The sequence below is a fragment of the Dermacentor andersoni genome, chromosome 4 (genome assembly GCF_023375885.2).
Source record: "Dermacentor andersoni chromosome 4, qqDerAnde1_hic_scaffold, whole genome shotgun sequence".
NCBI lineage: Eukaryota > Metazoa > Arthropoda > Arachnida > Ixodida > Ixodidae > Dermacentor > Dermacentor andersoni.
This window is the reverse complement of record NC_092817.1, coordinates 8,712,830-9,242,026: the sequence shown is the minus strand read 5'-3', so window position 1 is coordinate 9,242,026 and position 529,197 is coordinate 8,712,830. Positions and strand designations below refer to the sequence as shown.

Below are 529,197 nucleotides of genomic sequence, written 5' to 3'. Positions count from 1 at the left end.
TCGATATAAGCAAAATAGTAAACAACACATACACGCACCGCGACTGATAATGCGCGTACACCGCGGCTGATTATGCGCGTCACATTTTTGCGCCCTCAAGACACATTTCTGCCTACAGTAGTTACCGATGCACCGAAAGGCTTCCCTGACGACCTTATATGAACGGACATTGCGTAAATTTCACAAAGTAAGATCTAAAACATCTCGAAATCGTTCCGCAGCATGCGACAGCTATACTTTCAAGCAGCGCCGCGCCGGATCGCCCAAGCCAGAGAGGAGGAAAGGCTCTCCGTGCGCCCTATCCTCCTTGCCCGATGAAACGGTCTATAGCCAGACTCGATACTGTGTCGTGACGTCACGACACAGTATATGTGGGAGCACGGAGGAAGGAAACTCAGGAGAGGCCCCGACGTCACTCTTTGTGAAGCGAAAGTGAAGACGGAAGTTGGCGTTGCTCATGGCGTTGCTCCGCCTATCGGGCCAGCTCTCCTCTCTTGTTTACATTTCTCGCGAAACCACGCCGCCACGGAGGAAGGAAACTAAGGAGAGGCCCTACCCCCTCCGCGCGCTAGGAGAAAAGTGTGGCGGAAATGACGTAGTAGGTTCTCATTTTTTTGCTGCTTTTTTATTTTTTTGTTGTATAGCCACGCCTTTTGGGCCACAATGGCGGCGTTGTTATGGTTTTGAGCGCTCACACGCGTTGCTCTGGTAGGTTTCGGGCCGTGGCAAAGGCGCTGAATGGGCGGGTTTGCGTTAGTCACCGTGTCTTGTTGCGCTGTGTTACCTGCACCGTGCTCTGCCAGATGTTGCGCGAGCGCGCGCGCTCCGCGCGCGACACCACGCGCAGCGCGGCGTGGTTTCGCGAAAGATGTAAACAAGAGAGGAGGGTGGCCCAAAAGGCGGAGCATCGCCATGAGCAACGCCAAATTCCGGCTTCACTTTTGCGTCACAAAGAGTGACGTCAGGGCCTCTCCTTAGTTTCCTTCCTCCGTGCACGCTGCGCTGCGCGCAACCGTCCTGCTCGGACCCGCGCGCTCCGCAGCAATACTAAACAATCGTTAGCACGTTAGCATGATTCCGCCAAAGAGGGCAAAATTTCCCGCGGATATTCTTTCGTCCGTCGCCATTGCCGTGGCGCGGTACATTGCGTACAGCGTTGCATGCGCGTTCATTTCACGAACTTTAGTTCCTCCTGTCCCACCTGGCCACAGCAACATCCGGTAGAGCACGGTCCAGATAACGCAGCGCAACAAAACACGGAGACCAACGCAAACCTGCCCGCACGGCGCCTTTGCCACGGTACGAAACCTACGGAGCAACACGTGTGAGAGCACAGAACAATAACAAAGCCGCCATTGTGGCCCGAAAGGCGGGGTGGGCGGGGCCACTACAGCAAAGAAATAAAAAAAACAGCAAAACAAAGGAGAACCTACGACGTCATTTCCTCCACACTTTTCTCCTAGCGCGCGGGGGGGGGGGGGGTAGGGCCTTCCTCAGTTTCCTTCCTCCATGTGTGGGAGCAAGACAATGCCACGTTTTCACACTCGCTCCGGGTCGCTCGGTCGTCCGCTGCTACATCAGCCCTCACAGCGAGTAGCAGCCTACGGTTCAACCACACAAGCCAGAGCGAGCATGAAAACGTCGCCATGTCGCAATGTCCTATTGGCGTCGAGGAGTTACGGAGTCGCCATCTATCGGAAGTGCCTCGCTGGCGTAGTATGAGGGATCACGTGGCACGCTCCTCATAGGTTTTGCTGTCAGCGCTCACTGAAAACACCACGCGCGAGCTCTCCCGGATATTTCTGTAAGTACTTTTGAAACGAGAGAAGTTTTTTACTGTCTAAATAATAATCTTGGGCAAACTGAAAGCACAGAATCGTTTACAGACGCTATGTCTCTTTACCGAATACGTACAGTGAACGCCACTGCGCGCGGTCGCCACGATGGAGTCTCCCGAACCGGCTTCTTGCGTGAAAGGTAGGCAAACGCTGAGAGTAGAGTATGAGAAATATGTCCTTATAGTGTTTGTATAAATAAATGGAGCCTAATAGAATGAAGCCTCAATGCAGCGATCGCACAGATTCGCAGCGACCGACTGCGCGTCTGCATGCTTGTCCGCGCACTGTTTCGCTTTCACCGCGTGCGCGTTTTCGCACCGTGCCATGCGCTTTAGGCCGCAGAATATGAGCATTTGACAGTATACAAGCAACCATTGTTGCGTGGGCGCTATCAGAGCTATTCAAAAATACTTTCATTGTAGAGGCTTCGACGCCTACGGGGACTGTGATGTGCCGTCGCGACGATTCAATATTTTTTTTTCTAAATTCTTGGACGTTTCAATATTACTTCTCGAGTTGCGCCGCAATGTATGTTTATCGGCGTTCTCAGCGTGCGATTTCCCGCTGCTTCTTTTTTGGTAATCCAGTGCATTAATCCATAACCCAAACATGACCATATGCCATGCTTGTTTTTATGTGCTTCTTACCACTCCCTTTCCACTCCAGTGAACTTGCCAGTATCTATAGCATCGACAAGTTCATAGACCAAACCGTAATGACATTAGTCGGGCAGCGGACTCGGGCGAGCGTCTCAGTGCGCATTTTCCGAACATCGCATACAAGGCGGCGTCGCAGAAATCTTTCTCGCGTCTGTGCTTGCTGCATAACCCAGTTGTAGCCGATGACCGTTTGCCAGTTTTATGTTTCGCGAGCCAAGCTTCACGCAGCGTCTTGTCCTGCGGCTACTGACACCGGGCTCCATTGCGTATGTCCGGCACTGCGGCACCGAGCAGAAGCCTACCATGTTGCGCGTCTTCAAAGGCAGCCACTACCTATTGTAGTGCTTTCAAGCGTTGTAAAGGAGACACTCGAAGCGGGAAAATCTCGCCACTAAATGAGGACCGCAGCGTACGAGGGAATTTAAACTCTCGTTTTCAGGTCGCTTCGGCGCTCCCGAAGCAGCCGACATGGTCGCTATGTCCACGTGATCCCTCCTAGCACGTCATGCCGACGGTGGCGCCAGCTTTTCCAGTGGTGGAGCTCGAGGCCAATTCCAACGTGACCATATACTGTGTCCTGACGTCACGACACAGTATACACTCCTGAGAAACGAAACAGAAACTAGCTGTAGAAAAGCTATTATGTTAAATTATTTACGGAGCTTTGGGGCTCGTCGCTATTTTTCCTCTGTTTTAAAGATGTAGGCCTTCATTTAATGCAATAATAGTAATAATAATAATTAGTCGAAAATATAATGTCAGTACCCCTTTAAAATGCGACCCGATATAGTTGTGTAATAATAGCGAAGAAGTAAGACTGGTACATCTCATGTGGCTCCACTACTGTCTTTCGGAGCGTCTGTGCTTGGGCACTCACACAGGAATGTATGCTTCGCCTTAGAAAAATTTATTATTGAATCAAACCGATTTCATTGATGACCGCATTATTCTTTTCATTCCTCCTCTATTCCCTCATTTATATATTATAGATAATTATTCTTTTTCCTCTTCATAGCATGACATTCTACTGAACTCTTTCAATTTTTGCTCGCCTATATTCATGCAACAAAATTATAGATTTTTACCTCCATTTTCTGAACACATAAGCAAAGTCTGCCCGACTCTTGGCCAATCCCTGCGAGTGGGTAAGCGCCAAACTCATCAAGGACATCATCATCATCATCATCAAAAGGAGTGGGTGTTCACACAACGAGCAAGGAAAAGAAGAAAGAGAAAGGCATGAATCGGCGTTCTGGTACAACGGCCTTGGCAGAAGATTCGGAAACCATGTCCGAGCCGGTAAATATTTCTTTCTCTGCCTACTCACGGCGCAACCTCAAGAACGTACATTTATGGTCGTGTACCCATCAAATACGGCAGCTACATCGGCGTGTTCTTAATTCAGGTCCTGCATGCAGGGCGTTGAACCGAAGAGTTTTCGGGGTTCGGATCGGACTCATGTTCCGTCTTCTGCAAGTTCCTGTTCGGTTCAGGTTCAGCTCCGGAGCAAAAATATGACAGTTCGAACCGGTTCGTAACGGTTCAGAATTAGAACGAATATTTTTAGAAAACGTTTTTCGGGGCCTCACCCTCGAATTTATGAGAGCGATAGCTTGCCCTCACGTGACGCGGACCGATGTATCACTGATCTCTTTAATATTACTCAATACGTTCAATGCACTGGCGACCCGAAGCGCGCGCACCCGTATACTGTGATTGGTTTTTGAAAACCCACAGGCCCAATGCGTTCAAAACACATTTAATTGCATTTAGTTGCGACGGCTTTACCCCTACGTCCGCCACGTGCGTTGAACAGCTTGAAGGACCACATGGGAACTATGGCAACGACACAGGCCTTTGGGACAGATGTTACTATTGACGTAGCAAGGAGGAGGGGGTGTGTGTGTTCGAACCCCCTCCCCGAAATTTTCTGAGAGCCCCCCCTCCCTTCCCCACGGAACAGAAAGTTTCAGGAGGTGGACTCCGAAAGAGCCACATAGATGAAAGGAAAAGTTTGAATGCTAAAGCAAAGCGAGGGCTAGTGGCGGTCCGAAAGTGGGGTGGGGGGGGGATCCCCTCTCCCATGCACAGAACATTGCGGTCCGACTCATGGCGCGCCTCTACCTCATTCTGGATCGCGTTAACCATAACTGTTGAGGGGGCACCAGCGCTAAAAGTTCCACACTCAGATAAAGATAGGACTAGTGCGTGCATAAAACTTGGAGGCATTGTTGCTCCCCACCAAGCCTTCGTGTCGTCCAAGAGCTTCTCATTTCTATTACTCGACCAAATCGTCGACCACGCTGCGTGGAAGAAAAGCATTCCGAAAATATTGCGATTTGCTTCTATAGGAAAAAACGACACACCCCCCTTTCTTTTTCTTCTTTTTCCTTCCCTTGTCTCTGACTTTCATTATGTTAATAAACTTGAGAACAGCTTGCTGTTACGCTAGTTTGTACACGCTGTGAAGATTACAGCGTGTACAAACTAGGCAAAAAAACGGGACAAGAAAGAAAGACCTACATAACGCTGATTTGCGCATAGCAAAGTATATCAAGAACGGGTTGCAGGGCCAGGGAAGCTGAGAGACCGCCGCAACAAACAGGCGGGAGGGCAGGTGGGTGAACATATCCCAGAAGACCACGCAGAAAGAGAAATACAGGAAGGTTAGGGGCCGCTGCAATACGATAGCGCATGAGCGCAGTCACGTGGCTTTATTTCATATTTCGCGGGCTCTCTTTAAACACCGAAAAAAATTTCCACGCAGCATGCACGTTGCCACAATAATTGGATCAGTCGTTTCCGAACCCGATCTACGACGCAACGAAGCGCACTTGGCCCTAAAGCGAATGTTGAAAATTTGCATAACTCATGTTGGTTAATTAGATATATTTAGCGGAATATAAAGAAAGATACTCTCCACGTGACGACAAACCATATGCCGTTGGTTTCATTCAGCTGCGGCAAACCACTTCTTTTAAATATTTGGCACAGAAAGAGGTGAAGAAATTCAAAAACGTTGGGAGGAGTGGTAGCTGTCGGCGGAGAACCGAAATATATTTCTCGCTACGCCACTGGGTCTTACCCATTCCAACCTGGTTCTGTTCTGTACAGCCTACAACCGAGCTCTAACGATATGCACCCATGAAGGTTTCGTTATTTCAGTGGCATGAAACTTCTACGCCGTCACGTTTTTGCAGCGAAGCTGTTATCTCGACGATATTACGAAAAAGCTAATTTAAGTTATATATGCCTGTTCTCACAATTTTCTGAAAAACAAAAAAGATCATTCACAACGTTTATATTTTGAGAAAATGTGGGCAATGTTCGGCGTGACATGAAAATGGAATTTGGAGCCTCTAGCTTATTTAGGTTCCCGTTTTCATGGGAGTCAATAAAGGGCAGCAGTTTCATATACTTATAGAAAATAAGGGTCATGCTGGCTGAGTGTGTCCTTTGCGTAGAATAATTATGTGCTGTGAAAATAATTACTCAACACTCTCTTTCTCAGAGTTTTCACGGTTATATGAGGCGTGTATATAGGGTGTCCCAGCTAACGCGTTAGCGAAGCTGTTCAACGAGAAAAAAATAATTAAGAAGCATGTCCTAATATACCATTTTTAAAGTGTTCGATCGTTAGACTTCTGACGACTGAACAATATAGGTCGTGTAATTGTATCCGTGTTTTCTTAATCTTTACTTTTGTTCGTTGAGCGGCTTGGCTATTGCGTTAGCTGCAGGACACATGGTATCATATAATTCGTTTTTCGGCATTCTCGCTGGACTATGCCAGGCAAGCTGTTTACGTTTCGTTGAAGCAGGAACCATGTTGTGCGTTATGTACAATATGTGTTTAATCTGCGTACTTTAATTACGGTCTTTGTAGAAGATAACTTGTTGAAGCGTTTCAGAAAGTACTTATCCACAATGTGTATCCCAATGTCCTAAGAGAACTACATATAATTCCGAGTTAGAATTCGGTGTTCATGGAGGAAGGGGGTTCAGTGTACGGCAGAGCTTTAACGTTACCGGCTTAAGTAGCGCCGCAAGCTCACCTTTTGTTTTACTGACGTTCTCTTGCGTTAATTGTACGAGTTTCGTAACAACGTAACTACACAACTTTGGTATAAACGAGCCATCTGTTCTTATTTTGTGAAAATAAGGCGAACATTGTGGGTGATGTACAGGCAGTGTGTCTGGGTTTATTGTGGCCTTTGAATAATGTATTCAAGTGCTGTGGAGCGTATAAAGGGCACAATATTTAGCCCGCTGCCGGCAAATCAAACCTAGCAAAAAATGGGGCGACCGCTATGGCAAAGCAGTACGGGAAGTAAAATGTGCGTGCATCAGATAGAGCCTTTGCAAAATATTCTTAAGCTAGTATTTGGAGATGTCATATACGACCGTTATCAGCACTGTTTCTCAACAAAGTCTACACCAAGTATATATTTCGTGGCCATGGAAAGCACAGTGAGTGCAGTATGTAGCGAGATCTTAACGTTTCTGGCTGGTTTTGGAGCGTTGAAAGTAACTGCTTCACCCTCGCTTTTTTCGGCATCGTACTGTACGTCACGCCAAACTTACCTGGCTAACAAATTAAGCACTTTCGCAGAAGTGACACAAGCAAACTATGGTTGTTCATGTTGACGTAGTCACCATGTTATTTTAATTATTATTTTTACCACATTGTACAGTATGCAAATAGTTTTCTTCGTCCTATCTTGTCCTCCTTTCACATACTCTGGCCCTGTCTGTTCTCCCCTCCCTCCCTCTCCCCAACTTACATAGCTAACCACCGTTCATATGTCAAAAGATGTAGACAGTGATAGCGCGGTAAGCAGTAATTTTAATTACTTTCTTTTTCTTAATTTCTTTTACTTAAAATGAACAATCAATTACTATTACGTACACAAGGCTTACATTCGGTAGAAAAAGGGGGTAGATCGTGTATGATGCGTAGGCAAAGTCAGAAGTGTGTTGGTTAATTGCGGCTTTTCCAATAAATTATGTATTCAAGCGCTCCGGACAGTTTGTTGTAGATGTGTTTTACGAATAGCGCAATTTTTACATAGCTGCCTTGGGAGAAGACTAAATGTCCCTAAAACCAAATTTCTCGGAAATGGAGTTCGCCTCTGTGATAAATTTGTATGCGAAGTTGAATGTGTGTGTATCCGAAATCGAATGTGTGAGAAAGAGCCAGTAAATGCGTCTGTCAGTTAACTTTACAATTGCCAGCCATACACGTTATTATCAATCACACATGGTGAAGCAAGAATTATCTGAATATAAATTCCCTGAAAATATATACATCTCTAGATAATGCAGTGACAAAAAATTGGAGGACGCTTAAGTTTCGCCTTCAAGAGTGGAACGCGATAACATTCAAAGACCCCCGACTGCTTTTCATGTGTTTACCGGGAAACGCTGGCGGCTAACGCTATGCACGACGGCCAGCTTTCTAGTAGAAATGCGGCCTCTTGCGTGGGTCGACCTCCTGTTATTGTTTCGCACGTTTAATATTTCAGTCTGAGCAGGGCTAACATAAGAGATACGCGCTGTCGGTGTTTTCTTTTTTTTTCATGACATTTGTTTGTGGGCTGCCTTTCTCGAAAATTTCCAGGAATAACTTTGTAAAGAATGTAAGACAAGGTGTGAGCAACTTTGGTGATAGAAGATCTTTAGTGGCGGATAGAATATTTACGGCAATTTTCGCTCACGGGACGCCAACGCCGGCTGCGACGCCGACACCGGATTTTCTGGGACACGAGGCCCTGAACGCTGTCGCGTTGAAAGGCAATCAGTGCCTGAAATAAGTCCCTGTACAGTAGCAGTAGTACCGCGATTATAGACGCTTGCTACAACTTCAATAATTAAACAATTAATACTATTGGTGTATGTCTACAGTAAAGTTTATCGCCAGCTAAGGCAATAGGTAATAGTGTTCTCGAGATTATACACATCAAAGTGCAGTCAATATAGAAGACTAGCAATATTGCTAGTCTGTTAAATAAAACAAAAAGAAAACGTCAGCAGATGTTTTCGACCTTGCAAAATTGCAATTTCCAGCGAAGCTGTCTTTTTCGAGCTGTTGAAATAAGAGTTTTAGTTTCCTGTAATTATACAACCTAAAAGATTGGTCGGTTCCATTTGAAAACTTGCCCGCATGTAACGCTTTCGAGCACTCATTTTTAGGAATGCTTGAAAGTCATCAACACACATTTTACTCCACCAGAAGATTAACCATAGCTAATGGCATAGCATCCTTCTCCGCCCCCCCCCCCCCCCCACTTTTCTTGCTAGAGTTGTTCTCGGTTTCGTTCCCAGATCTCCTAGAGCAGCAGCGATATAAATTCTACTTTGTTCGTAAAACACATTGATAAAGCTCTGGGTCACTTGCATGCGTAATTTACTGCAAATGTCGTACTTTGTCCCTTTAACTTGGCCTACACATTACCCACAACATGCCCCTTACTTTCGCCAAATATAAGCAAGATGCCTTGATTAGTTCAACGAGGACCTCACAGAAACGAACTTCAAACGCCTTATGACGCATGAAAATAGGAAAGGAAAAGCGAGAGTTCAGCAATTATTTTCGAGGCTTCTAAGTGGACCAGTAACATCAAAATTTTGGCAGACATGGCACTCACCCTGACAAAGCCTCCCATTTCCACGAAATATAAGCATGTTCGACCTTGCAGACAGCTATGTCAGCTATGTAATCAGCTAGACAGCTATGTAATCGACAGCTATGTCGGTACAATGGGAGGTATAGCTGATAGCGGCCATGTCACACATTCTAAAACTTGATTAAGACATTCATGACAACGGGGACATAATAAAATAAAGTTTGTACGCTTTAGTCTGTGCAATGTACGAATGTATAAACGAAAATGTGCAAGGCGAAATTTACAGTCAGTGATACAAAGCAGTGTGTTTAGTCAGTACAAATGACATATATGAATATACAGTATATAACAGATATACATAGTTATTTTCCATTGCTGAAAAATTTATCATATGACATTCTGTTAACATACGAAAACATAGCAAATAAAGGTGTGTATAAATGCCTTGCTGTACAGTGGGGGGCAAGTGCCTCCCTCACCTACCCCCCCCCTTTTTTTTTCGGCAAGTGCGCCAATGAGTTCGTCCGTTGGTGGGTGAGCGCGGCGTGCCCATTGCTGCGGAACATCCGGGGCACCATGCACCACATATCATGTCAGTGGCATTTGTATAAGAAAACAGTTTCTTGAAGCTACGAAGGAAGAAGGGCAGACGAAGAACGCTTTTAAAGCAAATCTTTCTTTAACTTGCAACACTTCATGCTGTAAACAGAAATTATTCTGCGGCTGGTCCTTCCTTCTAGGCGACGCTGGTTCGCGGAAAGGCTCCTTTCTAGAGTCGCACAGCTTGCGGAAAGGGTTTTCATGCACACACGCAAAGGGGCCTGTGAACACTGCAGGGCACTTGCCAGACCGGTCATCCACTCGATACAACCGTGGCAAATTAGGCATCCATCCTTCGTTCCGGTTGAGCAGGGTCCTTCGAGCGTCCTTTACACCCGGGGTGTTACATGTCAACCCTAACAGGGGACAACCTCGCTCTCGGCGACATCAACAAGCCCCGTCCTATGCCACGGCGGCAACACTGATGCAGAGACATGAAGCGACACCGAGTGTGTTAACATTTAGGACAGCTGTTGTGAAAATGAAGAGCAGCTGGTGATTTCGGCAAGTTTAATATGACCCGAATGTCATGCATGGACAAGAACAAGTTTAGCTTCATTGGCATATTATTTGTACGTTTGCCGTATGTATTTTGGTTTCATATTATAAATGCGTGTTGTTTGTTCTCCTCTATGTTCATGTCGTTGTCTCATGCGCCGACAATCGTGCTCGGTGTGGCATGCACAAGGCTGCTCGGCGGCAACGTTAGTGCGTGTGCGCGCACAACGCTTCGTGTGTAGCTTGTTCTCCCCTATGTTTATGTTGTCCCATGCGCCGAGAACCGTGCTCGGTGTGGCATGCACAATGCTGCTCAGCGTGAACGCTCTGTGTGTTGTTTGTTCTCCTCTATGTTCATGTCGTTGTCTCATGCGCCGACAATCGTGCTCGGTGTGGCATGCACAAGGCTGCTCGGCGGTAACGTTAGTGCGTGTGCGCGCACAACGCTCCGTGTGTAGCTTGTTCTCCCCTATGTTTATGTTGTCCCATGCGCCGAGAACCGTGCTCGGTGTGGCATGCGCAATGCTGCTCAGCGTGAACGCTCTGTGTGTTGTTTGTTCTCCTCTATGTTCATGTCGTTGTCTCATGCGCCGACAGTCGTGCTCGGTGTGGCATGCACAAGGCTGCTCGGCGGTAACGTTAGTGCGTGTGCGCGCTAAACGCTTCGTGTGTGGCTTGTTCTCCCCTATGTTTATGTTGTCCCATGCGCCGAGAACCGTGCTCGGTGTGGCATGCGCAATGCTGCTCAGCGTGAACGTTCTGTGTGTTGTTTGTTCTCCTCTATGTTCATGTCGTTGTCTCATGCGCCGACAATCGTGCTCGGTGTGGCATGCACAAGGCTGCTCGGCGGTAACGTTAGTGCGTGTGCGCGCACAACGCTCCGTGTGTAGCTTGTTCTCCCCTATGTTTATGTTGTCCCTTGCGCCGAGAACCGTGCTCGGTGTGGCATGCGCAATGCTGCTCAGCGTGAACGCTCTGTGTGTTGTTTGTTCTCCTCTATGTTCATGTCGTTGTCTCATGCGCCGACAGTCGTGCTCGGTGTGGCATGCACAAGGCTGCTCGGCGGCAACGTTAGTGCGTGTGCGCGCACAACGCTTCGTGTGTAGCTTGTTCTCCCCTATGTTTATGTTGTCCCATGCGCCGAGAACCGTGCTCGGTGTGGCATGCGCAATGCTGCTCAGCGTGAACGCTCTGTGTGTTGTTTGTCCTCCTCTATGTTCATGTCGTTGTCTCATGCGCCGACAATCGTGCTCGGTGTGGCATGCACAAGGCTGCTCGGCGGTAACGTTAGTGCGTGTGCGCGCACAACGCTCCGTGTGTAGCTTGTTCTCCCCTATGTTTATGTTGTCCCATGCGCCGAGAACCGTGCTCGGTGTGGCATGCGCAATGCTGCTCAGCGTGAACGCTCTGTGTGTTGTTTGTTCTCCTCTATGTTCATGTCGTTGTCTCATGCGCCGACAGTCGTGCTCGGTGTGGCATGCACAAGGCTGCTCGGCGGTAACGTTAGTGCGTGTGCGCGCTAAACGCTTCGTGTGTGGCTTGTTCTCCCCTATGTTTATGTTGTCCCATGCGCCGAGAACCGTGCTCGGTGTGGCATGCGCAATGCTGCTCAGCGTGAACGCTCTGTGTGTTGTTTGTACTTCTCTATGTTCATGTCGTTGTCTCATGCGCCGACAATCGTGCTCGGTGTGGCATGCACAAGGCTGCTCGGCGGTAACGTTAGTGCGTGTGCGCGCACAACGCTCCGTGTGTAGCTTGTTCTCCCCTATGTTTATGTTGTCCCATGCGCCGAGAACCGTGCTCGGTGTGGCATGCGCAATGCTGCTCAGCGTGAACGCTCTGTGTGTTGTTTGTTCTCCTCTATGTTCATGTCGTTGTCTCATGCGCCGACAGTCGTGCTCGGTGTGGCATGCACAAGGCTGCTCGGCGGTAACGTTAGTGCGTGTGCGCGCTAAACGCTTCGTGTGTGGCTTGTTCTCCCCTATGTTTATGTTGTCCCATGCGCCGAGAACCGTGCTCGGTGTGGCATGCGCAATGCTGCTCAGCGTGAACGCTCTGTGTGTTGTTTGTTCTCCTCTATGTTCATGTCGTTGTCTCATGCGCCGACAGTCGTGCTCGGTGTGGCATGCACAAGGCTGCTCGGCGGTAACGTTAGTGCGTGTGCGCGCTAAACGCTTCGTGTGTGGCTTGTTCTCCCCTATGTTTATGTTGTCCCATGCGCCGAGAACCGTGCTCGGTGTGGCATGCGCAATGCTGCTCAGCGTGAACGCTCTGTGTGTTGTTTGTTCTCCTCTATGTTCATGTCGTTGTCTCATGCGCCGACAGTCGTGCTCGGTGTGGCATGCACAAGGCTGCTCGGCGGTAACGTTAGTGCGTGTGCGCGCTAAACGCTTCGTGTGTGGCTTGTTCTCCCCTATGTTTATGTTGTCCCATGCGCCGAGAACCGTGCTCGGTGTGGCATGCGCAATGCTGCTCAGCGTGAACGCTCTGTGTGTTGTTTGTACTTCTCTATGTTCATGTCGTTGTCTCATGCGCCGACAATCGTGCTCGGTGTGGCATGCACAAGGCTGCTCGGCGGTAACGTTAGTGCGTGTGCGCGCACAACGCTCCGTGTGTAGCTTGTTCTCCCCTATGTTCGTGTTGTCCCATGCGCCGAGAACCATGCTCGGTGTGGCATGCGCAATGCTGCTCAGTGGGAACGCTCTGTGTGTTGTTTGTTCTCCTCTATGTTCATGTCGTTCTCATGCGCCGACAATCGTACTTGGTGTGGCATGCGCAAGGCTGCTCAGCGGGAACGCTACTATGTGTGCGCACAGCGCTCCGTGTGTAGCTTGTTCTTCCCTATGTTCATGTTGTCCCATGCGCCGAGAACCATGCTCGGTGTGGCATGCGCAATGCTGCTCAGCGGGAACACTCTGTGTGTTGTTTGTTCTCCTCTATGTTCATGTCGTTCTCATGCGCCGACAATCGTACTTGGTGTGGCATGCGCAAGGCTGCTCAGCGGGAACGCTACTATGTGTGCGCACAGCGCTCCGTGTGTAGCTTGTTCTTCCCTATGTTCATGTTGTCCCATGCGCCGAGAACCATGCTCGGTGTGGCATGCGCAATGCTGCTCAGTGGGAACGCTCTGTATGTTGTTCGTTCTCCTCCATGTTCATGTCGTTCTCATGCGCCGACAATCGTACTTGGTGTGGCATGCGCAAGGCTGCTCAGCGGGAACGCTACTATGTGTGCGCACAGCGCTCCGTGTGTAGCTTGTTCTTCCCTATGTTCATGTTGTCCCATGCGCCGAGAACCATGCTCGGTGTGGCATGCGCAATGCTGCTCAGTGGGAACGCTCTGTGTGTTGTTTGTTCTCCTCTATGTTCATGTCGTTCTCATGCGCCGACAATCGTACTTGGTGTGGCATGCGCAAGGCTGCTCAGCGGGAACGCTACTATGTGTGCGCACAGCGCTCCGTGTGTAGCTTGTTCTCCCCTATGTTCATGTTGTCCCATGCGCCGAGAACCATGCTCGGTGTGGCATGCGCAATGCTGCTCAGCGGGAACGCTCTGTGTGTTGTTTGTTCTCCTCTATGTTCATGTCGTTCTCATGCGCCGACAATCGTACTTGGTGTGGCATGCGCAAGGCTGCTCAGCGGGAACGCTACTATGTGTGCGCACAGCGCTCCGTGTGTAGCTTGTTCTTCCCTATGTTCATGTTGTCCCATGCGCCGAGAACCATGCTCGGTGTGGCATGCGCAATGCTGCTCAGCGGGAACACTCTGTGTGTTGTTTGTTCTCCTCTATGTTCATGTCGTTCTCATGCGCCGACAATCGTACTTGGTGTGGCATGCGCAAGGCTGCTCAGCGGGAACGCTACTATGTGTGCGCACAGCGCTCCGTGTGTAGCTTGTTCTTCCCTATGTTCATGTTGTCCCATGCGCCGAGAACCATGCTCGGTGTGGCATGCGCAATGCTGCTCAGCGGGAACACTCTGTGTGTTGTTTGTTCTCCTCTATGTTCATGTCGTTCTCATGCGCCGACAATCGTACTTGGTGTGGCATGCGCAAGGCTGCTCAGCGGGAACGCTACTATGTGTGCGCACAGCGCTCCGTGTGTAGCTTGTTCTTCCCTATGTTCATGTTGTCCCATGCGCCGAGAACCGTGCTCGGTGTGGCATGCGCAATGCTGCTCAGCGTGAACGCTCTGTGTGTTGTTTGTTCTCCTCTATGTTCATGTCGTTGTCTCATGCGCCGACAATCGTGCTCGGTGTGGCATGCACAAGGCTGCTCGGCGGTAACGTTAGTGCGTGTGCGCGCACAACGCTCCGTGTGTAGCTTGTTCTCCCCTATGTTTATGTTGTCCCATGCGCCGAGAACCGTGCTCGGTGTGGCATGCGCAATGCTGCTCAGCGTGAACGCTCTGTGTGTTGTTTGTTCTCCTCTATGTTCATGTCGTTGTCTCATGAGCCGACAGTCGTGCTCGGTGTGGCATGCGCAATGCTGCTCAGCGTGAACGCTCTGTGTGTTGTTTGTTCTCCTCTATGTTCATGTCGTTGTCTCATGCGCCGACAATCGTGCTCGGTGTGGCATGCACAAGGCTGCTCGGCGGTAACGTTAGTGCGTGTGCGCGCACAACGCTCCGTGTGTAGCTTGTTCTCCCCTATGTTTATGTTGTCCCATGCGCCGAGAACCGTGCTCGGTGTGGCATGCGCAATGCTGCTCAGCGTGAACGCTCTGTGTGTTGTTTGTTCTCCTCTATGTTCATGTCGTTGTCTCATGAGCCGACAGTCGTGCTCGGTGTGGCATGCACAAGGCTGCTCGGCGGTAACGTTAGTGCGTGTGCGCGCTAAACGCTTCGTGTGTGGCTTGTTCTCCCCTATGTTTATGTTGTCCCATGCGCCGAGAACCGTGCTCGGTGTGGCATGCGCAATGCTGCTCAGCGTGAACGCTCTGTGTGTTGTTTGTACTTCTCTATGTTCATGTCGTTGTCTCATGCGCCGACAATCGTGCTCGGTGTGGCATGCACAAAGCTGCTCGGCGGTAACGTTAGTGCGTGTGCGCGCCAAACGCTCCGTGTGTAGCTTGTTCTCCCCTATGTTCGTGTTGTCCCATGCGCCGAGAACCATGCTCGGTGTGGCATGCGCAATGCTGCTCAGTGGGAACGCTCTGTGTGTTGTTTGTTCTCCTCTATGTTCATGTCGTTCTCATGCGCCGACAATCGTACTTGGTGTGGCATGCGCAAGGCTGCTCAGCGGGAACGCTACTATGTGTGCGCACAGCGCTCCGTGTGTAGCTTGTTCTTCCCTATGTTCATGTTGTCCCATGCGCCGAGAACCATGCTCGGTGTGGCATGCGCAATGCTGCTCAGCGGGAACACTCTGTGTGTTGTTTGTTCTCCTCTATGTTCATGTCCTTCTCATGCGCCGACAATCGTACTTGGTGTGGCATGCGCAAGGCTGCTCAGCGGGAACGCTACTATGTGTGCGCACAGCGCTCCGTGTGTAGCTTGTTCTCCCCTATGTTCATGTTGTCCCATGCGCCGAGAACCATGCTCGGTGTGGCATGCGCAATGCTGCTCAGCGGGAATGCTCTGTGTGTTGTTTGTTCTCCTCTATGTTCATGTTGTTCTCATGCGCCGACAATCGTACTTGGTGTGGCATGCGCAAGGCTGCTCAGCGGGAACGCTACTATGTGTGCGCACAGCGCTCCGTGTGTAGCTTGTTCTTCCCTATGTTCATGTTGTCCCATGCGCCGAGAACCGTGCTCGGTGTGGCATGCGCAAGGCTGCTCAGTGGGAACGCTCTGTATGTTGTTCGTTCTCCTCCATGTTCATGTCGTTGTCTCATGCGCCGACAAGCGTGCTCAGTGTGGCATGCGAAAGGCTGCTCAGCGGAAACGCTAGTGTGTGTGCGCACAGCGCTCTGTGTGTTGTTTGTTCTCCTCTATGTTCATGTCGTTGTCTATGCACGGTGTCACGCGTACACAGGTAAACATGAATAGATCTCGCTCGATGAGCACGTAAACTCGCTGTGAAAATTGTGGAGTTAGGAATCGCGGCAGCAACCGCGAGCCAATTGACCTCCGTGCATCTGTCGCTTCAACGCGAACGAAACGCCGAAAGCACAGCGCATACGATGCTACCGGCACTACGCGCAGTCTGCAAACATCCCAGATCGCTCTGAAGATGAGGCTCGCGGGGGCGCTCCCGTTGGCCACGTCGCAGACCGGTTTCAAAACACACGAGCGCCGGAAACGCGTCCTTAAGGCGTTCGCCAAAGGCGTCTGCTACGGCGTCTGCGATTCGCGTGGCCAATGCCGCAGTAGACGCGGTGGTTGTCTCCACCATTTCTTTCTCTATGTCTCCACTCTGTACGGAGCTGCGGGCGAGGTGGACGTCGATGCACCCTAGCCACAGAGAAGCCGCCAGAGAAGAACGCCCCTCCTCCCTCTCCTGACCTCCCTGCCTCGCGCGCCACAGGAGAGGGCACGCATCCGGGCCGCGTTCCTCGCTCGCGCACGCGAGATTGAACCGCGTTCGCCTGCTCACCGGCTCACATGCTTTCACTCATACGGAACCTGAGGGCGACGGTGACGGCGACGGCAGAAATGCGCTTGGAGTGTCCATATAGTTGCTGTCGCAATAACATACAAATGTGTGTGTGTGTGTGTGCTGTTAGATACGGGGCCGTTTCCTGAGCCTACTTCGAGTTCACCAGACCACATCGAATCGCACCACAGCTAATTGAGGAGCGAAGAAACACGGATGCCACATTCCTGAGGCACGACACGTGCAAACAAGTTGGCAGACCCCACTTCGTGTGCAGCCGGTGGAGCTATTCACTGCTTGGCTCTTCCCGAAAGTAAAGCGAGAGCCTGGCACTGTGGCGGGTAAAGTGGGTCACGAAGCAAGACGGCTGTAATGCGCCGTGACAACCTGTCGGCGTCGCCCCCTACCCTCTATGGTGACGGCGCACTGCAAGTCAGCAAGGCAAGACCGCAGGGGGACCAAGGAGCGACTCTCTTCGCCGGGTGTGACTCCATCGCACGGGCGCCTACCATTGGCCGAAAATGACGACACCCGAGCGGGCTCGCCGATTGGCCGAAAATGGCGTCACCTGAGCGGGCTCTCCCATTGGCCGAACGTTACGTGTCTTATCGACACCGAAGGGCTTAAAAGACGCAGACCGGGAGCAGCAGAGGAGCATTCCTAGAGCATTCCCTTGATTCATCTCTCTCGAACTTCTTGCGACGGGCCGCAGCGTCCGAGTTGCTGCCGGCCCGTAATGACTCTAAGACTGTTAATTGACTCTCTCTGTAAATAATGTAAATAAACCTCCCAAGTTTTTCATCCCGACGTCCTCCTCAACTCCTACAACTGGTGGCAGCGGTGGGATCGCCCCCAATGCAACAGCTGGTGGCAGCGCTACGGATCAACCTTCGTCGAGAGAAATCCAGAGGAACCCCGGAACAGCGAAAAAGAGCCTTCGTCCAAAGGAGTCGCGAGGAACCGGGAAGAGCGAAGCAGAGAGAGCCTTCGTCGAAAGAGGTCCTAAGAAACTGGGAGTAGCGAAGAAGACCAATGAACCAGATGGCAGGGTGCTGCAACCGTAAGTGAGTGCGTGGTTTTTTTCCTTTTGATTCGCCAGACTCAAATGTTGTGTGTTCATTTTGATAGTTCTGGGAATCGGGAATTTGTTGCATTGTGTGTTTGCACAAATTAATTAAGGAAAACAGTTCTAACCACCAGTCGGGGCAGCTGCCATGGATCTTAGAAGGTTGACGAGCTTAGACTTGTTGGTTAAAGCCGCTGCATCCACGCGCCACCGCCGCTTTCTTGGTCGGCGGAAACGTGTATGGAGGGGCTTTATATTGGTGTGCGACGATTTGGGAGTTGAGGCGGACGAACAGATGAAAACGCCAGCTATCATAAAGGCGATTCAAGATAGTGGCAACGATGATAAAAGCATTGAGCTTGCTTGGGAGCTAATACAAGAACCACGGGAGCGTGAGCGTCGGGAACGTGAGCGGGAGCGTCGTGAACGTAAGAGTGAGTGTAAGCGTCAAGAACGCGAGAATGAACGTGAACGTGATTATCACGAACGTAAGCAAAAGGACGAGAAAGAGATAGCAGGATTGGAAAAACAGATACAATATTTTCAGCAGTTAAAGGCACAGAGACAACGGCTGTCTGAAAATTCTGTAGGTAGTGCAAAGCAAAAGAATGAGGAAGTATCTAGCGCATTTTCGCCAAAAGCCGACGAGTAGTGCCTGTGAGATTGGCTGCACATTCATAGGTGAAGGGAAAAGGCTAGCTGCTAACGATGCCTTAGTGGCAACAGAGGCCGTTAAAGGCCGTAGTGAAAGCGACGAGATGCTGTGCCAACAGAGGACTGTAGAGACAGCTAGGCCAGCTGCGAACAAATTGGCACAGTTACCGCGCGTGTGCGTCGCTTGTAATGTTAGCGAAGTACAGAGTACTGCTGACCCGACAGACGCGAGCACCCATGTCAGGTCAGATCTGCGTGCCGAAGTGAAGCGCCAGCTGGACGATGCAGTTGAGGGTAGTTCTCAGGATTGCGAGCTACGTAGCTCAAGAGAAGACAACTGCATTGTTCAGGGATCGGTGCAGCTCTCCGACAATCTAGATAGCCTAGAGAAGGATGATTCAGTTATTAATCATTCGGACTGTGCGCGTGAGACAGCGATCGGTACCGACGGGCTGTGTGCCGATGCACAGCGTGAGCTGGGCAATGCAGTAGAGGGCAGTTCGCAAGAGTGCGAGTTGCATAACTCGAGTAAAGCCTGCTGCATTGTTCAAGAGTCGGTTGAGCTGTCCGCCAGTCGAGGCAGAGAGAGTGTTGATTTAAATGTAAATCAATCAGACTGTGCGGGTAAGAGACCGATCCGGGCCGACGAAATGTGTAACGACCAGCACGAGGCGCGAGAGAGCGACGTGAAAGAGAATTCACAGAAAAAGCGCCGCAGAAAGAAGCGCGCTAAAGATCGGAATGCGGTGACTAATGTAGCGCCGCCAAAGACGGCGACAGGCGCGAAAAGGCAGGGCGCGGAGAAAAGAAAGGTGCGGTCGTAACTAACGATGTTGACGCATCCTAAACGTTCGAGCCACAGGTCAAAAAGAGACCGCGAAGCATGTTCTGCACGGACGCGGACAAAGGGCACGGGGCAGTTAAATTCCTCGTTGTTCCGTCGTTCTTTTCAAAACTCAGCGTGTAGTAAGAAGAAGCGCAAGGTGGCAAGACGAGACCAGGTGGGGAGTAGCGACGCGGTCAATCGAGTTCGTGTTGAAAGCGGGGCGCCAGGACGCAAATTGGCACGGGACTGTAACGTCTTGGGGGAGCTGATGGTGAGTCAGCCCTTTTGATGTTCCTCGGTATCCAGGGTAGCTTTCGGACCGCGACCACCTCGAGTACGGTTCACAAGTGAGTCAGTCGAAAACGTTTGGAACGGGAGGCAAACAGAGCTTCCGTAGAAGTAAAACATTCTGTTTTGTTTTATTTTTTGAGCATCGGATAATTTTCGCGATTTAAGTTTCTTTCAATATGTAAGGTATGAGCTTTGTTTGTGTTTTGTTCGAGAAGCTCGAGATTTGAAAGACGCGTTTTTTAGTAAACATGTAGTATCGCGAGGTGTTCATTAATAAGTAGATAGAATTTCTTTTTTTGTGTGTGAGTAACCTGAGGGTCAAGGTTATCGGCGAGAGGCCTATCGTAACGCGCGTGTGTTTTAGTTAACCTTCTTTTTCTTTATAAGCGTTTTTTTATTTTCTAAGGTTAACCGCGTAGTTTTCAGTGAGTGCATGATGTGCACTGAGAAGCGTTCTTAGTTCCATTGGCGCGTGTCCTGTGTGGACGGACGGAAGCATATTTTTGACTCGGTTGCTCGTGTGTGTTGAGGGCAGCCGTATTCTGACTTGTTTAGTGAGCGTGCGTGGAACGAGTTATTGGCGGACGCATATTTTTTTTAAGGGTTTTGCGGAGTGCGTAAGTTACGCAAATTAAGTTGCTCGTTTAAGGTACGTGTCCTGTATGGACTAGAGAAACACACGTGAGTAGGCGTAATGAAAAGTTTGCCTACGACGCAAGTACGCGTTCTGAATAGTGACCACAAAGCTAGAGCGCTTGTGATTACGTACTTGTGAAGTTGACCAGACTGTTCAGTGGCACCAATACGTGCGATAAGTACGCCACTGCGATAGGTTGGAAACATGCTGTTCGTGTAGTTAGGCCACTTAAGTTATGTTCGGCTGTTTTCATTGTTTGTTTGCAACGGCAACGACCCATTGTTTTGCTACAACAATGACACTCTGGTCTTGTCGGCATTCGGGGAGATATGGATAGCGGTTTGGAAGGGTAGTTGGAACTGCTTTGTCAAAATTGGGGAAATAAAAGATCAGGGTTCATTTTGACTCAGTAATAGCCTGGCGAGTCAGGGGTGAAGAGCCTGTGCTTACACGTGGTGCAGCGCTGTGTTGTTTTGTTTGTTTGACGTATGTTCTCCAGGGCCCAGGATCCCGAAGTTCGTCAAACGAGGCTCGACACCAGTACCCTGCAGTTCTTTTAGCGTTCCTCATGGCCAGCGAATTGAGTTCACCGGCCATTCCGAACTTCCGGGGCGAGGACGAGCTGTTAGATACGGGGCCGTTTCCTGAGCCTACTTCGAGTTCACCAGACCACATTGAATCGCACCACAGCTAATTGAGGAGCGAAGAAACACGGATGCCACATTCCTGAGGCACGACACGTGCAAACAAGTTGGCAGACCCCACTTCGTGTGCAGCCGGTGGAGCTATCCACTGCTTGGCTCTTCCCGAAAGTAAAGCGAGAGCCTGGCACTGTGGCGGGTAAAGTGGGTCCCGAAGCAAGACGGCTGTAATGCGCCGTGACAACCTGTCGGCGTCGCCCCCTACCCTCTATGGTGACGGCGCACTGCAAGTCAGCAAGGCAAGACCGCAGGGGAACCAAGGAACGACTCTCTTCGCCGGGTGTGACTCCATCGCACGGGCGCCTACCATTGGCCGAAAATGACGACACCCGAGCGGGCTCGCCGATTGGCCGAAAATGGCGTCACGTGAGCGGGCTCTCCTATTGGCCGAACGTTACGTGTCTTATCGACACCGAAGGGCTTAAAAGACGCAGACCGGGAGCAGCAGAGGAGCATTCCTAGAGCATTCCCTTGATTCATCTCTCTCGAACTTCTTGCGACGGGCCGCAGCGTCCGAGTTGCTGCCAGCCCGTAATGACTCTAAGACTGTTAATTGACTCTCACTGTAAATAATGTAAATAAACCTTCCAAGTTTTTCATCCCGACGTCCTTCTAAAATCCTACAGTGCGTGTGTGCGTGCGTGTGTGTGTGTCTGTGTGTGTGTGCGTGCGTGTGTGTGTGTGTGTGTGTGTGTGTGTGTGTGTGTGTGTGTGTGTGTGTGTGTGTGTGTGTGTGTGTGTGTGTGTGTGTGTGTGTGTGTGTGTGTGTGTGTGTGTGTGTGTGTGTGTGTGTGTGTGTGTGTGTGTGTGTGTGTGTGTGTGTGTGTGTGTGTGTGTGTGTGTAACCAGAGGCAGCGGTAGTGGAACCCGTAACCTCCTGTAACCGTGGCGGACCCTCAACACGTCTAATAAGTTGCTGTGTCGAATTTCTGGCGACTGTTTACAGGAGCACTGCTCGAGACGTAATGAAGAATTAAAAAAAACAAGCAGTTTCGGACGTTGTGCCATGTTTGTGTAAATCGGAAAACTCTATCGTAAATGCGGTTCTTGTTTAAACGGAGGCTGTCGATATTCTTAACTTTCTTGTATTACTGAAGATATGCATGGTTTCACCTGTCCTCTGACGCCCTCTTGCTTTCCCTCTTGGCCACCCACATTCGTGGTGTCATTTAATTGTGCAGGTGCTACGCAACAACGAGTTCAGTGGCATCAACAACCAGCAAGTCGTCCTCGCCAACAATGCGGCCAAGTAAGCAACGCGTCCTTCTGCGTGAATTAAGTGCTTGTAGCTCAGTTCAAGAGCGGGCTTATTCAGCGTTCGCTAGTGACACTCGTGGCCGCTCCCTCGGGGCAGCTTGGCGCGCATCCAGACAAGGAACGACACAGGCGAAGGCACGAAAACGCACCGTACCTTCCTTGTCTGTTACCTACAGGATGTGTCGGCTGGACGCGCGCCAAGCTGCACCAAGGGAAGGGCGCACTCTGTGAGTCGTTTTGAACGCTCTCTCTAGTCCAGCCAACACTTATAGCAAATGACAAATGGCACTAGTCGGTGCACATTCACAGTCTTCTTGCACTGCATGTTACACGGGAAAACATTTGCAAGAAACGACACAAACGAAGGTACGAATAAGGCGCGCTGTACCATCGTGTTATTCTTTCATATCGTCTAATCAGTGTTTAAAATAATTAAGGGGTGTGCCTGTGGGAGGCCTGGTCCCTCCTCTATATTTTAAGAAGGGGCTCCCCTTCCATAGGCAGGTGAACTGTAGCACTGCGGCACCCATTCGACAAGCGCTGGAGGTGATTTTATTACCAGTAGGGCCTTGTGCGGGGCAATTCTTACTCTCAAATTTTTCGATTAATCAAACGCGATTAATCGGTCGATGTGGCATGAGTAAAAACATTAAAGCAGATATTGTATAGCCGCATGCATTTTCCCGAATCACTGCATGTGACAGTCACCACCCTTGTTCAACTAAGATTCTTGGCTCAGCATACTGTTTCACGAGACACTTGAGCGTGAAGCTACGCGCTCGTGAATTAGTGAAAGTTCATCTTTTTTTCTTTAGGTTACCGGTTAAGTTTCATTCGTTTTCTTTTGTATTATGAGTGCTGTGTTATACCAAAGACGCGTGCATATTGTGTACATTTATAGGTAAGTAAGTGTGAAACCATAAAATATATTATTTTAGTGCCTGAGGTTGCCAATGAAGCAAGGCAACTATGTGTTGTGTTGCAGCTAGACTAATTTGCTTCACATATTGTTACGTGTAGCTGGAGCCCAATACTATATACAATTTATTTACAGGGAAGGGAAGCTAACGGAAGGCCAAAATGGCGACGCTATATCAAGCAGGCCCACATCGTCTTCTTCCTCCTCAGTGCAGCCTCACTGTGGCGGCTGTTCCGTAGCATCACCCCCGGCGGTAGAAGCACCGTCCCGGTGCTTAATCTACACATCCGCGGTGAAAGGTGTCTGGTATCGCTTCAGTCTCGCCACGTGAACGATGTCACTTGCAGCCGATGATGACGCTGACAGGTCGGCGGGGATGACTTCATACGTGACACCGGTCACTTGTCGCACCACACGGTATGGGCCAGTGTAGCGCGACAGCAGCTTTTCTGAAAGGCCCACACGTCGAATGGGTGACCAGAGAAGCACCAGAGAACCCGGAGTAAAGTGCACGTCGCGATGGTGGCAAACATAGAGGCGTCTCTGATGCTCCTGCGAGGCCTCGAGACGGGTGCGGGCGAGCTGGCGCGCGTGGTCGGCGTGTGCGATCGCGTCGCGGGCGTATTCAGTGGTTGAACATGTGGCCGAGGGCAACAAAGTGTCCAAGGGCAACGCGGGTTCTCGGCCATAGAGGAGCTAGAATGGTGAATAGCCGGTGGTGTCGTGACGCGATGAATTATACGCGAACGTCACATATGGTAAGTGAAGATCCCAGTCGTGGTGGTCGGTCGCAACGTACTTTGAAAGCATGACGGTGATGGTCCGGTTGAGGCGCTCCGTGAGGCCGTTGGTCTGTGGGTGGTAGGACGTGCTGAACTTGTGCTTTGTCGAGCAGGAGCGGAGGATGTCCTCGACGACTGCCGACAGAAAGATGCTGCCACGGTCAGTGAGTAATTGGCGTGGAGCACCACGCACTAAAATGATGTCATAGAGCAGAAAGTCAGCAACGTCAGTAGCACAACTTGTCGGAAGGGCTCTGGTGATTGCGTACCGCGTCGCACAATCAGTAGCGACGGCGACCCATTTATTTCTGGAGCCCGAGAGAGGAAACGGTCCAAGCAGGTCTAGACCAACACGGAAAAAGGGTTCCGGTGGGATGTCGATCGGCTGGAGACATCCAGCTGGAGGTGTGGAGGGCTTCTTCCGGCGTTGACAGGGCTCACAAGCGGCAACGTAGCGCCGCGCGGAGCGGGTGAGACCCGGCCAAAAGAATCGACGGCGCACACGGTCGTATGTGCGGGAGACGCCCAGGTGTCCAGCCAAGGGAGCGTCGTGAAGTTGTTGGAGGACAGTCGAACGCAGGTGTGATGGAATTACGAGCAGAAGGTCAAGGCCGTGTGGATCGAGATTGCGGCGGTATAATGTCCCCTCCTTAAGGAGAAACATCCGGGGAGAGGCGTGGCCAGGCGTTGACTCCAGATGGTCGATGAGGGCTTGTAATGAAGGATCGCGGCGTTGCTCGTTGCCTATTTCAAGCAACTGGGAGACAGAGAAAACGCAGGCGATGGCGTCCGCATCAGCCGGTTCGTCGACGGGGTAGCGGGACAAACAATCGGCATCCTGGTGCAAGCGTCCCGTCTTATATACCACGGAGAAGGTATATTCTTGCAGGCGTAATGCCCAGCGAGCGAGTCGTCCCGTGGGGTCCTTGAGTGAGGATAGCCAGCAAAGCGCGTGGTGATCAGTGATGAAACAGAAGGGGCGTCCGTACAAGTATGGACTAAACTTCGCAACAGCCCACACAAGAGCGAGGCACTCGCGCTCTGTGATTGAATAATTGCGCTCAGCGGGTGATAGAAGTCGGCTGGCATAGGCTATAACGCGGTCATGTCCACGCTGGCGTTGTGCTAACACTGCTCCTATGCCGTGACCACTGGCATCAGTTCGAACTTCCGTTGAGGCAGACGGGTCAAAGTGGGCCAGAATTGAAGCGTGGTAAGGAGAGTAGTGAGCTGCGAAAAAGATGCGGCATGGTCAGGTCCCCAAAAGAATGGGGCGTCTTTCTTCAAGAGGTCGGTAAGGGGACGTGCTATAGTCGCAAAGTTCTTCACAAAGCGTCGGAAATATGAGCACAGCCCTACGAAACTACGAACGTCTTTGGTAGACTTCGGAGCAGGAAAGTTCGTAACGGCGCGAATTTTGTCCGGATCAGGTCGCACGCCTCTGGCGTCCACGAGGTGTCCAAGGACGGTGATTTGGCGGCGAGCGAAGTGACATTTTGACGAGTTCAACTGGAGACCGTCGCGGCGAAACACGTCAAGAATCGCTGAAAGACGGTCTAGATGCGTGTCAAATGTGGGCGAATAAACGATGACGTCGTCCAGATAGCACAAACAGGTGGACCATTTGAACCCCTGAAGCAAAGAGTCCGTCATTCGTTCGAAGGTGGCGGGCGCGTTACAGAGACCGAAAGGCATCACCTTGAATTGATAAAGGCCGTCAGGGGTAATAAATGCAGTATTCTCTCGGTCCATGTCGTCGACGGATATCTGCCAGTAGCCGCACCGTAAGTCGATAGAAGAAAAATAGGTGGCACCGTACAAGCAGTCTAGAGCGTCATCAATACGTGGCAAAGGGTATACGTCCTTTTTTGTGATTTGTTCAGGTGGCGATAATCTACACAAGAACGCCACGTTCCATCCTTCTTTTTGACATGTACGACGGGAGAAGCCCAGGGACTACAGGAAGGCTCGATAATGTCCTTTGCAAGCATCTTTTTGACTTCCTGTTGGATAACAGCTCGTTCGGACACAGAAACACGATATGGACGTCGGTGAATAGGGTTCGCATCGCCAGTATTTATGCGATGGGTCACGACGGACGTTTGACCTAAGGGTCGATTGTCAAAGTCAAAAATGTCGCGATAGCCGTCAAGAACGCGGCAAAGGGCTTCAGCTTGAACAGGTGTAAGGTCAGAGGAAACCATCTTCTCAATGTCGACGTCAGTACCGTGCGATGACGTCACGGTATGGGCTGAGCTGTGACGATCTTCCACTGTGAATGGCTCGATCTCATCATCCTGCAAAGCGCTAATTATAGCCAATGAAATCCCCTGAGGCAGAATTTGCGCGGTTAGCGCGAAATTGACAAGGGGAAGGCAGGTGCGGTTGCCAGTAATTGTCAGCACAGTGTGCGGCACGGTAACACCATGTGGAAGTATAACTGCCGGAATTGGTGTGACCACGTAATTACCGTCAGGTACAGCTGGTAAGGACAAGTCGACGTGTGTCACAGAGTGAGGCGGTAGGCGAATAAAATCCATGCAGGTCAGATGGCTTGGAAGCGGCTCCACAGGGTCGGCAAGAAGAGGCAAGTCAAGGCGAAGTGAGCCGTCCGAACATTCAATGAGGGCAGAATAATTGGCAAGAAAATCCAGACCGAGAATGAGTTCGTGAGGGCAATGCTCGATGACGGTGAAGAGAACGACGGTGTGTCTCTCAGCAATGGTGAGTCGGGCAGAACACATGCCAACAATAGCGACAGTCCCTCCGTCGGCGACTTGTACAACTCGGTTCGGGGCAGGCGTCAGAACTTTCTTGAGCCGACGGCGAAGAGCAGCACTCATAATGGACACGTGCGCCCCGGTGTCAATCAACGCGCACACAGGAACATTGTCGACGAGAACGTCCAAAAGATTCGTGTTCGTGGGTAAGGTGAAGCGAGGATTTCGTGCCAATGTCGTCTTTGCAGCTCCACCTCCAGAAGCTGCACTGTCTAGTTTTCCGGTCGGGGGTGCGGCGAGTAGGTCGGAGAAGGAGCACGGCGTGACGGGGGCGAACGAGATTGACGACGGGAGGAGAAGGCGAGCGGGAGTAGCGGGGTCGTGTCAGAGGTGTCGCAGGGTCAGATGATGGAACGGGCATAGAAGGGGCGAAGGAAAAGGACGCGCTAGAGGGGCGAGGGTGGTAATCAGGAGAATAGCGCATCGGAGAAGTCCAGCGGCTGCGGCAGTGGCGAGCGACATGTCCAATGCGTCGGCAATTAAAACAGATCGGCCTGTCGTCCACTGTTCGCCATTCGGAGGGGTTGCGCTGTCCGTAAGAGGAGTAAGAAGGGGACGTGCGGTGGGGACGTGCGAGGAGAAAGAGCTTCCGAGCGTATGGAACGAATGGATTGCAGGCCGACGTTGGACACTTCTTGACGGACGACGGCCTGGATCAAGGAGATTGTCACCGGAGAATGATCAGGTGACGGGAATGAAGGGGCCGCCGGTTGTGCCGCTTCGACCTCACGACGAATGATGCGGGTCAAGTTGTCACATTGCGACGGCTGGTGGAAGAGGTCGTCACAGGATGACGTAGCAGCTGTGTTGGGAAGTCTCGTGATGTGCTGGGATACCCGGCGGCTTTTAGCATGCTCAATACGGCGGCACTACTTGAGGATCGCATCGATGCTGGTGACGTTCGTAAACACCAGTAAATTGAAGGCGTCGTCAGCAATGCCTTTGAGGACTTGATTAACCTTATCGTCCTCAGACATGGTCGGGTCAGCCTTGGCACAAAGGGCCAAGACGTCGAGAATGTACGACACGTAGGACTCGGTCGACGTCTATACACGTGTGGCAAGGCTTTCATGGCATTGACTTGGCGACCAAACGGATTGCCAAAAAAATGGCTGTGGCTTAGCTAAGGTTAAGCCCAGGATGCGAAGCATACTAGCCTTTATTTTAGTTGTTGAACCACTGTTTAGCCTGGTGAACTGCTGTTGCTTGGCTATATTTGGTTCGGCTAGACGAAGAAACAACTCATGCGTTACTCCGCTTCGCCTTCAAGAGTGGAACGCGACAGCGTTCCCGTAGACCCGCCAAGGGAGACAATGGGCTACGGCGCAGCGACTACGCGCCCCGCATTGGACGCGGTGAGCGTCGAGCAACGCAGCGTTCGGCGCGGCAACGAAATGTGTGCCTGAGCAAGCGACGCACGCCTGAGCCTTAGAAACAGCTCGTTTCTAAGGCAACACTGCATTCACTAGAGGCGCTTTTGTACCGCTTTGAAGCATCGTACTCGTGGCTCAGTGGTAGCGTCTCCGTCTCACACTCCCGAGACCCTGGTTCGATTCCCACCTAGCCCATCTTGCAAGAGTTGAGCCCGGCTTGCAGCTGTTGTGACGTCAGTGCCCTAGCGGGAGGAGTTAGGCCGCAGTAGCATCTGTGCGACCGCAGGCGAGCGCACGAGCTGAGACCCGGCTATGTAGCTACGCGGCCGCAAGCGAGCGCACAAGTTGAGCCTCCGCTTTTGCAGCTGTTATGACGTCATATGGTAGCTACGCGGCCGCGCGCGGCGCAGCAAGGAAGAGCGTGGTTGTGCGGCTAGTATGCTTCGCATAAAAGGTCGCAGAGCTTCTCTTTGAAGAGATCCCAGCTCGAGATCTCCTCCTCGTGAGTCTGGGACCATGCAAGTGGAGCTCCGTCGAGTTTGAAAAGAGAACGTTCGCAAGCGTAATAGTCGGATCCCACCTGTGACTGGTGCTGACACGTTCGTATAAGCGGAGCCAGTCGTCAACATCAGGACTGCCGACTCCGTTGAAAACACCAGGATCTCGAGGGGGGAAACGGCGACGTAGGTCGGGGCTGCAGGTGGAGACTGTTGCGTAGATGAAGTGCCGCCAGCAGGAGCCGAAGTTGCACTGTCGCCGTTGCGACCGCTGCGAAGCTCCATGACGGGTACGGGGAACGTCCACCTCCACCAAATTAATGTTACGTGTAGCTGGAGCCCAATACTATATACAATTTATTTACAGGGAAGGGAAGCTAACGGAATGCCAAAAAGGCGACGGTATGTCAAGCGGGCCCACGTCGTCTTCTTCCTCCTCAGTGCAGCCTCACTGTGGCGGCTGTTCCTAGCAATATCTTTAACTTTCACATAGTTCACATATCTTTAACCCTTTACATTCCGAGTTATTTAAAAAAAATTTTCCAAAATGCCACTTTCTTGTAAGTGCTTTATTGAATCGGCACTGTAAATAAGTGTTCGAAATATTCTCAGAATGATATACTTGTTTGCAACACCAATAAAAATTTGTTTATTTATACAGAAAGTTGGCTTCACAACATTGCTTCAAGATGGGTTAATTTTTTTCAGGGCCAATAAAGTAAACAAAAAGTGAACATCCAAACACAACTTCTATGACCTGTGAGAGTTGTGACGAAACTGACTGTCAGGTCACTGTCACTGAAACCGACTGTCAGTAGGGCACACATCAAACTCAATATCAAAAGGAGTGTCATTTTACAGTCTTCACAGCGCTTATGCGTTTCCTTCTTTTTATACTTTTCTGTGTCCGTAATATCACTGTCACTTTCGACACCAAGTTTATTTATTTATTTATTTATTTATTTAAAAGTACCTTACATGCCCCAAGGGGAGCATTCAGTAAAGGGGGCGTCGGTGAACAATGACAACAGAAAACGTCTTCAGAGTGCATGCAGATATATATATATATATATATATATATATATATATATATATATGTGTGTGTGTGTGTGTGTGTGTGTGTGTGTGTGTGTGTGTGTGTGTGTGTGTGTGTGTGTGTGTGTGTACGCGCATGTGTCTGTGTGCAAGAAAGAGACGATTAACTTGTTGGAAGCAAGACGTGTTTACTTAACGTTGCCAGAGTAGAGAGTACTCTGGCAGCACCCTGCGAGGATTCCACCCCCCCCCCCCTCCCCTTTAAGGGCTTCAAGCCCTGATCTTTCCACGGAGTGTAATACAAATATACAAAACAATCCCCATTTTCTTTTTTCTACTCGTTCGTAGCATAGCGAGGGTCTCGACTCGGGCAGGTTTGATGCCTTCAGGCATCAAACCTGCCAGCATACGAGCGTTTAAATTGGTCAGCCGTCTGCTCCTAAAGCTCACGCAGCGTGTGACGCCATCAGTCAAAAGGATGTTTCACATCCACCGCCATAGCCACGAGTGCCGCTGGCTAACACTCGCAAGGTTCACGCTCTACGTTCGCGTGTTATGTCTTTGTTCACACTTTGTGCTTTAGGCATAGAAAGACCACTGGAAAACTGTGAATTAGGATTTGATTTATGCTACATGCTTAATGGGAAACAGGTGCAAGAGAATGCAACAGAAGATTCCTGGGCTGATGTATACGGACGATCTAGTGTTGCTAGAGAAAATGCAGGAGATTTACAGAGATTTGCGGCTATATGTGGCAACGCGGCGACAAATCTATCTTTTAAGTCAGCACAGAGAAATCGGGAATTATGATCTTTAATGAAGGCTAGGTGAATTCATGTCACCGTCCCGTTTCAAAGGGGACATGCCAATAAAATCATCATCATCAAGGTAAAATCTTGTAAGCGTACATAAAAAAAAAATATCCAATGTGGACGTGGAAGTAGCCGCCGCCGTATACCTCACTCGGAGGGTGCCAGATCGGCTCCCACCAGCGGCAAGTTGTTTTTTCGTCCACTTTCATTTCCCTGATCATTTCTACACTTGAATTAAAACGACCAATCATTACATTACGCTTTCCTTGGCTTCATTATCTTTTCGCTTCATGTGACTGATCTCTGCATCCAAAGTGGATGGGCGGCTGCGAACCTAGCGTCACGACTGCTATGCCGCAGTTGGCCGTTGCGCTGACAGAGCACAACGTGTAGAGTTTATACAGCAACAACAGGAAATCCTCCTCGCCACCTGCCCTATCCGTGCAACATCGCGCGGCCATAGCCGCATTGGAGCACATGGCACCAGATGTCGCCATCATTGCGTGTGGTGGAGGCCAATCGCAATATCGACCTAGACGTGCATTAAGAAAATATAGTCATCCCGCTGGCAAACACAACGACAGCTACAGTTCGCAATCCTTCGGAGGTGCGCAGCGGGATTTTGCACCGGCTTACCCACGCGATAACACCACGCCCCCACGCGAGACTAATGTCGGCCGCGAGGTAATGAAGTAATGGACATAAATGTTGCTCCCACTTCAACTTCATTATAGCGAGGTGTTAGTGTACGCAGGAGCTGTACTGTTCATGCCTTCAATGAAACACTCGGTATAACGCCCGTGACTGAATGCATATTGTACTGTCTCTTTTGTGCTTTCGAGAATATGATTGAGCTGAACGGAAAAAGAGTCCAACGAATCGACATTCCACCGCAGCCACGAGTCCCCATGGAAGACGTTCCTGTGTACAACCAGCGCCTTCGTGGCCTTCACCATCGCCACAGCCGTCATACTGTTCTACTTCAGGAGGTCGCCAGGCACGTGCACGCCGAGGGCCTCTCGCGTCGCTTTTGTCCCCATCTGGTAGCACGCCACGCTTGGCAATCACTTTAAAGGCAGCAGAGCAAAATATAACCGAGGTGAACTGTATGTATGCATCAACAAATAGGCCTGTGTGAGCGACACCTTTTCCGAATAAATATCTCCACAAAGTACTAACCACTCAGAGAAGCACTTGATAACGAAGTACAAACTACACGAAAATCGTATTTCGTTACTTGCAAGATACTTGAAGATAACTGTTGTGTTCACCCGCCGTGGTCGCTCAGTGGCTACGGTGTTAGGCTGCTGAGCACGAGGTCGCGCGATCGAATCCCGGCTACGGCGGCCGCATTTTGATGGGGGCGAAATGCGAAAACACCCGTGTACTTGGATTTAGGTGCACGTTAAAGGAACCCCAGGTGGTCGAAATTTCCGGAGTACTCCACTACGGCGTGCCTCATAATCAGAAAGTGCTTTTGGCACATAAAACCCCATGATTTTTTTTAACTGTTGTTCTCAAGTTAAAAATAAATGCTTAACCATGCACTCCCGATCTCGGAGGCCATGGTTTAACGTAAAGAAAGAGAAAGAAAGAAAGAAAGAAGACGGCAGTCTACAGCGATGGCAAGATTGCGTTAGAACTATACTCCGTTTCATGCATAGCTTGCAACTATACGAAGGCTAGAAAAGCTCCTCTTGCTGCTCGTACCTGCGACCAAAAACATTGTGTCCTACATGAAGCCGCATGCAAGCTCCCTAGTGCGTCCCATGTGAAGAGAGCTATAGGTACGCATCATGTTATTTGTTGCAAAATTAAATCTAATTCTTTTAAGATCACAACACCCGACATATTTATTACATGAAAGTCGTACGAAGATCTGAACCTATTTACAAAAAACGAGCGGTGTGACATGTTTCTGCGACTAGCGGCCACAGCGCATCAGCTGCTCCCGCTACCAAAACATAGCATGCCACAGACTATGAGCACAGACAAACGATATGTCATTTGACGCAAGTTCGCGCCCACAATTTATAACATATGAAGTAGTTATTCTGTAAAAATCGTCCCAGATTAAAAAAAAAAAAGTCAACCAAGTGTCTACACTAAATAAGACGAAGTCAACGTCCATGGTGATTTAAATGATTCACTGATTAAGCACAAACACCATGTGAGCGATTTTGTGCGCGACAGTGACGAGCGACGAGACGGGTCGTCACGCGAACAGAGCTCTTGTCGCTCGATCGCTCGGTTTTGCAAATCTATAATTCCTCACTCGCCGTCCGGAAGTCATGAGCGACTAGCGAATCGCGCCAAGCTGGAAAACGATGAACATCAGTCGAGTACTACAGGTTGTCGCACGGAACGAGCAATGGACAAATTTTGATACGTGAAAAAGTAAAGAACCTGCTACAAGACCTGAAGAAATATCTTATGCTGCGCTGTACAGCAAAATATCTTAAATTATTATATCATGCGTCACCCTAGTTTCGGTATTTCCTCACATCATACCGGCAACACGGAGAAGACGACGCTCAAAGTCGTCACTCGCGTGAAGTTCGACTTGTGGGCGACGAGTGGACGCGATATCCCGTCGCCTGTAGCGCTATTCTCTCTCTCCCTCTCTCTCTATCTCACGTTCATTATTCACTCATTTCGTGTCTTATTGGTACTGTATTCCACGCGCAATCCCATAGACCTTGTCTTATTTAGCATCGGCACTTGGTTGACGGCTTCTATTCTTGACCAAAATATCTCGGATACAGCGCAGGCGTTGCAGTAAGTTTTGGACAAAAATTACACCCGTTAATTTACTTACCTTTACCTTTACCTAATTTACTTACATAAATTAACGTTAATTGTATAATTGGTAATTGCACTGTGCGACAAATTCTCGCTTCATGCGAGCACCGCCGAAGCACTTTTGATATCCCATCGCCGCGCGAGAGCCCTGCTTAGTACAAGCGAATTCCCTCCATTTCCCAAAAGTGTGCCGTACGGCGGCTTTGCCTCAGCATGCTTATATCAACGGCGGTGCATCCTTTACAGAAGCGTGGTGTCGTGTGGTTAATTTTCGACTACATGGGTACTAATTACGCCCGTCAATCCACTTCGTTTTGTCTTTACCTAACTTACTTACATAAATAACGTTAATTGTATAATTGGTAATTGCACTGTGCGACAAATTCTCGCTTCATGCGAGGACCGCCGCAGCACTTTTGATATACCATCGCCGTGCGAGAGCCGGTTAACCTCCCTACCTCCATTCATTTATCATATTCTCGCTCTCTCTGCTTAGTACAAGCGAACTCCCTCCATTTCCCAAAAGTGTGCCGTACTGCGGCTTTGCCTCAGCATGCTTATATCAACGGCGGTGCATCCTTTACAGAAGCGTGGTGTCGTGTGGTTAATTTTCGACTACATGGGTACTAATTACGCCCGTCAATCCACTTCGTTTTGTCTTTACCTAACTTACTTACATAAATAACGTTAATTGTATAATTGGTAATTGCACTGTGCGACAAATTCTCGCTTCATGCGAGGACCGCCGCAGCACTTTTGATATACCATCGCCGTGCGAGAGCCGGTTAACCTCCCTACCTCCATTCATTTATCATATTCTCGCTCTCTCTGCTCAGTACAAGCGAACTCCCTCCATTTCCCCAAAGTGTGCCGTACTGCGGCTTTGCCCCAGCATGCTTATATCAACGGCGGTGCATCCTTTACAGAAGCGTGGTGTCGTGTGGTTAATTTTCGACTACATGGGTACTAATTACGCCCGTCAATCCACTTCGTTTTGTCTTTACCTAACTTACTTACATAAATAACGTTAATTGTATAATTGGTAATTGCACTGTGCGACAAATTCTCGCTTCATGCGAGGACCGCCGCAGCACTTTTGATATACCATCGCCGTGCGAGAGCCGGTTAACCTCCCTACCTCCATTCATTTATCATATTCTCGCTCTCTCTGCTCAGTACAAGCGAACTCCCTCCATTTCCCCAAAGTGTGCCGTACTGCGGCTTTGCCCCAGCATGCTTATATCAACGGCGGTGCATCCTTTACAGAAGCGTGGTGTCGTGTGGTTAATTTTCGACTACATGGGTACTAATTACGCCCGTCAATCCACTTTGTTTTGTCTTTACCTAACTTACATAAATAACGTTAATTGTATAATTGGTAATTGCACTGTGCGACAAATTCTCGCTTCATGCGAGCACCACCGAAGCACTTTTGATATCCCATCGCCGCGCGAGAGCCGGTTAACCTGCCTACCCCCATTCATTTATCATATTCTCGCTCTCTCTGCTTAGTACAAGCGAACTCCCTCCATTTCCCAAAAGTGTGCCGTACTGCGGCTTTGCCTCAGCATGCTTATATCAACGGCGGTGCATCCTTCACAGAAGCGTGGTGTCGTGTGGTTAATTTTCGACTACATGGGTACTAATTACGACCGTTAATTCACTTCGATTTGTCTTTACCAAATTTACTTACATAAGTTGACGTTATTTGTATAATTGTTAGTTGCACTGTGCGACAAATTCTCGCTTCATGCGAGCACCACCGAAGCACTTTTGATATCCCATCTCCGCACGAGAGCCCTGCTTAGGACAATCGAACTCCCTCCATTTCCCAAAAGTGTGCCGTACGGCGGCTTTGCCTCAGCATGCTTATATCAACGGCGGTGCATCCTTCACAGAAGCGTGGTGTCGTGTGGTTAATTTTCGACTACATGGGTACTAATTACGACCGTTAATTCACTTTGATTTGTCTTTACCAAATTTACTTTCAGGGCTTTCTTTCTTTATTTGTTTCCATTGCTAAAATACAATGACGGGGGCTAAGATAAAAGCTGCAATGAGGCAGCTTGAGGTGCCCTTAGCCCCCGTGTTACATGGTGGCAGTGAGTAGCGCAATCAACCGTACGCAAAGAACATTACATATCATCGATCAATTCAAGAGAATTTCCTATAACGGAACAAACAAAAAAGGAACAAAGAAATGAGATAAGGGCAAATAAAAGCAATGCAGATAGTACGAACCACCACATTACATACACTTGGCAATACGTGAATAAAAGTGAAAATCGCGTACACTTGACGATGCATAATTAAAGGTGAAGAGATACGATGGTCGATTAATATTGGAATAATTAAGAGAAAGAAAAGGACAAGCAAAAATTATGTCATTACACACATTTAACAAGACACACATGTGAATACAAGTGAAAAAGAAATTACGCTTGATTCATTATTTAGGAGAAGGTTCTGATAAGTAACGACAGTTCTGAACGTGTTATGTTAATGATGTCAATGCCAGCGTCATGTAATGAATTAAGCAGTCTGGGTAATTTATTTTTCGTCATTTAGAAACCATAGTTGGTTCTTGAGGGGGGTATAGACCAATATTCTCCGTGACGGGTGATATAGGTAGCTGTATTTCTTTGCAGACAAGCAATTTCATTAAATACGCTGTTTTCAGAGTTTAAGTTTGAGTGCCATATACGAAGGAGAGAGCGGTTGTATAGAGAGTAGATTGTAGGTATGTTGTATTGTTTAAAGAGGTGCTCACTGTGACTGTGATATGGCACGTTTGCAATGATACGTACGATCTTTTTCTGTAGTAAGTGTATTTTCCTGAGGTTAGTTTAAGTAGTTGTGCCCCACACAAGGTGTGTATAATTAATGTGTGATGCAAATAGTGAGTGATAAATTAATATTTTTACGGATGTTGGTAGACGATATCTATTCTTATTTAGCATTCCTGTGATACGGCTAAGCTTTTGTACTACACAGTCTAATTGTCGATCCCAGTTTAGCGTACTAGAGAAGTATGTACCTAACACTTTAATTTCATTTACTATTTCTATGCTCCCATTGTTCATCTCTAAAGTGTGGCTTTGTGGAATCTTTGTGCCTTTCGCATAAAAGATTACGGCTTTGGTCTTATTTGAATTTAATTTTAGATAATTTTCTATAGACCATGAGGATATGTTCTGGAGAAACTCGTTTGCGCTGTTTATCAAACTAGTATAGGATGCCGATGAAATAAACACACTAGTATCGTCTGCATATATGATAAATTTTGCCTTGGGATAGATCAGAACAATATCGTTTATATATAAGTTAAAAAGCAGCGGTCCAAGAATGCTTCCTTGTGGGACTCCTGTTTTTATTTCTCCAGAAAACGATTTAAAGTTATTTATGTGCACATATTGCCGTCTTTTTTCTAAATATGACTTAATTAACTGCAGTGGGAGGCCCCTGATACCGTACGTATCAAGCTTTGTTAATAATAGGTTACGGTTAATATGATCGAAGGCCTGAGTAAAGTCTATAAATATGCCTATTGTCAGTTGCTTCCTTTCAAAATTTTGCAGTATATGGTCTTTCTGGTGTAGTAGTGCTAACTGTGTTGACTTGTTTTTTTGAAAGCCATACTGAGCCCTCGTTACAACGCGATATTTTTCACAGAAGGATGTTAACTGGATCAATATTATTTTTTCAAGTCCCTTAGAAAAGTGCGGTAAAATTGATATGGGGCGATAGTTTTGGATATTGAGCCTGTCTGCCTTCTTATATATTGGAATGACTTTAGCAACCTTCATTTTTGACGGAAAGATGCCTTCGGCAATAGAGGTATTATAGATATGAACTAGAATAGGGGCTATATCGTGTATGACATATTTTATGGGTTTTATCTGCAGGCCGTCTGAATCACAACTTTTAGAGTTTTTCATTGCCATAAATACAGAGCAGACCTCGCCAACATTAGTTGGATGGAAAAAGATTGTGTTTGAGTTTCCGGGTAGGGAGAGAGTGGTTTTCGGGCGTGTATGCGCTTGTGTTTCTCTGTTCAGGAAGTATTCGTTAAAGGCATTCGCCATGTCTGTTTCGGACAGTAAACGACCTTCTAGGCTAATTTTTTCGATAGGTTCTGCGCGTTGTTTCCGCTCTAATATATTATCAAGGTTCCTCCACAGTTTTTCTGAGTTTCCATCACACAATAAAAAAGATTGTAGATAATAGTTATCTCTGGTTTTCCTTATTTCCTTGTTTAGACTGTTCCTGTAAGTTTTAAATTCTTTAAGATCAGCAGCAATTTCACGAGTTTTAATGAATCTGGCGTACAACTTTTGGCGTTTTCTTATTTTCTTTAATATCTCTCTTGTTATCCATGGTTTTCTGCACGACTTGGGTTTATATTGTTTGACGGTGAAGTGTTTCTTATACACAACTAAGAATTTTTCAATGAAGATATTGTAGGCTCTTTCTGCATTATATTCCTCAAGTACGTCCTCCCAACTTACTCGTTGTAATTCTCTTTGAAACGCTGCCATTGTACGCTCATTGATGTTCTGAAATATCCTAGTTATATTTTTGTTAACCTTTTTTAATTGGCGCTCGATAAAAATGCATATTGGATTATGATCACCAATTGGGCTGCTTAAAACAGCGCTTTTCACATATGAAGGCTCATAATTTGTAATAAATAGATCTAACGTACTCTCCGAGGACATTGTGATTCTAGTACTCGATTCTATAACATTTATACAACCGTTCGACAAGATTATATTTAATAAGTCATGCTGTCTAGCACTACATGCACTCATGTCAATGTTATAATCGCCGCCAAGGATCACTTTTTGCTTGTTTTCGCATGCATACGCCAACAGATGATCTACAAAAGTGAGGAACTCCTGCACGATACCGTCTGGTGGACGATAGCACACACTAAATATAACACCATCAGCTTGAATGCACAATGACTCGACATTGTTCGTTATTGTTGTAAAGTCTTCCAGTATGTCAAAAGGTACGGAATTTTTCACCAGCAGAGAGACACCACTGCCGCGTCGAGTTGTTCTGTTCAAGCAAAGTGTTTGCTTTTGCGGTAGTCGAAGAATATTAACATCATTTGAGTACCAGGTTTCACATAACATAATGACATCACACAGGTCATTTATGTCATCGAAAAAGGTTTCTAGTTCACCAAGTTTGTTACAAGCAGATTGTACATTCATATGTAGACAGCTCACGCCTTTAACTGCAGCAAATGAAGAAAACCATTTTTGTTTATCGATAAGACCGAGCTGCTCCATTGGAATTAGATCAGTAACACCAAAAACGAAGACTCAGGTGCTGATGGCCCGGAGTTCATTCCCGTCTTTCACTAACGTCGCTGGTTCACCACTCGATTTGCGCATCAGCACCTTGTCATTTGAATGCCAAACAAACTGATAGTCCGCATTCTTCGCCCATTCTTTAGCCGCAGCAAGAAGCTTTCTGGTTCGTGAGGTTAGGTTTTCATTAATAAAAACGCTGTTTCTCTTTTCTCGCAAAAGCTTTCGCTTGGCAATCCAAGCGTCTCTAGTCTTCTGGCGCACGAAGCGCAAGATGATCCCACGCGCTTTCCCTGTCTTGGCCGGCAATCTGTGAACAGCGACTATATCTTGGGCTGTGATGGGTTGCATTTCCAGTTGTGCACATAGGTTATTGACCTTCTCAAGTAGATTCTCCCCCTCGGTTTCCGCAACCCCATGTATTTCAATGTTTAGTCTTCTACTGTGCCACTCAAGTGCTTCAAGGTCAGACTCAAGTCGACAGAGTTGTTCTGAAGCGCCACTACGCTCAAACTTTTCTACCTTACGTTTCACTTCATGGATTTCCTTCTCTTGGATATCTTGTCGATTTTGAATTTTGTCAAATTGATCAGATAGCATTAGCATCGACTACTCGATTTCTGTCATTTTGTTTGGAATCACGAGGAGTGAACTGAGCTTACGGTCCATTTCTGCGAGTTTTGTAAGAATGTCCGAGTATGTCCTTGGCGCCGGCGTGCTGGTGCCACTTTTGCCTCCGCCAGCCCTGCATGCCTCACATTTCCAACTCTTCCTGTACTGCTCACGTTTACCCTTCAGCGTCTTTTCGCTTACTCCTGAGCATTCACCGCAATGAAAAGAAAACTCGCATTGACCACAAGTTAGAACAGAGTCAATATCGTGCAGTACCTTGCGGCAAGAATAACAACGAGACATCGCCGGACACTTCGGGATACACGGACACTTCGCGACAAACACTGTTCAACCGTAGCACAATGATATACCCGTTGATGGCAGCGGCAGAACGCGGAAAGAAACGGCAGATAGGTAGTCACCAACCTGAGAAAACAGAAGAGCAAGGTAAGACCGTTGCGTCCAGCGCGTTCCGCCCCTGCCACCGAATGTAGGGACACACCCCCGCCGAACGATATGCCGCGGCTTTTCCCCGTTGTGGCAGCACACTCGTTCACAGATAACCGGTGGCGCGCGATTCAAAGACTCCGGTCTGCGGTGAATTGGTCGATTCCGGTCTGAGAAAACAGAAGAGCAAGGTAAGACCGTTGCGTCCAGCGCGTTCCGCCGCTGCCACCGAATGTACATAAGTTGACGTTATTTGTATAATTGTTAGTTGCACTGTGCAACAAATTCTCGCCTCATGCGAGCACCACCGAAGCACTTTTGATATCCCATCGCCGCACGAGAGCCCTGCTTAGTACAATCGAACTCCCTCCATTTCCCAAAAGTGTGCCGTACGGCGGCTTTGCCTCAGCATGCTTATATCAACGGCGGTGCATCCTTTACAGAAGCGTGGTGTCGTGTGGTTAATTTTCGACTACATGGGTACTAAATACGCCCGTCAATCCACTTCGTTTTGTCTTTACCTAACTTATTTACATAATTAACGTTAATTGTATAATTGGTAATTGCACTGTGCGACAATTTCTTGCTTCATGCGAGGACCGCCGCAGAACTTTTGATATACCATCGCCGTGCGAGAGCCGGTTAACCTCCCTACCCCCATTCATTTATCATATTCTCGCTCTCTCTGCTTAGTACAAGCGAACTCCCTCCATTTCCCCAAAGTGTGCCGTACTGCGGCTTTGCCCCAGCATGCTTATATCAACGGCGGTGCATCCTTTACAGAAGCGTGGTGTCGTGTGGTTAATTTTCGACTACATGAGCACTAATTACGCCCGTCAATCCACTTCGTTTTGTCTTTACCTAACTTACTTACATAATTAAGGTTAATTGTATAGTTGGTAATTGCACTGTGCGACAATTTCTCGCTTCATGCGAGGACCGCCGCAGCACTTTTGATATACCATCGCCGTGCGAGAGCCGGTTAACCTCCCTACCCCCATTCATTTATCATATTCTCGCTCTCTCTGCTTAGTACAAGCGAACTCCCTCCATTTCCCCAAAGTGTGCCGTACTGCGGCTTTGCCTCAGCATGCTTATATCAACGGCGGTGCATCCTTTACAGAAGCGTGGTGTCGTGTGGTTAATTTTCGACTACATGGGTACTAATTACGCCCGTCAATCCACTTTGTTTTGTCTTTACCTAACTTACTTACATAAATAACGTTAATTGTATAATTGGTAATTGCACTGTGCGACAAATTCTCGCTTCATGCGAGGACCGCCGCAGCACTTCTGATATACCATCGCCGTGCGAGAGCCGGTTAACCTCCCTACCCCCATTCATTTATCATATTCTCGCTCTCTCTGCTTAGTACAAGCCAACTCCTTCCATTTCCCCAAAGTGTGCCGTACTGCGGCTTTGCCTCAGCATGCTTATATCAACGGCGGTGCATCCTTTACAGAAGCGTGGTGTCGTGTGGTTAATTTTCGACTACATGGGTGCTAATTACGCCCGTCAATCCACTTCGTTTTGTCTTTACCTAGCTTACTTACATAAATAACGTTAATTGTATAATTGGTAATTGCACTGTGCGACAAATTCTCGCTTCATGCGAGGACCGCCGCAGCACTTTTGATATACCATCGCCGTGCGAGAGCCGGTTAACCTCCCTACCCCCATTCATTTATCATATTCTCGCTCTCTCTGCTTAGTACAAGCGAACTCCCTCCATTTCCCCAAAGTGTGCCGTACTGCGGCTTTGCCCCAGCATGCTTATATCAACGGCGGTGCATCCTTTACAGAAGCGTGGTGTCGTGTGGTTAATTTTCGACTACATGGGTACTAATTACGCCCGTCAATCCACTTCGTTTTCTCTTTACCTAACTTACTTACATAATTAAGGTTAATTGTATAATTGGTAATTGCAATGTGCGACAATTTCTCGCTTCATGCGAGGACCGCCGCAGCACTTTTGATATACCATCGCCGTGCCAGAGCCGGTTAACCTCCCTACCCCCATTCATTTATATTCTCGCTCTCTCTGCTTAGTACAAGCGAACTCCCTCCATTTCCCCAAAGTGTGCCGTACTGCGGCTTTGCCCCAGCATGCTTATATCAACGGCGGTGCATCCTTTACAGAAGCGTGGTGTCGTGTGGTTAATTTTCGACTACATGGGTACTAATTACGCCCGTCAATCCACTTCGTTTTGTCTTTACCTAACTTACTTACATAATTAAGGTTAATTGTATAATTGGTAATAGCAATGTGCGACAATTTCTCGCTTCATGCGAGGACCGCCGCAGCACTTTTGATATGCCATCGCCGTGCGAGAGCCGGTTAACCTCCCTACCTCCATTCATTTATATTCTCACTCTCTCTGCTTAGTACAAGCCAACTCCCTCCATTTCCCCAAAGTGTGCCGTACTGCGGCTTTGCCTCAGCATGCTTATATCAACGGCGGTGCATCCTTTACAGAAGCGTGGTGTCGTGTGGTTAATTTTCGACTACATGGGTACTAATTACGCCCGTCAATCCACTTCGTTTTGTCTTTACCTAACTTACTTACATAATTAAGGTTAATTGTATAATTGGTAATAGCAATGTGCGACAATTTCTCGCTTCATGCGAGGACCGCCGCAGCACTTTTGATATACCATCGCCGTGCGAGAGCCGGTTAACCTCCCTACCCCCATTCATTTATATTCTCGCTCTCTCTGCTTAGTACAAGCCAACTCCCTCCATTTCCCCAAAGTGTGCCGTACTGCGGCTTTGCCTCAGCATGCTTATATCAACGGCGGTGCATCCTTTACAGAAGCGTGGTGTCGTGTGGTTAATTTTCGACTACATGGGTACTAATTACGCCCGTCAATCCACTTTGTTTTGTCTTTACCTAACTTACTTACATAAATAACGTTAATTGTATAATTGGTAATTGCACTGTGCGACAAATTCTCGATTCATGCGAGGACCGCCGCAGCACTTTTGATATACCATCGCCGTGCGAGAGCTGGTTAACCTCCCTACCTCCATTCAATTATCATATTCTCGCTCTCTCTGCTTAGTACAAGCGAACTCCCTCCATTTCCCCAAAGTATGCCGTACTGCGGCTTTGCCTCAGCATGCTTATATCAACGGCGGTGCATCCTTCACAGAAGCGTGGTGTCGTGTGGTTAATTCTCGACTACATGGGTACTAATTACGACCGTTAATTCACTTCGATTTGTCTTTACCAAATTTACTTACATAAGCTGACGTTATTTGTATAATTGTTAGTTGCACTGTGCGACAAATTCTCGCTTCATGCGAGCACTACCGAAGCACTTTTGATATCCCATCGCCGCACGAGAGCCCTGCTTAGTACAATCGAACTCGCTCCATTTCCCAAAAGTGTGCCGTACGGCGGCTTTGCCTCAGCATGCTTATATCAACGGCGGTGCATCCTTCACAGAAGCGTGGTGTCGTGTGGTTAATTTTCGACTACATGGGTACTAATTACGACCGTTAATTCACTTCGATTTGTCTTTAACAAATTTACTTACATAAGTTGACGTTATTTGTATAATTGTTAGTTGCACTGTGCGACAAATTCTCGCCTCATGCGAGCACCACCGAAGCACTTTTGATATCCCATCGCCGCACGAGAGCCCTGCTTAGTACAATCGAACTCGCTCCATTTCCCAAAAGTGTGCCGTACGGCGGCTTTGCCTCAGCATGCTTATATCAACGGCGGTGCATCCTTTACAGAAGCGTGGTGTCGTGTGGTTAATTTTCGACTACATGGGTACTAATTACGCCCGTCAATCCACTTCGTTTTGTCTTTACCTAACTTACTTACATAATTAACGTTAATTGTATAATTGGTAATTGCACCGTGGGACAAATTCTCGCTTCATGCGAGGACCGCCGCAGCACTTTTGATATACCATCGCCGTGCGAGAGCCGGTTAACCTCCCTACCCCCATTCATTTATCATATTCTCGCTCTCTCTGCTTAGTACAAGCGAACTCCCTCCATTTCCCAAAAGTGTGCCGTACTGCGGCTTTGCCTCAGCATGCTTATATCAACGGCGGTGCATCCTTTACAGAAGCGTGGTGTCGTGTGGTTAATTTTCGCCTACATGGGTACTAATAACGCCCGTCAATCCACTTCGTTTTTTCTTTACCTAACTTACTTACATAAATAACGTTAATTGTATAATTGGTAATTGCACTGCGCGACTAATTCTCGCTTCATGTGAGGACCGCCGCAGCACTTCTGATATACCATCGCCGTGCGAGAGCCGGTTAACCTCCCTACCCCCATTCATTTATCATATTCTCGCTCTCTCTGCTTAGTACAAGCGAACTCCCTCCATTTCCCAAAAGTGTGCCGTACTGCGGCTTTGCCTCAGCATGCTTATATCAACGGCGGTGCATCCTTTACAGAAGCGTGGTGTCGTGTGGTTAATTTTCGACTACATGGGTACTAATTACGCCCGTCAATCCACTTCGTTTTGTCTTTACCTAACTTACTTACATAAAAAAAAATTATGGGGTTTTACGTGCCAAAACCACTTTCTGATTATGAGGCACGCCGAAGTGGGGGACTCCGGAAATTTTGACCACCTGGGGTTCTTTAACGTGCACCTAAATCTAAGCACACGGGTGTTTTCGCATTTCGCCCCCATCGAAATGCGGCCGCCATTGCCGGGATTCGATCCCGCGACCTTGTGCTCAGCAGCCCAACACCATAGCCACTGAGCAACCACGGCGGGTCTTACTTACAGTTTCAGTTTCAGTTTTATTCGTCATTCCAAAAACAATAAGTAAACAACAAATAGTATGCAGACGAGGGTCCCAAAGTCAATGACTGCAACGGGACCCTCGGTTCTAAAAAGAAAAAAAGAAAGATGTATACAAAACGTAGGTTAAAGCAGCAAATATAAAAGAGTACAAGAAAAACAAATGAATGTGCGTAATGCAATACATTAGTAAGAGACAAAAAACGAAAAAGTACATATATCAAGAAGCATAATTATACAGAGAACATATTATAGGACATGAAACTATTTACAATAAGAAATAAAGCATCTTAACTCATGTTTGAATATATTCAAAGATGACGTTAGTTTAAGTGAATGGGGTAGGTCATTCCATATTTTTAAAGCTGAAAACGAGGATGCCATTTTCCCATAGTTAGTGTTACATTTAGGTAATAAGAAGTTGTAATTATGCGCAAACCTAGTGTGGTTGGTATTAGTGAGTAATTTGTAGGCCACAAATTCGTAAGGAAGCTGTTTGTTAAGTAACTTAAAAAAGAAAACGCTTAGATGATACTTAAACAAGCCAGATACAGGTAGTATAAAGTTTGCCTGGAGTAGTGGGAGAGCAGTTGAGTTAAAGGAACTGTTGGTGATAATGCGAATAGCCTGGTTCTGTATGTGTTGAATGGACGAGAGGTGGCAGTTATACGTATTTCCCCAGGAAGCAATACCATAGGTGATATGACTGTGAATGAACGCAAAGTATAAAGATAATAATGCGTGTTCTGAAAAGAATGCACGTGATTTTATGAGAGCTCTTATGCCGAAAGCTGTTTTCTGTTTAATAAACGCAATATGATTAGTAAATTTCAAGTGAGGATCTAATTTTATGCCAAGGAACAAAACACAGTCCGCTGCAGAAATAAGGTGACTGTCGAGAGTTACTCGGGGGAAAAACGACACGATCTTCTGCTCTGTTTTAAATAACATGAACTGAGTTTTGAGAGGGTTTAAAATTAAATGATTTAAACGACACCATTCAACAACTTTTGCTAGTTCATTGTTCAGCTTAAGGAGTAAGGTTGCTAATGAGTTATCAGACATGGAAATAGTGGTATCATCAGCATATAAAATGGCATTAGAAAGGTCAAGAACATCGGGTAAGTCGTTAATATAAATGCAAAATAACAAGGGTCCCAGTATTGAGCCCTGTGGTACCCCTTGATTAACAACTTTCGACTCGGAATAAGCGCCCCTTACACAGACTGTTCGCTCACGGTCATGTAAGTAATCTTTAAGAAAAGTTAAAGCTGGACCTGTTATACCTAAAGATTCTAGTTTGGCAAATAAAATGGTATGATTCACAGTGTCAAAAGCTTTAGTAAAATCTAAAAATACTGAGCCAACAAATTTACCACTGTCAATAGAACACCTTATGTAATCGGTTAAGGCAATAAGAGCTAAGCTCGTCGAACTGCCAGGACGGAAACCGAATTGACAAGATTTCAACAACTTAAACTTTGTTAGGTAACTGTTTACACGTTTCAGAAATAATTTCTCGATAAGCTTACTAATGGAGGACAAAATGGAGATTGGGCGATAATTAGACACAAGAGATTTATCACCTTTTTTAAAGACAGGAATTACTTTTGCCTTCTTAAGCGAACTTGGAAAGGTACCGCATTTGAAAATTAGATTAATTATGCTGCTTAGTGTTTCCGCAATGCAAGGGGCAACAAGTTTTAATTGATAGGCAGAGACATTATCTAGACCTGGGCAAGTGTTTTTTAGATTTAATATAGCAGAACAGACCTCATCGGCTGTGACGGGAAAAAGAAAGAATGTGTGATTGCAACGGTTACATGGATAGGAAGAGGCTATCGGGCAATTACTGTACACTTCATGGAAGTAATCACTGAACGAGTTAGCTATGCAAGACGATGCAGTGCAAGTGTCATGTTTATAAGTTATTTTATCAATGGTTCTACTAGCCTGGGGAACATTCAAAAAGTCGTTGAAAAGTTGCCATTGTTTCTTAGGATTATTTTTAGCTTTGCAGAATTCTTTCTCGTAATAAAGCCGTTTTGATTTTTTGAGTAGGTTGTTCAACATGGTATTGTATTTTTTATAGCGATGCGCTAGATTCACATTGAACGGCTGTTTTTTAGTCTTCCTGTAAAGATTATCTTTTTTACGCATGCTCGTTAACAAACCTTTAGTTATCCAGGGATTACGTGGGAATTTAAACTTTTTTTTGCATTTGACAGTTGTAGTGCTAGCGCGCGCAGCCTTCAAAAATAATGAGCAGAATTTTTCGAGTGCCTCTTCAGGATCACATTGGTTACCAAATGATGACCAGTTGGTACTATTTATTGTATTAACAAAGTTATCCCGGTCGAACCTGGATGTAAAGTAATTAGTGTCATAATAAGGTTTTTCTGTAGCAAAGGTAACGAAAATGGGAAGATGATCTGTGATAGACATCTCAATGACACCCGCACTTGGAGATGGTGTGACATTGCTTAAAGCGTGATCAATAAGTGTATTAGTTCCAGAAGCGGAAAACCTAGTAGGAGAAGTAATTAAAGTCTCAAGCCCGAATCCAACAAAACAATCGCTATATGATATTACTAAACTATTATCAGTATCCAGTAAGTTGATGTTAATGTCACCAACTATTAAAATCTGTTTATTTTCAGCTGAAACTTTATGAAGAATTGTGGAAAGGTTGTGTAAGAAATCAGGAATAGATGAAGATGGGGAGCGATAAATGCAACCAATGATTAGACCATTGCGATTACTAGTAGACGATAGGTTAGTTTCGATCCACACTGATTCACATTTAGATACGTTTAAACATAGGTCAAGCCTACGTTCGTACTTGATTTTCGATGATATGAAGATAGCCGAACCACCATGCCGATCCGAACTGCGGTGACAGTATTCGGAATGGAACGACCGAAAACCATATAAATTACCATCAGAAGAGTCAAGACAAGTTTCCGATATGCACAAAAATGAAAAGGAATGTCCAAGCGAATCAATAAAGGCAGTAATGCTATCTTGGTTTTTGCATAAACTTCGCGCATTGAAGGGTAGTAATGAGTAGTTAGAACCAGCGAGCAACGATTTTGATTCCGTTGTTGAGAACAATGCCATTGAGTAAATGTTGTTAAGAACAGATTATGAAAATGACAAATGTTGCGAATTGATATCTATGTGAAGATGCGCAGATCTGACTCGGCACTTATTCTGAAGACCCTGCTGTCATCAGTCTTGCGCGCCTTGATATGGCAATTCTCAGTCCAAAGGTAACGCCATTTCATTTCTTTTTTGAGGGCCAGCGCTTTGCTGAATAGTCGTTTGTTGTCAATGGTCAGATGTTCGTTGACGTAAATAGCGCTATCCTTGCTACCTGTCAGACCTATCAGAGACGTATGCAAACGTGCTTTTCGAGCTTTCCGAAGGAACTCGTTTTTCTTGTCACGCGAACAAAAACGGGCGATAATGCTTTTTTCTGGTGTCTTGCTGGCGACACGGTGAACTACGTCTATGTCTGTCGATGCAATGGGGCATTCAACAACTTCTGCAATTGTGTTCAAAATGACAGCGCAGTCTTCCCCCTGTGTACAGGCGATGCCTTTGATTTCAATGTTATTTAGCCGGCTCTATTGTTCCATTGCTGCAATCCTCCTGGCGAGCGCTTCGTTTTCAGCCCTCAAATCTTTGTTTGAATTTAGCAATTCACTGACAGTAGTCTGCACTTTGTCATACTGGTCACTCATGTGACGCACACTCTCAGCCAGAGATGTAAGGTTAGCAAGACCCTGGTCATCAAGCTGTTTTGTAATTTTAGAAGCAAGTTCATCAACAAGGTTGTCAAGTTTGTTATTAAGGAGTGATTCAAGTTGCTCAATTTTTTTAGCCAGTTCAGCATATGAAGGCATGTTATATAGCACAGGCAATAACCAAAGAAACACTAGTGAGCAGCAGCCGCAGGCAGAAGCACAAAATGGGAAGAAATATCGTAAAAAGAAAAAACCAACCTGCAGTGGAAAGGCAGAAAGATTTTCAAAGGATGTCCTAATTCCAGCGACTGCTGCTCACAAGTGGACCGAGTGCCTCAGTGGTTCCTTTTATACCCCCTTCAAGCCAGGCAGCGCAGGCGCCGTGGTGCTCAGGGGGAGGCGCAATAAGGCCGCACGTGCCGGCAGTAGAGCCACAGTCGTGAGTCCCGTAGATCCTTTTTTGACACCGTGAGGCCAGGCAACGCAGGCGCAGTGGCTCCTAGGGGGAAGCGCAGTTAGGCAGCACGTGCAAACAGGAGTGCAGCTGCACGCGGAAGAAGGCTGCGCAAGACGGTGACAGCAGGAACCACGTAGTCGTCAGCACTGCAGTGGAAAGGCAGAAAGATTTTCAAAGGATGTCCTAATTCCAGCGACTGCTGCTCACAAGTGGACCGAGTGCCTCAGTGGTTCCTTTTATACCCCCTTCAAGCCAGGCAGCGCAGGCGCCGTGGTGCTCAGGGGGAGGCGCAATAAGGCCGCACGTGCCGGCAGTAGAGCCACAGTCGTGAGTCCCGTAGATCCTTTTTTGACACCGTGAGGCCAGGCAACGCAGGCGCAGTGGCTCCTAGGGGGAAGCGCAGTTAGGCAGCACGTGCAAACAGGAGTGCAGCTGCACGCGGAAGAAGGCTGCGCAAGACGGTGACAGCAGGAACCACGTAGTCGTCAGCACTGCAGTGGAAAGGCAGAAAGATTTTCAAAGGATGTCCTAATTCCAGCGACTGCTGCTCACAAGTGGACCGAGTGCCTCAGTGGTTCCTTTTATACCCCCTTCAAGCCAGGCAGCGCAGGCGCCGTGGTGCTCAGGGGGAGGCGCAATAAGGCCGCACGTGCCGGCAGTAGAGCCACAGTCGTGAGTCCCGTAGATCCTTTTTTGACACCGTGAGGCCAGGCAACGCAGGCGCAGTGGCTCCTAGGGGGAAGCGCAGTTAGGCAGCACGTGCAAACAGGAGTGCAGCTGCACGCGGAAGAAGGCTGCGCAAGACGGTGACAGCAGGAACCACGTAGTCGTCAGCACTGCAGTGGAAAGGCAGAAAGATTTTCAAAGGATGTCCTAATTCCAGCGACTGCTGCTCACAAGTGGACCGAGTGCCTCAGTGGTTCCTTTTATACCCCCTTCAAGCCAGGCAGCGCAGGCGCCGTGGTGCTCAGGGGGAGGCGCAATAAGGCCGCACGTGCCGGCAGTAGAGCCACAGTCGTGAGTCCCGTAGATCCTTTTTTGACACCGTGAGGCCAGGCAACGCAGGCGCAGTGGCTCCTAGGGGGAAGCGCAGTTAGGCAGCACGTGCAAACAGGAGTGCAGCTGCACGCGGAAGAAGGCTGCGCAAGACGGTGACAGCAGGAACCACGTAGTCGTCAGCACTGCAGTGGAAAGGCAGAAAGATTTTCAAAGGATGTCCTAATTCCAGCGACTGCTGCTCACAAGTGGACCGAGTGCCTCAGTGGTTCCTTTTATACCCCCTTCAAGCCAGGCAGCGCAGGCGCCGTGGTGCTCAGGGGGAGGCGCAATAAGGCCGCACGTGCCGGCAGTAGAGCCACAGTCGTGAGTCCCGTAGATCCTTTTTTGACACCGTGAGGCCAGGCAACGCAGGCGCAGTGGCTCCTAGGGGGAAGCGCAGTTAGGCAGCACGTGCAAACAGGAGTGCAGCTGCACGCGGAAGAAGGCTGCGCAAGACGGTGACAGCAGGAACCACGTAGTCGTCAGCACTGCAGTGGAAAGGCAGAAAGATTTTCAAAGGATGTCCTAATTCCAGCGACTGCTGCTCACAAGTGGACCGAGTGCCTCAGTGGTTCCTTTTATACCCCCTTCAAGCCAGGCAGCGCAGGCGCCGTGGTGCTCAGGGGGAGGCGCAATAAGGCCGCACGTGCCGGCAGTAGAGCCACAGTCGTGAGTCCCGTAGATCCTTTTTTGACACCGTGAGGCCAGGCAACGCAGGCGCAGTGGCTCCTAGGGGGAAGCGCAGTTAGGCAGCACGTGCAAACAGGAGTGCAGCTGCACGCGGAAGAAGGCTGCGCAAGACGGTGACAGCAGGAACCACGTAGTCGTCAGCACTGCAGTGGAAAGGCAGAAAGATTTTCAAAGGATGTCCTAATTCCAGCGACTGCTGCTCACAAGTGGACCGAGTGCCTCAGTGGTTCCTTTTATACCCCCTTCAAGCCAGGCAGCGCAGGCGCCGTGGTGCTCAGGGGGAGGCGCAATAAGGCCGCACGTGCCGGCAGTAGAGCCACAGTCGTGAGTCCCGTAGATCCTTTTTTGACACCGTGAGGCCAGGCAACGCAGGCGCAATGGCTCCTAGGGGGAAGCGCAGTTAGGCAGCACGTGCAAACAGGATTAATTATTAATTAATAATTAAGGTTAATTGTATAATTGGTAATTGCACTGTGCGACACTTTCTCGCTTCATGCGAGGACCGCCGCAGCACTTTTGATATACCATCGCCGTGCGAGAGCCGGTTAACCTGCCTACCCCCATTCATTTATCATATTCTCGCTCTCTCTGCTTAGTACAAGCGAACTCCCTCCATTTCCCAAAAGTGTGCCGTACTGCGGCTTTGCCTCAGCATGCTTATATCAACGGCGGTGCATCCTTTACAGAAGCGTGGTGTCCTGTGGTTAATTTTCGACTACATGGGTACTAATTACGCCCGTCAATCCACTTCGTTTTGTCTTTACCTAATTTACTTACATAAATTGACGTTATTTGTATAATTGTTAGTTGCAATGTGCGACAAATTCTCGCTTCATGCGAGCACCACCGAAGCATTTTGATATCCCATCGCCGCGCGAGAGCCGGTTAACCTCCCTACCCCCATTCATTTATCATATTCTCGCTCTCTCTGCTTAGTACAAGCGAACTCCCTCCATTTCCCCAAAGTGTGCCGTACTGCGGCTTTGCCCCAGCATGCTTATATCAACGGCGGTGCATCCTTTACAGAAGCGTGGTGTCGTGTGGTTAATTTTCGACTACATGGGTACTAATTACGCCCGTCAATCCACTTCGTTTTGTCTTTACCTAACTTACTTACATAATTAAGGTTAATTGTATAGTTGGTAATTGCACTGTGCGACAATTTCTCGCTTCATGTGAGGACCGCCGCAGAACTTTTGATATACCATCGCCGTGCGAGAGCCGGTTAACCACCCTACCCCCATTCATTTATATTCTCGCTCTCTCTGCTTAGTGCAAGCGAACTCCCTCCATTTCCCCAAAGTGTGCCGTACTGCGGCTTTGCCTCAGCATGCTTATATCAACGGCGGTGCATCCTTTACAGAAGCGTGGTGTCGTGTGGTTAATTTTCGACTACATGGGTACTAATTACGCCCGTCAATCCACTTTGTTTTGTCTTTACCTAACTTACTTACATAAATAACGTTAATTGTATAATTGGTAATTGCACTGTGCGACAAATTCTCGCTTCATGCGAGGACCGCCGCAGCACTTCTGATATACCATCGCCGTGCGAGAGCCGGTTAACCTCCCTACCCCCATTCATTTATCATATTCTCGCTCTCTCTGCTTAGTACAAGCGAACTCCCTCCATTTCCCAAAAGTGTGCCGTACTGCGGCTTTGCCTCAGCATGCTTATATCAACGGCGGTGCATCCTTTACAGAAGCGTGGTGTCGTGTGGTTAATTTTCGACTACATGGGTACTAATTACGCCCGTCAATCCTCTTCGTTTTGTCTTTACCTAACTTACTTACATAAATAACGTTAATTGTATAATTGGTAATTGCACTGTGCGACAATTATCGCTGCATGCAAGCGCCGCCGAAGCACTTTTGATATAACATCGCCGCTCGAGAGCCGGTTAACCTGCCTACCCCCATTCATTTATCATATTCTCGCTCTCTCTGCTTAGTACAAGCGAACTCCCTCCATTTTCCCAAAGTGTGCCGTACTGCGGCTTTGCCTCAGCATGCTTATATCAACGGCGGTGCATCCTTTACAGAAGCGTGGTGTCGTGTGGTTAATTTTCGACTACATGGGTACTAATTACGCCCGTCAATCCTCTTCGTTTTGTCTTTACCTAACTTACTTACATAAATAACGTTAATTGTATAATTGGTAATTGCACTGTGCGACACTTCTCGCTGCATGCGAGCACCGCCGAAGCACTTTTGATATACCATCGCCGTGCGAGAGCCGGTTAACCTCCCTACCCCTATTCATTTATCATATTCTCGCTCTCTCTGCTTAGTACAAGTGAACTCCCTCCCTTTCCCAAAGTGTGCCGTACTGCGGCTTTGCCTCAGCATGCTTATACCAACGGCGGTGCTTCCTTCACAGAAGCGTGGTGCCATGTGGTTAATTTCCGACTACATGGGTGCTATTTGCGCCCGTTAATTCACTTCGTTTTGTCTTTACCTAACTTACTTACATAAATAACGTTAATTGTGTAATTGGTAATTGCACTGTGCGACAATTCTCGCTGCATGCGAGCACCGCCGAAGCACTTTTGATATAGCATCGCCGCTCGAGAGCCGGTTAACCTCCCTACCCCCATTCATTTATCATATTCTCGCTCTCTCTGCTTAGTACAAGCGAACTCCCTCCATTTCCCAACAGTGTGCCGTACTGCGGCTTTGCCTCAGCATGTTTATATCTACGGCGGTGCTTCCTTCACAGAAGCGTGGTGGGATGTGGTTAATTTCCGACTACATGGGTGCTATTTGCGCCCGTTAATTCACTTCGTTTTGTCTTTACCTAACTTACTTACATAAATAACGTTAATTGTGTAATTCGTAATTGCACTGTGCGACAATTCTCGCTGCATGCGAGCACCGCCGAAGCACTTTTGATATAGCATCGCCGCTCGAGAGCCGGTTAACCTCCCTACCCCCATTCATTTATCATATTCTCGCTCTCTCTGCTTAGTACAAGCGAACTCCCTCCATTTCCCAAAAGTGTGCCGTACTGCGGCTTTGCCTCAGCATGCTTATATCAACGGCGGTGCATCCTTTACAGAAGCGTGGTGTCGTGTGGTTAATTCTCGACTACATGGGTACTAATTACGCCCGTCAATCCACTTCGATTTGTCTTTACCAAATTTACTTACATAAGTTGACGTTATTTGTATAATTGTTAGTTGCACTGTGCGACAAATTCTCGCCTCATGCGAGCACCACCGAAGCACTTTTGATATCCCATCGCCGCAAGAGAGCCCTGCTCAGTACAATCGAACTCCCTCCATTTCCCAAAAGTGTGCCGTACGGCGGCTTTGCCTCAGCATGCTTATATCAACGGCGGTGCATCCTTTACAGAAGCGTGGTGTCGTGTGGTTAATTTTCGACTACATGGGTACTAATTACGCCCGTCAATCCACTTCGTTTTGTCTTTACCTAACTTACTTACATAATTAACGTTAATTGTATAATTGGTAATTGCACTGTGCGACAAATTCTTGCTTCATGCGAGGACCGCCGCAGCACTTTTGATATACCATCGCCGTGCGAGAGCCGGTTAACCTCCCTACCCCCATTCATTTATCATATTCTCGCTCTCTCTGCTTAGTACAAGCGAACTCCCTCCATTTCCCCAAAGTGTGCCGTACTGCGGCTTTGCCTCAGCATGCTTATATCAACGGCGGTGCATCCTTTACAGAAGCGTGGTGTCGTGTGGTTAATTTTCGACTACATGGGTACTAATTACGCCCGTCAATCCACTTCGTTTTGTCTTTACCTAACTTACTTAAATAAAAAAAATTATGGGGTTTCACGTGCCAAAACCACTTTCTGATTATGAGGCACGCCGTAGTGGGGGACTCCGGAAATTTTGACCACCTGGGGTTCTTTAACGTGCACCTAAATCTAAGCACACGGGTGTTTTCGCATTTCGCCCCCATCGAAATGCGGCCGCCATGGCCGGGATTCGATCCCGCGACCTTGTGCTCAGCAGCCCAACACCATAGCCACTGAGCAACCACGGCGGGTCTTACTTACATAATTAAGGTTAATTGTATAATTGGTAATTGCACTGTGCGACACTTTCACGCTGCATGCGAGCACCGCCGAAGCACTTTTGATATAGCATCGCCGCTCGAGAGCCGGTTAACCTCCCTACCCCCATTCATTTATCATATTCTCGCTCTCTCTGCTTAGTACAAGCCAACTCCCTCCATTTCCCAAAAGTGTGCCGTACTGCGGCTTTGCCTCAGCATGTTTATGTCTACGGCGCTGCATCCTTTACAGAAGCGTGGTGTCGTGTGGTTAATTCTCGACTACATGGGTACTAATTACGCCCGTCAATCCACTTCGATTTGTCTTTACCAAATTTACTTACATAAGTTGACGTTATTTGTATAATTGTTAGTTGCACTGTGCGACAAATTCTCGCCTCATGCGAGCACCACCGAAGCACTTTTGATATCCCATCGCCGCAAGAGAGCCCTGCTCAGTACAATCGAACTCCCTCCATTTCCCAAAAGTGTGCCGTACGGCGGCTTTGCCTCAGCATGCTTATATCAACGGCGGTGCATCCTTTACAGAAGCGTGGTGTCGTGTGGTTAATTTTCGACTACATGGGTACTAATTACGCCCGTCAATCCACTTCGTTTTGTCTTTACCTAACTTACTTACATAATTAACGTTAATTGTATAATTGGTAATTGCACTGTGCGACAAATTCTTGCTTCATGCGAGGACCGCCGCAGCACTTTTGATATACCATCGCCGTGCGAGAGCCGGTTAACCTCCCTACCCCCATTCATTTATCATATTCTCGCTCTCTCTGCTTAGTACAAGCGAACTCCCTCCATTTCCCCAAAGTGTGCCGTACTGCGGCTTTGCCTCAGCATGCTTATATCAACGGCGGTGCATCCTTTACAGAAGCGTGGTGTCGTGTGGTTAATTTTCGACTACATGGGTACTAATTACGCCCGTCAATCCACTTCGTTTTGTCTTTACCTAACTTACTTAAATAAAAAAAATTATGGGGTTTCACGTGCCAAAACCACTTTCTGATTATGAGGCACGCCGTAGTGGGGGACTCCGGAAATTTTGACCACCTGGGGTTCTTTAACGTGCACCTAAATCTAAGCACACGGGTGTTTTCGCATTTCGCCCCCATCGAAATGCGGCCGCCATGGCCGGGATTCGATCCCGCGACCTTGTGCTCAGCAGCCCAACACCATAGCCACTGAGCAACCACGGCGGGTCTTACTTACATAATTAAGGTTAATTGTATAATTGGTAATTGCACTGTGCGACACTTTCACGCTTCATGCGAGGACCGCCGCAGCACTTTTGATATACCATCGCCGTGCGAGAGCCGGTTAACCTCCCTACCCCCATTCATTTATCATATTCTCGCTCTCTCTGCTTAGTACAAGCCAACTGCCTCCATTTCCCCAAAGTGTGCCGTACTGCGGCTTTGCCTCAGCATGCTTATACCAACGGCGGTGCATCCTTTACAGAAGCGTGGTGTCGTGTGGTTAATTTTCGACTACATGGGTACTAATTACGCCCGTCAATCCACTTCGTTTTGTCTTTACCTAACTTACTTACATAAATAACGTTAATTGTATAATTGGTAATTGCACTGTGCGACAATTCTCGCTGCATGCGAGCACCGCCGAAGCACTTTTGATATACCATCGCCGCTCGAGAACCGGTTAACCTCCCTACGCCCATTCATTTATCATATTCTCGCTCTCTCTGCTTAGTACAAGCGAACTCCCTCCATTTCCGCAAAGTGTACCGTACTGCGGCTTTGCCCCAGCATGCTTATATCAACGGCGGTGCATCCTTTACAGAAGCGTGGTGTCGTGTGGTTAATTTTCGACTACATGGGTACTAATAACGCCCGTCAATCCACTTTGTTTTGTCTTTACCTAACTTACTTACATAAATAACGTTAATTGTATAATTGGTAAATGCACTGTGCGACAAATTCTCGCTTCATGCAAGCACCACCGAAGCACTTTTGATATCCCATCGCCGCACGAGAGCCCTGCTTAGTACAATCGAACTCCCTCCATTTCCCAAAAGTATGCCGTACGGCGGCTTTGCCTCAGCATGCTTATATCAACGGCGGTGCATCCTTCATAGAAGCGTGGTGTCGTGTGGTTAATTTTCGACTACATGGGTACTAATTACGACCGTTAATTCACTTCGATTTGTCTTTACCAAATTTACTTACATAAGTTGACGTTATTTGTATAATTGTTAGTTGCACTGTGCGACAAATTCTCGCCTCATGCGAGCACCACCGAAGCACTTTTGATATCCCATTGCCGCAAGAGAGCCCTGCTCAGTACAATCGAACTCCCTCCATTTCCCAAAAGTGTGCCGTACGGCGGCTTTGCCTCAGCATGCTTATATCAACGGCGGTGCATCCTTTACAGAAGCGTGGTGTCGTGTGGTTAATTTTCGACTACATGGGTACTAATTACGCCCGTCAATCCACTTCGTTTTGTCTTTACCTAACTTACTTACATAATTAACGTTAATTGTATAATTGGTAATTGCACTGTGCGACACTTTCACGCTTCATGCGAGGACCGCCGCAGCACTTTTGATATACCATCGCCGTGCGAGAGCCGGTTAACCTCCCTACCCCCATTCATTTATCATATTCTCGCTCTCTCTGCTTAGTACAAGCGAACTCCCTCCATTTCCGCAAAGTGTGCCGTACTGCGGCTTTGCCCCAGCATGCTTATATCAACGGCGGTGCATCCTTTACAGAAGCGTGGTGTCGTGTGGTTAATTTTCGACTACATGGGTACTAATAACGCCCGTCAATCCACTTTGTTTTGTCTTTACCTAACTTACTTACATAAATAACGTTAATTGTATAATTGGTAAATGCACTGTGCGACAAATTCTCGCTTCATGCAAGCACCACCGAAGCACTTTTGATATCCCATCGCCGCACGAGAGCCCTGCTTAGTACAATCGAACTCCCTCCATTTCCCAAAAGTATGCCGTACGGCGGCTTTGCCTCAGCATGCTTATATCAACGGCGGTGCATCCTTCATAGAAGCGTGGTGTCGTGTGGTTAATTTTCGACTACATGGGTACTAATTACGACCGTTAATTCACTTCGATTTGTCTTTACCAAATTTACTTACATAAGTTGACGTTATTTGTATAATTGTTAGTTGCACTGTGCGACAAATTCTCGCCTCATGCGAGCACCACCGAAGCACTTTTGATATCCCATTGCCGCAAGAGAGCCCTGCTCAGTACAATCGAACTCCCTCCATTTCCCAAAAGTGTGCCGTACGGCGGCTTTGCCTCAGCATGCTTATATCAACGGCGGTGCATCCTTTACAGAAGCGTGGTGTCGTGTGGTTAATTTTCGACTACATGGGTACTAATTACGCCCGTCAATCCACTTCGTTTTGTCTTTACCTAACTTACTTACATAATTAACGTTAATTGTATAATTGGTAATTGCACTGTGCGACACTTTCACGCTTCATGCGAGGACCGCCGCAGCACTTTTGATATACCATCGCCGTGCGAGAGCCGGTTAACCTCCCTACCCCCATTCATTTATCATATTCTCGCTCTCTCTGCTTAGTACAAGCGAACTCCCTCCATTTCCCAAAAGTGTGCCGTACTGCGGCTTTGCCTCAGCATGTTTATGTCTACGGCGGTGCATCCTTTACAGAAGCGTGGTGTCGTGTGGTTAATTTTCGACTACATGGGTACTAATTACGACCGTTAATTCACTTCGATTTGTCTTTACCAAATTTACTTACATAAGTTGACGTTATTTGTATAATTGTTAGTTGCACTGTGCGACAAATTCTCGCCTCATGCGAGCACCACCGAAGCACTTTTGATATCCCATTGCCGCAAGAGAGCCCTGCTCAGTACAATCGAACTCCCTCCATTTCCCAAAAGTGTGCCGTACGGCGGCTTTGCCTCAGCATGCTTATATCAACGGCGGTGCATCCTTTACAGAAGCGTGGTGTCGTGTGGTTAATTTTCGACTACATGGGTACTAATTACGCCCGTCAATCCACTTTGTTTTGTCTTTACCTAACTTACTTACATAAATAACGTTAATTGTATAATTGGTAATTGCACCGTGCGACAAATTCTCGCTTCATGCGAGGACCGCCGCAGCACTTCTGATATACCATCGCCGTGCGAGAGCCGGTTAACCTCCCTACCCCCATTCATTTATCATATTCTCGCTCTCTCTGCTTAGTACAAGCGAACTCCCTCCATTTCCCAAAAGTGTGCCGTACTGCGGCTTTGCCTCAGCATGTTTATGTCTACGGCGGTGCATCCTTTACAGAAGCGTGGTGTCGTGTGGTTAATTTTCGACTACATGGGTACTAATTACGCCCGTCAATCCACTTTGTTTTGTCTTTACCTAACTTACTCACATAAATACAGTTAATTGTATAATTGGTAATTGCACCGTGCGACAAATTCTCGCTTCATGCGAGGACCGCCGCAGCACTTCTGATATACCATCGCCGTGCGAGAGCCGGTTAACCTCCCTACCCCCATTCATTTATCATATTCTCGCTCTCTCTGCTTAGTACAAGCGAACTCCCTCCATTTCCCAAAAGTGTGCCGTACTGCGGCTTTGCCTCAGCATGTTTATGTCTACGGCGGTGCATCCTTTACAGAAGCGTGGTGTCGTGTGGTTAATTTTCGACTACATGGGTACTAATTACGCCCGTCAATCCACTTTGTTTTGTCTTTACCTAACTTACTTACATAAATAACGTTAATTGTATAATTGGTAATTGCACCGTGCGACAAATTCTCGCTTCATGCGAGGACCGCCGCAGCACTTCTGATATACCATCGCCGTGCGAGAGCCGGTTAACCTCCCTACCCCCATTCATTTATCATATTCTCGCTCTCTCTGCTTAGTACAAGCGAACTCCCTCCATTTCCCAAAAGTGTGCCGTACTGCGGCTTTGCGTCAGCATGTTTATGTCTACGGCGGTGCTTCCTTCACAGAAGCGTGGTGCCATGTGGTTAATTTCCGACTACATGGGTGCTATTTGCGCCCGTTAATTCACTTCGTTTTGTCTTTACCTAACTTACTTACATAAGTAACGTTAATTGTATAATTGGTAATTGCACTGTGCGACAATTCTCGCTGTATGCGAGCACCGCCGAAGCACTTCTGATATACCATCGCCGCTCGAGAGCCGGTTAACCTCCCTACCCCCATTCATTTATCATATTCTCGCTCTCTCTGCTTAGTACAAGCGAACTCCCTCCATTTCCCAAAAGTGTGCCGTACTGCGGCTTTGCGTCAGCATGTTTATGTCTACGGCGGTGCTTCCTTCACAGAAGCGTGGTGCCATGTGGTTAATTTCCGTCTACATGGGTGCTATTCTTCCCGTTAATTCACTTCGTTTTGTCTTTACCTAACTTACTTACATAAATAACGTTAATTGTATAATTGGTAATTGCACTGTGTGACAATTCTCGCTGTATGCGAGCACCGCCGAAGCACTTCTGATATACCATCGCCGCTCGAGAGCAGGTTAGCCTCCCTACCCCCATTCATTTATCTTATTCTCGCTCTCTCTGCTTAGTACAAGCGAACTCCCTCCATTTCCCAAAAGTGTGCCGTACTGCGGCTTTGCGTCAGCATGTTTATGTCTACGGCGGTGCTTCCTTCACAGAAGCGTGGTGCCATGTGGTTAATTTCCGTCTACATGGGTGCTATTCTTCCCGTTAATTCACTTCGTTTTGTCTTTACCTAACTTACTTACATAAATAACGTTAATTGTATAATTGGTAATTGCACTGTGTGACAATTCTCGCTGTATGCGAGCACCGCCGAAGCACTTCTGATATACCATCGCCGCTCGAGAGCCGGTTAGCCTCTCTACCCCCATTCATTTATCATATTCTCGCTCTCTCTGCGTAGTACAAGCGAACTCCCTCCATTTGCCAAAAGTGTGCCGTACTGCGGCTTTGCCTCAGCATGCTTATACCAACGGCGGTGCATCCTTTACAGAAGCGTGGTGCCATGTGGTTAATTTCCGACTACATGGGTGCTATTTGCGCCCGTTAATTCACTTCGTTTTGTCTTTACCTAACTTATTTACATAAATAACGTTAATTGTATAATTGGTAATTGCACTGTGCGACAATTCTCGCTGCATGCGAGCACCGCCGAAGCACTTTTGATATTCCATCGCCGCTCGAGAGCCGGTTAACCTCCCTACCCCCATTCATTTATCATATTCTCGCTCTCTCTGCGTAGTACAAGCGAACTCCCTCCATTTCCCAAAAGTGTGCCGTACTGCGGCTTTGCTTCAACATGTTTATGTCTACGGCGGTGCATCCTTTACAGAAGCGTGGTGTCGTGTGGTTAATTTTCGACTACATGGGTACTAATTACGCCCGTCAATCCACTTTGTTTTGTCTTTACCTAACTTACTTACATAAATAACGTTAATTGTATAATTGGTAATTGCACCGTGCGACAAATTCTCGCTTCATGCGAGGACCGCCGCAGCACTTCTGATATACCATCGCCGTGCGAGAGCCGGTTAACCTCCCTACCCCCATTCATTTATCATATTCTCGCTCTCTCTGCTTAGTACAAGCGAACTCCCTCCATTTCCCAAAAGTGTGCCGTACTGCGGGTTTGCCTCAGCATGCTTATACCAACGGCGGTGCTTCCTTCACAGAAGCGTGGTGCCATGTGGTTAATTTCCGACTACATGGGTGCTATTTGCGCCCGTTAATTCACTGAGCCATATCCCACCTTTATATGTATATATATATATATATATATATATATATATATATATATATATATATATATATATATATATATATATATATATTTGCTGGGGAACGATTCCAAGTTCACATTACGCGTGCGATGCTCTAAGCAAGACTAATGCGAAGACGTGGGATCGTTTCTCCCCTGCGCCAAGTTGTTTTTTCATCCACTTTCATTGCCATTCGTTTATCATTTCTTTAATTCAATTTTTAAGTACAAGTAATTTTCCCTATATTGTCCTTTGTGTCTTTGTTGGCTTCTCATCATATGATTAATAAAAATTGGGCCCCTTGGTTAACCCCGTATATTTATTTATTTATTTATTTATTTATTTATTTATTTATTATTTATTTATTTATTTTTAATACTCCCTGTCTCTTTCGGAGACCATAGCAGGTGGGAGTGCAGATTGCACATGCAGGTATAGTATGCGAGCGTTACTGCATTAACAGATATTTGGTATTTTCTATTTGTGAGGAAAAGTCCGATAATGAATTCGCATTAGTAACCAAGGGATATAAACAATTCCATTCCCTGGCAGCAAGTGAACAAACAGAGTGCTTGAAAGTGTCATTGTGGTAAGAGTACCCTTTCAGTGTGTGTGAATGTTTCTGCCGGGTTGCGCGGGATTTTGATAGACGTACAAATGATGTGTCAATTTTATAATAATTGTGAGGTGGCTTAAAAAGAAATTTCAGGCGCGCTTGTTTTGCTCTGTTCACCATTGTTTGTAGGCGTGAGCTGGCTAACATATTTGTGGGAGAATTGATGCGCTTATATTTGCTGCAGATGAATTCTGCAGCCTTCCTCTGTACATTTTATAGTTTTGTAATGTTAGTGATTGTATAAGGAAACCATACTCTGTTAGCGTATTCTGATACCGGCCTAACATAGGTAGTATAGGCTAAAAGCTTGGTAGATTGAGGGGCCAGCCTCAGGCATCTGCGAAGTTAAAACAGCTTCCGCAGAGCAACTGTAGTAATATTAGAAATGTGTGCACCCCATCTGAGGTTTGAAGCAATTGTGACTCCTAAATGTTTTTGTTCATTCACTTTTTGAAGCCTAGTGCCTTTAATGCTGTAGTCACATTTGATAGCTGGTTTCTTTCGCGTTATCTTCATGCATACTGTTTTTTGGGGGTTAATCGACATTTGCCACGCGTCGAACCCGTTCGAGAGATGGTTTAAGGAATCATCAATTAGTGCAAGGTGATCTGAATGACTGGTAATTTTTTTGTAAATAATGCAGTCGTTGGCGAAGAGCCTAATGTTGCAAGAGATATTGTTTGTGATATCATTAATAAAATAAGAAATAACAAAAACCCCAGAACAGAGCCTTGTAGTACTCCGGACGTGACAGGCAGGGTTTCCCACTGTACTTGCTCAAACAAGACATTGTGGAAACGGTCGGTTAAAAAGTCTTCAATTCAACTTGTTAATACGCCATCTCCAATAATATTTCGGAGCTTTGTAATTAATTTGTTGTGACACACAGAATCAAAGACATCAACCATTCAGCATCTCCAGAATCAAGCAATAAGAATAATAACCTTCAGCAGCTACATGTCCAATGCATCCTCCTTACTCCACTCGCATGGAATTTTATCGGTTCAAAAACTAAACAGATACTTTCTCGCCATTCTTATATATAAATATGTGAATGTAATGCTCCCAATTTTTTTACTACACACTAATCAGTTTCCTCATGTATCACAAACTCGCTTTGCAAAATTAAATAACTTTCTCTTACCTAAACCCAGGCCTAACTATGGCAAGTCTACAGCTAACTTCTCATCAGTATCATCTTGAAATTCTTTGCCTGTAGGTATAAGGAAGAAATCCTTTGAAAAGTCTAAAAAGACTTTGCACTCACACTTGTTAAACTCATAGACACTTCTTAAAGTTCATAATAAGTGTTTTACATTCATGTATATATGTTTTATTTTTTTGCTTAACTGAACATTTTTATAGCTAAATTTTCTGCGTTTACCACTGTTTACTGAACTGTTGTTGTCCGATGCATCGTTTTATAGGAGGTCTCACTCTCAGTCTTGCGACTTTGAGACCTCCTCCTGTATTTATATGTCATATGCAATATGTTACATGCACTTCAATAATAAAATCTTGAAATTTTGAAATCTTAGAAAAGTGTAGTAGTATACATTTTTGCACGCAGTTAATAATAGACAGTGCTAAATCATGAACAACCTCTGTTAGTTGCGTTATAGTCGATAATCTGCCACGGAACCCATGCTGGCTAGATGACAAAATGCCGTTCGTCTCCAAGAAAACGATTAAGTGTTTTAAGGTTATATGTTCTAAAATATTGCCTGACGTGCTGGTTAACGTTATTGGTCTGAAGTTTGAAGGGTCATCGCTATTTCCTGCTTTGGGGATCGGTGTTATTTTAGCCTTTTTTACAATCGTCTGGAAGTTTTGATACGGCGAGAGATTTGCGGAAAACGAAACCAGGGTTTTATGCTGCACCATTCTGCATATCGACTAAGACAAGAATTGAGGACGTCGTCTGGCCACGAATATTTTTTTGAGTCTAGTTCGAGCAAAAGAGTAAATATTCCTTCTTTACTTACATCTATTGGGTTGATTCCCGTAATATCGGGGGGTATAAGCTGCGGGATTTTCCCGTTATCTTTTGTGAAGACAAAATGGAAAAAGTTGTATATATTAGAATTTGCCCTTTTCTGTTCTAATGTTAGTTCAAGTCTGCCTGTTTTCCTCGGACGGAAATGCTCCCAGAACCTCTGGGGGCTACCAGTAATGAATGACGGTAGCGTTACCTTGAAATAATGCTCTTTGGCTTGCTTTGTTTTAGCCTTGAAGTTTGATATGGCTGTATTTAGTTCCGATAAACTCGCACTGCTGCACTTCTTCTTTATCGCTTTCCGTAATCGTTTCTTTTTTTCGCTTTGCGTGTAGAATTTCTCTTGTTGTGCAGGGATTATTTCTTTGGGGCCGTGTAAGCCGTAGTAGAATAAACTTATTCATGCAGTAATAAAGGTGCTTCATTAGCAGCCAGAGGTCATTTACAGTTGTGGCAGGATCACAGTTCAATTCCAGGAACTCGTCAAATTCATGAGCTAAATAAGTACGCTGGGGTCACCTACTTTACTGAAGTTCGGAACATAGGTTACTATTGATTGAAAGTGTAGGCTGTGATCAAGTGCAAACCGGCAGATGGGCACCTTGTGGTCCAAAATAACAAGAACATCAACTTGAGCGTTCTTAAGGCTAAGGTGACTACTAATCAGTATTAGGTCTAATATACTTGTGGCTGTTCCTTGAACACGCGTTCAGCATGAAACAACTTGATGGAGGTTGAAATGTAACATTATATCGAATAAAGCCTCTGAACCTTGCGAGGTGGGTGGGGGGAGGACATGCTACTCCAATTTATATCAGCGAGGTTAAAATCACCCATTAGTATGACTGCAGGGCTACGGACACGTTGCTGAAGAAAATTGTGGGTGGAAACTGCATTCGGGACGAGAGGATGGGCTACGATAAAAGCAGTGGGCCACTATGCTTGTACCATTGCACGTTATTTTGCAGAAAACCGCCTCTGCGTCTGGGACATGAGGCAGCAGTATATAAGAAACAGAGCGTCGAATTAACAATGCTACGCCTCCGCCACGAGACGGTCTGTCTTTTCGGATGAAAGCGTAGTTAGGGAGGGCGAATGCCTGGTCGAGTACAGCTGGTGAGGGCAAGGTTTCCGTGATTGCCACAATGTCTGCTTCGTAGAGTAAGTCTTCGAGGGGCTTCGCGTTATTCACGACACTGCTGGCGTTCACGTTTAGTAATGTTATTTTTTGTTCTGTGTGGTGCTTCCAAGTACGACTTGGTATTCCGCAGTTTTTTGGTTTGTTCCCTTCCTTCTTTCTCGTCATCCCAAACAAACGAGCAGTCATTTACGAACAGCTTATCTAAAGCCAGCGCTACTTTTTCTTTTTATCTCGGTTTGGTTTCGCCCTGTCCCAAAGCTTCTTCCTGATTTCGCGAGTTTTGCGACAAAGATCTTCACGGATAGCGTAATTGGTGCCCTTAAGATATTTGCTACTCTTAATATTGCTTCCTCCTGTCGCAAATCTACAAGATTGAAGATAACTGGTCTGGTTTTATTGGGAGAGCGTCTACCTAGCCGGTGAATGCGTTCAATCGCAATCGGTTGTAGTTCATCTAGTATGACGTCCTTGTTTACTGCTTGTTCGAGGGTGTATGAGTGTATGTGTGTGCATGTGTGTGCGGGCGTGTGTGCGTGTGTGCATGTGTGTGCGGGATTTTTGTTGCCATTGATCGACGGTTGTAAAGGAACGGACGAGCTGACGGCATTCCTTGGCGCGGCGGGCGGCATCAGAGATAGGCGTACATTCGGATGAGTAGGGTCTGCACGGAAGAATGATGTCGAGTGTAGTCGAAGGTTCGTGGCCATACAAGAAGAGGAAGAACGGCGAAAAGTCTGTGGTCGCCACACACACACACACACACACACACACACACACACACACACACACACACACACACACTCACACACACACTCACACTCACACACACTCACACTCACACTCACACACACACACACACACACACGCACACACACGCACTGCTACGCTCGTGGTTTTCGAGTGCCGTTAAGCGGAGCGTGCGGAAGGGGTGCTGGTGTGTGTGTGTGTGTGCCGTCTGCTCAGCACCCCTTCCGCACGCTCCGCTTAACGGCACTCGAAAACCACGAGCGTAGCAGAAATTTGCTCATCTTCCGGGTGCTAAGTTAAATCACAGAGGACGCACAAGAATCCCAGGAAAGTCATCGTTCTATGTGCAGCGGGCTGAAGTCGAGAGCTGGTAGTGCGAGAATAAATTATTAGAGTTGACCACCTTGACCGCGCGAAACCGAGGAGAAGGGGGGCAGCACCCCCAAAAGGGGGGCGGCGGCCCTCTCGGACCCGCGGAAGTAGCGAGGGACCAAGACCTCGAGGAGCACAACGCACGAGACTGACGTAGTGGCCGCGTCGCGGTAAAAGCTTGTCCTCCCTGCGTGGAGGGAGCCTAACCGATTCTGCAGGCATTTTCAATTAGGTTGTTCTCTCTCTCTTTCTTGACCACCTTGAATATCTGCATCGCGCTCGAGGCACATTCAAGCTGCCGTTATCACGCTGCCCCGCTAACGGCGCATGCGTGGCTCACGGAGAGAGGGTCTGATTGGCTGCAAAAATAAATAAATAAATAAATAAATAAATAAATAAATAAATATAAAAAATAAAAAAGGAGAGAGAGAGAAGAAAGAGAGAGAAAATATATTTACCTCGAATTGCCGATGGCCTTCCTAGGAAAATCCCTCCGCACTGAGCGCCTCTGCCACCTTGTGGTATCCCGGCGTCGTGCAAGGCCAGGAAGCCACTGACAGCGGCTGAACAAAACCCGAGCCAAGTGGATGCTTCTCTCAATCACCTCGGCGTTCTGCCTTCCGCTACTGGCATTTGGGCACGCACACCATAAGTACTTCACGAAAAAAAATTAAATTATGGGGTTTTACGTGCCGAAACCACGACGTGATTATGAGGCACGCCGTAGTGGGAACTCCGGAATAATTTGGAGCACCCGGGGTTCTTTACCATGCGTCTAAATCTAAGCATGCGGGTGTTCGCGCCCTCATCTAAGTGAGGCCGCCGTGGCCGGGGGATTTGATCTCGCGACCTCGTGCTCAGCAGCTCAACACCACAGCCACTAAGTAGCCTCGGCGGGTGAGTACTTTGCTGGCGTTCCTGCTGAGCGCATACGCTCTGCTATACGAGCAGTATAAACGCCATGCTGACGTCGCCTAATATTTCCCCGCCGGTCTCGTGTGCCATCAAGATGCAACGCCACCGGCTGTGGTCATCTCGCCAGCGAGACGCGTGGTTCCTTCTGCTCAGCCTTGCGTGTTGCCAACATGTCGCGCAATTTATATAGTTGGAACACCATCCGAGAAGTTGAAGCGCAACGCTATATATGGGATATTGGCAATTTTTTTATGGCGATAGCGGACACCCCAAGCGATAATTTGTCGTCGGCGTCGCCACGAGGTTTCATATATATTTAGGTATATGTATGCTATATGCCACGCTATATGACATGCGATATATATACGGGTTATATCGCCACACCATTCCATCACTCAAGTTGTTCACAACAGATCTTACATTCTTTACAAAATTATTCCTCAAAATTTTGAGAATGGCAGTCCACAAACAAATTCATGGCACAATACACCGACAGCATACGCCTTTATTCTTCAATGTTATCAGAGTTAAATATTAAAACTTGAAAACAATAATAGAGCGCAAACCTGAAAATGATGTAATTTTATTGGCGCAGCTGTGCACTACCTCGGGGACCGGCCCAGGAAAGAGATTTGAAATATACCCGATACGGAAAAGTGGTGGTAACGTTTCTAATGAAGATGATGGCTTTAATTAATAAACATAAATAAAATTGTCCGATAGCAGGATTCAAAAAGGACCTGTAGCACAAGAGCTCGTTTTTACTTAGCTTACTTCAATTCATACTGCTGCTGCAACCACGAGTCTTACACTTGGCGTAATATTCCGATGCGCTGCTATCGCATTCATTGCTTCGCCCTTGAAGCGAAAGTGATATGTTTTTCTACCAACTGTTCAACAATTCACCGCAGTATTTTACCGGTAAGCTGATTTTTTCTGGGCGTATCATGTCACATGTTTAACAGCAAGTTTCAAACATCCATGCATTATTTGCTTATTTTCCTTTGCCTACGCGATCATTGGTGACATGTACGGACAGTAGTTATGCCGTATTATGGCCTAAGATAGCATTTCTAAAATGATGCATTGGCATTATTACCTATACGGATGTCATCAGTTAGCAGTAAAAAAAAACTCTGACCTTATATTATCAGTAATTGTAGAGATCTCGAGAGCCCGTCGAATTTATCTGCATCTACGAGAAGGTGGCTGAAGCGTGACGCCGTCACGAAGCTTTGCTTATGCAGCGGCTAAAGCACGTCGTTGACGAACGCCCTGATGTTTGTTCTACTGACACATGATGAATACGTTGTTCGTAACACGGCGTTTTCTAACACGATTATTGTAGAATCGACCCAATGCTTAAGAATGCACGTAAATTGTCCTGTCCTCTTTTTGTCGTTGTATCTTCTTTGCGCTCTTGACATTAATTAAGTACGTAAGTTGAGTTTCGCCCAAAAGCGAGAGTTGGGACTCTATTCGCATCCCATAACGTAGAGCGGACAAGTTCATCTACGTTGCCTCCGTTTAAATGCTCTCAAACGCTGGAACATATAAAAAAGTTTCTTTTCTTTTTTGTGACTCCCTGATCTGACGTCAAGCGACGCCTCATACGTAAGAGAACATTCAAATGATCGAGACAGCCATGGCGAGTGATTTCAACCCTTTTGTCTTGTTCATTACAGCTGTGCGATCCCTCGTGAAATTTGGTACTTCCGCACCAGGTAAGAATTAAAGCACGCTATACATACTTCGGCTCGCGGATTTTGCCAGCCTGCGGCACATTTCTACAATTCGATTGCCGCCGAGCAGTGAGCGGTGACGCGTATTGCAATTGAGATTTCGTCACTGCGAAGCATGACGATATAAAAATTATTCCACTAACCCTCGGCACGACTGCCATGCTTCAAGGTATATTGCTGTCCAGTTAACACAGGTGTCAGCTGCACGTGTTCGATATCTCACAGTACGATGGTCATCTGGCATAAGCTTGCAGACTTGTCATGTTTGTGTTGTCCGTAACTGTGACTTGTAGTCTGTTGAGTGCCCCCTCGGAGCATTAGGCCGAAAATTTCATAACGAGCTAAGAATGAATCAGCGATACTCCGTCTTACTTATTTTTATTTGTTTATTACCTCAAATGTCCTGACGCGGGCCATTACATGAGGCTTGATGGTCTATATGTGATAATGATTGTGTATCATCAAGAAGGAATTTGAAGGAATCTAAGTCGGCCGTAGTGGCGATGAGACCGACGTTGTTAAACAGCTCGAAACCGGACCAATGAGGCAAACAGACAAAATGGACATGAAAACGTTCGCTGACGGCGAACTTAAATCCGAAAGCCAGGGGTTTTTTCCCCACGTGGTGCGGTATAGGGAGGCACTGCCGTCGGTGCCGACAGGTAACTCCGGTGTTGTCCTTCCTTGTTGCGGGCATATCGCGGCGGAGCTAAAGCAATGTCTGCATCCACAAATGAATTCCGCCATGTTGACGCTACCTTTTAAAGCGAAAGCTTTACTGGCCGCGAACTTGCGATTTCGCCGTGGCGGTGCTCCAAGGAGGCACATGACGTCATAAGGCGTGCCCTCGCCGCGGATATTTCTCTCTCGCTCCCTAATCACTACTGCGCATGCGCCACTAGTAGAACCGAGTCACAGGTGTTCCGCCGTTGCGCAGCGCCGCGCCTATCCGTCCCCGCCGTTTGGTATGACGTCACACCGCGTTCGTCGTCGTTACGCTCGCCTCCGCTCGTTTCGCCAGCTGCGACGCATGCCTGATAACATGTCGGAGGATTGAAAAGGAGAGATCTTGTGCGCCGCAACCACAGCTGAGGCGGCAGTATGGACGGCGACAGTTCTGATAAGCAGGAGGAGGCCTGGAATCGACATCGGAACGAGAAGAAGAAGAAACGAATAGCCCAGAAAACAGACGAACAGCGCACCGAACGACTGGCTAAACGCCGCAACATAGCTAGACAACCAGACTAACCTGGACTTGCAATCAAGATTAACCAAGGCTAACCATTAAAAAAAAATTATGGGGTTTTACGTGCCAAAACCACTTTCTGATTATGAGGCACGCCGTAGTGGAGGACTCCGGAAATTTCGACCACCTGGGGTTCTTTAACGTAGTACACGGGTGTTTTCGCATTTCGCCCCCATCGAAATGCGGCCGCCGTGGCCGGGATTCGATCCCGCGACCTCGTGCTCAGCAGCCTAACACCATAGCCACTGAGCAACCACGGCGGGTAGGCTAACCATGCTATGCCTTAGCTTTCGCTACGTATACCCTGGCATGACCGAGCTAAGCCACTGCCAATTTTTTCTACTTGGCACTGAAGCTTGTTGGTTCTCGCTGTACCTGTAGGAACTTGCGGCACAGACGTCCTCGTCTCAGTCACTCGGAACTCAAGATTTTGCAGACCCTGTTTCATGCAGCCTCATTTATTGGATGGGCTGAAGCCACCGAACATGACTACGACTCCCGGAGGCAGTTGCTTGGCCCCTTTTTTTATCCTTTATCGTAAACCTCGTACTGCGTACGCGTGCCTTCATACTGCATTCGTGCTAAGCAACTGCCTCTGGAAGTACAGGTCATGTCCGGTGGATGTCATGTGCGGTGAACACACTGCACCCATCGACCACATGTCGGAACATTTGTGGATGCAGGTCTTGCTTCAGCTCCGCCGTATTACGCCTATAACAAAGAAGGGAAAAACCGGAGCTTTTTTTCATGGGCGCCGCCATATTGCGTAGGCTGTGACGCCATCTATTGGCCGCCTACATGCTGGCTTGGGCGAGCGCTCCGTGCTGTTTGCCAGATATACGCCCGGCGGCAGTTTCTTGTGGTTGTTTCGCGCTCGCGCTGTCTATTTACTATGACGTGGCGTCTTCTACATGGTAAACCGTTCTGTGAGACTCACTCAAGCGATTTAAGTCGGCATGAAGGGGGTTCTGAAGTCACCCCCTTAAATTATGTGAAAGGACTCTACTTTTGTTAAGTACCACCAAACGTCTTAAAACGGCGACAAACCTCACGTGTGCAAGTTACTGCGTGGCATCCAATATTTGCCACTTAGTCTCAGAGGCCATGTGCGTCGAACGCAAGGAGCCGGGAGCACGCCATAAATGTCGGTACTAAATGTAAAATAATGTTCAAAAACGTTAAAAAGTTGAATGATTTAAACCAACTTTACCTGGCCTTATTGTCCAGTTATCGATTACTCTCACTGGCTATACCATATACCTATACCTATACCATATACCACCATAAGCGCAGCCATTGCAATGGCGCAGCAAGCAAGCGTATGGGGGCATGTGCTTGGCATGTGCGAGCTTGTGTTCCGGTGCTGGCGCTGCTCCACTATGCTGCGCTCCCTCAACAACGGCTGCAGAAGACAGCAAGATATGGCTCCAACTTTACCTTTCTCACAACTAATCACTTCAATGTTGCGGTGCTGATGCTGTGACGCTCCATTTATTATTCTCACCATGCCTGCAGTGGTGTCCGGTCGTCAGCAGGCACATGCTTTTCAAGGTAGGTCGGCAGTTAGTTTTTGTACTTTCTTCTCTGGTATGCCGGTAATGAGAGCTTAGCCTGGGCGCGAAGATTTAGTGCACAACGCAAATGCACAACGGTTTCGACACCGCCTTCAAACATGTCGGCGGTGTTTTTTGTCAGTATAATACTAAACTGAGCCAATTGGTGCATGGCTAGGACGAGCTTGAACAGCTGAACTGCAGCCCGAATCAAATGGTAATGGACAAGCGACGTTTTTGTCTGTCTCCCTTTGTCCCGTGTTTCAGTTCAGCTTGTCATACTCGTCTTGGTCTTTCTTGTACTGTGCTTCTCGCGCTCCGCAAGTTTTGTGCACAACGTCACAATGGTTTCAGTGGTTCTGGCACACGTTTTTGATAGTGGTGCTTGAAGATGTGAGGTGCATTGCTTTTGTTCTGTCTGCCGGTGGCAGTCTCTTGCAATAAGGGCTGTCTGTAGAGCTAAGTGATCTTTTGCGCGCTTTGTTGCTCCTCTGCACATTTACACAGTTCCTGCGTATAGCGTGCAGTATTACTTGCTTGTATCATTTGTAGGCACAAGCCATGTATTTTCACGTGTTCTTGAACAGTCAATCCTTTTGAACATAATATAAAGATTCGCTGTGCTCTACTACTTGCAAGGACAAATTTCATTGTCAGTGCTACTATTTAACCAGATGTCTTAGACCTGCTTCCATGATAAAGGTGTTGCTATAGCTGTGGATTTTTACTCCGGAATTTTAGCCTAGTCACTGAATTTAGAGAAGCTGAAAACCAGCTACTTTAGTAGCCTTAAGTTACTTTGTATGTCTTACCCCCGCATTCAGAAATGTGCCTTAAGTTGAAGTCCATGCTTGATTTGGTTAAGATAAAGCCAGACGCATACGCGCGCAAGGAAAGACAATAAGTGTCTTGTGCATGTTCACGCCTGTCGTTATAGTGACAAAGTCAAGCATGGGCTTCAAGTAAGGGCTCATTTCTGAATGCGGAGCAAGTAATACGCAATGTGTTTGCGTAATTGTAAAGATCTTGTCCTCTTTTTCATGCTTAGGATGCTCAAGCCAGCCAGCAAGAGAGTGATCTCCCAAGTACGATTCACCCTCCATCCCCACATAGCATCGTCCCATCTGCCAGTGCTGACAAGCTTTCTTCCTCTTTTGAAACAGGTAGCAGTTTACCATGTAATCACAGTAATGACGACAAGGCAAAACCTCACTGTCTTCAGCACACACAACAAAAATTTCCCTTTGAAGTGGCAACTTTAAGATGAGCCCTCACTGCAACATGTTTCCTTGGTAGTACTGCTACGGGTGCCACTGCAATTAACCACTGCTGCTATGTGCTATGTGCTGAGTGTATGAACACCAGCCAGATAACGCTACGGAGATGTAGCTGCGCATAGCCAGCATTACTTGAATCAACGCTTTGGCCTTTCGTGGTGCCTGATTGCATTATAAGGAGTGCTGTGTGTTTTCAAAAATGTGACAAATGTAGAATCCCGTTATCTGATGTCAGGCTGAGTGTATGGAAAACATTGAGCCGGTTTAAAAGGAAAGGGCTGATTTCATACTGCTAGGAGTGGCTCGACACTCTCAGCAGCATGGTGTGGCCTAGTGCAACTGCACATAATTGACTAATACATACCAAGTGTGCTGTGGTAACAGGTAACCAGTAACTACAATTACATTGACATTCCTTATGATCCATGAATCTGGGCACGAATTGGCTGTAGTCTCACTCGCATGGAAATATGGTATAGTTATTCCAGCCGAATAATTTATACAGCATACCATTGTTGTACTTGCACTGCATGCCTACTTATTCAAGGAAAATGAGGCAAAAATTATTATACTTCCTAATTATAACAGCTTTGTGCCATTTGCAAGAGTTTTCGTTTCTAAGAGTTAGAACAATATGTTAAAACTATTTTTTTTATGCAGCAGCTCTGTTCCGAATTTTTCTCCTTTATGGAGAAGCTAATTTGGCACCCTTCTGCTGCAGGGGGGTTGCCTGCTTCTCTTACACAATTTATCATAGTACTAACTTATTGGTGGTTTTCAGACTGTTTTTCCTATGAGATATTGCTGTTTTGGCCCTTCAGCTGTTGCTCTCCTTTATGTTTCACTACGTTATTTCTATTCTTTCTTTCTTCTTTTTTTGGTGAATACAAGGCTAGTCAAATAGTGCCTTGTCCATATGTGAATTCTGCTTTTGTTTTTGTTCATGATAATTAAGTCTCATAATCTGCCCTTTGTGTTTTATTTTACTGGAGAGAGTGCAGCTAACAGTGCACCGTTGCTCACCTAAAACGAACGTGTCTCGTGTTTTTTTTTTTTTTTTTTTTTTTTTTTTTACGCGAGAATTGTTCCTTTCCAAGCGTTGCTTTTACAGTCTCATTCTAGTTATCCCTTACGGAAAACACGGGGAAGGCAGGAGATAGAAATTCAATACGATGAGCAACACGAGAACAACGTAAAAGCGGGTGCCAACGTTTCGACGAGTGGACTTGTCGTAAAGATTAAGTTTTAAAGAACCTTTAAGAGGAAGCTTTAGCTCGGGCCCAACTCCGACGCGGCCTATTCAAACACATGTAAAAACGCAAAAACGTTTTTCTGAGATAACCCCTGGACCGATTTTAATGAAATTTGTTGCATTTGAGAGAGAAAGTTAAATTCTAGTGACTGTTTGAAGCGGAATTTTGATTTAGGGCTTGAATTTTGTTAAAAGGATTTTCAAAAATTCAGACGTTTGAAAAAAATAGAAGCACGAAGTTTACAAGCTAATAGCTCTGCATCAAGAACAGATATCGCGATTCTGTAAACGGCATCCATTAGACCATTCAAAGCGGACAAATTTGATATGTCAGTTTACATCTTACATGAATTTGTTACGTTGTTTACGAAGGTTCTGCAAAAGTTGTCATTACACATTACTCCATTTTTTGAGGTTCATGTGTAACATATCAATTTTGTCCGCTTTAGATGTGCTATCAGGTACAATTCACAGAATTGCGATATAATTTTTTCTTGCAGTGTTACGGAGTTGTAAACTTGATAGTTTCGTTTTCTGAAAATTTGCGATTTTTCCAAAATTTTTATGAAATGTTGACGACTTAAATCGAAAATTCGAAACCAACAGTCACTAGATTTTAAGCTTTTCTTTTAAATGCAGCAAACCCCGTCAAATTTAGTGCAGTGGTTGCCGAGAAAAACGAATTCTCCTTTTACATGTATTTAGATAGGAGCACCCGAGCTGAAGCTTCCTCTTAAGACTCAATCTTTACGACAAGTCCGCTTGTCGAAACGTTGGCTCCCGCTTTTACCTTGTTCTCGTTTTGCTCATCTTATTTATCCTTTAGTATGTTTATGCTTAGCTGTTATGCGTATGCGATATTTTTGTATTGGTTTGTGCTTTAAGTGCTCATTGTGCCTTTCAGAAACCAAGAGATGGCATTATGTTGTATTTTTAGTGTCCACTTTATTTTCATGAGACAGAGGTACCGTATTTTCGCGATTCTAAGCACCCCCCTTCTATTTTCGCGAGAAAGGTAGGAAAAAAGTTTGCATGCGAATCTAAGCACCCCGCTATTTGTTAGGAAGAGCGCGTAGCCAAGGCCGCCAAACGCGCTTGCTCACTCTGGGGGGCCAAGTGGACGTCGCGGTCAAATAATTTAAGTGCTCGATCACAAACAACTTCGACGGAATGGAAGACGACCTGCTGTGGGATACCGAGAGCAGCGGTTAAAACGGTGCGACGAACTCGAGTGGCAGTGATTGTGACTGAGCACCCTACACAAGCGGTGGGTTCACTGTCTGCACCGATTTTTCTTTCGAATGTTTGCAAAATAAAATGCTATTTCTCGCACCCATCTCGTCGTGATGTCGCAGCGAAAGGAGGTAGGGGGGAGTGTCATTCTAGATTTTTCGAATCTAAGCACCCTCCCTCACTTTGGGCATCGCGATGGTGAAAAAAAGGGGGTGCTTAGAATCGAGTAAATACGGTAATTTTTCATGAAATGCAGCAATGTTTTTGCCTGTAATGTCTGCAGTTTGTCATTGTATTTCACTGCACATATTATGTACATCATTACGTACTTGTCAAACGGTGGATACCAATAAGTGGTTTCACAATAAAGATGCTGGTGGTGACAACTTGAGTTTTTCTTGGCTCAGTAATAGTGGTAATTCTTTGATCCCAAACAATCCAGGACTGTCCGAGAAGCTGCGTACGCAAATGCTCACTGGCTGTAATAGCGTCTCAAGCAGTCTGGGACAACAAATTGAAGAGGCCCAGTGCATACATGCATGACGAATATAAGAAACAGCCAAAAGTAGTACAAAGCACATCCAGTGGATGTCAATGTGGATATCTATTAGATGTTGCGGATATCTATTAGATGTAATAAATATCTATTAGATGTTGTGGGTATCTATTAGGTGTAATATAAATATATCTACAGGATATTGTGGACGTCAATTAGATATTACATATATATCCAGCCCTGACATCCCCACAACATTCCACTAACATGTTCTGGATGCATTTGCGATGATCAATAGTACATAAATACGTTTTCTGGATAAATTTGGATATCTAATCGATGTACTGAATGTCGAAGCTGTACCATGTCATGCACATCTAATGGATGTATCTGGCTATCTGGGTAACGGTCCTTCCGGTCGAGTTATTTTGCAGTACTTTGTAAAGCTTGATGCCCGGGTGCCAGGTAAACAATGCTTAGAAAATCGTACCACGAAACTGTGAGGAGCACGAAAGCTAGCAAAACGTGTTTCCTCGGAATACCTCGGAGCTTTGCAGTTACCTGGACGGGGATGTAGGCTGGTGAGGCACACCGGATAGCACACGGAGACACCTCTGATTGTTGTCACCTGAGTGGTGCCTTAATTATAGTTCAGGGCTAGATACAATAATAACATGCTGAACGTGTGTTAGCATCGACAATGTTCAGACTTGACTCGCCTCCTATATCGATCCCGGGCCGAGTTGCGGCACCCGTTCGATGTTGCGGCTATATCGAAGCCTAGTAACGACGGGCTAAGAAGTTTCCCAATCCCGAAAGTTTGCATGTCGACACCTCTCAGGAAAACGCGAAAACTTGTCACTCGTCGTCAACAGCACGTTCACCGTGCGCCCTCCAGCGCGATCCCACATACCATCACGGCTCAGACGATAGACGGCGTTCTGATTGCAAAATGGCGGCGCCCTCAATAAAACGTGGCGCGTTTACACGACTGTGACACTAGCGTGTCGCATTTCTTAAAGCATCCCGCTAATGCTACAGCGTTTACCTGCGAGGCATTCCCCTTCGTCCGAAACCAGCCGGAACCTCTTTCCGGCACGAAACCGGCGATCTGCGTTCCGCCGGCAACCGGAGGAGAGTTCATGGCGGCAGCCGTCTCACTTTTCGTCTCTCTCCCTCATTACGATACGGCGGTGGTTTAACATACACCGCGCGAGGCGATGCGATTCGCCTTACTTGCGCATTATCGCCGTTTTCATATAGATCCGATGTGCTAGAAATGCGATACAAATGCGCCACTCACACTGGCGGAACCGGATGGAGTTGCCTTGACCACCACCTATAGAGGCTACCCTATAGGTCCCTGGCCACTTGTCGCATTCGCGTAAACGCCCTCTATATACACCGACGTCTGTGTCTCCCTCTACCGGACTACGTGGAAAAAACCCTCACTCTCGGATATAAGTTCGCGGTCAGCGCTTGTTTGAGTCTCGCATTTCCTCTTTTTGTCTCGTTTTTCATTTTCATTTCATTTTATTACCTTAAAGACCCCTTGATAGGGGTATTAGATAAGGGGTCTGGTTTCGCACTTTTTAGCGAGATGGAACACCAATTATAATCCGGTCTCATACCTCATCGCGAAGAGTAGCAGTGCCCGTTATCGAGCGGACGTATGCGGCAATACAATCCTAGACGCTTGATATTGGCATTTCGTGTTACTAAACGGCGGCTAGATTCTTGTTCTTTTGTCTGATTTAGCCGCGCTCTCTGCCCGATATCAGAGCCGATAGTTTTGCATAAATACACAACACGGTAACATGTCATATGCAGGAACCAACAGCGAGACGACCACAGAACCAAAGAGCTCTTGTGCGTCGCGCTGTTTTCCGAGGGCGTGATGAAAACTGAACCATCATTCTGTGCGTAAAACGTCAAGCACCGAAAATTAAGTTCATCGCAAAACGACTAGACATCCCCGGACGTCTCCGGAAGTCCACGTTCTAACAGCATAAGAAAAACACTTGATGTACAGGCCAAATATGTACGGTTGGCAACTCTGATAAGCATGTTCAATGGCATGGAGGGTATCTGAATGGCACGTAGTGACAGAGACCTGCGCTAGTTGGAATTTTGACATTTTGTGCCTTTCCAGTGTTTAAGGGAAAGACAATAGGACAGCGGACTCCCTGTCCTCTTTTCCGTGTTGCCTGCGTCCTCCCTGTTCTGTTTTACTTTGTTGCGGTGTGGTGACCATTTCACCGCCTTTTCACTGTTAAAGGGGATTCTTATTGTACCACTTCTTATTGAAGTGCAGGCATTTGAAAGTAAAATAGGCTATTTCAGAAATGCTTCGCCGCGAAAAGTACTTAAATGCGTTCAGCAGAAATGGAGTTATTGGCAATCAAACACGTCCTTCGCTGTGCTTCCGCTCCTTCTTCAATACCTTGCGCTGCGAAGGCCACGGCGGAGCGGGGCGTGCCCACATCGCTCCCGGCTACTGAAAGTCACCGTGGCGCGCAGTCCAAATTTGATTTTGACTGTTACCGTAGACGCCAGTGCTTCCGATTTTGGTGCCTACGACGCGCCAAACGCGGTGGTCCTCAGCGAGCCGCAGTGCGCTTAGCCAGTATTTAAGCCAGTCGACTCGTCGCGACACCCCGCGGCGGCCGCGGTATCTACGCTACGCAGCAGACCGCAGCTACATGCAACTGTAGTGCGCATGCGCAGCGTTTGCTTTGTGCACGACAGGGCTTGAGTGCGTGCTCGCGCTGATATGCTCATCTGACCGTGTTACGCGGTGCGGATTGACTTGGTCCTTCACCAGTTTGACCAACGGATAGCAGCCCCATCCAAGCTTGCGCACCTTTGAAGCGCTATCAATTAGTGTACCAAGCCGTCTAACCAGGAGCGGCCAGGAGTGCGAGCGCGCGCTAGTAAGCGTGCATTCAGTTTGCCCTTAAGTTTCGTGGGGTTCCAGGCTAGTTGAGCGTGTCATTAGTGTAAACAGTGCAAAAAAATATTTTTTTCCCTCCCGCAGAGTACACAGAGGAAAGCTCCGTGGGTAAGTGGCTGCCTCAAATTTTGGACGTGTTTACGGAGGTCACGGTGTACTGAGAAGTTGTTACTTTTTCTGCTGCCAATTCTTGCAGTAAGCCCCATAACGGTGCCCTACGAGAAGCAGCGTAAGTACTGGTTTGTACTTAGTACGATCATGACGAATTCGCGGTGTTCAACAATTAATGCCTCAGTGTATACACGTGCACTTTGACTCTAGGAGGCGAATGTAGAAAGAGTTCATCAGGCACAAGGACATAATACATGCAACTTAATAAGCTCGCCGGAATCCAGAAATAGAGAAGAAAGCACAGTCGCATGTTAAGAGTGCAGACATATATATTGACGTCGTTTGGCGGCGATTTCGACTGTATACGACAGTGATGATGTGGTGTGAACTGTTACCTTGCATGCAACAACTGCGTTTATCTAAGTAGTACACAGCGAGACGTCTTTACTCGAGGCGTTGTGGTGCGCCTTTGTTCGTAGCCTGCGAAAACGATAGCACTGTCATTCGCTCACACGGCTCATCGCATGGTGGGTGAGATCGATGAAACCTTTTATGCCTTAGGAGAAAGAGCTGTCCCGTGCGCGACGGGCCAGTCCCCGCTGGACACCCGCGGGCTTCCGTCACGCATCGCCCCCCCCCCCCCCCCCCCCCCGTGCTGCAGGGACGTCGCGACTGAAGGGTTGATTACGCTGGGGCACCACTTCCGTATTGTCGTTTTAACGTGGCGGTGCTTTAATGCGGCTTTGCGTCGGTCTGCACGCGCTGCGTCAGCTGTCGGCATGAACAAACCTGCACGGTGTTTTTCAGAAATAGCACACACGTTCCGTACCATACCTTGAATTAGAGGGCGAATCGAAATGTCTTCGTCTCCCTTTTTTTTTTTCTTAGCCAAATTACGGCTGTAAATGGGAAGTCAACATATCCATTGCCAGCGGTGAACGTTCGCGGTGTACGAGCAACGAAGTGTGATTCGTTTTCTATGGAGCAAGGGACGAACGCCCGTCAAAATCCACAGTGTTAGGTACGGGACCTTTTCCTGAGCCTCCTTCGAGTTCACCAGATCACATCGAATCGCGCCACAGCTAATTAAGGAGCGCAGAAGCACATCTACCCCGTTCCCGAGGCGCGGCACGTGCAAACAAGTTGGCGTCCCCCACCTCGTGCGCCGCAGGTGGAGCTATTCACTGCTTGACTGTTCCCGAAAGTGTAGCGGGAGCCTGGCACGGTTCCAGGTAACGCAGGTCCCGAGCAAAGCTGCTTTGCAGCACTGAAACGTCGCCCCTTTCCGCCTATTTTGACGGCGCTTGCAAGCCAGCAAGGCAATACCACAGAGAGAAGTAAGCCCTCGGACAATTGGAGCCCAAGGAGCGACCCTCTGCGCCGGGTGCGACACAATCGCACGGGCGCCTACCATTGGCCGAAAATGACGACACCTAAGCGGACTCGCCGATTGGCCGAAAATGGCGTCACCTGAGCGGGCTCGCCGATTGGCCGAACGTGACGTGACTTCAAGACACCGGAGGGCTTAAAAGCCAGAGACCGGGAGCAGCAAGAGAGCATTCCTTCATTCATCTCTTTCGAGCTTCTTGCCACGGGCCGCAGCGTCCGAGTTGCTGCCGGCCCGTAATGACTTTATGACTGTTAATTTCTTTGTACTCTCACTGTAAATAATGTAAATAAACCTCCAATTTTCATCTCAAAGTCCTCTTCAACTTCGGCCAACTCCCGCACTCAACGGCAAGGTCCAAAATCTGGGGAACAGCAATTGGGATTGTCCTCCAGATCCAACAAGAGGAATGCCGCCCATGTATGGGGAAAGGTGCCTCGCTTCGAGAAGCGTGAGGTAGTGGTGGTGCGAGTTCGCAAAAGGCCGTGAAAACTTGATGACACTGACCGCTCGGGGAGGCCACGCGCGTCGCTGACTGACGACAACTTGGCACAGAGGCACCTCTAATTTAGTTTCATACGATGATTACATTCTATGAAACTCTACGCATGAACCTATGCTCTGTTCCATACATAGCAGTCAACGCTGTGGAGGCTTGAGAGACTTCTTGCAGTGGCTTCGCTCGCACTTGGTTATAGTTCGATGTTTTTTCACCGCAATTGTGCGCAACTGTTCTTCATGTAGGCTCAGTATTGAATGAAACTAGTTTTAATCCTTAGAAACAAACACACTGTTGTATACGGCTCTAATGCCTTGTTATATATCATTTTTATTTTTGTTGTTCTTTCCGGTTTTTTTTATTTGCGGCCCGTCGCGAGGAGTCTCACGTGCATACTCACTCGCGCGAGCGAACGCTGTTGGCGCGCAGCGAAAAATGAACGGAATGCCCAGCGAAGCGTAGACGATACGCGCGCAGTGATAACTTTTCTTGACCGAACTTCTTGAGTAGCTTCCACAGCGTTGACTGCCAGGTATGGAAATGGGTATAGGCTCATGCAAAACCCCTTGATAATTTGGAAATAGCGACAATCTCCTCGCGCGCCGGCTGCTCACGGCACGCTCTTTCGTCTTTGCTCCCGCGGACGGGCCGTAGCATTCGATGGAGGCACATGGTTTTGGGTCGGTTGCGTGACCTAGTGGTGTGGAATATTGAGAAATTGTGACGACGGCATCGAGAACGCTGAAGGTAACGTTTATGAGGAGGTCGGTCTCTCCTTAAAGCCGTATGAATGGGGCATACTGATATAAAAGGAGCTTTGGGGCGATTTCTAAACGCCGGACATATTTTTCTGCCACATATGATAAGATGCTTTACTTTGTGCATTTGATCTAGCATTGCTTGTGGCACATCGCTCTGTGTGTGACTCAATACGCGCGTCTCAACAGCGTAACGACGTCGCACCACGCAATCTTACAAAATAGTGCACGTAAATCTCAAGGAAAGGCGACGACTTCGGCGTTTAGAGTGCAGGCTAATGCTATTTATTTCTTTCACAACAAAAGACGCACAGAAGAAACTTTTCCTAAGAAAACACGCGACAAATAACTATACCGCGATACATCTCGTCCCATCCTATATAGGTGCAAGACAGCAAAACAAAAATTAGCAAGGAAATACGCACCGGAGTTTAAGGTACACAACAGCTGATTTGACGGAACTATATACACTACGCTCGGGCATACTCTGGACGGCCTTCGAGGTGAGAGCGCTGACTAACCTCGGTGGTAAGCGCAAGTGATGCTTTGAAAATTATGTTGTCATGGGTCTGGCTCCCCAGTCTTTCTCCACGTTTCAAGGCAACGCATTTGAAGCGAAGAACGACACCCGCGGTAGCAGAAACTCACGTGTTATATTTCCTATGTGCCTCCATGCCTTTGACGGCAGGTGCCATTAATCGCTACCACGTGCCAAACAATCACAAACGGTCCGGCAACAATATGGGCGTACTCCTACCCAAAAGGCTTCGCGCACAAGGGCCCGCACGCAGTTTTACAATTGCTAGTAGGTACAGCGGCGCGTGGCGCTTTTGACGGTCCTCGACGTTTCTGCGCAGGCGCGAGTAACAGCGGGTACGAGAGAGAAAATCTGGGAGTTTTTGCTCCTTGAATATGTGAGTCTGCCTAGGACAACGTAGGTTTCTTGACGCGTGTTGTATGCGTTTGTCCCCTAGGTATGCCGGCATTGCTGAGTGCGGTCCAGTTTGTTTACGCTCTACCGCTGGCTGCCTGCGCGGTGAGGCGGTGGGCACGGACGCATCGTTCGGTGATCGCTCTGTCTGAAGGTGCGAGGTTCTGACTGGTGTTGTATAAGTCCCGGGTCGCTTCTTTAGTCGCGACGATAGATTGCATTTTTTTACAAGCACTGCTCCAGCAGGGCAGATGTAACCGCCAAACGGAGGCCTCAAGAGAGCACCTGAGGTTATATTAAAGCAGGCGGCGCAGGATCTCCGGGGCACCCAAGCGCTAGCGGGGGGATCCAAGCTTGGAGCAGGGCGGTACGTGGGTTGGGGCCGCGGAGGCCGAAGCGTGCCAGGGTGTGTTACCATAAAAAATTGGCTGTCCGCGATAGCGGACAGCCGATCTTATACTCTCCTAGCACGCGCAGTCCCCTGCGAGCCCCAACCCACGGACCAGTCCGGTTTCTAGCTTTGATGTCCCCGTTGCCGCTTTGGTGTCCTGGAGGCGCCGCCAATAATGCGAAATAATGTCACGTTGTTGTAATTAGTAAAAACATGATTGAATAAATATAATTGCGTCGAGCCGCCAACTTGCGATGCTAAGTTCAGCACTACCGCGCCCCGCAACTTCTGCCGGCACACCTAGGGACAAGCGCATACAACGCGCGCCAAGAAACTCCTCCGTAGTGCCTAGGCAGAGTCGTATATTCAAGGAGCGAAATTCCCCACATTTCCACGAGACGTTCATTTGTGTGATCGCCAACCGTTTGTGCGCAGGCACGAGTAAGAGCGGGCGCGAGAGAGGAAATCTGGGGGCTTTTGCTTCTTTGACTCTACCTAGACACTACGGGGGAGGTTTATTAGCGCATGTTGTAGGCGTTTACCTCTAGGCGTGCCGGCATTGCGGAGTGGGGTCGCGTTTGTTTACGCTCGGACGCTGGCTGCCGGCATAGTAAAATAGGTGAAGCAGCGGGCATGACGCCCGATTTGTCGGACGGACTGTCTCGCACATGCGGCGATTGTGTCAAGGGCGGATCATATCTGTCCCGCACCTTACGGCGATGTACCTTGTAAGTAACATCACATATGTTTCTGTGGGAGCAGTAGCGACCGTAGTAGAGCCCGGGCCGCATATATTGAAAATCTAGAAGGCAGAGCGCCGTAGCAACCGCGGTTGAACGCAAGTGGCTGAAAAATCGCCGGTGACGATGACTGACTCAGCATCAGCGCCGCAGGCGCGAGAAAGTCTGTCCGACGTACCTTCAGAGGCAAAGTTCTGAGTGGCATTGCAGAAGTCGCGGGCGCGGTAGTGCTGAACTTAGCGTCACAAGTTGGACGTAATTATATTTATTCAATCGTGTTTGTTACTAATTGTAACAATGTGTCATTATTTCGCATTATTGGCGGCGCCTCCAGGACACCAAAGCGGCAACAGGGACACAAAAGCTAGAACCCGGACTTCGTCCGTGGGTTGGGGCTCGCCGAGGCCTGCGCGTGCCAGAGGTGTATAGGATCGGCTGTCCGCGTAGCGGACAGCCAATTCTTTATGCGAACACCCCTTGGCACGCTTCGGCCTCCGCGGCTCCAACCCACGGGCCACCCTGCTTCCAGCTTTGATCCCCCCGCTACCCCTTGGGTGCGGAGATCCTGCGCCGCCTGCTTTATTATAACCTCAGGTTCTCTCCAGCGGCCTCCGTTTGCCGGTTACATGTGCCCTCCTGGAGCAGTGCTTGTAAAAAATCCAATCTATCGCCGCGACGAACAAAGTGACTCGCCACTTATACAACACCAGTCAGAACCTTGCCCCTTCAGACACAGCGATCACAGGCAGTAGGCGCTGCCCGCGCCTACTGCCTCACCGCGCGGGCAGCCAGCGGCCGAGCCTAACAAACTCGACCGCACTCCTCAATGCCGGCATGTCTAGGGGACAAACGCATAGAACACGGGCCTCCTTAAGAAACCTCCTCTGTAGTGCCTAGGCAGAGTTATGTATTCAATGAGCAAAAGCCCCCAGATTTTCTCTCTCACGTCCGCTCTTACTCGCGCCTGCTCACACACGGCTGGCGATCCCTCAAATGAACGTCTCGTGCTTCAGAGGAGGATGGCTTGACGAGGCTAGCGGGATCACGTGACGTTCCCTCCTTGTTGTTTTTTTTCCTTCCTCCATGAGCCGAACCACCGCCTTCTCTATTTTTTTCCAAAAAATGTAGGAGGCGATGGCCTAATAAACGGAGGAAAGAAATAAAATAGGAGAGGCCCTGACGTCGCATTTTTGAAGCCGGAAGTGTAGCCATATTGGTGCGCCATCTCCCTTTCCGATTAGGGGACCTGCGATCGTACTGGCACCGCCATTAAACAGGTTGTCATCGCCGTGCCTGCGCTAGGGTGGCTAGAGTGGCTAGGTAGGGTCTAGCCACCCTACCTGCGCTGTGCTTGAGTTGACCCGATTCGCATGACTCGTTGTTGGTCGAAATTGTCATTTGAAGCCTTCTTAGAAAATACCCGCGGAACCACACTCACCCAGACAAACAAGAGATACTGCGGCAACAAGCGCTACTACTTATTGCAGCTTTATTCTGCACAGAAAAATAATTTTTCACGGGAACCGGGGCGCATGCGCTTCTTGCAAACGACAAGTACAGATGACGAGTGTGTCTCCTCTTGCGCCTCCACTCAGCTCGCCGGAGCAGATAGGCGCGAGCTTTGAATTTGCAATCGCTATACGAGCCGCCGGCGCGCGTGTGCCGCCGACGCGCGTCAGAACAAACTTTACCAAACGTATGTAACAGTTTTAGTGAAGCAGACGCGCTCCTGTGCTTTTCCGTGGCACGTTGAAGAAGACGAATACTCGCGCCGTGATTACTTGAGTGCTCCTGTTACTCACACTCATCTTCAAACACAACTTTCAAGCAAGCTTACACACCACACTCAAAGTTAGCTTGTCTCGCCAACAGAATGTGCTGCGATAAAGACGCGGGCCGTGAAACTTAGCTCACTCTTCAGAAGCCTAGAGCAGCAGCGAGAGCCTCAGGAGCGCGGTTGCTACGGTAACGTAGACGCTTGGGGTACTAATCCCAGCGATCATTTGCGAAAAACAGCACGTGACTTGCGCCACACTTTCTCCAACACGTCCGTGGTGACCTCTCCTACGCTTTCATCCCTCCATGGCTTAACATTAGCGACGCGCTCGCGTGTTCCCTCTAACAGAGGACCAACTTGTGCGTTACACACGTTAATAATAGCGTTATATTGCCCGATCAAGCACTGGAGTGGACGCTTATTGACGAGAAACAACTAAACAGTCAGTAGAAATTGTATACAGCCTAAATTAAAGTTCACAGCCAAGATGTTATTGTAGTTGAATCGAATTACGAAATTAGCTTTATTAAAAATTCGCCGTTGTGTTTTCCGACAGCATTACACCAATGTGCGGTCGCTAGTTTTGCTGGCCTGCAACCTGTGTCAGCGAAATAAAGTCGAGTGTGCTGCCTTGAAGATTTTAGTGCATGTGCGTTAACAAGACTTGCTGTTGCCAGAGCAAAATGTGTGAAATTTATAAGTGACGTGTAATGCAGACGAGGATGAGGGTCATAGTGAACTACTTTCGTTTTAATAAAACAATATTTACAGTTCGAACGCTTGATGAACGCATGAGCCCGCCAAGTTGTGGTTATATTTGAGAACAATCCACATACATACCGAACATATAAGTGGATATGTGCGGTTGCTTGGGCTATAAGTTGCTTGGAGTGACATTTGCCCTCGTCCTTTCAGTGGACCCCGAGTGCAGTATTCTGGCAGCTGACATCTACGTAAAGCGAAGCATTCTTGATGTGATTGGCTCGTGAATCATGTGTGTGCATATAGTTGTTACGACTGACATTTAGCATTGTTTACCTTCCCTTCTCAACGATTAATGCTTCACCGGCAAGCCTGCAGCTGTGCAAGGCCGTTCATGCTGCATCGTCCCCGGGTAAGCAAAGCTGGCGGGCGCGACGAGCGCCCGCCTGGAGTAGACGGGACGCGACATGACACGCGAAGGCGCTCGCGTCGAGGCGCCCACAGCCGCTGTACCTTGATGGAAGCAGCAGCTGACTGCCACGAATGGCCCACTAATTCATCAAAGGGGTCAGCGTCGAGGACTTCCGTGGGAGCGTCTTGCAATAACGTGCAACATTGGAGACGGAATGCGGCGGGACGATGCGACGTCATAGGCGGGATTTTGCGATCGGTTGTGGTTATACGAGAAGATGCACAGTGAATTTCCCCGACGAGAGAAAGGGGAACAAGAAGTGCATAAAAAGTGGATCTGGAGAGCTGTGGGAATGTGCTCCGACTCCTACTAGTATCGTACGGGTGCTCCAATTCGTACGTGTGCTCCTACTCATGCTCGTACTAGTACTCGAACTCGTGCTAGTGCATGTAAGCTCTCATCATGCAAATGTGTAAAAACCCTTTTTCTCATCTCTCGGACGTTGCCCTGGACCTCTAGATCACCCGGCAGCTGACACATCACCAGCCACGGAGCCGTAATGACCGTTCCGACGCAGAGTCGCAATAACTGTATGACAGCGGTGGGATACGCTGGGTCCCAATAATATGAAGTATGGTTTTAAAGGTATAACTGTATAACTATTAGTATTGAAGAGCAGCATGTTATACGAAGAAATGATTTTATTTGAAGTTAATTAAAGGCAGGCTGGAGGCTACAGGTATATACACACATATACACATATTTACGCGTAGTACATCACACATATATTATTTGCTAAAATTTCCAGTGGTTATCCATAGTGTCGTGTTACACTCGTGGTGTTTCTTATCCGTCGGATTCTTCAAGTGCAACTGCGGATCAAAACGCGCCAAGCGTCTAAGTGCGCTGGCTTGCTCGCGAGAGTGTTCTATGCCGCTTGTCCACGCCTGCGTCCACCGCGTTCGGCGTTAAAGGTCAGACACGTACAAAAAAGTGCCCGGAGCTCGGCGCTTCGCGTTAGGAAAGCTCAGCGACGCGGGTTCTTTTTTCCCACCGACGGCGGCAGGCATGGGCCTGCGGATGGCGTGCGTCGAGGACGGCGACTGCCAGGACGAGGCGAACCTGGTGTGCGGCTCGGACGGCTTCGACCGCGTCTGCCTCTGCGACAGCGGCTACGTGGAGGAAGGCAGCGACTGCTCCGAGAGCCCCGCCCAGCCCGGGGAGCCGTGCGACGGCCGCATGCGCTGCGCCAAGCGCACCAACATGGTGTGCGACCAGTTGCTCAAGCCCCCGCGCTGCGACTGCATGGCCGGCACGCTCTGGCAGGAGGACAAGTGCGTCGCGCTGTTCGGTACGAAACCCGCTGCGCTGGCATCATCTGGCTCGCTCCAAAACACGCCCTGAACGCCGCCGCGCATGCTTATTGATGGGCTCTGGTGGATAGTGCACGCCTCTTACACCGTGCTCGGAGCCCAGAAACCGAAATCGCTAGGTATAATAATGCTGTTATTAAATTATTTATCCGGTGTATATGAATCCCACGGTGTGTATCGTGCTTCCTGAAGTAGTACGCAACGCTTCAATTGAAGAACGCATGAACGAGAATTTTCACGTCTCCACGCCTTTAAACATTCGCATTACACGTCCGTAACCACCGCCCTGCCTTTCTCTCTCTCCGACGTTCTAGGGCTCGCCCGCTTTCTAAGCATGCAATGGCGCAGCCGAAGTCGCTATGTAATCAGCACAAACAATAAATGGGTGTTTGTTCTTTATAAGCCTGCCCCAATGTCTTCAACGACAAGGACATTAGGTTTGTTGTGCGAAACAAGCATTAATTGCTGCATCATATGATAAAGCATGCAGTTATGAGTTGTTCTGTAGAGTAGAGCACATATTTGTTTCACCGCAAGAACAAATTTGGCGGCAAATTATGCTTTTATAGGTTTAGCTGTTTCTTGTCAGCATTATTGTGATGACTTATATGTAAGGAAATGAAAATGCTAGCAGTGCTTGCGATAAACATAGCACTGGGCCTGTCCTGCTCCAAGAGCTATTGGCAACAGAGCAACAAAAAGTACGCGGAAGAAAATGAAGAAGGCATATTTTTTGGCTTGCGTCAGTCACCGAAAAAAAAAATTGTCGTAAGAGAAATTGCTCTAAAGGTTCCCGCCTAGATATTTAGGCTTCCAATGGGCCAATAAAGAATGACGTTATCAAATCTTACAGGAACGTGCACTTAATTTAATTGCGAGGAATACGTGGCTCCATTTTTTTGCAACAGAGTTTCAAGGTATTTCAGGTACTTTTTGCAGGTCTTCTGCAAATATAATCGTAACTGCATGGTTAATTTGTCTCATTAGAAACTTGTTTCTATTAGGTGATATCTAACGTTGTTGATTTTTATGGGGCTATAAAAGGAAGTCGTCGAAGTGTAATACGGCCGGTGCGACCTCAGAAGCCACGGCATGCGTATCGTAAATAAATAAAACAATCGGACACGACGTACATCGGCATTGCGAAAATCTACGATCGCCACTGTCCCAAACAATAAGAGATATATCTGCCGCTGGACGCCGAAGTATGTAAACCGAGGCATATGCGCTTCGTTCTTCGGTTGAGCGCGCGCTGCCGTCCAAGACGCGCAGTTATGTCTGCAATTTTTCTTTCTTTCGTACTTCGTTGGCTTTCTTTTTTTTTTTCAGTGCCCGAAAGTAAGAACTATGTAAACGATAACGTCAGACCACGTTTTTCAAATAACTACGACATACGCCCTAAAACGGATAGTTAAGATAACCTCGACTAATGGCCTATATAATCGCACTGCAATATATTCTGAGCAACTCAAGACGACCACGGACGATATACCGTTGGTCTCATTCGTGGAAGGTGTACCGCTCTGTGTTTAAAGTTTGCTTCTCTAGTTACGTGAAATACGCGGTATGGTACGCGACAACTTATGCTTATAAAATCGCCACTATGTATTTCTTTAGAAAAAATTGAGATTTACTTGGGCATATCCGGCCTACACAAAGACCTGCCTATTTTTTTTTTTCACAGGAAGATAAAAAATTCGTGTCGTATAAGGGGGTTAATCCTCTCAAGCGCGTGCGCAATCCCCAAAAAAGCACGCAAGGCTGGCTTCTCCGCAATACGACGCTTTGATGGGAGAAGCTTGTTTCTGCAGGCGTTTTGGGGTCACGGGATTTGAGATAATTCTCGTAATGAATAACCTTAAATTCAAAGTTTCAGTGCGTAGTAGCCTTTGCCACCGAGGCAGTGATGAATTAACTTAAAAGAGTGATGACTTCGCAGAGCAGAAATTCAGATTTGTAGCGGAGCCCGTGTCTCATAAACTTTTGCCGCCGACTCTACGTACTTTGTGTGTCTGCAATACCTATGAGTCAGTTTAACTGGAAACACGCACTTTTTTTAAAAATACTTTTCCTGTTGCAATAAAGCATCCGCTCGTGCAGTGGATGTTTTTCTCTTAGCGCGATGGTGATTGTCGAATAGATGTTCCTATTAAAAAAAAAAAGCTTAGCATATCTTTGCAGCTTTCAGTGATTTACAGCGATAAGTCGCCATCACTCGCTCCACTTCACTAACTGCTTGTGCGCTGTGTCGTTCGCGTCGCATGAGCTTTGGCTTCAGCCAACCTCCAATTTTTCCGTCTCTGGCACTCCGCCATTTAGGATTGCCTCCTGTTGAAAATTTTCGCATGTTTAGATTGATTGACTCCTTTCTATTCAAATATTATCTCCTATCTTTTAGACCATACAACCATTCGAGTAGACGAGATGATGGTGATATTAAGTCCCGTGCATCATATACAGCCAAACCCAGATTCTTAGGACTTGTACGCTTGTTGAAGTAAAAGCTCGAGTGCAGCCTCAGCCACAGTTATAGAAGAAAGCCGGTGAGAGCTTGAAAATGTTCCGTCAATAACTACAACGCACCCGTGCAATGCCGTAGGGCACGTGTACACATCGAGCCTCACACGCGCGCACGTTCCGTCGCTTTTTACACCGACAGCTGTCGTAGATTTTTTGTTTTTTTCGGCTAGTGGAAGCTGCAAACCCACTCCGGTTGTATACCATAAGCTGCGAGGTGGGGACGGGTACACATGGACGAAGCTTCAAATATGCATGGACACTGTGGCAGGCTGGTGTATGGTCAGTCTCGTGCTCCTCTTGTGACGTGCATCTTTTGCTCCGCAGAATTGACTGGCAATCAAGAGGAAGAGCGACCGCAAAACACGACAGGTAAGCTGACGCCGACAAGCATAGCGCGGTAATGATGTGCAGACACACGGCACCGCGCCTCTCCTGTACACACTTTCGTCCTCTCTGAGGCAGTAATTAGAGCGATACACTGCAGCAAACAAGAATAAAATGTTTGACTGCGATAGCAATTACATGGACACTCCAAGCGCGTTTGCCGTCGCCGTTACGTTCCGTATAAAGTACAAATGCGATAACACCGTCGCCGCGCGTCGTACGCTGTATGTGCAAGTGAAAGCACGCGAGGGAAGCCGACGATGGCGGCTCAATCTGGCGCGCGCGAAGGAAGCGAAGAGCAAACGCGCCGTGTCGCGCGAACGACTGTGGGGGTATGGGGGGGGGGGGGGGGGGGCGACGATGAGCTGCGCATTTCGCGACCGGGCGCGAGAGGAACTGATGATCGCGGCTCAATCTCGCGCGCCATGTATGCAGGAAAGCGGGTAGGCCGCACAGGAGGGGGGGGGGGGGGGCGGCTTTGACTCCGCCAAGTGCGCATACTTCGGACGGCCGCTCCGTATATTGAATCTGCAGGCGCATCATACCTTTGTCCGCGCCGCTCTTGCGTCGAAGCGATAGACCGCACGAAGGTCACTTCGCTCGCTGCTGCTGCCGCGCTTGCTCACACGAGCGTTTTGACAGCGAGTATCCGCGCTCATCGAGTGCGACGAGTACGTGTTTGCTTGTGCGCGCTGACACCATGCTTGTTAATTCAGCTATCAAGCGAATGTTTCCAAGTTTATACGGCCGATAAAACTATACCCTTACTTCGTATAGCTGTCTACAAACTTGCTATCGCAATCGATGCTTCGGCTATTGGGCGAAACTGCGTATTTTTTAAAGGGAGCTCTCGAATATATTCTTCATACTATAATGGAACAATGTAAACAGCTGCCCTTAAAAGGGCCCCTCACCAGGCCCCAGAGCAAATTTTGGTTATACGCTGTAAGTTGTTACGTGTCCTCTAGGGAGCGTTCTGCCGCAAACATTTTTCAAATCGGCTCATTAACAGCCGAGATAGAAATATTTCAGTGACGCGAACCCATGATTTCAGCAGGAGGGCTCCACTGCCAAGCAAGACACTCTCTCTACTCGCCCCGTCTAGCCTTCGCAAGCGAAATTCCTTCCCTGCGTTCTCCCATACCAGACCTCGAGGATCGCGTAACGCACACGTTACAGGCCCCGCCTTCACTTTTTTTTCTCCTCGCTGTTTATTTTTTTCCTGCGCTACGCATTTCCGCTGACGGCGTCGCGCGCGCGCGAGCTGTTGTCTCGTTCGCGCAGCGCACGATTTTGCGCGCTGTGCACAAGGGAATATGACCAGCGGTATAATTCAGTGCTACACGAATACTGAGGCAGAACAAGCGGATCGCAGAGCATGATCACGCGCCGGAACACGGTAGAAAATGGCATAGTTTCGGTACCTGCGCACGTGACCGCACGACCGTGGGAACAAGCAGACGAAGCGGAAGTATATATCTCTCTTGCTTCGGTGCGAAGTAAAACAAAAAAATATGCAGACATTCCGTTTGTGTGTTTTATTATTTCTCTAAACTTCAGTTCAATTCAAGCAACACGTCACACAAATAACAGATGGTGCCTTGAATAATTCTCGAAGTCGCGTGTCACCACGAGCGACGTCACTGCGGACGACTACGTAGGCGCAAGGGCACGACTACGTCACCGTCCGGCTTGGAGCGCGACGACCGCGAGAAGGAAAAAGCTGCGTTCGGTTTGAAATTTCAGACCTTTCTGCGGCGCGTAGCGTTGTAATACTTTGCAGACACGATCATTATCGGTCAACGTATGCTCCGCGCTTGTCAGCTCAAAATGGCCAGACCTGGTGATGGGCCCTTAACTCCTGCGGTATCACCTCTAGTCAGAACGTATCTTATCACATTTTTCTGCCTCAATTTCCTCTCATGAGCTCTTTATTACATTCTTTTATTTCAGTATTTTAAAATTACAATCTTTACTCGAATTGAATCATTCGCTTAATCATGCGAATACCTTTCTAGAAGTGCTCCACTATTTGCTAGCATTGACAATCAAGGTCGATGATTTATGCTCAATTTTTTTTACACCTAACCGGAGATTATTTGACGTAAATCGGGTTCTTTTCACATTATTTCTTATAGTTTGTTTTTCCACACTACAAAGCCCATCTCTTGCTCCCGTTTTCTGAGAAAAGCCTGCCGGATTGACTACATGCATGCTTACAGACTGCAGTTTTATCCAATCCGTCACTATGTTGTGTACGTAGTGCCTAGTTAGTAGATCTATGAGCAGGCTGATTTTGCGGCCATGATGGCTCGTGCAAATGCTGCAAATACGCTCGGCTATAGTTCCCGGTGGTTAATTGCTTCAGGCTGGCACAGTCTATATACTTAAATAATTATTAGGACGTGATCGAAGTTTTCTACGTTGGAAATCATTCTCTGATGACTTGACATAACCGGAGGCAAACGGAGCGCCCAGTACGACACGTGCACGCATGCTGTGCCTAGCCTTTAAGCCGAAGCACACGCCGGCTCACAACAGGGCCCTTCTTTTTTTTAACCTACACTTAGTGCAGGCTCCTGCAGACGAGTGTAGTGCACTGCACTTGGCTAAGTGGGCTGTAGCCAATCAGAGCAGACTGCACGTCTTCTGCATAAGAGGTGAAAAACGAATGACTTCGCACTTGCTGGCTATGCATATGCCCTTGCCTGAAATTAAAGAAACAATGCACGAGTTTTCAACAAATCTAGAGAAACTGCAGCTAAATACATCGCGATTGCGCAGCGCACAATGCAACTTCTCTCTGCATATAATGCCACACAGCGCCTGAAACAGCCTGCACCATCCACGAGTAAGATAATTTTGCCTTCTTTGAGGATTAGCTCACCTTCCTCTGTGACCATCTGGGACACACGGTTATGCCAGCACTTCGCTTTTCCGTCCCTGCAGCGAACTTTCACTATCGTCTCCATATAAAGTCGCACAAAATGGCACCTCATGTTAGCAACGGCTGCTGTTTGTTGTCTGCTACCTACACTCATTGAAATTGCAGTGTAGAAAGTGTAGTTTGCATGTTTCACTATTGCTATAAAAAATGTCTTCGTGTATATAGGTGAATATAGCTGTATATAGCTGTATATAGGTGAAAAAAAAAAGGCAACTTTCTACACTACCTACACGTCTAGCCAGCGTAGGAAAAAGAAGAAAAGGGCTCCAATCCACACTGTGAAGGTGGTCGGCCAGCAAAGCTGTGGTATCACCCGATTCGATAAACCAATGTGACGTAGCCTTGAACTGGGTCCTGCCGAGCCCGAGCACAACGCCGTTGTGCATATTGACATTGCTGTTCCTTTCATCGCTCATCGTATTAGCGCTGCTCTTCAGGCGTCCCAACTGCATGTGGCTTGCTTTGGGCAAGAACGGCTGCGTGCTCCCTAGCCAGAGCACGACAACGTTATGTATACAACATCGACATTACTGCTCCCGTCGCCGCTTATCATGTTCACGCTGCTCTTCGAGAGTCCTATGTGTCACCTTTCTATAGCACTATCGCAACACAAATGAAATAAGTTCTAGGTGGGTCCTTTTTTACATATGAAAGTGTAGTGACGTCACTCTCTGCTTCGTATACTAGTTGCCGCTTACCAGAAACTGCAGCTTATGCAACCGTAATCTTCACCGGGAAACGCTTGCGCTGAACGCTATATGCAAAGGTGAGCTTTCTTGTTCCCTTTTCTGTCCCCCGCACGGCCGACACTACCATCAGGTGGTGCTGCAAGGAACCCAGCAACGCAGGCCTTCTGCTGCGATTGGTTGAGTTTTTGGCTACGGAGACAAAGAAATCCCGGGATTTTAGTTATAGCCTTGCTCTAAAAAATTGCCCTGATAACACTCGAAGGAGCATTATGGCGATGCCCGCGGGGAGCTTTCTTTGGAGAGGCTTACCGGATACAGTTGGCGATTTCCCTACTACAAAAGTTACCAGCACATTTGGCCTCTACAGTGGAGAATCTGTTTAACCAAGGTCTCTAATTCAGACCTTTTACTATTTCCAGCCGAAGACAGCGAAGAGCCGTTTACAGTTGTGCGCAATGAATCGACGCCGCAGCCATAGAGGACGCGCTAGGTTCGGCAGCAAAGACCCTCACGACGCCGTGGACGACACTGATTTTGGTTGATTTTTGACAATTACAGTTCTACCATTCGGGTTTACAGTGCCTGTACGTTCCTGTGTTAAATAAATGCTGACTGACATATCATTTCCGGCTTCATTTTCTTCCTTTGAATAAAGGTTCTGGACCTTGAAACCTTAAAAAAAGAACTTCCTGGCTTTTCTTAGTGCACCCTAGCTTTTATACGGGCAAGTTTTGCTTTTGTTTCCCAGGATGTGTATGTCTTGTGGTAGAGATGCAGAAGGTGATCACACAAGAGCAGAACATGGGGACAATGTGGGCTGAACAGCAGCGAGAAACATTGGGTTACGCAGTAAGTAGCAGCATACCAAGCCACCGCTACAAAGCGAAAGCGGCTATGGGAAGAGGCCTCTACTGCAGGAGATACAACTTTTGTCGAGTCTTACGTCATTCTGGATTTTATTAGAGCATACCACATGAAAAACAGGGAACCAAATCAAGAAGCGCAGCATGCTGCAATACCTTGTCTACTCGTGTAGCAATACCGCATGATAATCTACATGGATGAAGTGGCATCGCACACGCCACCTCAGCAGTGTATTTGGCCAAATCTTTGGGTCAGCTTGTAGCAGCCAGTGTTGCCCGGCATATCATCCATGGCTCAAGAAAAGTGACTGCTGTCACCTCCAAGGTGTAAGGGAAATGACAGCTCCTTACCATGGTGCCCTGTAGCTTATCAGTGTGAAAAACACTGTACACATTCGTTTATATGTAGCGTGTGACTAGTGAATCAAAGATGCTAGCACTTAACTGTTACGGTTAACAAACAAATAGTTCGCACGGCCACACATCTGCCGAACTCACCGGTGAAATCAGCGTATTGTATGTCATACTGAATTATGCACAGTTATACCTTACGGCAGGAACTGTACACGTAGACCAAGTGCTAGCATAGGTCTCTAAGCACTTAGTTTGCAAGCACTGCCACAATAGTGCAGCAGAGGAAGGAAGGGTAATTAAAGGGCAGAGGAAAGGATATGAAATAGCCCTTTGTTCCTGACCTTTTACTTTCCTGCAAACAGGAAAGTGAGAATGTTGAATAAACAAACAAACAAAGCAAAATATAAAGACACAGATTGTGCTGTCAAAGGGGCACTAAATAGAAAGGCAATATCAATTAAAACTGACAGTGTCCTTTTAAAACTTCATAATAATTAGCTTCACAGTAATAGGTTAATTTTTAGAAGATAAAATGAAGATGAAAGCTTCATTTTTGAATTTCAGACGAAAGCCCCGGTGCCAGTATGTCAGTGTATGTCACAAAATACAAAGCATTTTCTTGTAATATCCGACTTGGTGAAAGTTCTTGAAACTTCCCAAGTCCAGTCTTTGGCACTTTTAGAACACAATGTAGTCCATTTTCTTCTATAAACGTTTACCCGACATGCGCAGACGGTGTCAAAATTCGCGACATCACAGTTAGCTGGTGCAGGAACTTCCAAGGCGGCGGCACCTGTCTTTTGTATTTGCATGTTTTCTGGCTCAACAGGTCTCATTACATGCTAAGAGTGCCCTTTTGGTATTATAGAAGTTCAATTTTGCCAATGCAGCTCAAATAATTTTGCTCGTTAGTGTACCTTTAAGCACTTATGCATAAAACATGCTTTCATTCCTGTTGATATTTCAATTAGGTAGATTGCACATAGTAGTGAACTTCTAAACAAACCTAGCGGTCATTCCGAACACTAAGGTGCAAGATTGATGTGGGGCTAAGACTTTCACTTTATTCTCCCGTAAGATTCACAGGACAAAATGGATACTCTTGTTTTATGCACAGATGTAGCCAAATTCTAGAATTTTGGTCTTTTGTATTCTGGTGTGGCACTGTAAAAAAAGAAAACAGCAGTTATAACGAGCAGTGGGAACAATCATGAGAACAAATTAATGACCAAATGGGCCGGCAACAGAATTTTCATCTAATACAAAAAGATGCAGGATGTATGCTTCGTCATTTTACAATCAAGAAACCAGCACTACTCACTTTTATTTAAAAAATTCGATCTGTCTACACCTTACCAGGTTACAAGAAATGTGTGTTCTACGACATAGTAGCAACCCACAGTCCTGTGGCAACTGCAGTCGGTGCCCTGTTCCAGAGAGTACCACAATTGGGCATACAGGAACTGATAAGGAAGAGTGCATAATGAGCTATAGTACATCAAATATGAGACTGTTGTTTGATATCGCCATGCTCACACAATAATTTTGTCAATTTGGAGCTTCAGGCACATGATTATTGAAGTGTACCTTGAGGGGACGCTCGACTTGCATGCGCCCCCAGATATTGTTTTCCCCACGTGGCTTGCATCTCCTGTAAACTGGCTTCACCACGTGACTTTGTGCTGCTGGCGTCAGTGTGATTGCAGACTAGCACGAGAGATGACGCACATGTTGCACTGCTAATGCCACCTAACGGCAAGGTTACTCGGGTAGCCTGTTCCTTTTTGCTGTGTCGGCTAGCTGCGCGGACTTGTTGCACGCTCGCCAGCCATTCGCGGGACCGTCCTGCGAAAGGCTTAGGACCAGGACACCGGAATGGATAAACACAATCATTTGAACACGCCACCGTTTGCGTGACCGTACACATGAACGATTAAGCATTGGTGTCCAGCATGGGGGCCAACATATTCGCTTGCTATCCCGTCGCGGTGAGTTGGAATTCATCGATTTGTCGGGCACCCATCGGCATGTTCGATTGGCAGTAATTTGGCTGACTAGATTGGTCTATAAAAGGAACATTAAATGCCCTTGTGATTGTCTGCACTACCGTGTTGTCGTTCCTCTGTCCCGAGAGCACATTTGAGACTTTACAACCTATGTACACCTGGCATAACCTCTCGGGCATGCCTACTTAAAGCAAGTAGACGAAAGATATTATTTATAATACATAAAATCTATGTGAAGATACCTAGGGCATTGTTGCACAACAAAAACCGCTGGCCAACACTGTCAAGTCACATCCACATGGATTGTGAGGAAACATATCCAGAAATCCCAAGTGACATGCATTGATGGCAAGGGCACTGGCAGCCTTACTGCTGCAAATTGTTTTATCACTGCTAGTGGCACTTTTATGTGGCCTAAACTCACCCTTACATTTCTACTAACAAGAGGCCACAAAACTGCGCCTAACGACATCTAGTGGCTTAAGTTACATAGTGGGTAAAATACTACCTTAACAAATCGTACACTAAGAAAAAATTCTGCAAGTTTACTTTCCCTTGAAATTCCCAATCTTTCACATAGCTCAAAACAAGATTTAAGAGGCTGGCTACACCACAGCCACATAACTGAACTTGAGTGAAAAGCATTGAGTCAAGCTAATGCAATAGATGAAGTGCCTCCATACTGTTAAAGAATAAGGCAGGATGAGAACATAAAACCAGCCCCCAATGATGCCTACCTTATTTACACTTGAAAAATGACAGTCGACCACTGTGAATAGAAAGCTAATTGCACTGCATGTGGATGTGAGACAAGATGCAGACTGGAGAACTTTATTCAATCTTCTTACAGATGCCATCTCCTAGTACGGCCCATGTGACCCTACCCTGGACAAGGGCACATGGCTGAGCAGAACTGCCAAGCCAGAGCAATGCATGCACTGCACAAAAGATCCATCAATTTATCTCAGCTATCTCGATCAGATTTTTCATGTCCTGTGTTATCTACAAGAAGTGTGCCTTCTTTAATAGCAATTTTCTCGGCAATCAGAATGCATCTTGGTGCAGAACAAATGCTCGAAGATTTTGATAAGTACACGCTATCACTATAGCTAGACTCAATGCTTTTAAACACAGTGTAACAGCAACAGATGCAATCGGATTGCATTTTTAACTTACTTGGTACATAATTAGGAACACAGACAAAAAGTACTTTGCGTCATTCATGACAACTATAAACGATAAATAGCTCATTTCATTTTGTATAACTTTTCCTCAAACCATGGGTCAGTTTATGTACAATATCCAGAGATGATGATGATGTACAGAGTTTTGTCGTGCAAGGGCTAATGATGACCAAAGAGCACCAAGAAATTGTGTGATGTAGTCAATCATGCAATCAATCATAAACAGTATTTGTGACATGGGTGTATAGTGGCCTAAAATTTTCACTGTAAATAGGGTAAAATATGCTATATCTGTAAAAATACGACGACATATGAAGTGCAGCTATGAAAGGTGATAACAGTAGAGTGTTCTGTTTTGTTGTACATGCCTCTAAAATTTGATGGTCATTCCATCAAATTTTTCTGCTTATGAGTGGTCAAAAAGTGCAAACATGCACTTCATATGGAATTTAACTGTGCATTCTTCTTTCAGTAATGCCTAAGGGCGAAGAACAGGCGCCTTTAGCACCTCAACCTCGGCTTGACTTAAGCCTTGCACAAACAACAAAATCCAGTAGAAAAGCGAGGTACATACAGGCCCACAAAGGTGTCTCCTTCAGCCTTTCGACGAGCAATAATCTGCAAAAAAAAAAAAAAAAAGCCATTTATTATACCAAGTAATTAAGAGCACCACCTGCGGTATGAAGCAAGGGCAGTGCTAGAAATTTCTGATGGAGGAGAGGGAGGCACCCCTCCTTAGATCTCCAATCCGGGTATGAAGAATACAACCAACTAAATTATAGGTTTTAATGTACTGAAGTTGCACAGTCAGCTATGAGGGATCCCTTAGTGGAAGTCTTCAACCAACTGGGGTTCTTTAACTTGTACCAGAAGCACAACACACAAGTTTTTTGTATCCTACACCCATTAAACTGTGGCTGCTGCGGCCGAGAATTAAACCTGCAATGTTGTGCTGTTATGTATTTGGCAGCAGAACAATTGCCGGCTGTTGAGAAACGGATGACCAGCACTGAGGCTTGGAAGACAAATCCTACTTTATTCTTGCGGACCATGGTTATTGTGCAGTTTTTGACAAGCCACAGATGGCAAAAATTTTTGAAGAGAGGCAAGTCCTGGCGAGCGTGGCAACCTTGTCTTAAGGAACCATAAACAGAAAGCAAGTACCGCAGATGGATACGCGCACAGCAACAGAATGCCACAGCCACCGAGATGAACAACATGAACACACCTGATTAATCTTCTGCAGCTCTCGGTCGAGCTTGGCCTTGTCATCCTTTTTACCAGCAGCACGACGTGTCTTACGGCCATCTGCCATCTTGACACCATACTGAAAGGCCGCCCTAAAGAAGAAAACCGCAGTGCCAGCATGTATGATGCAAGAGTAAACAGTATGATGGTGTGCCCCGCATCAGCAGCTTCACTGGGCCATTACATAAAATTTGGTTGTCATGTTCACCAATTTATTTAGTCACAGTGTCCGCTGGTGGAGCACACAGTTGAGAGCAGGCAAAAAATCAATGTTAGGCTGTATTATGAGCAATGCTGCCATGTGGAGGAGCCTAATTCAGTGCGCTGGTATCATTCTTTAATGTGAAAATGGACGTCTTTGCAGCACAGAAATGATTGAAGTATTCAGATTGTTCTGTTATACATGAATTGGTTCAGTCCTTATACATTGGTGCAAGTGTCCTCCACATACTGGATGGTAGGTCTAAACAAACATGTCCATTCAAGTTCTGTTCACAGGTGGTGTTTAAGAGATCCACCATTCAGTGGATGTTTAGACCACCACCTGTTTCAACCTCTGCTGAATGCATTCTGTGGCAGAGCCTTCACCAATAATCAGGAGCTCTGGAACTGCTTTGTTGTCTTTTTTCGAACAAATACAGCAAATATTTCTTTCAGGCGCAGTATCAAATACCTTGCCAGATTTTAAGAGCACACTCTGAAGAATTTGGCAGGATACACAGGTCAACGTATTCATGGGTATTTCTCATGGAATAAATATTTCTGCCACAAGAAAGAAAACAGCATGTACTTATGCACCAACTCAATACATTGCAGAGAGCACGTCAGTTTCAGTCTACAGGCAGCGCGCTACTGTACTGATTATGCTGAGCCATTCTTATGGCACCAGCCAGCTGGTCATTTCAGAGCCCTCCAGTGTGTAACATAGACACTAAGCTGTACTGTAAATGTACTTCAAAAGTGAAAGTGAAGGCACAACATCACTATGGACTACAGTTATTTCACAAAATAAAGCTTGAGTTCTGTGTTACGCTATTACTGCAGTGTTCCAAGAGCCCTGAAACAACCCGCTGAAGATGTTATTAAAAGAACTATCTTGCTTTCTTTTTTATGCACTAGTGCCACATACCACACAGGGTTCGATGATGAATTAATCTACCTACCTACATGTTTTTCCACAGTACATTTACCGCTTCTTGAAAAGCAAGCACATTTTACAGCCCTGACGCTTCTGTAGCAGTACGAGGCAGTGCTTACTTGGGCAAGGCCTCCTTATGGCTCATGTACTCGCTGTACTCCTCCTGTGTGTCGAAATCCCATCGCCCAATGGGACCCTTCTTGTTACCCTGCACAATGTACACACCCACATGGTCAGTGGCCAGTTGCTCAACTTATGCCCATCTCGCCAATAAAGCATGCCAAGAGCAAAAGTGAACACCCGAATGTCAAAGCTATTTATTGGTATTGTCACGCTGTAGTGAAGATGAAGAAAACAGTAATAAAACTGTGAATGACGAAACTAACTTTCTATTGGACGAACCTGTGCCCACAAAGGCAAGTTACACTCAAAGCACAAGAATAATGGAGAACACAGTTGGCGATCGTCGAAATCTGATCTGCGAGTCAAGGGCGTCGGCTTTTATACATGAGTCATCGAAGGTTCCAGAATAATCACTGGTGCCAGCGTGTCATCCAGAAAGTACTACACAATTTGCGTCGCGCATACAACCAGATTATATGAGGTTCGATAACAATAGACAATGGATCAATAACATTCGAGAAACTTCCGATACATGAAGGTGCATCCTGTGCTGAGCAATAATGTTTAAATTTTGTTAGCCGGTGATAAAGCGGTCACCCGAGAAAGATAAACAACTACACGTATCAGTATGAACAATTGCTCACACCTTGGCGACCACTTGTCTGACTGCTGCGCTCATTTTATTTGATGCTTCGGGGACAAATTATGCATGAATTACACAGGGTGTTGCCACTATTTTAGAACTTTAGCCACTCTTCTTTCCAAAGTTCAGCAGTTACAAGGCGCTAAATACAAGAACGCACGTGCTTCAGAGGAGTATGTCCGTTTGTTCTGCCTACATAAAGCAGCGCTCTACACTCTGCGACATATGCATTCACCGCAGCATGCGGAACCTTTACTGATTCTTGCAATAAGTGTTTTACCAAGCACGACTACTACTGGTATTTAGAAGTTTTGCCTCTGCTTATCATTTCTTTTCCCCATTCATGTCCCATGCCCGTTCGCCACTACTTTTAATTACAGACAAAAATGAGGTATCTATACTTGATAGTGCAATTAGCTGGCGTGCAATTCCAAATAAATATTCTCCTGAATTCTGTAGCACAAACGTTGATACCATCTAGTCCTTGTAAGCTCTTCTAGACCACAGCCTCTTTAAACTAGAGCAAGCACATACGAAGAACACGCAATCAATCAACCAACTCACAAGGTCCATTTTTGTGTAGTCCACTTCATCATCACTGTCTGCGACAGCATCTTCATTTTCAGGGGCACTGTGCAGGGAAAAAGGATGCACAAGTTATACAGAGCAAGGTGGAGGGGGTGACAGGCCGCACAACCTTCGAGAAAACATCATCATAAGCCTGCAAAGTAAACGAGTGGATGTTTGCTATTATGCGTAAGGGCAACATTCCAAATACTAAAAAAAAAGTTGATGTTTGCATTTTACGCTACAGGCAAATAATCTACAAGTGGCTGCATGCCTCTGAGAGTAAAATAACGACGTGAAACTTGAGTGTAGAAACTAGGAAGCAGCATAAAAAGTAGAAGACAATGGGTACCCCCCCGGAAGCACAGAGCATCCAAAGAATCTCCGCTAGAGAGCAAGCTCAAGCTTAAAAAAAAAAAAAAAAATTCACCAGCGATTACAATACCCCTAATGCGAAATCTGAGGGCAGCACTATACATTTTTCATTTAGTGATATATTGGCTGGCACAGACGATCTGTCTCGTGCGGCACGTTGCAAACGGAGTGAAGTGTGGCGCAACTGTCCACTTGTTGGGAGACCGTGATGGGCAGCGCGTGGTTAACGCATGAGTGCGATTCACAGCAGCCGCCACGGACAGACCTCCGCTCATGCAGCACTTTGTTTCCATATATGGTATCGGTAGATGAGCTCGCCGCGTGCCTTATCAATGGCATCATCGGTGAACAGACGAAATGTGCTACTCGGGCGCCATCTCGTAGCGTTGATTGCTGCAGAACACATATTGTGCGGCACTACACTTTTCTTCTCATGCTTTTGCCGTACTCTCCTCCTCCGCTTTCCTCCTCACATCCTCTTCGCTATCGTCTTTCATCCCCCGCTGCACTACACATTTCCTGTTTCATCCTTCGCTGTGCTTGTTCACTCAGTTATGCTGAAGGACACCAAGGTACTCCAATGCTCAATGCAGGAACAGATGCCCCAGAGCTGCACTCTAAAGATATTGCCCAAGTCACAGAACTAATGCTCCCTTCAGCCCTGTAGCGGTGGTGCAGTTAATGTGCTACCGACACAAAGAACAAAGAAACAGTTTGCACTTTTATATAAGTGCACGAACAATGAAGGCAATATGTATCAAGAAGAAAAATACAGTAAAAAATCATGACTCTCCCCTTCACAGAAAGAAAGAATGGTGGAGAGGTAGGACAAAGACTAAGGTAAGACAATAACTAGAACATAACATTCAATTGCGCATGAAATACATTAAAGGGCCTCTCACCAAGTCTGGACATTTTGAGCTGACAAGCACAGTGCATACAATCCTGACTAATGATCGTGTCTGCTAAGTAATACATTGCTTTGTGCCGCAGAAAGAGCTGAAATTTCAAACCACATGCCGTTTGCCCTTCTCCTTGCGGGCACCTTGCTCCCAGCTGAATAGGTGACGTATATGCACAAGTTCGCCTACAAACATGTACAGGCGCCGACAAAAGTGGTATACTCCACGCAGTCCACGCAGCGGGAGCCGAACCAGCGGCACACTGCATCGCGACGCCATCTACAGGCGGCATCTGGGATCGAGACAGCCAATGGGCACCCTTTATTATCGGCAGACATGATCCCAGATGCTGCCTGTAGATGGCATTGCGATGCAGCTTGCCATTGCTCAGGCTCCCGCTGCGTGGAGTATACCACTTTTGTCGGCGCCTGTACAAATATGCTGTGATGTTGCTCATAGTGGCGTATGACTTCGAGAATTATTCAAGGCAGCATCTGTTACCTGTGTAATCTGTTGCTTCAATAGATGAATTAAAGCTAAAGGAAGGTGGCAGTCCAGGGTTCGAGTCCCGGACCAGGACAAATTTTTCTTCAACTGCAAGGCTTTTCTTTTGAGAAACCCGTATGGGTTTCCTTCGTAGCAATTGATATGATTGGGAGGATGTCTCATTTGCTCTTAATTAATTACTTCTCTCCACCTTGCGGGCTTCCGCAGAACTATTACATATGACAAGAGTGTACAACGAACATAAATGATAGGTCACGTTATCAATGTCAATCAACGAAAAGGGTTCTACTTAAATTGAGGACGCAATGAGCTATGGAAAGAAAAATGATAGGTGTAACGTTAAGGGATAAGAAAAGAGCAGATTGGGTGAGGGAACAAACGCGAGTTAATGATATCTTAGTTGAAATCAAGAAAAAGAAATGGGTATGGGCAGGACACGTAATGAGAAGGGAAGATAACCGATGGTCATTAAGAGTTACGGAATGGATTCCAAGGGAAGGAAAGCGTAGCAGAGGACGGCAGAAAGTTAGCTGGGCGGATGAGATTAAGAAGTTTGCAGGGACAACATGGCCACAATTAGTACATGAACGGGGTAGTTGGAGAAGTATGGGAGAGGCCTTTGCCCTGCAGTGGGCATAACCAGGCTGATGATGATGATGATGATGATCAATGTCATGACATACGTGTCATGTAGGTCATGAAACAGCTACCTACATCTTGATGCTCTCATGGTTATTTCGTTAATTTAGTATCTACCAAAATTTGCATAGTATGACAACAGTATGACGAACATAACTGACAGGTGGTGACATTAATGTCATGATATCTGTATCACGTAGGTCATGAAACAGCCACCGAAGTCTTGGTGCTCTCATGACCGTTTCGTTAATTTGTTAGGCTCCCCGTATACTGCTTCGCATAACATTCATTACGATTTCCACAGGGCACGGGATCTGCTGGCTTTCTTATTTGTTGGTTCCTTCACACATTACAGTGGATTATGAGATGGGAAAACATTCACCGCAATGCATTAAGATTCATTTTCAGCTAGTCATCACGATTCACCCACAGAACTCATGAACAGTGGTATATCAACTGTCAATACAAGATCAAAGTTGCTACAGGAGTCTTAAGTTTATATTTCTTATAATCAATAATTATTTACTTATTGACTCATTAATGTGTCTCACACTTTCGAGATTTAGAAACACAAGAACCAAACACAACAAGCACCTTACAGAACATGGACATCATAGTACACAATCTTTCCAATCTTAATTTTTTCCTAAGAGTCTAGGGAGCGGAATTTACCCACAATTGTCCTTGTTGATACTAGTGCCTTTTTAAATTGTTTCTTTTGGGTCTTGAGAATTCCATTTCTACTAATCACGACATTGCTTCGCCATGTAGTGTTGTTTTTTTTATTTGTATGGCGATTTACTATTGTAAGTGGCTGAGAATATTCGCAACGCAATTTCAACATATGAAATCCCTGTAATATCTATATATGTCTCACGTTATTCCTTGTAATATGCTCAAGCCATATTTCTTTCATTCTATTCTTTCCAATTTATTATCAAACCTCTACACTACTTTGTCACTACGTATTATGTGCATCTCATTTTTGTTTCTTTCATGTAATAGTAACCTGAATTTTAAGTGTTGTTGAACCCTGCGAACAGAAATTATGCTTGTGACCTCATACAATGTCTCTATTCCTGCCACAGCGACCCCTGGCAGCCTAGCCCCAGGCACCAACAGCAATACCTGTTGGACAAATAAAGTTTATTCCTATCCTATCCTACATAAAGGCTAGAGCAGTATGTTTAAATAATAATAATAATAATAATAATAATAATAATGTGTGTGTAGGGGTCCTCACAGTTAAACACTAATTTTAATAAAAATATGATGCTAGCTACACAATATCAGCTTGAACAGGTGGTTTATGCACATTGGCAGACAATGTTGTGAATAATTTCGACCATAGCATAATTAACAAAAACTTCAAAAAAAAATTTTCCGTAACACAATTATGATTGACAATTTTATTTATAGACAACCTCACTTTGTTTGATTCTCTTGGAGTGCTTCTGTTCCGAGATATTGATAATCAAATTTGACGCTCACTCAGCTAATTTTTCATTCAGGAGCATGGATCTCGACACATTGTCAAGCAGTGAGGAAATGTTGACATTACGAAAAAGGGAGAAAGTCACTGCTTGTTTTTGCCAGCCAAAAGTATGAGCACAGTTGCTATCAGCTTCACCTAGCTTGCAAACAACGTGGCACACATAGTAAGCTATGTCACAATAGGGGCTTGACATGGACATAACAGACAGCCATTCTGAATACACTTCATTTGTTCCAAGGTACTACAGCAAGCAGCACAAAATGTGTTTTTCTTCAGGTTGCAAATGTGGCCAGCTCACCACCCCTGTTTGCCCTGTGAGCCACTTATGCCTGCTGAAGTGTTTCAAGCACTTACAGCTAGGACACAATGCACGTGCACTCCAGTTATTCAAAAAGTGAATGAACAGCTCACAGATGTCCATTTCAACATGTTACTACCTTAAGGAAAGCACTTTGAGATTACACACGCAAAATCAGTTTTATACCAACTGCTACCTCTGGGTGAAATTTGTGGGCTTGTTAGAAGTAAGCGAAACAATGTTTCTACCAAATGCTAACCACACTCAGCATTTGGTGAGCAGCTCCTGCAATCGGAGCTGCCAACTGTTCTCCTTTCGTTTTTCCATTTCCCTCCTTCCATACTGCCCACTGGCGATGGCGGTGTGTTAGACAGCAACAGTGCAGTCAGCAAGCTGTTTACTTTCTTCTCAACGACTTTCTCCAGAATTGTTCCCTTCAGTGAGAAGCAATGTGTTTATTGCATCTTTCCTCGCTGTATCTCTTCTGAAGTAAAGTCTTGCAATGGGAAACACGTAAAACAGTTACTATTGCAGAGAGGATGACTTCAATTTAGGCATCTGAATGGATGCAGGCACATGAGTTTTTTGTAGTGTTCAGCATCACTGGAAACTCTACGTGCAGAGTGCTGTTTCCAAGTCAGAGATGGAGACATGCTGACATGTTCTAGTAGGACTATGGATGCTACCGGGAGCCAGCTTTCTTAAGCATACTGCTTCGATTTAGCAACGGAATGTTCCGAAATCGATAGTCTCTAATTTCGATTCTTAATTTTATATTTTTAACAATTATGACTAGTGCAAAATATGGTCAACACTCACCCAGGGTAGCACTCTGCATAGCTCTCAGGCAAATCTCGTTCCAGCTTGCTGGTCAACTTGGCCTTGAGGCGGCCACTGTCCTCGCGCTGCTGAGCTACTGCAGCTGCATCAGAAGCACTGGACCAACGTGTGTCGTGACTGCGATGTCCGCTGCCGCTACCTCCACTGCTGCGTGTCGCAGCTCGCTCATCCTCCAAGCTGGGCTTCTCAAAGTAGGATGACCGCTTGCGGTCTCGGTCACGCTCACCCTCCCGTCTGCTGGCATGCTTGCCCTCTGTGCTGGCCTCAGGGACATAATCGCCTGCATCCTCAAAGATGCTGCAGTACAAAGACAGTGCAGTCATCTATACAAGAGATCCCTCAACAGAAGAGACTTTTTCATCACGCCGAAGTAGTGGTGGTTTTAGTTTTAAGGCTCCCTGAAACAGTTTTTGTCGTATACCTAGACAGAGAGAGTCATTCTCAAGTAATGCTTTCTCACACGAATTTCGTGTCGGCACACGGTAATAACACATATAACTGTAACTATAGTAACACAGGTACGAGTGGTTAAACATTAACTTCCCCTCAAGCCCCGGCATTCCCCTCAACTTCTATGCCGTGCGGCCATCGCTATGTCCGGCCTCCTTCAAGTGGTGACGCAAGTGTTGTCTACTTCCGGCTGATGTCAACCGAGCGGGTGCCCACGTCCCTTCCCTAAGCAGTTTATATCGTTAGGCATGGGCTACATGGAGCAAAATTTAAAAACAAAGTGCGCACAGTAGATGCTGCTGACGCAGCGGCACTACAAACAATGCTCAGTGGCTTTCTTTATTTTTTATTCCTACATGAAGCGAAAAGAGACGAATGCCGCCGCGGGCATTCGCCACATTGCTATGAACGTATATGCAATGTACAAATTACAAAGTAGCTAATAATCACCTGATAACATGAAAATATCTAATCCATACATTTACGGCTGTTTCTATATTACACTCATAAGATTTCTTTGTAGTTGTGAGCAGAAAAGAAAGTGCTGCCGCTCACTTGTGAATGTGGTGAAATGGGCTATTTATAACATCTTCGCCACTCTATAATCTAAAAAAAGAATTACACAGAAAAATAATGTGCATCCATTGGAAATCGAACCCATCCTTTCCGAGTGGGAGGTGGAGACGGTACTACTACACCGCAGTCCAACTCAAGATTGCAGCTTTCTGACAGACGTCATGACACGTTATGAAGCACATCCATTTTCCTTCGAAGTGCTTTTTTTGCCAGATCTTGGCTTGTTAGGATATTTCTCTGCTACCATTCTGGGCAAATGTACAAAACTTGGCTCTCTGATAAACACGGAACCTGCAGTTACCACTGAAAGCACCGTTCCTTTCAAAACTGCAGGTGACCGCTGTGTTAACCAAGGAAGCTGGTGCTGACACTGACGTACAGCACTCGCATCTTCTACAGTGCGTAGTCACTGCAATTTACTCCCTGCCCAGACATTCAGTGCAAGACGAGTTTAATACAGCACTGGTACTATTTATGTTCCTGCCACCAAAGAAGACGTCGATGTTCCTATTTTCGTGTGAGAACCTCTCTGGCTCCGATTGCCTGCCCCACTGCCAGAGCTGTAGCAGATAATCTGCATTCTTCCTTTCTGTTGTGCCATCCCGTTGCGCTATATTTCAAGATGGTTCTTATTTCTAAGGGTACACAAATTACTATGCATGCACATGCTATTAAAAATAGGATTAATGCAGCGGCATGCTTCCAGCATTCCCGATGACACAATGTGGGTAGCCAATCGGATAGCTCGCCTGACTGATGTCACATGTGCCTGCTGTATACTAGCAGGGAACAAGGGTGGGGGGCTGAAAACCCAGGGGAGCAGCACCGCTGCAATCAGTAGCAATGTACATTTTTAAAACCTTATAATAAATTACACACTCTATGCAGAACACTTTAATGTACCACTTAATGATCAGAAAGACCTACCCTAATGACTCAGTATGTTTGTACAAGATCATCAATATAGTTTCAGGATTCCTTCAAGATAACTTCAATTCACATAAAGAATGCTAAAATGGTTTTAAATGCGCAAAAAGCATCACATCACCACGGAAACTGGACCAGTCAGCTCCTTGTAACGGCAGTGATCATGTTAGCAGGCATGTGCTGGAATGCAGGCCCTAGCAGAGATATCTCTGGACATCGCATTGAACAACAACATATCCTGAACATCCCTGCGCCACACAGCTCATCTTGGAGAAAAAACTTCACTGCTTTATGAAGGTTATGTCGCTGCTTAAGTTAGTCGAACGTAAGCTGAACACAGTCGCTCATGGCAATAAAAGTACTACATATGTTTGAAGACAGCTATGCAAGATGTCAGCAAATGTGCTGCTAGCAGCTCCTGTGTTGGCATCAAGCACAGGGTGAACAGTAGAAATAATCTCTTTGAGGGCACAAACAACAATGAGTGTGACCCTGATGTGTGGAAAAACTGTACAACTCTCCCTTCTGCCATTTGGCACACATGACCAAAGTGCCCAGGAGAGCGTACAATACAAATTTTGTTGAGCTCCATAAACCTATAATGATTAATGGAGTTGCCTTTTAACCCTTTCAGTGTCACTGACGCACCGATACATTTTCCTGTTTCTGCCCTGTCATGTCACTGACGTACCTGTACGTTGTGATGCACGCCACAACACAAAGTTGGCAAGCTTTGAGGCGGCTCTGCTATCTACTGCTCCGTAATGCAAGGCTACCACTCTTACATGTTTCTTCCATCTGTCATACGTTTGTAGAAGGCTATTTTTGACATTGACAAGGCGGCTCTATCGCAGAAGCGTGCGCACCAAAACAAAACTAGGCAATAGATACAAAACGAACAGAGGAATGTGGGGATCTTGTTAAAAGTGCCATTTGCCATTATCCATGTCATTTTTCCCCTTCTGAATAACCGAAATAAACCATTGTGTTCATTTTATAATATAATAAAAGCAAGGAACTCATGCTGGAGGTGCATCACGTCTCAAACAACCTGACACTGAAAGGGTTAAGCGGAGTGATTGCATTCCCTTTATAGAACTGTTTTAACAGCCAAGATTTGTCGCTGCATGCATGACGCATCCTCAGGTTTCCCAAAAAAAAGGCAGTTATCAAAAGTCATTGGTATGTAGCCAGCATAGAACCAGTACTATTACATATGCTGAAATACAAACAAGTATAAAAATAAATTGAGCTGTGCCTTTGTATTCACACGCAACCAGTGCATGAGATACTGTCATTATTCAGCCTCACATACTGAATTTGCTTAGTACTGCCAGCTACAAACCAATGCTACACCCGGCTAATTCCGTAATTGGGGACACTGATGGCATTTAATGTCCCAAAGCTACATAAGAGCTGCGAGTTGAGTGCGTAATGGAGGGCTCTTGATTAGTTTTAAAAGCGAGGGTTTTCTTTACCAAAAGCATTCTCGCATTCCACCCCGACTGGGAACAAGACCCATGACCTGTCCTAGCCACTGTGACAGGCGGTTCCAAAGCAAGCCTTGACACCTACTCTCTGTCCTTAGTCAAAGGCACACCACCGACTGTGCTGCAATGCAGGCCCTTACGCATCGTCCGGTGCCACCTTGCTGGGACCTGTTGGCTTGTCAGTCACCTTGCCCTTCTTTTTGCCTTTGCGATTGTGCATTCCTTGGCGGAGGTATGACAGGATCTGAGTAAGCTTGTTGATCACAATGTCATTGGTCGTAAGGGTGGTGTGGCTCTGCAGGGTACAAAGGCACAAGCACCAACTTCAGACCATGTTCAATGCACTCAGTTGAACAAACTCAAGGAGGTAAAAATAATCCTTAGAGTGCCGATTTCCTTAAATTAAAGAAAGAACCTTGCAAAGAAGACCAAGAGCTGAGTTGCAATGACCTAAACAGCACTGATTTCATGCCTGTTACAGTGTCATACAATGCCACAAGAGGTGGAGATGACACTATGCACTATTACTCTGAATGTGATGGGTTTGCATGCAGAGTTGCCAACTTTTACAATTTTATCATAATGCCCAATACGTAGAGTTTGTTTACGATTGCCATATAGACACCAATGATATTACTATATTTAATTTGCATCAAGTTTATGGCAGAACCTAATAGTATTTCAAAAATTTTAACAAAAATAGCCAGATATATTGGACGCCCTCGATTATTTGCATGCACGCCCACAGCACCGCGCCCACTCCACTGAACCAGTGTATGAGGGATACCAAATTTTTAGCCACTGTTATAAGAAGTTTTCACAAATAAATTTCACAAATATTTCTAATTGTGATACAGATTGTTCTAACTGTGACTATAGGGAACAGTGCCTGTTCATGGGATCTCTTCTGTACAAAATCTCTTAATTATTTTAATAACTAATTATTTTAATAACTAGTTATCTTGAGTAATAAAACAAATTTTAGTATATCCAACAAAAATTGTGTATTTTGGAGCTTCGAATGAAGCATTTTTCGAACACTAAAGTTGGCAGGTATGTGCACGCATTCCTGGGCAAGAATTTGTGCACACACATACATGCCTTAAGTGCCAGAAAGGCTGTAAGTAATGTAAACAGAGAACAATGACATTCTTTCTTGCACTCTAGTTACAATCAATTGAATCCTCAACACATTTCAAGTAAAGTCACATTTTAGGATTTTCCCGCCCAGTGCTTGACCACAGCTTTGGATAAATGAAGCCGTTTCTTTTTTTCTACTCAAGTTATATGCACAGTCTGCTGCAACCACAAGAAAATCATGGTTTTCCACTCCTTCAGACAATTATGGACTGCCATTTCTTCAGACAAGTAGCCAAACATAAATGACAGTGTGGGAAGTTGCTGGGCCAAAAAATTTAATTCAACATGACTGCTACCTTTCCATTCATTAAATTAGCCTAATTGGCTATCCATCTAATTACAATAATGTGCAATAACTTTTCCGTTCCCCTGCTATCTGGCTGACATTACTGACATGCCGTGATGTCCTTGTACAACTTTGATTTAAGTAGCAACTACACGACTTTATTCCCAAGAACAAGCACAGTCTGCAATGTCGCAAATGCTTGAATAACTAGAACAGATCACCTTTTAGAGCAGCAGGTACTGCAGAGCAACTCAACTGAAAATAGATTTAAATTACTGTGTTTAATGTAGCAAAACCGCGCAGCGGGTTATGAGGGACTTTACAGTGATGAGCTTCGGGCTAATCTTGACCACCTGTTGTTCTTTTAATTTGCCCCCGTTGAAACCACAGCTGGGAGTCTAACCTGTGACCTTGCGTGCTCAGCAGCGGAGAAGCATAGTGATTGCGGCACTGTCGCAGCAGAGTAGCATGCATTCGAACGTCGAGAGATATGCACAGTGAGGGGGGCAACATGTGGCAAAAATAGGGGACCGAGACGTGGTCTGGGGTGAACAGCTGAAATGGGACATGGAGCAATTTTGGGAGCCGGAAAATCTAAATTGGGAGCAGGTTATGGGGAAAAAAAAGCTCCATCTTGTAGCATCAAATCCCAGATATGGAGCAATTTAACAGAGAAGAAAGCTTACTTTTGGAACAGAAAACAAGAAAGATGTGAACTTTTGCAGCAACTACACTTATATTAACCCCCGCAATGTGACAGAGCTACAGTCCATTCAACTTCAGCACAATCGTGCTTTAGCTTCAGTGGACAAGGACCTGCAAAAGTGACCAACGAATTCTATGGAAACATGCAAGGTATGTTGAATTCGAGGTGATCCAAATGCTTAGAATATTTATAGGACCAAGCATGAAAACATGCAAGGTATGTTGAATTCGAGGTGATCCAAATGCTTAGAATATTTATAGGACCAAGCAAAGAAACATAAAATTTAGAAGAAGAAAGTTGGTATAAAAACCGTAAATTTTGTTTTAATTTGTACTCAAAAGTGCTCTTAGACATGAGTAGCATCTGTGTAGTCTGGAACATGACTAGCCCAAACTTATATACCAAGCAGCTCTTGTACCTGAGCAGCATATGACTACACTAGATACTTAAGGAAACCTTGGCAATTCAGAAAATCAGATAATTCGGACTCCTCCTCCGATTCTGGCATGCGTTAGCATTAGTTAGTGGCATCAAACTCCCATTTATTCGGATGTATTTTGACAAACGGAGTACGCCGAGCGTTGAGCACTGCAAATGTGCGCCACACAGGAGCAAAAGCGGCGGAGTCGACCTTGCCATAATCATCAGCGAGAACCATGTGGGCATGCATGCATAGCCACAATCAATGATCGCACGGTTTCGTCCGAAGCGGCTGCAGCAAACAATAGTCTTGTTTGGACTCGGTGCACATTAGAATTGCACAGCTGACATACATGGTCGCGTCAATAGTGGCCACGGTTTCATCCAAAGTGGCTGCAGTGAAGAGTAGTTTCATTCAGACTAACTGAAATGTGCGTGCGATGTAGCTGAGATGGTGGATGCTGTTGTCTACCGATTCTACCGCAGCCCGCAGGCTTGCATCCAACCCACTGGCTACATTGCGATAGACGGATGATCTGTTGCCGACAAGCTCACTAGCAAAAAAGTAATTCGGGTGTGCACACAGTAATGAAAATCACGTTTCAGATGAACGTGCAGGTCCTGCGCTGCGGCCACATTAGGGACGAAGTTGCAAGGTCTTGGCCACTGCGAGTGCTAATCAGTCATGACATGACAAGAATTGTTGCTTCCGCAATGCTTTCGTGCATAATAGAAACAAGATTTGCTGATTCATTCCGTAAATAAGAGTGTGTTGATGTAGTAAACATTTCTTTATCATTTGGACATTTTTTTTTATCCTGGGAAATCCAAATTAACAAGGTTTTGCAGACAAGACCAAACTGCTCTTGCATATGATTACAGTAAAATATTGTTACCATAACCGCACACATCCAACTTGGCAGCTCAAAATTTGAAAAAAAAGAAAACTCAGTGCCCTTTCACTCTGTGAAGGATGACCAGCGAAGCTGTGTATATGGGCCTCTTAATAGCGAACTGCACCTTCGCCGCGTGTCGGCCCGGCATTGCACTATCTTCAGTATCGGCCCACGTATGGAGAGTGTTAACTCTTGCTTCACCTCCAACGTGGGTCAGCTCGTTATTGCACTATCTTCAGGATTTTAGGCTGTTGGCCAAAATATACTAAAACCACTACAACAAGTGATCAAGCTCATCTGGGTGCCTGCCCACATGGGGAATCCGGGAAACGAAAAGCGGCGAACCTTGCTGCTAAAGCAACAACCAACAGGGTGGTGGGCCAGCTTCATATACCGGACTCCCAAAAGGCAGCTCTAAGCTACGGTGATCAGCTGAACATCTACAGAGAGGAATGTCGACTCTATCTGCCACCCTACGATGCTCTCACACGTGTGCAGGCCACAACTCTCAGGCAGGGGCAAACCCATAGCATTTATAGCCCCAGGTGCCTAGCTACCATCATCAAAAATGATAATGTATCAAAATGCACACATTGTGGCCTGGAAGAGGCGAGCCAGGACCACATTTTATGGGAATGCCCCAGCAATCAGCCCCCTAGAGAGCTCACGAAGCAAGCTCCCTCACCGGAGGTGTAGGAATTGACACTGCGATCGACAGACCTGGTCATTAAAACCAGGCTGGCAGAGTGGTCGGCTAGTGTTGCGACTCCCTGGGCCCCGACCTAGTCCCCCTGTCTAATCTGGGCTCCATTCTCCCCTCCCCTGTATATATAATAAAGTAATAAAGTATATAATAATAAATTATTGCATTGGTAGCCACCACGATTTTGCCCGCAGCGGTTGCAGCAAACAGTAGTTTCGTTTTAACTCTGTACACGCATCAGCCGCTTGACTTCATAACTGCATAGCTGCCATTCATGATCATGCTGGTAATGACTGCGGTTTCGTCCGCAGCAGTTGCAGCAAACAGCAGTTTCGTTTTGACTCGATCCAAAGCTGTTGAGCATGAAGAGCACTCATTACATCGTGATGAATGGACGATCTGTTGGCGACTGGCTTACTGGTGAAAAAATAACTGGGATGTATGCGTTTCAGTGAAAAACGTATCTCAGATGAAGGCATGCACCACGGCTGCGCTGCGAAGGAAGTCCTAGGCCTTCGCCACTGCGAGAGCCAATCAATCTTGAGATGACTAGAATACCAGCTTCTGCACTACTTTTGTACAAAATAAAAAGAGAATTTGCTTAGTCATTCCCTAAATAAAAGCGTTTTGACGTAGTAATCATTTGTTTATTGTTTTCTTGATACCCTGGTCAATTCGACATTGGGTTAATTCAGACATTTCTTTCTGTCCTATCAAATCCAAATTAGCTAGGTTTTAGTGTATGACCTAAGTGGAAGCTTATACGTGGCTAGTGCAGACGTCATTGACATGACATCAATGGCGATTTCAACATTTTCTATTTTCTTTTTGAGTTCCCCCAAGTTTTTTAAGTGTCTTCTCAAGGCTTTGATTCCATTTTGTTGAAAGCCCATTGCCGCTTTCTACCTTGTTTATGTCTTTTGCTTCACACCTCAGTTGATAATTTTCTCATCACTAGTAACCAATGCCTTACAGCCCGCCACTTGGTCCTGTAAAGCTCTCTTTTCTGTTTCAAGAATGAGCTGCTCGGTGGCAGCCTGCGCCTTTTCGTTGCTTTTTGTTACTAAGCATGGCCGCGACTTTCCATGGCTGCGTCTCCGCGACTGGATTGGATTGTCAGTATCTAACACACACATGAGGATGATGGCAAACTGCAGGGTGCCAACACGGCTTTTATTTTCTGCTAAAATAAGCGTGACTGAGAACTTTTGCAGTTAGTCGGGGCAGTGTGGCGCAGTGGGTGCAGTGGGCGCTATTTCAACAAATTTCGCACTTTCGGCGCAGAAATACGCAACTGTGATATGGCGCAATTAGCACAGCTGTTGCACCCCTGCATGGTAGAAGCTTGCATCATTTACCATGCGTACGCACTTTGAGCAGACCAATGGCAACTGGAAAGCTTGGGCAATAATATGACAAGCAAATATGTTTGGTAGCTTCGGGTATCGTTACTCAATTCAACAGGCAGAGGCTGCATTCCATACCACAAGCTGACAATGAAAGTTAGTACTGTAGTGGGCGTTTGTTCCAGTTCCAGCAAGGGCACTATCTCCATATACTGAAGTAGCATGTCTAGCTGAGGACATTCACAGAATAGCACGAAATTTGGTAACTATGCTGCCTTTGGCTTTGGATTACTACCGTATTTACTTGCATAATGATCGCATTTTTTGTCAAAAAAATTGACGCAAATTCAGGGGCGCAATCATTACGCGAGTTAAATTTTCCGCGAAAAAAAAAAATTTCATCCTGCATATGCTGCGGGATGACAACAGGTCAACAAACAGGTGGCTGCCACTGTAACAGCGCGGGACACCAAAACAAAAATGGCAGCTGGCGGGGCAAGCTGAACGCGCCAAACAAAACTTTTTTTATTCTCGTGAGAACATTATGTGCATTGAAACAGTTTCTTCCGTATCAGTAATGAATAACATTGTTAATATCGGCAAGTTTGTGGCAATAACGTCGCCATGTCCACTATGATGGGACAGAAATGGAGATGGGCGCGCTTAGCTGCCAGTGACATAGAAACACATGGCGGGCGTGCTGCAGAAACTGCTCCATTTGTCTTCACTACTACCATAATACGGCATGTTTCCGCTAAGGGTGGGCGAATATGTTAGCTGTGTTACAAATGGCAGCGTATGAATAAGGTACACGTCTAACCTATCAGTGTAAACATGACTACTATCATTGCCGCTCACAATTTGATGCATGCCCACGAGTGCAGACGAGAAGAATCGAAAGGCACCTTTTTTGTTGTTGTTGACCACAACCATTATAAAGCCTACAAATATTAAAGCCAAGGCAAGTTTGGTTGTAGGTTTTTTTTTTTTTTTTTTTCGTGGAAGTGCAGAAAGTGATGAAAGCAATGAAATGGCGCATCTGTTAAGAGTGTTGGTGCGTGCAGACCACTTGGTATGTCTTGAAGAGTCGTTCACGTAGCATTCGACAGATGGTAAGCGCGATCATCATTAGCTAGACTTGGCCCACGACATATCGTTGTGGCAAGTTCAGGGTGCGATCATTACACGAGTGCGATCATTATGCAGGTAAATACGGTAATCTGTACACAGGGTGCCCCAACTTGTTTAGGAAACAAACCAAAACCAACACTGTGGACAACTAACAAAGCAGCACTTGCCTCCAGGTTTGGGCAGTCCTTCTTGCTGCGTATGAGTGTTGTGGGAATGTCACTGTCAGCATACTCATCATCCAATTCAATGACATATGCCATCCGGTTGGGCAAGAACAAGTCGTTGCGTTCCACTGCTCGTGGTCGGAAAATCTGTCGATAGATGTTGCGTCCTGGACACAAAACAAAGGCCCTCTTTATGAAAAAATCTCTTAGAACAGTGGTATTCTGCTGATGACTTCTGCCAGCTGATCAACTCCCGAAAGCCTTCGCCACCTTTAGACAAGCAGCAACACTAGTCTTTGTAGCAGGAATACATGCCTCCAAGCATTTTCAATTAAATTATATAAGGCTTTGATTTCTCCTGTGTGTAATTAAATGAAAGACAGAAATTTTGCTCAGCACAGTCTTCATTTATTGTTGAAGTGACTTGAATAAAGGCATAACAAAGGAGAAAACAATGGAAGATGATGATATGTGGGGTTTTATGGCGCAAGGGCCACTCATGGCCAAAGAGCGCCAAGCAATGTTTTTATGGAGTCAGTGATGCAAATAATGATCAATGGCGTCGTGGTTGGCTATAACAATGGAACCTGGATGTATAGCGGCCTAAAAACAATAAATATATATATATATATATATATATTAAAATTGTCACAATGACTTTTCAGATGTACTATGAATTTAAAAGATATGTTCTGATGGAAGGAGGGAATAAAATATGTAAATGCCAATAGCACTATTGCCTCAAGAGGCCCTTAAATGCAAGGGCCTGTAGGCACGTGCTCTACAAAATGCGACTATCGCAGCAGCAGCGTCTAGTAAGATGCTGTGCTACGAATCTCTTCGGCCTATAACTTGCAATGAATTAACATCTTGCAGAAAGTTAAAAACTGACTTTCTGTGAAAAAATGGCTCAGCACCAAGCAACATTACAGGATGAAAAGGAATGTTCTGTCGGTAGGCTAGAGGGAAGTGTTTTTTCCTTTCAGTTTCCATTTCTCTACACTCCAGCAAGACATGGAGGACGGTTAGTATCTGGCCACATCTACAGCATATGGGAGGTTCGCTACCGGTCAAGAGATAAGAGTACGTGCCATACGTATGACCTATCCTGAGGCGGCAGAAAATGACATCGATTCGCCTTATTTTCGTTATCGGTGGCCAATTTCCTGATTGTGGCTCGATCAAATGGAGTTTATTCGAGGATTCGGTGTCCCACTTGTGTTGCCAATGCCTGCGAAGTTTTTTGCGCAAAAAAGGCTTTAAGTCTGAGGCAGGGACACCTACGGGACAGTTGCCAGCTTTCGTTGCAATGGATGTGGCAATTTCATCTGCAAGCATGTTGCCCTTAATGCCTCTGTGCCCAGGTACCCAACACATTATGACGTGCTCATTAGATGTATATGCTGTGCACAGGAGCGAATATAGCTCATTGAGTACAGGATTGTTGCGTTTCTGGAGTGACATCAGAGATTTTACGACACTAAGGGAGTCTGTGAATATAATGGCCTTTTGCAATTTCATTTTCTTGATATGTTTAACAGCTGTCAGTACAGCATATGCCTCAGCAGTAAATATGCTTGTTTCCGGGTGCAGGACGTCAGATTCTGAAAATGATGGGCCGACAGCTGCATATGAAACGCCGGCATGCGACTTTGAGGCATCTGTGTAAAATTCTTGGCCAGAGTACTTCAACTGAAGTTCAAGAAAGTGCATTTCAATGTGTACCTGGGGAGCGTTCTTTGTATTTCAACGAACGAAGTATCACCCTCAATGAGCTGCCATTGCCACAGCGGACATAGCATAACAGGAGCCATAAGGGGATTTTGAAAAATTGGAACATCCATTTTTTGACTGAGTTCCCGTACACGCAGTGAGAAGGGTTCTCTAACTGCCGGTCGATTATTAAATAAAGTTGCAGATGTCATGTTGTTTACACTTGGGTATGAGGGATGTTCACGGTTTGTATTTACCTTCAGAAAATACATAAAACTTGAGTACGACCTCTGAAGATGAAGCGACCACTCATTAGCTTCAACGTAAAGACTCTCCACAGGACTTGTCCTGAAGGCACCGGTCGCCAGGCGGATACCTTGGTGATGGACAGGATCCAGCATCTTCAATGCACTAGTGCTAGCCGAATGATAAACTATTGCCCCATAATCTAAGCGTGTTCGAATGAGGCTCTTGTAAAGGTTCATGATGCATTTCTTATCACTATCCCACGTTGTGTGTGACAAAATTTTTAGAATGTTCATGGTTTTTAGGCATTTGTTTCTGAGGTACTTCAGGTGTGAAATAATGGTTAATTTCGTGTCTAAAATAACGCCTAAAAATTTGTGTTCTGTGCTCACAGGTATGTGCTGTCCCTGAAGTTCAACTTCAGGATTTGCTATGAGACCTCTTTTTTGAGTGAAAAGAAGACAGGTACTCTCGCCGACATTGAGCGTAAAGCCATTTTCATCAGCCCACTTAGACACCTTGTTTAAACAAAGCTGTACTTGTCGCTCGCAGATAGCGAGATTACATGACTTAAATCCAATTTGAACATCATCAACATATACTGAATAAAATATACTACGCGGTATTGATGAGCGCAAGGAATTCATTTTTATGATAAAAAGTGTGCAGCTAAGCACGCCACCCTACGGTACCCCAGTTTCCTGTAGAAATGGTCTCGAGAGAACATTACCAATTCTGACACGGAATGTGCGATTTGATAAATAGTTTTCGATTACATTAAGCATTTTTCCGCGGATGCCCAATTCTGATAAGTCACGTAGAATTCCATACCGCCACGTAGTGTCGTAAGCCTTTTCCATGTCTAAGAATACTGAAAGAAATAACTGTCTGTGTATGAAAGCATCGCAAATATATGCTTCGATGCGAACGAGGTGGTCTGTAGTCCATCGGCCTTCTCTAAAACCACACTGATATGGGTCAAGGAGCTTGTTTGATTCAAGGAAGTGTAAGAGCCTGCCATTAATCATTCTTTCAAAGACAACTTGTGAGTGCTATGGGCTGGTAGCTTGCCACAGAGGACGGATCTTTACCTTGTTTCAAGACAGGGACTACAATCGCCTCTTTCCATGCCAATGGAATGCCTCCTCTGTTTCCCAGATAGTGTTGAAAATAGACAATAGAGCCATCTGCACGTCAGGGTGAAGATGTTTTATCATTATGTACATGACTCTGTCGGCTCCTGGTGCCGATTTCGTGCAGCCGTTCAAGGAAGATCTGAACTCAGCAATGCTAAAAGGATGATTGTATGGTTCACTTCCGCTAGCCTTACAGTTCAGTGCCTTACTTTCAGCTATCTGTTTATGTTGCTGGAATGACTGCGAGTAGTTCTCAGAGCTAGAAACTCGCTCGAAGTGCTCTCCCAGAGTGTTTGCCTGATCTTGAAGGCTGTGGCCTTCATCATCAACCAAAGGCATGTGTAGGTTTGTCGAGTAATTAATTTTCTTAGCCTGTTCCACACTTTTGCTTCTTGTGTATAGGAATTTATGCCTGCGACGTATTTTTCCCAACTTTCTCTTTTAGCGATACGACGTGTTCGTCTGCCTTTGGATTTCACGTGCTTAAAGTTGATGAGGTTTTCTGCCGTTGGAGATTGACGTAGTAAACGCCAGTCTTCGTTTTGCTCCTTACGCGCATGCTTGCATTGCTCATTCCACCAAGGCACGCGCCTCTTTTTTGTAGTCCCCTTCGTTTGTGGAATGCACTCTATTGCAGCGTCAATTATAAAAGCGGTAAAATAAGCAATAGCATTGTTCACACTAAAATCTTTAAAAGCATTTCGCTGCATCTGGGTGATTTCGTCAAATTTTTTCCAATCTGCGAATGCAACTTTCCATTGAGGGAGGTGTGGTAGGAATTCATTTTGTTCAAAAGTTTTGAGGCAGATGGGAAAATGATCACTCCCATATGGGTTTTTGACTACCTCCCATTCTAGGCATGGTACAAGTGTAGCCGAGCAGATAGCTAAATCTATCGCAGAGTAAGTGCCATGTGCTGTGCTATAGAATGTCGGCTCCTTTTTATTTAATATGCATGCACCTGAAGAAACAAGAAAATTTTCTATTAAGCGGCCTTTGACATCGCATCGGGAGTCTCCCCAGAGAGTATGGTGCGCGTTGAAATCCCCAACGAGTACGTAGGGCTCAGGCAGCTCATCGATTAGACTAAGAAATTCTGTTCTTTGGAGTCTATAGTGGGGTGGTATGTACACAGAAGAGACTGTAATGAGTTTACCTAACAGTAAGGCTCGAACCGCAACTGCCTCAAGAGGCGTTCGGAGTTCCAAGGCCTGACATGCTACACGCTTATCAACTATAATCCATCACCACCGGATGAAGCGAAAGCATCGTCACGGTCTTTGCGAAAAATGTTAAATTGTGGTAGAAAGCCTGTCTGTGTAAGCTTTAAATGGGTCTCTTGTACACACAGCACCTTTGGATTATATTTACGCAAGAGTTCCTTGACATCATCGAGGTTATGTAGGAGACCCCTGACGTTCCATTGTAATATTCGTGTCTCCATAGTTAATAGTGTGTGTGTGTGTGCTGTGTGTTTAAAGGAAAATTGATTTAGATTACAGGGCCTTCCTAGGCCCCATAATGCGGAGTTTGTCTTTCTTGCCGCAGTCCTGAGACTGGCGGCGGTCCTTGGGCGCTTGCTGCGCCGTCTGGCTTGAAGTAGTGTCCATTGCCTCTTGAGAGGCACTGGACGTCCGCTCTTGTGAGCGGCGCGTTTGTCGTGAAGGCTTCACCTGAGCAGATGAGACCTTCGTGCCTACCAACCCTGAGGTCGATGGGCCCTCTTTCTGTGACGGCGAGGCAGCGCTGGCTGCTATCGCCGAGGGGGCTGGTGGCACAACCTCGGCCACACTCTTTGTGGGCCGGGCAGATGCCGGAGTCTGCTGCGGCGTTGCCCCCTTACGCGCCGCACCAACATAGCCTGCGGTATGAATGAATGAAACACGTTGCCGCGCTTCTTGAAACGATATATTCTCTTTAACTTTCAGTGTAATAATATCCTTTTCTTTTTTCCACGTCGGACATGATCGGGAATATGTGGCATGATCACCGTCGCAGTTCCCACAGTGGAGTGTGCCAGTGCAGTTGTCGGAAGCGTGTTCTTGACCACATTTTGCGCAAGTGAGATGGCCTCGGCAGCTTTGTGAGCCATGGCCAAATCTTTGACATTTGAAACATCTACGTGGATTTGGAATGTATGGTCTTACTCGTGTCTTTGTGTATGCTGTATCGAGAGATTCTGGCAGAACACTTGTAGCAAACGTGAGAACGAGATGTTTTGTAGGAATTTCTTTGTTGTCGCGCTTGATCGTTATTCTTTGTACTTTGACAACTTCTTGTTCCTTCCATCCTTCGAGTAGTTCTTCTTCACTCAGGTTCAAAAGATCGGCGTCTGATACCACACCTCTGGATGTGTTCATAGAGCGATGTGGTGTCACTGTGACTTCGACATCACCAAAACCATAATATTTGAAATCTTTTCATGTTGGAGCTGGTCACGTACTTCAAGCAGTAGGTCGCCGCTAGCCATTTTAGTGATTTTGTATCCAGGATCTAGAACGTCGGTGAGAGCTTTCGCAACGGTGAATGGTGAAAGGGTTCTTACTGTCTTATCGGCGCACTGACTATGTATGACGTGGTAGCGCGGGAAGGATTCCTTGCGTTGGGCAAAAAATTGAAAAGTTTCTTCGGTGCACCCTCTTTTCGCAAGAGGGCGATCAGGAAGTTGGGGAAAGGTGCTTAAAGCCATCAATAACTTATAACCTTTCGGCAGCTATGCCAGCCACCCACCACCGAGCCCAACAAGGGGACGCTGCGAGACCCGAAGGAAACGCAGACGCCAGCTGTACATAGCTACTATAACCCAATATAATAGATCCAAGGTTGGATGAACTACACCAGGTTAACCCTTGCTGCCTGGAGAATTGGAAGTAAACGAAGTGAGAAGAAGACAGGACAGGTGGAAAGTGAGAGAGAAAGACGAAGGTTTAAGAGAGAGAGAGACAGGAAAAGGCAACTACCGATCTCCCCCGGGTGGGTCTGTCCGGAGGTGCCGTCTACGTGAAGCCGAGGCCAAAGAGGTGTGTTGCCTCCGCCGAGGGGCCGTAAAGGTCCAAACGCCCAGCATCAGCTCAACCCCCAGGATTCCCTTTTCCCCGGATACGGCTAAACTGTGCACGGTTAGACGTGGGAGGGGCCAACCCTCGTGTGCTCGGGTACGTGGTGTCGCAACACACCAAACGCCTGCTGACGCAGACGCCCCTGCGGGGGTATAATGGAAGAGATAATAAACAGTTGGTGTAACAGTTCTGCCTTACTGATAAATATAAGATTAAATGAAAAAAAAGAAGCTATTTAAACAATGTCTACAAACACAGACACAAAAATATGTTCTATTGTAGTTATTATATTTCCCTGCTACAGCGCCATGACCTTGTCAGGGTAAGTGGGACTGATATATCCCACTTTCAACCAAGGGGTACATACTAGATGTATCAAGCGAAATGGAATGGATAAGAATGAATGTAGACAGGAAGGTATCAGGCAAGGATGAGTGCCGACCTCAACCGAGTCATTTTTGCATTTAATGGAGGAAGGGTGCTTGACTACCAAACTTGCAAACGTCACCCTTTGTCCACAACATGGGCTAATGTGGACATGAGAACAAACACCTCCAGAGGCCTCATTCTATAAATGTAGACTGTTGAAGGTGCCACTGACTGATATTACAGATATTAGTATCATCGTTACCCACATTAGGAAGAAGCATGAGAGCAATGCAAGGGCTCTCATTTGGCATTCTCACCCATCACAGTCTTGAACTCCATTTCCTCCTCCTGCGGTTCATCCTTGCTGCAATGTAAGTGCATAGCTCATGGACCAGTCTCTATCGCTAGTGTCTAGAATAGTTAAACTGAATGTCTTACCTGTGTCGTGTTAGGGTCTGCTCCAATTCCTCATCCTCTTTTTCCTTGTTGGAGATTTCACTGCGCACCTGGAGGTTGTCATTGTGAGTGTCACTTCAAGAGCACAGATAACTAGAAATGCTCATTAATTCATGCATGCTTTTACACGGATGCTCAGAGCATAAGGCACTGAGTGTCCCTACGAGTTCTTGCCTTTTGCAGAAGAGCATAGTCGAGACCTTTCACCAAGTGAGTATGCTCCATGTCACCACCCAAGAACTTGGATTCCTGAATCATCTGACGACGACGCTCAGCAGCATCCAAGCCCCTGTTGACAAGAACAAGCCATCTGCCCTCAGGATGACCCTGCAATGCTTCAACAATTCTTTCCTGGACAGCAGCATGTGTTGCGGTGCAATGAACATTATATAAATAATATGCTGACTTTAATAAGGTCCATTAACTTCTAGTTCGAGAGAAGAAAAAGAACACTGGTCCATTACAGATAATAAGCAAGGCGTCAATGAAATGGGCTCTTTATTCCGACATTGCACAGTCACTGTTAACACTACAAGAGAGGATAAAGCAGAAAATACACAGTTTATGCTGCCTCTATTTTGTAGCAACTCCCATAATTGTAATTTTAATCATATTAAATTCTGGGGTTTTAAGTGCCAAAACCAGGTTATGATTATGGGGCACACTGTAGTGGGGAACTTCAGATTAATTTTGACCCATGGGGTTATTTAATGTGTATCCAATGCAGTGTATATGGGCGCTTTTACATTTCGCCCCCATCAAAATGCAGCCACCATGGCCAGGATTTGATCCAGTGCCCTTGGGCTTATCAGCGTAATGCCAAAGTCACTATGCATCCATGGTGGGTAATTCTTATTTCAGTGGCTCTGTAAGCATGAGCAACCAACAAATGCAATGTAGAACATACGATTTTGCATCAGGGGCAACAGCTCTGTAGCCTGCAGTCGATGAAATGGGATCCTCATTTTGGTAGTCTGGGTTGACACCTTCTCTTCTCTCCCGAGCCTGAATATTTCAACACAAATACACACACACCTTCATTAGCATTCGTATCATTATCATCATCATCAGCCTATTTTATGTCCACTGCAGGACGAAGGCCTCTCCCTGTCATCTCCAATTACCCCTGTCCTGCGCTAACCGATTCAAGCTAGCACACGCAAATTTCCCAATTTCATCGCATCACCTAGTCTTCTACATTCCTTTACTGCACTTCCGTTCTCTTGGTACCAATTCTGTAACCCTAATGGTCCAACGGTTATCTAACCTGCGCATTACATGACCTGCCCAGCGGCATTTTTTTTTCTCTTAATGTCAATTAGAATATCTGCTATACCCATTTGCTCCCTGATCCAAACCGCTCTCTTTCTGTCTCTCAAGGTTATGCCTAGCCTTCTTCGTTCCATTATATTACATAACAGTTTCAAAAGTTATTAATTTTCTTGAAGACTAATGAAGCTTTTATTCATAGTCCTCAAATATTTTTGACAATACGTAACATAAAAATTGTGCAGATCCCACGCACTGTGGGAATCTAGGTCATGTGAAGCACTGTGAAGGCCCCTGCCTATCCAGTATTGCTTTGGGATCTGCAAAGTGATGCTTGGTGGACCAACGTGTTCCTGGAAATCGAGAAGTGTGTATGGGTCGTGAGCGTATATGTGTGTGACGACAGCAACACGACCACAACCACGTCCTAGACGATTGTATGACGACAATGGCATGATTTCTACGCTGCCCATTCGACGCGAGCCTACAACGTGATGATTGTTGGGTTCTACGTATGTAGTCAACAAGCGTAAGGAAGAGAAATACGGATCGTTATTCATCAGTGACTACATTTTATACAAACATATGTACAGATGACTATTTCATGCGGTGCATGTTAAAATGACAATGGCATTTGTACTTCGGCAAAGAAATGTTAGAACTTGATTAACTTGAGCAATCGTGAAGTCTATACAACATGGTACAGTTTCTACATAGCATCAGCTTTATGAGAAAAGTACTGGGCAAGGTCCCGGAGATAGCGCAGTCTAACACGGCGCGTCAAAGCATGAGCTGCCACAAGAAGATGACCAAATGGCACAGGGTGCACGTGCCGAGTGTTTCAAGTGAGCTAGCTGGCTTTGGAAATGAGAGGCACGCAATCGTGGCCCAATTGTTAGAGCACCCAGCTGCTGTGCTCAACGGCAGAGGTTCAATTCCCACATTGGTCACACATTTTATTTTTTCTTAAATCTAGGCAAAACAGGAACCTACCCACCTACCACAAAATGCCAAGAATGAGGCAAAGACTGCTTCACATTTAAAGCTTTATCATGCAAAGCAGAGAATAATTCTAATTCAGCTGTTTCACAAGGTTCCTGCGTATAATGGACAAAGAGGTTTGGCAAGATGTCCACATTTCCCCTTTTATGAATTTCTTAAGCAGGCAACTTTATTAAGCATACTATTCGTAAAAGGCCAACAGATGTATATTTGCACCTGTAGAGCTTATGACCACTGTTATTGCTTTCAATTTTTTTTTTTTGACAAACTGCTCTGTTTGCTATCTTGACACCTTCCATTACATCCCATTAACAACAAGGTGCCACACTTACTCTGTCTCTGTATTTTTCTGCGAGCTCAGCCAACTTGTCCTCTTCCTGTTTCTTGAGCGATGCATAAAACCTAGAAGATAAGGAAACTCAGGCAGCGCCCAAACATTGACATAAAGCATGCAAGTCAAACAGTGAGTGCTTCTCACATCTTCTTCTTGCGCCTTTGGTCACCTTTGTCGTCATCTTCAGCTGTGGGTTTTCTGGAAAAGAAGGACGAGTGCCCCAATATTCAACACTGTTCAGTGCAGTAAACATGTGACAGCTCATAAAACAAAATAAAGAATGGCCACACCAACACACTAGTGCGTGGCAATAGGAGGCATGTTAAGAAGCTGTGTAAGCAGGCTCTCCTATGCATCTAGGCTGTCTTAATTAAGATCGCTGACCACTTGTCTGCAACACTGCCAAAGCTTGGATTGGAGCAAGGTACGCAGATTGGCAGGGACGGTGGTGCAGGTCGATCCACTGACACATTATTTCCAATTCCAGTCTGAAGCCTGTAATGTTTGTTAGGCTAATGAGATGCATGAAAAAGAAATCTTGCAGAATTTCACTGAAGCAAGATCCCTGAGAAAGTCCATTTCTTCTCACATCAACTTCCTCTCCCGATACCTGAAACTGAGGGACAAGCTCAGTAACACTGTAAAAGAATGCTAGCTTTGGCCAGCTGGTACATGTTGAAGTTAAATCAAGTAATAGCACATGAGATATAGGACAGACAGAAGGAAACAGACGAAGTGCTTCGTTTGTTTCCTTCTGTCTATCTTGTCTCTTGGACTGTTACTGGGAGCTGTGCTCAACTATCAAGGCAACCTTCCTGTCCTTGACAATGACTATTAATTTTATGTGTTGAATCTTTCTTCATAATGTCTGCCTTGGCACACAAATGTAATCTGAAATCCCTATACGCTAGTGGCATCAATAATACAGGCAGCTGCTGATACCTTATCAGTGAGAACTTGGAAGAATTAAAACTGAAAAAAGAAAATCTTATTATACACAACTTACTACAATGTTTCAGTTAGGAATAATTGATTATATCATTAATTGAAGGAAAATCTTGAGACAACTGACATGATGCTTTTTGCCACACTTATTTCAAATATAACATTAAGAAAAAGTTATGCACAATTAATTACCATGCACTAGGTTGCACGTAATTTTAGGAAGTTTTATTTCTCAAATCTCGCTGAAAGTGAAACTTTCTGAAGCATCCTGACATTGTCTATGTCAACAAAACACCCAAACATTATTGCTGCATCTGGCCAGGGCATTCCTAATGAAAGAAGTTAACTGTTTATGTAATGTGCGGTGCAAATGTGGTGCTACTAATGCGGCATCAGCAGTGCAATGTTATCTCCTCTGTCATCTTGCATGCGACATTTGCACTACACATAACATAATTTAACAACAAATAGCCCATCAGTCTGTCCTGGTTAAGCAGAGGCTACTGGCAACAAAATAAAAGGTTTTTTTATTTTAGATATGTTTTATCTACAGGATCGTGATATCATAAAAGCACTTGTCAGCAATTAATTTTTTTCCTAGGCTCTTTTTATGTCTTGAAAGTATTAGGAAGGTTTGGTTTAATAATAACCAAGTCCTTCATCCCCTGAAATTCAGCTTACCGTATACACACATCCCATTATCCCTTGCCTCTGTCATGTTTTTAATACACTCGCTGGCCAAGCTGATGCTTTATAGATGTCCAGGTGATTTTGGAAAAGGCTCCCTACATTTGGATAGAACTTTCCAGACCAGTTACTAGTTACGCACCAGGAGGAGGCTAAAGCTGATGACGTGCGAACACTTACAGTGATGCACTATCTAATGAAATCCATTAAATGCTGTAGGAGCCGTCCTAGCTAAATTCAAGCTTGGTAAAACATAGTTCAGCGAAGATGAATTGACACCACAGAACAAGGACAAACTGCGCTCAAACAAACTTCACCATACTATCCCGGTGAACATTTCAACGGAATATCGATACTTGGAAAAGTGTGCCTAACGTCTTACCTATATGTTTCTTCTTTCGCAGGAGTCGGTGTCGCCTGAGGCGCGGCTCGAGGTGTCATAATAAGTTTCCGGAAGTCATCGTTCGTCATCGGATGATGGCTAGAGCAAGAAACCGAAGCGTAAATTTGTATTTGCCTCCTGCTGAGTTGATCCAACATATCATTCGGTCTAACGCAATATCATCTATTTACCTTTCATTTGAGGGCACGTTTAAGCCCGGTGGGGCTATCGGGTTCGAGTACGACTCGCCACCTGCAAAAGCAAACAACTGTACAATCACGTCCCAAACGGTACATTCCTCAAATAATATGACGGCAGTTCACACTGTGGATACATAGAATGGAACATGGTCTACGTAGGAACGTGGAATTGCAGTACGCAAAGTAGAAGTACATGATTTAGCTTAAGCGAACACTTATATAGTCATGCCCCAAACGGTACTCAGATTTAACAGTACAATCCTTTAAAGTTCCCTGAAGTAATATGACTGCAGTCCACATTGCAAAGACATGAACACGGTCTACAGTACCAATGTGGAATTGCAGCACAGAAAGTGAAAGTGTTTTTCAGGCTGTATGTGGAGATCATCGTCTAGGACGATATAAGTAACGAAAACCACAAGAAATAGTAAGGCGCATACCTTCCCCTCGTTCAGGCATTATGTCCCTCCAGCAGTTAGTCCAACGTACAAAGACACAAACTCCGCTGCTATAAACACGGCACGCACGCTGGTAACGCTGTCACACAGCAAACGCAAAACACAGCCTGCTACAACACAAGCAACAATCCAGCTATGCCTGTGACTGCCAACGAGGCTTCGGCTATTATAACCTACAACAGCCTGACAACAGTGAGCTATATGCTCGGTTTCAGTTCCGTAATCCGTAGAGCTTCCCGTTAGAGCCCGTGTTCTAGCACACACTACTTCCCCGTACGCGTATGGAGGAAGGAAAAAAAAAAAAACTTTTTTTTCCTTCCTCCATGGTCCCGTACACCGTGTTCCCGTATGTCCGTTTTCCAAAATTTGCAGAACATATTGGGGGCAAGCTCCACCACTAGAAAAGCTGGCGTCTCCGTCGGCATGACGTGTTATGAGGGATCATGTGGACACAGCGGCCGTGTCGGCTGCTTCGGAAGCGCCGAAGCGAGCTGAAAACGAAAATTAAAATTATAAGTCCCACCTGCACTGCGGTTCTGTAAGCGAGGAGGTTTTCCCGAGAACATTCTAACTCTCGCTTTTCTTATGTCATAACACCATTGTCCCTCCGACATCGTCCTATAGATACCTTGGCGTCGAACTTACATATCTTTCCTGGAGTCCACACGTGCACATAACAGCTACATGTGCGAAAACATATAAAACCCTGTGTTATCTCTGACGGAACTCGCATAAATCCCGTGCTACAGTTCGTAAATTGGCATATCAAACTTCTGTTCGCCCACAATCAAAATTATTTAGTTTGAATGCTAAAATTAATACAAAATAGCACAGCGCGCTTCATCACAACTACGACAGAACTTGCAGCATAACGCAGATTAAAGCAGATATTTCCCTCCAGCCACTTGAAATTCATCGCACAATAGGTATTCCTTGCCTTTTTCATATACGTTCATGGCAATTAATTTCATGTGTTCTCTCGTGAGGCACCAGCGCGCATGTCACGTCGCCTTAACAAATAATAGTCATTTTTTTCATATACGTTCATGGCAATTACTTTCATGTGTTGTCTCGTGAGGCACCAGCGCACATGTCACGTCGCCTTAACAAATAATAGTCATAGTTTCATGCGCGCCTTTGGCAATACACTGTCATTTAAAGCATCAGCACTGCCATGTGTGATAACAGTATGGAATGGTCTTCCTGATAACATGGCGTGCTTATAACAAATCGTGATGCCTTTCATGAAAAATTGCAAAGCTGCATGTAGTAACATTGTATAAGCATGTTTTTTTTTTACTTGCTTTCCTTCCCTGTTATTTGTACTTCTGTTATTTTAATTTTATTGTGTATGAATATATTATTGTGATTACGCTGTCTAAAGCTTACCCTGGACAAACATAATTGAACATTGTTTTTCGTATCCTGTGACTGCCTACATGTATTCATATTTATATTGATAATTACTCCTCCAGAAACACTTACCTTGTATTCCCCCTTACTCAATGTCCTTAAATGGGCCTGCAAGGTATCTTAAATAAATAAATAAGTAAATAAATACATAAACTTGAGAAGAGTTTGCTGTTAGGCTATAGTTTGTACATGCTGTTAAGAGTGAAAACGGCAAGAACGGCACAAGAAAGAAAGACCTACAGAGTGCTGGGCCAGGGAAACTAAGAAACCGCCACAGCAAACAGATGGAAGAGCAGGTAGGTGAATGGCCTCGAAGTCCATGGAGAAACAGAAATATAGGAATGTTAGAAGCCGCCATGCCGTTCAACAACATGGTGAATGTTGAGTGCAACAGTAACTAATGGAAAAGAATTTTAAGGATGGAAGTAGGGGCGATTGACATAAGGAGGTGCGGGGCGGGTGGGGGATGTGCATAAAAGGCATCAAGAACGAAGTTGACAGATAAGTATGGACACAGGAAGAGCGTCTCGTCGCTGCCCGATTGCTCAACTCCAAACGGCCGTGGCCAGCTGCTTAGCTGAGGCTCATCTACCCCATCGTAACACGTGCTGCTTGCTACGGAGAGTCCATCCTAATGGAATGTCTTGGTAATTTTCAGAACAGACTGGTGTCAGGAGACACGACACTATCAAATCTCTCGGAGCTACTGGCCTTGATCCTACTGTGAACTACGGATGCCGTAATTTTCACAAAGGCTTCTAAACAGGAAGCAGCCCTGCTTCAGACTGTCTGCCTCATATCAGTTCCCGAGTCATGATGAAATAACAATAGGCATAGTGTGATGACTACAATGCCATGATCGCAAGTTACTTCCAAACAACTCTTCAAATAAGTCGGACAGCAGGTTACCGAAAGTGAGTGAAACTGGCATCATGTGGTACTATCGAACTTCTAGCGGAAAGCTTCATTCCTGCATTTTTAAATCTAGAATAATATAGCATGCCCACAACGCAGAAAGTGCACTTGAGTGATAGGCGACTTGCAAAATAGTGCCCGCCCTCTTCCATACGTAGCCATGGCCGTACCACTCACTGGAAGATCTGGCTGAAAAGCAATGGTTATCTCCACTGTTACCTGGGCTGCAACAAGTCTGGCCTGCAAACAAGAAGACACACGATATAGTGCACTGTCTTGTTCTTCCAAGTCATCTACCAGCTAGGTCACTGACATATATCATATAAATGGATCAATTCATAAAAGATTTTTTTTTTAATAGCATCATTTTTAAATATAACATAAGGATGACAGCATAATTTGATGCCAAGTGGCTGCGCGCCTTAGCAATGAAAATCTTTTGTCAGAAGTTAAGCAAACTTTTGTTCCGGCAACACATAAACATGCATCCTCAGTGTTAAAAAGCATTCTTGTCCGGGGAATGCTAGGAGTTTGTCTTTGTGTGGTGTACAACCTCCATATATATATATATATATATATATATATATATATATATATATATATATATATATATATATATATATATATATATATATATAGTTGTCCTTAGTGAGATTGAAAACACTGGTGAGGCTTATACATTGCTGAGTAATTGACATGTCCTCTGCTATAGAGGTCTCCTAGATAAGAAGCAATACGCAGTAGGATTCCTAATTCATAAGGACATCGCGGGCAACACTGACGAATTCTACAGCATTAATGAGAGGGTAGCTGTAGTCGTAATCAAACTTAATAAGAGGTTATAGATTAAAGGTAGTACAAGCTTACGCTCCAACATCCAGTCACGATGATGAAGAAGTAGATCAGTTTTATGAAGATGTTGAATTAGCGATGAGAAAAGTGCAAACTCGGTACACTGTAGTAATGGGTGACTTCAATGCAAAATGGGGAAAAAGTAGGCTGGTGAACAAGCAATTGACAACTATGGCATCGATTCTACGAATGCTAGAGGAGAGATGCTGGTAGAATTCGCAGAAAGGAATAAGTTTCGAATAATGAACACCTTTTCAGGAAGCGTAGCAACATAAAGTGGACCTGGAATAGCCATAATGGTGAAACAAGAAATGAAATCGATGTCATACTTTCTGCTGATCTCAGCATAGTGCAGAATGTAGAACTGATAGGTAGGGTAAAGTACAGTGGCCATAGGTTACTGAGGGGTAGGATTCACCTCAATTTGAAGACAGAAAGAGTAAAATTGGTCAAGAAGAAACAGGTCAACCTAGAGGCAGTAAGGGTAAAAACAGACAAATTCAGGCTAGTACTTTCCAATAAATATGCAGCCTTAGAACAGACATATGATGATGACATAGAGCTAATGAACGAAACCGTAACTAGGCTGGCTTCAGAGGCAGCAATTGAAGTGGGAGGCAAGGTACCAAGGCAACCAGTAGGCAAGCTCTCCCAAGTAACAAAGGACCTAATAAAGAAACAATAAAGAATGAAAGTGTCCAACTCAAGAGATAAGATAGAATTCGTGGAACTGTCAAAACTGATCGACAAGGCAAAAATAAGTGATATTCAAAACTATAAGGTGAGAACGACTGAAGAAGCCGTAAAAAATGGATGCAGCCTGAAATCAGTGAGAAAGAAACTTGGTATAGGACAAACCAAGATGTATGCACTGAAAGATAAGCAGGGTAATATCATCAGCAATCTCGCAGATATAGTAAAGGAAGCGGAAGAATTCTATACTGACCTGTACAATACCCAGAGGAGTCAGGATACCTCCATTAGAAACAGTAATGAACAGGATACAGAAACTCCTCCTATAACTAGCGATGAAGTCAGAAGGGCCTTGCAAGATATGAAACGAGGAAGTGCCAGGAGAAGATGGAATAACAGTCAATTTAATTAAAGATGGAGGAGACATAATGCTTGTAAAACTGGCGGCTCTTTGTACGAAGTGTCTATTGACTGCAAGGGCCCCAGAAAACTGGAAGAATGCAAACATTATACTAATCCACAAAAAGGGAGATGTTAAAGAATTGAAAAATTATAGGCCCATTAGCTTACTCCCAGTATTATATAAAATATTTACCAAAACAATCTCCAATAGAATAAGGGCAACACTGGAGTTTACTCAACCAAGGGAACAGGCTGGCTTCAGGAAGGGATACTCTACAATGGATCACATCCATGTCAATAATCAGGTTATCAAGAAATCCGCAGAGTACAATAAGCCTCTTTATATGGCTTTCATAGATCACAAAAAGGCATTTGATTCAGTAGAGATACCAGCAGTCACAGCGGCCTTACGCAATCAAGGGGTACAGAATGCTTACGTAAATACCTTGGAAAATATCTACGGAGGTTCTACAGCTACGTTAATTGTACACAAGAAAAGCAGGAAGATACCTATAAAGAAAGGGGTCAGACAGGGAGACACAATCTATCCAATGCTATTCACTGCATGTTTGGAAGAAGTATTCAAGCTATTAAACTGGGAAGGCTTAGGAGTAGGGATCGACGGCGAACAAATCTCAGCAACCTTTGGTTTGCCGATGACATTGTTCTTTTCGACAACAATGCAGACGAATTACAACAAATGATTGAGGACCTTAACAGAGAGAGTGTAAGAGTGGGGATGAAGATTAATATGCACAAGGCAAAGGTAATGATGAATAGCCGGGCAAAGGAACAAGAGTTCATGATCGCCAGTCAGCCTTTAGAGTCTGTGAAGGAGTACATTTACCTAGGTCAATTAATCACAGGGAACCCTGATCATGAGAAGAAAATTCACAGAATAAAAATGGGTTGGATCGCATACGGCAGACATTGCCAACTCCTGACTGGAAGCTTACCATTATCATTGAAAAGGAAGGTGTACAATCAGTGCATTTTACCAGTGTTGACATATGGGGCAGAGACTTGGAGACTGACAAAGAAGCTTGAGAACAAGTTAAAGACCGCGCAAAGAGCGATGGGACGAAGATTGCTAGGCATAACGTTAAGAGACAGAAAGAGAACGGTTTGGATCAGAGAGAAAACGGGTATAGACAATATTCTAATTGACATTAAGAGAAAAAAATGGAACTGGGCAGGTCATTTAATGTGCCGGTTATATAACTGTTGGACCATTAGGATTACGGAATGGGTACCAAGAGAAGGGAAACACAGTCGAGGACGGCAGAAGACTAGGTGGAGCGATGAAATGAGGAAAGTCGCGAGCGCTAGTTGGAATCGGTTGGGGCAGGACAGGGGTAATTGAAGATCGCAGGAAGAGGCTTTCGTCCTGCAGTGGACATAAAATAGGCTGATGATACATATATATATATGTGTGTGTGTGTGTGTGTGTGTGTGTGTGTGTGTGTGTGTGAAAGAGAGAGAGGAGAGAGTGAGAGTCTATTTCGCCCGCCCCCCCTCCTCCCCCGAAATAGATTTCTGGCCACACCACTGGTAATAGTAGCCATGTTTTGAACATTACCGAGAGGCGAAGGCTTTTTGGCATTAAGGACCAAAGAAAGGGATATATGCGCAGGCAGTTCTGCATTACTTATTAAGCATGAGCTGCCAATCACTATTCCGCTTCAGTCGCAGTAATGACACGTTCCATGCCTCACGCGAATGCGTGTGCCAGCTGTGCCATGCTGTTAGGCTCAATACTCAACACTTAACTATGGTAACCTAGTTTTCACAGAAAGTGCACACTGCACATCCCATCAGCACCTAATATAAGCACCTCTTCAAATTTATACTTTGGAGAATGCTGGAGCTGTCTGACTAGTTTATTGGCCCGGCAGCGCTCCACCCCATGGGTGCTCTGCCGCAATAAACAGAGCAAGAATCCAGTAAGTCCACCTATCCAGATCTGCTGCAACGGTTGGTATGAGTGGCTTTAGTAATCCCATGCTGGCCTTGTTGGTTATGTCTCGTGTCGCTGACAGTAAAGTGTGTTTATGGTTCAACAGGAAGCATATATATATATTATTTCTATAGTTGTGGAAGGTATTTTTTGTTCAGTCCTATATATGGTTATCACTCGTGTTGTTTCAGCGGGCTCGATTTTATATGTTAGAATTCACCTATGCACATTGTCTCAGTGTGGCTTGAGCACCCAAAATGGCAGTAGTGCTTAAGCAAGGCTCCGCTCTTACGTCTCATTGATGTTTTGACAAATCATTGCATACCAAGTAGCACACCACTGAGCGTTGTCCATTGAAGAAACAGGAACGCTCTTATGGGTTGCTTCAAAAGCACCGTCTCGAACCTTCACACCAGCCTGGAGCTCTCTTGGTATACATGTAGCTGGGTGCAAGTTCTTGTGGAAGCACTTCTGAAGTAGTCCTAAAGGTACTCGATCATATACTCCTCATGGAAGAACCATAAGGTTCCTCCATACTTCCAAGTGTTGGTACTGCATCTTCTTCAGGTCAATTAACAGAATACAGTAGACTTCCGTTCGTTTGATTCCGGTTAATTCTATTAATATGATCCCGAACAAAGGTCCTGGCCGGCGCCCATGCATGAATTTCTATGGGCACAAACTATCATTATTTCGATCCTAAAATTGGCCTTCGCTGGATAATTCGAACTTGAGCAGTCAGCATGCACACGCCTTACCTCTGTCCCCAACAGCGAAAAAATTCAGCCGAAGATTGTTTGCGCGATGCAGTCGGACACAAAACCAAAACCTGCTCTGCGGCATTCATAAGCTTCCCGCAACATTGATGCATTACGGCAAAGCTGACTTTAAGAACCGAGCAGCAAACCTGACAGAAATCGGCCAAGATTGTGCAACACATATTAGACCCTTACCCATTTTTCTTGCTAAAAAATTGGGTGAGTGTTTGATTTCTACTTTATTTAGGAGCAATGTTGTCACTTCTATGTTGGTTTTTACCTTGGACACATGGAAGGTGGGGGCGCGTTTGATTCGGGGGCGTATTGAAATAGGGAATATACTGCCAAATGAATAAGACATGTGTTTTGGCATTATTTCTGCACTTTAGTTTGACCCGCCGGATAATTAGATCAAGATTTTCGGTCCGGGTCGAGTTAACGGAAGTCGACTGCACACACAGCTGCCACATGTTAGTTTATTTCATGGAGTTCTCTAAAGTTCAAAAAAATATATGAGCCCACAGACTAGGTACGAGCACAAACTCCAAGTTCTGCTTCACTGAGTATTAGGACTTGCACACTGCAGTAGAATTTTGTTAATTTGATTTTTCGGTTAATTTAACCCTGGCCGGTGCCATGCATTCCTATATGGGACCAAATTTTTGCTATTTTGATCCTAAAATTAACCTTGACAAAATAATTAGAACTTGACCTGTCATCACGAATGTGCCTCACCCCCATGGTGACGGTAACAGCGACCCCTTTACTGGCAGCGTCTGTCTCGGCGGAGCTTAGGAGCATGAATGCCACTGCCGAGTCCCATTGTCAACTGCGTTGAACACATGTAATCTCTCACCGAAAACGCCCATTTTCAGTACTGCCCCAACAAGATTCTTAAGTAATTAACCACCATTCACAATTATCTGATTACGGTATTTACCCGATTCTAACATGTCTTTTCTTAAAATTGGGCCAACAATTGCCTGCTCGGTGTTGACGGATACAAATCTAAAACCGCCTTTGCAACATTTGTATGTTTTATCGCATAACACGGGTGCATTGCGACAAAGCTGACAAAAAAAAATAAAAAGGAGTGCCGATGCTGACTTTAGGTAACCAGCCGCCATTAAGCAACAATGTTTTTTTTGTTAAGAAATCTGCTGCGCGTTTGATTTCTACTTCGTTTAGGAGCTTTAATGTCATTTCTACGTTAGGCACATAGAAAGTGGGCATGCATTTGATTTGGAGGAGTGCTGGAATCGGGCAACTACTGCCAAATGAATCGGCAGTGTTTTGCAGTTCCTTTCTGCATATTGTTTAATTCGACCCACTGGATAATCCGATAAATTTTTTCAGTTCCATCAGAGTTAAATGAACGCAAGTTGACTGTACTATCAGCTTTTTCTAGCATATGGATGAATACACCAACATCCAGAGGTTACACAGTGCAGCAACATTTTATTACAGCCTCAGATAGTGCGTTTGCATGCCACAAAAGGATTTTAACTGAGATGATGATGAAACAACGATGAGATCTGGTGAACATCAGAACCGCCTTCGTTTTGTGATGTCTGGTTTCCAGTTGATCGGGTGGGTCTCCTCAGTCTGCAATGTAAAACACAAACACTTTAATGACATCATACAGAAACACGCACAAAAAATAAGTTTATCTACATGTGCAAAACGCATCGAGAATAAGCAGAATCAAAGAAAAGCAAGGATATTTTGCAAGAACGTTTTCAGCTATCGGGGAAGAACCCCAGGCAGAAAACTAAGTGAGCTTCACCCCAAGCCACCCAAGGCATTGTTTGCAATTTGCACCGACAGCTCTCATCGCATACGAAACACAGGTGTAGTACATTTCATTGGCGTTACATCCAACGTGTGACACCCCTGCAGCTGGATATTGTGCATTCGTCTGTCTCTTCTGACTGTGCTTTCAAAGGAAAGCGAATCACCTGCCAAACTTCTTCCTTGTCCTATTATTCTTATTCTAGACCAACAAATGATGCTTGCTGGCTGTCATTCAGTGTTGGCCAAAGACATATGCCCAGAAACTTCGTACTCAATACCGAAAGTTAGCAAGAATAAAAAAATGCTCTAAATTTAGAATTAAATTATGGGGTTTTACGCCCCAAAACTATGATATGTTTTGAGGCATGCCATAGTGCGGGACTCCAGAAAAATTTTGACCATCTGGGGTTCTTTAGTGCGCACTTATATCTAAGTACACAGGTGTTCTTGCATTTTGCCCCTATCAAAAAGTGGCTACCGTGCCAGGGATTTGATGCCGCGATCTCACACTTAGCAGTTCAACACCACAGCCACTAAGCACCCACGGTGGGCAAAAAATGCTTTTCTGGTACGTTGCCTATAGGCAAAACTTGTCAATAAAGGGTTAATGTATAATGACAAATGTTTGTTCAATATTGTAGTAAATGTGCGCATGCAATGCTGATGCAAGAACTCATGTAGAGAAAAAGCAGTCTTCAGTTGTGCCACTTGAACATCACCACACCAAAAAACATAAAAACACAACTGTTGCAGTCCTTCATCCTGCAGTCGCAAGAAACCGCGATACCCAGCTACATTTCTCAAATCTGCTTTAGCAGCTGACTTAATTAATCCGACTCTTGCTTGTACAGCACGTACCATCATGCACACAAATTTAAGGGGGGAATTAGGACATCTGGAAATCCCCCCCCCCCCCTTAGATCCACGCATGCACATGATGTATAGTGCATGAACACAGTGTGCAGCTACGCATCTTATGGAAGGACATGCAACTCCAAAGTTCACTGTCACAGTGCTAATGGCATTTTTTCTCCTGTGGCATTTTTACAATGATTTAAAGATGGTATTCTGGTGAACCAAAGCTGGCACTGCTCCCTTTTGGCACACGTTTGGATCAATAGTCGAAAATATGCAGCCCACAGCAGGACTTGCCTGATGACACAGAGTGGCTTCCACTACAGTTAATAAACTACGACAATATGTACTGTTCAGTGAAATAAAAGAAAAGGCAAGCAAGAAGCAACACGTACAGCAGTATCATCTTCACGGAATATTTTCACAGTTTTGTCAGCCTCAGCGGTGATGAGGCGGCTGCCACTCTGGTCAAATCCACAGGCGAATATCCCTGCCTCGCTGTCGATGGAGCCAGGCTGAACTGGTGCTTGGAGTCGCTGGAAGTTGTAGCCAGTGCGCCAATCCCAGAAGAACAGTGTTCCATTATCCCCTGGATATCAAGACATCATCCGCTCTATTGGGCAGGGCAGCTATGGCCGAAAAGATTTAACAACTAGGAGTCGGCAAATATTCAAATTCAAACCAAACAGTTGCTCGATAGTGACCTGCATTTTTGTTCGTACAACATAAAAGAAATATCTTCGACCTTTTGGTGTCTTGCTTTCACCCAAAATTTCCTAACATTGCAGAGTATTGTTTGTGTAAAACACTCGGAATTGCTGTTTACCTGGTGTTTAACTGGTGGTGTTTTTCACCTTTTTCAGAAAAGCAAGCCAAGCAAATATGCCAACAATGTATTACCAAATGATATGGTCAAAAATATAGGCCTGCTTCTAAGAGGAGACATAACATCAAAGAAAATAAAGACATCGCAGTCGTCAATCTGGATGTTTTAATGATCTTGTCAGTGTTCTGGATGTTGGCAACTCTAAGCTTCTGCACAAACATCAACAGCTATGCACCAACTAGGCCAGCATCATACTTTCCCGTTAATATGTTTGCACTTGAAAACCCTATTAGTGATAGAGTGTGAGCAGATGGCCATAGGAGCAAAGTACCAATCCACAGGGGGTTTTCTCTGTATCTGCGAAGTCTGTTGGCGATGATGGCTTGGCTTGGTCAGACTGCAGCAGGCAAACCAATGTGTTCATTCTGTGTGTATGTAATTTACTGTTACCCTGCCTTGTATCAGCATGGCAAGGTGCTGACAGGTCATCAAAATACGCAGGAGATCCTTTGCTGGCTCGTAGGAGACACCCTACCTCTGTTTCTTTTCGTAGACCTAATCGTGATTTTTCTTTCCACAGATGGCCAGGTATATGCTTATAATGATCTTTATAAATATAATGAAGGTATTTTTGAGCCCGATGCAACTTCGTTATAATAAGGTTTGACTGCATGTATCACTTCAGCCGAACAGAATTCCTTTATATCTTAGATGTCATGGTGCACATTTGATGAAATGCCTAATGAATAGAACAGTTCTGTGTGTTTAAGTGTGTCTGTCAGTGACTCTAGAGAGGAAAGTCAGGACCACAATTTAGAATTTCCATTGCAGTTAGCGCAAGTTTACTGTCGGACTGTGTCCCCTACTTACCACCAGACACAAGGACGCCATCGTCATTCATGCCAAGACAGTTGACAATCGCATTGTGGCCCGAGAGATTCTGGATGAATTTCCCATCGGGGCACTTCCACTGTTTGATGTTGTCAGGACCACCAGATGCAAAGGTGTACCTGCACACAGAGACAACAAAACTGCTGTGATGACATACTCATTACTTAACACTTTACTGTCTGCTCCTATGCCCATACATAGCCCACTATCAATGGTTTCAACTTCAAATTTTGCCACGCTCGGAGTGCTTTTGGACAGCTTGCCCTATCTAGCACATAAAAGAGGAACCACTTTTCTAGTTTCACTTTCATGTTCCTTTTTTTCCCCCATGGGTGGATTTTTAAAGCCGCCTTTAACTGGACGTGACAAGCAGTTGGCGTTGACGTCGCGCACAGTTGCCCTTCGGCAATGGCAAATTTTGACAGATTCTGACGACTCTGCGTCAGAATTTTTTGATGGTGGTAGCAGCACAGATTTGGAAGATGACTGATTCATCGGACTTTAGCATGAACAGTGAAGGTGCATCAAATAGCCCTGGAACATCAACAGGTGTCTGTTGGTACGTTTTATTGTCCACTCTCAACCGGTTCGACACTGCTATGCTTAAACCTAAAGATATCCAGTGTGTCCCAAAGGTCACAGTTCTTATCTGCAGGGTGTCAACGTCATTTGGCCAGGACCACTTGCCAGTGGCAGTGCAAAGAGTGGATTTTGGCATTGCGCTATTATTGGGCTCTGCAGTGCCACGCAGCGGCTCGAGCACGATGGCCACCAGGGCTAACATTTTCCTTTTATGTAAAGAATTTCTACCGATAGAAAGCTTATATTTGCAGGAACCTTGTATATGGACTTTTTATTGTGATAGCAATTATATAGACACGCCAGGCGCATTTCTGCCATCGCCGTTGTCGTGAAGTTCCGTATAAAGTCCAAGGGCGATAAAATCTTCACCGCGCGCCATATGCTGTGTGTGCGAGTGAAAGCGTGCGAGGGTGTGCCGACGATTGTGGCTCAATCTAGTGCATTCGAAGGAAGAAAGCGAACTGCAAACCCGCCGTATTCCGTTGTGCAAATTGTGCAAAAGGCCATGGGGGGATGGGAGGGAACGGGGCAGCGTTGTGCTCCGGCAGCAATTGCGCATTTTGCGACCGGGCACAAGGAAAATTGACGATTGCGGCTTGATCTCACATGCCATATACGGACGAAAGCAGGAAGGCAGCGCGGGACGGAGGAGGGGGGCGGCTTCGACACCTCCAACAAATGCATAGTTTGCATGGCTACGCACGATTTTGCGTGCCGCATCTTGAAAGGGATTTGCAGATGGCTCATACCTTTGTGTGCCATGTGGTCTCGCCACTCTTGTGTTGAAGCGATAGACCACATGAAGGTCACTTGGCTTGTTGCTGCTGCCGTGCTGTTGTTGCTGCTGTGCTTGCTCACGCCAGCATTTTGACAGCAAGTGTCTGTGCTCATTAAGTGTGATGTGTTCATGTGTGCTTGTGCGCGCTGACACCGTGCTTGTTAATTCAGTTAGTAAGTGAATGTTTCCAAGTTTACACGGCCGACAAAACTATTATCCTCACTTCGTATAGCTGTCTACTAATTTGCTATCACAACCGATACTTCGCCTTTCGGGTAAAACTGGGGCTTCTTGTTCAAAATTTATATTATGAAATTTTTTATGTTGTCTTGGTGCAAAGCAGCATCAATGTTATTACGGAGATTTCTCGTTCTCGTTACAAATTTTCTCATTAAATATTTTTTTAAAAAATTTTTAATAAATGTCTGTTTGAATATAATACAGTAAAACCTCATTAATCTGACCCTCATTAAATTGGAAGATCCCAGGCAGGCGTATGCATTGTTTAATGCAATGAAACTCGTTAATTCGGACAAATTTGGCCGCACATCGGTTAATTCGGACAACTCGTGGAGCTCGGCAAGTGTGGAGCGGCGCAAATGTGCGACGCAAAAGAACAGGAACGGCGTTAGCGTTTACCAAAACGAAGCAGCGGAGTTCGCATCGCAATAGTCATCAGTGGAAATCGTATGTGAATGACATCGACGCCAGAATGCGTCATGCCTATTTGTCCCTTTAAAGCCTTTCTTCTTGCATTTGCCGCCGCGCTTAGCACCGCATTGGCCGCTTGCCTTCACAACTGCATAGTTGCCATACATGATCGTGTTGATAGCAACCGCAGTTTTATCCACAGTGGTTGCGGCAAACAGTGGTTTCATCTTTACTCAGTGCGAAGCTGTTGAGGATGAAGAGCACCATCTACATCGCGATGGAGGGCACGTGGCGACACTGGCGAAAAAATAATTGGGATGTGCGCGCGGTAGTGAAAAGTGTCTCAGATGAAGACGCGTGCCGCGGCCACGCTGTGAAGGAAGTCGCGAGACCTTCACTGCTGTGAGCGCTAATCCGTCACGAGATGAGGATTGTAGCTCCTGCACAGCTTTGTGCAAAATAGAAACAGGATTTGCTGATTAATTCAGTAAATGAAAGCACGGCAGTTGTCGCTATGTTGCAAGTCCCAGCATGCTGCCACTGGGAGTTTTCAGTGCACTGTGGGTGCTGCATTGTTTCTGAGGTTATACCAAGGGGCTGCGCCATACATTTTACGTGATGCAGCACTTCCAATGAGCGGTAATCACGGCAATTTCTTTCAATTTCGGTATCAAAAATGGCTATTCTTGCAACCTTCTCGGGATGGTTCCACTTCCATTTCAAACATCAAATTTTACACGGAAGCACCTCTCTACCCAAACTATCTTAAACTGGGCTATTTACATGATCCAAATTTTGTTTCAGTTGGCCTTCAACTTAACAGAAAGAGAAAAGCACGCACAGCCTGGGGTGAACAACGAGTGCCCGCACACTCTTCTTGTGGTGAGTGAGAGTGACCCGCGAGCGGCCAGCCACCAGGTCCCAGAGGCGGATGGTGCAGTCATGGCTGCCCGTCAGCACCTGCGGCTCGGATGACTGTGTCTGCACACTGGCCACTGTGTTGGTGTGGCCCACCAGCGAGTGGATGTTCGCCTTGGTCCGCATGTCCCACACCTGCAAGCAGTCCCGGGCACATTCAAGAGATGCGCACATTCTATAACTAACAAACATTAACCATAAACCATAACCCTAACCAGACACATGATAGCCTCATGTGGAATGAATGAAACCATGTTTATTCCACATTAGAATGCACCGAGGGTACTCCGGTGGAAAGGGAGGGGGTATTTGTTACATAGTTAAGACACACATGGCGTGTCTTACTGTATAGGACAGCACGCAGTTCGAAGGTTGGAACATGAATGTTTATTGCTTACGTCTCGGAGCGTATATATATACGAAACAGAGAGGGGGAAGGGGAAAGAGAGAACAAGGGAAAGATGTCAAACGATAAACGCATCTGCCGTCAGCGCTTGCAAGGCAGTCTGATTGTGGCTGACGTCACTTTACAAAAGTATTATTGCAAAAGGGGAAGGGTGTGAACAAACTATAGAAATACAATGTACGTGCTCAAGCTGGTGGAAAGCAAATGAGCCTGGAGTGGCAGTGTACCTAACCTTCTCAACTATCTCAAGTGCTGACAATGACCATGCCTCCCTTGATGCGCTGGGAAAAAGATATTTTTCTGCAATTGCAGAGTATAGTGCTGCAATGAATCCACGTGACATCATCTGCCATTATCACTCCAAAGTGCCACATCTAGGGAAAAAAAATACATTTGCTGTGGTGAAACAGCTGAAGTGGCACACAGGGCACACATTTTATGAGCAGTATTGTTGTACTGCACCGTTACTGAGTGAATTGACAGGATCGGCAGAAAGAAGTGCCACACCAACAAATTCTTATCACAGCAGAGATGCGTCACATGGGATATCATGTTGTACAAAAGTGATGTAGGAAAATGTAGAGATAATGTCATAAGCTCAGCCTATGAATCTCACTACATTTCTTGCATTGACATTTTCACACTATGGAAACCTTCCTGCTTTCAAGGAAACTACAATGACAACCAAAAGAAGACATGCACAAATCTTTTTATCATATGGCAACAATAGATGAATATGAAAATTTCATAAATGTACAAAGTTTTGTTAATTTTATGATAATTCATTACACAATGAAGGCTTACAATTATTCAACAGAGCATGTGGGAATGTTTTGGAAAGAAAATTCCTCTATTTGGTCCTCTATTTGGAAAGAAAATAAGAAACCTAATTCTTTGGCAAGGTCTGAGCAGCAATATCAAGAAAATACAGTAAAAGCTCGTTCATTCAAAATTTTGGATAATTCGAAGTAGCTGCCGCAGTCCTTGCAACAAGGTATTGAAAGCAATAAATAATGCATCTGGCTAATTCACTTCGAAATTAGATGTGTGTCCTGTGTCGGTTTTGACCGGCAACAGCACGGTGGTCGTTTCCAGTCGGCGGCGGTGGCACCATCGGTGTGGTGCCGGTTTATTAATCGGCGGCAGCGCGTGGCCACCTTACATTGGCGGCGGCGGCGGCGTGGAAACTGAAAGCACAATTTTAACTCTATGAGGGTCAATGACGTAAATACTATACGGCGCCGCGAACGAAGTCCGAAATGATCGATGCCATATATTTGCGGCACTGTCTGTATGTTTAAAAAGCGCAACTTCACGACTCCGCCCTATGAGCGTGGTGTGCGACGAGGTTACGTCGCTCGGTGCTCTTGCAGGTGGTTGCTAGGCAATGTGAGGCGGCGCACAGCTGGGCTGAGTTTTCTGGTAACGCTACATGGCTGAACAAAGGCTTAAACAGCTCCGCTGTTCAAAATGAGAAATTCTAGCCGCCGAACGATGGCCCTGACAGCCGCCGCGCACTCATTTTCCAGCCTTCTCAGCGCGCCTCTCTCCCATTGCCCTTCCACCCCTCCAAACAGGAATGGGCTGTGCCCACAGCTCTATGCTGCGTAACCCTATGAAACCCGAACAGACCGCACCAAGTGCACTACTCGCAGATTGCTTGCTGGCTTCTCATTCAGCGCAGTTCTGTAAACAGCTTAATTGCTTGTGTTTATTTTTATTGGTTGCGTTGAAATTGTTCCTGGCCACGTGGTTTCCCAGCCTCGTTTTGACATGAGACTCGTTTGACTCGCCGCTGAAACAGAAGATGGCTGATCCGCCCACTGTTCATTGGCAATGCACAATGTTGCCGGTGAAGAGAAAGCACACGAATATAGATTTGGAAACTAGCGCTTCTAACCTAGTCCTTCTAACCAGCGAGGTGATCATTGCGAACATGCTTGCATCGGATAGCAACGGTGACGACGGCAGCGATGATGCGGTATGACAGGCTGCCTTAACGTTGTCCTCACAGGAGGCCCAGCAGATGAGTTAGTCACTTTGGTGCTTCGTTTTCACAAGGAAGCCTCTGCTCACTCCATGAAGCACGGAGGCTCACTACGTGAAGCACCTGGATGCCTTGGAGAAGGATGTCAGCAAGCTTCGCATAAAGCATGCAAGGCTGACAGACATAGGGTTTCTCGTGCAAGCCAGTGAGAAGCACATTGCGAGATGCTTGTGGCGCCTCAGCGTTTTTTCTGGATTTCTCAAGCTGACAGGCTGCTGTGGCTACCTTCTCACACTTTTTAAAAGTCCCCTTTTGGGGCCACCAATGCGATGCCTCAGCGGAGCTCGTATATCGCTTGCCACTTGAGACCCCTTTCTGCAGTTGTTAGATCAGTGCCCTTTGTTCCTTAACGCTGACAGCCGCGGCTTGTTACATGCGATCGGAGTACCCAGGAAACAGCTAAACGAGTAAACACAATCAGCAGTCGGATAGAGGAATGTGGCGGGGAGGTGCACTGGCCTTTCTGCCATTATAGTTTCCTAACAGCTCTGCCATCCCCCTATTTAGATTTTTTCATGCAAGCCGGTTATAACAATGGAATTTTTGTGGATCTTGAATATTGTTATAGGTGGGTTCCGCTGTATTATGTTTCACACCATATTGATTCACTAGAGCAGTAGAACCTAGTTGATACAATCCCCGCTTTGTATGATTTCCCAGCACCAACATCGATTGAGAACACAATGAAATGAACCAATACAGTTACACCTTTTTTTCTTTCTTTTCCCCAGTTAACCCTTTGAGGGTCAATGACGTAAATATATGGCGCCGTCTGTACGTTTAAAAAGCGCGCCAATTTCCTAACTTTTTCTTTTCTGTCATGTGCTGCCACTATGTGGGAATACAGGGAATTTTTTTCGTGTGCCTCCCTCTCTCGGTTTTCGTTGCATGGTTTGTTTTAGCGCTAGTTCGTGCCCGCGCACCTATATAATACCGCCCGCGCATTGGCGCGCGCGCGGGCGGGTGGTGGCTCTGGTTTTGATTTCGCGTGCGGTTTCAGCTTCTTGTGCTTGTGAAACTGATGGCTATGTCGTTACTAATTGCTCAAAGGGCGACCACCTCTTTCTCGCTCGTTCAGTGCTCACAGGGGTGCACATAGGAAGGATGCCGCTGTGCATGCGTTTCCGTTGCCTTTTTTTTTTTTTTTTTTTGACACTCGCGAAAGCTAATTGCCTCTGGTTGGCGATAAGATGAAGATTAGTGGAAGTTTGTTACATGTGCTTTTTTGACGGGCACACAACCACACAGTTTTCTTGAGTGTGTGCACCTACGCAGTTCGATTACGCTATGGCGGTACATATTATAGATATTAGTGTAAGTACAGGAACATTTGAGTCTTGCGAAATATTTTCATGTGCGCATATTCAAGGCCTTGAACTATGTGTATAAGAATGCATCAAATTTTTAATTCTTGTAAGTTCTATTTCTTTTTTATTGTTGTTATTCATGAATGAAGAGTACATATATACCAATGCAAAATATTTTTTTCACACTTTACGGTCACCCAACAAAAATTGCGGTAAATTTTTTTCGAAATAAGTTCCTAAGAAGAATTGAAATCTGCAATAAAAAAATTGACCCTGGGCGGTCGCATATGGCGAAAAAAATCGACCCTCAAAGGGTTAAAACATTCTTTCTTTCTGCGCCAATGTTTAGTACATTGCCAAATTGCCTGTGATTGCAAGAAACATTTTTCTGGCCACGAGATGCCCAGTAAAGAAGAAAAGGCATGAGCATTACCATAATAGAAGTTCACATAACTATAGCACAATCAACTGCCTGAATTCAAATGACGCCAACGTCTGGTGCTGTCTTTCTGAGCAGACTTCCACTTGTGTAAAATACTGAAGGATGAAAAAGACATGAGAATGCTTACCCTTGTTGTTGCATCCCGACCGCCAGTGACCAGGATGTCAATGGTAGGATGCAGAGAGAGAGCATAGACACCACTCAAGTGGCCGTGGTAGTGTCGTATAACCTGCGAATAAGGTCAGCATAGAAGCAGTTACAGTGCTGCTTCTATATTGCAAACACTACGATTCCCTGTGCACCAAAAATTAGCCTGTTAAAGAGACCTTTCAATTACTACGATTTTTTTATTTGGGGAGCGGGCATTGTGTGGTGCTTGCGATTCATCTGGCCATTAGACCACCTCTACCATTAAACCCAACAGAGTTGCTTGAATACTGTAATACAGGCACGTCTTGCAAAGCCTGTACAGTAAAGCCTTGTCAATTTTGCAGGGCCAGAATAAATTCACAAGCTACTGGCATGTCAAATTATAAGTATGCCAGGAAACAGATCAATAGATCAAGATGTCATTATTTAGCGAAAAAAATCTGTTACCCTTGTTTGCACTTTACATGAAATCTGTGCAATTTTTGTAGTCTCATGCAAATGATAAATGCTCACAGCCTTTCGGGAGACCCCGTACAAAATTTCTACAGCATTTGTGATATTCAGATCTTTATGCTAAAGGACGCTCTTTTTCCTTATCATGCATGCCTCTCAACTGTTACATCACCAGTGAGCCAGGTGGCAACGATTGGCAACAAGGTGGCAATGTAGCCTCTGAAGGCAGCATGTGGAAACAGCCATTCTATTGGCCAATAACTTCCACCATGCTTTTCACATCGCAAGCCTACATATGAAACAACTGCTTGCTGCAACCTCTCTCTCTACCAAAGGAGAGGAAGCATTCTCATGCGTTACTTTAAGCGTGATGTTGATGCACACTAAGCTATTAGAGTTTGGACGAATGTTAGCAACACTTTTGCATTGCACATTCACAGTGCATGACCAAATACTTCCCAAACAAAATGGCAAGAGTGAATTAAGGTAGAGTTTCACTAATTTGACTGTTACATCACCAGTGAGCTTTCATCGCTAACTAAGGTACTGGCCAGCCCTCATAAATTTTTTATGAGCCAGGATTGTTCGAGTTTTTTGGCGCTGTTTTAAATATGAATGATCTGTACCAACTAGCTCGCACCCAAACCCTTCTGAGAAATTTATTCGTTAGGTCGGGAACTTTGCAAAATCTGGTTTCGTAAAATTGAGTTTTAACTGTATTTATTTTTGCTTTATTGTTCAGCAGTATCTCCGGTTAGGACAGGATGGAGTAAGTATTAATGCCATGGCTTTGCTGTTTGTGATTTTATGGTATCTGTTTGCAATGTGCCTCACTTAGCTTTTCTAGCTTTCATAATTTTGAGTTTTTGGAGAGCTTTCTAAGTATGAATGGTTGGCTTTCTTCCACAAGTTTGCAAGTACCACCCGTATGCGTTAATTTTTCTGTCCACTTTGCATAACTTAATGCACAAACATTTCTCGGGAGCACCTGCCTTGTTGTACTCAAGGTCCCAGCACTTGACCTGCTTGTCCTCACCGCAGGAGAAGAGGTACGGCTGGCGTGGGCTGACCGCTAGGCCTCGTACGCCACTGATGTGTCCAGTCAGGGACAGCTTCAGCCTCCCTGTAGCCAGGTCCCAAATCTGCACACACAACAAGGATGGGTCCTCATGAGGAACACCAAACAATGGGCTGAGCACTATTGGGGGAAGCTTTAGTTCAGGCACAACTTCAATTTCCTTATGCAAATACAGGTAAAATGCAGAAGTGTCCTCATCAGACAACCTCCCTTTGAGGTGTGTTTGCCGCTGCATACTTAAACCTGTCTGCACTTGGTGCAATTTGGAGCAATTTAAGCCAACTGGTTTTCAGAGTGCCACACCACCACTAAAATTGCAGATGGCAATGTCCACAGTGTAGTGTACATGCAATTTGTGTGGGGAAAAAAAGAAGGAAACCTGAAGCAAACTATGCAGGTGTCCAAATTTCCCATAACCATTTTAAAACGGCTCTGTGGGTCTCATGGCAGTGCCCTAAAGGATTCCAAATACAATCATGTCCAAGAACAGAGTCAACGATTGTACATAGTGAGAAGCAATGCAACAGCCTGACCATTCCTTCTTATATAGAGCTCCAATTTTCCCAAATTCTAGTATTAGTACTATGCTTGAGTCATCATCTGTGCTCTCACCTTAATAATCCTGTCATTTGATCCTGTGCAGAACCACTGGTTTCCAGGCTCCACTGCAAGGCAACGAACCCAGCCGGTGTGCCCACTGATCACCTGCAAGAAGTCATGCAGGACAACAGAAGACATGAACGCTTAGGTCAAGACTGTGTATCTTGCCCCGATTACAACTGGCAGCCTACTTGAGCCAAGCAGTGGGAAAAAAACTAAGTCGACAGAACGACAATAGACACAGCACCATGTCCTCTTCTCTGTTCTTTCTGTCGTGTTATATTTCTCGCGCTGCCTGCCTCAAGAATGGAATACCAACCTGCCCAGCAAACCATCCTTTTAGCGTCCCAAAACCACACAGTGGGCTATAAAAGACACAGTAGTGGGGTGCTCTTGACCACTTGTACTTTCTTAACGGGCACTAAAAGCATGTTACAAGAGCGTTTTTGCATTTCGCCACCATCATCACTTGGCTGCCACGACCAGGATCAAACCCACAATCCTGTGATCAGCAGTAGAATGCCATAGCCAATGTGCTACCGATCATATTCACTAAAAGTTTGATAGTGCAAGGAGCCAACTACAAGAAACAATAGCATCATGCGTACGACTAGGGACCAAAAAGAAACTAAAGAAAACAATGAAAAAGGTAATGCACATCACTACGGCAGATACTAACACCTAAGGCAAGAGGCATTGCATAAAGACAAATAGTGGCTCAACATTAACACAAAGCATGACATGACATAAAGTAAACAAATTACAACAGCATTGCACCCATGACTTTGAACTAGCTAATTTATATGAATTTACAAAAGATAAAGATACAGGTACAGACTAAACTTTATCCAAGGCATAGGGATAAAATCAAATACAACTTCTGCACGGTACGTGTAGCTTTGTACTGTTCATAACAGACATCATAACGTCCACTTCGGACTTTCCTTTGGTGAAAGAAGGTCAGAAGGGTGAAAAGTACAACCATAAAATGCATAGCTATTTGAGAGTTGCTATAATAATATCAGAAAAGCCCTTCGACAGTGCAGGAGTGCTGGAAAAGGTGAGACAGACACACTCATTATTGAGAACATGAAATCTTTATTGTTCACAGCTTCAATAAACATGCAGGTTTCTACCGAAATCTGCATGGAAGTTTGCGAGAGGGTTCCTCATGTAAAAGCTGAGCTACTGCAGCCTTGGTGCCTTGGCTAGCACCGTAAAAAAGTAGGGGTATGAAAATACTCGAGTACAACCGATTCTAATTGAATAGGGAATGTTCGGATAATTCGATTCGCGAATCTAATACCTACTATTCGATTTTTCGATATGGCGATTGTCGCGCAGTGCCACATGTCGCGTGCGGTGCGGAGCCCCTCGTGCTCGATGCTGCGCTCATGCTGGACTGTTTCTGAGAGCTCTCTCCAACATCGGCCCAATGCACGATCGCACACACCACACCCAAACGCCACAATTCGCACAAGGGCACCCCGTCTGCCAGGTCCGCCTCGGTCGGCACAAGGCTCGTCTGGGTGGACAGGACTGACCGAAATGATAATGCGACTCGGACAGAGGGAACGGCAGTAAAGCAGCGCGTATACCGTTAAGTATGAAGGCAGGCGCAAAAATGGGCCGATTAGGCATGCGGATCGTGTTGAACACACGCTGACAAACTTCACACCGCCGCTTCAAGAGCCGTCAATCTAACCCGCATGAACATTTTAGAGGCAGTCCTTCTGCGACGGCTTGCGGCCCGTTACTACATCGGCCAGAGGCGAACAGTGCCTAGGTCATTAGGCCTAATCGGCATTGCTTCGTCGAGCGTCCGCGACTAAAGTTACGGTTTGATGCCGAATCGACGCAGTTGCATTCGCAGTAGCCGCGCAACACTCAGAAAGCCGACAAAACGCCTAGCAAACGAAAGCAAGTGTACGCAAGTTGTTCACGGGCGCCATATTCGTGAAACACCGTACGGCAGCGTCCTCTCGTTCCCGACGCTGTTCGCAGACGGACATCGGTGTCTTGTTTTGGTTTCGAGCAACCCATCACAAGTATATCTTTGGATTTACACGGTGGGCGCGAAAGTGTCACGACCCGGTTGCATGCGGTTAACGAGGGGAGGGAGGGTTGTGGCACCCACTTGCCCCGACCCTTTATATTTCAGAATCATTAATAAGTGGCAAATCACGTGCCGAACCTAACAATGAAACTGTGTGTATGGCGCCTGCTCTTTAGAATCAGCGCTCGTTACATGTAGAAAGGTGATCGAGTCACGTGATGTGTGGTCACTTCGTCTGTCGCGCAGATCGGCCTTACGATAACCCTACCTGCCGTAAAGTTGGGCCAGCCTTTCTGTATATTTAAGGGATACAAAGCAAAATGGTTTATGCTATTAAACAAGGCCACAAAACAGGTCCACTATTAAACTGAGAACCTCACTGGTACTCAATACAACAGAACGTCACTAATTCATTAGTTTCAGAGGAAAAAAGGCACATTATAGTGTTCAACAAAAATTCTATTGATTAAAAAAATATCTTCCTGGCTTTTATACACTAGAACTGAGCTGTAAACAATGCTGGCATACTAATTTGGTGTTCCCTTTAATAAGAGTAGCTTGTGCTGTATTTCTTGGTTTCTATGTACCTATGTTACTGATAGCTTGCTAGATTCTTGTTATGCAATGCTAAGAGACTCCTGAGCACGTGCAGCACTGTGTTTTCTTGCCCAAAATTTGTAAGCATTACATTTTGAGAAAAATTTTGTGATATTAAATTCAATATTTGGCTTTTTTTTTCTTGATTAGAAATCTATTTGGTATTTGCACACCCACAGTACAAAGAGCTTTGTTGACAGCCACGACTCACCTTAAACAAGCGTTTTTATTGGCTCAACCACATTCTGAGAACCAAGAAATTTCTGCTGGTGTGTCAATTACAGTTCCGGCTGAAGCTGCTTACTTGCCGAAGCATAAAAAAAAAAAAGAGAAATAGCTGCATGCAAGCACACACTGCACATCTTTCCTACAAGTGTGTTGTAACTTCAAAGCAAGGTTCTGTTAAATTATTAGGTGCTCTCATTATGAATTGTCTAAAACGAGTAAACTCCACATGGAACCACAAAAACTGCAACTAGCAGAGTCAATAATGGAAACGAACTAAATGTTTTACCATTGCTTGGGTCTGCTTTCCTCCACGGGTACATAGTGTTATTATAAGTAACAATTTATCTAATGAACACACATTTTTACAATGGCTGCATACAGGGTCCATTATGAAAGCAATGCGCATTTTCTGGGGAAAATAGCTTTGCTGATTGGACCTGTACAAATGGTTAAAATTCTTCAAAATACTCTCCCCCTGCATCCCTGCACTTGCGGAGACGTGTCTACCACGCCTGAAAGTCCTCAATGGGAATGTCTCGCTGGAATGCTGTAACATGCTTTTAGATGTTTTCCACGGTCTCCCAATGCTTTCCTTTCAGCACTCTTTTCAGTCGGCGAAACAAAAAAAAAAGTCGCATGGAATTAGTCATCCCCGTCCCCCTTACAGTCAGGACTGTAAGGGGGATGAGGGACCACCGGGGTGTTGCTCCGGACCAGGAAGTTGGTAACAATGAAGGACGTGAGGCTGGAGGCATTGTCATGGTAGAGGTTGACCGTGTCTTTGACGTCAGCCCTCAAGCGCACGACCCAGCATTTCAATCTTTTGAGCACCTCCAGGTAAAAGGCTGAGTTGACTGCTGCTCCCTGCAGTACAACCTCAAAATGGACGATCCCTCGGGCATCAAAAACAATGAGCATTGCTTTGATGTGAGACTTGCTCATTGGCGCTTTCTTGGGGCGGGCGGATGATTTTGTGCACCACTCGCTGCTCTGCCTTTTCGATTCTGGGTTGTACTCTAACATCAAGGATTCGTCTCCGGTTACGACAGAGTTCAGAAAGTCCGGCTCATTTTGAATCAAATCAAACAATTTTCGACAGCGCAAAACTCGAAGTTCTTTCTGATCTTCTATCAACACTTTTGGCACAAGCTTCGTGCAGACCTTGCGCATTTGCAGATCCTCGGTCACTATCCCATGTACCACAAATGTGGACATGTGTAGGGCGTCAGCAATTTGCTGGATGCTCAATTGACGATCGGAATGCAAAACTTCGCACACACGATCCACGTTTTCGTCGGTTCTGGTAGTCGTTGGGCGTCCAAAACTGCGTTCGTCGGCAACTTCCACCTGGCCCCCCTTGAATGCCTTGTGCCACCTCCCGGACTGTGACCTTGAAATGCAGTTGTCCTTGAAGGCCTCTTGAAGCATCTGGAATGTTTTGGTTGCTTTCTTTCCAAGCTTCACACAAAAATTGAAAGCGTATCACTGTTCAAGTGAACGCTCCATCGCGCCATGTTACCTGCTCACACTGCTCGCAGTAAACTGGCGACCGACTGCGTTGGCCGGGCAGAACCCTTGCCACATTTCCCCATTGCATTTATCACGCTGCCATGAATAGTCGCATCACCAAATCAGGCGTATTAATTTCACAATGGACTCTGTATAATAGATCATGTGTGTAGTGTACTGAAAGCACTGGGCAGTGGGCATGGTGCTGGCGAAAAAGAAGACGACGAGAAGTGCTTTCTTGCCCGTCTCGCTATAGCACCGGCTTGTTTCGGCCTACTGCTGCAAACCTAGAACTAGTGCTGCTAGGTGAACACTCCCATTGTAATTGTTGGAGGCACTGGGTTTCTCTTCGACATCCTGGAACTCCGCAGTCGGATGCTACCACAAGCTACTGAAATGGATGATCCGGGACCGCCCCAGGCTGCTACTCCTGTGCCCCCCCCTGATTGAGTCTGTATCCTGTTAACTGTATTTCGAGGGTCAAGATACAATTACCAAGACATGCGCTCAATTGAAACAAAGGAACCCTCCCCTCCGTCTTACACGCGGTGCTTGCACCACATGCTAAAACCTATTTAAATAGGCATGTCAACCTCTTTTGCCCCATTGTGAATAAGGCTTCCGTATGGAAGCTAAAACATCTTGTTTAAGAAGTAACTTGGTCGGTGTACGTCTTTCTTTGCTATGTTTCATCCCCACCAGACAGGCTTCTGTTGAACTCTCCATTACACTATCATGGTGCTCAAGTTTTACTTGACTACTATATATTTTCACTGCAAGCACCAGTGTTTTTTTTTTTAGGCTACTGAACTTGTTACTAGGCATAGAATGACGTCCTCACAACTCCTCTCAACTGCTGGTCGTACCTGAATAAAATGCACACGCTTTCATGTTTCCACCCTTGCCCTCATGCCTCTTCTTGGAGTGCTCGGCAGTAGGCCAACCAAAAAGAACTGCTTCACAAACTCCAGTACTAAAACACAGGGTGCATTTGCAGTGCACTCTTCTCACCGAAATTTGGCTACAGTGCTCAAACAAGGGATCGTGAACAGTAACACAATATGCCTATTTTTGAGACTTTCACAAAAATGAAAAGCATGTACGCTACCCTGTATAGCTTCCATGGTGGATGCCACTGAGGCTTTGGCACAGTCACTGGTTTTCGTTGAACTTGTGATAATTGTTGTTGTCCTGCGAGCACAAGAGCCTAAAAGGATGAGGGAGAAGCATAAATAAAAAGACTAGGAAATCACACTAGCAATTGTCAACAAATCACATTAAAGCAAAATGACGACATTCTTCACTACGGGGCAACCCATCCTCGTCATATATTTCCAAATTAACAGAAGTCCATCAACATAACTACTTATAGCAAAGCTGCCAGCCACCAAAGTTTATATATACTTATAAGCGACACTTCCTTTAAAAATTTTTGCTACTTTAACAGAGCACAATACCAAATTATTATGCATTAAAGTTAGCTCAGCACTATGGCTATCTATGCAAGTGTTGGTGAAACCAAGCAACTGAAAGAAACTGTAATACAAAACCAAATCGTGAAATCTGCTACTTAAGCTTGTAACTTGTGCACAATGAATCAGACTGCACTGGATGCAAATTAAAAGCTGTCATACAGCCTACAGAATGAACGCAGCGCTGCCAGTTATCATGAGCAGTGTTAATTTTTTAACGTATTGAAACTCTACATTGCTAATTTTCTTCGGTGACTACTTTTCACAAGCCTAACCACTGTTATGTTATCACTTGGCACAAAATGTGTCTTCATGTATCAAAACTTTCTTGAATGCTGTCGTTGATGCTAGAATAAAAGAACCTTGTCTTATCTAATTGCATGCACAAAGTAAATAGTGGTTTACATTCTAGAATGTGTGGGAGCACCAGTGATCATGCTGGAATGTACAATGAGTCATGTATAAATAGCCAACACTTTTGCTGTAGACTATATTTTGATGACTGCCAACTGTGCTTGCTGCTATCATTGTGTTTTGAGTGTTACTTGTTTTTTGGGCACAAATTCTCCCAAAAAAGAGCTAGATTTGCAACTCACAGTTAGGCACTGTGATTTTTCACCTACAACATGACAATATAATTTATTCCATGCCATGAATGAAGCTCACAACTGCCTCAGACCCCAAGTGAAGATATCAGAAGCGTACCTGTGATGTTGGTGGTGGTGCAGCTTTCATCACTGCATAGTCATCAACACCTGGCGGTGGGGCATCATCATCGTACACAGGCAATGGCATTATGTCCATGCCCGAATACGTCAACTCTTGCAGCTTCATTTCTTTACCTAAAAGACAGAAACATGACATTTTCATTGCAGACATTTAATCAGCAAGTGCTGCTACTAGTGGACTGTGGCAGCATCACAAATTAGTAGAAGAATGTCTATACCATTGGTGCCAGAGCTTATGGGACCCAGGATGAGTAAATAAGCTGAAATTTCCATGACAGCCACACATACCACATAGAATAGGGGGTATATAAAATCCTTTGAACAGGCTTTGTCCCACATTTCAGTTACATGGATCAAGATGGCTGGCCCCACTGCAGAAGCGAAGAAACACATTCTAAAAACTGGGATAAAGCACGGAATGCAGCGTGCCAGCTATGTGCATTCGTACTTTCAATTAAGTCCACGGTCCAATATCTCTGTTAGGTCATATGAGAGCTGTGGTGAAGTGCACTTGCTGAATTTGGCATATCCATTATTCAGAGCTGCAGTCTGCACTAGTGCATGCTGACGAGAGAGAATTCACCCATGACGTGGCCAGGTTGCAGAGACATCAAATGTTCTCATTAAATAGAGGGCCCACAAGTTAAATATATATATATAATGCTGAGCTTCTGCAAGGTATCTGCAGAAAGCAAGTATGTCAACCAACAGGATGCATAATACTAAAAATGATGAGGCAGAAAGATCACTGACAAGGAAATAAACATAAATATGCTGTTTTACAATTCCTGGCAATCCCTTATCAGTGTTACACATATCTTCCAAGATGAAACAAAATGTACGCAAATTTATTTAATTTTACGATACCACATGACACTGCTGCAGTAAACTTTCTCTCGTATTTCAGAACTACGTGGCACGACCATTCAGTAGCGCACACTAATGCAGCACTGACATCAAATTTCGAAACACCTGTGTCATTCAGACCATATGTACGACGTGGGTATTGTCAACCAAACACCAAACATTAGCGTTAAAAAAAAAAAAAAAAAGAAGACAGAAGGCTAGCACATATTTCAATTGGATTCTAACCGGTGTTGACGTGTTTGACTTAGACTGCAGCTCCTTTTGAAACAGACACCAAAGTGACGTGAAGGCATCCCGCGGTGTAGGCAATGCCTACAGGAGAATGACAGACTGAAGAAATCAGGCCAGCTGCCGCCATTATCCCTCATTCAATCTGTTAGACAGATCCGCACTGCTGTTTAAAAAGGGTAAAAGAAACGTAGCGCATAACGTGAAATGCGCACCAGTACGTAAATTGAACAGAAGCCTTTGGCTTCAAATCATGCACAACGTTTTATGTAGCGAAAATTGAAGAACTCACTTTTTGACACTTCGTCATGGTAAGATGCTCCTGTGCGGTGCCCTTCTGCGTTATGTCTGTACGTTTGTGGGTTTGACTTTACAAGGTGCATCACAAGGCCATATTCGTCTTTCGTCTTGACAGTCATTTTGAGTTTCTCACTGAAATAAATAGGGCAAAATTAAGTTGCGCCAACTTCTTGTTGGCCGATATGAGGTACGTGCGCAATTTCACAAATACTACGTCACAACATAAGACCAGACAGAGCCTTGCGTGAGTGTTTCAGTATGACCACTCGCCATGTATCATCTTGCGGTGGAGGGTTCGCTTGGTCAGACAGGAACATGTCATGCGTGCGTTTCAGAGACCGGAACACGAGAGTGTGGACAGAGTGCTTTTGAACGTCCTGCAAGAGCAAAGGAAACATACATGCACAGCAGAGAGCGCCTACAAACAACTGTGCACACTTCATGGAAAAGCCATGCGAAAACAGTCTCGAACATTGTGAACTAAAAGGACGCAAGATAAGCCGCAATACGAGGACATTGCCCGTGCGCTTCTTACCTCCATGCTTAAGAAGAATTATCGCAACGATATGCGTTCACCGCTGACGTTTGTGTATTAAACCATTCAAATGGTTTAATACACCTACGATCCTGCTACGATCCTGCGCTCTTTTTCATAAAATGTTATTGCATTGTGGCTATGTCATAGGATTGCACTGGATTAAGTTGCAGCATAGTTGCCAGATGCCATTATTTTGGCTCACCGTTCATTGACAATACGTGGTGTCCAACATATAGTTTCATTGCAGTGAAGTAAAATATATTCCAGTTCACTATAGTTTCATACATTGTTTCATACGATGCTTACTAGAGGGGACTCTGGCGCTGCGATCGTTAGAAGAATGTGAAGACATCTGCCCAATGGTCGATCTGGAGTTTCCCATAGAATTTCCTAGGAAACTCTATTGTGTTTCCCACTATTGGCGGCGAGGAGTTACGGAGTCGCCATCTATCGGAAGCGCCTCGCTGGCGTAGTATGAGGGATCACGTGGCGCGCTCCTCATAGGTTTTGCTGTCAGCGCTCACTGAAAACACCACGCGCGAGCTCTCGCGGACATTTCTGTAAGTACTTTCGAAACGACAGACGTTTTTTACTGTCTAAATAATAATCTTGGGCAAACTGAAAGCACACAATCGTTTACAGACGCTATCGCTTTACCGAATACGTACAGTGAACGCCACTGCGCGCGGTCGCCGCGATGAAGTCTCGCGAACCGGCTTCTTGCGTGAAAGGTAGGTAAACGCTGAGTGCAAACTATGTGAAATATATTTTTATAGCGTTTGTATAACTAAATGGAATGTAATAGAATTAAGCCTCAATGCAGGGATCGCGCAGATTCGCATCGACCGACTGCGCGTCTGCATGCTTGTCCGCGCACTGTTTCGCTTTCTCCGCACGCGCGTTTTCGCACCGTGCCATGAGCTTTAGGCCGCAGAATATAAGCATTTGACAGTATACAAGCAACCATTGTTGCGTGGGCGCTATCAGAGCTGTTCAAAAATAATTTCATTGCAGAGACTTCGACGCCTACAAGGACTGTGATGTGCCGTCGCGACGATTCGATCTTTTTTTCTTCTAAATTCTTCGACCTTTCAATATTGTTTCTCGAGTTGCGTCGCACTGTATGTTTATCGGTGTTCTCAGCGTGCAATTTCCCGCTGCTCCTGTTTTGTAATCCAGTGCATTAATTCATAACACAAACATGACCATATGCCATGCTTCTTTTAAATGTGCTTCATACCGCTGCCTTTCCACTCCACTGAACTTGCCAGTATCTATAGCATCGACAAATTCATAGACCAAACCATCATGACATTAGTCGGGCAGCGGACTCTGACGAGCGTCTCAGTGCGCGTTTTCAGAACATCGCAGACCGGGCGCCGCAGCAGAAATCTTCCTCGCGTCTGTGCTTGCTGCATACCCGAGTTGTAGCCGATGACTGTTTGCCGGTTTTATGTTTCGCGAGCCAAGCTTCACGCAGCTTCTTGTCCTGCGGCTACGTGTGAATAAGGCTGACACCGGCCTCCGTTACGTGCGTCCCGCCCTGCGGCACCGAGCAGTAGCCTACCATGATGCGCGCCTTCAAAGGCAGCCACTACCTATTGTAGTGCTTTCAAGCGTTGTAAAGGAGACACTCGAAGCGGGAAAATTTCGCCACTAAATGAGGACCGAAGCGTACGAGGGAATTTAAACTTGTTTTCAGCTCGCTTCGGCGCTCTCGAAGCAGCCGACGCGGCCGCTATGTCCACGTGATCCCTCCTAGCACGTCACGACGACGGTGGCGCCAGCTTTTCCAGTGGTGGAGCTCGAGGCCAATATGGTCTATAGTAACGTTTCCCCAGGACGCATAGAGTTTTTCACTACATTACATGTTATAGAGAGAAACTCTATGCCTGGACGTGTCTCTGGATGGAGTGTACTACTATATATACTAGACAATGGTCGAGTGAATCCTTCCTCCATGGTCGAGTGGGATCATGGAGGAGTGGGTCCAACGTTTTTAGATCTTCTAATAACGTTGAGTGGGACGAACGGCGCTGCGTGCGAAAAAATTTTGCTAGGGCGCTGCGAGCGAACTGGATTTTAAAGTCCCTTTTGATAATAGAAAGTAGCGATACTCTCCTCCACTCTCGCGCTTTCCTCCTCGATATCCTCTCCCGGCCGGCTGCGCGCTCTGCGAACGGTACACTGAGAAGGCCACCGTGCCACCCATCGTTGGCTGGCGCCTGCGAGGGCGCCTAACTTTTGTTTTTTACGTGCTACTATAAAATAAAAAAGCGGAAAAGTGGTGGGACATGCTTGACCCTCCCATGAGCCCCTTTAATCATCTTCTCGTTTGCGCAATGAAAGCGTCAAGTGTGAATGCTTGCGGCATGAACAATAGAGAGTTTTAGAATAGGAGCCGGTTAGGGTTGGCATCTGGCACCACGTGCAGAAAGATAGATAGATAGAATAAACTTTAATGTCCAACGGATTAGGTGATCTACCCACCCCCCGACACGCAGGGCAGGGGGCGAGTGCCGCCGCCTCAGATGCAGGCTGGGAGGTCTTGGGTCCCAGCAGCCTCTTCAGCCAGTTGGACGAGCCGGAGCTGGAGCTCAGAGTCCGAGCTGCGCAGCAGGGTCTCCCAGGCGTCTCTACTATCTATTTTGTGTATTCCCCCGGGAGAGTACGGACATTCCCATATTATGTGGTCGAGGGTCCCTCTCGCCCCACAAAGATTACATTTATCACTCCTGGCCTCGGGGAACATGTGGTTCGCCATAACCGGGTGCGGATATGTATAAGTTTGTAGTCGTCTCCACGCGACTGCTTGTGTGTTGTTTAATTTTGGGTCTGGCGGGGATACCAGTCTACGAGCCAATCTATAATGCTGCGTGATCTCCCCATATTTTAGCATGCGCTCTCCGCTCCCTCGGTCATCGAGGGGCCCCGTAGCGGCTCGGCGGTAGAGATCTCGAGCCAGCTCGTGGGCCGCCTCGTTGCCGGGGACGGCTTCGTGCGCCGGAGTCCAAATTATTTGAATTTTTCTATCTAGCTTTCTCTGGCCTAGGATTCTGGCCGCTAAGGGCGAGATCCTTCCCTTGCTAAAATTTTGTATGGCAGTTTTGCTGTCACTGATCACAAATTTCGCGTCCGTTCCAGCGCAAGCTAATGCGATCGCAATTTCCTCGGCAACTTCTATGTTGCGCCCGCGCAGAGTGACAGCGGTCACGGGAGTACCCCGGCCGCTGACGGCCGTTGCCACCGTAAAACTGCTGCTACCTCCCGCCGCGTCTACATAGGCCACCTCATGTTCCGAGATATTACCGAATCTAATTCGTCGAAATGAGGCGTGACTTCGCCTGCTATTGTTGGCATGCGCACCTCGTGCACAAATAACTTTTTCTCACCCGTCCTTCTTCCACCAGGCCTCGTCGAAATGAAGCGTGACTTCCTAATTCGCCGTGACCATTTCGAGTGTCTGCCGGAAGGCCCGCAGTGTACAGGCCTCTTTTGTGTGTGTATGTGTGTGTGGGTGTGCGAGTTTAGAGAGACCCTTTCCTCGAATTGGACTTAGAGTAAAACTTCCACGAATCCGCAACGCGCAGAGGAGGCGGACAGGCGTCTACAATTCCAGGAGGCGGGACGACCTCTTCCTTGCAGCAGGCACGGTATAACCAGAGGAGGAGGGCCCCTCTTTCTGTGCCGGTCCCGTGACGTCGACGGAAGCAAGATCCCGCCCACGATTGTAGAGAGCCTATTCAAGGGGCTCCGAAATGTACTTTTGATCACTTCATGCTCTTCTCATTTTCTTTCATCTACCTTTGAATAAACCGTGCAAGTTTCGCACTAGAAATCGTCTCGCCCTTGCTTGGTCGCCATGGTCTACCGGATGCCTGCAGCCCGCCGACAACGCCACGCTATACCCAATAGGTAACGTCGGTCGAGCTTCGATAGGCAGACGTCGCTACTTCTCGGCAGCAATACGATACGCTACTCTGGAGTACGCAACATGCCCCAAAGAGCTTTGCGGGTGTTAGCGTTGGGGCAAGCAGGAGGAGGAGGAGGAATAAACTTTATTTGTGCACAGCAGATTTGAGACCTAGGCCTCTACCTAAATGACGGCCTCGAGCCCTTGGGCCCTGGCGGCATCTTCGGCCTGCTGGATTGCCTTGAGTGGGTCTTCCGGTGCACAGCTGAGCAACGTGGTCTCCCACTGCTCTCTGGTCTTAATTATTTTATTCTGTATGGGTGTACGAGGACAAGCCCAAACCATATGTTGTAGGTCCGCCCTTTCTTCAAAGAATCTACATCTATCCGTGTAAAGGTCCGGGTAGTAGCGGTGGTAGGCCACCGGGTTCGGATATGTATCTGTTTGTAAGAGGCGCCATGCCGTCGCTTGCCGTCTATTTAACGAGAAGTGTGCAGGGGGGGAATTGGCCCTTCCCAATTTATAGTGTTTGGTGATCTCGTTAAAGCTGGTCATCCGGTCTCTCTCCGTTCCCAGTATTTGTTGCGTGTCACCTGCTCGGCGTGTCAGTTCTCGAGCCAGGTTGTGTGCTATTTCGTTCCCGGGAAGGGAGGAGTGTGCGGGTGCCCATATAATGTGAATGTCGCGATCTTCACGAAAGTTGTTTAAAATTCTCAGTGCTTCCGGCGAGATTCTTCCTTTTGCATAGTTCTTGACGGCTGTCTTGCAGTCGCTTACTACGATGTTAGCTTCCGTGGAGGCTATTGCCAGTGCTAAGGCAGCTTCCTCCGCCACCTCTGCCTTCCATGTTTTTACCGTCCCACTAACTCTGCAGTCATCCTCTAGACTCGTAGCAACTATCGACATACTCTGTCCATTTGCGTACTCCGCCGCGTCCACATAGACCGCGTCCCTGGCACTACGGAATCTTTTGTGGAGAGCTCTCGCTCGTGCGTTTCTTCGATCTTGGTTAAACTCCGGGTGCATGTTTCTGGGGATTGGGGGTATTGATAGATGTTCCCTTATTTTCCTTGGGATGTCTCTCCGCACTCCGTGCTGTGCTGTGCTGTGCTGTGCTGTGGGGCAAGCAGGAGTGAAAAGATTTAGAATAGGGCTTTGCGTTTGCGGATGGATGGATGGATGAATGTGGCTCAACACTTTGAATCGGGCGGCGGCGGAGGCGCGCGGCGCCTAGCCTTGAATGGTACTATGTGCATGCATACCTATGTATTTACTCATTTACTTTTGCGTTGATATTATCCACCAATCAGATAGCTTCCGTTTAGCTATTTCTACCTGTTCAGAGTCTATTTTACTTTCACTGTCTTTAAAACCCAAAGCTTTGAATAGTTCCCCGTTACATTCAACTGCAGGGGGAAGTTGTTTGCAAGCAAGTATCAGGTGTTCAGCCATTTCCTCCTCCTCTCCACGCGCCCCGCACAACAAGTGTATCTCCTGGTATCTGGCTCGGTACGTTTTAGTCCGCAGTACACATGTCCTGGCCTCAGACAACAATGAGCTTCCCTTAGACTTATCGTAAATATTTTCTTTGGTTATTTCTTGCTTAAACGTCCTGTATGTCTCTAATGCTGATTTCGTTTGCATCTCTGTTTTCCACATACCCCTCTCTGTCTCCTTAACATTTTTCTTGACGGATGATTCCTTACCTGTCCCCCCACTGCTGCCCAAGTATTTGCTTGACCATTTGCTAGTTCGCTTCCTCCAAATTGTGTCAACATGTCAGCGTCTTGCGCTGACAGTGCCACTACGGTGTCAAAGAAAAGCTATTAGTAATAATTAAATAAAGTATACCATTTTATGATAGGAATAGGTGCAGCGGTGGCGTAGAGGTAGAACATCCGCCTCGCGTGCAAGAGATCCGTGTTTTGAATCCCGGTGCCGCGCAATTTTCCACCGGATTAAAAAAAATGCATAAAATTGCACAAACAGGCCTGGAGTGCGGCCTGATCCCGGTGACCAGAACCGGTAACAAACTCCCTCACCAGAGCAGGATTGGCCATTCTGGTGCAGTACTTGGCCACAACCTCCTATATGAATACAACAATCAAACCCTGGCCCTCAGTCCCCAGCAGCCGCGAAGCAACTGACCACGGCGGCGGTCAGATCTGTAACGCAGCAGAGAGTGCTAAGAATACCTGGCTCCGGACAGGCCGCCATTGGAATCTGAACCTCGCAACGTTTAACACTAGAACGTTATCTAGTGAGGCGAGTCTAGCAGTGCTATTGGAGGAATTAGAGGGCTGTAAATGGGATATAATAGGGCTCAGTGAAGTTAGGAGGACGAAAGAAGCATATACAGTGCTAAAAAGCGGGCACGTCCTGTGCTACCGGGGCTTAGCGGAGAGACGAAAACTGGGAGTCGGATTCCTGATTAATAAGGATATAGCTGGTAACATACAGGAATTGTATAGCATTAACGAGAGGGTGGCAGGTCTTGTGAAACTTAATAAGAGGTACAAATTGAAGGTCGTACAGGTCTACGCCCCTAGATCCAGTCACGATGACCAGGAAGTCGAAAGCTTCTATGAAGACGTGGAATCGGCGATGGGTAAAGTCAAAACAAAATACACTATACTGGTGGGCGACTTCAATGCCAGGGTAGACAAGAAGCAGGCTGGAGACAAGTCCGTGGGGGAATATGGCATAGGCTCTAGGAATAGCAGGGTAGCGTTATTAGTAGAGCTTGCAGAACAGAATAATATGCGCATAATGAATACCTTCTTCCGCAAGCGGGATAGACGAAAGTGGACGTGGAGGAGCCCGAATGGCGAGACTAGAAATGAAATAGACTTTATACTCTGCGCTAACCCTGGCATCATACAAGATGTGGACGTGCTCGGCAAGGTGCGCTGCAGTGACCATAGGATGGTAAGAGCTCGAATTAGCCTAGACTTGAGGAGGGAACGGAAGAAACTGGTACATAAGAAGCCGATCAATGAGTTAGCGGTAAGGGGGAAAATAGAGGAATTCCGGATCAAGCTACAGAACAGGTATTCGGCCTTAACTCAGGAAGAGGACCTTAGTGTTGAAGATATGAAGGACAATCTTATGGGCATCATTAAGGAATGTGCAATAAAATTCGGTGATAACTCCGTTAGACAGGACGCCAGTAAGCTATCGCAGGAGACGAAAGATCTGATCAAGAAACGCCAATGTATGAAAGCCTCTAACCCTTCAGCTAGCATAGAACTGGCAGAACTTTCCAAGTTAATCAACAAGCATAAGACAGCTGACATAAGGAAGTATAAGATGGATAGAATTGAACATGCTCTCAGGAACGGAGGAAGCCTAAAACCAGTGAAGAAGAAACTAGGAATAGGCAAGAATCAGATGTATGCGTTAAGAGACAAAGCCGGCAATATCATTACTAATATGGATGAGATCGTTCAAGTGGCTGAGGAGTTCTATAGAGATTTATACAGCATCAGTGGCACCCACGACGATAATGGAAGATAGAATAGTCTAGAGGAATTTGAAATCCCACAAGTAACGCCGAAAGAAGTAAAAAAGAGCCTTGGGAGCTATGCAAAGGGGGAAGGCAGCTGGGGAGGACCAGGTAACAGCAGATTTGTTGAAGGATGGTGGGCAGATTGTTCTAGAAAAACTGGCCATCCTGTACACGCAATGCCTCACGAATTCGAGCGTACCAGAATCTTGGAAGAACGCTAACATAATTCTAATTCCTAAGAAAGGGGACGCCAACGAGTTGAAAAATTATAGACCGATCAGCTTACTGTCCGTTGCCTACAAAGTATTTAGTAAGGTAATTGCAAATAGAATCAGGAACACCTTAGACTTCCGTCAACCAAACGACCAGGCAGGATTCCGTAAAGGCTACCCAACAACAGACCATATTCACACTATCAATCAGGTGATAGAGAAATGTGCGGCATATAACCAACCCTTATATATAGCTTTCATTGATTACGAGAAAGCGTTTGATTCAGTCGAAACCTCAGCAGTCATGGAGGCATTACCGAATCAGGGTGTAGACGAGCCGTATGTAAAAATACTGAAAGGTGTCTATAGCGGCTCCACAGCCACCGTAGTTCTCCATAAAGAAAGCAATAAAATCACAATAAAGAAAGGCGTCAGGTAGGGAGATACGATCTCTCCAATGCTATTCATAGCGTGTTTACAGGAGGCATTCAGAGACCTGGATTAGGAAGAATTGGGGATAAGAGTTAATGGAGTATACTTTAGTAACTTGAGATTCGCTGATGATATTGCCTTGCTTAGTAACTTAGAGGACCAATTGCAAGGTATGCTCACTGACCTAGAGAGGCAAAGCAGAAGGGTGGGTCTAAAAATCAATCTGCAGAAAACTAAAGTAATGCTTAACAGTCTCGGAAGAGAACAGCAGTTTACGATAGGTATCGAGGCACTGGAAGTGGTAAAGGAATACATCTACTTAGGGCAGGTAGTGACCGCGGATCCGGATCATGAGACTGAAATAATCAGAAGGATACGAATGGGCTGGGGTGCGTTTGGCGTTTTGGCAGGCATTCTCACATCATGAACAGCAGGTTGCCATTATCCCTCAAGAGAAAAGTGTATAACAGCTGTGTCTTACCAGTACCCACGTATGGGGCAGAAACCTGTAGGCTTACGAAAAGGGTTCTACTTATATTGAGGACGACGCAACGAGCTATGGAAAGAAGAATGATGGGTGTAACGTTAAGGGATAAGAAAAGAGCAGATTGGGTGAGGAAACGAACGCGAGTTAATGACATCTTAGTTGAAATCAAGAAAAATAAATAGGCATGGGCAGGACATGTAATGAGGAGGGAAGGTAACCGATGGTTTACGGACTGGATTCCAAGGGAAGTGAAGCGTAGCAGGGGGCGGCAGAAAGTTAGGTGGGCGGATGAGATTAAGAAGTTTGCAGGGACGACATGGCCACAATTTGTACATGACCGGGGTAGTTGGAGAAGTATGGGAGAGGCTTTTGCCCTGCAGTGGGCTTAACTAGGCTGATTATGATGATGATGATGAAACAGACGGAGTACTATGAATATTTCTGTTTGTCGCAGTGACCGCTGTTTTACATTCCTCTTCGTGATTGGGCTATAGAAAAAAAAATGTTGCACACGATATTCAAAATTTACTGCGTTTTTGGGCACATGATGTCAGATTGCATCACGACCGCCTGAATGTCACCTCCATGATACTGTGTTTCGTATGTTATCGAATGAACATTCCTGTGCAAAATACTGGTGAAAGCGTCGAACTTGCGACGAGAAGCAGTAGTAACAAATGGTCAATCCGACGTATTCACGTAGTCCTTTATGCACCCTTTCTTTATGAACGTATCGCAAACAGATCGCAGTGCAAACAATATGCTCAATCTACTCGGAGATGCTTTGCAGCCTTTTCAATACGAGCACTGCAAGAAAGGGAACCATCAAAATTTAAGCCTATAAGTACTTCACATTATGTAAGGTTGCACTAGAATCCAAGAAAAAGTTGAGCAACTCGTGTCATGCAGGAATACTGTTTGGTGTGCAGGGATTTTTTTTTTAATGGGCAATGAAAGTACAGCGCGTTAGTTTTTTATTTGTTTACATAGCTGTAGTTATCCTTAAGAATGTTGAACTTCTGGAGCATACTTATATGGGTACCTTCATCATATGTTGCACAAGGTAGAACAAGGGCTGCATAGTATATACATTTGAACGAAGAGGGAGTAGATAAAGGCTGTTGATGTAAATATTGAATAGCAGCGTGCCCTGTACTGACCCTTGCGGCACACAAGAATGTATATTGAGTACCTTGTTGAAAGAGTTTGGTTTCGACCGGAGAAATAATTTAGTAAAAAAGTTGTGAATGGACCCCTAAAACCAGAATTTGTTATCTTTTCAATGAACAACTGATGGTCGGTCTTGTCGAACGCTTTCCGAAAATCTAAAAAGACCCCAATCTCAATTATATTTGTGTCAGTTTAAGTGCAAATGCGGTCGTTGAAATCTTCCAGAAACCTTATCGTACTGAATCTGCTACGAAAACCCTACTGTTATTGATTCAGGAGGTTATGCGTATTGCAGAATGTAATAATGGGCTTTTGTAAGATTTTCTCCATGATGCAGGCTATGCAGGAGAGCTATGCAGGAGGCCTGTAGTTATTGTAGTCTTTTTTCGATCCTTATTTATATAGTCGCCTGACAACACTAACCTTCAAGTCAGGTATTATTCCACTGCTCTGTGTTTCACTTACAATGTGATGTAACAATTAAGCTTTGAAGACTATTGAAATGATAATGCCACCATGTAGTTGGAATAGCAAGTATTATCTGCCATAATTCGTTTTCCGTTATACATTGCATGGATGCAGAACACACGAACGAAGAAGCATTGGGCGACAAGTTCGGTAGTACTTCGTTTCAAAGTTCACGGAATGACTCCACAAAACATTAATTAAAATGGTTACCTGGACCCGCAGTAGTTTCAGATGGAAAGGACTCGTTAAATAGTTTATCTACTTTCCATTTCGATGGTCTACCAGATATACTGCTTACTAGTTTCCATGTTTTTCCTGTGTTATCTCCGACAAGCAGAAAACTGGATAATTTGACAACGCTTTCTTGCGAGCATTATTTCAGCTGATATTTTATTACGTGACTGACAAAATTCCTCTCTTAGTAGCGAATCCCTCCCATTATCGCGGCATTTTTTAGAAGTTTATTTCCCTTAGAGAAAGGTTCTATAACTTCTCTACGGTCTTTGATATTAAGCCAATATCGAAAGCCATGGTTTTGAGTACTGCAATCTCCAGAAACGAGTCATTTGGGCAAAAACATTTCAATATTTTACAGCAGAGTCGATGAGACTCTCGCATAGGCTCTTTTGTAAAGTATTCGAATGTCCTGGGTTACATTGCATGCTTTATCCCATGAAACACAAGAAACACAAAATTCCTATAGACCTTCTTGAAATGACTTGAAAGCCCCTAGGCACCTTCATGTATTAGGAAACGTTGAATAAACACTTGTGCTTAGAAGCCTTTTAAAACATTTTGAAAACACCCTCCTCAAACAGTACATTAAGACGATGTTTTTGACCGTGAAATGCTTCCTTGTACATTGCATTTTTAAGTTTCTAAAATTTGTGAATAAGGTTTAGGAAATTTAATTTTCTTTTTAAATGGTTAATTGTATTGGGAATGAGCTCCATTATCCACACAGAGTGAAGCCCATGCATTTAATCGTGCTTAGCGAAGTAGAATGAATTGCATGAATATGGCTACCTCGCTGATTAGTGGAACCTAAGAGGTGACAAAAAAAAATGACATACACACATGCACAAAAAAAAGAACATTAACAGCTTGTAGTTACGGCAAGCAAAGAAAAATCTAAATTTCCTATGATAGGTGTGTCTTACACATAGCAGAGCTCTTATGCTATTCTCTATCTAGGTATCCGTAGATACTCATCTGTTGACAGTCCTTGCACATATAAAATGTTCTTTTTTAGACCATACAGCGTATTTACAGAGCCTCTGTGACACATAACATAATTCTAGTCATTGAGCTGGATTACTCAAAGACGCGAACATTACTCACACGACAAATCGAAATGCATAATTGACTAATTAACAAAAATAACGAATAACCTTCATAATTACAAAATCATTCGCGATTCAACGGTAAATGCGAGAGAAATGCGTTAGCATTCGATTATTTAAACCGCATTCATCCCATTGCAAAGTTGTCCACACACACACACACACACAGCAGCGCAGTTGCGATGGTGGCATCCAACCACTTCGTGTTCGTCGCGCAGGTGAGACGACACGTCTCACCTGCTATTGGCTATTGTGGGTTGTATATCGGACCCCACGGACTCGTTTTTCCGTTGATTTTATTGGTCGTCTATCGATTTGCATCCATGTCACATTGTATTTGAGAGAACTGCTATTGTTGTGCGGTGATGTAGAATCTAACCCGGGACGTGACATAAACCAGGTCGCCAAGCAACTTAAGGATATAGCCGCTGATATTAAATATATTAAAGAGAAACGCCTCGCTCAGATAATCAAAACTTTGACGTGTTAACACCAATCGAGGCAAAGGTGTCATTCTTTGAAACTGAGATAATAGCCGTGAAAGCGCCATTGCAAAGGCTAGAAGAGAGAGCTGAAGAACTAGAAAATCGCAGCATACGAGCCAACCTACTAGCTTATGGTGTGCCGGAAACAGAGGGAGAAAGCAGCGAAAGCTTAGAAGCGGCTGTCAATGACAACATAATTAAGAACATTCTTGGTCTGGAACCCGTTGGTATTGAGCGGATCCATCGTTTAGGTAGACATTCACGGAATGGAACCAGACCAGTCATATTCAGTCTTCTCGACACTACACAAACGACCCAGATATTACGAAAAGGCTACAAGCTTAAAGGCTCTAACTTGTCTATTGGAGAGGACTAGAGCCGCAAAACGCGGTGAGACTAAAAAGGAACTCTGGGATAGGGCAAAACAAAATTGGGAATAACACGAAAGGTCTCGTTATCATATGATAAGCTCTATATTAATGATCGCGTGTTTGTTTGGGATCAGGAAAAAGATAACAGGGTGTCACTACAAAAAAAAAAAAAGAAACAAAGAAAGAAATCGCCCATCTACCGCAAGTGAAACAAACTTGAGACATTCACATTGCTTAATATAATTGCGAGAAGCATAGTGAACAAACTGGAACTCCTGCAGGGAAGCAATATCCCGACATAGTGGCCATCACTGAAACCAAGCTCTCCCCAGATATCTTCAGCCATGAAATATCTTCACTCTCTTATTCGTAAAGATAGGCTGCCTCGTGGTGGCGCTGTGACCCTGCTTCTTAAGAATGGAATGTTCCCCTCCCTGAAGTCTCCAATGCGGAGGTTGTAAAACGACACTGGCATATTTGCGTTTATCGAAGCCCTATTGTGGAGTGGATCCGAAGGCGTACTCGCCTTGCAGGAGCTTATGCAGCGCCACGTTCGTACCAACAAAGTGATCCTCGATCATGGGGGACTTCATGCTACCAGACCTGAATTCGATTACCATGCACCACAGTTCAGCCACAACTGATGCACTTACGCATCTAATGCTAAATCTTAGCCTTCACCAGGTAGTCGGCCAGCCAACGCATTCACAGGGCTCTACCAATAGCATACGTGATCTCCTAAGTGACCACGCATTTGAGATGGCTATTGTGGGTTGTATATCGGACCCCGAAATACCCAAATGTAAGCTCTCTCGAGAAGGCAACATAACGAAACTAAACCTGGAGAGTGATGTCCTTGATTTTGGCAAAGCAGATCATGACAGCATTCTTACTTACCTAGCGCACGAGTTTTATGTTTTTCTCCAAGCAGCTTCGGAAACGTGTTGTGACGTCAACACTCAATGGCTATCAACTTAAGTCAATCTCTACTACACTGCACAACAAAGTTTATCCCAATGAAACGTTGCAAATCATAAAAGAAAAACCCATGTATATCGCACGAGGTCCTTCAAGCAAAGCGTAAAGTAAAAAGACAAAAGAAGGCTCGAATCTATCGCTAAAACATGAACTGACCTCCGCTCTCACTCACTTCAGAGCAAAGTTAAAGCATCCAAAGCATCACTACTTCAGCCCAACATTCCCGGACTTTATTACCAACAATTCACACAGGTTTTGAGAATACATTCGCCCGTATTCAGATGTGTCACCTCAACGGTCTCTAGAAGAAAAAAACGACTCGAGCGAACGCATCAAATTTTTTTTTTTAGTTTTCACTATAGATAATGGCCTTCTTCCCACCCTATCTTGTCCTACTAGATTCATCGATTCATTAAACATAACTTATGCCGGCGTTCTTAATCTATTGCTTAATCTCGACATCAACATAGCTAATGGACCAAATAATGTCCCGCGCCAATTTTTAAAAGCGTATGCAGAATGGTGTACCCAATACCTTACTATTACATACCGCAAATTACTCACGTCCGCAGAACTACCCCATGAATGAAAAAAAAACGAAGGTGATTCCTATACATAAATCTGGTGGCATCAAGGAACTTTCTAATTATAGGCCAATCTCACTTAGACTGTGGGGTCTTCTCCCGTGCTCTTCGGACAAAGGAACGACAACACAGTAGTGCAAACAATCACAAGGGCATTTATTGCACCTTTCATAGATCAATGCCTGCTAGCCGAGTTGCGATCCACAAAACATGCCGATGGGCGCGCGACAAATCTAGAAGTCCGACTCACCGCGACCGGATAGCGAGCGAATATGTTCGCCCCATGCTGGATCCCAACGCCTGGTCGTTCGCGCGTACGGTCACGCGAACGGTGGCGCGTTCGAAGGCGGCCACGCGAGACGGTCTCGCAGAAGCATGGATCGGCGCATGCGCGGGACGTCCGCCGCGCTCGCTGGCCCGCAGCTCAAGAGGAAGCGCCTTCTCTTTCGGCGCCCAAGTAATCCCGCCTGTTGGCGGCGTTAGCAGCGCAACACTCGCGCCATCTCTCGTACTGCGCCTCAACCACTCCGACCGCCGCGGGCGCCAGGCCACGCGAGCCGTGCGGGAAAACAACATATCAGGGGATGCGTGAGGGTCGCGCATCCCCACAAGACATATTATCTTACAACACATCACCATATTTCTCGAGCATGAACATATCTTAATACCTCAACAACACGGCTTTACAAGTGGGCTCTCAACAGCCACACAACTAAGCGAAGTGGTGCATGACCTTAGGCTGAACCTAAACAATCGAAGCCAGACAGAAATGATCCTACTCGACTCAAGTAAAGCATTTGATTGTGTAAGCCATGTTAAATTAGTTGCAAAACTAGAGGCTACGACCGGGTATGGTCAGGTAACTGCATGGGTCAGAAACTTTTTATCGCATCGAACACAGTATATTATAGTTGACAGCACTCCTGCCAGGTCTGTAGCCGTCATCTCCGGAGTTCCTCAAGGGTCCATTGTTGGGCCCATTACTACCTTTAATCTTTATTAACGGCATTACTGCTAACATTGAATGTGACTTTAAGTTCTTCGCGGATTAATGTGTTACTTATAAATGAATTGTGAGTTATGCAGACCACGTATTATTAACCATAACCCACGACTTGGTGTCCAATTGGTGCAAAGAATGGCAAATGTCAATTAACACTGCTAAATAGGTATGCATGTCCTTTAGAACAAAACATAAGCGCTCGGTATATTGCCCTCGGTGGAACTTGCCTGAATAAAGGAAATCACCACAAATACCTAGGTCTGATATTCACTTCTAACCTTTCATGGAACTTACACATTGATTATATTACCTCAGGCGCATTACGCAATTTTTTTTTCCTGGACGATGTTTACGCCTTGCACCGAAGCACACCAGACTACTAGCCTATACAACTTTTGATCGCTCCGTCTTAGAATACGCTAACCTCATCTGGTTTCCACACACATCAACTGAAATATCGCAACTAGAAAATGTGCAAAGGAAAGCTGTGCGGTTCATCCTTAATACGTACAGGCCCAATGACTCCCCTACAAACCTCTTAGCTGATGCAGGCCTTAAAAGATTCTCTGTTAGAGCCGGACAAGCCCGATTAAAATTCATCTACCAACTAATGTAAGAGGGCGTTAAGACTGACCGAGCTAAGTACGTCACTTTTTCTAAATCTCGTCTATCGCGAAAAGAACACCCATTTATACTAAACCAGTCAGTGTTCACATTGACACGTTCAAGTTATCACTTTTCTCACGTGCGGTCAAAGAATGAAATCTTCTCAACTCAGAGATATTTCATCGTTCATCAACCTATCAGAGGCACCAAACACACAAGACGCCACTTAACAGACCCGCATATCTTCACTGTAATACTTGTGTTTCCTCCGCACAAAATTTCCGCAATACAAGCCCCAAACTGTGGTCACTTCTGCGCTGTTATCGGTATAACTTCTATAATTTTACATGGGTCATTTATTCGCTATCTTGATATAAATTTTAGTAATACTATATTTGTTGTTGACTAGTGTTATACCAACCAAAAGTACTGTATTTCACATGGTCATTGGTGATTTTCTCATTATTTAAAGTAGCTTTTCTTTCTTTTTGGTTTTGACTGAACCATATAGCACGAGCTGTTTGTTTCCTCTATAAAACTACAAAAAAGAATTATGCGGTTTTACGTGCCAAAACTACGATCTGATTATTAGGCACGCCGTAGCGAGAGATTCCGGAAATTTGGACCATCTGGGGTTCTTCAAAGTAGACATAAATCTAAGTACACAAGTGTTTTCACATTTCGCCCCCATCGAGATGCGGCCGCCGTGGCCGCACTGAGACTGGCAGCATGGCAAATAAATTATATAGTTTAGTTATATATAGTTATACAGTTATAAAAAAAATATAGAGGGTTCTTGAAAGAAAGCTGCGTCTTTCTTTCAGCTTTCTTTCAAGAACCCTCTATTATTCTTTTTTTCGCTGTTGCCTCAATTCTGTGTCACATAATGTCCATAGTCTGCATGCGACACCACCGTACGCGTGCCAATAAAAGCCCTGATCATTCATCCTGCTCGCTATGACGACGACTGAGCAGTGCGATTGACCTGCACCCTGAATGTAGTATCTCGCGGTGCCTTATTATCTCCATGTTTCTTTTTATTGTATTATCTTTTTATTTTTTTGTTGATTTCAAGTGGTTTACATTGTAATATTGAGTAAACGAACGATTCAATTCTGCACTGTGCGACACGTGTGTGGTATCGCTATCGCCAGTGGTATCGCTATATTTAATTATGTTGTTTTTCTTGTTGTTATTATCGCGCACAATTTTATCTGATGTATCGCGAGTTTATAAGGAAGACCAAAGGCATGGACATGTTACTTTGACAAAGACTGGTCCACCAGCTGGAACGTCAGTGCAATATACTGTGCTTATTCAACGTATGTCGTACTCTTTTTTCTTCATTATATATATATATATATATATATAGGCAAGAGATGGCACGGAGGCACGAGATGATAATTATCGCTGTCAGCAGTTCAATTAACTAAATTGAATAATTAACTTTTTGTTCACTGCAGTAAGTGGTTATGTTTGTATAGAAAAGTTAGAGGCAGTCGTGTTTCTACACAGTATCAGCTGGAAGAATTCTTCTAGCGTGTCTGTGCTCCGAGATGTCAGAGTCCAATTTTTTAATTGTCGTTCGCATGATTACGCATTCAAGAGGGTGACGGTCGGCGCCAAGCTAATGTGACGCGACTGTTGCGCGTGGCGTTTAGTCTGACAGCAGAGTGGAGGCACAGGCAAAGAGGATAACTGTTCTCAGTGGTCACTATTACTTGTCACTATCTTTTTAGGTTTTGCTGTGAACCTCCTTTAAAAAGGCCTTGAAGATGGGCTTTGTGCTGCTGATTTCATTTGTTTTTTTTTTTGCCAGTGAAAGATAGCGTGCACACTCCGTCTTAGTGGTGGCAATTTGTCTACGTCTTGCGCATCCAGGTGGCGCATGCGATTAGGTTGCCTATGTAAAGGCTTTCTATCATTTCATGAAATAAATTTGGTAGCCTGCGCTCTGCACTGTCATCTCGTTTCTTTTCTTTTTCTGCATCTTGCGCAGCACGTTTACAATACAGAAAGTTTGTTTACGGGCTTTTGCTCGCTGCTGTGCTTCACTCCATTTAAAATTTCGTGATGGTTTATGCCGCGTAAGCGTTCCGCGTTCCGCCGTCGTGCGTCGTCGCGATCACGTGAACTGCCCAACGATGGCAGTTAATGCGGTGCTGGGCGAATTCCGCTCGATGCCTTCCGTCAACGCACGAGCCCTGCCGCTGTGTAAGCGCACAGACAAATGTGGCGCGCTTTTTCGCCCCTCAGTTCAGCCGCCTCGCTCGATCTCGGCTCCGATCACCGATTAACTTCCAGCGAAGGTTTCAGCACCGCGCCGACCTTGGCTGTGGGGCCGGCCTAACCTGCGCCAAATTTCACCTTGAGGTTCACGGCAGCGAGCACTTCGCTTCAGCGTGTGGTTTCACGGCAGCGCTGGCCGCGCTTTTGTGGAATGAGTCGGTGTTATTGGAGGTCCGGTTTGTGCGCGTAAGGCGGGTTGTACGCGAAGAAATGCGCATATTCGATGGTCTCGAACGCTTCGGAAACTTCCAGTACTGAAATTCGAGCCGAAGCGAATATAGAATAGCTATATGTTCGATCGAATATTCGTAAATGCAGTCGAACCTCGACATAACGAAGTTATACTTGCAGCGAAAAACTTGTTTAAATCGCGAATTTCGTTAATTCGAGGTTTTAAAGTTTCAGCACTATAAACAACTTGACACATCTTCAGAGCATTCCGGGTGGATGATATATTGTTAGCAAGCACATGTAAAGAAATCGCTAGAAGGTCGGGCCATAATAGCGCGGTTATGAGCGCGCGCGGCGCAGATCGCGCAGAGAGCAACGCATTCACGTGGCCCACGGCGTCCGAGATTTGCGTGTGTGCGCGGCGCCGCAAATATTGGACGCCATAGCTGGTCGCGCTTAGTGCCCGCAGCCGGCGCCCACATGTTAAAAACAAAAGCGTGAAAAAATGTGGATATCAGTCCTGAGCAAAGAAAGTCAGTTTCGCCAGAAAGTTAAGGGACTACACGAAGTAAGGTTCGTAGTATTATCGGTGTCACGTGCACTCAAGCAAACGTTACCAAATCTCACTCGCAGTCGCAACGCGAGCGAGCGCTTACTACCCCGTCTCGGAAACTTGAGACTACGCGACCGCCAACACTAGACGCGCGGGACCGACAAAGTGCGCCTGAAGGCACCACCCGTTTCGGCTTGTCACGGAGAAATTACTTCCACGATCGATACGGCGCATGGCCTGCGCACGGACGCGCGCGACGAAGGCAGACAGGCACGTGTTCCTGGCCCCCCTCGCCCCCAGCACGTGCTTGATCCCGTTACCGCGCGTTCAATCTCTCCCCGTCCTTCTTGCGCAAAAGGAACAGTCAGCTCTCGTTTCTCCGAGTTGTTTACCAACGCGACAAATGTCGCAGCCTGCCTACCACGTCCCGGCGTGCGCGCGCTGTGACAGCGGTTTTGCCGCTCAACATTATCGTGCAGAAGGACGCGCGAAATAACTTTGGCGCCGGCCGACATAGTTTTTTGCTAGGTTTACTAGCCATACAGGCTCCAAGGATGGATAGATGATTGGATAAACGTTTATTGAACTCAAGAAATATCATGAGGGGAAAATGTCGAGGGTGGTTTCTCCCTTCCAGGACTCAAAGTACATGATGGAAATGGCTGAAAACTTCGTTAAATCGAAACTGTGTCCCGAAGTTACTTCGTTAAATCGCGAAAGATAAATACACGGTTTTCAATGCAACCAAGATCGAGAAATGAAAATACTTCGTTACATCGCGAAATTTGTTAAACATAGTTTCGTTATATCGAGGTTTGATTTATCAGTTATTCCCTCAAGCCTATACTATACAGATATAAGCGGGCTATGACATGCATGTCCGGAAACTAGTGAGACTTATTTTCTTCGGCTAAGCATAGGGTTGGAGGGCAAAGTCTGCAGGCTTGTGGAATGCGTAAGGCTAATTACGGACTAAGAAGCTGAGTTTTCTCTGAGCCACTAGCGAAGAGGTCTGTGTGTCGCTTAACCAGTCGAAAACGCTGTTCGGTCGAAATGCAGCACTTCAGCTCTGCACTCTCTGACGACACAAAGGGCCTCAACTTCGCCGCAGCATGCGCACTTACCCTGATCGACAGGGAACCACTATAGGGGACGACGCCTGCCTGGCGTGTACCAAATGCTCTGAAAACCATGGAGCCCCCAGGCTACAACTACAACGACCGACAGAATCATTGGAAACGTATGCACGAGGATGTCTTCGTATAGAGAATATTTCGTGCATGCAATTACATTAAATTAACTTTCTAGAATCAGCCTCGTTACTTTCCCGATATATCCTGCGAATTCCTGAACAAGGTGAAAACTGAGAGACATAGACGTCTAGACGTACACAGTACGAGGCTCTGTGTACAGGAGACACCAGTCGCATGGGAAAATCAGTTTTATTTTCGGTCAACGTGAATAACAAAACAGCGAGGAAAAACAACCTTATCGGACAGATTTGCGTGTAATATCGTCGTAGGTAATAAAGTGAAGAAACGACAACAAAATATTTTAGACTAGATTTAATGACCTGCTGCATGTACACACGTTAATGCTACGAAATTCAATTTTCACTAGCTTTATAAACTGTGAACTGAATTTCGTCGAGTGTGCTGATTTTTTTTGTCCTAACATGATTAAATGCGCTTGCAAATATTCATCGTGATTGAATAAAAGCAGGTTGAAAATGAACGCCGCCAGTTTTTTATAGTTGGTACTCTTCCACAGACGTCTGCTGCTATACGGTTATACGGGGTGACCATTTTTAAGTTTTCCGGAATTTTTAAATACCGCCTGTTGCAGATAACTTATTTCTTGTCCTTTATCTGGGTTATTCAGCAAGGCGAACAATACTGGAACGAGAAATCAGAACACGTTTCACTAATTAAAAAATCACTATATAACTTCTTAATTGATTACGTTACAACACATATTGACAATATTGACGAATTGTAGCCGGTGGGCTTGCAAGGCGTATCCACTTGGAATTAATTTCCAGAACGACATCAGTTCAGAAACATGCGCCATCAAACTCACTGTAAAAATGCACTGTTGTTCCACTTACTTTTTAACAAAACGCTCTTTTATGCATTGAAGCACAGAAATAATTGGAACGCCCAAGTGTTTCGTCCCACACCTTGGGAAATTATATCACGAAACTGGTGTCAACCTAGTGGTTAATTTCAAGTGGATACGTCTTGCAAACTCATCAGTTACAATCCGTAAATTGTAAGATGTGCTGCAAAGTAAACTAAGAAGGTAATCTGTGAATGTTTTGTTAATTAGTTGAACATGTGCTTCGATTTCTCGTGCTAGTAATGTCCTTCTGTTTGAATAATCCAGCTCAAGAATCATGCTATCTGCCACAGGCGTGTTTTTTTTAAATTCCGGGAAAGTTAAACGTGATCAGCTGGCCGCACTCGCGCGCACCCCGTGCAGCTCCGCGCCTTTAGTGCTGACCCGTCGGTGCACGGCGTCCCTAGAGCGAAGCACGCGGCCTCGGAAGTGATGACACGACAATGGCACACTGAGCCTCAGGCTTGATGCCCCCCCCACTAACTGACTGGGGTCACATCCGTCACAAGGAAACAGACTCACTCTCTAGTTTTTGCACGAGCCCAAACGTGTTTTGTATTTGTTCTAAAGGTAAAAGCCGGCACGAATGGCATGATACTGCATGCATTGAGCTATTTTTGCTTGCGATACATTCGTTTTAATTTTTCTTCCACTATTATATTAGATATATACGCGTGAAGGAGTTTATTACGATGGGTGTATTCTTAGCACACATATACCTTGTGTCCAAGCTCACGTCAGCCTAAGCGGTTGAACAAAAAAAAATATTTAAAGAACACGCGCCAAGATAAAATTATACGACCCACAGTGTTCAAAGGTCTGACAACAGAACGCTGTGGGTCTTGAAATGGTGTCTTGCACAATGCTTTTTCAATCTTTTATTTCCTTAAACAACTTGGCTAACGTTAGCTGTGACACACTATACAGAATACATGCAGCATATTATCGAGTGTCCGTGATGACGCCCTGTATATAGGGGCAGATTGTTATCGACTGTCGCGGGTTCGCCGCCATCGCGGAGTCACAAACGGCCACACCGAATCAAGACTTGCCTTCGAGGCTCGTCCATCTATCGACGCACGTAACAATGTATTTGCTTTGAATCTCGTTCGGCGTATAAGCTGTCCGTAGCCTGGACGGCATGTGCTTCGTGGTCGCTACGAAGTACTGTTAACTAAAGGTCACTAAATTGAATGTGTATATAAGCACTGATTCCTATTAAATGGCTGAAATTCTTGTTAATGCTGCGCTCTGTCACATACACGCAGTTTTAATCTACTGAGACGCTACATGTATTTTAGATATCCCATGTGTCAAAATATATAAGTTTATGCAGCTCCGGGTGTTGCAGCACAGTTGCTATGATGAGGAAGCCTACACACAGGACATGCGTGAGGACACTGTGTAGTGCACAATGTGTGCGAAACGCACGGGGAATGGCTGAGTATCAACAGTTCTCTGCGTCGCGTTAAGTTCAGTTAAGTTGAGTTAAGTGCAGTTGCTGTCCCGCCCACTGCATCTATGGCAAAAACAAGTTTAGCCACCCAAGAGCATTCGATGCCATAAAGAAATACTACTGTATTAGTTATTTACACAGTGTGCAGTAACTATACGGACGCTACCCCAAGCTCCGCCAATAATTGAGATTTCCGGGTACAATGAAGTCCCTAAGCTCAACGCTCAATGCCTTTCTAAACAAAGCTCACCTTTACGTTACTTCATTATCCAGACGTCACAACAGCGAAGAGCGATGTTTGGAGTATACACCATGCTGCGCCTTAAGCGCGCAATAAACAGTGGCATCAATTTAGGACCTGTCCTGGCAAATCCACAAACGAGTGACCATAATCTACGCTGCACGCCGCGCGCTCTGTCAGCAGCAGTGACGCCGTTCTCAGTTGAGCGAAGTCAGCTGATCGGTAGAGAAGACGCAGCTGAAGGAGCTGGCATGCGCGGGAAGGGCGGCTGGGGGAGAGGAGGGCACCGTCTTGTACTGGAGTCAGGTGAACAACGCCTGCTGCGCCGCTCCTCGAAGACGTTTCGCAGCGGCTTCGCTGTGGCGCACAAAATCTGCGGCAACACAAGACTGCGAAAGATACACAAGGAGGAGCGAAAGGAGTCGTGCGGCACAGGCGCGGGCGAAAGCACGCGCGTCTCCAAAGACGGATCTCTACAGGTCCTGTATCCTCAAGAAATGCAGCGACAACTCTAAAAAATATCGATCTCAGACACCAACGTTGCCTGCTGCTTAAGTTTTACTTCCTTGCGTACACCACGGAAGGCCATATCACGGTCTGGAAGCAGTGCTGCCTTCTCGAGACCGGAGTATTCTGATTCAGCATGATATCTGCATGGAGCGCCACACACTATAGTTCTACAAATAGCTGTGGGAAGCATGAACGGCCAACAGTTCGTATGCATAAGCAATCTTGTCTCGACGGTAGGTGCAGCGAAAGGAAGACGAGACAGACAAGAGTATAGACACATACAGCGCTGTGTTCGTTGTTCGTGCCCCTTACGCTGTAGCCGCAGTCGTGAACCATCGACAAGCTCGTTTCCACCCCATTGGAATGTAATCTCAAACACTAAATTTAGCAACGTACTTCGTATGAGGTTTCGCGTGGATAAAAAATCTCCTTTCATTTATGCACCAATACAGTAATGCAGTGTCACGTTTAAAGGTACGGATAGCCGGCCATCATACTTAAGAGGTTGTTGAGGCTTTAGGCAAGCGAGTGGACGTTGCCAGAGGTCAGCAGCTGTGATCACTACCTTCTTTATGTTTTCAGTGGCGTCGCGTTTCTTCCTGACCAACGTACGCAAGCAAGTAAAAAAAAAATTATCACACATCACGTACTGTACGCAAAGCCGCGGTTCATAAAAGGTTGTTGACGGTGCTATAATATAGGGGTCCGCGGACAATCGAGTGCTGGCACGAACTGCCAAGCTTGCGGTGTGTGGCCCGCTATGTGTTTCGACCCCGGCGTCGACTGAAGACAGTTGCTCGGCGAGTCCCGGAAGCGCTCGGAAGACTTTCTGAAGTCGGGACGTCGCAAGGTGGCTTCCCATGCAGTAGAATAAAGCCAGCGACGTCGCAGGCCCATATACAAGCGTAGGGCGTTGCTGTTGAAACGAATTTCGGTCGTGGTTCCAGAGAGCGGCGCTGTACGGGCCTCATAACTGCGTGAACAGGTGAGTCTGGTAGAGGTCGGGTGGCAACGAGGGCGCCCTGGCCGGGAATGCTGGCACGGCCCGGTGGCAGTGCTGCACGTGCAGCTCTCGTGCCAGGCGTCCAAGCTCCTCTCGCACGCCCGCGATAACCTGCACGAGATGATGGTACCGCGCTATTCACGTCGTCAACACCTGCTGGTGCTGCACGAGCTACAGCCGCGGGTGTCCTGGACTGAGGACCCATCCGCAGGAGCTCTGCGGAACCCTACCTCTGGAACAAATAAAGTTTATGCTCTTTCTCTCTCTAACGCAACTGTCGTTGCTGTGGCGTGACGCTGCCTCAACAACTCCTTTGCTCACAATGTTTGACAGCCATTCGCTCGTCTTTCCTTTTCGCAAATCCAAAACCACATACCTTTTCATCTTATTTACGTCCCTTCGTTTTTTTATTCTGTTACGTTACTACACTAAAGAACGATTACGGTATAAACTCGTGTAAGGGCCGCACCCCCAACTTGGCAGCCCGAAGTTTGGAAAAAAAAAATTACCGACGATTACGTTACTTCCTAATGCGAAATTTGAGCGCAGCAAATAAGCTGTTTCACCTTTTCGATAGATTGAGGCAAAGAAATCGAGCAACACATGTATGCGCTATCACAGAATTTTTTTTTTATTTTTCACACGTATTCCTTTAACAAAGACTCCACTAACAGTTCTTGACAGTCATGAAGGAAGCTTTGTGGTCGGAGAAATAGACTGATATATGTTCGACTTGGTACACCAATGCTTGATTCTCAAAGACGAGATCTATACAAGTGCCTCGCGAGGTTGTCACAGCCGTGGGACGCGTTACGAGCGAGAGGAACGGGATGTTCTCCCGCATAAGTGTTAGGAAATTGCTGTTTGTCTTTATGTCAACATTAAAGTCCCCCACTACTAACATCGGTGTGGATCGATGGACGGTTAATGCGAGTTGCAGGAAGTTGCGGCGCTTAGCCTCTGCTTCGGCGACGCGTACTCCTGGATCATCTCGACGGCGGCGACGGTAAGCTTCTGCTTCGGCGGCACGCACCTCTGGATTCTGACGGCGACGGCGCTGGGCCTCTGCTCTGGCAGCTCGTTTAGCAGCAGCAGCAGCAGCAGCAGACGGAGGACTTCCATCGGTCGTCTCGCTCATGGCTCAGAAAGAACTGGCAGATAATTTCGCAGTGGCGAACGGCAGCGGCAATTTCGGCTCGGGCGGTGCACATATACAGATCCGCCGCCACCGATCTGGCTCTCTGATTGCCACCGCACAGGGCGAACGGCAGCGGCAATTTCGGCTCGGGCGGTGCACATATACAGATCCGCCGCCACCGATCTGGCTCTCTGATTGCCACCGCACAGGGGTTGCATTGGAGGAGGAGCGAAGAAAGGAATTAAGTTCGAGCCGGCGCTTTGACAACCGGAGACTCGCAGGAAGAGGGGGGAGGGGGGCGGCGTGTACACCCAGCGGCAAACGATGGGGGCAGAAGCGCGCGCAGCAAGCGGACAACACGATAAAGGGAGGAGGGAAGAGATAGCAGCGACTGACTGATGCCGCTGACGCCGATAGTGAGTCAACCCCAGCTGCGGAGTTGGTTTCAGGGACAACGCCGCCGATGCCGACACAAACAATATGATACCCTCGCTTCCGCAGCGCTAAGAACCAGGTCTAGCCGTGGGAAGGTGGTCACTTATTCGTCGACGTGCCGGGGCCTACGTGAAATAACCGGCGCGTCGGCAACTGAAGAGCACCCTATCCGCCACACAAGAACAGGGGGGGGGGACCCTTTCCTCCTCTTTCTGCATGGCGGCGACGGTGTTCTATGCAGTCACGTTATCTTGACTCTCTAGCGGCGTCAGCGGCATGCAGCGGTATCAGTCGGTCGCTGCTAGCGCTGGGGGGATGAAAGGGGGGCGGAGCTGGTTACGAGGCCGACGACAACGCCGACGACGACGCGAAACCCAGGAACGGACGCCAAAGAGCTGCGCTCTAAAAGAAAAAAACGTTTCCAACGGAGAAGCAATCGCGTTCGGTGCCCCGATGCCGCGCGCGCATGGGCGAATTTTCACTCGCTGCGTACTTCCGCGTGCCGCAACTAGATGGCGTTAGCAGTGGCATATAGTATATAGCAAGAGCTTGGTGGCGCAACCCACCGCCCCGTTCCAAAGGGGACGCTCATAACATACATACATACATACATACATACATACATACATCCATCCATCCATCCATCCATCCATCCATCCATCCATCCATCCATCCATCCATCCATCCATCCATCCATCCATCCATCAATCAATCAATCAATCAATCAATCAATCAATCAATCAATCAATCAATCAATCAATCAATCAATCAATCAATCAATCAATCAATCAATCAATCAATCAACCCATCCAGTAGGTGTAGCCATCTAGCAGCGGCCCTTGTTTGGATCGGTCTCGTGTAAGGGCCGCACCGTGTTAAAATAGTGAAATAGTGCGGCCCTTACACAAGTCTACAGGGTAACATAAGCTGCAATACTTCAGTGACATAGGAAACAATGTATGCTATATACACGACCTCAAGCCAGAAAAAAATAGAAAGGAAACAAGTTTACTCGGCAGCTGCTCCTTCTAAACCTAGAGCATGAAGCAACGCACCAAGAGAAGATGCACTGAAGTCAGCTCAACCGACATAATTGCACAAAGGTGGAGGATGTGTGGAGAATATTAATTTCTGTATGGTCAACGTTACATTTCGGTGCTAACGAGCACTAAATCGTCTGACCGTCACTATAGCCGCCGACACGGTAATTTCGTGATTATGACGTTCTGCTGCTCAGCACGAAGTTGCAAGCTTTAGCCCTGGCGGTGGGCGCTGCATCCAAACAGCAGTGGCACTTAAAAGGGACCATGTAATTAGATTTCGGTGCCCGCAAAAAAAAAGAAAGAGGTAATCAAATAAATCCGCGCTCCCCCTCCCCCCCCCAGAGTATTAGCCCCATGAGGGGCTCAGGCGTCGCTACGAGACAGTACAATCAATCAATCAATCAATCAATCAATCAATCAATCAATCAATCAATCAATCAATCAATACGGACATACTTGAGCACTAGGCAAGGGTATGAAACGCGAACAGCAGCTCGGGAGCTTTCCCTCGCGCATGCGCGATGCCCAGGCGTGCCGCGATGCGTGCCCACCTGCACGCGAAGCTGCTCCACCTCTTCGGGCGACAGCAGCCCGTAGTAGGGCGAAGGCGCTGCCGGCTGCTGGAGCGAGCCGTGCGCCGGTGGCTGCGCGGCGCCCACCTCGGGCCGGGCAGGGCCTGGCGGCACGCCCTTGAAGATGTCGCGCCGGAGCGTGTCCAGCTGCCGCACGTTGTGCGCAGCCTCGCGCTTGCGGTCTTCGCGGAGTTCGAACCTGCGCGCACGAAAGGAGCCGCATCCGAAATCGAGCAAGCCGAGGCGACACGCGTCACAGCCACGTAATTAAGACTCCGAGCAAAAAGTTCTGTCCAATATATTCTCTAGAAGGACAATTTGGGTGTGCTCCGCATCTGTACGCCGGGGCCCGAGTGCAGCTTGCGGTGCTCTTTCAAAGAACCTCTGAGCGCGTCTTACAGCAGGGGTGTGCGGAGCGCCGCTTCAGCGGGTCGTCGTCGGCGTTGCTCCAATCTCTGCCGTGAGAACCCGCGTGCACGCCCCGTGGCAGTGGCCCAGTTTGGTGCTGCGCCTCGCGGATACCAAACCTCCTGCATTCCGAAGGTTATATACCACAGCACATTCACTTCTTGGTTGCATTGTGCTGCCAATTTCTGGGACAAGTGGGCCGCTGCAGTGTCCGATCTTGGTGGCTTGAGAACTGCTTTAGTACAAGGACAGTGTGCCTGCATAATGTAGAGTGATCTCGCCGGCGCTGTTTAATCTCGTTAAGTCTACGCTGATCCGAAGACGGCGGCGTGGGAGCGACTGCACATGGATGCTACTGCGCTGAGGACATAGCCTATACTGACTACTATGCTGGATGTTCAACTGCATAACTTTGCAAACAGAAATTGTGCTAGTCCAGTTTCGAAAAACGTGAATGCACTACTCTTCTAGCCCACGCGGAGAAAGGTTTACACGCCAGTAACACTAGAATTTGGGATGGCTGACGATTTTTATTAGAAAGCGTTGTGTAAAACTATAGGCAAAAGTTTCCGTTCTTCTGGTTTCCAAAAAGATACTGAGCAAAACAGACGAAGATGACGGGGAGTCTGTTCTGCGCAGTATCCTTTCTTAAGCAGCATGAATCAACTAGCCCAGCAGCAAGTTTTATTTAGCTGTATATCCTTCTGTTTACGCGTGTTACTTGTAGCGCTAACTGCGTGCCATTTTTCGAGTCATATCGGGTGAGCTCAAAGTCTTACTGGTGGCAGCAGCATACCACGGAAGTATACTTCGATAGGCGTTTTCGACTTGCTCCTAGTTTCAAAGGTTGTTTCGGGCACTTTCCATTCTCTTCCAGGAGGGTTGATAAGTAAAGTTCTGGCTGCTTTGCTTTTGACGCCCTACCTGAGACTGGAGATATCCTGCTTGATCTCGAGCAAGTCGTCTTCGTTGACGCCATCTTGGCGAAGCTGCTTCTTGGCTCGATGAATGTAACGATTCACCAGGCGTTTCATCACCTCCTGGATGACAAAAAGAAGAGAGAGCACAGCGCGAGCAACGTGATCCTCCTGTAAGCTAGTACTGCACCTTCAGCTCCTAGGAAAAGAAAATATGTTTACGGGTCTATGCGCCTGTAGAAAGATACGCCTATAATAAATTACACAACGCTTATTGTAAACTTCACTGAGGGAAAAGAGAAAAGCGGGCTTCGTATCGTCTTCTCCCACTTGTCGGAGGTAGAGTCGGGCGGAGCGTTTCTGCACTCCCAGAGCACGTGTGCGAGTGTCGCCGTGACCACGCACGAGGGGCACGCATCGTCTGGGTATCCTTCTATATCTTTGTTTAAGCTGTATTTTATATAAGGAGTCCCGTGGTATTACGCAGCCCTCTTTTAACGCAAAAAAATATGAAGAAATAAACAGCTCAAGTGGGCGGGATGCGGCATGTCTCATCGCGCAAGAGCGGCAATGCATTAAAACAAACAAAATAATGAAATTACAACAATGCCAAGTCGCAGTCAGCTCGCCGTTGCCCTTTTTATTTCTGTGGATAATGCACACGTGCACGTCCTCCGATCCCCCCACGGTTGCCACATTTGAATGACGGACACTTCCAGCAAAGGAGCGTGGACTGTGCAAATGTTGAACCGAGCATGCGTGTGAATCGTGCACTCGACCGGCAAGAAGGGACGGACCCTCGAAGTGCAGAAGAGCAGATGTGACCGCTGAAGAGTCCAGGTGGTTTGGGGTTGTGTGTGTGTGGGGGGGGGGGGGAGGGGGGCGACGTGCCTTGCGGCGCCTAACACCCCGGCTCACGCACGGTAACAACAATATGCCAAAAACCAGCGTTTCCTGTGCTTGGCGGTGGCCGCCATGTTTCTCTAATTACGATGCCGATAGTGCGAGCGCTGTCTGCGGGAACAGCTCGGGCGACAACAGGCCACAGCGCGTTCGCGGTTGTCACGTGTCCTACGATGGTGAGTTATGAAAGCACTGCAGTTGTCTCGTCGTCATTGGAGGCCGGTAAACGTGTCTTCTTTAACGCGATCACGTTTTTAAGGCGGACGCTTTATATGCCTCATGAGGCGGAAAATCCGGAGAACGTCCGGCGTTAGAGGACAACTCCGGCGATTTCTCCAAGTCCACGAGAGTCATTAATATGCAAGAAATTTCCTTCTTGTTCATCACGATGTCTTGCAAGAACCAAATAAGTATGACGCTCGACCTTGGCAGTGCTGGATTTATATCGCCTAAAGATAAAATGTGCAAAAGGTGTCTTTAAAATACATGCAAATTCTTACCTGATTGTGCATCGATCACCTCATCCGTTGGACAATAAAGTTTATTCTATCTATCTACCTGATTGTGCATGCGTGTGTGCGTGCGGTGCGAACACGTTTTTGTTTCTGTGGCGCATGTGCATTTTTAGCACTTCGGGATAGATCACAGTCCTTTGTTTCTAGCACTGTACTAAATGAAGGCTTTCCTCGTAAACAAAAAGTTTCCCAGCTGGAATTGTGCACAAAGAGGCTTAACTATCCGCATTGCCACTTCTCCCGATTTGCTATAAAAACCGCAAGAGGTCAGCTCGCTGTCATGCTTTTTTAGGTATCGGAGGTAACGCTAGGCGCTGAGAACTTCTAAAGTCCTGTTTGGTCCACGAAATCAACCGTAGTTTCCTCTATGACACTATACACGTACCATAAGTTCAAGTGCGCAATTCCAGCAGTGACACCGCTGACAACCATATTTGCTGTCAATTACGCTGAACGCGAGCATCGAACACGGAGGATGGAAAATGTCTAAGAGGCAGAGTCACGTGATCATCTTGAAGCATAGACATACAAATATTTAACAATAGCTCATGGGAAATAGGCCCTTCCCACGTGATCCGAAAGCAATTCTTTTTTTACCGTCTGAGCGCGCGTAATGGAAAGCGCGCGAAGAGAGCGCCACTAAATCCTACCCTGTACCGTACAGAGTTTGAAGAAGCTCAGTAATTACAGCGCAGGGCCTCATTGGCATTGCACAGATATTGGCTCTAGAGAGAATATTGTGGGGCTGCATCACAGGAGGCTAGCATCCCGAGGCTCGGCGTCATGCTGCCTGCTACTGTTTGCATTTACCGTCCGTCAAGGAACCCATAGTGCGCGCGAGAGCTACATTGGCGACGCTCGATCGAGCTACGAAGAGCAATGACGCAAGTCTGCCACAGCTCGTTCTTCTCGAAGGCTGCTCTGGAACTGAGTATTTGGAATGACCGGTCGCTCCACAGACGCCATAGTAACACCGCTCACCATAGGCAATGCCACAAGCGTAGTCTATAGCAGCACGACCAGCTAATGAGCTAAATCTCTTAAGCTGAATGTTTACTGTAAATAAGGTCGCTCGATTGTCATTGCCATGCGCGAGCTTAAGGATGAAACAAACAAGTTTAGGTTGCACTGTAGACGAGCTCTCACTATATTTCGACATGTTTTTATTGCGATAGCAATTATGTAGGCACTCCAGGCGCATTGACGCCGTCGTCGTCGTCATCGGCGTGATGTTCCGCACATAGTCGAAGTGCGATTACACCGTGGCTGCGCGCTGTATGACGTAGATGCGAGTGAAAGAGTGCGAGCCGAGTATGGCGGCTTCATATCGCGCGCGCAAAGGAGGAAGGCAGGGAGGAAGCACGCCGATTTTCCACCGCGCGCAAGACAAGGGAAGGGGAGGCGCCTCCGGCGGCGGCTGCGTATGGCGTAGCCGAGCGTGGCCGCGCGGGCCCCATCTTGAAAGAAGCGGTCTGCGATGGGGACAGAGCACACCGAGCGCCGATTCTCGCTGCTTGGTTCGCATTGAAGCGATAGACAGCACGAAGGTCACTTCGCTCACTGCTGCTGCCCCGCTTCCTCTCGCCAGCGTTCTTGATTGCGAGTTTCCGTGGTCATCGGGTGAGATGCGTTCGTGTTTGCTTGTGCGCGCTTGATACTATGCTTGTTAATTTAGTAAGCGAATGTTTACAAGTTTATGCGGCTGATAAAACTTCTATCCTTACTTCGTATAGCTGGGCCCTATAACATAAGACTGTTCCACTCTCCTGAGGCCAAATCTACGTAACCGAGGCAAGCACCCGGCGGTGACCCACAGCATTGTCTGAATAGCCCAATCAAACGCTCTCCTCGTTTGTAGGATGTCCCTTTGTTCGCTTCAAAAACGAACAACATTGTCTACATTGAGCGGTTTTTCTTATCTAATTGGCGGACAAGAGGGGAGAAGCCCACTCAAGTAGAGAGGATTTCGCTGGGACCGAGCCAGCGCAGTGAAAATAGATAACCGGATGAGGCGGGTGGTGCCGGCGTCTGTCATTGGTCCGCCATACCTTACTTGCAGTGGCTGGTCGGAAATCGCGGCGGCGTGCAACCAGAAGGGTAAATACGCCGCTAAAACGGATCCTCGGCAAAGAACAGTTGGCGGAGTGATGTCGTATGCGTGCTGAAAGGGCTTGATAACATTATAATGCGATACAAAAAGTTTCATTATACGCAAATACGTGCTTTCCGGCAGGTGCAAGTAGCTGAGCGATCGGCGGACAGCCATTCCCTGTTCCTTTCGGAACGGGGAAGTCTCTGACTATTCAGAAAAATATTCATTTTTGTGCGGCATATTAATGCGTCTTTAACGCGTACACACCATTTTGACGCGGCGAGTTCTCGCGGTTTTGTGACGTCGCGTGACAGGCGAAGTGGGCGCAGCCCCAAAATTTTGAACGATAACAGATGGCCAATGGCAAAAAAGCGTCGAGTCAGCAAAAATAATTTTGCTTTGGTTCGTCGTAACCATGCATAATCCCTGTGCGCATATAATATCTGATAGGGCGTTTTCGCTGTTTTCTCGACGTCGCATGACAGACAGGTGAAGTGGGGGTGGCCCGAAAAGTTTTTGACCAATCGTGAAGAGTTGGTTGCAGAATTGTAACAGAAGAGTTTGGAATAGCGTTCCGTTATAGCGCCGCTGTCTAATAATTTGCTATCGCAATCGGTGCTTCGCCTTTGGGGTGAAACCGCAATTTTTTCTCTTCTAATGACTCTATCAGTGGCCGCCTACGGGCGCCCTCTCTCCCGTGCCCTGTAGCGCTGAGCTGAGCGCGCGGCCGATGCTCACAACAGGTCGGTTCCTCTGCTCTCGTGACTTTCCGTGCTCGCGCTTGGAGGACTGATTATCCTAGCGCAGCGGGGGCACGTGCTCAATTGGTCTTGCGCCTTTGGCTACAAGCCGCCGCCACCTCACGACATGGTTAATTTAACCCGTGTCTCCGGAGCATTCTTCGCGATGTGCCAGAGAGCCCTCTGTGCGCCGGACAATGCCTTTTGCCGACTGTCGCTCGTAGGGTGAGCCTCGTCCACAGGGTCTACGGACAAGCACAATCACTTCCGCGAGGACACAATGCGAATCGCCATGGGCGAGCCGACGGAGGCGTCGGACTGCACCAGCCGCGAAACTGCCGGCAAGGATGCGCAGAGCATCGACACTGGCACCGGAAGGATTGGCACGACTTCGCCCTACTGCGCTGGACACACTGCGATCAAGACCCTCCTTCGGCTGTGCTCCGAAGGCCGCATCGAAAGCATTTCAAAGACAAATTGACGACATGCAAGCAGCATACGGGTTTTCTTACGTTTCCTTAAGTTTTACCCTGTGGGCTTTTTAAGCAATTGAGCCCTAACTCTGTTCTCGCATTCCAAGTGTGCTTTGTTTGTACGCTAGAGTAATGTGAACCCTGACATCCTCAAGTTGAGTTGAGTTGAGTGGTTGTAGGCTACTGGTGGGATTAGCCTTGCAGTTGCTGCCGGCAATTGCTCCACCGTAGCGACACTTAAAATACATAAATCACATAAATCAGACACAGACCTCACAACTACAAATAGTCACTATGTGGAAGCCAAATAGTCACTATGTGGTCACCATGTGGAAGCCAAATCCGTGTCCTGCAGGTAATTTGAAAGAAGTCACTGAGCATGTGCTGGTGGGCTAGTTGGTTAAGCATGATTACAAAGACGGTGCCGAATAAAACAACACACGAAGAAGGGAGACACGAGACAAGCACGTAGGCGCAAAGAAGGCGAGATACCTCCTTCCTGCACAACTGGCTCCCGCGCGGGAACCACAATGTCCTTAAAACAATTATTAGAAGGGTCTCTTAAGAGAGTGAGCCATGCTGGCTTGATTCACTGTGTGGACGTAAGGTGACATATATACAGGGTGTTTCACGTAACTTGAGCCAAATATTAACATTATGCAAATGTCACATAGCTGGACAGAATCAAGGTAATGTTGTTTGCCGTAGCTTGGATATACTCAGATAATTTTATGCATTCCGTCTAATTTTATGATTAGCCTTACATAATTAATCAACTCCTCAATTATTATAATTAGACGAAAAGTGTCAGTGAGAAAATTGTATAGAGCAGCAGGAGAAACTCCCGATAGAGGTTTCTGTTGCTGAATACGTTGTTGCTCAAAATATTGCCTCGCAATCCCCCTTTTTCATAGCGCGGCGGCGCATGCACTCTGTCCTAGCGGATTAGTCGCGAAACGTTTTGGAAGGGTCGCGCGCGTGGCCGCGCACCGTCAAGACCCCGAAAAAAAAAAAAGCGTTCGGACGCGCGCTGCTGCAAACACTCGTGCCGTGTACAGTGTTGCAACTCTACTGGTAGCTCGACGTCGGTGCGATGCCGAAAACATGCGTAGCGTAAGACTGCAACTCCACTTCAATATAGGAAGCGGCCAGGGCTTCGTTCGAGTCGTCCGGACTGCCCCGTGAGCTAGGTAGTTGCCGCCTTTCATTGATGGATAACAAATTTAACGAAGAAACCGTGCGTTACACTTGGACGGTACTTAAATGCATCACGTTGCTGACGAAGTCTTCGTGCAACGTCGGGGTGGTGGCAGCGCGTACCTGACTTCACGTGCTCGTAAGGCGCGGTAACACTGGGTCGATACGAGACCGACAAGACGCTCACGCCAACGATTGACCGACTATTGTGCGTCACCGAAACCATTTTATCATACCAGGTCGACAACGACGCAACGACGAGCGCTAGTTGTACTGCGACGCGTGCTTTCTTGTCGACGGCACCGGCCAAATCAGCGTGCCGACCATCGTTCGAACGAACCCCGCGCGATCGGCTGTCAAACCGAGAACATGATAGAGACAGCGTCTTCGCTTGTATATATAATTAATCGTGCTCAAAATGAGCCAAACACGCCTACCAAGTTGAAATGTACAAGCTTCAACCATCTCAAGCTGTGCCCATGAAGTTTGAGCCAAAAGCATCCAAGCCCAAGACCTCAAGATATGCCTTGGTCTACCGCGGTGTGTGTCAACGACTGAAGTTATTGAAGTCAGTCAGTATTCCACTCTTCGAACACACATTACCATTGAAACAATCCATGTGCACATGAGACACTTAGCCCGAACCCCTGCTCACCACCTCGCAAGCCTCCCAGTAGATAGGCCCCACACGACATTCAGTGCGACTGTCTTCGCGCACCATGCCTCTCTCAGGTCAGGTTACGCACCTGCAGCAAGACCTTCCATTCCTCCATGGTGTGTGCGCCGTACTTAGTAAACCTTACAATCCGAGGACTTCAGAAAAAGTCGGACTTGCCGTCATCAGCACTCAAGAAACTAACTTTACTTCTCTTGTACGAGAAATACAGCGGCTGCACACACGTCTACACTGATGGCTCAAATACATCAACCAGTTCCGGTGGCGCTGTAATACCAAAAATTGGTGTAACCCAGCGGTTCAAGAGTTCCCATATCCCTACGTCTACAGCTGCAGAGCTCGAGGCTATCCGCGATGCGCATCATGTGATAAATGCTGAAAGTCCTAGAAAATGGGGAGTCTTCTGCGATTCAAGGTCAGCCTTGCAATGTGTGCAGTCGTTTCTCCGACATGGAACTCACGATCAGCTCATGTGCGAAATCGTGGAACTTGTCCATCACTTAAGAGAAAAAGGCCATGATCTCTTTTCAATGGATACCAGGTCATTGCGGTATCATAGGAAATGATGACGCAGATAATACAGCTTGGACGTTAAACCAAGAAGACCGCTGCGTCCCCATTCCTCTCTCAAGCACCGACGCCGCGAGACAACCTCGCAGTCTAGCTCGCACGATATTCTTAGCAGAGTGGAATACCGCACATACAAAGCACACAAGACTGCACAGACTAAACCCGTCACTGCAACTCAGACCTCCGCCCGGTCTGCACCGACGCGAAGCGTCTCTTCTGTGTCGGTTGTGGCTTGGAGTTACCTTCACAAATGCCTACTCAGCAATAATTGGAATGGATGATGGTCCTACATGTGATGTTTGCGGATGCGAGGAGAACATTGACCCCTTACTGTGCCATTGTCTTCAATTTCAAGCACAAAGACAATATTTGTCCAACACATTGAGGAAACTAGATGATCGTCCTCTGAGTGAACAGACAATATTAGAGCACCGACCCGACCGATCATCGGCTCAGAAGGCAGTGAAGGCACTTTATGAAAATCGGTGGGCTTGCAAATGAAGCCATCAGAACTTTATGGAACACACCAAGCTTGAAGCACACACGTCTACACCGACTGGACCCATCCCTTCGACCCCCATCTGGACTCTCTCGACTCGAGACAGCAGCACTTTGCGGACTTGGTGTCGCCTACACAAGATCTTTCGCCTTCCGAGTCGGTATGGATGACAGCGCGGCTTGCAGTCACTGCGGCGGCGAGGAGACGATCGCACACGTGCCTTGCCACTGTCCTCGATACAGTGCGCACAGGCTGTCACTAGCGGCCGCGTTGGCACGTCTTGACGACAGGCCACTTTCAGAACAGTCAGTTTTGGAATGCCGACATGAACTGTCGTCGCAGCGAAAGTCGGTCACGGCTTTGTTGACATTTTTACGTGACAGTGGCCTATTAGAAAGACTATAATGATCCCATTCCGTCCCTTTTCATATTTTTTGTCACGCCTTTATTATTTTCACGCTCTTCTTTCCTTCTTTACTTCCCCTTTCCCTTCCCCTAGTGCAGGGTAGCAAACCGGAGGTTTTAGCTCTGGTTAACCTCCCTGCTTTTCTCTCATTTGCATCTATCTCTTTGTGCTTTCTCAGAACGTCTGGTTTGCGCGAGCGGCTTTAACTCAAGTACTGTCCGTACACGTCTCTACACCTTCTCTCTCTTCCCCTTATCCCTTCCCCCAGCGTAGGGTAGCCAACCAGACCCTTGACTGGTTAACATCCCTGCCTTCCTATATTCCCCTCTCTCTCTCTTTCTCTCGATCCTGTTCAGCGAAGGCTAAGCCTGGCGGCGTCGAGTTCGTGCACCCAATACCGGCGGACCTGAACTGAAATTTAAGCAGTTAGGTCGAACGAAACTGCTTTTATAGTTAAGTTCTGGCCTTAGCGATTTCAAATCAACTACACTTCTCTTCGCACAGCGCGTATACAATAAGAGGCAAGCAGCGACACAGCGCTGTGCCAACATCTCTATGTCGCAGTACCTGCAGGCTGTCGGTCCCATTCACTATGCGTATATGGGTGGGCCTGTACGTGTTCCTTTGCTGATACAGTTCATAATTTCAGAGATGCACTGTTTGCTTCTGCGTCAAACGGCAAGCAAGAGACGGTGCATTCAGTATACAGCAGCATAAACAACCGCCTCGCTCAGTTATACCAACGCCATGTGAACGATGGCAATAACAGGGCCTAGAAATGAGCACTTATGCGAGCACAGTTTTTTTTAATAATGCTCTATGGTACGCGCAAATTGTAGCTATGATGGAGTTAAAGAAAAGTGACAATCAGTAATACATTAACAGCCCATAATACTATATGTATCTGGATCACAGCTGCCGTTGTTTAAGGGGTTCGACCGCTCATATTAACTCATCTCAGGGTGTAACAACACGGCACATATGCACATATATGTATGTTTTGCTACGTTTCGACATTATTTCATATCTGCGATGCACCTTTTTCACAATATTTGACGATAACAACGATCTGCGACTGTAGATGTCGATGCAAACAAGTGCACCGCTTTGATAAATGCGACGCAGAAGGCTACGCTCGAAGACTTCTTGAATAAACGAAATGCCTAAATAATGCGTAAAAAGAACACAAAAAGCGATGTCCCTGTGCAGAATTTAGCGACAAATTCCAAGGCAGCCGCATCGCCCAACGGAAGTCAGCGTGCCTTTATCGGCCGCACTGTTTGCAGAACAGCGCACTCAGGCCTGCTCACCCAGCAGTCGTTGAGTGCTACATGGCTTCCAGGAACGACATGCGGTCCCGAAGAAGCCATTAATAATGACTTCTAGAAGAGTTGACTGTTGGGTTAGTTGGTCGTCTATCTACTACTATCTACTACTTCAAATACATTAATAGTCATTCGCGATCCACGAAACGCCCAACCGACGCGCACTCAACGTGGGCGCAGGTACACGAATCAACCGGCGAAAGCCCCAGGACCCTTCCGAAACGTTTTCAGCGGCGTACGGCAGGGGGCAGCACAGGAGGCGGATCGGCTGCTCGAGGTATACTGTGCGTGTATTCGCGGACTTCGCTCTCGGAAAAACACTTTTACGTAGCACGTACTGGGCAACAGAAAGCTGCATCGGGAGTTTCTCATGTTGCTCTGCAATTTTCTCATTCACACGTTTCATCTAATTACAATGACTGACAAGTTAATTAATTAATTAATACTAATTATCAAATTAGGCGAAATACAAGAAATAATGTGAGTATCTCCAAGCGACGGCAAACAACATTACCTTGGTTCTGTCCAGCTACGTAGCATTTGCTTATTCTTTAAGTTTGGCTGAAGTTACGTGAAGCACCCTGTATAAGCGAACAAGGTGTTACGGTTCACTGTGTGCGGCGATGAATGGAACGGATGCCAAGCGCCTGAGTGTGACACGACGTGCCTAATGGTCACGCTCGTCAACATGAAAAGGCTTGCCCGTGGGGTGAGTGCGACAGGATTATATACCAGTGCAAATCCTAGTCTCCTTTGTCCTCCGTTCACGCCCTCTACGCAAGGGAGTGGTTTCTCTGCGAATTCCTCTGTGTGAGTTGACCAGTGTGTTGATACGACGTGACCTACGTTCGACCCCTCTACGCCAGGTAGTGGTTTTTCTCCGTATTCCTCTGTGTGGCTTGCCAGGGAGTGGTTTTTGTGCGCATTTCTCTGTGTGAGCTGACCAGTGTGCTCACAAGGCCCTCTATCAGGCAGCAAGAGAGGATGAGGTTGTACGGATGGTTATAAGAAGGCCAGAGAGAGGCCGCGTGGAGACTTCGTCTCTGCCTTCGCGTGCGGGAGCATGCACGCCGAACGTTTCTGTATTTTTTGTCTTGGAGTGCACTGACCACCCGTAATAATGTTATAAACTTCTGTTATTGTTTTTACATCACCTCGTCTTCCCTGCCCGACACTCTCCGGTGGTCAATCTGGTGCGAGCTCCAAGCAGACGCTGTTGAAGGTCGCCGAAACCCTGTCCCCGTACCAACTGGTGGCAGCCTTAACAAAGGGTACCCGCACACCACCAGCCCCTGACTACAGCAAAACGACATCTTCTCGGACCTCTACTCACATAACCGCTCTAAGTGATGACTCTTGCGCCTCTCCCGAAAAGCCAAGAGCTTGAGTCGTGGAATTGCTAGTTCTCTCTCGTGCCCCGTTCTAGATCTGCTGCACCCCGTTTGGATCAAGGACATGCCTAGTCGCCATGGATGGCCAAGCAGTTCTATTTTCTGTGCAGGGAAGCAGGCTCCAAAGCCTTGCACAGGTTCTGTGGCACCAGCAAGGGCAGGGAGTACGGGCCCTCCTACTCTTTTCTAGCGGCCCTCGTCTGGCATTCTAATTGACTTGCTTTCACAAGACCAAACATTTTATCCAGCTATGAAGACGGCAGCATCATTTTGCACATCCGCAACTTCGCAAGGACGACGAACCTTAACCAAATTCCCGTAATTTGTATCTTTGTCTATGATCTCACTGTCCACAGCGAACCGTGACAGATTTGCTGAATAATAGATCCATTTTATTTACTGTGTTTATTGCATTGTGAGTACATTTTTTGTCTCGATGTTACGTATGTCTTGTTACGTATAATTCCCTAAAAGGACCTTAAGGGTAAGCCAATAAAAACATATCCAGCTAGTTAGTGGTGGCTCCACCGCAGAGCTTGATCGTCAGGGTAAAAGTGAACCAAACCAAGCCGCTGGTGCTCTTCGCTCGTCTGCCGCACACGAACTAGCTCCGAAAACAAACTGCAGAGCTGAGAAGGTAAACGGAGGCGTTCGAGGACCACATGGAGTGCGAGAGAAGGCGAACGGTTACGCCCCCGGATCAGACATTTCCTTCGTGAGAGAACAAAAACCAGCAGACTAGAAATTCTTTTGGTACTGAATTCATTCACAGCCGCAGGCTCACATAGACAGTCTTTTGAAGAAAAACTTGTTTTTTCAAATGCACGCGACGTCGTCAGCAGTAGTTCGCCTGTTATGACCTCTGAAATAGGCGTGTAGAAGCCACCACTGTGAGACAATACGTGTAGATAGCAAATTAGCTAGCAAAACATCGCAAATTAGTAAGCGCAAATGCTGCATTATACAACGCAGCATGTCCGGCTGCACATATAACACATTGCTGCAAGGACATGAATGCGAATCCCTGTGGCGGCGGTACAGGCAAAGTTTGTTTGAAGTGCAGTTATCCTCCATCCCGCGTGTTTTGCCGACGTTAGCATGTAACAATCTAGGATTTACAGGTCGATAACGAAAGCGTTGAATATCACGCGCCTTTCTAGCTGTTAGCGTGTCTACGAGCCGGTTATAATACATATAGGTGTTATTAGATAAATTATAGTTTATGCACAACAGAAATGTGCTCGCGGCAGGCTCTACTTTAAGGGTTAAAATGCCGTGTCCTGAAAATCGGTATAATGGGTTGCCTGCAGCCCGAGCAACAGGGGCGGCTCTACGGGGAGGGCAGGGGGGGAGGGGGGGGGGGGTTAGGCAGCTGACTCCCCAATATTACTTTTTGAGTTATTCCCAATCGCCATTTCCTTGCACCATGGAGCGTCAAGTAATACAGTGCCTTGCTCCACACTCCACGAAAATGTTCTGCCCCACTAGCGGAGACATCTAGGCGCCGCTCCTGGCGAATAATGCAGCGGTGGCCTTCGCCCTATACGGCGAGGGTATACGGAACGCAGCAAACCCGACCTCTGTCGCGGTAAAGGACTTCCGACGAAGCGGCGGGGTTTGCTCACCTGGTATTGAACCGTGCTCGATTGGCCGTTGAATTGAAGGATCACCGTGTTTCGCCTGGCACCTGGCTTCTGCCGGAAACCAAAAATGAGCATAAGGTGAGACCACCGCTGGCTGTGACGCTTTGGTCTTCACAGCGTGCAAGACTCGGATATTGAGTGTTTTCAAGGCCACGTACGCGATAGAAGGTTCAGAAATTCTCTTTTCCTACGCTCCCTCATTATAGGTCAAAAAAGGATTGCGTTACGCAAAGTACTTAATCTCAGCGCGTTTATCTGATCGATGCAAGATTAAGGAGTAAAATATACATCATGATAGGAAACGACGAAATCGTAATAAGCTCAAAAGAGCTATAACGTGTACTTCAACTTAGCGGACAAAGGTAGGCAACATGGCGGATTATACAAAATGACAGATTAGGCAAATATCTACGCATAGAAAAAATTATCTGCGAGGTTCCATGTCATATTCCTGCTGCGGTCAAATGCAGATTACTAATCACATGTTCCCTTTACGAGTGTACCCTACTGTTCGTTACCACACTTACTAAACGGCGTGCAGGGTGTAATTGCGAATGAAGCAGACCATGTGATTACCTCAAAACAACAGCAATAAAGAAAGGAAACAAATAAAATAAACGCATGCATTTGGTGAAGGCATGCTGCAGGCGATCTACACAGCGTCGACTTTGGCGGAATGAGAACACGCGCACCGTCGACCCTGCCATCATTCGAAGTGCGTTGCAACAATGACGATCAGGCTTACGTACCCGGTCGCTTTTGTCGACACTGCTTCCGATGTAAACAGGATCGTGCGTCTCGGGCTGGAAGGAGAAATGCCAAGACGTTCAAGCGAGCACTTTGCGCTTTATTCTGCAGGCAGTGCCACGAGGCGTAAGGACAAAGAACAGCACAGCGCCTGTCCTCCTTGCATTTGTTTACGACCTCGCTGCGCGGCAAGCAAAGTGAATGTCAACCGACTCGCCCGAATGTACGCTTTGCTGCACTCAACAGCCACCATTGCAAAAAATAAATAAATAAATAAAAATAAACGAGAGACACACATAATGGGTTCACGAAATGCACGGTACGCACACGTCTGCTCATCAGATTCGCTACAACAGTTGTGTGTGTGTGTTTTTTTTTTCATTAACTTCATAGCTCCGCGTTTACTATAGGGTGAGACGCGGAGCGCAAAGCGAACTGCGCCGCGACAAAACAACGGCAGCGCGCCGCCAGGTGCGGGTTACCTTGACGGCCGAGTGCCTCGCGGCGAAGGCGCTCTTGCAGAGGAAGCGGCCGAGCCTGAGCAAGCCGCGCAGGAAGTACCACACGGACTTCGGGCTGATGATGAGGTTGAAGGGAGGGGGCAGCGTCGAGCCTTCGTCGAAGTAGCCCATCCACAGCTTGGAGCGGGCGAACTTCCACTCGCGGTCCTTGTGGTCCTGCAGTGCACGCAAACGAGAGGGCGGCTCCGGCGACGCGGACCGACGGCGCACATGCTGTGGCCGCTCGTCGGGCGACTCTTGCTCGTCATTCGTCGCGTCCAACAATGTCGGCCGACGAGTTCGTTCGTTTGTATTAAACACAACTTTTACCGAACGTGTTACTGAAAGTGCTTATATTCCGTGGGAAAAGACGAATACCAGAAAATGACTCGCTAACCGCCTGACAAGGAGCGCTAAAAAGTTGAGAAGGATATAAATTTGTTTACGCCAATTAATTAGTATTAGTAAGGCCAAGGTAAAAGGAAGCGGTAGAGAAAAGTGAGGGAAGTGTATAGAAAACTCCTGCAAAATAGAATGAATGCCACTAAATGATTATGATACAGAGGAAGAGAGAATATGAAAGAAGAACGCGCTTGAATTATTTCCCATACAAAAAAATGGGAAAGGAATATTTTGTCGCCGAAAGGCACTGCCATGCACGATCCGTCCCTGTAGTTGAGTCATCAAACCAAACAAAATGTTGCCGAATCCCTAAAAGTGTACGGGCAACGCGTCTGCACGGTGTGCCACAGAGCGAACGTACTCTTAACAAAGAGGTCGTTGTAATTATTACTTAGTTTTCACATTATTTCCTACCTTGGTATAACTCCAGTTGGTAACGGTAGAGTTAGTAACATTACTGGCTAAACAATGTAGTCAGTGTTACTAATGGGTCTCAGTTACTGATTCGAAACGCAGTTATGGCATCATAGAATACCAAGTAGCTAACCTAGAAAGCACATATTGAATCAGCCTTGGCATGCTCCAGAGAATGTGTTTCCAGAATATATTCCAGGACATATGTTCTGGACATCGACAACTAGAGCAGCAAGCAGCCGTCAGCCGCAAACGGGACGTCGACTGCGACGGCCACGTGAGGGATACATTGGGCGAGTAAGGTGTTCTCGTGGCCAGATTTTAGGTCTAAACATTTTTAACAATGGGATCTTGAGGATATCTTCACATTATGCACAGACAATTTGCAAAAGGAGGTTCAGGGCCGATGTATATTGGTCGTAAAAGTTGGAACGAAGCAGTCCAAAACCCACCTTCCAGAGACCTCATAAAGTTCTCGAATGGTTTCATGTATATGGTTCCTGCATACAAACGCAAAAACAAACCTATCTGAAAAGTAAAATCTAAATCTTTATTCAGAAGATTTTCAGATAACCTAACAATCCAATTTAACGTAATTTTGGCGTCCTGAAACACACTGATGTAAGTTGTTTTTTTCTTTACAATGTCTCGATATGTTGTGACGGGCTCCGACAGAGCCAGCGCTTAATCTGCAACTCCACACGACGGACCCCGTTTGCGGAATGCAGTCACTCCCTTGAGCGCAGCAGTTTCGTATAGCTTCGTTATTTGTCTGCGTGTTCGGCTCGAATTTCGCCCGAGCACAGCGCCTTTTCAGACGAAGGCGCGACTGCAGACTGCCCGCTATCGTGCACCCGACGGTGCGACATCCAACGTCGCGCCGCATCGCCGGGCGAAGAAACGCTGCGCGGTGTCTGTTCGTGCTCTCAAACTCATGTTCCGAGCTCACTAGAGGTAGCAAAACTAGTAACTTGAACTATTTATTAAATACTAATACTCTGAAAATACTCTGAAAAGTGTTGACGCGACTACGGGCGTTTTACAGAGTTTCGAGCGCTTCAAGATTCTGTAAAGAGGTTTCCAATAGATTGTAGTCATGTGGTTGTGTGTTGGCTTTATGCTAGTTTTAATCCAACGCAACATAAATATTTGGTTCCGCATGCCTAATTTGGCGTATAATTCTAGGCGAATAAAAGTGAACTGACTTTGTAAACCACTTCCGCACTGTCATTCCTCCCAGTCACATTCCCTCCATTTTTTGGAAAGCGGGTCTAACGACGTGCCAGCAGCTAAGCAGGGTGGCGCTACAAGTTTAGAGAAGAAAAAAAGATTAATTCATGCAGCGGCCAAAATTCCGCATCTCAAGGAAATCTAAAGATGCGCGCCAAGGAGCATAAAGTCACACCGTCGTTTCCACTTCCAGGAGGGAGGTCACATTTTAGAGTGAAGCTTTTTTTTTTTTTGCCTACTCTCCCGGGTTAGGGATGGCTCTCTGGCTGCGGGTTACCTGATGCCGTCGGTCGGTCACCACCTCGGCGGATATATTCGTGAATATTTATACAAAAGGTTATGTGAAGGTGCCTACGAAGTGGCTTGTATAATCCTCGTATCCTGACCAAGTGTGCCCAGTTCTGTTATGCGTAACAAAAAACAATAATTCACTGCATAAAACCTAAACAAATAACGTCGGCTCATCATCATCATCATCAGCCTGGTTACGCCCACTGCAGGGCAAAGGCCTCTCCCATACTTCTCCAACTACCCCGGTCACGTACTAATTGTGGCCATGTTGTCCCTGCAAACTTCTTAATCTCATCCGCCCACCTAACTTTCTGCCGCCCCCTGCTACGTTTCTCTTCCCTTGGAATCCAGTCCGTAACCCTTAATGAACATCGGTTATCTTCCTTCCTCATTACATGTCCGGCCCATGCCCATTTCTTTTTCTTGATTTCAGCTAAGATGTCATTTACCCGCGTTTGTTCCCTCACCCAATCTGCTCTTTTCTTATCCCTTAAAGTTACACCCATCATTCTTCTTTCCATAGCTCGTTGCGTCGTCCTCAATTTCAGCAGAACCCTTTTCGTAAGCCTCTAGCTTTCTGCCCCATACGTGAGTACTGGTAAGACACAGCTGTTATACACTCTTCTCTTGAGGGATAGTGGCAACCTGCTGTTCATGATTTGAGAATGCCTGCCAAACGACCTCCAGCCCATTCTTATTCTTCTGGTTATTTCAGTCTCATGATCCGGATCCGTGGTCACTACCTGCCCTAAGTAGATGTATTCCCTTACCACTTCCAGTGCCTTACTACCTATCGTAAACTGCTGTTCTCTTCCGAGACTGTTAAACATTACTTTAGTTTTCTGCAGATTTTTAGACCCACCCTTCTGCTTTGCCTCTCCAGGTCAGTGAGCATGCATTGCAATTGGTCTCCTGAGTTACTCAGCAAGGCAATATCATCAGCGAATCTCAAGTTGCTAAGGTATTCTCCATCGACTTTTATCCCTAATGCTTCCCACTCCAGGTCTCTGAATACCTCCTGTAAACATGCTGTGAATAGCAATGGAGAGATCGTATCTCCCTGTCTGACGCCTTTCTTTATTGGGATTTTGTTACTTTCTTTATGGAGGACTACAGTGGCTGTGTATCCGCTATAAATATCTTTCAGTATTTTTACATATGGCTCGTCTACGCCCTGATTCCGTAATGCCTCCATCACTGCTGAAGTTTCGACTGAATAAAACGCTTTTTCGTAATCAATGAAGGCTATATATAAGGGTTGGTTATATTCTGCACATTTCTCTATCACCTGATTGATAGTGTGAATATGGTCTATTGTTGAGTAGCCTTTACGGAATCCTGCCTGGTCCTTTGGTTGACAGAAGTCTAAGGTGTTCCTGATTCTATTTGCGATTACCTCAGTAAATACTTTGTAGGCAACGGACAGTAAGCTGATCGGTCTATAATTTTTCAAGTCTTTGGCATCCCCTTTCTTATGGATTAGGATTATGTTAGCGTTCTTCCAAGATTCCGGTACGCTCGAGGTCATGAGGCATTGCGTATACAGGGTGGTCAGCTTGTCTAGAACAATCTGCCCACCATCCTTCAACAAATATGTTGTTACCTGATCCTCCCCAGCTGATTTACCCATCTGCATAGCTCCCAAGGCTTTCTTTACTTCTTCCGGCGTTACTTATGGGATTTCAAGTTTCTCTAGACTATTCTCTCTCACATTATCGTCGTGGGTGTTACTGGTACTGTATAAATCTCTATAGAACTCCTCAGCCACTTGAACTATCTCATCCATATTAGTAACGATATTGCCGGCTTTGTCTCTTAACGCATACATCTGATTCTTGCCTATTCCTAGTTTCTTCTTCACTACTTTTAGGCTTCCTCCATTTCTGAGGGCCTGTTCAATTCTATGCATATTATAGTTCCTTATGTCAGCTGTCTTACGCTTGTTGATTAACTTCGAAAGTTCTGCCAGTTCTATTCTAGCTGTAGGGTTAGAGGCTTTCATACATTGGCGTTTCTTGATCAGATCTTTCGTCTCCTGCGATAGCTTACTGGTCTTCTGTCTAACGGAGTTACCACCGAATTCTATTGCGCACTCCTTAATTATGCCCATAAGATTGTCGTTCATTGCTTCAACACTGAGGTCCTCCTTCTGAGTTAAAGCCGAATACCTGTTCTGTAACTTGATCCGGAATTCCTCTAGTTTCCCTCTTACCGCTAACTCATTTATTGGCTTCTTGTGTACCAGTTTCTTCCGTTCCCTCCTCAAGTCTAGGCTAATTCGAATTCTTACCATCCTATGGTCACTGCAGCGCACCTTGCCGAGCACGTCTACATCTTGTATGATGCCAGGGTTCGCGCAGAGTATGAAGTCGATTTCATTTCTAGTCTCACCATTCGGGCTCCTCCACGTCCACTTTCGGCTAACCCGCTTGCGGAAAAAGGTATTCATTATCTGCATGTAATTTTGTTCTGCAAACTCTACTAATAACTCTCCCCTGCTATTCCTAGAGCCTATGCCATATTCCCCCACTGACTTGTCTCTAGCCTGCTTCTTGCCTACCCTGGCATTGAAGTCGCCCATCAGTATAGTGTATTTTGTTTTGACTTTACCCATCGCCGGTTCCACGTCTTCATAAAAGCTTTCGACTTCTTGGTCATCATGACTGGATGTAGGGGCGTAGACGTGTACTACCTTCAATTTGTACCTCTTATTAAGTTTCACAACAAGACCTGCCACCCTCTCGTTAATGCTATAGAATTCCTGTATGTTACCAGCTATATCCTTATTAATCAGGAATCCGACTCCTAGATCTCGTCTCTCCGCTAAGCCCGGTAGCACAGTACGTGCCCGCTTTTTAGCACTGTATATGCTTGTTTTGTCCTCCTAACCTCACTGAGCCGTATTATATCCCATTTAGTACCCTCTAATTCCTCCAATAACACTGCTAGACTCGCCTCACTAGATAACGTTCTAACGTTAAACGTTGCCAGGTTCAGATTCCAATGGCGGCCTGTCCGGAGCCAGGTATTCTTAGCACTCTCTGCTGCGTTACAGATCTGACCGCCGCCATGGTCAGTTGCTTCGCGGCTGCTGGGGACTGAGGGCCGGGGTTTGATTGTTGTATTCATATAGGAGGTTGTGGCCAAATACTGCACCAGGGTAGCCAATCCTGCTCTGGTGAGAGAGTGCGTTACCGGTTTTAGTCACGGGCATCAGGCCGCACTCCAGGCCTGTTTGTGCAATTTTTTCAACACACGTTTTTTTTTTCCGGTGGAGAATTGCGCGGCACCGGGGTTCGAACCACGGTCCTCTTGCACGCGAGGCGGATACTCTACCGCCCGCGCAGGAGTTGTACGCCTCATTTAACCTACAGTGGGGCCTTATTTGATCAGTCAACGTGGACCAATCTGGGCTCGGTTATACCGCACGGATGGCACTCAACTAGAGAACCTGGTATTTATGACCTGCACATGTGTGGCCATACATAATAGAGAATATTTTTTATCCTTTTCTGGGGGGAGGGTCCCTGTACAGTGATAAACTAAAAGAAAAGACATATTAAAAAGGTGGGAAAAAAGAACGAAAACAAAAAAAAAAAGGAAGAGAACAAGCGATTTGAACTCTTGACCCTTGGATGTTGCCCGGAAAGATAGCTCAATCGGTTCGTCCGTCAGGCTCCAGGTTACTTCGAAGCGCCATAGCTCCTGTCCAGAGCCTCATACGTGGAAAGGGAGTGATGTTGTCCGCGATCGTTGGAAGGCACACTTTCTTGGAAAAATGGCCGCCCGTGGATAAGAGTGACCTCGAGCGGCTTTAGAGACTAGGAAAAGCTTGATCACGTGCTAGCCGAGCGCGGCACTCTTAGCGTGGGAAGCTGGCCCGAGTAACCATCTCAAGGACTGCTGCTCACGAGGGCGAAATACCTTCGTGTAATTATAATAACACTAATAAGACTACTTTCGAAAAAGAGAACGTCCCAGAAGGCTGTGCTGCGAGTGCTATGGCTGATAATTTTATTTATATATATATATATATATATATATTCATCTCATCTATGGGATCGAATGCGAGCGCTGTTGCTTTGTCTCTGCGTGTAGTAGTTAAGAGAGCCAGTTTAAGGGAGGAGAAGAAGAAAGGAAAGGAACGTTTCTGAAGCAAAATTGCAGCGCCGTGGTTTTAAAGCGCACCCGCGGTAGAGAAACGGGAGGCGATATAAGCGTGCGTGGCCATGATACGCGCACGACAAACTGCCTTAAAATATTTAGACTTGAGGGAAAGCTTCTTAACAAACGATAACACGGCAATCAGCACTCGAATACGACGAGAAAAATTATTGAGACGCGGAAATTTCCCTTGAAATAAGTATGGTTTGCGAGACAAATGCTTGTAAGTATTGAGCTTTTTAAAAGATGAGGGGAATATGCGCTCACCGAGAGGACAGCGTCCGCACGAGACCACCACCAGGCACCTTACTGAGACATGGAGGGCTTTGTGGCCGGAACAAAGCCCCCGTCTCTGCCGGCCAAGCGCAGAAAACGTGCGTTCCGATCGCTCAAGGCTTCGCGGACATAGTATAGTTCTAGAGTCTAGGAAAAGCCTAAACAGGTGCGAGCGCGGCACTCCTATATAGCGTGGGAAGCTGGCGCGAGTAACTATCTCAAGGACTGCTGCTCACAAGGGCGAAATACCTTCGTGTAACGTCGGCTCACAGGCATCTCTAAAGCACACCGATCTGCTCGCGGAATGGTGAATTATACTTACTGGAAACTTCTGTTTACTTTACTTTCATGGACTTAGGCACTCAGAAGGTGTAAATTGGTGTGTGTGCCCGCTACTGATCAATCCTGCACGAAGGTCACGTCCCACTATGACGCAATCGGTACAGAATCCCTAAATCTCGCTCGATGCGTGTCGCATACTTTTCGGTGGACACACTCCTCACCACCAGTTCTTCCCTCGACAAGCATGTTCGTCCATGTGACATTGCCGCGAGTACGTCTCGCCGCAATGTCACAATGTCACAGCAATGTCATGCGCATTCTACCCGATTTGGATTTTACATTTCGGCACAGCTTGCGAACGATGCAGTGCGTAAACATAAAAATTGCATGACAATACAGTTGTGCCCTGTTTGGTGGCTAAACATAAACGTTTCTTAAAATCACACGTTGCATTACGGGATGAAAGTAAACAACGTTGTACGCATCGCGGTTAGTTGTTAAGTATTGAAATAACCACTTCACTAAAGCTTCGTTTCAGAAGGATTCTAACATATGCGTTGAATCTGCATATATTTATTTCTTTAGCGGTTGCTTGACTTTATTTTTCGCTTTTCACCGCCGCGGTGGTGTAGCGGTTATGGCGTTGCGCTGTTAAGCCCGAGGGCGCAGGATCGAATCCCAGCCACCGCGGCCGTCGCATCGGGATGGACGCCCACGCGCCGTGCACTGGGTGTAGGTTAAAGAACCACAGGTGGCCGAAATTAATCTGTAGTAACCCCCCTATGGCGTGCCTCATAATCATATCGTGGGTTTGGCAAATAAAACACCAGAATTGAATTCTTTCTGCTTTTTTTTTTTATTTCATGCCCGCTTTTCCGCTGCACAGAAACTTCAGTGCATATTTGTTCGCACAAATTTGCTAGGCGTTGGTTGCGTACGGGTAGAACGTCATTCACACTCGGCAGGCGTGCGTCCGCGTGAATCAGGCAGGCTAGCGTAGAGGATGAACCGAAAGTCCACCGAAGGGGGTAGACGTTTCTGCTTCGGCACGGAACTCTTGTCCACGAAGATTAGGCATGTGGAAGCCAACATGTCCAGCCAGTTTACCGCCCCACAAGTTTGGCCAGCGTTCTGTTTATCCTTTTTAATATAAACATGCTTCTCAACTAGACCAGATGTCATCCAATCGTTGATTTCGAAACAAGCAGGATCATGATAGCGCGGAAACGTTGCCACATCTCAACCACAAAGCACCACAGATCAGAAAATACACAAGGCACGCACAATACACATTTGCCATAGATTATATACGATAAACGATGTCTCAATTGCGGCACGCATATATTTACGTAAAGACCGCGTTATTAGCATACCGCGCACCCACAAACATTCACGATTGGAATACCACGCCTTGGTTTTTAACCAAGCGTGTTCGTCTTCTGCCTTTTAATTATTCATCCAATGTAACGCAGGCTGATGCAACGCATTGTAATCCGCGGTCGCTTGAATCACGTGGGTCTTGTAGTGGAAGTTTCCGCGTCTTACCGATTTGTCGAGCAGACACGAAATCGTTATTCTGCAAAACTCGTTGCCCAATATGACCAATTTAATAGCATTTCATTAAACGTTTCACTAAATCTTCGCTTTCCATAGCCTCCAAGGTGTGCATTGGATCTGCGTAATTTTTCTTTTGTAATTTGCTTAAATATATGTCGCTCCAGTTGTAGCCATCGCTTACCGCGTGCCTCCTGTATGGGTCTTCATTAAGGCGCTGCTTGGCGCTCCCACGCGCGGTTTCGGGGCACGTAATTCTCCGCCAGACACGTTCCGTCAGAGCGACAACGAGCCGCGGGGATTGCTCGCGTCCGGCGCTTGCCAAACAAGGCGCGCGATCGGATGCGCGTCAGCCGCGATCCTCGTCAGCCAGCCGCTATGCACGTCAGCGGCTGCGTCCGCCGGAACGCGTTCGGTGCTTCCAGCACAAAGCGCCGAAGCAGATAGCGCGCCTGTCCGCACAGCATGTCGCAACATATATGACACCAACAGGGAGGGAGCTAGGCAGCGAGGCCTCGTGTTGGTGGGGTCCTCGCAGCTGGAGCAGATGGCGCCGAGGGGAAAGGAGGAAGGCGGCGCGCGTGCGTGCGTGCGCGCGCGTGGTGCACCAAGGAGCACCAAGTCCTTCTTGGCTAGCTATCCCTGCTTGTCCGTATCGGGTGTGTTTCCAGCCTCTTTCGTGGGCCGATCCCGGAGATGGTGCACTTGAAAAAATGTGGGCCGATATGTAGAGTCACTGGTCGCTGTGATGTTCCGTGTACTTGACCTCCTCAGGCCAGAAGCCCGCTCAGGGGCATGAGAACTTTAGAAACCCGTTCGTATTACCGATTGGTATATTATGAACGCGAATCATCATGAAAGAAGGCGTGCAGGACACAAGAGACGCGAACCACACAACACAAGCACGGTTTGTGTTGTCTCGTTCTCCTCTCTCGTGTCCGTGTCTACATGCCTTACCTTCTGTCACGATGGATCCCTACCAACTAGCTCAACTTTCTCTAGTTCTATGAACGTGCAAGCGCGATTTTCTTTTTCGAATACCCCGATTAAATGCTGCAGGCACCATCTCCATGTAAATTGAGAAAGTGGCCGACTCCTTAGAAATCTTGTCATAAAAACCCTTTTTGTTGGACAAAAGACCAAAAGACATCGATGAAGATTTGACATCGCGTGGTACTTTGGCTTGTTGATGTTTGTTCTTGATTCTTCTTGATGTTTGTTCGATCTTTGTTTCAAATCACAGTAATCGAGAGGTACTTGCTGTTTGCCTTTTGTCGTCTGTGACGACACAAGGGCCTATATCGAACTGGTGGGAATTTTCACAAACGCTTACAGCTGTTGTGCATCTAAATCGCTTCCACGCAGCTTTCCATGCATAAAAATTTAAATCGATTTCGCACGTAGCCGGACAGAACCAAGTTGATGTTGTTTGCCGTCGTTACTAGGCGGGACTAGGCGCGAGCGATTGCACCTCTTGGGAGTCCGTGTGCTAGGGACGGTGGGGATGTTCCCCAAGCTTTGCAAAGTGAGAGCGCCCTGACTCAGCCACGGCTGTCCCGTCACAGGAAAGAGGACCTGAAGGCAATTTGCGGTTAGTCGCTGGTTGCTTCCATACTTTCTGTTGATGCTGTTCATTCATATGCGAACACACGCTCAAGCCGTTCGCAAGTCAGGCATTGAAAATTTATTGTGGAGATAGGCCGCAGCTTTGCGAGTATCCCATAGTGTGTGACCCTGAAATGATGTAGATCGGCACTTGCGTAATAAAGCGTGCTGTAGCAGTTTTATGTGCAACTACAGGCCTGTCAATCAGCTCCAGCGACAGCATAAGAGTCACTACCGATCGTCTGTAGAGTTGGCAACGTTTAATTTTCTGACCGGTTGCATTACACCAGTCGTGCTTGGGAAACGCCTCGCACCGCTGTGACGACGAAGCTGTAAGCCTCGGGTTTCGGTGTACTTTCAACATGGTCCACCTTTGCCACGTGCATTCTGATTTAACCCACGTGTGAAAAAAGACCAGTAAATGAAATATACACGTTGCGTAAGCTAATGTGCCGTCGAATCCCATGCGTACACTACGTAATGAATGCCAAGACTGAGATTACTTTTGAAGCTGCAGGAACTAGTCCTGCATACGGCTGACTGCACCTGGGGTCGGTGAGTGGGGCCGGCCACCGCGGCTGCCCGTTATACTCGAGCCCATCCTCGCAGAGAGGAGCACATCCGAACACACTCGTACGCGGACGCCAGAAGTCAAAACGTGCGCGTCGGGTAAAAAGTAAGAAACAAGCAGTGGCAAAGTACCAAAGCCACGTGGCGCCCTCTAATTAAACATGGAGCACCGGAGGCTCGGTGATCGAATATCCGCTGGAAAAACCCCACGGGACGCCAGAAGGTACCTCGCCGGACAGGAATAGAGTTCTCGCCCCGGATCTCGCCTTTCACCTCGACACCCGATCGGCCCCAGAAGTGTGCGATGCGGCCGCACGGCGAGGCCCACGCGCTTTTGCTTCGCGCGCGAGCGTCGTTCTTTTTTTCCCTGTCGCGTTTGTTTTCATTTCTTGTGTCCTTTTTTTTTTTTTTTCGTACCTCACATGGCGCTTTCCCACTACGAGAGATCGGTCAAGAAGTCGGCGGTTAAAGCGAGGAAAGGATAAAAAAAATGTCGAAGAGAAAGTCAGGCAGGGTGAGGTAGCAATATTGCAAATAGTCTGGCAATAAATTTATTTCAGAGAGACTGATTTTTCTTAAAGAAAAAGTAGATTGACGCATTGACAGCAAATTCGGTGGCATTAAAATAATTTCGAATACGATCGGCAATTTTTCGAAGGATCCAATTATTGATTCAGAAAAATTAACCCGATATTCTCCTTGTGTCACAGAGGTGCTTGCAGATGGCCATGGACACGTTCCTGTGGCTACAGGCCACAGGAACGTGTGGCCTATATATATATATTTACACACACACCTTGCCGCAGGTGTGTAGCCTGAACTGAGAGAGGCACGGTGCGCGCAGACAGTTGCACTGAATGTCGTGTGGGGCCTTTCACATGCAGGACCATCAGTCATTCTAAATAGTGATGAATAAAGCACTTTCGTGAAGGCAATCCCAGCCACAACCGACACATACAGACGCTTTGCGTCGGTGCAGACCGGCCGGAGGTCTGAGTTCCAATGAAGGGTTTAGTCTGTGAAGTCTCGTGCGCCTTGTATGTGCGGTATTCGACTCTGCTAAGGAAAGCGTGCGTGCTAGAATGCGAAGTTGTCTCGCACCATAGGTCCTTGAGTGAGGAATGGGGACGCAGCGGTCTTCTTTGTTTGACGTCCGAGCTGTCTTATCCGCGTCATCATTTCCTATGATACCGCAATGGCCTGGTATTCATTGAAAATATATATAATGGCCTTTTTCTCTCAAGTGATGAACAAGTTCCAAAATGTCGCACGTGAGCTGCTCGTGAGTTCCATGTCGGAGAAACGACTGAACACATTGCAAGGCTGACATTGAATCGCAGAAGACTCCCCATTTTCTAGGACTTTCAGCATTTATCACATGATGCGCATCGCGGATAGCCTCGAGCTCTGCAGCTGTAGACGTAGGGATATGGGAACTCTTCAACCGCTGGGTTACACCAATTTTTGGTATTACAGCGCCACCGGAACTGGTTGATGTATTTGAGCCATCAGTGTAGACGTGTGTGCAGCCGCTGTATTTCTCGTACAAGAGAAGTAAAGTTAGTTTCTTGAGTGCTGATGACGGCAAGTCCGACTTTTTCTGAAGTCCTCGGATTGTAAGGTTTACTAAGTACGGCGCACACACCATGGAGGAATGGAAGGTCTTGCCGCAGGTGTGTAGCCTGACCTGAGAGAGGCACGGTGCGCGCAGACAGTTGCACTGAATGTCGTGTGGGGCCTTTCACTGGGAGACTTGCGAGGTAGTGGGTAGGGGTCCGGGCTAAGTGTCTCATGTGCACATGGATTGTTTCAATGGTAATGTGTGTTCTAAGAGTGGAATCCTGACTGACTTCAATAACTTCAGTCGTTGACACACACCGCGGTAGACCAAGGCATATCTTGAGGGCTTGGGCTTGGATGCCTTGGAGTGTATTCAGATTAGTTCTGCAGGTGTTGGAGATTACCGGTAGGCTGTAACGCAGGAATTCAGTAAAGAGAATCTTGTACAGTTTCAGCATAGATTGTATTGACACTCCCCACGTTTTTTTCTGCTAGGAACTTAAACATTCACAGGAAAGCCAAGGTGCCGGAATGAAAGCTATAGGAATACTTTTTTCTATGGTTTGCAAGTCGACGGCAAGTTAAGAAGAAATGGTCGATGCTTTCAGGTTGCTGACAGATATGGCATAGAGGAGACGGCGCCAGACCATACCTGTATAGAAAAAAAATTAATGGTAGGATACGACAGCGCAATTTCGTGAGTAAGATTTTGAACTTACGCGTGGGAAGCGATTAATTTTCTCGTGGGAAAAGCAAATGATTAAGCTATGGTGTACGACTTTTCAGTTTATAGAATCTTGGAAAAGGGAAAATTTCCTAAACCTTGCTGCTATGACATGAACCGACGTCGCCAGAACTGACATAACTGATTCGTCAAGGTATAACCGCGCGAGTGTGACAGCCATATTGTTTAAAAATAAATCCCTATGACCTGGTACCCATAGAAATCGTACCAGTCGTATACGTATGGAAGGATTAATGATTCCAATGTATTCAATACAATAGCGTCTCAAAGTGATGTTAGTGATGTGCACACTGACAGAGAATGACGGGAGTGTTGTGCACACAGACGGTAACTTTAACAGCTGTCGAAGAGTTCAATGCAAGTTTTCGTAGAGCTAAAATAATCGCTGATGGCTTAACCAGCAATTTGGGTGTAACATCTGGAGTGTGTATAATCTATACACGACCAGGATACTGAACTCAGAGCCCACACTCGATTTCTCTTTGGTGCAACGGTGGCGATCACATGATCGATTTTTAATTGCGGTAAATTTCTTGTTACAGTTCGCTTAAATATCTGGTGGGCTGGAGCTTATGATTGGAGAAAAACATACAAAAAAAGCTCTATCCTTTCACTAGATAAGGGTTTTTCTGGAGTAATATCTCATGTACGTTAACTTTAGCTGAGTTTGCACGACAGAATGTGAGATTTACACAAGCGGGACCAAAACTCATAAAGACTTTTCTCGTTTCACTAGTAACTATAATCTGTGATCGTCTCAATGTAGATTCCAAAATCTTTAAATATATTTTTACTGCGTGGATGCCGAATCCGCAGGCAAGAACTGGCAATCGTACTATAAACATTATTACAATACAACATTATTTGCAACAAATTTTGGCAAACGAAGACAAGTACGAAGAGCCTCCCGCTTAAGCAAAATTGGGAGGTTACTTTTGTACGCCGGCCCACCAAAGAATATCACGCATCAAAATTCCAGTACATGTCGAGTGTACATGCGATATATCATATGATGAGTGTGTCAATGCTTAGCCCAGAGCAGTGGTAGCCGAGTTTGCGTATCGTGCCAACAGCACGCGCTGTCTTAGACGTAACATGATAAATGTGATTCCGCCAGCTCAGTTTTGCAGCATATATTGTACTTAGATGTTTGATCGAGTCAACTTGAGGTATTATTTCTTGATGGCATAGAAGGAAGTTATTAACCGGTACACTCAAAGAAAAAACAATCCAGAAACTGTTGGTAACATTTGGTGACATTTGAATATGCGCAAACCACTCTTCAAATGTTCCTAACGGCGAAATTCGACTATTCATTTGAGAGCGCTTTCAAAGCGTTCTGATAGTCGCATAAAAATTATGAAGCTGTATTACGGACACAAATGTCTTTATTTGGATTATTCCAGATTTCTTTCCGCTGTAAACGACCTATACACGACTTCTGAAGCTTAGCAGGAGTGCTCGGAAACGACAAGTTGAATGCGCCTTAAGTATAATTGTAGCGTTCCTTGCACTTAGTGAATGCCACTCGAAGACAGTGCCGCCTGTTAGACATATACTTGTACGCTATCCCACAATGAAATTGAACTTATTAAAACGTTAAATAAGATAGGAGAAAGGACGGAACCGTCGGAGACTTCTGCCCACTGATTGTATATATTGCCGCGTTGGGAGCAATATAATTTTCCGTCTCCTTAAAATCCATCTTTCCAACTTGCAATATCATGATTTACCAAAAGCGCGGTGCACCACAGCCGCGTATACTGCTGCCTGTGTCGAGCAAGCTTAATGCGTCCCTCAATATCGACGCACGCACAACATATCGAGCATCCGGGTCTAAACCCGACCTCACATTTGAGCAATGCATTAAAAGTTTAAAAGGATGCAGCCTACCCAAGGTGCCCTGCTGTGAATCTACGTGCTGCGAAGCTTACGAGACAGTGTTCACGCGCGCCTTCTCAACTCGCTCGAGTATGCCCGAAGCGAGGAGCTCTGCAATGCACCAACTGAATGTAACCAGCGTTATAGGGGTTGAGAGAGGCAAGCTGGCTTTCTGCGTCATTTGTTTGAGGTAGCCTATCTATCCCCGCAGATGCGACCGTCCACGCGGTTGCCAGTTGTCGGAGCGCATGCGCAACATGAGGCCATCTCCTCCGTGCCCTCTCTTCAGTCTTATCGGGACTCTCTGCGCCGCGGCCCCCTCACCATCTCCACCAGCTGCCGATGACTCGCATGCGCAGGCTGGCTTCCCCCTATTGGGGGCGAGCTATATATATTGGGGGCGAGCTATACGGGGATCGATACCCCGCACCTCCACCAGATATGTTACGTAAGAAGACGCAGATGAAAGGCTATATACAAGTATATTTACAACGTAATACGCCGCACTTGGCCAAGAGGCAACAGCCCGCGCTAGCCTCCAATCGTCGTCGTCGTCTTCTTACTGCTCGCCTCTTCGTCATCGGTAATACTATTTCGTAGCACTATATATATATATATATATATATATATTCAATTTAATATATATTTCAATTTTCCTAACATTATGTGGTCAAATTCGTACTCATATTCATCGCCTAATTCAGCTGAAGCAGACCATTTCCTTCACATCTGCTCTGATTTCGGTTTGACACAGCTGGTTCAATTTCCTACACGCGTTACAAATAATACATCTTAAATTCTTTACCTTGTTTTGACATCAACGCCGGAAATTGTATCTTGTGTGTCTAACACGCCTGGTATCAGCGATCATGTAATCATACAGGCAAAGATTTCACTGCCTATCTCACGCGCGCGAAAGCATCTCAAAACAATACGCGACTACAAAAAAGCGGATTTCGATGCAATTAACAATGAATTGTGCTCCTTTTTAGATGAGTTTTTGTCCGATTACCTTGAACGATCTGTGCAAAGCAACTGGGACTTAGTTAAAACGAAAATTTCAGAACTAACCTTTAAATACCTTCCTATCAAGAAAGTTTTTTTCGAATACGAGAGCCCCGTGGTACAACAGATACATAAACCGTCTTTCTAACCGTAAGAAAAGGCTCTATCGCGCTGCTATCAAATCTCGGTCGGATAAACGTTGGTCAGCCTATAAATCTGCCACCAAAACTTACTTATCTGAAATGAAACGATCTAAATTTTTGTTTTTTAATCGCACCCTTCCAGAGATGCTAAAAAATAACTCTAGACAATTTTGGAGTGTCATACGGGGCAATGAGCGCAGTGCAATAGCTTTGCTAACAACGGAAGGACATCCAGAGCCTGACGTAGAATGTGCGTCCGTATTAAATGATACATTTGTAAAGGCTTTTTATCGCCCAGTAGTTACCAATGCACAACATACCTTGCCATTACGTCATTACTTGCCCATGGACGCCATCTTTATTACTTCTGAGGGTATTCGTACAGTCATTAAGAAACTGAAAAACTCATCATCATGTGGCGTCGACAGCATCAGTACAAAATTCTTAAAAAATACTATTGAATACTCCTCTATCATATTGGCATGCATTTTTTCACAGTCCCTGCAGCTATCTAGCGTTCTGGAAGACTGGCTGATAGGTAAGGTTGTGCCAGTTCACAAGTCTGGGGTAATACACAATCCATCAAATATCCGTCCAATTTCACTCACATCTGTTCCATGTAAAGTTTTTGAACACATTATCTTCACTCACCTTGTCAATTTTCTTGAGTCATACCAGTTTTTTACACCCTCACAACATGGCGTCCGCAAAATTTTTTCTTGCGAAACACAGCTTCTAGTCTTTACTAACGACCTGCATCATTTACTTGATTCTGGATTCACAATAGACTGTAGTTTTTTAGATTACTCTAAAGCATTTGACAAGGTTAGTCATCATTTACTACTTTTTAAGCTCGGCCAGTTAAATCTTGATACCATTGTTCTAAACTGGATTCGAGCTTTCCTTTTAACCGTACTCAGTTTGTTTCCGCAAATAATGTTGATTCCCCAGTCCAGCCAGCGCTATCGAGAGTTCGCCAGGGGTCTGTATTGGGACCCTTACTTTTTTAAATTTTCGTGAATGACTTACCCGATAACATTTCATCAAAGATTTGCCTATTTGCGGATGACTGTGTAATTTATCAGAAAATAACTAACCAAGACGATGTTGCCTTACTTCAGACCAACTTAAATACTATACATTCCTGGTGTCAAACGTGGAACATGGAATTGAACATTTCGAAATGCAAATCAATGCGCGTATCCCGCACCTTATTAGCACCACCACACTATCATCCTGATAATACGCCTCTTGAGTCTGTTTCATCTTACAAATATCTCGGTGTTAACATTTGTAGTAACCTATCATGGAACCATCATGTGAGGCACGTCGTCACCAAAGCTAACCGATCACTTGGGTACTTTCGAAGAAACTTCTATATGGCACCCACATCACTTAAAAAGCTTCTCGTGATATCCGTCGACAGTCACATGATCTCGTACAGCGCGAGTCACAGATTTTTGGGGGTGGTCCTAGACGAAAATCTCTCCTGGACCCCTCATGTGAATTATGTGAAAAAACGCCTGACAGGAATTTGCCACATGTTTAAGTTCCTTGCATGAAAGACCTGGGGAGTGCCAATACACTCTATGCTGCAACTGTACAGGGTCCTCTTTATTGGATTCCTGCGGTACAGCCTCCCGGTCATGTCCAACACCTGCAGAACTAACCTGAACATAATCCAAAGCATCCAAGCCCAAGCACTCAAGATATGTCTCGGTCTACCGTGGAGTGCGTCAACGACTGAAGTTATTGCAGTCGCTCAAGATTTCACTATTAGAACGCACATTAGCATTGAAGCAATGCGTGTGCACATAAGACACTTCGCCCGGACCCCTACCCACCACCTAGCAAGTCTCCCAGTAGATAGGCCCCAAACGACATTCAGTGCGACTGTCTTCGCGCACCGTGCCTCTATCAGGTCAGGTTACGCACCTGCGGCAAGGCCTTCTATTCCTCCATGGTGTATGCGCCGTACTCAAGTGAACCTTACAATCCCAGGACTTCAGAAAAAGTCGGACTTGCCATCATCAGCGCTCAAGCAACTAACTTTACTTCTCTTGTACGAGAAATATAGCGACTGCACACACGTCTACACTGATGGATCAACTACATCAACCAGTTCCGGCGGCGCTGTAGTTATACCAGCCATGAGAATAACCAAGCGGTTCAAGACTTCCCATGTCACTGCGTCTACAGCTGCAGAGCTCGCGGCTCTCCGCGACGCGCTTCAAGTGATAAATACTGAAAGTCCTAGAAAATGGGCAGTCTTCTGCGATTCAAGGCCGGCCTTGCAATGTGTGCAGTCATTTCTCCGACATGGAACTCACGATCAGCTCACGTGCGAAATCGCGGAACTTGTCCATCACTTAAGAGAAAAAGGCCATGATATCTCTTTTCAGTGGATACTAGGTCATTGCGGTATCATTGGAAATGATGACGTCGATAAGGCAGCTCGGATGTCAAACCAAGAAGACCGCTGCGTTCCCATTCCGCTCTCAAGGACCGACGCCGCGAGACAACTTGGCATTCTGGCACGCACGATCTCCTTAGCAGAGTGGAATACCGTACACACAAGGCGCACAAGACTGCACAGACTAAACCCGTCACTTCAACTCAGTCCTCCAGCCGGTGTGCACCGGCGTGAAGCGTCTCTTCTGTGTTGGTTATGGCTTGGAGTGGCCTTCACGAATGCCTACTCAGCACTAATTGGAATGGCTGATAGTCCTGCATGTGATGTTTGCGGACGCGAGGAGAACATTGACCACTTATTGTGCCATTGTCCTCAATTTCAAGCACAAAGACAGTATTTGTCCGACACATTGAGGAAACTAGATGATCGTCCTCTGAGTGAACAGACAATATTAGAGCACCGACCCGACCGATCATCGGCTCAGAAGGCAGTGAAGGCATTTTTGTGTTTTCTCAGAACTTCTGGTTTGCTCGAGCGACTTTAACTGAAGTGCTGTCCGTACACGTACCTACACCTTCTCTCTCCCTTCTTTCTCTTCCCCTTCTCCCATCCCACAGTGTAGGGTAGCCAACCAGGCTATTGACTGGTTAACATCCCTGCCTTCCTGTATTCTTCTCTCTCTCTACACAACTTACATTCGTCTGTCACTTGAATACGCATCATCTATCTATCTGGGATCCCGGTGGTACTACACTGATAAGAGAACTTGAAAGAGTGCAGAATCGTTCCGTTCGCTTCATATTATCCAATTATGACCGCACAGCCAGTGTTACCATGATGAAGTCACTACTTAACCTTCCAGAACTTACAATTCGGCGTAAAATAGCCCGGCTCGCTCTTTTTCATAAAATTTACTATCACAACAATCATCTCCGCAATCAGTTCATTAAAACCCCTCCTTTCATTTCACCCAGAATTGACCACCTCCAAAAAGTTGATATTCCTCGTTGTAGAACTGTAACCTATTCACATGCATTTTTACCTAGAACCACCTCCGAATGGAATCAGCTGCTACGAGCAGCTACAGCTATCACGGATACAACGCTCTTTAAGGATTTCTTGAATAACATGCTTAATATTGCTTAATTATTTGTATTGAATTTGTCCTTCTGTTTTTTGCTTATTGTTGTTTTAGTTTTAGATGTTCAAATTACTCTGCTTTATCTTGGATGCGACTGTTTCAGTTCATTTTTGTATTAAGCTGGTGATTGTTCATGCTTCTTATTGTGATTGTATCAACTGTTTTTCCAATTTTCGTCTGTAATATGCCCCTCCCCTCTATAATGTGCAAACCCTGAGAGTAAAATAAATAAATAAATAAATAAATAAATAAATAAATAAATAAATAAATATTATGCAATGCATTTTGCACATAGAGTTTCTCTCTACATTACCTAGAGGGAAATCTGGCGCTGCTGCGCTGTGGTATGCATGGGAATGCCGGTATATTGCGACTTCGGATTGGCATCGTTCTCGGAGAGACAGGACACCTTGAAGAAGCGCTTGGCAAGCACCGTTCCGTCTGTCACAATGATTCATTTTCTACTAAAACAGCACGTGAAAAGCTGTTTTGGCTTTATTATTACGCAAAAACATGTTTTGTTTAACTATGAGTACTTGTTATTGCATGTACGAATACATGTTACGTAAAAAGTATCAGTTTGGAGGACAGACGACAAGGTTCGCGCTCGCTTTGAAACAGTTTGTCGTCGGTTCTTGCTTTTCTTCGCTTGGTCATGCATTATAGCTGAGTAAAGATGTAATATACGTGAATGGAAACATTTTATTAAGATTTTACTTTGAGAACGCATTATTTGTGTAGCCATATCTACATTTTAGACGAAGCCTGTTACAACACCAGCCAACACGAGCATCGCAGACACATATACCGTCATTCCCATGACGGCACGGTGCCCCCTTAAGAAACTCCCATAGACGGTGGCGCCGGATTTCCCTCTAGGTGTTATAGTGAGTAACTCTATGCTTTTGCAGGCATGTGGGTATGTTGCATTTTTTGGGGTTCAGCAAAGCGATACCAGGGAGGAGACCAAGGTGTTCGTGTAAATTGAGTAGTTGGGAGTGTGGGACGTGAGTGTGAGCGGCGCGCGCGCGCGCGCGCGCGCCGCACACACACACACAAAGTGTGTGTGTGTGACGACATCGACAGGACGACAACCACGTGCGGTGCGTGCGTGCGTGCGTGCGTGTGCGTGCGTGCGTGTGTGTGTGTGTGTGTGTGCGTGTGCGTGTGCGTGTGTGTGTGTGTGTGTGTGTGTGTGTGTTTGTGTGTGTGTGTGTGTGTGTGTGACGACATCGACAGGACGACAACCACGTCCTAGACGATCTTATTGTGGCAATGGCATAATTCCTACGCCGCCCGTTCGGCGCAAGCCTACGATATGGTGATTGTTGGGTTCTATATACGTAGTCGACAAGCGTAACGAAGAAAAATAAGGATTGTGATGTCATCAGCGACTATAACATGTACAGTCGTACGTACTACATATGGCTATTTCATGCGGTGTGTATTAACATGACAATGGCATTTGTACTTTGGCAGATAAGTATTAAAACTTTATTAACTTGGGCTATCATGAAGCCTGTACAACGTCGCAGTTTCTACATAGTGTAACGAGGAAAGTACTGGCCAAGGCGGGCCGGAAGTGCAGTCTAACACGGCGCCAGGCGAGCATCGAGCAGCGTGCAAGTGGCACGGGGTGCGCGATCCGAGTGTTCCAAAAGAGCTGGCTGGCTTTGCAAACGAGAGAAGCGCGCGCGCGATTGTGGCCTAATAAACACAGGCCTTCAGTGTGAATTGCAAACGAATCGCCGGGCACCGTTGGCGCACACAACGCTTCGCGTCAACGGAGGTCCCCAATGACTTTGGATTTATCAATAATCGAAAATGATGGCTTCCGTGGGTTCAGGCTAATGCGATCTGAAGTGAAACTGTTAGCTTACTCTGATGATGTAGCTATCTGTTGCGCGGAAAAAAGAAAGTCGCATGCTTCCGTTTCCCCCTACCCCGCCCCCCCCAACCCCCCTTTTTTTTTTCGCAGTGTTTGTGATTGAGCGTCAGTCATTAGATGCACTTTTGTTGTGGCACTTTCTTTTGTATCTCGCGCCGACTCTTGCACAGCCCTCTAGGGCTGCAGTTCGTACAAAACGATAAGTAAATACATTAAAAAAATAAGTAACTAAACAATTTAATAAATATAACCACCCCTAGTTTACAATGCGCGGCTTATATTTTATCGACTTGTTTGCATCTTCTTGCTGTTCTCACCCCTTGTTTCTTTAATGTCTGCATATGACCACCCTTTAAGTAAACAATACTGAAATCAAACGGTTATGCACACGTGTCCGTTCCATAACTAACATCTCCACAATCCAACATTTCCCGCCGAACAGCGACATGTTTAGTCTTTAAAATTTGTTCACGGCATTACTAGCTAATTCGTCCTGTCGCCTCTCCAGTAACGAATATATCACCCTTGCTAAATTCCCTACTAGTAGGAGACATCATGCGCTTAACATTACAGCTTTTTATGCACGCATTAATACTTTCAAATATAGCTTTTTCCCTCAAACAATTGTAACTTGGAATTCACTACCAGTTACGAACCGTTCTCTCCCATTAAACGAATTCTTGTCTGTGCTTCCTCAAAATTGCGCTTAACTCATTGCTAAATTTCTTTGTTGCTTGTTACTATCTTCTCGCATGCGTAATGCGAAGACATGAGATCGTTCCCCACCTGTGGCAAATTGTTTTTTCAACCCCTTTCATTGCCATTAATTTATCATCTCTTTAATTCAATAATTAAGTACAAGTAATTTCCACCATGCTTTCCTTGGTGTCCTTGTTTATTCGCTTCTCATGATAGGATTAATAAATATCGGGCCCCTCGCTTAACCCCTTCCTTCTCGTTTGTTGGTTGTTGTATTCCTTTTTTTATATTGTATAGTATTATACACTCCTGCTATAGCCCCACCGGGGGCTGCAGTATGTGAAAATAAATAAATTAAATAAATTATGTAACTGCCATATACGACGGAACAGATAGCTATGACCTAAGCATCAAAAGTGATTGCAAAAAGTGGGCAGAATTTCAGGCTATCGCCAGTAACCCTTCCATTTGCGTGAATGGCCTTGTTTCTATTTTCTCAACAACCGCATCCTTTATGGCGGTCTTTTCTGACTACTGGAATCATATCCATGACGTCGCAGAAAATCCGCAGAGTGAACAGCTTTCCATTTGATGGTGAATTGTCGTCATTCTACGACAACGTCCATCTGGCTTTTGCTCAACAATTCTGCCAATGCTCTCAACTGCCGCATGGTAGGCTCTGTATCGCCGTCTTGCCACCATTATGGCGAGCTCATTCTGGGAACTGGAATGAACGTTCGGACAGACGACGACTCGTTTGGGCTGTCTGCCAAGGACCGCGTAGAAGCTTGGAGGGCACCGGGCACAAGAGAACTACGAAGGTGGCCCCAATGCATCAAAACATGCGAGCTGTAATAACGGAGTCGATTTGCCTAGGCGGAAGCTGGGGCGCAATATAAATGAAAAAAGGCGACCGTATCACAGAAGCGCGACTTCGGCGCAGCTTCTTGCTGCAGTGCGCAGCACTCTTTCACCGGAACGGTTCGCTTTGCAATGCAAACCAAGTGTCTGTCGCGAGCTATCTTTGCGACGCACAATATGGGACACGGCAAAAAAGAAGGAACGAGCGCGGATAAGCGAGAGATAGAGGCAGCCTTAGCCGAAAGCAAGGACACTATAGCATCCGAAGACTGTGGTTGGCTCGCAAGATGATCTTCTGGCAGTCGTTAATGACAGACGAGAACTTGTGCTGGGAGAGGCACTGCGAGCGCGCGCAGGAGAGAGAGAGAGGTGGCATGGAAGATGACGAGCGAAATGAGCGTCAATGAACGGCGCTGCTGATGGTCTATTCCGCGAGTCTCGTCATGGATCACTTCCTTCTCCCTATGCGGAACGTGATTAACGCCTCGGGAGGCTCTCATAAATATTCACCGCCTCCAGGCAAAGATGGCTCCAAGAAGCCGCAGTGCCGTATGCGATCCCTGCTACCATTAATCAGCGAAGGTCGTTTCGCAGCACGCCGTTTTTGTTCGCTGCTGTCTGGTGCCCCAAGGAAGAGCGCGATAAGAACTGGTATTGTCCCCGGTAGCCTTCGCCTACTGCGTGCTCGGTTGCTCACGAACACACATACCGTGCGTGCAGCAGGCCGAAAACCGAGAGCAATCGAAACAAGATGGCGACAAGCGGGCAACGGAGAGCGACCATGCTCGCGCTCTGTACTTATGTTAAATTTCACTCGCGCGTCAGGCATCATAACGGCAATGAGTTTTTTTCTCGCATCCACCTTCCTTTTTATATTGTGGCATTATAGTGTAATTGCAGTGTTAAAGAATTCCAAAGTCTCGTGTAGCTTATGGCATGCCTATGTAAGTTCTAGCCTTCATGTAATTCGAGTCCGAAATCCGGGTGGCACAATCAATGCTTCGCTGTCAGAAAAGACGTGTGAACACCAGCGGGAAACGCCACCGTTTCTGCGTTCTTACGAAAGTAATAAAACTAAGCCAGAAGTTTGACGTGAGTTCGAGCCTGTATAGAGACAAATAAACATAATCAAAAACAACACGCAATTTAACCAAGCTTGCCACAAGGAGGCGGTGCACTGTTGTTATACAGGGTGTTTCAGCGAACACGTTCAAATTTTTTTAAAGGTTGACTGTGGCAGATAGCTCAATTCTAGTTTATGAGCCGTTCTACTACTGAGCCGGTCTAAAAATGACCTACGTAACTTTAGGTCAATCTCAGTACTACCAGTACCATCGAAACACTCGGAAAATATTATGCACGTGCGACTGTACGACTTGTTAAATAAACATTCTCTAATTTCAAACTGCCAGTACGGTTTTTTGAAAGGCAGATCTGCAGAACAAGCCCTTCTCGCTCAAACTTATACTTTCGAAGATAAAATCCTCACATTAGGTATATACACTGATTTTTCAAAAGCTTTTGAATGCGTGCGTCACAAACACTTATCATATAACGTTAGAACAGTATGGCGCGCGTGAGAAGACGTGTGAGCTTCTGCGGTCTTATCTTCAGTGCCGAAGTCAGTTTGTCACCTATTGTACTAATAAATCAAAGACTAAGAACATTACCACTGGAGCACAACAAGGTAGCATACTCGGGCCGCTTTTATTCGTTGTGCATGAAAATGACATTTTTATCCCACAGTTACCGATGCTAAATGGGTTGGTTATGCTGATAACGCAACACTTTCTTTTTCAGCGACGTAAAGCCAAACAAGTTCGTGTCCATGGCAAATTATGCCTTTGTGCGGGTATTGACCTCACCAAGAAATTGACTCGCCATCCCGGCTCTGAGAAAGTGGGCATCCAGCGAAAGCTGTTGAAAAACCACCACTACAACTGCTGTGGGGGGTATGCAATGCTTTGCTGCTTTACAATAATGGTAGCAATGATAATTTTTACAGCACGCTGCCGACCATAGCGGTGCTGCAACACTGAAATCGGTGTCTAAGCTGGTTCTTTCATATACGAAAGGCTAGGGACGTCACTCCCCAAGTTGCAGGTAATCGCAACAGTAATCTGCGCAACAGTAATATTTACTGGGAAACGTATATGAGGAGCGCTACGTGCTTCGCATTGTACGTAGGCGCAGGAGCTCCTTATCAATTACGTGGTTCGGATGCTTGTTCTGAGCTTGTTCTTTATTGAAACGTACGCTGTTCTGCATGTTGTATGCGTGATTCCAAAGAATGTATCCACTGTTAGCTTCACTTTGCTGACTGCTTGAAACCTCTGCCTTACGGGGATACGAGCCATTACATTCGGTGTTGTGAGCCATGGATGATGGTAGTTTTCTGTCGACGCTACGCCACGAAGAAATCGCGGGATCCTAACCATGGACAGCTTCACTGTAAAAATAGTTACTGAAATATGAACAGGGCAAGAAAAGAAAACAAACAGGCTGTAATCTATCGCACAAAGCACATTTTTTTTGAAATGACAGAAACATAATGTTTTCAAAATGATTAAATTCAAATTGTTAAAGAGGTTATGGCATTGGGAGTTACGTTCTCAGAGACAGAAACTTGAAACAAGCAAGTAGAAAATCTTTGTGACTAACTAAATCGCGTCACTGCACTGGTAAACATCGTCACACATTAGCAATCAAAGCTAAACCTCGGATATAGAATGCCTTATTTTTACCTACACTAAATTATTGCCACCTTGTACGGGGCACTACGTCACTACAAAGTTTGGCAGGTGTTAGTCTTGTAGCCCAAGAAGGCGAAAACCTGCTCAACATGTGGTAATACATGAAGTTCTACAATGGGGCCTAGACTTCTTGCAAGACATAACGAGCCACAGTGGGAAGCGCACGTGTCGCACCGAGGCGACCTCCGCAGCTTGCCGTCCTCGCGAGGGCGCGCACGCTTCTCGATCGTCCGCCGACGACAACCGCCGCCGCTCCGACTGTGACGTCAATGCGGAAAGCGCGCGCGCTTTTCTGCGCAACACCTGGCGTGACAGCAGTTACTAAACTTAAAATTCGGCAGACACTTAATACTGCTTACGTGTGGCAGTGCGAAAACAATATACCGTCTGTAGACCTCGGAGCTTCATCAACGCGCTCATTTTATACACTCATGACATGGCACCACCTACTCTGCACCGTCACGTGCGCCGCCCAGTGACGCAAGCACTAGTCAGCGAGACGGCTGTGATGTGACGTGTGCAGTCGGGCGTGCTCGAGGCACACTTTTGGCAGCTTCGGGGAAGCGGGCCCCGGAGGCCCGAGCTCGATTCTCCCCAAGACCGACATGCACCAGATTTTCTTTTCAAAGCATTTACTTTGTTTACAGCAACCTCTCCGAAAAATGTGACGTCAACCTGCGCATATCTTGACGTGTTTTTACTATGTGCGGCGACGGCCATTTTCCGACACGGCGCAGTTTCGCCAAGGCAACCGCCAACACAGACACCTAAGGCTTTCGCCTTAATAACATGCAGAAAACCTTAATATATGTCAAAAGCGCGCAGTTCGTGCTATTGCGAATGTTTAATATGCTACACACACATCACCTTATTTGAATACATTTATTATACTAAACGCTGAATCTATATACGCGTTCCGCCGGTGCTGTGCTTCCCGTTTGGCCATAATATCCAATAATAAAGACTGCACCAGCTAGTTTCATTTGATAAAGTGACACTACTCATACAACACAAGAAATCAATACCCTTGGCTCCTGCGCATGTGCCACACAGCTTTTGGAAATCAGTCCTTATCATATCAGCTAGCTGCAATCTTAAACAGATATGCCAAACTTGGCATAAGCGCTGATATTGCATCCACGCGTATGTTTCATAGGTTTTTCTAGCCGGTCATGAAGCGGCTCAGCACTGTTACGTCTCAAAACGGCAACGGGCATTCCTTAGGTGCTTCCCTGAAGACGACCCCTTCATCAGCACCCGCCCAGACGGCGACGGGGCACGGCAGACGGTGGCACGTAAACAAGGGAGACGAGTCTTGTGCTGGGCCTGCTGGTACGTAGCTTGAGCAACGACGAAACCCAGCCTCCGAAGACGCGTACACAAGACGAGAGAAAAGCACAACTCCACACGCTGGGACTAGCAACAGAGCTTAATGAAACACTTGGGGCGAAAAGAAAAGAAAAACCAACGCGCGCGTGCGCCAAAACCATGCACTCAGAAAAAACATGGGTGAATGACACATTCTAAAGACGGCATTAAAAAAAAGCGCTTCTTTGCATGATTCTAACCGTGTTTTGGGATTTCGTAAGGTTCAATGACTTCTCTCTGGCATATCGTGGCTTCCCTACCAATAATTGGGTATCGCCATAAACAGGATGGCAAGGGCAACTTCGGCCGTGAGCAGGCAAGTTTGCCCCTCCACCTGACGTCGCAGACGTTTCATGTTCTTTTAAGCGAACATTGACACGGCGCCCCGTCTGTATGATGTTCGCTCTACCGCACGACAACAATATGCGGTAAACAACATGTAGTCTGTGAATTTTGAAACATGGCGAATATTGCAGAAGCTCTTAGGCTTCCGATGTTCAATCCTGGCACAAAGTCTTGAAAGCCTACATGGCGCTGAGAACAGAACTCGTACGCCGTGCCTAGTGGCAATTTTTTTCACGTGTGAAAGTTTGTGGATATTAGGAACAACTTCCACTCGCTTACGATCCTCATTTCCACGTTCCTGTACCCTACCATCTGTTTCTTTTTTCAACCTCTTCAATTCAGTTTCGGCCACCACCTTTAAGATGTTATCAGGGAAGCCAGCCGCATTTAGACGCTGGATCTGCTCACCAAAACTTTGCTGCATTTAATAGTGGAAGCTTTTCTTGCGGGAATTATTAAAACACAGTGCTGCTATGTCTCGCTTCTCTAATTTTGAACGTGATGACTCAAATGGTAGAAGACGCTTCTTAGTGCGGGAGGCGTACAGCCAGCAAACGTGTCCGGTGTTGGAAAAGGTCAAGTCTAAAAACCTTATTGCATTCTCTGACGCCAGTTACTTGGGGAAATTTACAGTTTTGCTGCATGCTTTGAATGAGTTAAAATGACACATATACCATATCTATGTCCGTGGGGTTCTTCGGGTTTAACAAAATCTAAAAATCATCAACATACCTGAAGACCTTTGCCACCCTATCGTGAACCAACGAGCAACTCAAAGCACTGTCAAATTAGAAGGAAAAAATTTGCACAATGCGGGTGCCACGTTGAACACTATACAAATTCCGTTCTTTTGCACAAACAAAGTGTCCTCAAATTCAATGAACAGAAAAATGTCGCCTTTAGAATGTGTCATTCACCGATGTTTTCTTTATGACTGCCTGGTTTTGTATGGTGCATGCGCGCGTTGGTTTTTCCTTTTTTTTTTCGACCGAAGTGTTTCATTAAACCCTGTAGCTAGTCTCAGCTTGTGTGGTTGTCTTTTCTCTCCTCCTGTGCACGCGTCTTCGAAGGCCGGATTTCATTGTTTGTCAAACAAAGGAGTGCACTTGGAGGCGACAACAACCACCGCCCTCCGCGGAAGCGGTAACGAAGGGCAGTCTCCTGACCCTGACAAGCTGACTGTCACGGAGAACCCCCTAATTGATGCAAGGAGCCAACGTCGAAGACTTCAATGGGAACTGCGGTGGCTTGAGGTTCCCAAATTACTACGTGGTTGCTTCGTACGCGCGGGCGATAGCGCAACATTGGAGGCGGAGTCCGGTGGAACGGTGCGACCTCATGCGCGGGATTTTGCGAACGGTTCGAGGATTGCGATTGGCCGAGCCACAGTCACCAGATCCCTTAGTCTAGTCGCCTAGGGAAAGGAACTGCTTTGAAAGCGGACTTCTTTGACGCAGATATGTGTCCTGACGTGTGCTGACGTGTGTGTGCTCAGACATTTAGTGAGCTCAGACATTTCAAGTTCTACATGGAGTGGGCTCCCACATCTGGAGCCATCGTAGGTATGTAAAATAAACCCTTTTCTTTCGCTCCTACTCCCGGACATACTAATCCCTGTGCCTGGAGAATTCATGGCCTAAACGCTACCTGGAGCAGCAACAGTATTGATACTCAGTAAATATTTTATGCTTGCTACTGGCACAATTCAGTTGCATCGCGGTTTGTTTGTTGCAGTCACAAAACGCCGATTCTTGTGAGCACATAATATTTTTCAATAACTGCTTGTCTTGAATGCTGTCTATTTTTGAGTGTTTCACTTTCTTGCAGCATGTGCTCTAGAGTTCGTTTTCATTCTTTCCTTTTCTTTATTCTACTCGTTGCGAATATGAGGCTACTAACACTCGAAATTAATTACATATTTTTTTTTTATTCAATTCATTTAGCGAATGTGATTGCAGTCCTCGATATATGCAATGAAAGGTGATCTTTATGCGTTCTTGTTGATTGTTAGTCTCGCGGGGGTATCTTATCTCTTACGATATTGTTTTCGTTTTCTCTGTGTTTTCATTACTGCGCGTGTTATTTATTTCTTTGCAGCATGTTCTTGGTTTTGAGTGCTGTGCACACTTTCGTGGTGATGTATCTGAATTGATAACCCTTTTTCTGTTTATTAGGTGCGTGCGGAATTTACACTGTACGTTTTCGTCATTTCCTCCACTTGTATGTTTTAAACGTGTACCACGACTCACTTGCTGTCGAACTCTAAGGGGGCCGGAGACTCGACAAGTGGCCATTTGTAGTTTGTAGCGAGCTCGAGCTCGCGGGTTCGATCCCGGCCGCGGCAGCTGCACTCCTTCCTTTCGCTTCGCCCAGATTTTAACATGTCTGTGACATGCGCGCAATTTTTGTTAATTCTACGCATGCACAATAAGACTGAAAGTGAAGAAGAAGCTGTATGCAATAAGACTGAAAGTGAAGAAGAAGCTGACATACCTAGCTGCAGTGAACCCGCAGTGTGCTCCTTACAAAGAATACCCTTCACCAGTTTTTTTTTTCACTGCGAGGACATGTTAGCAAAATAGAATATGAGCCAAAATATAAGAGCGCATCCCAAACAGGCGGGCTTCATTTCGTATACAGCGGGAAGATGTCTGCGTGCAGCAAGGTCCTCGCGAACCTATCGTGAGCAATCCGTGCGAAGGAAACCGGAGAGCAATCAGCACCCGACAGAGGAGACAGCTTTGTTCGACTTCTCTAAAGGAGGCCTAGAGGCGATATTGCCGCTCCGCGCGGTGAACAAAGGACGGCGTCAGTTATTCGCAGCCAGAGACGGGAGCAGAGCGAGGCGTCGTTCCCGGCTCACAAGTGGTGGCGGCAGACACGCGGAACGGCCACAGCGTAACAGAAAAGCTACCGAAACGAGGCATGTGTGGCGGGAGACGCTTAATTATTTTGCTGTTGCTCGTTTCATCCCGAAAATTTTGGACTGGCTCATTTATGCGTCGGGCGCAGAAAAATCGGGGTGGCGTTTTGAAGCCGCCAGAGAAAAGCGAGGAGTGCTGCGAAATTTCCACAACGTGATATGTTCTGGAGTCAAGGGTCGGTTCTTTGTGTTTTACGCCGCCTTCGAGAAGTGCTTACGAAATAAAGAGAGCAACGGGGAAAGTACGGGGCGGGCACATTTTTCGCGGCAATCAAAGCCAGCGACGCGGCGCCACTGACTGATCTCACCCTTGTCGCACTGCGTTTTTGTCCGGCAATTTATGCGAGTAGCTTCGTTGCTTCCCGCCCGTCTTCTACACTGTAAAATAATTTACACCCTTAAAAGTGAAAAATGGTGTAAATGTGTCTATAACTCCCACCATTAGGGTGTCCGTTACATAAATAACACCCTAAGGGTGTGAGTTGTAGACACATTTAGACCCATTTTCACTTTTAAGGGTGTAAATTATTTTACAGTGTGAGCGTCTCTCCAGCACCGGATGAAGAGTCTGGCAGTTCAACCTCGCGTCAGAAATGAAAAAGAAATATTCGCGCTCTATTTCTCCCCGCTTACCAGGTCACGCGCGCCATGTCTTCCGACGCCGAAAATGAACTAAAATATATTTCTCACTTTTGGCTTCACCGCAGCCGTTGTTACCTTCACTTTTCACGCTGTTACGTTTCGCCTACAACGCGCGGTAATGCCGGCGCGGATGCAACGGACGCCGGGGCTTTGTTCAAAGCGGCGGACATTTTGGCCCGTTCGACGCCGCCGCAACGCCTACCCGCCAAGCGTGTCCAGGCGTGTTTCAGTGCCACGTGTCTTCGTGTGTGCGTGTGTGTGTGTGTGCCCACGCTTGTCAAAGCGCGGCAGCCGGGGAGCGGAGCTCCTCAAGTGAGGGTTGGCGATGCGTCACTACACTCGGTTCAGCAGGTCTCTCGGCTCGACCGTGCGCGCCGTCGTGGGCTCATGCTCCGCCGTCCCGTGACCTTCATCCCGTGACCTTCATCCCGTGACCTTCCCTTTTGGACCGCGACGCCGAGAGTATAAGAGCAGCTGCCCCCGGACGCCAGGAGAGAGGCTCCGATTTGTACTGTTGAGTTACGTGCTCTCCCGTCTCTCCACTTCGGTCGACCTGACCGGCCGCTCTTTTGCTATGTTAGAATAAACAAGTTGTTCTGTTACCAGTCTTCTCTTGCTTTGCCGGGACCTTCGGATGCTTCCAGTGCCCCAGGCCGCCAGGCCAACGCTACCCTTGGGGCTTGCGACCCATTGGCAATAACGGGCGTCAGCACCGAGACCCCAACAACTCGTGCCAGCGGTGCGATTACAACATCTGGTTGCCAGCGGTGGGATCGCGACAACGGAGGCCAGCAGCGAAGAGATGCGGTTGACTGTATGCTGAGCAACACAACGACCATCCGGGAGCAGTGCAACGAGCCCTGTGTGATGACTGGTTGCCTGCAGCGGAACGACTGCGCGGAATTCTTGGCTGCAAGGTTTGGTGAGTACGGGACTTTCTTCTTCTGAGTTTTGCCAGGCTTTTGTTAGTGTCAGAAACAGAGCTGGTAATTGTGGTTGTCGTTGCTGCCGGGTTAGTTTGCGGCAAGACAATAGTAGGCAGTAGAGAAAGCAGCATTCAGAGCAGCCATGGATTTGAAGTCGTTGCGCAAACCGAAATTGCTGGAGCTTGCGAGAGAGTTGGGTCTGGATGTCTCAGACAAACTCAGAAAACCAGAACTGCTAAGGGCTATTCTTGAGTTAGAAGCTGAGGATGACGAGCTGTCGGAATGCCTTGAGACCATTGAGGAGAGGGAGACGGCAAAAAGACAGGAGCGCGAACTTAAAGAACAAAAAGAGAAACATGAGCGCGAACTTAAAGAACAAAAAGAGAAAGAAAAAGAAGAGCGTGACCGTCAACACGCTTTGGAAATGAAGCGTCTCGAGTTAGAGATGGAACGCGCTCGTAATGGAAGTCAGGCACACGGTGCAGGAGAACGAGTATTGTTCAAAATGACTGACCTGATGCGGCCGTTTAAGCTTGAAGAGGACATTGGTTTGTTCCTGGTTAACTTTGAGCGAACGTGCGAGAAGCAGGGGTTCTCTCGGGAAACGTGGCCACAGCGCTTGCTCACTTTGCTACCCGGCGAGGCGGCCGACGTAGTCGCTCGCTTGGAGAGAGAGGAGGCAGAGGATTTCGACAAAGTGAAATCGAGTCTGCTAAAAAAGTACCGGCTGTCAGCGGAGGCGTTCCGTCGGAAGTTTCGGGAAAATGAGAAGGGCAGAAGTGAGTCATATACAGAGTTTGCGTACAGGCTTATGTCAAACATGCAGGAGTGGCTCAAAGAAGAGAAAGCGTTTGGTGACCACGAGAAAGTTCTGCAGTGTTTCGGGCTAGAACAGTTTTATAGTCGGTTACCTGAGAACGTGCGGTACTGGGTCTTGGATAGGCCAGACGTTAGTACGGTGGCTAGAGCCGCTGAGTTAGCCGAGGAGTTTGTGACGCGTCGGGCTCGCGGAGCTAAGGACGGTCAAAAGGGTGAATTTGGCTCCAAGTTTGAGAGGCCGAAGTTCACGCCCATGAGAAAGCGGTTCGAGACGAGGCAAGCGCGCGTGTGTTATACGTGCCAGAAGCCGGGTCACTTTTCGGCGCAGTGTCCGACCGAACGTGAGGAGACGGCGGCAGCCGAAGCCGAACGCAGAAAGCGGTTCGAGATGAGGCAAGTGCGCGTGTGTTATACGTGCCAGAAGCCGGGACACTTTTCGGCGCAGTGCCCAGAAACAAAACCAAAAGTCGTGTTTTTTTCATTAGGCAGCACTGACGAGAACATGAAGCTTCTCGAGCCTTACATGCGAGACCTCCTCGTGAACGGGAAAGAGTGCCGAGTGCTTCGCGATACCGCAGCTACAATGGATGTAGTTCACCCCTCTTACGTAGAACCCGATATGTTCACGGGCGAGTGCGCATGGATCAAGCAAGCAGTGGAAGCTCATAGCGTGTGTCTGCCGGTAGCAAAAGTGCTTATTGAAGGACCTTTCGGAGCACTTGAGACGGAGGCCGCAGTGTCATCTATGCTGCCCCCCCAGTACCCGTACCTATTTTCGAACAGGTCCGATCACCTCCTGCGCGAGAAGGGGCTTTTGTTTGGTGAGGCTAGCGTTCAGGCCTTAACCAGATCGAAGGTTCGGGAGCTCGCTGCAAAGGCGGTAGTTGCGGGGCCGACGTTGTTGAACGATGAAAAAGGGTCAGAGGCGCAGCAAGCTGGTATTCAGAGCACGCCCGAACTGAATAAAATTGAGCCTGTAGCGTTAAAGGCGGCAGATACTGGAGAGGAAATTCCCGACACGGGAAAGTTAGAAGAGCTGTCTCCAGATTTGCTCATCGCGCCTACGTCAGACGGACTTAACAGGTTGCTAAAAGTCAGCCGGTCGGCTTTGATAGCCGAGCAAAAGAAGGATGGCAGCCTAGAAAACATACGCTGCATTATCAAGGAAGGTATCGCCAAAAAAAATGCTCGCTTTGTGGAAAGAGGTGGGGTCCTGTACCGGAAGTATCTAGACCGCAGGGGAGTGGAGTTCGATCAGCTGATCGTGCCTCAATGCTATCGTCAGGATCTGTTGCGCTTGTCGCATGGGGGTTCGTGGTCCGGACACCTAGGAGTTAAGAAAACTAAGGACCGTCTCTTGCAAGAGTACTATTGGCCAGGGTGTTTTCGGGACGCAGACCACTTTGTGAAGACATGCGACACCTGTCAGCGGGTGGGCAAGCCAGGGGACAAATCGAGGGCGCCGTTGAAGTTGGTACCTATCATTACGGAGCCTTTTAGACGGCTCGTTATTGATACAGTGGGACCTCTGCCGGTAACAGCCACGGGGTACCGACACATTTTGACTGTGATCTGCCCAGCGACAAAGTTCCCTGAAGCAGTGCCGCTTAAAGAACTCAGCTCAGTTGAGATAGTCAATGCACTACTGTCCATATTTGCGCGAGTTGGTTTTCCGGCAGAAATCCAGTCAGATCAGGGTACAGTGTTTACTAGCGCTTTGACGACAGCCTTTCTCGAAAGGTGCGGGGTAAGGCTGTTACACAGCTCAGTGCACCACCCCCAGTCGAATTCCGTTGAGAAGCTCCACTCCGTCATGAAGCGCGTGTTGAGAGCATTGTGTTTTGAACATCAAACTGACTGGGAGCTGTGTCTGCCTGGAGTGATGTTTGCTTTAAGAACCGCGCCGCATGCGGCTACGGGGTTCTCGCCAGCTGAGCTGGTGTACGGTCGCTCGCTGCGATCTCCGCTTCGCATGCTTCGAGAATCATGGGAAGGCAGGGGCGACGACCCAGTCGTGGTAGAGTACGTGCTTAAGCTCCTCGAACGCTTAAGAAGGGCACAGGAGTTGTCAGGTGAAGCAATGGCAGAGGCCCAGCAGAGGGCCAAGGTTTATTATGATCGGACAGCCAGGGCCCGTCGTTTTGAGGTGGGCGATGAGGTCATGATATTGCGCACATCGCTAAAGAACAAACTCGACGTGCAGTGGGAGGGCCCAGCACGGATTGTTCAAAAACTGTCGGACGTTAACTACGTGGTGAGTCTGCCAGGAAAGCGGAAAGCACAGCAAGTTTACCACTGTAATCTGCTCAAACCCTATAAGCAACGGGAAGCAGTGGTGTGCATGATGGTAAACGTGCCCGAAGAGCTTCCGGTCGAGCTTCCGGGACTAGGCTCAGTGACGAACAGGAAAGACACCGATCAAGTCATTAGTGACTTAATAAGTAAAGCCTCGCTGTCGCCTGAGCAGAAAACCGAACTACACCAGCTCTTACAAGAGTTTCAAGGTCTGTTCTCTGAGAGGCCTGGTAGGACTTCTGTCCTTGCTCATGACATAGAACTTACCTCCCCAGAGCCAGTACGATCCAAGGCGTACCGGGTGTCACCCCGCCAGAGCGATATTATGGAGGCTGAGGTAAAGAAAATGCTACAGCTCGGTGTTATTGAAGCGGGTGAGAGTGATTATACCTCCCCTTTGATTTTAGTTGAGGTACCGGGCAAGGAACCTCGTCCTTGCGTCGACTACCGCAGGCTTAATTCCATCACTAAGGATCAAATTTATCCGATCCCTAACATCGAGGAGCGCCTTGAGAGAGTGAGTAGCGCTCAGTTTATTTCCACCCTAGATCTTGTCAGGGGTTATTGGCAGGTTCCACTTACAGAAGAGGCTAGTAGGTATGCGGCGTTCATTTCACCAATGGGGACATTCCGTCCTAAAGTTTTGAGTTTTGGTTTGAAGAACGCGCCATACTGCTTTTCAAGCCTCATGGATAAAGTGTTGCGGGGACAGCAAGAATTCGCTTTACCGTATCTAGACGACGTAGCGATATTCTCCGCATCCTGGCCTGAGCATATGGCGCACTTGCGGGCAGTGCTAACCCGCCTGCGCGATGCGGGCTTGACGGTCAAGGCTCCCAAGTGCCAGTTAGCACAGGCCGAGGTTGTCTACCTCGGACACGTGATTGGTCGGGGTCGTCGCCGCCCCTCTGAAATAAAGGTGGCCGCTGTGCGAGACTTCCCGCAACCGCGCACGAAGACCGATATTCGGTCGTTCTTAGGTGTCGCCGGCTACTATCAGAGGTACATCCCCAGGTACTCTGATATCGCGGCTCCCTTGACGGATGCTCTAAGAAAGACAGAGCCGCAAACAGTCGTCTGGGACGAGGCAAAGGAAAGAGCTTTTAGCGCCCTAAAGAGCGCCCTAACAAGCCAGCCTGTGCTACGATCGCCCGACTACACAAAAGGGTTCGTTGTTCAGTGTGATGCTAGTGAGCGAGGCATGGGCGTTGTACTGTGCCAACGGGAAAATGGAGAAGTAGAACACCCCGTCCTGTATGCTAGTCGTAAGCTGACCAGTCGTGAGCAGGCGTATAGCGCCACCGAGAAAGAGTGTGCGTGTATCGTGTGGGCCGTTCAGAAATTGTCATGTTACCTAGCCGGCTCGAGGTTTATCATTGAAACGGATCACTGCCCTCTCCAATGGCTGCAGACCATCTCTCCCAAAAATGGCCGCCTCCTGCGCTGGAGCCTCGCTTTGCAACAATATTCCTTTGAGGTACGTTACAAAAAGGGGAGTCTCAACGGTAACGCCGATGGCTTAAGTCGAAGCCCCTAACGTGGGAATCAGCCTCAAAATTGCTTGTTACTGATGTTTTTCTTCCTGAGGCAGGATTTTTAACCTATTGCTTTCGTGTAGTGTTTCAAAGTGATGATGTGCTTTCTAGTGAAATTTTCCGATTTGTGGACGCGTTCTGAGTGCTGCTAAACTACTGTAAGGAACTAGGCAGCAGTATAAAAGGGGAAAGAGCCTGGCAGGGCTTAGTGAGGGTTGTGCCGTGCTTGCTGACTGAGCGGTTGACTTTCGGCGTAGTTCTAACGCTTGCCGGAAACGAGAACAAAAATGTCAACTCTCCCGAAGTCACTTTGCAGTGTCCTGTGTGCACCTGAACGTGAGAACGAGGCCTTCTCTGTGCGCTGCGCTCAAGAAACGCCAAAGGACGCCCGACTTCGGTTATGAGCATCATCGAGCGACATCCCTCCGGACAGCGGATGCAGTCCCCTGACCATCGGGATCTCCTTCCCCCGGCGGGGCGGTCTGTTACGTTTCGCCTACAACGCGCGGTAATGCCGGCGCGGATGCAACGGACGCCGGGGCTTTGTTCAAAGCGGCGGACATTTTGGCCCGTTCGACGCCGCCGCAACGCCTACCCGCCAAGCGTGTCCAGGCGTGTTTCAGTGCCACGTGTCTTCGTGTGTGCGTGTGTGTGTGTGTGCCCACGCTTGTCAAAGCGCGGCAGCCGGGGAGCGGAGCTCCTCAAGTGAGGGTTGGCGATGCGTCACTACACTCGGTTCAGCAGGTCTCTCGGCTCGACCGTGCGCGCCGTCGTGGGCTCATGCTCCGCCGTCCCGTGACCTTCATCCCGTGACCTTCATCCCGTGACCTTCCCTTTTGGACCGCGACGCCGAGAGTATAAGAGCAGCTGCCCCCGGACGCCAGGAGAGAGGCTCCGATTTGTACTGTTGAGTTACGTGCTCTCCCGTCTCTCCACTTCGGTCGACCTGACCGGCCGCTCTTTTGCTATGTTAGAATAAACAAGTTGTTCTGTTACCAGTCTTCTCTTGCTTTGCCGGGACCTTCGGATGCTTCCAGTGCCCCAGGCCGCCAGGCCAACGCTACCCTTGGGGCTTGCGACCCATTGGCAATAACGGGCGTCAGCACCGAGACCCCAACAACTCGTGCCAGCGGTGCGATTACAACAACGCCAACAAAATCATGCGTCCGCAGTGCAATGATACAAGCATTTGTTCAAGAGAAGGCAAGGACTTTCGTGGAGGAAAGGAAGTGCACAGGAACGGAAATTGAGCGGCGAATTGCGCTGCCTCAGTTTCCTGCTGGCTGCTCAAACTACATTCTTCAGTTTGTAACGAAGTGGAATCGAAAAAGGCCTCACTCAAGCTTCGACCGGTGAATGAATGCGCCACGACATCATACGTGAAATGTTGTTGCCCTGCTGAGCTATATGCATGATTTTTTTTTATGACATACCACAGGAAGAAGTACACACATTACAAAGGCCAATGGCAAGTCTCGCTTTTTTGTTCTGATGTAGCGGTGTGCTCGCCAGCAAAGTGCGGCCTAACTGTGTAAGCGAAAGAAAGCATTCGTTCTCAAGTGGTTATTGCTCACCCTAGAAAAACTCTTGCAGTTTCGTTTCCTGTAGTTTAGTTTACGTTACGTGCACTACGTCGTGGTATATTTTCATTACGGAGAATTTGTGAATGCGTGCGTTTATTTGTTTCAGCGTGAAAGAGTGGTAGCTTTAGATCGAAGATATCGCCTGACACCCGCCACCGTTAGGCTCAGTTGAACACGAGGTCGCGGGTTTGACTTCCGACCGTGGCATGGCTTTTAGACGGGGGAGGAATTGAATAAAAAGAAAAAAAGCGCTCGCGTAGCCATGCACGCGCTTTAAATAACGAAGCGGCCTCACTTCTAACCCTACAACGACGGCCACACTAGCTCCACTCGGGGCTCCACGATATAACATTTCCACCCGGACAGGCCTTCAGCTTGCGACACTTGAGCGTCGCAGTTGTTTAGGCTGCGCAGCGTGGAATGTTTGCCGACCACTCGCCCAGCTGCTCACTTAGAGATCGAACTGCAGGCGGCAGCACCGTCGCCGCGTTAGCGTGGACGGGCGTTCGAGGGCGCGCATTGAAATACACTACACGACGGCGTTCCGCTGTGAACGATTTCGCCCAATTTTCTGGAAACGAAACGTGCTGGCCGTAGTGAAATGACATTGTATTGCCCCTCGATGCCACATTTTCTTGCACAAAATGCGCAGTACGTTTCTATTTACTTGAAAGGAGCGCAAAGTGCCCTTCAACGGGTGATTGGCACTCAGCCAGACAGCCTCTGTTTCGGCACATTCTCGGAGCTTTTTGTGAAAGTTTCACTTGTGTTCCGCCTGCTCTGTTAATATAGTTGCACAAGTGAATAATTACCGCAGTCTCTGTGAATCTTGCGCTGGTTTAAAAAAGTCACTATTTCTGCGAACAAAGCTAAATTAGGAAATTAATGCGCACTACATCACCAACTGTGCACATACATTTCAGCTTTTCTATTCGCTGTAAAATCCAAACAGTTAATGAGTTCAATTAAGAAAGCTAGGCCACTGTAAGTGACAGTACCATAATAGGAGCACCAGGTTGCTTCAGACGAGAACATTCTTATTGCCATTGCACGGTTACGCGCACGATAGCGTTGTGACAAAGTTGTAATTGTTTGAAGAGCTAGAATCACTAGATTGTTTAATTTCAGCTAACAATGGACACTGTCTTGCGTCAACCTAACAACGCCACAATGAAGAGCGAAAGTCAATTATAATAGCCCCCTCTCAACTAAGTGTTATGACGTTTTAGGTCTAGAGAATGCCGTGTCACACATCATGATTTTCACATAATGTAGGAGTACAGACTTCTGGGCTAGTTGGTTCGATGCAGTTGTTGGGGCCAAGAACGACAAGGACGTCCTGGCCGTTCCTCCTTTGGCCGGAGGGTACCAATGACTCGTATTATACCCTATTTTAGTTTTCAGTTTGTAGCAGCGAATCAAAGTACAGAAGCCAACGATTTAATTGAAAGGCAAAATGAATTCACCGTGGCTACATCAGAACCACATATTAAAAATAAAAAAACGCCTCTGATTGAGTACTCACTAAACGAGCGTCATGCGATTATCATAATGCAGTTATCGTAATATGAAGTGTATGACGTGTTATGATATGAGTGCATGCTTACGATTCTTCTTTCTTTCCACTGCTGAGTGATGGTCACGCCACCCCGTTTGTACTTCGTGGTCTCAAAGAGATCAGCACATCGTGAGAAGTCGACAAACCACGGCATTCACGCCTCGCTGCTACCGCTCCACGTGTTTGAAACGAGGTAACCTGCTTTTTTTGCAATGTGCTCGAAGCACGAACCGATAATAGGATTGATATGATCATGGCGAACGGAGGGTGCGACGATCACACACCACGCGCTCGACACGGGCAGTCACTGGTCTCGTGCCACGTACAGCGAAGAGACGGCAGCGCAAGGCTTTTAAATTATGGGGTTTCACGTACCGAAACCGCGATCTGATTGTGACGCACGCAGTAGTGGGGGACTCCGGATTAATTTTGACCACCTGGTGTTCGTTGACGTGCACCTAAATCTAAGTACGCGGGTGTTTTTGCATTTCGCCCCATCGAAATGCGGCCGCCGGGATCTGATGGCGCGACCTCGCGCTTAGCAGCCCAGCACCGCCACTGAGCAACCACGGCAGGTAGACACACGCCGTACAAGCACACGTAAACACGTAGCGCCTAGCAGAAGATGCGCTGCGCAATCCACATTGTTGGTAGTTCAGGCAGTGCCCACCAGGCGGGGACTACTGCTGAGGCAGGGAGCCTTAAGTGGAGCCTATGCAGTAACTCTAATCTCATACCCTTTCACGTCACCGAGGTACGGGATATCATCGCCAACACTCGGGCGGCCAATTTTTACCTCAAGATCAAACTGTCCCGTCGTCTGTCACATTAGGAAAGATCCCTCGCAGCCGTAGAGTTACGTAACTCTACGGGAGACGCGGAAAAGGCTGTGAAGAAGCCGTGTCTATGCCTCGGCTACGCGGCTCCTTCTCAGCCTTCTCTCTCTCTCTTTATATACATATATATATATATATATATATATATGAACGAAAAGAAAGGAAACCGAGGGATCCGATTTTTATTGGTCATATCAAAAAGCCAACAAGAACACCAAGGATAACATAGGGAAAATTACTTGTACTTACTAATTGAATTAAAGAAATGATACATTCATTAAAATGAATGTGGATGAAAAAAAAAAGGAATACTGCTCCCAGGTAGGTTACCAACCCCCGTATGCGCATTACGCGTGTGATGCTGTTACCAATTGAGCAACCGCGACACCGCTTTGGCATCCAATTTCTGGATTATTTATGTTTATCTACTAGCACTAATCCTGGGAGTGTTAGCCAGCGCCACCACTCACAAGCTTTGGCGGCGGATGTGGAACATCCTTTCTGCATGAACTTTTCGGGTGGAGACCATTCGTCAATAAACCCACACACGCAATCTGAAGGCATCAATGCTGCCGGATTCGAGACCCTCGCTATGTAATGAACGAGAAGAACTCTCCTTCAGAACACTCCCAGGGCTAGTTCCAGTACATAAACATAAATACGCCAGGAAGTGGATGGGAAGACGGCGCCGCGGTAGCGCAATTGGTAAGAGTATCGCACACGTAATGTGAAGACGTGGGTTCTATCCTGCGGCCAGTTGTTTTTTCATCCGCTTTAATATCCATTAATTTACCTGTATTTCAATTCAATTGATAAGTACAAGTAATTTTCCCTTAGCTGTCCTTGCTTGTTGGCTTCTTTGATACGAGTGTGTGTGTGTGTGTGCGTGTGTGCGTGTGTATATATAAATATATATATACACACACACCCGCCGGGGTTGCTGAGTGGCTGTGGTGTTGGGCTGCTGAGCACGAGGTCGCGGGATCGAATCCCGGTCACGGCGGTCGCATTTCGATGGGGGCGAAATGCGAAAACACCCGTGTACCTAGATTTAAAAAATAAATATGGGGTATTACGTGGCAAAACCACTTTCTGATTATGAGGCACGCCGTAGTGGAGGAATCCGGAAATTTCGACCACCGGGGGTTCTTTAACGTGCACCTAAATCTTAAGTACACGGGTGTTTTCGCATTTCGCCCCCATCGAAATGCGGCCGCCGTGGCCGGGATTCGATCCCGCGACCTCGTGCTCAGCAGCCTAACACCATAGCCACTCAGCAACCACGGCGGGTGTACTTAGATTTAGGTGCACGTTAAAGAACCCCAGGTGGTCGAAATTTCCGGAGTCCTCCACTACGACGTGCCTCATAATCAGAAAGTGGTTTTGGCACGTAAAACCCCATATATATATATATATATATATATATATATATATATATATATATATATATATATATATATATATATATATATATTCTTTGGAATACTCTCTGAGGCAATAAACAGCAGATATCTATTTTTTTCAAAAGTATGAAAAGCTTCTCGGTGATACTGTGCTACGTTATTCCGCTATTGAACTCGCCACCTCTGCAAATACACTCGAAGGTTTCTTTAATGCGAAGCATTCTTCTACAACTGCAGTCACTTTTGTTGCAGGTGGGCGGGGCATCCCGATATTTTTGGTGGGCCGATACCGGTGATAGTGAAGTCTCAAATTATGCGCCACAGGGGGCACTGGGCATGTGCCCACTGGGCTTAGCTTGCTTTTATTCTTTGCCATTAGAAACATTCTGTCTTGCAGATTACAAACATAAACAAAGTGTAAATATAATCACGCGCTACACAACTGTTACATTATTCAGACAATGAGCAAAACGAGAACAAGGTAAAAGCGGAAGCCAACGTTTCGACAACTGGACTTGTCTTTTTCAAGTCGACATATGCCTTCCTCGGCACAGTATGTATAGGTAGTAAAAATAGCGATGGTGGTCGAGTTGGTTTAGGTCCATGGCGTAATATTACTGCAGCGCGAAGCACTGAAGTGTGGAAAGAAAGGTCGAACAAGGGCGAAGGAAGAAGGATCGCAAGCGTTTGTCCTCTTGCAATCCTCCGTCCTTTTTGGTCTTTCCGCACTGCAGTGCTTAGCGCTGCAGAAGTTTTACGCCATATATAGGGAAGTTTCTTCTAAACGGGAGAGGGGGGTAAGGCGGGTGGACGAGGCAGCGACGGAGGCTGTGTTAGCGACAGTGCGTAGAAATGAAAAGAAAGATGTGCTATTTAGCCGTGTGTGCGTTCTTTTATATTTTTTTTTTTTTTTGAGGAAGGTGCCCGGACGACGAAGTGCGGGGGGGGGGGGGGGGGGTATATATCTGCTCCGTTGGAAGTCAGTGAGCTATTGTCTGTCTAAAATAGGGAATAAAAGGAGCGGCAGAAAACGGTGCTCGTGGAAAAAAAGCACAAATACATAAACGAAAGAACGAAAGGAATGACTTAAAGAAAGGGGAGGTTGGAATATGATTGAGAACCTAACTAACAAAAAAAGGAAAAGCTACGCAACTCGATGAAAAAATAATTAAGTGCTGTTGCCTATAGTTGGAAGTTTAGCATAGCGAAAAGATTCTAAAGCTCTCTTTGAAACGTTGATGCCTATTGGTTGCAATGTCTTGAACTTATGGATGAGGTATGGTTACCTGTATTTTCTTTCTCACGCAGAACGGAAATTTGACTGTAGGTAGTAGAGTTTAAGTTCATCGAAGTTATAACCTGGTTTGTTGAAATGCTCGGCGACGGCTTTGGTAAGCTTTTTAGCTGTGTCTGCGCGATGTCCGTTTTACCTGACGTTCATTGATTGTCCAGTTTCACCGATATAATTGTTTATTACAGAAGTAACATTCAGGCATATAAATCGTGTCGGAACTAGCGCAAGGAAAGCTCCTTTTCACTTCGTGTGTATAACTATTTGCGGTGTTTTTAATTTTAATGTCACTTTGAAGGTGCCTGCACGTTTTGCACCTGGGGCAACAACATGCTTTTGTTATGGGAGGGATGATGTCAGCTGACTTTTGCGTGCCCTAACTTGTGTCATTGGTCATTTAGGTGGTGGACATAATCGCTGCAGATTCTTCTTATTCGTTTCACTTGTCCGACAAAAAATTCCTTGCTTGCAGTGTCGCGGGGTGATGACCGTTGTAGTCTAAATATTGCTGGCTTCCCTTAGGCTTCCGGCTGAGTGTCGTTCTTAGTTTTCCATTTTCTATGGAGACCGTCGTGTCGAGGAAGTTGATTTGACTAGGAGAGTGGTGAGCAGTAAATTTAATACTCGCGTGAACGCGGTTGACATGGCTAATTAGGTTGGTTAACGCGCTTGTGCAGTGTTCCCATATATTAACTATGTCATCGATGTAACGTAGGTAGGTGTTGGGTTTTAAGGTGTATGACTTTATTATGTTTGCTTCAAGCTGTCCCATGAAAATGTTGGCATACGTGGAAGCGAATGGTGTTCTCATGTTAGTGCCGGAAGTTTTCAGGTAGTGAATAAAATCGAATTTCAAACTGTTGAGCGTGATATCTAAAGAGTTAAAGGTAAACTTCAGGAGCGTGCTTCGGGGTTGACTGCGAGGGATTACGACACGGCTTCAATTCCTTCATTAATGGATATGTTAGTGTCAACGTTTCAAAGTGAGCTATAGAATCTATTCGCTATGCTAAATTTCAAGCTATAGGCAACAGCACTTACTTATCTTTCATTGGGTTGCTTAGTGTTTGTTTTTCTGCTTTTCTTTCCTCCCTTCCTTTTCTTCTTTTGTTTATATATTCATTCCACTTTCATAATATATCTGTTTTCCACGAGCACCATTTTCTGCTGCTCCTTTTACTGTCTCTTTCAGAGCGACAATAGCTGACTGACCTTCAGCGGAGCAGACAATCACCCCCGTCGTCGTCCAGGCCCCTCCCATAATAATAATAATAAAAAAAACCACGGTCGGCTGACGGCTGACACACGGCTAATTAGCACACCTTTCTTTTCAATTCTACACCCTCATCGCTAACACACCCTCAGTCGTTGCCTGGCCCAGCCGCCTTCTCCCTCTCCCCTTTAGAAGAACCCTACCTATACATACTGTGCCGAGGAAAGCACGATATCTCGCCTTGAAAAAGACAAGTCCATTTGCGGAAAATTTGGCTCTCGCTGTTACCTTGCTCTCGTTTTGCTCATCGCCTTCAGTTCCCATCTCCCGCCGTCCCCGTGTTTTCCCATCATTGAGACATGCATTCTCTAGTAAACATGAATGCTCCGCATTAAATGGACATCATCTGCAGTTGAGTAAGCCAACCTTTTCTTTTCTTTACGGTCATGATAAGGCATAGAAAACGCGTATCGATTTTATTGATCGTTCACCTAATAGCTAGGTCGCGTTTACTCTGCGAATGAACATTTGCTGAATATTAAGATGTATGGCGTTTCATTGTCACCTACCTTAATTATGGTATTGTCTTTTTGTGTGGAGTGTACATCCACCAGAAAAATACGCTCGCTGAGATATAAAAGTGAATAAGTGGCATTCTCTGCGCTCTAGAAAACGAATCGCTCGCTCATTAGACGGGACAAAGGACAGAGTCAACGATAACGCGATTCGGCCCCACTGTGCATTCAAACCCCACAAAAAAAAAAAAAAAAAAATGACGCGCTTCAAGACTGGCGCAGCAATAATTTATCACGAGTATATTTAATGCGTCTCTGTCCTAATTATCACGAATCGATAGAACCATTTTACAGCTGTTTTATTTGTGGTAGACAACGCAGCGGGCTATGAAGATCGATGAACCTTCATTAGCGCATTCAGCTCACCCTCGAGGTCGAAAGCGCTGACCAGTGACGTCGGCCCCATAAATCAGCAATGTAACTGCCCGTGACGAACGCTTTCTGATTTTCTGGTCGGGTGCAGTTAGACGGCTCTCAGCTTTATTATGCGATTGTTTCGGTTCTCGTAGGCGATGTCAATGATATTTACATTATGCGCAAAAAAGTAATGCAAAAATAAAAGAAAGAAAGAAAACAAGTCAAAAAGGTGTGTTCAAGCCGTGCTGAGTTGCCGAACACGTGCTGAGAATGTGGTTCCGTGTACACATCCCGAAAGATTTCAATTAAATCTAAAGTGACTCAGGTGGACGGTGGCGCTTTTATTGCGATAGCAATTATGTGGGCACTCCAGGCGCATTTCTGCCGTCGCCGTGAGGCTCCGTACAAAGTCCAAGGGCGATCAGACCGTCGCCGCGTGCTGTGCGTGCGAGTGAACGCGTGCGAGGGTGAGCCGGCGAACGCGGCTCAGCCTCGCGTGCGAGGGAGGCGGGCCGGAAGCGCGCCGCCTCCTGTCGCGCGCGAGGCGTGGGCACGGGGATGGGGGCGTTCTTCCCCGGCGGCTGACGGCGCGGGCCTCGTCTTCGCAGCGATCCGCGATGATCGCAGAGTGCGCGCAGAGCCGGTAGCTTCGTATGCGCTGCGTTTTCGACGTTTCGTTTTCGTTGAAGCGAGAGATGCACGAAGTTCAATTCGATCGCTGCTTCTGCCGCGATTCCTCGCTCCAGCATTTTGACAGCGAGTTTCCGCGCTCATCGAGCGAGATGCGTTCATGTTTACCTGTGCGCGCATGACACCGTGCTTATTAATTTAGTTAAAACACATTGGCGGGCTAGTTAGCTTGAATCCATGATAGAATGTGTAAGCGCGACTGAACGAGGACGTAGAAAAAAGAATAGACACGCTGTCTCTGTGTCTGTTTCTTTCTACATCCTCGTTCAGTCGCGCTTACGCATTACGTTAATTTAGTAAGCGAACGCTTACAAGTTTATACCGACGATAAAACTACTATCCTCACTTCGTATAGCTATCTACTAATTTGCTATTGCAATCGGTGCTCCGCCTTTCGGGCGAAACTGCAACTTTTTCGCTAAAAGCTATTCGCTTACTGTACATTCCTTTCCCCTGATACGCGCGCCTTTTATGAGCCCAACAGTGGGAATAAATAACGCTGGCGTTTGATAAAGAGGACAGCGCCGAATCAATTTGCATCTGCTAGCGTAGCTCACTTGGTAGGTCGAAAAGGGGCCGGGTTCGATACCACAACCAGGGCGAATCTTTTTTCGACTGCAAAGCTTTAAGGTTCCCGTATGGGCTTTCTTCGCAGCTTCGTGCTACCTATATAAGTCGATGACGACTTTGCCCTTAACATTATTCTTGCAGATTTCATCAATAACGAATTTTGTAAACCTATCAAACACGCTTCTTTCACGATCCGTAACATTGTCCTGTTCATGTGGATGCTTCATGCGATTGGCTACAGCAATGATCAGAGCTTCGATGTTTCTTTATTACTACTAGTCTACTAGTTCAATCAAGATCCTTACCCCTTTCTTGCATCTCATTCACATTAATGTAAAATTCCATCGTGTTATCTGTTTAGTGCTTAGAGTTTTACTCACATATGGCAACTTATGCAGCAATTCCCCCCTATCTTGCGTTGCTTTCTTTATACTTCTACAGATAACACGTCTTCTTCTGTTAATCGTGCTGGTGCAATATTAGGTATTAGAGCGGTATGCTGGATATATATATAAAGTCAGATATGTCCTCGGATCGAATGAATTCAGGTGCTTGAATGCTGTTTTTAATTCTTGCCTTTGTACTTTTCACAAACTCTTCTAACTTGCTTTGTTGTAGTCTTTTAGACATATTTTCATGATACTACCAAATTGCTGTTTTTACTTTTTTCGTTATTACTTTGTTGTTGTTTAAGGTGCATGCAAGTGATCCGCAGCACTTATCATTGTTATTGACTTGCGGCCAGATTGACGGTGATATGCCAGATGATACTGGTACAGCACGTGCTCGAGAGCCCCATATACCTTGTGTGCATTTAAGAAACGCGCATTTCTGTTGCGAGCGATGCAGCACAACTCAATGAAGCCTTGGAATAGGGGCCCACCCTTGCTGAAGAGGAGTCTCAAGTCGCCAGCGCCAAGAAGATGAAGACGACGGAGACCTCGTAACCGCGAAACTCTTGAAAGACTCAAATGTTTTCACTCACTCACTCACTACCTGCATTCCCTGGTGAAGGCAGGAACCCGGCTGAAACGTCGGAAAAATGAAATGTTTTCGTTTCGTGCGTCCCGGCATCCAAGCACCTATATGTGTATATACATGAACGAGAAGAAGGGAAACCGAGGGGCCCGATTTTTATTATTCATACCGTCAGAAGCCCCAACAAACAAAGACACCAAGGACAGCACAGACGAAGTTACTTGTACTCATTAATTCAATTAAATAATAATAAATTAATCGAAATGAAAGTAGATGAATAAACTGGCCGCAGGTGGGATGCGAACTCAGGTCTTAACATTACGCGAGCGATGTTCTCACCAATAAATAAACAAACAAACAAAAGGCCGCCATTGCACCCAAAGACGTACAGCGTCAGACAAGCACCCCACGCCACGCACGTCCCGCCATCACGCACGTTGGCGCCCCAAGCGCAGCGTGCAGCCTCATTCTTCTAGGCGCTCCGCCTTGATGAACTAAATTAATGCTTAAGAGGAAGCTTTAGCTCGGGTGCTCCTATCTAAATACATGTAAACGGAGAATTCGTTTTTCTCGGCAACCATTGCACCAAGTTTGACGGGGTTTGCTGCATTTAAAAGAAAAGTTTAAAATCTAGTGACTGTTGGTTTCGAATTTTCGATTTAGGTTGTCAAATTTTTATAAAAATTCGGCGAAAATCGCAAATTTTCAGAAAACGAAACTATGAAGTTTACAACTCCGTAACTCAGCAAGAAAAAATGATATCGCAATTCTGTGAATTGTAGCTGATAGCACATCTAAAGCGGACAAAACTTATATGTTACACATGAACCTCAAAAAATGGAGTAATGTGTAATTACAACTTTTGCAGAACCTTCGTAAACAACGTAACAAATTCACGTAAGATGTAAACTGACATATCAAATTTGTCCGCTTTGAATGGTCTAATGGATGCCGTTTACAAAATCGCGATATCTGTTCTTGATGCAGAGCTATTAGCTTGTAAACTTCGTGCTTCTATTTTTTTCAAACGTCTCTATTTTTGAAGATCCTTTTAACAATATTCACGCCCTAAATCAAAATTCCGCTTCCAACAGTCACTAGAATTTAACTTTCTCTCTCAAGTGCAACAAATTTCATTAAAATCGGTCCAGGGGTTATCTCAGAAAAACGTTTTTGCGTTTTTACATGTATTTGAATAGGCCGCGTCGGAGTTGGGCCCGAGCTAAAGCTTCCTCTTAACAGTAAACTGCGCCAGACAATTCGTAAGATACAACTTACACACAAGCTGCAGGCATGATAGTTTCGGATTGTAATTCGAATATACGAGAAAACATAATTCTGCTACGCAAAAACTCAAAGGCAAAGCCCTTCTCCAGCTGCCGTTTGAGGTCTGTCTAAGTTGCCGCGGCCGCTAGGGGGCGGTACTGTTCTTGAGTGGGCATAAAACGGGCCCACGAAAAATTCCGACAAAGTAGAGGCTAACGGCTTCGCTGTAAAAAAGTCAACAGATCTTGAGGGCTACATTCTCGGTGTCTAAGATTGATGCATGGGTAGGTATGTGCTGAGCCCATTGTACCTGCTTTCAGGTCGCTGTAGCTGCTCATTGTACCTGGTTTCAAGCAGTCTGCACCGAGTGCAGGGAGGGCCTCAGCACACGCCTCTTCAGGGATACATACACAATTTATTATCGGTGATTTACTTTTACACGTAGCACAGAAGCGGTAACAAACTTGGCACAACAAATATGGAAGAGCGACGCACTGCGTTATATCAGACTGATTTTCTTCAACAACATCGCCGTTACAGATTTCTCCTACTTTGGGAACTTGTTTGTATAAACTTGTTGGAAGCAATGCGTACCCCTCTTGCGTCTTTTCACCATCATCACCATCATCACCATCCCCATACTCACCATGATACCTATTCGAATGAAAAGTTCGGAGACAGACAATCGAAGCCTTTTCACAGTGCTGTTATGGGCGCGTTCCCACAGCCGTTTCGGGTAGCGATAGTGTCCGCCGCCGCCGCTGCCCGTAGCAGCTGTCGTCGAGAGTGGGAAAAAAGAAAGAGACCCGGTTGCCGTCGGGGATCGAAGCCGGGCCTGCTGGGTGGAAGTCAGCTGCTCTACCAGTGAGTGACGCCAGCGCGTGCTAGCTTGCAGCGAACGGGAAAATTCGGTATAAATGCGTCCTAGTGCGCGAGAAGACACGACGATGAACATGTTTATTTAATGGCATCCCCTTTGAAACAAGGTGGTGAAAAATAGTCACCTAGGCTTGCTTGATTTAATCAGGTATGCTATACATGTTTCTTATCGAGCATTTTTGTATAAATCTCCTTAATCTTCTTTCTTTCCTTCAGAATCTACCTTGAACCGCTTGCCATGACTGTAAGAGATCCGGTCGTATCAATCTCTTCTCACCAATACTCTAAACGTCTCTTTCTCATCTGTATTGCTGACCGGTTGACGCTTTCGTTCACTTTAAAGCCAAGCGCTTCCAGAAGGTGTCTACGGTTCTTACTGGATGACTCTCTTCGCATCCATTAAGATGTGCTGAGTGGTCTCCGGATTTTTGCTGCAGCATAGACATGCATCATCTTGTAGAAAATATTAGCTCCGATATGTTTTTGTCCTCAGGATACCGGCTCGAGCTTCAAATAGCAAGGCACTGCCCTTTGTGTTATCGTACAAGTTTTCCCTTCTAATTTCTTCGAATTGTTGTAAATCTCCATGGTCCTTTTTGTTTGCATTCTTTGCATCCAGGTAACTGTCTCTGTTCTTCTCACTTTCTTTCTGATCGCTCTTGGTTGTTTATTTACACTTTAAATTACCGTGTACTTGGTTGTCAACTTTCTTGAGATCTTCCTCCATTCTCTGCGCTGTGCGCACCGGGTAGCGTCGATACGTGCATATTTTGCATTGCACTTGCATATTGTTACAGGAGGTAGAACGCCATGTAGCAGATACACATGTAGCGGTGCAAGGCAGTTAAAGAAGGTTTGAGGAGATGTATACAAGAATGCTAGAAAAAGTATACACTGCATACCCGATTAAATCATGCTGGCTAGGCGACTATGTCACCGCCGCGTTTCAAAGGGGATGCCATTAATTCGTCATCGTGAATCATCAGTACCATCGTAATGGTCCATTTGACATGCGCGCCGCGCAGCGTCGATACATACAAACTTTGCATTGCAGTTCCGTTATATTCCACAAGGTGTCCCGACACGGAGCAGTTGCACATAGCAGTTGCGTGCTGCATGCAGCTGATCCTGGATGTAGCAGAATATTTGTCACCATGCCGTTTCGAAGGGGATGTCATCGTTATAACCACCATGATCAACAGCAATGTACCGTGCCACGGGCCAAAGGATGTGACATGTGCGCCACGTAGTCTGGATACCCGTATTTACTCTCCGGTGCACATTATGGCGCCTCCTCGCAAGGTACGAACCTAAGGAGGCGATTCGTAGAGCTACGCGCGCGGCTGCAACCAGGAGACATCAGACTCAGCAGGCCGCTGTGCAGAGAGCGGGACAAGCCGCAGCTCGCCGTTGACACCGGGCCGACAGTTCAGATCGTTCTCGTGAAAACGACGCAAGGACCCTCTAGTGCGTAGTGCCGCAAATGGATGTAGCCGCTCGCCCAGCTTACGCTGTGACTGTGCTGCGTGTGCCACGCAGGCCTGTGACTTCTTTCGAACAGAATTCGTAAAATCTGACATACCATTTTAAAATCGTAAAAGGCCACGGCGGCCGCATTTCGATGGGGGCGAAATGCGGGAACACCCGCGGCACTTAGATTTAGGTGCGCGTTAAAGAACCCCAGGTGGTAAAAATTTCCGGAGTCCTCCACTACGGCGTGCCTCATAATCAGAAAGTGGTTTTGGCACGTAAAACCCCATAATTTTTTTTAATCGTAAAACGAGCCCAATTTAATAAACACTACGAAACGTTCGGAGAGCTTGCAGGTATGTAATAAGTACTTTATGATTACAGCTACATTTTGTGCGCGATAGACCAACGTTTACTGTTAGAGTATTTATTTGTATTTATTATGTTGTCTACAAAGTTGAACGCCGCTTTTACGAAGTCCACGGGGAATGGTCAAACTTTCAAACTGAAAGTCCGCACTGAAGAGGCTGACACGTGATTTGTCAGCAGAGCGACGCCGAATCCCAGGAAAATTTCAATCATGACCGCGCGCGATGAATGAACGACGGCGGCCAAAGGCAACTTTTATCTGTAGTAAACGTAGCGTGATACAAAAATCTATGCTCGGAAAGGGTCTTTTCTTACTGGACGGGGAGGATCAGAAGGGAAAGATGACGAGTTCAACCAGATGCTGTTTGCTACCCTACGAAAGGGGAAGGGAAGCGACGGCAGGCAGGGAAGCCCGGACGACGGTCCTTGAACAGGCGGCGGTGCTGCACCATGCCCGTGTAAACACGATCGTACATATCAGAGGTGGCATCGTGGCATTTACAGAAACGACGACATGAAATGAAATCCTGGTGCGCTATTTCTTTTTCTCGCGCCGGCAGTTGTAAACATGCTGTTGTGTCACAAATCCAGAACGATATAGCCCACTAACGCTAAGTTAAGCATCTCACGATTTTAACTCGCCCAAATCCTTTATGTTTAGACAGTCGTATTCCAGAAAAAGAGGGTTATTGAATGCCAAACGTGTTATATGTCACCTTTATTTAACCTGAGTCCCCCCTAACAAAGAGAGAGAGAGAGAGAGAGAGAGACGCCTTAGTTTACTGCACCGTCAACTTTCAGTTGGAGAAGCCCTGTTTAGCGCATTCATAGGAGTTCTGAGTAATAAGAATGTAATTACGTTAAAGGCGGAATACCGCCGGTATGAACAAGAAGCCATGCACGAAATGTATGGCGTGCCGAATCGCAATGTATGACGACATTGGCTGCTGCGTTGGGCACCGATCGCCAGAGGGGGCCGCCCACGTACCTCGATGTCCTGGAATGATCGGCTCATCATGGCGATGAGCATGTTGATCATGACGGTCATGGCCATGATCATGTAGGCGCCCAGCAGGGCATGGCCCACCCACTTGGTGAAGGGCTGGTCCTTGCGCGCGCTGATGTCCTTGATGGGAATCACGCCGAACAGTGACCACAGCAGCGACGTGTAGCTGGCGTCGATCCTGAAAGCACGAGAAGAAAAATAAGAAAAGAAGGATCATCTTTGCTGCGATTTTACCGGCATACTTTTGTTACTGTATGTAGCGTGCCTTAATTATATACGCGTAAAAATTGCCTTCGACCCTGCCTGCTGCCTGAGCATTGCTCACGAGAAGCTGATAAGTCACCGTCTAGCGTGATCGCACTTGTAACCGTACGGATGTAAGTCTCTATAATCATTCTAGAAATTGCGACGGCTTCACGTTGTGGTGGTGGTCTTCGAATTACAAAGCCAGCAAAAGTTTTTGGTTGCGGAAAAAGAGAAAGAGAGACAGGAAAGAAGAAAGGAACATTCCTTGAATTCCGGCCTCTTGTCCGGGAGGATTGGATGCTGAGACACTGGCGAGATTACAGAGTTACATTTTGCCGCGGCAATGGATCACTAGATGAATACACGTCACATCTGGCGGCATAGAGGTACAAGGCGACATCCATGGCACCCCCGATCGACACCCTCGGAGGGATGACCTATGTAGCTTGCATAATGTGGAAGAATACCAAAGTTGCTGCTGCTTTCGAGGCAAAGGTGGGCGAAAGCCTGTATGCAAGGTCACTGAGTAGATGTCGGTAAATTTTGTGACTAGTGATTTAACCAAACAGCTGAACAAGCAACGTGCTGAAGAAGAGCGGCATCAATCACGACTTCACAGAACAGTGAACTAGAGTCCAGTCCACTGTGTCCGCAGTGTGAAGAGTTTGTGCACCGAAACAAACGAGAAACGTAACACACTGAGGTTATCGTAAGAATATAATGCACAGATATGTTCCTGTGTATCACAAGTGCTGTGCAGAAAGAATGTAGTGAACTTTACAACCATTAGAATGAGAAAATATATAACATGACACATATACTTTTATTATTGCATTACCATGAGCGCTGACGTCTCTTTCTAGAGAATGACCAAGTTCTAGGTTTTTAACTCCACTGCAACAAAATCAAGCTTCATGGTCTTTAACAAAACCACTTATCAACCGTTCAGAGTATGGGGAGGCTGAACATCTACAGTAGACGATTAAGGGTGCCTGGGCGAGTATGTATTAAAGATGTAAATAATTACGATAAATGAATTAAGAGGCAATCAAATGCAAACCAATGAAACAAGAATAATGAAACACAGACCGCAGTGGTGGATCGGCAAGTACGATGAAACACGCCGCGTGGAAAGTTACATAGTGAGTATCGCGTTTGTGTGTCGTGTTTAACATCACAGGTGTATTAGGGACCAGAGGTTAATCAAAAGGTCGTTAAGACAAACAAGGGAGCAGCAGCGTCTATATGGATGCAAAGGCTGGACGTCTTCCGACATGCGGGAGTCTCGGCGCAAAATTTCCTTCAAAAACCAAAGAAACGTAATAGATGGACGGCTAGGATACTTAAGTACCTGTATAAAAAGAATGTTGCCTCCCATTGAAGAAAACAAAGGAACAACAAAAGGACCAACACACAGGAAACTGACCAGTATTTCGTTAACGTCGTGTACAGCGGCCGACAAAAGGGCTTTAAACTAGGGGTGGGCGAATATACGAAGTTGCGAATATGAACTGAATATTTCACACTAACTATTCGTAATTGAAGAGGAACTATTCGCTATCTTAGAATAATAATGAAATACGAAATTTCTCGCCACAACCGACTGTTAAAGTATGGGTGCTGTTCTCTGTCTGCTAAGCAAAGTATCGGAAGTTAACAGAAGTGAAACAACGAGAAAAGCTTTCGAAGGAATGAAGAAACAAAATGGGTAATGCAAGCCTTCTTTAAATTTAGCATGGCGACCTGTGATTATTGCTTGTATTCTGTCATTTAGTATATTTGGCATTTAGTCATATAGCAGATTTATTTTTCATGCAACAACCACTGATCTTTCTTTTACAACGGGCCATTTTACATGTAGCCACGGCATACAAGTGCTTCAACAACGTTCTTTTCTTTTTCTACTTCTTCTGATTTTTTTTTTTTTTGCAGCAAGCATTTGTCTTTTGTTTTTGGAACGCTAGTCACACAGAAGCCATTCATTCCTGGCGCGCTTGTTTTCAAACGGGCTGAAAAAGTGGTTGAGCGGATATTCGTGCACTTCCTTAATTACAAATTATTGATTTGATTTTTAAAATCGATGTTTTTTACCTCATATAGTCAGCTGACTTTTTTTTTTTGCGCTATTCAGTGCAGGCGTGCTACCTAACTGTATCGGAATAGTCCAGTTTTAAATACGTGTCTTTGTGTGACTATTCGATATTCGATGCTTACTAGTCGTATTCGATTCTTATTCGAAAATTTTATATTCGCCCACCTCTGTTCTAAACATAATATCCGGTATGCAGAAGTAGTATACTGAATATGCGCGACGGAAAGGAAGCCAACTATGGACAATAAACCTTATCGAATAGCGATGGTTGACAGCTGAAGGGAAAGGTTCTTAAGCAATTCGAAGGGCAGTGCTTGAAGCTAGACCAAGATGTTAAAATAAATAAATAAATAAATAAATAAATAAATAAATAAATAAATAAATAAATAAATCATGGGGTTTCACGAGCCAAAACCACGATCTCATTACGAGGCACGCCGCAGTGGGGGACTCCGGAATAATTTCGACCACCTGGGGTTCTTTTAGGTGCACCTAAACTTAAGTGCACGGGTGTTTCCACATTTCGCCCTCATCTAAACGCGGCCACCGTGGTCGGGATTCAATACCGCGAGCTCGCGCTTAGCCGCCCAGCAACATAGCCACTGAGCAACCACGGCGGGTCCAGACCAAGATGCCTGGGAGAGCAGAGTGAGTGGAGAAGACTCCGTGGTCGGAAACGGGGACCGATGAAGATGAAGCAGTACACCAAGGCTCCCGAGGAAGAAAGATGAGAGGGACCGAATATGGCGACAGGTGGTTACAGTAAATGCCCGAAGGTTCTCGGCCCCCTTTCAGAGACTTCTACAAATTGCGCCAGCAAAAACTAATGTTCATTTTTTTTTGCGATTACCTTTTTGGCAGGCACGCATGCGCATGCACCACGCCACGTGAACGCGCTTACAACGTTTTGCACCAATCGCTTACAACACGATCTAGTGAACTTAAAAGTTTAGAGCCACGACGACAAAGGGTGCTCACGTGAGGAAAGCGTCCGGGTTGTGGTGACAGTTGAATGTAATGTTCACGCCGCCGACTTCCTTGGTCTCGCAGAAGCCCATGGTGGGATCGTAGTACCAGTACAGCTGGTTGAGTCCACACACGAAAGAAGTGAGGACCAGGAAGAATATGAAGAGGAACTTGGCGATGTCGACGATCATGCAGCCGAGCGAGATCTGTAGCGGACCCAGGTGCGGGTTGGTCTGGAACAGGTAGATGATGCGCGCGAAGCTGAACACGTTGGCCATGGCGAACACTCCTTCCGAGATGAGCGTCGGGTCGTTAGCCGGCCACTGGACCCTGTCCAGAACGCGAGCGCCGTACTGCCCGCTCTGTACCTGGGCAACGAGGGAGGTGCCGCACAGTCCGGGTGAAGCGAAATTCGTGGGGGACGTCGCTTCGGTGAAGCTTGAAAACACAGCAGATGGTCGAACGTTACAGAACGATGTGAATGCGCGCCTTTCACTAGCTATAATGCTTTCTCTGGTTTTTAAAGGAAAGTGATAATTCTGAAGTAAATAACGTTCACTTTATCCCTTTCTTATGTCATACATGGAACACAAAAGCGCTTATATGTGGATATTTTTTGTTGAATACAAAGCCTAATTTTTCACACCCCTACGTCTGCCAATAACGGAGTATGATCACAAATAGTGGTTTTTGTGCCATGTATTCCTCTAAGCAGCTGGCCGGAAACGATGCAATGACGGAGCGTGCCTACAAAGATGTAAGCACGGGAAAGCAGCGCGCGCGCACACGCGCACACACACACACACACACACACACACACACACACACACACACACACACACACACACACACACACACACACGCACACACACACACGCACACGCACACACAAAGAACTCAAGAATGTTCACAATATATTAGAAATCTGTGAGAGGACACACTGTGCATCGCTATACAGGTACATGAGTCAAGACACAGAGACAGCGCTGTCTCGGTGTGTCTGTTTCTTTCTATATATACGTCCTCGTACAGTCGCGCTTACACATTCTATCATGGATTCAAACCACCAACGTGTTTTAACTATATTAACAAGCACGGTGTCACGCGCGCACAGGTACACATGAACACATCTCGCTAGATGAGCTCGGAAACTCTATGTGAAAATGCTGGAGTGAGCAATCGCGGCAGCAGCAGCGATCGAATTTACGTTCATGCATCTCTCGCTACAACACAAACGAAACGTCGAAAGCGCAGCGCATACGAAGCTACCGGCTCTGCGCGCACTCGCGAACATTTCAGATCGCTCTGAAGATGACGCCCTCGCGGGCGCGCACTTTGGCCGCGTCGCAGATCGCTTTCAAGGTACGGCGCCCGCGAGGCCGCACCGTTAGGAGCAGCCGGAAAAGAACCCCGCCTCCCTCCCTCGCCTCACCCCCGTGCCTCGCGGGCGTAAGGAGAGGACGCGCATCCGGCCCGCCTTCCTCGCTCGCACACGCGAGATTGAGCAGCGTTCGCCGGCTTACCCTCGCATGCTTTCACTCGCCCATACAGCACACGGCGCGCTGTATCATCGTCCTTAAGGCGACGGCAGAAACGCGCCTGCTGGAGTGTCCATATGATTGCTCTCGCAACAATAAATACGTTTATGAAAGGGGGCGAGTGGTCACAATAAAGGTCAGAGGGGGAAGGGCTACCGCCCATGCAGCATCAAATCCTACGTGGGAGACTCGACGCGGGGCGCTATAACGTAAAACTATTCCAAACATTTCCATTCCAATTCTGCAATCAGCCCACCGCGATTGGTCAAAAACTTTTTTGGACCACCCTCACTTCCCCTGTCTGTCACGCAACGTCACGAAAACCGTGATACCTCCCCATCTGATATCACGTGTACACACTGATTATGCATAATTTGACCGATCAAAAGTTTTCGGGCTGCACCCACTTCACGTGCCTCTCACGCGACGTCACAAAACCGCAAAAACTTACCGCGTCAAAGTGACGCGTAGGCGTTAAAGATGCATTAATATGCCGAACAAAGCTGAATTTTCTTCTGAATAGCCGCAGGCTGCCCGTTCCGAAAGGAATAAAATACGGCTGCCGCCGATCGCTCCGGCACTGGCTACTAGCCCCAGCCGGAGAGCATGGGGCTAGTAGCCAGTGCTGGAGTGTCCATATGATTGCTCTCGCGTGTAATAAAACATTCTGTGTGGCCGTGTAACGTTTTCGAGAACTTCCGACACGTTTACGACCTCGTTCTGCCAACTCTTCTTTGCTGAGGATCCGTTTTAGCGTCGTTCTTAACCTTCCGTTGCATGCCGCCGCGATTGTCGACGAGCCATTGCAAGCTAAGTAAGTGAAAGCGAACCAATCGCAGACGCCGGCACCAACCCTCTTCATCCGGTTATCGATATTCAGTGCAGTGGCTCGGCCCCATCGAATCCCTCTGCACTTGAGCATGCTCCTCACCTCTTGTGAGCCAATTAGGTAAGACAAGCCGCTCAGAGCAGGCATTGTTATTCGTTTTTCAAGCAAACAAAAGTGACCTCCTATGAACGAGGGGAGCATTTGATTAGTTTCTTCAAACAACCCTGCGGGTGACCGCCCCATGCTTGCGTCGGCGGTTACGCAAATTTGACGTCAGGAGATTGGAATAAAAACATATTGGAATAGTTTTACGTTATACCGCCCGGGGTCTCGCTGAATGAAACTTAGTTCGAAAAGTGGCCCTCGTCCGTGTCATTGTTTCCTTCTTCCTCTCGCACTTCAACCCTGCTCGTCAGCACATCAACTCCGATGTCCATTAAGTTGCGCAGCGCTGAGCGAGCGCCCACCAGGAGGCGGCGCTCGCACACTTCTGAGGCCACGCATCAGGTAGGTGCTATTCCATCTCATGAATCAAGTACCCGACAAATGTGGAAGCTTGGGCGAGTTTCTAACTTGCAGCAAAGCAAAGTTTTGACAGAAAAGAAGCCAACGTCAGACCGGATAGATGACAAAAATAATCCCTAAGACAAGAACACGCAGAGAACGTGCGCTGTGTCTGCGTTCTTGCCTTCTGCGCTTGTTTTGTCATCTATACTGTGTGACGTTGGTCCTTTTCAGTCAGAGCCCAGCCGTTGCTCCGTATATATACTATGCTTTGAGTGGATCCTTGTAGGTCTCCGAACTCTGCCACAGTTTGAAGGTGTGCCGGTCGACGCCATAGCCTGTAGAAAATGAAACGGAGTTGGCATGGCCGGTCACCGTACAACACATGACGAAATGAGAGGCGGCAGCAGATACATTACAGAAGCGCTAAAAACCAGCACAGAATGATCCGCACTAGTTTTAAACCACCTGTAGCATGACGGGCCGAATTCACAAAGCTTTGCGTTCGCAAGTGCCATTGGCCGACCGCCGGGAACTGTATCCGCTGACAAACCTGCGCCGTGTGGCCCGTTGTCGTCGCAGTATATTATTGAAAAGAACATTTTCTAACAGAAATGCTTAATTAAGCAAACTTTACTTTTAGTTGTGATATTTTATGTCTCATTATTGCTCCTGCTCGAGAACCGCGCTGAGCTCCTGAATCGCTACTCTGGCCGCCATCGTCCCGCGCCGCCACAGAGTAAGCACACTGACTGTTCATAGCACGGGACACTCCTGTTGTGCCTGCAAATGCTCCGCCTTCTGTGAGTGCTCATGTCTCGCACAGCAGCCATCGCGGCGGCTGTGCAGGGTAACGGCTGGCATCATGAAAAACGGCGATTCAGGCTAATGCGCGCATTTAAAGAATCGACATGAGTCATGTTCGGCGAAAACTTTGCTTCCTGCTTTAAGGGGCGCCAACATTGCTCCAAGAGAGCTGCCGCAAAGAGACGCACCTGGAAGTAGGCGACAGCGCGCAGCGAGCCGGTGGTCAAGTAGAGCGAGAGCATGATGAAGTCGAGCCAGTTCCACCACTGACAGACGTACGCCTTGAGGCCTTCCTCCCAGAGCTGCTTGCACTCGGCCCACACCATGCCGGTGACCCAGAAGAGGATGAGCCACTCGACGGGCGAAGGCGCGGGGCCCCGGATGTTCTGGCGGGCGCGGTCGGTGCCCGTCGAGGCGAGGATGAGCAGCAGCAGGAAGCAGCCGAAGGAGGCGCTGTGGTAGATGAACTTCATGAAGGGCGAGCGCACCACGCGGCTGAAGCGGGACCGCGGGAACGCCAGGTAGTAGCACGCGATGAGCGGCAGCAGCATGATGAGCCCCGCGCACAGGCACGTCTTGCTCAGGGCGTTGCGGCGCCGCCACACGGGCAGCCCCTGGTACCAGATGGAGGTGAGCAGCTGCTGGCAGTTCGGGTGCGCCACGAACTGCTTCTGGTCGTACTTGAGCGCCATCTTGAGACGCGACAGCGTAAGGCCCCGAGGCGCCATCTGGTAGGGGCCGCCAGATGTGCAGTACTCCTCGGGGGCGACCTCCACCTCCTCTTCGTCGTCCGAGTCGTCGAGCAGCTCCGGGCTGGTGCGCTTGTTGAGCACGGCGATCACTTCCTCGCTGCTGCGACACAGGTCGAGCAGCTCGCACGAGTACTTCTTGCACTGGTTGCTCAGCTCCAGGTAGATCTCCTTGAACTCGTTCTCGCGCTGGGCCAGCCTGCCCAGCTCCCACGAAAGCTGCGCGACAGAGGAGCATGGGTCGTCAAGCGGCGCCCGGCCCTGCTGCGGCACAATACGGCTAGTTCACATTGGGGATTTCGCGAGTGCACGGTCACGCACAAGGAATACTGCGGCAAATGGCGCTGCAAGTAAGTGAACACGGCCAGCGGGTCACCGAGACTGATTATCCCTTTCCTTCGTTCTTGCTAAGGGGCCCTCCTTCGCTTTGCTCAGATGCTGTCGAGCGATGAACTTGTCATCCGTTGACGAGAGCGGCACTCCGCTTTACATAATTAATATAAGAGTGAAGATGCAGCGCAAAGCCAGGCTGCAGATTTTAAATGTAGCGCAGGGGTAAATCAACGCTTCTCCGCAGAACATCCTACAATCTCTCAAAAGAGGACGCCACAATCATATAAAAGCACAAACGAACATATTACTGACACCATACTATGCCCACTTAGTGGCTATGACGTTCTGCTGCTGAGCTAGAGGTCACAGTTACGATCCCGGACGAGGCGGTCGCATTTCTATTGGGGAAAATGGAAAAACACCCGTGTACTTAATTTAGGTGCACTTTAAAGAACCCCAGATGGTCAAAATTGATCCGGAGTCCCCCACTACCACGTGTATCGTGATCAAATCGGGGTTTTGACGCATCAAACTCAAGAATTTACTTGGAATTTAACACTATAGAAGTTATACTAACAGTGAGCCAGGATCCCCATCTGTAAACCTTACGGAGCCTATCCCTCCGAGAAGCACACTGTGTGAGTTCCCTGCGACCTCTGCTTTCAAATGATGATGCTTTCGTGTATGATGTATGTATGATGTAGGATGTATGCATGTACTATTTGTAACGCCGCTTCTCTTTTTTGTACCAGCTCTCGGCTGTACTGCTGTAGACTGCTCTTTTTGTTACGGGGGCAGGACCTCGTCAGGCAACCATGCCTATAGTCTCTGCCAACCGCAGGATGATGTGATTTTCCTGCAAATAAAAACTGACTGACTGACTGACTGACTGAAAAACGAAATTCGTTCAAAGCTATCACCAAACAGGCCTCGCAGCAGCTGGGAGGAGTGGACCACTTCCCCTCAGAGAGAGAGAGAGAGAGAGTTTAACGATAAAGGTGGAGATGTCGGCCGGAGAAGCTTGTTTCTAGCCTGCTACTCTACAGCAGCGGTAAATGGTTAGGGACAGATCAGGAGCGAAAGAGGGAAACATGAGGTGACGATGCAATACTACAGTGCATGCTAGTAGAGAGAGAGAGAGAGAGAGAGAGAGAGAGATGGGGTGAGAAAGCCGGGGAGGTTAACCGGAGGAGCTTCTGGTTTGCTACTCTGCACTGGCCGAAGGATAAGGGGAAAATAAAGACGGGAAGAACAGCGGAAAGATAAAGCAAAGGAATCAGTGTAATTTACGGCACCCACACGGTTCACAGTTCTTGCAGACGCCCTAAACATACTGTCTTCAGCTTATTGCAGACAAATACCAAGTTATATGGCGTCCATATGTCCATACGTGTATCCTACACGTAAACACAATATACAAATATACCCGGAACCACGAAGAGTTGCACGAGTTCTTTACACGGTTATAGAAAAGACCGCGTGCGGCGCTTTTATATGAAAGCAAGCACTGGTTCGAGGATTTAAAAATTTTAACCGATGTCTGAACTACAGGTGCTTGACGCCGGCGAGCAGGATTCGCGAGGTGCTAATCAACTGTCTGAACATAACCTTGACTTGTTACAAATTATGGCGTTTTACGTGCCAAAACCACTTTCTGATTATGAGGCACGCCGTAGTGGAGGACTCCGGAAATTTCGACCACCTGGAGTTTTTTAACGTGCACCTAAATCTAAGTACACGGGTGTTTTCGCATTTCGCCCCCATCGAAATGCGGCCACCGTGGCCAGAATTCGATCCCGCGACCTTGTGCTCAGCAGCCCAATACCATAGCCACTGAGCAACTACGGGGGGTCCTTGACTTGTTGATCCGAAGACGAAGATTCAGGTCGGTTGTAAAGGGCCTGCGCTTCTTTACTAATATTTTGTGACGGCAGCTAAAGCCACACAATACAATCTTTGTCCACCAGTCTTGAATTAACTTGTCATGGCTTCAGTGACGGCAAAGAAGACCACACAGTGGAGAGGGAGACAATAAACATGTTTTTCCATAAATGAAGCTTTGGAGAGGCATCCTCATTCTAGAATACCTTGAGCTCGGGCGGCGTCCTGGGCCCTCGCAATCAGCCGTTGCATCCTCGAGGTCGAAGATGGCCAAGGCACTCTCCCAAAGCTCGTTGGTTTGATAAAGGTTCGGATGATGTAATGCCGCCTGTCTGCAACCCCCTACTATGTACCTGAGGAGCCTGGATCTGCGCAGAAGCGGCATTGCGGTGAGAATTGTGTAGGGGCTATGAGGTGATTTCTGGTTGGATCGGGGAATGTCTTGTAGAGCTCGGAGGAATCGCTCCTGCTCTCTAGGTAGTGACTTGCGTGAGGGTGCGTGTGTTCTGCATGTTAGCTTGTAATGTGTGGTGTCTTGGTACGACACTACAGGGTCCACGCGCTCGGGTTCGAATTTGTCGACATCGGCTCGGTGGGTCAAACCTCGAGCCACGCGGTTGGCAACCTTGTTGCCAGGAATGCCGTGATGAACTGGCGCCTCGATGATCACGACTAATGTTGTTGGCGGCTTTTTATTGATGATTTTGAACGTATTGGCACGAATTTAGCCGCCAATGAAGCTGCAACACACCTGTTGAGAGTCGGTACCTGTAACTTCAGTCTCTATTTAGAAGAGCGCGAGGGCTATGGCCACTTCCTCGGATTAGAGGGAATTGTTTCGGGGGAGTGAAATGCTGCCCTGATGTTCTTTGTTGACGATTACGGTGACTGTTGTGGCTGCACGTCTGGGGTAAGACCCCGCGTCCGTGTAGGCTGTAGAGGATTGACTCCCTTATTGCTTGTGTATGGCCCGGGCCCGGGCCTCTCTTCGCTGGGCGTGGTGCACTAGGTACATGTTGCGAGGTAGGGGATGTACGGTGATCTTGCTCCAGATGACATGGGCTAAGTTCATAGTCTGACGCGGCGGTTGGCTGAGCGGGGCAGAGAGCTCCAGACGTACAGAAGCGGGGAGGTCCATCCTCTTAAGCCACACACTGGAATCTTTTTTCTTCGGTATAGGTGTCGCGTCTGAATTTGGATCACATGCTTGACGATTCACAGTCGTTTGTGAGGGTTCTTCAGGTATCACACACCATCTTTGGTCCGTTGCTGTACTCACTGCGCTTCTGCGAGCGCTTTCTTGGACAGGGTCGCTGCCTCCCTTTGAGTCGAATGGTTTCTGTCAAGACGCTCCGCTGGTTAGCCACCGAACGCACCATCGGCGCAGCTGGTAGCACCAGAAACGGTTCACAAGTGCAGCGTCCCGAAATCCCATTTTTATTCGCCATCTGTCCTTATGTGACAATGAGGACGCCACTAATCATTTGTATAATTATTATGTGTCCCCTGTACATTTTATAACAATATTCTTTGATATTGTTCGTTCAGTTTTCATTTTAGGTCAATCCTTTGATGTTGTCTCGTATGGTCCGTTGTATTTAGGGCACCTTAGGGTGTTTATGACCCAATTAGGGTCCTCATGGTCACCGCCACACCAAGGATATGCTGTCTTGCCCGTAATAACAGCGCTCTGGTGCCCCAACGTTTGACACATTTGCGGCAGAGCAACGGCCGAGGAATGTACGGACGAAGCGAATGTCTGATGTATCCTGCTTTCGCATGCGTTAGTAATTTGTCCCCTTTGAAGTCGAGCTTTACGCATTTAGATCGACAAAAAAAAAAATGAATTCCCGTAATGCGGAGAGGTGACACAATAGACGTCGGGAGGTTGTCATTTATTTCTGTGCCCACGTCAGATACAACCCCAGCAGTTCTGTTGCTGTCATGTGCGACAAATTACCGCTTTGGTATGTTTCCTAGTACCGACACGTTCTTGAGAGTGTATAGAATAGTTTGTGTTGAAACATTAACAGTTAGTATGTTCCTTTTTGGATCGATTCGGATCTCTCTGACTTGCCCAGGGCCTTTCGGTTGAGGTAGGCGGTTAAACGTTGCCTGTTGATATTCTTGACGATGTCGGTACTGGCACGTAGGCCATGGTGTACCTTTCTTGAGTGAGCAGCTCATTGAAGCAAGACTCAGCCGTACACGAAGCCCTGCACAGCCTCCTCTTCAATCGGCGACTAGAAGCCTTGGTATATCGATCACCAAATTCCATGTCGCCAACTTCAGCAACTCTTGCTGACATCGACAGCTCCGTGCCAAGATGCTGGGATGCTGTCGGCTGACATGACGCTTGCAGTGGCGACCACTGCCCACGCTAGACAGTTTATTTGGAAAGTCGTCAGCCACCGCTGAGACGGCACGGCGTGCGCCACAAGGGTAACTTCGCTTGAATTCTTAGAAGACGCCAGCCACTAGCATAACCTCTTACTGATTGGTATAGCTCATTCTTCCCTTATTCACCTGACCACTTCCCCGGGAAAGCCAAGTATGGTGGCAACTTCTGGTGCAGCACATCATTAATTCGCTTGGCTAGGAGGCCCCAGCCTACGAAGGCTGCCTGGAGTGGGGTCTTAGTTCCTGTGGAACTGATAAATGTTATTTCCTTCTGAAGTTTCGCAAGCCCTAGACGAGAACGGACGCCAAGGGTAATCGACTTCATAAGCACTTTTGAAAACCTCCAATGTTGGGTTGCCAGCAGTCTTTGTCCACAGACTCTGCAGGTTTTGTGTACGTGGTACGCAACAGCGGTGTGTTCGCTCTTGATGCTTTCGCTTTTCGTGCTGCGTTTATGCATGGCGGGGGAAACGCAGCTTGGGGGCAGACTCTCTTGCACAAACATGGAAGTGTGTCAGGGCTAGCACTCTCTCCCACTGTCTGCTAAGGCCCAGGCGGTAGCGTTTTCGTTCATTTTCTTTTGTTCTTTATGCTAGCACATGTATTGCGATCCAGTCAAGTTGTGTTTATAAAGGTGTTTCGGTGTGCCAGATTAGTTTTTTGCAAAGCCTCGTTTCTAAACAATATTTTTTTCAAAGAAATCTATTACAGCTTCCGGCTGACGAAGTTGGACCACGTGGGGCCCTTCGTACAGTGTGGCTTATACGGTTCTACACCATGCAGTGGAAGTTCACATCACGACAGAGGCTTCAATTGCGAAATATACTGTAGAGCTCCAGCCTATTTTTCACTATAGGGGCCCTATAAGGTAAAACTATTCTAATCTGTCTTTATTACAATGTCCTTGCGTAAAATTTACGTAATCATCGACATACACATCGGGCAGCGACTCGCAGTTGCTTGCAGAGGCCAATAAAACGCTCTCCCCGTTTACAGGAGGTCGCTTTTGTTTGCTTTCAAAACGAATAGCATTGCTTTACTCGACAGGTTTTTTTCTTGTCTGATTGACTGACCAGAGACGAGGCATATGCAGAAGTGGAGAGGGTTTCGGTGGGGCCGGGCTTTCGCAGTGAAAGTAGATAGCCGGATGAGGAGGGTGGCGATTGGCCCGATTCTCCTCGCTTAGCTCTCGGTGTCTGGTAAAAATGCAGCTAAAACACATCCTCCGATAAGAAAAGTTGGCAGAGCGATGTCGTGTACGTGCCGAAAGGGCTCTAAAACGTTATATTGCCACGCAACATTTTTATTATAAGCAGAGAAATTCATTCTCCCTGGCAGCACCGAGTAGCCAGTGTCAGAGCGATCGGTGGGCAACAAACGTTTATTGCGATCGCAAAGGACCAGTCTTCGGCTATCAAAAAAAAAATCAGTTTTGCTCGGCATATTACCGCTTCTTAGTGCGCACACGTCACTTTGACGTGGTGAGCTTTCGCAGTTTTGTGACATCGCATTGACAGAAAAGCGAAGTGAGCGCAGCCCGAAAAATTTAGACCGATAGTGGAGGGCTAATGGCAAAAAGAAAAGGCGTCGAATTAGAAATACTCTTCTTTTTTGCTCGGCCTGATTATCACGCATGATCACTGTGTACACGTCATATCAAATGTGGAACTTTCGCGGTTTTCGTCGCGTCGCGCGACAGATAGACGTTGCGCGGGTGACCTGAAAAATGTTTCACCAATCGTGGATGGCTATAGTGACAGTATCGGATTAAAAACGAAGATTGGAATAGCCTTACGCGCCTGAGCACACAAATAGGAAGTGGTCCGTGTTCGACGCCGACATATTGGGAGCGGTGCCCAGGCCCTGCCGGCCTTCGCCGTCGTGCCCCGTTCCGTCCACACTGACGAGCTTCGGCCACGCGCTCGATTGCCGGACTGCGAGGCAGCGTCTGCGCAGTGACGCTCAGGTTTCCGTTCCGGTGCGCCTGGATCATCACCCGCCGCGGTTGCTTAGTGGCTATGGTGTTGGGCTGCTAAGCTCGAGGTCGCGGGATCGAATCCCGGCGGCTGCATTTCGACGGGGACGAATGAGAAAACACCCGCGCATGTGTTGAGAGCAGCGATAAAAGGGGCAAAACGTACGTACATGAACGTCACGCTTAGCAACTTTTAAAGAAACGGCTCCTCAGACATTTTGGAGATATCTTAACGCGAACACACCGAAGCAATGCAATTTGCCGCCTAAGGATGCTTTCCAGAGAGTAAACCAGCTTAATAAGTACTTTAAATATATTTTAACTCAAGAAAGCGGAACTTCACCAGATTTACGTCATCAGCTGAGTGGAGCCGGCAACACACTCGGTGATCTAGAGCTTGTGGTCCAGATTTTTAAGCAATCTCTAGAACCGTCTGACGTGCCGAAAAACTGGAAAACAGCAATGATTGTGCCGATGTTCAAATCAGGTGACGCAGCAAGCCCATCAAATTATCTATTAATTCAATAACTTGCACATCTTGCAAAATTCTCGAACATATCATACTAAAACACATAGGAACCTTTGCGGAAGATAATAATTTGCTTAACAACAGCTAACATTGTTTCAGAAAAGGAAGGAAGGAAGGAAATCAACTTTATTCAGGTCCTGCAGGCCACGAGAGCTTTGGGCTCTCATGGAGTGGGCGTCTCCCACGACGGAAACGGGAGGTTGAGTTTCCTGGCGGCGTCGTGGACCTGCTGGACGGCCCAGAGTTGGGGAGCGAGTTCTTCGCTCCGGAATGCTTCCTCAAACTTGCGCTTGTCCTGTTCGTAGTTTACGTGAGCTTGCGAGCACGGCCAGAGTAAATGATAAACGTTAAGGGATGTATTGCAATTGGTGCAATAGGACTTGTCGTAGAGCTCAGGCATGTAATGGTGTAATCTGTTTTGAGTGGGGTATGTGTCTGTTTGTAGCATTCTGAGTGTAACCGCTTGAGCTCGAGTGAGCGTGCGGTGTGGCGTGCAATACTCTCTACGTTGTAGGTAGTAGTGTTTAGTGATTTCATTGTACGTAGTGGGGGCGTCCTTGTTCTCCGAGTGGTCGGGTGAAGCCGCGCGGTCTGTAAGCGCGCGCGCAGCCTCGTGTGCCACCTCGTTAAGGTTGGGGACGTCGCCGGTCTTTGGTCCTAAGTGTGCCGGGAACCAGTATATGACGTGTTTCTTAATCTCTTTCTTTGTAACAATTCTGAGAGACTGTGCGCAGACCGTGCCCTTTTGGAAAGCTCTGATAGCGGCTATATGGAGTCGCTGTAGATATGGCAAAAATTGTCGTCGGTGAGCGCAACAGCGATCGCAACCTGTTCGGCCTGTTCAGGCTTCCTTGCAATTACCGTGGCTGCATATCTTGTGGATCCGCGGCCGTCCACAACCGCCACTGCGAAAGCTTTGTTCCCCGTGTATGCCGCCGCGTCCACAAAAGCTGAGCGTTCACGGTTCGCCAAGGCTTGGTTAAGAAGGAATTGTCCTCTCGCTTGTCGTCTGCCCCTGTTGTTTTCGGGGTGTACGTTTCTGGGTATAGGGCGGACCGTGATCCTGGCGCGTATGTCCCGTGGGAGGTCCGCATAGTCTTTTTCTATGTGTCCTTGTGCAAAGCCTAGCTTCCCTAGGATCGTGCGCCCCGGAGGCGTCGTCGAAAGCCTAGCAAGCTGGGCGCGCTGCTGGGCTTCGGCAATTTCTTCCAGGGTGTTGTGCATGCCCAGGTGCCCCAGCTTCTCGTTGCTGGTGCTGGTTGGAATGCCGAGGGCTTGCTTGGTGACCTTTCTGATTTGGGCATTCAGTCTGTCTCTTTCGGATCGTGTCCAATTGAGCATTGCCGCAACGTATGCGAAGTGACAGGTGACGAACGCGTGTATGAGTTTGATGAGATTATGTTCCTTGAGGCCCCTGTGTCTATTGGCAATTCTTCTGATGAGCCCAATAGCGTTGTTGGTTTTGGTGATGAGCTTCTGAACCGTAGAGGCATTGACGTCTTTAGTCTCTACGATCATACCCAGGACTCTGATTTTGTCGACGCACTGTATGGCGTGTCCCGAAGTGGTTCGTACGATAATTTCTTGATTATAGTCGAAGTCTGACGAGTATGGCCTGCGGCCTTTCTGCGTGGGTCTGCGTGCGAGCAGCTCCGACTTGGTAGGCGAGCATCTGAGTCCTGTGGGAATTAGAAATTCTTCTATGGCGTTCACTGCTTCTTGCAAGATGTCCTGCACCATGCCCGGGGTTCCTTTGGACACCCACATGGTGATGTCATCTGCGTATATGGTATGCTCGAGCCCGTGGATCTGCCCTAGTTTCTCAGCAAGTCCCGCCATGGCAAGGTTGAAAAGCATAGGGGAGATGACCGAGCCTTGGGGGGTGCCCCTGCTCCCCAGCGAGAGTGTCTCCGTGGAGAGGTCGGCAAATCGAAGCGTAGCCGTCCTGTTATCCAAGAATGACTTGACGTACGAGTGGAACCTAGCTCCGAGGTTGAGTTCGGAAATGGTGTCCACAATGTATTGGTGAGAGAGGTTATCGAACGCTTTCTCTAGATCCAACCCAAGAATGGCCTTGGCGTTTCTAATGGGGTCATCAATGATTTGGTGCTTGATTAAAATCATGGTGTCTTGAGTTGATAGACCGGGTCTAAATCCGATGAGGGTGTGTGGTAACAGTCCCTTGGTTTCGAGGAATCTGGAGATTCTGTTTTGAATGGCGTGTTCCGCCGCCTTACCCACGCACGACGTCAGTGATATGGGTCTGAGGTTCTCGACGCCCGAGGGCTTGTTGGGCTTTGGAATGAGAACCGTGGTGGCGTTCTTCCATTCCGATGGGACCCTGCCGGAAGCCCAGACCTGATGGTCGACGGATGGTCGACGGTTACGCAGTTGATACAAACTTTTCATTATCTCCCTCTAACAATTGATAACCGCGGACAGACTGATATAATATATTTAGATCAATCAAAGGACTTGGACCGGGTACCCCATCCTGAACTCCTGCGCAAACTACAACATACTGTCGGATCTGGCAGTATGATAAACTGGATAAAAGCTTATCTTTCATGCCGACAGCAATTAGCTTAACGTCAGCGATTCGATTGGGCAGAAGTGTCATCCGGAGTACCACAAGGGACAGTCTTAGCACCAATTATATTTTATTGTATATCAATGACATGGCAGATAACATGAAATCAAATGTGCGCATGTTTGCAGACGATTGTATCATATATAGGGAGATTAGGAACCATAATCGTCAAGTAACACTAAATTACGAACTTGCGCAAATGGCAAACTGGTGTCAGGCATTGCAAATGAAGATTAATTTAGACAAGACTGTTTCATGAGAGTAAGCAGAAAGAAAGATCCACTACACTAGAATTCTACACGATCGTACAGCAGAAATTAAAAATTGTCGATGACTATTAATACTTGGGCATTGTTCTATAACCTGATTTGAAATGTGACAAACATGTGTCACACATATCTTCCAAGGCATTTTCAACACATTGTTCGCTTAAACGCTGTTTAAAATCTGCCTCACATGACAATAATATGCTAACCTACACTTCATTCTTTCATCCTGTACTAGAATATGGCATCGCCTGTTGGTTCCCCCATACCAAATAGTGCATAAAACACGTAGCAGTAATACAGAGAAAAACCATAAGATTCCTTTGCAATAAATAAAACCGTAATGATTCAACGAAAGAACTCCTTAAGAAAGCTTGCCTCCCGGCGATTTGTAAGCGTGCTAAATTCTTACGCCTTAAGTTTCTATTTGACCTCCTTAATGGCGGTTACAAACTAAACAGTCGTACGTTTTTATCTTTCGCTGAACGGCGAAACCCTAGAACTAAACATCCTAAACATTTAACGAAAAATAGGTTCCACACTGACAGATTCAGGTATTCGTTGTTTCCATGTACAATCAGAGATTATAATTCATTGATCAGAGATATAATTTGCTCATACAACAATTTTCTTCCTCTGCTTGAAAATTATGTCTGCCAGTACGTATCGTGACAGTAAAAAAAAAAAAAAGGAAAAAGAAAGCCGACATACACCGCATTTTCTTTTTATTTGGTTTCAATGTACTTTTTGTTGTTAATTTTCTGCTTCTGTATTGTAGTTCCTCATTAATCGTCAAGGGCTGGCTCAGGAAGGTCGCACCCTCTTACCGTACTGCTCAACTACGTTTTGTTTTTAGCCGCAATATTAACAAGTGCATAACAGTTTATCGTTCATATTTTAATGCAGTGTATTTACCCCATGTCCTGCAACAGCCTCCATGTGGAGGCTAGCACCACGTATCAAATAAAATAAATAAATAAAAATATGTTGCATGCGGGGGAGTTAGGACAGCCTTGCGCGGAACAGACGACGGGCACAAAGAACGAAGAAACACATAATGTTGGAAAGGCTTCCTTGCTCAAAATACGCGCAGGTATTTTATTCTTCTTTTCGGCCAGAGCGCAACCTCTTATTCGATATTCCGCATCTGTATTGTCCTCTTTCATTCCTTTTGTGTCCACGTCATCTACGCCTGTGATTTCAGACCAAACGTAAGCCGTACCGTTAGACTTTCCGCCTTTCTAGACAAGCAACTCAATCGAGCCTCATCGTTAATCATCAATCCATGGCAAACTTTATTTTCCAAAACGTACATAATCCCACGACGTTACGACAAATGTTACCGATAACGACGACTGGACTAGTCCCAATATCCAAGACAAATAAAAATAGCAGCAGGGGGTACGAAATTAATCGTGGGCTATGACAGGCTTTAATTTGTTGCATCGCAGGCAGAACGACGCGAATATAGTGGACCCACGAAACAACACAAAGCGCTCACTTCCAACAAGTTTACTCCCGGTTTTCAAAGCCGCATTTATACCACTCAGAACGACACTTAGGACACGTGTGAAATGCCACGCAAGCAGAAACAAACTCTCGGAAATTGATCCTGGCGGCCTCGTCCTCTTCGTCATTATTTCCGTCCGTTAGAGGAACCTCATCGACGCGCCATGTTATTGCCCCAAGTACGGGAAAATATCGCGGAATATACGACACGAGTCTTGTCGATCGGCGCCGGCCTCAAGCATGAAACGCGCTTCGACGCCGCCTGGCTGCGGCACCGCGACTGCGGCACGGAAGACCGCGCCGTGTGGCTGCGTGCGCTGGCCCGCCACAGAGGAGACGGTCGCCTGTAGCCTGGAAGCGCCCGGAAAGCGTCCGAGGTGCCACGGCGCTGGGAAGACACGCTGCGCGCCGCCCCCACTGCTGCGATACGGCACCCAGGCCCGAGAGAACTGAACGGAGACACGCGAGGGCCGACACCGCAGCCAAACGGGAGGAACGCCGGCGTGCTGTGCTTACCGCGCGAGAAGAAAATGTCCGTTTTTCAACTTGGCTATTAGCATAATCAATGTTTTGCACTATATGAATGATAACGGGATTTCGAAACAATATTTCACCAACCTAAACTGCTTTCGTATTAGTGTTCTTAAATTATATGCCAATGCGGTGCTGTTTGACTTGTCAAATAAATAGGCAACGCCCATTGAACGACTCCCATTTTCATTCAGATGCGTGTGAGCTCATAGCGACGCCTCGAAATGTCGGCTCGCCATCCTCAGTCATGCAAGGGAATACGTGTAAATGGCCCTCTATAGACAGAGCGTAATATAGTCTGCATGGCTTCGAGATTTCAGTCCGATTTTCCATGTCACCCTGGCTTTGTCTGCGTTTTACGCGCACATTCAGAACTAGAGGTCACGCGAGAACACACCTAACGTTTTTTTCTGTTTAAGATGCTCGCTACGTTGCTCATCGGCTTTAAATAACGTTCAAGTTGATTTGTCACTCAGACCGAAGGTCCGTATGACCTTTAAGATTTGAGTAATCAAGTTTGTCGTTTGAACGGACAAGAATATTCAACCACAGAACATATATCATCGAAGGAGACACAATAGAGTACTTTTCATCGTTTTTTATTTCTTTGTTTGTTTGTTTCATTCCTTACTTCTGCGTACGTGCTTTAACGACCTCCTTCTCTTTCCGTGGGTGCGTGCGCAGTGGAGAGGAAGGTTCCTATCTGAGAACACCTCGTCTCGGTAGCGCAAGAAAAGTTTGAAGCTTCCGAGATTCAGCGGGACGGAAAGTCTCTCGACTGCACGAAAACCGAGAGCGTGGCAGGCGGTATGTAAACAGACCACTGTATGTTTCTTTCAATTTCTTCTTGCTTTCCTTTTGTAGTTGTTTCTGGAGGTTTCTCATCCTCTAAACCTCCCAACAAGCTGGAATCTTCTGTGTTTCGCGGAGGCGGATGCCTTTTAGGCGCAGTAGAGCACGAACTGCGCGCTATCGAAGAGAGAAACCGATATCACAGCAGTTCCGATCCTACTCGGATAAGCACTGCCACCGCCATTTTTCCTCAGAGGACAAAAAAAAAAAAAAAAGAGGGGGGGGGGGGAGTTGTAATCACCCTGGCTTTGCACGTTTCCGTTTTAGAGCCTCTTGCAGGAATCTGTGATGCCTCTTTCTTGGCGTCGTATTTCATTTATTCTTACTTTGCACTGCAACATAGATATAGATGTCTATGCGACGAAAAAAAAAAAAAGAAAACAGAATTCTGCAAACACGTGCGGTACATACACAGAGAAAAGAGAACGGTTTTAGAGCCATAATCTGTTTGGTGACAGACGCCGCCAAAAGAAAAGAAAAAAAATAGAAAAGAAAGCGTGGAAGCATAAATTGCTGCGCCAGTTGGTTCATGTTTAAAGCAATGAAAAAAGCAGAAAGAAAAAAAATTATGGGAGAGGAGGCGCGGACGCACGAAGCCTTCAGTTTCGCGTCTTTTCGCAACTGGAGTGTTCACGTCCTCTGCTCTGCTTTCTTCGTTTAGTGTTTCAGTCACATTTAAGCTTTCAAATTTCGGCAGCGCGACGAATGTGAAAGAGCGGCACAATACCCATAGTACGTACACGGCGAACAAAGCGGAGCACGGCGAAAACGAGCTGGCAATATCACGCATTTTCTGCTTGTTTTAGCATTGTTCTTTAATTTTGAAGGAGAAGAGGGAACAAAGTGGTTACTGAGGGAAAGGCGCATTGTTCGGGGGCGAGGGTATCAGAGGCGGCCCGCTTTGCGCGCCCAAACGACAGCTCGAAAGCAGGCAGAAGCAAGAGACAAAAGGCGGCCCGGCGGAAGCACCGATGACTGCTGCGAGAGAGCCACATCGCAGAGCAGCAGTGCTGCGATGCAAACGACAAGTGCCTATACGCACGCAGAAGCAAAACACCGTGCAGGCGGAGAGCGACGACGAAAAGAGGAAGCGAATGAAAGGTCGAGCGAGTGAGAGCAAGTGGGAAGCAGATCTATGCGGACACGCGAGGGTTGCCTAAGATGAGCGCTGCTAACGCAGCAGACGGTGAGAGGAGCCCAGCGACGGCGCAGCGAAAGGAGTGCTGCCGCTGCTACTTTTACCGCCGACCCGCACGTATGACAAACGCCGCAGTCCTCTGCTTGAAGAGTACGCTGTGCTCTCGATGAAGGCTCAGCACGAAAAAAAGAAAAATAAGCTAGGGCACTCCCTGAAGGAACACCAGGTGGCAGCCCGCCGGGAAACTAGCATGATCGCTTTAACGAAGCAGAAGCATGGAACACGGCGATATCCATTTTATTCCGATGTTTGGCAAGCTCCGCGAGTGGCGTGAAATAAAGATGGAATTTAAATGAAGAATTTCTCTTTCTTTTGGGTCATCAAAGTGACGTTACGCTACCGAAGAGCCGGCTACCAAGTCCGCAGCTGCAGCCATTGCCCGCTATATTGCGCCTCCTCCTTTCCTCTTTCTCTCTTTGCCGCGTGTAAGGGTTTTCTGAGTATCATCCCTATGATTTCTGAAGTGCATGCGTTGAGCGCCCAAGGCTGCACCTCTGCCCCCTCCCCCCCTTCCCTCTCCTTCTATCGCTCCGGCCTTTTACCACGATTGCACGCCACCGGCCTAGTTCTCCACCTCGTCTCTAAATGGTCCGTCGCTCGCTTGCGGAGAGCGGCGCAAATGTTTAGGTTTTACGTTACATAGAAAAAGACCAGGCTTCATGGTGTTTAATAATACCACTTATCAGGCAGCGCCAATACAGGGAAACTAGAAAATCAAGGTTAGAACAATAAGCATATATAGATTAAAGAGGGAAGCGATGTGAAAAAAAGGGACGAAACAATGACAGGTAAGCCAAAATAATGAAAAAATGATACCTCAATAATGAAACATTGATTGTTGTGGGGAAAACGGTCAATACCAGGCTTAATGCAAGCCGTACAGCAAGGGGACATGGTCTCCGAACACACGTTTGACAGCTCGGTGATGTGTTTTAAATGCGAAGTGCAATCATGACTGCAGAATAATTGAAGGGCCAACACTGGATGTCCACCGGAAAACTACAAATGAGGCAGTACGGGGTGACGTGGGCTGCATATTCTTCGAAATGTTGTAAGGCACTATCTGCTTCGAAAAATGACAGCCAAGGTAGCGGCAATTAAATAAATACCTGTTAAAGCCAACAGTTTACTCTCTTCATGGTTACGTTGTACTGTGCTTTACACTGGCAAAAAAAGACAAAGTAGGGAACACGGATGCACAGGCCGACGAAGCACAAAAGAAAATATTCACGCAGAAACTCCTTTGGGAGTTGTCTAAGCATGCGTAAGCATTGTACCACTTGCTCATCTCTACGTAATTCGGTGATACGAACCGGTATAAACGACAACGCTGTGGCAACACGAACTGCTGCGAACGGCGGCGAAAGGTGGATTGATGAGGCAAGCAAACTATCGCAGGTGGCAGCGCCAGGTGCGCTGACGACGTTTCGGTCGTTATAATCTGTCGTCGCTCCTTAGCGCCTTGTGCATCCGCGTCAAACCATTATGCGCCGCGCGGACCATATCTTGAACCCCGCCTGCGATGCAGACAGAGAGTACCGACAGCTTCGCGCGCTGTGTTCTCGCCGCTTTGCGTTGAAGAGAGACGCAGGCGGCCCATATCGTGGAAGCGATCAGCGAAAGGTGTATAGGGTGCGGCGTGTGGCGAGAAATTTGTGAGCGCTGTGTTCGCGCTGCTTCGTACGAGTGGAAGCGACCGCCAGCACGGAAGCAAAACCTCTCGCTGATGCGGGCTCTATCTATATTAACGCGACAGCGTTAAGGAGCTCGTGTCGCAGAAAAGCCGGTGTCGTCGGTGTCGGCGTCCGTGGCGTTGGCCGTGAGCAAAAAATCCCGGCAGGCAATTCATAAATAAAAACAACTTGCAACATGGGCTGCGTGGGAATCGAACCAGGGCCTCCGGAGTGTGAGGCCACTCAGCCACGAGTTCGATGCTTTAAAGCGGTACAAAAGCGCCTCTAGTGAATGCGGCGTTGTCTTAGAAACGTGCCGTAGAAAGTTATACTGCGGTGTATATCGGTAATTATGAGCATGTAACTTACAGAGGTTGCAGTTACACGAGTAGCGAAGTACGTTTCCGCTACATTTCTTCTGCGCTTTCAGCACACGCAGAGCCATCTTGCGGCAAACACAGAAGACCCCCTCCTCTCAATGTACGGCGCTGCCCCGACAGGTGGCGCGCCACGCGCGCATTGGGGCTGTGCGGGGACCGGTCCGAGGCGCGTACGTCGCGGCCCCGACTCCCTCTCCCCTGACGACGCTTCGCCGTGCTCTCTCACGGGTTGCAGAATCAAGCGTCCTTCCTTTCTTTAGATCACTATCTATATATCTCTCTGCCCGTGCCGATCACAACGTTTGGCTGGCGTAGTTCGTTTCCCCCTCCGAGACACCGAGTTCTTTGGATCGTTACGCTTGCTCAGGCGCACGTTTCGTTGCCGCGCCAAACGCTGCGTTGCTCGACGCTCACCGCGTGATTGATGGGTGCAAAGTCCGATGCGGAGCGCCTCGTAAGTGATCGCTGCGCTGTAGCGCATTGTCTTACACCCCTTGGCGGGTCGACGGGAACGCTGTCGCGTTTCACTCTTGAAGGCGAAGCTTAAGCGTCCTCCAATTTTTTGTATGCGTGATTCGAAGGAATGTATGCACTTTTCGCTTCACTTTGCTGACTGCTTGAAGCCTGCTTCATTTCCGTCGCGGGTCGGCACGGTACTGCACAATCTTCAGGATCGGCCCACATTTTTGTCTTACGTCACGGATGGTTTTTCTCGTTGGGTAGGCAGGAAAATGCTCACGCATTAAAATTACAATGTAGTCAACACGGAAGTCCTGTTGTATGTGTTCCTTCGACTTTGTCTTCGTCTTTAGCGCTTTTTTATGAAAACTGTCAAGGTGAACCAACTCGCCCAAATCAAGGTATTGTAGCAAAGACGGACGAAGCCCCAAAAAAATCTGGACGACGCTGAAGCTTCGCCTTTAACAGTGGAACGCGATAGCATTCACAGATCCCTGACTGCTTCTCACGCTTCCTGGCAACTGCAGCTTATGCATCCATAATGTTTAGCGAAAAACGCTGGCGGCGAACGCTACGCAGGATGGCGAGCTTTCTGGTAGAAGCGCGGCCTCTTTCGTGGGCTGTTCTCCTGTTATTGTTTCGCACTTTTATTATTTCAGTCTGAGAAGGAGGAGGATGAAAAGGAAGGAAGGAAGGGTAGGGAGGTCAACCAGACCCACGTCCGGTTTGCTACCCTACAGAGGGGTAGGAATTTAAGGAAAGAAAAGAAAGGAGAGGGACGGAAGAAGGCACTGTCGGTGTGAGTACATGCAGATGTCCATTACTTCACGCCTATAATCGGTCACTGAGGCCAGACGCTTTCATGAAATGTAGCAGTGCCCGCGTCGCTTTGTAAGCGTGCGACACATAGGGCCATGGTCCGAGAATCTTAGTCTCTGGAAATTGTCTGTTATCTAATCGGCTTAGCATCTTCTGAAGAACGTCGCGTTCGTTGTCATAGAGATCACAAAAACACAACACGTGCTCAGTCGTGTCTTCACAGTTGCACGAGTCACAGATTGGTGTGTCGGACATTCCAATAAGGAATGAGTAGGCTTTTGTAAAAGCCATCCCTAACCAGAGGCGGCAGATTGAAGTTGCATAACGGCGGGAGAAGTTCGATCAGATCTGCAGCTTCAATGTAGGATCCAACCGGTGAAGACGGCAGTTGGAGAAAATCGGGCTATTCTACAAAGCTTCAGTCTTGGTTTGAGCAAGTACACGAAGACGCAGGATCTGTCCTTGATAAGAGTATACGAAGTGTCAGGGTTTCTTTATGGGCTGACCGGGCGGCATCGTCAGCAAGGTCATTTCCGACGATGCCACAGTGCCCCGCAAGTCATTGGAAGATGATGTCATGTCCGTTTATGAGGGCTTGATGGAGAGGCTCTCTGGTCTCAAACACCAGTTGGTCATGGGTCTTGCGTCGTAAGGCTGACTGCAGACTCTGAAGGGCTGCCTTGGAGTCGCAAAAAACGACCCAATTTCGAGGTTTGGCTTGTGCGATGTAATTAACAGCGGCACGTAAGAGCGGCAAGTTCTGTTGCCGTAGAGGTCGTTATATGAGACACTTTGAAAGTAATTGTAATCTGTAGGGCCGGGATGATAACAGCGCCAGTGGAGCTAGTGGCTGAGACAGATCCATCGGTGTAAATGTGCGTTCTTTGTTCGTATGCCTCGTTACGTTATGACAGTGTGAACTGACGTAGAGCTACTGTTGATTGACGGGTTTTCGTTATTCCCGAAATCATGAGGCGTACTTGTGGTTGTCGTAGGAAACAAAGGGGTAACAGACGTCTTGCTACTGGTGTAAAGCCCGACGGAAGGTAGCCTTGGTGTGTCGTAACAAGTTTAGAAAATGTGGCTTGAGGTCGTTGTGCTGGCAAAGCAGCAAGATAATGACTGGGTACGCGACACAGATCTCGAATGTGTGCCCTAAGGCTGTCAATGGTTACATATGTTGGAACCAAGTAGTCTCTAGCAACCATGATCGTTGCTTGAGTCGAAGCGCATCGTTGTAGTACAAGACATGTCCGTAGAGCCTGGCCTTGCAAACTTTCGAGGGTACGAATGTTTGTTTTACATGTGTTCGCCAAAACCGGCAAGCTGCACCGCAAAAAGCCCAGAAACAGTGCTCTGTACAGCTGCAGCATGGACCGTACCGACATGCCCCAGGTTTTTCTGCACAGAAACCTCAAGATATGTACAATCGAAATTAGTCTCCGCTTCTGATAGATGCAGTGGGGGCTCCATGAAAGATCCCTGTCAATAGTCACACCTAAAAAGCGGTGATGTTTCTGCTACTTGATAGTCTGGCAATTGAGAGAAACAGGGTACAGTGCCACGGGTTTTTGCGTAAGCGCGATTAAGCGCATTTTTCGATGGACACTCTAAGGCCTTGTTTGTAGAGATACCAACATGTTAGGGCAGCTGCCCGCTGAATTCTTGCGCGCACTTGAAGACGAGTCACCGCAGAAGACCAATGACAAATATCATCTGCGTACATTGATAGGTGAATTGCCTTGGGTAATATTTCAGCAAGGCCAACCATAGCTATAGGTGAAAGAGAATAGGGATCAATAACCCGCCCTGTGGGACACCACCGTGTGTAAAATAGTTGGCAGTCAGGCCATCTTCGGTCTGCACAAAGAAGGACCTTTTGGTCAAATAGTCGCGGATCCACAGAAACATTCGGCCACGGATGCCAACAGCCTCCAATGACTCGAGGATCGCTTCATGTGTAACATTGTCGTACACCCCTTTCACATCAAGAAAGAGCGCCACTGATATGCGCTTGAGGCATTTTTGTTGTATGAATATTGATAGGTCAGTAACACTATCTATTGATGACCTGCCTCACCGAAAACCTGTCAAGGAGTCAGGGTACACATTGTGGCATTCAAGATACCATTCCAGCCGTGTAAGAATCATTTTTTTCATTACTTTCCCTATGCAGCTTGCCAAGTCAGTAGGGCGATATGACGTCAGGTCGAAAGGCGACTTTCCTTGTTTGAGCAGCGGTACGAGCCTGCTAATCTTCCACTGCTGAGGAACGATGCCTTCATGCCAGGAGCGGTTGTAGTAATTTAATAGCTCTTGCCTGGTCTCTTGTCCAAGATGAGAAAGAGTCGCATAAGTGATGTCGTCGGGCCCTGGTGTAGAGGAGCGCCGAGAAGCAGCCAAAGAGGCGTCCAGTTCTTCTATAGTAAATGGAATTTCCATTTCCGGGACGCGAGACACAGGGACGACACTCGAGTCTTCGTCGTTGGGGGTGCCACACAGGCCAGCGATCCGCGCACAAAAATCATTCGCCACCCCAAGTTGCGTCTGGCAGAGACGTACGGCTAAAGCCATGAAAGGATGTTGCTGTTTCGGAGACGAGCGCAGGCCACGAACAGTCCTCCAGGTGTATGAAAGTCGTTTGCGAGGGTCCAATGATCCACAGAAGGACTTCTAGCGTTGTTTCTACAATTTGTCCAAACAGCGCTGGATTTTCTTCTGTGTTCGCCGTGCCATTCTGAGGTCACAAACTGCCTGAATTCGTGTGCCCGTATCTCCTTTCAGCTCGTCATCGAAGTGCGGTTAGCCTCTACAGTTCTACGTCAAATTGGGAACGATCTGCTGTCAACGTTAGGAAACATGAAGCTTCCCTCATTGCCTCTGTGATTGTATCCACCAGGCTGCGGCCAAGGTCTTCTCTGCATGCATTTTCCATGTCTAGCTTAAATTTAGTCCAGTGGATTCTTCATACTGCCTTCCATGTGTTTCTGTATCTGAAAACCACTGAACTTGTGAATTGAAGCATCGTGATACCAAAGTCAAATCCAGGCAACTGCTGTACTTAAGACTTCGCAGGTATGTAGGACTGCCATCATTCATGACACAAAGTTCGTATCAGAGGCGAACGACACCAGATTCCTGCCTCTGAAATTGATTTTAGAGCTACCCCACAGTAAGTGATTGGCGTTGAAATCTTCCGTTAGAATCCAAGGACCACTGGTCTGCAACATTATGCCTCGGAGTCTGTCACGTTCAAATCGACCTGACGGGGATATGTGGACACCAGTGAGGGTGAATGACACTTGCTTCTTGCTTATACGTAGGCAGACATATTGATTGTTATCATGTCGTTGTACTGCATGGTGGGCATACGCAAAATCCGTCCGGATCTACACAACAACTTTGCTGCGCTCTGCGCACGTCGACATAAGAAATGATTCATACACTGACAATTTGATGGGAGTAAGTACATTGGGTTCGCTAATAACAATTATGTGAATTCGATTTGTGAAAATATATTGACGGAAGGATGAGATTCGGGACATCAATCCTCTGGTGTTCCACTGTAAAATCGAGGCTTGTCTGACCTCAGTGCGAAATGACTGTATTGGATGAGCCATACTCAAGGCTTGCAAGTACTGGACTTAGAGCATGCAGTACTTGAAGTGCACTCTGAGCTGACGGCGTTTTTAGCTTGTTGAGGAGCACGCGAATGGCATGCATCAGTGATCGAAGCAATGCGACCACTTGTTTGTCCTCTTCCAGCAGTTTATCGGCGGGAAGTTCAGAATTCAAGGCTGCCGGTCTGCACTCTGATCTGCAGGTGACTGTGGATTTGACAACCTTGGCCAAGCTGCATCAGCAGAAGCCCTGTTTTTTTTTTCATCATACTGGTTCCTATCTGCCACGACCGGTCTGGGAGGCAAGGAGGGGGGGGGGGGGGGGCGGAGTAGCAGCGCATGCGACGGACGCGGTAGAGGCACCGATTTTCTTTAACGAACGTCGGCGACGATAGCGCCTCTTTCTGATGATTTTGGCGGCCTCCCGATGAGACGAATGGCCTCTCGCCATTTGTTTTAGGACAGCTAACTCCTTTTTAATGTTTGGGCAATCCATTGACGAAGCTTCATGGGCCCATGACAATTTGAACATTTAAGAACAGTGGCCCTGCAATCATCCGCTGAGTGAGTTTCAGCGCAGCGAGAAGACACTGCAGTATTCTTGCATACGCTTCTCACGTGACCGAGCTTCATGCAGTTGAGGCATTGTAGTAACTTCGGTACGAAAGGTCGTACAGGATGCCGAAAATGGTCCACCTTTACATATGAATACTATCCCTTGAATACTATCTTCAGACAACGTGAGTTGCACAGGCGCGTAACACTCGCCATGGCAGCAGCTTCAATGGCTGGCTTGACAAATACTTCTAAATCGGAGTTGGGAATGGCGGCATCTACGTCGTAGATGACACCAGTGACGACGTCAGAACCCAGCGGGATGTGGGAACAGACCTTCATTCAGTCCAGGTTGGCGACGGTGCGCAGAGTATCCAGCGCGGCCGCGTGCATGACATCAATCGCCAGTACGTTCTTACGTGTATTCACTCTGATGTCAGTAATTTCATTCGGCACCAATCCTTCCAGCGCCACGGAGATAGTTTGCCTGTTGAGCCGTTTCATGTTCCCGTCGGGCACAGCAGGAACGAAAAGGATGGTGTTGGTCACAGGCCTCCGTTGTGGTATTTCATTCATTGTGCTCAATGACGAAGAGGCCCTGGTGTTACGTCTCTTCGCCTTACGGCTCACACCAAGTTCGAAGTTATCGTCGGAGGGCTCCTCGCTGCTTATTGAGTAGATACGGGCGTCCTCGCTGTCAGAGTCGTTGTCAGGGCCAGACTTAACATAAAAGGTATGCTTTTAGGATGTTTTGCATCGTGACATTTGTTTGTGGGCTGTCATTCTCAAAATACCGAGGAATAACTTTGCAAAGAATGTAAGACAAGGTATGAGCAAGTTTAGTGATAAAAGAACTTTAGGGCCGCATAGAATGCATACTGCAGTTTTCGCTCACAGGACGCCTGGCGCCGACGCCGGACGCCGACACAGGGTTTTCCGCGACACCACTTTGTAATTTTAACGCTGTGGGGTTAAAATTATAAAGTAGTGAACACGGGCCCACTGATGGACGAGGCGCAAGAAAAATACAAAGTAGGGAACACGGAGTCCAAGAAAATTATAAAGTAGGTAACACGAACGCACAGACGGACGAAGAGCTAGAAAACTACATAGTGGAGAATACAGACGCGCGCAGAAGCACGAAGCGCAAAACAAAGTGGCCGACGATAGCGCTTCTGGGTGATGCGACCTTTGAGCGCAGCTGCTGCCTTATTTCAACAACAGGCAACCGCATACAGAACACGCAGTGCCGAACGAAGGCGGTTCTGCGTTTCGGATTGGGCAGCACACACCGCGACCCACCGCTCCGACGACGCGCCATCGCGCCATCTCATAGTGGGTCACCGCCGCGGAGAGGGGGGTCGGGATGATTAGCGATTATTATTTAATGTTTCTTCTGAGGTGGGATGAGGAAACCGGTGGAGAACAGGGGTACTGAGTTGAGGTTACACACTCATTCACTCACAGACAGGCCTCAATGTGGCCGCACAAGGTTCGGGTGAGAAGTAGAAGTAAGGGGAAGAAACGGTATAACTGTCTTTCGAGTCACCGCAACGGCACTACGCCAGGTAAGGGGATGTATAGGGCAGAGTGGATAGAGTGTATAAGCGCGACTGAACGAGGGTGTAGAAAGAAACTAGGACGTAGTACGAGGACTTAGAAAGATACACTAGGACGAGGACGTAGAAAGAAAGATACACAGAGACAGCGCTTCACTTTCAAATATAGGTTTTTATTTTCGCACGCATCGATAAATATATACCATACGAGCGGAAATAAACGTGACAGCAATAAAGAACGTTCAGTGGTGCATTTCGATGAACCGTACACATGTGCAAGGCATGGTGAAAACATATACTGCAATGGTTACAAAGATAAACTGAGGAATCGTATCTCTTTTTCAAATAGCGACACTGATGGCTTGCTGATGCACATTTCCACTAATTTTACAATTTCGTAAGCCTCCACAACCTCCTTTGTCATCCTGCTATGAGCCCTATACAGAATCGAAGTACTTTCAAACATGGGTTTGCAGGAACAATCTTGGCAATGAATACCCAAATGACCCGAGGTTTCCCTAGTGACATTATATCGATGTTCTTTTGATCTCTCATTGATGCACTTGCCGGCTTAATCACAAGGGAGATTGTGACAAGGGAGATTGTGGAGGCCTACGAAATTGCAAAATTAGAGGAAAGGTGCGCGAGCAAGCCATCAGTGTCGCTATCTTAAAAATAGATACGATTCCTCGGTTTATCTTTGTAACCATTGCAGTATATGTTTTCACCATACCTTGCACACGTGTACGGTCCATCGAAATGCACCACTGAATGTTCTTTTTGGCTGTCGCGTTTGCTTCCGTTTGTACGGTATATATTTATCGATGCGTGCGAAAATAAAACCCTATAGTTGAAAGTGAAGCGCGCTCTCTGTATATCTGTTTCTTTCCACGTCTTCCTTGAGTCGCGCTTATACACTCTATCATGGATTCTAACCAACTAGCCCGCCAACGTGTTTCAAGCAAGAGTGGAAGCGGGAGAAGGACAGCCAGGCGCAAGCACTGCCAGAGGCGACAACTGCCCCTGAGAACGCGCCCCGCAAACGGGGAAGCGAGAGACACGGCTGAGAGTCATACAGCCACGCGACGCTGAGACGGAGGAGAGGAGTGCCGTGGATCACGCGCGAGGCGGCAAGGAGGGCCCGCCGCCTGCACCACGGCAGTGCCGCGACAGCGGGAGAAGGGACGGCGAGAGTGGAGTGGACGGTAGCGGCGTGATTCACCGCAATGGCGCTGCACGGAAGAAGGATGGATAAAGGCGAGACGATAAGCGAGAACACGTTATCCGGCTTTGGAGGTCGAGGGGAGAGCAAGACTCGCGCAGCGCGCGAGAGATGGCAGCAGGAGCGCGCACAGCTAGAGCAGCGCGTGACCTTGGTTACGACGCGGCCGACGGCGACGCGAAACGCGGAAACCGGCGCCAAAGAGCTGCGCTCAAAAAAATTACGATGTAAGGAACCTCGAACGCGATGACTGACGAAGCGCAAAAAAGAAGTATAAAGTAGGGAACACTGTCGCAATGACGGACGAAGCGCAAAAAAAATGCGAAGCAGGGGACAATGACGCAATGACGGACCGAAGTGCAAAATATATTACAATGTAGGGAACACGGGCGACATGAGGGATGAAGGGCAAAAATTAAAATTTGCAAAATAGGGAACATGGACGGACGGACGAAGCGCAACAACTTGCGCTATGTCAGTCTGCGTCCGCGTTGCCTTCATTCTAATCATTTTTGCCAGTGTAAGACTCAGTGCAACGTAATTATGAACGTGTACCAACTAGCTCGTTTCATTGCTTGCTCTTCATTTGGGCTAGTGAGCTTGAAAATCAACCGCACAGGCAAATAGAGAAGCAGGTAGTACACTAGGCACTGCAGTGGCGGTTAGAAATTAGTGGAAAGTAAGAGCTAAGTTCTAAGCTCTAATGTGAGACTTTCATCCTCGCCGAAGCGCTGTAGACTCAAGTGTTGATCCAGTTGCACATGTTGTGACAAGAAAAAAGAAAGAAGAAAAACTCAAGCGGAGTAACAGTAGCGACTTTTCAGAAATTTGCAGTGCTTCTGATACAGTCGGCAATGTGCATGTACTCTGCAGGCTACACGACCTGGATGTGACAGAATTATTGGCTGGATTGCAGATTTTTCTGTCACGTCGCAGCATTTTGTGCATGGCAAGCCAAAGCGCGGTGCACCTTTAGATTTCAAGCAAGGGGTGCCACAAGGAAATGTTTTAGACCAAATATTTTTCAATGCGCAGACTACGTGTTCTACCATCCTCATCTGTTCATATCTAAATCAATGCGGCTGACACCTGTTTGTGTGTATATAGGGCTCGAGCTGTGCTGAATTGCAGGTTCTACTTCAAGTGAGCACTGATATTACAACATACTTTTTGACTGTGAGCGGCATAGATATTTCGGGCGAGATATCTGCCGTGTTGCCTTCCACAAGAGGAGTAGTTAAACACTTGAGGCTCTTGAACCAGGCACTAGTGGCTGTTGTACGGTTTCACCGTCTTTCGGGAATAACAATGGACAAGACGCTTTCCTGGAACGCCCACACGTCACATGTTGAAGAGTATATGGAAACCGAAAACTCAACATACTACGATGCACCTCAATTACTATAAGGAACATCAGTTCTGAAGTATTCATGAAGTTTACACATCCCACTATTTCGTGAAGCGACAACATATTCCCTACATGTATATCACAATATTCGCGGTTTCTACGAAACATTACCCGGAACACGGTCGTGCAACGTATCACACAATGCGAGATCCGTGCAACGAATTAGGAAATCACTGCGCCTGCTGCGTAGACGGATTGCTTGGCCTGCCTTCATTGTATGTAGTAAGAACAACGCTGAAAAAAGTTTTTTTGAGAGCACTATTGATGGCGTTCTGCACATCCGTAAGCTGGAAGAGTCGCGAGATATCATTCCATGGTTTCCTAAATTCCAGCGAGCCGAAATGTAGACCGGTATATGTGCCCAGAAACTCTGGATGAGCAAGCCCATATAATGGTTGTATGCTCTGGACTTTTTCATAGCATATGGTTACTTTTTTTCAGGTAAGAGAACTTACATGATTTTGTGTCTTCCTTTGAGCGCTTTAACAAAATTGATGTGAAAATAGTGCTTTGAATTATATTTTGCTTTGTACAATCAGGTACGTCTCTCCGGTTAGAACTACGCAACCATTTTTCCTTTGGTTGTTTGTGCCCACCTTATGAACCAGTAAGTGTCCGGTGGCGGGGATAAAACTACCGCATCCGTGTCGGGCGTCCGACCCACTGGACAACTGCTGCGGTAACATGTGAACAAACGGAGCTTGCCCAAGTTAGCTATACAGCTACCTCTTTGTCTATAAATGGCTCATGAAAATTCTGCACACACATTACTTGACATCTTTATCGCCAGAAGAAAAGACAGATATAAGCTGAATATATGTCGCAAAATGTTTTGACGACAAAAACCACAGTGAAAGTTAAGATTACGAAGATCCAACGTCGTAAAACATTTCGATGCACCGTCATCCGTAGCTGTTTGTCCACTTTCATTGCGATAGCAATTATATGGACACTCCAGGCGTATTTCTTGCCGTCGCCGTGATGTTCTGTATAAAGTCGAAGGGCAATAACACCATCGCCGCGCCGCACGTCGAGTGCTCTATGTGCGAGTGAAAGCGCGCGAGGGAAGCTGGCGATCGCGGCTCAATCTGGCGCGCGCGAAGGTATAAAGCGGAGAGCAAACGCGCTGTCTTCGGTCGCGCAAAAGGCCGTGAGGGGAGAGGGGGAGGGAAGGGAGAAGGCGACTTAGACTCCGCAAACAAGTGCGTACTTTGCACGGCCGCGCACGGTCGCGCGCGCTGTATATCGAATGAGATCTGCAAACGGGTCCAACTTGTGCGCGCTGAGTTCTCGCCACCTTGCGCTGAAGCGGTAGACCACACGAAGGTCACTTCACTCGCTGCTGCTGCCGCACTTGCTCCCACCGGCGTTTCGACAGCGTGTCCGCGGTCATCGAGTGTAATGTGTTCACGTTTGCTTGTAAGCGCTGACCTCATGCTTGTTAATTCACTTAGTAAGCCAATGTTTCCAAGTTTATACAGCCGAAAAGAACTACTATCCTTCCTTCGTATAGCTCTCTACTAATTTGCTATCGCAATCGATGCTTCGCCTTTCGGCCGAAAGTGCGACTGTTTTTTGCAGTGACCTTTTATGGCTCATTACTGTGACTTGTTATGACCGCTTTCTTGCTATAACTTGATGTGGAGCTCGATGCCAAGCATAGAAACAGCTTCCACTCTTTAAACTGCTTTTGGGTGTTATATTGAAGTCATCTTTTAGGTGCCCCTTTGGGATCACTTCAAATATGACGATGCCAAAAATAACAGCCTCATGTCGGCTTCTACTGCAATCCTTTTGAGGCGATGAGACACTTGAACATTTCGTAGTAGTGCGAGCAACATGCATGTTGACTTATCTGTTTTTCTGCCTTTCACGTCTCACTATTATGACTGTGTGAGCAGTAAAAGTGTATCGTTGTTAGTATCTCTCTGTCCTGTTGCCTTCTTCACTTTCTTATGAATTGTGCGCTAAATAAGGCTTTTCCTTAACGAAAAGATGCCCCTCCCCTCCTTCCTCCCTTTACCTAATGTGACTTTTACCTAATGTCTTTTCGTCTCTCTCGTGTCCTCGTTTCCTAAACCAGCTGTCTTGATGTAATTAAAACTATTGCAGGACTTAGTGAGACAACAAATCACGACACATGAGCGCTCTAGTGTCGCGATTTCTTTTCTCGCTTATGCCCTCTCCCTTTGTCGCTTTGCGCAACAGCTTTAATTATATCACACCAACATGCCCATCGCGGTATTTCCCTTAATTACATTTCTGCTGTCCGGAATCATGAACCCTTACCAACGCAGCTTTTTATCGTTCTAAGTGCCACCACTTTGAACAAACGTGTTCTATCGCGACCAAAGTGCCGCCGCTTGACGGGCGGCAAGCCTTAGCCGGCCGTGAGGCTCCTTACCCCGTCGCGAATGCTTTCTCCAGAATGTCGCCGCGCATGCGCTTGGCAAGGCTCGTTGCCTGCACTCCGATCATGCGCCGACGGTTTTCCCGAGCCGTCATCGCCAGGGCGCCGCGCAACGCTCCAGGTCGCACCTCCCCCCCTGCGAGCTTTTGCTCTCAGTGCCCCCTCCTCGCCGCGCTCGTTTTGTTCCCTCTTTTTCTTGTCTGCATTCTTTAGGGCGACCTTTCGATCTCCAAACTCCTTTTGAGTGACGGGAAAATTGATGGACGCACCCTGGTAACCGAATATTTGTGCTCAAATCTGTGTCTTCTACAACGGGCCTGTCGGTAGCAGTTACCGCCTCATTTCCGACCTTTCCACTGCAACATGGCATGCGTAATGGTTTTAGAATTCCTTGTCACTGACATGAGATACCCAAAGGAATCTAAGAAAAATTTTCTTATACGCAATTAAATGACAATCAACAACGAAATTAAGAATGCGAGGTGAGTCGATACCTGCGAATGAACCAGATTTATTTCTTGTATTGCAGAGATAGAAAATATGAAATGAAAGGCAGAGAGGTTATTCAGTGCAACTGTCCTGTTCGCTATATTCAACTAGGAGAGGGCGAAAGAGCAAACAAGATAAATATAAAAGAAGATATGAAAAGTACCAGTCTGCATAAACACGATGAAGACGCCTTGACGCCTTACATCGATTACAGTCTCTCGTGCAATGCCTATGCTTAAATCACGCAGATTCAACGCAATGTTAGAATCTAAATGACGCCAAGCTTGCTTGAGTTAGCGAGGTAGCAGCAGTAGAGGACGAGCATGGCCTCTTTGCTTGTAGCTGTTGACTCAGCGACGCACAAGTAAATAAATCTGTTGGCTGTTTGCGTCATGAGTACGAAGGCGATGTGTGATGCTTCGCGAAGAAAGAGCGTTAAGTGATGTATTATTATTATTATTATTATTATTATTATTTGTTTTGAACACATATATACATTTAACAGGAAAGGGAAAGCGAGGAGCAAGCTGGCAACTGCCACCGGAAGGGGCACAACACCTGCCTACTCTTCAGAAGGGAGGCGACAGCAACACAGAAATGGAAGCTAGGAACGAGGGGAGGAAAAGGGAAAGAAAGATCAACAGGACAAATGTAAAAGAATGAAGTAAAACACACAGTACATATCACATACAGTAGGGCCGGTCACTACGCACAAAGACGCATACCTGACTACATTTAAGGCTTCATGCCCCTTGTGTCACAGTGGCACATTATTTCTAAATGATTGCCTTTCCGCCATCTTCAGTGTGGTCGTCATTCCTTCGTCGTCATGCGTGGGATGGGTGTAACCGAGTGCCGCTAGTTTATGTTGAGCGAGACGTTTTCCGGTGAAAAGGTGTCAAACTTGGTTGTGTGCTCTGTGTATTTGCATATTGTCGCTAAACAAGAACAGCTTTCTGCACGAACAGTGAAGAAAGCTTCGCTTATTCCCACAGCGCATGGGATCTGCATGTTTTCTTTCTCATTTCGTCCCTATATAAATGTGGCCGCCGCCGTCGGAAATGAGGCCTAGGACTTGACGCTCACAACGCCATAGAAACTGAGCCTAGACTAGACAGCTGCATCATAACGGAGGCGAGAAGTGACCCGCCGCGCAAGCTGATGCTTTTGTCAACACTGACCACAGCACAATGCAGTAGCAGCCAGAAAGCGGCACATTATGTTTGTCAATAGTACCCACAGAAAAGTCTCGATGAAACAGCAACGCTGCCTTGACTATGTAATAAGCGTCGATGTTCTAGTTCAACGACGACGAACCACTCCGTCGCTTGTACGTGCGTGCCGCTCGTTCGCAACGTTTCGCAAACGCCTCCCTTTCTTATTGGCCAACGTGTGCCGCATGCGCACCCAGCCACCGTCGCTCGCTGGCACCGCCGGCGTTCACCGAGGCGGTGCGGCAAAGCCAGCCACACAGTGCCGACTGCCGAGGAGCGCGAACAAGCCCCGAGCCGATGCAAGGACGAGTGCCCAGGAGTATTCAGAAAGGCACGCCCTAAACCTCTTAACAAATTTTGTTGGATCCCGGAAATTGTCTCGGCGTACTAATTTTCTAAATATTTTGTTTACCTTTTAATGAGCCTTGCAGGGGGCACACCGCAACACTGAGCACAGGTCTGCTGTTAAGACAGTTCCAGTGTGAACATTTTGAGCAGTGAGCGCTTGCGCACGTATTTCGGCCTCTGTGTGCGTGCGTGTGCGCGCCCGCAGAACATTGTAAACAGCCGGGCCCTCATTGGCGTCGCGATTGTTCGTCTCGGCTGCGGGACGTCGTGGGTTCGAAACCATGCTGCCGCCGGTCGCCCACCGCTTACCCAAATGGGCACAGACGGCCGCCAGCTCGACGCTCGGCTTTCTTTAGGAGTGAACTGTCCCGTGGAAAGAGCATGCAAATTTTGTCAAACGCAGTGGGCAAAACGAAATACCGCAATAGAAGGGTCTGGGCAGCTCCCACGGGCGGCAATTTCCTTTATGTGGCATCTCAAAGCACCTATGAGGTACGACGCTGTCGCAGTGGGATGGAACACCACTTTTCAAGCATTGAGGTCGCGCAATTACCGAGCACCAGACCATGCGAAGCGTGCTTGTACTTATTAATGCGTAAGCATTCTTTGGCGACTACCCAAAACGCGTAATTTACGAATACATTTAATCTTTATAATAGTCTAAATGTAGGTGATTAGTAGCTTTACAAGCGAGAAAGAACGATTTAATTCAAAAGAGAAAAACAAATTGATCCGAAAGGATACCCATAGGTATGCATAGGGCTCCATAGAAAATGCATGGGGTGCTTACAGTAGGGGTGGGCCAACTTAAAATTTGGGAATGGTCTAACTTAAGATTTGTAGATGAGTCAATTTGAGATTTGGGGGTGGGAAAACTTAATTTGGAGGTATGCTTATGCATGCTTAGACAACGCCAGTTGAGTTTCCGCATTCTTCTTTTTTTTTTTTTTTACCGGTGGGCTTTCGGTGTCAGTTCTCGTCTGCCTCACGCCGCCACCGCAACTGCACTGCATCAATGCCGTTCATGGTTGGACAAAAGGAGCCCACAAATCATGCCGAGAAATCTCAGTATGACCTGCTTTCAAGTTGCGCAACCACACAAGTCGCCGATCACAAGGCTGGGCGACATCTCTAGTTTAAGATATGATGGGATTTGGGCGGCATCGGCATTCGAACCCAGCACCTCCCACATAAGAGGACTACCACTAGGTCATCGCAGACAAGAAGGCTCGTATTTTTATGGTGGCTGGGCCCTGAGATCGTTAACGTTAGGGTTACGATACTTCTTAAAGCGAAATTGTGAGCGCAGCTCTATACGTGTTTTCCATCTGGCAATATGTTGGCTCGCGCGGACAATCTGCATCTGGCGCACGTTCCAAACGGAGCGAAGTGTGGCGCGACTGCCTCGCTTATCGGGCAATCGCGAGAGGCAGCGCGTGGCTGACCGGTGGGCACGATTCACAGGAGCCGCAGACGGACCTCCATTCATGCAGCGTTTCGGTTAACAGGCGACGCGTAGAGTGCCTCGATGCGCGCACCCCCGCGAACGGAACGCAGACGAGCGAGCGCATCGAGGCACCCTAACGACGCGCGCTAATCTGGCGCCATCTCGTAGCCATCGTCGCCGTAGTCCGTCTTGCGCGACATTGCGCTTTTCTTCTCGTGCTTTCGCCATACCCTCCTCCTCCACTTTTCTCCTGGCGCGCTTTTTGATCTCGCCCTCTTTCATCGCCCGCTGCGATCCGCGTTCGCTCTCGTATTTCTTTGTGCTCATTCGCTCGGTTGATGTGCTTGATGCGGACGCGTCCGCGCCGGCTCCCGCTTTCTCGCCAATTTAAATGTGCCTTTTGCCCAGTTTTGTGCCTTTTCTACTCGGAATCGGATTCTTGAAGTTCTTCTCTACCTAGGGAGATCCCATTTCGGCAAGTGTGTGACCTCTGGACCTTTTACGAGTGATTTCATTTCTCGCCGCCCCGCCTCGGGCTCTAAGCCTAACGGCGAGTACGGCCGCCGCCATTAACGCCCGTCTCGACTCCGACCAAGCCGCCGCCGATCCCAGACCTCCCCGCGCCCACCCCGGCTGCGGGGGCCTCCTGCGATCACTACAAACGAGCCTTCCACCCAAGAACGACCCTACAGCGATGGCATACGAAGTCAATGGCCAAGACATGAGCCCGGAAGACTTCACCGCAGACGCCGGGTGGACTATCGTGGCGCCGCGCCCGTCAGTAATCAAGACTGCGTTGAGCCAGTCCAACCTCGTAAACCACCAGCGAAAGGGAGGGAATACGAACGCAACCGTCTCAACAGCGAGAAACTCCTTGATCAAAGCAAGCAGGATGCCCGCGCTGCCCCAAGTCGTGATTCGCATACGTGGCGGTATCAACATAGCCAAGGTAGGCCAACTTACGGTCACCAAAGCAATTTGCATGGCTGCTTGCATTGAACCTAACGAGCGAAGCGAGGACACGATATGCCCCAATTTGAAGCAGAACATTATGGTGGTCAGCACACCGTCCGAAGCGAACGCAGCAAAATACCTCAGGATCCGCAGCATTTCCATAGGAGAGCAAACGTTTGAAACCACTGCATATAGGACGGCGCCGCACGAAACGTGCAAAGGCGTTATAAGAGGGGTTCCGCTCGATGAGACGCATGACTCCATAAACCGCAAGATCGTCAACCCACGTAACCCGCTCGCTCTGGCGGCAAAGAAAATCAAGGAAACTGGCACGGTCATCATTGCCTTCGACGGCTTTCGAGTCCCGAACTATGTCAGATACGACAATGCCCTGATCAAGTGTTCTCTTTACCGCAAGCAGATCGCCATGTGTGCGGCAGACTCGGCCATCGTGCGGACGTATGCCCCTCGCCCGACGACGCAATTTGCAAAGGCTGTGTACTAGCTAATCCTAACGTAGATCAAGTGTGCACCTCAATCAAGTGTGCGCTCTGCGAGGGAAATCACGTCACGGCAAGCAAGGAATGCACGAACCGCTTCCAACTCCCTTACGTCGTCCGAAGAAGACGAGTGGAAAGAAGAATCGCAGCAAACGTAAGCAAAAGCACCACGAGATCAGGACCAATCGCCCTGAGTCAGCGCGACTTCCCGCCGCTCAAGAACGCCGAGTGTTGCGCCATCAACGACAACGTGGCCGCCAACGCAGATGCTCGCTTGTCCGGCGAGCGGGGCCGCTCGAGATCGAGGAACCGCGGTCGCCTGTCGTCACGATCGCGAGGACGCTCCAGGAACCCGAGCCAGAGATCCTCGTCAAGGATACGATTCGCCCCCAGCCCACGAGTTGGCGGTGATGACCGGTTGACGTAGGCCCAACGAGTTCAGCAGCACCAACAACAGGAGCGACAAGAACAGCAGCAGCAACAGCAGGCCGCCAGCCAGGTGAGTCCGATGGCACGGCCAGAGCAGGTAGAAATAGGAAATACGATTAAAAGACTAGAACACGTAAACAAAGAGTTAAGGCAAACAATCACACAACTCGTCGAGGAAATCAGACAACTCAAAACGCCACCACCCTCCGACTCTAATCAAACCGAAGCCACATCAGAACCCATGGTAGTAGAAGTACCGGTCGCGGAATCCACGCGCAATTCGTATAAGAGAAAAGCCGTGACCAACACACATCCATCGAGCACGGACAGCGACATTAAGGAAATCAAGGAACTACTCGGCGGGCTTGCAACTACCGTCGCGTCACTGAAGGAAGGGCAAGACAAACTTGCGATGACTGTAGGGACCCTCAATGAAAGTTACGACAGTATAACGCTACAAATCAACTACATGATGGAGACGATCAACATCCATGGTGCAAGGCTCAACACGCTAGAAATGGCATACCACCCGTCTGTGACGTCACAGTCTACTATCACCAAGCTATCTCGGGCGTTGTCGCTCGACAGACAAAGCAACAACGGGGCCTCACAAAGGCCACCCGACGCCAACAACAAAGATGGCTGTGCAAACTGAAACGTTTCGCCTTCGGCAATGGAATTTTAGGGGCTACGTCCGCAAAAAGGCGCCCCTGCAACAATACATTCGAGCCAAGAAGGACAAACCCCAAGTCATTCTCCTACAAGAGACAAATACCGCTACACCCTCGCTATCCGGCTATGACGTGACCGCAACGACACCGCAACACAAATGTAGAGGTATCGCCACGTTGGTCAGCAACAAGCTAGCCCACACGACACACAAAATTAATCACGACCGCAGCAATTGCGAATTCATTCTCACGGAAGTCTTCCCTAGAGCCAAGAACGCCAAGAGCATATTCATCCTAAACGTTTACAGCAGCCCCAAGCACAGATCACAAAAATTTAGGCAAATACTCCAGCTCGCCCGCAACCGCGCCAGCGACAACCCCATGACCGTGGCCGGGGACTTCAACGCCCCTAACACGGCCTGGGGATACGTCGCCAGCAGAGCCAAGGGCAAGGACTTATTAAACGACGCCGATGAGCTTGACCTAACGCTCATCACAAAGTCCGAATACCCCACAAGAACGGGCAACTCGGTCAACCGCGACACAACGCCAGATCTCACTTTCGTCCGCAACGTTCCAAACTATCAGTGGAACAACCTCTTCGAGAATCTGGGCAGCGATCATCACATTGTTGAGACAACTATTGACACCCCATCCAGAGAACCAAGAAAAATGACTTACGTCGACTGGGACAAGTTCCGCGAGTTCAGACACGAACGCCGAACAGGCAAAGAATCAATGGAACAATGGACGTCGCAACTAAAGCCGACATTAAGGCAGCCACGAAGGAAATAGAGACAGACCTCCCCGTTCAAAGCATGGACAGCCGACTGGCTCACATGCTAGAAGCCAAACAATCGCTCACCAGGAGACGGAAAGAACAAAGACACAATCGACGGCTGAGAAAAAGAATTTCTTGCCTCAACCGGCTGATTGCAGAATATTGCACGCAACTATCTAACGAGCAATGGAACGAGGTGTGCGCCGCCGCGGACGGCCGCATCAACAGCGGGACGACGTGGCACCTGCTCAAACATCTTTTAGACAGAACCAGAACCAAAAAGGACCAGGGTCGTACGCTGAACAGGATCATGCACGAGGAACTCAAAATTACCACGGAAAATGAGCTCATTGACCGTCTCACCGACAAGTACATCCCGCTGGCCAAAAATGCTAGAGGCACGACCGCCGAAGCATATCGCGGCAAAGCCAACCCAGAGCTAGATCGGGACTTCTCAACCGAAGAGATACGCACGGCGCTTCAGAACCTAAACAGCAAGTCAGCGCCGGGGCCGGACGGCGTAACAAGACACTTAGAAACCTCGACGAAACCTCAATCGAAACCCTCACAGAGGAAATCCACAAAATCTGGAGGAACGGAGCACTACCCGAAGAATGGAAAACGGCCCTCATCATGCTCATCCCAAAGCCTGGCAAGGCGCCCAACATCAATAACCTCAGGCCTATCTCGCTGACGTCTTGCGTCGGCAAGGTAGCCGAGCACGCGGTCCTAAACAGGTTCTCGAAACATCTCCAAGAAAAATATATCTACCCCGCAGCAATGATCGGCTTTAGACCCGGGCTATCCACCCAAGACGCCATGAAGCTCCTCAAGCATGAGATCATTGATGCAGACACGAGAGACGCGAGAGTAATCCTAGGGCTAGACCTCGAAAAGGCATTCGATAATTTATCACATGACTACATACTCGACACGACCTCCAACCTCGACCTCGGCACGAGACTCTACGCTCATATAAAATCGTTCCTGAGCGGCAGAACGGCCACCTTCCGTCTAGGGGAAATCAAGTCCCAGAAATACAAACTCGGCGGCAAGGGCACCCCGCAAGGTTCTGTCATCTCTCCGACGCTTTTTAACCTTGCGCTGGCCGGCCTAGGCAAGATATTGGATCAAATCGAGAACGTCAAATACACGATATACGCAGATGACGTAGCGCTCTGGGTCCCCGGAGGTAGCCTGGGATCAATTGAAAGCGCTCTGCAGCAAGCGATCGACGCGATCGAGGAATACCTCGCTCCCACGGGCCTGCGATGTTCGCCTGCGAAGTCGGAGCTCCTCGTCTACAAACCATCGAGAAGCGGTCCCAAGCCAAAGAAGGAAATCAGAGACACACACTCCATTACTCTCAGAACAAAAGGTAGAGGAACCATTGCACACGTAAGCAAAATCAGAGTCCTTGGGATTCTCATTGAGAGGAACGGCTCAAACGCCGCGACAGTAGAGAAGATCGTGACAAAGTCGAATAATGCCTTGAATCTCATACGACGCGTAGCAAACAGACAACACGGCCTTAAGGAAGAAAATCTCCTCAAGCTAACACACGCCTTTGCGCTATGCCACTTCACCTACGAGGCGGCCATGCACAGATGGAAGGTAGCGGAGAAGAACAAACTCAATGTACAACTGAGGAAGCTAGTCAAACTAGCGCTGGGCATCCCCAAGGACACCGAGACAGAGCTCCTGCTGCAATTGGGAGTACACAATACACTTGAAGAAATCGCCGAAGCTCAAGAACGGGCTCAATGGACAAGACACTCTGGAACCAAACCGGGTAGAGAAATCCTAGCCAAACTAGGTCATGACACCACAGTAATGGAGAATCTATATCAAAGCGTTCTGACTGACACACGCAACTCCTACACGGTTCTCCCACTCCCGCGTAACATGAACCCCGCGCACCATCATCCCAGAAGGCTGGCACGCGGATCGTTCTTCCTGCGCGAAATACGTGATAAGAAGATCCTAGCCTGTTTCGTAGACGCGGCACAGTACCCGACCAGGAAGGCCTTCGTTGCCACCACGATCAATAAGCAAGGTCAAGTCACAAACGCTCTCACAGTCAAGACCCACAAGTCCGAGATAGCAGAACAGGTCGCCATCGCACTCGCGCTCACAGACCCGACCACCACCCACGTCTACAGCGATTCACGCTCGGCCGTCAAAGCCTTTCAGAAAGGAGCAGTTGCAAGCCAAGCACTACAAATACTCAATAGATCCGCACCGCTGCAGCATCACACCATCTGCTGGTTCCCGGCACACCTCAGAGAGATCGAGGACGCCCCTCGCAGTCTCAATGAGATGGCTCACAGGAGCACGCGAGACCTAACCCTCCGCGACGCCACCTACTCTGGTCGTGACCATCCCAGCGAGAATCGGGACCCTCCCTCCACATACAACGAGATCACAAAGCACTTCTATCCTATTTAGACCGCAGAATATACAGCACACCTCACAATAAGCTCACCAGGCCTCAAGCCCTCACGTTCAGAATGCTTCAAACACGTACCCCACGCAGAACAGACTACATCACCACATGCATGCCCTATACAAAATATCATATTGTGAAAATTGCCATAGCACACTAGACGTACATCACTTGCTCTGGCCGTGTGGTCGGACCCACGCAAACAAGGATCAAGACTCCGCCAGGCTACAAGAAGCATTACGCAGCACGGACCAGGCGGAGGAGCTCTGGGCTGTCCAGCGAGCCCACGATGCGGCCAGGGAGTTACAACTCCCGGTCCCAACGTGGGAGTAGCCCGCTCTATAGGACCTTGCGCCCCATAGCTCGCAGGACCTTTCATTAAAGTTATTCCATCCATCCATTCGCTCGGTTACGAAGTACGACGAAGACGCTCGTCGCAAGAGCGGGTGCCCAGGATCTGCGCTCTAATAATTGTGCAGATCCGACCCACATTTCGGAATCTGAGAAGCGGAGCTTCCGTTAAGCGTGTAAATCAATGCCGAGCAACTGATTACATTCTGCAGAGCGTTTTGAATCTTAGCAATTTTCTGTCTGTCAGGGAAGTCGGTCAAGGCGCCAAAACTCCCACCACAAGACCGACCGCGCGTTATATTGTCTCCGGGACTGCCGCATTTGCTATAAAACTGTATCCAAGGTCGGCGCGCCGACTATAGTACGGGTCGATCCTGGGGATAGTGCGACAGTAAACTGCACTTTACTGGGCGAGTTATTGACTGAGAAGATGCACTAAACGCCAAACTCAGGAAAGTAGGCATAGAAAGGTTCGCTCAAATGAATGATTTGTGCTCTTGATGACGTATATTTGTTGCAGTGAGGAAATATATAGGTATCATTCGATTTATCACTGAGTAATTCAGTAGACCAGCATAAAGGACAGCTGTAAGAATGGTAATGAAGACGACAGTGCTGTCCTTCGTGTGAGCTACCCGGCCAGGCAACGCGGCCAGGGAAGTCCGGGAGGACTCGCAAAAGATAGCGTCGCTTCAGAAACGCGCCCGTCGTGGCGTCACACTGACTGACGGACGCCGAAACACGGTACCTTGAAGGCGGTGAGTATGGGGTCCTCGCTGGTGAGCGACATCCAGGCTGGCGAGGCGAGCGCCCGGAAGGCGTGTATGCGCCGCAGCGAGTGACGCAGCGAGTCCCGCCGGGTGTCCTCGCAGCATCGGCGGCACGAGCAGGACAGCGCGTGCGGCCGCTCGATGCCAGCGCCCCGGGACAGCAGCAGCTGCAGGATCTCGAACTGGTTGCAGTGCGCGGCCAGGATGACCGGCGAGATGTCGGCCGAGTAGTCGGAGCTCTCCTGCGCCTGGCTCCGCGCCCAGCCGCTGGCGAGCATCTCGGCCGTGATGCTGGGGTGGTCGATCAGCATCTCCACGATTTTGTACACGCCTGCAGCGAAGGACGTCGGGCTCTACTACCTATAGGGTCGCACCGAGTCGTCGCCCAGCGAAGCTCGATTCGCGTGGTTTGGCTCGAATCGCTCATTACGTGCGCTGCTTGGTGGACACGAGGCTGAAAGAAGAGCCTCGATTGTCTCCTAAACAACGATTACGGCGGTTCCCTGCGAACGTTGCGATTTGGCTTCTGTGGGAGGGTCTTGCTCGCAATCTCTGACAAATATCCGGGTCGAGAGCGCCGACCACAAAGCCGATGAGTAAAGGTTTTTGGATCAGCAACAAAACCGCCGCGTGGAATCTGCTTGGTTGATTGTTCCTCAATGATATGGCGCAACCCACACTGGGCGATTGATCGTGAATCAGGCGATATGAGGGTTTAGATTAAAAATTCAGGAAATAAACTAAAGGTAGATTAGTAACTGAAGATTGTGATATTACATATTAACTGTTACAGATATGAAGTCTGTATAATTACATATTACATTAAATGAATGTGAACAAGAAGAAAAGAAAATTAACTTTTAGCATGCAATTGATTTTGTATAGCCTCGAAAATTGCAGATGGCATCAGAAACGTTCCTCTGGTTAAAGCACAGTTCGGTAGCACCAAAGGGAAGTACCACCGGAATAGTCAAGCTCGAGCCAAGATTTTGAAGTGTCCGTTCAAAAAGCTTTCCCATTGAATTTGTCGTTTTTCAGTGGAGCACCATATATATTTTTGCAAGAAAAATCTAGATGCGGGAAATCAGAGGCAAATAATGAAGTTTTTGCAATGGTATTTGCAGTAGCAAATTTTCCGAATCGCACCACTGAAACGAGCGCCGAAGTTGGTAAAATAGGGATAGCTGGAGTATCAGAGGATGCTACTGCGAGCGCACCAGCATAACAATTTCAGGCTAAACGTTTGTGACCTGGCAACCACATAAAACGAACGATGCGTAAATATCTCAGGACGACATAATATAACGATTTTAAGGCAACTGATAAATTGGGTCTGGTAAGCGAATAAATAACAGAGAATTGGTTAGAATGAACTCAATTTACGTAAATTTAGCACAACTGCCAATAACACAGTCTAAAATATAGGCCTTTAGTCAGGTAGGTGAAAGGAAGAATATAAAGTCAGAGATTGTGGTATAATGTCTACACCTGCCTCCTCTTCCCAGACGGAACCAGCAGTCGCTTTCACGGTTTTGATTTATATGTGCGGAAGGTGATCACCCAAAACATCAGTTAGGTATTAATAGGGCAAATGTTTAGCACTATTCGGAAAGATGTCACTAGATTGAATATTAGCGACTGGAACAGAGCTGCCAAATAAGGCTACCTCACGGAGGTCAGCTTGCAATGGGCCCAAGACTGTTTGCATAAGAACGATATGTGGGTAACGTAAGCGAAAGCGCTAATGGTGGTAAAAAATGATGCGGATCGACTCTACAATAAAATACATATTGTGACCTCCTGTGTGGCGATGCATAGATATCCAGGAATGTTCTGTCCTGAAAAGGACACAGAACCACTTTAGAAAAGAAGGCTGGGACGCTTCTCCATATAAGATAGTGTTTGTGCCAAATTTAGGTAGCCCAAAATATAAACTTAATGACTGCTTTGAGAAGTAGAGTCCGAATTTGTAAGAAGGTCCGCCAGAGAAGAAAACGCAGCCGAACTTTAATTTCCGGCGAACATAGGAGGGATGACGAGGAGGAAAGAAAGGAGAGAAGGCAGGGATGTTAACCAGAAATGCGTCTGGTTGGCTACGCCACTCTGAGGGATGGAAAAGAGGAAATAGAAAGATGAGATAGAGAGATGGAGGGGAGGGAGGAAAGTCGTGGTGAGCTCGCTCACGCCCACGGAGGGCCTGAATAAACCGAAGGCGTTAACATTGGCGAGTCACCCTCAAGAAAGACAAAAGTGCCGTCAACATAGATACAGTAAATGATAACGAGGACATCCCGGTGACTTTTGTTAAGTTTACGCAGCATTCCCATTGGATGTGCGTGTTCCCTTACATGTAATATACGCTATGAGCGCAGTCGAGTTAACATTTTCGGTGTATATAACAACGAAAATGTCAAGGGACCCTGAAGCTCCTTTTGAACGTAGTAAGGAAACACTGCCGATCTGCCAACGAGGCTACTGTAAACATGTGGGTAAAATATTATTGCACTGCATACAGAAGAGAATTTACAATCTCGAGTCGAAAGCAGTGAAAAATATCTTGCTCTCGCTTCCGCATTGTCGTCATGCCGCATCATTGCAAGCAGATGAACTTACAGCAGCTATTGTCTGATTTAGTGACCGCCGAGAACATTCTCAGTAATACAATTATTGCTCATTTGAGTTAAAAAGTGAAAAATATGCATGTGTGTGATCTCAGAAAGTCTGAACAAGAATGCAGAAACTCCACTGGAGTTGTCTTAGTATGCGTAAGCATATTCCCAAATTTCCGTTGGCCTACCCCCAAATTTAGGTTGGCGCACATCCCAATTCAGTTGGCCCCCTCCCAAATTTCAGTTGGCCCATCTCCAAATTTCCGCTGGCCCACCTCCAAATTTCAACTTGACCCAACCCCATGTTTCAGTTGGCCTACCCCTACTATAATATTTCCCATGCATTTTTTATGGAGCCCTATGTATCCCTTTTGTGCATTCTCTCGGATCATTTCTTTTCTTTTTTGGATAAAATTATTCCTTGTCGTTAATAAAGCTACCAATCATCTACATTTTGACTATTACAACGATTAAATGTTTCCACTTCACAAATTAAGCATTTTTGAACAGATGCAAGCCATTACGCTTCTCGCATGACTTTTTGCGTGACGGAGCTGGGGTAGTCGCCAAAGAAAACCGTTTCATCTTTGCACTGCCGGTCTTTGCACTGCGCGTTGTTGCGTCTCCTGCGCGTGGCGGCCGAGATGAAAAGCGTAGCGTAGATACCACGGCCGCCACGGGGTGCCGCCACTATCACTCTCGCATAAAACCCCTTAAACTTCGTAAAGTAGTGCCACGCTTTGAAGAATGCCACCTCCTCCTCGCGCGCTCTGGCCGAGGCCGCGTCGCTATTGGCCTAATAGCATCACGTGTGCCCTCGCGCCGTGCATCAGCGCCATTTTTCTCGAGAAGCACCTACGGAGTGGCGAGGAGCTCATGTTGGCGCCGTCGCTACGCTCGAGCAGTGTAGGCGGCGCCACGGGCGAGGAGGGAGCGTGAAAGAGAGGAGAAACGAGGAGGAGTGAAGGCGGAAGAAGAGAGTGTCACTACTTCGCGAAGTTTAAGGGGTTTTACTCTCGCAGTCATCCCGTCTCAGACTAGAGCTTCGTTATAGTAAAGTGTGCGCCACAGCGAACAATTCTGATGAGAAGGGAACATGAACAAATGATGTTGTAAGCGGAGGTATATCGAACGTACAAGAAACGTCGCATGACAAGGCATAATTGTTTTGAACATTCACGATGTCTATAACACGCTCAAAACAAGAACACGCAGGTTCTTCAGTCTATTTGTACAAGACAGAAATTCGTTGTATAGACAGCTTCACGTTCCCTCATTTTTTGGCGGTACAGACCACGTTCAATTGTTACAGGTCATTTGCGCACAGCGAAGGAGGCACCCGGCATGGCGGCCAAGAGGACGGTCGGCAAGGCGCTCCTGTTGTTTATCCGCCATCTTGGTTCTAGCCACTCCCTGTGTACTATATATGAATACATTTTCTCTTATTTTTGCCTACTCGTTATCCGCTCATTATTCCGTCACAATATTTTGCAGGCTGTCTTTATGCTTCACACGCTTGCCTCAGCACAGAGTTTGTCATTAGCTGATATATCCTTTATTTATTATTAACTTTTGTTTTTCGTTAAATAATTTGTTCGCAAGTCTGTGGTTGTCTTTATCTGCAGTTACTGAAGTTTACTAGCTATATTAGTGGTATAGCAACGCGCTGAGTTTCCTTGCAACTCAAGCCGGCGAAATACTGATCCTTGTCGCATCTGTGATCCGCGTCCCCGTGCTGTCTCTGTTCGGGTGGCATAGCGGCGACGTTCTGGGGCAGCACGCCATGGTTTTCGCTCTGCAGTCTCTTCTGCTCTAGTGGTTCTTCTTAGAGCCATCTTAGACTACTGAAGAGGCTGCCGCGCTGTTGGTCTTATATTGAAACGAGGAAGCCGGGAACGAGTAATTGAGTATTTAATTTTCACAAGTTTGCATTGTTTGACGCAGGAGATATTTTCTGCGTTGTCTTCTTTTAGTAGCCTGTGTCCCCCTGTTGTTCACAGCGGTGCGATGGTGTAAAAGCTCATGCGCCATCTGATGACACGCAACTTTCTTTAGTAATGCTTACGCGAGAGAACCTACAAAGTATTCATACCCTAGCAAATCGTGTAGAGGTTGTCGAAAACAAAGTCGCCATCAAAATTAAGAACAAAGCTAGCCAGCCACAACAAATGGACACGACTACGCACCCTTCGGCGCCAATAAATTCCTCCCAAAACCATCATGGCTAACACGACACGGGATACTTTAGAATTTTGGCAGTGGGATTGCGCTAGCTACGCGAAACGCAAATCCTCGCTGCAACAGTACCTCAAAATTCAACCCCAAAGGCCGCACGTAATACTATTACAGGAAACCCTGTGCGAAACCCTTACGCTCTCAGGGTACTGCACCGTCTCAAAAAGAGGAGAGAACGCCAGGAGAGGCATCGCCACGCTCGTTAGTAGAAAATTCGCGCACATCGTTCACGACGTCCTACCAAAAAACAGTCGCATCGAGGCGATCCTAATCGAGCTCGTACCTAACCGATTCTTAAAACAAAGTGTTTTTGTACTAAACGTCTACAGTTCCCCCGCGCACTACAACCAATCCTTCCACGCGATCCTCACTAAAGCCACGTCCATTGGCAGAAACTCACCGCTCATTATCGCTGGTGACTTCAACGCCCCCCACACGTCGTGGGGTTACCCCACAATCAAGCCTAGCGGCAACAACCTCTCGCGCGCAATAGACGACCTGTCCCTCACCCTGGTAACGGACTACAGGTTCCCCACTAGATTGGGTACGTCGACGCAGCGCGATACTACGCCGGACCTCACGTTACTCCGAAATGTTGCAAACTACACATGGACGAACACGCAAGAGAACCTGGGCAGCGATCACTTCGTCATACGCACAGAAATACCGAACACGACGGCCCCACCCCGATCTTTCACCCTCACAGACTGGGATACCTTCAGTAAGTTACGGAAGGAAGATACGAATACGTATGACTCCTTCGCAGAACTCCTCTCTGCGATAAAGGGCGACGTAACCAGAGCCACGAAAACCATAGAGACGGAACTGGAAGTCCCAAGGGTTGACCCTCACCTCGCACACTTACTCGAGACCAAGGCTTCGATACTTGCGCGATGGAGAAAGCAACGTCTCAACAGACGCCTGCGCAAACGCATCGCGATCCTCAACCGAGACATAGACGAATACTGTACGGAGCTCACAAGACTCCAATGGCACGAACTCTGTTCGGCAGTCGACGGCCGCATGTGGACAGGAGGTAAGTGGAACCTCCTGAAACGCATGTTAGACGACAGCCAAACGAAGGATAATCAAAGTCACGCGCTAGACCGACTTCTACCCTCACATAAAGGGAAAGGGGGAACGGAAGAGTCCTTCCTGGAAGAAATTGCCAAACGGTACCTTCCGCTAGGCGTCGCTCACCCCAACGATTACCCGATCATAAAGTGCGAAACCACTCCCGAACTAGACGCTGCGTTCACGGAAGCAGAAGTCCGAGAGGCGTTACACAACCTAAACAGCAGGTCTGCTTCAGGACCCGACGGTGTAACCAACCGACTGTTGCGTAACTTAGACGACCAAGCCGTTACATTACTCACGAAAGACATCAACCACGTGTGGGAAACAGGAGAGGTACCAACGCAATGGCGCACTGCCACGGTGGTCCTCATCCCAAAACCCGGCAAACCACTTAACCTCGACAATTTACGACCCATCTCTCTTACGTCATGCGTGGGTAAAGTAGCCGAGCACGTAATTCAAAACCGAGTGTCACGCTACATTGAGGAACACGAACTCCTCCCACACAACATGATAGGGTTTCGACCCCACCTATCCACCCAAGACGTAATGTTACTCCTAAAGAGACAGATCTTCGACGTTAAAACAAGAGACGTTCGAGGCATCCTCGCCCGCGATCTCACGAAAGCATTCGATACCGTCTCGCACCGCTTCGTACTGGAGTCTGTGGCAGGCCTCGGCCTCGGCCAGAGATTCAGGAGTACGTACGCTCCTTCCTAAAAGACAGAGAAGCCCGACTGCGAGTCTCGCAACTTAAGTCGGACCCCTACACGCTGGGCTCCGTCGGAACACCACAAGGCTCAGTCATCTCTCCATTACTATTTAATATAGTGATGAAGGGACTCGCAGGCAAACTACGACACATCCCAAACGTAAACTGCACTCTATACGCAGATGACATTACCATCTGGAGCCCGGGAAGCTCCCTGGGAGACATGGAGCAGGCATTACAGTCTGCCCTAGATGCCACGGAAGAGTACCTATTAAACACAGGAATGAAACTATCCTCAAAGAAATCGGAACTATTACTATTTCGCAAGTCTTGCCAAGGAGTCCGCTACCTAACACCTCTAGACGAACTTCCGCTCGCACTCAACACAAGAGACGGACAACAGATACCGCGAGTCAACCACATACGCATTCTTGGGCTCCTAATCGAATCCACCGGATACCACGGACACACGATCAAACACTTAACCGCCAAAAGCGAAAACATGATCAGACTCATACACAGAGTCTCGGGGCGCAGGAAGGGTCTCTGCGAAGATAACCTGCGCGTGTACCACGCGTTCCTTATGAGTCACATTAATTACGTCGCCTCTTCCCACAACTGGACGAAAATAGAAAAGACGAAGCTAAACACACTCATGTGCAAGAGCATCAAACAGGTCTTGGGAATTCCACAAAGAGCAAGTACAGCAAAGGTTGACCAGCTAGGCATGCACAACAACATCGACGAAGTGATCGAGGCTCAGACTATGGCGCAAATACTCCGCCTATCCTCGTCCAAAGCCGGTAGGCTAATCCTAAATGAAGCCAATGTCTCCCCTTCTCCCTATCTCGAGCACGCGGTTACCCTACCGAGCGAAATTAGAGACAAATACACAGTCTCACCGTTTCCCAGAAACGTCCACCCACAACACAACGTGGGTAGGCGCCGGGCCCGCGCCCGCGCGATCCTCGACCGCATCGACGTGGATCGTGAAGCCACCGCATTTGTGGACGCGGCCCAGTACGGCAGCACATCCACTTTCGCAATAGCGGTCGTGGACGGCAACGGAACGCTACGATCATCCGCATCGGTTAAAACGAGCACCAGCGCTAAAGCAGAACAAATAGCCGTAGACATCGCCACGGCAGACCCCACATTTACTTACGTCTACACGGGCTCGCGTGCCGCAATTCGGGCCTACGAATGCGGCAACGTATCTAAAGAAGCGGCGCGTATACTACTAGCTAGCTCAAAAGAGAGCAAAAGGTGCCTCTCCTGGTTCCCCGCTCACATGGGGAAAGACATTCACCCGCAAAAAGCTAACCTCGATGAAACGGCCCACGACCGCGCGCGAGAACTTGCCCGCCGCGACGGTCCCACGGCCTCCGAGGGGCTGGACATTCAGTTTAATGACCCGCTGCTCACTTACCAAGAAATCACCTCCCACTATCGGAAAGGTAGAAGCAAATTCCCGCTCCCACACGCCAAACTCGAACGCGCGCAGGCGGCCGCGTTTCGAATGCTACGAACGGACTCGTATCCGTCACGAGGCTATACTAAGTCACTATAACTCAGAAATTCCGGCAAATTGCCCAGACTGCCCAAAACTTTATTGCTCACTCTCGCACATGCTATGGAAATGTACCGCGCTACCAAAGGGCCCTCTCTCCAGTGAGCCCGAATGGGAAGAAGCCCTCAAAAGCCCGGACCTCCAACTCCAACTCAAGGCCGTCCAGAGGGCCCAAGAACTGGCGGAGCGTCACCACGTTCCCGTCCCGACTTGGGCGTCGCCTACGGTTTCTGCCGGAGGAGTTCCCCGCGTGGGATCTCCAACGGATTGAAACTCCTCAGGGCTTCAATAAAGTTCTTGACGGACGCGAGGATGATGATGATTTCTAATTACACTCCCTTTACATTTGGCTCACGACATATAGTCATCTAGTTTGGGTGAGCTAATCAGGTTTTACTACCTCTATATTGCAGTCAGGCATTTTGCATTTCTCTACTTTATCTTGCGATGCTACCTATGTCTGCAACTATCCTAGCTTCATCTACATATACTGTTATAGCTGGTACCGGTTGTCACGGGGACGGGGTTTCGGCGACCTTCAACAGCGTCGGCTTGGAGCTTGAACCAGATTGACCATCGGAGAGGGTCCGTCCGGCAGGGAAGACGAGATGACGTAAAAACAAATAGCAGAAGTTTAATGCATCATTACGGGTGAGCGGTGCGCTCCAAGACAACAGGTACAACAACGCTCAGTGTGCACGCATGGGCAGAGATGTCCACGTGGCATCTCGCTGGCCTTCTTATACGCTACACCATCCGGGCATTCTCTCTTGCTCCCTGGTAGAGGACCTTGTCGGCACACTGGTCAACCCACACAGAGGAATGCGGAGAAAAGCCACTCTCTGGCGTAGAGGTGGTGGACGGAGGACAGAGGAGAGTAGGTTTTGCGCTGGTGCATAATGCACACACCCGATGGGCAAGTCTTTCCATGTTGACGAGCTTGACAATTAGGCACGTCGTGTCTCAGGCGCCTGGCATTCGTTCCATTCATCGCCACACACAGTGAACCGTAACAGTAGCCTGCTTTTCCCACTTATGCTTTAAACGTGCCATCGTTATGTGCACCACTGACCAGCTAAGGTTCCCGTCAGATTTGAAGCATAGCGTTCTAAAGTCTCCTACTGTTCTGGCTCGTTGAAGATATTGGCGTATCATTACAATCGTGCTAAGTCTTCTCCAATTTTTTCTGCAGCAGACGCATGTCTCATCCTGTTGCGAATATTTGCTCTAGTATGTGTTTGTACTCGGGCAGCCAGCTCAGGCCTAAAAAAACAAACAGGGCACTGCTCTTTCTGTTGCCATTCCTTCTGATTTCTTGCTTGTCGTCTCAGTAAAACTGCACGGACCTTCTATTCTTTACATTAGGATTCCGGGTTGTCTACTAGTAATTCCAATTACCCTGTGCTTGGGTGCCAAACTTTCTTGACCTCCGCCTTCATTCCGTGCCCACTCTTTTGAGGTACAGATAATTGTGCCCTTAAGCCGCCCTTTTTTTTTTTTAGTCCAAGCTCCTCATTCTTTCTTTAAAACTAATTTTGCTTAGCGTTTCCCTGACTACAAAGGACGCCAGACACATGTCTCCCTGCACTGTCTCATTTGTGCTTTCACCATAGGCCCCCATTGGCAAACAGCCAATAGGCCCACCGACCTCTGGTTAACTTCGACTCGCGGCAAGATCGCCGACCTTATGCACAAAACGGAGTTTGAGCACGTTCCTTTACAAATTCCTCGCCTACACCTCATGTTTATTGTAGCGTCAAAGAGCTCCATGTTTACTTGCTACTGCCATTCCACTTCCATCTTATCTTTATTTTTTCCTGGTGGGGGTCTGAGCAGGTATTTCCTTTGTTTATTTCTATAGCTGATTGTTTATGTTGTTCAACTATAAGTCTGAATTGCTGTTGAATCGATACCCATGATTTATTCCTCGTTGTTTCACGAAACACCATATTTCCCAATTTCTTTGCGCTAAAATTAAGACCAAAACTATCAGCCACAGTTGCAGTGCCACGTATCGGGCACCGGTGAAGACGCTGCAAAGAGCCTGTTGTTCATGATGAAAATGAGGATGATGGGAACATTCTTTTTGAAATAGGGTTGTGACACGCGCCACCATGGCCATTATTTTAACGTTTCTAATGTATCTAAATTTTTAAATAGCCTTATGCGGTCTCGCTGCACAATTTATCAGGTTCCTGCGAAGGTGCCGCTGCAAGGCCGGACGTCAAGCCAGCAGCCAGATTTAGGCGAGTTGTTGGGGGGTATGAGAAAACGCTATCACATTAAAAATGTCACCAAAATGTTGCATTTCACGTGCTTACGAGTCAGCTATGTTTTATCTGTAGTATCACGCATCATCAGCGCATATATAAAACGAAACTCGTCTAGCGTACCGAAGTACTAGTTCCAAGTTAAAGCTATACTCTAGCAGATATGTAACTTCATGAAACCTACGGAAGCTGTATATAACGTAAGATTACAAATGGCAATGTTACTGAACGAACTAATACAGGTGAAACATATTAAGACATCACATTTTATGGGCCAGTTCCTGCAATGGAGCGTCGGCGTGACCGAGCGAACAAGCAGCAAAGGGTGAAAGAGCGAACGCGAAGCGCAGCGGGGGATGAAGGACGGCGATAACGAAGAGAGCGCGAGGAGTAAAGCGGAGGAGGGTGCAGCGGAAGCATGAGGAGGAAAGCGGAGAGTACGGAGAAAGAGTGAGGAGGAAAGTGAAGTGCCACAGGAGACGTGCTTCACGGCGGCGAGTAGGCATGCGGCCAGCACGTCCACCGATATAACGAGACAAAGCGGTGACCTTAGGACCCACTGCGCATGCGCTACTTCGTCTGCGCCGCCGCCTCTAGAGTATGCGCTCCACGCAAGCCACACGTTCTCATGTTCAAGCTTTCTTTCTGAACAATGCGACGCAATCAGTGGAAATGCTTCGTCTGCCGCTGCTGTTAAACGAGCTGTCTGAGCAGAGGTTCAGCGCCACCGCCGAGAGGACCGTGTCATTTAGAATCATATTATTTACCACAATATAACACGAATTCAAAAACTTCGACAGCAGCGCTCACAATTCGCATTAAAGAGTATCGTAATCGTCGGTGATTTTTGACAAGAGTGGTGAAATAATGCACTCTAATTCGAGGCTGCTGGTTTAAGTGAATTATTCATTATGCTCTTGCTTGCTCTGCAAAAAAAGCTGTTTTTGATATTTAGTCAAAGCCGTTATGAACGTTATGATAACAGACAACTGCGGTATAGTCTGGCTATTTAAATATGTTCTTGTGAGTAGCCACGCCATTGAAACAATTATGCAATTTTTCGTGTATGTAGACTGGCGAGCTGAGTACTGGAGACCAACGGCAGCCACAATCCTTTTCTTCTTCGCAGCTAGAGGCGTGCACGATGAAACCACGCCTACGTGCAGGTGTTCGACCAATGAAATATATTGGAGCAATTCCACCTCGCCGAACTGCGCTAGTTGGAATTAAAATTTTTTTGCCGATGACGTGGCCTCCAAATGTTGTTCGTGAGTGTACATCCGCATCTTTAACTCCATCGAGTAAGTTATTTGCCTAATATTGTTACGTGTAGCTGATGTACAAGTCTATTTACAATATATTTACGCGTAGACAAACGGTGGCAAGGATGGCGACGCTATATCAAGCGGTGGCCACGTCGTCTTCTTTCTCCTCAGTGCAGCCACACTGTGGCGGCTGTTCCGTAGCAATATCATCGAATGCCTATGTGTAGCCTTATCTGCAAATAAACGCGCATACTGACTTTTCTGTCGTGTGAAGTATTCAAATACGTATTATATACAAATAATTTGCATTGTTTTGTGGATACTTCTATACAGGTGTCTATACTATACTAAAGGGGTCACGAAAGGCGTTTCAAACTAATCACAAAATGGACTCGTTACTCGTTAATAAAGGACGTCGTCTCACGAACCTCATGCCGGAAGAATTCTCTCGAATTGAACTGTTAGGGGAGTTATCCCACCAATACCCGGCTTTCTCTTCTTTTTGTCTCTGCTAGAGCGCCGGAAGCTACACAGCGGAGAAACCAAGATCCCCCGGCCACAGAAGTTGAGTGTCGCTGGAGGCGGGCTTCACGGCGAAAGTAGAGTTACTGTATATGCTACCACAGCTACCTGTGGTAGCATATACAGTAACTCTAGGCGAAAGGGCTCGTCGCGTCACCCCGTGGCGGTGGACGACGCCACGCAGGACGCCATCTCGGAGGCCAGGCGCAGCTGACGCGCTGTGTCCGGATGAGAAGACTTTTCCGTCTTTTTGATAGAGCAGACGTATATTTTTTTTCATTTATTTAAATCAGAATTAGCAATTACTTGTGACTAAAAATGCTTTCGGGATCACGAATTAAGGCAATAGCTTTGGTGGGCCAGCTGCTTTCGATGACGCTGCATGACGCCATTTCGGAAGCGAGAGCAAGCAATCTTTGGCACGAGATTGTAAATTTTCTGCTGCATGCACTGCAGTAATATTTGGCTCGCATGTTCACAGCAGCCTTTGCGACCGATCGGCAGCGCTTTCTTGCTATGATCAAGAAGTGTCTCATGCCATTTTAAGTCTTGTTGACCGAACATCTGTGCACCTGAATGCCTGTGTCCGATGTCAAAAAGTGGATCACGTGCCACGTCAACCTACTGCGCAGCATCTTTTAGTTTTATGCCAGCATTCACGTTTTTCTTGGCTGAATGAAAACAGAATGGCTTAGTTTTATACACACTTCATTTGCGACCCTATTTATGCACGTGAATATAATCGTTATGTGCTTTTCTGGTGAGTCATCAATGAGAAAGTCGATCAGGCGCACACTTATTGCAGCTGTTGTTAGTCGCTGAGTAGCGACTTCATTGCATCGGTAATGCAGTAATTATACGCCGCCAATGTTAACGCAGCCAAAGTTGTTTCTTGCATTACTTCGCACACAGGGTTGCTAGACGGCACACTAAGTTCCAACAACAGCACCCTCCGCTGTACGCTGTACTTTTGTCTGACACTAGGCAGATGGAGAAGCCAATAAGTGCAAATGTACCTCTCAAGATTCCAATAGTTGTTTATGATGTGGTGACCGTGTTGAACTTATTTTCTCCCCATAATATAACAACAAAAACACTCATGGAATTCTTAGTTGGCAGGGCTGTTCGGCCATACTACTTGTGAACACATGACCTATTTAACATCTGTAATGGGCAATCCTTCCATGTTCCTGTGTGATTGGGATTTGCGTCACTGTGTCTTTCTTGAAGTCACAGCATGGCTTAGCCAAGCATCGCAGGCGTTGCACGCGCTGCCCGGGCCGGATGCAGCACGGCAGATCAGTTGCAGTCCATCTGCAAGGATTCTCATATACAGGGAAAATAGAGGGACCAGGGCTTCACTTTCCCAGAAGCGAATATGTACCAGTAGTGCCTGTGGTTAAAACAATTATTCTGGGGTTTGGCGTGCCAGAACCACGATCTGATTACGAGGCACGCCGTAGTGGGTCTCCGCATTTATTTTGAGCACTTGTGGCTCCGTAGCGTGCACCAAATGCGCGTTACACGAGCGGTATTGCATTGCGCCCCAATCGCGGTCGCCCCCCGAGCAGGGATCTCACGCGCAACTTCGTGCTTAGCCGCGCAACGCCCCACAGAACTACTACGGGGCGTCGGAGCAATTTGTAAAATCCCGGAATCCGGCCAAACTTTGCGAACGGCCTCTGCGGCCGCCACAGTTGATAGTCTTCTAATAGTTTTCAGCAGTAGCCATGGAAGCCTTGCAGACGAGAGTTACATCTTCAAAAAAATGCAGCATTAGATAAAGTTCGCGTTGAAAAATTGTCGCACTTGACTGCTGATAGCCTTCTTGATATGTGCGCACAGTAAATATTTGTATAGATATACCTTTTCGTTTCTTCTCGTTGAATGAGCACAGTCGGCATACGCGAACAAATAAATAATGAAGGAAGTGTTCGTTGAGCACCACTCGCGTTTCTTTTTTCTCGCCTATCACGTGACAAGCACTGCTCGGAACTGCGGTACCTTCTCGAATGGCCTGAAGCAGGGCGTCGCCGATGTGCACGTCCGGCTGGCGCAGCAGCAACTCGACGATCTCGACGTTCTCGTTGTCGACGGCGATCTGGATGGCGCTGCGGCCCAGGATGTTCGTGCAGTTGACGTTCACGGGCTCCGGTGGGGACAGACACCGGATCATGGTGTGGCGGTCGCCCCGCTCGGCAGCTTCCAGGAACGTCCGCTCCTGTGTCGAAGGGGGCGCACACGATGCGCAATAAGCGTGGTACGAAGCAAACGCTTCAATACATGCGATGCGCACTTCGCCAATTACTGAACATAACTGCCACCAGCGACACTGATTTGCATTCGCGCACACACGTACAGAAATATTACTGCTCAAATAGCGCACATTCGGTACTTAACATGAAGCTTCACATGCCCGCGCTTAATACGCCTGTTTCGTCACACTGCTTTTCTTGGTATTTGCATTCTTGTTTCTATTCGTCTCGTGCCATGTATAACGATTATCAATACCTACAATGAACAGAACTTCATCAACTCATTTTAATGCGATTAGCATTGTTTGGGAGCTTCACCCAGTTTGCGGTGTGTTAGTTTGTATCTAACCTCTTTCGCACCAACTTGGGTCACTGGGTCAGTGCCACTGGGTATGCGCCGCCACTGCAATGACGAAATAAAGTTATCTAAATTTATGCACCATCGGGCGGCATACAACGCGCGCCCTATCTTTTCAGACAATCTTGTCCGAATATAATTTAAGACACATCCACGCACGGACTTCGTGACGGCACCGCTAGATGGCGCAGCGTGTGCCAGGTCACAAGGCTAGGTGACTGTTTGTCACCGCCCCGTTGCAAAGGGGAGGCCATTAAATCATCATCCTCATCGGAAGTGCGATAGAGAAGCCCGGCCACATTACACGCCTCGTATGTCACGTGTTTGTGGCAATGCGGTATGCCGCTGCGTTGCTTCAATGCTAATCGCATTAACGTCGACCGCCATCCAGACACGGTTTCTGCGGGACTGTTCTTGTTGCGATTCGCACTCTTTAGGGACTCGGCCTATATTGCAGTACGTGTCTAACCGCTTTTACACACCTAGTGACTCAAGTTGTCCATTAGTTTAAGCCACGAGGTATGTGCTGGCTGCTGTCTTGCCGAGCAGACAACATGGGGCGCTGGGTATGTGCCCAAATGCAGTAATACGCCGTTAATATGTACTTGGGGAAGGTGGATCAGGTACGCCCCAAGCAATTTACTATTTAACGGGCAATGGCAGATGAGCGACTTTAGGCTTAACGGACAGAAAACGTGTTAATTCTCGCTCAAACCCACACGCAGACAATATTTGCGAGCAAGCAGCAAAAACATGTGATTTTCACTTGCCACCGTAGCGGCCCTGCAGCGACGACGGCATCCTCAAACTCAGCAAGGCCGCGAGCCAGTTCCTCCATCAGGACTCTCTTGTCTGCGACTTCCCTTATGGCAGTCAGCGCACTAAGCGTGTCGGATACGAAAGGGCCATCAACCCCGTCGTCATCCATGACGACGGCGTGGAAGCGCTAGAAGCTATGGGAGTAGGAAACGCGTCATGGCTACCATGTTTTGACGAAACTATCGGTGGCGACTGTAGTACGGGAAAGGTCCGTGCGCCACAATTTCGCTATTTATGATCTGCGCGCACGACATTTCGCCGATGCCACGCTTGTACACGCCGAAAATTGAAGTAAATACTAGGCAGTAACCGTTTCGCATGCGTAAAGCGACTACGGTTTAAGCGGTCAGCCAATGCATTAAGTTGAATGGGGACAGGGCGGGGGATTCATCGCGACTATAGTTAAACTGGAATCACATATAAGTGGGTACATATTAACGATATATTTCTGTAGACCACTTGCTACCATCTGCTGTCTGGCTTAGTAGATAACTAGGGTCACATACCGTATACGCCACTCGGTATGTGCTCGAAGAAACAACTACGGCAATGGGTACGTGGTAACGGTATGAGTCTATTCTTAGCCAATACCCCGGAATGGATGCGCCAAGATGACACGAGGGATCAACATCAGCAGCAGCAGCAGCAGCAGCAGCGCCGGCGGTGGCGGCGGCGGCAGCAAGCAACAGCCTATTTTTATGTCCACTGCACGACGAAGGCCTCTCCCTGTGATATGAAGTTACCTCTGCCTTGCACTATAGCTGATTGCACGAGCGGCTGCAAATTTACCAATTCAATCACCCAACCTAGTTTTCTGGCGTCCTCGACTGCGCTTTCCTTCACTGGACACCCATTCTGTAAGTCTAATGGTCCACCGGCTATCTACCATACGCATTACACGGCCTGCCCAGTCTCATCTTTTTCTCTTGACGTTAACTAGAATACTGGCTATCCCCATGAGCTCTTTGATTAACACCTCTCTCTTTCTTTCGTTCCATAGCTCTATGCGCGGTCCTTGACTTGCTCTCGAGCTTCTGTATTGACCTCCAAGTTTCTGCCCCGTATGTTAGCACCGGTAGAATGCAATGATAGTACACTTTTGTTTTCAACGACACGAGGGATATGCAGCCTTAAATATGAAAAAGCGATAGCACAGCATTCGCAACAGCCCGCGTCGACTGCGGCCGTTTGAAGGATAGCCATTGCAACGAAGTTGCAGCTAGTATACTAGAGATTGTGGTGGTCGCTGGCCGAACTTACGCTGAATCAACGTATCAGTTTGCGCCAACTACCTCAACAAAATACCATGTTTAGATATGCTGTGTCGTGATATTATTCGGTATCGTGGTTGGCAGCGAGATTGCCATTTCATGCTCCTGCTGCAGTGCTTAAAAGGTGTCGTGATTCATGGATGGCATGGAAATATGGTATAGAAAAACAATAATCATCATAATAATCATCACAAGATACAAAACATAGCATCAATAATTAGACACCCATCATAATAAAGATTGCTAATCGCATTAACGTCGCCAATCACTTCCACAAAAGATGGATGCACCACCAATCTTTGTTCTCTATGGCTAGTGTTCCTTTGCCTTCAACAAAATGTTCAGACACAAACAAACATCCCACTTCTTGCTTTCCCTTTTATTCAACGCCAAAGTGCGTCCTCAGCCAAGTGTCATCCTCGCATCGTAAAATTTAAGTCTTAATTATCTCAGCTTTACCATCTTCAAAGATATTGTCATAGTTTTTCGCCTCATTAGTAGATACTTGCAATACTCTCGATACGTTGCCCTCGGTTGCGAGGTAACAACAGTAAGTACTGTATTCATTGGAACCTTGCATCGCCCATATGAGTGCGCAATGGCTCTCGACGCACAATGTCGCTTAGGCATGTGCTTTTCAAAAGGATCATAAAATTGTGTTCTGTGTCAATAGTCAACTGCCGGAACCCACATAAAAAAACTACTGCCCGTGCCGAGAATTGACGTCGTACTGGTGCACCTAAACGTTTCAAAAGATATGGCCCATCATACGCGCATATCACAGCCCACTCTGTACACTTTGCGTTCAGCCACAATAACTGTAAAATTAATTGCTTAACTTAACGTTCGAATGTCCCTGTTTGCTGAAAACACTGCCCTTTTGATGCGGCATTTGTGGCTTTCAAACTCTGTTGCCTTGCAGACCGCGACCTGCACGTCCCAAGTTCGTTGACCCCTTTTACTATGCGTTTCGTGATCCCTTCCTCCCGTCCCTCCAGCACGTAATTTTTCCCCAGCACGTTCCTCGAGATATTAATCTGACGACTTGTTGTTCAAACTTCCCCTGGTGCTTTCGTCACAGTGTCGGCATTCTTGCATGATGCGGCCATACATGGTAATGGTACACTTCGTAATTCACCGTTTCGATTCCTTTGTCACTACTTCACCGATTCACCAAGTTTGCAACTGGTCACAAAATGTTCCTTTATTTTCGTTCAACATTCATTTATGAGAGGCTGGCATCATAGGTGATGCGAACTATTCCTTCTCACTTAGGCAAGAAGAGTGGGAAACTGAAATGATAATAAAGGTGGAGATGCCAGCCGGGGAAGTTTGTCTCTAGCCTGTTCCTCCACAATCAGAGTAATGGGTTAGGAAGAGACAGGGAAAGAAGACAAAATGATGAGACGATGCTATGCTGTAATGAAGGCTCTGAATTACGTGTACGTCCCCACTCATAACAAGGACACTGCGACCTGGCTAAACACGTAAATAGCCCGTAACCAGACCGCGCGCAAAGAGAGCAACAGAAAGCGTGTCATGAAAACGAAAGCAATTAGCGTTCTAAACACAGCATACGTGCGTGACAAATGGGCAGCAAATTAGCGGAATTCTGACGTCACTCTGTTCTAATTCTCTGGAGGGCGGTGACGTTCCGAAGACCTAAGTGGACCTCTCCGACATTAGGTTGTCAGTGTTTATGGGTGTCTAAAAATCGTGTAAATTTGGGTGCGAGCTTTTCATGACGTATGCACTCGCAATTCGAACGTAAAACTTTGTATGGAGGCTGTTCTTTATCCAAACTATCTGAAACTAGGCTTTTGATGCGGCCGAAAGTTTTGTTGCAGTAAGCCTTTAATCACTTTCATGTTATATTACATATACTCTAGATGGCATCAAGCTTAAAAGATTGCTTCAATATAAATACTTAGGTGTCGTCCTAACAGAACATCTTTCATGGACTAACATTTTGAATATGTTAATGGGAAAGTCCAAAAAAAGGTTTGGCTATTTGCGCCGCACTTTAGCTAGACCCTCCACGATACCAAAATGCTATTTTATAAAACGTTAACTCTCCCTGTTCTAGAATATGCGTCTGTCGTTTGGTTCCCCTACAAACAATGAGAAATAAGCTCGCTAAATAACGTTCAACGAAAATCTATCCGTTTCAGTTCCCAAAATTTCAGCCGCACTTGTGCACCAACACAGGCTCAAGAGTCTTTGAACATTGAGCCATCACTTTCACGTTATCAAATTGAAGCCTTAAAACATCTATATGCGATTAATAAATCCACCTCTGGTCTTTCTGATTGTAACTATATAACATTTATTAACGCAAGTTGTACCCGTAGCTCCCGCACTTTCAACATAACACCAATTTATGCCCGCACTAACACATTCAAGTACAGTTTTTTTTCCACGTACAATAGAGCTTTTGAATTCTCTGCCCCGTAACATTCACTCACTATCACTAAAAAATTTAAAACTACCACTGGTAAGCATTTCGCTAACATGCAAAGCGCTTAGTTTTTATCATTTATCTTTTTCTGTATGTGTGTGCTTTAATTGTGTAATGTATAGTAGTGTATGTTGTTTTCACTTCTGCCCTATATAGCCGTATAGCCCTATATTAGGCTGCAGTATATGTCAATGAAAATGAAATGAAAATAGACTGAAAAAAAAAGACACGAGAAAGCATAACTTTGTTCGCGTGGTCAGTACAGCACGCAGACTGAAAAAAACGTTTTTAGACAAATAAAGGTAAGCGTTTAAGCAGAAGACGTCATTTAAGAAATTTGACAAGAATATCACATTCGAATGCAAACGTGCAGTGCCTTCGGAAAGTAATATAGCGTACGACCACAGACGTCTTCAACCACAAACAAAAAAGTGGAAAGCAATTGATGTATTAGAGGTTGGATTGCGCAACATTTTTACGAGACACACAGAAGAGACACACACCACAGAGTCTCTTCTGTGTGTCTCGTAAAAATGTTGCGCAATCCAACCTCTAATATGCTATACCAACACGCCCAGTCGTCAACCTTGGCAATTGATGTACATGCGCAGTTAAAATTGTGCCGGTGCAAAGTGCAGCCTTTGCTAAATATTTAGCAAACCCAAGTGTACTTGAGATCTGCGTAATACAAAGAATTGCGCGAATCATTGCAGCAGGGGACGCCGATGCGCGCCGAGCTGGTGGGGCCCGAATGGTCGGTGACGCGCTTTCTTGTTTTGCTATTTCCCAATGCTTTAAGATGAGCCGTGATGGCGTACAGAGAGCAAAGGTAAATTATATTCAGGGTCGATATCGTCGAGCGATCACTTCCAGCGACACATCATTTTTGAGTGATTTCGTGCATTTCTACATCGGACGCGTTGAAGTAGACTAATCATATCGTTACTGTCACAGCGCTAGAAACGCTGTCAGTAAGCATGCTGAGTACGTTTTTTTTTTTTTTTTTTGAACGAGAACGCGATGCGGCAGGGCAAGCAAGGTTATAGGGCGCACAAAGCCCCCGGCTAACGCCACCCGCAGCCACGGCAGCGCCAGAGGGGAAGACGCTCTCTCACCTGGACCCCCCACCCCGTCCGATGCCGGAATGCGATACCGCCACAGCGAAACTCGACGCTCACTTCGCGCCACGCATCAAGGCCGTGCGTCGAAAGAGGAGACGCACTGCAGATGGCGGTAGCTGTCAGCTCGTTGACCCACAAAAACAATGATTTGTCCATGGTCAGCGAAATACAGAAAAGCAGCGAGATTCAGAAAAGCTGGCTTGACTCTGACAACAATGCTTCGCATTAAGATTCCTGATACAAGTGCTCGGAAGCGTATTTGCTGACAAAGCTTCAGAGAGGTAAGTCGTGTTCGGGTATCGTTTCAAATGTATAGCTTAAGTGCGGGCCATTGAAGTTCTCCATGCAAGTGCTTGAAGGGAAAGGCTTTGCTCTCTCTCTCTCTGTTGCTGTCTTGCAAAACAGCATTTGAGTGACTGATGCTTTCTGTACTTTTCAGGAAAGCTGCATACTAAGTGTACAAAACAGCGGAGCGTAGCGCGTTCGGTTTTGCAAGATAAGTCCGCCCACCTTTGGGTCCATGGAGTGACCGTCCTTGAGCGGTTCCAGAGGGATGGGAATGCGGAAGCAGTTGGGCGACTGCGGTGACTGGCGCGCCGTGCACGCCGCTACCTGAGGCGGCGGCGGCGACGCACGCGGAGGCTGCAGCATCAGCGGTCGGGTAGCGCCCTCAGTCCTGCGAAGGGCACGACCACTCGTCAGGGGCGCCACCTGTCCAAATACAGCTTGGCTGGTGCACTACTCAGTTAACACAATCAGTGCGTTAACCTTAATGACTACAGGTCATTCGATTATTATTATTATTATTATTATTATTATTATTATTATTATTATTATTATTATGAGGGGAACGTGGAACTCTAGCTCTGGCCTAATTGATCGCGTCCAGAATAAACTTATATCTATTTCCCAGCACCGCTTTTGCCGTTCTGGCGACCGTCGTCCAGCCCTCTCAGATGTACTCAACTCACACCTCCACGATCAAGAAGCATTAAATCAGGCATTTTGTTCCCTCATAAGGTGGTTCAGCGTACTACATACATTGCCCGAGAGATTCTTGATCTTGTACAATTTTCCGTGCCGCAAAAGTACACCAGGCAGCATTGCGTGTTTGCCGCGTGGCGTTGTGGCGCTGTAATGGTCACTGTTCTATGGCTCGACTTCAGAAAACATGCAGTAATTATACTGCCTGTATTAACATAAACCAGATTTAATTTCCCGTGTTTTGTATATATGGCAAATCAGCCCTGCGGAGCCCCGCAAGGCGGAGGAAGTATCAGGAAAGGACAACACTGGTCATCCACCCGAATGTAGCCCGAAAGTACAAAGCAAACCCATACGAGTTTTTCAGAAAGAGCGCTTCGCAGTTGAGGAAAAATTTGTCCTGGCCCGGGAATTCGAACCCGGGATCAACGCCTTTCCGGGGCGGTCGCTCTACGATGTGAGCTAACCAGGAGGCTAGCGGATCGCAGTGCGAGGGCGAATTGATCGACAACTCGAAACACAGATGATTACCTCCCTTTTACATGCGCCTCTTCGTTTTCTGTTTGCCTATTTGTTTCTACTTCCCTCTTTCACATTGTTTTGTCTGCCACATTTGTTTTCTCTGTACATTTCGTCTCGCGTGTTACTCTTTAAGTGCGCCAGTAGGAAGGTTCCGTAGCTGCTCCTGGGCACTATATTAAACATTTGGTTATTATTATTATTATTATTATTATTATTATTATTATTATTATTTAGTAACATTTACGAACTATGCTTACAGTGTGGTACAACATAGCAGGGACAAATTAGACGCTCTTTACCTTGACCTAGTTAAAGCATTTGAAGTAGTTTGCTATGAGCTCCTTATTACAAAGCTCACGCAAATGTACATACCTGCTTCCATCAATGCCACGGTGTCTAAATACATAAGCAATAGATCGTGCTTCGTTAGCAATAATGGACGGAGTTCTATTAGCTATGAGATCACTAGCGCCGTTCCTCAAGAATCCGTTCTTGCCCCTCTTCTCTTTATACTGTTCATAAATGACATTTCGTCAGCAATTTAACACTCTTCATTGCTTCTATGTGATGACGACTTAACGCTATTGAAGACTGTCAATTTTGTTCACGACTGCACTGACCTCCAAAAAGACATTTGTTCACCTTCACACTGGTGCAGAAACAGTAAGCTACTCTTAAATGCTTCCAAAACTATGGTATTAAGTTATGCGCCTAAAACACGCCATGTGTGATTTCCATACACCCTTAGGGATGTTACACTGCCTAGGGTAGATGAAATGAAAGATCTTGGTGTGTACTTCGACAAAGCGCTAAGCTTCTCTTCACACGCTAAATAAGCGAAACAACCTGCCCTTCGCATTGTTTGTTGTCCTATATCACATGACTCCCACTCTTCTGTTGCCTTTCTGAAATTTTGTTCTACTGTGCGTCTTCCAATACTAGGGTATGCCTCAGTATTTTGGGGCAGAACGTGAAAATGTCATCATCATCAGCCTGGTTACGCACACTGCAGGGCGAAGGCCTCTCCCATACTTCTCCAACTACCCCAGTCATGTACTAATTGTGGCCATGTCGTCCCTGCAAACTTCTTAATGTCATCCGCCCATCTAACTTTCTGCCGCCTCCTGCTACGCTTCCCTTCTCTTGGAATCCAGTTCGTAACCCTTAATGACCATCGGTTATCTTCCCTCCACATTACATGTCCTGCCCATGCCCATTTCTTTTTCTTGATTTCAACTCAGATGTCTTTAACCCGCGTTTGTTCCCTCACCCAATCTGCTCTTTTCTTATCCCTTAACGTTACACCCATCACTCTTCTTTCCATAGCTCGTTGCGTCGTCCTCAATTTAAGCAGAACCCTTTTCGTAAGCCTCCAGGTTTCTGCCCCATAAGTGAGCACTGCTAAGACACAGCTGTTATACACTTTTCTCTTGAGGGATAATGGCAACCTGCTGTTCATGATCTGAGAATTTCTGCCAAACGCCAAACGCACCCCAGCCCATTCGTATTCTTCTGATTATTTCAGTCTCATGATCCGGATCCGTGGTCACTGCCTGCCCTAAGTAGATGTATTCCCTTACCACTTCCAGTGCCCCGTGTTACGTTTCGCCTAGGACGCGCGGTATAGCCGGCGCGGATGCAACGGACGCCGGGGCTTCGTTCAAAGCGGCGGACATTTTGGCCCGTTCGGAGCTCCCGCAAAGCCTCCCCGCCAAGCGCGTCCAGGCGTGTTTCAGTGCCACGTGTCTTCGTGTGTGCGTGTGTGTGTGTGTGCCCACGCTTGTCAAAGCGCGGCAGCCGGGGAGAGGAGCTCCCCAAGTGTGAAGCGAGGAGGTCTGACCGGCGCCGGCTTGGCGGATGCGTCACTACACTCGTCTCAACGTGTCTCTCAGCCTGTCCGTGGCCGCCGTCACGTGGTCTCGTCACGAGGCCTTCCTCTTGCCCTCAACTCCGAGAGTATAAGAGCAGCTGCCCCCGGACGCCAAGGGAGAGGCTCCGATTTCTTCTGCTGAGTTACGTGCTCTCCCGTCTCTACACTTCGGTCGACCTGACCGGCCGCTCTTTTGCGATGCTAGAATAAACAAGTTGTTCTGTTACCAGTCTACTCATGCTTTGCCGGGACCTTCAGATGCTTCCAGTTGTGCCCCAGGCCGCCAGGCCAACGCTACCCTTGGGGCTTGCGACCTATATGCAACAACGGGCGTCAGCACTGAGGTTACAACAACTGTCTGCCAGCGGTGAGATCGCGACAACGGAGGCCAGCAGCGAAGATATGCGGTTGACTGTATGCTGAGCAGCACAACGACCATCCGGGAGCAGTGCAACGAGCCCTGTGTGATGACTGCTTGCCTGCAGCGGAACGACTGCGCTGAATTCTTGGCTGCGAGGTTTGGTGAGTGCGGGACTTTCTTCTTCTGAGTTTTGCCAGGCTTTTGTTAGTGTCAGAAACAGAGCTGGTAATTGTGGTTGTCGTTGCTGCCGGGTTAGTTTGCGGCAAGACAATAGTAGGCAGTAGAGAAAGCAGCATTCAGAGCAGCCATGGATTTGAAGTCGTTGCGCAAACCGAAATTGCTGGAGCTTGCAAGAGAGTTGGGTCTGGATGTCTCAGACAAACTCAGAAAACCAGAACTGCTAAGGGCTATTCTTGAGTTAGAAGCGGAGGATGACGAGCTGTCGGAATGCCTTGAGACCATTGAGGAGAGGGCAAAAAGACAGGAGCGCGAACTTAAAGAACAGAAAGAGAGACAGGAGCGTGAACTTAAAGAACAGAAAGAGAAAGATGAGCGTGAACGAAAAGAACAGAAAGAAAAAGAAGAGCGTGAACGTAAAGAACAGATAGAACGAGAGCAACAAGAGAAAGAAAGAGAGCGCGACCGGCAACACGCTTTGGAAATGAAGCGTCTCGAGTTAGAGATGGAACGCGCTCGTAATGGAAGTCAGGCACACGGTGCAGGAGAACGAGTATCGTTCAAAATGACTGACCTGATGCGGCCGTTTAAGCTTGGAGAGGACATTGGTTTGTTCCTGGATAACTTTGAGCGAACGTGCGAGAAGCAGGGGTTCTCTCGGGAAACGTGGCCACAGCGCTTGCTCACTTTGTTACCCGGCGAGGCGGCCGACGTAGTCGCTCGCTTGAAGAGAGAGGAGGCAGAGGATTTCGACAAAGTGAAATCGAGTCTGCTAAAAAAGTACAGGCTGTCAGCGGAGGCGTTCCGTCGGAAGTTTCGGGAAAATGAGAAAGGCAGAAGTGAGTCATATACAGAGTTTGCCTACAGGCTTATGTCAAACATGCAGGAGTGGCTCAAAGAAGAGAAAGCGTTTGGTGACCACGAGAAAGTTCTGCAGTGTTTCGGGCTAGAACAGTTTTATAGTCGGTTACCTGAGAACGTGCGGTACTGGGTCTTGGATAGGCCAGACGTTAGTACGGTGGCTAGAGCCGCTGAGCTAGCCGAGGAGTTTGTGACGCGTCGGGCTCGCGGAGCTAAGTACGGTCAAAAGGGTGAATTTGGCTCTAAGTTTGAGAGGCCGAAGTTCACGCCCATGAGAAAGCGGTTCGAGACGAGGCAAGCGCGCGCGTGTTATACGTGCCAGAAGCCGGGTCACGTTTCGGCGCAGTGTCCGACCGAACGTAAGGAGACGGCGGCAGCCGAAGCCGAACGCAGAAAGCGGTTCGAGGCGAGGCAAGCGCGCGTGTGTTATACGTGCCAGAAGCCGGGTCACTTTTCGTCGCAGTGTCCGGAAACAAAAACAAAAGTCGTGTTTTTGTCATTATGCAGCACTGACGAGAACGTGAAGCTTCTCGAGCCTTACATGCGAGACCTCCTCGTGAACGGGAAAGAGTGCCGAGTGCTTCGCGATTCCGCAGCTACGATGGATGTAGTTCACCCCTCTTACGTAGAACCCGATATGTTCACGGGCGAGTGCGCATGGATCAAGCAAGCCGTGGAAGCTCATAGCGTGTGTCTGCCCGTAGCAAAAGTGCTTATTGAAGGACCTTTCGGAGCGCTTGAGACGGAGGCCGCAGTGTCATCTATGCTGCCCCCCCAGTACCCGTACCTATTTTCGAACAGGTCCGATCACCTCCTGCGCGAGAAGGGGCTGTTGTTTGGTGAGGCTAGCGTTCAGGCCTTAACCAGATCGAAGGTTCGGGAGCTCGCTGCAAAGGCGGTAGTTGCGGGACCGACGTTGTTGAACAATGAGAAAGGGTCAGAGGCGCAGCAAGCTGATATTCAGAGCACGCCCGAACTGAATAAAATTGAGCCTGTAGCGTTAAAGGCACCAGATACTGGAGTGGAAATGCCCGACACGGGAAAGTTAGAAGAGCTATCTGCAGATTTGCTCATCGCGCCTACGTCAGACGGACTTAATAGGTTGCTAAAAGTCAGCCGGTCGGCTTTGATAGCCGAGCAAAAGAAGGATGGCAGCCTAGAAAACATACGCTGCATTGTCAAGGAAGGTATCGCCAAGAAAAATGCTCGCTTTGTGGAAAGAGGTGGGGTCCTGTACCGGAAGTATCTAGACCGCAGGGGAGTGGAGTTCGATCAGCTGATCGTGCCTCAGTGCTACCGCCAGGATCTGTTGCGCTTGTCGCATGGGGGTTCGTGGTCCGGACACCTAGGAGTTAAGAAAACTAAGGACCGTCTCTTGCAAGGGTACTTGTGTTTTCGGGACGCAGACCACTTTGTGAGGACATGTGACACCTGTCAGCGGGTGGGCAAACCAGGGGACAAATCGAGGGCGCCGTTGAAGTTGGTACCTATCATTACGGAGCCTTTTAGACGGCTCGTTATTGATACAGTGGGACCTCTGCCGGTAACAACCACGTGGTACAGACACATTTTGACTGTGATCTGCCCAGCGACAAAGTTCCCTGAAGCAGTGCCGCTTAAAGAACTGAGCTCAGTTGAGATAGTCAATGCACTACTGTTTATATTTGCGCGAGTTGGTTTTCCTGCGGAAATCGAATCAGATCAGGACACAGTGTTTGCTAGCCCTTTGACGACAGCCTTTCTCGAAAGGTGTGGGGTAAAGCTGTTAGACAGCTCAGTGTACCACCCACAGTCGAATTCCGTTGAGAAGCTCCACTCCGTCATGAAACGCGTGTTGAGAGCATTGTGGTTTGAACAACAAACTGACTGGGAGCTGTGTCTGCCTGGGGTGATGTTTGCATTACGGACCGCGCCGCATGCGGCTACGGGGTTTTCGCCAGCTGAGCTAGTGTACGGTCGCTCGCTGCGTTCTCCGCTTCGCATGCTTCGAGACGGATCACTGCCCTCTCCAATGGCTGCAGACCATCTCTTCCACAAATGGCCGCCTCCTGCGCTGGAGCCTCGCTTTGCAACAACATTCCTTTGAGGTGCGTTACAAAAAGGGGAGTCTCAACGGTAACGCCGATGGCTTAAGTCGAAGCCCCTAACTTAGGAATCAGCCTCAAAATTGTTTGTTACTGATGTTTTTCTTCCTGAGGCAGGATTTTTAACATATTGCTTTTGTGTAGTGTTTCAAAGTGATGATGTGCTTTCTAGTGCGATTTTCCGATTTGTGGACGCGTTCTGAGTGCTGCTAAACTACTGTAAGGAACTAGGCAGTAGTATAAAAGGGGAAAGAGCCTGGCAGGGCTTAGTGAGGGTTGTGCTGTGCTTGCTGACTGAGCGGTTGAGTTTCGGCGTAGTTCTAACGCTTGCCGGGAACGAGAACAAAAATGTCAACTCTCCCGAAGTCACTTTGCAGTGTCCTGTGTGAACCTGAACGAGAGAACGAGGCCTTCTCTGTGCGCTGCGCTCAAGAAACGCCGAAGGACGACCGACTTCGGTTATGAGCATCATCAAGCGACATCCCTCCGGACAGCGGATGCAGTCCCCTGACCATCGGGATCTCCTTCCCCCGGCGGGGCGGTCTGTTACGTTTCGCCTAGGACACGCGGTATAGCCGGCGCGGATGCAACGGACGCCGGGGCTTCGTTCAAAGCGGCGGACATTTTGGCCCGTTCGGAGCCCTCGCAAAGCCTCCCCGCCAAGCGCGTCCAGGCGTGTTTCAGTTCCACGTGTTTTCGTGTGTGCGTGTGTGTGTGTGTGCCCACGCTTGTCAAAGCGCGGCAGCCGGGGAGAGGAGCTCCCCAAGTGTGAAGCGAGGAGGTCTGACCGGCGCCGGCTTGGCGGATGCGTCACTACACTCGTCTCAACGTGTCTCTCAGCCTGTCCGTGCCCGCCGTCACGTGGTCTCGTCACGAGGCCTTCCTCTTGCCCTCAACTCCGGAGTATAAGAGCAGCTGCCCCCGGACGCCAAGGGAGAGGCTCCGATTTCTTCTGCTGAGTTACGTGCTCTCCCGTCTCTCCACTTCGGTCGACCTGACCGGCCGCTCTTTTGCGATGCTAGAATAAACAAGTTGTTCTGTTACCAGTCTACTCATGCTTTGCCGGGACCTTCGGATGCTTCCAGTTCTGCCCCAGGCCGCCAGGCCAACGCTACCCTTGGGGCTTGCGACCTATATGCAACAACGGGCGTCAGCACTGAGGTTACAACACCCGCTACCTATCGTAAACTGCTGTTCTCTTCCGAGACTGTTAAACATTACTTTAGTTTTCCGCAGATTAATTTTTAGACCCACCCTTCTGCTTTGCCTCTCCAGGTCAGTGAGCATACATTGCAGTTGGTCTCCTGAGTTACTAAGCAAGGCAATATCATCAGCGAATCGCAAGTTACTAAGGTATTCTCCACTAACATTTATGCCCAATTCTTCCCACTCCAGGTCTCTAAATACCTCCTGTAAACACGCTGTAAATAGCATTGGAGACATCGTATCTCCCTGCCTGACGCCTTTCTTTATTGGGATTTTGTTGCTTTCTTTATGGAGGACTACAGTGGCTGTGTAGCCGCTATAGATATCTTTCAGTGTTTTTACATATGGCTCGTCTACACCCTGATTCCGTAATGCCTCCATGACTGCTGAGGTTTCGACTGAATCAAACGCTTTTTCGTAATCAATGAAAGCTACATATACGGGTTGGTTATATTCCGCACATTTCTCTATCACCTGATTGATAGTGTGAATATGGTCTATTGTTGGGTAGCCTTTACGGAATCCTGCCTGGTCCTTTGGTTGACAGAAGTCTAAGGCGTTCCTGATTCTATTCGCGATTACCTTAGTAAATACTTTGTAGGCAACGGACAGTAAGCTCATCGGTCTATAATTTTTCAAGTCTTTGGCATCCCCTTTCTTATGGATTAGGATTATGTTAGCGTTCTTCCAAGATTCCGGTACGCTCGAGGTCATGAGGCATTGCGTATACAGGGTGGTCAGCTTGTCTAGAACAATCTGCCCACCATCCTTCAACAAATATGTTGTTACCTGATCCTCCCCAGCTGATTTACCCATCTGCATAGCTCCCAAGGCTTTCTTTACTTCTTCCGGCGTTACTTATGGGATTTCAAATTCCTCTAGACTATTCTCTCTTCCATTGTCGTCGTGGGTGCCACTGGTACTGTATAAATCTCTATAGAACTCCTCAGCCACTTGAACTATCTCATCCATATCAGTAATGATATTGCCAGCTTTTTCTCTTAACGCATACATCTGATTCTTGCCTATTCCTAGTTTCTTCTTCACTGCATTTAGGCTTCCTCCGTTCCTGAGAGCATGTTCAATTCTATCCATATTATAGTTCCTTATGTCAGCTGTCTTACGCTCGTTGATTAAGTTAGAAAGTTCTGCCAGTTCTATTCTAGCTGTAGGGTTAGAGGCTTTCATACATTGGCGTTTCTTGATCAGATCTTTTGTCTCCTGCGATAGCTTACTGGTATCCTGTCTAACGGAGTTACCATCGACTTCTATTGCACACTCCTTAATGATGCCCATAAGATTGTAGTTCATTGCTTCAACACTAAGGTATTTTTCCTGAGTTAAAGCCGAATACCTGTTCTGTAGCTTGATCCGGAATTCCTCTACTTTCCCTCTTACCGCTAACTCATTGATTGGCTTCTTATGTACCAGTTTCTTCCGTTCCCTCCTCAAGTCTAGGCTAATTCGAGTTCTTACCATCCTATGGTCACTGCAGCGCACCTTGCCGAGCACGTCCACATCTTGTATGATGACAGGGTTAGCGCAGAGTACGAGGTCTATTTCATTTCTAGTCTCACTATTCGGGCTCCTCCACGTCCACTTTCGGCTAACCCGCTTGCGGAAGAAGGTATTCATTATCCGCATATTATTCTGTTCTGCAAACTCTACTAATAACTCTCCCCTGCTATACCTAGAGCCTATGCCATATTCCCCCACCGACTTGTCTCCAGCCTGCTTCTTGCCTACACTGGCATTGAAGTCGCCCATCAGTATAGTGTATTTTGTTTTAACTTTACCCATCGCCGATTCCACGTCTTCATAAAAGCTTTCGACTTCCTGGTCATCATGACTGGATGTAGGGGCGTAGACCTGTACTGCCTTCAATTTGTACCTCTTATTAAGTTTCACAACAAGACCTGCCACCCTCTCGTTAATGTTATAGAATTGCTGTATGTTACCAGCTATATCCTTATTAATCAGGAATCCGACTCCTAGTTCTCGTCTATCCGCTAAGCCCCGGTAGCACAGTACGTGCCCGCTTTTCAGCACTGTATATGCTTCTTTTGTCCTCCTAACCTCCCTGAGCCCTATTATATCTCATTTACTACCCTCTAATTCCTCCAATAACACTGCTAGACTCGCCTCACTAGATAACGTTCTCACGTTAAACGTTGCCAGGTTCAGATTCCAATGGCGGCCTGTCCGGAGCCAGGTATTCTTAGCACCCTCTGCTGCGTTACAGATGTGACCGCCGCCGTGGTCAGTTGCTTCGCGCCTGCTGGGGACTGAGGGCCGGGGTTTGATTGTTGTATTCATATAGGAGGTTGTGGCCAAATACTGCACCAGGGTAGCCAATCCTGCTCTGGTGAGAGAGTGCGTTACCGGTTTTAGTCACGGGCATCAGGCCGCACTCCAGGCCTGTTTGTGCAATTTTTTCAACACACGTTTTTTTTTTTTCCGGTGGAGAATTGCGCGGCACCGGGATTCGAACCACGGTCTTCTTGCATGCGAGCCGCAGGAGTTGTACGCCTCATTTAACCTACAGTGGTGCCTTCTTCGATCAGTCAAGGTCGACCAATCTGAGCTCGGTTAAACCGCACAGATGGCACTCAACTGGAGAAACCTCGTAGTTTATGACCTGCACATGAGTGACCATACATAATAGAGGAGAAAAAAATTTACAAGTGTTTCAAGAATCTTCTTTTTCTTTTTTTTTAAAGAGGGTCCCCGTGCGGACGGTCGTGGCACAGATATGCAATTCCCTCGTATAGTGATTAACTAGAAGAAAAGAGATAAATAAGGGAAAGAAAGGAAAAGGGAAAAAAGGGAAAATGTAATTGTGACCTATAAATACTTTGTTTAGCGCAATACAACGGACACAAGAAAGGCAACAGGACAAGGCTTTTACGTGCCAACTAGCCCGCCAACGCATTATAAGTGACCTAATCGAACGCGTCCGAGAACAAACTTATATCTATTTCCCAGCACCGCCTTTGCCGTTATGGCGACCATCGTCCAGCCCACTCAGATACACCGACTCACGCCTCTACAATCAAGACGGATTAAATCAGACGTTTTGTTCCTTTAAAGAAAGGGAGGAGAGAAGGGGAGGACAGAAAAGGATAAATGAAAGGTGGGGAGGTTAAACAAGATCGAGCCCGGTTGGCTACCCTGCACTAGTGCCGAGAAAACTAGGAGGGAGGATGACGCCAGACAGCTGACTCCGGCAAGTCAGCCTCCTCTGACGCCGCCCCATTACGTTCCCTCCGGGGACGACCTGCGCGATGACTACTGGAAAGTGGGCCCTCCATGGTTGTCAGGTATTTCGCAGACGCTGTTTGGTACGCGTTAGCTCCTTGGTAGCGCCGTCGTAACAATCGACGTTCGCCATGCGCTCTACAGTCTACTCTCTCGCGTACACTCCGCGGGCTCAAGGGTGAGAAATCCCTGCTTGCTTATCACGTGATGAACGTCTATTTCCCCATGAGCATTTTCTTCACATTTTTATTACTATAGGCTTCAAGAGGGTAACGTGGCGCTCGATCCTATTCTTTCCTTCCTCCGCATTCGGTGCTCGCGTTCGGAGCGATAGACAGCAAATATGTATGTCAACAGTGTCACGGCTGGAACTGCGCATCTGCACTTAATGCTCACAGCGTCATAGACAATCAAACTGTTGATTTTGTGAACCGACGAGAATTTACACAATCCTCAGCGCCTAGTGCGTTGTACGACAACTGAAAAAGCAAAACAGCGAGCCGAATCTTCTGCGGTGCTATCGTGAACCGTAGTTAAATGTGGCGTTGCTTAAAGCGAAGTTTTCTTTGTGCAATTTTAGTAGCACCCACATGTATTTTGGTTTACGAGCGCTGGCGTAGCCAAGAAATTACTTTCGGGCGAGGCTCGCGCTTGACCGGGGACGGGCAGGCAAGAAGGGGGAGGGGGGGCTGAGAAAGCTGCACCCCGGTACACATAAAAAAAAATTCGGGAGGGGGAGGGAAAGGGGCACGTGCCTGGTGAGCCTCCACAGTGCCAGAGAGAAAGGGCAGAGTTCTATCCTAAACTGCCAAAACGCAAGCACGCGCATTAAAAAAAAAAAAAAAGCGCACGTGCGCCCCACTCGCGCATGAGCGCACTAGCACACAAATCAGAATTTCTATTATTTCTGAAGATATTTTCACCAGATTTTATTCTTAAGGCAAATACTTTCAGCTCTGCCAAGATGATGCCATACATATTTGTTTCTTACTGCACATTTTGATGCACACAAAGTAAATAACTGTATATCGTATTTAGGGTTCTTGTGCACACTTTTTACTAAATGTTTTGCGTTTGTAATCCCCGAGCTTGTGCTATACATTAGTCTCATGTGAATTTCTTTTATGATTACATACCTCAAGCATACCTGAGCAAGTGAGAACCTGTACGCCATTATTGGGTGCTTGCTATAGGCCCCCATATAACAATCGTAACTTTTCTCGCGCATTTAATAATATTCTAAACCAGCTTACCTCGGCATATCTTAAAGCCGATCTCGTTCTTTTTGTCGATGTCAGTTTCCCTGGTATTAATTGGAGCGAAGGAAATGCAACGGCTAACACAACTGAAGCTAGAGATTTTCATGCTGTTTGCCTTAACTATAACCTAACGCAGTTAGTAACTCAGCCAACGCGTGTCACTTGCGATTCCGCTAACATTTTGGATTTAGTACTGACAACCCATACCCCCCCCCCCCCCCCACCCCCCGATAGCCTGTCTTCGATTCACTATCTCTGTGAAATTAGTGACCATAAAATTATTGACGTAGATTTTAGTATTTGCCCTACTGCCAATCCTTCGCACAAGAAAACAATAACCTTATACAGTAAGGGTAAATATGATGCCATAAATAACGAATTTTGCACCTATTTACCGACATATGAGGCCAAATTTAATCATTGTTCTGTTGACGAAAAATCGCCCACTTTTAAGCAGAAACTAACCGAGCTAATACACATGTTCATCCCTAAAACAACTATCCGTGTAGACAGCCAAAAACCATGGTATCACAAAATTTTGCACCATCTAGATAACAAGAAAAAACGTTTATTTCGGAATGCCAAACTTAAAGGGGGCGCCCAAAACTGGGACAAGTATTCTGAAGCTGAAAAAGCTTATCTCACAGGAATCCGTGACGCCAAATTCGCTTTCTTTAACAACGATTTGCCTAATATGTTAACTACTAACCCCCGCAAGTTTTGGCAGATAACGAACCTCCAAGCGCTAGCTTCTACCACTCTTACTAACGACTCTGGAGAGCTTATTTCAGACGCTGAATGTGCCGATGCTTTTAACAAGGCCTTTTCATCTGTATTCACTAAAGAAGTAGACATTTCCTTACCTATGTTTTCATGTCGTATCACGTCTTCCATGCTTGAAATCATCTTTTCTGTTGATGGTATGTCGTCCCTCATCGAAAAGACCAAGTTGTCATTGGCATCTGGACTGGACGATATTAACGCGAAACTGTTGAAAAATATAGGTCGCATTGCTTCGGCTTATTTTGTTTTATTATTTTCGCAATCTCTTTCAACAGGTATCATTCCAAATGACTGGAAAGTGGGAAAGGTCGTTCCCGTCGCCAAATCCGATAACAATAGCTCACCCCTGAACTACCGACCAATTTTCTTGACCGGCGTACCTTGCAAACTCATGGAACACGTCATTTACTCTTACATCATGAATTTCCTCGACTCTCATAACTTCTTTCACCATTCTCAACATGGGTTTCGTAGGGGTCTCTCTTGCGAAACCCAGCTTGCCATATTTGTTCATTACCGTCATGCTAACCTTGTAACCTTGATATTAACGTACAAACCGACTCCTTATTTCTTGACTTCGCGAAAGTACCCCACAAACGCCTAACTTTAAAATTATCCTTCTTCAACTTGCCCCCGAATGTACTAAATTGGATAAAAGAATTCTTGACTAACCCTTCAGAAGTAGTGTTTACAAATAACAAATTATCCAGCCCACTTCCAGTGTCATCGGGGGTGCCTCAAGGTTCTTTCCTCGGTCCTCTTCTGTTCCTAATATACATTAACAACCTACCTTTGCATGTATCTTCTGATATCCGCATGTTTGCTGACGAGTGCGTTATTTACTGAACCGTTACTAGCCCATCTGACCATATGATTCTACAACAAGATCTCGACCACATAGTACAATGGTGTGGTCACTGGATATAATGTCCCTAAAACCTACTAAATGCAAGCTCATTTCCTTTACTCGTCACATTCCCCTTCACTTCACTTATAACATAGCTAACGCCCCCGTTGAATCAGTAGGCACTTATAAATACCTTGGAGTTACCTTATCTAACAATATGTCTTGGAACACGCACATTGTTAAAGTCACGCCATCAACTAACAGAACTTTGGCTTTCTTAAAACGTCATTTACGTAACGCTTCGAGACACGTAAAACTACTTGCTCACAAATCATTAGTGAGGGCTAAGTTAGAGCACGCATCTCCCATCTGGAACCCACCCGAAGTAGGTCTCACTAACACCCTAGAATCCGTTCAAAATCGTGCTGCTAGATTCATTCATGCTTCCTATTCATATGAAATCAGTGCTTCGTCCCTGAAAGCTGAGTGTAACTTATCACCTTTGTCTTGTCGCCAACGCAATGCAACCCTCTCTCTCGCTATTTCACAATTTCTTTCACTCGCCATTTAATTGCGCTCCTTACATTATCCCTGCAGCTCACATATCTCATCGCACTGGTCATGCGTTACAGGTTTCTCGCCTACGTGCCCACACTGAAACATTTTCTGCTTCATTTTTTCCCAGAGCAGCAGAAGACTGGAACGACCTTTCTCGCAACATCGCCAATATCACCTGCCCATCAAGCTTCATGCATATCATATCAACTGTAACATCGCACTGATGGTTGTGTCAACAGTATTCTGCGTAAAAAAAGAAAACACACACACGCCCCTTATGTAATACCCCCTCGGGAATCCTTTAGGAAATAAAAATGAATAAATGAACATGAAGAAGACGAAGTGCCTTTCAAGCAGAACGCTGAGTCTTCCGGCTCTACTCCTTTTGTGAACTTATTGGACTTGACCAGCGAATTGGTGTTTCCTGCTTAGTTGCGATAGGGAAGGGGTCTCGCGCGAGTCCGCCGGACTCGGCAGTGCCCGCGGTGGCTTCCTCCAGTAAGCCCAACGGCACCGATAGCGACACTGACAGCAACGACACCATGCCCTACTATGTCAGCATTGAAGAATCTTGTGACGACACCTTCGAACTGCTGCAGAGCCGCAAAGCAAAGGAAAGGTTTCTCAGCACGTCATAGAATTCGACAGCGTTCACCATGAGGCCTTCGTGGAATATTGAGGCACTCATCATTGTTCTCGTGCCAGTTCTCGCCACTGACATGAGGCGCCTCAACAGGCAAGCCGTGTGTGTACATCTAGAAGCGCTGGTCCCGAACGAACTCAAATATATCAGGGCGAAAACCCGTAAGAGCGTTCTAGCGATTGACGTAGAACATGCTGATGCGTTAGATACCTTGCGCGAAGTCACGGAACTTGACAGGATGAAACTCCGCCCTCATATTCCGCTGGGAAAAGAAGTCAATACTGCCGTAATTTACCATGCTGACGAGGCCATTGCAAGGACCTATCTGTCGGTCTTAATTGAGCCAGCTACAGAAAACACCGTCATCGCAAACGCGTTTCGTCTCGGCACGTCAGGGTGTGTAAACATTATATTTGAGGGCAAATCACTCCCATCACATGTATAGATGGGCCACTTACGACACGCAGTTCGTCCCTTCATACCGAAACCGCTGCAGTGCTGGAAGTGCATGAAGTTAGGTCATGTGAGTAGTGTGTGCAAGAACACTACCGTGTGTTCTCGATGCACTGGGCCTTACACCAGCAGCACGTGCGAAGCCATGGCGTGTGCTGAAGTGCACAAATTGTAGCGGGCCTTACGGCGCGTCCTCAAAGGACTGCCCAATGCTTCGAAAGGAAATGGCAATAGTGAAGATAATTATGAGACCACTCGTCTCGCCGAGAGGCGGCCGTACCTATTAAGCGACGCCGTTCAAGAACCTCCAAAGCCACGCAAGCCACGTCCAACATAGCCACCCCCTCTGCCGCTCAGGCAACGCAGTCGGCTCTAAAGGAGCGTTGAACAGCACGGCAGCTGACGCCTGCCCTCCCGAGGCTACAGGCACATGTTGAGCGAGATAAGACTTCGACAGCAAGGTTCATCTCTTCCCGATAAATTGACAGACCAAGATCAACAAATTGTTGCCACGCTCAGCTCTCTGGCCAGTGCTACTCGTGTTCTTCTGGGCAAGCTACACACGCCAACAGCTCGAACTGCGTTGCAAGTGCTGGATGCCATCAATACAGTTCTCGCAAGCCTTCAGAAGTCCAGAGCTTGAGAATCTATACAGCAGAACCATGGCTCGTCGACAACAACAGCGGCCGTTCCGGAATCACTTCAGAAGCTATACTGCCAAGTTGATAAAGGGGGCAGGACCTCTGTCAAGCTTACGAGCTTTTAGTCCTGTCTCCTTCTCTGTTCAAGAGAAAAATAAAGACTGAACGACTGAAAACAGCCTCCATATTCCAATGGAATGCGAGAGACCTGAGGTCACGTATTTCGGATTTCCGGCAGCTCGTCTTCGAAAACCGATATCATATACTGATCATCTGTAAACCGAACTTATCAGCTACCATAAGACTATCAGGATATTAACCATTCATTTCATCCACGTGTGCCCCAAGTAGTGAGGTTCTGGTTTACATTCGCAAGAACCATACGTATTTTACCAAGCCCGTACCTCCACACGACGATAACCAATACGTGTTTGTTACTGTGAAAAAGAAGAGGAATGTATTTTATAGTAATTGCCATCTGCCTTTCCTGAACAAATCAATCTGATTGCAAACGAATAAAATATATTATGGCTAGGACTCCCGGCCCTTGAATAATAACAGGGGACTTCTACGCTTACCATCAGATATGGTGAAGCTCAAGGAAATATTCGAGGGGCTAATATTCTATGCAACAGACCACAACCTGTGACTTCTAAATGATGGAAGCCCACAATTTCTGCGAGGAACAACGTGCAGCAGCTGCCTAGACCTGATACTGGTGTCACGCTGCCTGAATCTAGCCGGGCAGTAGTTCATTGATACTGAAACCAGCTGGAGGTCAGTGAACTGTCGTCTCTCTGAAAGAGAGAATAAAGGTAGCGCCAGAAAAATGGCGCTGGTGAAAAAAAAAAAGAGAGAATATATGTATATATATATATATATATATATATATATATATATATATATATATATATATAATCTTAGCAACGAAGGACGAAGGAGCACACTTACGAAAATTGCATCTTTAATAGTGTTAGCGTTCCGGCCGTGCGTTTCGGCCTTCGTTTTTCTGACGAAGGCCGTGCCACGGCCGAGACGTTAAAACCAATAAAGATGCAATTTTCGTAAGTGTGCACCTTCGTTTCTAAAGCTACCTATGCACCGGACCTACAGAACTTCTCATATATATATATATATATATATATATATATATATATATATATATATAGGGGTTTTCTTCAAAGTTCAGCACGCAGGACCCGACGTAGCATACGCAGGAAAGAGACGACGAACTTTTTGGAAGACTTCTTTTACTTAAAGTTTTCGGCTGGTGGACCAGCCGAAAACGTTAAGTAAAAGAAGTCTTCCAAAAAGTTCGTCATCTCTTTGCTGCGTATATATATATACATATATATATATATATATATATATATATATATATATATATATACAGTGAAGCAGACGCGCGTATGAAGCGGTTTATTGACGTTGCGGCCGGGGTCCGGCCTTCATCAGAATATATATATATATATATATATATATATATATATATATATATATATATATATATATAAAGCACGAAAGGAATGAGTGAAAGAAAAGGAAGGTTGGAATATTATTGGCAACCCTACACCAAAAAAAAATCAGGCAACCCAATGAAGAAGTAACTAAGTGCTGTTGCCAATAGTTTGAAATTTAGCATAGCGAATAGCTTTTGAAACTCCCTTCGAAAGGTTTATGTCTACTGGTTGCAATGTCTTGAACTTATGGATGAGGTATGATTCTCTGCATTTTCTGTCTCGCGCAGAACGGAAATTTGACTGTAGTATGTAGAGTTAAAGTTCATCAAAGTTATGGCTTGGTTTGTTGAAATGCTCGGCGAAGGCTTTGACAAGGTTTTGGGCTGTGTCTGCGCGAACTCCGTTTAACCTGACGTTCATTGATAGTCGGTTTCACCGATATATTGTTTCTTACAGAAAGAACATTCAAGCATATAAATTGCATCGGAACTAGTGCAAGTAAAGCTAGTTTTCACTTCGTATATATAGCTATTTGCGGTACTTTTAATTTTAACGTAACTTTGAAGGTGCTTGCAGGTTTTACACCTGGGGCGAGGGCGAGCTTTTATTAGGGGGAATGATGCTGCCTGATTTTTGCACGAACTAACATGGCTTTAAAGTTTCTGTTGCCGCGATAGTTAGCCCTTGGTGCATCCTGGAACGCTTTTTTCAGACGCTCATTACGTGACAATATTCGGTGGTATATTCGTAGGATGTTGTTTTTGTCTGAGAGGGCATTAGAATATGTTGTTATAAAGGCTGTCGGTGTTTCATAATCACTGAAGTAGCAGCTTGGGCTTGTTGGTTTTCCATCCTGGTGTTAACAGCGCAAAACGTAGACGAAACACGAGACGACAAGACGACACGACAAGCGCTGCCTCTCAACAATGCTTATTTGAAAGAAACACGGCTTCTTATACCATTGCCCACGCGTGTCGCAGTCACGTGAACTGCACATCATGTGAAACACGCAATATCTTTTCTTTCTTTTTTTGCACTCAAGATAGTGGTTGTACGTGCAAAAGCTCAAGTTTTTTTTGTCAGTAACAAGGACGGCGTGCTAACGCATTGGTCACGAAGTCTGGTAATCTCGGCTGCCTCAATTATCTCCCGGACCAACTGGTAATTGTGTTTCTTCAGCACTTCACAGCGTTTGAATTCTGCGGCGCAAGCTTTAGAGGGGCAATCTTGACATGGATACCCAGATTCCTGTTAGCATGCTCGACGCTAAGTTTATGTTCCTTTAGTCTTTCGTTTGGGCACCTTGAAGTTTGCCCTACATACTTTTTTCCACATTTCAAAGGTATTGAATACACCACGGCTTCTGTGCACCCCACAAAACGATTCTGGTGATTTATCATGCACCCTTGCTGGTTTATCGGCTCTTCAGCGTTGACGCGTCGGCACAGGCTCTTCAGCTTTTCCGGGGCAGTAAGCACTACATTAACTCCAGCATCTAGCCCAATCGTTTTCAAGCGGTAAGATAAGTTGTGCACGTATGGCAGGGCCACGGTCCTTCACTTTTCTTTCATTTTTGGCTTCTTGCCGCCTCATAATCAGGCGTAGACTGTCTCTCAGCTAATTCAGACGGCCTCTCTAACCTTGACGCGACGTCATAAGCCCGGTCGAAAGGAATTTTTGGGTAGTTTCTTTCCGCCAGCGTTACTTTAGGATAATTTAGGTGGCGGATATAATAGTTGTCTCCGCTACAGATACTCCTTATTCGTTTCGCTTGTCCGACAAAATTTCCTCGCTTGCAGTGTCGCGGGTAATGATTGGTGTAGTCTACATATTCCTGGCCATCCGAATGCTTCCGGTGAAGTGTCATTCTCAGGTTTCCGTTTTCTATGTATACCGTCGTGTCGAGAAAGTTGATTTGACTAGGAGAGTGGTGAGCAGTAAACTTAATACTGGGGCGAAAGCGGTTGGAATGTCTAATTAGGTCGATTAGCGCGTTTGTGCCGTGTTCCCATATTGTGAATATGTCGTCAATGTAACGCAGGTAGGTGTGGGGTTTTAAAGGGTACGATTTTATCAGGTTCGGTTCAAGTTGTGCAATGAATATGTTGGCATACGTGGGAGCGAATGGTGTTCCCATGTTTGTTACGAAAGTTTGTAGGGAGTAAATAGAATCGAATTGTAAGTAATTGAGCATGAGAACTAACTCAAGAAGTGACAAACTTCAGGAGCGTGCACGTGAGGACTGACTGCGAGGAACTTCGACACAGCTTCAATTCCTTTACTCATGGGTACGTTAGTGTAAAGAGCAGAAACATCTAAAGTTAATATAATAGCGCGGTTGGAGAGGATTTGGTTGGCGTTAATAGAGTAGATAATTCGGACGAAGTGGGGCCTATATATTGAACAAAAGATGGTAGGGTGGTCGGTACCTTTGACAGATGGCGATTTAATAATTTAGATAGGGACTCGGTAGGTGTGTTATTCCTGCTGTACGTATTCCTTCTACGGGAACCTTATGTATATTACGAAAAATGTAAAAGCAGTCGTCTTCTTTGTTATTCAGCATCATGAAGTAGATGCCCAATAGATGTGATATGCACATATATACCATAAATACCGTACGTACAAGTAAATAACGCGACCATGAATATAATGCCAGGGGGAACTTATAGCCTCTCCCTATATATATATATATATATATATATATATAGGACGATTTTAACCTGAAGTAATGCCGCAATGAAATCGGAAATCAGCGCTGGGATTTATCGTTATTGCGAAATGCCGTCGCAACTTAAAGTGAAAGGATGAGTTCATGCACAATTTACTGGTAATTGCTGAAGTATTTGGCACTGTCAGCGACAATGGAGTGGTCTCCTACGCCACCAAAGTTACTGGGCAGACCGCACTTCAGAAATGTCAGTGACACAACCGAACACACCAAAGCCTTTCACGCGCTGTGCGGTTATCTATCTCGCGTCTTTGACAACTTTGGAGCACCAGAGAAAGCAGAACAATAAAACAATGAATGTGTTATATGGTGTCATTAAACCGAATATAACGCTAGGCGCGTTCTGACTTCAAAAATTATGGAAAAGTAAAGCCATTTCCACGCAGTGAAAGCTGTAAAAACAGCGAAGCTGGTGGTCGTTTCCTCAAGTTTGAACTCCATGTAGCGCGATTTTCATGAAAGCTTTTTGTCTAGTTGTCGTCGTTTTGATAGATTCGAGCTTCGGTTCCGGATTCCACACACTCTTCAGTTGCATGAGGTTGTGATCAAACCACAGTCCATCACACACCTTGCAGTTGTGGCCGCCACTCACGGTCTAGGAATTCTATCTGGAACCGTCCATCGGCGCCCTCCGTGGGATCTCTCTGCGTCGACGTCTCTGCTCGGCTTCCTACTCGCGAAGTTGGGGGTTGGCTTGCCTCCACCGGCGCTTGGCTTCCCATCCTCGGCAGTCGCGGCTTCCCTCCACCGGCGCTTTGCTTGCGCTTCCCGCTCTCGAAACTCGGGATTTGCGCGGCGCTGCCGCTCTCGCGCGCGGTCCCGCTGCAGCTCTTGCCGAGCGGAATTCATGGGGCGAAAGGGTGCGCGCCGGCGAAACACCTGCTCCTATACCCTCCCCTCCCCCGGCACGAGCTCCACCCCCTCCCCACTGAGTGACACCGGACCACGTATGCCGAAGGCTCCACTTAGAATGGCTCCGCTGATAAAAAGAACTCGCATTATATTCGCGCCAGAACGGTAATTATATTTCATGCTCCGTACATGCGCGCCATGTGTGCACGTACACTTGTTTCATACAAGTCCTAAAGGATCTTTATTTTTCTGCGAAATAACACAAATAATTATACTGAAGCACAAAGGCCTCACGGCTGTTTGCGCACATAAATAAACACTGATTGGTTGCTGAATGAATCAGTAATAGCTGCTCACATCTGCGTCACATTTGCGTAGAGCTAACCACTATATACTCTTTATAGGTGTGGGCATAAGGTCTGAACAACGTGCACGGAATATATCTTTAAAAAAATGCTAGCTCTCCCGTAATCGAGAGTAGATGTAAACATGAAATCGCTACCTGCTAAATATATTGAGTGGAGATGATGCTAGCCACAATATTAAAATGGGTGTATGGCATGTTCGCAACGGAACACCCCAACACTCGCACCACACCGCAGCACGCCATACTGTGCATATGGACGCAATAGTTTCCGGTCACAGACAGAACCTCGTTGCAAGTATCGTCCCGGCCCATCCGCGGCCCACTGGTCACAACCGGTGCTGCCGGCGCGCCGGGCACGCCACCGAACTCGCGGACCGCTGGCGTTGAAAAGAGCACAGACAACTCTGTCGCAGCGCCAAAACATTACAACCAATTTTATAGTGCTCTGTATTTGGCTTTTGAACGTCACTATTGGAAACGACAAATAAAACTTAACGTACCAGAAGTAACAGCTTGAGTGATATTGTGGACAAACATTTGGCCTAACTCGGAATCAATATTTTTGTAACTTGTTTGGGAAGTAAGTAGCGTATTTAATGCGGTCTTTACTGGCTCCTTGGATGATCTCATTTTGTTCTCGCAACTATCCCGGATATTCTTGTTGAGTGTGCGGATAGCGGCTCTGCCTTTTGGCTCAAGGTCACTTAAAGCTCGCCGACAACGGGAACTAAAAGCATTTCATGTTTAATATGAGTACTCTTACAAAGAGGTGTGCGTTACCGTAAGACAAAGACGTGGTGTGCCTACGTCGCCTTAGTGCATGGAATTAATCACTGAACGCATTAACTACCAGGCTCCACGAGGAATTATGAGGAAGCATGCAAATGTCAATCGTGAAAACCTCATCGCATGGTTGTGATAGGTGCCTTATTCAACGCATAAGCATCGCCGGCACTTAATGACTCACTCGCCTTGAACACATGGAATAGCTGTTGGAACAATAATTTCCCTGGGCGCACGACCGCATCACGACTGATGATTGCGCATTAGTATAGCGACAAAGAAAGAAAGATAAAGGAAGGAATTATCAGCTCGAAAATCGTCAGACACAAAGCTTTTCTTTCTTCTTTCTTTTTCGTACCTTTCGGACGGCGATGAGTAAATACCACAGAGTGTAATGAGCGAACAGAAAGGACGCTCCTTTTAAATGTTTGCATGCGTCGAGATAAAAAAGCGTTCCTACCATTTTGGGCGCCTCTTTCCTTTCTGTAGTCGTGATGAAAGGCGTGTGCAAAACTCTGGCAGACGAAGAATCGAAGAAACTGCGACCGACAGCTGATCGTAAAAAGAGGACGTTCAAGTCCTCTTTGCGATGCTTGCCGACGAAGCGCATTAGTCATGAGCGGCGCGTTGGAGGCATTCCGGTGCTGTGCGTTTTTACGCGTATACCTCTATCATTTATCCTCATTTAAAGCACGCCCATGGTTTCTTCTTTTTTTATTCCTGGGACCAAACATCAGTGCCGCTGTTGTTTTGCAACAATCGTCTCATCGCTTTCATCAACACCCGAAATTCTTCTTTTCGTTGCTTTTCTTTTTTTTTCAAGTTGTTCCTGCCTTTCAAACTTTTTGACGCAATATTTGTCTTCATTTTCTCCCGCCTTGAGCTTCTTTTTAACTTTGCTTACTGAGATTGTGTGCTCCTGCAGACGCATTGAGGTTGATGTGCTATGGCTCACCGTTTTATTTTTTTTCATACGTTTCCTTTTGCTGGGTTCACATTTTGTTCATTTACCATAGCGCACGTGCAGTAACGTTTCCCATCTGTCTTTCTGGTGAGGATGCTCTCTCATACTGGCCACGCGAGTATCTGTTGCGATGAAGCACCGCGCTCTCCAGAGAGCAGCAAATATACAGCCGCAGAGTCTATGAGGATGCCCGCCCCCGTCAGTGGTCTGCCCGGTTCCTTTATTGAAGCACGTTGCGACATTCGAATGGTGCGCCTTCTTTACTGCCTCTACGACAACTACTTCGAAGCTAAGGTTCCTTCTTTTCGCTTCAAATAACTATCTCACCGAGACACAGCGGCTGCAAGACATATACTGCCTGAGATAAAGAAATGCTTCAAACTCTCGCACGTTTCAATGCCACTGCCACATACCCAAGGAATAACCTCGCAATAAGTCCTAGGGCGATATTTAAATGACGGATATGTGCTCGTCAAGTAGTGATAATGTTGTGATACTTTATCTAGTATTTGCACTTTCCCAATGAACGATTCTGCAGTGCCAGTGACACTTTTGGACTTTCCATCATACAGATGAACAGCAGAAAGAACGATACTGCATGGGTAAACGCAAAAGACTGCCCGAAGACAATCGTTCCGATTTCTGCCTGCGGTAAGAAAGCACTCGCTTCGTGACCACCGCTGGTGCCTCAAAGAGGAGGAGGAAAAACATTATTTGCTCTAATTGGTTAGAAATTAGCGGTGGCAGATGCGGTCGGCCGTCTTCACGGTCTTCTTCCCCATCTGCGCAGGGTCGACGCCCCTATTCCAGGGCACCACTGAGGGTGGCTACTCGGCGAGCGTGCCTTACTAGTCCATGCTGGACTTTCGGGTCGCTGCTGGAGAGCACCATCTCCCACTGCTCCACACTCGAAGAACTTACCGTCATTAACGCGAGTCGACTCCTCACATTTTATTTATTTATTTTTTGTATCACCATATGTGTGTGACGTCCCGCAGCCGAAGCTAAGCCGCGCATTCCTCTATATGTGCATCAACACATGTTGCGGTGACACGGTTCTAATTCGCGGCTGATGTGCCCGCTAGATCATTTTCTTTTTAGCATAAAAATGGATATCGGCAACGATAACGACTGCTAAAGCACGAAACTAAATCTCAGCCCTGTTGTCGTCGTTAGTGTACATAATTTTACACAGCCGGCAGGCTGTGTAAAATCAGGCAATCAAGAAATAGATGGCCTTCCTACTGCCCACGAGGGGTTGCAGCCTAAAGTCAATTCTGCCGATAGTTACTTTCCCTTGAAGTATTGATCAATCCTCCGAGATGAGTAATGCACTCATCGCGACGAAACGAGCTGTGGTTTGATCTTATTTTGTGGAATGAACTGACCCATAAGTGATGTATGCCGGGAAATGTGCCTGTCTGACTTTCCAGAGCCTCTGTGCGTCCGCAACTCCTTTGTGCTCGTATCAGACACCAAGCTTGCGCACGAGCACGAAATGCCCATGAACTCCTCCATCCTCTTCGCTACCAATGTCGTCCACAATTGGGGAGACTAAAGCCAAGCACTCCTGAGCAAGAAGATGCAAGGCAATAAAATCGCCCGCCTTTCTCAGCCTGGATCGAGGTTTACTCCAAAGCACAGGGCGCCATATCTCGGCTGAGGTTAAAAAAGTAATTCATAATAATGACGAACAGATATGTTCTCGCAAATGTTTCTGTAGGCTACCAGTGTGCACATTTGTGGACACTTACTTTAAAGCCAAGTACGCCTCGGCGAAAAGTTCCGAGGCATTCAAATCACATGCCTTTATCAGCCTGAATCATGGTTTACTCAGCTTCGAAAGAGGGGCGCCGTATGTCGACTGAGGCGGCCTTCAAAAAATAAAAGTGAAGATGGCTGCCAGCAGCTCCCAAGATGTTTTCACAACTTGTGTTCACATTGGGGAGCACGGCTTCTTGGCTTCAAAATGCTTTTTTTGTAACCAAACGTTTTTTATCTGTGAGATCCTGAAATAGTGTGCAATAAACTTTTTTTTTCAACATACTTACTGATTTGCTTGCACACGTTTTCTTTTTGTAATGAACAGGTAAACTTGCTGGTAACAACTTTTGGTCTTGACGATGAGCTTTTGTTGTTCCAAAGCATGCTTCTTTCTTCGCTGCCTTTTTAAATTTGCCTTCCTTAAGTCACATCGTCAGAAAGTTTCCGTTCTTTTTTTGCAAAATGAGAGCTAACTGAGGAGCCTGTGCTTATGGAAGACTGATAGAACTGTCCCTGCCTCATCGTGTTCGTCCGTATGGTATTATGTGGTATCTAACAAACAGAGTAGATTAAAGTAATAAAATCAAATGACGTCTATAAGCACAGATCGTGCATTTAACGGCTATTGCATTTCGCAAGCATGTCTCGTAAAAAGCTGCCTCTGCTTACTAAACTTGACAACTGACTCACAACGCTATTACCACGAAGACATGCTGTCGCCTCAGTGCAATCATGGCGTAAAGTACTCTCCCCGGTTGGAGAGATCGTGCCGCAAAGGTGGTAACTAAAGGTATAAAGGCATCACGAGAAGTCCACTTGGCAATCCGTGTCTTGATTCTACACTTTTTTCTCTCCCATCAAATTAATGAGAGCAATAACACGGTTCGGTCAGCTAGAAGATTTCGCATGCATCCGCGAATTGCCTCAGGCGCCGAAGTTGGTAATCAGTATAGAGAAAGGGAGAACCTTCAATGAAAGGCAGAGATTTTAGCCCGCATGGTAATCAGTATAGCTGTTAGAGCTGTCATCTTAAGAGCAAACTAACAGAAGGGACATAAAGCGCGCCGCCTTAGCAGCAGTTTTTTTAGTGTAAGAAAGGGAGGCATGGCCCCTTCGCTGAGGGTCGGATCTGCTTCGCGCCCGCGCTTCCTTCTTTGCCTTTCCTGTAAATAAAATATTTACCTCTTTCTTCATAAGTTAGCCAATCACTACACAATCGTACATTTCAGTACAGCACATCATCGGAACCACATATGGCGCATATAACACGCAAAAGTATTCAGCTTACGAGGAGATATATCTTGAGTCTCGGAATCACACTAACGCCTTTCCTATGCCATATTTTGCGCCAGAAAGTGGATAATTCCCTCGCATGTGTGTACGTTCCATAGCGTGCGCGGCAACAGTCACAGGGACAGCAGTGGTGGTTGAGCACACGGCTACTGCTGTCAGTGACTCGCACATTCGACGACACCGAGCTCAGCGAGCGTTGAGCCCAACATCACAGCGATTCAGCTGTGCCGTTGAAAAAGCGGCAGCAGGCACGATTTTTGCTGAGTGATTTCCACACAGTTGAGTGAGCTTTAGTAAAGCCAATGTCTAGCGCTTCATAAGATTTATGCTATTACTCCGTAACGACACGTTTTCGTCCACCATTCTGGAATGTCATGCTGAAAACTCTGGAATCGTCAAAATATAACGGTGGCGAGAAAATATTGCTGGTTGGTTTACGTGGTTGCCGACAATGCGTGGTTTTGTTTTCAGCGGTGATGACGAGGGTATATAGGGTACCTTTACTTATTTCTGTTTTTTGTCACGCAGCGTAATATCAAATAAATGCGCGCATATCTTCTTCGTTTACAAACTACCGGAAGTGTCTTGGGGAACGTATTGCCCGCAATTAATCGCACGTAGTCTTCAGGCTGGCCTGTCCGTACTGCAGTAGCTCTAAGCCCTTTCTCTCAACTCGTCTGCAGACACAGATACAGCAGATGGCGAAAATCTGCTGGCAACGCGGGGGCAAACAACTTTGGGCACTTTACAGGATCTTCAGTGGCTAGGGAGCAGGCTACGCAAAGTGTTCCTTTCGCATACATTATGGGGCTCAAGCAGCGAGCATTTTGCAAGTTATGCTTATATTTGAATCATATCCATTTGCATTGGAGGCAGCGCACGTACGCACCTAAATTGTATTGTCACGTTGTAGTGACGGTGGAAAAACCACAGTAGCACAACTACAAGTCACGAACCTAACAGTTTATTGTGCGAACTTGTGCCCAGCGAAACAAGAAACAGAGATCAACGATAGCGGCGAGCCCACTCGTCAGTCGTCTAAATCCGAAATGCCCGGGCAGACGCGTCGGGCCATCAGGATGCAGCGTACAGTCGCGATCAATTTGAAGGTGATCGCTCGAGCTCCGACCGGCGAGCCTTCCAAGCAGCATAGCGGCCGATTTCGGAACTGCGAAGATAAAAATTGCGCTGCCTTCTTCCCCTTTTACGCTCGTACAGGCTGCAACCGTCACCCCCAAGACTAACTCGCCACATTTTTGTGTTTGTTACGGTTTCATGGCAATGATGTGTGCGCGTCCCTGCCTCATGCATACATTGGCTCACAATGACGCCTCTGTGCAATAGCTGATAAGGCAATCGAAATGAATTTGCAGGTTATCTCGTGAATGGTGACGAAAAGCTGCGAGTTGCCAGACGGGAGTGACACCTGCTCAGGGAACAGCAAAAGAGAGAGAGGGAAGCTATCTGATGTTTCTCTCTTGACTGATGGTGATGACGTAACGTGGCGCTGTTCCTAGTTTCGGTCGCCGCTCGAGCGATCACCTTCATATTGATCGCGACTGCACGTTCCAGCGTAATCGCTGGCGCCCGCGTAACTTGTAGAATGTGCACCCGTGCACACAATCTTATTATACAAAGATGCTTTCGCTACAGAATTTGCGACAACTTTCGAGAAAGTTTCAGTACATGAAGGAGCATCTTGCGCCGAGTGATAGCAGTTGCTTGCTGCTGAAAAATCACTGCCCAAGCACTCCGCACAGATGATTAACCAGCGAAGCTGAAGCGCGCGGCCCCGGTGTTTATCACTGCGTTAATCCCGACGGTTCGTTAAAAGACGGCTTGGCAGGCCGCCGGGTCCTCGGTACGCAGCTGCTGCTTGCGCTCGGCTGTGCAAGCCTGTTCTTGTGCACGGGCTGCAGCATCGGCATGGCGTAGACGAGCTCGTTCCCCGTTCTGCTCGCGGTGTTGCTGATCGAAAGCTACCTGCTCCTAAGGAGTACGTATGAGGCGTGGCCGGCCTATTTCGGAGCCGGAAAGAAACCGCTGGGCGCGCGCTCGGCTGCGATGGAGAGCAACGGCGGAAGACAGCACAAGGCCTTTTCACTCCGATCCATGACGTCGTGTTACCTCGCCCGACTGCCATAGAATCTAGTGCTCCCGAGTAGGCAACACTGATTTTGACGTCACCGCTTTCATCACACCAGCCATGTCAAAGGAAATTTGGGGCCAGGTAGCGTGACGTCATGAAGCGGAGTAAACAGGCCTTGTGCTATCTCGGTGGTGTTGGCTGATCGCGCGCTTCTCTTTCTCCCTCTGTCTTTTTTCGCGCATGTGTGCGCCGGAGGAGTTTCGGCGTACCGACAGACGGACGGACGAATCGGCTAGCCACATACAGCTTCGCTGTGTAAATGTTCACGGGAAAACGCTAAGCGAGTACGCGTGTCAATATTGTGGAGTTAAACGCCTCGAAACTGCACAATTGTTTATGGTGAGGAATATTTTTATTAGAGTTGATTGGCGCATAGCCAAGATGTGGCAAAAGAGCGCCAATGACAAATTGCTTATGAAGGACGACGCCGTAGCGAAGGACCATGGGGTGCGATTTAGTACGAATGCCTATTTTCATGCCAACGCCTTTCCATCGTATGCACGACGTTTTTTGAATAGTCCAATCAAAAGCTCCCTCCATTGGCCAGATGCTTCTTTCGTACTTTCTTCTCATTTTCCGGTTCTGTACAGCAAATCGGTAGTAGCAAGATGGCAGTTACTACACCTTAGACAAACTTACGAATAAGTGTAACGAAGGGAATGTTTTGAGAGCAGCGCATGTTAACGCAAGGAGCATGGCAAATAATATAGATGATCTGCCTATATTTTCCGAACCAATAGCAGTAAAATTCGATATTATCTGTATAACCGAAGCATGGTTGAGTACTTACGATCAAGCACCTTTTTTTCTTCTCAGGTTATCTTTCAGAGCACCTCATGAGGGCTACAAAGAGAGGCGGTGGAGTTGCAATATGCGGCAAAGATTCCCTTTCCTACTCTGTGGCCGGAGAACTTTCAGCAATCAGCGAGGATGTTGAATGTTTAACCTTGCGGGTAGGAAAAACGATAGCATATGTAATTTACAGACCCCCGAACGATCAAAAAGAAAGTTCTGCGATTTCTTGGAGCAATTACTTCAACAACAACACCAAGCAATTGAATACTCCATCATCATGGGTGATGTTAATATAAATATGAATTCCGAAGACATATGGTCACATAAAATTAATAATCTTTTAAATTGTCATGCTTTCAAAAACTTCATTGAATTACCCACGAGATTAACGACAGGTTCTAGTACTTCAATAGACATACGGCCATCAAATCTACACAGCAATGACACAAAGCGGGCGTGCTAGTCGCTGACGTAAGCGATCACCTTCCCATTTTTTGCGTCGTTGAAATGAATTCCCGCACAGGGAAAGCCGGTCGCCAAACTCGCTTCCATCGTAAGATAAACGATCCCACGCTAGAGACTTTTAAGTTTCTGCTATCAAGTCAGCAATGGCAAGACGTTTATTGTGAAACCGACGTTGGGATGGCCTACAGTCTCTTCTTGCAGCGGATGGGTGACTATTACGATATATCCTTTCCACTGCAACAAGAACACGAAAAAAATAAAAAAAAACAAGAAAACCATGGATAGATAAAACTTTGCACAAACGTATAAAACATAAAAATTCAATGTATAACAAGTTTGTCAGAACCCGCGATCAAGAAGTGCGGAGTACAAAAAAAAATATAGAAATAAACTAAATAGCGACTTCAAAAAAGGATAAAGACGCATACTTCGAGGAACTTTTTTATCGACTGCGCGATCAACCAAAAAATTGTGGGAAGCAGTAAATAATTTAGCAGGAAGAACAACTATGATCAATTCCACATAGCCATGACGACAGCGGGAAAACATGCGAATAGCTGACGATATCAACAGACTCCTTATAAAAGCGGGTGCATATCCACCTGAGGCAGAAAGCTGCAGGATTGATGATGAAGTGATAATCGAGGTTAGTGAAACTGTCTCCTTGAAGCCAACAGATCCCATCGAATGAGCAGCAGTAATAAAAAAAACTTAAACTTAATGTAGCAGCGGGTATAGATGGAATTACTTCGAATGCAGTAATACATGTCGAGCGTGAGATTAGCGAAGTGTTAGCGTACTTACTGAATTTAACTTATCTATTGGAATTTTCCCAGAAGAACTGAAAATAGCCCGAGTTACTCCAATACACAAAGGTGGGGATCAAGGAGATGGTAGCTTTACGTGCCATTTATCCTCGTTTGAATTTCTGCAAGTTGTTTTTAAGATTTCTTCAATTATTTTTCTTCTTTTTAAGTGTGATTATACTTGTGATATTTTTAATATATTTTTTCTCTCTTACCGTTTATTTCCGATGATGATGTAGAAATTGTATAATATATGACATCACTAAATTTTCCACAATCCTACTATCCCCTTTTCATGTCTTAAGAGGTCCCCCCGACAGTTGTTACTTCGGGACCTCCGAATGTGTACTTATACCCATCTTGTATTTGATTTCGCCAAAAATAAATAGATTGATTAATTAATTGATTGATTGATTGATTGATTGATTGATTGATTGATTGATTGATTGATTGATTGATTGATTGATTGATTGATTGATTGATTGATTTCTGTTTTAACCGTGTTTTCAAAAATTTTCGAACACATAATTTATGACAGATTCGTAATATTTTTTAACGCTCACAAGGTAATTTCAAAGAGACAATCAGTTTCCAAAGGGATAAAACCCCCGAACAAGCTCTTCTATATGTTAAAGATCAAATAATACGGAATATACAAGACAAAAACTATACGGCTGGTTTATTTTTAGACCTGAAAAAGGCTTTTCATTTCATGAACCATGAAATTCTATTAAAGAAATTCTGGAAGTACGGAACACGAGGTGTTGCCGCTCAATTGCTTGAAAGCTTTTTAAATAATCAGCAACAGTTCGTGCGTATGCAGGGTGCTTCGTCTAGCTTTCTAACGCTTCTACAAGGCGTCCCTCAGGGGTCTAAATTAGGCCCGTTGTTATTTCATATCTTCGTTAACGATATAGTTAACATACCTGATTCACCAGAATTGATAATGTACGCCGACGACACGAATCTATTTTTCTAATCACGCAACCTGAACGAATTAGAACACAGCGTGAATCGTTACCTTCTGTCACTAGCACAATGGCTGAAACAAAATAAATTACAGCTAAACACGGCAAAAACAACATATATTATATTCAAGTCACGGAATATACACATAGATAGGGATCTAATCATTAATGATAACGGAATAAAATTGCAGCAAGTAACAAAGAACCGAAGTTTCTTGGAGTGGTGTTTAATGAGGAATTCAGCTGGAATGCACATATCAATGAACTGTGCACAGAGTTATGTAAAAGTATTGGTATTATGCATAGGATTTCTAGAACGATTCTGCTATGGCTGAAACAGCAGATATGTAATTGCCTTTTTCATTCTAAGCTCTGTTACGGAGCTCTGGTGTAGGGAACAACTTCCAGAACTAACTACAAAAAGCTAGTGTTTCTTCAGAAAAAAAGTTATCCATTATTACTGCAACTACGAAGAAAATTATGCAAATTTGAGGACAGCACCTTTATTTGAATAATACCATATGCTTCGTGCTGGTCAAATTGTTTAGATGAAAGTACTACAACTCGTATACAGCGAAAAACTGCATGAGGAAAATGAAGGTGCTAGGCAACACCATTATATCCTATCCGCCAATATCTGCGCCGCACGCAAAGAACACGAAGAAACTATGGGAAACATACTTTCATTCATGAAACAAGTTACGTAATAAACAAATTAGAACAAAAGCTCAATTTCAATTGTCCTGAAAAAGCCTTCAAACTAGAAGTAAAAAAAAAATCATTATGCAGGAGAATATACGTTTTGGCGGTTAGCACACAAAAGGACAATGTAACGGCACACCTGCACAACACAGTGACGGGTATGATACACCCGCACACAGTTGTTGCAACAGTGCGTCCTGTTTTTATGTTGTATCTAAATTGTTTTCATTTTTTTTTCATTTTTATTATGAACATTATTGGATCTTATGTTATCGTAGTTAGGCAATGCGAATTGAGCTACATGTACTGTATTATATAACCATAGCAATTCTTAATTGTATTCATTTGATTCCTGCTGTTCTACTCTAGTTGTTACTTTGTCCAGAGTAATGGTACTTAAGTGTCTAAGATATATGTTTTTGCATAGTTACAGCCTGTTTTAAAGTAATATCGCAAGTGTACTTGTTCTTTTATTATGATGGACTGGTTTGCCGCTGAATGCTGTTTTCTTTTCGGTTTGCATTGATTGATATATTTTTTGCATATATATGAGTGCTGCACGAACTGTTGTGTGCAAGGGTGTTGAGTCCTTTGTCAGGCATTTTGCCTTTAATCCCAACATCCTCTTGCTTTTTCTACAAGGAAACAATAAAACTGAAATTCAAACTGAAAATTTATTTTGTAAAAAGACATTCAATAAAAGCATCATTCCGTGCTACTTAAATCAAAATTGTTTTTTAACCTTACAGTGCAAAAAGTGCCGTAGTATAAAGAAAATCATACGCAAGTGCTCCTATTTTTGAAGCCATACCCACGTATTTATCGAATTCCTAATCCATGCTATCGAACCGCATAGAGTCAGGAAAGCGTAGGAAAGGCCTCAGCCAGCACGGACGTGTTGGAGGAAATGTGGCTGAAGTCACGTGTTGTTTTTCGCAGAGGAGCACTGGGAAATGTGCCCCAGACGTTAACGTTGCCACAGCAACCGCACCACTGAAGCTCTCGCTGCTACTCTTGGCCTCTGAAAAGTGAGATACTATTTTTCGGTCCGTGTCTTTCTCGCGGCACATTCTGTTCACGAGACAAGCTAACTTTGGAGCGCGGTGCGTAGGCTTGAAAGTTGTTTTTAGGGTCTGTGAGTGTGAGTCAGCCAGCAACAGAGACGAGCAATAACGACACGGGTCTTCGTCGTCTTCTTGAACGTGCCACGGAAAAGTACAGGAGCGCGGCTGCTTCACTAAAACTGATACGGAAGTTTCGTATAGGCTTTGTTCCTACGCGGGTGTCAGCAGCACACACTTCCGCGGCAGTGCAAGTTCAAAGCTCGCGCCCATCTGCACCGGCGAGCTAAGTGGGGGCGCAAAAGGCACACCAACATGGCTGCATTTGCGGCTTCAGAAACGTGACGTCAGGGCCTCTCCTATTTTGTTTCTTTTCTCCGTGGTTGAACGCGAACAACTGACTGGTCGCATCACCGAGCGTTTACGCTAGTCGGCAATGCGACGCAGCCGTCACCCACAGCGGTGTAATTTCATCTGAAGAATTTCAGACGCTGCTTCCGCGAGCCGTGAGGTAAAAGATCGAGGTGAGTAAATATTGCTCGTGTAGTGCTTGCATTGTTGTTTGGATTCCGGTGCATGTATTGTATGACATGTTATCCTTTTCTTTAAGAAGGGCCAACAAGAATTATTCATAACACCCGAGGACGAGTGTTGCAACATAGTCGATGGAGTGCTGACTAGGCACTGAGCACCTTTCAATAGGGCACCGCCACGACAGAGCAACAGCTTGGTCAAAGTGATCGCAGCGACAGCAGCCTTTCCTCGTTCAGCGCCCCTGCACTGATGGCTCTGCTGCTACAACGGTAAATGTGAGTAGCGAAATTAACTTTTTTGCATTAAAGGTATAAAAAGGTAAGACATCAAGCATGAAAATCGAAATCAGCATTTTGTGCAGGCGGTTAGATAAACTGTTTGCCTCTTTCTTGCTGTGTTGCGGACCGGCTGACATTCCCAAGTCTAGAAAGGAAGACAAAATGTCAGGGCACAATTTTGATGGGCCAGAAGTATATTTTTGGTGCCTCAATATATAGCAACAATAGCAATATTTCAGGAAATCCAAAGCCTGCGAATGCGAACCAATGCAATAACATACCAAGGCCTTGTTACTGAGCTTCTGTAAGTAAATTTAAAAACTAAATTAAATAATGGTGTTTTACGTGCCAAAACCACGATATCATTATGAGGCACGCCGTAGTGGGGGACTCCAGAAATGTGGAACACTCGGGATTCTTTAGCGTGCGCCTAAATCTGAGCACACGGGTGTTTTCGCATTTCGCCCCCATCGAAATGCGGCCGCCGTATCCGGGATTCAATCCCGCGACCTCGTGGTTAGGAGCCGAACACCATAACCACTAAGCAACCACGGCAGGTCTGTACGTAAATGAATTTCGCACTTTTTTTGGCGAGCCTGCGGCAGCTGGTGCAAGAAGTGCCTAGCTTGCGAGATATCCAGCTGCAGGCCCTCGAAAATGGTCATCCGGCATGCCAAACACGTCGTCTGGCTCTCCGTGTCCACGTCGGCGATGACGAAGAGCCACTGCCAAAGCGACGAGAGGGGCAGCGATTTTTCGTCCTCTGAAATGACCCTGCCTCTGGCCGTGCCAAAAATGTATGCCTTACGCTCCGCATAATGAGTGTGTGAACGTCACTGACGTTTCGGGCTTTTGCGGGTTACTGACGTCGCGTGATTGACAGACAAAATGGGCACGGCCCGGTCATTTTCGAGCATTGACAGCGGGGTGACGGCGGCAAAAGGCATAAACCAAGTAATGGAATTCCTGAAAAATCGCACCTCTGGTTTGATTTTGACCATCTGGGTTTCTGTTCCGTTATACAGAGCAGAGTTGAGGTGTAAAGTACCTCGGCTACTCTGTTGAGCAGCAAAAGTAAGTAGATATGCAGGAGGATAAATAAAATAATTTAAAAAACGAGAACTAAGCATGAAGTTAACCCAACGGAAAGTCCACTTGACGTGTGACCGTACCGCTAACCGAACTATATATACACGTTGTAGTCCATGCCCACTGTTGAATAGAGTCCTACACACCGCGTGTCCGAAGCAGGCGACACGCGCGCTCTTGCAGTGCGTCGCATTTCGACGGCAGCGGCCGGTAACCAAACTCGCGACCTCGCGACCAGCAGTAGAATGCAACAGCAGGTCACACATACGCACTCAAAAATGCTACGAAAGATATTTTTCAAGTTTTGTGCTGTGCAAACAAGCCCCACACAGTGACAGCTTAACGGGTGCCTCTTACGAACTGCATTTATGCACATTTTCAGCCAGCATTGCTTTACACTGTCTGTCTATGGAAGGCATCAGCACTGCATAACGACGAACCGTGACGAAGCGCTGATAATGGCTTATAGGAGGTTAAGACGTTCGAGATTATCAGAGGGAGAGAGAAACAGAAAAGCTTTATTATCAACGGGGAGGACACGAACCCCGTGTTGGGTGGAGCCCACAGTCCAGGAGGCAGCACTAGGTGAATACGACGATTCATCTTAAGTCATTTTAAAAGCAGTGACAACTGGCACGCATATTGGATTGGTTTTCCAGCCATGTCAGAGGCTTACTTGTTTATCACTCTGTGCGTCACACACGCAGGCCGCGACGCGAATAAAATGAGACGCCATTCAGCAAAATGAAGATTGTATGAGTCACCCATTTATTGATACGTTAGATAAAGAGATGTCGCTACTTTCCTCGTGTCTATAAGTTCCATACAATTCACGTGATCGATGTGTGCTCCCCAGACGGCATCCTGAGATGTTTTGTGCAGATCAGCATGTTAATTAGGTCCGATCTTTCCGAAAAAATAAAACCACTTGTTAGAAAGCGCTCGTTCTTGTGCATCCTTTCTTCTTGTCCCCGTTCGTCTAGCGCAAAAATTCACGAATAATATCGATAGGTTTGTCGTCCAGTGCGTCAACATTCAAAAGCACCTGACGACATACGTACGAATAAGATTAAACGTGAAGTTGAGAAGCGCGAGGACCAAAAAAAAATTAAATTCTGGGGTTCTCCGTGCCACAACCCCGATATGATTATGAGGGACGCCGTACTGCCTGACTCCGGAAATTTCGACCACCTGAGGATCTTTAACGTGCCCAAATGCAGGAGACAAGGGCGTTCTTGCATTCCACCTACATCGAAATGCGGCCGAGATTCTATCCCGTGCTTCATGCTTAGCAGCGCAACACCATAGCTGCTAAGCCACCACGGCGAGTGAAGCGCGAGGACAACACGCCTGTGGAATATAAGAACGAAGGATGTTTATCCTATGCCGAGTATTGATGACGCCCCCAGATTCCTGTACGCGCAACGTGCTTTTAAAGTGATACCTTTTTTTTGGCTTTTCCCCCCACCCCACTTTGCGGTTCGTTAGCTTTACGGCCAACTTGAGTGGTGTCACTAGGTGCCTTCTGCGCTCCTTGCTAGGTGAACGCAGCCGACCTACATCCCACCCGAACCCTTACTCTATGTTGGTTTAGCCTCCTCTTGACCCATTCTTCCTTGCTGGCTCAGAAAACAAGTGCGTTCCCATCACTACCAATTCCGCTACTCGGTACGCAATAACAGGAGCACACCCGACCCCATCGCGGACATTCTCCTCCATGACGTTATCTCAATGCTCTGCGGCAAGTATTCACTGGCAGTCTCTCTCTCTCTCTGGGCCATCGATGACATCGTGCGCCCTTGCTCAACCCAGCACGAGTTCCCCATTTTATATCATCCCCACACCGATTGCGCCAACGATTCATACAGACCCTCACCGACATGCTTTCGAAGTAGGTCGCGCCAGACAACCGTGACTGAAATATTCATTCACCATATGCGACATTCGCTTATAATTGATCTGTGTCAAAATACTTCCGGTTGTTCACAATTCTATCCATTGTGCATATGAAAACACGCGTTACCGTTCACTCTTGAAAATAAAGTTAGTAAATAGATAGTAAATGCATGTGTTCGCTACATTGTTATGTATTTTACTACCTTTTTACTAGTTCTGTGCTAGCCAGCGGCTTGTAAAGGTAAAAGGTGCTGCATTTATTGCTTCTTTGTAGTTCTTACTAAGTAACTGCTAAGCTACTACAACCTCGCGTGACTGTGATCTATTATGCTGCGATTGTGGCAGCCATTATGCAAAATTCGTACAAACTGTAGTATTGTTCATTACGTTGGACTGACAGTTAAGTGCGACGTTGTAGTACGAATATGACACGCAGCTGTATTTTGTAGAACTTTGGGCACAAAGCGTTGATTATTTACCCGAATACTAGGGCTGGCTATAAATACTCTTGAAGTTGGCCTTCAAGTACGTGTCGCGTAGTACCTTTGTCGTTGTTTGTCGTTGTTTGTATGTGTGTTCTGGTTTATCGTTGCTCGATGGAGTCGTGTAGCACATTGTTAGCCGTGAGTCATTGTGCTGTAATGTCCCTGGTAAGCATTACGTATATCAATGCTTCATATATAGCGAAATGACGCGGTTCTCTTTCTCTCGTGGATATTATTTTACTTTCCTATGCTTGCACAATATCATCGACATAGGAGGAAGCTTCAGCTCGGGGGTTCCTATATATATATATATATATATACATATATATATATATATATATATATATATATATATATATATATATATATATATATATATATATATATATATGGGAAAGGAGAAATCGTCTTTTACAACTAAGCTGTCCATGGCCAGGATCCCGGGATTTCTTCGTGGCGTAACCTCGGCCGAAAACGATCATATCTATGGCTCATAACCCCAGTTGTAGCGGCTCGTATCCTCGTAAGGCAGAGGCTTCAAGCAGTCGGCAAAGTGAAGCGATCAGTGGATACGTTCTTTGCAATCACGCATATAACATCGAGAATAGCATACGTTTCAATAAAGAACAAGCTCAAAACAAGCATCCGAACCACATAATTGATGGTAAGGCGTTCCTGCGCCTACATGCAATGCGAAGCACGCAGCGCTCCCCACATACGTTTCGCGGTAAAGATTACTGTTGCGCAAGCTTCCGCGGCGACGGCAGCTTGACTGTAGCATAAGAAGCAGGGAGTGACGTAACCACACTTTCGCACCTAAAAAAAAAAAGAACCCGCCTAGCAACTGATTTGTGTTGCGACAGAGCTATGGGAAGGCCACGTTATAGTGAGGACTCCTGAAGAGCAACGTGCATGCGAGGCGTGGCGAATTTTTCTTCTTTGTGCACGAAGTAGCGGCGCAAGCCAGGTAGCAGGCCGTCGAAACGGCGTAGGCTAATAATTAGGCAAAGTGCATGTGAATGTCCCCAGGTGAATAATTTCAACCTACGTCGCAACGGGTAATCGTTCTAGTTGTCGCTTAGCTTCGCTGTCCAACCACATTCACAGCGTGGATTGGAGACCTTTTTTTTTTCTTTTGATCAACCACCGCAGAAAATTCGGTGAGATTTCTTGCACTTAATAGAAAAAGATGAACTCTAGTGGCTGTTGGTTGCGAATTTTCGATCTAGGTTGTCAATTTTTTTAAATAAATATTGTTGAAAATCGCGAATTTTCAGAAAATGAACCTATCACGTTTACAACTCTGTAACTCAGCAATGAAAAGAGATATCCCTATTATGTAAATTGCATCTAATAATACATCTAAAGCGGACAAAATTCATGTGTTATACGATGCTCTCAAATGGACCACTAATGTTTGATTAGGACTTTTGCGAAACCCTTGCAATCATTGCAACATTTTCTCGTAAGGAATAAATTGAGATATCTAAATTATCCGCTTTAGATTTTATAACGGTTGCAGTTAACAAAACGTTGATATCTGCTTTTGATGCGAACAGACAAATCTGTAAACTACGGGTTTCTATTTTTTCTAACTTAGAATTTTGTAGAAATGGTCACGATAAGTTCAGGCCCTAAATGAAAATTTCCCTTTGAACAGTCGCTAGAATATAACTTCCTCTCTAAAATGCAACAAATTTCATTAAAGTCCGCCTACGGGTTATCTTAGAAAAGTATTTCGGCGTTTTACACGTCCTTGAATAGCCAGAGTCGGAGATGGTCCCGAGCTGAAGCATCTTTTTAATATGACAATGCAAGCGGCCCTTATAAACTTAATTAGCCCCATTGTATTATTGGTGATCACATTTCAGTTGAGTCAGTCACTGCACTGCCGGGCTAGTACTAAGTTAATGATTTTACTACCTGTACTTGCTAAGAAGGTAGTGCTTTCGGTGACAAGTAACGTGTTTGGTTAATATGACGACCTTTGGTAATAGGACGATCTTTCTTTCTTTTAAGGAGGGTTGGACACACCTCGACTACGCCTTCTATCGGTGAACCACCACCCGCTCGGCTGTGAGCGTCCCAGGAGTATCGACGACGCCTTCACGATTGCCGACACTCTCTCGGGTGCTCCTGTGGTTTCTCTGCCGCCGCGTCGGGCCTTCCGAGAAGCTGGTACCCCGATACACCGGTGGTCGACACCGCGTGGTGCCACAAGTGGTCGACGCCACGTATAAGACCACCTCTGTCAGTCTCTCTGCGACGTCATAAGCGTCAAGTGTTGACGTAGCCAGACTCCCGCACTACCACGCTCACCCATGTGTAGGCTGGTATGGTGCCACCGGTGTTCATGGCACGGAACGGCAGCATCCTCAGCGGTGATGGCGAGCAAGAAACGGTTGCGCTAGTCGTCACCTCGGTCGCGCTTGGACGAGCGTTGAAATTGAGTACCTTGTAGATAGCTTTGTGCTTGAGTTGCACGTAACATGAATAAGCAGGATGGTAGCGGGAACACCTAAAAGACACCTGAGCAGTCTATTGGCAGCAGTTTTTCTCTCCTAGATGTCCTTTATAACAAAAATGAGCTTTAAAACACTTGATAAGAAATTGAGGAAATTGAGAAGAAAGTGATGACCGGGCATCGGCAAAGGATGCGGGTAACGTTAAGAGCTTCGGGATGACGGCAACACAGCAAACCCGAACAGCTGATTTTTCGATAGAGAGGGGAAGTGCAGGTGTGCGAATCTTGTAAAGGCGTAAGTAAGTAAAGCTTGGCCGTTAGACAAACAATGTGGATGTCAAAGAAACGGAAACGCTATCATTAATGACACAGTAAGATATCAAGAGATCAGATTAGGATATCGGCAGGTGTAGATCGTATTTTGTTGACGTCTTACTCGTCGAGACATACCTTCGTCCTGCAATGGGTTTATGCGTATACGTTGTTGAGGCTGCGTAACCAAACAATGGCAAAACGTGTGATTTTGGTCCGCTAAGGACGAAAAGGTTGTGAGACACACTGGGTGGTGTACTCTTTCCTCTATGGCATAATTGCCTGAAGAGCTATAGTGGCACGTTAACTCCTCTGTTTCATTCCATGACGCTGATTTAGTGGAACCATACGCCTCTCATATATTTCTCCTTTCGTCAAACTGCCAGCACTGTTGCAAGGAGAGCACGACCTGTCGCACAGCACTAATTTTTTCAACGATATGGAAATAACGCTTTGAAATGCGAAATTAAAGGCGCGCTTGGAAAGGGTTTAGCGCTTACACCTATTCACGAACCTGACTGATTGATTCGGTGTGGTGGAGGCTTCTTAGCGGTTGAGCAGGATTTGATTATAGTTACTCGTGCTTTAACGTCAGACTGCAGACACAGTTTCTAACACGAGGGACACTGGCATATATATGTTGCTTTTCTTAATCTGTGGACCATTTTACCTCGCCACGTTCAACTCGCAACCAGCAAAGCGACGCCTTGATTAGAGACGTCACTATTATAACAATCGCCAAAATCACTGACGCGATTATGTTTTATTTTAACGAAAGAAAAGTGGAGTTACAGCACTAAAAAAAAAAAGAAGAAGTGTTCCCGCGCTGGATGATTCCCCTGGCGCGCTAAATGACATCGCGCATTCAGAGACTGTCCCCCCCCCGCGGTCATATTATACGCGCATTTTCAGCCTGGCTGTGTCCGAGATCTAATTCCACTGCAAGATTCGCACTGATCGTTTGCCGTGCCCGGGAGGGCCCCCTGCGATTATCATCGGAGACCGTGCGGACGGCGGCGCGACGCCCAGTCTCGGAAGGGGCCGGCCGCAAGCGAGCCTCGTGAATCACTCCCGATAATTCACCTCCACGAAGGCGAGCGGAACGAAGAAGGTGCCACGGAAGCTGGGCTGCAGGCTCAGAAACCTCGCCAGCGAGCGAACGATGCCTGCCGGCTCGAGCCGTCTCCCTCGCTTCCCGTCGTCGAAAGCTTCGGCGCGCGCTTTGACCGCACAGCACGCCCCCTGAACGCGGGGTTTGTCATACGCGCCCCTTTGCAATTTATTCACCATGCGCTGGAAAAAGAACAAAAAAGAAAAAAAGAAAGCAGAGGTGGTCGTGAAAATATCATCGCCTTCGCTTACTTCTAAAGCGCGCAAAGTGGTTTAGCAGAGCCGCGCACAGACGCCTCCACCGAGGTGGCCGGTACCGCGCCGATGCTTGCGACAAGCGCGCTCGATGGACCACAATGAAACCTTTATCGGTGCCACATTGACGCGAAAGGAAAATTCTATACCCGAGTTACATTTATGTTATGGTAATGCTACTTGAAATGAGAAACGACAAAGGTTTGAGTTGCCCCCGCAAGGACCTCGACGCCTGCCCGCGTCGAAAAGGAGCGGCAATGTTTCTCCATCTGCGGGTCATGACCCCCAAATCAGTCACGTGCCTTCTTCTGGGGGTCATGGCAGGTGTAAGTAAATGTGTATTCTGCTTGCTGGAACAGAGGGAAATTTTCAGTCTCGGCGTCCATGCTCTTTCAACACCATTTCTTTAAGTGTAATATAAGCCTATATACCACCCCTGAAATAACGTTCATTATGCAGAGTATAATATTAGTTTTGGCCACGAGATGTACGACGAAACGGCAAGGCAAACGGCGTGCCAAGCCTTCGTTCACCCCAAAAAAAGCTTCGCCGAACACGGCCTCCCAAACGCAGTGAGTTTTGTCACACCGAAATTGCAGAATTGGGGTTCAGCAGATATGGTTGTATGAAGAAAGCTAATACATCTTTCTCGATAAAAATACATGATTACGTCAATATTTGTTAAACAAAACATTAATAAGTATTTTGGTAGCTTTCCCTGCTATGGTTAATGTCCTTTAAATAAATTTTAATTTCTCTACATCACTGACAAAAATCAATTTTCAAAAGGCTTAGGGGTTCATGGTGGGCTTGGTACTACTAAACGTGGTCACGTACTGGAAAAGTATGAGAAACACTGAACTATAGGAAGGGCGCTGGAAATGAAGCAATCACAAGTAACGCGAAAGAACGAAAGTCAAGAGAAAGGCACAGAGTGATAGAAGCCCGCCAGGAAGCACAGAGCTGCAAAACAGCTGCCACAATGCGACGCGGTGGCTGGCGCAGCACTCCGCGCAATACCAGCCTTGCAGTGCAGCACATTGGAGCAAGCATTCACAGAGGCGCGCGAGCTTTTGAGACGACGGTTAGGACAAACAGCGGCTCGTAAAATGAAGCTCACTTTTCTAATTGGAGAAGAATTAAGAAACTTTATTCAGTGACGCATGCGCGTGGGACACGTACAGCAGCCGACGTTGCGTTCCGTGTGGCGTTGTTGGAACGTAAGAATATCATTTAATTAGATCTTGCTTCTTTTCCTGGTTCTTTGCTGGGGCATGTATAGCAGTTTGCAATAGTGTGTGCTTGCTGAATTATTTTTCACCACGTCAGCTTGGGTTAGATTTGAGCTCAAAGGCAAAGCTTACTTCCGTAGTTTGAAGAATATGTTTGTAGCGTACGGCTAGACGCATTCCTCTAAATGTGGAAGCGCTACTGTTTTATAACAGCGCAGTATGTTTTTATTCTTGCTAATATAAAAAAGGGTGAAATTATACCGTTTTCGCGGTCCACGATATCATGTGTTGCGAGTGGAACAAAAACATGCACGTGGCCGTTTGCTTAAGCACACATTCGACGCTAATTTGTTTTTACAGACAACACCAGTATAATGAAAACTCAGAACTGGTGAAGTGTTCACGGAAATTGCACTTTTGTTAATGCTGTAACAAATATAAATCGTAATAAATCCTCGTATCTATCCCGATATAACACTCTATAATAAGCATGGTGAAACAGTTCCAGAATGTACTGAGCTGTTGAATAATACATTTTCATCTATATTTACACGTGAAGCCACATCATCACCATCTCTGGATTATCTAATGAACACATTCATGGCAGAAATAATTTAGTGATGCAGGAATTTCTTCATTACTAAATAAGCTTATCTGTTCCTCAGCATCTGATCATACAGGAATTAATAATAAGGTCTTAAGAAATCTTTCCCCAAGATTACCACCTATATTATGGGTCCTCTTCTCGCAGTTCCTGTCAGCTAATTATATTCCACACGACTGGAAGGTGGCAAAACTCATTCCCATTTTTAAGTCGAGCGGCAGCGCTCAACCATTGACTTAAGCTATTTCCTCATCTCCCTAACTAATAGCATCTGCAAACTACTTGAACACAGCGTATACACTGAAATCAACTACTTGGAAGACCATAAAATTATTATTTCTGAAAGCCAGCGGGGCTTTCGTCTGGGCTTTTCATGCGAGACACGTTACAGTTCGCCGGTTTTATAGAAGACTTACACTCCTTTATAGACCGCGGATTCCAAGTTGATGATGTCTTTCTGGATTTTTCAAAGGCTTTTGATCGCATTGCTCATCACAGATCACTACTGGAACTCGCGAACCTTAAGATACATCCAACCGCTATTGGGTGGATTAAGGATTTCCTCTCGTCTATCATAGAATGCACCCGTGCTAACAACATTAGTTCTTCTTATACCCAAGTAACCGCCGGTGATCCGCAAGGCAGCGTTCTTGGCCCAATACTTTCCTAATCGATATTAGGGATTTACCTAATTGTGTGCCTTCCGGCATCAGACTTTTTGCTGGCGACTGTGTAATATATCGCATTATTTCATCTGGCAATGGCAAGGATATTCTTCATGCTGATCTTAACGCAATCAATGACGCGTTCAACGTGGCTAATGACGCTTAATGTGTCTAAATTGAAATTATTATTTTCTAATCACATAATTTCAGCATTTTACATATTAAGTAATAACACCATTGAACTTACTTCATAACTTCAACTTTGGTGTTCACTTACAGTCCAATATAACAAGGCATCATCCCATCTGGCTTACGCTCTCATCAGCCAACCGATCACTGGACCTCCTCAAGCGCCACCTTAAATATGCTCCAGCTAACTTATGTAGAGTAGCATACATCATACTAACACGTCCCAAAATCGGTACTCCTCATTAATTTGTGATTTTCCCTGAAGTTATCGCATTCAGGATATCGAATCGCTACAAAATCGCATGGTCTGCTTCATTTGCTTAGATTATCCATCATACACCAGCATTTATGCGCTAAAATATCGCGCTCAGCTTGACGACTTATCACATCGCCGCTGAATTGTTCGCCTTTCGCTGCTCAGTAAGCTTTACCACCACCCATGCCTTAGGCGGATCTTCGAACCACCCACAGTCTTCTTTCTCCGCACAGCTGGTCATTCCTTTAAGATATAACGTGGAACTTGTCGTTGATCACTTTATGCTCATTCTTTCCTCCCCTGAACAATAATTTAATGAAATCACCTGCCACCACCCACTGCTACTCAAAGAGAGTTACCACGTTTACGAGAACTCCTAAACGAAGAATTAGTTTGAATGCTCCTTATTTACACCTTCCCCCTTGTTCACACATTTATTGTGTAAAAATTGTTTGTTTACCGTTATGTTTTCTACCACGTTTCTGTACTTCTTTTGGGTATTGTTGTGACATTATTACATATTTATTTTTTCTGACGAGCACGTATTGCTATTATTATTTTCAATTTTGTATTTAGTTTGTTTTTAATATGTTGCAGTTCTGCCATTTGTACCTTTCTTTACCCTCGCTCGTATAGCTTCTTCATTTGCGGATTTGGTTTTATCACCGAATTTCGTATACTCTTGTAGCTTTTGTACAATACAGTTCACCTCACTTCTTTTTATCGAACCTCCGCCTCCCTCCCCTTCTATGTAATACCCTTTCGAGAGCATTAAGGGGTATTGTGAAATAAACAAACAGAAAATTAGCAATGACACGCATAGAGATGGATCACGTATTATTGTAATGTATTCACTGAGAAGACAGGCCGAGCAAAGCTTGTCGACACACATTCTGCAAAGCGCAAAAAGTAACGAGCCGGTGCACGTTGCCAGTGCGCATCTTTGCAGCAGACTAGCAGTTGAGATCAAGAATACATGCGGGCCCTAAAGGTGTCGTCTCTGGTTCAGCACACAACGCATTGCTTGTGCGTCCGCTTTCCGTACTTTTATTTGCTTCATATTCTTGGTTTTCAGCTCTTGTACTGAAATCCGCTCAAGGACGGCTAGCCGCGCGTTTCTGTGTCACTCGTGTTACTGAGCGGTGCCCAGCCGCAGCATTTGTAAACGGTGAAATCCTCAACTACGGATGCCAGAAGCACAAAACAAGTGCGAGAGTTAAAACTAAATTTACACTCACGTTAAGGGCCCAATATCCTCTGGCAGCGATTGGTTATCGAGACAGGCCAGAGCATCAATCAACCTCTGTCGATCTTCGGTGTGCTGAGCACAGTCGCATGGCACAAATGCTTTATAAATTCGTGCCCATGGCACATACCGGAAAATCAGTGCGTCGCATTAGGAGCAAGTACAGCGAAGTGTGAATGCCAGTCCCTGCCTAAGCCTGTGCAGAACAGTGCTGCGCTCAATGTTTTGGTGGAATAGCCTAAAAGTTATCTGGAGGCGTCTATGCAGATTTCCCGGATGGACACAATACTTTTCTGTCAATTTGAGTCATTAAGCTTGAGAGGAGGCAGTTGGCGTTCGCTCTTGATGATGATAACATATGGGCTTTATTGGCGCAAGGGCCAGGGATGGCCGAGGAGCGCCGTTGCTCTCGAATCGTGAGGAACGGCTCCGAGTCTTCGAGAGCCTTCTTCGTTTCAGCATCGGCCAGTTCATTGCCCTGTAGACGAGATAGTGTAAACAGGAATCTACACAAGGAAAGAGACAGACTGTTACAAGATAAGCGAACTGTCAAAGCTTTCGCCTGACTTACCGGCTTCTGACGCACACTATATGTTCGGAGAGACGACAGGGTACACAGACAATCGTATTGGAACGGTTGTTAAAACCGGCTCCGTTCTTTCTTTCAAACCGAGGTGGCCGTTAGTCATCGTCGTCATATCATGTCAGGCCGCCTCCTCACCCTCACCAAGGGACGAAGAAAGCTTCGCACAAAACCCCCACTGCATCTCTCGCGTGCAAACAGCCCACACTCAAGCAAACCGGCTTAAAGCACAGCCTTTTTAGCCACAAAGTAGTGCGGTGAGCTCATTTGTGTACTGCGTAATCAAACGATATAGTCGTCTCACATATACGTCTAAAACATACAAACCTGCAACTAGAAGAGCCCATGATGTGCAATGGTTTCTTTGTTTAGACACAGGAGGTGTTTCAACACATACGCGTAGAGGGTAGAAAAATAAGCACTTGCGCGCTTAAAGCAGAACCCTGTCAGCAGCACCAATGGGTTTCGAAGTCTTCTGGCCTGTTTTGTCGACACTTTGGCTCCAGAAGAGACGTCCCTTGTTCGACCACTCCTGATGATCACTTCCATCCTCGTTCCATCCATCCTCCATCCATCCTCCCTGGTTTTAAAACGAGTTTAACGATGCAAAAGCAACTAAGGCTATGCTGCGCCCACCAGAGTGTCTTGTTAAGAGTCTGCACTGCGCTCAGAACTACGTACAAATCACCAAGCGTGAATTGTGCACGGAAGCTAAATTGATGAAAGACACGTTTAGAACAAGAGGAGCATGGGCAAATTTTTCAAGCAAATTCCGATTTCTCTCCGGTACTTCTTCGCAGACTGATAGTGCAAATAGATTCGGAAGATAACGAACTGGACGTGATGTTCACTTCTGGAGTCTTTTATTCCCCTTCCCCCTCCCCATGCAGAGCAGCATGTGAGCGGTCGTACGCGCGCCGGCAAAAAAATCTGCCTCTCAAAAAAGAGCCTCTCGCTCTCTAGACGTAGACGGAGTCAATGACATCACGAGCCCTTCAGTCCGCGTATCCACACAGACGCGCCTGGACGCGGTGTCCAAGCGGAATGGGCGCCGCGCACCTGTGGCCTGCCGCATTTGATGCCGCGTCTCTTTTGCTGCTCGCGTTGATAGTATTTTGCAGCATACAGGATTAGCTTCCCTTCTCTTGGTACCCATTCTGTCACCCTAATGGTCCAACGGTTATCTAATCTGCGCATTACATGACCTGCCCAGCGCCACTTTTTCCTCTTAATGTCTATTAGAATACCGCCTGTACCCGTTTGCTCTCTGATCCAAACCTCTCTCTTCCTGTCTCTTGAAAGTAAAAGAGGAAGGCAGAAGACTAGGTGGTGCGACGAAATTGAACTTCCGTGGCTACCGCCGTTTGCACGGACTCCCTCCTCGACCCGGTGCTCCTAGAGCACTGCTATGGTACGAAGCACTAAGAAGATGATTCAGTGCGCAACTACCCGAGTCACGGGACTAGTACGCGACTTCAGAGCCTTTATTATGATGCATGATAAATTATTAGACAACAACATGAGCACCCGTTCATTGCCACTGCAACAGATGAGGTAGTTACCACAGCGCAGTGTTCGCAACTCTTTGTGCACTTCGACCGCACGGGCGGAGCGATGCTAGAGCAAGGCCGTTGTTCGCGTCGCATTTCTGCGCTCCACTGCGAGTCGCTCCTAGGCCGATGTATTAAGCTTTGTTCTGTGAGTAGCGCGGCTGTAGGTGCACCCTTACTGTTACGTGCAGGGGTTTGTACAGCCGCTCACGACTGGTATTCCGCAGCGCAGACGACACGTGAAGGGAGGCGTGCTTTCGTCTGTTCCCCTCCTCACCCGCGTGTCATTTGATGTAATAGGAGAGGTTAAGCGGTATCGCCCTTAAGTGGTATCGGTTACTACTCGTCGCATGGCAAAAAAAAATCTTGACATCCTAGTTGCCTCCAACTTCGTGCTCTGCGAACGGCACTCCGTACGATCACGTTCGCACGTCATTGAGCACAATCGATTTCTTTTACGTGACTTAGCGCATCTAAAATAAATGAATAAATAAATAAATAAATAAGCAACCTTACCATCATTTCAGATGTAATTGGTCATAATGCCGGCCGATAAGTGTTGTAGCGGCGCAGAAAGGACATCCGTGAACTTCTCACGCGCTAAGGCACCGACGCTTGCTTCGCCCCTCTTCGCATTGCTGCCTATGCAACGTTTCACGTGCTAAGTCCGCTGGGTCCCATCTCTAAGCGAGCGCACTCTGCGTGCTGCTGTGCGAAACGCGCGACCACCGTCGACGAGCGTCGCTACGCGGACAAAAGGGAGCGCACAAAAGCGTTGACTCTGTGCCAAATCTGAGCGCCAACGGAGTTTTGCAGCGTGGCCAATAATGTCTGCTCTTCCTCCCTCTCGGCCCTTGAGACGATTGTCGAGAACAGAGCCTTGTTGCACGCACGCGTTTCCTTTCCACTCCACCAAAGTGAAAGCCCGGTGGGCTGGAAGACCGAAACCGTTACGTCGGTGCGGTTGCGGCTGAATGACGGAGCCACTGCATGCTCGCGGGCTCGCGCTCTTGGCATGATCCAAGTTTTACTGGTACGTCAGCTTTCGCCTCCTTGATTCACAGGAGGCCCAGACGTTTCTAAAGAAAAAGGAAAACAAGGGGGGGGGGGAGAGAATTCGCCCACAATAGAATAAAAAATTACCGACGATTACGCTACTTCCTAATGCGAAATTTGAGCGCAGCAAATAAGCTGTTTCACCTTTTCGATAGATTGAGGCAAAGAAATCGAGCAACACATGTATGCGCTATCACAGAATTTTTTTTTTATTTTTCACACGTATTCCTTTAACAAAGACTCCACTAACAGTTCTTGACAGTCATGAAGGAAGCTTTGTGGTCGGAGAAATAGACTGATATATGTTCGACTTGGTACACCAATGCTTGATTCTCAAAGACGAGATCTATACAAGTGCCTCGCGAGGTTGTCACAGCCGTGGGACGCGTTACGAGCGAGAGGAACGGGATGTTCTCCCGCATAAGTGTTAGGAAATTGCTGTTTGTCTTTATGTCAACATTAAAGTCCCATCGGTCGTCTCGCTCATGGCTCAGAAAGAACTGGCAGATAATTTCGCAGTGGCGAACGGCAGCGGCAATTTCGGCTCGGGCGGTGCACATATACAGATCCGCCGCCACCGATCTGGCTCTCTGATTGCCACCGCACAGGGCGAACGGCAGCGGCAATTTCGGCTCGGGCGGTGCACATATACAGATCCGCCGCCACCGATCTGGCTCTCTGATTGCCACCGCACAGGGGTTGCATTGGAGGAGGAGCGAAGAAAGGAATTAAGTTCGAGCCGGCGCTTTGACAACCGGAGACTCGCAGGAAGAGGGGGGAGGGGGGCGGCGTGTACACCCAGCGGCAAACGATGGGGGCAGAAGCGCGCGCAGCAAGCGGACAACACGATAAAGGGAGGAGGGAAGAGATAGCAGCGACTGACTGATGCCGCTGACGCCGATAGTGAGTCAACCCCAGCTGCGGAGTTGGTTTCAGGGACAACGCCGCCGATGCCGACACAAACAATAAGATACCCTCGCTTCCGCAGCGCTAAGAACCAGGTCTAGCCGTGGGAAGGTGGTCACGTATTCGTCGACGTGCCGGGGCCTACGTGAAATAACCGGCGCGTCGGCAACTGAAGAGCACCCTATCCGCCACACAAGAACAGGGGGGGGGGACCCTTTCCTCCTCTTTCTGCATGGCGGCGACGGTGTTCTATGCAGTCACGTTATCTTGACTCTCTAGCGGCGTCAGCGGCATCCAGCGGTATCAGTCGGTCGCTGCTAGCGCTGGGGGGATGAAAGGGGGGCGGAGCTGGTTACGAGGCCGACGACAACGCCGACGACGACGCGAAACCCAGGAACGGACGCCAAAGAGCTGCGCTCTAAAAAGTCTTCAGACGTGTGACAAGAAAATAAGCATGGCATCTGCGTATTGCATACCAAATAGATATCAGGCGACTAAAAAAGAAAAAGAAAGCTACATTCCAGATGCGCATGCTACAAATGTGGATGGGGGGTCGCAGTTCTTGCGTTTGTTCACACAAAGAACTGGACATCGCGACAGTTTAGTTCTCGAGCGAAGAGCAAAGGCCACGTTTGTGGGTTCTGAGGGTGCTCAGCATCACCGCCAACCACCCCCTAGTTGAGGCGTGTTGGTTTATTTCGATGCAAAGCTAAGTGATGAAGTCCGTAATAGCGAGATACAAACGTTAAAGATAATTTGGAGATATTAGCTTGACTGATCAGCCGGCATACTAAATGTACCTCTGACAAGTACCCGCGCCACAGTAGATGCAGCATATTCTGGGTAGTGTTACACGGACAACACCTATGCGAGTCTGTCTGGTGAATTTTGCACTTTGAGTAGTTTACGTAGGTAAGGCTGAGTCTGACGCGGTGAAAGCAAGCTTCATATTACCTATTGAGGCCTCGCGGTGCATACAAGTCACAATACGACTTTATTTTGCGGAGGCGTCGTTACTGTTGCCTTGCGCCACATCAGAAGGATCGCTGTGAACTCCAAGTGACTGCGGATGCCAGAGTCGTCGGGCAAGTGACAAAACGAGCGCCGCCACTGGAAGCGGTGGCGTTGTACAAATAAGAGATTTATTCACACCGAGCTTACACCCACTGCGCTCTACAATAGCCCGGAGCGAACACACAGACTGGGCAGCGCACGCCCCGTGCTCCCCGTGGCTGCGTTTTCGCGGTCGGGCGCGTATGGTACGACCACGCTCGGGCGGCACTCTTGCGCTTCGTGCTCACAAGGGATCAACACGAGGGGCGAGAGAGAAAACGCGTCCGCCTCCTGCGCTGTCCTCTTCCCGGATCGGGTCCACGTTGAGAACGGCGGTGGGCTGTGTCTACTAACTTTTACGGAACCATAAACGCGAACAGCTAGATATTCTTGCGTTTTCCCCAGCCCTGTTACCGCACCAAATATTTCTGGAAACACTACCACGCTATAGTCTCAAGACTATCCACAAGAGATGTGTTTGACAAGGTCAATTTAACAGGTTCATAACTTTGGAGCCTCCAAGTGTAATCCCCAATTCTCTCTCTTACGTACACAACTGACTAAGCCTTGGTTTCAAATAAAAATAAGCACAACTTACAGCCAAAATAAATAACATCAGGCAAGTACATGTCTTTAGCAAAAACCATCACATCCGGAATCTGCTCCTGAGCCGCATGCACCACGTGCCCCAGGGAACGTTAAAGTCAAGCTGTTAAAAGAAAAAGAAAAGATAAAGACACGCTGCAAGATACCATTACAAAACCTACGGTGTTCCTTTGTCACAGATGTGACGGCCGAACACCGTAGGCCTTAAACCGTGTCTTGCAACGTGTTTCTTTCTTCCTTTTCTTTTTCTTATAACAGCTTGAATAACGTTAGCTTGGACACCCTGTATAAGGGTTCGTTTAAGACTGGAACATACCAGTTGATCATTTTTTAAGCTGTGCAGAAATTTTAGAAATCGTCTGCGGCAGATATCAGAATTCTACTCCTTGAGGTAAATTATTCAAAGAGGTTGACCCTACTTGTATGAGAAACAGTTACACGTATGTAATTTCCCTTTTGCTGCACGAGCGAGAACGACGTTTCAGGGGCTGGCCAGCAGCAGGCACGCCACGGTGGAAGAAGAGCGCGCCCCACCCGCGCCGACGTTGGATGCCCTGAGCCCGCTCCGCTCAGGCCAGCGCATGCGCACGGCGACACCAGCGTGCCCCTGCAGCGCGTGGGCGCAAAACGCTCCACCATCGCGCCGACCGAGTTGGCGGTGCTTCATCGCGTTCACCCACGGCCGGACTGATGGACTCTCCGGGGAGCGCGCGCGGAGTCTAAAGCTTCGCTGTGTCGCAGCTAATGGGACTCCGCGTCCCTGTCTAAACCTCGGCGAATGATCCGTGCATGCGCCGTCGATAGCGGGACATCGCGGCGTGAATGCGTCCCGAGCGTCTGCATAAATGGTATCGCAAAAGAAAAAAAAACTTGGACAGTCTAGTAAACTTTTTTTTTTTTTACGACGACCTAAGGGTCTCGCAGTTTCGCCGGAAAGGCGAAGCATCGACTGCGATAGCAAATTAGTAGACAGCTATACAAAGTAAGGATAGCAGAGTTATCGGCTGCATTATTTCGTAAACATTCGCTTACTAAGTTAACAAGCATTGTACCACGCGCGCAGAAGCATACATGAACACGTCTCACTCGATGACCGCGCACACTCGCTGTCAAAACGTCGGCGTGAGGAAGCGCGGCTGCAGCAGCGAGCGAATTGACCTTCGTGCTGCCTCTCGCTTCAACACGAACTAGAAAAGAGAGAGAAAAAGATAAACCAGGACCGAGCCCAGTTGGCTACCATTCACTGCGGGAAAGTAAAAGGTAAGGGAAAGATTACGAGCTGTCCGCAGTAGACATCGCCGACCTATAATAACAGTTTTCAGCTCCATATCACAGACCGTCGCCCAGTCAATATCACAGACGCTCACTCAATCCGGTAGCGTTAAAAAATCGCAGAAGCGCTTTTGTGCTTTCTTTTTTTGAGCTGCGATATGCGAGGCCATGGTCCTAGGATTCTGTTCAAGGTTAACGGTTTTCTATACAAATGATTTAGAGCTGTGCAGAGATCGCGTGTTTCATTGTCAAAAGATGGGCACGGTAGGTATAGTCTCCTCGACGCCACAGGCTCTGCGCTCGCTATCGGCCATTCCAATCAAAAACGCATATGCATTGGTGAATGCGACGCCCAAGCGCAAGCGGCGCAGCATTGTTTCCTCATTACGCGGAAGCCCAGCTAATAGTCGCAGTTGCATATAGATGGGTCGAGAGAATGCATCGATGCTGGGTGAATTCAGGTGTGTGCCAATTCTCCAATGTCATACGGTGCGCTACCTTGCTTAAGTGTTGGGCTGCGTCAGTCCTCGATAAAGGTACAGAAACAAGGTTTGTTCCTTCGTGTGCTTTCTTAGCAGCTTCGTCGTTGAGGTCGTTGGCGGAGAGTCCGCAAAGGCCCGGCAGCCATTGAAACACGACGTCGTGTCTTTCAGAGATCATACTATGGTGCGTTTCTCGTATCTCTGACACGAGTTGTGCACATTACCCGCCACTAAGTGCTGACAAAAGACAATGTAGAGCCGCCTTTGAGTCGTAACATATTGCCCATCGATTAGCCTGCTGGTTATACTAATCAACGGCGCCTCGGAGGGCAAGAAGTTCCGAACAGGTCGATGTTGTGATGTGAGAAATCTTGTATGTGATGCCTATGGATCGTCATGGGATAACCACTGCGCCGATGTAGCTGGTCTGAGTGGAAAAGCCATCCGTATATACTCGTTTGTGAACTCTATCAAAGTAGAAATAATGCGAACAACCCAGAGTTGCCAAAGTAGGCACGTCTTTTTTCTTATTCCTGGAACGGAAAGGAGCACTTCGCATTGCCTACAAGGCCGACAAGAAACGTGTCATAGCCCGCGGCAAGGATGAGTGTTGACTACGTCGGAGAATGACGCCTGTGCCTTCCAATGGTTCTGGCGGGCAAGCGTGATTGCATCCGCGAAATGTGGCGCGCCACATTGCGAATGTAGAATAATTAATTTTGGGGCTAGTTGGTTTTGCATGGATGAAGAGGCAAATTAGCGCGATAAATAAAAGACACAGACACAAGAAAGAGAGATAAAGAGAAGCGCTACTCACAACTGTTTTATGGCATTTTATGGCAGGGAAGGATTCTACATATCTAACCTCTAGTCGCGCATACGCATACAGAACAACACGAACGGACACGAGTACATGAAAGGCGGTTGCGCAAGACTGCTAATTCAGAATCAAGTAATGCGATAGACGGCTCACTCATACACCGATCTCTGTTATTCTTGATAAAGAAGACCGCCAGTGCACCAGGTGGTAATGTAAGTCGTGATCGTACAGTTTTGAGACGTAATAACTGTTCCTGCTGATGAGCCGCTACGCGGAAGGCCGAGGAAAACGCGTAGTGTCTCTGCTTGCACGCTCTCAAGTGTTCCAAGATTTGACTGCTAGGCTTTAGACAGCAGGGGAGAGCTATAGTGTAGGAATCAGACAACAATTGGTACAACTGTAGCATGGTGCCCAGTGATGATCCCCATGTTTTGCCGGCGATGAATTTGAAGACGTGGACAAAATATTAGAGCGTCTTATTAAAGTAGGCAACCTGAGGGCCCCAGGAGAGGCCCCGGTCAACAATGACACCCAAAAACCAATGATTTCTCTTGTAGGAGATTGGCTGGCCATTCATACGTACTGGGTAACCCGTCATCTCATTTCGCGTAAAAGCGACTTGCGTGCATTTCTCTGTCGAGATGGTTAGTCTTTGTGTACATGAATAAATAAATTAATTAAATTATAGTACACGTTTAAGGTTACATACTCTCGGCGTTTTATATGAATGCACAGAAAGAGTCAACGGCCGAGCGGGGCGAGTGCGAGCACCAACAACAACAACCATCGCCTGCCTCTTCGTCTTCTGTTGGCGCCCATATTTCTCACTACAAAATAGATAAATAAATAACTACTGTTTATTCTGACATGTGTACATATACAACAATGCACCATGCCAACAAGATGAGGCATAAGGAAACAGACATAGCATGGAGGGGTTTCCTCACTAGGCCTGCAAAGATATATAGGGATGCCTGTGTTACTGCCGTCTGTACCCTTGCAGGAACCTGCAGGCGAGTTACTGCTGATGCCCAGATGCAAATGCCCTCGGCGTAGACTGAGACACCCGCTGTTTCCGGTGGGATTCGGCCAGCCCAAGAGGCGCGAGGTTGAAAAGAATGGGGCGTAGAACGCCGCCTTGGGGGACGCCGTGGCACGTGGTAGTGGTCGGACCATCTTCAGTACGTCCAAACAAGGACCTTCGCGTCAAGTAGCTTCGGATCCATCGAAATGCTCGCCGTCCTCGTTCAACTGTCAAAAGCGCGTCTAGGATGGCTTGATGGGAAACGTTATCAAAGGCGCCTTTCACGTCGAGAAAGAGTGTTATCGCTAAACGGTTCCCAGATTCCTGCTGCTCTACATATTACACTATATCGATGACATTTTCAATCGAATAACGGCTTCGTCGAAATCCCACCACGGAGTCAGGATGAATTTTGTATTGTTCAAGGTACCGTTCGAGACGCTTGAGGATCATACGTTCCATGAGCTTCCCGACGCAGCTGACGAGTGCTATAAGACCCATATGATGCAAGTTCCAGGGGTGACTTTTCTGCCTTTAACAGCGGCACCACGCGCCTGCGTTTCCATTTCTGTAGAACGATGCCATTTTTCTATGACCTATTAATTAAAAGAATCCAGAGCCCTTCCACTATGTGAAGACGGAAGACAAGCGAAGCAGTATTGCTCAATAGCTATATTATGTTCTATATGGTGGTTATGCTATATTCGTTGAATAAAGGCACAAACACATAACTTCATTGTTTGTTTCGTCTTTCCTTTTATTTATTTTATTTCCCCCTTTTTATTTTTATTTTATTTTTTACAGTTTTTTTTTTACTTTTTTACATTATACATATACACTGACGTTTCGACACGCATCATCATAGACTAGCCTTCAGGCAACAGCGTTCATCGCTCGGGGGTATTGTTTTTGTCAGCATCTCACACATTTTTTTCCAGATCATAGCCACAGACAGCTTCGCTGTAAAAAGTTGATCAGTCCTCCTCGCGCTTACTCACCTAGGTGACGCAAAGCAGTGTATGTTATTCCATCAAGCCCTGGTGAAGGCGAACGCTTGCTGAGCGCCATAGCAGCTCCTAGCTCCATGAAGCTCCATAAAGAATGGAGCGTCCATACTTTTTTGTCGTGGACCAGGAACGTCGCATAAGACCATGTCATGGAGCAAAACTGTCCCGCCAGCGATATTCGCACAAAATTTCTCTGCAACGTCTCTCTCACGGAGGGTTTGGTTTAGAGTAAGAGTGTTAACAAGCGGAACGAACCAACGAACTCGGTGTCTCGGAGGGAAAAACGATCTACGCGAGTCAAACGTCGTGATCGGCACGGACAGCCGGGCCGCGACGCGCCATGAAGGCGGAAGCGATCATGGGGCTGACTCGATGGGATCGTCCTCTATCTCGCTTGGGAACACCACGCAGACGCATGACTCCTCGCCAGCAGCACGGCATACATCGCAAGGGACGCTTTCCCATCAGACGCGCTACGGCCCACCGATCACGTCAGAGGCGTCCCGCATCGGACGCTGCACCTAGGAATCGCGTTGTGAGCGGAAAGAGGAGCCGCGTCGCCTAAACACGAGTGTTCGAGTGACGCACGCTGGAAGTTGGAAGGGGAGAGAGCGAGAAAACTTACGTCTTACGTCTTATAACCTGTGTGTGATATGTTTCTCGCCGCCAAAGTGCAACGGCGTCGTGCCCACCGCAGCAGGTGGTATTCGTCAACTAAAGCTGAGTTTGTTTACGGGCTAGTTGGTATTCCATTGCAAACATACTGATACCATCGTAAGAAAGATGCTACTTCCTGCAGCTGGTGCTCCCAAGCCGGTCACCCGCACTGACCACACGGTGTCTGGTGACGCAGCGAATACGTCTGTCGGCGGACTACCGATGCACCAATGACGGCATAGATCGCGTGCAAGGTCAAGAAAAGCAAGTAATCGAAATCATCGTCTCTAATGAAAGTCATTGACATGGTGATAAATGAGATGCGTACGTCATCTGCTCGGGGTGGACTGCAAGTGCTGGACGGCCTGGATCCGGTTCTTGCGAGCCTGGAATAGCTAGCACAATGGCTCTACCACCTCAGCCGTTATTCAGAGAAGTCAAGGAAGCGTCCATTATTCAATGGAATGCCCTTGCACTGAAATCCCGTATTGCTAATTTTCGCCAACACGTTTTCGCCAATCGATTCCCCATTCTTGTTGTTTGTGAACCGAACCTGCAGAAACCCGTCCGGCTTACAGGCTATGAACCTATTGTGTCATCGACTTGTAGTGACATTAGCAAGGTGTTCATCCATATACGGTGTGAACTGACTTATGTTGTCCATCCAGTGCGGCGTCATGAGAGTAATCAGTATGTTTGTTTGACCAAGAAAAAGAAACTTGTATTTACTCTTATGGGTGTTTGCCTTCCTCCATCAAATCGTTTTGACAGACAGAGACTGAGGGCATTTTAGATACGACTACTGATCGATGAATTGTTGCTGGGGACATTAACGCACATCATTCACTTTGGGAAAGCATGAAGGTAAATTCCAAATGAATAAACATCGTTTCCTTTGCGTGTGACCATGAACTTTGCTGCCTAAACGACGGCAGCCCCACGTTTCTGCACGACCGGACGTGCGGCAGTTGTTTAGATTCAGCTTTTCTCTCGCGATGTCCCACTGGCAGAGTCCCTTGGTTCCCAGATATAGAAATCCACGGAAGCGACCACATTCCTACCTATCTGAAGATAAAGGGCCTAGCAAAATCGACTTGATCAAAACTTTAAGAAACGATATACTGTTCGGTGTTTAAATCACTTATGGAAGACGCATGCGACGAAGGCTTTTCGTCCACACTGAACCACTGGATGCCGCTTGTGGCGGTAAAGCAGCGCAGAAGACAAAAAGAACGCGCGCCACAGCATGCGGCGCACGTGCCTGTCTTCGTTTTCTGCGCTGCTTCACCGTCACAAGAAACGTTGAAGCCCAGCGTCGCACGCTTCTGCAGTGTACACCACAGCCGTGACCACAGCGGACGCCAAGAGCGAATTGTCGCAGTTTCCACCCGGGAATCGCCGTGCGGTGCATTTGAAGCGCGGCGTCGCTTTAGACGCGAGTAGGCGCTGCCGTCCACATCCTTGCACCGAAGTGTTGCGTCATCTAAGGAAAGGTTCTAAAATACGGAGTTTAGGACAAATATTACGTCAAGCCAAAGCGATTGATTGAGTGTGTTTGATCCAGGACGTTCAAAACATCGCCTTTGTGCAAGATGTGTCAAAGACACATCTTATGCACAACAATTTTCTCAATGCGGGACAGGGTTGCACTGCCACTGTAAAGGTATGGTACCAACTCCCACGATGTAATTATACGCCGTTTATGGTTGGTAAATTTTAATCGACGACTGATAATAAAGAGTTTAATTACGTTGCACGTGAACATCAAAGAAGACGCAGTTTGGCCAATCTTATTGGATTTCCCCATAGAAAGGCTCAGTGATGACACGTTTGCTAAGCGCTCTTTAAGCGTGTGGGAGTGTGGTGTCTTCCTTGTGAGATTCAAAGCAGGCAGCACCACCCAACATGGCTCGTTGTTCGGCGGTGCAGTTTAGTAAACCGACAAAGGTAACCCCGCTCGTGTCGGATGATTCGAATTGTGAAAAAGACTACGGTGAACCATTCACTCATAATTTCTCATGTTCATCTGCTTGCATAGAGCTAAATTTGCGAGGTTTAGAGAACCGCATAAAAACATTATATAATTGATAAATGACAATATTTGCCTTTGCCGTTCATTTGCAGAACGGTTTTACAATCAGAATTCGTCGATGCGTGAACGTTCGAGTATGAGTACGATGCGTGATCATTCGAGTACATAGAACCTCGTTAAAAGCGAAGCAACCACGCAATACGTGCGCGAAAGGTCCAGAGGATGAATCTAGTGCACGGCAAAGCCCAGCCGTAATTTAATAAGGGCCGTCATCTCGCAGACCGGTGGCGGCCCGTGAGTATCGACACAAGTGCTGTGCAAACGCGGTTCGATCCGGGACTTGGGCGAAGCGTGACACCGTGCGAGGCGCCGACGGCCACAGAATGGCCGGCAGGCTTTCTTTCTTCTTTTCCCTGCCACTGGCGACTGAAGTGCAGCGGCAACTGCTGCTCCTTGCAGGCTGTTGGCGAAGGGTGAAACACACTCTGCCGCCGTGCAACAGATACTAGCACCAAGGCAATGTGAGAGGGGAGCTGCAGATGTCGGGTTGATTGGCCTATCGAGGAGGGAACCGATCGAAAATGTCTCGGACCGCCTCCGTCGTTTCTATCGCCCCTAATGTCAGGCGTCATGTGCGTACGAAACCAGACGTTAGAACACCATTGCCGACTCGTTTCGCTATGCTTATAAACGATTCATCGTCGCCTTTTCTATAGAATGTTTTGTGTGCTATCACTAGCAACCTTCCAATCATTGTCTTGGCTAACGATACGACCGGGCCCAACGGAAAGAAAGACTAAATACCCGGTATGCGTGCTGTCTGTGATGTCCACAAACATGGGTGATTCAATGTCTTTAGGTTTGCGCGAGTCTGTTAACGTGAAGATCCAAATCAAGGACTTGTTTCACCGTCGTTTTCATTCATTCTTTGCACTCAGGGACGGTTATTCACATACTGATAAATCCCCGTAACACACATTTAACATCACCGACACTTCCTAAGCAAATGACCCCAATTCATGTGAAATGCAGAAATTCTCCCAATAAGCAACCACCAGGTCAATTTGAAGAAACTCTGTTGCATTTAGGAAAAAAATTCAAACTGTACCGACTTTAGGAAGCGCCCCCCCCCCCCCCCTCCCCCGCCCCCGGTATGTTAATTTTGGACTACATAATTTCTGAAAAAAAAATGGACGAGAATTTATTTTCGGATCACGTGGTATGTGTGAATCGGCAATAATATGCTTCGTTTCGTTTCCCTTCCTTAAAGGCACATGCCGAATTGCGTTCAGTTCTTCACTTTTGTGTAGATCAACTCTCCTCGCTCAATTCACAGACTGGTTTCATTTTATTCCCTTCACTTCTTTCTCCACGCTCGGCTGCTTCTGTTGCTGACTCTTGCCTCTTGTTCTGCTTGTCTATTCGGGCACCTACCCAGTCGTACATACCCGTTCTAAATGGTTGGCCGACAACGTACCCACTGGCACATGCCCCGCTGCGACCACCCAGTGTCCCCGATCTGTCTGTCCGGGCACAAATCCAGGGGCCCATGCCCTACCGACCCAGATTGTGTACTCGGCCAGCAACCAACAGTAAACACACACCAATTCGGGGGAAGAACCAAAGAAATCTTTGTTTTAAAAAGAGATAAACACTACGGGTGCTTCCTCGTCTGGAGTTGCCCATCTAAACTACAGTAGCTCACAGAAACCTGTAGACTTCAGGAACTGCAGCAGCCCATATATCGTTTTGGGGGGCTTGTAAGGGGTGTGGCCACGATCCGAGTACTTCTGTCACCGTGAGTATAGAAGGTGATTTAATGCGATGCAGAGTAGAAGGCGCGGATAGTCATAACAGGCACACTTGCAGAGGAGATGATTTAAAGACTCATCAAACCCGGAACTGTCGCAGGAAGGTGCATGACTAATCCCAAAAAGGAACGAACAGCTCTTTGTGAGTGTCGCAACCAACCACAAGCGACACAATAATGTCGCATCGTTGCCGAAGACGCCTTGGGGTAGCTGGGGCTTCACGGAAGAGCCGGCACTTCGAGTGGCGGTGCGAGTTCCCGTCGGCTAGAGTGGCGTTACGAATCCGTGATATGAGTTGCCTTGCAGCGTCCGCTCTAGACAGAGGTACCCGAACTGACAGTAAGCAGGCGCTCAAGGGCTGGCTTGGAAAGACAGAGCACTTTCTCGGTTGTTCTTCAATAATGTAATTAATCGCGATAAGATGAGGCTCAGTCACCGTCCATGTCGGTGGGACACTGTGAGCACTATGACAAAATTGGAATGCAGATTGGCCAAGAGGCCTATTATTGACGGAGCAAATAAATTTTTAGCCAACCGGTAAAAAAATACCTAAATTGTTTTACGTGCCAAAACCACTTTCTGATTATGAGGCACGCCGTAGTGAGGGACTCCAGAAATTTGGGCCACCTGGGGTTTTTTAACGTGCACTCAAATCCAAGCACACGGGTGTTTTCGAATTTCGTTCCCACCGAAATGCGGCCGCCGTGGCCGGGATTCGATCCCACGACCTCGCGCTTAGGAGCCCAAAACCATAACCATTAAGCAACCACGGCGGGTTTAGCCAACCAGTAATCAATGCAGCTGAAGGAGAGAGGACTTATACAAAGACACCGAGTTACGATGAGCAGGAAGAATGACAGAATTTCTGTGTGAAGCGACGTAACACTTGTAGCAAATACATCATTTGCTTTTCCTATAGGCGCGATTTAGGGAATGGATGAATATTCAGTTTGTAATATTATGCATACGCCAGTCTCACAACTGATGCGTCAAAGACAGCGGAATCGTGCGTGAGAGTTCTCGCAGTCTTCGGAAGCCACTAGCTAGGGGTGTGTTTGCTGGCCTCATCCACGGCCTCATTCGAACGCGCCAACAGGAGCAGCCAGCCACGACTGCGCTCGAACGCAGCAGTGCGTACGCCGCCGCACTGCACACAACTAGCAACCTCAAAAGTGAGCAGGTATAACGTGACGTGATAAACAAGAAATACGGATTACTGGTTGAAAATAACCGCGCATGCAAGTTGTCTATTTGAATGAAATATACGCACATAAACGGTTAGTTCCAAAGCAAGTTTGTAGCCCTGACACACACTGCATTGCGTTCACATTTGATATTGACCACACCGTCGCACGCTGGCCTTCACTGCCGCACAAAATCCGTTGCGAAAGCTTCGCTGTAAATGTTTAAATTGGTGAGTGTCTCAAACTACAAATTTGGGCCTCGCAAGTGTTGTGCATGGGACGGCAATGTCAGAGCGAGTGGAGCTATGTCTGTATTACGACGAAGGCAACCAACGAAGCGGTTGGCTTCGGTAGTGCATGTATGGGGTGACCAAGCGAGAGCGTGTGAAAGGGTTATGCCTATATGTACACGTAAAAGCTCATTCCAGAGACTGAGAAAACTAGGCTGGATAACCTATGGCGAAAACTAATTAGCGAAGTTTACTCTCTAGAGACGTCAATCATCTAATCTAATACACCAAGATTTTATGGGGTTTTGGTCGGAATGCAAGGTTACACGATCACTGCTACTATCAACATGTGCCAGTGCTTCCTATACATGGACAGCCTCTAAACGCTTAAGACCAGCGACAGATGCAACGCACTCCAACGGTGCTTTGCATCCCGATTGGCACGTGCTGTTCATGGCTTTCGAACACCGTGACGAAGCAGACCCGAGAAGTCATTTGCGACATCGCTACGCGGTTCTCAACTTGCTCGAGCTTCGGGCTCACACGAGATCACGAACTTGATCAAATGCTGCGATTCCCTTTTCAACGTAGGACAAGAATGTGTCACGAAACATTACCGTTTGCAGTATGGAAGTCGGGGTTACTGGTCTGCACTTGCATGATATAGGCGCCAAATAGAAATTCCGACAGCTATGATCTCGCTCTGCTCATAGAGCTTACCATGTTGTTCCTAACATCCTTGTGCAACGCAAGATTCTAGGCCCTAGCTCAGCTGGCCAGAAACGTTTTTTTCCAGTAGGCATACGCGCGACCTGCAAAATGTCAGTGAAATACAGAGGTGTTTTTGCATTATCATCGCTATCGTTCATTTTATTACGTCTTTCCTTATCACCGCGTGCATCAGTCGACCCGACACCTGCACCCCGCTGACCAACTTCCCCATCGTTCCGTTAGCGTACCTTTCCCAGTCAGACACCTGAGAGAATGTCGTCCGGAAAAGCATTGGAATTAGGCTAAGGCCACAGAAGGATACTTCAGTAAACTAAAACCTTGCGCCTTGTTTTTTGTCGCGATCAAAGGTTCTCAGGTGTGTAGTGACACAACATTGTACCCTGAAATCGATTCTACAGGCGGAGAAAGTGGTGGCCTTGACTGTCAGGAGAAACTTGCCACTTGCGATACCATTTGTCTGCTCACATCCCAGCAAGTAGTGTCGCTTCCTCCCCTGGGAGATTGCCAGGAAGAGCGAGAATAAACCACGAAATGTGCCGTTAGAGCTTTCTTCTGCCGAAGTGGGAGTGTACTTGTGGGGTTGTTCCTCTCGATTGTCAAGTGGGCTCTCTGAAACAACGAAAGCCTGAGCGGCGCACGAAGCATAGGCAATAACGCCATCGACATTGCACTGCTACTGGCACTTACTTGACACTGGATTACATTACGCTGAAATCACATCGAACAGAACTTTTACCGCGCATGCATGCCACTCATCCTCTGGTTAGGATTTCTTTCTCTGTGATACCAACAGAAGTGGAGCTAATGCTGTCGCCCCGGCTTTCTTTATGCAAAATGCTTCAAACCCAAATCTGATCTTTACTGTATGCCTGTTTCCCCTTTCTTGCTTTCGTGGTATTTCGTCCTTCTGGTGAAGCCATGACGCGCGTTAGGCGAGTTTGAACGCTTGTGATGACACGATAACCGGGTCATCGATGAAAAAAAAAAATTGCGAAAGACTAAGCACTGTTGCTGGTGGATGTCCGAGTATCGATAGTGCTGGAACCAGCCTGAACCAGTGTATTTGAAATGAAGGAAGGAGGGAGAAATTGCGCTGCAGAACATTTTTCAAGTACATATGGGAAACAGTTTTAGCTATAGATGACTTCGAAGCTTGTTTCACAGCAGAGTCACACGGTGATGGGTTCGTGGGAGACAGTACAGGGGAACTCTCTGAGTACTTGCCTCTTTCTTTTTCACTACTCCCCCCCCCCATTCGATGCCTTGCCTCTGCTATTATGTTAAACAGACTAATGGACTTAAATCTAGATATCCCCCCGTTTCCCACTGCAATTCATATTGTTCATACTCTTGTTTTTTTTTTTACTTTGTGAACGTTTCTTATAAACACAATTACTAATAGCTACAGGAAAATTACTAATAGTGACAACATGGTGCATTTGTTTCTCTCGCATATTTCAGCATGTACCAGCTCCAAAGTTCGTTTTATTGCAAAGCTTGTGTTTACGTCGGTGTTGGTTACCGTCGATTTCTTTGTACATACGATGTATAGTTGTATACTCTGGTCGTTGGTACTAAAACCATCATGTGAAATAATCGCATATTTTGCTTGCGACGAGGGGACAGCGCACGTAATAACGCCTCCAAATATGAAAGAAACATACGCGAGAGGTGACAGCTTTCCTATCGTAGCCTGCGTAAAGATCGGGCAATATTTAATGACGACGACATCGTTCATTTACTTGTAGAGCTTTTAAGCTTGCCATTGTCCCTATTGATCAGCATGAATCAAAAGCTCGATGGGCTGGTGCCTCTAAAGGAGACGGTTTCTAACATCGAAAAAAGTATTGAAGTAATGTCTGACAAGTATGATGAACTGCTGAACCGTCTTGCTGTTCAAGAAAGCGACACAAAAAATGTGAAAGCAAGGGTAGAGAAGCTTGAGCAAAAGGCCCGATGTAGCGAGACGGAAACTGAAAAGGTGGTCACTGAAATCAATGAACTTGAATGGAGAAACCGTCGATTAAACTTGGAATTTCATGGAATTCAGGTTACTCCGAACGAAGACTTGTTGATGAAAGTGAACAGCGTGGCAGGTTTGTTAGAAGCCCCAGAACTAAGCAAACTTGATGTTGATGCTATTCATCGCCTTCCGGCGAAAGCAGGCAAGGTCCCAGGAATAATCGTTCGATATGCCCGACAAGCCACCAGGGATAAATGGTTGGAAATTAGGCGGAAACTTAGAGACAATGAGAGCAGTACTTTTATACTAGAGAATATGACAACCCGATGTCGGCAACTGTTTCTAACAGCAAAAGAGTTGGCAAAGAAAAAGGGCTACAAATATGTCTGGTTCAGAAATGGCAAGATTTATCTGCGCAAGGCAGACGGCGATTCTTCTGTCATTGTGCGCAGTGAACGTGACCTTCCCACATGATCTATCTGAACAGTCAATCTTGATCATATTGCTTCTTTTAATATTTTATGTGCGAATCAACACGTCACAACTTTCTCTCGCCACATGAAGTGAATGCTGTTGCCTCAGGCTATCAAATAAGCGCTTTGAAATGCCTTCACATAAATGTTCATTCCCTTTGCAACAAAGAAGATTCTATCGAGCATTTTATTTCTAGTTTTTCATTTCAGTTTGATGTGATAATGCTCACTGAAACGTGGTGTAAAAATGATCATTGTCACTTCGGGTTTACACCTTATCAGTCATTCTCCTTAAATCGCCCAAATCGTCGTGGCGGAGGCGTAATGATGCTACTAAAGGAAGGGATGCAATGTGAACTGCTTTCTCGTTTCTGTGTTTCTTGCTGTGATTACGAGGTTTTGACAGCGAAAGTGAACAATTCTGTTTTCTCTGTATGTTATCGCCCGCCCGATGGAAATGTCGAAAACTTTTTTGCGTTCTACGAAGAGTTCTTATCGTTTATTTCTCAGGCTGGTTACTTTGTTCTATCTGCTGGCGACTTTAATATTGATTTGTCAGGAGATTCAGCAGCCAAAACCACTATGAATATGCTCATTACTTCAAACGGGTGCTCAAACCAAATAAGTTTGCCTACTAGGATCACAGAACATAGCGAAACTTTGTTAGACCTAATTATTACTAACTCTGTCAGTGAAAATAACATTGCGGGTGTGATGACCTGCGACTTGAGTGACCACCTTCCTACCTTCATAATATTAGATAGACACAATCATCATAGTAAAAAACAATTTATAAATGTTCAAATAATAAATCCTACTCGCCTAGATGCCTTCAGGAATGACGTGCTAAATTCTGATTTCGAATATCTTCTTGTGATTAATTGCTCTGACAAGGCGTATAACATGTTCGTTGATCACATCGCTGAAACATATAAACAGCATTTTCCGCTTAAGCAACTGAAACTTGGTAGGAAAATACGCAAGCCTTGGATCACGCCAGAGCTCATTAAAAAGATCAATGAGAAGAATACTATGTACCATCAGTTTATAAAAACTAAAAATCCCCCAAAACTCAGGGAGTTTAAGATGTACCGAAATCAGCTAAATAAAGAAATAAAGCTAAGCAGACAAAACTATTTTCATGCGGAACTTGACGCCTGCTCTCGTAAGCCTGATCTTTTGTGGAAAAAGTTGAACACTGTTTTAAATCGCAGTAACCCGTCCCCAAAAACAGATAAACTTAAAATCGGTAAAGTCGAGATATCCGGTCACGCCCTGGCAAATTTATTTAATAACTATTTTGTGCAGTGTGGTGATTATTTTCCAGTGTCTGAATTTTCAAGATTCATGCCCCCTAGTAACCAATCTACTTTCTTTCTTGAGGCCGTTAGCGATGAACAAGTTCGGTCTGTTTTTATGTCTCTTCAAAACAGCTCTAGTTGTGACGTTGAAGGTATGCAAATTCGACCTCTTAAACATATAATGGATCTTATCGCACCGATTCTTACCCATATATTTAACCTTTGTTTTTCAAGTGCCGTTTTCCCACAAAGAATGCAGGTGGCTAAGGTTACGGTATTGTTCAAGAAAGGTGATCGAAATGACATAAAGAATTATCGCCCTATCTCAGTGTTGCCAATATTTTCAAAGGGTTTAGAAAAGATTATTCATGAGCGCCTTTCAATTTTTTTTTCAGAAATATGACCTTTTAACCCCAGCTCAATTTGGATTTAGAAAGCATAGGTCTACGGAACTAGCCTTGATAGAACAAAAAGAGTTTATTTTATCACAGTTTTCAAGTAAGATGGTTGTACTGGGCCTGTACATTGACTTCACGAAAGCATTTGACTGCATTGTTCATTCCATTTTACTCAAAAAACTTGAATTGTATGGAGTGCGTGGCCATTGCTGGAATCTTATAAAATCTTACCTTGGCTATCGGCGGCAGTATGTTCAAATAGGTGAGCACTGTTCCGACCAAAAACCGATTGCAAGAGGAGTGCCTCAAGGCAGCATTCTTGGACCTTTTCTTTTTAATATCTATAGAAATGATCTGGTAAATACATGCGCTGAAGCTAAATATATATTGTACGCCGACGATACCAGCATATTTTTTTCCGCTACAGACTGTAAGCAAATCAGCTATATAGCAAACTCCGCCCTTGTAAAACTTCTGGAATGGTCTGTAGCAAATCAGTTAGAGGTTAACACCAACAAAACTAAGGCTGTGCTATTTAGACCGAAATCAAAGCAGGTAAATATGAACGTAGATCTTATCTATGGCACCAGAAAAATAGAAATAGTAAGTAGTATTAAAATTCTTGGGGTCACGTTTTCGCAAAATATGCTATGGGATATTCATGTAGATTCTGTTTGCACTAAACTGTCAAGTGTCGTTGGTATTTTATCCAGATGTAAGTCGATATTACCTTTCAGCGTAAAAAAGCTGATATATAATTCTCTTTCTTACTCCCACCACTCTTACTGCTTTTTGGTATGGGGATCTACCACAGTAACTAATTTAACAAAGGTGTACGTCCTACAAAAAAAGATAATTAGGCTTCTTTTTGATGTCCCCTACAATTCTCATACACATACTCTGTTCATTAAAGCAGATATAATGCCTGTCTGGAAATTGTTTAGCTATAGACTAATCGTTGCCTTTAAGTGCGAATTAAAAGAAAATCGAAATTTCTTTCGCAACCTAGCCAAGCTAGAAATAAAGCCTACATCCTATACTATACGTCAGTCTGAATACTGGAAGGTGGTCACTCCCCGTGCTAACTATTCTATGGGTACACTATCGTATTTTTTGCCTAAACTTCTTAATGATCTGAATAAATGTGGAATTGATTTAGGTCGCACTACAGTTCGCGAACTGCGCCACGTGATATGTCATGTTTTTGAACAATTCTAATATTGATTTCCTTGTGATACATTAAATCGAATCAATTTTGCGTTTCTGTATGTTTGTATTCCTGTATGTTTCATGTATGCTCCTGTACTGCCTTGTAGAGGGGACTGTGGGCTCTAGTCAAGCTGTTCAGCAGCTTTTACCCACGGCCCCTCCATCGTTTTGATGGAAATAAAGCTTATTATTATTATTATTATTATTATTATAAATCGTTTGCCACTACCAAACGCAAGCTCTTTTCGGTGCCCTGCAATGAGCTTTACAGCTAGTGGAAAGTGTGTGCAATGTGATAAGACCGATCGCCTCGTATAAAAGGACCGGCTGTGAAAAGAGCGCACAGGCGACGGCGCAGCTCCGAAATGCGTCCCGATTTGGACATTCCAGTGTTGAGCCCGCCCGAAGGCGCGGCCCCATCGATCGTCCCGGATTTCGTCCGCCGTTCGTGGAAGCCGTTGCCGAACGGCGCTCACCGCCGAACAAGTTGACCCCGTTGATTCTTTCTTCGGTGCGCGCGTGCAGATATTGCGAGGCAAATACTTTCAGCCCATTTGTGACCGCGTTTAATGACTGGTCTGCCATCGAGATCAGCTTTGGACGCATTCAGCGAGCGATAACACCTATATAGCGTCGTTTCAACTCGGTTTTCTTCGTGCGAAATGCAAACGGGCTGTTCGTGATGCGATCGACGTCAGGAGCTAGGGGCAGTTCAGTGGAACCGCATTTGTCGCGAAAAACAATAAATGATACCGGTACACGGCAGAGTAGAGGCGTTTATCTTGCAACCCACGAACAAAGTGCAAAACAGGAGAAAAACGTTGACTGCAGGCTGATCTAGCCTCGCGACACTCGCTGGCTGAGCGCCTCTTTTTCGGGAAAACTTAAGAAGCGCCAGAGCTTAAAAGCACTTAAGTTTCAATGCAAGAGAAACAATGTAAATTCTTAGCACCAGAAGAAAAAAAAGAATGAGGTGCCGGGAAAAAAAAGACAGCGGAGTTTTTCACCAGTACAAATTCGGGTGACTACCGTCCACGGGAGAAATGGACACGATCACTGCAAGATGAAGGACACAGAACGTCAGAGCGGTGCAGACGCGCAACGGGATTACGAGTGTTAACGGGTGCACAAAGCAATCACAGTCTGCGAGAAACAGGCTGGCTGTTTGCATTGTTCGTGCTGCATAACAGTAATTTGCCGCCTTAAAGATAATGTTGCTGTGACACAAATCGCTGTCACAACCTATATCGACAGTTAGGGCGAAATGGTTATCAGACACACCTCATGACGAAAATCCAACACTATTTGACACGCCGTGGTTACTATACGTGTCCCAGGCGTTGTGCTTAGTATTAAGCACGAGGTCGCAGGATCAAATCCTGGCCACGGCGGCCGCACTTCGATACGGGGGCGTGCAAGAACGCCCGCGTGCCATGCATTAAAGAACTGTGCACGGTAAAGAACCCCAGGAGGTCAATATTAATCCGAAGCCCCCATCTGCGGCGTGCCTCGTAATCAGATCGTGGTTGCGGCACGTAAAACACGAGAAATTGAAAAAAAAAATAGAAATGTCTCTTTTTTGAGCGGCACTAGCTCCTTGAGTTTTCTTGAGCGGACCGATGGGTCTCAATACCGCGACATAAAAGGTGCGCATTGTGTGCATAGCGCAATGGGTCCGCGCCGTACTCACCACCGCAGCTGAATAAGGCCGCGTGAAACATGAGGCAACTGGGCAAGCGGTAATCTGAAACGCGCCGTTTCCAAAGCAGTCGACACCGTACGCGCTCCGATTTTGTGAGGACTGTGGGTGAGGTTTCACCAGCCGCTTTCATATCGTGGCGCAGTAGGGAATGCCCGAGCACGGCCGCGCGAACCACAAAGTGTATTGTAGTACACAGATCACAATAAGGCGATGGCTACGCGGTGGCCGATCACCGCCGTGCTGCGCAGTGGGGCAGGTAGTTTTCTTGTGAGGTTCCAGATTACACGAAACACTCTCCGACGGCCGCCGTAATTCTCTCGTAAGCACGCACATAGACAAACACGCAGAACAACGAAGAGCAAAACAGGTGCCGTCACCGGCGCCGACGACAGTGGCGCTTCGCGGGCTTTGCCTTCAGTTTCACTTTTAGTTGATGGGAAAACGAACAGAAGCGAGGACATTCTGCGGCCGAAGCCGTCGAAGTTTTGCATGGTCCCGCTTCTGAAGTCAGGTCGTCAGGTGCCGACCGGGGGTTCTGGGCAGCGCGACAGGACATTGTGGTCGACGAGACGAACAAATCGTCTACTATATCACCCTAAATAAGCTAGCTTGCACTCTGGAAATGTATAAATTTGAAGAAATAAAAAAAATTAAAAGAACCACTTGGACAATATATCTCTCCTTTCTCGTCTCCTTCTCACAGATGTGCATAATAAAATAAAATAATGCATAAAATAAGAAACAGAGACCTCCGTTTACGCTAAAGGGAGGTCTCTATCTTCTAAACTCGACAGGATTGGGGGCTCAATTCCATCGCTCGTAACCCGTTGTCAAGATTGGAGTCCGGTATGAATTCGAAGGTAGCTGGCCCATGCCGTCGTCCAACTTATCCACGCTGAAGACGTTGATGAAGGGAAGGACTGCTTCTCATCGAGAACGAGGAATAAGGGTTTATTTACAGTATTTACATGCAGTTCATCAGTCTAGCATGACTGCGAGAGAAAGTACGTCACTCTAACACGACTGCTTGAGAGAGTGTCTCAGTCTAACATGACTGCTTAAGAAAGTCTCTCGAGCATCCGCACAACAGCCGTTTATAAACACTCTGTCCTCCCCCGATTTCAAGGGGGTGGAAGCGTTCGTCCAGTCATCGTAAACACGCCGCCTCTCTGCTGGACGGTTTACACACACACACGCGCACGCACACACACACACACACACACACACACAGACACACACACACACAGGTTCTCGGTCCGAAACCGACATCACACGAATTTCGTAGAACTCGGAGCGGACCCGGGTAGTGCGCCCGGCCGAGTAGCACATTGTCTTGCGTCTTGGTCGGCGCGTGGGAAGGGGTGACCGACGACGTTCCCGCGGCAACTTCCCCACTCATAGCAGATCAGGTCCGCGTTGGGGAGTTCGGTAACAATAGTTGGCCCGCCGAACTCATTCAGTCACAACGGCGACAAGGCTAAAGCGTAAGGGTGGCGGTTTCAGCACAAAGCCTGCTTTGTCAAACGCATCCTAGCTGAAGCGACGGAGGGTGGAGGACGCGCGTATTGTTCCCGACACAAAGTCGACTTAGTCACGCCGTGGCTAGAGGTTGGCGGCGGCGCTCCAGGAAAAGATGATGCCCGCGGTCGCAACAGGTTGGCAAAACTTGCACTGCAGCTGGCCGTTCTTAACACCCTTAAAAAGGATGTAGAATTGAGGTTCTTTCTCCTTCTTTCATCCCCATTTTGCGAGGGAGCAAAATGGAGGACGCTGAACATTTCTACACCACTGTAAGGGAGCACGGTTTTCAGGCACGTAGTCTCAAGGGAGGTCACATCCCTTAAGATGCCCTTTTCGGCTCATTTCCGTTTACATTGCGAGGCAGCTGAAAAGAGCGCCGACGCATCCTACATATGCGGTGGATGCCGGTCGCGATCACGAACCGAGGACTCGTTTCTCCGCCTTTTCCCTAACCACGTGAATAAGATGCGGAGCATTACCATCGAAGGCCCGAAATGTCACTCGCAATGACCGACGTTGCTTTTATCTATTCTATCGCGAAAGTGGTTGGATAATGTAGCAGGAAGCCCAGGTGGATGTAACTGTTCGAAATTTCGTTCAGAATGCGCACATATGATTATGGTGGTTTAATTTTTTATTAGTAGGAGGTACATAGATCCTCACGTACGTCTTAGCTTATAGTTCTTTTACTAGTTTAGTTATTGAGTGAATGGTCGGGATGTGCAAAGTGTCTGTACTTGTGTATCGTTGTCTGTAGCAACCATAAATTCATGTCTAGATGTGTCAGTGCCATACAAATCGTCGTGGCTGATATCAAAGGTCCGATATACACCTTCGTCGTGTGTGTACAGCGTTGAGCATGGGTTCGACTTCCTGGTGTTTATATATAGAGGACAAATTTTATGTAGTCGGTGTTCTTTAGTTCTGTCTGTTCATAAATACGACTTTATCCCTTGTGTAAAATTAAGTAATTGTTCGCATTATTTGTCATGAGTGTTGGAGGCAGTCATATACTTCGCTAGTCCTACGCAACACATCGATACAGTGACACCGTTAGACGCGACAATGAACTCTTATAAATATTCCTATTTCCCCAGGACGATTACTGATTGGATTAATCTTACTAACGATGCAGTATCACAAATGTTACTACAAATGTTTGAAATCCATCTTTAATTTCCTAACATCTTTGTACTACATTATATCGTTGTGTTGCATTTGTATCTTATATTTTTGCATTTATGTTCCTTGATATTGATTCATGATTGGTACTATGAACTGATTTATAACTCCTTTCGGAATTGTTTGCTGCGTACAACGGGTGTTGACGTGTACACTGTGTGCCCACCCTGCTAAGGTCTTGTAAGTGATCGCTGTTTGAATAAATAAATAAATAAATAAATAAATAAATAAATAAATAAATAAATAAAAATTAAGAACGACTACCAATCCTTTTCTACCCTAAGCACCTCCCCCATCTTTTTTTTTTTTTTTACAAATTCCTGGGGAAACCCGTGGCCTGATATAAAACGGTTCACAAATATGGCAAATGACGGACCCGCCTCTAATAAGCAGATATGGTGCACTTGGGTCTCTATCCCAAAGAACAACGTGCAACAAATGATATCCCGAATAAGTTCCACGATAAGCGCACAACACAGTTTTCCGTGTTACGAGACCAAGCATATCTAGCAATTGGCCATTTTTAACAAAGAAGCGCAGCTTTTACATTATGCGCTGACTAGCATTGTCTGTAAAGTACTAGGGTGCTGCGCGCCGGGAGAACAGCTGAAACTTCAAACCGAACGCTGCGCTCCTTCTTTCTCGTCTCCCAACCAAAGAGCCACGGCTGCACGCACACATACATCTTGGTGTTTCACCATGACCAATCATCCAATGCGGAAGGAGGCGCATCGCCGCAAGAACGGAGGCGGGGCTCGACGCCGCGCTATCTCCTTCGCCTCCGGTAAGGGAGAAGGCAGGGAAGGAACACCACCTGGGAACGCCACGTCGAGGCAGAGCTCTAGACAGCTGGTATGGCCTACTGGCGGCACGGTGACAGGAGAGTTACTTTCCTCCAACTCCTCCAGTAATGAACGGTGAGACGCTGCTCAGGCGGCGTTTTACAGCTGCCAGTGTATAACCGAAATTTCCAACGGGCCCCGTTGTAAAGGGAAAACGCGAAACTTGCATCAAAAAAGGTGCGGCGGCTAGCATGTATACTCCTTGCCACCGATGCAAGCCTTGCCACAATATGTGACTGACTGACTGACTGACTGACTGACTGACTGACTGACTGACTGACTGACTGATTGATTGATTGATTGATTAATTAATTAATTAATTAATTAATTAATTAATTAATTAATTAATTAATTAATTAATTAATTAATTAATTAATTAATTAATTAATTAATTAATTAATTAATTAATTAATTAATTAATTAATTAATCAATTGATTGATTGATTGATTGATTGATTGATTGATTGATTGATTACAAAGTCAAAAAGCAGTACGTCGATTACGACGTAAATCACACTGGAGGTCTTCGGATAAATTTTGGTAGCACCTGGAACTCTTCAACGTTCGCCCAAAGCTCGACGCATTCCGCCACCATGAGAGTAGTGGCCTCGTGCTCAGCCACTGGTCGTGACGCGACAAGGCGCACGAAAAAAAACGTGCGGTTACCGATGCGAGACATCATTCCTCACACATGCAAGCAGCCACGCATCACAAAGCAAAACGAAGGAAAGTTGACCAAGAACGCGTATGACTTTCAAGAGATAAAGGGCTGAAGATTGAAAAGTATAAGGGAAACCGGCGGCAGCTCCTAGCATTTGTGCGGGGCTGGTGCGAAAACGAATAATTTGTTTTCTCATTGCGCGTTCCGGTGCAGTGGTCTCTGAACTTACTATTTTTTTAACAGAAAGAATCAAGCTGAACACTGATGATCACGTCTAGAACGGTCACTGAAGTCGACCAACTGGTGTTGCTGCAGCAATGCTCCCTTTTATTTCTGAGCCAGTGAAAACATTAAAGTAAAAAAAAAAACAAGTGCAACTATAAACGCACTAACGCGTTATTGAATTCGCGCAGACGCGGCAGCGTTTCGGTTTCAGCGCAGTCGAACAAGCTGTGGAGGGAAAGGTGTAGGAACATCGTTCACTCGCGGAGCTACACCGTTTCCCCCGCCAGAAACAAGCCGAGCGTCGGAGACTCCAGGAAATTTTATTCAGTCTCGTAGAGATAATTCACTGCCTGCCAATGACATGCACATCGTAAGAACGGCACGTGTCGCACTACAGCGAGTAATGCAGCGCTTTAGCCGAGAACAGAACAACAACACATTATGTTTTTTAACCCTGAATTGATGCAATGGTGCAGTGCATTATTTTCGTTTTGTTTCTGTGGGTGCTGTGTTCCACAGATTCAAATTTTCTGCAGAGTCGGGCGACATGTCTGCCATTATGTTAATGTCTATATTTTCTTTCCCGCATCCGCGGATTTCAAGCTATGTCAGCTCGAAAATAAAAGTTGAGTCTTTATAAGTACGACGATCAGAAAAAAAAAAAAAGCAGCTCCGAAAACCAAAAGTTCCTCCCCCCCCTCTCCCGTCGTTGAGCCGTGGGTGAGCAAAACTCGTGTAGGCGTCGTTCTTCCGTATATATTTAAATGATATATTAAGCAAAGGTTCTCCTTTGCACAGCCTTTTTCAACTTTCTTTTATATAGCGCGAACTTCATTCAGTTCTTTCTTTCTTTTTCAGGTGCGACAGTAATGACATGCAGAGAAAAAGTAAGCCGAATCGACTCCTCGCCACTCGAGAGTAATCGGACTGAATTAACAAATTTTAGAAGCTCTTCAGTAATACTTCTGCCATCTCGTTAGCATGCTCGTTCTTTTTTTTTTTTCAAAGCGAAGCATTCTTTGTTTCTTCGCCTAACTTTTAGGGTGCTCGCTACTGGATGTTGGCTGCTGTCTAACCGATTTTGCGAAAACTTGGTCCACTGAGCCAAACTGAGTATACGCGACTGGGCATATTCCACTGGCTATGTGAGCACTACTGGCCAATTCCCACCAACCCACAGCGTACCCGGGGACTGGGCAAGCAAGTCGAGGGCGCTATCTATCGGTCGAGACTTCTTGTAGCCTACACAAGCAGTTTAATGCATTAGCATTCTTATTGTAATTCTTCAATGAACCTGTTTGATGCCAACTTGGGTATACAGGGACAGGGACTGTATAGCTCTGCAGTGACAAAAATAATTTGCGGCAGAACCAATCTCACGATGATTGTCGACGGTAATGCGTTAGCATTCAATCAATATGGCCACATAACGTATTGCCACCGTCGAAACGAGTTACGTATGAGGCATGCACTGCAGCCGAACACCTCTTTCGCGCTTCTCTAAGAACACTCGGTGTCATTTCTCGTGGCCTCCGACATGCATGGCGCGCCGATGCATGCGGAAGCTGAGAAACGCGCCAAGCGGCAACTGGGCTCCTTTCTCTCTCGCGCTTCTTTCTGGACACGCCATCTAGCGGCGCCGCCTAGAAGTACGCGCGCGGCTTCTGAGGCGAGAAGCGTGACGCGCCGGTGCCTGCGAACGCAGAGAATTGTTCCCTCGCTTGCCAACTTAAGTTGGCGAGAGGTGCACTGAAGGGCGGCACATAGCCATTGCGTTCATAGCGCAGCTCGCTAAAGCGTTGGCGTAAAAGGCGTTCATTCAAAGCGACACATATCCAGTGCGTTCGTGGCACAGCCTGCTAATGCGCCGGGTTGCTGTCCTTAAGGAACTCTTGTGACGTGGATTTCATTCCGATCAGCATCGCAGAAATTTTTAAAACTTTTTTTTATAATTGCAGAGCGACACATTCCCAGCGGCGCATACCTAGTTACCCAAGTTGGCGTCAGAAGGGTTCATTGAAGACCAGTGCAGACCGAGTGGCGCATACTCCGTGCTCCAAGTCGGCGTCAAGACGCTTCTTCGAACAGCGGTACCGACCCAGTCTCCCATCTACAGTGATCCATGTCGGCGTGAAAGAGCTTCGTTGAAGAGAGGCACGTACGTACACATTGGTACATACTCAGTCACTCAAGTTGATCCAACGGTTGGTTTCGAACCCTGTTACCTCAGCAACGCAGCCCGATGCGCTAACAATTCGATCACGAATAACCCAGGGACCCAGGTAGGCGTGAAAACGGTTAGACATAAACATATATATACATACAAAGATACACAGATAGTTAAGATAGCCCCCAGAAAGTGCGTAAAGTACCACAAGAATGCCAACCCATTAATCTCCGATGCTGAGCGGAATCGAACTCAAGTCACAAAATGTGCTCAAAAACAGCCACCCGACGCTTTAGCAGGCTGCGCCCCAAGTGCACTGGGCCGCTTGTCAATGAACATCTCGCCAATTTGGGTCGCTGAGTATGCGGCACTGCGTGTGCGGTAAGCGAGCAAGGAAGCGATTGTCCGCAGGCACCGGCGCGCCACGACGTTCTAGGCGCGCACTTCTCGGCGGCAGTGCAGTCAGATGGCGAAACGTGTCGGGAAGGAGGCGGAGTCCAGTTGCCGCAGTCGTGTCGCGATATAGATTCAATGCTAACGCATTACCGTCGACAGTCATCGGGCAACTCAGTTCCCAGCTGTGCAACAAGTGAAAGCTACCTGAGGATATCGAGCACGTGCTGTGTGACTGTCACCGCTATACCACCCTGCGGTTAATACCAAGGACTTTACTTGGTATACGTGGACAAATACTGCCTATGTTATCTTAGGTCCCTGGCGAGAAAACGGGGACGCAATCCAAGGGACGAAAGGTCTGCTGTTGTACTCTTTTAAAGCCGAAAGCCTCAAGTGGCTCGTTGCGCGATGACCTTGAGAAACGAGGCGTCTAGTGGAGTGGTACAAAAATGCGTGACCTTCTCCAGGCGAGCGGCTGGTGAAAAGGTGAACGAGCGGCGCGCGCAGACAAAAAAAAAAAAAAAGCAGTGTTGCATCGCTGACGTCACCGGCGGCGGTTGTGGCGACAGTCGACTGCGAAGCGAGAGAGATGGCGATGGGGAACGCTCGTCGGGAGCCTATCGGATTGCGCGGTAGTAGAGCTCGGAAGTACGCTACGGCCGAGGATGCTCGCCAAGCGAGAAACGAGGTGCGACGTGCGAAGCGGCGGGAGCAAAGCGTTCGACCGCGAGTGCTGCTTTCCCCTGCTGAGAGGATGCAGCGTAATGGTGTTCGGTTTATGTTACACACCTGTAACACCTACTGGCGACAAGCATGCTGCCCCTTTAGGTAGCGCATTAAGTGCTCGCACCTGCCGTTGAGGAGATTGACCTAAAGCGCCACACGTGTACTTCACACTGCGGCTCCTTATGTCTTGCAAGAAGTCTGACCCCTCCCATTGTATAGCTTAATGCATCACCAAGTGTGTAGCAGGCTTTCGCCTTCACGTGTTGCAGGAGTGCAACATGCTGCCGAGCTTTCTTATTCGGTGAGCTTGCCGCGAAGCATACAGCGTGTTTCACTTAAGTCAAACATTAAAAATAAACATATGCCATGTAGCTTGACCGAACCAAGATACTCAGGATATTTCTTTTGCATTCTGCTTAAATACGTAATTAGTCTTAATTAATTAATCACGCCCTCAAGTGTTTAATTAGACGAAAAGTGCCAATGAGAAAATTGTCGAGCAACATGAAAGACCATTTGTGCCGCATAAAATTGTTTTTTCGAGCGTGAAAGAAGCCCGCGAATAACGCAAAGTGCCTCGAGCGGCCAGTCACGCTGCAATTTTGCGTGTGTTCGCGGACTCCTTTCATGCCCCGAAAAAACACTTTTATGTAACACGTATTGAGCAACAGAAAGCTGCATCGGGAGTCTTTTGTGTTCCTCCACAATTTTCTCTTTTCATCTAATTAAATATTTGAGAAGTTGATGAATTAATTAAGACTAATTATGTAATTCGGCGGAATGCAAAGAATAATCTTAGTATCTCCAAGCAACGGCAAACGACATTACCTTGATTCGGTCCAGCTACGTGGTATTTGTATATTTTTAAAATTTGGCTCAAGTTCAGTGGAACACCCTGTATGTAAAAAAAAATGCAAAAGGCATCAAATAAATGCGTGCAGCCTTGCTTGATGCAGGTATACTGCATGCTGTTACACTTAAGCCAGTCAGGTCTTATACACACTATTTGACCTTTCCTTAGTCATGTGAGCTTGATTTGCTTATTTATTCTTAGTCTATTTTATGTTGTCTTATCAGCCTTCTGCGTTCTTTTTGCTCTTCACGTCGTTTCGAACACCTCGTCTGAATTAGCGAGCCCTACATATAGTGGGGCTAAGAGTTTCCAATAAACTCTCTCCCTCTTGGTCCATGCCCAGAATGGGTGTGTGACACTGGCCTTGTAAGCGAACGGACCACTCGGGCCACTGAGCATGTGACCATTCTCGGTCGATTCCAAGAACGGCTATATGCCTCTGGGTAGGTGCCCGAATAAACAAGAAATCTCAAGAAATAAGCAAGAAACAAGAAAGCAGAGATCTCCGATCACGCGACCGAGGTCACCCGGCAGCAATGGTACCAAATATGTAATCGCATGAGGGGACGCCTCAGCGCAGCCCGGACGTGGCACCTCCTACGCCACCTCCTGGACCCGGACACCACCAGGGCCGAAGGCAGTAGAAACATGGCCAAGTTAATCCACAGGCATGCTCAGGACCCGGGGGCGTTCCTGGCCGAGATGCGAGACAAGTACATCGGCCCGCAACTCAAGACACCGTTACCTGCGGCCTACCAGGGCCGGCCGAACGCGCACATAGACGCCGACTTTACGTTCGCTGAGGTGTCGGCCGCCGCCTACAAGCTGCGGACGAACTCGGCGCCGGGTTCGGACCGCATTACCAACAAGATCCTACGCAACCTGGACGAGGCCGCAATGGAGCAGTTCACCGAGTTCATGAACGAATGCTGCAAAACCGGCGCCATCCCGGAAGAGTGGAAGACGTCAACGATCGTCTTTATACCAAAACCAGGCAAACCACTCAATGCGGACAACCTCAGGCCGATTTCACTCCCATCATGCGTCGGCAAACTGATGGAGCACGTGGTCCTAGACCGTCTCAATGAACACGTAGAAGATGGGGACGAGTTCCCCCACTCTAAGTTTGGTTTCAGGCCACACCTGTCCTCCCAAGATGTACTCCTTCAGTTAAAAAGGCAGGTGAGGCAATTCGAAAGTCCGGCGGACGCTCGCCGATTCCGGTGCCTCCTGGGCCTCGACCTGAAGAAGGCCTTCGACAATGCCGCCCATGCAGCGGTGCTCGAGAACCTGACCCAACTGGGTGTCGGAAACCGAGCATACCAATACGTCCGAAACTTTCTCACCGACTGGAAGTGCCGGATCAAAGTCGGCGAACATGAAACGGACATTATAGAGCTGGGGAGCCGAGGCACGCCGCAGGGATCAGTCGTCTCCCCCTTTCTCTTTAACGTGGCGATGCGCGGGCTCCCGGAACTGCTGTGATCTATCCCTGGGCTTCACCACAGCCTCTACGCTGACGACGTTACGTTATGGGCAGCGGCGGATGATCCACAAACTCTTCAAGAGATCATACAACGCGGCATCGACGTCGTACAAGCTTATGCGGAGTCGAGGGGCCTGACGTGCTCACCGGAAAAGTCCGAATACCTCCTGATCAAGCCCGGCAGAAGTAGCTGTCCCGGGGGACTACCACGGAGAAAGCGCTTCCTTGAACTTAAGGTCGGAGAACTTACCATCCCGGAGCGCCCCAGTATCAAAATATTGGGGCTAGACTTTCAGAACACGCTGCGCTGCGGGCTCATGTTAAAGAAACTCCAGAGGGCGACCAACTACACACTACAGCTCATTCGCCGGGTGGCTGATCGGCACCACGGCACGGGCGAGAGCGATCTGCTTCGACTTGTGCAGGCATACATAATCGGCAGAACCATATACTCGACACCATATGTCAAACTCGCAGCCACCGACTTAGCCAAATTAAACACAATGATCAGACGAAGCACAAAGGCAGCCTTGGGCCTTCCGGACCACGCGGCCACCGCAAGGCTAGAGGCCTTAGGCATGCATAACACGATCGAGGAGCTCTTATATGCTCACCACATAGCCCAAGTCCTTCGTCTCTCGCTAACCCTGGCTGGCCGCACAGTCCTCCGGAAGCTCAGTCTCGAGGCTATCCCCGAGGTTACAGAGTACATGACGATTCCGCGAAAGGTCAGGGGGCATATTTATGCCCCACCTCTACCCCGCAACATGGACCCCGAGTTCCATCAGGGCCGTCGGCAAGCCCGTAGTGAAGCCATTTGGCGACGCTACGGCTCGCAAGATGGAGTGGTCTACACAGACGCAGCCAGACACCCTCGCGGCGACCTCCTGACTGCGGTGGCAGCGGATCACAACGGAGGATTGATAGAACATACAACAATCACGGCTAGCCGAGTGGTGGAAGCGGAGGAAACCGCGATGGCCATGGCCATGCATGCGGAAGAGAATACCGTCATCAGCGACAGCAAGCAGGCCATCGGCAATTTCGTCCGTGGTAGAATTTCCGAACAGGCGTACCATGTCCTCACACAACGCCCCCTAAGCGGCTTGAAAACCCTCGTGTGGACCTCGCTCGCGCGCCTGTGCCCGGCAACGCGTCGGCTCACAGTTTGCCTCGAGATCTCGCGCACCGAGCCTCGTCCGCGGATGCGGACGGCATGAATGAGGAGGAGAGACACGAGGAACCCTGCGAGGCTTATTATGAAATAGCCCATCGGTATCGCTTGAGGCGTCGCGCGCTCCCACCACCGGCCAAGCAACTCGACAAAACGCAAGCGGTCGCGTTTCGGCGACTTCAGACAAACACATACCCACACCCAAAATACATTAACAAAATCACAGGGGGCAAGGAAAGCGACCAATGTAGGCTCTGTTCAGAAACAGGAACACTCACACACATAATGTGGGAATGCACCTCGCTCCCGTTCTCTCCTCCCCCCGTCAGCAGCGAGACTGACTGGCTCAGTTCCGGGGACGTCGACCGACAGCTTGAACTGGTGGACTGGGCGGAAAAGGCCAAGCAGGCCCAGGGCCTTACTTGAGCCCAAACCCTCAGCCACGTCCCTCTTTACCCTTCCCCCTTTCAATAAAGTTTATCACCACCAACAAGAAATAACAAGACACAGGAAGTAAAGAAGTCGGCAACGAAAAAAGGTCAAGTTGGCTACAGAGAAGTAGAGAAGTGCGCAACCCAAGCAGCCGAGAAAAGAGCGTGCATTTTGAGCGTGCAATCTCGTGCATTGAGCCAGGAGCTACACAGAAGTGAAAAAGGCATTTCACTAAACGCACAAGAAAGCTTCGCTTATCGCCGATTCACGGCTAATTTTACTTCTTCCGGAGGTAACAACATTACAAGAACTGCAACCTTATAGTACTGGTCACGAGACAGCAGTCGAGCCATACCACAATACGCACGTTGTAAAGGCACGTAATAAAGGTTATGCGGAAGATTGGGGAGACATGTCCGAAGCGGTTGTTTTTGCCTGCTCAATTTCACATTTAAATAGGATCGGCAGTCCAATGCGCGACCTCATCACTCAGCGCAACAGATGTTCACTAGAAGTATTCTACAACAACGCCACATCAAGCGAATAAGTCATGTCATTACTACGTCACTGCAAATTGGGTTGTTTTCCTCAAAGTGCTAAACAGCAAGGAAAACAGAGACGCGTGCTGCCGATTTGTCTGTTACTGCGTAATATTTTGGCTTCCACAGATGCAAAAGTTATGTAAAACTATGCAGACGACATCTTACAAAATTTCATCGCACAGCTCAGCATCCCGGTTCCGAGCCGACTCGCGAGCTCTTCATCGCGCGGACGTCGAGCCACGCGTACCCTGCAGCCGCCCGGCGGAGCCGTTGTCGATGTCGCAAGCGGCGATATCAGGCGCGTTTCGATTATTCAAGCGCCCGGCGCGTCGCTTACAGTGGGGCTGCGAAGGACTATTTCACAAGTGCGGGAAAGGCAGACGAGCTTCTCTCCGATCACTTAAAGCAGACAAGCATTGATTTACGCACGACGACAGCCATGCAAAGGCCAGACGAGGACATTTGTTGTACCTTTTGCATTTGAATCTCTCTATGGCTGCTTGTAAATTTAAATTCTTCCCGGAGCTAGCTGCGTTTCCCGAGCCTATTTGGGCTTCGGGGCATAAGAAGAGATGCTAAAGCGTTTTCTTCGATTGAATGCACCAGATGAAAGTGTCATCTACGTTTTCAAAGTTTTTGATGTCTTGCCAACTCGCCCAGCTCCCTTTAAGGTTTTCGATGCAGCATTTAAACCTCGGGTACTCAGCTGCAGCCTCAGGAGAACACTCGCCCTGACGTCGTTAAGGTATTTGTTTTGTCTTTCTTTTTTCTTATGCAAGGCCTTGATCTAGGAAGCAACACCACTCCTATCAATATAAACATCGTTTCCAGTCACTTTGCAGTGTCCGCATGGTGCTTTTCTTGAATTGCTAATATTGTATAAAACTAACGAGACGCGAAGAAACCAGACAAAGAGCTACTCGTTGTTCCAACTTCTTCTCTTCGCAGTGCCCGCCTGCTCCGTTTATTCGTCTTTTTCTACACACTCACCCCCCCCCCCCCCCCCCCCTAGCGTTGTCCAATTCCAAGCTTGTACAATTTCTGCACTGGCCTTCTTACAAGCTTGCCATCTTGAGCTTTCACACGGAAGGCTCGGATTATTCCGTCACCATGGAAGACGTCCACGACTCGTCCCAGTGGCCAAATACCTCTAGAGATGTTAGGTTCTTCGATGAGTACTGCATCATCTACTTGTAGACTGCTACTAGGATGCGATGGGTAGAGGTGAAGTGCCCGCAGCTCGAGGAAGTGTTCTTCCATCGGATCCACAGGTGGTCCACGAGCTTCTGGCGGTATCGCAACTTCTTGCTGAGGTCACGTCGCGTAGCCTGTGCACTTCGAGCTACGTCGTCACTGTTGGTTCGCTCTGGAGAGACAAGAAATTAGCTCCCGACCATAAAGTGAGCAGGACATAGTGGAGAGGGCTCTCTATCATTCGTATACGTATAGGTTAGGGGTCTTGAATTGATAACCGCTGTAAGAGTTGAGGAGGACTTTGAGATGAAAAACTTGGGAGGGTTTATTTACATTATTTACAGTGAGAGTCAATTAACAGTCATAGCAGTCATTACGGGCCGGCAGCAACTCGGACGCTGCGGCCCGTGGCAAGAAGCTCGAAAGAGAAGAATCAAGGAATGCTCTAGGAATGCTCTCTTGCTGCTCCCGGTCTGCGTCTTTTAAGCCCTTCGGTGTCTCAAAGACACGTCACGTTCGGCCAATGGGAGAGCCCGCTCAGGTGACGCCATTTTCGGCCAATCGGCGAGCCCGCTCGGGTGTCGTCATTTTCAGCCAATGGTAGGCGCCCGTGCGATGGAGTCACACCCGGCGAAGAGAGTCTCTGCTCGTGTGTTTGTCCGAGGGCTTTCTTCTCCCTGCGGTCTTGCCTTGCTGACTTGCAATGCGCCGTCACAATAGATGGATGGGGGCGACGCCGCCAGGTTTTCACGGCGCATTACAGCCGTCTTGCTTCGGGACCCACTTTACCCGCAATAGTGCCAGGCTCTCGCTTCACTTTCAGGAAGAGTCAAGCAGTGAATAGCTCCACCGGCGGCACACGAAGTGGGGTCCGCCAACTTGTTTGCACGTGCCGTGCCTCAGGAATGTGGTATCCGTGCTTCTGCGCTCCTTAATTAGCTGTGGTGCGATTCGATGTGGTCTGGGGAACTCGAAGTAGGCTCAGGAAACGGTCCCGTATCTAACACCGCCTCTACCTCCAGCAGTACAGTCTCAGTTTGCTCGCTGTTGAGCTTGCTCTTTCCCAGCACTTTGCGTAAAGATGACTTGACTGATCGGATAAGTCTGTCCCACCAGCCGCCCCACCAAGGCGCACCTGGCATAATAAATTTCCATTCTATGCGATGTGTGAAGAGCAAAGATGTAAATAGAGAGCTATTCATGGTGTTCCAAATATCCCATAGGTCTGGCGATGCTCTCTTAAATGCGAGAGCATTATCGGAGTACAGTGTTGCGGGCACTCCTCTACGAGCCAAAAACCTACGGAACACTAGTAAGAAGGAGCTTGTAGAGATTTTACTCATCAATTCAAGGTGTACACCTCTCGTGGTCGCACATGTGAACAACAGAATATAAGCTTTGTATGTAACTCTATCGGTCTCATGTTGCTTTACATATAGTGGGCCTGCAATGTCTAATCCCACAACTTCAAACGGCCGTGATGTGAGAAGCCTGTCTTCAGTCATTGGCGCAAATTGCACCTTTACAGGTTTTCCGTTGTCCATGGTAGAGTGTATAAGCGCTACTGGACGAGGACGAAGAAAGAAACAGATACACAGACATAGCGCTTCACTTTCAACTATAGATTTTTATTTTCGCACGCGTCGATAAATATATACCGTGCGAGCGGAAACAAACGTAAGAGCAAAAAAAAAGAACATTGAGTGGTACATTTCGTTGAACCGGACACGTGTGCAAGGCAAGGGAAAAAAAGAAACAAACATGTACTACAATCGTCACAAAGACAGACCAAGGAATCGTATCTCCTTTTCCGATAGTGACACCGAAGGCTAGCTTACGCACTTTTGCTCTAATTTTGCTATCTCGTAGGCCTCTACAATCTCCCTCGTCATCCTGCTATGAGCCTTATACAGAACGGAAGTGCTTTCAAACATGGGCTTGCAGGAACAATCTCGGCAGTGAATACCCAAATGACCCGAGATTAGCTTAGTGACGTTATATTGATGCTCCTTTAATCTCTCGTTGATGCATCTGCCGGTTTGACCAATGTACGTACTTCCGCATGAAAGTGGGATGGCATAGACAACGTTATGAGTACAGGGGCCGTATAACGTAAAACTATTCCAATATGTTTCTATTCCAATTTTCTGACGTCAAATTTGCGTAACCACCAACGCAAGCACCGGGCGGTCACCCGCAGGGTTTTCTGAACAGACCAATCAAACCCTCTCCTCGTTCATAGGAGGTCACTTTTGTTTGCTTGAAAAACGAATAAGATTGCCTACACTGAGCGGCTTGTCATATCTAATTGGCTGACAAGAGGCGAGGAGAACGTTTAAGTGGAGAGGGATTCGAATAGGCCGAGCCACTGCACTGAAAGTCGATAACCGGATGAAGAGGGTGGTGCCGGCGTCTACGATTGGTCGGCTTTCCCTCACTTAGCTTGCGATGGCTGGTCGAAAATCGCGGCGGCATGCAACGGGAGCTCAAGAATGACGCTAGAACGGACCCTCAGCAAAGAAGAGTTGGCAGAATGAGGGGGTAAACGTGCCGAAAGTGCTCGAAAACGTTACACGGCCACGCAAGAAGTTTTATTATACGCAAACACACCCATGCTCTCCGGCAGGTGCGAGTAGCCAGGGTCTGAGCGATCGGCGGCAGCCATCTTCTATTCCTTTCGGAACGGGGCTGCCTGCGGCTATTCCGAAGAAAATTCAGTTTTGTTCGGCATATTAATGCATCTTTATCGCGTACACGTCACTTTGACGCGGTGAGTTCTTGCGGTTTTGTGACGTCGCGCGGCAGGCAGGTGAAGTGGGTGCAGCCCGAAAACTTTTTACCAATAGCCGAGGGCTATGGCGAAAAGGGGTCGAATCAGAAATAACTGTTTTTCTTTTTTCATTCAAATCATGCATAATCAGTGTGTACACATCATATCAGATGGGGAGGTATGGCGGTTTTCGTGACGTCACGTGACAGACAGGTGAAGGGGGGGTGGTCGAAAAAGTTTTTGACCAATCGTGGAGGGCTGATAGCAGAATTGGAATAGAAAAGTTTGGAATAGTTTTACGTTATAGCGCCCCAGGTTACAAATTGTTTGCGATGTTGGGTAGAACATGAGTGCCTTTTGTTATTTTCTGTGTTAACCTGTTTGCATAGCTTCTGTAGACGCTCAGGGGCAGAGAAAACCACTTCTACTCCCGATTTCACCGCTATTCTTCTGAGATTATGTGAAATGCAATGAATGTATGGTACCACAGCAACTTTCTTCGCTCTATCGTTGGTACTGCTTGCATTCGACGCGTTTTTGCACTTTCTGCTTAAGCCCTCCGCGACAGAAGTTAGCATGCGCATCGGGTAACCAGAATCTGCCAGGCGCTTGGCCTGCTCTTTGAAACTGGCTTCCATCTTGTGGTCACATGACTTCGTCAAGGAATTGTTGAAACACGATGTCACTACTGCGCGTTTTACAAGTTTTGAATGAGCGGAATGAAATGGTAGGACTGGCTTATTGCCTCTCGGCTGATAACTCCAGCATGTCATTTGTGGATAAAAGTACAATCCCAAGTCTAAAAACCTTATGAAATTGCCTATGGGGATTTCATGTGTCAAAGACAAAGGGGACAACACTTTAGTGAATGAGGTTACGGTTTTTGAAACCAGCGAGTCAAAATTGTCTGATTTGTTATTTAAAATGATTAGAAAATCGTCAACGAATCTGAACACTTTCGCGACATCGGTGTCATTTTTTAGGCATTCATCAAGAACCTGGTCACGGTTAGCTAGAAATAAGTCACTTAAGCAGGGAGCAATACATGACCCAATGCATATGCCATCTTTTTGTTTGAAAACATTTCCTTCCCAAGTCGCGTAAGTCGAATTAACATAAAAACGAAGAAGTTCTAAAAATCTGTCGCTAGTCAAACCACAAGCGTTTTGAAAACGAACCGCTCCAAACTTGTTAATGCAGTCAGACACACATTTCATCACGTCATTCTGTGGGAGGGAATAATACAGATCTTTTAAGTCAATGGAAAAAGCGACCAGATCTCTGTCTTGACAGTCTTTAAAGAATTCCACCACTTGTTCTGACTTGGTTACCAAAAATGGGTCGTCGATTGGCAAGAGCTTTAAGTGCTTTTGTAAGTACGTCGCTACATGTTTCTGCCAAGTAGCATTCTCTGACACTATCACTCTTGCTCTTACGTTTGTTTCCGCTCGCACGGTATATATTTATCGACGCGTGCGAAAATAAAAATCTATAGTTGAAAGTGAAGCGCTGTGTCTGTGTATCTGTTTCTTTCTTCGTCCTCGTCCAGTAGCGCTTATACACTCTACCATGGATTCTAACCAACTAGCCCGCCAACGTGTTTTTCCGTTGTATTTTTTTTGCAGAGAAAGCAAGCATTGATGATCCGTTTAACTTCTTGTCGAGCCCGTATAAAACAGTAACGCTGTTGAATCTGCATCATAGTGCTTGCCACACCAGCATGTAAAACTCTGCAGTGAGCCTCAGTAACAAATAAGGCCGTGAAGGGATCCTTTGCGGTAGAATAACCGGGTGCTTTTCGTCATACGTAGCGTTCATTCTCTCAAGTCGGCCACCAAGTCGAAGCTGCCCGCTGTGATCAAGGTAAGGGTGGAGATCGCGCATTGCGGAGTGTTTCTGGACAGTGTCTCTAAGCCGAAGGTGTTCAATGTCATTCGTGAATACTTCGAGCTGGACATGACAGATCCAGAACATTTCAGCCATGATTAGCTCCTCTGTCGAAATAGTACCACCGAGCGACGTTTGAATACGACGACATCAATCCACAAATCGAAATACCCAGGCGGTGACGCGCAGGAGCTTCTGTAGGTTGCCAAACTTCCTTAAATCAATCAGGGTGTCCACTATTCTTGGCGCTTGAAGAAGTGCATGTTGCGTGTCACACTTTGACTCTTCGTAGATCGGTGTGCTCATGTCCGAGTCTGTAGGCCAGGTTGATCTTGGCTGGGATAACCATTCAGGTCCCCTCCACCAGCTGCGACATGTACGTAGAATCTTTCAACATACGCCCCTAGTCAATAAACCTGACGGGTTGTCTTCTCCTAGACAGTAACGCCGTAGCAGTGGGTCTACAATTGCTGCGATTTCAGTCACTCTGTGCTTTACAAACTGACCCCACTTGTTACGGTCACCCCGGATCCAGCTCAGTGTGATCGTTGAGTCTGTCCACATGACGCAGGGAAAATGCGTTGAATCCCACGATGAGCGAATGTATTTTAATAATCTGGCTCCTACTACCGCAGCCATAAGCTCGAGCTTCGGCAGTGTTAAATTCTTGGTAGGTGCTACTCGAGACTTCGCTACTATTAGTGATGTAGCTGTATTGCCACCGTCATCAACTGTCCTCAAATAGGCACATGCTCCATAAGCCTTCAGGCTGGCGTCGACGAATATATGCAGGTCTGCCTTCTCGACTGCTCCATATAGCCCATCTCTCATGCAGCGCGGAATCTTGATGAAGCCAAGCTGGACTGCGTCTGCGCACCATGCTATCCACGTCGTCTTGATCTCCTCTGGTAACTGGTCATCCTAAGACTGGCCTAAAACCCACAGTCGTTGAAACAAAAGCTTTCCAGTGACGGTGAAAGGCGAGAGAATACCAAGAGGGTCGACAATTCGGGAAGCAGCCTTGAGAAGCGTACGTTTTGTGTCCGGCTGCGCAGAGGCTGAGTATTGGGCTATAGATTTGGAAGAAATATTGAAGTAATCAGTTTCGGTATCCCATTGCATTCCCAAAACTGCAGTTGATTCCCTTGATGTACCTTCCACTTGCTCCTCCTGGTTGTCGAACATGTTCTGTAGTTGCTGGTTATTGGTCTTCCCTTTTCTGAGACTCATGCCTGCATCTCGCATAATAGCCTTCGATCGCTCATAGATGCTCAGACCATCTTCGAATGTGTCTGCACCCACCAGTAAATCGTCTACATAAAAGGACTTCTTCAAAATAGAAGCAAGCGCTTTGTCCTCACAAGCGTTGTCCAAGTGGTGATGAATAGTCGCCATGAGCAAGAAAGGGCTTGACGTTGATCCAAACGGTACCCGGGTCATGCGCCATTCGACAATGTTGCTGCTTTGGGTGACGGGAATGGCATCAAACCAGAGAAACCGGAATGCAACTCGGTCGGTCTCCTGTATCTCAATTTGTAAGAATGCCTTCTCCGAGTTAATGGCGACAGGAAACCACCGAAAGCGAAGCAGTACTTGTAGTAACTCTGGGTTGAGGTTCACCCCTTTATCCTGGCAGTCGTTGAGTGATGGAAAGCCTTGAGCGTGTGACGATGCGTCGAACACGACCCGGAGCTTGGTGGTCAGCGATTCCTCTCGAATAACTTCCCAATGTGGCCTCTAATAGGTGGCCCGATCAATAGGAACACTCTTAGGTACCACTTCAGCGTGTCCTAGCTCCAGGTATTGTCGGATGACTGCGTTGTATCGCTCCAATACTCCTTCATTAATTGATAGCCTCTTTGCCAGTTTTTGTAGACGTGCGAGCGCGGTATCACGGTTGCTTCCAAGAAGCTGTTTCTGATCTTTCCAAGGCAGCGCCACGGTGTATCTGTCATTTTTCTTGCGAATTGTTCCTCGGAACCGTGCAATGGACTCAGAAGAGGGAGGTTCGCCAGAATCTGTGATGCCCATTACTTCGAGCTGCAAGAACGACTGCAGAATCTGCGAGGTTGTGTCATCGTCAGTAATCGTTTCCACTCGCAGAACGCCGACCATAACGTTAGCGTCGCAGTCAAGAGAGGCTTTTTGGCGATTCGGTCCTTGCAGTGTCCATCCGAATGCCGTGTTGATTGCAACCAGTCCTGGAATTTCTATGCTCCTTGCAACTTCTCCCATCATCATTTCCCAAAGATGGTCAGCTCCAAACAACAAGTTGAGGCCGTTCTCAGTATCCGCTTCAAGAAAATTCTTGTCGTCAGCAAGAAATTTGCCCTCACATCGCAGCTTCCAAATGAAGTTGTTATCAGCTGTCGGCGCAGCAATGTCGTGACAGATAACTGGCACTAATTGCTTGAACAATATGAATGTCGGAACAGTGCTGACTACGCAGTGGTACTTCAACAACCTTTCATATTTCAGCAGAACTTGGGGATGCGCTGCCAAACGTGTTGAATGAAATTCTGGTTTCTCCCAGTACCTGCCGTTGTAGTTTTACAGCCAGATCTTCTGTGATAAATGATCTCTGACTGCCTCCATCCATAATCCCTCTGATGTATCTGGACCTGTTATATTTAACGACAAAAGCGCGAAAAGTCTGCAGGTACACTTCCCTGTCCGTCTTTGCGCAAGCGTTTGTGGAATCTCTGTCGCAAAGCATTACTGATTACGACGAGACTATCCCTGCTGTGCTACCTAAAGCCACCGCTGGTCTCGAAGTTTCCGCTGTAGTAGCTTTCTTCCTGTAGTTCGGGTCACACATACTCGAGGCTTGTCTTACGTGACAAGCTGAGCCCGTGAGTTTGACATGGCAAGACCGCCCTGGTGACCTCGTGATGTACATCTATAACAGCGGTTATCCTTAGCTAGCTTCTATTTTTTTGGAAACAAGAGATAGGTTGGTGTCGCTGTCGCGTGTACCGTGCTTCTTAGATCGACGAAAGAAACACTCGCTCCAGCTGTATGATGCACTGTGCAGTATGGAAGCGATGCTGCTCCCTCGAGTTCTTTCAGCATCGACAGATCATTGTGACGATGTGTTGCACTGCTCTCGGCTTTCTAACTCAACACGTGTGAACATGAGCCGCTCTTTTAACTCCGCTTCCGATGTTGCAGCTGCCACTGCTGGCTCCGAGAGGTTCGTATCAGACCCATGTTGACTTAAAGCCTGGCTTCGCTTTCCTCGCGTATATGCAAGAACGATCGGGTATGGCAATGCCTTCTGTAGAATATCTATCAGCATTGCAGAGAAACTGAGAGTGGGTACTTTTAGTGCAGTCAGACAGCGGATATTTAGTTGTGAGGCATCATACAGCTGCCTGAGGCCGCGTACGTTGCTTCCGGACTTTACATGAGGTAGATGGCGAAGCGCTGTTAGGTGGTGCTGCCCTATCCTTTGCCGATCGCCAAAACGTTCTTTGAGAAGTTGTACGGCATCTGAGTAGCAAGCTTCAGAAGTCGGTAAACCGGCAATGGCAGCTGCCGCTTTCCCGGCAAGATAATGCCGTAAATAGAAAAACGTCGTTGTCGATATAGCTTTGTTGGGATGAACAGTCCGTTCGAGCTGCTCCCAGAAAGGTGCCCATTTGTGAATGTCGCCTTTAAATGTCGGCATATCAAGATTCGGTAGCCTTGGGCCGATTCTGGGCATAGCGTCAGGAACTGTCGGGGTTACATTCTGTGGAGCAGACTCCGCTGTACTGTCCACGCGTCCCAAAGCGTCGATCTTACACCGAATCTCGGCAAGCATGCTGGTAGCTTGATCGTTATATGGTGCAGCAGTTACGTATTCTGCTTCGAGCTCATCGTCGGCAATGTGCTCTTCAAGTGCATTGTCAAGCTTCGACAGCTCGCTGTTGCTAGCTGATAGGCGGTCAAAAATACCTGAAAGCTTGGGCTTGTCCACGGTAGGATCTGTAAGTAGCAGCTGTGCTTCCTGCAGAATCTTCGTATTCTGTGCTCGTTGAGCCGACCGCTTGGTCTTGAGGCGATCCATCCGATTAGCTCTTGATAGATGTTTGGCCTCCACGCCGATCATTAACGATGCGTTATCCAGTCATTCCTCGCCGCTCGCAGCGCGAAGCGGTGGAGTAGAAGGCCCTTGGAGACGTGCGATGAAGGTAACGAGTCCGCACGGAGGTTTTCGGCACCAAAAATGTATAAACTAACGAGACGCGAAGAAACCAGACAAAGAGCTACTCATTGTTCCAACTTCTTCTCTTCGCAGTGCCCGCCTGCTCCGTTTATTCGTCTTTTTCTACAAATATATTTCCCACACAAAACAACAGGCAAGAGCTCGAAGCCTTGTCCATGCGTTCTTTCCGCTACGCCAATGACGACTTGGTCATGCCGGCTCCTTCTTCGTCGACAGCTTCACCGTCGCCACACGGACTTGGTCCACCAACGCCACGGCAATGATCGCGGTGCAGGCAATCCAAGCCGCAGCAAACCGGCTTATGTGGCATCATGTTTTTTTCAGTGAGCTAACCTGTGCCCTGCCTAACGAAATCGCGGCATAACACATGTACGTAGTCTCCTCATAGGTATCTCTAAAGCACACGGGCCTACCAATATAGTAGTAGCGCACGACATTTAACAATGTCATTATTTTAACACATCAGGTGTTGCACACAAACACTCTGCTAAACCCGCGGTAAGTAGCCAAATCAGCGCGCAAACAAATCTATTACCACCAACTTTCGCGGTTAGTAATTCGCGCGAAGTTTAGGGATCGGCCAAAGTCTTCGCGATCGGCCCAGGCCAGATTCAATATTTAGAATCAACTTTATTGCACATAATGTAAGTATATTTAAGAAGGACATACACAAAGAAGGATGTCTCATAGTCAAAGCCTCCAAGGTCAAGACGTACTGTTTATTCTTATAACAGGAAAATAAGACTCGTTATTACAGCAAACATAATATTGACGTATACATCAATGAAATATGAGAATAAATACATAATAAATAATCAAACATACGTATGAAATAAAAGAAAAGGATACATAAAATTATATAATAAGTCAACTTTAAACATATTGCAAGAGCGCACAAGACGAGTTTAAATGAACTCATGGCATAATATCCATAACGGCACTCCACAGTGAAGTTCAGGCGAAATTAGCCGTGAATTTTTCACCATTACTTCTTGGTTTAGGCAACAAAACGTTGAAGCGAATTTTGTAGAAGCGAGGTGTGGGCGCTGATCTGGGTTAATCAGGGCTATTGGGAGTTTGCCATTGACGAAATTGTAAAATAACATGCCGAGTGAGTATCTGTTTAATTTTTTCAGTGGTAGCATGTTGCAATCACAGTGCAACAAGGGAGCATTAGCTGTAGGATTGTTAAATGTCATGATTCGTATAGCCTGATTTCGAATGTGCTGCACTGGGGACAAATGTGTGGGGTATGTGCTACGCCGATTAGACGTACAGCAATTTAAGTGACTGTGGGTTTTAATATCGAAGGGTTTTAATATCAAGGTATGACATAGCCTTTAATAGAGTTCTATTGCCGCGTGCCGATTTCTCCATTAGTGAGTCTTTGTGCATAGTATATTTTAGATGTCTGTCCAATTTTACCCTCGGGAAGTTAGTATTGTCAGAAGAAAATATGTCATTACCAATATGAATAGATGGAGTGCCAGAAGTGTACCTGTTGTGCAAGGAAAAGATAATAAAATGAGACATCTTACAGCTAATATTTAGTCCACTACTCCAGCACCAGTTCAATACATTGGCGGCATCTTTGTTAATTTTGGATAAGGGTAAGTCTATACATTTACTTGCAGTTAGTATGGCAGTGTGGTCTGCACAGAATATACAATTATATGAGCTTAGGCATAAGGGAAGGTCATTGACATAGATTAACAATAAGAGAGCGCGAAGAATAGAGCCTTGCGGCACGGCAATATTAGTTATTTTAGGTAATGAGTAAGTACCAGATATTGACGTAGCAGTTCTGCGGAAAGCCGCAAGGTGGAGAGAAGTAATTAATGAAGGGAAAATCAGACATCCACCCGTTCGTAGCAATTGCTACAAAGGAAACCCATACGGGTTCCTCGAAAGAAAAGCCTCGCAGTTGAAAAAAAATTCGTCCTGGTCCGGGACTAGAACCCGGGACCACCGCCTTTCCGGGGCAGCCGCTTTACCATCTGAGCTAACCAGGCTTTTTTTTTCATTGTATTTATTATAGTAGCATTCAACCCGACATTCACCAGTTCTGCATAGCCAGAGAATGGAGGGCACAATGAAAGTCACACAAGGAAAAGGCAGCGCTCATACTGTGAGTAGAAACGTTGGTTTCACTTTAGAAGGGTGGTAAGGATAAGCACCTCACCAAGATAGGGTACCAGTCCGGTTGTATATCGAGTCCATCATAAACATGTCTTAGGTGTAGGGTCATTTGGATAAAATGTACCCTTGTAGGTACCACCGTTTCGACGTTTCGGTTCATCATTCGCGTTTTCCACACACTGTGCATTCCCATGAGAAAAAACATATCGAAAGGTGCACTATTATCAGAGCGTTAATCTCAAAGTCTTTCTTTAAAGTCCGTTGGAGGACATGTCAAAATAGGATGGCGTCGGTGCAGCTAATAAAACAATGTTCAATTGTCTCTGGTACATCACAAAGGCGACAGTTAACAGAACAGACAAAGATACCCTTTTTTGTAGCCATGTTTTACCGGTATGGTTTCACTATGAAGTTTATAAAAGAATGTTTTGCAGCAAGGGGATAAATACATTTTGCAAACTCGCTTTAGTACATAGTGGCCTGGCCATTTAATGTACAGTGATCGGTAAAATGGAGGCGGAAATAGCATGGACAGTAAATCTTTGTACAACTCTTTGCGCGACACAGAGTACAAGTATTCAGTGGAAACCCGAACTGTCAGGAAACGAACCGCCAAGTAAACGTCTTGCATGAACCTCCACAAGCATAAACGCGAAGAAAAATTTAAAGAAACTAAATCAGGTAACGCATTAACAAATGCGACTTGCATGTATGACGAATTATAGTATGCGAAGTATCGCGAAAAAAAGAAGAAACGAGACACTATTTGCCGCACATAAAGATGTACAAAACCCAGCCCACCTTCACTAACAGGCCTAAAAATATTGTCTCGCCTCATGGGCTCAAAAGTTGAAGACCATACGAAGGTTGCAAAGATAGGGTGAAAGCGTTGGATGTATAGACCAGCACATAGAATAACTTGCAATACATAGTAAACTTTTGTTGCAAGAGCTTATTGCAGGCTTCGGTTTTCCCAAAAATAGAAAGTCGTTGTGGAACGAATGTCTTGGCGTAACTTTGTCGGGCCGAAACCCGTTTTTTTCCAATGGTATGCGCTTAGTTTATATGCGTCTAGCGGCACGCCAAGATACTTTGGCAGGACATCAGTCCACTTAAAGCCTGCAAACTGTTCTGGTGTATAGCACCATGAGCCAAACCATAAGCCTAAACTTTTTGAGAAGTTCATTCGTGTTCCTGATACGCTGCCAAATTCTTCTATCGTCGATACTACCTTTTCAACACTGGGCTTATCCGTGCAGAAAAACGCTAGATCATCTGCATAAGCTAAGACTTTTACTTCATTACCCAGTATATTGAAGCCATGGATGTAACTCGACTGAATTACGCTTAAGCATAGCGGTTTCAGGTAAAGGGCGAATAGTAGTGGGGACATCGGGCATCCTTGTTTTACTGATGAGCAAACAGAAACTGGTTCGGAGAGTTGGCCATTAATAACTAAACGAGTAGTACAACAGGTATAGCAAAGCCTAACGCCTTTAAGCACAATGGAGCCAACATTGACATGCTCCAGAAGAGAAAATAAATAGGAGTGACTGACACGATCACAAGCTTTAGCAAGGTCTACATGCAGCATTGCAAGCTGCTCAGTGGAACCATAACAGTATTGAAGAAGTGTACGGGCGATATGTATGTTGAATTGATCGGCCCCTAATTCCACACGTCTGATGGGAACCAATTAGAATTGACATCGCAAATTGCAATCTATTAGATAAAACTTTTGCAAAAAAATTTTGTAATCCACGTTTGACAATGTGAATGGTCGGTAGCTTTCAACAGAACGCAGTTTCTCTTTATCTGAACTTTTGGGAATTAAAACTGTGTGGGTTTTGCAAAAAGATTGCGGCAGGGCGTCCACCTCTAAACTTGTAATAAAATATGTCCAATAATATGGGACTGATAATAGATTTGGAAGCTTCGTAAAATTCACTTGAAAGTCCATCGGGGCCGGGTGTTTTCCACAAAGGCAGCTGATCAATAGCTAGTTCAATTTCTTGGATCGTAAGGCTACCACTGATGACTGCACAGTCATCATCCTGTAACGGTTTTACACGAGATCAAAACTCTAAAACTTTTGCATCGTGATCGTCCGGAGGGGCACTAAACAACACAGTGCAGTAAGTTTCGAACTGAGAAATTGTCATTCGTATTTGTTAGAAGACTACCTTCGGAGTATATTTCCGGAATTACTTTGGAAATACCGTGACGTCGCTCGTCAAGCTTGACGTGTTGGTTGCTCAGACTGCAGAGCACGTCTATTTCGAGATCGAACTCGCACACCTCTGTAACGCAGTGCATCATACTTTTGTAACTCGCATTTAAGATTTTCTATGTCAACAATGTAAGTGCCTGGTATTTCGCATTCCATCTCATAAAGGCTACACAGGCTCTTAAAAAGCATTTTTTCTTCATTCTTTCTATAGAATTATTTCACCGATCCAATTTCTATAGCCACTGTACGAACCTCTCGTTTAAAGAGTTCCCAAGCAGCAAATAATAGCAAGTCAGTAGAAAGAGAAAATTTGTTAGGGACATGCGCACGCGATTAATGAATTCCTGGTCATTTAGGAGCTCAGAGTTAAGCTTCCAGAGTGCCCACTATGGTCGGAAAATAGTTACAGATTTTTTACCAATCTTTGCGATAACCATACAATGATCAAAGAACTAAACTGGGATAGTAATACAGGATAGTCCTCGAGAGAGGAGTGATGAAGAAACATAAATCCGATCAAGGCGGGCGTAGGAACGACCTCGAATTCGTGTATAAGAGAGAGCTCCCTGTCCCTACACTCCTATATCAACGAGCCCTGCACATCATATTATGTTAGACAAAACTTCACCCCTCCTGTCCCGCTGAGTGTTAATGCCGCTTCGATTGCTCGGATCACATACACAACTGAAATATCCCTTTAAAACAATGCAGCGATCACAGAACAATAGACTAGACACAGTATCAAATAAAATAATTCGTTTTGCAGCGTCATTAAATGCATAGACGTTGACTATTCGCCATGGCACACCCTGCAACACGAAATCACAACATATATATCGACCTTCAACAGTATCGACATGGTAACTAAATGCTGAAGTAGGCTCTTTTTCAGAAACAGGAAACAGCCCGCGGATAAACCAAAAGCGTGCGAAACGCGAACATTATACTCAGGCAGAAAAGGTCGCAAAGCCCTTTCTGTCTCGTCATCCCTCTCAATTATCGTCTCCTTCACGGCGACGAAGTCGAGGCGCTTTCTAGACAAAAGCCGGCGAAGCTGCGCCTATTTCTGCAAAGACCTAAGGCCTCGTACGTTCAAAGTTGCGAAGAGAAGTTGCTCGGACAGGGCCATGGTGGCTACCAACTATTTGGACCTTATGATCTATGTGATCGGTCCTAGAGGGCAACCGTGAGGCTCCCTCCGAACCCCCACCAGGCCCTTTGGACCGTGATCGTCGGCACTTTCCTGAGTGTTTCGATGTTTTGCGGCGACGTGATTTTCTTGTGGTACTGGTCGTCTCGCTGTCCGTGCTTGATTCCGATCTCTTAGTCGCACGGCGCTTCGGAATTGAAGTATCCGTGTTACTTCGTCTGTCCTCTGCCAGCATAGCGCACGTGTCGAGATGCTTGGGTGTATCAGATGAGTTATCTCCGGCTCCCTCATTCGCTTGCTGGGCAGCAACTAGCTCAGTGGTAGCGGGTGCTTCTTTGGGTTGTTGCTTCGGTTGTTCATCTTTCTCTTCGCTACTTTCCTTTTCCACGGGCAGTTCTGCGATGCCATTGTTTTTAACATGTAGAGGGGCTTTACTGGCACAGCTGGTCTCCGCGGAAGAGGGAACGTCTCCAGTCGCGTCGAGAACCTCCGTAATATCCATTATGTGATCTTGCAAGCTTTCATCCGGAGGCTTTGTTCTGTGTCGTAACTTATCGGCGTATGTTACGACACATTCTTCAGCTGTGTGGCCAAAGTGCCGGCAGGTTTCACAACGTGGGGTTCTGCAGTTTCGACGAATGTACCCCACCTTGTTACAGCGCAGACAAAGCGGGGGCCGGCCTGGAACTAATACAAGGCTCTGCACTCCACAAACAGGTAGTAGATGTGGAACGTCCCCCATGCTGACTCCATCGGCAAGAGTCAACACCACGTCATGAGTTAGCATACGCATTTGTTCCATCTCTGATACTGTCCGGCTTTCTGCTGATATAGACGACTTTCCCGTAAGCCTGGAGCGCATCTCGAATGTACCCGTATTCCAAACGCTCAGGAAGCCACAAAAGCTTCATTTTAACTTCCGTGGGCTCAGTCAGGATCAATAACGACGCAGCGTCTACCTTTTACTGATAATCCCCCGCATGTGACTAGCTTTTTGTCATCCATGATTTGCACGTCACCATCCACACGTGCGACATCTGAAATTGACCGATGGAACTTATTTCCTTCAGGTCAATAACGTTCCGAAGGGCGTCTCTGAAGTCTTGGGCTCTGTACGGTCGGCCACTTAAGTTATCATGCAGGAAAACGGAATCCACAACCAGCTTACCAGTAGGAAGACGAGGTAGCACAACACTGTAGTCATTGCTGCTGGCTGAAACCTGAGCAGCACCTCGGCCAGGGGCCGATAAATCCTTTGGAGCGGGGAACATGAAAAAAGCGACCGTTCGGAACGCCGTCTTCTTTCTCCCCTGAGCATCGGCTAGCCGATGGCAGGGCGAAGTCGAATTTGTCGACAACTCGAAGCAAAGGCACGAGTTTGACGTAATAGCTTGGCGTAGTAGAAATTATTAATAATTTTCCCTTTATTAAGCACCAGATATGTATACCGATTGTTCTCAATCACGTAAGTAACTGCGCTGTAAACGTAAAGCTTGGCCGGTTATTCCACTTGAATCTAGCTTCTGAAACAATATGCAGTGAACAATGGAATCGAATGTCTTTGAAAGGTCGATGAAAAACACAGTAATAAAGCTACCAGCATCTACTATAATTTTGATGTTGTCTGTTAAAGATGGTTATGCTAGCTCAGTAGAAAAGCCTGGCCAAAAACCAAATTGATTTCGAGAAGCAATGTTAAATTTTATCAATTTACTAGTCAAACGAGTAACCACAATTTTTTCAGACACTTTGCTGAAAAAGAAAGTATGGCAATGGGATGATAGTTCGAGGTAAGGTATTTGTCACCTTTCTCAAAAACAGGAATTAGCTTGGCTTTCCTTAATGCGGCCGAGAAGATGCCCGTTTCAATAAATAGGTTGATGATGTGTGTAAATGTATCGCAGATTAAATGGGCTAATAATTTCACGTGAGCAGAGTGAAAGCCGCCCTGTCCTGCACTGGTGTCTTTCACTTCATGGATGATAGTGTGCATACTTCTTCGGGTGAAAAAGGAAAAAAAAAAACATAGTAAGGCAAATGAGGGTACAAGGAATTGACAGGTTTAGAAGAGTCTATTTCCTGTACAGAAAATACATTGTTGAATGCATTTGCAGCGTCAGGTGAATTATAACACGTGTGATCTCCTGACTGAATCTTAGGCATGAGGGTATTAGACGTGGTCCTGCCGAGAAAGGAAGTGATTACATTCCACTGCTACTTCAGATTATTTCCAGTGCTTCTAATCTTGTTCCCGTAATAACTCTTTTAGTGCCTTTGATAAGCCTCCCTAAAGTGTTAGAATAGCTCTTATAGCGGTTACGTAAATTAATATTGAAGGTCTTTTTTTTAAAGCTTATCTTTCTTTCGAAGACAGTTCAATAGGTGAGTGGTTGTCCGCGGGTTATATGGAGTTGAAAAATTATGTCTACAAGCAATTAATTTACTGCTTGTAGTGAGGGCGTTAGTTATAATGTTCGTAAACTTCTCACAAGCCATTTCTGAATTTAATGTCGCTATTACTGGTGACAAGTGTGTACGGCTGATAAGATATATGAATAATGTGCTGTTTAGGTTGCTCTCGAAAGCCCGTTTCTTTTTTAGTTTTAGACTGAATACTTGACTGAGTGAACGCAGGACAGTGGTCAGTTATAGGTACTTCAATAACACCGGTATTAGGAGGTGTAACAAGACTAAATAATATGTGCTCATTAAGAGTGCCTTGTCCGTCGGAAGTGCAACCCGTTGGCAGCAGCATCGACGCCGAGGAAGACGAGGCGAACTGGCCGTAGCCGGGACAGGCCTAGCAAGAATGACCGGTCATTCCTCGTCGGGACCCTCCGGGAATGACCGTCAGCTAGGGCCTTCTCCTCAGTAAAAATATACTCCTGTTTATTGTGGCTCATCATCATCACTGACTTTGCACACCACAAGTTAATAGACATAACAATATCCGTTGACGTAGGTAACATATTCAGTGACAGATGTGGCAGATTGTTCTAAATTATTAACATTTACGTTTCCGAATAGAATGACGCCGTTAATGCGACAGCGTTAAAGACCCCGTGTCACAGAAAACCCGGTGTCGGAGTCGGCGTCACGGCGCTGACCGTCAGAAAAAAAATCATACCGAACTACAACCTGGCATCCGCGCGGCGCAGAGGCATTACTGAAATAATTAAAATTTTCAAAGTAAAATCTGTCAGAAAATTCGTAAAGTCCGACTTACACACAACCTACAGATATGATAGCGTCGGATTGTAACTTTTTATGGGGTTTTACGTGCCAAAACCACTTTCTGATTATGAGGCACGCCGTAGTGGAGGACTCCGGAAATTTCGACCACCTGGGGTTCTTTAACGTGCACCTAAATCTAAGTACACGGGTGTTTTCGCATTTCGCCCCTATCGAAATGCGGCTGCCGTGGCCGGGATTCGATCCCGCGACCTCGTGCTCAGCAGCCCAACACCATAGCCACTGAGCAACCACGGCGGGTAGGATTGTAATTTGAATATACGAGAAAACAATTCTGTTACGCGAAAACTCGAATACAAAGCCCTGTTTTTTTGCTTACGGGGGTATAGGCCATTACTTGGCCTGCACTGCACCGGGACTGGCCCACGACTGTTTTCTATCGGGCCCCGTGTCGAAGAATATCCGGTGTCGGTGGCATCAACGGGACCAGATAACGCTATCGCGTTCCACTCTCAAAAGCAAAGCTTATCCGTCCTCCAAGTTTATTTGCTCTTATGATAGTGTATGCAATGTTTCGCCCGAAGCCAAACAGAACTCATTAACAAAAGATGAAGGTGAAATATAAATACAAGTCACAACAAAGCTCTTTCTATCTTGGAAAAGTATGATTCCAGTAGTTCGATCCAAACAGATTTACATCTAAAAAACGTGAAGTGCCAAGGCAAATCTACGGTGATATTGCAAGTTAGGAGAAATGAAAACAGCTGCGCCACCATGATTGCGTTCGCTGCGGTGATAAAACTGTGAGTGATAAGAAAGACAGCTATACAGATTCTTCTCACTTGCGCATAGCCATCTTTCACTTACGCGAATAACTGAGAATTGATGACGAATAAATGATACCAGGCTAGTAATATTATCAAGGTATTTTCGCGGGCTGCGTGCAGTAAAATGGATGAGCGATCTGTGGGATATTGAAGACAGTGATCCAAGTAGAGCAGAATGTTGCGTACTCCAGGGTAGCGTGCCCCACCGCTGCCGAGTTGTTGTGACGCCTGTTTATCGAAGCGCGACCGACGTTTCTAATGGGTAGCGTAGCGTTGTCGGCAGGCTGCAGGCGTCCGGTGGACCATGGCGATCAGGCAGGGACGAGACGATTTCTAGTGAGAAACTTGCACGGTTTATTCAATGGTTGGTGAAAGATGAGAAGAAGAGAATGAAGTGTAAAAAGTACATTGCGCGGCCCTTTAAATAGGCCCACTAAAGTCGTAGGAGGGACCTTGCGCACGTCAACGTCACGTGATATGCACTGAGTTCCACGGTTTTTGGCGACGGCGCCCACTCTTTCGGCGATCTTTCGCGAGCCCGCCTCCGCAGGGGCAACCCGTAAGTCCGGGATAGTAGACGCTTTTCCTTTCGTCTAGGCGACGTTGGTTCGCGGAAAGGGCGTCTACTTGCGGAAGGGCGGCTGATGCGCTCTCTCAGTTGGCGTCTTCACGAGCGCGCATGCGCAGGTGGCAACCTGCAGGTCCGGGATAGTAGGCGCTTATCCTTTCTTCTAGGCGACGTTGGTGCGCGGAAAGGGCGTCTAGTTGCGGAAGGGCGGCTGATGCGCTCTTTCAGTCGGCGTCTTCACGAGGGCGCCTCCGCAGGTAGCAACCCGCAGTTCCGGGATAGTAGGCGCTTATCCTTTCTTTTAGGCGACGTTGGTTCGCGGAAAGGGCGTCTACTTGCGGAAGGGCGGCTGATGTGCTCTCTCAGTTGGCGTCTTCACGAGCGCGCCTGCGCAGGTGGCAACCCGCAGGTCCGGGATAGTAGGCGCTTATCCTTTCTTCTAGGCGACGTTGGTTCGCGGAAAGGGCGTCTAGTTGCGGAAGGGCGGCTGATGCGCTCTCTCAGTTGGCGTCTTCACGAGCGCGCATGCGCAGGTGGCAACCTGCAGGTCCGGGATAGTAGGCGCTTATCCTTTCTTCTAGGCGACGTTGGTGCGCGGAAAGGGCGTCTAGTTGCGGAAGGGCGGCTGATGCGCTCTCTCAGTTGGCGTCTTCACGAGCGCGCCTCCGCAGGTGGAAACCCGCCGGTCCGAGATAGTAGGAGCTTATCCTTTCTCCTAGGCGACGTTGGTTCGGGGAAAGGGCGTCTAGTTGCGGAAGGGCGGCTGATGCGCTCTCTCAGTTGGCGTCTTCACGAGCGCGCCTGCGCAGAAGGCAACTTGCAGGTCCGGGATAGTAGGCGCTTATCCTTTCTTCTAGGAGACGTTGGTGCGCGGAAAGGGCGTCTAGTTGCGGAAGGGCGGCTGATGTGCTCTCTCAGTTGGCGTCTTCACGAGCGCGCCTGCGCAGGTGGCAACCCGCAGGTCCGGGATAGTAGGCGCTTATCCTTTCTTCTAGGCGACGTTGGTTCGGGGAAAGGACGGCTGATGCGCTCTCTCAGTTGGCGTCTTCACGAGCGTGCCTCCGCAGGTGGCAGCCCGCAGGTGCGGGATAGTAGGCGCTTATCCTTTCTTCTAGGCGACGTTGGTTCGCGGAAAGGGCGTCTACATGCGGAAGGGCGGCTGATGCGCTCTTTCAGTCGGCGTCTTCACGAGGGCGCCTCCGCAGGTAGCAACCCGCAGTTCCGGGATAGTAGGCGCTTATCCTTTCTTTAGGCGACGTTGGTTCGCGGAAAGGGCGTCTACTTGCGGAAGGGCGGCTGATGCGCTCTCAGTTGGCGTCTTCACGAGCGCGCCTGCGCAGGTAGCAACCCGCAGTTCCGGGATAGTAGGCGCTTATCCTTTCTTTTAGGCGACGTTGGTTCGCGGAAAGGGCGTCTACTTGCGGAAGGGCGGCTGATGTGCTCTCTCAGTTGGCGTCTTCACGAGCGCGCCTCCGCAGGTGGCAGCCCGCAGGTGCGGGATAGTAGGCGCTTATCCTTTCTTCTAGGCGACGTTGGTTCGCGGAAGTTCTCCTGTAGAGCTTGACAGTTCGGGGAAAGGGTTCCTCTAAAGTCGAACACACTGCGGGCCCTGTAAGCACTCCTCGAGACAACCACAACACATTGGGTATTCACCCTTAGTTTCGATGGGGCATGGTGGTCGAGCATCCTTTTTGCACGGGATGCTACACGCCAACCGGAACAAGGGCTAAAGCATTCCATATTAGCAAACAGTAGAAAATAAGTATGCCGAAAAGTTAAGTGAAGATTGCCAGGTCGGCATCGCACGTAACGGAACAATTTGTAACTTTTTTCCTCCAGAGTACAAAAAGGTGAGTGACGTCACTGCCTTCATACTACTGTCGTCGTTGTTGCTGTCGCAGCAAACATGTTCGCATCACGCACAGAATTCCTCGCCTTATACAAATACGCGAGTCCATCTGGTAACGCAAACTTCCAGAACCACAAAATAATCTGAGTAGCCATCTTCGCCTAGCTTCGCCTAGCATAGATTCCCAGTGCGTGGAATCTCTTAAATCAAATTTGCTATATAATGTTTTACAGCGAAAATGTTACAGCGAAGATGTACAGCGAAGGGTGGCTAATGTTTCGTGCATTTTTCGTGTTCAACAAATCCGTGCGAGCAAAAACTATCATCATCAGTAATGGCTCGTGCCACTACTCGGCCGTTCGTCGTCGTCGTCGTCGTCTTCCACAGCTGGCTCCGTTGCCGCTCATCATGCCAGCGTTCCCATGCTGCCCCTCCCTCTGCGAAGGCGCTGACGGCACTGGCCCACTACCAGTCGGTGCGGTGATTTCGGCCTCAATTCTTTGCCTCAGTATATATTATGGCACACCTTCCCGGGTACCTCTAAGTCAGGTCATGTGAGGTTCCCGTCTCCAGGGTATGCAATTTTCGAGGACAGTGGCTGCAATTGCTATGATCGGTAAGTGCGAGTCAGAAAGCAGAAATTACTGCCTAGAAATCAGCGGACATAAGCCCAGCGCGAAGCAGCTTTGCCGACATGTATACACTTATTGCTCGTTTGCGATGGCAGTTTGAAAACATTAACGAGAACATCTTATTTTTTTTTTTTTCTTGTCTGTTGAGCACAGTAGCACTACGGAGGTAATACCTGGTATGAGTCTGCACGACTATTCTTCTGTTGGCGAAATTCATTTAAAGACTACGTGCAAGAAGCGTGAATTTTCCGATCTGCAACAACAGTTCACCAAAGCGGCGCTTAGTCGCTTGTTGCTGAATCGTCTGAAGAATCTTCTCGGTGGATGCTATCATAAAACGCACAGCTTCCACTCTGCGATTATTGGGTCCGGGAGAAGCGCTGCGAAGAGAGTGCCGAAGGGAGTTCGGCCTCTGGGGAAGCTTCCCATTTCATTCAAGCGCGGCGCTCCCGGCGAGTAACGCGAAAGCGATAGCTGCTGTCCGCCCGTCCATTTCTACAGCTAGCTACACAACACGATGTTCCTACAGGACGTGGGCAAAGTGAAAACGAGATTAGAGTGGGCTGGGAGAGGAAGCCGCCGCGCGGAGAACGCCACTGTAGTGGCGCAACTTAATACGAACAGCACACACAGGAGCATGCTCCCTTTTTCTCCGGGTGGCTTCCTTACACATAATGAAGGCGCTGAGCAAAAAAAAAAAAAAAAAGAAAGAAAAAGAAAGAAAGACGATGTACAGTACACACTCCCATAGCACCCCGCTTCTGCACAGAGTGGTTCCTCTTTCTTGTAGTAGCATGTTCGGATATCACTTGTATTTAGCGTTATTTTACAAAAAATAATAAAAAACATTACACGATTTTCCCAATCGCACTCACAACACGTTCCACTAAACGATGCCCTCGTTTCTATATAGAGCAAGGATGCAACTCACGCTGAAACAACCTTGGTATGAAAAAAAAAAATGCTTGTTTGCGTGGCATGTCCTTGTTGGCCTTTAATCTAAGTGTGCTACAGAACTGTTACCGCCAATTAGAGGTGGTCCATGACGAAGGCGAGAGTAAGCAACAATGTCTTCTTCTTAGGAAAAGTAAACTAAAATGCTTAAGAAACAAGAAACAGTTTCACGCCTTACACGTGAATGAGTATACAGGCAACAGTTGGAATAATTTATTTCGAAATTGTGCTTATTACTATGCAATTATCATCGTGTATGTGTCAGCAATAACATCGAGTGACGGCACATTTTCGTAAGGCTAATGCGACTGCGTTCATTCAGAAAAACGTGCGTGGCCATTGTGCGCAATTAATCAAGAACACAGAGCATTCCCCAGCGGTCAGTGAGATATAATGGTAAGTAATCACAGTGTACTTCTTTGTGTGTGTTCTTGCCGAAGCCCATTCCTTGTCTCTACTCGTGTATGGCCAGAGAACAGACGGCGTCCAAGCTATGACGTCACATAAATACAGTGTTAGCTTGCTTTTGCGGGCACAGGTTCGCCCGATCAAAAAAGTCGTCATTCAAAGTTTCGCGACTGCTTTCTTTTTTTTTTTTTTTTCACCGTCGCCACTACGTGACAATATATCTCGTGAACGGTGTTGTGCTTAAACGTAAGCACTGCATGAGATTAGACGTTCCATAGGATCACAATACACAGTTGCACGACCCGAATTTAGTTGTAGAGAATTTATTTAACCGCTTCTCAATAGCATCGTTTCACATAGACTTCAACATACGCGTTTGATTTGCGCATATTTCTTTAATGACACCAAGAAAACTTTCACGCAACAGAAAAAATAAAAGCCGCCGAATTGCTACCCCTCGGAGCAAATGAGCCGTCGAACACGCACTGGATGCCTTCGCGGTATGCCTGAAATGTGGGCGAGAGCGGTGCAGATAGAACCTCAGTTCCCAGAAGCTTGATAGACAGCGGTGGCGGTGAAAGCACTGCGCGACCTCTCCCTATTGAAGATAAAACACAGACGCCGTCAAAGCAAAGAGAACGATAAAATGACGTCACCGCTGCAGAGTACAATTGAGGAACGTACTACTTGTAAGCCAGCTTTCTAGAGGCCGACAAGGTGTTGCAAAAAAATATAGAAGCCACAAATTTTCCGCCACTTTCTGTGGCTATTATTACCCTGTGGCTGACGCTTGCCGCAGGCCAATCCATAGTCGTTATCTCATTGTGCGCACTCTTTCTTCTCCCCTTCTCTTTATCAGCTATATATATATATATATATTCGTGCTGTTAGTGGTGCGCTAGTTGGCAGATCGATACACAGCTCGATTGGCTTTGGTGTTCGCTGCGCCGGCTGCGAGATATGGCTGCGCGAGAAAACGACGCTTCGCCACGGTGGAAGCGAGAGAAAGAGGGAGAGAAAGGTGCTCCTTCTCGTTTTCTTTTTGTACCCAAAGTTGGTGCACCACTCAGTTTATCTTTGTTATTAAGCATGAACTGCTTTTAGCTCCCGCTGTCAGCGACCTTCAAGTGACCTTGAGGCAAAACCAGGAGCCGATACCCGGGCACTCAAACGAGAATATCCGGGCAAGTTGCGAGAACAAAGCGAGATCATCCTGGAAACCAGTCAAAACTTAAGAAAATGCGGTCTCTGGCCCCCAGCCCTTTGTGCAGGACAGCATTACATACGCTAGTTACTGCCCAATCAAGTTACAAGAAAGCCGCAGTTTCGCCCGAAAGGCGTAGCCCCGATTGCGATAGCAAATTAGTAGATAGCTATACGAAGTAAGGATAGAAGATTTATGTTTTCCTTCTGCTCATTAGAGAAAGACATGGCGACTGGGAATAAACAAAACGCACCTTTAGACATTTGCACTGACATTGTCAATTCGCTTTTGTGGTGATAGTTATAGTGAAAAAGAAAAGCAACAGCCATCCGTGCAGTTTATCTACGCTAATACTAATGTCACACGGTATGTGTAACGTCTTTCGCAGCGAATGAGATTACGCCTTTTTGCATTTTTGTTGCTTCTACAATGGGCATAATGAATGACATTCGCAGCTAATGGCATTCGCCCATTGAATGGGTTTCCCGAGTTCATGCAAACGCGACTTGTGTAATCTCAACGACAATTACCCAATGACCCTCAGTCCCCAGCAGCTGAGGAGCACCTTACCAAGGCGGCGGGCAGACCTATAACGCAGCAGAGGGTGCTAGGAATCTCGGGGTCCAGACAGGCCGTCAATGGAAACTGACGCTTGCAACGCTTAACACCCGAACCCTCTCGAGTGAGGCTAGGTTAGCAGGACTCTCTTAGGAACTATCAGACATTGTTTGGTATACCATCGGCCTTTGTGAGATTAGAAGAACTGGTGAGGCTTATACATTGCTGAATAACGGACATGTCCTCTGCTATAGAGGTCTCCTAGATAAGAAGCAATACGGGGTAGGATTCCTAATTTATAACGACATAGCGGGCAATACTGACGAATCCTACAGCATTAGTGAAACGGTAGCTGTAGTCGTAGTCAAACTTACTGAGAGGCATAGATTAAAGGTAGTACTAGCCCACACTCCATCATACAGTCATGATGATGAGAAAGTAGATCAGTTTTATGAAGAGGTTGAATTAGCGATGAGAAAAGTGCAACCTCAGTATACTGTAGTAATGGGCAACTTCAATGCAAAAGTGGGGAAAAAGCAGGCTGGTGAACAAGCAATTGGCAACTACGGCGTCGATTCTAGGAACGCTAGAGGATAGATGCTGGTAGAATTCGCAGAAAGGAATAAGCTTCGAGTAATGAACAACTTTTTCAGGAAGCGTAGCAACAGAATGTAGACCTGGAAAATCCCTAATGGCGAAACAAAAAATGAAATTGACTTCATACTTTCTGCTGATCTCAGCATAGTGCAGGATGTAGAAGTGATAGGTAGGGTAAAGTGCAGTGACCATGGGTTAGTGAGGGGTAGGATTCACCTCAATTTGAACAGAGAAAAAGTAAAATTGGTCAAGAAAAAACAGGTCAACTCAGAGGCAGTAAGGGTAAAAGCAGGCAAATTTAGGCCGGTACTTGAAAATAAATATGCAGCCTTAGAACAGACATACGATGATGACATAGAGCTAATGAATGAAACCGTAACTAGGCTGGAGTCAAAGGCAGCAACTGAAGTGGGAGGCAAGGCACCAAGGCAACCAGTAGGCAATCTCTCCCAAATAACAAAGGACGTAATAAAGAAACAACAAAGAATGAAAGTGTCCAACTCAAGAGATAAGATAGAATTCGCGGAACTGTCAAAACTGATCAACAAAGCGAAAATAAGTGATATTAGAAATTATAACGTGAGAAAGACTGAAGAAGCCGTTAAATATGGACCCAGTCTGAAATCAGTGAGAAAGAAACTTGACATAGGACAAACCAAGATATATAGGACATAGGATAAACCAAGAAGTATTCAAGCTATTAAACTGGGAAGGCTTAGGAGTAAGGATCGACGGCGAATATCTCAGCAACCTTCGGTTTGCCGATGAGATTGTTCTATTCAGCAACAATGCAAACAAGTTACAATAAATGATTGAGGACCTTAACAGAAAGAGTGTAAGAGTGGGGTTGAAGATTAGTGTGCAGAAGGCAAAGATAATGATGAATAGCCGGGCAAAGGAACAAGAGTTCAGGATCGCCAGTCAGCCTTTAGAGTCTGTGAAGGAGTACGTTTACCTAGGTCAATTAACCACAGGGAACCCTGATCATGAGAAGGAAATTCACAGAATAAAAATGGGTTGGATCGCATACAGCAGACATTGCCAACTCCTGACTGGAAGCTTACCATTATCATTGAAAAGGAAGGTGTACAATCAGTGCATTTTACCAGTGCTGACATATGGTGCAGAGACTTGGAGACTGACAAAGAAGCTTGAGAACAAGTTAAGGACCGCGCAAAGAGCGATGGAACGAAGATTGCTACGCATAACGTTAAGAGACAGAAAGATAGCGCATCGGATCAGGGAGCAAATGGGTACAAACGATATTCTGACTGACATCGAGAGAAAAAAATGGAGGTGGGCAGGTCATGTAATGCGCCGGTTAGATAACCGTTGGACCATTACGGTTACAGAATGGGTACCAAGAAAAGGTAAAGGCGATCGAGGACGGCAGAAGACTCGGTGGAGGGATGAAATCAGGAAATTCGCGGGCGCTAGTTGGAATCGGTTGAGGCAGACAGGGGTAACTTGAGATCGCAGGGAGAGGCCTTCGTCCTGCAGTGGACATAAAACAGGCTGATGATGATGATGAAGTTAACACGAAATGCAATCAGAATAGGTGTTGTCATAATTGCTATTATGAACTTCTTAATAATTTTAAGACGTACACCCCGACAGTAGAAGTAGTTGTGCAGCTATATTCTTGTCCCCAGTCTCGACTGGATGCTAGCACCTCTTGTTGGTCATGTTTACAAACGCTCGTCAGTTTCTTTTTTCTTTTCTGCACATTGTTTTCAAAGTGGTGCCGCGCTAAAGCCTATCCACAAACCACGGAATCCAACTCTGTAGCTTCGTCAGCGGAGGATGAGAAGCGCACTGGATCGAGACGCGTGCGCTGCTGAAAGTGAGGGAAGACCAACTCGCCGATTTGCGCAGGGCGAAGGGCAACCTGAAAGTATAACCATCGATTGCCGAGTGCCTGCGTGCGCAAGGTGCCGATAAACATAGGCATCAACTGAGAATGCCATTTTGTATGCCCGTGCAGAGAGGGAACGCAAGACCGCAGTGACACTCGGCATGAATGTCATTTACTGTGAATTACATTACACGTGTTGTGCGACAGAGGTATAAGACAACAGCTATCACAGCTTGTTTACAACTAACGCCAAACGGCACGTGTTACTTCTGCCGGCGCACGGCAGATAGGGAAATAGTTGGATCACGAAGTTTTTCTTTATTTCCTTAATTTCGTTCCGGCTAACTCAGAGGGAGCTTGTTCGAGGGCGCTGCTTTATGATGCGGGTGGGAGCACAGTCACGTGGTATTTTCATATTTCGCGGGGCTTATTTATGAGTTGGAAAAATTTAGTACGCAAATAGTACGTCGCTGAAAATACCGCAATTAGATAACGCTGGGCTGTGCCTACAAATAAGCTTAAGAGCTTAATAAGCTTAATAATAATAATAATAATAATAATAAGCTTAATAAGCTCAAGCCTAAGAAAATTCTGCCTCTGGCCGCAACCCTTCGTACAGGATCGCATTACATACGCTAGTTACTGCCCAAACAAGTTACAAAAAATATTGCTTCCGAGTTCTTCCTAATGTTTGTTCACAATATCAATTGAGCTCTAACTTCTAGTACGCTTGTTTGCCGTTTCCAATATCCACGTTCAAAAGGAAGGGCACCATATACTTCATTGTCATGTTTTGGCGCTTAGGCAGTGTTGCCAGTGCTCTTTGAACGCCAGCCGTCCGTTAGTTCCGCGGCGCGGGTTTTGCGTCGCCTCGAGAGATGGCGCCACGCTGCCTGTCGTGCCTCTCGGCGCCCACGCGGAAGTGGCTGGAGTGACGCCATCGAGAGGTTGGTCGAATAGCTCTCGGCTGCCATGGTGCGGTGGCCAACGAGGCTATACAGGGCGACCTAGGCTGGTGGAGCTTTGAGGCTCGGGAGGCGGTCAGTAAAATCGCATACCGTGGCCGCCTGCTCGACATGCCTCGAGAGCGGTGGGCGTGGCGTGTATTCGATTACCTGTCAGCGACATGTATGCGCAAGCCGTGGGTGAGGCGCTTATACGGCATAGGAAGTAAGTATGGCTTGTTTCGCTCTCCTATCAGTGCAAACTCACCGGCGGATTGGATAAAACAGGCACGGCAACGAGTACAAGATGAAGAAGCAACACGTTGGATACGAAATATGACAGCAAAGTCGACGTTGGCTGTGTACCGATGTCAAAAGAACTCTATTGGCATGGTGCACCTATATGACAATTCCCTCGGGAGTAGGTTGCTCTTTGAAGCAAGAGCTGGTGCGCGCCGTACACTTGTGCGCCTTCGAAGCATAAACAGTGATGTGAGTGATGTGCGGTGTCGGGCGCGCGGAAAAGCGGACGAAAACATTGAACATGTGGTGCTACGGTGTGAGGGCATCGGGCCATCTGCCGCGCAGGGTTTATCTCTGGAGGCTGCTCTTGGTTTCGGTCAGATTAGTAGAGAGGACGGTGCATGCGGTATAGACAGAGCCGTAGTCGCGGAGGCAAAGAGGCGCCTTGAATGCTGGCGAGCGACACTTGCGGATGGACCCCAGTGACTGCTTATCGGTGTAGCGCATTCTCTCCTTTTCTCTTCTCTTTCTTTTGGTGTTCTTTCCTTTTCCTACTTGTGCCTGCTTTGCTCGATAGGTAGGCAATAGAGCGTCATTCTGGCTTGGGCGTGGTTGCCACGTCCACCCAATACAAAGAGTTGGCCACAACAACATCATCATCATCATCATCATCATCATCATGCCGCCTTCAGCCGGTTTTCTTCTTCTAGCTGGGCGGTGCCCATATGGACCAGTGCACAGCATGGCGTGGTGCGGTGTGTCGTTGCAAACATGCACTACAGCCATTCTAAAATTGTGACTAGTATCATCTCCAACCAATCTGCTCTGCCGGTTGCCATTCTATGCTTACATCTACTCTCGATTACAGGAGAGCCAGCAATTTTTTTATACGTTGCGTAAGTCAACTTCATGTTGACAAAGTGCCGCGTCCCCAACCACGGCACGCCCGGGTGTCGTCTGTAAAGGCCAGAATACATGGAGCGAACTTTCACGACGAAGTTCGGGCGGCAGAAAATCTGCCGCGGCGCGAGGCCGTATGTTCGTCGGGCTGCGCTACATGGAGCGAAGACAGGCCGGCCGCCGCCGGCGAGTCGCTGCGTTGTTATCAGTGTGGCTAGACGAGGCAAATGCGCTGTACTGGAATACATGACAAAAAAAAAACTTTAACGACAAATATTATCGCTTTTGAATTACGGAACACTCTAAAAACGCGTAAAATTTTGTTTAGAAATGATTTCTAGTCTTTTTTATGTGTTTGAGACATTCATGCGCCGATGTAGTTTGAAGAAAGCGGCGATGCTATGCGTTCTGGCAAACAACTTTCGGCTCCTCCAACTCCGCGGCTGTGTTCTGTGGCTCAACGCGCGCGCGGCCGAAGCAAGCAGACCCGAAAGTAGCGCACGTGAGCTTGTCTAACCATGGCTGTTATTAACTTGTTAAATTCCAGCCGCTCCGCTTTGGATGCCATGAATACGAAAAGCGGGAGACCGGCGCGAAAGATAGAGCGGGATCGGGATACACGTACAAGCGGGGAAGCCTAGCCGGAAGTCGGGGCGGATAGTGAGACCTGATTGGCTCGCTTTGGGGCGCCGCTCGTTTGCCGCTTCCGGTGTCGTCGCCGCCCGACGAACTTTTCTGCGCCAGCTGGATCGGCGGCGAACGACGTTTTCTCCGCCGCCGCGCGTCGCGCGTACGCCGCCGGGCGTCGAACGCCGACTATTCGTCGCATATTCGCTCCATGTATTCTGGCCTTAACGCGTCGTCCATCCAACGACCTGCTAACGCGGCAAGTAAACCCTTGTCACACTCCAGTGTTGTTGTCGGTCGTTCCCAGCAGTCGCTGAGTGTGATCCAGCACGTCACTAACACGTGGACATCACCAAGTCGTCGGTAGACAGTGACATTGATATGCCGCGCTATGCCCACCATGATGACAGCACGACATAATGGTATTCACAGTCTAGCCAGCTTTCTCGTGAACAAAGTTGTCAAAAACCACTCGTGTAGTATTCGGACCGGTGTTCGGAATATCGGTCGCTGACTGAAAGCTTAATAGACAAAAACCCTATCTGGTACCAGCACTTCTGTCTGGTTCAAGTGCGCTTTGGATAAATAAAAACAAGTTTATGCAGCTCAAACATACAAACTCGTGTACTTGTCAGCTGCATACGTACACATTTTCGCCGATGTCGTCTTCGTCTGCGATGGTTAAGCCTACCAAGGCGGCTTTGTTTGCACGTAATAAGCAACTGAAGCGTACACAGCGCTATTTTAGTTTAGCGGAAGTAAGGAGGGTCTGAAATATTTTTTTTTCACGTCGAAAGCAGTCCACGCAAAATGTGCAGTGCCAGTGGTCTCGGCTGACGTCAACAGTGTTCATTGGCCGTAGTCAAATTCAGCCGGTAACCTCTCATCGCCGCTTTTCTTAATGTCATTAGTAAACAATAAGCAATATCTGTACGGGGTTCCAAGCACTCGCAATAGTTGTGCGACGCCGCTGCGTCGTGTTTCCGAGAACTCCGTGTCCCTCGCCTCCGTGCCTGGACGGGATGGCAGCGGGTCATAAATCACTGCCACTTGGCTGTCATCCCGCTCACGTGGAGGTCAATGGGTTTTCCCCATCAGCCGACCTTTTGGCGGGATTCGGGCCCTTTCCTGCCTGCGCTCTGGGTGCGCAAGAAGACGGAGCCTGGGGAGACCACATCCAGGCGTCGTAAGGTACGCACGTCTTCCTGTCAGCCCCCCCCTCCCCCCTCTGTACGGCTGACGGCTCGTTCCGGCCTCGGCAGGCACTCTCCCGTCGTCGACTGTCACGCCCGTTCCTCTTTCCGTTTTCTCTGCTGCGGGGTGCGCGGTGGCAGGCGCTGGCAGAACCTCTCTAGACTGGGTTTGTTTTCATCTGTCGCGTTGCGCCGTTAGCGGCCATCATTTAGCCATCTTTCGTATAGCAATTATATTCTGATTCGGTTGCATTGTTGAAATGCGTTGTCATCTACACCCAGCAAAACAAATGTCCCGTGTTCGGAGAGCTCCGCCTAGGATCTTCTCGCTGCGTATCGCCTTCCCCAACAGCTGCAGGACCGGCGGGGTGCAGGCAGCGGCCGGAGCAGGTGCGCACGCGACACCCTGTATGCGCTCGACACCGCGGTGGTCGTCCGGCGCACGTGAGCGCTGGAGCGGTGTGCGAGACCTATTGCTGGGATTACAGGTCTTTCATTTTCTAGCAACCGCTGCTTGCATTTAACTTCAACCGAACAACCAGCGGCGTCCCCGTCTATACCAATACGGCAGAAGACGCGCAGGGCGAGTCCTGGCTCGTGATGTCAGCAGCTGCGGTGGACAGTGGGATGAAGAGTTGCTCCGCGATAAAGGGCGTCGTGGCCCCATTAACGCGTACCAAAAAAACAGCGTCAGAGCTCTTTCTTTATGTCTGCCACTTTTGTCTTTCGGTAAAACTCCTCACTAGCGACTGTGAAGCCTACAACCATCCGACATTTGCTAACCCTGTAAAGGATGCACTTCCGCAATAAGGTCCGCTATGTGGCAAAGCCAACTTAGTAGTTTGGAAATAAACTGGTAAGATTTCGGTCTTTCAGCAAAACCGCTGCAGCTAGCGACCTGGCACAATAAGGTCGCAAAGACTGCGAGTAAGAAATCTCTGAACTTCTTGAGGTCTACGGACTCCATTCGTTCACTCTCTTTCGCACACATACGCACGCACGTGCACAAACAAACGCGCCTAAAGAATACGTAGGAGACACACCAAGTTAGAAAAGCAAAGTGTAAAGGGATAGCCACTCTGCAAGCTCTGCGCGAACCCTAGCCTTCAAAACACTTCGCGCTGACGCTTTCGCTACGGCTAGATCATCGGTTGGTGAAAATAAAACAGACGAATACATAACAGTAGAGGAGCCATGATAACAAAACTTTTATTGAAAAGAAAAAAGGGCTTGGGTTGCGGGAAGGCTGATCGGCTCCATAGCCCGTTACACCGCTGGCAAAAGCCACTGGCCGTGCTCTCTCGACGAGGGCTCCTCGAGATCCAAGCTGGACAGAGCCGCCTCCCACGTTGGCTGATCTATTTGACAATGCCGCTATTTTGGTGGCAAGCCGATACCATATTGTATAAGTCTGCCTTCTGGCTACGAAATTTTCACTACGCCGAAAAAGGCTGGGGCTCAATGGCGTGAAACTTAGCTTGTGGCATGCAGGAGGCAAAAAAGTAAAACGATAACGCGGCAACTGAAGGCACAAACGAAAATAGCATGACCGGAGGTAGGCACGAAAAGAGCACGCTGGAGGCGGCAGAGCCCAAGAAACCACGAATTGCAGGCGGCTATAAAAGCCAGTCGAAGTGAGCAGTCATACAAATTCCGTTGGGAGCACTTCGTCACAATAGGTCGCCTGAGAACTCTTCGAATGTTGTTGCGCATAATACATTCGCTGTATTGTCGCCTTGTTTTCTTTGTTGGTACGACTAACACTTCTATCCGAAAGGAAAAGGAAATGAGTGGGAAAATTAGTTTGTAATCGTTGTAAGATTAGTGAAACAACCCAGCTAATGCCAGACAAAGGAATCTTATGATGATCGTACGATATTCTGCTTCGAACAGGCGTCTAAGACTAAGTAATTTTCTAAGATAGGGCCAGAATTATTGAATGAAACGTTGCCCCGGCTACGTGGAGCGGTCTTCTCCTCCAAGCACTGACTACACACGAACTCAGTTTAGGCAGGTGACGTTTCTTTTCTTTTTTTTTACAATGTTATTTTTATTTATTTGATGCGATAACATTGGTTCCTAGCGGATAAAATCAAGGGTAAACTTTTCATTTCTGAATTTTGCTCCTTAATTGTGGCGGCTGCACTCGAGCGTGAAGTCACGAATTTTAAGGTGTTTTCTCCTTCTCTGAATTCATAGATTGGGATTTTTATGTTTTCTAATTTATTGACTTAGAAAACAATTTCTAAACAGCAAACAGTCACCTAAACTGAATAAGACTGCTTCTCTGCTACTCGGGTACTACTTGGTGCGGCAAATACTGTGTAGAAGAAAAAAAAGAAAGAGAAATGGATAGTGCACGGGTGACAAAACCAATCTTATCTTCTGCAAAGAAGGCCTAGCCAACGCGCGTTGGTTTAAAAGCGCCGTGCACAAAACCACAGCTCCGAGGCCCTCGCGCGACCCCAGGCTCGCTTTCGTGCAGCCTCTCCGTCCTGACGCGGGCCGCGAATCTCGATAGCGGCACTGCACGACGGTGGCCGCGGCGCCGACGGCGTGAATACGCCTCGAGCGTCCGTGCGATTGCGGTCGCAATAAGAGGCGCACCTGATATGGTCAGTGAGAACGAGAATGGGGATTAATTAGAGATCCTTCAAGTAATACTTAATGAATTAGAGAAAAAGATTGAACCTTTATAATATCAACGTTCAGTTTCTTCGACCAGATCCTTCATTGTACATCCAGGGCATTCCTTCCCTGATTTGTACACCATTTATGCTAAGAGGGAGTGCTGCTCTTTGTAATCTACAAAATATATACCGATGAAGACCCAATTTCATTGCCTCTAATTTTTAATTTTTAATTGAAAGCAGAGCTGAAAAAGTAATTGTCACGTATCCCTGCATTATTGTCTACCTCCACCGCTAAATCTGGTTTGAAGGAGTTTTAGCACGACATCATGGACTTATCATTTGTTTTCGTTAAACGAAGTGTCTGGACTTTGTAACCCTAGAAAGAAATGTTGGCAAGCCTCATGGCACCCTCAATAAATTGTTATAATAGCTTTTTTTTTTCTTTTACGAAGCAGCTTTGGTTTCCTTTCGCAGGAGGTCATGTGCCCTGACGTAATGACGCAGAAAGTGATCCCGTGGGAGAACATCGTGCAGTTTTGGCTTCAGTTCACTGGGTCGTCTGCTAACGTGGACAACCGAGCAAAAGCCATAATATCAGAATGTTCTCCTTCCACGTGACCATCACCTGCGGTATGACGTCATGGCACATATACATTCTGGGAAACGAAACCGAACTGATATGTGAAAACAACTGTCGTAGCAAATTACATACAGCGCTTAGAGGCTTGCCAGTATTCTTTCTATGGTTTAGAATTCCATAACCTTCACTTAGCGCAAAAAGAAAAATGTCTAAGATGTAATGTCAGTACTTTTTTAAGAACCAGTTTTGCTTCGGACCAGTCTCGCGGTACCCACTGTAGCTAGTTTCTATGTGGTCTATTTATTGCATTTCAGAAAGCAAGCGTTACTCCTATAGCGCAGTTTATTCACACTAAGGCAAGTCGGCTCACGGAGAGCACAAGGCAGCCCGAATCCAAGCGAGCACGGGCTTTCCGCCTCGCGGATATCACCGGTACAGTCGCTCGCGTCTTCTTCATTGCACTCCATTGAGTGCTGGAAGCGAATCTTTCGTTTTAGGACATTTTATAGTGGCACGAGCATCGAGTGACACTCTTCTTTCTTGCGCCGCACTTTGGGTTCATCTCCTGAGACGACCGCGGAAGGAATTCGAAATAAATCAGAAAAAGAATAGAAAAGAAAGCAGTACAGTACAAGACTCATGGGTTTCATTATAGATATGATATCAGAGCATAAGTTTAGGTACACCTTAAGTTACTGAAGGGTCTGTAATAATTAGAATTAATTAGAAATCATTGAGACGACCGGAACGAAATTCAATATAAATCAGAAAAGATAGAAAATAAGTAGTACAGTACAAAATTTATGGGTTTCATTATAGATATGATATCCCAGCATAAGTTTAGTTACAAGTTGAGTTACTAAAGTGTCTGGAGTTATTAGAATTAATTAGCAATCATTGATTACCGCACACTAAAGCACAGAATCGTGGACTTTAGAGACGCGCCACGTGAGCACTACTTTGGCGAAATTCCTGGAAACTCGGAAGCAGAAAGCTGAATTAATGACGTCACTAATGACGTCGCACATAAGAAGGTGGCATGGTATTTAAGCGGCTAATTAATAGAAAACAGTTGCCGCCGAGTTGGGTTCGTGCGTTGCGCTCGCCTACAGTTAACCTAAAGGACGCCAACGCCGAGGTGCGAGAGCCACTAAGAGAAACCAAAGTCGAAGATTAGGGTCGCCTAGCTACCTTCTTTCTTTTTCAATAAAACAAACAAAACTTGGAAATTTTTCGACAGAATCTGGCCAACAAAGTATACAACTGCGAAACTTCCTAATGAAAACGGATATCACTTCAATTAGGGCTTCCAAAACGGACAAAATTAACCTGTTATAGATTTCTTATATTTACCCCCAATTTTCAAAGAGGACTCGTGCAAAAACCGCGTAATGGACGTATAAGTATTGCATTTAGGCTGTAAACTAACATATCATATTTTGCCGCTTTAGACACTCTAATAGATGCAGCGTCCAGAATTGCTATGCGTATTTTATGTGCGGAGCTACAATGTTGGCGTTTTAATTGTTACCTTTTTTATTGTTTGCCGCCTTCGGCGCCCTTTGTAAAATATTTGTCGAAATCTAAACTGCGGTTCCAGCAGTGAGTAGAATCTAACTTTCTCCTATACTTTCCCATCGGATCAGCGCTCGTCTGATCGTGAAGCGGGAAATCCCCGAGATCATTCTTCCTCTCAAAGAGACGACGCAAACCGCACTGCCGTCCACATTTTCTTATTCCTGTGAAAACACACACGCCCTCCCAACGCGTGGCGCGCGACTTGGCAAGGACCGCGCGCAACCATTTCGCGGAAGGGACGTTCGCACCCCTCCTCCGCCGCTGTCGCCCCCTGGAATCCGGATATCGATTCCGGGCCGCGTACGCCGAACCCCGGAGGAGGGTTAGTTCCCCGCGGGAACCGCTTGGCCTGCGCCTTGCAGCCACCGCGCGTCGTTGACGCAATTCAGCGTCTCACACTGACCCAATTTGCCTTCACGCCTCGGAGCAACAAGTCTTGTGGCATTCTGAATTTCGCGCAGCAGCCGAAGCGTGCTGGTTGGCTCAGATTAAAGACGCACGCATCGTGTGCGCAGCACTGAGCTGGCAACGGCGGGCCACCTGGGGGCGGGGGCCAGTGCCTTCGCTAGATCGGCCTCCCACCACAGGAGCCCGCAATTCGCGGAGAGTGAAAAAGAAAGTGCGCGTGTGTGTTCTACTTAATGGCAGTACTAGCCTTTTCTCTGTAAAGCAGGGTTGTCCGTTATCGCCACTTCTATTTGTTTTTTATTTAGAGCCATTGTGTTATAATCTGCATTAAAATCTGCAGTGACATTCATGGTTTTAACATTTTGGACAACAAGTCAGAGCACGGCCACCCGTGCCCAGATCAATTGGTCAACCGTGCCACGTAAATACCTTGGCATTCATTTTGATACGTGTAAGCTTAGTGCACATTTCCGGCGAGAACGTGCACCGCCCCACCAACGCCATGCGGATAATTTTACTCCAAACCGCCATTCTATACTTGGTGGGACGACGGCTTGTAAATTGTCCCTAATCCCAGAAAGTTCTGGCACATTACAAGCCCAGATCCGGACCACACTAACATTTCTTTACACAACAATATCAAGAATGGGGCTGACAGACGGAGTACCACGCTGTGGTATAAATATTATCAACAGGGATAAGGTGCCAGCCTTTCTAAGGCACCTTATTCCTTTTTATAACCTTTATATCACACTTTACAGAACAATAACTACACTCCCATTTTTGATATTCACTGTGCTTCTACTTTCAATAATACTGCCGAATGTATCGGAGCTAAACTAATACATGTCGCCAAAAGAAATAACAGTTGAAGGTGTCGCATGCCTGATAAATAACCTCAAGCTAACCACATCCTGTGGCGTTGACGACATTAATTCTAAAATTCTCAAAAACAGTTATAGCATCTAGTAAAATTCTGTCTCGCATCTTCAAGCAATCTTTAAGACTGGCGTGCTGCCCTCTGACTGGAAGATAGCAAAGGTCGTACCCATATATAAGTCAGGTAATAAGCACAGCACGCACCGGAAAACTACCGTCCGATATCATTAACATCTATATCCTGCAAAATGCTAGAACATGTAATTACATCAAATGTCTACAGTCACCTTGAAGACGAGAGAGAGAGAGAGTAAACTTTAATGAACACCAGCAGTTCTGTCGGCTGGGCCTAGGCCACCCACGATGGGACGTCGAGGTCTTGCCTCTTCGCCGCTTCGTAGGCCTGCTGGGTCGCCCAGAGTTGGTCGTCGAGATGGGAGCTGCGCAGGGCGGCGTGCCATCTCGACGAGAGGGTCACGGGATTAAGCTCTTGGTATTGATCTTTGCACTCCCATAGCATGTGGGGGAGTGTTGCCGATTCAGTTTTACAGACCTTGCACGTCTGGCTCGGGTAGATGTCGGGGTATATAGTGTGATAGCGTGTGAGGGAGGGGTATGTATTCGTCTGTAGCAGGCGAAGGGTGGTTGCCTGTGCCCTGTTTAACTTGCGGTGAGGGGTAGGGAAGGTTCTTCTTGCGAGGTAAAATGACTTTACAAGGTCGTTGTATCTTGTAAGGCGGTCGCGCCCTGCGGGTGCACCTGCACCGTCTCCGGCACGGTTGACTAGTCCTCGTGCTACGGAGTGTGTAACCTCGTTGAGGTTGGTGAGGTGCGGGTGGACAACGCCGGGGTGTGCTGAGATCCAGACGAGGGTGATTTCATTTTCAGACGAATGCGGGGCTTGTCGTAAGATACGGAGTGATTGATGAGAAATACGACCTTTGATGTAGTTGTTGACTGCTGCGGGAGAATCGCTCAGTATGGTGTGACAGGATGGGTCAAGAGTCGCCAGGGCAATGGCCACTTCCTCGGCCGTCTCGGCATCTTTTGTAATGATGCTGGCAGCATGTCGGAGCAAGCCGCCTGCTGTGGTAACCACCGCAAAGCGCCGTCCATCTTGGTACTCAGCTGCGTCGACGAAGGTGACGCCCGCTGTGTTGGCGTAAGCTTTGATGAGGGAAGTAGCTCGTGCCTTCCTGCGTTCTTTGTTGTAGTCTGGGTGCATGTTTTTCGGAATAGGGTCGGCATGTATCCATTGCTGAATTTCGCGTGGTATTGGGTGTTTGTCTCCATGTTGACGGTGGTAGGTGATATTAAGCTTGTTTAGAATGCTGCGGCCCGTTTCCGTGAGAGTAAGCCGCTCTAGTTGAGATCGACGTTGGGCCTCGATCAACTCGTCTAGCGTGTTGTGGAGACCTAATTGTAGTAGAAGATCCGTACGGGTGTGGTTGGGTAGTCCTAAGGCCTGCTTATAGGCTCCTCTAATGATGATGTCCAGTCTATAGTCTTTTCAGCTTTGTACCAGTTGAGAAAGGGCGCAACATAAGTAATGTGACAGACGATAAAAGATTGGACAAGGCGGATGAGGCTGTCTTCCTTCATACCCCCTCGCCGGTTGGTCACTCGTTTCAGCAGTCTGGATGTATTGGCGGTCTGTCGAAGGATCTTTGAGATAGCCGTAGAGTTAGCTCCGTTGGCTTCTATGGTCATACCAAGAACGCGGATGCAAGGGACCACAGGTATAGGTCTGCCATCTCTCAGGTTGAGCTCTATTTCCTCGTATTGGCGTTTAGTCGTGGAGCCCCGCGGGGGGCGTCCACGGAGTGTGGGGCGGTATACGAGAAGCTCCGACTTTTCAGGGGGACAGCGGAGTCCCGTGCCTTCAAGATAATTTTCTACGACGTCAATGGCGTCTTGTAGGGCAGTTTCGATTTGGCCGTCACTGCCCTTTGCAGCCCGGATTGTAATATCATCGGCGTATATGGTGCGTTCAATGCCGTCGAGTTTTTGTAGTTCTTGGGCTAATCCGAGCATAACCAGATTAAACAGTATTGGAGAAATGACAGAGCCTTGCGGTGTGCCCGTGCTGCCGAGGGAGAGTTCCTCTGATCGAATGTCTCCGACCGACAGGAAGGCCTTCCGATTGGATAGAAAGTCCCTTAAATAGTTATAAGTGCGTTCTCCAAGGTTTAGCAAGGAGATGCGCTCGAGGATGGTGGAGTGCCTTATATTATCGAAGGCGCGCTCGAGGTCGAGGCCCAAGATCGCCTTCGTGTGACGGGATTTGCCATCTAGGATATGATGCTGAAGTTGGAGCATAGCGTCTTGGGTGGAAAGATGCTGTCTAAAGCCAATTATCGAGTGGGGGTAAGCACATGTGTCTTCGAGGTGAGTGTTTACACGGGTTAGGAGTGCGTGCACCATGACCTTGCCTACACATGAAGTTAGCGATATGGGCCGGAGATTGGCGAGGCTAGATGGCTTACCGGGTTTCGGGATGAGAATTACTTTGGCCGTTTTCCATGTCGGGGGAATTGATCCCTGGCGCCAGCAGTTGTTGATATATTCGGTGAGTTGTTGCACCGAGGGGTCATCTAGATTTCTTAGTGTTTTATTCGTAACCCCATCTGGGCCTGGCGCCGAACGGCTGTTCAGCTTATGTAGGGCAGCATGAATCTCTGCCACGCTGAAATCTTCATCAAGGGCAGGGTTGGAGGTCCCTGTCTATGGGCCGTGAGGTTGAGTGGGCCCAGATGGGATGTACTTTTCACATAAGCTATTCTTAACGTGGTCCTGGCCATGCGTCTTGCTTTCTGTGAATAAAAGCTTGGTGAGGCGATCTTGTTGATATGAGCGGGTGGTGGTGCTATCAATCAAATGTTTGAGGATTTTCCACGAGCGGGGATGGTGGAGTTGCCCGTCTAGAGAGTGACAGAGCTCTGTCCATTGTTGTTGACTTAGAACGCGGCAGTGTGCTTCAATTTCCTTGTTGAGAAGTGCGACCTTCCGTCTGAGTCTTCTATTGAGCCGTTGTCCCTTCCATCTAGAGAGGATGGATGATTTGGCCTCGATAAGGTGGGCGAGTCTACTGTCCATGCGCTCAGTCGGGGCGTCTGTTGTGATAATGCGGGTGGCCGATTTAGTATCAGACAGTAGATCGCATGACCATGATTCTATGTCGGTGATGGGAGTGTCCGTCGTTGCTGTTACACGGCGTTTACGGAACGCATCCCAGTCCGTCCAAGTAAAGTCCCTTGTTCTTCTCATAACGGCTGTTAGGTGTGGGAGAGTAATTTCGATGATAGAGTGATCACTCCCGAGGTCGTGTTGGGTGTTGCGCCAATGGGCGTTGTCTGCGTTTTTGGTGAAAGTGAGGTCTGGCGTCGTGTCTCGTTCAGTAGAAGTGCCGAGGCGAGTGGGGAAGGCTGGGTCAGTAATGAGCGTAAGCCCGAGATCATGGGAGTCTTGCCATAAGTTACGACCTCCAGCAGAGCTGCGTCTGTAACCCCATCCTGTGTGCGGGAGATTGAAGTCACCTCCGATGATAAGGGGGCTGCTGCCTGCGATGTTAAGGGCCTTTTTGAAGAGCGTTAGAAATCGGCTATGGCGTTGAGATGGAGTATTGTAGATATTGAGGATAAATATTCCTTCCTTTCGTTTTCTGTGCGGGATGAGCTCAATGAAGAGGTGTTCGGTGCGCCGATCGTTGAGATCGTGTTCGATTGCGGTAATTCTTTTTCGAACGAGTGTGGAGACTCCGTGTGGAGCGTTGTTCGCAGTGAAAGAGTGATATCCTGGAAGGCTGACCGGAGTATTGTGCGTTTCCTGGAGCAAGATTACGTCGGGTTGACATGAAGTAGTACGGAGATGTTGACGGAGAACGGGTTGTTTATGGAGGTAGCCTCGGCAGTTCCACTGCCACAATGTTGTGCCAGTTTTAGTGTGGGCCATGATGAAGGATAGGGGATGCCACAGGTGGCAGGGTGGCGGCGACGGTTCCTGTGGTGTCCATGGGTACGGTTTGAAAGGTGGAAGCGGGTTGTGTGAAAAGGGTTTGAATATTAGCTTCCATGGCGGTGACTCTGTGCATAAGGGCGATTAGAGAATTCTGTAAAGTTTCCACCGTGCTTTGGAGTGTTACGAGCATATCCTTGACTTCGGAGCGTACTTGGCCCTGAGCTCCTTCTTCGAGGGCTCGCTTTTTTGGGGCTGGTCTTGAGAGTTCTTCGGTTTGGCTGTTGGTAGCGGGTTCTGGGGTGTAAGGTGTGGGTTGGGTTTTGGGTTGTTTGAGGCTGTGAACCTCCTGGGTAAGCTTTTGGATTAAATCACGCATAACTGCGTTTTCTTTCTTAAGGTGTTCGATGTCTGTGTTGTCTGTGTTGGGTTTAGGCAGTGGGGGGGATTTAACGTGACCCTCTCGCGAGACGCCCGTCAGGGCCTCTGCGAAGCTCACCTTTTCTGAGGTATATCTGGCTCCTGGAGTCGACGTGGATCTTGATCTGGACCGACCTCGATCCGACCTCGGTCTGGAGACGGAGCGGGACCGGGACCGGTGCTTGGTGTCCATGGACGGGAAATCTTCTGAATGAAGGGCTGAATGCTGTGCTACTCGGCGTTCTCCGAGGCGTCTTCGTATAACGTACGGCGTTTTGTATCTGGCAGTACAAGCTTTGTCCGCTGTGGGGTGGGGTCCACCACACAACATGCACTTGGGTGTACACTGATGATCTTGATCTGGGTTGCGAGCACCGCAGGCCCGGCAGATCTTGTTATTAGGGAACGGGCAAACGTCCATGCGGTGCCCGAGGCGGCCGCAGTGGTAACATATATCGATCTGCTTGCGGTACAGGGAGCATGGGATTAGTGTTGCGCCATACCGAACCATGTATGGTACGTCAGGTCCGTCGAAGGCAATGATGATGGTCGTGGTGGAACCGATTCGCTTTGCGGCCAGGGCTAGAGGGTTACAATCATTTATGATGTTAGCATCTACTTGTCTGGCGTCATCGGTGAGAGGGATGCCTCTGATGTCTCCTTTGGTGGTATTATCTGGGGCGGCTTCGTACGCGCTGACCTCGTGGGTCACCCCGTTAACTTGGATGGACTTGATTCTGACGTACCGGTCCGCATTTTGAGGGCTGGGCGTGCTGATCACCATGATGTTTTGCTGGTTGTTCGAGCATATTGTGTCGTTTTGACTGTCTTCTGAGCTAAGTTGCGCTGTTTGAAGAATAGCTGCAGTTACTGTAGGGCTGCCGACCTTGGAAATATTGAGTGCTCCTTTGGGTCTGCCGATGATCTTGATCTCATTTGCTGGTAGTGGGAGCATGCGCCCGGCCTTGAGAACCTGAGTTCTAACTTGCTGCCTGGGTCTATAGCGAGAGCGAGAGTCTTGCGTCCTAGGTTGTTGTTCTTGGGATAGTTTTCGGCCCCGCTGCTCGTCTGGGCGACGGGCGGTACACCGACGGGAACGGGCGGTACACCAGCCCATCTCGGCGGTTAACTCTTCTGCGGAAATATCTTTGCCACATACTTAGACTTCCGTGCTTCGCAGATTTGGCCAGGGGCTTGTGCGTCGTAGCAGAGCTCGCACGGACACGCGCGGGAACGTGCCAGGTAGCCTGGTAGGCCGAGCACCTGGCGCACGCGCTTAGCCTTAGCGCGGCGACGGCGTGATCGTAACACAAACGTGGTCGCAGACCCGGAAAAATAAATGTCCCACCTGATAACTTGGTATCTACAGAGTCCTGGTGGTCTCACGATTCGAATGGTACAAAATTAGGGCTGGTACGCACAGAAAATCGCGGCGAAAACATTTCGAGAAGATGGAGCCGATGTAAACACAAGCTATGGACGCTGCACTTCTTCTTCCTCCCTCCTTGAAGACGAAAAATTTTTCTTTTCTAATCAACCCGGATTTCGGAGGAACTTCTCTTGTGAGACGCATTTATTAGGATTAACGATTGATTTGCATATTAACACGGAAGAAGATCTGCAAACTGGTTGTGCTTTTCTAGACTTTTCAAAAGCGTTCGACCTCGTAGCACATTGCAGTTTTATTTTGAAATTATCTGCTCCTAGATTAGATTCCCTTACACTAACATGGATTTGCAATTTTCTTTCTAATCATCAGCAATTCACAGCAGTTAATAATTTTCCTCTCCTCTTTCACACGTTATTTCAGGTGCACCAAAAGGCAGCGTTCGTGGGCCATTACTATTTCTAATATACATCAATGGCTTACCGAATAACATTTATTCACACGTGCGTATTCTTGCAGACGACTGCACTCTTTATCGTTCCATCAAATGTGTCGATGATCACGCAATCCTCCAAAAATATCTAGAACTTATTTCTCTTTGGTGTAACACTTGGCTAATGAAGCCTAACGTTTCTAAATGTAAAATTATCTCTTTCAGCCGCAAGCATACTAAATATACGTTTCTTTATCACATAAATAACATCCCTATTTTGCGTGATACTCAATATAAATATCTTGGTGTTAACTTAACTTTGGCTCTTTCGTGGTCAACGCACATTGTGTATATATATGTGTCAATGCTTCGAGATCATTAGGGTACATAAGATACAAGTTCTACTGAAGACATTCGTAAACTAGCTTATTTAACATTCGTTTGACCTCAGCTTGAATACGCAGCATCCGTCTGGTCTCCCCATCAGAAATACTTGATAGAAAAACGCGAATCTATTCAGAATAGGGCTGCGTGTTTTATTTCACCTTATGACAAAAGCATAACAGAAATTAAACTCGACCTCTCACTACAGCCCTTGCATGATAGTCGTGATATAGCCCTGCTATCATTATAACATAAATACGTCCATAATACAGCGCCGTCAGCTCTGCCTCTTGAAACTCCTCATTACAGGTCGCGCCGGTTGTACAATTCATTTAACTACTCCGCTCTTCCAAAAGCCATTCGCCTTTGGAACGATCTTCCTAACGCCATCGCTTATGAGAGTGACCAAGAAAATTTCCGGCGTCTTCTAACAACGCATTTTTTAAGCTCTACATAACCTAAGGAGTTATTTTTTCTTGCATTTCTCACTGTTATTGTGCTACTATCCCTTAAGTGCTGCTTCGTTATAGCCAAATCAGTTCCGCTCGCTCCGTAATTCTATTGATTAAATTTTACTTTGTGAAAGTTTCTTGTTCAGTGACCTCTCGCGTTCAAAAGCATTCGGTTTGTCCATTGTACAATTTTAACACCACATTACTGTATGTTAGCGCATTTCTTACACTGTATTTTCTGTATATGTATTCACATATATATTTTACTTATTGTATAGCAGTACATAGCTCACTGTATTTACTTGGATTTTTCCAAAGCGTTCGACAAGGTCACCCACATACTTCTTTTTCATAAACTTAGTCAGCTTAATACTGATCGTAGTATTTTTTTGGGAATCAATGACTTCCTTGCAAATCGTTCCCAAGTTCATCTAACCAATGTCCTGATCAATCTGGAGTCCCACAAGGCTCCGTATTAGGCCCCCTTCTTTTTCTAATTTGCATTACCGACCTCCCTTCTCTAGTTTCTTTTAATATTCATCTTTCGCTGACGACTGCGTAATTTTCCGTGAAATAGTTACAGATAACGATGCTAACATTCTTCAGTCAAACCTAAATTCTATATCTAACTGGTGCAATACTTGGCTAATGGAATTATATATTGAAAAGTGTAAAGTGATGCGTTTCTCTCGTGCATCTAGTAGTCCTTTTACATATTACTTGACCAACTCTCCCTTAATCGCGGTTTCCTCTTATAAATACTTAGGTGTTCACATCACATCTAATCTAAGTTTATCTTTGCATGATTAACAGCGCGCATGTTAGGTCACTTGGCTCACTAGCGAGGATCGGGAGATGCAACTAGCGCTCCTCGACCAAGCACGGCGGACCGCTCAAGCCAGTGGGGCCCTGGACTAGGGGCTCCACCCACTCGCTTTCTGCATTTTATTCTTTTAAATAAACGTTTTGAGATATATATATATACGCCCTAACTTTCAAGCAGCTCCTTCATCTTCAAATATTGTTATATAAAACACTCGTTCGATCTAAATTTGAATGCGCCACTCCAGTCTGGGATTCAAGCACTAATAATTTGGCTGCTTCACTAGAAATGGTACAGAATCGTTCTACTCGCTTCATCTGTTCCTGTTATACCTGCACTGCCAGTATAACTTCTATGAAATCGGTTATCTCTCTTTCCTCATTAGCATCCCGCAGAAGAAATTTTCGCTTGAACTTTTTTCACAGGCTTTACTATCACCCGGCCCTCCGTCACGAATTCAATCTTCAGCCACATTATATATCGGACCGTGTTGACCATCGCTTTAAGGTTGGTGTCGAGCCATGTCATACTAAAACCTTTCTTTACTATTTTTTACCTCTTACTTCACGAGATTGGAATCGCCTTCCTTCCGGCATTGCTTTAATTTATGATAACACCCGATTTCAATATGTTTTAGCTAACATTGTATAATTAGGAATTACCATGCCTCTGTTATATTATTGTGCACTTATTGTCTGCCCACTCCCTTCTGTAATGCTTCGGCCCTGAGGGTAAATAAACAAATCGCGTCGGTTGTCTGTGGAGTATACGGTCTCTCCCTCTGTCGAAGCTGCCGCGGGGCCGACGTGCTGCATTGCTGGCTTTGGCGATACGCGGCGCGTGCTTTGATTATGCGAAATTTTGTGGCAATGCCATATTGTTCTGGGATGTCCTTCAAAGGACTCTAAGAAAAAAACTTCATTTTGGAATCAGAAGACCATTCAATACTTCATTGCACCCCACGAAGAAGACCTGCCATTTGGTATGATTTTCCTAATCGGACTACATAGCTTATAGAAGACATGCACGTCGGACCGAAAATCTGAGCCCCCTGTTTCGTTGAAATTTCAGTAAGCTGATATGGTTAAACGCTTGAAGGACATGTATGACCTAACAGAGTTCCGACCGGACTGGTACAACCTCGTCATACGTTTCCTGTCGTTGCGACTTTTTATTGCTATAACAATTATATGGACACTCCAGGCGCATTTGTGCCGTCGCCAACAGCGTCGCCATGCGGTTCCGTATAAAGGCCAAGGGTGATAAAACCGTCGCCGCGCGCCATGTGGTGTATATTGACACGTGTACTTATCTTTATCAGGCGACCACGTTTCGCCGCTTAACAAATGTTATCGCACAGCGCGGGACGAGCCTGCATGTATCCGAAGTTTCTGGAAAGTTATCGATGCTTCTATCCGCTTTCTCTTGTCGCCGAACGTTATGTTATCTGATTTCATCGCCTGACGCGAATGGTGTAGAACTTTGTGGAAGGCACGCGGGTACCAACGATTAGTCTGGAACATTCGACGATTGATGTATAAAAGCCGACGCGCTTGACCCGTTGATCAGATTTTCGACGATCGCCGACCGTGTTCGCCGCTATCGTTGTGCTATAAGTGTAGCCTGTCTTGTGGGCACAGGTTCGCCCAATAAAAGTTAGTTTTGTCGTTCACAGTATTGCTACTGTGTTCTTCAACGTCACCACCACGTGACAATATGCGAGTGAAAGCGTGCGAGGGTGAGCCGGCGATCGCGGTTCAATCTCGAGCACGCAAGTGAGGAAAGCGGGGAGGAAGCGCGTCGTCTTCTGTAGCGCGCAAATATTCGGAGGGAGGGTAGGGAGGGTGGGGGGCGTTCTATTGCAGGCAGCCCGGGCGGCCGCACGCGTCCGTTCGGGCTGCTTTATCTTGAAAGCCATTTGCGACATTACAGAGTCCGCCGCGCGCTGTGTTTTCGCGGCTCAGTTCCCGTTGATGCGACACGCAGCACGAAGGTCAATTCGCTCGCTGCTGCTGCCGTGCTTCCTCACTCCGGGTTTCGACAGCGAGTCTCCTCGGTCATCGAGTAAGATGCGCTCATGTTTGCTTGTGCGCGCGTGACACCTGCTTGTTAATTTATTTATTATGACTATGCTTACAAGTTTATACGGCCGATAAAGCTACTATCCTTACTTCGTATAGCTAGCTGTCCACTAATTTGCTGTCGCAATCGATTCTTCGCCTTGTGGGCGAAACTGCAACTTTTTTAATTTCAGAACTACCTTTAGTTTCTTTGTGGTGCATGGTGTGCATATCGTGATATATAGGTCCTTTCCAGGTAGTCAATATGTGATGTATTGGCTAGTGCTCGCACGTTCACCGCATACAGTATTGTACATGAGGTAATAAATAGCACGTAAGAAGAAACGTTTTCGCCTAATGGTTAGAGCATCGGGCTCCTGCACTGGGGGGGCCGATGCCTGAATCCCGTCGCCGGACGCGCTTCGTTTTTATCCATTATTATTGAATGCGAATCTACTCTCCGACCAACGACCGATCGAAAGACCCACCCACCCAGGAGAAACAATGAAATGGTAGGTAAGGAAACCTTCGCTTTAATAACCGCCGTAAAGCTTTTGTCCTTCGTGTCAGCCACCTTTCTTTCTGCATGCACAATCGTTTACTTGTCGTAACGATGGTCCAGTAGTTTTGCGTAAATGTCGCAATTGTCCGATGCATCACTATGGCAATTACCGTCTCGTATGGTTACTTGTAACAACTGTTGCGTGCAAGATAAGTGAGCGTACTACATAAACTATGCCTTACCAGCAGATACTATGAGCTCAGGCTGCCAAGCACAGTTTTCGGTGCACGAGCAAGGTCGCTATTGCTTCAGCGGCAAATGAATTGTGTGGTCACCCAGTGAGCCTTTTCCTTGTGAGAACGAGGCGGCAAGTCAACTTTCTGGTGTGAAACCTTTAGTAGCCTCCGGCCGCGAGCTCACGTGACAGGGAGCTCTGCAGGAGCAGAAGCCGAAGACAGTGCGCGAACTTCCCGAGCCAAATAAGTCGATGAGATGTCGAGCTTAACACCGATCAGGAACGTCACACCGAGTTTCTCAGTAGAGACGGCTCAATCCGCACTACAAGTTTGTGACAAGGACGTTACTATCGCTTTGCCGGTATTGTGGGAAAGGCGCTGCTGCTTCCAGTAAAGCGCGCACCACATTCAACAACTGTGCACTGATGGTAAGCACCGGTCATCTTCAGTGCCTAGAAATTCCCTCCCGTGTTATATGCCACATACCCCAATGCCATAGCAAACGCGCAAGTTCCCGTCAAATCAGCAAACCAAAGCAGCATTTCGCTTGTCCACTAGTTGGAAGAGAAACCAGCTGTGAACGCTGAAAGCTTCCGCACAATTCGCGACGCCAACTAAATGATCGCTCCCTAGCGGCCGCATTGAGTACCAGCGGATCGAGGTTCAGCCTCTGGTTCTCACATTATAGCGGGCGCTGAGTCGTCGCCTCATAGTTCTCAAGTCTTCGTGCTGCCGCCGCGCACAAGTCCGAAAAAATAGACACGGATGTCGAAAGAATTTTTCTGTGTACCATTATGCGTGTCATCGTGGTGGAAAGAGAGCAATGTATGATTTCATCGTTTCCCTAAAGAAACAGACGACGCACATCGGAGACCAGTATGCATAAGAATCTTACACATTGAGAAAAGGTGACTGATTCCCATGCTGGTTTATTCGAAACACTTCACTCGGCGCGAATTCTTTATTCCCGGCGAGTAGACCATTGTTTTCTTTTTATATATGTTAAATTATATTTAGGTGCACGTTGAAGAACCCCAGGTGGTCGAAATATTCCGGAGCTCCCACTACGGCGTGCCTCAACATTAGACCGTGGTTCTGGCACGTAAAAATTCATAATTTAGTTTTTTTAATATATTTTAAGCATGTTGCTGGCTTTTCAAATCGCAGAGTGTACTCCGTTTAGACAGATGTTTTTAAAAATTTGTGATATACGGTTAAGCTTCATTTGGTTTCTTTAGTTTTCTTTTTTTTTGCCCTTGCACTAGTGTTATTATAATGCTTAAGTAGTAGCAATATTTTCGCTAATGTACTTTTGTCCACAGGCATCGGTAGCAAGAACGATAACTAGCTCGGAAGGACTGAAGTTGATCATGACATGTCATGCATTGAGGCAGCATATCTTTTTGATATGCTTTAGTTTAGCGGTGTAAGCAGGATATGCTGTTTTCTCTTTCAGCATGGTGAGTAGTCAGTTCGTTTGCTCACAAGTAATTTAGAAGCAACTGGGAACAGCGCTCGTACCAGATTTGGAGCATTCGACCTGGCCACGGCGCCGGCGGTCAGCTTTCCGACACTGTGTGAATTCCGTTACAGTACAGGGTTGAGTCATTTCCAAGTCGCGCATTTACTCTAATGGCAGTGAGGCAGCTAAAGAGAAAGAAAACTCTCTGAGTTTTGTAAACCTGTTGGAATAAACGCAGCTTGGTCCGAATGGTTGTTATTCACTTCTCACGTTTTACCGGGGTTTGAGAATTCCTACGGGTTGGGGGTGTTTACTTTGTTCGCCAGCCTGGACCCTACCTCGAACATTGCGTACTGCGAGCATCAAACGTAGACTACCTTATCATACGTATGAGCTAGCTATAACAAGAAATGTGCACCCCGACTCTCAACTTGAACTCTCGTTTGTGTTATCTCAAGACTCACTGACCAGGTAAATTAACAGTTTTTACCCTCGTTCTATCAGTGCATAATATCCGTATATCTAAATACACGGCAGACATTGCTGCCTGTGGATTGTGGGATGCTATGTGATATACTGCAACACGAGTGGCAGTACGAATTTGCTTGCATGGAGGTCGAAAAGAGCCAAGCATCGCACCTGTAGCAGTGGAGCGACGCCGCGAATAAGTGCACGTACCTTTCGGAGAGGCCCGCTACGCACATTCACTTGCCTTTTTTAACCTCCGAATAGCTAGAAAGGCTATTTGTCCTTTAAAGAATGCTGATGTGGCTCGGGAGGCAGGCCGGACTCTTGCACGCACAGCGCGGCTATTTCCGCGGTTTCGTCGCAGAAATCCTTGAGGCCAATCGAAATAAGGTCATCGGACGCAAGTAATCTTTCGGCTTCGACGACACACCTCGACTTGACACCACGAACAAGAAACGCGCGAGCGCAGCACCAAGCGAAAGAGCCGCGCTGGACCTGGTGGTCGTAGCCATCTTTGATTATTTGGGCAGTGTTGCTAGGACAGGTAACGGATTCTGTAGTTGCCAATAGGTTGCGCTGCACACGGCAGCAGACGTCACCCAACCAATATTTAATTTATACGGTGGTTATCCCTGTACTTGGTCATTTTCTGGCTCGTCACCTAAGGTTGTACAATAATTTTTGGGCATAACATACGGAACGTAATCAATGGGTCAACTAAAGCGCTCATTCATTTAAATCATTGTGTTTTCCACGAAGAACAGACATCGTCAAGGGAACAAACAGCACTGGCGACACTGCGCACAACAGTGTAGAATGCTATGCCTTGTGTCGTACTGCGTTCAGGCAACACTGCTGCGGCAGAACAGTAGGTATGATGAAATGTAAAACATCCGAGGTACCGCCCGCAGCTAAACGCGCGGCTTAGAGTATGCTATCGTCATTTTCTTTTAAAAAGAAGATCTAAAAGATTTCAAATGATTCAAATGCAGCTACATGTTGATAACCTACTTATAGCATCGGACTCGCAAGAATATGCCGGTTGTGACATATTGCAATAATACGCGCGTGCTGCCTGCAGTGGTCGTGCCCCACTTGTCGAGCGAGCCATGCGTGACTTACTTCTCGTCGTATCCGCACACGTAAAAACCGCTGCAACGGTTTCAGAATATTCATGACGCCACGCGTATTCGCGGGGTGTGTCCTTTTGGTTAAGGTGTAATTTCAATGTGATCTAATACCTCCACTCGACTGGAGATCATATAAACGTTGGTAAAACAAAATTATCTCGAGTTCCTGCAATCGGTCCTACGACTACACAGTGCGGCTATGGAGCAATGCTGGCCGACAAAGAACGATTTGCGCGAATGAATGTGGTAGAAAAAAAACAACTCACTGCGATGAAGAGAGACGTGTTCTGCAGATAAAACAAAAACTACAGACTGCACATGAGCACTGCCTTTTAGTGTAGTTCAAAAAAATGAAAAACGAAGACTGCAGCACATCTATTCACCGTAGAGCTAGCACACAATTTCCCGGTTCCATATTTTTCCCCTTCTTTAATCAATCCAACTTGCTCTTTCTTTCGCCGCAATCCGAGGGAGAACTGCGTTTGGGCGGCGAGACCCGGTTCATCGATCCCGTTTTTGTTTTACTGCTCCCCGCGTCGCCCTTTGCTTCCCTCTCGCTTGCATCTGGTCGGCTGCCGAGGGAGACGCTGAGCTCGACTCGGAGCCCACAGAGGGCGGCGCCTCGAAATCCCGCGCACCCGGCGAGAAGCAGCCGCGCGTTCAAGAGCGCGGGTCGAGCGCGCCTCTCGGTGCTCGCGCCTTACGTTCAGTTGCTGAACGCTGGCGAAGGTATCGTCGTTTTTGGTTCGCTGCTTATTCTGTCTTCCAGTGCCTATAGATGTACGATATCCGCGATGCCTTTCGGGATTCATTCGCAGGGTGTAGCAGTAAAGTATCGATGGCGTTCCCTACGGCGGTGGTTCCTGGGGCACTCTGCCCCAGCGCGTATTTACTCTCGTCGCTTCACGCTCGCGTCACGAATCAATCCTAACTTTTTACACTCCCTCGACCCACTATCGTGCATCGAACTGGGCAAATGGTTTTCCGAGGTTTGTTTCGTGTAGCTTCCTAGCTGCAAGTGATGTTCTGCTATCCCCGATGCAAAGAGATCGCGACACGTTGCGACGGCGAAGTGAAATAACTTTACAAGAGACATCTGTCTTCGTATTAAGTATAAAAATAGAAAACGACTCTCAGAAGCCATTCCCTGTCGGCCGAGTGGATGATGGGAATCGCATTTTACGCGAGGCGAGAACGAACGAAAGGAACTGACCACCGTCGGCCGACTCACCAGGCAAACCAAGTGCTGCCGTCGCGGGACTCACTTGATGGTCACCCCAGTGCCGTCCGCAGTCAGACTGAGCCAGCAAGATCGACTGACTCAAGCCGTTTGTACGGGCGCGGTGGAACCACTCTCTCCGCACATTGTAGTTTCAGCCCTCGCACTTTGTAATGTGGCCGGGGAAGGAAAAGTGCCGCAACAACACTAAGGCGAGAAACCCATTGTGGAAAATGCGCGTGAGAATAAATGTCATTGGCGGATATACTTTCTTGCTTCAGTGACTCGCTTCCCACGCACGCGTCTATACTACAGACACGGGAGGTGAACGTTTTGCAATTCCTCGGTTTTTAAACAGGGAGCCACGAATGGGGGGGGGGGGGGGGCACCAGACTCTGCTCGTCGCCGAAGAGGAGACATGCCCCGTTGATTTCGAACCTGGACGATAATCTTTGCAGAGATTCGATGAGCATTAATCCTTGCGTTCTACTCGCCTGCAAATGGGAAGACATTAAAGAAGACCTTTAATGAAGACAGCCTGACTACAGCTGATGCAGCTTCCAAAGCTGAGACCATAATTGGGCGCAAGGGGACACAAGAACAAAGAAAGAACAGAGCTCCATACTTCAAGATTTTGTTGATCATACCGACGATATGCAATTTATGCGGTGCACTTACAAGTCGACACTAAGGGCAATATACCTTCTTTGGAATCGCAGAAACCCCGTTTACTCTCGCCGGAAGTATCACAGGGATTGTATTTTATTATTCATTTACCGATAAACGTGTTCTTCTCGAAAGAAAAATTAGCGCTCTATTCTGTCTGTTTATTCCTGTCATTTTTTTTTCTTGAATCTAATTATGTCTCAGCTTTGGTTACAAGGGTTAAGCTGGAAATGACGTTCTTTGAATACTGGAATTGTCCGTCTTACCGGAAAAGGCGCAAAATCTAAATGGCGTCACCACCTCCTGTTCTAGCTGAATAAAGAATTTGCATGCTCAATAAAAGAAAATTCCGAATATAAACAATTTGAATTAGCTTCCCGTAACTACTCGTGGCTAGTTAACTATATACAACTAAACAGTCAAATTTTTTAGAACGTTTAAATAAATGTGGCAATCAACGTCCTGAAACTGCACAGTTGTGTGTTATGCATGAAGGACTGCGTTATAGAAGTGGACTCTGAATTAATGTGTACCACCTTGGGTTCCTTAAAGTGCACCGAAAAAAGTGCAGTACACGGAAACTTTTATTTATTATTTATTTTTCAAATACTGTTGGCCGTCTTGGCTCCGGTTCCGTCCCCAACATAAAGGGGTCACCGCGACCGGTATCGAACCCGCTGCCTTGCGTTCAGCAGTGCAATGTCATAGCCACTACGCTACCGCGGCGTATTTTTTTTTTTAGAACTTTAACCGTACAAAAACACTGCAAACAACACCAGATGTTTCGCACTCTATGATCTCGCACTGATGACACCGATATCACACTGATCTAGTGGGCACGGCGAGAGCACTGGTGACAGATCGCTCGCGATGCGTTTTATCTTCTTCGTTCAGGTTGGTCATAGTTCCTCGTTACGTACTGACAACAGATTCATTGTAGTACTGCCATGCCCACGTACTTGTCTTAGCATTGCATACCATTGTTCATGCAAACTGCTTATGTGCGGGGACGTAGAGTAAAATCCAGGTCCCACAGTGGATGAGATCTTCAAGACACTCATTGATTGGCAGCAAGCTATTCGTGCCGATATTGCAGATTTGAAATTACGGCTGGAAAAAACAGAAGAAACAATGTCTAACTTGAGCAGGCGATTCAACAGACTTGATAACATCGTAGTGGACATTCAAGCAACGGTTAGCGCAACTGAGCAATGTGATGCAGCTGTAAACGAAATCGAGCAAACCTTCAGAATGCAGCAGGTTAAGTTAGTTGACTTAGAGGGTCGTAGCCGTAGGTCCAATCTCGTGGTTTTTGGCGTTCCAGAAGTTTCTTCCAAATCCCATCCGGCATCGCGTAACAAAGTCGTGAAAGAAGTGTTTCAGGATAAATTAGGAATCACCTGCACATGTAACACAGGAAGGAATACAGGAATAATCCTGCTCTGAGCGTTGGCTTTAACTCTGGAAGAGGACCTTAGTGTTGAAGCAATGGACGACAATCTTGTGAGCATCATTAAGGAGTGTGCAATGGAAGTCGGTGGTAACTCCGTTAGGCAGGATACAAGTAAACTATCGCAGGAGACGAAAGATCTGATCAAGAAACGCCAATGTATGAAAGCCTCTAACCCTACAGCTAGAATAGAACTGGCAGAACTTTCGAAGTTAATCAATAAGCGTAAGACAGCTGACATAAGGAAGTATAATATGGATAGAATTGAACATGCTCTCAGGAACGGCGGAAGCCTAAAAACAGTGAAGAAGAAACTAGGAATTGGCAAGAATCAGATGTATGCGTTAAGAGACAAAGCCGGCAATATCATTACTAATATGGATGAGATAGTTCAAGTGGCTGAGGAGTTCTATAGAGATTTATACAGTACCAGTGGCACCCACGACGATAATGGAAGAGAAAATAGTCTAGAGGAATTCGAAGTCCCAAAGGTAACGCCGGAAGAAGTAAAGAAAGCCTTGGGAGATATGCAAAGGGGGAAGGCAGCTGGGGAGGATCAGGTAACAGCAGATTTGTTGAAGGATGGTGGTCAGATTGTTCTAGAGAAACTGGCCACCCTGTATACGCAATGCCTCATGACCTCGAGCGTACCGGAATCTTGGAAGAACGCTAACATAATCCTAATCCATAAGAAAGGGGACGCCAAAGACTTGAAAAATTATAGACCGATCAGCTTACTGTCCGTTGCCTACAAAATATTTACTAAGGTAATCGCAAATAGAATCAGGAACACCTTAGACTTCTGTCAAGCAAAGGACCAGGCAGGATTCCGTAAAGGCTACTCAACAATAGATCATATTCATACTATCAATCAGGTGATAGAGAAATGTGCGGAATATAACCAACCCTTATATATAGCTTTCATTGATTACGAGAAAGCGTTTGATTCTGTCGAAACCTCAGCAGTCATGGAGGCATTACGGAATCAGGGTGTAGACGAGCCGTATGTAAAAATACTGAAAGATATCTATAGCGGCTCCACAGCCACCGTAGTCCTCCATAAAGAAAGCAACAAAATCCCAATAAAGAAAGGCGTCAGGCAGGGAGATACGATCTCTCCAATGCTATTCACAGCGTGTTTACAGGAGGTATTCAGAGACCTGGATTGGGAAGAACTGGGGATAAAAATTAATGGAGAGTACCTTAGTAACTTGCGATTCGCTGATGATATTGCCTTGCTTAGTAACTCAGGGGACCAATTGCAATGCATGCTCACTGACCTGGAGAGGCAAAGCAGAAGAGTGGGTCTAAAAATTAATCTGTAGAAAACTAAAGTAATGTTTAACAGTCTCGGAAGAGAACAGCAATTTACAATAGGAAGCGAGGCACTGGAAGTTGTAAGGGAATACATCTACTTAGGGCAGGTAGTGACGGCGGATCCGGATCATGAGACTGAAATAATCAGAAGAATAAGAATGGGCTGGGGTGCGTTTGGTAGGCATTCTCAGATCATGAACAGCAGGTTGCCATTATCCCTCAAGAGAAAAGTGTATAATAGCTGTGTCTTACCAGTACTCACCTACGGGGCAGAAACCTGGAGGCTTACGAAAAGGGTTCTACTCAAATTGAGGACGACGCAACGAGCTATGGAAAGAAGAATGATAGGTGTAACGTTAAGGGATAAAAGAGCAGATTGGGTGAGGGAACAAACGCGAGTAAATGACATCTTAGTTGAAATCAAGAAAAAGAAATGGGCATGGGCAGGACATGTAATGAGGAGGGAAGATAACCGATGGTCATTAAGGGTTACGGACTGGATCCCAAGGGAAGGGAAGGCGTAGCAGGGGGCGGCAGAAAGTTAGGTGGGCGGATGAGATTAAGAAGTTTGCAGGGACGGCATGGCCGCAATTAGTACATGACCGGGGTAGTTGGAGAAGTATGGGAGAGGCCTATGCCCTGCAGTGGGCGTAACCAGGCTGATGACGATGATGATGATGATGATGATGATGAGCATCGGCGTCCCTTGGCGTAACCGAGCGAACGAGGGCGGCGAAGAACGGGAAACGAAGGCGGAGTACAGCGGGGGATGAAAGACGGTGAGAGAGAAAAGAGCACGAGGAGAAATGCGGAGGAGGAGAGTGTGGTGGAAGGGAGAGGAGGAAAGCGTAGTGCCGCGCAAGACGTGTTCTACAGCGACTATGGCTACGAGATGACGCCAGAGTAGCGCGCGTCGTCAGTTCCCCGATGACGCCATCGATAAGGCATGCGGCGAGCGCATCCACCGAATAAAGTGCTGCATGAGCGGAGGTCTGTCTGCAGCGGCTGCTGTGAACCGCGCCGATGCGTCGCCCACGCGTTGCCTGTCGCGACCTCTCGATTAGCGAGGCAGTCGCGCCACATTTCGTTCCGTTTGCAACGTGCCGCACGATAGATTATCCGCGCCAGCCAATGTATTGCGAAATCAAAAACGTATAGAGCTGCGCTCGTACGTAATCGTCAGTGTATCTTTTTTTTGCTTTCAGACAAGCAGAGGATATAAGTGCGCTGAAACTTCATCGTCAAGGCAAGAATTACGTAGCGCGAAGGTGAGACTGGAGGGCGCATGGTGTTGCAAGTGAAGTCTTTTCATTCGACACAGCTTAATCTCTGTTTGACAGCGAAGCTTTATACCTCCACCGTCCAAGGAAATTTTCGTGTCGTTGTGGTAAGCAAAAAAACTCCCCATACGTGGGCTGATCCCAGGGATAGTGCAATAGAGCCCGACCTGCGGCGGAGGTGAAGCAGGCGTTAAGCACTCCCCATACGTGGGCCGATCCCGAAGCTAGTGCAATGTCGCCCGGCCCGCGGCGGTGGTGGTGAAGCAGGCGCTAAGCACTCCCCATACCTGGGCTGATCCCGAAAATAGTGCAATGCCGGCCCGACCCGCGGCGGAGGTGAAGTAGGCGTTAAGCACTACTCATACGTGGGCCGATCCCGAAGATAGTGCAATATCGGTCCGACCCGCGGCGGAGGTGAAGCAGGCGTTAAGCACTTCCCATACGTGGACCGATCCCGAAGATAGTGCAATGTCGCCCGGCCCGCGGCGGTGGTGGTGAAGCAGGCGCTAAGCACTCCCCATACCTGGGCTGATCCCGAAAATAGTGCAATGCCGGCCCGACCCGCGGCGGAGGTGAAGTAGGCGTTAAGCACTACTCATACGTGGGCCGATGCCGAAGATAGTGCAATATCGGTCCGACCCGCGGCGGAGGTGAAGCAGGCGTTAAGCACTTCCCATACGTGGACCGATCCCGAAGATAGTGCAATGCCGGCCCGACCCGCGGCGGAGGTGAAGCAGGCGTTAAGCACTCCCCATACGTGGGCCGATCCCGAAGATAGTGCAATGTCGGCCCGGCCCGCGGCGGTGGTGAAGCAGGCGCTAAGCACACCCCATACGTGGGCTGATCCCGAAAATAGTGCAATGCCAGTCCGACCCGCGGCGGAGGTGAAGCAGGCGTTAAGCACTTCCCATACGTGGGCCGACCCCGAAGATAGTGCAATGCCGGCCCGACCCGCGGCGGTGGTGAAGCAGGCGTTAAGCACTCCCCATACGTGGGCCGATCCCGAAGATAGTGCAATGTCGGCCCGGCCCGCGGCGGTGGTGAAGCAGGCGCTAAGCACACCCCATACGTGGGCTGATCCCGAAAATAGTGCAATGCCAGTCCGACCCGCGGCGGAGGTGAAGCAGGCGTTAAGCACTTCCCATACGTGGGCCGACCCCGAAGATAGTGCAATGCCGGCCCGACCCGCGGCGGTGGTGAAGCAGGCGTTAAGCACTCCCCATACGTGGGCCGATCCCGAAGATAGTGCAATGTCGGCCCGCCCCGCGGCGGTGGTGAAGCAGGCGTTAAGCACTCCCCATACGTGGGCCAATCCCGAAGATAATGCAATGCCGAACCGACCCGCGGCGCAGGTGCAGTCCGCCATTAAGGGGCCCACATACACAGCTTCGCTGGTCATTCTGCTTCACAGCGTGGAAGGGCACTGAGATATTTTTCTTGCTTACCAAAAGTCAGTGCTGTTTTCATGCGTGGTGGTGTTTATTCTTTTTGCGTGTGTGGCTGTCGCGAGTGTAAGCGGTTTCGGAGCCTTATTTTACACCTGTATATTATTCCTTTATTTGGCACGTGTCGCATTGCATACTGCTTTCCAAACGAAACTAAGAGTGCCTTCATTGCGTGCTCGGACACTGGCAGGCACATTCTGTCACTTCGCATAAGGTTGCGATTAACAGAGAAAAAGAAAGATTAACTCCTCCGGTTTCCCTATTCTCTCACTTCATAGCGAGGGTCCCGAATTTAGCACGCTAGGCTTATGTAAGCCAGACAAGCATCTCCAGCATCCACTGAAGAAAGTTCCTTTCTCACCGCATGATGCGGTTTTCACAGGATTAAAATATGTCTGTGTCTTTCGATAGTTGCCTTTGTTTTCCGGGATAGCCGTGCGCGTAAATGAAGCGAACGGAAGAAAAATGGAATAATAGAAGTGGAGGGCCATTCGTGCTTTCATTTAAATAAACAAACGTACCGCAGGGCTACCTTGATGGGGGAAAAGAAGAGAACATTGATCGGAATTCGTGAACACGTTCACCTTTTATAAGAAGCAATAAAGAGAAGCTAAGCGCTCTCATTGATAAGGCAATTAGAAAGAACGTAAGATCTGCAACGGCTGGCTGCAATGCAGAGTCGGTTTTTGCTCGGCCGAAGAAAGAAAAGGCAAGCGATGCGAAGCAACAGCCGCCGCCGCTACTGCCAGCAAACTCAACGCATGGTTCTGCTTTACTTTGCGGCTGTGGCATCGTTTCATCGAATCTGCGTCCGCTCATGCATGCTGTGGAAGAAGGCAAGGCGCAGAAAGAATGGAAATAGCATGGACTGGTGTGAATGGCTTAACAAAAGCTCGCAGGAGCGCACAACAATGAAAGCAACGAGCCCCACGCACGTTCTCGCGCATAAGGTAAAGTGGAGCACCGAACGAAAGGAGAAAAACGAACAAAGAAAGCGTGCAATGTGAAAGCGGCTCTCACTATATGAAGGTTGTTTTAGACGTCAAAAGAAAACAAAGAAAGAAAGAAAGAAAGAAAGAAAGAAAGAAAGAACACTTTGATTGCAGTGAGACGAAATCAACTTTCTTATGTGAACTTAGTCGGAAGTATTCGTGTATCTGCCGCTTTTGCTCTTCTCTACGAGCATATTAATTATTCAAAGGGGAATTAGTCTGTAAATATACGCCATGAAGGGATAAAAACATACCGGAATATTTGTCTATATCGCAGATAATAGAGTGAAAGCCAAGAACTGAGTCGCTTGTGGCAATGCTGAACGCGCACGAGAACAGCGCAGTGCAAACGAAGCGTGGTCACGGCGGCGTCCGCTTTAAAACTACGCGACTGACGATCTCCCTCTGGTGCACGGTTAGCTACTCTGCGTTTGGCCGCGTCGGATTAGAAATCAATTCGCCCGAATCGTTTCGACGGGCACGAGACGAGCAGAATTAGCGGCGGCCGCAGTCCCCAAACGCCGCCGCAAATACGCTCTAGTCTTGCAGAAGAGGGTGACACGGTATTACCTCAGGTTCCCGGCTGTCGAAGTCATCCATCACGGTCCCGTGCAGCTTCCACTCGAGCGCATTGGCAAGACAACACATCACTTTCGGGTAGAGGCCAGCGTTGCGGATGATCCTCCGTCGGTGAGCAGGCATGCAGCCACGGGGGCACGGATGACGTTTGCTAAGCTCCTTGTCAGAACTGCTTGCGCACCAGATACCAGTAACAAGTGGCGAGACGTCGCCGTCCACTGGCACGCATGGCCGGCACGGAGCCACGCGGACAGTGCGCGCACCCGCCGCGCTCCTCTCGCACGACTGCCGCCGCATCGCCAAGAGGCGCCAGGTGGCGCGCGGCGCGTCGCTCCCGAGATCGGAGCGCCGCCGCCGCGACGAGCGGAGCGGTTCCGAAACTCGGGACCACAGTGTCGATGTACTAATTCGCCTAAACGCCCCCAACCTCTGCTCGTTCAAACGGCAACCGTCGCGGAACATTCTTTTAGCAGCTTTTGGAGGCCGGTGTCTCGAATGTGGCGCTAGCCTTAGGATTTCTGCTAAGCAGACACGCCTCCCCTGCTGCTCGACTTCGATTTCGCAATTGCAACATGTTCGCTAAGGTGAAGAATTAAAGAAAGTTAGCTAGCGAATATTCTTAAATAACCACCAAACATTGCGATTTCTCGGGCAAGTAACGCCTGGCTAATTCGACCTTAACGGGCCGAATTATTCTCCACGCGATTTTCTTAATTGTCTCAATTTAAAAAAAGAAAGGAAGTGCATACACACACAGTATACGGGGTTGTCCTATAGACCCCTTTAGCCAAGGCTAAAAATATGCCGAAGCACTCTAGGATAGAAGGACTCGACAACATGCATGTTGTTGCTATTGTGAGTACTAAGCCATGCATTTTTTTATTCCGCTTAATTGCATAATTAGCCAAGATAATTAATAAACTAACTTCGCAAGTATTAACATTACGGCAGAACTCTGACAGACAAAGCACGCGAAGCTAAATGCGCGGTTCGTTCACACGCGACATGCTTGAGAGCACCGCAATCGCGGAGCCCAAGCGGGCACGTCATATGCATTTTTCTTTTCTTTTTCTTTTTGTCATATTTCACGGGCTTTCTTTGGGACGCAAAAAAAAAAGAGATTACGTAACAAGTTGGAAGTTAGGAGCTGCTGAATTAACCGTCAAATTGGAAGTTTTGACGTGGAGGTAATATTTGCGAAGTTGGTTAATTATCTTGACTAGTTATGTAACTAAACGGACTACAAAAAAAGACGTGTGACTTGCTCTATACTATAGCCACCAACATGCATTTGGTCGCGTCCTCCTATTGTGATTCGGCATATTTCTAAACCTTGGCTAAAGTTAGCTGGGACATCATGTACACAGTGCATGTCAAGAAATGTAATGGAATTTGATCTGGGATTCAGGTACTCAGTAAAGCACGTGAATCAATCGGCCTCGCATTTGCATCAGGGAACCGCTTCAATCTCAGGCATGTCGGCTAGAATGCCAGGCTGCAAATACCTGCACCATCTGCCAGCTGTGAACTGAATACAAAGCTTCTCAACAGGAGCTATCAGGCGAGCGAACTGTAAAGCATGTTTATGTGCGGTACAACCTGAATGTCGATACAGCTTTGGCTAATGCCGCATTCAGCGACAGTGAGAGCGACACTGAGTGATCTCTTACGAGTTTCCATATGTACTTAGGAGAGCACATAGGTCGGCTAGTTGGCTGAAATAGATACTGAAAAAGTTTGCCTGGAGACATGAGAAAAGAAGGCAAAGGACGAGCGCTAACAACTGAAGTTTATTCCAAACCCATGCGCGAATAAATTCTCTGATAGGGCGTTTCGGTTCTTGGCCAACTCAATCGGGTATACACGGGGTAACACGTGATGTTTAAGATGATAGCCTTGTTTTGTTCTGTTTCGATCTTCCTATTTATTCCGTGCATGTGTTTGAAATAAACTTCAAAAGTGAGTTAGCGCTCGTCCTCGTGTCTCCGCGCAAACTCTTTCAGTATGCTTTCCATATGTATTTTTGCTTGACGCAATACAAAGTTTGTTCGACGATTTCGACATCTTAGAACACCGAGGAGTCATCCATAATTTGCACCATTGGACACATAAACGTGCGGGCATGTGTACAGTTTCCGCCAAATTTTCTATCTTTATAAAATTGTTTATTATTTTCTGGTTCTTCTTTTCTTTTTTTCTTTCTTAGGCAGCCAAAGTTTCAGAGATATAGGGGCCAGGCACGTACCCAGGGGGATGCCCGGGGGGGCCCGGCCCCCCCCCCCCTCCGAAATTAAGCGGCATACCCCCCCCCCCCCCCCCTTTATCCGCCAAAAGCACCACTCCTCCCACACATTCCTTAAGCGTCGACAAATCAATCTACTCGGCGGTCAACATTTTGCTGCCTTTTACAGCGAAAGCAGTGTATGACTGTATGATTTTTCGGCCTCCGTTGACAGAAAAAAATCATCATGTGGGCCGATCCTGGTGATAGTGCAAAAAGGGTCCAAGATCAATGGCACATACCCCTGTGGAGTCGGGAACCCATAACGCGCGCTTCAGAATTTTCGGGATTGACCTACGTCTGGGGAGTTCTTAATACCTGCTTCACCTCCACCGCGGGTGGGCCTGGTATTGCAATATCTTCGAGATCGACCTACGTCTAGGGAGTTCTCAATGCCTGCTTCACCTCCACCGCGGGTGGGCCCGGTATTGTAATATCTTCGAGATCGGCCTACGTATGGGGAGTTCTTAATGCCTGCTTCACCTCCGCCGCGGGTGGGCCCGGTATTGCAATATCTTCGGGATCGGCCTACGTACGGGGAGTTCTTAATGGCTGCTTCACCTCCACCGCGGGTGGGCCCGGTATTGCAATATCTTCGAGATCGGCCTACGTCTGGGGAGTTCTCAATGCCTGCTTCACCTCCACCGCGGGTGGGCCCGGTATTGTAATATCTTCGGGATCGGCCTACGTACGGGGAGTTCTTAATGGCTGCTTCACCTCCACCGCGGGTGGGCCCGGTATTGCAATATCTTCGAGATCGGCCTACGTCTGGGGAGTTCTCAATGCCTGCTTCACCTCCGCCAAGGGTGGGCCCGGTATTGTAATATCTTCGAGATCGGCCTACGTACGGGGAGTTCTTAATGCCTGCTTCACCTCCATCGCGGGTGGGCCCGGTATTGTAATATCTTCGAGATCGGCCTACGTATGGGGAGTTCTTAATGCCTGCTTCACCTCCGCCGCGGGTGGGCCCGGTATTGCAATATTTTCGGGATCGGCCCACGTATGGGGAGTTCTCAATGCCTGCTTCACCTCCACCGCGGGTGGGCCCGGTATTGTAATATCTTCGAGATCGGCCTACGTATGGGGAGTTCTTAATGCCTGCTTCACCTCCGCCGCGGTTGGGCCCGGTATTGCAATATCTTCGGGATCGGCCCACGTATGGGGAGTGCTTAACGCCTGCTTCACCTTTGCCGCGGGTCGGCCCGGCGTTGCGCTATCTTCAGGCCGACCCGCAGCGGAGGTCAAACACTTTGCTTTTCGTTTGAGAGCTTTGACTGTCGTCAGCTTTCGCTGCCATTCCATCTTCACAGAGTGGAATGGTCGTAAATTTTTTCATACTTTTGGATGGCGGTAGTTATCGGTATCTCGTGGAGTGTGGAGCCCAGTTTTCTCATCGATTCCGTGCCCTCGCGATTAAATGGAGATGAATTATTGGTCACCACCTATTGCAGCAGGCAGGGCGTAGTTTATAGCTTTAATTATCATATTTTATTTAATTGATAACGCCCAACACAATTTTGATGTCACCATATATTCAATAATACCGCGCATCTCTGTTGCTTCGTTAGTTCAACCTTTGTTTAGACTGATCCAGGGGCCAGGAAAGGGATTCGGTTCATAGTCGGCTGGTCTGTGTTCTCGTGGAACGAGTTGTAGCCGGAGAAAACGCCAGTAGCGTTTAACGTTTCCCTTTGCTTCATTATTTTCTCGAGTGACGGCTCGCCGCGACGCTGGCAGATCCTAGGAACCATATATCCGTGATGTGGATTAGATAAGGTGGAAAATGAAATATTGCGAAACAGCGTACATCATCACACCCTGCAATAACCGTTCAACCCATAAGCAGTGACTGTCACCCGTTACCTCGTCTCGTTTTTTTCCTTATTGTGCAGCACTTCTCGTGCAAAATTGGCAGCTGGAAAGAAGAGTCGCAAGCAGATGAGAAATTAAGCGATGTAAAGGGCGATTACATTAGCGATGTACAGGGAGGAAAAGCGAAAATTGCTATTGAAAATATTTATGGATCAACATCCTTTTATTGAAAAGGAAGTAGAGAAAATGCCGCTGCAAGTGGAGAATAATTCCGTGTGGCTTGAATGACGCTTATCAATCGAACCGCCTGGCGTAGCCACTTTCCTGCTGTGCTAAGGGGGGGAGGGGGAGGGGTTCTAACCTTCCGCGGTGGGCGCAGTACGTATAGAACCGCAGCGTCCTGCGCTCTACGCGGTTGTACGGAACTGGTGACCACGCAACGTTACGCAACTTGCCAAATAACAACTCGAGTCGGTTTTGTTACTTGGTAGAGCAGTAAACGAGGGATCCAAAAGAACTGTGATTGTTCCGCAAATATACATTTCTCTATCATTCTTCCAGATCTAATTCAAAAAACGCTCCTAGAAATCTTTATTTTGCACTTTCGCTTGTTAACTTGTCCTTGGCAAGGTTTTTCCTGCGCATGTTTCATGCACGAGTCCATTTGATGTAGTTCTTTGTTTGCCAAGTAAAGAAGAGGTGTACCTCACAGGCGTACCTGTGGGATACATGTTATTTCTATTCTCTTTTGCGGCTTTAAGCGTCTTTATGGCAAATGGTGGGCATTATTCACATTTATACTAGTAAAATACCCTCCCCCTCATTTGCATAGAAAAGTTACCTTGGGTTGCCCCCCCCCCCCCCCCGAAAAAAAATCCTGCGTACGTGCCTGATAGGGGCTTTGCTCTCGTCTTGGTTAGGACTGCGCTTCCCACCTGTAGTCCGCGCCAGAAGAAGTGTCACGCCAGAACGTATCCCAAAGCATACAGACCGTAGCTGCAGCAGAAAATGCATTCGCGCTCATACAACAGATAGTAGTTATAACGACACCAACGACGAAGGCAGTATGCCAATCCCGTGCGGCACCACATTTTTTTGCAGCCTTCTGTGATGAAGCCCCGTTAAGTATTTGTTAAAAGGCCACTCACCAGGTCTGGTCATTTTGAGGTGACAAACGCAGTGCATACAATGCGCGCTAACGATCGTGTCTGCAAAGTACTACACCGCTACGCGCCGCAAAGAGTTGAAATTTCAAACGAAGCGCCGTGCACCCTTCTCCTCGCGGGCGCCCTCTCTCAGCCGGAGAGTCGACGTCAATCGCAGAAGTGCGCCTACGTGATGGAGGAAGGAAAAAGCTTTCTTTTTTTTTTTGCTGCAGCGGCCATGTTTTCCGGTGACAACGTGGCGGCTTCATTATATTTGTACGCGCTCACACGTGTTGCTCCATGGGTTTAGTACCGTGGCAAAGGCGCAATGTGTGTAGGATTGTGTTAGTCTCCGTGTTTTGTTCCGCTGTGTTATCTGGACCGTGCTCTCACTTATTGTTGTGGCCAGGTAGGACTGGAAGAAGTAAAAAGCGTGAAACGAGAGCGCATGCAACTCCATGCACCGCGTATCACGCCCCGGACGAAGGACGACGTGCGGATGTTTTTCCTGTCTTCGGTGGATTCATGCTAACACGTCATCGCAGACCGGAACCGCTGTGCTTCAGATTATCTACTATAAACACCTTGCAAGTCAGTGGCATCTGTGCAGTGTTCCTGCTTTTGACAGCGCACATCCACGTGGAAGGACGGGAAGGCTGCTGAGAGTAATAAACGGACGAACCCCTCTTACTACAGTGGTCTTATCTGTGTGCTCGAGGGACGCAGGTTGGCGGATGTGGTGGAAGGGTGAACAAGGCTCGACAGAAAAACGTAAGCCTGCGCGCACATCAAACGGCTGATGGCACCTAGTATAGGTGCCTACACGTATACCGGTCAACGCGCTAGCCGCGCGCGTACGCACTTGCTGTAGCTTTGTTTCCGTGAAGCTTCACTTGCCGTGAGAACATGCCGCAGTCGGTGTATTCAAACACGTAACGACGTCCTCCTCTGCCGGCCTGTTCGTCGGCGCGCTGCACTTTAATGCTATCTTTGGCTGGTCGTTTCTGAGCACTCTGGAGCGCTCTCGCGAGCGGCGTTGTCTTCGACTGGTTGAAAGAGGGTGCGCGCCCTGCGTTCGGCTGGTTCTTCTCGATTGCTCTCCTCTATCTTGGAGCGCTCTGAGGCGCTCCGAGCCCTGTCGTCGGAGCAGTCATCGAGATTGAAACGTCATCGCAGCGCCGCGTCGCTGCTGTTGGCGACGGCCCACCGTAACATTGGCAACTTAGGCCACTGCATGCTGGCGTCTCGACGAACGTTCGTCCCGCCGGCACGTCCGCCGGCTTTTTGGGCAGCGCCGGGAGCTTTGGATAGGCGAAACATCGGACGATGGCAGTAGTCACGTGGTTTCGCATCAGCAATTTCCTCCTCCGAGAGCGAGTCGCACGTTCGGCTTGCGCGCTTGTCCCCTACCTTTGAGCTCGGGAAATGACCGATCTACCCGACTCTGCTTCGGGGCATACAGGCGACCAGTCGAAGATACCATAAGAAAAGTTTGCACCCTTTGGAGTCTATATCTGCCACACAACGATAATCGTCATCGGTCTTGCCCGCATTTCCTTTCTTGAGAACGCTGCGCTCATTACTTTCCTGTCGGGAACGCTATGTCATGCTGATAACGCGCATGCCGTTCGTTACTGGAAAGTACCGGGCTCGCTGCCTTAGAGAAAGGAAATGCGGACAAGACAGATGACGATTATCGTTGTGCGGCAAATATACACCCCAAAGGGTGCAACTGTTTTTAGAGTGTGTGGCTCGTCACACTTCCGCTGGGAGTGACCGCCCTAAAAACGTGTACCACAAAGCAGAACGATTCCGATGAAGCCACGATCAGCACACGTGTTTGTTCTCACAAACTGCAGAGGTCATGTCGCGGCGGAATGCACAGCGACTCAACCGTTGGTGAGATCACCACGGCTACCCCGCCATAGAATAAAGAACACCCCGCCGGGCTGCGCGTAACTATAGTGAACTAGAGCACCATAGCGTTACGCACAGCCCGGCGTCGTCGCTCCCAGGGTTGCTAGGTGGCCCCAGCAAAATATAGCCAAATGATCTCAAAATGTAGCCTAAAAATAGCCAGACCCAAATTTTTCATGAGCGAAAACTAGCCGAAAACGTAGCCAAAACGTGTGATGATGTTCTGCAGGTGTCTTACAGACGGTGTAGATGGTGTGGAAACCTCACCGCGTATTGCCTGCTCCAAAATTTGTTCCGCCGCATGCAACCAGCACAACACTGGCCTCAAGATCTGCGTAAAGAATTCTAGTGAGAGCCGACATGACACTCAGACGTGGGTTTGGACATCACTTATTGTTACAGTGAGCCGAAAGATTTCTTGTCCGATTTACTCATGACGTTATTCGTATTTACTGAAACACATTCTGAGCTAACTTTAGTTCGCGCTTCGCTGTACCCGAGGCATTCTTCTATGAGTCGGGAAAAATATTGCCAGCTCCAACCTCGAGGATCACCTTCGGCTGTTCACCATCGCGCGCCCAAGAGGCGGCCCTAGCTCAAGGCCCTAAAATAAGGATGCCTTTCCAAAGCTTGACTCATGAAATAAACATGTTACTTCTCTCCCTCTCTCTCTCTCTCTCTCTCTCTCTCTCTTTCTTTCTTTTCCAATTTCTTCGAAAGCAGCTCGACGCTGAGTTCGCAAATGCTGCCGCTTGGAAGCAAAGTGGACTCTGGAGAAAACTTGAAACAATCTCGCATTTTCCTCGTGCGAAGAAGCGGCAGTTGGGACTGAAATTCACCTTTGAGTGGGAACAAACAGAACGACCTGCTGGCCCATAAGAGAAGAGGTCGAACTAAAATTTATAGTCTTAATTGCCACCTGCATTACGGCGCTGGCTATAATCCACGTGGTATCAGTATCGAAGAGAGTTCAACTGCGCAATATTTAAACGCGGATTCGCTGGTAAGATTCGTGGAATATGAATACGCGTATGTAAGCTTCTGTGAATGAAGGCACGAATGTGCGTGTTGCCAAATTTCCGAGGAGGGCTGTGTACCTTACTTTCAGTGCGACTTGGAAAAAAAATAAGAATTGAAATTCCACTAGGGAACACACAAGATCGATTTATATGGGTCCCACCCGCGCACGGCTGTCATGAAATTAAGTACAAAGTAAACCTCTTTGTCTAAAATTTCAAGCACTATACAGCAGAATAGGAAGTTAGTAGAACACCGCATATACATGTACAACTTGGGAAGAGGTATTTGCCCATCCATCACTGCGATGTCTGCAAGAACGATAAAATATGGACGTTACAATACCGCAAGCACCTATTATGTATATCGAACGCATTTTTTTTCTCATCACAGCGAGAAAATACGCATGAGCAAAGTACAATGCAAGACTAGTAAGACGAACAAAGAGGAATTACAATGATGATAAAGTACGTGCAAAAAAAAAAATAAGCCATAATCGCAATTACGCATAGGCGCAAAGTTCAAGAGTAAAAAAATTGGCGCAAGAGTACGATATGATAACCGACGAGTTACCAATTGGACGCTGGCAAGGCGATCACTCACCGACCTTTGGTGAGCAATCGCCTTGCCGTATTCACTGTCGACGAACATCGTTTTCCATATATTAACCGAGCCTGTCATTGTAATAACATGCAACGTTCAAGAAGTACCATGAAACAATCGTAACTTTCACATAATACGTAGCTGCTTGACTAAAACAACGAACGAAAAAAAAAATTGCGTAAAGTTCCAGTTGATACTTCTCATACTGGGGATTTACGTAAATGTAATAAATATACAGTGTAGCCCCATTTGAATTAATTTCCACTGCCACTTGGACCATATAGAACTGCAGAGTTGAAATGTGACAGAAACTTCAACTAGCTGAAAATCTTTGCAGCAGCCTCCACTCTCTGCCAGACCAAACTTAACGTGAAGGAGAGCTTGCAGTGTCTCATTCGACAGGCGGTTTGTCAAATCATTCTTTCTCAACGAAATCTGGCCGAACACGCGTTCGGCGGCTGTGTTTGAAAGAAGCAGCGCAAGTAGGGACAAAGCAAGCTCTGAGAGCAGGGGGAACATTGGATTTCTGGCACTGTTTTTTGCGTTCCTGATGCTTGGTGATGCTTGGTACTACTAGAGCAGAATATTTCATTTTGATGGACAGTGTAGGATACTGCGCTTCGCTGAGAATGTACCTAAAACTCCAACCATCGTATTTCTCGTTTAAAGCCACTTGCGGGTTTTTTCGTAAAGTTACTTAGTAAATAAATAACGCGGTGATTTGCGGGAAAACCAAGCAATAGGCTTCGAGGAACCCTCGATAAACATTGAAGGATCACGGGCGATAATGACTCGCCATGGCATGCGCGCGGATACTTGAGCTGTCGCGTAAATCCACACAATAGTTTGCTGTACATCAGCCGCCATGGAACGCGCACTCGACAGCGCCGTCGTTTTTCTTGCTAAACGCCGCGTGAACCGGCAGCACGTGGCGCCGAAACAAATAAAAGAAAAAAAACGAAGAGAGTTTAGAGCTGGAATTACGTATAAACACGACAGCAGCCTTGACGCCATCCTCCCAGCGCCGACATTGCCTTTTATAAAAGCACAGCCTTCGAAATTGCCGGCATATCTTTATAGCAGCAATTAAAATTTAAATTATGGGGTTTTACGTGCCAAAGCAGCTTTCTGATTATGAGGCACGCCGTAGTGGAGGGCTCCGGAAATTTCGACCACCTGGGGTTCTTTAACGTGCACCTATATCTAAGTACACGGCTGTTTTCGCATTTCGCCCCCATCGAAATGCGGCCGCCGTGGCCGGGATTCGATCCCACGACCTCGTGCTCAGCAGCCCAACACCATAGCCACTGAGCAACCACGGCGGGTGTAGCAGCTATAAGCTTTGGGTGGGTTTTCATAAACTGGCGTTCACGAATTTTCTCACTGTCGACGTGTCCTCGGGACTCGGAAGCCCTTGAGACAAAAATAGCCCTAATATAGCCACGTAGCCAACTCGGAATTTTCGACGCCAACCCTTATAAGTGTGGCCCGATTTAGCTATTAATAGCCCAATCTGGCAACCCTGGTTGCGCCTTTGGTCAAAGGCGAGAAATGCAAACAAGAGAGGAAAATAGTGGCCTAGCTGACACGATGGCGGAGTAACGCTGACTTTTTAGATTTTCCATCCTCCATGATACGTGAATGGCAGTGCTATGATGTCGCTCATAGTGACACGTGACTTGGAAAATCATACAAAGCGTGAGTTATTTGTTTAGTCTGTTGCATCAATAGACGAACTAAGGTTTAGTGAAATAATACAATCTTCAAATCGAATGCCTGCGCGTGTTTTACTTCGTACCGTAGCAAGTCGGGTGCACCGGCGTTTCGCCTCCCTGTTCCCCCGCCGTGTTCATGCTCTTTCATCCGCTCGCGCCTGCCTCGGTGTTCATGTGGCACTGACCTATCGTGCCGCTAGTCTGGTGCCAGCGCTGCAACGTCGCCGGGCCAGCCTATTCAAAGGTGCGCGCACCGAGAGAGTTCGCACAGTTCTCGTGCACAGCTCGCAAGGTCGCGCACAGAGCGAAACGAAACGAACGCGCCCGTCACCGAAAGTGTGCCGCGCAACAAATAACGCGACAGAAGAAGGCGGGGCCCGTGACGCCTGCGTCACCCGGTCCTCCGGCATGGGAGAAGGCAGGGAATTTGCGTACGCTTGACTGGACAAGTGGCGAGAGTGTCAATGTTGGCAGTGAAGCTCGCCGCCTGAAATCGTGGGTAACGACACTTGAAATATTTCTATCTCGGCTAATAATGAACCAATTTGAAAAGCTCTTGCGGTACAGCGCTACCTATAGGGCACGTAACAACTTCGAGCGTGTAAACAAATTTGCTATGTGGCCTGCACTCTTTAAAAAGCTTGCACCCTTTGGGGCGTATCTCGTCCGACAACAATAATCGCAATCAGCCTTGCTTGCGTTCCCGTTCTGTGAAAACTCTAAAAAATTTAATTAAATTATGGAGTTTTACGTGCCAACACCACGATCTGATTATGAGGCACGCTGTAGTGGAGGACTCCGGAATAATCTGGACCGCCTGGCGTTCTTTAACGTGCACCTAAATCTAAGTACACGGGTGTTTTCGCATTTCGCCCCCATCGAATTGCGGCCACCGGGGCCGGGATTTGATCCGTCTGTGAAAACTCTGCGCTCGTTACTTTCCTCTCGAGAATCGTACACGTAACTCTGACCCTAACGCGCGTGCCGTTCGGGACATGGGTTCGTGACCTGGGAATACCGGGAGCGCTGCGTTAAAGAAAGGAAAAGCGCAAGCAAGGCAGATTACGATTATCGCTGTGGGACGAGATAATCCCAAAGCTGTGCAAATTTTTTAAAGAGTGCGGTGAGGATGCTTAAGGTCCAAAAACACACTCGACCTTTCGCCGTTACCGACTGCTTAATTCCGACGCCCGCCATTCCATGTCGTTGCTCTTACGTAAGCTGATAGCGATGGCAACTTGACTACTTATAACTCTAGCCGAGTACCATGTATTTCAGTTGGTGCGCTGCTCGTTTCTGAGGTCGACGTCGCCCAGTTAGCCTCGAAAATTGTGGCGTGCCACAGCAGCGTTCTGAAGTTGGACGGGGCTTGATAAAGACAACACACTGCTTGCATACCACTAGTACTGCCATGTTTTGCTATATGAGAGCAGCGCAGAGTCGTCCCTAGTTTTCTTTCCTTTGATTGGTTTTCATTACTGTGAGGAAGCATTGCCAAATTATGTATTTTTGCTCTAAACGGCTACTTTCCTGTCCAAACAAGATGGCGGCTAAGCAGGACGCTTGGAAAGCCGACAGGAAGATTATCTGCGCACAAGGACGCGCTATCTTATGCGCTTAATGTAAGTCACATCGTCTTTGTCAAAGGTTTGCAGGCGCAATGATTTAATGTGTGCTTTTCTCAGCTTTTTGGCGTTGAAATAGCCACCTGTCAGGAAGTCGTCGTTTAGGTAACATCTCCGTAAAGCGCGAATCCATGTGAACGAACTGCATGTGCGGGAGCTAACTTCCGGGCGCATGTATACCGATACCAGCACTGCATTGCGCTTTGCAATCTTGCAGCGGACAGCCACCACCTCCCGCACGGCAGTCGAGTACTGAGCAGTGTCAATTTGCGTTTGCGGAATGTCTGTGCGGACAAAGACAGCCGCTCGTCCTCGCATCACATATTCGTCGGCTGCACTGGCGATACCGTTGGGTTGCGGGCTTCGTTATCGTTTCCTGTTTCGATGCTCCATTTGCGGTTACTAATAACCATTGAACTGTCGTAGTGTCCGATCTGTGCCATTAGTCTCTTGAAGTAAAAGCGCAAGGGGGCGTCCGACACCGTCAAACAAGAGGTTCATTTCTGTCCCACAGGTGCCGAGGCCCCGGCAGTTCCACTGTAGCACGTATGGAAGTGGGACTGTCGAGGGCTATACGCGAAGCCGGGTGGCTATTGACGCGAGGCGAAGAGCTGTTGGAGCAAGCCATATTGTCGCTGGAAGTGCTTCTCCTGCACTTGAAGGAGAGGATGCAAAAATTGTTGTACCAGCAGAGCCAGGTCTGTCTGTTGTGTGCTGGGAGAGGCTGTCTCTTGCATTTTAGTGAGCTCCTGTGGATTTGCTGCTGTCGCTTGGCACGAAACCGTTCGAGCAGTGCTGCATGCCTTTCGCGAGTTCAGCGATCTGAGCTTCTACACTGTATTTCGATGCATCGACCAGCTACAACGGTGAAGGTGGCATCGGTGTGGTATAAGGTGAAGAGTTCGCCGGTTTGTCTCCACTTGGTCGAGTTCGCTTGAGCACCGCTGCGAAGTTGAGGCTGCAGCCGTTTCCTCCCGCTGTTGGTTGTGCGCAGTTATTTGAAACAAACTCGTTCACTGCTTCCATTATGGTACGTGGCTGCGTTGAGATGTTTTCACGCTCAAGTAACTGCTGCGTCGATTTAACGTCATGGGACTGCACAGTTCTACTGCGGCTTCTTGATTGGTGCGCGCCGTGCCTTTTACTACGAGAGCGGGGCCGTAAGCGGAGTTATTTAGCAATTTTTGCGTCGGACTTCAGTTTAGCTGGACACTTCGGATCAGTCGCCGTGTGACCTTCTTCTTCACAGTCTGTATTCATCGCCAGCACTGCTACCTTGGTGTGTCTTCCCGCATGTAGGACATACCGCTTCGTTCAGGCAGCCATCCTTCTTGTGACCAAATCGATAACATCGAGTACACACGATGCTTTTAGAGATGGATAGCAAAGTCAGGAAACGCAGGGAGGTCAAACAGACGAGCGTCCGGTTTGCTACCCTACACTGGGGGAAGGGAAATGGGGAACAGAAAGGGGAAAGCGAGATAGAGGGAACACTGTCTGTGCACGCAGCAAAGTGCTTGGAAACCAGTCAAGTCAAAGCAAGTGCTCCGTCGATACGTTAGGCTGCCGTCAACCTTGGTTGTTCATAGGTGGTGATGCACGTTGAAGTTACCAGTGAAGACCAAGGATCCGGTGGGCGTCAGCTGTACGTTGCAGTGCGTGGCAGTATATCTTTAAGCTAAACCCCAGCGGTTCTGACTTCAGTGCGAATATAATGATGCAGGTGAGCCATGATGCTTACTCAAGAGTTGCAAGTACTGAAATGAGAGCATCCAGCACTTGCATTGCACTTCGCGCTGACGGAGTGTGCAGGTTATTTAAGAGCACTCGAAAGGTATTCATCAGAGACCGGAGCATCATAACGACTTGCCGGCCTTCTTCGGACAATTTGCCAGGAACCCGCGCTGTTCGCTCTACAGCCGTGCGCAGCTGTATCACTTGACGTGGCTCCGGCTCCGGCTGTGGCATCAGCTGCGGCATCGCCTCCAGTTGTGGCATCGGCTGCGGTATCGCCTCCCGCTGTGGCATCGGCTGTACAACCGACTGTGGCATCGGCTGCGGCATCAGCTGTGGCTTTGGTTGTGACTTCCGCTGTTGTTCTGGCTTTGGCTGTTGCTTTAGTAGTGAGGACCAAGTTGTATTGTTCTCCGCCATGGCCTCGTCAGATTTAGGTTGAATTGCCCCAGGCCTAGGGGGCAGAGGAGGAGGTGTTGTCGGATGGGGCGTACTCTTCATAGAGGTATCAGCATTCTTTGAAGTCCGGCGGCGTCGGCAGCGTCGCTTTCTAACGGCCGCAACAGCTTCCCGACGAGACGAATGGTCTCTCGCCATCTGCTTCAAGATCGCCTTTTCCTTCTTCATTTTGGGGCAGTCCTTCGAGGAAGCATCATGGGACCCAAGGCAATTGGTGCATCTGAGAACCGTGGCTGCACAAGAGTCTGTAGCGTGGGGCTCGCTGCAGCGTGAGCAAACTCTCGTGTTCTCGCACACGGCACTCACGTGTCCCAGCCTCATACAATGGCAGTATTGCAGTGGCCTTGCGATGAATGGTCGCACAGAGTGTCTAAAGTGGCCCACCTTGACGTGCGAAGGGAGAGTCTCGCCCTTGAATATAATTTTCACACAGCGGGATGTGCCGATGCGATACACATGTGTTATGGCGACGCCATCGACGGCAGGCTTCACTAGAATCGGCAAGTCAGCGCTGGAGATGGAGACGTCCACGTCGTAGATGACACCACTAGTTGAACCACTGTTCTGGGAGATGTACGAGCGGAGCTTAACGCCATCTAGTTCTGTAACTTTAGTCAAATTTCTCAGCGCAGTCTCATGTGTGACATCGATAGCCAACACATTTTTTCATGTGTTGACTCTAACGTCTGCTATCTGATTTGGCGCCACCGCTTCAAGTTGCACCGATACGGACTGTCTGTTGAGTCACCTCAGATTGTCGGTAGCGAGTTCTGGTACAAATAGAATCGTACTGACTGCGGTATTCTGAGTTGGTCCTACCATTGCCGTGCTCGAAGACATGGATCCCCTGGTAGTGTGTCTTTGTTTCGCCTTGCGGCTCCGCACAAGCTCGAAGGCGTCATCGGAGAAGTCCTCACTGCTGAGTGAGTAGACGCTGGTGTCATCGCCGTCGGTGTCGCTCTGGAGGCCGGTCCGCTTCCTAGATGTAGCCGCCTTGAAGTCGGCATTCCCGGCAGAGGCACGAGGACGTCAACTTGCATCCGCCCCACGAACCATGCCGGCTCTCCAAAGATGTACGCAGAAAAATCAGGTTCGTAAATTGAAACTCGAGTGATGCGGATGTAGTACACGATGTTACCCGCCGTCGTTGCTCAGTGGCTATGGTATTGGACTGCTGAGCACAAGGTCGCAGGCTTGAATCCCGGCCGCGGCGGCCGCATTTCAATGGGGGCGAAATACGAAAACACCCGTGTACTTAGATTTAGGTGCACGTTAAAGTACTCTGGGTGGTCGAAATTTCCGGAGTCCTCCACCACGGCGTGCCTCATAATCAGAAAGTGGTTTTGGCACGTAAAACCCCATAATTTAATTTAATTGCACGATGGTGTTAGGGGGGTGGCGTCCTTGTAAAGTCAGTAGACATGTCCCACGCTTTCCTAATGGGTGCGCGTCAATCCAGCTAGTAAAAGCGACCGACGAGATGAGCGGCGGTATAGCTCCGCCAAAGAAGACCACCAAGAACACTTACTGCTTCGCTCCGAACTGCAAGTCAGGTTCTAAATGAAAAAAAAAGCCCTAAATTAGTCTTGTTTTCGGTACCAAAATATGCTGATCTGTTTAGGAAATGGGAACTGGCCCTTCATCGAGCGGACAGGCAACTGCAGCCGACATCAATGGTGTGAGAGCGACCCTTTCAAGAACAATCCATTCAGCGCGATTTCACCCATGTGGTCAATGGAGGGACTGTTCGGATTCCAAGGGAGCGACCACGGCTGACCAACGATGCAGTGCCACCAATTCTGCCAGGTGCTCCCGCCTACCTCTGTAAAGTGATGCCCCAAAAAAGGAAAATGAAGAATTATTGGGCACTACGATCACAAAAGGTGATTAAGAGAGCAAGCTGTTCTGAGAATGCGGAGCGATCACAGCAACGAGATATTAATGGAGCCAGTACAAATGGCGCAGACAACTTTCAGTTTTCTACACCTACGCTTGCAGAGATCGTCAGCTCGTGTGTTCTGCCTCACCGCCGCTGGACCCGGCATTCAGTGGAAGGTACAACGGCTACCGCGTTTTCCGTTTGCGCGAGAAATTAAAACAGCATCACCCTCACTAAAGTCATCCTCCTGGAAGCATGTTGATCAAATGTGCGAGCAAATGTTTCTGTCCTGGGAATGTTGCGGCTACGACTGCTAATTAAATCTACAGAGGAAGTCAGCGCCCTCCTTGTGGAAGTAGACAAACTGCTGCCATGCCAAGACATCAAAGGTAGTTAAGGAAGGAAAACAACAGGTAAAGGCAGTGAAAATTTCTATGAAGCTTTGGGGAAGGTAAAAAGCCTTAAAAATACATGGGAGCAGTAAGTTCAGCTCCAAGTGTGCAAGCCTCGCTCTACAAGAAAACGAGTCTTGTCTGCACTGTCGCTATGCAAGGAAGCTGGTCCTAAATCAGATTTCTTACAGGACAAGAGAGGGATGGACTCCAAGAAATACTGCTTACATGTATAAACTCGAGGCACAAAAGTTGCGAAAAATGAAGCGATGGGTTCTCGCCGAAGGAGTAAGACTAGAGCAAATGAGAAAGAAGAACAGCAAGCTAAGTGAAAATGACCTTAAGCTAAAGATTAATCACCTGCCAACAATACAGCAGTCGCAAGTGATGGCGTGTTTTAACGCCTCCAAGAGGAAGAGCGCCAAATGTTTTAGATACCAGGCAGAATGGATCCTCGAGTGCATGATTATGCGCATGAATAGTAAGCGCGTGTATGAGCATATGCGCAAACGAAAAGTCATGTTGCTCCCCTGGTCGCGCGTGTCTGCAAAGTTATCTGCGTTCATTTAAGAACGGATATGGCTTTAGCTAAAGGTCTTCGCAGCACTAGGAGAAAAATGCTGCCAAATGCCAGAAAAACAGTGTCATGTTGGCATAATTATTGATGAAATCAAGTTGTCGGAGAACTTATCACTTGGCCACTACGGAAATGTGGACGGTCTAGTCAATTTGGGTCAGTTTTCTTCAAGCACCACGAATATTTCATTAGCAGACCACGCCCTAGTCGTTCTTTCCCAGTCGTTGATGGCAAAGTTGCACTAAGTTATTGATGCGTTTGCCTAAAGGGGGAACGTCAAGGCCAATGTCCTTACAAAAATTATCGTTGGAGCAGTGATAATGGTAAAACATTCCTGTGGACTTCGTCACTACAGACGCCGCCACCTGAAACAGATCGATGTGGAGCAGTTTCGGAATTTCTGGGGAAATGCAACGAGTCATCTGCAAGACTGTGCACCGCGATGACTCACTACGTCATCTTCATTTCCGATTTCTCCCATTTGATCAAGGACGTCAGAAACAGCCTACTGAAGCATCAGTTCACGACACCGGAAGGAACAGCATCAATGAACCACGTCCAAGCTGTATGGGCCCGAGACCAGCAAAGGAGCGCAACAGCAAAGCAATGCCAAGAGTTCACAAGGCAATTGTTAGGCCAGGCCACTTTGAAGAAATGCGGGTGAACTACGTATTTCGTCTTTTTTCTGACAGGGTTCGACTCGGCCTCTTCATGTATCATGAAGAAATTCAGCAAAGGCATGGCTCAGTCACCGCAACAGATGTTTTCATCGAATGGTTCCAGGGGCTAATCTCGATCATGACATCTCCGTTTCCAGCAGCTGCACTATGTACAAACTCTAAGAATGCAGAGCGAGTGCCTGAATTCCTCTACTTGGACAAGCAGGAGCGCAAATCCGAGAAAGCACGTACGGCTGAAGGCCTTCGGGTAACTATCTCCAGTAACACTCAGCCTCTTCGAGTATGTGACATCCAAACTCGTCTTCAGGGACCTGATGATTTCATGATTGAGTCAAGACACTCTGGAACAATTGCTCGGCGTTCCGAGGCAAATGTCAGGCAGCAGTGACCATCCCACGCCTGTGGAGTTTCTGATATCTATCAACACACTGAAATTTACAAATTTGACAAGGTCTCCTGATAGCGAAAATGTTCGCCCCGGGCTCCTCAGTAGCTTGCTCAGTATCGGCGACGTTAATGAGCAAGCGGTGCACCAAAAAGTGTACGTCGATGACCTCCTCGATGTTGGAGAGAGAGGGATAACTTAATTGAAAGAAGGCGGAGAAGTCGGCCTGAGCTAAAGCGCTCTATCCTGCTCCTCTGCACAGGAGGAGGGGGAACAGGGACGTAAAGGTGGGATGACGGATGATGATGACATAGCAAGAGGGATGCGTAAAGGTGAAAGCAAGTTCAGCACTCTGATGATAAACATTCACAAATTTCATCCTAGAAGCCACTATCAGGTTTCGTATCAAGTCTGTAGTCACCAATTCAAGTGAACTTAAAAATAAAGACGCTAGGACGAAGCTAGTGTGTGGGCCTCCCCTGCGTGAACAGCACAAGCGCCAAACAAAAGCTTCATAGCATATAAAGAGCTGCGATAAGCGGCTCCAGCACGGCGAGCACTTGTAGGGCACTTTTAGCGGCCGGATTCTCGAGACCACCGAGAATCATGCACATTGACTCTACCAGGTGCTTCAGCATTTTTTGTACACTCTCCTTCTCATTGTGTTCATCTCCTTGCTTGCCTGTAGTGTCACCGGTTTCATTGGCCCTATAATTCTTGGCTTCATGGCGCAGAGGACCACTAGGGCGCACTGGCATGGCCGTGGGCCTAGTGGGCAGCAAAGGCCATTCCGGGTCTGTATCAGCCGTGGTGGTGAATGTTTGCCGCGTGCTCTCGTCGACCTTGAATTATCAGTAGACGCCGTTACCGTCCTTGATGCACGCACAGGCAGAGGTGGCCGTGGTACCTGTGCCACGCTAGGTAGTTCTCCTGAAATGGTTTTGTGATGCTTCTGTCGTGAGCATTGGTCACTTTGCCGAACAGATTGAGCAGCCTCGTTACGTGAAGATTGGTCTCTTGCCATTTTTCGAAGAATACGAACCTTTTGTTTCATCATCGGGCATTCCTTCGAAGTCGCTTCGTGACAGCCACTACATTTGGGACATTTAAATGAGGACGCCTCACAATCGGTAGTATCATGCTCTCCGCCGCAACGCGAGCAGGTGGCTTTGCTTCTACAAACAGCGCTCACGTGTCCTATCTTGTGACATTTCCGGCACTGAACAGGCCTCGGAACGAATGGTCGTACTCGGTGTACCACGTAGCCCAATTTGACAGACGCTGGTAATGTCGAAGAAGCAAATATTAACTTGATACAACGGGAGTGCCCCAAGCGGTGAATCTTAAGAATACGCACCGATGACGTCAAGACTCTTGAGGTCCGCATGCATGATTTCAAGCTCCAAGTATGAAATCACTCCACTCGTTGTCTCCTTCCCGTAAGTAATAAAGGAGCGGACGAGGATTGCGCTTAACTGTGGAATGGTCTTTAACCTCTCAAGTATTGCGGAATTTTTCACATCTATTGTCAGGATGTTCTTGCGAGCGTTGATCCTGATCTCGTTGATTTGCCCAGGGGCCACAATTTCGAAATATTCGGTTAGAAACTGCCTGCTGAGGGAGTTCATGCTGTGTGACGTCGAGAGCGGCATGTAAGAAACCATGAAGGATTCCTTCTAACTCTGATTCGATGGAGTCGCCTCAGTCGACATACGGCGCATCTTCTTCATACGGCAGCCCATGACTACGGTGTACTCGCTGTCAGAGTCCATCGCTTCTGGCGTTGAGCTCTCCCAGGAAACGAGCTGGTCCGAGCCTCCAAAGGCACTTCGTCCAAAAATGAGCGATGAAGTAAACGACTGACCTTGTTCAGGTGGTCGTGGGAACATCTTCTTGCTCATCCTTGATGAAATGACTCTGACGAAAATGGCAAGAACGTAAAAAAATGCGTAACAGCGAGAGGCCCAGAGCACCAGTGAGCTCTGGGCGCTTCTTTGCAAGCCGCACATGAGGTGCTCAGTGCCTGCGACATCGAACACCGCTGCGCTGCTACAGGGAAAAGTGACTCCAGGCTGATATTCTGTATAGGAGGCTATATAGCAAGGACGTTCCTGCAAAGAACCAAGTGTTCCGGTTGCTCAGGGACCTTACTGAATTCAACAGACCCAGATCCTCCTCCCAAGTGGTCACTTTAGCTGCATATGAGTATAGACCAGGGCTGTTGCTCCTTTCTGAAGCACTAACCAAACCGTTAGCATCGCTAGAAGACGCCTTTACGGTCTGCTTCAGTTAAAATGAGTTACGAAGGAACGGTATCGCCGACTTTGCATCCTTTCTGCAGATGAACCCTCGGAATTTTATCGGCTGTGTGTGACACAAGAAAGAGCTCACAAAGGATGTTGCGAAGTTTTATTCAATTACACGCATTTACTTTCTTGTCAAGCGCAAGAACATTGCGCGCGAAAGCAACAGGGAGAAGAGGAAGCACTTGAAGTTGAGGCGCGTGTGATGATGTGGTGGACCAACCTTGCAGCCTTGTGGCGCTATGCTGGTGTATCTGCTGAGTCGAGTGCGAGAGCTTTTCTTGTACTTTAAATATATTCACGAATATAGTGTAAGGCGTATTGCTTTATTTTTATTGCAACCGAACAGTGAACCATATGCACTTACCAGCACAATTATTGTACCAATTTAAATACCGTAAGTGAGGCATAAATAAAACACAATAGCTAAATTTCTCGAAAGTGAAACATTAGAACTCGCTTAATATCGCGTAATCGCGTTTCCATATGCCGTATAAAACCATTGCAGTAGGGTTTTATGCATGAAAAAATGCATCTGCACCTTTAATGAAATGAGATAGTGCCACGTTTATACCACTAAATGAGACTAATCGCCCAGCTAGAAAATTGGCTTCAGCATTTCGTCTTCTCTGACTGTAGGATAATAAGAAGTTCCCCATTTTGGCTTTGCTTGCATTACTCGGAACGGTATTATAACGCGTACATCAAAGTTAAAATCAGAGGCAGAGATACCATCAAACACGCTGCTCGTCCACACAGCGTTGCCGACGTTGTGCGCAGCTGAACCGTTATAATCTGCGCAGCGCCACTTCTGCTTCATGATTTGGAGAAGTGGTGAACTACGCTCGGTTGGCACATCAATTATTGTATGAAACTCTATGGGCACACCTACCCATCTAGGCACCATATACCTTAGCTGTCATGGAGGAAAGAAACAAAATAGGAGAGGCCCTGACGTCACGTTTTTGAAGTCGTAAATGCAGCCATGTTGGTGTGCCATCTCACTTTGCGCCTCCAATGGGCTCTCCGGAGCAGGTAGGAGCGAGCTTTGAACTTGCATTGCTACGAGCCGCCGGACGTGTGTGCTGCCGATGCGCGTCAGAACAAAGCCTACCAAATTTCTCTAACAGCTTTAGTGAAGCAGTCGCGCTCTTGTGTTTTTCCGTGGCACGTTGAAGAAGACGGCGCAGACCCACGCCGTGATAACTTAAGTGTATCTGTTGCCGGCAACCTTGATGCCTTCAGGTAGCATGTGTGGGTTTATTGACCGGTTGCCTTCACGCAAAGAGATGACGTTCTCGTGACGCCTGTGGCAGAAAGGATGTTCCACATCCTCCGCCAAGGTCTGTGAGTGGTAGCGCTGGCTAACACTCCCAGGGTTCTACAAGCAAACATAAATACACAAGAAAGTGGACAGGGAAACGGCGCCGCGGTGGCTCAATTGGTAGAGCATCGCACGCGAAATGCGAAGGCTGTGGGATCGTTCCCCACCTGCGGCAAGTTGTTTTTTCATCCACTTTCATTTCCATTAATTTATCGTTTCTTTATTTCATTTATTAAGCTCAAGTAATTTCCCCCATGTTGTCCTTGGTGCCAGTGTTTGTTGGCTTCTTATGCTACGGCTAATAAAAGTCGGGCCCCTCGGTTGACACCCATTCTTCTCGTTCTGTTGCAGGTTGACACTCGGACCTACAGACCCAAAACACATATTTATTTATTTATTTATTTATTTATTTTACCCTCAGGGCAAAGCATTACAGAGGGGAGTGGGTAATACATAACACTGAAAATACAAGCAACAGCAGAGAACAATTACCAAGACATAGATAAGTTAGAATAAGTGATCAACACAATATATCATTCAATAGAAGCGGTAACAGCAGTCCGAAACAATACAGGGTCAGAAATTGTGGCAATTGAGGAAGGAAGGTGGTTCCAGTCATATGATGTGCGAGGAATAAAAGAATCCAAGAATGTTTTAGTTTTGCATGTAGAAATGCCTACCTTATGTATGTGATCTGTGCGGCGTGAAACATATGAAGGGCGAAGAAGTAACTCGTAGCCAATGAACTCATGATGAAATATTTTGTGAAAAAGGCATAGGCGTGCAATTTTGCGTCGTGATGCAAGTGAAGTTAGGCCCAGGGTAGTCTTCATAGTGGTTACGCTTGATGTACGCCGAAAGTCAGAAAGAATAAACCGCGCTGATTTGTGTTGTAACATCTCCAGTAGGTCGATCAAACTCTTAACACCAGGGTCCCAGATTGATGAAGCATATTCCAGTTGTGAACGTACGAGTGTGGTGTAGAGTAGAAGTTTGATGCTAGTTGGGGCTGCGTGAAAGTTGCGTTTCAGATATCCGAGCATGCGATTAGCCTTGTTAGTGATGTGCTCAATGTGCGCATGCCAGCTAAGGTTAGACGTAATATGAATTCCGAGGTACTTGTGCCTTGTAACAGGATCAAGTACCACACCATTAAGAGTATATACTGGCAATTCACTATGTCAAGCCATTCACTATGTCAAGCTTGCACACCACGCTCCAAAGTCAGCTTGTCTCGCGAACATAATGTGCTGCGAGAATGTCACGGGTCGAAAAAACTTCACTTTTCAGAGGCCTAGAGCAACAGCAAGAGCTACAGGACAGCGGTTGCTATGGCAACGTTGACGTTTGGGGCACCAGTCCTAGTGCTCCCTTGCGAAAAAAAAGCACGTGACTTCCGCCACACTTCCTCCAACACGCCTGTGCTGGCCGGGGCCTCTCCTACGCTTTCGTTCCTCCATGCTAGCTGTCTACGCCGACCAAGGAGGTTCTATACTAAATCTTCTAGACTGGCACCCGTTGCGGCTGCCTACGCCGGGGAGCAACTGAAGCCGCCGGCGGCCACATTGCCGGGAGCAAAAGAGGGTGGGGGGGGGGGGGGGCAGAATATGGGCAGTCGCGGAAGACGCGCAGCATTCGGGTGGGCTTTCGGTTCCCCGATCAAGAATTGCACAAAAGATAGCTCTTTATCTTACATAATTCTTTTATTTGCGATGAAGCAGTTTAGTAGCAGTAATATATGATATTACATATATTTTTGTGTGCATGAAAGCGTTTTAACGGTTAGCTTCGTTTAATGTGTAGGCATCCTTTCCCAGTTCTGTCAGGCAAAAAGTGTAATGCCTTGTACCTGTACAAGAATACGTAATTTTCCAAGACATTTAATCGTTATAATAGTATAAATGTAGGTGATTGTTAGCTTTATAAGCGATTATAAAGAATTTAAATCAATAAAAAGTATCAGAGTGAATACCCACAGTGGTACATAGGCTCCATAAAAAATACATAGGGAAGCTTATAGTAGGTGTGGGCCAACCTAAATTTGGAGGTGGGCCAACTTAATTTAGGAGTGGGCCAACCTGAAATTTGAGGGTGGGGCTACTTGAAATTTGCGGGTAGGCCAAGTGAAAATTGAGGTTGGGCCAATTTGGTAGTTGTGGGTAGGCCAATTTGATATTTGGGGGTGAGCCAACTTGATTTTTGGGGGTGGGGAAACTTTAATTTGAGGGTGGGCCAGCTTGAAATTTGGGCTTGAAATTTCACAAAGCTTGAAAAATTCAGAAAGTTGGCAACTAAAACCTCACTTCGGCTTCATTGCCTCAATTGACTTAAACATATCAGTTCCTAATTGTCATAATTGAATCACCTTTTGAGCGACCTTTCATTTTATCTCCATGAAGCTGTCATTTGTGAGTAGTCGAGAAAATTGAAGTGAACATAGTCACTATTGACAACCAGTATTTCGATCACATCTGCAATCTCACAGAAAACACATTCATACCTGCGGCATGAATCACTGTCAAAGTGATTCATGACTACTAGTGACTCCAGGTTATTAATCTTGGATCATTTTTAGAATTACTTATCATTTGACGTACACCACACTAGATTTGAAATTGTAAGAGAACGCTGAATTGAGCTTATCACTACTGATCCCTAATCACTCTTCACTATGAGGTAGCGATGGTAGCAGAAAAAAAGCTAATAACAACTTGATAGATATCAATGACTCGGCGCACGATTCATGGTTGCCGCTGCCATACCAAACAAAGCAACTAGTGATCACTAGTGACAAATTCCGAGCACCTCCTAGTTATTAAGAGGAAGCTTTAGCTCGGGCCCAACTCCGACGCGGCCTATTCAAATACATGTAAAACGCAAAAACGTTTTTATGAGATAACCCCTGGACCGATTTTGATGAAATTTGTTGCACTTGAAAGAGAAAGTTAAATTCTAGTGACTGTTGGAAGCGGAATTTCGATTTAGGGTTTGAATTTTCTTAAAACGATTTTCAAATATTTGACCGTTTGAAAGAAATAGAAGCACGAAGTTTACAAATTCATAGCTCTGCATCAAGAACCGATATCGCGGTTCTGTAAACGGCATCCATTAGATCATTCAAAGCGGACAAATTCAATATGTCATTCTACATCTTACGTGAATTTGTGACGTTGGTTACAACGGTTTTGCAAAAGTTGTATTTCCCTATGATTAAATTTTGTTATATTCATGTGTAACGTATCAATTTTGTCCGCTTTAGATGTACTATTAGATGCAATTCACAGAATTGTATTATAATTTTTCGTGGTTGAGTTACAGAGTTGTAAACCTGATAGTTTCGTTTTCTGAAAATTTTCGATATTTGCCAATTTTTAATAAAAAATTGACGACCTAACTCAAAAATTCGAAACCAACAGTCACTAGATTTTAAGTTTTTCTTTTAAATGCAACAAACCTCGTCAAATTTGGTGCAGTGGTTGCCGAGAAAAACGAATTCTCCTTTTACATGTATTTAGATAGGAGCCCTCGAGCTAAAGCTTCCTCTTGAACTTGAATTGCCGTTTGACTCAATTTTAATATGATACCCATGACTTTATGCTGTATTAAAGTATGAAAACAAAGAACTTAGCTTATCACTAGTTAGGACTAACCACCCTGCAACATCTGTTACCAATGGTAGCAGAACAAATGCTCATTGATTGTAAACGATCATAATTGAATAGTTGTTTCAAAGAGTTTTCATTTGACATGCAAGACGCTATATTTCATAAAACTACAAGAACACCGAACAGAGCCTATCACTAGTGGTCATTAATGACTCTGTGGTGTCCGTTAGCAATGTTGACTGATTAAAACTATCATTTATTGACACTTCCATTTATATCATTGACGTGCACGAATGATGGCTGTGACCATCACACTACACGAAGTCACTCTTCATCACCAGTGACTAAATCTTAGCATCTCCTACAGTTAATAAAATATAGTTATTTAATCGCCGTCTGAATGATATTTCATTAGATATTTATGACGCTATTCTGCATGAAAGTTGGAGAACATCGCAGTGAGCGCATCACTAGTGATTACTAATAACTCGGCGGTGTCAGTTAGCAGTGGTAACAAAAGAGTGCTCATCTTGTTACAGCTTGATTGATACTACTGACGGCACACACGAGTGAAAGCTGCCGCAGTGAAAGTAAAATATGTGAATAATATGCACTAGTGGCTTATGCATACGAGTTTATAGTAGGTATAGCTGAGTCACTCGTTTCATCGCATTCATTTGATATACATGACGTTATTGAGCATTGTTAGGGGTGTGGACAGGGTTGTAGGGAGGAACTTGGCTCATCATTGGGAACTAGGAGTACAGGATTTATTTACATTAAAACATGAGATACATTTCAACAGTCTAGCATGACTGCAAAAAGAAGCACGAAGCTCCCACTACGAAGCATACAGCACACGAGCACAAAGCTCCAGCACCCAGCACACACCGCTAGCAGCCGACAAACAGCTGCTTATAAAGCCTGTCATCCCTAGATCCCTAGGGGAGGGAAAACTGCTGTCCAACCTTCGTCCAATCGGACCGTCCACAGTCGTTGGGGGCGTAGTCGACCCGCCTTTGAGGGGGAGGGTTCACACGCTCACATACGCACTTTGGATTCCCAGAACTCACCGGGTTGAGCGGGTCCCCGTAGCCCGGTTGTCACGCTTCACCCCAGCCGGCGCCTCTTAAATCTAGAGCTGAATTCTCCAGTAGCCGCCACGAGTGTCAGCAGAAGGTGACGAATCCTGAGGCCCGAGGAAACGCACCGCAAAACACCCTTTTCCGAGAATCTCTCATGCTGCAAATAGACCATGAAGGCGACGGCGAATCAACGAACAGTACACGGTCCGCCAAACGTGGCCAGCCCTGCTGCCGTCGCCGACTCTGCGAAGAAGGCGCATGGTGGATTAACGCTGCCGCGGTCTCCAGTTCTCCGAAAAAAGTGCGTGGTCGGTTAGCGCTGTCGCCGTCGCCTGTTCTCTGAAGGACGCCACCCCCGCGGGTCGATCGAAACAAGTGAAGCGGGCTGAGATAGGTTTGCAGAGCAGTACCCCTGCAGGCCAATCGTAACAACACGTGCAAAACACCGAGAACCTTGAACTGCGCATTGTATTTCACTTATGCTCACTAGCGACTCGACCATATCAGTTAGGTGTATTATGCAACTAATTGTTATTCATGAGCGTTTTAGTGGTATCGATGACGAGGTGTTTGATTGGAGGCTGCGGATATCGCAGTGGAATAGTGAATCGCATTCGCTATGACCGTAGCCTCCCGGCCAGGGCCTAGTGATTATTATTGAATCACTCTTAATTGTTCTGTTTCATAGCCATGGATGTCCAAATCGTATGTGTGTGATTAACTCAAACAACGTATTCATGCTGACGTTTCCTCGCAAATTATTGCGGGAATTGTCATCTGCTGTGTCGCTCTCATGAAGAAGTAGAATAAAAAAATCTCCAAAAGTTCTCGTTAGTCACTTGGCAGGAAAGGTACTTGCCTCTCATTTCGCCCTTTTATTTTGAAGGTATTAACCACTAATATGTTTGAGAAATTTCAGAGGCCTTGAAATTCAGAGGTTCTTGAATAGCATTATGCCTGGATTAAATTCACTGGCGTCGGGATTATTTCGGCTGGCCTTTGGATTAAATTCAGTGATTCTTGGATTAAATTGAGTGGCGCTCGGATTGAAATCAGTAGCAGTTGGATTAATTTGAATGGTGCTTGGATTAAATTGACTGGGTAACTCGGTCAACCGCGACACAACGCCATATCTCACTTTCGTCCGCAACGTTCCAAACTATCAGTGGAACAACCTCTTCGAGGATCTGGGCAGCGATCATCACATTGTTGAGACAACGATTGACACCCCATCCAGAGAACCCAGAAAAATGACGTACGTCGACTGGGACAAGTTCCGCGAGTTCAGACACGAACGCCGAACAGGCAAAGCATCAATTGAACAATGGACGTCCCAACTAAAGGCCGACATTAAGGCGGCCACGAAGGAAACAGAGACAGATCTCCCCGTTCAAAGCATGGACAGCCGACTGGCTCACATGCTCGAAGCCAAACAATCGCTCACCAGGAGATGGAAAGAACGAAGACACAATCGACGGCTGAAGAAAAGAATTTCTTCCCTCAACCGGCTGATTGCAGAATATTGCACGCAACTATCTAACCAGCAATGGAACGAGGTGTGCGACGCCGCGGACGGCCGCATCAACAGCGGGACGACGTGGCACCTGCTCAACATCTTTTAGACAGAACCAGAACTAAAGCGGACCAGGGACGTACGCTGAACAGGATCATGCACGAGGAACTCAAAATTACCACGGAAAATGAGCTCATTGACCGTCTCGCCGACAAGTACCTCCCGCTGGCCAAAAATGCTAGAGGCACGACCGCCGAAGCATATCGCGGCAAAGCCAACCCAGAGCTAGATCGGGACTTCTCAACCGAAAAGATACGCACGACGCTTCAGAACCTAAACAGCAAGTCAGTGCCGGGGCCGGACGGCGTAACTAACAAGGGACTTAGAAACTTCGACGAAAGCTCAATCGAAACCCTCACAGAGGAAATCAACAAAATCTGGAGGAACGGGGCACTACCCGAAGGCTGGAAAACGGCCCTCATCGTGCTCATCCCAAAGCCTGGCAAGGCGCCCAACATCAATAACCTCAGACCTATCTCGCTGACGTCTTGCGTCGGCAAGGTAGCCGAGCACGCGGTCCTAAACAGGCTCTCGAAGCATCTCGAAGAAAAAGATATCTACCCCGCAGCAATGATCGGCTTTAGACCCGGGCTATCCACCCAAGACGTCATGAAGCCCCTCAAGCATGAGATCATTGACGCAGACACGAGAGACGCGAGAGTAATCCTAGGGCTAGACCTTGAAAAGGCATTCGATAATTTATCGCATGACTACATACTCGACACGATCTCCAACCTCGACCTCGGCACGAGACTCTACGCTTATACAAAATCGTTCCCGAGTGACAAAACGGCCACCCTCCGTCTAGGGGAAATCAAGTCCCAGAAATACAAACTCGGCGGCAAGGGCACACCGCAAGGTTCTGTCATCTCTCCGACGCTTTTTAACCTTGCGCTAGCCGGCCCAGGCAAGAAACTGGATCAAATCAAGAACGTCAAATACACGATATACGCAGATGACGTAACGCTCTGGGTCCCCGGAGGCAGCCTGGGATCAATTGAAAGCGCTCTGCAGCAAGCAATCGACGCGATCGAGGAATACCTCGCTCCCACCGGCCTGCGATGTTCGCCTGCGAAGTCGGAGCTCCTCGTCTACAAACCATCGAGAAGCGGTCCCAAGCCAAAGAAGGAAATCAGAGACACACACTCCATTACTCTCAGAACAAAAGATAGAGGAACCATTGCACACGTAAGCAAAATCAGAGTCCTTGGGATTCTCATTGAGAGGAACGGCTCAAACGCCGCGACAGTGGAGAAGATCGTGACAAAGTCGAATAATGCCTTGAATCTCATACGACGCGTAGCAAACAGACAACACGGCCTTAAGGAAGAAAATCTCCTCAAGCTAACACACGCCTTTGCGCTATGCCACTTCACCTACGAGGCGGCCATGCACAGATGGAAGGTAGCTTAGAAGGACAAACTCAATGTACAACTGAGGAAGCTAGTCAAACTATAGCGCTGGGAATCCCCAAGAACACCGAGACAGAGCTCCTGCTGCAACTGGGGGTTGCACTTGAAGAAATCGCCGAAGCTCAAGAAAGGGCTCAATGGACAAGACTCTCTGGAACCAAACCCGGTAGAGAAATCCTAGCCAAACTAGGTCATGACACCACAGTAATGGAGAATCTATATCAAAGCGTTCCGACTGACACACGCAACTCCTACACGGTTCTCCCACTGCAGCGGAACATGAACCCCGCGCACCATCAACCCAGAAGGCTGGTACGCGGATCGTTCTTCCTGCGCGAAATACGTGATAAGAAGATCTTAGCCTGTTTCGTAGACGCGGCACAGTACCCGACTAGGAAGGCCTTCGTTGCCACCACGATCAATAAGCAAGGTCAAGTCACAAACGCTCTCACAGTCAAGACCCACAAGTCCGAGATAGCAGAACAGATCGCCATTGCACTCGCGCTCACAGACCCGACCACCACCCACGTCTACAGCGATTCACGCTCGGCCGTCAATGCCTTTCAGAAAGGAGCAGTTGTAAGCCCAGCACTACAAATACTCAATAGATCCGCACCGCTGCAGCATCACACCATCTGCTGGTTCCTGGCACACCTCAGAGAGATCGAGGACGCCCCTCGCAGTCTCAATGAGATGGCTCGCAGGAGCGCGCGAGACCTAACCCTCCGCGACGCCACCTACTCTGGTCGTGACCATCCCAGCGAGAATCGGGACCCTCCCTCCACATACAACGAGATCACAAAGCACTTCTATCTAGACAGCAGAATATACAGCACACCTTACAATAAGCTCACCAGGCCTCAAGCCCTCACGTTCAGAATGCTTCAAACACGTACCCCACGCAGAACAGACTACATCACTACATGCATGACCTATACAAAAAATCATATTGCGAAAATTGCCATAGCACACTAGACCTACATCACTTGCTCTGGCCGTGTGGTCGGACCCACGCAACAAGGATCAAGACTCCGCCAGGCTACAAGAAGCATTACGCAGCACGGACCAGGCGGAGCAGCTCTGGGCTGTCCAGCGAGCCCACGATGCGGCCAGGGAGTTACAACTCCCGGTCCCAACGTGGGACCTTGCGTCCCGTAGCTCGCAGGACCTTTCATTAAAGTTATTCCATCCATCCATCCATCGATTAACCTGAGCGGGAAAACCTGTGGTACTCACTAGTACCTAATGCTCGATACATAAGCGCCCTTGTAGGTAAGTCCTATTAAAAGCACACACAGCGCGGTACGTACAAGCAGACTGCACGCGCACTTGAGAACTCGAGCGCGCTGAAGCTAGCGGTGGAATTCCAGCCCAATCACACGCAGCGACTCGCCAATGAATATGTAAGCCGCAAATTTAACATCGAGACACGTGTAATGTAGTACGTCATGCACGTGCATCATGCATGTAATATTCACATTGTACTTTCTTTTGCCAAGCCGGTAATAAAAAAAAACTGATGGCTGAGTGGTAGCGTCTCCGTCTCACACTCCGGAGACCCTGGTTCGATTCCCAGCCAGCCCATCTTGCAAGTTGTTTTTATTTATGAATTGCCTTCCGCCATTTTTCGCTCACGGCCAACGCCGCCGACGCCTTTTCTGCAACACGAGCTCCTTAACGCTGTCGCGTTAAATAGTGCAAATTTGGCTGCGCTTGTGGGAATGCGAGCTGCTGCCGCGACGGCGCAAGCATTAACTTGTGTCGCCGCCAGTCGTCATCTGCTGAAAGCAGTGTTTTAGGGAGGGTAGTAGACAAGACGTTCATTTGAGGGATCACCAGCCGTTTGTGCGCAGGCGCGAGTAAGAGCGGGTGCGCGAGAGAATATCTGGGGGCTTTAATTTGCTCCTTGAATACACCACTCTGCCTAGGCACTACGGAGGAGGTTTCTTAGCGCGTGTTGTAGACGTTTGTCCCTAGGCGTGCCGGCATTGCGGAGTGGGATCGAGTTTGTTCGCGCTCCGGCGCTCTGCTGGCGCGGTAGAATAGGTGAAGCAGCGGGCACTGACGCCCGATTTGGCGACCGCTGTGTCGGAAGGAGTGTCTCGCACTTGCGGCGCTCGTGTTGTCAGTCGCGGGGGATCATGCCATGGCTTGCGCCGCATATATTGCCCAAGCCGCATATATTGAAAATATAGAAGGCAGAGCGCCTTAATTAGCAACCGCGGTTGAACGCAAGTGGGTGAAAGGCCGCCGCGCGGTGACGATGACTGACTCAGCACCAGTGCCGCAGGCGCGAGAAAGTCTGTCCGACGTAGTACCTTCAGAAGCAAAGTTCTGATTGGTGTTGCAGAAGTCGCGGGACGCGGTAGTGCTGAACTTATCGTCACAAGTTGGCTGCTTGAGATTATATTTATTCAATCATGTTTTTTACTAGTTGTAACAACGTGTCATTATTTCGCATTATCCGCCTCTTTCATGGCGCGACGGCGCATGCGCGGTGCCCTAGCGGATTAGTCGCTAAACGTTTTGGAAGGGTCGCGCGATGGAAAGTCCCCGAAGAAAAATAGTGCTCGGACGCGCACTGCTGCAAACACTCGTGCCGTGCACCGCGTTGAAACTCTACTGGTAGCTCGACGTCGGTGCGGTGCAGAAAACGCGCGTAGCATAAGACTGCAACTCCACCTTAAAAGAGAAAGCGGCCAGGGCATCGTCCGAGTTGTCCGGACTGCACCGTGAGCCAGGTAGTTGCCGCCTTTCATTGATGGCCAGCAAATTTAACGAAAAACCAGTGCGTTACACTTGGGCGACTATTAAGCACATCACGTTGCTGACGAAGTCTTATTGCAGCGTCGGTCTTCACCTGCTGGTGGTGGCAGCGCGTGCCTGACTGCACGTACCCTTGCGCGGCAACACTGTGTCGATATGAGACCGACAAGACTCTCACTCCAACGATTGACCGACTATAGTGCGTCACTGAAACTTTTATCATACCAGGTCCACAACGACACAACGGACGAGCGCGAGTTGTACTGCGACGGGCTTTCTTGTCCACGGCACTGGCAAAATCAGCGTGCCGACCATCGTTCGACCGAACCACGCGCGATCGGCCGTCGAACCGAGAACACGATAGCGTCCCCGCTTGAATATATAATTGATCGTGCGCAAAATGAGTCTCGCAAAATCTATGTGCAGACGTTCCCATGGTCTGGTTGACCATGCCCACGGGTGCAAAGGAGCCGGGCAAGGCATCGCGCTTTGAGTTAAACAGGGGTTGCACGAACGCACTTAGGTCTCAATGTCGCGATCGGTGCCTGGCCACCACACTTAACTGCGTGCTATAGTTCTTTCATCCGAACAATTCCAGGATGTCCCTGGTGCAATTCTTCGAGCATCTGCGGCTGGTGTTTCGGAGGAATAACGACACGCATTCCAAGAGGAAGACATCCTAGCTGTGCAGAAAGTTCACAGCGTCTGGGAAAAAACGGCTTCATTTCTTCACTCACGACGTTCTCAGGCCAACCGTCCATTACGTGCTGCATGACCATCTTTAGAATCGGATCGTGGGCCGTTCCGCGTGCCCCATCACGACTGTTGATTGGCAAGGACAGCATGCGTAGAAGATAGAACTGGTCATCCGAGCAATCTTCACTTTCACTTGGCACAGGCAATCAAGATAAGCTATCTGCTTCGGCGTTTTGAATCGATGGCTTATACTTCAAAGTAAAATTGTAAGCAGAATGAACTAAAGCCCAGCGTTGCAGTCTAGCTGCGGCAACAGTTGGTATTCCCGTCTTGGGACCGAAAATTGTTTGCAAGGGTTTGTGGTCAGTAACGAGAACAAATGGACGCCCGAAAAGATAGTAGTGGAAGCGTTTGACGCCGGGAACTAGAGCTAGCGCATCTTTTTCCAGCCGACTATAATTGACCTCCGCTGAAGATAAAGTACGTGATGCGTACGCAACCGGATGGCACTGACCATTTGGCTCCACATGAGAGATGACAGCTCCTATACCGTATGCCGATGCATCACACGACAGTTGCAGGGGCGCACTGGGGTCGTAGTGAGCGAGAACCGGTGGTTGTGACAGCAGCTGCTTGATGTCCGAGAAGGCTGCTTCGCACTCGTCCCTCCAGGCCCAGGGAACATCGAGCTGCAGCAATTGGTTTAGGGGTAAAACGACGCTTGACAGGTTAGGAACAAACTTGCCATAGTAGTTTATCAAGTCCAACAGTGAACGCAATTGCTGCTTGTCCGTGGGACGCAGAGCCTTGGCGATGGCTTCTAGCTTGTGAGTTGCCGGTTCAATTCCGTGCGCGCTAATGACATGTCCCAAGTACTGCAACTTGTCTTTGAAAAACTCGCATTTTTTCTTTCTTTACCCTGATGCCTCTTGTCTGATAACCGTCTCAATACCACCTCCAAATTTTTCAGGTGCTCCTGCTCAGTCATTCCGGTGACCATGATGTCGTCGATGTAACAAGTAACTCCATCAAGCCCCTTCAGAATATTACCCATGATATTCTGAAAGATCAACGCTGTCGCATTAAAAGCGCAGCAGCCCGCTTGCCGATGCAGTGGAAACAAGGCGGGTACGAAGACCGGATGGTGCCGCGGCACCCACTCACCCACCTAGGGTGCCTCGATGCGCGCGCTCCCCTCCCCGCGCGCGCATCGAGGCACCCTACACCCATACAGTTTCCTACAAGAATTACTAGAGGGAACTCTGGCGCTAGTGTCTACGGGAGCTGCAATGAGAGCGGTTGTCCCAGCATAGGAATTATAGGAAGTACATGGATTTGCCTAAACTTCGTCCTTTTGGCTTCAAACGGCATTGTGACTTTGTTAACTCGTCATTTTCAACAGTATAATGCGGAATAAATAATTAAATAAACATCATTAAAATTGCCCGACGGCAGGATTCGAACACGGGGACTCTAGCACAGAGGCCTGATATTGAAACCATTACGCCACGGACGCACGTATCGACAAGCGAATGAAACGCCCTTATGAATTTATCGCGGGCATGCCAGTGCCTTGAGACGCTTGGCGCGTTTCGATTTGGCCACCTGGACAAGCTCAATCGTTGCAATTAATAGAAATTGTACGCGTTCCCGGCGTCTTCTGCACTTCGAAGAATATAGATTGTGCCGAAATATACGACAATAATATTTATATAGCGTAATATACAGAGCCACAAGAACGTCTGAATCCACAAGCACGAAGATCAGACAAATCCATGTACTTCCCATCATTCCCATGGTAGGACAACGACTACAGCGCCAGAGTTCCCTCTAGTAATTTTGTAGGAAACTCTATGCCTACACCCACCTAGAGTTACGATAGGTCTCCTCGATTTGGCTGCACTTTCTGCACTAGTTCAGGGGGAGCAGCCATAGAGTTAGTAGAACAACTCTAGAGGAAAAGCTGGGCCGGAAAAGTGGGAACCTCTAGGGCGCCGCCCTGTTGCTACTGGTCAATGTGGCCAGCGCAATTACTATTGAAAGAGCTGAAAACAAGTACAGGTCACCGTATGCTTTGTCATCTAAAAACGCATACCTGAGGTTTTATGAAGGTGGTGGGTTAATATTAAGTTTACAGAAAGCGATCACTAAGTCCGTGACTTATGTAAATCACGAACTACGCATTCATTTAATAAAGGATGACGCGAATTTCGGTTTCGAATCTGTTTTTTGGACGCGTAGTAGTTTCGTACAGTTTAGGTTTGACATGCGATCGCGCGTCGACATCGGACGCTATGGCACACTCGTGCCTTCTGTGCCACCGAAGCCCCGAAGTGCCCAGGCATATACCTTCACATGTAAGTAAACGAATGTATCTCCTTGTTGAGAATATCACGCGAGTAGGCAGCTCTTGTGGGGCATCACAATCGTTTGAGAAGCGTCACAGTAGAGCATTTTTCTACATGCGGAGCGGCGTTTTTATTTGCAGGTTTCCCTTCAGTAGGAAATTGCTGGACAGGCGGACCAGCGCACCGGAATTCTACTGGCGAAGCCACAAGCAACTCAAATAATCTGTTTAATTGTTGCACTTTGAACAATCATGCTTCTACAAAGGCCACAGCAGAAAAACAGCCTGATGCCGAGTATTTCTGTGCCACGAAGTAATCAAGAGGCGAGTGCCTAATGTGGACGAAACCGAGTGCATCTAGACTTTGAACGACAGAAAGCTGAGCTAGTTGGTAAGGATTCATTATGCAAATTAGAGGTGAGGCGTGCAGACAGGACACAAGAGTAGAGAAGTGGGCGGCGCTCGTGTTGTTTGCTTGTAAATACTATATATTCTTGTGTCCTGTCTGCACGCCTCACCTCCGTTTTGCATAACGAGTGTATCAACCCACATATTAATAGCGTAGGCGTTTTATTAACTGTGCAATATTTTCAACACTTCCTTGCATGCCATTTCATGTGGAATATCTTTTTTGGTCACAAATTTGTGCAGCGAATCTATTTGCATGATCGACTTCGGGCCTGTAGGTCCGTACACTTGCACTTGATGCTGAGTCTTTTACATGTATCCATAAACTGCAGATATGCACATCAGATCCCTGCGAGCATTTTCAAAATTCAGTTATTTTAGACAACAGGCACATGTGCAATACTGACATAATCTCAAATACCACTAAGCAGCTGGGACACATTTTTGTTGACCATACTCGCAGGTAAAATAAGTAGATTATGTGGACAGCTCCAGCTCATTTTCCTTAAATCAGTGTGTACAAGGGGTATGCAAAAATAATTTTTTTTCTCGCGCACCGATTCTTTTGCTGTATAAGCAAGAGAACCCACCACGTTAGTGTAACGTATCTTGTACATCACACTAATAAGTGCTTTAATTTACCAAGTGAGATGAGTTACTTTTATGGATCATTCAGTCATATCACACTGCAAGCTGCATTCATCAATCTTCAATTGGATTTCGCATGAAACATGTTTCCCTTTTATGCAGATATGCAATGGCAAGCCCTTCCGTGTGTTCCAAAGGTAAAATTTAAGCTCGAAATTAAAGACATTTCTAGTCAGAAACAAGCAAAAATGGTGAATGCAGAGTATCAGAAGCCCAAGGTACAGAAATTATGAGAAGTGTCGAATGATTTTAAGGAAAGAATGGTATTTGAAGATGCAAGATTCTTTAGTGGAAATCAAGCAAGTCAGTATAGGTAGAATACTCTGAGAAATTATGCGAATAATGCGATAGCACACAATGGGTCAGGAAATTCGTTGTTTTTCTGAAAAACTAAAGCTGATGACTGTCATATCATGAGTCACTTTAGCATCATGAGACTGCTGTTTGACAAATTCAGAAAAAAAAGCTATTTAATGATGCTCTCTCCACACTGGGATAAATAATAAGAAACGGATCACGTCTAATGTGGACATATCAGACACCTTGTGAAACACTAAAGGAAAAATTCAGTTTCGAGCTATGGCACTTGCCGCATAGACGTGGGGGGCCTTGCAGCAATAGTAATCGTTACCACTGCATCTAGAAATTTAAAGCATTCATGCAGACAAGGATGATTCTTTATATTTTTGGCTGCCACTTCAAATGCCTCCACTATAAGTGTTACAATGCTGCACGCAGCCATACTAAGGATCTCACAGCAACACTTGCAGGTAAACAGCAAAAGCAGTCAAAGTGCTGGTGTATTCTGGACACTGTCTTTGAAAACTTTTAGGCAAGAACAGTGCAAGAAACAGACATAAGAACTGCATTTATTTCTATAATTCCCCATTTGAATGGCCTTTTCTTTTTCCTTCGACAATGCCTTCGCCTAGCCACAGCAGCTCCCTCATACAGACTCCGCAAGCCAAGAGGCCGTAGAGGCAAATGCAGGTAAGAGGCAAGAAGCAATAGCACTGGTATCGACATTCATCTAATTTCTTTCTTTTTCTTTCGTTTAGACAGCCAGCACACCTCGAACAGCCACCTTGACTGCGGGTGTGTCACCCTAGTCGCCAAGGAAACATTTGAGGGAAAGCGACAGGCAATGTGAACAGCCACTTCTCCATGTAAACGATACTCTTTCTCTCGGATGACTCCTACGTTCGCCACGCCAGCACACTTGTGCACAAAGATGCCGCGGAGGCACGTGCAGGTCAGAGGCAAGAAGCAGTGGCACTGGTGTCGACATTCGCCCAATCTTTTTTTTTCTTGCACTGAGGCAGCCAGCACACCTCGAACAGCCACCTTAACTGCGGGTGTGTTAGTAGATTCCTGTTGTACATATGCTCATAATAAACTTCAGTAAACTTGAACTTGATAATAAACTTGAAGGCAAATGGGACATTGATGCATTGTTTTTTTGAACATTTATTGTACACATACAATATATGTTATACTTTGTAGTGCTACAGAGCGTATTTTGAAGCTTCCCCCTATATTTTGCACCTTTATTTACGTATGTGTTGTGTGGCCCTCAATTCAGTTCATGTTGTAGCAGATGTTTTGTCTGTGTATCGCACATTGGTTTAAGCTCGTGATATCCACATACTTCTCTCACATATACAAAATAAAGTTCTATGTAGACCTCAGTGTTACAACAAAAAATGAAAGTAAACAATCCGATCGTGGAATTGTGTTTATTACAGTCATTCATATGACAGTTACTGACAAGTTGACAACTTGAACTGGTCAATCCGTCCATTGCCTCCTCTATTTTTCAAAAATAAAGGAGGCTATGATCCATCATGGCAAGGAATTGTATGTATACATAAAAAAAAAAGGGGGGGGGGGGTATAACAGGATTAGGGCAGTACGAAAAAAATGTACCAACACCGTCCTCTAGACCCATTCCGTTAAGGTACCGTAACAAAGCGCATTAATATGATGAAGTTCATACAACCAACTCTGATATTACTACACACGCCAGGCGACGCGAGCTACATTTGCCATGACGCATTCGCGACTGCACCGGATGCCCTCCATATTATTCTCATTAATCGGGCTAACTGCACCGAGGCAAAAGAAAGATCATGAGCGCAGGTGCCTTTAAAGTATCTCGACCTTGCGAGGCACTGCTGCGCGTGCCAGGGGAGCTGTCCGTGCGAACACTCCCTGGCACACACCTGCCTCGGCGGCCCCAACCTACGTACCGTTCTGCTTCGAGCTTTGATCCCCCCACTGTCCCTTGGGTGCCCTGGAGTTCCTGTGCCGCCTGCTTTATTATAATCTCAGGTGCTCTCCTGAGACTTCCGTTTGTCGGCTACATGTGCCCTACAGCTGGATCAGTACTTATAATAATAAAGAAACCCGATCTATCGTCGCTACGATAGATCGCGAAAGCCGCTTTTGCAACATACCGCGCCCGTGCGAAGAGAATTACGGAACGCCAACGAAGAATCTGACCACAGCTTCGAGCTCGTAACCTCGTCGAGTACGTGACACTCCAGCAACAGGCATGACCGCTGAAAACCGCATACCGCCGGAAACTTCAACCGGATCATCCCTCGGTTGCATAACTGCCACCTGTACGGCCAACATGGACCACACCCACACCGTCCCGCAACATAGAATAAAGAACCAACTTATAAAGCCCAAACACACGGCTGCACGCACACATCACGACACTACTAGCGAGGCGCCATGCTGCTACGCTGCTACGGTTGCCGGATTAAAACTGACTACTGTCACCAAGTCTAGCAAGCGTCTCAGGAGCTGGCAACCTCGGCGGGTAGCAACATGGCGGCGCTCTTGCGGTTCCCGATTTCAATGCATGGGCCCTATGGGTAGCTTGTCCTCTAGAGTCAGTATAGTAACTCTATGACCGCAAGAGCGCCGCCATGTTGCTACGCGCCGAGGTTGCCAGCTCCTGAGACGCTTGCTAGACTTGGTGACAGTAGTCAGTTTTAATCCGGCAACCGTAGCAGCGTAGCAGCATGGCGCCTCGCTAGTAGTGTCGTGATGTGTGCGTGCAGCCGTGTGTTTGGGCTTTATAAGTTGGTTCTTTATTCTATGTTGCGGGACGGTGTGGGTGTGGTCCATGTTGGCCGTACAGGTGGCAGTTATGCAACCGAGGGATGATCCGGTTGAAGTTTCCGGCGGTATGCGGTTTTCAGCGGTCATGCCTGTTGCAGGAGTGTCACGTACTCGACGAGGTTACGAGCTCGAAGCTGTGGTCAGATTCTTCGTTGGCGTTCCGTAATTCTCTTCGCACGGGCGCGGTTTGTTGCAAAAGCCGCTTTCGCGATCTATCGTAGCGACGATAGATCGGGTTTCTTTATTATTATAAGTACTGATCCAGCTGTAGGGCACATGTAGCCGACAAACGGAAGTCTCCAGGAGAGCACCTGAGATTATAATAAAGCAGGCGGCACAGGAACTCCAGGGCACCCAAGGGACAGCGGGGGGATCAAAGCTCGAAGCAGAACGGTACGTAGGTTGGGGCCGCCGAGGCAGGTGTGTGCCAGGGAGTGTTCGCACGGACAGCTCCCCTGGCACGCGCAGCAGTGCCTCGCAAGGTCGAGATACTTTAAAGGCACCTGCGCCCATGATCTTTCTTTTGCCTCGGTGCAGTTAGCACGATTAATGAGAATAATATGGAGGGCATCCGGTGCAGTCACGAATGCGTCATGGCAAATGTAGCTCGCGTCGCCTGGCGTGTGTAGTAATATCAGAGTTGGTTGTATGAACTTCATCATATTAATGCGCTTTGTTACGGTACCTTAACGGAATGGGTCTAGAGGACGGTGTTGGTACATTTTTTCGTACCGCCCTAATCCTATACCCCCACTACAAACACACACACATACCCCCCCCCCCCCCTTTTTTTTATGTATAAATACAATTCCTTGCCATGACGGATCATAGCCTCCTTTATTTTTGAAAAATAGAGGAGGCTATGGACGGATTGACCAGTTCAAGTTGTCAACTTGTCAGTAACTGCCATAGGAATCACTGTAATAAACACAATTCCACGATCGGATTGTTTACTTTCATTTTTTGTTGTAACACTGAGGACTACATAGAACTTTATTTTGTATATGTGAGAGAAGTATGTGGATATCACGAGCTTAAGCCAATGTGCGATACACAGACAAAACATCTGCTACAACATGAACTGAATTGAGGGGCACACAACACATACGTAATTAAAGGTGCAAAATGTAGGGGGAAGCTTCAAAATACGCTCTGTAGCACTGCAAAGTATAACATATATTGTATGTGTACAATAAATGTTCAAAAAGACAATGCATCAATGTCCCATTTGCCTTCAAGTTTATTATCAAGTTCAAGGTTACTGAAGTTTATTATGAGCATATGTACAACAGGAATCTACTAACACACCCGCAGTTAAGGTGGCTGTTCGAGGTGTGCTGGCTGCCTCAGTGTAAGAAAAAGAAATTGGGCGAATGTCGACACCAGTGCCACTGCTTCTTGCCTCTGACCTGCACGTGCCTCCGCGGCATCTTTGTGCACAAGTGTGCTGGCGTGGCGAACGTAGGAGTCATCCGAGAGAAAGAGTATCGTTTACATGGAGAAGTGGCTGTTCACATTGCCTGTCGCTTTCCCTCAAATGTTTCCTTGGCGACTAGGGTGACACACCCGCAGTCAAGGTGGCTGTTCGAGGTGTGCTGGCTGTCTAAACGAAAGAAAAAGAAAGAAATTAGATGAATGTCGATACCAGTGCTATTGCTTCTTGCCTCTTACCTGCATTTGCCTCCACGGCCTCTTGGCTTGCGGAGTCTGTATGAGGGAGCTGCTGTGGCTAGGCGAAGGCATTGTCGAAGGAAAAAGAAAAGGCCATTCAAATGGGGAATTATAGAAATAAATGCAGTTCTTATGTCTGTTTCTTGCACTGTTCTTGCCTAAAAGTTTTCAAAGGCAGTGTCCAGAATACACCAGCACTTTGACTGCTTTTGCTGTTTACCTGCAAGTGTTGCTGTGAGATCCTTAGTATGGCTACGTGCAGCATTGTAACACTTAGTGGAGGCATTTGAAGTGGTAGCCAAAAATATAAAGAATCATCCTTGTCTGCATGAATGCTTTAAATTTCTAGATGCAGTGGTAACTATTACTATTGGTGCAAGGCCCCCACATCTATGCGGCAAGTGCCATAGCTCGAAACTGAATTTTTCCTTTAGTGTTTCACAAGGTGTCTGATATGTCCACATTAGACGTGATCCGTTTCTTATTATTTATCCCAGTGTGGAGAGAGCATCATTAAATAGTTTTTTTTTTATTCTTGCATGGCTTGCTTTTTGGTTTGTTTCTGAATTTATCAAACAGCAGTCTCATGATGCTAAAGTGACTCATGATATGACAGTCATCAGCTTTAGTTTTTCAGAAAAACAACGAATTTCCTGACCCATTGTGTGCTATCGCATTATTCGCATAATTTCTCAGAGTATTCTACCTATACTGACTTGCTTGATTTCCACTAAAGAATCTTGCATCTTCAAATACCATTCTTTCCTTAAAATCATTCGACACTTCTCATAATTTCTGTACCTTGGGCTTCTGATACTCTGCATTCACCATTTTGCTTGTTTCTGACTAGAAATGTCTTCTTTAATTTCGAGCTTAAATTTTACCTTTGGAACACACGGAAGGGCTTGCCATTGCATATCTGCATAAAAGGGAAACATGTTTCATGCGAAATCCAATTGAAGATTGATGAATGCAGCTTGCAGTGTGATATGACTGAATGATCCATAAAAGTAACTCATCTCACTTGGTAAATTAAAGCACTTATTAGTGTGATGTACAAGATACGTTACACTAACGTGGTGGGTTCTCTTGCTTATACAGCAAAAGAATCGGTGCGCGAGAAAAAAATTATTTTTGCATACCCCTTGTACACACTGATTTAAGGAAAATGAGCTGGAGCTGTCCACATAATCTACTTATTTTACCTGCGAGTATGGTCAACAAAAATGTGTCCCAGCTGCTTAGTGGTACTTGAGATTATGTCAGTATTGCATATGTGCCTGTTGTCTAAAATAACTGAATTTTGAAAATGCTCGCAGGGATCTGATGTGCATATCTGCAGTTTATGGATACATGTAAAAGACTCAGCATCAAGTGCAAGTGAACGGACTTACAGGCCCGAAGTCGATCATGCAAATAGATTCGCTGCACAAATTTGTGACCAAAAAAGATATTCCACATGAAATGGCATGCAAGGAAGTGTTGAAAATATTGCACAGTTAATAAAACGCCTACGCTATTAATATGTGGGTTGATACACTCGTTATGCAAAACGGAGGTGAGGCGTGCAGACAGGACACAAGAATATATAGTATTTACAAGCAAACAACACGAGCGCCGCCCACTTCTCTATTCTTGTGTCCTGTCTGCACGCCTCACCTCTAATTTGCATAATGAATCCTTACCAACTAGCTCAGCTTTCTGTCGTTCAAAGTCTCGATGCACTCGGTTTCGTCCACATTAGGCACTCGCCTCTTGATTACTTCGTGGCACAGAAATACTCGGCATCAGGCTGTTTTTCTGCTGTGGCCTTTGTAGAAGCATGTTTGTTCAAAGTGTAACAATTAAACAGATTCTTTGAGTTGCTTGTGGCTTCGCCAGTACAATTCCGGTGCGCTGGTCCGCCTGTCCAGCAATTTCCTACTGAAGGGAAACCTGCAAATAAAAACGCCGCTCCGCATGTAGAAAAATGCTCTACTGTGACGCTTCTCAAACGATTGTGATGCCCCACAAGAGCTGCCTACTCGCGTGATATTCTCAACAAGGAGATACATTCGTTTACTTACATGTGAAGGTATATGCCTGGGCACTTCGGGGCTTCGGTGGCACATAAGGCACGAGTGTGCCATAGCGTCTGATGTCGACGCGCGATCGCATGTCAAACCTAAACTGTACGAAACTACTACGCGTCCAAAAAACAGATTCGAAACCGAAATTCGCGTCATCCTTTATTAAATGAATGCGTAGTTCGTGATTTACATAAGTCACGGACTTAGTGATCGCTTTCTGTACACTTAATATTAACCCACCACTTTCATAAAACCTCAGGTATGCGTTTTTAGATGACAAAGCATACGGTGACCTGTACTTGTTTTCAGCTCTTTCAATAGTAATTGCGCTGGCCACATTGACCAGTAGCAACAGGGCGGCGCCCTAGAGGTTCCCACTTTTCCGGCCCAGCTTTTCCTCTAGAGTTGTTCTACTAACTCTATGCTTGCGGTTCCCGATTTCAATGCATGGGCCCTATGGGTAGCTTGTCCTCTAGAGTCAGTATAGTAACTCTATGTTCGATAGCATATACAGGATGGATGTGGATGGATGTTATGAGCGTCCCCTTTGGAACGGGGCGGTGGCTTGCGCCACCAAGCTCTTGCTACTATGCTGCCTAATATCCTACCTAGGTTCACCAATGGAAAAAAAAAACGTACTATGAACTACCACGTCCAAATTTTCTGATACCCTATTGCGAACTGTGCTTTTGTACGTCTCCGTCTTTTGTCGTTTCCCTACTTTTCTTCCACCAATCCTCCAATCGCCTCTTACTGATGTCTATTGCGGACCTGTTTGCTTTACCACTGCTCTCGCTGAACCCAAGGGCTTCAAGGAGGCCAGTGGTGCCTAAATCGACCGCTGGGTAGACGTCTTCACATTCTTATAAAATATGCTCCGTCGTTTCCCTAGCTTTACCGCAGCAAGCACATGTTTCTTCTTCCTTCTTATATCTCGCTTTATAGGTGCGTGTTCTAAGGCATCCCGATCTCGCTTCGAAAAGTAATGAGCTTCCCTTTGAGTTATCATAAATAGTTTCTTTCCTAATTTCGTTTTTTCCCCTTAAGTAGTTATTCATGGCAGGTTTCTTTTCCATTGCCGCCACCCATGAGATTAATTCAGCCTCTCTGACTTTCCGCTTGACCTTCTTTGTTGCTGTGTTTCCCACCCCACAGGCCGCATACTTGCTGGTAAGCTTCCTAGTTCTTTTCCTCCACTGTGAATCAATGTTTTGCCTGTACAGATACCTGAACTCTACAGTAACTGATACCTGAATACAGCAACTCTAACTGCAGCGCTCCTAGCGGCATCCGCCGGCGTTCATTGCATCCGGTGCCACCCGAGAGGCCGCGGACGGCACACTAGCCAGTACATTCTAGGCACTATACTGAAACGCTGATTTCTTCAGATGACGGAAGGTGGCGCCACAAGTTTATTGGTGTGTTCAATGCGGCTGGCTGGTTCATCTTTAGAATAAAAACAGGAACAGCGCAACTCAGGACGAGCGAGTAAAGAGTCAGCGCTCTGTCCTGTGCTCTTCATTCCCTGGTACTGTGTTCCGCTGTTTCTGTTTTTATTTTACACAAGTTTATGCTTGCGCCGTCGCGACAGTGGCTCGCATCCCCATAAGCGCAGGCAAATTTGCATTTTTTTCTTAAAAACCGGCCGATTAACTGTGCCAGGTGTTGTACTAAGCGTAGTTGACGACAAAAATGCGATCGTTCTGCAAAATTAGAGACTTTTAGGGTGTCCGGTATTCGGGCAAGCGCGGGCGGTTTTCCGGTTTAGCGGGGGCGTCAACGTGAGCGGCCAGATTGGTGGCGCCAGCTGGTGGCGCAAAGCTCAACCACACAAACACAGAGCTAATTACTATATTCTGCTTAGCTGCTGGCGTAAATTTTCGACAGTGGCGTAATCGTGTTCACATTTACGCCGCTGCCAAAAATTTGCACGAGTGGCGAAGCAGGATATGGTGAGTTACTGCAGTTTTAGCTATGCGTTTGTCTGGTTGAGCTCTACAACACCAGGCGGCTTCACCGCTCACGTTTACGCCCCGACCATCCGGTAGTCCGCCCAAATCGCTCCCGTTTACCGTAATAGCGTACAAGCTAAAAGTCTCTATTTTAGCAAGAACAGTGCAGCGGTGAGCACAAAACCTGCTTTCGAACACGCGCAGCGAAACATTCAGGAACCTCTTTGACGCAGACTGTCTCCGATGCTGTCCAGAATTGGAACACACCTAATTAGTCGAACATAAAAACTGTCTTACTAGTGAACGACAAATGAAACATTACCAGCTTTTAAAGAATAACCGCCAGAAAAGTGAATCTTTTTTTTTTTTTCTGGAAAGAAAAAATTAGGAATTAACGATGCGAAACTGAAACTCGAGCTGCCATGGTGTGGTGGGGTTCCTCGCACGGCCTGTTCCGCGTTTGCGCTGAACCTTATTTGATTCGCAAGCTATTTTTGAGCTATTCAATCGATTTGCGATAAGTAATAGTGAACAAAATAATTATGGTTCACGACATAAATATGTTTTTTTTTTCCCCTCTTTGTACACAAACATGGCGCAAGTTGCGGGGAAAAGTTCGCCATTCTATGCTAGGAGCGCGTTTGTCAACAAAACACGTGGTTGCATCGCTGTGGCTGGTGCAGGCTGGTGTGATGTGCGCTTATCGAACGTCGCTGAGTTTTTACGTCGAGCTGGACTATTTATTGCACATATAAGTGTTTAGGTGATCACCATGAGCGCCGACCGAGTCTTCAGATTGCTGCTGGCAGCTACTTTGCTCGGAGTTTGCTTTGCTCTAGACACAAGAGAAAATGTGCTACCTCCACATGTGCAGCAATGTATCCTTGGCGTTCGTCTCTGACAGATACACGTCATCATCCCTCCACAGTTAATATTTCTGGCTTGTTTTGTTCTGTGACTGCTCGTAGTTCATTGCGGTTCAGTGGTAGCGGCACTTACGCGATGGGCGCGCTTGATTGTTCCTTAACCGGGTTTCAGATCGGAAGATGTTCAAGATGCGTCGCGCCGAGCGCCTTGAAGCCGTGAAGAGTATATTGAAGCTAGACAATTTTGAAAAGCAAGCCAAACTAGTCAACATTGTATTAGACAAAATTAATGAGGTAACTTCTCGTTGTCTACTCAATATTTTATTTCGTTTCACTGTCGCTCTGACAAATTACTGTGCTTACTGTAAAGCAGCGGAGGTGTCTGGGCATGCGTACAAGTGCTTCATGTACCGCTGTTTTGTCAGGTACTTACGACATCGAAGCTGAAACTTGAAAGTTCGGACTACATTCCGGGCGGCGCCTTCCCGGAGGACGAAAGTACAAGAGACGGTGGGTTTTTCGGATGGTGTGCGCGCGCATATGCTATTATATGTACAGTGTAGTTAATTGCCCCCTATGCTTTCAATAACTCGATGGTCTTGGCTTTTGCTTCAGTAGAAACCAAGTTCCTCGGTTTGATTCATATTTCCGCTCTCGTTTGTGTGTGTAAAGTGTAACATTCAAGACGGTACACGTATGTGGGTTTCGTGTTAATATTTCAGCTCTGTCGCAAGTTTTGGAAAACACAGCTTTCTTTGGAGAAATAATCCTGCGGCTCCCAAACATTGCTCATGCTGTGTTGAACATGAACAAGGCCGGCGCCATGGTACTCAACTGGGCCATTGGATTCGCGAACTCCACTGAACTCTATGATGAAACCACAACCAAACTGATCAACCTGGTAAGTTTCCTGCAGAGGGTATACTGTTCAGTCTGTTACATCAGGCACATCACTTATATTTAGAATAAGATCAGATTCGTAATATTGCACCCGTACGAAGTACTTCATGAAATAGACCAAACATGGCTGTTCTTTTTTGAGGTAAAGAAGAATAGGGGGCGGGGGGGGGGATTTACTTCCTTTCTTTTTATGTATTTGCATGTGTGGTTTGCTATGAAAAACTTGCTCATCATATTTTACATGCGGTTTGCGGTTAAGCATGTCTTCTTAAGTGTTTTGAGTTAACATTTCCAGCTGTTTGTTGTTCAGTGGGATATACAGGGAACAGCAGGTATTTGAGAACAGTCATCATGCCATATCTGCCTACTGCACCCTGTACATCCGTCATGCCATAATTTTTGGACTCACTTCAGTGCTGCTTGTACGTCATCTGTCTAGCATTTTCATCAAGAAGGCAGCCTCTAGCCTTACACAAAATAAAATGGCATGCTGTGCTCACCGCACTTGCTACGGACCACAGCGATTTCAGTGTTTCATTTCTAAATGCAACAGGTGGCTTTGCAGCAGCCCTACAGATCTTCCCACTGTCATGCACATCAGGTTTCCACCGTCTGCCACGGTCTTGAGGATTGTTAGCAGCGAGCATCACTTCGAACATGTGGCACCTAACTCTTAAACCTGAACCTTATGGACTGCTATGTATTGGGCACTGTTGAAGGGGAGGGAGTCCAGCATGCAACATCACAAGACAAAGACTCCTTTGAAGGCAGTCATAAACGTGATGCCCAACATTTATAAGGAGCACCTTATTTAGGCCTGTAGATGCTTTTGGCGCAGAATTAAGGTCATGATTGAAGTTAGCGGTAGATTCATGGAATGAAATTCAGTATAAGGGAGCTCATGAGCTTTGTATCAAATATGGTTCAAGTACATTCATTCTTCTGAAACAGGAGTAACTCTTTCCTTCACCCACGTGTTTGTTCTCAACAGCTGCTGCACCCTGTATTGTAGCAAGGTTTTTACAGTTCCATTGTTAATGCAGGTTGCTCAGGAACTGGGTTTGGTTGAGAGAGACCCCAATTATCACAACCCATATGCAGTAAAGCAAGCAAAAGTGAGTATAATGTCATTGGATGGCATCCATTACACATTGCAAGCTCGTGCTAACCGTTCCCGATTCTAGGCAAGACACAGCCAATATATCTTCTTTTTAAGTCTTGTATCATATATGCATGTAGTTGAATGTCATTAACCCTTTGCAGTCATAAACCTTTACCCAATTTGTGGTCGTTCCAGTCAGAAGCCATTCTGCGCATTATGGGTGTCATGCAGAAAACGTGCTTAGGTACACAAACACGTTAGGGCAGTTATTTGAGAAATATTTCTCTATACCCTTGGCAGTCAGCGGCACTTCAGACAGTATGGTAACGCTTGAAGCAGTTACCAGGGTGGAGGCCAGGATTTTCACTGCCTGTCTTGCAGTAGAAAACAGTCTCCTTCCTTCCGCCTTTCTTCTATCACTGCACACAGTGCAGTTCTTGCTGTTGCCATTCGCATTATTATATGTAAAGTGTGGCTTGCCATCCGAGTGCTCATTCCCTTGGGAATTCGCAGACAGGCACCTCTTCTTCGGTTTTGACCGCTTGTCACCAACAAGCTGTTCAATAAGCTTTTACCGGTAGGAGAGGTGTCTCAGTTTCTTGATGCATGTAGCAGCCAACTGCATTTTCATCAAAAGGTAGGTGTTTACAACCACCCGAAGTTGGCACATAGTCCTCCTCGGTGCTGAAACCATCATCAGACTCACTAAACTTACGCAGGTTCCGTCCATAAAATGCCCGAGCAGAAAACGTCGCCATCCGGTCAGCAGTACACACCACAACTTGTGTGCAAAGGTTCCTTCAAGTGCATTAGAAAAAATGCTGCCCTTATCTGGAGATGACAAAAACTGCACTTCGTAGTTTAAAAACGCTGCCAAGATATGGCGCAACCAATTCAAATAACCTAAACATAACCGGAGAATGCAAGCACATGTCAGGTGCTTCCTGACATGTGATCAGAGCCGATATTTTCGCATGGCGGCATGGGCACAACATATGTCCACAAAGGGTTCAAACTATTACTTTAGACAAGCTGTTCAGTATTTGTGTGACACCGTATCATCTATCACTGTTTTCTGCTGCAGTTATGAATTTAACGTTGACTGTTAAGGCTTTGTATGCCACACAAGTGACTCAGCTGTAACTGTTGGTAAACCAATTTCAGGTTCTGCTTATTGCAAGTCATGCATGGCTTAGAGACTGGCACTACGTATTCGTAGTGTTCATGTAGAGAGCAATCAGGTTGTTTCGTTTTACACTTCAAGACAAGTTCTACTTAGCCAAGTGAAGCCAAGTTGTTGAAATGAAAACGATGCTATTACTACAGTGAATTGTATTTAAGCATGTGATGCGCAGTTCAGTGTTTTGCCGTTCGGAAGTACGTCATCTCTTAAAAAACCTGAGCTAGCTGAAGCAAATACATTTAGCTTGAATGTGTGAGAAGATCTTACATGCATGAGGCCTAATGTGTTAAACAATGCAATGTGCACCGCTATACAGTGTGGGGACGGCACAGTTCTGCCTTTCCACTTGCCGCCGCATAGACAGTTTCAGGCTTGAAGTGGCACCTGACACCGGCAAAAAAAAAAAAAAAAAATGCAGAGACCCAGTGGGGCTATACTAGTCCAGGTGCGACCAAATTAGGAAGGCCCACTAAGCTTCAACAAAGATACTCCCTCAACATAACAGGAATTGGCTTCCCTGGTGCAGTATTCGACCACAACCTCCCTCATGATCCCAACAATTAACCCATGGGCCTCAGTCCCCAGTGGCTGTGGAGCAACTGACTAAGGCGGCAGTCAGACCTACAACATGGCGGAGGGTGCTAAGAATCTCTGGATCCGGACAGACTGCCACTGGAAGCTGAACCTGGCAACGTTCAACACAGGAACCATCTCAAGTGAAGCTAGCTTAGCAGGACTTTTTGAGGAATTATCAGGCATGGCGTAGGATATTATTGGCCTTAGTGATGTTGGAAGAACTGGTGAGGCTTATGCAGTGCTGACTAATGGCCATGTCCTCTGCTACAGAGGACTTCCAAATAAGAGACAATATGGGGTAGGCGTTCTAATCCATAGACACAGCAGGCAACATTGATGAATTCTGCAGCATTAATGAGAGGGTAGCAGTAGTCGTAATAAAGCTGAATAGGAAGTATAGAATAAAGGTAGTACAAGCCTATGCTCCAACCTCCAGTCACGATGATGCAGAAATAGATCAGTTTTATGAAGATGTTGAATTAGCTATGAAAAAAGTGCAAACTCTGTATGTATACAGTGGTAGGTAATGAGTGACTTCAATGCAAAAGTGGGGAAAAAGCAGGCGGCTGAACAGGCAAGTGGCAACTACGGCAACTACGGATTAAAATAGAGAAATTACTGAGACACTTTCCTAAATGTCTCAGTAATTTCTCTATTTGAATAGTCGATCGAACTTAGGCAACCACGAGTCAGTGCGCTGATGCCAAAGTAGCCGGGTGTTCTCCTCACGTGCTACCTGGCTCGAGCATGTGTAAGCACAACTTCATTTTGCTCAGTCTGTGACGCCTCGCCATATAGTAAAGTAAAAGGTTGTGCTGTTGGTGGCATATACTGTGTGAAGTTTACTTTCACCTTGTATGTTGTATTTTTGTCCACTTTGTATTTCGGTGCATGTGTCAGGTAGGCTCTTTAAGGAAGCATTGGAGTGCTGTTATCATCGGCTGTTAGCACAAACTTCTAACTTTAACAACAGATACTGCATTAAATTTTTATGCATTATAATGGTTCTGCATACATATTTAATGTTTGACAACCATGCTGACTTGATGCCGCTGCATGCTAAGTAGGGCAGTTGTTCATATCTTAGTTTAAGATGGTGGCACTCATGAGCCAAAAATATAATCATGTCTACATATCTAAATTTTGCAATAGTGAAATTTGCTGCAGATCATCCTCATGTGTTACCATATTTACTCGAACCTAACGCACACTTTTTTTCTGATAAAACAAGTCCAAAAATAGCCTGCACGTTAGAATCGAGTATGACCCTAAATCTGTGTTACCATATCGCCATCGGCATTTCAAAATCCTCGCACGCGCTTTGAGCCTAGCTGCTGTAGCTTTCTCCATGTGCTGTAGTATGTGTGCTTAGGTTAGTGCACCGTCCGTCTTCCTGTTTTCCGCATTTGCTTAATCAGCATGGAAGTGCCGACTGCAAAGACATGCCGAGTTCATCACGATGCCGCAATTAAAAGGAAAGTGATCACATGTCCACAGACGGACAAAAATCGAGCAGCATCACGGGCGTCCGGAGTTCTTGAAACTTGCGTGTGGGACTGGCGCAAACAGGAGAAGCTTTCTACTCTGGCAGCTGCTACATACGGCGCGGCCGCGCGGTCCCTATCTTGAAAGCGATCTGCGATGGAGACAAGAGTCTACGCATCTAGGCGCACCACACCAGGCTGTGTTCTTGTCGCTTAGTGGGCGTTGAAGCGAGAGTCCGCACAAAGGTCATTCGCTCGCTCCTGCTACTACACTTCCCCACTCCAGTGTTTTGATAAAGAGTTTCCACGTTCATTCCGTGAGACGTGTTCATGCTTGCTTGTGCGCGCTTGACACCATGCTTGTTAATTTAGTTAGTAAGCGAATGTTTAGGTGTTTGCACGGCCGATAAAACTGCTATCGTTACTTTTCGTAGAGCCGTCAACTAATTTTCTATCGTAATCGATGCTTTGCCTCTCGGGCGAAACTGAGACTTTTTTTATTTATCGCAACTTTAATGCATTGGGAGCAAATCTTTGTTTTTCCAAATGAGAGAAAGTTGTATTCCTGTATGAAAGAATTATGTGCACAGTACTGTAAAGGACTTTTGTTTTTTTAGGTCGCGGCAAACAAGTGTGCGTTAAAATTGAGGGCGTTTTTTTTTTTTTTTTTTTTTGCTTTGTGGTCACAGGAAATGGGTGTGCGTTATAATCGAGTAAATATGGTACATTTTTTGCTATGTGGCTGCTTTAACACTGAATTTCAAGAGTTATACAATGTCTTTGATTAGGCTGCATCACCAGTGCCAGCAGTCGAGCCAGTGCCGAAGCCCAAGAAGAAGAAGAAGATCCAGCGTGGCCCAAGGCTAAGCCGAGCAGAACTGTGATTCATGCTTGCCCAGTGTGGTGAGCAGCCTGCCTGAGCATCGCTAGTCCTGTGCATCGTCTCTTCGTGTTTGTGATATTTTGTTACATTGACTGCCACCCATCTCTTCATTCATTGCTCAGACAGTGATAAAACCGACTTTTTTGCAAGTGCAGATTGCCTCTTGTTCGCCCAGTACAACACAACTGTGTTACCCTACTATAGCAGTGCAAAACTACGGAGCCTTTTCAGAATTGTCGCTCTGTGTCTTGTTTTGGAGCAGTGCAAGAAGGCTCTCGCTTGGACATCTGCTAGCAGTGCTTATTTCTTTGTGGCCCCTGCCACGTGTAATTTGACACCACTAGTGTACTTCTATGGAGTCCACTGCATAGCTTCTTGTGGCATATTGACATCATCAATCCAGCCAAAGGATGGAGGGAAATACAAGCACACAAGCCATCCACCGAGCAAAGTTGTATTATGTTTTCTGCATGTGCCGGTCCAATACAGGGCTGAAATATTCGTGACATTAACATTAAAACAGCTGAACTGGCTTGCTTACATATGCTGTTTCAATGTTGCATTGCCTGTCTAAGTGCCTTAGTAGTGAACCACTGGCCAACTACCTTTGGTGCAAAGTGCAGCTTAAATAGCCCACCATGCATGCAGCCATCTCAAAACTATCCAGTGAGCTGCAGTGGGCCACTAATGATTCATTTCTACCCACATATGTAGTAATGCTGAGATGGTACTGTTAATACCACCTAATATCAGTGTGCTTCATGTGCACAAGCTAATTCAGAAAAAAAAATGTGTTCCTTTTCAGAGTACTGTGTGTGCTTTTCTGCATGCATAGCCAAATTACATTGATCCTTCATTTGTCTTCGCGGAAACGCATGCTTCCATTGCACTTTATTGACCTCTTCATGAGATTTTCCTATATATAGCACAATGCCCCCTGTTGCACTTTGCTTGTTGCCACAGGCAACTTCTTTGGCAGCTAATGCATCCTCTGATCACTTCTTCATAATGGCGATAGCTTGGTGTCAAAATGAGCTCTGGTATACACGTCAGTGCCCAAGGGTTGCTGTCGTTACCTTTCAGCATGCACAAGTGTTCAAGCCAGTGCCTTCACTGCGCATATACTGGGTGTTCTACTGGCTCATCACGTAGTAAAATTCAAAATTGAAAGGTTGTGACAGCGCTCTTGGCCCATTGTGCAGTATTCTTTTCGATGGCATCTCACATTCTACCCGCTGTGGCTAAACTACACAGGGATAATCCGCAAGGAAGCTTACATTATAGTGTGGCCACAACAATTGCGATATGCTTTCTGACACAATGTGCTACCTCAACTTTTCTAATCTTAAGGAAGAGTAATAGGTAACTTTATTTCTAGTGTTTGTGGCGTGTTGTGTTCCTTGTTAGTGCAAGTGCTACGCCATATATGTGCAAACCATTCTTTTTTTAATAAAAAAGTCAGTTTCACCCGAAGCATAGATTGCAACAGCAGATTATTGGGCAGCTAGCTATACAAAGTAAGGATAGTAGTTTTATCAACCGTATAAACTTGTAAACGTAGACATACCAACTAAATTAACAAGCACGGTGTCATGCATGCACAAGCAAGCATGAGCACATCTCACTCGATGACCGCTGAAACTCGCTGTCAAAATGGAGTGAGGAAGCGCGGCAGCAGCAGTGAGTGAATTGACCTTTGTGGTGCATCTCGCATCAACATGAACTAAGCTGTGAAAACGCAGCACGTGGCGGACTGTCCCTGTCGCAAATGGCTTGCAAGGTAAAGCGGCCCGAAGTAGAACCCTACCCTCCCCCAAAGCTTTACGCACGACTGAAGACGGCATGCTTTGTCCCCACTTTCCTCGCTTGTGTGCACGAGACTGAGCCGTAATTGCCAGCTCACCCTCGCACGTTTTCACTTGCACATACAGCATACAGCTCTCGGCAACAATTTTATTGCCCTTTGACTTTATACGGAACCTCACGGTGACAGCGACGGCATAAATGCACCTGGAGTGTCCATATAATTGCTATCGCTATAATAATAATAGTAATGTTATAGTTTTTCTTTCAATGGATGCAAAATATTATTGAAAAATCATCTGGTTCCATAACCGAATAGGCTAGTGAGACATTATTTTTCTGCCATATGACTGCAGTCACTGAGTACACATTAGAAGCCTGTGGATGGAAGAATGTCAAACAGGCTGGCAACAGAGCTGGCGTCAAACAAGTCTCTGTTCATATAGTGATCATGGCATAGGCCGTTAAATTCCAGAAGAAGTTGCCGTATGCGCAGTCAGGCATAATTCACCAGTCAATATACAGTGGAACCCCGTTCATACGTTTTTCACCGGACCGGGGGAAAAAAACGTAACAGCCGGGAAAACGCAACAGTGAGGAAAGCTCCGAAAATGAATGAAAAAAGTGCAGCTTCAACTATAGACAATTTATTTCCACAGAGTGCGCTTAGGACTTAAAAAAGTCTAGAATGGTGGCTTGCCGTTTCTTTCGCTCGCTATAAATCGCCACACGTTTCTCAATACCCTGGAAGGCCGCATTGCTGTCAGCGTCGCTGTGAGGTGCGACGTACCTGCGGAGGAGGTCCAGAGCCGCGACGGCTTCTCCAAAGCTAGGATTTGGAAACTCCCCGGCATCATGCGGCTCGTGCTCCTTGTCGTCACCGCGCCACGGCAATGGCAACGGACGAACGAATATCCGCGGGAAATTTTGCCCTCTTTGGCGTAATCATGCTAACGTGCTAACGATTGTTTAGTATTGCTGCAGAGCGCGTGCGTCCGAGCAGCCCGGTTGCGCGCAGCGCGGCGTGGGAGAAACGTAAACAAGAGAGGAGAGCAGGCCCGATAGGCGGAGCAACGCCACGAGCAACGCCAACTTCCGGTTTCACTTTAGCTTCACAAAGAGTGACGTCAGGGCCTCTCCCGAGTTTTCTTCCTCCGTGAGTCGACCCGTCCAACAACCAAGCGGTGACCGTAATCACAGTGATGATAGTAAGATCATTTTTCACGAATGGCCACTTAGTGGCGGCCTCATGCGGCCTCTCGAACTGGCGTGCGGCTTCTTGCAGCCAGTTCCATAGCCAAGCCCGGCCAAGCCCAGCCAAAACTCGCCAAAAGCCAAAATGGCGGTTGGAGCGCGTTGTCTACTTTAGCCCAGGCGGGTTCGGGGTGCTAAGTTGCGACGTATCATGCGGGAACGTTTTCACAGCTACAACGTAACAGCGGGGTTCCTTATACATTGGATCCTATGGAAGCTATGCCGGGACCGGATGAAAACGACGTAGCAGCCGGGAAAACGCAGCAGTGAGGAACGTAACAGCGGGGTTCTACTGTACAGTAGTATGGATCTAAAAAGGTTCCAACATTTCCATGGTAGCCTGTATTCACGCTGTGCAACATGGCATCAGTGTTCATGTTCAACATACATAGGCACATTCCACAGGATTTGTAACAGTGCACGGTAACGCAAGAGAGAGAGAGACTATCATGCTTTGATGTCCAGAAGCTGCTGCTCCAAGGCCAAGCTTATGCATACGTGTGTGTCAGCTTCTTCATCCATCACTGATGTGCTACTTCACCTCGCACAATATACACCGGTGTTTCCACAGAGACATTAAGCAATATTTAAAAATAGCCGTTCTAAAATAAAAGGACATTTCCTTCGGAGACATGCTGTCAGGGGTGGTGAGCATGGGGTGACAAGTGCTATGTGAAAATTGTTAATTAACAAATACCAATTAAATTTTTAGCTTACAGTTTCAGCAGAGTCATCGTAATTGGGAAATTGAAGTAAACTCACCGTACAAGCCATGTCAACTTCTGGATCTAGAAAATTGTGATTACCCGCAGTACTCTGGCATGACGAATTTTGGCTGTCAGAGTGCGCGAAACGAAAACTGGGAGAGTGGAGCAAGCACAAAGCCATGCCCCTCGAGGCGATTTTGTTTACATCAACCAGCAGCTGGCAGCCAGAGCACTGCGACAGCGAGAGCACAGAGCTGCAGCATTCTGCTGGGTGGCATAAGCAGGACGTCGTTTCGTGGAGCATGGCTTTGTGCTTGCTGCGCTCTCCCAGTTGTACAAATGAGTAACCATAATTGACTGCAGCATTTGTTCTAGTTCTCTTGAGTTGGATGGTAGTGTACATACATGTTTGCCACTGCATACTTAGGTTTTCATCACAGACTGTAGGTTCTCTTGTTATGGTATGAATGATGCAAAATGATACAGTATCGACATGAAGAAGCATAATTTTGTTTCAAGTTTTTGTATACCATAACAAGTATAAACCATTAGCCCAGCAACAAGTAGCAATACAGGTTCTCAGTAGCTACGTACACTTTTGCCATCTGCCATACATCTTGCAACTTTGCTTACCTATGCATATGAGGTGTGACACAAAAGAAACGAGACTAAGTGTGTAGCTTGAAAAAAGAGTGGACTTGGCAACAACTGTTTTGCTGACGTAATCCCACACACCTCCTCTATTCATGCGTCGAGTTTCGACAGAACCGATCACGCCAGTTGGGAGTGCTGCGTCATTGAGTGAACATGTGCAACTGCATTCTGCCGGAAAAATCTCTGATGTAAAAGCTGAACAGCGAATCAACATCAAGTTTCTTATGAAACTTAAGAAATCAGCCACAGAAACATTTCAAATAATGACCGAGGCTTATGGAGATGTAACTTTGTCTCGTGCACGTGTGCTTGAATGGCATAAGCGATTTTCAGGGGGAAGGGACAGTGTGGAAGATGATGAACATGCTGGGTGCCCAAGGTCGGCGATTACAGACCAAAACATTGCCAACGTTCGTGATGTAATCAGCGGTGACCGAAGATTAAATGTTCGTGCAGCGGCGGAGTTGGTTCACTTGGATAGGGAAGCTGTTCGATGCATTTTAACGGATGAATTACACATGAGGAAGAATTGTGCGAAGGTTGTTCCAAAAGTTCTGTCCGTTGACCAAAAACAGTGCCATAAAGACGTGTGTGTGGACGTGTTTGAACGCATTGCAAGCGAGCCAGATTTGTTGGAATCTGTTGTAACATGGTGATGAGACATGTATTTTTACCTATGACGCAGAAAGTAAGTGCCAGTCAATGCAGCGGAAGTCTCCAGGATCCCCAAGACCCAAAAAAGCATGCATGTCAAAACCAAATTCAAGGCAATGTTAATTGTCTTCTTCGACATTAATGAATTGTAATGATTCAGTGGGTTCCCAGTGGTCAGATTGTTAATCAACACTACTACATTGAAGTACTAAAAGACTTCGTGAAATAATTAGGAAAAAAAGTCACAGTTGTGGAGTGGTGGATGGCTGTTGCACCAGGACAATGCACCCGCTCACAAGGCCCTATCTGTCAAGCAGTTTCTGACCAGCAAAAACATTACTGTGATGGCACATCCTCCTTATTCACCTGATTTGGCTCCATGCAACTTTGTTTTACTTCCTAAAGTTAAATCTTGCTTAAAGGGAACCCATTTTACCTCAGTTGAAGAGGTTCAGGCAAAAACGGAGAATCTCCTGAAGGGCCTTCCGAAAACCTCGTTCCAGAATTGTTACCAGCAATGGCAGCACCCATTGCAGAAGTGTGTGAATGCTGAAGGGGACTACTTTGAAGGTGATAATGTCACAGAGAACTGATTCAGTAAGTACAATAAGTTATTGGACCAGTCTCGTTTTTTTTGTGTCACACCTCGTACATACCATACAGCAGAGGGCCTGATGCCTAAGACGCCTTCTTTTACACCCATTCTATGTCGGGCATTATTTTCATGTGCATATTGAGTAACACCAGAATTACCCGTGTTAATATATTTAGCATTACCAGCATTCACTTGTTTGAGAATAATTGGCTAACCGCAGTGCATTTTTTCAATCTGGCTGTTGCCCCCGAACATTTCTATAAATAAGAGCTCCTTACTCCCATTGCTGATGAAACGTGTAGTCATTCTTGCTTAGACTAACTCAGCATTTTGAACTTCCTGAATTGTAGCATTGCTTAAACATAGGCATTTCATTAAAAAGCCCACAATGTTGGTCATGGAGAATTAAAGTAGAGCTAGCGCAGACAAACTCAGTGTAAATGATAAATGCTATCGCCTATTAGTTGCAAAGAGAACCACCAGTCAGACTTCAGATTCCTGTGTACACAACATGACCAGTCTAGAGCATGTCGCAAATACGAACACTGCCAAGAGCACCAGAGCAGGTGCAAAACAGTCTTTTTCAAAAGGTTAAACGGACTCTCAGAGGCAGCTTGAGCATGTTTTCATTGTTGCTATTACAGGGGTCCTGAAACACCTAACTAATAATGCTTCTTACTAATAAGCAGTGACTGGTGTGGGAGCAATGTACAGCAACTAGTGACTGGGGGTATTGCATGCCCCCTCTCGACATCCCCCGAAACACACTTCTTTTTTTTTGCTACATCTTTGAACTAAAGGCAATGCAACTGATCTCTGTTTTCTGGCAGATGCCCTCTCCCCCCCCCCCCCCCCCCCTTAACCCCCTTCTTCGTCATGAAGCTAAAATTGCGGGCTTGATGCTTGCCCATCTCACCCACAATTTTGGTAGCTATGGTATTTTCCTCCAAAAAGCGCGGACACCAGCTTTGATAATAAGGCCACCGTGACATGAGCTACACATTCATTAAAATGCTGCTATTCATTGGTAGCAGCTTATGGTGCTTCTGGGCATATGAAATGTGAAAGTGGGCACTTTTTTATGCTAAGCATTCTTCTCAGAGTCAAGCCGGTTTTCTGTATCTCTTCTCTGTTTCCCACTCCCCTCATCCTACCTGGAGCACATCTAGTGCCCCTAAGGGTTCCAAGCTTCTTAATAAGCAATGCAAAAACAAATAGCTTTTTGTTTGGTCATACTTAATCTATTAATACAAATTTTTAAAATATTCCATACAGTAAATCTTTATTTGTGCATATGTTGGCACAGTGCAATGGGGGATAACCAGCCAAGCGCGTTGATTGTTAGCAGTGCAGACACGTGACCTTGGAAAGTGGATTGCGCATAGAGTTTCGCTGTGGCAGGATTGCATTCCACAGCATCTGCGGTGGGTGCAGGTGAGCGCGCACCCCTCTCTGGCTGTGCATGGGCCACAGATTATGAGAAAAGGCAGCAAAAGTGCAGGGAAGTTGCACCAGTGGTAATGCAGCATGAAAGCTAAACATCAAAAGACCAACTGTGAACAAGAAGTAATATAGTCGAAATCTTGCAAAAGGAAAAATAGCCACCCACCCAAGATTAGCATGAAGCTACTAAACTGACATACAAGTACTACTATAAGCTACTATATATATTAGGGGTGTGTGAATGATGAATAGTAGATTTCAAATAGGATATTGAATCAAAAAAGAGAACGAATAGTGAATCAAATGTCCAAAAATTTTTCACAAATACTTAATGCCTACAAATTTTGGGCAAGAAATCATGGTGCTGCACACGCCTCGGGAGTCTCCTAGCATTCCACAACAAGAATATATCAGTAACTTAGGTACACAGAAATCAAGATATATAGTACGGTATACTCTTGTTCAAGGGAACATCAAATTAGTGTGCCAGCTCTGATTACAGTAGCTTTAGTGTATGAAGGTCTGGAAAATATTTTTTTATAATGGAACTTCTGTTCAATAGAATATAGTGCTTTATTTCCCTTGAAACTAATGAATTAGTGACATGTTATACTGAATACGAATGAGGTTCTAGTAGTGGACCTGTGTCTTGTGGCAATTCTTTACTTATTGCACAGAAAGTTTTTCCTTCCAGTTTTTCTCCAAATACTGATGGGCTCTCCCAACTTTACGGCAGGCGGGTTATCGCAAGGCCAAACTGCGCAAGAGACGGAAGGATCGCGCATCAAGTGACTCTACCGCGCGTAGCCAGTGCCGGCGGTAAAGAGTGGCCGTCGCCCATGCTGTTTTGTTGTCAGGTTGCGCGCGATTTGCTGCCTGCCAATGCCAAAGATTCTGAAATCCGATGGGCCACGGCAAGTTCGCGCGATGCTCGCTCCCCCATCGTGCATCCGCGCAAATGCATGCAACTAGGGTGCCTCGATGCGCGCCCGCGCTCCATTTAGGGCGAGGACAACCACGTCGTCTGCTAGCGCGGCCGCCATTTTCTTGCATACGCTGGTCGCAGTGCGCGCATTGGCTGCGTGACGCGCCTTGATAGTGCTAGCCCCGCTAGCAGTGGGGGCTTGAATGGGCCTTTATGTTTGATAATTATTCCTTTTCTTTGGTAGATGAAAAGTAGGAGTAAAGATTCGGTGACGCATCTGCTATTTCGAGACGATTAGAGAAGGTATTTCGGATATCCTTTTCTTTATGTTAGCTGAGCACGGCGGGCAACTTCTCATCGTCGTGAACTTGCTGTCGTTACGCTTACATGTGGACATAGCGGTAAGTAGGCGAAGGAAGTGAACTGCTGCATATTCAAGTACGGATGCACGGCATGTTTACGTTCACGATCAATATTCTTCGCCGTGGTGACATAGGATTACCTGGCTGCAAACTGCCATGCGTACACCACGCAATCAAAAAATGAAGGCTTAGGCACAAGGAAAAACAATGATTTAATACCTTGATGCACAAATTGTGATGCACAATACCTTGATGCACAAATGATGTTTAAAATGATAACGAACACACTTCACTGCAATTCTTATGCTGCTTATGATTACTACGCTTAACTTTTTCTCATGTTATGTGCATGTATACAAAAAGTTCACACTTATTACAGCGTCTTTAAGTTACGCCAGCACAAGTTTTGCTTCCGTGACCTCCGGCACGTGTGGCTGGGTACTGACGTAAATGGCTACATAGCCGCAGTCTTGTGTAGGTGGCTATCAGCATTTTACTTATTGCTCCCCTGTGGCCTGCACATGTGTTCAGGCATGGCCGGTCTACCTTCACAAGGTATTCCGTAAGCGATTTCAGCGGGGACTTTATCGTGTGTATATTGTTTGTACACCACGCGATAACACCCGTGAAGTGCTCTTCGTAGTATTTTAGAGTGCCGTTCACTTCACTGCTCGGTTAGATCAAGTTCCGTCCATCACTTAAATACTCCTTGAGAACTGCCAAAGAGGCATGTTCATTGCTTGCTGCTCCAAGGAGGGCATCCTTGCATTGGGAACAGGATACATGCTTTACGACGCTTTTCAGGATGAAGAGAAGACGACGACGACGCTGACGGAGTGCACGCGCCTCGTATGGGCTCCGTATATTTCAAACTCTTGTGGCCAAACAATCACCACTGGACCCAAACTAACGTCGGAACCAGTTTCCGGAAGTGGTCAGCTACCGATCAAGACCAGTCCCGACGCCAGGGACCCAGGACAAGGGTTTCTACGACCACAAGATTGCTAACCCTAACAAGATCTTCAGCTGCTCCGTCTGGCCGAAAAACAGGTGAACCGCAGGTACGAAGGTGCGCGGCGTCACTGCCGCAGTCCCGGCACCCGAGGACTTCGCCCAACGACTCGCATCCCCGTGAGGGAAGACAACTATGGCTTGACGGACAGAATCTAGGTCTTACTCTTGTCACGGATCCAACTTGTCCCACTCGTATGGGAAACAGCGTTAGCAGAGACACTACTCCAGACTTGACATTCGCAAAACGAATTCCACAAGCAGACTGGATCAACACACAAGACAACTTGGGCAGCGATCACTACTTAATCCAAAGAACAGTTCGAGCGGGCCCGCGAAAGCCTAAGGGCCGTCAGCTCCGCATAACGGACTGGGACGCTTTCCGGCAGGCCAGAGCCCTCACCTCTCTCTCGGGTACCCAGCGCCCTTTCGAAGATTGGGTCGCATCCTTGCTGCAAGACACGAGCGAAGCCACTAAATTGGTGCCTGAGGAAGCCAATCTGCAGGAGGCAGATAGCAAGTTACTGCATATGTGGGAAGCCCTCGCCAGTCTGCAATGCAGATACAAACACAACAAGCTCAACCGAACGCTCAGGAAACGTATTAGTACTCTCACCCTTCACATCACAGACTATGCACAACTTACTCGTCAAAATTGGCACAGCACATGCGACAGCATGGAGCGGCAACCAAACCTGCCCAAAACGTGGAATATCCTCCGTTGCCTCCTCGATCCGGCCAACAGCAAGAACACACAACAGCACAACTTGCAAAAAATTATTCACACGCATCCGGCTTACGCATCCAACAAAACGGCAGAAACACGGAGATACTCAAGCAATTAGATAATCATGTACACCAAACCACTCGCCTCATTGCACGCATCGGAAATCAACATCACGGCATGAAAGAAAGCAACCTTATACGCCTGGTAACCGCCTACGCCCTGAGCAGGATCACCTATGTCGCCCCGTACCTTAGCCTCAATGCAACTGACAAGCTCAAACTCAACACCATGATCAAGAGGGCCTATAAACAAGCCCTACATCTTCCCATCACCACCTCTAACGAGAAACTGGACGCCCTTGGCATTCATAACACCATAGACGAGCTTATTGAAGTGCAGCGTATTAGCCAATACAAACGACTCGCCAATTCCACCACGGGCAGGCACATTCTAGGCACCCTAGGCATAACCTACACCACCCAATTCGGACCAAAAGTACCCATCCCTCCAAACATTCGTGCTCAACTAGTTATCCCATCCATACCTCACAATATGCACCCTGAACACAATCCGGAGCGACATGCAGAACGAGCTAAACAACTACAAAACAGCTACGACCGCTGACGAAGCCTACGTGGACGCAGCAGAATACCCCAACCAAAACGCCATGGCAGTCGTCGCAGTCGTGGGTTCGCAGTACCGCCTCGCCGCGGCCGTACCAATATTCACCATGCAACCCGAAGTAGGAGAAGAAACGGCCATCGCTTTGGCCTACGCGGCTACCAATGCACACTGCATCATCAGCGATTCAAAAACGGCCATTCGTAACTACACAAGAGGACTGATAGCACCCCAAGTGTAGAAGATTCTCTCTGGCACTCCTCCCTCAAGGCAACGTCGCGTGCAGATCATCTGGGCCCCTGGTCACTCGGGTCTGGCTGGAAACGAAGCCGCCCACGATGCCGCCCGAGCTCTCGCACACCGGGCGCATCATCCTTCTCCTGCGTCTTCCAATCCCGACCAGCCCTCTGTTCTGCATCGCGGTCACGCGCGAGACCGAATGGTCACGTTCAGAGAAATTCTCCTGCACGACCGCAGAGAGCGGTTACGCTACCCCCCAGCACACAAAACACTGAATAAGTCTCAATCTACCACTTGGCGACTCCTTCAGACACTCAACTTTTCCGAACCCCGTGCTTTACAACCGCATGTACCCCGATGCATACTCCCCACTCTGCAAAGCGTGCGAGGCCCGCGCTGACCTCGATCATATTATCTGGCAATGCCCCAAGGCCTCACCCACCAACACCTCCCGCACTAACACCCGCATCATAACTACGGCCGAGCAGTGGAAGACATTGCTGCTCAGCTTGGACCCAGAGGAGCAACTCTGGGCCGTCCGGATGGCCGAAGACGCCGCCAGAAAGCAAGGACTGGCCGCTGTCTGAGGAAGGGGGGGATTGGGGGTTAGTCTCTTGAACCCCATCACGGACATGAAGTTTTATCTCTCTCTCAGGATGAAGCCATCAAGGTAGTATAAAATACAACATCCCATTGACGTCAGCTCCTCAATGAACAAAATCTCAGAGTCGTCGATTTTCGGACAAATTTTCTGAGCACTGCTTCTTTGCTTGAGAAAGGAGGTTGACGAGGTACGCTCGATCATCAAGCTCATAGTTTGTTGTTCACGGTGTGTGGAGAAACTGGCTCACACTCACAAGCCTCAGAGCACATTTTAAGTCATATGCCGTTGGCACTGGCTTCATTAGGCGTACTACAGAAAAAATATTTTCGAGGCAGTCTTGAAGTAGCCTGCTCGTTAGGAAAATTTCTGTGGCTCGAAAACCCGAATTCTCGCCACATTGCTCAATTTGCTGATCCCATGTCACATGTCACTGCACGGACTATTAGGGAAATCTGGCTACAGCGCCGGGTGATGCCGAGCACATAGTCTTTGAGCAGGGCACCTTCCACGTGTCGGCCAGTGAATTCACATCCGATGGCCTGCTTCCACCGCTGATTAATTTCGCCCAACATGAACACCAACGCGTGATTGGCACGCTCCTCTTGCTTTGAAGGAAGTGTTGTACCTCCAAGGAGAATGTCTTCAGTTCCATCCAATTCAAACGCTGTAGCTATTTCCATCTCGTCTAGAAACAGCACTCAGTCTTTCTCCACGTTTTCCATAGTCTCAGCCTTGCACTTCATGACAACAAAAACTTTTTGAAGAATTCCTGGAAGGAACCTCAGTCCCTGGATCCTCTGCGCCAACGTCCTGCTGGATGGAAGAGAGTAACCCAACTTCCTCAGTGTCTCATAGCTGCTCGTTCCGCAAGCGAACTTAATTTGCAAACCTTGTTTAACTTTCTCTGCAGACCATGCGTGACCCTGAGTGCTATCTTAAGAAAGAGTGGAAATCTGATCTGAATTCAAAAACCGCGTATATTTTGCGAAATTATCCGCCTTACTTTCAAGCTTTTGCACTTGCTTTTTGAGGTTTGGGATTGCGTTCTTAGCAATTGTGTGATCGTACGTC

General features: G+C 47.1%; 5 protein-coding genes and 3 long non-coding RNA genes across 13 annotated transcripts; 3 read left to right on the top strand and 5 right to left on the bottom strand.

The window, feature by feature from the left end:
- Positions 1-3,703: 3,703 nt before the first annotated feature.
- Positions 3,704-94,864, top strand: LOC129386103 (uncharacterized). 3 transcript variants are annotated; one of them, XM_055073363.1, is made up of 9 exons: positions 3,704-3,796; positions 22,108-22,175; positions 31,278-31,378; positions 68,554-68,592; positions 78,705-78,728; positions 78,817-78,849; positions 87,395-87,679; positions 90,546-90,590; positions 94,661-94,864. In XM_055073363.1, the coding sequence occupies exons 1-9, from the start codon at positions 3,737-3,739 to the stop codon at positions 94,717-94,719; spliced, it is 714 nt and encodes a 237-aa protein (XP_054929338.1). In that variant the 5' UTR covers positions 3,704-3,736; the 3' UTR covers positions 94,720-94,864. The 3 variants fall into 3 exon arrangements, with proteins under 3 accessions (XP_054929338.1, XP_054929339.1, XP_054929340.1); XM_055073364.1 differs by lacking the exon at positions 78,817-78,849; XM_055073365.1 differs by lacking the exons at positions 78,705-78,728; positions 78,817-78,849.
- LOC140217087 (uncharacterized) lies at positions 44,325-50,598 on the bottom strand. Its single transcript, XR_011893587.1, has 2 exons — positions 48,353-50,598; positions 44,325-44,433 (listed from the first exon to the last, which is right to left on the bottom strand). It is a non-coding gene; the product is annotated as an uncharacterized lncRNA (long non-coding RNA).
- LOC140217086 (uncharacterized) lies at positions 71,187-73,884 on the top strand. Its single transcript, XR_011893586.1, has 2 exons — positions 71,187-71,407; positions 72,458-73,884. It is a non-coding gene; the product is annotated as an uncharacterized lncRNA (long non-coding RNA).
- A 1,632-nt stretch (positions 94,865-96,496) lies between the features above and the next one.
- Positions 96,497-130,059, bottom strand: beag (IC cytokine homolog beag). The gene is made up of 17 exons (XM_050182824.3): positions 129,897-130,059; positions 129,448-129,508; positions 129,257-129,355; positions 127,387-127,440; positions 127,241-127,310; positions 125,545-125,642; positions 124,812-124,926; positions 124,620-124,687; positions 124,499-124,545; positions 117,662-117,825; positions 111,007-111,161; positions 107,403-107,720; positions 102,365-102,431; positions 101,154-101,242; positions 99,877-99,988; positions 99,223-99,266; positions 96,497-96,622 (listed from the first exon to the last, which is right to left on the bottom strand). The coding sequence occupies exons 1-17, from the start codon at positions 129,913-129,915 to the stop codon at positions 96,589-96,591; spliced, it is 1,614 nt and encodes a 537-aa protein (XP_050038781.1). The 5' UTR covers positions 129,916-130,059; the 3' UTR covers positions 96,497-96,588.
- Positions 130,060-138,342: 8,283 nt separating this feature from the next.
- On the bottom strand, positions 138,343-159,353 carry Tango4 (transport and golgi organization 4). The gene is made up of 12 exons (XM_050182805.3): positions 159,203-159,353; positions 158,938-159,044; positions 158,660-158,799; positions 157,250-157,386; positions 156,181-156,279; positions 150,695-150,787; positions 149,997-150,146; positions 148,529-148,630; positions 144,123-144,334; positions 141,250-141,389; positions 139,949-140,142; positions 138,343-138,509 (listed from the first exon to the last, which is right to left on the bottom strand). Exons 1-12 carry the CDS (start codon positions 159,206-159,208, stop codon positions 138,450-138,452), a joined length of 1,440 nt encoding a protein of 479 aa, XP_050038762.1. The 5' UTR covers positions 159,209-159,353; the 3' UTR covers positions 138,343-138,449.
- A 19,851-nt stretch (positions 159,354-179,204) lies between these two features.
- LOC126535936 (transient-receptor-potential-like protein) lies at positions 179,205-464,595 on the bottom strand. Its single transcript, XM_050182797.3, has 13 exons — positions 464,312-464,595; positions 321,423-321,588; positions 314,635-314,851; positions 300,349-300,701; positions 261,241-262,020; positions 257,387-257,742; positions 254,053-254,248; positions 201,279-201,473; positions 200,799-200,852; positions 200,032-200,100; positions 187,627-187,742; positions 186,274-186,493; positions 179,205-183,217 (listed from the first exon to the last, which is right to left on the bottom strand). The coding sequence occupies exons 1-13, from the start codon at positions 464,335-464,337 to the stop codon at positions 183,071-183,073; spliced, it is 2,895 nt and encodes a 964-aa protein (XP_050038754.2). The 5' UTR covers positions 464,338-464,595; the 3' UTR covers positions 179,205-183,070.
- A 40,467-nt stretch (positions 464,596-505,062) lies between these two features.
- On the bottom strand, positions 505,063-507,667 carry LOC129386133 (uncharacterized). Of its 4 annotated transcripts, XR_011893786.1 has the most exons (4): positions 507,578-507,667; positions 507,197-507,446; positions 505,512-506,430; positions 505,063-505,443 (listed from the first exon to the last, which is right to left on the bottom strand). It is a non-coding gene; the product is annotated as an uncharacterized lncRNA (long non-coding RNA). The 4 variants fall into 4 exon arrangements; XR_011893787.1 differs by lacking the exon at positions 507,197-507,446 and having other exon boundaries at positions 507,578-507,592; XR_011893785.1 differs by lacking the exon at positions 507,578-507,667 and having other exon boundaries at positions 507,197-507,561.
- Positions 507,668-510,155: 2,488 nt separating this feature from the next.
- On the top strand, positions 510,156-517,068 carry LOC126535948 (coiled-coil domain-containing protein 134-like). The gene is made up of 6 exons (XM_050182814.3): positions 510,156-510,410; positions 510,571-510,692; positions 510,824-510,908; positions 511,121-511,299; positions 512,342-512,413; positions 516,432-517,068. Exons 1-6 carry the CDS (start codon positions 510,305-510,307, stop codon positions 516,525-516,527), a joined length of 660 nt encoding a protein of 219 aa, XP_050038771.2. The 5' UTR covers positions 510,156-510,304; the 3' UTR covers positions 516,528-517,068.
- The last annotated feature ends 12,129 nt before the right edge of the window (positions 517,069-529,197 follow it).

What these genes read in the sequence shown, in the direction of transcription:
- LOC129386103 (XM_055073363.1), top strand. Translation starts at nt 3,737, where the DNA reads ATGAATCGGCGTTCTGGTACAACGGCCTTGGCAGAAGATTCGGAAACC. An exon ending in CTCGCCAACAATGCGGCCAA is followed by an intron (nt 22,176 to 31,277) that starts GTAAGCAACGCG and finishes ATTCCACCGCAG; the next exon opens with CCACGAGTCCCCATGGAAGA. An exon ending in GCGACCGCAAAACACGACAG is followed by an intron (nt 90,591 to 94,660) that starts GTAAGCTGACGC and finishes TACTATTTCCAG; the next exon opens with CCGAAGACAGCGAAGAGCCG.
- beag (XM_050182824.3), bottom strand. An exon ending in TATGCAGAGTGCTACCCTGG is followed by an intron (nt 102,432 to 107,402) that starts GTGAGTGTTGAC and finishes TTCCCTGCACAG; the next exon opens with TGCCCCTGAAAATGAAGATG. An exon ending in GGAGACACCTTTGTGGGCCT is followed by an intron (nt 96,623 to 99,222) that starts GTATGTACCTCG and finishes CTTTTTTTACAG; the next exon opens with TGCCACACCAGAATACAAAA.
- Tango4 (XM_050182805.3), bottom strand. An exon ending in CCACCGCAAGATGATACATG is followed by an intron (nt 158,800 to 158,937) that starts GCGAGTGGTCAT and finishes TATTTATTTCAG; the next exon opens with TGAGAAACTCAAAATGACTG. An exon ending in GTCGGGATGCAACAACAAGG is followed by an intron (nt 144,335 to 148,528) that starts GTAAGCATTCTC and finishes GACTGCTTGCAG; the next exon opens with GTGTGGGACATGCGGACCAA.
- LOC126535936 (XM_050182797.3), bottom strand. Translation starts at nt 464,337, where the DNA reads ATGACTTCGACAGCCGGGAACCTGAG. An exon ending in GTCACTCCATGGACCCAAAG is followed by an intron (nt 314,852 to 321,422) that starts GTGGGCGGACTT and finishes CCTTCGACACAG; the next exon opens with GAGCGGACGTTCCTGGAAGC. An exon ending in GTGTCGACAAAAGCGACCGG is followed by an intron (nt 200,101 to 200,798) that starts GTACGTAAGCCT and finishes GGTTTCCGGCAG; the next exon opens with AAGCCAGGTGCCAGGCGAAA.
- LOC126535948 (XM_050182814.3), top strand. Translation starts at nt 510,305, where the DNA reads ATGAGCGCCGACCGAGTCTTCAGATTGCTGCTGGCAGCTACTTTGCTC. An exon ending in CAACCAAACTGATCAACCTG is followed by an intron (nt 511,300 to 512,341) that starts GTAAGTTTCCTG and finishes TTGTTAATGCAG; the next exon opens with GTTGCTCAGGAACTGGGTTT. An exon ending in ATGCAGTAAAGCAAGCAAAA is followed by an intron (nt 512,414 to 516,431) that starts GTGAGTATAATG and finishes GTCTTTGATTAG; the next exon opens with GCTGCATCACCAGTGCCAGC.